The sequence below is a fragment of the Athalia rosae genome, chromosome 2 (genome assembly GCF_917208135.1).
Source record: "Athalia rosae chromosome 2, iyAthRosa1.1, whole genome shotgun sequence".
Lineage (NCBI taxonomy): Eukaryota > Metazoa > Arthropoda > Insecta > Hymenoptera > Athaliidae > Athalia > Athalia rosae.
In genome coordinates this window covers 27,432,552-27,998,354 of record NC_064027.1, presented here as the reverse complement: position 1 = coordinate 27,998,354, position 565,803 = coordinate 27,432,552, and the positions used below count along the sequence as shown (strand labels likewise).

Genomic DNA, 565,803 nt, shown 5'->3' with positions numbered 1-565,803 from the left:
CTGGGCACGCTGAAGAATCGGAGTTATTGCATCACCGCCTTCTGCGCCCTGTTGTTGTTGAGGAGTTTGGCTAGCCATAGCCAATTCATTCTCGCATTCAGCCATCCTTTGGGCCAAATTTGCTGCCATTTGTTGAATAATCGTTAAGCTGGCTTTCAGAGTAGCGACAGGGCCCAAATCCTCTGTATCGTAAATTCTCTCACTCGAGATAGCTGCCATATCCTTCAACTTTTCTGCTGTTAATCCACAATCCAAATCTAGGGAACAAATTAGACATGAAATGAAAAGTTAAAATTCAAATGGAGAATAATTTGCAACTAACTCACCTCCGCTGGTAACAATAGCTTGCAGAGCATTTTTCAATAAATCCTGTAAAGTTTTCATAACCCTGACAGAATGCTGAACGCAAGTAGACAACTGCTCAGGCCAGTCTTTGTCTAATCCCAGATTCAAAGTTGAAACAACTGCAGTAATTTGATCACGTGGTACTCGTCTTCTAGCTGCCTTTAGATGCTGTTGAATAACTTCGCAAACTGTCTCCGCATGTTGGCAAAGTAGACCTATGTCGCCACCTTCTCCGTCGATGAGGGCTTTTATTGCAGAAGCATCTGTTGCGATAGCATCGCAAGCACTGGCCAAAGTTCTTGTACCATCGGTAACGAGTCTGGCTTGATTAGCCATAAGATCATCGCCGAACAGAATAGAAAACATGGTAGTAAAGTATCCACAGCATTTTTCTATCGCATCCATGGGCAAATTTTCATCCAATTGATCACGCTTAGCTAGTTCTATTAGTGAATCTAGAGACTTTTCTTGAGCTGCCATTTCTGGATATGCAACACCAACTTTCAGCAATATTTCCGGACTACACATGTTCAAAGCGGAGTCAAAACTTCCGAGTGCACCTTGCAAGGCATACATATGGGAACAGAGACGAGATCTGAAACTATACTGTGCCACTGAGTGTCCCTTTACTATCGATGCTCTGAAAAAATAGGAAAGAATGGTCAGATATTTTTCTCAGTAAATATTTAGTAATAGCGTACCTGTCAATTTTATCAATCGCTTGATACTTATCGCGCACTTGAGAAATCAAGATTTCGGTCTTTCGGGTCATTCTTGGTATGAGGAGTAGAGTTAGGATCGCGTCATGGTCACCACCTCGTGCCAAAAATTGAGGCGGCATAAAAGCGAGTAAATAGCGAACATGTGATCTGGCTTCCTCAGCATCCAATCGGCGTAGTTCAAGGTCTACAGCCTTGGTCTGTGCTCTAGTTTCTGCAAAAGTCTTCTGGAAGTCTAGTATCTCTGCAAGTTGTTGTTCCGCTCCTACGATCGAATATCGATGTTATAAAAACGACCATTTGTTTTTTCGAGGGAAGTATCCGAAAGTTTTTTACCCCGTGTGCCCGATTTGGTAGACTCATTTGTCTGTAATCGTTGCTGTAATTGCAAACACTGTTCCTGTAGCTGCTGCGTAAGGTCACGGAACTTGGCAATTGTGAGTTCACGATCTGCCAGAGTTTCCAGTGCGGCGTCTCGGTGACGTTGAGCGTCACGAGTTGCGCCAACAGCGAGATCTAATTCCTCCCGTAATTCTAATTCCAGTTCCTTAGAGGATTCGGCCAACTGGTCTGACATATCCTTTTACAAAAATAAACAGTTCGTTGATCAAGACTTACGGCAACGTCCCGTTTTACTCAAAAGTAAGACAACGATACATTGAAAATGGATGAAAATTTTCAGAAATCAGCCCTACTTCTTCAACTGACTTCGCGTAAATGAGTAATTAGGTAACCGATTCCAATCTACGGAAGTGTTACTCAATGTTTAGAACACTGCTGACCAAAGTATGACGTTATTGATCCATTTGGAAATACTTGGCACTGAGCCAACGTTCTGGTAAGAGCATATGTTGGAATAGCTTTGATACGTCCACAACGTAATATCGATAATCTAGTAAACCAGGAAACAAAATTCAGCTTTTTAATACCTGCAATGCTTCTAAGTCAGCCACAGCCTCTTCCAGTTCAGCGACTTTTTCTTCCAATGCCATTTTGCGTTCGCCAAGTACCTCGACCATTTCCTCAGCACCGAGTGCGGCATCAACCTGTTGAATAAAGTCGTTAAGAATCGAAAGTAACAGATTGCACTTAATTTCCTCATTTCAAAATGTTCGGATTAATTGATCACCTGTTCTTGTAGATCGGCAATTTGATGTTCCATTTCCTCAACCCGTGCAGAAAGTTTTTCCTTGGTACGTCCCAATTCAAGAATTTCCGACTTCTTCTGATCAAGATCTTTTTGGAGTTTTTGAAACTCATGTTTTTCATGAGCTGAAAGATCTCGCATCCTCACCAGTGTTTCTCTCAGACGACCATTCTGTTGTTCCAATTGTTTCATCTCATAGGCAGAAGGTCCAGACCCAATTGTAGTACCTCCAGTCTATAATGAAAACAACCAATGTGAATAGGATTGAACAAAGAAGTAGTCAAAAGCAAGTTGAGGTGGGTTGGAAACAGGAGATACTGATCCCGGATATTATTGTTTCAAAGTCACACATTTACAAGACAAATCATCTACCTTATCTGACATCTCGGCGCGCAGTATTTCCAAATCTAAAGTAAGCTCTTCGAGCTTTTCTTTAGCTTGATCCAATTCTATTTGAAGCGTCTCAGCCTTCTCCTCTGCCATTTCTTTATCCAATGTAGCCATTTCGACAGTTTCTACAAGATCAGCCATTTCTTCTTGATGTTGATCTCTTGCAGTCTGAGCATCACGAGTTTCTTGCCGAGCCCATTGAAGCTGTCGTTGCAGACTGGCCTGTAATGAAAAGTTAATGTTTCAGAATGATAAAGATCGAGGATCAATATTTCTGCATACCTGGCTTTCCATGACTTTTGTCTTGAACTCAATCAGTTGATCCAACTGGATTTTCGTCTTCTCATAATCTTTCATTTTTTCCTTTTCCTGCAACCTTTTCATACGTAGGGTTTCTAATTTCTCGTTCAGATCACGAACCTGAGACGTAAATCGTTTTTATATCAACCTTGAGGATAAAAATATACGTCTGAATACTTATAAATTAATGAAAATCAGCACACCTGAGCTTTCAGATTATCATTTTCTTGCATCATTTGCATGTGCGAGAGCTTTTCTTCTATAGAACTTCCAGTTGCCATTACCGACTGACTTGCAAGTGCTTGTCCAGGCACAAATTGTGGTTTCAACGTCTCCACAAAACCAGTCTGTATCACAAAAATAAAATCAAAACAGAATGTATTACACGTGAACAGGGGTTGCATCTTTTCTTTCAGATTGATTAGTTTTTTTTTCCTTTCTTATTGATGCCACCAACGAACGGTCGTCTTTAAAACAGTTATTAAATCACAAATAAAGTAGCAAGAGAAAAGAGCTCAGCTGCCGTGATTAATCATTGAAAGAATGATTGGACAACGCTGCTTTTGTTGTAACGAGTGCAATAAAATATTTTATTATTCAGGAAAATCAGATATCAATTTTCTCTGCGATGTCAAAACTATAATTTTCATTTCTCTGATAATAAGATTTGATTATCTCGACGAAATAATTTCTGTAGCATTTTTTTACAGCTGGCACACATTTTCGTGTTCAGCTAGGAGGACCTATACACCGTGTTATGTATTTTTGACGTAAGAAAATTTTCGTTGTTTCATGGGCTGCACTAATTAAGGAAAAAAAACATACCCCCACAGCATTTATCTATATTGAAAATGTGTATTACATAGTGTTGTTGTGTACACCCAGTAGAAAATTAGTTTTTTGTTAAATAGTAATTAATATTAAGTTAACGACAGACACCAAGAACAGTTTCAGCTACATCTAATCAATTCTCTATATTGGTTTTCTAATGAAATCTAAGCTAATTGAATTAGTCAATGTTTAACTTAGCCGTTCAAAAGGTTGTTTCTAAATTCAGAAATCCAGCTACGTATGCTGTTTTTCAGGTCCTATAGACTTGTTATTTCCTTTTCAGTTTTAAAGAATTGTAGAAGGTAGTTCAAATGCAAACAACAAACTCGTTCTAATCAACTTGAAACTATTTTTCCATAGAAAAAAAATACTTAAACTGTAGTGCAGTAAAAGTACTATGATCGATTTGCTACGTGAAGTAGTTTTTTTTTTTTTTCTCCTCTTGAACAAATTCATCGTTTTCACTCAAAGGACCTGCCGATTATTGTTGAAAAAAATCATTTCTAAGCATCACAAAACTCAATGAAAAAAAGCGAATGACTGATATGACAATGAAAAATATAGAGGATGGAAAGAATCGGTGAATAATTGTTAATTAAAAGTGAGACAGAATGTAATATGTTACCAATTATAATTGTTTTCTGATTATGTATTTTTTTCCAATGATATGATGTTATGAAAGATCATGATTAACAAACAGCTATCACAAGAAGCACGAGACCAGAGGTAATTAAAAAAACTGATATATTAGAATTATTGAATAATATTAATTACATTATTCTGATCATCTGGGGCCTTTGACTTTTTGCCCGGAGGCGAGCTCGTGCTAGAGGACTTCTGAAACACGTACGTGCATTCCCATATGAATTCCCATATTAAATACCTTGATTAAACCTAGCATTGACATTCCATCACTAAAACTGCGGGAAAATAATGATTCGTTTATTACATCCATCACCGATTTATATCAGTTAATTTTTCGATCCCCCATGATAATAATTGTGCAAACACGTATCGCACGTTACAAAAGACAAAAAAATAAATTTTACAGTACAACTATCGGAGAATGATCTTTTGTTCCATTAAGCTGAAATCTTTTTTTTTCAAACAACGGCTCATCTCATGGGTTGTACTGAGAATATATCAAACAAAAAAAATACAACCAAGGACTGAATCTTATGTATAACAAACCTACGACACAAAAGATATTTTTGTACTTTCTAATATCTACCTCTATGAAGGATGCACGCTTTGTTGACGACGGAGCTGGTATGTGGGATTCTCCGACCTCTTTACGTTCGTGTTGGGATCCTGTGAGACTTTCGGTGCTAGGAGCACTCAACTGGGTCTTGCTTCCTCCGAGGGATAGACGGGAACTACATAAATCGATAATAGAAAAATTTTATATTCAATATTAGCTTTTTGTATCAGATGCAATAGTAGTCATATATTAACACATTGGTAATTAAGTATCTCCACCAGTTGGTCCACTGTAAACAGGTATTATATTACAAAAAATACAGGTGCTGACATAATAAAGTACAAAATAGCGGTGCATCAACTAACAATAAATTGAATCAATTTTCACAAAAGCATGCTTACAGATATAAAATGGGCAATAATTTGTCGATATATAAGGAGAAAAACCAAAGTTTTAGCTGCTGAGCTTAGCCTATTTAATAGAGGAACAGAATTTTAAGCACATTTATATACAAATAATTTACTCAATTAGTCACCACGATTGTTTGGGATTTTTATATTATTCTTACCCTGTCAGCTTGTCCGGTCGCTGGCGTGTCGTTTGTGCCGGAGATGTTTTTCTCCTAACGCTTTTAATAAGCAGCATTTCAAATATCACCATTTTAATAAAGCATTATATATCATGTATATTTTTAAAAAAGGATCAAGTATCTTACAGTGTCCTCAAATGTTTGAGTGAATATGTAAAGGGTTTGTAAAATATTACACTACACAAAGTTATGGTGATTAAGGGTCAAAATGGGTCTTAGTTGCATAATAAATTCTATCCTCAAAGTGTGATAATATGGTCAAGATGCTATTTAAAGAACTGCTGCATAACTCAGAGACCAAAAGACAGTGTTATAATTCAAGGAATGTGTAGTGCAGTGTCTGAATTATGAATATTGGAACTTACGCAGTGGGTTCATTCCGTCGACGCATGCTGATGCTAGCATGAAAAATTTATTCAAAACTTATGCCTTAGTTGACTAGAATCTTGCATTTTTGTAACAATCAATAATTTCTATTCTAGTTTTGTCATTTAGAAAAACTAGTTGATGCTCTAGTTTTGACTTTTCAATAAATTAAGAATTCTGGACATCCAGCCACACTTTGTTACAACTAACGCTTTTTGCCAGTGGATTAGATGTTATCAGGATGGGCAATGTATGTAAAATTTATCTATATTCTATCAGTATTCATTGCTGAACATATTTACCTATTCAAACGACTTCTGGCTCTAGCTGCTCCACTGTCATCGGGGGTAGTTGGCGCACTGCCTGCTGAAGATGGACTAATCAGCTCTGTTCGATTACCAGAATCATCGAGCAATATGAGCTGTGTTTGCCGGACAAACATGCCATGATTTTCTTTACACTGAAATAATGTGATGTAAATAAAAATGAGTGGTAACTATACTTGATGAAAATACAGGCAGCAATCAAGTATCAAAAGTGAGGTAAGTACAGATATTTACTTGAAAGTACTGCTGTCCTTTAACAGTGCCGTTATTTTTTCCTTTTGGTTCATCGAGAATGACACCGATCCATTTCCCAGTAGCAAACGACGGATGACCAATGTAGGCAATTAAACCCTGACAATCTTTGCCAGATACCTCAACGCGCTGACCAATTTTGTACGACATTTTAAAGAATGTTACAATGATCTAACGCCGTTTATTGGAAATAAATAGTAAGGCAGTGGCCGCATATGATACAACCACTCTTCTTTAGGAAATCAACTAAATCCAATAAATACGGATAATTAAAGATAAGAGAGATCGAAAACTGTATCTAATAAATAATGATAAATAATCAGACTCGCTGGATCTATCCTAATTTATAGGAATTAATCAATTCAGAATGTCAGTTACGAGTCAACTTCAAGAATGTGACAACTGACAGTTCCCTGCTCCAATTTGGTAGCCATGTTGAACATTGATCACATGATAAATGCGCGCGACTCAAGACACTATATTTAAAATCAAAACCACGTACGGCCGAAATCTGGCATATTCTATAGGTAAATCGGTCAAATCTTTCAACCTGTTTGTTCAACAATTCAACTAAAACATATTTTTTTAAGAGAATCGTTAAGACAGATTAAAAATATATAGCCTTTATTCTTCAAACTTGAACAAAAAGTATAAAACATTGAACAATGCAATTTTGACATACGTTAAGTTCCTCCTTGGTACATTTGTGCCGTACCTGTTCCATAGGTTCGATCCCATGACACATACGTAGCTAAGTCATCTGGTGAGACGCTAGAACGAACATAACTGAGTGCATTTTTGAAATCCTCTGCGGTGACCCCTCTAACGTCGCCCTCTTGTATATTTTGTAAATCAGCAAATGATATACTTCTGATCGGTCCCATGCTGGCTTCTTTGCAAAGATTTGTCATATCAGCCCCAGAATATCCTTCGGAAAGTCTTGCGATTTCGGAAATGTCTTGAGATGATAAATTATGACGCTCACAGCGCAAAAGATTTTCTATTATCTGACATCGAGCCTCAAATTCTGGCAGAGGAACGTACAAACGTTTCACTAATCTCCTACGTGCAGCCTCGTCTAGTTCTTGAGGCCTGTTTGTTGCACCAACTACTAAAATTCGATCTTCTTCAGCAGTCGCTGCTCCATCTAACTGTACCAAAAACTCAGTCTTAATTCTTCTTGAACTTTCATGTTCGGTTTCAGATCTCTGACTCAGCAACGAATCTATTTCATCTATAAAAACGACGGCTGGTTGATGGACACGTGCAACAGCGAATAACGCTCGTACCATTTTTTCTCCTTCCCCAATCCACTTAGATGTTAAAGAGCTCGCAGATATAGAAAAAAAGGTAGATTTGCTCTGTGAAGCTATGCATTTTCCAATCAATGTTTTTCCAGTACCTGGAGGACCAAATAACAAAATACCTTTTGGGGGTCGCCGCAACCCTGTGAAAATGTCTGGTCTTAATAAAGGAAATACGACGATTTCTTTTATGGTTGTTTTAGCGAACTCCAGCCCTGCTATGTCATCCCAAGAAACCGGTGCTCCAGAGTCCATGATCTCATTTTTAATTAATTCAATCATTTTTGGATCTATGTTTTTCAATCTCTCATCTTCGCAACCATTCACCTCTTCTTCTTGTTCATCGTTTCGTTTGATCGGACAGACAAATTGACTATTGATTGGTGGCTTACCCCCCAACGTACGTTTCTGAGGTGCACCTTTATTTCTTTTTAACTGCTGTGCATGGAGCTCCTCCTTAGCAGTTTTGAACATTTGAGGAGTATTTTTCTTGAAATATGGTTCGTCAGTTTCTTCCTGACTGGAATTGCTAGATGTTTCATATTTCGAAAACACCGGCCGAATATTTCGTCGGTAAGCTGGCTCATTATTTTTACTGCCTATGCCCCTGTTTGTACCTGAATGACTATTGAGTACTCTGAGATTCAGCTTGCTTGTGGTTGGAGCGGATGAATTTGGTAGATTTTGAGGAACTCTTCCATGTAACCCAACTGGATTTGTAGAGACATAATGTTGGTTTTCGCCTTTGTTAGAGTTCATTTGATTTTGAGTGTTGCCGAAGATACTACTCGCAGTTGGTTTTGCAATAGGATTTCCTGAAGGGATTGTTTGCTTGGTTGCTGTGTTCTGGGTAAATGGTTTTTGAAGCAATATTTTACGGCTTTTTGACTCTCCTTCGCTTTTCCAAACATCAACAATGTTTTTTACATGTTGATCATTAAACTCTTTGCCTTTACAATCCAGCAAATTGTCTTTTTGACACTGCACAGGCTTGACAAATTGCAGAGCTATATTTGGATCTTTTAGAGAAGATTTCCAATCAATAGTACCCTTATATCCATTAGGTTTCAGGGCTTCAATGTGTGATGAATAATTGTTCACCCCTGCTTTGTCGTCAATCAGCTGATGGTAGCTTTCCAGGCCATTTTTCAACAAGTAGTTAGCCATGTGCTCATTGTTGCTATAAAATAAAGGAGTAATAAATAGATATAAAGAATTATTCAACGGATAACTTATTGAAATTAATCATAACTTACGACTTCTTAGAACTGATGTACTTGGTGGCAAGACATCTCCTCTCTATTTGTACACTTTCCAAGGGATCGTTGGAGGTATTAGAAAACTTCAACGAACGAAGCCAAAGCACCAATAAAGGGTCATCTTTCGTCTGAGAATTCTGAGGTTGTATGGAACTACTACTTCTTTCAGGCACAAACATTTCGGATCAATTATACAACGATCAGATGAACAACCTTTGACAGGTCAACATACCGGCAAGGGTGGCAAAAAGCGCGCAACAAGTGGCGGGAATTCGGTGGTGCGATCTAACATTATTGACGCTTATTAACCGCACGGTTACCGTCCAACCCTTGTTACTAGCGTACCCTAGTAACGACTTTCAAAAACATTTTCCACGTTCTTTTTTTTATATCCAGAGCGCGGCGGTGCGCGTTAAATATGAAATGTTACGCGCTCAGACGCACCCGTTCAAACATGAATATTCCTTCTTGATTGCCTCCGTGAATGAGCGGTCTGATGAATAAAACATCTTTGATATTTCCTAATAATGTCCCCTTAATTCGTATCGGTTACCAACTCACGGTTTGATAAAATGATAAAGAAACAAATACATTCAGCGAAAGAGTATGCCAAAGCGAGAGATATCAATGCTCGCACTATACAGCTAAAACGTACAAATTTTCTTTAAAATTGAAAAATGTGGATGTACCATGTAAAATATTGCAGTAAAATTATACAGCATGAAAAAACGACAATTCAGATCACTGCTAAAGATTCTATATCCAGCAATTAATCACTGATAAAGAAGAATATCTTTTTCAAACGATTTCGATTCAAACTGATCAAATTAAGCGACTTGCAAGCCACCGCTGCAGAGAGGTCATCACGATTGGTATATACTTATAGAGGAGCGCAGGAAGAAATAAATTAATGAGAAATTAAAATAAATAAATAAACAAATGGAAACTGAAAATAAAAATATCCATATGGTTGAGTTAGGTCGCGCGGTCGCGGTTAATTTCAGCCGGTGCAAAAATTCAATTACGTGTGTTTCTTTGTTTTGGAGGGGTTGTGCGGGGGTTGGATAGAGGGAGGTTTTCAGGGGAGAGAAGACCCTCAATTTCCGATGAGCTTACCTCCGGAGAAACCCTCTAAACGTCAAACGTCGATACGCCCGGGAGCCGCCATGTTGAGACTGTTGGTACGCCGCACTGTATATACAATATAACATATAGCATGGCATACAATACTCAATTTTCAACGCCTACAATTTAAACTTTGTTACTAGCGATATTTAACCAAAACCAATTTCAATTTTAGCTACTATTTAACAGGCATATTTATACTGTTACACGAATTTGTTCATTCATTTTTTTTCTGGATCTGCGTGCGGTAAAACTTCTGCAATGTATAGAACGCGCACACGGTTCAGCATGATAAATTTAAAAATAATATACGTACTCTCGAAGCCTTGTGCAACACTAAAATCGAAAATAAAAATAAAGAAGATTGAGTCAAAAAAGAACAGAACTGGAATTTCGAGCGTTATTATGATATATACTGTGAAAATGCGAGAAGGGGTTGAGATAATTATCTATGTATGTTGAGTAGAGTACAGGGAAGGAAGAAACGCATCTGCCTTTGAGAGCCAGCTAAGTAAATACAAGCAAGATTAACTTCTCGTCCGTTAAATTATAGTGAATATATAAGAAGAGAGGAGAGTAGGCATGCAGTAGTTTGTAACAGTTTTTCAAGGCTTAAAAGTCCCCTTTTGTCTAAATACCCGATTGAATTACGCCCAGCGCGTGCCACCCGGCTCTGATCTCTCGTGGTCGGCTGCAATAAGCCTACTCGCAACGCGCTTAATATTATACTCTTGCGGTCGTCGAAAAGAGAATTATAATCATCATCGTCGTCATCGTCAAATCAGATTTTATATCTGTCAGCTACTTGATTATCTATATATCCCCGTTTTACAAGGGTCAGGAACTCCTAAAATCTATAGGTATCCATGTATCACAGACTCACAGTGGTTCACCGCAAGGCTCTCGCTCTTCCGAAAATTTCAGAGCTTATAATTAATTATCTATAGAGAAAATAAATAGCAAACTTTTCCCAAAAGAGCTAATGAAATTTTGAAGAAAAAAAAAAAAAACATAGACACTCTCGAGAACTTTCAAAAGGCGCGTTAATTGGGGAATTTGTATCTATGTGAAAAGAATTTTTATTACCACCTATATTATAGAATTGTTCCTGAAAAAGTAAACTATGTCAAGGAAATTAAACGTGTAAAAAGCTGTCAAGCGCTCAACTCGTTCGCTTAACACTGTCCTCTTTTTCTCCGGTAAGTGGTACACGCGAAAAATATAGAGAAAAAAAAAATTAAGAGACAGAATAAGCACTCGTCAAAGGGTACGAGACATCAGTTATACAATATAATGAGAAAAGAATTCGATAGATGATGAAAAAAAAACTCATTCATTAGTTAAATCACATCCAATCGAGCGCGTGGCTTCATAGTCATCCCGCATATGTAACCTGAGTAGGTGTACCATGGATACGAATTATATTATGTTTGATAAGAAAAAGAAAAAATTTATTGCATTCCTGTTTTGGAAGAAATGATAATTTTATCGGTTATCTCAGTTATTGGGGGAGGTATTCAAGTACATAACATGTATATGTATATACAATATATTTTAGAATGTAGACAGTCGCTGATCCCATTCCAAATGCCAAAAACGACGAGTGAAAAAAACGTCGCAGATTATTCGTCGGTGCGAAACTGCAGCTTAAGGAGTCTGGAAAAGTAATTAAAAATGGCGTACACAATACGATAGAGAACATACACGTATGTATATGGAGGACGGTGCACTCCATGAAGAGGTGGTTTTATATTTGGCTACAGCTATTGATGTGGTATGTATAAAACATCTCCATTTACTAGTTTTACTATGTGATAGAATATTCTACATGGACTATATGACATAAAAGCAGATCGAAGATCACATCAGATCGGATCAGATCGGATGCTGTATGCCATGGTGCAAGAGCACCACTATATACTGGACACAGTTCAGCACGTGCACAGATTATCTGCGTGTGCCAATCACTTAACGTATGTATTACATAAATAAAAATAGGTAGACGTGTGTAATACACATAACTTCATGTACTACCAGTTACGTACATATCCAGTGGTAGGAGATAACAGCCTCCCTTACCGCATAATATCTTGTGTACTTAATACGAACAATAAAAGAGCTGTCATCTACTTCCCCCAGCTAATCATTCAGGAAGAAAATTGAATGCTGTTATATTTATATGTATATTCAGTTGTTGTACACATGTATTTACAACTATATGGTATAAGTGTATCGAGGCTTAATGAGAGCCAGAGGGGCGTAACCCACAAAAAATGGAGGCGTGTTTTTGGAAGGTGAAAGAAAAATTATCGAAAAAAAAACATAGCGATTAGTTTACCATAGTTTTGATCGAAATTCATTCGGGAATTCGGTATTTCTTCAGACAATTTCTACTCCCCCGTCATAAGTTGCCAGAATAAGATTTATGATGCTCCTTGGATAATAATGAATATCCAGAAATTAATTTCTTCATTTTTTAAGTATACGATCTTTATGTGGTAATATCCTTAATTCATTCGCGGAAACGCCCTTCTGGTTCTCGGCCCTCAGTGTATACGTACACTTACCTGCTTCACAGTCCAAAGAAGATTTTGCGGCACGATTCGCGTGTAACATAAATCCACATCCACACCGCTTCGTGGTATTTACAATTTATCTTACACATGTACATAAAAGCACATTATACGTATGTATACAAATCGTTTTGGTTTGTTTGCTGGTGTACATGAGTGTACACATGTATTATGGTACATAACATAATGCATTCATTGCCCAATTCAATTGATTGAAATGGGATGAGAATGCAGCAGCGCGCGAGTCGGGGCGATTCAAAGTTACAGGGAGGGTCGTTTTTCGTTACGTGTGTTTCACTTTGATTTCAGGTGCAGGACAAACACAGGTGGGAAATTTGCGGGGATACGATCGAACGAATGCATCGCATTGTATTCGTCTGTTGAAAATCGATCAACCGCCTTCGCAACCACTTAATGTACGTGCATATCAAACACAATTTACATAACGCACATAAATATACACCTAACGTATACATACATGTACATTTGCCAACATCGGTATGTAAGAAGAAATTCGTTTCTCTACTTTTATATTCGTAGAAGAATAACATAGGTATACATGCGTGATAATTATACCTACTGAAACTTGAGATAATTGGAAAGGAATTTCATTTTTGGTTCTCCTATTTTATGTCCATTAATATCTTTTTTTTAGTGTTTTATATATCAACTCGATGTATTGGTTTGCGAAATTAAATTTCATTTTCTTTTCTTCTTTTTCTATTTTTATTCCTATGAAACCGGCGCGACGATTTGAATCAAATTTGATCTCCGAATTCCAAATATATAACGGAATTATTATCGTATCGACTAATAACAGTACAATTGAGCGAGAAAAAATTTCTCGACTTGTAAGATTATTCTATTTACATATACCATTTCGTGTTAAAGGTAGACGGAAAATGGAGCCAATGAAAGATCTTAAAAAAAGTCGAAGGCCTGGAAATTGAAGCTTTTCAACCCCTACGCGCGCCAAATATGGTACACATTTCGGACCATTGATATTATTCTTCTAAATTCGAATGTCGTATCAGATTAAAAATTGAAATCGTTCGATTGATTCTAACGGTAAACGTATGCGTATTATACAATAATTTTGATATTCCATGTGTGCCGCGTGTACAGCTGAATAACATGTCACGTATGATGTACATATGCTTGTATGTATTTTATTTATATATTGGTGTTCCACGTGAATACCGAAGGTCCATTGGGTTGGAAGTTGTAAGACAATACCTCGAGGCTCGGGAGGGACGTGGGCGGTATCGGATCCGAATTAAGAATTTGATCCTCATTCATTCCACATATATATACGTATCCTACACGAGCAACGGCAACAGCAAAAGCAACAGCAGCCATCAGTTAGAACCAGTTGACCAGCGTGTCTTATATCTGTAAAAATAGAAGGTGGAGGTGGCGCTGGACGGTGTGGCTGACTTCCTCTTCCTGTTCGCATCGGAACTACAGTCAGGTGTCAGAAAACAGGCGCTGAGCTCCGGTCCCAAAACCGAACCCCGAACGAGCCTGAGCTCTCCTCTGTCAGCTCACGCTACATAATACCTACTCAACCAGCTCTTCCGATAGGCCATACACAGGTGTGTGTATATTGGCAAAACGGAAACTGAAATTATCATGCTACACAAATTTTTTATTAACAAAATTGATCAGCTTTCATTCAGAGAGGGTTTGTGAAACAGGGGGATGTCTTTTCAAAAATCTTGGTACCACATGATATCTAAGGACAGGACAGAGATACTTCCTCTCGAATTGTCGAGGAGAGATAATTTTTAGATATATCCAAACTTTCTTCTATCTTCCAACGTGTGTTGGCAGATATTTGAAATTGTAAAATTCGAAATGGCACATCCGATACAGTAGGGGTGTAGTTCGAAACGAAAATTATCCGCATGAAATTCTTAATGGAATGTAGAGTATGTAGAATTTTGTATAAATTCATTAATTATACATCACTTTTTGAGTACCAATGAAAATACTTTGCCAAATGAATTTTTATTACCGGTTCGTATCCGCTGTACACCCTTAAAGTATAGTAATCAATATTCTTGTAAATTTATGAATGATTCGGGCAGAATTCTAAAAATTTCATCAAACTCCGTTTGAATATCGGTATATTCAAATATCCAATAAAAATGATCATCATGCCCGCTGTTAATAATAAAACACACAGGGTCAAAATTTTCGAAATTTCCCAAGTCCTTCGAGGCTTTTTATTTCAACGGTTGCAGCATGACATGTTCTGTATCAAATTACAATGAGATCCGTTATAAGGAGAAATACCGATCGCATGTAAGGATCTGGAGTACAGCTAAAACAACCGACTTTATGAGGAAGAAAAAAAAATTAAAGTAGGTATCACAGATAGAAAATAAAATTGGATTTGGATTATCAATCGAAGATCCGACGTACTTTTACATACGTAAATGCGAAATTGACGAAAGGCTGATCTAATTTTAAAATTGAAAAAAAGGTGCTGTAAGATTGAGAGAAAAAAAAATACGAAAAAGTTGAAAAAAGGGTTCTCCGATCCCTTTCTCGAGTAGTCAAGTGAAGCAAATGTATTCGTCCCCTTGTAAAATAGATCCTATGTGTAAAAGTTTTATATTATAAGGGAAGGCATTACAATCGAGTGATCATCTTTTTTACCTTGACTATAAGAGGTATATATATCAGGGATGCGGACCACCTAGGTGGTGTCTAAAGTATAAAGTAAACAATATCCGATCTTGCATGGATCGGTGAGTGAGCGGTTCGATCGCCGATCGCTGAATGACCGATTAGTATCTCGTGTCATCGTGCAACACTTTTACGCACACGCAGGTACACACATACAGACGAAATGGAACAAAAAAAATGGAGAGAAAAAATTAAAAAATAGATGAGAAAAAACTCGAAGGAGTCAAGGGAAAGGGGAACGGGGAATGGGGGTGAAAAGGGAGGAGAAAGAAGAAAAAAGGAAGAGAAAAATCGGAGGAGGGAGGAGGACACCAGGGAAAGAGAACTAATGACACGTGTGTATGTCCAACGAGCAAACGAGGAACGTACGAAGGAAGAAAGGAGATAGTAACACATGAGACGGGGATTGGTAGTGGGGTAGTTCTGTCAGTATAATACAGGGGTGGGGGTTGTTAGTTAGCGAAGACGCACTGTCAGTCTATCATGCCAGCATGACAGTAGCACCTAGTTCTGCCCACAAGATGCAGATCAGTCCCGATTGTCATCCTCGATATTTCTGAGTAAATTCTCCTCGCGAATTTCGTTTGAAAATACAGAAATATATTCAACGTGCACGTGCAGATCTCCCCCGACCTTGGAGAAACGGTCTTGTGGTTAAGGGTGCGATTCAAACTGCGTCAACCGTCGCTTGAATTTTACAACTCCAAATGTCGACGAGAAAAAAGCGCCATTTATTAAACTCAATTCAGTTCGACAGCTGCTGTTGACCTGGCCTAGGAAAGTGACTTTTTAAAATTACTATCCTTATCATCTTCGTAGTACAAGTTTTTCATTTTTTAAGTGCGAAAGTTTTGAGTGTTGGTCGCTTTCATGATATACCGTAACGCGAATCTGCGTCGACTGTAAATACAACGCTCTAAAAATTGGTGCCTTGAACGAGGAATATTTGCCGGAGGTTTTTTCTTTTTTTTTTTTCTCCTAAATTGTTGAGATAACATCCCACCAAGTGTTCAAAATTCCTCGAAAATGAAAGTTCCAGTTTTCTACATAAGTGAATCGAAGGTGCTCTTGAAATGAAATATTCGCGCCAATGGATGTAACGTTATAAAAAAATTAGCCGTAATTTAAATTTTATTCAATTCAAAAGTCCTTCCCGAAACATCTGTACTTTCTATCAAATATAAATGAATTCTCAAGAAACTTAATGTACGTAAAAATAGAGAACAACTATGCACATAATTTGGAGCAATCATAATAAACAATAGGAAAACGGATGAAAATAATTAATCAGTGAGTGTAACGATGAAGAGTTGTGTCCGTTAAAAGTGTGGTCGTTGACTTTTTTTTCTACTTGTACAGGGTGATTAATTTTCTTCAGTGTTTGTCACATATTTGCTAAAGCGTGGAGGAGAAAAATCGCGATGCAGAGTGTGTGAATGAATATGGTTTACATTTAGGTTTATATGAGTGTAATTTGTATAGTAAATATAGCTAAAAATTTGGAGATGCAGCACATGGTTCAAAATCCATGAATGAAAATATATCTGGGAGGTTTCCAGAAGCCCTGAGAAGAGGAGACCGCGGGCGGGTCTCCAAAGCCATAAAGGTACGTATACTATACTCCCATCTACACTCACGTGTACCAGAAACTCTACTTCTTATGCTATTCACGCACACGTGATTTTCATTCATTCGTTCATTCATAAACATTCTCATGCATAGCCGTTTTATACCAAGAAAATTTCTTGATTTTTGAATTCTCATGCCTCCTTCGGGACCAAAAGTAGATACCTCTGAGAAACGGTCGATCTGCTTGATCGTATTGAAAACAAGAACGTTGTTCGATTCATCTTCAGGCTTTTCCGCTTGACACTTTTTTCCCAAAAATAATTTCCAATCTTTCGAAGACAACCGTAAAAAGAGCATCACGATTTTCAAGCTGGTCTATATTGGTCTTCATACTCGCGCGCGAAGTGATCAACAAAAAATCACATCATCGATTTAGAAATTAATTGCATATTTTAATTCGAAAAAGTATGCGGCGAGTTTCGAGGACGTTTCAGAATTAATCTTCAGTAGTTTAGGAGAAAAATAAGAAAGGAAAATGAGAAATCCTCGGAAAACATATTGTCGTTAAATTATATACCTATGTATATGTGCAAATGAAATTGATTCGAGAGGTGAAACTTATGGCGAAATATATATCTGGTTGTCAGGGCAACCAACGGAAGGCCGGTCCATATCTGTACAGAGGAGGGAGAAGAAAAGGAGGAGGAGGAGACGGCGAAGGAGAGGAAAGAAGAAGAGGAAGTAGAGGAGGGGTGGAAAAAGGGGTGCGGATATACGTTTTCAAGGGAGGCTGCTGGAACCCGAAAATCTGCAGAGATGGAGTTTCTGCAGAACCATCATTCGGCAAACACCTCCGAGTCGCCATATACACTCGGTACAGGTGAGATACAGGAGAAATATCATACGGGAATAACTTTTAACCAAATTTCCAACTCGAGAATCTTTTCAAAAGAAAGTGTACCAGTTAAATTCAGCTGAAATATACGCGTAAAACGGTCGCTACTGTGAAGTAGATGCGATGTTCTTTAACATGCTACCAAGTTCAACATAAATAATTCTGTAACGTAATTTCAAGACCATTTTCCGTTCGTTGAGAAAAGAAAAAGCAGACATAATAAGTGAAATTCTAAATAAATTTATTACCTCCAACAAACAAAAATCAGGGTCAGTCGGAAGCATCGAGGCGACGATTCCTTCGAGTCTTTGCAGCGGAGCTCTAGGAGTTTTATCGAACGAAGACACGTTAGGAGAAAATCAGAACGATGAGACGTTAGGCGCGCTGCAGGGAACGCTGCAGGACCTTCAAAATTCACCCGAAGACATCGGACAGGGTGGACATAATCAACAATTGCATAATTCGGGGCAAAATCAGGTGGTCAGCGAGTTCGGAGCTAGCTTTTGGGTCGACGACATGGCAGGATTTCCACTTCCGTCTCTCGACCTCGATCCTTTACCACCGGGACTTTTCAGTCCATGTTCCGCTACCTACAAGTAAGTTGTCTATCGGTTTTTGTATTTTTGCTCAGATTTTAATAACGGGTGCAGAGATAATTATCCGCGGAATAATCTCTCGGAGCAATTCTCGCGTGAACTTCTGAATGTGAACCAGGACGCTGGACAGACACACTTGAATGAACAAAAATAATATTATATTTCAACACCTCTGCGATCGACACGGATTCCCGGATATTTGCCGATGATCGGGAGGGGGATATAAATCTTCTAATCTTTGGCGAATATTTTTGAAAAAGTTCCATTCAAGTCCTGATTATACCTTAAAAAAAATATATATTTTCATTGATCGGGGTGTCAGAATTTACCGTTTCAAATCCAGTGAAGAGTTTGAAGTTACAGACGATAATGATACTCAATTTTTAATCCTCCATTTTCATTTTTTTATCGTTGTGATATAGTTGGGGTTGTCCAAGAGGGGATTGCGTTCCGAGATCTGGTACCGGAAATGGAGAGGGTGTAGCCGACGTCTTGTTATCCTTAAAGCACGCTGTTGTTCATCCCGGAAGTCCAACCGGTGGTTACTATGCCGGAGCTCCTCCGCATCATTATTCTCAAGACTATGCACAGAATTTAGGACCTCCGGTACCCCCGAGTCATTACGGATCGGGTCCAGCGATGTCCGTTAATGTCTCCATGAACATGACCATGAACATGAACATGCACCCAGGGTAAGAGAATCGCTCGTTAAAATTATTATTCTCCAACGTTCATATCCGAAAATAGTGACGGGATAATTCTAGAACTGAATATCAGGAATCAGTTTGTCCGACACAAAGTAGAGAGCGAATTTTTAATTTTTTATCCTGGCATTGATAATCGATTGAACCCGGGGTGTTTCGCAGAGATGAAAAAAATATTCGAAGAAAATATAGCGTTTGGAGAACCTTATACCGTGCAAAAATGGCGGGTGTTATGTACGTACATATAATACGAGTTGTAACATCGCATAACATCGCGGGTTAGCGTATCATTATTATTATGCTATGTACCATATACCCGACTCAGCCCTTGGCCTCTTGGCGTTTGCGTACAGGTATGACCAGAACTACCCCTCGGCATGGGGTGTTGAGCCCCTGCTAAGTCCCGCCCCTCAATATAACCCAGTGGAAGTTCAGGCGAGGGTGAATCAGCAGCAGCCTCCTCTGATTGGTAACCACCCTCATCACCCTCGAATCCCAACCTCCGAACACGCCCTTTGTATCGGGGGTGGCGTCACAACCGACGATAATGGAAGACCAAATCTCTGCAGAATATGCGGAAAAACTTACGCTAGACCAAGCACTTTGAAAACGCACCTCAGAACCCATTCCGGCGAGAAACCGTTCAGGTAATTCTTTTCGTTTTCATTAATCTGCACGCAATTTTTGAATTATTTCACACGATTTATACGAGATTGCCGCATTGCAAGAACTGATGCTGCTCTGTCATATATTCAAAATTAAGAACAATCAACGATCAATTATCGAAGAATCATATCGTAGAATTGAATAAAAGTAGCATTGCACCCCAATCGCATTGATCCTTCAGATTTTTCAAAGGCTATCGCCTTTTATTTCTTTCGATTTCGGGTTCAAAATCTTATCCATCTTTTGGTTGTATTCTTGCATATGTTGAGCCTACAGGAATCCGAATTTGCTAACTAAATTGATACATCTAACGAAAGTATCGCGTTGTCGCTAATTTTCTTCTCGACAAAGAAATGGATGGATTTAGAATTCTCACTTTCTCGCATTCCGAAATTCGGCTGGATATCAATTATATTTAGAATAGGATTTGTCGTACCTGCCGTATTTTCGTGCCTTCGAAAATGGTTAACGATCGCCGAAGAAAGTTTTAACCGCATTCAGCAATTTGAAAATAATTTTGATTTTTCTTCTGCTCTTTTCTTTCCCAAGGTGTCACGCCTGCTCAAAAGCATTTAGTCAAGCTGCAAATTTAACGGCTCACGCAAGAACACATTCCGGTGAGAAGCCGTTTAGATGTCCGGTATGCGACAGAAGATTTTCACAGAGTAGTTCGGTAACAACCCATATGAGAACGCACTCAGGAGAACGACCGTACAGGTGAGAATATTAATGAAATTAATCAACTAATCAGTGATTCGAGAAAAAGAAGCAAGTTTCGCTTACTTGGAAATAGTATATGACAATTGCAATTGAAAACTGAAAGATATACTATGATAAAAGAAGAAAATCATTCCTATATTATTAATTTCAGATGTCGATTTTGCAAGAAAGCATTTTCCGACAGTTCAACCTTAACAAAACACTTGAGAATTCATTCAGGAGAAAAGCCTTACCAATGTAAATTATGCCTATTAAGGTTCAGTCAAAGTGGTAATCTGAATAGGCATATGAGGGTGCATGGAGGATCCTTAACGTGACACAATTCCCCATCACCTGCACCCCTACCGCAACAACAACAACAACAGCAACAGCAACAACCACCACCGGCTGCAGCGTTATCTGACAAAAATTGGTTGCAGTGTTGTCGATTACCTGTGATTCGAGTCGGCGACAACGTCCTCACAACGAAAACAATATTTTAAATTAATATTATACATATGAATATATACAAGAAAAACAGAAGGAAAAAAATGGACAAAATGAGTTTCTCTCTCTCTCTCTTGCTCGCTCTATCTGTGTCTCTCTGTATCTCTCTGTCGCCCACAGTTAAAATATTTAAAAAGAATTTTTGAATATTATAAAATTAATTTAACGATTCAAATCAAATTAATATTCACGTGCTTTAAAAGTTTTTTCTTTTCTTTTTTTTTTTATCAATTGGTAATTGATTTAGACAGGAAGTTCTCATCTTTTTATCACAGAAAATGTTGAATATGCATCACAGAACGAAAACCGATTATCACCTGATTCTTTTCGTTTATGTTTGAATCAAGGAATCATCGATGTTTTTTTCGATGAACGAAAGAAAATTCATTCTGAGAAATATTTGAGCACAGAAATCATAGTCTAACATAAAAGTTTCCAAAAATAATAATTGAACGAAAAAATTCTCTTCTAAAAATGCATTGAATTAAATTGTCAAATTAAATTCAATACTGGTAAAACAAAAAAAAAGGAGCCTTTTAAAAAGTGTTCGAATATACTAGTCTAAAATCTCAAAATAAATTATAAGAATATATTTGTCAGTAATACGTATGTCGATAATGACAAATAACTTACAAAAAATATTAAAATAAAATAAAATCAAAAAAAAAAAATAAAACTAACAAATAATAATAACTAACGAATATAACTGTAACCTAATTAATGCCATGTGTTATCAATGATGGAAAATGAAGAAATGAAAAAAATAAAATAGGAAATAAAGGCTAAAAAAAACGTAAGGTCGGGAGAGGTGAGCAGGATTTTCGTAGGCCTGCAGTATTCACCACAGCACCGTTGATTATTGTACAAATATTGTATTTATTATTATTATTATTATTATTATTATTATTATTATTATTAATTATAATTAATATCAATGTTGCTGTTTTCATTATGTTCATTTTTCTCATCTCAAATTCATTTTTCTTTCAGCTACTCTTTTTTCTCTTTCCCTTCCTTTTCAATTCGCATTTTTTAGTCATTATTTAATATACTATATTATATAATATATTATTTATGTAATATAGTATACGCATATTCAAATTTTTTCCGCCTAGTAATTCTTTGATGCAAAATGAAGAATATCTTAGTTTTATTTTGCTCGTCAAGAGGAAACAGAAAGAAAGAAAAAAAATCTTCATGCAACCAAAAATAACGTCTATATTATAACATTATCATACGTGAAACAAACTTGAGGCCAAAGATCAAATGTTGCACCTTGAGAATAATTAGAAGTGCATAAGTTGAGCTTCGATGGTGTTAAATCTTGTATGTAATACGATTTTCTTTGTTTCTCGTCAACTATGATTTTTGTCTCCTTTTACAAGAAAAAATAAAATAATATAAAATGAAATGAATAACAATAATAATAATAATAAGACAAACTCCGTTGTCACATTGTCTCATCGTTTATTTTCATTGATTTTAAACCGAGGGAAAAAAAACAGAAACGAAAACAAGAACAAAAAAGAAAGAAAGTCAAAATTTTATGATGTTTCCCACGTTAAGTGTATGGATTTGTGCAGCGGTCTGTGTAAATTACTGGGCCCTGTCGTCAAAGATTTCCTAAATAATCATGTGATTCGAAGACTAACTCGTCACGCACAGACTGTACACGTCGTGTTTGGTTTTATTTTATTTATTCGAATTTAATTATTTTCTTTTTATCCATTCAATTCGTTATAAACTCTCCTTACGTGTGTATGATGTGTGATTTTTCTTCATTGTGTTTCCCTTTTTTTTATATTGTGTGATGCTTCATAGTTTTATTATTATTATTTATCATTTTATATTTCTCTTTTTTGCATATATATATATTTTATACCATGTATAGTATACAGTATATAGTTGTCAAATGATTTTTTATAGCGTCAGATTCTTATACCACTTGGAATGATTTCCTCTTTTCCTCGCGTGCGTCGGTAAAAGCATTTACAGAAAACTAAAATAGAAAAAAGTTACAAAAATAAGGAAAGGAAAAAAAAGAAAGGTCTTTGTGGTAGGGCGGATCTACGAAAGTTACACATCAACCCTATTCAATCACATATGTATATGCGATTGCCCAAACGATGAATATCAGATACTTCGTACTCAAGATTAAACGTTATATTTCAAAGATTCAACCTGCCGACTACTGATAGTGGGTGTCGTTGATGTTAACCGCAGATACATGATGAATAGGATTCAAAATAGGTGATAAGCATCCAGATGAGCAGGTCTAAGCAGATTCGTTTACATCGCTGCACTTGTCTACTTTGAATGCGTGAGCAAGGTGCCGGATACCAGTCGAAGTAATACTTCATTTTCATTCTCCAACAGCAAAGGACGAGAAATCGATCGTTGAATCAGATCACCAGCAATCATTGGCTATCGAAGTACGCAGAAAAGTTTTTCATGAATTCAGAGTGGTTTTGTATAAAAAAACCAAATGGAAAATCGATATCATTGGTATCCAGCTCTCTAACTGTACAACTTCCATTCAACACGGAATAATTATCCAATCGATAAAAGCGAAAGAAAAAAACTCTTGTTCAAATTACCCAACAGTAGGTAGATGTATAAATGTGTATATTTAGAAGCTGGACGTTTCTCACTTTTCATCATTTTTGGACCAATGGCTGTGCCAAACTTTCTCTGCAGCTGCCACAAATATAATTTATATAAATCTAAAAAATCCTCATTAGTTTCCAGCTATACGACGAAACATCTGGAAGCATTTCACATACGTATGATCTCTCGAAGATTTACCCTACGAGTAATGTAATTTGTAATGCCACTTAAGTTGAAAATTTAAGGAAAAAAAAAAGAAAAACAACAGATCGAAACAACCGGATAGATATGTGTATCTCTAAAATAGATTTTTCATGTTCTCATTTTTTCGTATATTCTTTTTTTTGTATTTATCTTTTTTTATTCAATTATTATGATTATCGCTTTCCATAATTTTTTTCTCCAAAAATTGTTTCTTCTCCATTTCACAACTTCATGATTTGCCTCTCGATAATATACTTCATCAAGTGTTCGTAACATCGCATTACCTTTTACTTAATATAATAATTAATCATATAATAATTATCAATTAATAAACCATGTTTCTGCTTGTTCTATATTTCTTTCTCTCTTTTTCTCTCTCACTTTTTCACTTATTCACTTTCTCACTTATTACTCTCGCTCTTAAAATTCTTAATCGATAATATTCACTGAAAAGCACAAGTTACTGTTTATTTATGTTATTTTTTCATTCATGGTCTCAGAAACACAAAAATATTCTTGATGGATAATATCTTCTGTCAGATTTTCTTCAAAAACAAACGTTTCAAACTTAAAAGGCAAAAAATATCGTCCTGTTACGCATTTCCTTTTAACAAACAAATTAAAATTGACGTGTCGACAGTCCTGCGATTTTCAATTTAAATTCTAAGGAAAGTATTACCGCACAGGAGTTGGCATAGATGAATATATCTAGGCGAACGTACTTCCAAATTCAGCGCACATCATTTTTGATTATTCAGTTGAAAAATAGAGGCTGTACGTATTCATAATGCAATGCAATGCTTTGTGATCCGCCTATAACTGCATGCGCTAAACATTTGAATCTCCAGAACTTCTTTAAATGGAACTTTACTCAGTTGATATACAGTTTACAACGGTAGCTGTAAAAAAAAATTAAGTCAAATGGGCGGGGGCCATCTGCTATTTCTTATAATATGTAAATTTAGAAAAATATTGTAAATTACAAGAAAAAAGAAAAACACGAAACCAATGCTATCTACAGTTCTTTCTCTCTCTCTCTCTCGCTCTCTTTCTTTCTCTCTATTCTTCTATAAATTACAAGTCAAATCCGCTAAACAAACCATGAAATTTCATCTACCAGTACAAATATTTAAACGCTATAATTGGAATCGGCTTTGCGTGACACTTCCGAAACACCTCATCGGTTACACTCCAACTTGCATGTATACAATTGAAACTTTTAAAGCATCAGAATACCGTGCAGATATTGTAGAAATAATCACGACGCTCCACTGATCGTTTCATCGGAGAAATAGAAGATGACAGGCAAGTTAGTAAAAGTAGATATATATTCGCCAATTCCATATACCTATGCAGAATTCAATTGAAAAAATATCAACCAACGAGAAAAAGATTTACAGACACAAGTGATATATTTTAAATCTAAATCCGAGCGTGATGTTTGTCAGTGTCACCCATCCTCGTTCGTCAATGTGCTACTATCGATTAGAATTCTTTTTTCTTAGTTTTCATTTTTGTTTTTTTTTTTATCCACAGTTTTACACACTTCTTGCAATTGTCATGTATATTCAATTCCACATATAGATAAAACGTTCCGATTGGCTAGGAGAGGTTTTTGTTATCATTATGATTCTTCTTCTTTTCATTAAGTTTGTATTATTATTTATTTATTTTTTTTGTATTTTCTTTTTTTGATGGATTTTTTTTCATCATCTTCATCATTGTCATCTTTATCTTTTCTTCTTCAAAACGCATTTTGAAAGATAAAAAAAAGGTCCACAAATGTAAACAGCAACTACCAAGAGATGCTATTAATAACGTAGTTTGAATATTTTTTTGTGATTTTTTTTACTTTTTTTTGACGAAAAAACTTGTATTTTTTTTCTTTTTTTTCTCAAAGATAAATGGAAATATTGGGGGTAAGTGAGGGGAAGATGCGGTCTTTTGTTTCGAAACGCACTGTCAATGAATTTTCCACGTTTCTTGTATGAGGAGTAGAGGAGAGGGGAATTATAGATAAGTAAACGGATTGGTATCTATTGTAAACGAATCGAAGGAGAATATTGTGATTGAATCCAGGGGAAATGGGAAACGGGGGCAAGGGCTAAGTGGAGCGTGAAGATTTTAAAGATGTCTGCGAGGGGTTTAAGGTCAACGTGGGCTAGGGGCAGAAGGACTGGGTCGGGGGTCAGGCTCGCTCACTATGCTGTGGGGTAGAACAGGCAACCCACCGGCTGGAGGCGCAGAAGCTGGACCTCCCGCACCTCCGCCACCAACTGAGGGGCCAGTTGGTCCCGTGGGTCCACCTCCACCGCCAGCCCCTGCGGAAGAATTAGGCCCACCGCCTCCTCCACCCCCTCCGACAACTGAATGACCACCGGGAGGCGGCGGGGCCGAGTCATGAGGGGTCGTCGAATGCGCTTGCTGTACAGGTAGAGCTCCTGTGTAGTAACCACCGTTAATCCCTTCTGGATAACTACTGCAAAATAAAATCAAACAAAGGTATTGTTTGATTATGTGTGTTGTTTATCTTTATTAATATGAAAAAAAAAATAATTATAATAATAAATATAAAAATAGGGAGGAACAATCAACTGTCTCAACGTTTTTCATTATCAATCAGGGGGATTCTTTTTTTTGTTCTCTTTGCGGATGATCATTCAATTCATTTTCATTTTATTTCACTTTATCTTTGTTTCAGATAAAATAATTTTGGAAATAATTCGAACTTTTCCTTCCAAAAAAATAATTTGACTGGAAGAATTCGGCATTTTACGAAAACGTATGATACCAGATTGTCGCATTATTTGGCCGAATGCATCTTGAAAGTTTGGTTCATAATTCATTTGAATGATTTCTTTTTTTTTTTGTGCTTTTTTTCTTGTTTTAATTTGAAGGCTATAGCCTTACCTATTTTTTTTGGGCAAAATTCTCAACCCCTTTGGAATTAATCAAGGGATCTATATATGACATCTTTTGACCTGTAGAATTGAAAAATGACAATTAAATAGACGAAATTCAGATAACAAATAATGCAGAACTGATTTCATTAAATTTCGACTCAACAGAAAACCAAAAAAAAAAAAATTTACATCGCACAGCATTGATATCTGATATATAGAATCAAAACACTTAGCAGTTACATTCCACCGGCAAAATAGAAAGTCATAGAGAAAAAAAAGCCGCCATACAAATAATTCTTTTAATTGAAAACTTCTCACTTATATTTTGTCATTGTTCATAATGACTTGAAATATTTTATTAGTTGGTCAAATGTTTGCATAAGCTCGAAATGGATTCCATACATTAGGTGTGAGTATAAATTTCAACATGCTGACTCGACATCATATCCGTGAAAAAAAATAAATATAAAAAACTTGATAAAGTTGCGCCTGCGAATGAAAGCTGATGATCTTCCTCATAGATTAAAGTATGAACATCCTTTGTATGAATCCTGTCGATGAGTACGATGTCGTGACCATAAGAACTTTTGAAGTTGTCCAACATATTGTTTGTGACTCAGGTAACAGACAAATATTCTGAGTTGGTTGATGGACGAGAATTATTTTAGTACCGAAGCAATCACAGGCAAGAACGAGTTAGTGCGGATAATGTATCAATGAAAATAACAATTCATTGACAATGGTTACAATGTAACGGGATTCTCCATTGATTTGTAAATTCTGTACACCTGGTAAACTATGAATACTGTAGAAGGCGGCCTTGTAAATATTAGGTATACATCCGAAATTTGAAGCACCAGGAATATTAATAATTAAATTTTATGGTCAGTAGAGATTAGCAGCATTCGGTATAGAGGAACAAAAAAAAAAAAAAAAAAATAAGAGAGAAAAGATAGAAAGAAAAAAATAATGAAGGTGAAATTGTGTACTTCATAATAATACACTTGGTTGAAATATGGTTGCAAAAAAGTAATTTATCAAAAATACAGAATAAATTTACAAATGTAAAAGTAAGATAGTTCCATCATAACATTATTTTTTCAGAAAAAATAAGAACAAAACAAGATGAAAACAATACACTGGTTTCTTTAGTCTTCGCTCGGTCCTCTATATCGATAGATTGCATATGTATAACTGTCACCATATAACATATACTATAACCTTTTAATTAAATCTAATCCTAAATTATGAAAATTTACACTATGCGTTCTAGTTTTCTTTTTTTTTCTTGTTTTTAATTATCCAATATTATCATTATGATTAGTTCAGACCAATTAAATAAGCTACAAACTTTCTTGGGAGGATTAATCACAAGCAGATTAGCGCCTGAATTATATTCTCAACGATGTAACAAACACCCTTTGGATATTTATAGTATACTGGATCGGTAAATTATCAAACTCACCCAGTAGATGATAGGAAGTACTCCTTGTTCACACAGTTGCGAAGACAATCGGGAATGCGACCGACAATAGCACGTCTTATTTCACTGGCAGCCATTTCACGAAGTTCTGTGCAACTTGCGTCGCTATAGAACGCAGCATGTGGTGTGCACAACAGATTTGGTGCATCCTTCAACGGACCTAAACAACAAATATTAATTCAATTGATATTTATATTACATTGCATAATGTGCTGTGATAGCAGAAGTGAGGTGTTTCGAGGTAAAAAGACAATGAGAAAACTGGCATGCAAATTGTCCTCATAGATATTTTGTCCCGATAAAAATTTTATATTAAACACGACCATGCAATCACAAAAAATTAAAACCAGGGATGGAATGGATACCGGCTGGACGAAAAGCATTTTAGTACTTCGATAAGTATTTCAAGGAAGTCAATCTTTCTCAAATATCGCATTGAGTTAATCTATGCCAATATTAATGTTAAATTTAAATGCATATTAGTTGGCAATGTTCTCCATTAGGCCAGAAATGACTCACATTGGGCAGACTGACCCTGAAAGACATTGTAGGGCTCATTCTCATGGACGTCAAGTGCCGCAGCACGGATACGCTCCTGTTTGAGCGCTGCAGCTAACGCATCATCGTCGACCAAACCACCTCGCGCTGTATTAACCAAAAACGCACCGGGTCTCATCTGGAATGTTAAAGAATTATTTATAACGCTATCCCATTACATTGAAATCCCTTTGCATAGGTTTTGATACCAGATTCTTTCATCTTCTCATCGATAGTTACCTGTTTGATCGTGTATTCGTTGATTAGGTGGTGATTGTGCTCGTTCAAGGTGCAGTGTAAAGATACACAGTCTGATTGGAACAGGAGGTCCTAAGCATAAACACATATTTTAACTTAAAACCGTGTAATTCGGTGAACGGTCAACAATTTCTTGCCTCCACATCATCGAATTCAGTGACTCTACCTGTAGCGTATAAACCCTAGTGAGACCCAGGGACTTTTCGATGCCGTCGGGAAGGTACGGGTCATAGAAGATGACATTGAAGCCAAATGCCTTGGCACGTAGCGCGACAGCTGAGCCAATCCTACCAAGCCCAACGATACCGAGTGTGTCTCCACGTATCCTTGCACAGCCTTGCGCTGCTTCTCTCACCTGAGTTCATGGCGGTTTGAATAATATTTAATCATGAAAAACTTTTCTGCCCAAAATAGGTATTTCAATAGCTATTATATTTTAGTGTTCATCACCTGTTCAGGTCCTGTGAATTTCTTGCCCTCACGGACCATATTTGCAAGCCAGTAGGTACGTCGGTAGAGATTTAGAATCAGACACAAAGTGGTATCTGCTACTTCTTCAACCCCGTATCCAGGTACATTACATACAGCAATACCAAGTTCACCAGCTGCTTTTACGTCAATATTGTCCACTCCGGAGCCAATCCTCACAATGATGCGAAGAGTTTTGAATTTTTCAAGGTCTTCCTTTGTCAGGATAATAGTGTGCCACATCAATGCACCCACTGCTTCATTTAATACCTGAAGATAGTAAAGTAGTTCTTTGTAGCAGAAGAAATGAGTAACAAGAATGACTTCTGCTGAATAATTACAGAGTGTATCATAGTTTGGATAGGCCATCATAATATAGCTCACCTTTTCGTGAATCTCTGAAGTAGATTGAGCGTCACAGAAGGCCACTGTGGCAACGTCTTTGAGTATAGGCATTTCAATGGAACAGTCTCGGCCATCGAGAAGGGCGACAAGCGGTCTGGTCTGAATGGGTCCATTAGCAATCGGACCCCTCAGGCTATCCATACGAGGGCGTTTGGGCATCATCTTCCGTTTGTCCATCGGTCAAACAGCCCCCCCTATTTTTATTTATTTTATTTTCAATATCTTTCTTTAAATTTTATCAAACTCCTACGCTAGGAGTTTCACAATCCCTCGTAACTTCCTCTTGTGATTCTTGTTTTCCCGTTTACTACTTTTACTTCAAACAAAGTCTTTGTAAAAGTTTTTTTTTTCTTCGTAGTCACAATATTTGCTTTTGTCACACAAACTCTTTTTGCAAAGCTGACTTCCGGTCGGTTTTTGGACAGGGACCGCCGAACCTCCAACGCATCACGATTTTTTGCAGAGCAGCTCCTGAAAAAAAATCGAAGACGACTTTTAGATTCGATTCACCAGAGTGTAAGAATTCTCAAATCAAGAATTCTGAATGCCAGTTTCAAATTCCAAAGACCTTTGAATATCAATCATTCAATATATTTTCTGATAAAATAGTTTTCCTAATTTGATTCCACCACAATATATCAATCAAATACATCGAGAAGTTTATACGTAATCATTCCTATAGAAGATTCCTTTATTTTAATACAACACAGAAAATTTTTTTTCCGACTTATTGGATCACCGCTTTACCTTTTAGGTTACCTCGGCGCGCGCCGGGTTACCACTGTTGAAATACACAAACTATTCTATTTCAAACGTACACTACAATCTCACAATAAACAAAGTGATTTATAGTTAACTTGCGTTATATTAAAAACAATAAAAAAAACCTCAATAAAAGTCCGTGTTTTATCAAAGGAAGACACTGAACGCGGAGAGAGCAAATGGCTGGGGCTGATGTTTTTGGAAAGGTTAGTACCGATGGCGTTGGTCAGTGGGTGAACGATTTCAACACTCCCAAAACACTAACTAGTCCTCTTATTAAAATTACACAAATATTTCACATCATCTATCAATTATTAATAAAACAAATTTAAATCCACCTCTAACTTTTCAACCATACATCCAACAATACGTATAAATATTTTTTATCCCACTCTCTCGTCCTCCTTTTTTCCTTTCGTTTTTCTTTTTCGTTTCTTTTGCTTTCTTTCCTTGAACTTGAAACGATTCAACGAGTTGACGCGAACGCGGCATAAGTTCCTTCCTGTGCTTTTTACGATGGGTTATAGAAGCGGGAAAACTTGGAACTAACACAACACACTATAGAAAAACCACAAAACTCTGAATGGTGGCGCCCTTCAATAGTCAGTACGTCACTTCCCCCACTATTATCTCCACCCCCTCGTGAGCCGATAGAAATGTAATTCTTGAACTAGTCTGGATTGTTCGTGATCCCGAACGATTTGAACCTTTTTTCATTATTATTTCCGGTCAGCCGTAATATCGAATATTATTTTTAGACAAGCTAATTATAATATATTGTATACTCTGATAGTTATTTTCTGACCTTGCAAAATCAGATCGTCAAAGTAATCATGATAATATTTTTCATCTTTTACAGGGGGAAAAAACTCCAAACGAAAAGGGTGAAAGGGAAGAAAAAAAAATAGAAAATAATAAGATAAAAAAAGAAACTAAGGTTGATTTAGAGGAATAAAACGATATGTGGCCCGCGCGGAGGCTATAAAATTGGATCACTGCTAGCATCAGCTAAAAATGTGCAGATACGTTACTAACACTAGAATGCAACCCCAGCACTTGGGCACATGTTGTGCCAACTCAGCGTGAAATATATATAAAGCTCGTATCATCATCTCAAAGAAAATGCATAGAACATTTATTAGTGCTTATTCAACACCGAGGAAAGAGACAAAAACAAACAAAACAAAAATTGATAAGAAGAAAACTATAATTGTGTCTAGTCTTAATGAAATGACGATGCAGCGCCCTATACGTATGTATGTGTAAATAGATACACCTCGAGATACACCCCAAATTTTCAACCCTTATAACCTTGTCATTTTAAAAACTTGATGTGCAACAGAGTTTTCAGACTTAAGGACCGAAGTAGGGGAGTTTGAGAGAAAGTAGTAGGGGAAAGAGAAGTAGTAGTCGTAGGAGGGGGGGGAGGTGAGGGAAGGAGGAGGAAGAGGAGTACGGGCGAAGTTATCCAATTATTGTCTAACCTGGGAGCAACTTTACCGGGTAAGCTTGAGAGTGAGGAGGAAAGCTGTAGCAGTAGCAGCAGCAGCAACCAGTAAGTGAAGGTTTGGTGTTGGACGAAGCGAGAGCTATACATAGAAAGTTGGCGAGGGTAAAACTCACCCCCCTGTACAATCGAGGCACGATAAAGTAAAGTTTGTTTCAAAACTCGACGCAGGGGTGCCCTTCTCCGACTGTTATTGGTGAAACGTGAGATTTAAATTATCCTTAAATCTGGACCACTGTCGGGGGAGGCAAAGGGGGTACGAGGAGAGCACGAAAGAGGAAAGGAAAGATTGGAAGGAGGGAGAAGCGCTCGGTTAGCAAACCTGTAATCAATGATGGTCTCGTTTGACAATTGGGTCGATTCCATTCGGAATGTTTCGCCAAGTATAAGCGTGCAGCTTGCTACCGCTGCTGTTGCTGTTGCTCTTGCTGACGTCCTCAACTCATCGTATAAATATGCATATTTACGTATATAAAATAGATGTGTAATTCATTGCACTGTATATAATCACAATTACTAGAAAGAGAACATATACTATAGCATTATGTAGGCGTTACGTTTCATATACGTATATTAAAACCGTAATACAAAGACCCGTCCATGTAGGTATAGATATGCATAAATGTACTACATAAGTAAGGTGTGAATATGACCGCGCGATTACGTGTCTGACTTTAATAAAGTTAACAAATCTCACGTAGTGTTACATTTCTTATTTACATATTACAAAGGAAAAAAACAAGAGGGAAAAAACCGACGATACCGATTAGTTAGATACTCGCTAGATTTTAAATAATTAATACAAGACGCAAATTTTTTCACTTTTTTTTCTGAATTTGACCATTTTATGATGAATGACCAACCGATAAATTAGAAAATGTACGGAATTAGGTTAGAGATATATCATCCACAACGATTGCATGTAATACGTACCTGTGTAACACTATACGTGTATAAAACGTTCGAACACCTTGATTGTCTTTCAAGTAATTTATGAAACTCGTTACAACAGATAAGCCATATTTGACACGGGTATAAAATGTGAAGAAACGCATTTACTGCGAAAAGTGTTGAAAGATATATTTATATATAATATAATAAATATAAAAGTTGTTTCTCGCGTGCTGCACCACTTGAGCGGCAGCCCCTGGCTATATAGCTTTGCAAAGTTACTTTCCATGTTGTAATACAAGTCAACCCCCAAATAGAAAAAAGAAAAAATAGTTCGAAGTTGAGAACCTCTTGACGAAAAATAGTTTTCGCAGTCCAAGAACTTCTACTTCTTCGTCGTACCCGCTGCAACTTTAGCTTCACTTTTACAAACTTTATAAGTTTTTTCCCCCCATATCATTTCATTTTTTTCTCTTTATTTAATTTATTTTTCTCTTTTTTTTTTAACCCGATGTGACTCCACTTCACTAAACTGTACTCATTTCATTAAATAATTTTCTTCCCTCACATTTTAGATTGGTTTTTTCTCTTCTTCCTACCTTCATGTATTTCGAGGAGGAAAAGAACCAGCAATCGCTCACCAATAAGAGAAAACGGATTTTAATTAGGCGAGTTGAAAACTGTCCACGTGCATAAGAAAATTAATATAAGATCTAGCGGTTTTAGGGCGCGGGTGAAGAATATATTAAAAAAAAAAAGGAAATCAGAAAAAGCTCTTGTTGTTCCCTCCTCAATTGTTGGTGGATTCGTCTATCACTCGATTTTTACGAAGAGTGCAACAACAGTCCTCCTTCCTTTCGTTGGAAGAAGGAAGACTACTTAAAGTTGTATGAAAGTTTTTCTCAGCAGCAAAGTTAACTCAGTTAAGTTTCTGCGCTCTTGAAGGGAAACTTGGCCCCGAACTCCCCTGCGCCCTCGCTCTTTCTCTTTCTACACCGTTCATTTCCCGAGCTGCCTCAAAATCACCTTTTTTCTATACCATTGCTCTATGCACGTACTGCATGCATCTGTTACAAATGTATAGTCATGTAAATAAGGTAACAAGTACCTCAAATATCACCGTATACCATACATATTTTTGCTAGATCATAAAATCCAACAGAAGTGTAGCATGTGATTTGTCATGCGGAGGACGAGATTAATTTGTCGGTTAGTTTTTTTTATTTTTTTTCGTCTTCACACAAACTATGAGCGAATAAAAGCTGAAACGATGTTTTTACGCACGTAAACCGAAAAACGAGTAGATAATGCTTGAAAATGGAACACCCCCTATGGACCACTTCCCTCTTTACTCCAACGTATCTATTGTTTTTTTTTCTCTTTCTTTTTCTCGCCCCCATTTCGACCATGCCAAGTCTTATGAGAATTATATGGGTCCATTATCCAAGCTCCCCTGTATGTACAACATACATGGATAAAACAATGCCTATTACAAGACGTTATCGACGTACACGTGGATCGTGTGTAAAATCGTGCGGGTTAAGTTTCTAGCGCTGGTGATGTTGCTGAAAAAGAAACGTTGAAGATCGTCGTTATTACTTTACACGCATCCGGCCTGTATCCACCCCATTTCCTTTCCTTGTTAACTGACGCGACGACCAACTATTGACTGCACGTACTTATATGGATATTACTATCGCACGCAATACGGTATGTATACGCACACGCACGCAGTGGTGATTCGAAAGAAAATAAAATCTGCTCCAGAATTCAAATCCTATGAAACTTCACGAACTCGACTCGGACCTTACGGAATTGAAACATGTTTTTCTTGTTGCAATAACTTCTCTCGACACACGCGAATGCGAATTTAAATAAGGTTTTAAAAATACATTCCCATCGGTTGAATTTAAAACCCAAATGGAAACGGGCTGAAAAAAAGTCGAACGATTGCCATGAATTGAAAACGGTCATCGGATTATACAGAATCTTGAATGTCGATGAACTTAGTTTTTTTTTGCCTCATTCCTTTCGGCAAGTCGATATAAATTGACCAGAAGTATATCAAAATCGCAATGAATACATTAAGGTTACATATCTTATTGTTAGTAGGTACGTATCTAAGAGATTGAAGGAATGCACGCCGAACGAGCTACTCGGCCTTGAGTGTGGAGCGCCGCTATGATCGGAAGAATCGGAGTCGAGGTCCGAGTCGTCGTCGAGACCCGCGCAACTCAAAACCGCACACGGATACCATACGATACGATACGATGGGATGGAATGGAATGGGATGAGATGGAATGGGATGAGATGAGCGCGCGCGCGCACGCAACGTAACGTACGTATCTCTTCTCTACCCATACGCACGTTGTAATAATATGAGTCGTCGTTCGGTTCGTTTCGGTTTGGTTTCTACCTCCTCTCTCTTCCATACATCCCATTCGTCCAATCGTCGATCCCTGTATCCCCACAGCATAGAGAATAGGAGGAAGGATGAAACAACGACCGCGACGCGTCGCGTCGCTTCGACACAGACGGGCTGGCGTTAAAGTACGTTTTGTTAGAAAATATACCATTTTAATTTACCGCTACTTAACGTCGAGCAGAGAATAGGATGGAAGAACATACGCACGGACAATTTGCAACTAATTTTATGTGACTCGTACATTACTTGCGAATATATTTCTAATGTATTCATAGACTGCGGAGACAAAAATCCACATGGGGAAGAAAATGACGCAAAAAAAAAAAAACTTTGCAAAAGCTTGGTTCCTAATGAATTTCGCAATTACGCATCCGTTGTAAAGAAAATGATGTTCCAATAGATCCCGCAAAGGTGATGCATTACCTACCCGAGGAGGATTGGTAAGAATTACAACGATTGATCCTAATAATAATTCATAGCATGTATATTCGAATACGATCAGAGTTCGCCGTGTAACTCATCTACGAAAAAATGGAGGAGAAAATGACGAGAATTTTTGTTTCAGCAACAGCGTTGTAACGGAAAATGAATTGAGCGACAAGTGCGTGAAAGTCCTCCGTCGTCGCGGTATGATGGCGGATATATAGGTGAGTACAAAATGGTGAGAGGTTAGTACATAAAGAGGAGGAGGAGGTTGAGGAGAGATATGTATAAGGGAGAAGTCGTTGTCGTCGTTGTGGGTGAAGGGGGAGAATTGTGAGAGAGGGAAAGAGGATCGGAATAAAAAAAGAGCACAGGGAAAAGGAGAGAGGGGAGAAAAGGAGTTGGTCACCGCCTTCCGCGAGACGGTCGCGAGAGTTGCACCAGACAATGACGACGCCCGCTCCTTCTATCCTACTACGTCATGTCTGCACGCAGTCGGAATTAACCCCTCATCCAGAGAAGGGAGGAACCTCCCCGCGCAACATCCGATTCTGAATCTCCGTCATTTACGAATTGCGACTTCCCCGAAAATATATGTGTGAAAATAACCGTAGGGATACCAGCGATCCGATACCCGAACGTTGACGGAAACGTGTAGGTATTCGGCGACGACTCTTGTCTTTCCAACTGATCAGATAAATAATGAATAAATGACGGGAATCGGTAATCGTTGGAACGATTGGAAAAAAATTCATCATCGTTATAATTATGATAACTATAAAAATTTCGGTTGAAAATAATATTTCCGTTCGTATATGTAATATATTAACGATTCAATCGAACAGATAAGAGAGTGGTCATTAAGAAATGATGGGCGAATAACTTATCGCGTCTCAACCTTGCCCAACCTAACGTAATCTAACATCAAGAGAAACACCTGTTCGAACTCTACGCGCGAGTAAACTCCATTATAAATGTATAGTGGGTAGTCGAAACTTGTATTTTCCCTCTTTCAAATCCTACACACGATAAACATCACAATATATAATAACAAATCACTTCGGAGAGCAAGATATGTAAAAACCAGTTAATTTGGATGGTCAAAAAGAGAGAAAAAAGTCTCGGGTACCTTCGAAGTACGTCATGTATAATGTATACCAGAATTCATGATCACGAACTTGCAATTACTCGTGACCCACACCTTTCGCCGTAGATGGAGGGAAATTTAAAGCACAAATCTCGAACGAATTGCTACAATTTTCACGACTCCATACAATCTGAAAAAATGCACAAATCTCGAGGTGTGAGAATGCGAAGAGTGATCGAAAAAGTAACTAAATGAATAAGGAAGAAAAACAGGTGACGGGTTAAATCGTCGGGGAAGTGAGAAGGTCCTGAGTTCGGGGGTTTTTGGTATAGTTAGCAGAGGTAGGGTGGCATCTTGACTCCTAGTGTGGAGTGTGGCAAGCAATGGCCGGCCCCGATCGATGTCTCGCCAACTTCCCCACACCCTTATACTAAGCTGCTTCTGCTTTCTGCTCGCTAGCAATCTAACTGCTGCTATTGGTGCTGCCGCAGGGGTGTTAGCAAGTAGTAAAGGAGACAGAAATACAAGAGATTCTATAGCACTGTGCAGGTGCATACCATTACACAAGAGAAAAAAAAAAAAAAAAAAAAAACCAAGAAAAAAGCCCAAGAAAAGGGATGGAGTATAGCGAGTCGTCGCGATAAAGGGGATGAAAAGAGAAGGAAAAGTTGTGGGCAACATCGCTCACTTTCAGTTTCCGTTGAAACAAGAAGTCGATTTATAATGGCGACCTATACGCAATCCCCGTGCAACCCCCGTACGCAACGCAATCTGCGTGCTGCATACACGTAACAACGATTCTCATGAAAGAGAATGAATGAATAAAAATCAAAAAAAAAATAAAATAAACTGTTTTCAAACATATCTATAATATGTACATCAGCGTTCTAGAGAATGAAAGTTCTCTCGTCTTATTTGTTATATACCTACATATGTACCACGTATGCCGCGTGCCAAAGCAGCGTTTCAACGCCAAGAGCATGTATATAGGGGTAGGTATGTAACAAGTTTGAAACGAAGTTTTCGTAACCAAAAACTTTCGCCATTCGACAAGAGAAAAAAACTAAAACAAAAATGGAATAAGGAGAAAAATGTATAAATAAAAACAAGAGTGAAATTTTGTCCCTTCGTGTCCTTAGAGACAAGTTCATTAAATAGCATTTTTGGTAAGGCTGTATTAATTGTCGGTAAGAAAAACTGCGCTCTTATCGTTTTTCTTGATTCCGTAATGTCATAAAGGATTCACGTGACTCAAATCAGTATGTAAAACCTATAAGTCGTTTACATAAATCTTCAATGATTGTTACGTCGTGTTGTGTTGCGTTGAATTTATATGCGTATCTATACCGTACGTTTATGTATCCTAGGCCAACGTAGCACGCCTCACGCTGCTGTACCAGAGGGAGTGTTACGAAATTGACGTTTAAAAGGGGTTGAACACAAAAGCAGAACGAGCAAAGAGTAGTTAGTACAGTTAGTAGTAGTAGTAGTATAGTCGTAGTAATAGTACCAGTAGAAGTGGATGGAGTATAGTACAAATATAGAAGTAGGAAGAATATGTACTGTATACCTTAATTCCAAGTTACACTCACCTAATATTACAATTCGCAAACCCTTGTAATCTAATCCTTTTACCTTTCCCTCCCCCCCTTCCCTTTTATTCTTGTCACTCAAAACTTTACCTAAATCTATGCGAATAGTTGTTACGGTGGCAATGATAAAAAAAAAAAAAGTTTTTCGGAAACTAAATTTTGAAAATAAATATGAAGAAAAGGTGATGCAAGGAGCAATTGAAAAAAAAAAATTTCCTCGTTCGTACGTTGAATAAATACGAGTTCATTGCAATTTCTAGCGTGAAGTTTCAATTGAAATTTTTGAATTCGGAACTCGACTCGGAAGGAACGGTATACATAAAGCGAAAGTTATACACGTAGGTGTGTACAGCGTGTAGAGACATATGAATAAATCCATACACATACATAGTATCTATAGAATAAAATTTTTGTTGTCGCGGAAGGCATTGAATTCATTCGCTGATATTCGCGTGACCTTAATCCTTTCGATCGTAATCGACTGACTACGTGGTGGTTTTTCGATGCCACCGGCTGCTCGCGTCGTGTTTCGCATATAAGGTACATAAGTTCATGTATATTTACTTGCACGCGTACATACGTATGTATAAACTACATTACAACATGTATGTAAGCTCGTGGTGTAAATTACACGTCGCAATGAAACGTCGCAATTTTTATGTTCAAACAAGACTTTTTTTCATTTATTTCTTTTTATTTGATGTATCTAATGTCACATATGGGAATATCGGTATTGTGATATTACGACACATGTATAATTATTTCAAGATAATTATTCTTTGTGCCTATATTATATCGTGAGAAGTGAGGAGAGAGTATTGAAAATTGAATAAATTAATAAATCGAGAAATTTTCTAGTGCTAACGAAAATCGAAAAAAGACAATTATTACTTGAGAAGAACGTCGTTAAGTCGCGTTACTTTTTGAGAATATGGGTCATCAACTTCACTGTGTAAACGTATTTACATACGTGTGAATAATTGCTGGTGCCGCTGCTGCCACTTTTTTTTTCTCTTTCCTTTTTCTTCTCTCTTCTCTTCGCTAAATTACGCAACGAATGTACGCCAGACTCCATTTTTTTATATCATTATATACGTGTGTAATATTGGTATACGTATCTTCGAAATAATTATTCAAATTGCGTTCTTTAATCTCGGTGAAATTACGTATATCATATTCGGAATTGAACGCTTTGATAGACGGACTTTTTGACCACTCGTTATATACCGATGATAAAAAGCTGACTGTGACGCCCTTCTTTTCATACATATACCTAATAAACAATTCTCAATAAATCATTTATTTATAACGAAACGTTCAATATAATTCTGAAGCTATAACATCCCTCCCTTGAATGATTTCTCGGTTTCTTTACCTAATTATTTTTTTTTGTTTTTCATTAATTAATTTATCGTAAATTTACTCTAAAGTTCTATACTCCTAAAGTACACGGTATGTAGGTGCAGGTATAACACAAGACGCAACGAAGCACAGCGCAATCCAATCTAACCTTGCCTAACTTAACCCGTTTGGAGTGTAGCTGGTCCCTTACGTTATTATTACCTTAAGTTAGGTCGTGAAACACATATAATGACGTAAGAGGAAAATTATTGTTATTCAAAATTACTTAATAATAATTATCATTATTATTAGTATTAAATATTTATTCTTCAATAAGAACAGAAGAAAAATATTTCTATTAAGTTCAATTAGTATAGTAGCGTGAAACTTTGTGAGCTATTTTTGAAATTTTTTTCGAACGATGAATGTGTGTAATTTTTTTTTACCCTCGATTAGATTCTTTCAAATGTTGGATTGTAATTTTATTATTTCCAATGAATATGTGGAATAAAATTGAACGGAGCTGTAACGGCGGTAAAGCAAAGTTGAGAGAGTTTATAGCGAGTAACTTATAGTAAAGCCTTCTAAACTACTAGGACTCTGTTACGACGACGACGACAAACGATGTAATAATAATCAGTAGTGACCGTTTAATTTACAAGCTAAAGGAACGGACGGACTGCGCTCGCGCGCGCGGTGACGACTAAAATGATGACAACGACGACGACGACATTTCGTCGTATGTATTATGAGTATGTAAGCTGTATATACATATGGGTACTTATAAGTTCCTTCTGTAACACGTATTTTATTATAACGGTTCATCCCACCAAACGGCGCACGGCGACTAGCTGCTCTTCTCGATAATTACTTTCCGTATGGTAGTAGAGTATGATGATAATAATAATAAACGTACACGATGCGTGCGGCATTTTAAAACAATGATTATAATAACAATAACGATGTTTAACCGCAATTGGAAAGGATTTTTTCCTTCTTATTCTTTCCAAAGAATAATCTCTAATTCTTGGGATATACTAGAGAAAATATGAAAAGTAATTAATAAATGTAAGACTTTGCTTTCTGTGTGTATTATCATACACATTAAGAATTAAAGACAAACTTCATGATTACTTATACCGATAATTATAATGATGCTGTTCAAGCTCTCCTATATAGGCTATTATGATAACGTGTGGTCTTATTGGTGTACGTATAGTATATGAAAGAAAAACGGTTAGTAGGGAGGTAAAATTACACGCGAGATAAGAGAGGGAGAGAGAGAGAGAGAGAGAGAGAGAGACAGAGAAATAGGATAAGTGTATAACAGAGCGTAGGCAAACGTAGATAGAGAAATACGTTTATGTGTATATACTATTATATGCATAGTAGAAATGAATGACATTCTGGAAGCGTCGATTTAAATGACGAAGGCTTATTACCAATTGCAGGCTTTTAAGGATAAGATTCTCTGCACTTATCATTATATCCGTCACGATTGAACTTCATAATTTTGTCAACCCATTGTTGAAAATTTGCGTACGATATTTTTCATCCGAAAACTGATAAAAATTATAGCTCTCCAATTTTCATATCTGAATACTCAGATTTATACATGGATAGCGGAATTTCTATCAGTAAGGTACGTATATTGGTATAACATGTGTTTGAAGGTAGTATGATATAGTCTAATCCCGTCGCTCACGCTTATCTTAAATGCCGTTTATTGTACACGTGTAAATATATGTATTGCGTGCGTATATATAGTATATGAAATATACATGTGCTCTGACTTCAAAGTATATTTATAGATCACATGCAAACTATTCAGCGTGGCGTTACTAATTCAAGAATCTCTTCAAGTTGTTACAGAGATATGAATATTTTTTTTATTGGATGTAAGAATATCGGTTAATTTGAAAATGTGTAAATTGATGCTGAAAATTCAACAATGGATAAAATACTTGTAGGATAAAATCGACTGAATGTATCTGTGCTCCAAAATTCTTTGGTACGATCATATTATTCATATAGTCTTGTTAAGAGGTTGAATAATCGTTGGTAAAAGCGACTCGATGAAAAATTAGATAACGTTTGGATAAATTCTTGTTCCGCCAAGTGTGCAGTATTCGAGACAGTTGAGTCTTGGAGAGTTATTTCGTTATCGAAAGTGAAAAGCAACGATTATAATGTACATTGCATATATTAAGCAAGGATTAAACTGGTGCTCATGTCTAACAGAAGACTGATTAGAAATACTAATTAGTCGATGGATGTGAAATTCTATTTTTTGAATAACAGTAAGATCTGCAGATCGAGTGCTTTCTCTGATCCATATTGGTGATCATGTATCGGTATTTCCCTAAAAAATTTGCTCATTCAACATCTTCAAAATTTGAGCTCCACTTTTCTCCGTGATAGATGGGCTAATGAGAGTTTTACTGGAGACGCGAACCGAATTGGACGAGTGGCGTCGGCGGCAGCGGCGGCAAGTCTCGCACACTCGAAAATCGAGAAGATGAGGATAAACTGTAAAGTAAATTAAAAGTAAATTCTGTTGGAGTAAAATTTTTGTGTTTATGAATGTAGCCGAGAGGTAAATTCGAACCTGCCGTGAGTGCTCAAAGAAAAATGTATTTCGTTAATGGGATAAAATGCGCGTGGTTTTAGTTCGGCGTTTCCTCGGCGTCTCCCGCCATATCATAAACTAACGTAAACGAAACCGTGTACGCATCTTCTAACATACACCCACAAAACGTTCACAAACACATACAGACATATTGTGTTAAAATATAATATGCGTCGGTGTGGACGCATGGAGAATTGTCGTAGCTACCGGCAAAACTATGATAAAATAATCGGCGGAATGGTTTTCAAATAAGTCTACTGACCTTTTTAATAGGAATAAATATTTCTCTTAGATGATTTAAGAGGTATATTAGCTGGCATACACCCTTCGAATTCACGGGTACACAACGTTGGGCCAACTTGGCGGTGTTTGGTCCCGGTTTCACCGGGATTTTATTATAGATTCTGGGCTTTTTATTACACAAATATGGGCCCAAGGGTCCCAAACACCCACCCGACACCCCACACTCGCGATAATTACACAATTGTCAAACGAAAGAACCAATAATTAACGGAGAAACGCTTGTGAAGCACGGCCGAACGACTCTCTCCCTCACTGGAGGAAAATGGCGGCACCGAACCAGCGAGCGCGCGCCTCCGATCCTATCCGAAATACGCCGAACCAAAAATTACAAATATTTTCACACACTATGCAGATTTATAACGTTCGAACACGTACCGAATATCAGAGCCAATTTATTCTAATTTACAACTATTTAATCGCAATAATTATAACACTGTCTCTCGTGCATTTGAGAGCGTGCGAATCCGGCTTGAAGTTTATATTTCTTTCATTATAGTTTGGTTCTTTCTCTATTTTCTTACCGAAAGCTGTGCAACGGTCTTTTAATTCGTACTGCACCGACAACGTGCTTTCGCATTGGATTTACATTTGTGCGGTAACAACGATACTGGGTTAGGTTTGAAAATTTAATAAAAATTTATTATTTAGAATTGCAAACACAGTTCATTTTTTACACTTACTAAATAGCGTTCTAGATTCGAAAGTGATAAAGCAATCCATCAGATCATCGTCGTGATTCATTTGTCGGTTTGGTTCAGCTGGCTTGGTTGTATGTGATAAGCGTGTGAAGGTTCAAAGTGGCGGCATCTCGTTGTTATGGTTAAAATGTTAAGTTCGTTATTCACTCGTGATGTTAGAAAACTAAAGCGTTGTGAATTTTGTACGATTGCCATCCATCGTCTGTTTACACTAGTCAGCTGGAAGATAATGGATAGAAGGTTTTCCTCATTCCTCTTCAACATCTAATGCGTAGTGCGTTCGTTTGGCATTTTTAAATCTTATTTTAACTAACTGTGCGTTTAATAAAAAAAAAATACGGTGTGTTATAAAGCGAAGTATAATGTCGGACGTTAAGAGCTTGGAGCACCCGACACTAAAGGTAAATAAAACTGTGTTTTTATCATCACCATCTACAAATGTCAGAATTTATTTTGATGGCTGAAAACGGTCCGCTCAAATGTCTCCCTATTAAATTACAGTTTCGTAGTTGTTAGAAATATTCCGCTCGTCAAACATCGTTAAATTGTCAAATGATATTTTATTTTGGAACCATTATTATACGATAGCTGGTATATTACAACATTTATGAATACATAGAGTCCGATTTGGGTTTTTTTTTTCTCAAATACATAGGTAATGAACGTCGATGAAACTGTTATTTCAACACGAGTTTAAGTTTGTTATTTGATATGCGCTCGACCAATTAAAAAATGAGTAATGTATAGTCATTGAAATCAAATAATTATCATACAGTTTACAATGTCTCTTTTTTTCTTTGTAAAATTTATTCACTCGTCCTTGAATTACTTTACAGATGAGCATTCGCATACTTATGTACACAATTTTCAACTTGCTATGGATTTTATTCTATGATTAAACACCAATGCCGCATTCCCTGCTGTGCGATTATTCTGCCGCAGGATCATTATTTTTTGTTACAAAATAATTGGCTAGAGTCCACAATGATCTGTTTTTGGCAAACTTGCAAATCATGAAATACAAGAACTTTTCGATTCATCCACTACAAATTATAATTGAAAATTTCACCTGTGCTTCAGATCTATCATTTGTTAGACACATTACTGTTTTTTAGGTGCCATATGAACTTTTAAACAAGAAGTTTCGATCTGCACAAAAGACATTGGACCGTGAGGTATCACATGTACAAACAGCGGCGAGTGAATTGGAAAAAGGCCTTGTAGGAGAATCCACAGGAGTGGCTAGTGGGGAAATAACTCGTCTTTTGGGAGGAGTTGTCGCTCGACTTCAAGTGTTGAAACGCAAAGCAGAAGAATCCATTGCAGAAGAATTGCAAGCTGGCATGGTCTGTAAAAGACGTCTCGATCATCTTAAAGAACATGGTAATACAGCACCGAGTGCTGTCAATCAATGGAGAAGACAAAGACTCGACAGGATGCTGATAGAATATTTCTTACGCAAGGGATATTATAAAACTGCTACTAAATTGGCCGATAACAGCGAGCTGAGGGACTTGACTAACATTGGTAAAGCCAGATTAAAACATAGACAAAAAAATTGAGTTCATTTTCAAATATTGAAGTGATCAAAAAGTTCGTAGGACTTTCTGAAAGTACTGTTATTTATTCAAGATGTCTTCATGGTTTCGAGAGAGGTGGAGAAGTCTTTGGCTAATCACGAAACAGCAAGATGCCTTGGATGGTGTCACGATAATCGTTCAAAGCTACGCAAATTGGGTAGCACAATGGAATTCAATTTACGCGTACAAGAATTTGTTGAACTAGTGCGAGCAGATCGTAGACTTGATGCCGTGAAACATGCGCGAAAATGTTTTGCCAACTACGACGATTATCAGCTTCAAGAAATTCAGTGCTGTATGGGATTGCTTGCGTTCCCAGCCAACACAGACTTGAGTCCTTACAAGGACTTACTTGATGAAAAAAGGTGAAATTTGAATTATTGAATTGTAAGGTTTTATCAAATTTCATTTACGACCAATGAATGCTGCCAGGTGGGAGAGGTTGATCGAACAATTCCGGCACGAAAACTATAGACTATTCCAATTGGCCAGTCAGAGCGTATTCACAGTGGCTCTACAGGCAGGTTTATCAGCTCTAAAAACACCCCAATGCTACAGCGCCAACAGAGAGGGCAAAAATCCAAGCTGCCCAGTATGCAACGAAGCTCTGAATGAACTTGCGACTACTTTACCTTTTGCTCATTGCTCCCAATCTCGACTTGTGTGCAGCATCAGTGGTAAACCGTTGAATGAATATAATCAGCCGATGATGATGCCCAATGGATATGTTTATGGCGAACACGTAAGTCAATTCAAATATTCAAGTCCGAAATATCTAATGCAATATTTTGTCAATACTTGTTGAAATTGTATATGTCATCAGGCTCTAGAGAAAATGGCCCTGGAAAATAATGGGACTGTGGTCTGTCCAAAAACCAAAGAAGTATTCCCATATAAGAAGATCGAAAAAGTTTACGTCATGTAAACAAAAAAAAAAAAATACTCGTATCTTGCGACTGTATAATATTATGAAGTAGAATCTTTTTTCCTCTCTCTCTCTATATATATAAACTTTGATTTAAAAATATATCATTTGTTGTATGCTTACACTAATACTAAAATAAAATCTATTTTCAGTGAAAAAATGGTATTTTTCTTTAATTCCATTGTTGACAACAAATTGAAACGTTATGAATGAAGAGACAATGTTTTTTTATCAGTATTTAATCAACATTCTTTCTACGTATACATATAGTCACGTTTATGTTGACTACAGTGCAGGGTCAGATCATCAATCTTGCGGTAGAATTTTTTTTCTCATGTATTTTACATCGCCTCACACAAATGGCTCATCTTTCTAACATGAATGAACGACCGTCGCAATGCAAGAATGGCATAAATACGAATTGATGTTTCAACATAAACTTCATGAGGATATCAATAGAAAATTACATGACGTTTTCAAACGATAATAATATACGTAATAACGAATTATACCATTCTTGTAATAAGGCATGGGTAATATTGCATATAAATAATGAATATTAAACTACACACTAATGAATTTTAATGAATAACATGATATGTCTTTAAAGAATGTTAACTAGACATTCAATTAAATGACTCAATATAAAAATACCTTGTCTACGTTGTACCAGCTTTTTAAGAATCTTTAAATTCCACGGTTTTTTCAGTAATTGAATTGATTCAGTTTCATTCATATATTGTTCTCTGAAATTCTTCGTTTATTGTCTGCATAGGTTATTAATATGAAGGATTGTCCATCAGGAAAATTGAAACTAATATGCGATTGCTAGTATCATAGATCTAGTATGTTCAATTCATGCTCAGGTCAGGTCAAAGGTAGAATGTACGCTTTGTATCAGTCGATCAAAGTTACGTTGTATATTTTGTTATGACTTAATAAAGTATCAATTGCAGTTTCCAAGATATATTATACATCTAAGTCCGTATGGAGCGACCATCAAAATAGTAAACGATGGTGTACCAATCGAAATTGTTATTATATCAGGTAAATGTGTTTGTATAGTCATCCTACACACTATACGACTACTGCGATTGCATAATTGTTAACAAGATTTTAATGGCTAATTCTCATTTTGGTATTCACGATTGTGACACAAACTTTGTTAAAAAATCTTTTTGGTTACAAATCTCAAATTTTATCACTTTGAGGCCTATTTTCCAACACAAGTATCCTAGTTTGATCGTTTTTATTCGGTAACTCAATTCTTTCAAATGGTAACACCTAAAATGAGAATAACCCTCATATTTTGAAATAGTAGTTGTAGAGACTTTTTCAAATATTACGGCTTCACAAATAGAAGTAAATAATTCAATGCATGAATTATTAGAAATGTTTACATATGAAATTTTATATCTGGTGCAACATCAATACCATCGTACATATAAATAAATAACTTCTAAAATGTGTCTCACATAAAATATAACGAGATGCACTATTAGTCAGCTAAATTTTATATTAGAAATGATATTTTCACACCATTAAACCCCGCAATAAATATACACTACTCTGACAGTTCGTTCAAAACCCATCTAATATATTTCCTCATTCACCAAGCGTGAAATGAAAAATCTAAGTATGTGGTATAAATACTTTTGTGCTCATAAAAACAATAACTACTACAAAACAAAAGAACAAGAACACATACAAAAAAAGCAATGATAGTGACTTAATGATTATAGTCAATTCAAAAGAAAGCCAATATAAAAGAACCGTTATTTGTATCCTGCTGTTAAAAGTATGTTAAATAAGATCAGAGACATGTTAAGTCTTAAGAACCATTCTGAGAATCAGAAGAATATTCAGTCTGTCTTTATCAGGTATCATGCACACATTGAACAAAAAATCTGCTCAAACATAAAATAGCAAATGTATAACAGCATCAAAAGTATTTGATTCGAGGGAAGTTGAATGGAAGCTAATATAGTAGAGAAAATGGATAACATACAGTTGTTAATTGGCGATATAGAGAATATAATTATGCATTTAGCTATAATAAAACGCTTATTAATATTGCGCTTTTTTTTAATGTCAAAATTGATGCACTTATGTGGATCATAGATGTGCTTTATAAGCGGCTCTAATGGGTCCCATGAGAAAGTTGTGAGTATGGAATTTGTATTTGATTACTAACAGCTATCTGTTGTAGAATCAATGTAGAATGAAGCTGTATATGATTTTTCGAATAAGCAAAATTGGTGAAGAGAGAATTTTTTTCAGGAATTTTACGAGACTGGGACAATACGTGTAAATGGTACGATTAATGACCGATGGTAAATGCGATTCAAATGAGATGAAAATTTTATAGGACGTTGGAACATAGCTTGTGAAAATTCTATTCATCTTTTGTTCCTTGCCAGTGAAGGATGAAAATTTACGCATTGAATGCAACAAGATTGAATCCGTATTATTCAGCATAAAATTATTTCAATCAAATTACATGGAACATAAATTATTTTCCATGGTCTTTCAATTGGTTAACACGTTCAATAGTAATGTCTGTAGCTGTCTCTAGATTTATATGTACAGTTTGATTTTTCAGTGGACGTACAATCTTCTTGCATACAAAATAAATAGCAAGGCGAGTAGTTTTCAATTTATCTGTACAATTGTTCGAAAAATAAAAAACGTCATTAGGAAAACAATGTACTGGAAACAATGTAAGGCATCGACATGGAGAAAAGTACCCCCGTAAAAATACCAGTTATCAAAAATGCAGCGCCATACATACCAGCAGTCGATTGATGCTGAGGTTCTACATCTCTGAAACACGAATTTAAAGATTTACCATATAATCAGAACTAGAATGACGATCAAGATTGTTAAGGCATTAGAAACGATGCATAAAATAATAACTACAGTTGTGAAATATATCATGTTAAGCTGGCTTACCTTGGACAATACATCATGCCGATGGATGAAAGGTAGCCACTCGAAAAACCCATCGATAAGGCAATCAAGAAAAATACTATATCATTGTCGATTAAAATTGGCATCGTTCTGACATAGTCCTGGGGTTTATAGTTACATAACAAGAATAACGGTATGTATAGCACCCGTAGAACCACTGGAATGACAGTATACTTTTTCGAAGGCTGCAATAAATACTCATTGATTATCACAGTATCAAATTTCACCACAGTTGGCAGAAAAAAAATTTTGCTTCGTATACGTGTTATTAATACAATCACAACATACCCATTGAACAAGAGAAGCGACTGAGCTACCAATCATGGCCGTAACATTGAACGTCATAAAACACATAATGTTGACATAATAGTCTTCCGCAACAAAAAAAGTCGGACTGGACCGTTTAACGTCAGATTGTACACTGGGAAAAATGGCTAATGTAACAAAGAAGGTGAAGAATATGTTAAAGCATTGCGGCCAGCATTGCAGAAGTATTTTCAAATACGGTGGTCTTGAACTTCTTCCTCTAGCTGCCGTTGTAAATTGCTTTTTATTACTTTCTTTCTGGGTCAACAATTCATGATAACGATAGAACCTCTGCAAATTCATTTTAATTACATTGTTGTCGATGTAATTGGTCACCTATTAATCAATCTATAGGAAAATTTTGATTGGGTTACTTACATTCAATGGCAATGCGAAGTATGTATCAAAGCATGCAAGAAGTACTAGCAGGGCTGTTATAAAATAGTATATAGCTGCTGTGCGTTGATTAGGAGACATTACTTTGGCCACTAAATCTATTACAGCTGTGAAGGTTCCGCTGATATTCTGAAATGGATGAACGTACATCAGAAGCTTGGCAAAAAAATCCTGCAAAGTTCATCTACAAACAATATTGGAAGATTTGTGAAGTTGGTAAAATAAATAACAGCAAAAGCTATTTTTTTATTCCTTGACCAAGAATATGAATGAATAGGAAGTGATGCACGTGATAAACTTGTGCAAACCTATTCTCGTCCGGGCTTTCAAATAAGACAAAAAGATGAAATGAAATTTACTCACAGAGCCCAGAATCACCATACCAGTATACTTGGCAGGTAGTTTAGCCGCCATTCCATATACTGAATTTTGATATATCCCACTGCCAGCTGAAAGTTATAAATCATTTTCAAATCTGCGGGGTTTTATTGAATCCATATTTGGCTTGGTCTTCAACTCTTTCCCTTAGATTCTATCCACAACAATATTTCCAAGCAAAACTATGTATCAGCAATTATCCAAAGTTATAACGATGAAGCAAATAGTGCGAGAAATGTGAACACTGAGGTGAACGAAATGTGGCCAATATCCAATTAATTGCGACCCATATGTGTTGAATATAGTCATAGGTGAAATAATAAGAAGATGAACATACTGTTTAGAATAACAACAGAGATCATCGTAATCCAGAAAAATACACCAGGCCACCCAGAACTGTCTGCCATTGCCAAAATGACTGTCAGCACAAACATTGTGACTTGTATTAAAAGTCCCCATACAATTCGTGCTGTTAAATTGTCCCTGTATGACAAAAAAAGTACATGTATACATTGATTTATGCAGAGAATGTTATATATGGTCAATTGTTAATAAATAGAAAACAAAGAAGATGAATCATGGTTACTTTGACAACTGGTATATGATGTTAACTCTGCTATGACCCAATTAACAAGATATTAAAGTCAAAGTTCACTGTAAAGTAATTTCAGCTCTTAAAAATAATATCCAAGCCACCTGTTCACTAATAAAATTTAAGAGCATCAGATGATGGACGATTTCTAAATCGCAGATCATCTGACCTTTTTGTAATCAGTGTTAAGTGGTGTTTCAGTTGGAGATTAAGAATCAAGACCAATAATATTTTCGTGTGCAGACATGAGGCAATTTATTGCTGATAGTTAGCGTACTTGAATTGAAATAATTTCAAGGTGAAGGAAAGAGAATCTTGTAAGCATATGATAAACAGTGATATCGAACAGAATGTATGAGTTTTGATGAGGCGAAAGTAAATATAACTCTCAAATCAAGTAGATCTGAAATTTCTTACGAACCCTAGTTGGATAAATAGATTCAACCAATTGAAAAGGAAATTTGGGACTTGTGCAGCAAATGCTAATGATGATAGAAAATTCGAGGCGTAGTTCAATTTGTAGCCTGTGTATGTCTCTGCCATCTTGTAGTCAGCAAAGTACTGTGCAAAAATAAAATAGAATTAGAAGAGCTTCATAGATTGATTGATAAAATTCAATCGCTAATTTCCAACTTTATTGTGTAAATCTTCACGCGTTTAGAATTGAATCTGTTTAAATGTTTTACAAAGAAACGAAACATTTTTCTTAATTTTGGCTTACTCCAAAAATCGAAAATAGAGAAATTCTTACAGATTTGGCAGTGATGAACATATTCCATGGCATCAAACTGCCGATTCCATGTAACACGAATACCAATGCAACCCAGTTCCACCTGAAAGATCAAAGTTTATGAAACCACTCAATGAAAAATTATTTTGACAATAATAACCTGTCGGTAGGTGGATTTATTTCTAAGTCTGCTTGGTCCATGGTAACTCCTTTGAAATTCAACTCATCTTCGGACCTTCCAGTGCCTTCCCATCCTGGGGAAAGTCTTACTGGAACGGTACCTAAAATGTCATAAATTTACCGATTTAAAAAACAAAATACTGGAGTATCAACAGTGATAATGAGTCAGCCCAAGTGAGATGGTTCTCAAAGTACAGTAGCAAAATTTTAAGTAGAATTTTCAAAACATTAATAGGACATTTATAATTTGCAACAATTATACAACTTGCACTACTACAATACCAAGTGCCGTTTAACTTTCCTAGAATTTTGTTCATCCATGAGAACAATTGATAATGTTATCATGACAAGCAGAGAATAAAAATACAGTGCTTCTTACAGATAATAAGAGCTGCTAGCATAAGGCCAGGACTTGGTAATATGATATTGGGATATTTGCACTATTTGCAGATACTTGTGAAAGAGCTGCAAGGCAAGCAAGTTGCAAATGTCATATTACTTAGCTCTGAAATGAATGTAAAAATGAGCTGGAGTGAATTAATATAAGAAAATTATATTAATTACCAGAAATAAGTGAAGGATCAAATGTCTGATAGGATGTAAAGAAGCTATTCGAAGTTGGAAAAGCATTAATTACAACCAAGTCTGGCTTTCTCTTATCTAAAATTACCAAAAATGCAAATATTACAATTTTCTTTTCTTTTCAAACAAAGAAAATTTAAATCTCAATTTGAGGAAATCTGTCTCAATGACCATGAGATGTGTGGTTGAAACCCAAGATACCTGTAGACAATAACATACTCATATTTGAAGACATGATATTTACTGGCAGTTTTAAACCCATGAGATAGCATTATATGGAAGTCTTGGTCTAAAGTGCAACAAGCCCAATATCACTTATGTCCTTGGAAGATGTGGTTTGGAACCAACTATATTGAGATCTGATAATCAGTATCATCAGTGAGTTACAAAAGATAAGACGTAAACAAATAATACTAGAAAAATTGAGTAGGATTCACAAAAATTTTGATAACATAACTTTTAAAGAATACATCAATGCTCGAATCTAAGATTAAGTTATAGGCCCCAAAAGAATGCTGACGTTATTTTCGAAAAAATTTATTAGTTATGATAAGGAAATGTCAAGGGGTTATCGATTTATTTACGAAATAGTATTAAATTATAGTATTGTCCAGTGGACCAAACTGCATCAAAGATCGCATGTACATAGTTCATACATAGTTCAGACATAGTTCAGACATGCTGGCATTAGGTATCTTTCATTCATCATAGCACGGAACTATGCGAGTGGTTAAGCGTAGCTAAATACGTGTGTGAAAAAAAAGGGGGGAAAATCAAGAATTTGGGGGGCTGAGATTTAGGGTTATAATTCCCGATACTTCGACAACGTAATGTAATACACTCCTGTTGATAATAGTAAATATGATTGCGTTATACGAATAAATAACGTAATTTTCGTTTTTACCTTTAGCTAAAGGAGTTTTTTCCTCGTGGTCAGCACCGAATTCCTTTCTCGTATAGCCTCCCGACATGTTTGAAAATACTTTTGAGGTATCAAAGATAATATTAAATTAAATTCACTTCACTTTATCGAATATCGAGAATTGATTAGTTTTTGTGTCTAATTCTAGCTTATTCAAAATCGACAAAATTAATGGAACAAGCAGAAAACTTCGGATTCGCGCGCAAAAATAGTGGGTGGACCCTGAGGTTTGAAAAAAAAAAAAAATTTTAAACTCTAAAATAACTCTGGTGATGTTACGATGAGTGCATTTGATTGGAGTTATAAGGATTATTCCAAGTTTTTGTCACAATTATTGACTGATTTAAAACGATTATATTACAGGACTGTGGAGAGCAACGTGATCCACATTTCGCAATGCGATGCACATGCACATTGACCACACTCTGTTATAGTTTTTGGTTAGCTGATTCGCGACGAACAGCTTGGCCAAAATCAACCAGTGAATCAACCAGATTCCCCGACAGTGAAAACGTTATCGTCAAACAATGTAGCCAACTGCCTGGTAACTTATTCTGGTGACAAATTTGAATTTAGTTTCCAGAGATCGTAATGGAAATCTGTGCAACGTTGAGTGAGAATAACGTAAATTTTAAGTTTTTGTGAAAATAAATCATTCAATTTACTATGGACATTACAAAGATTGCAACAGGAATATTTACCAATCGTGACCGGACAATTTTTTAAATGCAATGTGAAAGCCTAGGATGAGCAATTCAACTCCAAGTTTCTGTTTGATAGCGTCCATTCTTTTCTAATTGATTCACATAATTTTCTGCCTCAGCATCCGTTAATTCTCCAAATTGTTTAGCAAGTGCGACAAACTCTTGGCGTACACTTGCAGGCATATTTTTTGAGCTACCAGCCAAATAGATGCTTGCACCCTTTTCTATGAATTGCCAACAAATATAGCCATGCTCTTTTATCTTGTGTTGTACATATCTGAAAGAAGTCATGAATAGGCAAATGTTTTAACTATACTAGGTTTTATAACAAAGACAACTCACATCTTATTATCCTGATCTCGAGAAAAAGCATGAATCATTTTTAGACCATAATTTTCTATCAATGCTTCAAAGTCCTTCCGGCAATGGTAATCCTTCAGCTTATTCCTACACCCAAAAAAGAGCAGACAGTCCGACAAGTCTTTTTTCACTCTGGATCTTTCCAGTAAAAAAGATCTAAATGGAGCAATCCCAGTTCCAGGACCAATTAGGATTGCAGGTTTAGAATATTCTAGATGTAATGTCCCTTTTTGAACCCAAAATGTTGTTTCATCTCCTCTCTTCAATCCACTGAGCCAATTGGAGCACAAACCAAGTCTCGGTTCAAAGAGTTTCGTTTTATATTTAACAACAGCTACAAGAACGTCAATTTGATTCGGTGTTTCTTTCAAGCTGGATGCTATACTAAACGCTCTTGGTTTTATAGGGCACATAATTTCGAATAGTAATTGTACATTCAATTTTTTAGTGGCATTTGGAAAGTCATTCAAAACTTCTAGGATATTTCTTCGAGGTCTATTAATATAGTTATACAATTCCTCCTGCCCACTTGGCGTGGTGAACTCTGACAATTTCTCCCTCTCAAGTTGGTTATCCGTTATCAGGCTCAGGACCGCCATTGCATATCTCCTAGGCTTATAATTCAAGTCCCAGTACTGTTCCACTATTTGTCCTAGGGTTAATCTTTGTTGTAACACATTAGGAATTCGAATTTCAGAACTATTCACACAAATAATCATATCCCGGTACAGAGAAACTTTGTTATTTTTCAGTACTTCAAAGAACTGGTCTACCTTTTCTGCTGAGTTCTTCGGTCTAAGGTATATAATGTCTCCTGGACTATATTCAACATCCTCGACTTGAAATTCAATTAATCTAACGTCCTGAAAATGATCAATTGCAGAAGTTCTTGTATTTTCTAAGACTCTACCCACTTTTATTGTGTCATTTATACACAATTTATGTCTATATATATCGTTTTGGACATTTGAATCCTCAAATTCAACAGAGCCATCAACTAGCGTAACATTAAACTTCATAATGATATTACTTTCATTGCTCATTGGGACTCTCAGTGGAATATCAAACTCAGAGGATAATTTTGTCCACAATTCGTCCATCCATGGTACGGTAGTCGCATCGATTCCTAAGTCATGTTGATCATCAGCTAATCCAATGGATAAAATTTCTTTGCCACCTAGCTGCGCAAGTCGTTTATTCAATTTTTTCGCAGCAAAGTTGTACTTCTCATATGAACTATCCCCGAGACCAAGTACACCATATTGCAAATTCTGCAACGAATTACTGGGAAGATTTTTTCGCAAAAGAAAACGCCAGAACTTCAGCATGTTGGTTGGTGGGTCCCCTTGGCCAGCTGTCGCTACCACAAAGATGGCTAGTTCCTCAAATATTAACTTTGTTACATCATAATCATCCATTGACATTACAGAACAATCGATGCCAATTCTGGAAAAATGAAATCAATGAGCCCCAAGTCATGATACAAATTCTTTGAAGGGGCTTTCAAAAATAACATGAAGAATGAAGGTATCAACAAATTTTATATTTGAATAAACCGATCCAATTAGCAATTTTCTGAATGAGTCGTACACGTTATCAATGATTTGACATTTAGGAAACAATGATTTAGAACAATATGTTGATTAAACCTTTTGACATCTCTCCAAATCTGTTCAGCCGTGTCCTGGGCGGTTCCAGTCTCACTTCCGTATAGAATCAGAATTTTTTTCAGCATTTTAATCTTTCTGAGATGGTCTGAAGGCACAGTCTGGAGGCACCGAAAAATAATTTTTTTAGGGGTTAAAAACTCTTCAGCTGGTTGAGTTCATTCCACCAAACGTCATTGATACAGCAGACGACGTGTGACGAGAGATGATAGTTCATTCTTGACCGTAGCCGATATAATTTTGATTTAAAATATTTGTAATTTATTTCAATTGTTAGTCTATTGTATTATTTGACATGGAAATGTCAAGGGTAAATGTCTAGGCCAAGACTCATATGGCCAAGAGCCAGAAATTATAAATAAATGAATTTTAACGTTCTTCAGTTACAATTCAGACCCGCAATCGCTTACGTTCAATTTTATTTGTACGAAATAAACGGTCCTGAGCCAACGCGTTCCGAATAACACACCAACAATTGATCGAATAATAGTATAAAAATGAACATAACACGCAACTAAAGTGCATAAAAACATTTAAATGAGTGATGGTTCAAACGGTGTTTAAACATGGGATACGGATACGCGGATGAGCTAGAAGTGTTGCTGCCAAACTAGAAAGGCATCTACCGAGTGGGTAAAAGTTTCGAAGTTTTGCAATTTTATATTACAGAATAAAGCGAAAAAGACTGGAAGCTACGAATGAGGGTTGAAATACGGCTTACTCATTTCGGCTGTTTGCCAGATTATATAGGAATGAAAAACGCTGAAATTGATGCGAAAATCGTGACTATTTTTCGCCAAAGGTTGGTACGATTTGGTGTTTGCGAATGACTGTCAAAACCTACTTTCCCATACAAGTACTGGTCTGCGCGACGAAATATTATGATGTCCATCTCGTAGAAGAGACTCGTGTCTATTTATCAAGTAGTGAGTGTAACGATGTTATTATCAGTTATTTCATCATATATTTTATAGATATATGATTTAACGGAGAGGAAAACTCTTTTGAAACACTTGTCAAAAGTGCACGCAATCCCGTTGCAGTGGGGTGGCTGGTGCTGTCCAGTGCAGTGTCCTTCGATCAGCCTACTAGTCAACCTTAACAAGTTTCACGATCAAATGGAGAATTCTGACATGTAACGTGCTAAAATCGAACCTGGGGAATCTCCTACGAGGCCAGGAATCGCGTGGATTCAACGCCTACGGAAATTCGTCAATATTCGTTAGAGTCGCTCAAGGTTAGTAGCTTTTTTCCCATCCGCGAATCTTGTCAAATATCTCGATGTGATGTTTTCTTGCGTTTCGTCATGTTACTCATTTTGTACACAAACACACTACTGGTGTTGTATCATAATTTCATCCGTTTTTTTTAATCTTCAAAACCTCAGATAATTGTGGTCTCATAGTATTCGTCTGGAAATTCTGTATCTAGGTCAATATTTTGTTGTCATTCATGTACTAATTGTAAGAATTTTTAATAGATGGTAAATAAGTGAACCAAATATGTGACGTATTTTTTTGTGGGATTTATTTCAGATAACAGCAGCTGCTAGTATTATTGTTCTCACAGCAGCTTCAACTCCAAATAACACCGCTGTCGAGATGTTTACCACGTGACATCGGTTGTAACATCGTATCAGAAAAGTTTAGACGCCATACATAAGTTCGACGTACAGTTTAAAGAAACAAAAACCAGAACAAAAGGCCTTTAGAGTAAAAATTATTTATACACTGAGCTAAATGCTTTTCCCCATACAAGTGGAAGATATTCTGCGTAAAAATTTGTCTAATCTATCTAAATTTCTCAGAATTCATACTAAATTCACAAAGCAATAGTTTTATGAATCGAATAAAGTGTTATATAGATTAATATTGCATAGGAATATTAAAAGAAATATATATATATATATATATATTTGTACATATATATACATCTATGTATGCCAGAATTATATATATATATATATTTACAACTATATACATACATAACAATTAAATTAAAAAATGAGTAATCAAGGCGAGCAGACAGAGGGAAAATGGAACTGCGAGTACTGTACATATGAAAATTGGCCATCGTCTTTGAAGTGCACGATGTGTAGAGGAGCAAAACCTCTCTTGGGGGAAGATATTTATCGTTTACGTGATCCGAGTCCTCAGCGATCAAGTTCTAACGCAGCATCTGGCCCAGTACCTCAAATAAGTCAATCGATTGATTCCTGCAATCTAAGTCCTCAAAATTATAGCCAAAACTTGCCTTCGGGAGGTAAATGGGCCTGTGACTTATGCACCTACCTCAATTATCAAAATACTAATCGCTGCTCGCAGTGTGGACACAAGAAACCACTTAATCACACACAAACCATACACTCTACTGCATCTAATTTACACGAACAACTAGCACCACTAAGGCTAGGAGATCCCCCACCTAATTCTGGTTCAAATCTTCAAATAAATTCTCCTTTAATTAGTTTACACCCTGAAAAGTACTCTACTGCCCAGCTTAACACACCACTGTGTAATATGCAACCAGAAAAATGGTCGTGTCCTTCTTGTACCTATGAAAATTGGCCAAAAGCCACAAAATGCATAATGTGCGCTTATCAAAAAGAAAGAGAAAGAAAAGATAGATCAATTACAAACTTGGGGCTTATCTTACCAAGCCCGGACAGAGATCAATGTCAGAAGGGCCTGCCGTCACCGCCTCATACTCCATACATCCATAAAAACCAACGAGATGAAAATCTAGCGATGGCTAAAAGGTGCCTAGTGTTAATAAATTTTTTATATTCTGGAGTTCAGAGTCGCTTGACTTGGAACTGTTTTGTATATATCATATCAATATGTTATGCTTACAGAAGTTCGAACAGATTTGACAGAAACGACAGTCTGCCGGCCCCGCAGTCACCAAACAACTGTGAATATGAACGTAGATTAAAACAGCTAAGGCGCCACACAGATTGGTGTTGGCTGAATGCATGCCTTGGAATAGTTGAAGGCGACAATGCACCTGTCGAAGCTTATTTGGCAAGTGGCGGAGACCCTACTCGTCAATTAACGCATTCCGAAGTCTTGCTCTTGAACCGAAGTAGCGCTTTTGACGTTGGCCATACTCTAGTTCATCTTGCTATTCGGTAAGCTCACTTCTTCATTTTATCACCGTTTTGGCCTGTTTATCATTTGCTTTAAAATCTACGAGACAACTGACAACGAGACAATGAGACAATTCTTCTATTTTATCAAAGGGTAATTTTTTTCAGATTCCAGCGAGAGGATATTCTAGCTATACTGTTATCGCAAATTGAGGGATCTGGATCTGGGGTGAAAAGAGTACCTAGTTATGTGGCACCAGATTTAGCAGCACAAGTACGACGGCACGTAACCAATAGTATCCGGCTACGGAAAGGTTCATTTCCATGTTGTTTCGTTACCGATATGGCTACGTTTTCCCTACCTGCAGAGGTTAGTATTATTCATCAAGTATTGTAATTTTTCTGTGACCGAGGTCACAAAAAGTCAAAGTTTTATTGTTGCGTCAATGTAACAAATAAAATTAAAAGATAGTTTCATCAATTGAAGGTTGAAGATCTACCGAGTAACGTTCAGGAGCAAATGCTGGAGGAATTATTAGACAGAGAGGCTCAACAACAGCTGGAAGGGGGAGGTGGAGAACCACCAGCCTTAAATTGGTCGCTAGAAGTAACGGAAAGACTCGGGAGTAGATTACATGCTCTTTGGAATAGATCCGCTGGGGATTGCTTATTGGACTCTGTAATGCAGGCAACGTGGGGTGTCTTTGATCGGGACAATGCCTTACGTCGAGCATTAGCTGATTCTCTACAACAAGGCGGACAATTGTGAGCATCCTAATTGTTGATATATTTTTCATTCGCTAAAGTTTTATTATTATATTCATAATTCAACAGTTTTTATCCACGGTGGAGAGAATATGAAGCTTCGCAAGCTTCACGAATGCTAGATTTCACTCTGGAGGAAACTCAATGGCAAGAAGACTGGGAAAGTTTGCTTGCAACTGCGGCTCAACCTGGCAGCGCTCTTGAGCAATTACACGTCTTTACTTTAGCTCACATATTGCGGAGACCAATAATAGTTTATGGCGTCAAATACGTCAAAAGTTTTCGGGGTGAAGATATAGGTTTGTCTCATTCATAAATTAAGTGGAGTTTCTGTGTCCTAATGTCAAATACCAACTAAAATAGCACTTCGTTCTTTACAGGATACGCGAGATTCGAGGGCGTTTATTTACCATTGTTATGGGAACCATCATTCTGCATCAGGTCACCCATTGCCCTGGGTTATACACGTGGACATTTTACGGCTCTAGTGCCTATAGAGCCTTACCCTTCGTCTAGAATTCCACCTCTAGCATCTCACACAGGTGTCGGAGTGGGTGGGGTGGGTGCAATGCCTCCGATGCAAATGCAAACAACTTTCATGCCATTGATGGATCGTGATCGAAAGCTCCTCCCAATCCACTTTTTGAGTCCAGAAGAAATTGGACGAGAAGAGACTATTTTAAAACAGTGGCTCGACGTATGTACAACGGAGGGTGGTATCCTGGTAGCTCAACAAAAACTTCATAAAAGGCCCTTACTCGTCGCGCAAATGCTTGAAGAATGGCTCAACCATTATCGAAGACTTGCGTGAGTATATAACACATATTTTTTGGCTTCAAACTCAAATTAAAAATATTTACAATGCTGTGACTCAGCCAACGTGTTAGGTAATGCCAATATCATCTATTTCGAAAGAGTTTCAATTGCAAAAGATGCTTGAATTTTTTTTTTGGTTTCTTGTTGATGTTATACGAGAAATCAGTCTACGTTCGAATCTTTCAGACAGATGAACAATGCTCCATTTTCTCGACCAGCAACTCTGCAAGACTACAGCAGTGACGGAGATACGGAAGATGAATAATAATAAGCTCAGATTAATTAATAAAGGAAAAAAATAATAATAATCAAATCTTGGAACTTGGTTAAACAAAATTCTGTTCGTTATCATCGAACAAAATAGAACTGTACTAAAAAGGTCTGCATAGGTGCAGCGATATAGGATTACCACCGAATCACTGTGCCTAGAGTCCTAGACTACGTAATATTAATCGTGTACGGTGCGAGTACGAAGTTCAAAACTTCAAATATTAATTACTGTCTCATTGAAGGAAAAAAAAATTATATATATTTGAATCCTTATTGATTCGAAGTAGTAGTTATATTTAATAATTACGAATGATTATTATGTCTCATTAATTTATTAATTTATTCAAAACCGGCGCACGCGTAAAACGTTACGACGTTTGTTTATTTTTTATTTCTTATTTTGGTTTATTTTAGTATAGAAAGATTTGCGTAATAAATTAAATAAATGATATACTATTGATGGGTGAAGACGATTTTCTTTTGTTCGTTTTTTCAATATATTTCAAGCTTTAGAAAATTATATTCGTTGTTAAATTAGATATTAGATCGCGCCATTAAATTAAACGCCACTAACTTTGTGGTTATTAAAGCCGTCCTAGACAAAAAAAACAACAAACTTAGTATCTATGTATTCAGTATCTTGGACATAATATTTATGCTCTTTCTTTTGCAAATATTCTATCTTTTAGAATGTGATGAAAGACCAGTGCCCAATGTAATGCAATATGTAGACACACTTTTTTCATGTAAGACAGTAATTAGCGGTTTTATACAGAGCTTTTGTCGGCGTACCATTCAATTTAGTTTCAAACATTTTTAATCATTCAATTATCGGCAGCTTGAAACAAGAGGCATTTCCATATCTTCGAATTGACAAATTCTCTCTTCAAAAATATGTATTCAAAGTCAGTATCGAGACTTTCAGTCTACAGAGCTCTATGTAAAATTACTGACGAAGCTAACACAAGGTAAAAATAACACTTACATGTTAAGAAGTCATTTTACTAAAAAAAAAGGCGTATGACGATTCTTTGCCTGGGCAAGATATTACATTAATAATAATTAAATTTATAGCTTATTAGTTATCACATCACGCAACTAGAGTCGTATATTTGCTTTGCGTAAAAGACCTTTTACCTGTTGAACACGTTGAACCAGAGATTCAAGCTAAGAGCTAATGTTGGGCTTATTGGCGGTAATGAAAGCAGAATATAATTATATTGAAAAAAAAAAGTAAATGGACAAGAAAAATAGACACAGAGAAGACTTAGCACCATTTAATAATAAAGCATGAAGCCATCTGCTGTGGTCCGATAACTTGTACAACATCCCGTATTGAGAGAGTCATACGTACGAGTGATCATAAATCCAAATGATATACCCCTAATCAAAAAAGTACAAAAAAGTATGCGTGAGTTTATTTAGGAAGAATAGAAAAAAAAGCAGATTTGCTTATTTCATATTATGAATTCATTCGTTTTTACTAATTCCGATGTAGAGTCTAGTCTTATATTACTAGCACTGTCGTTTTGCAATCACAATGTGATCTAATTTAATAGTTTTTAAGTCAAAATAAAACAAACGAACGAATAAAAAACTTACCATCAGTAAACAGGAAGAAAAAAAATAGGCAAGTGCGAGAAATATAAAGGAAAAAATAATTCATCATCTAATTTATTAAAGTTCCATTGTGAAAGAATATTAAAACAATTAAAAGAGTATCAAGAGAATATTTAAAAGCGGAAAAAAATAACATAGTGTGATAAATACCGTACAGTTTCTAGGATGATTATCAACAGTCAACTACTCTCGATTATTATTGATGTTCGCTGATTAATATTTCATTCAATAACTCATATCATGCAACTTCCTAATGTAAATGTTATTATAAATTAAGGGTAAGGTCAATATTGTTGTCATAAATGCCTACAGGGGTTAACAAATTTTTTAAAGAGTATTTATATGCATGACATTAGGCATTGAATGGAATTTTATATTTTGTTGCGCTCTATCATCTTAATTCGACGCCTATTAAACAAATCTACAGGTGTATTAATGTTCTCATGTTCTCCAGTATGAGACGTTGAATCGAGGAAATAGGACAAAAAGAAAGAGTAAACGAAAAATTCTTGTTAGTGTGATCGATTATTTATTTTCGCTCGTTGATAAGGTTTCTTCTCAGAATTATATGAATAAAATAATAAGAATAATATTAATATTGATAATGATAATGGAAGAAAAATTTTAATCGATTGAAAATATAGAAGGCTATATTAATATAGAGTATATAAAATGAATTATATTGAATAATATATCGATGTACAATAATTCTAAATCAACATTGATTATTATTACGAGTACCTAATTGTAAGAGTAAAAAAATTGCAATTTATGAGAGATTTTTTTTAGAATAATCTGACCATCGTGATATACCCAAACAAATATCTTGAATTTTCTGCAATTACATGTTTCTAGAAAATGGCACCCCTCGAATGCCTTTATTTGTACAGTTTATCTGGTCTTCACTCGAAACATTTTCTGTCTTTTTTCCATCTCTAGTTAGAATGTATCTTATAATACTTACGCAAACTATTCATTCGAGCATGAACTATTTTGGTCTTCTCTTCTTGTTTTGGATTATAGTAGCAAGAGCTGTAGCCGATACTGCAACTAAGACAATTCACAGCTTTGATCATTCATATCAGTGATGACTTGAAGGAAGAGAAATTCATCTGGGATCTCCTCTGCCGATGAAACATTTTTCGATTCCTTCCCCCCTACAAATAGGTATATGGAGAGCAAACGGTGAAACACAGAAGAAGATGGTTAGATGTTCAATTTCCCATGACTTTGACTTATTTTGCGTTATCTTTAGGATGAAATTCAACCTTTGTTTCCAATTGATGATTCAACAATCGTAGGTTCGAATTTTAGCGGGCGAATCAAAGCGCTCCGGGGTTTACAGAAGTGCTCGAACACAGCAGACTCGTTTCAAGAGTGAAATCGAATAGGGATTGGTTCAATCGTATTCGACGTCACAGGCTTCTCGTATGCCCGTTCCCTGGTATATTTCGTTTTGTTTTACAGTAATAATATAATCTCTACGTAGTTCGGTCGCCGGTCGATCATGACTCAGTTAATACGCGTGTGAAATATTACCCTAAAACCATTAATACTTTCGAATTCGTAGCAACATCGGCCTGACAACAGAAGTGAACTGTGTCAAAAATGACATGTCGTCCCCCCTCTCTTCTACTAAAATCTTCGTTGCGCGTTTCTGACTGTGCAGTGTTAGAAATAAAGTGATGATGTCGGACAGCGAGAGTGCCGTGAGATGATCTCGTTCCATAGATACTCGGAAGTGATTTTCTAAGTGAAATAACAATTGGTTTATCGAACAATAACCGTGATCCGTGAACAGCAATGACTGTCTAAAGTCAAAGGTGGATTTTTCAACGGTCTATAGTCGTTTGAAAGAGTTGAAAAATGGGTGAGTCCAAGTGCCGGCTTTAACTTTTATACCACACTACATCGTTGGCCTGCATACGCCCCTTGTACGATATCTTTTCGTACTACCATTCCTCGCTGTTGTTAAATATATTCAAAGAGTAATCACGATTCTCACGAGCTGCTCGGATATTTTCACCAACCAACTAAATCCCGCCATCACTTTAACGAGAAAATTCTTAGATTGACGTTTCCCAGGATATATTCCATTTTTTTTCTACTTTTTGCTTCTGCTTATTTTCCTCTTTTCAGATCCAGGCGCTATTTACGTCTGACCTGCATTCCTATCCCGAGGGTTGGGCACGTTAAAAAATTTAACTCATTTTCCGTATAATTTTTACTCCCCCACAAAAAAAAAAAAATTGTAAAGAAGTATTCTAATTTTATTTCTGGACTCCCAATTATTACACGCACAGCGACGTATAAATAGAATTTCTCTATAATTTATAACTTCGTATCCGGCGAGCCGAAAATCATCATTTTTATTTTCCACAGGCATTAGAAGAACTTATAAAATCAATAGCCGAAATTATAGTAATATTGATTTTTTTGTACCCCATGTATTTCTGAATTTCTATAGCACAAGGGGTGCTGGCTCTTTCTGTTACTGCCATAAAACTATTCATTACATGGAAGATCGAATTAACTGTCGGCAACAGAATACTACGAATTCAGTTCGGCATTGGGGCCATTATTTGTAATTTTCATGGCATATTATTGCCAAGTAAAAATCTAATTCAGCATGTAACGTATAGCTACTTTTCCGCATAGGATGTATTACAATTCATTCCATTATAAACAGAGTTTTAAACGCACCTACTACATAATATAACTCTATGATAATCATCATTACGTAATAATTCCGTTGATATTGTAGGTATACCTACAACTTTGAATTGTCGTCAAAGTTCCTATCCGATTGTTCACATTTTATACCACGCCTGGTTGATGTGTACATATATATTATTTATGAAGTTTTAAAAATATGTTTTTTATCTTTTATTTTCAAGAACATAATAAAAACCTGATAAGATAAAGAACATTTCGTATTACTCTTTGCAGCAGACCTATTACAGAGTAATTTCTTGTATGGATAGTTCTAATAGATTGGGCGTATCGGAAACTCGCTTGTCAAAAATCTTTTCCTGAATAAATAGTCATTTCGGTTTTGAAATAAAAAGAAGCAGTGAAATGCAATTAATTTTTTAACGAAAAGAAAAAAATGAGTTCGGAGTTGTATTCCAGGTATTTTGCATTAACAATAAGCATGTGCGATTTTCAATCCAAATTACTTTGTATAATATTCAATCTATGAAGAAGCTCTTTTTCCTTTTTATTGTGATTCAACACTGTAACATTCGATTTCATATGCACATTGTAGCCCGCTATTAATTCCCATTATTTATATCTTGAGTATAGCTACTCATATGAATGAGGTTTTCTTTACTGATGTAATTTAATGCTATAATAACATACGGTCTGAGAAATATGTAATTCAAGATTGATTCTGCCGGTTGCTTACTTGCATCTTATCATTACCCAGAGTTCAGATAACGCCGCTGGTATGTTCTCATTTATAATTCATTATTAGTATAGGTAACATAAAACGCTCATTAGCTAAAGTTCGAGTATTAATATAATCTGTGCTGACCGGTCGAGGCACCAAATTTCGGTTTTTTTTCCTCCGTTGTGAGGTCGTATTCAGATGCGAAAATTCTATGCTTGTGTCTGTCGTAATTTTTTAGAAATACTTCATTTTTATCAATCAATTGATTATTGATATATCTTGAAGTAGGATAACTTTGAGTCATTGAGGACGACGCGGTTTGCCACTGATTAAATTTTGCAATCACACCGATTACAGCGAATTACGAAACTGAGCTAGGTGTGTAGTATACCTTATGATAGATTATAACGCAAGCATACATCATTCCATCTAGTGCAACACAAAACAAAAAATTCACAATTAAAAAGATAAAAAAAGAGCGGCCCGCTGGTCAGCCACGTTCATCCTTGCAAATTAGATTCATTATCATCATTATTCAGAGGAGCGAAAAATGGGAAAGAGGGGAAGATTCGAGCCGCAGTTTGCAATTTGCTGCAGCAAACGCCGGTCCGATTATTTTATGCAAAGACTTTTTCGTTGAATCGTATCTATCGTTTCATCTTATCTCGGTTTTAAAGGTGAGACTTGATAAATAAAAATAATAGACATGAAGACTAAAGCGGACGATAAGTTATCAAAATCAATCGGACGAGTAATCGGTCCAGATCTCAGTGATTTAAATAAAATGGGTAAAAGTGTGATTGGTGATGAAGGAAAATCGCTGAAAAAGGGTGAGGAATGGATAAGTAATAACTTCAAACTAGGTGAAAATGATAATTGTTTGTTTTTTCACCATCGATTAAGTATCAAGGTGTGTCGGTAAAAAATTGTGTTCGTTGTTTCAATAATAGCGGGTTAGCGTATCTGATGATATTAATTTGGTAATTCGATTAATTATAACGTGATCCCAAACAAGAAAAAGAAACACTCAATTATCAAAACGAAGTTATTTAAAATTTGTACAGTTCTATTAGTCCGCCATTAGCCGCGGCTGACCTCAGAAGTGCATTGGGTCATTATATTTGACCCCACTTGACAGCATCCTATTTAACTTGACGCCATGAATCATATTAACATAATATCATCATGATTAGAAATTAAAATGACAATCGCCTACATAGATTCCTCTCTCTATAAACTATAAGCTTTTCTATCTTACGATAAGAAAAAAATTCTTTCTTGTCCTAACTGTTGCAGATTTTAACGTTTCAACCAGTATCATACCTATACTTATTGTTAGCGACACACACGATGTGATGACGTCATATCGAAGTGTTACTATGATGTCATTGTGTATTTTTAAACTTTGGTCTGCCGAGCTAGAAGGCTAAATAGCAATGTTCTATACGCATACCTCCAACTTTGCGTTTACACGAAATCTCTATTTTTCTTCTCTATAATTTTTTTCAATCATTTCTTTGAATTCGAAAAAGCATATAGAAATTCCCATCTGATACCAGAATAAACAACACCCCAATTTTATCACCCTGTCATTAAATACTTGGAGTACATACTTCAATCCGAGTATGTGCTTTATACTTATGTATACCCGTACGGTTGACTTTCACGATGTTACGTGTTATAAAGCCGAATGGTTTCTCTTTTTTTGTCGTTTCTTTCTTTTTACATTCGTTTTTCTCTCATTTTGTTTGTCAGATGTGATGTTGGACCGGCACGCCTGCTGGCTATAGTTGCGGCTTCGCGATCAGTGAAGGGGGGATAAAGTTAGCATTGAAATGTTCGTGTGCTCCGATGCTTGTTGAGAATGAGATGAGTCATCTATATACACCTGAATCTTGAGAGATTGTGTAATTTTATTTATACATTTTTTCCGCTTTTGAAAGTAGCGGTAGAACCGTACAGCGGATGTCGAATAAATTCGGATAATATAGAGCGAGGAAATTCTGACCCTAACTTTAAACCTTGTTAAAAGTTCATCGGCTCATAAGCAGTCGTTGAAACGAAATTCAGTTACGATGAACTGTAATAAGATTTTACTGTTCAATGCGGAGTTGAAGCCGTCACTAGATTCTTCAAGGCTTGAAGTATAGGCAAATTATCTACTGATTATACCGATAGTACTAACTACTTTATGATTATACTCGTTATGGACTGGAATGTTCGTTACTTGGGAGGTATTCTTCGTAACGTTATTGATTAAAGGACATGAAAAAACTATATGTTATTGCTTTCGAGAAGATACAGTTCGACTGAAGTCAATGACTCCGTTTAGGTCCTATGAAATTATATCTGTCCTCTCGAGTGACGTTATTAATCATACACATAAATGTAACTACTCATGCTCCCCTCCACACTACTACCGAAGGTCTTCACCTACATTTATAGGAACGCTAAAAACACTAATCAAATTTTAATGAGATACCTGGTCACCGTTGTTTACTAACAATTGAACCATAGGCTGAAAGAGATCATTGAAACAGATATTACCTTGCAGTACATCCGGAATTTTATTAACTGGGTCAGCAAACCGGCTCCAGTTAGATTGAAATTGTACAGAGCAGCGTTATTTTATGAGACCTAAAATTGTATCATTCTGTCTAATTACAGGGAAAACTTTTTGCCAAGCTTGTAAGAAGAAGTGTAGCGGCGAGGTGCTACGAGTACAGGATAAATATTTTCACATTGGTTGCTTCAAATGCGCTCAGTGCAACGCTAGCTTAGCACAGGGTGGATTTTTCGCTCGTGAAGGTTCCTACTATTGTACCAAGGTAGGTAGTTAGTGTGACAAAATAACATCGTCTTGGTCTTATGTAAATCACACATTAATCGTGTAATATTAAAATGCAGGATTACCGCGAACGTTGGGGTACAAAGTGCGCAGGTTGCGGAGAGTACGTCGAAGGTGATGTCGTAACTGCTGGAGAAAAACATGCTTTTCATCCCAATTGTTTCCATTGTCAACGGTGTCGACAGCCGCTCTTGGGTCAAGGAGCAAAAGTGACTTTGGTACAAGGTAAGATCAATGATTTCGTTAATTGGAAATCATTTGTCCCACTTGAACACTGACCTATGGACCGGTAAAAATAATGGGCCATATTTTCTCAAGGTCAAGCACTGTGCCATCGATGCGTCAGTATTCCTGTAAGAGAAGCTGCTACACCTGTCAATAGCAGCGGACCTCCACCTGTGGGGGAGGGCCAGATAGATCCGGGTGCATGTGCCGGTTGTAGACAGCAACTTCGTGAAGGTCAAGCTTTAGTCGCTCTAGATCGTCAGTGGCACGTTTGGTGCTTCAAGTGTCATAGCTGTGAAACTGTACTGCACGGCGAATACATGGGAAAGTAAGTACATACAAATATCTGAACGCGTGTAGAAATCTTTGGGATTTTTCTGATTCATCCAGTTTACGACGGGAAGTGCTTGAGCCGAAAGAGGTCAAGATTGAGCGAATTATTCAACGTGCCGTACAATTTTCTATCGTTTATTCGATGACGACAAATTGCCACCAAATTTTCAGATTAAGTGATAATGGACAATTCGATAATGTTATCTCAAATATTATCAGCAATTCATAACTTATCGAACGAGCGGTGATACGTCAGTAATCAATCACTGATTGACTTTCGGTATGTTTCTGCAAAATTCTAATATTTTTTGTTCCCTTCCAAATAGGGATGGAGTACCGTACTGTGAGAAAGATTATCAAAAACAATTCGGAGTTAAGTGTGCATACTGCAGCCGATACATAAGTGGCAAGGTTTTGCAAGCTGGTGAAAATCATCACTTTCATCCGACATGTGCGCGTTGCACGAAATGTGGGGATCCTTTCGGGGATGGCGAAGAGATGTATTTGCAAGGCGGTGCCATTTGGCACCCACGCTGCGGACCGGGCCCCACAGGTCCTAACGGCATCGTCAATGGTCACGCGGAAAGTCACCCACCTACTCCTCATAGAGATTCGGAACGCATTTGTAGCAGCGCTTCAGAAATGCAGGTAGGTTAAAAAAATGTTTTCATTTTGTGTTCGAATTCCGTCAGATTTTTCAAGTATATACATATTAACGACTCCGTTGTTGAAGTAATACCACTGCCGAATAATTAGATAGATGTTTCGTACTAGTTACATCTTATCATGCTAGTTTTATACCCTTGCACGCTTCGAACATTCATTATAGTTTTTACATTCGATATGATTTTTCTTCATTTTTTTGTATTTTTTCTTCGTTAAGTGTTATTTATTTTTTTGCACGGATGTTGTGTGTAGTTTTCAATACGGTCACGCACGCCAAGCCTCAATGGATCCTTGTACAGCCCTTACAACAGCCTCAGCCGCAAGGTACGCTAATTTTTTGTTTTTACCCATCCATTCGAACGTTCAGAGTTTCTTTTAAGTTTCAATGAATTTTAAAGCATTCTACAATTGAATCCTTTTTTCGTTCGTAAGAATCGCCCCGAGCGTTTGAATAGATGGTCTTTTGAATCAACAGGACGCACATTTTCTCCAATTTGGGTTTCTATTTTAAATATTTAAATGATACCGAATTTGGAAAGAGGAAAAAAGGTATTTTTATGAAATAAAATTGTGCGATGATGTGCGATTTCACAACCTGATTCAACCAAACCTCTCGTCTTGGTGAAATTCACTTGTCATAATGTTCACACCACTAGCAACATCTAATTCATCGGTTTTTCAATTTTTATAGTACTACCCAACAAGAACTGGAAGTCCTGGACTGATTTTGAGGGAATACGGGAGAGGTGGCGAAGATGTGTCTAGGATTTGTACATATTCTTATCTGACGGAGACCCCGAGTCAGGGGTACTTGAGACGACCGATACAACCATACGATAAACCACCTACGAGCCCTCATTTCCACCGACCTAGTTGTGAGTTCCTATGTCAGACAAAATGTAGAAAAACAACAACGTGAGGAAATCCAGATACTGGAGATCAGATTCTTTATTGCCCTGATACTTGCAGCCTCACGGTCCATCAGAAGTAGCGGCGGGCGGAGCAGCCGCTCTGGAATGCGTGCTTTGGTGGATGCTCTCAGTGACGCTAGACCAAAGTCACCTGCTGCAGCGAGTCAAGCAGACAATGAGGAACCAATCGAATTAGCTCATTACCCTGACGCCATGAGACCTCCGCCTGGAGCGCAACCTCCCATAGAAAGAGACGATTTTCCCGCCCCACCATATCCTTATACTGATCCCGAAAGGCGCAGACGTTGGTCCGATACCTACAAGGTAACGGAAATGATGCATGAAAATGCCATATTTCATTTTTTATATTGTCTGTAGTGAAAATTAATCGTGGTCTTTATCGCCTCAGGGTGTGCCAGCGTCAGATGATGAAGATGAAATAGACAACAAAGGTTACATTCAAGAAGCTGAACAAAAATTGAAGAAGGAGCAGGCCGAATTGAGCAAAATCGATACAGGGATAGCCAAAGTTTTTCTGCAAGATCGTGAGAAGGATAGGGAGAACTTACGACATAGAGCTGCCAATGTTGATCCAAGAAATGCATCTAGAACACCATCTGCCGCTAGAGAACCAGCCTATCGACTGCGTTATGAAAGTCCCGTCGGAGCCTGTGAGTATTTGTGGTTGATAATTTGTTATCTTCTAGAGGACGTGTGTCAAAATTGTCAACGGAATTAGAAAATCGATTATTTTTCAGCACCTTCGAGGAATATAGATCACGCGCGTCCGTGGGAGGATGAAGACGGTGTTAGTTATAGATCAAGTGTCGGGCCTAGTTACAACGGTGAGTTACGTTTCATTTTAATTCCTGAATCATGAATATCATATACATATAACTGATAATGGTGTGTTTAACCGTAAGCATATTATCATCTCATACATGTCCACACGTTCGCACATGACACTAACAACTCACTCTATTATTGAATGTTTTTTAACTGAAACTTAGAGGTATCGTTAACTTTGGGGGAAATAGAAAGAAATGAGAAAGGAACATGCCGACGATATGAATATCGATCAAAAATACTTAGGGTGACGAATCAAAATTATATAATATATTTGCGCCGAAAGAGATTATTGTATAATGATTGAAAAAATATTGTTACTGTGTCGTATGGTTCTTGCAGTTGCAATAAGAACAGAATCGCACTTGCTTTACTTGTGAGGTAGGCACGTGTCTTCGAGTACATAACATACCTATAATGTGGCAAATCAAGAAGAGCTGAAATTCGATGAATGAATACTTCTCCGGTGATCAGGCTGAGAATTATCATGTTAAATACAATTATTTAACTATCGTAAGTTAACAATGCCTTTAAAAAACAAGGTAATAGGAGTTCCTAAAATTCTTATGTAGTTAGTATAGATCAAGTCCAGTAGCACAACAAACCACGCAGATGTACGCCCAATATACTCACAGGTGACGTATTACGCCTCTGCATGATTTTTTCGCTCCGTGTGTCTAATGTATTTTTAATCAGTCTAGAAAAAAGCATCGATCAAATTCAAATCAACGTTGCCGATGTCATTCGTTGCGTAGAACCAGTTTCGTTATTATTTTCCTCTGTAAACTTAGATCGAATTTTAGAAAAATTCATAGATTCGCGTGATCGCATTGCGTTGTTGTATCTAGTCTAGGTTTTGGATATGTTTTCAATCTGAATCTACTTGACATTGAAATTCGGAAGTAATGTCATTAGATGTATTATTATTTCCTGTTTGCTTGCTTATTTATTTTATTTTTCATCATCCGCTACTGCATGTTCATGTATTCAGTTACGTCATGTCGTTTTCATCTTGCATGCTTCCAACTCTGTCATAAATGTATCACTAATTTTTACAGTATTAAACACATTATTACACTGACAAGAAACATATCTGTGAACGATATTCATACCAAGTTTTTTGTAAGCCTTTGGAGCATCGAGTAGCGTACGTATATTTAAAATCCACTTTCATCAATGCTGACATTCTCATATTGACGATTGCTGAGACTATTTTATCATTATTGTAGATAATTAAACAGTTTACCTGCGTTATTTTTACAGTAAAATCGTATGGGTATTGTTTCGTTGAGTTCCTTTTAGTTTTGACTAATTTTAATTGAGAAACTTCTATTGTTAACAATAATTGTCCTGTACATTTGTGATCGTAAAATTTTGGGTTTATAACTGAAACAATACGTTACACTATGTATTTGTAAAATCACGTTTGTCACTGTTTTGTGTTTGAATATTATTCTAATATTTTTTGAATGGACCTAATATTCGAACGTCGATTGAACATAATCTCTACGCGCTATTTATCGTGTACAGTTTTGTCTCTATTTGTGTTTTTGTGTTTGTGTTGTGTGTGTGCGGGCTACAGCTGGGAGATCTTCCGTTCGCTCCCCGGCGCCCAGAAATTATCCACCTCTCGGCACCCAACGGGCCTCTACTCTACCATCTGCCTCTCGGCATTACCACTCGGTGAGTTTAAAAAGTGTTTTTAAACCCTGTCACCACATGCAACCCTTACAATTAGTCGATCCTACACTGCAGGGAGACAAAAAAAAAACAAAAAAACCAAGGACATAATCCTTCCTGATTTTTTTATTTATGTTGCCGTTGTGACAGGGTTGTAAAATATTAAATAAAATAGTTTATAGATTTCAGAATAAATAATAAAATAGAATAATAATTGACGACTGTAAATATTAGCTCTCTTTGACAACGGCATTACACCTATGTACACAGTTGAACTCACGTTGTAATTCTAACTGCATGTTCTTTCGTTTTTTATTTTCTCTTCAATTATTTTGTTAAGCAACAGATGACATAAGACACACTTTATCGCCGCGGGTTGTTCAAGGAGAAAATATATGAACAATTTATATTCATACAGCGTGTAAAATGAAAATTCTGTAAGGCTGGTACGATAATGTAAGTTTCGGTGATTCTTGTGAAATTGCGAACGTTGGGCATTCGTATGGGAGTGTTTAAGGAAAATTAAAGGTTGTTGAAACTAATTGGTACTTGTGGTGATTAAAACCAGTTGTGAGCTCTCTTCGACACATTCCGAAGCCCGGATATGGTCTGGCACCGCGAAGTCACACCTTTTCTTCAACTGGTGGTTCTGTTTCCGCCCTCCCCGTAAGTCGAAACGCCGTTTTAAGGGGCCTCTATATACAAAATGAAATTGAAATATGGAACGGGCATTCAGTGGCTCAATAATTATACGTAAAATCCATTTCTATCGAAACCGTTACCTTCCTCAAAGTAAAATAATGCCGTGGCGAAGAGAATTTTCAATTCTTGTGTCGTTTTATTTAGCTCAACTTATGCTAATCATGAGTTGATTTTTTTTAGTTCATACGCATTATTCGCTTTGAGTCCGGGGAACATAGGTTGAGAGCGGTGAATTTCTTTGGTAAAGAAATTTTAATGACATTCGATTAATTTTCAACTTTTCAATACCTAAAACTGAGTAAACAGGGATTTAGTCCAGTTTATTGAATTGACTATATTCAGTCCTCATGTGGTTAGAAGTCCCTTGAGCTATACGTAGTTTTTAAGTTTTTAATTTTAAGATATCATCGGAGAATTTCCGTCAATTTTAATTACTAAATTAAGTTTTTTGTTATCTAGGGCGATTACTCGTTCAGTGGAATGGGCGATAAAACGCACAGCACAGATTTTTCGTCTGGGAAATCTGATAGTGAGTAAAAAAAATTTTTCATACGTTAAATTCAATCATTAACTAACATCTTTACTTTTTTATTTCTGTTGTTATCGCTAATTTAGCCAAGGAACAAATTTTCATTCCATTTATTTTATTTTTAGCATGACCTAATTTACTTTGCTTCGATTCAGTAACATTTCATTTTTCTTTCTTCTTTCTCTTCTCCGATAGTGTTACATTTTTTTTTCTTCTTTTGATAAATCTTTTTATATCAATTTCTTGAATTCTTTTTAATTTATGATCATAATTTTTTATTTCAATCGATATACCGGAGTTACTTATATTCTCACAATTCGAGTAAGAAAAATGATGCAATTAGAAAGAAATATATATATATATATATTATTCTACCGTAATATCGATTTGTGAATAATGGTTTGACATATGGTTTTCTTTCCCGTTTTTCCCCATGAATTTAGTTTCAACAGGCAGTATCACGGACGTTGACCGAAGGGCACTGGTATGTACCACAGCGCCCTACTACTCCCGACGCATTAGCATGGTTTGTAGCTTGCTGTTTGCACTATTGTATCGTGTATATATTATATCAATGAATATTCTTACGATAAGCTTCAATTCCATTTCATGTATTATATAAATGTTCTGTTAATTCGTATCGCATAAACTCTCGACAGGTATTCCAGCGTAATTAAATGTACATATTATATGATATTTTGCATGACTGATATTTGTAAATGCACAGAAAATCGACGGAACATGTATATTGAACAAGTTGCATGATGTGGTACTCAGAGTTTACATGCAAAAATGTTGACACCGAAGTTTAGCATGTCAAATGATTGGGCAGTTCTTGCATGTATGTAATCCGATGATGTCTCGGTGTAGATTCAAATTGGAGTCCCGTTTTGTGAATAGTTCTTAGCTCGATCGGTGTAATTTGAATATTTTTTCAAAGATACGCACAATTTGAAAATCTTTAACTCGTTCCATGTCGTGTCTATTCAGCACCAATAAGACCGCACTGTGTTTGCATTTTAGAAAAAAAAATGTCAAAGTTCAAATTCAATGTATTATTGTCGATAAGTGAAACTGAGTGCAATGTTATGCGCATGAATCTGAGCACCAAATTTGAGAAAGAGAACTCTGATGTGAAATAAAATGTTTTTTCTTACATCGATTAACATTAGAATGACGGTGGAATTCTTCCATCGTCTACAACGTACACGGGAGGTCTGGGTTCGGTTACGGTGGGTCACGGACATCATGTGAGACGTTCGTTGCCAGACATGGGAGCAAATCCAGGCGAGCCTCCGAAGCTATATCCTTATCATCTCCTTCTCATCACGAATTACAGGCTGCCCGGTGACGTAGACCGCTGCAACCTTGAGGTGAGTTTCAAATTTCCCTTTATTTTTGAATTTGGGAGAGCGAAGGAATTTTCATATTTGAACGTCCTCTTTTACCTCATAAAATTTAGCGGCATTTATCGGACGCAGAGTTTGAAGCAATCCTGCAATACACACGGGCAGAATTTTATCGGCTACCGCAATGGCGTCGTAATGAGATTAAACGAAAAGCGCGACTTTTCTAATTTTTACGAACGAATATTATTTACATCATTATTACGATAACGATACCATAAGTTACTATAAACATAATTTAAAAATAATTATTTGTGCTGCAGGGTGTATTTTTGAGCGCAACGTATTATGTTATTATAATATTGGTAAACAAAGAAATTAAAAAACTGATATTTCTCAACAAATATATGGGGAGGAAACAACGATAAATGATATTTGTTTGTTATGTTGCATCAAGAGGTCATCCTGTTTCGAACAAAAAAAGTAACAACAATTTTCAGATATTTCATAGTTATTTGGTTTCCTCATTCGCGCGTAGAAAAGCACGGGTACTTGTACTAAACTCTTGGTACTCCGACACACTCTTTTTTACTGCCAATTATGAAAAAAAATTATATTAAATACGATTCGATACCCGTTGCATTTATTTCGACTATAAGGATAATTCAAATCACCCTTAAACCTACGAATTTTATCAATTAATAGACAAAGGCTTATTCACGTTGACGTTTACGTTCGACTCATATAGATGCATCGGCCACTTTTTAAATAAGTCGGTACAGATTTGAACACCAAAGTTAACAATCCTGGGGTACTCTTTAATATCTCCACGTGAAGCTTTCGCAAAGCTTCTGCTCGGTATTGATTACGTCAATTAGATGATTATAAGTTTTAGCGATGAAAAATCCAGGGCAAAAGATTAGAATAACCAATTTTATACCGAACTATGGATTAGATTTGTAAAAATTGTATAATTGTGGGCTAAAATTAGGTTTTAAAATGAGTACGATGATTTCCTCTTTGGTCGATGATTCATATTATGATAATCGATATGTACGACGAGTATTTATCATCCCAGGTTGTTTATCCCAACTACAACTCTTAGCAAGTGTCTTCTATTTTATCGTTAAGAAGCATCCACTGAGCTATTTATTTGGCGAGCCCATTATTCACGTTAAAATATTCTATCTCTTTGTAATATCGTGACAATGAGAATCTTGAATGAACAGGGCTGTTAAATATCAGGTAACCCCGCAGAGATTCAAGGATTCAAACGAGATCACATTACAATACAATAAAATATTGTAAATAAATATTTAAAAAATGCTGAAGAAGGAAACAGAAATTACACGCGTATGCAATAATACATAATACTTTACCGTCTCACACACACTACACACACACACTACGCAAACACACAACAGACACACATCCATACACACATTCTATGGATTATAAAATATATATTACCTAAATTTGGAAATAAAATAAAACCAATAAAATGCTATTAGAAAACAATAATAATAATAATAAAGATTATTATTATTAATAATACTTTTAATAACTATTATATTTTACTATAAGCAAAAGAAAAAAAGGAAAGTAAAAGAAAAAAAAAAAGAAAAAAAAGATTACATTAGATAGGAGATGCAGCTTGCGAAATGATGCCAAATCATTAATACGATCAGAATATTATTATCGATATGATAGAAGAAACTGGTTCGAATAAGTGGTGAACTAACTGTTAATGATTGCAAATCACACCGCAAGCTGAATGCGCAAGGAGAAGGGCCACGCTTTAAATCTGTCATTTTTCTGGGTATAGAGAAACTAATTTAATTAAATAAATATGTGACTGTATGGAGTTGGAGGTATTTTAATGAATTGTTGAGGCTCTGGTAGCGCAACTAGTATCACACTTGCAATAAAATAATTATCCTAATAATTGAACAATAACGTGTCGTACCAAAACTATGTAATTGCAATTTTGAAAATATCGCAAGTCAAGGAAGCCAACTTACTCGGTGTCGAATATCTAGAAATGGAGATTTGTATGAAAATGTATTTAATTTTTGGTTCACGTATCAGGGGAAACATAGTATTTCTGTTTGGAGTTTGTTGCTTTTTTCTTATCCTATTATACATATTTCTTTCTTGCTTCTCGAAATAGGTTTTCGAATAGGTATTGTAAACTGTGAGAAACGCCCTGGTCACCGGTCAGCAAAATGTCCATAAAAATTTCGGCTCGAGATATTTTTGAAAAGCAATTATGTTACAAGTAAACGTAAGTAAAAGCTAGATATTCATGCTGAAATTTCCTTCAAAAAATGTCTTTACTCATTGTCAAATGGAATAACATTTTGAGGCCACAACACGGGAACATATGTCATCGTCGAAATGCAAAGTCGGTAGGATTCTATCAGTGTGTATGGATTCCTGTTAATTTCGTAAATTAAAATCTTACACAATTTTCAAAGGATCAATCTTTCTCGGTTTTTCAGTAGTTATTCTTAAATTCTTACCAGATCAAGGCTGATAAATATTTTAATCGACTTTTCATATCGACCGCGACATAGAAACTACTAATGCTTTTACTATGATGTTAAACAGATAATGTATCGTACGTTGTATAAAAGCACATCGCTTCAGCTAGTCCGTGAAATTAAATAAAGGCAAACATTACGCAGTATTTAATATTTATTATTTTTATGAAAATGCATTTTTTTAATCCGATAACATTGCTCCTTCATTTTTATACTTTTAGAAATTATTACCGCTAATGAATATAAAATTCAGAAAATAATCACCGAACGATCGTCTCCCTAATAACGATATCCAATAACTATCCGATCATCACTGTTTCTCCCTTAACAAATTACATACTTCAATCGATTGATACAATATTATTCCTTCGATCATATACTTAGAAAAAGTTATTTCGAGGATTTTTCTTTGAGAATAACGAAGCCTTCTAGAATTTCGGACAAGGGTTCAAAATTCTGATCTCCAGTTTGGAGCAATTCAGCTTTTTCACCCGAAGCCAGAAGCACAGGTGTTGTATGCACGTGACCACCTGCGATTGATTTTGGACTACCTGCTTTTCCAAGTATATCAACTGCCTGGCCAACTCTGACGGACACTGGAAGTGGCTTTCGGAAAAAAAGGGGGAAAAAATTTCTATCAATAACACAAAAATGAGGGAAAAATTGTACATCTACTTTTGGGTTTGGTTGGTTATACTCGATGTTTTGAATTTGCGACGATACAAGTGTTCCCTTCTTGTTTCTCCGTTACCTTCAAATCTGTGTCCAAGGTCACCAACCACCTGGGTTGCATAGCTGTGGCCAAACAGTACATCAAGTAATGAGATCTTGACAGGATTAAATTTCGACAGTCGAGGAACGCTATCAGCACTATCATTAATCCAGCCAACGCAGATTGGTCCAATATTTTCGATCCGTAACGTAGCGGACACAGAGTCAAAGTGCCCTTGTAAATTTGTAAACGGAGTACATAGATTTCTATTCACTATCGACATTGGTAAAACCGAAAAATCCCAAAATCTTACCTTTCCCAAATGGACCAACCCCTGCGAGACCCGAGTCAAAAAGAGGTGAAGAGGATTCTTTGCGTGGTAAGCAGCCAATTGTCTTAGCATTGTCGCTAAACGTGCGTTATTCGTACCGGCACCCACTAAACCGAGTCCAAATATCGCGTTGAAAGCGACGTCGGCATCGGAATCGTGACTGTATTTATTCAAAACGTCAACGACGATCGGATCTGGATTCGACAAAGAAGAGAGTGCCAAGGATAAGGGAACCGCACGTCTTCCCGGTGGTGATCCGTAACGACCGATCTAGAGGAACAGATTTTTTCATCATCACCGCGAGAAAAAAAGTTCAGTATGAAATTATTACGTGGGGGTTTGGAGTGTAATTCTAGGGTATAACTGTCTCTGGGGATTGTAAATTGGAACTCGTTTTATTTCTTCAATTAATTCAGCAATCTCGTTTGCTCGGGTTTAATTTTGCAAAATACTAGCTGCGACGTAATTAAACAAAAGGACCGGCGATGATGACGGTTATAAATTCTGAGAGGGTTTTTCAAGCATTCATATTAACCTGTGCAAATATTCGAGAATTCTCTTTCCCTTCGCTCAGCCCGACAACTCCGACACCGAGCGATGCTATCGCTTGTACAAAACCAGCCGACGAAGCGTCTCTGTTCATCATTAAATAATAATTATTTCATTTCTCGCGAGAAAAAAGTAAAGATTCGAATCCGTATGTTGGATCTGAAATACTTGTTGAGTTCGTTGTCGCTATCCTTCGAACTCGTCGGTTCTTGATCTTTGGCAGCCGATTTTTGAAGATCGATCGGAACGACGTTATCTATTGGTTCTGAACAGATTCTCAAAAGTTCTTGAACTATCAATACGTCCCCTGTTCCCGCGTACGCGCAGATCTTCGGTGAAAATATTCATGGGAAATGAACGTTAGCTTGAAATTTTTAATTTTCAAAAATTCGGTCGATTCATTTTTTTTTGCGTACTTGAAGCATAGTTTGCGCCGATACTTTGTGAGGATCTGGTAGAACTTCCAGGGCAGCTGATACAGCTTCGATCATGTCACGACGACCCATGTAAACCAATCCAAGAGCCAACGGCAAGAAACTTTGAAAATACAAAATTGCATCGTTAAAAAATTCGAAATGACTTCACGAAGACGTACGAACGCAGTGAATCTTCATTCTTTTTAGCCTTACTTAAAATACGGCGTCGATAATTGAAGGGGTGTTAATTCTAACAGTTTTTGAAGAATTGCCGTTGAAACTTCAGCGTCACCCGAACCAACGTTGACGAGTCCCAATGAAATCGCGGCTATAGAAACGACCTCCATATTACCTTTAATTAGAACATACGTTTTTTTTGTCGTCACAAAGGTTTAATTTCTTTTCAATCGTCAATAAATTCCGCTCACTTATTCTGTCCGATAATGGAGCGATCAGAAGTTCGGATACGTCGGATCTTCGAGATCCAACGTAAGCTAATCCAAGTCCTAAAGTTGAACCAATTCGCAAAGTTTGACTGTTATCGCACAAGTAATCGGTCAAAAGAGCCAACGCTGGATCACATTCGTTCCTTACACCGCAATTCACAATTCCAATAGCCAATAACGCGCCCGATTTTATGAAATCCTCCGACGTGTATAAAAATCTGGAACAACGAATTGTTGTCGTATCTATTGAAATTTTACTTTTTTGATCTTTAGCTTTTGTTACTTGTCGATGGGGACGAGGCCACCGTCTACGTCCCATAAATGGATGAATCCCAGAGAAGCGGTGGCGGAAAACATTCCATGATCCTTTAGAAAACCGCAAAGATTAACAACAACAATTTTAATGTTTGAAATAGTTGAAAAATCGTGTATACTCACCTTATTTTTGTACACCCAGCAGTCCTCGGTATTCGACATGAGTTTATCCGCTCCGAAACCCGCGTGAACGAAGGCGGAGGAGAAACTTGCGGCTAAATTTGCTCGCGCGGAATCGCGAATATCCGTTACCAAGCTTCTCAATCCTGATCCAGCTTCCAGCCACGATTTGTATATTTCATCCGGACTTTTGGCCTCCAGAATATCCAGCTCTCTTACCAGAATTTGAAAGTGACCGTTCACGTGAACGTTACTCAGGATCAATTCTATCTCTTTCGCATCTTCTCCTTCGTAGACGCGTTTCAAGGGACGGCCCTTCAATTCGGATGTTGAAAATCACTTTTGGAAATTCGTGTATTTTCGTCGATCGTATTTTAAGGTCTAACCTGTTGTCTGGCAAGAATGAAAGCCAGTTGTTTTCTGACCGTGGAATCTTGACATTTCTCTAAACAAGTTGTCACGATTTCGTCGTCTCCGAGTTGCAAGGCGACCAACATCGCTTGAGAATATTCTTCGAATTTTAAGTAATCCGAAACCACCGTCTCCAATATCAGTGTACGTTCCATCTCTTCGCTAATTATTTATTTCATCAATCCCGATTCCGCGCATGTAATTCCTCAGTTTAAATGAAAATAAAAATATCGCGCGTCACCTGTACGAAGCGCAGCTGACCAAATACGAGCAAACTCTTTTGAAATTCGTTCTGTCCAGGTATTCCTTCATGAGATGAAGTTGATCGATTTCTAAGCATAAATCGCACGCTTGTATTTCAGCGTTGTGTTTCATATCGAAATTGAGGATTTTTTTCACCAGAGGTATCAATCGCTTCCTGAAAAATTGCGCCGTCGGTCGCGAGTTGTTTGAAAAAAAAAGGTATATTTAATAACAAAAAATTGTTCCATCCATAATTCCCTGGGGGTCGATTGCGTTCGACTGCTTCCGGAAGTTTGTATTTCGAAATTGAATTGATGGAGCACGATATACTCAAAATGCTGCGTTGGCATCGGGATTGAAATAGGGTATTTAATTGGAACCGGAATTTGAACTGAATCGCTAAATCAGGATATCACATTCGTTTGTTATATCCGGGGTTTCGAATGAAGAGGAGAGGGAAAAGGATAGTTAGGAAATGGCTCGGTGAACCCAAATTAGACTGCAAATATAACCCATTCGGATGTCGTGTTAAGTACAGTCGCCGCATTTCATTATACGGAATTAGGTAATCCCTCGCTAGATTTTAAATTGAAATCCCCGTTCATTCGTGTGCGAAAAAATTGACAACATTAAACTTTTCAGAAAATATTTACGACAGGTCTCACAAAATACTCACCTAATTACGTCCTCTTCACTTAATGGGATGAGGGCCCATTCTTCGGCTATTTCCGCTTCTAATTGTCTAACATATTCGTGTCCCCATTCTCCTGGATTTTTCATATTACCTTGAAGACAATATTTAAGACACTCGCGTGACCCAGAAGGGGATCCCGCCATCGCTAGAACGCTCAATATATCCGAAAAATCTTTCTTCAAAGATTCTTTTTTTTCGCTATTAATTTTCGAGTGAGCTGTCTTCAAAACTCCGTACGAATTTCTCAGATATTTCAACGGCTTTGGCACCGATGTCATTGAAGTTGTCGATGTCATTATCAAACCACGGAGATCCGACAACGCATCTTGCCAACGATTTTCATCAGGTCTCTGGAAATCCATTATTATATTTCTTGAATAAGATTTCAAACATCTCGATTAAATATTTTTTTCTGTTTCGTTCGCTTCATATTATTTTTGTTGTTGTACCTACTTACCAATAACACTTCTGTTAAGTTCAGGAGTTCCTCTTGCAAGCATTTGTCGTAATCCGACTAGATAAAGAATAGAAATTTAAAAATATACAAGGAAGGTTTGAAACATTTTGAGAGATGTTTTTTGGATTATTCATTCGTTCTGTAATTTGAAATAACCGATATGGAGTGAAGATTTTTTATTTTGTTGATTCTGGCTTACCATTTCGGAATCTTTTTCCAACACCATATTTTTGGAAAAAATAGCCCTTTTTTTGATAACCTCAATGAATTCATAGACTCGTGAATATACTTGCAGGTATCTTCAGATCTAAAAATTCATTTTTTCTTTGATTTTCGTTTTCTCTCTGTTTTTGTACCTTTGTTCTCGAAGTCACGAGATCGATTTGCATTCTTAATTTTTTTATTCAGCTCACATTGTTTTTTTTTTCTAGTTTCTAGAACACAAATTTTTGTAGAAATAAAACTCGACTTTTCTACACATTTCAAGCTGTAATTATTGAGAAATTGAGGTATTTATTATTTTCATATCTTCGCTGAGAACATTTAACTTCGATTTCACACATGAAATACCAAAAATGAGGATACTTTAGGCAACGTATATAAATCAAATTAATGCCTTTTGACGAAGGAAGGTAAAATATTTACATTATATTCAAATACAGGTATATACTATACAAATTTATTCTATAATTTAAATTATCAAACAAAACTATAATTAATATACACATGATACGAATCGTAAATGTATATAAATTATGTAATTGCACATCACGAACTATTTTTATTTATTTATTTGTTTATTATTTATTTTTTTTTTATGATTTTTATTTCGTGTTTTTTGGAAGATACCAACTGATAATTTCTCTTCGTTTGTTTTTTCTTCTTTCTTCCTCTCGTTTCTGACATCAATTATTATCAATGTTCAGAATACTACGCATCACGTGTAATCTATTACACTTGTTCATGTCTAATATATTTATATTTAACCATACGCTGCACATTATATTGAGCTTTTGTTTTGTCTAGTCTCTTTTTCGTGTTCTAAATTTATTGAATTTCAATATAATTACGGAATGTGTGTCACTCATATCACAGGCTGCTGTATAATTTGTATAAATAATAATAATGATGATACATAATAATAATGACAACTATAAGATAATTTAAAAATGATAATATAATATAATGCTATACAGATTTGTATAATAAATAAATTTTGAATTTTTCTAACAACGAACTTTTTTCTATTTTCTTTATTTTCTTCAATTTTGAAAATTTCTCTCTTCTCTTTGGGGACTGCGTTTGCACGCGTGTATAACGAAAGATAATCTGTAATTATTATTTAACGTAACCGTTGAGTATGTCCTGAATTTCCTTAAGCGATTTACCTTTTGTTTCCGGTAATAAAAATATCGTGAACACTACACTTGCTATACAAAAACCTGCGAATATCCAAAATGCCGTATAGGTACCTAACGCCGATTCAATATTTGTGAAGAATTTAGTTATGCAGAACGCTAATACCCAACAAAATACAACGGTTATACTAGAAGCGCGTGATTTTACATCGGATGCAAATAATTCACCCATCACTGCCCATGGCAACGGGCCCCAACCTATGCTGTACGCCGCGATAAATATTACTAACGATGTTACCGGGAGCCAGCCCAAGTTCGATACGTCACTTTTTGATACGTCCTTCAAGTAGAAAAACAGACCAAGGGCAATCTGAAAACAAAAAATGAACTCCGATCAATAATAGCGGAATTAAAAGTGTCACTTCCACCAACTTTTGTAACACCATTTCTTTTTCTTTTGCTTTTTCTTTTTTCCTCCACACTTATCGAAGGTTCGTGCGAATAATCAGCGATCGAATACTCGTGCGCTGTAGATCACATATAATTACGACATCAATTTGTGATATAATAACTGCAGTCAATAGAACGTTCTGCAGATAGTATGTGTGGTTGTTTTTTTCTCTCATTTTCTACTGGCGCGTTTCTTTTTATTTTTTCTTATCTGCAAACGCGTCGCCTTATTTTATGGATCGTTGCACACAAGACACACAGCACGTTTTGACGATAATATTTTGAATGATAAGAAATTGGCGAAAAATACATTGTTTTCGCCATACTCAAATCGAAGTGTATTTTTTTTTTTTTTTTAAATTTATTCTCGTTATTTTCTTATAGCAATAATAACGAATTCACTCACCAGTGTGGCGGCTTGCCCGATCCCGGAAATAATTAATAATATTTTACGTCCAAGTCGGTCGACGAATATAGGCGTGCCGCACGATGCGATCAGCATAACGCAGCCAACGATTATCGTCGAAATTGCGCTGCTTAATGCTGTTCCGGTGCTGTTGAATATGTCACCGGTGTAGAATAGGACAATGTTGATGCCCGTGAATTGTTGAAAAGCTACCAGAGCGGACGTTAGCATCAAGGCTTTGGAATTCGCGCGAACTCTGAACAAGGACATAAACGAACCTTGGTTCCTGTACGCCTCTTCGACCGTCATCTGCAATTCGAGGAATATTGAAACGGTGCCTTTTTTTTAATTTTTGTTCTAGAATTTAGGAACTTTGAAAATTAGAGAATTCACAGACCTGGATCTCGTCGACTTCTTGCTGTACACCGTTCACCGTTTTTCCCCTCAATCTTGCGAGCGATTTCATCGCGTCCTCTTTTCGTCCTCTGCTTATGAAGTAATGCGGACTTTCGGGCATCGTTATGAATACGAAGACGAATGCTACCGGGACGCAGGCACAAACTATCCAGAATGCCAAGTACGACACGTAAGGGCCGATCACGTACCCGTATATCAGACCACCTGATATAAAAAGCTGCATCAGCGAACCGAGAGCGCCTCTTATCGACGTCTGAAATTCGGACAAAGAAGAAAGAGAAAATTATTATTTGCAGAAAGCAGAAAATCTCGGTGACTCCGAAACTTGTGTGGCCCGATGAATTCTACAAAAAATGATATCTGCAGCTCGTCGAGCTTTTTTTTTGCTCTTTTTCTCCTCAGCCCCCGCAGAGTTGCTATAATCGGACGAGACAGGGGTGAAGAGAGAAAGGGCGTTACCCGGAAGAAAATGAGTCAGAGCAAATAAGGAAGTGAAATTACCTCGGCAATTTCACCGACGTACATCGGTAGAGCTGTATATGCGATTCCAACGCCCATACCAAAAAATATACGAGCTATGTAAAGTTGCGCTATATTTCCAGCGGTCGCCACTAAGATCCATCCAAGTATAAATGGCGCCGCGCTGAACAGCAGAGCATTTTTGCGACCGAATCTGCAAGGAATCCATGAAAGAAATGACCATTGAATAAACAATATTGAATTCATCGATTTTTGATTTCTGTCTCTCTTTTTTTCTCTCTCCTTACTTTTCCGTTAGGTATCCAGCACCGAATCCTCCGATCGCCGCCCCCGCAGCCAGAAGAGACCCGATCCAAGATCCCTCTTCTTCGTTTATCGGTCGACCCAGAGGGTTGTCGGACAATGGTGGGTCCTTTTTAAGCATTGGCAGTATCGGACTCGACCATGCCATTACCACGCCGCCCGCAAACACGCTGAGATTACCTTTGGAATAGAAAAAAGAAGATGAAGCGGTTGCCGAAAATTAAAGTGGGCGAGGTGAAGTCCACTTTGAGAAACACCCCAACATCCGTACCGCAATGCGAATAGTATTCGATAACGCAAATCGAAAAAATTTTCTCTGTTCGGAAAATTAGATTTTTTTATTTTCTTTGCGTTGTGAACCACATAACCGCGGCGATCCCTACAGCTGTAATTATTCGCCTTTGAATACATGTATATGTATTCGACTTATGTGAAGATATTTGAACAAGGAAAAATTCTACACCGTTTGCGTATTATTGTAAGTAAATAAATAATTATCCAATGCAGTACCTATACCCGGTATTTTGTATTATGCAAGTTTTTTTTTTTTTTTCTTTTTCTTTTTCTTTTTCTTTTTATTTCCCCTTATACAAAGAGGAAAAATTGCAGCCCGTTTATTATATAACTTTTGCCTTTTAATTCAAAAATCATATTGTAGAACAATGCTGTCGTTCCACATATATACATATAATGTACTTATGTATTTACTGTCTCTTACGTGACAATACATAGGAATAATCCATCACAGTGAATAATAATAATCACGATGAATAAAACCAAATAAATGGACAAATAAATCATTACAAAAAAAAAAAGAAAACCAACAAATTACTGTCAGCCATTAGCGACGTTTTTTTTCTTATCCTTTCATTCTGAACATTTTTTTTCATTCTTTTACAACCAGATGCCAGACTGTTAATCGAAATGACGTGTATAAGCGACGTATAGGTATGTCGCATCTTGACAAATTCAAAATGTGCGTCATCGGAAATGGCGTGCGTTCAACCGTTTCTTTTTCCTTTTGCAGGAATTTTACGAAATTTTACAACTGCGTAATGCAGCAGCGAATGATAAATATTTCGCAATAATAAATGGATTAATTATGGAATGGGAATTTTTCTAACTGCGAATGAATATGTATGCATATATATATACGTATATGTATGTACGTTGCGGTATACATATGTATTTTACTCATAGCGATAACACAAATAATAGCAGAATTACTTTCTTTCTTAATCAGTTTTTTCTCTCAATTTTTAATCGCTATATACATGCGGCTAGTCGTACATACCGCAGTCGTTTAATATTCATATAAGTATATATACACATTATATTATATACATATAATTAATGAAAAACCGGATAATTCTGACGTCAGAACTCTGTTCGTTGATAATAATCGTGTTGTACTTTTCTCTATTTTTCTTTTTTTTTTTCTGTACATAATGGATGTGTATGCATAAATTTATATAAATTAAACAAAATTTGAAAAAAATGTATCGAAATGGAATGATATAACGCACGTCGAAGTTTAATGTGATATTTAAATATAAATTTTCGACGGCCATTAAATGCGCGCCAATTTTCTGTATGGAAGAAAAAAATATTTGGCAGACGGCGATTTTATCAAAAATAACTATATGTACCTATATATAGTCCGTGTAGAATCGTACGATGATAATTATACACTCACTACTATGTACGAAACCCATGATATGTAGAGGAAATTCTTTTTCAGCGCGACATATTACGATATATATACATATATAAACGTACGTGTATATATTTAATACTAATAAATGTCTACGCGAACGAAATTAAAAAGTTTTAATTATAGACATATTATCACATATGTATAGACGTGATTAGATTATTAGGACACACAGATGTCAGCGGAACGAAAAAGAATATACGTATACACATAAATAAATAATTATCGTGCGAGACATACGGTTGAATTTTAAATCAATAATTTATATTAGATAATATAGTGGGGTGCGAAATAACGAACATGGAAAAATGATGAAATTAACGTGATCGTGAAAAATTGAAGATTAAAAAAAAAATTAATCGATCCGAGCAACATTTTTGTAATTCTTTACTTTCGTAATTTCGTTGAGTTTTTTTTTTCTTCTTTTTCCCTGTCGCCAATATCAGCTGTCGTTTACCTTGGTTTTTAGATAAATCGAAAGCTGAGTCGCATTTCTCGATGGAAATTATAGAAATCGCGTCTTTCCAAATGCGGTTTGCAGAGCAGGAGTAGGTACAAAACCTGTGCGTATGATCGTAATATATTTGGCATTCCCTTCAACTCGATTCGGCACAGGTCTGCAGGTATGCATTATAATGTAATTATAGACGAGAATTATTATGTAATATCGCATATACATAATATATTGTACATCTATATGAGCTGTACATAATAACGTGTAGTGGTATATTGATCATTACGTACGTCCTTCAATAATCATAATATCATACTCTATAAACGCATCGTGCGTTGTCATTAAAGGATCATTCTTTCAATGTAATAGATTTATGTCTTTACTAGATAAATTTAAAAATGAATTATCCGCTCAAAAGATACCGTATAAAAAAATCGATTTATATCGCACGAAGAAATGAATCAAAAATTACAAAAAAAAGAAAAGAATCAAAACGAAGCTGATAAATGAATAAAATTTTATAGATGTTGAATAACCAGTTTCAGTTATCTGCGAATATACATGTACACACCTATGTGTGAATTTATAAGAATATTCATTTTGAAAACTGACGAAAAAAGAAATTATAATTTTTAACACATCAATTTCTTCATTGAAAAAAAGGAACATTATTTTTTTTTTTTTTTTCAACGTCAAACAAAAAATATTGGAGAAAAATGCTTCTAGGTTCAATTTATTTATCATTTTTTATACTGCTATGGGAGAGCGAACGGCTGCGTTTTGTTATACGTACAGATAAAGATCTTAAAGTTCGTTATAATTCTCACAAACTATACATTTATTCAGCGTGTATGTGTATAAGTATAAACGTACGAATGTTCTCTGCTGTTAGATATATTTCTATAAGTCATATACCGCAGAAGTCTGTAAAAATAACTAGTATTTCTCTTTTCTTTTCGTTCATCTCCTCACGGAAAATCGTCATGTGACTCGCGTGTTTTAGACGCAAAAATATGATCGTTTGAAGATGAAAAAAAAAAAAACGAACAAACGAAATGCCTTTCGCATTCGCCCATCATGTGTCGTGAAAAACTTTTTCAAATGTCGCTACTTTTATATCCTGAGAATAATATGTTCATTTCGTTTTTACAATTGTGAAAAAAGTTTGATCTACATTCGTCGTGAGGCGGTTGTCGAAATGATTGAACGAATGCACATCAGACTCTGCCAGATGTCCGTTATTTTGACCGCGATTTGCGAAATGATTTTTTTACTCCCTCCGAATTAGATCATCGTCCGAGCTCACGTGAACGTACGTAAAAACGAGAATGAATAAATAAAAATAAGAAAAAAAAATGAGAAACTTCAACGACATTTGAAACGCAATTCGCGCGCGCCCCTCTACGTCAGATAAAAATACACGCGGGTAATACGTACTATCCAAAAATACTGTCAATAATTTGATTCTGCGTTGGTACCTGAATATTTATTCAAAATGGCTGTTCAATTTAACGATACCTACCTCAATGTATCGCGCGCGCAAAAAAAACGAACGAAGCGATTCACCCGGACCGGTTTTTGGTTTTTCATCTTATTTTTGTTAAAAAATTTTTACGTAACTCACGCCGTCCAGTTTTAGTTATGGACATTTACTATACTTCTTCGTTCTAGAAAATGAATCTCTATGAATTTATTAATAATTCGGTCTACTCTGATAATTTGAGAAATTGAAGAAAGAAACGAATAACTGCATCAAACTGCATGCGGCGGTTATATCGTTTTATTGTCGATTCAAAGACGGCGTTACGATATGTATTTATACACGTATAATAATCGAAAAATAAAGAATAAAAAAAATAAATAAATATCGCGACACCTTGTTCGTAATCGTATAATAAATACCGTACGTATACGCGTACACGTATTACATATTTGTGTGAGGAGATGCAGTGCAATAAAATAAGTTAACAATCCAAATCCTTCGGTAGATCAATGGCTTTCGATAAGCTCATAATTTGAAGTATGACGATGATTACGATGACGACGAAGTCGGATCAATTATTGTTATAATTATTCGCCCAGTATATACGAATACGTGTATTTCATTCTTTCTCTGTGACATACACACCTACAACATAAGCTTAATAATATTCGCAGCTGATACGCGATCATTAGTTGCATGGGCTTCTAATGACAGCGTATACATACATATACGTGTACATATACGTTATATCGCACGAGATAAAACAGGATTGCAACGTATAAATGATTTTTCCTTTTCTTTTAGTCTTCCTATTTTTGTTTTTTCCATTTTTTTCTTGTTTGTATTTTAAAATTTATCGATATATCCCGACACGTATGACGTATCGTATTTCATGTATTTACACGTATATCTACCATACGTAATACGTGCGGTAGTATTGAAAAGAAAGTAAAAAAAAAATATGGTATTTTTACCATTTTTCTTTTATTTCTTTTACACTTTGTTCCTCAAATTTTCTTTCTTCGACGCTTTTTTCTTCACTTTTCGGTTTAAATTTTCTTAACAGATGTTTATATTTGACCTTTTTAGAACCTTGAACTTTTTACGAGAAATTCAATTGATGCATCCTATTTATATACCCATCTGTTAACCGTATACTATTATAGTAATTATTTATACCCGCATACGTGTATAGAGATCGTGTTCAATTATGTAGAAGGAAAAACTTTTTTTTAATCGAAAGGAAAAAGCTGATCGATTCCTTGTAATCTATTGTTAATATATTTATGCGTATTTATATCCTTGTATAGTAGGCAATAAATTTCGGTCGAACATTTAACATCTTGATTTTGTAGGGAAAAATTTTTCAGCAAATAAATTTAAAATAGAACACCTATCTTATCGGATAAATCGAATGTCCTCTATATGATAAAGAAGAAAAGAAAAATCTTTACGAAGACCCGGCTGATTCCTCCCCCATTTTCATTCTACGTGTACAAGCATTCCGCAGTCGAACAGGCCCCTGATTCATTCGGAATGTTATATATAGGTTTTTTCACTTTTAAAAAATTTGTCTCGTCGTTGTGTTAACATTTGAATTTTTTTTTTTTCAAGTTCTTTTCTCATGTACGTAGAAATTTGAATGCGAGAAAAATTTTTTAAAATCATTTTCATCGGTCCTTTAAAATGATCCGACTAAAAAAAAGACCGACCGATTAGATGAAAAGATGAATACACGTATATATATATACCATATGTACACATGATACAGATCGATATATACACCTGTTTTTTTTAGGGTGTGAAATAAAAGGTGATCTTGCGCGGACGAAGAAGTTCTCTATAACCCAAAATGCTGTATTACAAACGTATAAATTTTAGTAAATAAATAAATAAATGAATCAATGAATATGTAAATGCATTGTTCCATATGATGTGTTTACGTTTCTACTTTATGTATGCGGTGTAAACGAACTGACCTGCGCATGAGGCGGCGTACTGCGTGACCCGCGATCCTTTTTCGGTCATATCTGGTCCCAAGTAACGTTGGTAGTTGCGCCGATCGATGTCGGTTGATATTAAAAATAATTGTCTTTCTTCGGATTGTTGTCGATTGTCCTCAGGTTCGTTTGAACCGTCTCGTACGGTCTCCGTATCATTTGTGGGGACTAAACTGTATTCGTACTCTTTATGCGTACGCCCCTCTCGAACTATTCCAGCGACCGATGATGTTAAACCCCGGTGGTGGGAGCTTTCCCGCCTTTCGTTCCACATCTCGGATGATGGTGGTGACGCCGATAACGGAGGAGGTGGTGGTTCTTGCGATTCTTTTACCGAATTCGAATTATTACTCTGCCAAACACCAATTATTATTATTATTAACGTTGTTGTTATTCATATACCGAGATATCGATTCGCTTTACTTTTATCTTTGAGTCTTATATCTGTATCGATTTAGAACTCACTGTTTTCTATCTTGTAGTGTAATTTTTTTTTTTTCTTTTTTTTTTTTCTTCTTCTGCGATTTTTAGGTACTTTAATTTTTGTGGTCTACACCGTTTTCGATTTTTAATCTTTTTTTTTTTTCTCCCTCTTCTCCTCGATCGGGATACGCGATATTTGAAAAAAAAAAGGAAGCGAAAGCTTGCGAAAAACGATCGAAGTGGACCAATGGAGTGGAGAACGCGAAAAAAGGCGATCGGCCACCCTTACCGCTTATAATTGAATGAAGAAAGGATTTTGGCCTCGCCGATTTATATACTCGAGCGAATGTATATAATTATATATATATACGTTGGTGCATATTTTTGTTTCTCACACAGCTTACCACGTGACCATCGTTATTTGCCAATAGTCTGCACGAGGCTAAATTCAAAGACCAACGATATACCTATTATAATATTGGCCATAGGCCATGAATTTTAATTCTGCTTAGTTTTTTTTTTTTTCATTTATTCATTTATTTATCTTTTTTTATCATTATCTTATTATGTTCTTCCTCACTAGACTACGATGCACTCGTGTCTTATGTATATGTAAAGTATACAAAGAAATCGATGTTTGGTAATAACGAATCAATATTGGTATAGCTTATACTGTACCATGATATGCACTTGTCATCGCGAGATAATGTACGAGGGAAAAATTTCCATGCCAACTTGAAAATTCTTTTAGTTATTCAAATGTATCTCTTTAATTTTTCTCTTTCTGCTCGCAACCGATTGGGGAGAAAAGGAAAAATAAAGATTACATTTGTTTCTCCGCTACATAAACTGAAGCGTGCGGTTCTTTTTTTCTACTTGATATCACCTGTTTTTGAAAAATTCTGTAAAATTCCCATGCGAGCTCTGTGCGATCTGGATGTTGTGGGAAACAAACGAAAAGAAAATTCTACCTCGTTTCCAAGTGACGTGGATTTTAAAAAAAAAATTTCTCTCACTATTGCATTCTTTATTTTCATTTTTTATTTTAAGGATTTTCAAGGATCAATTATGACATAATGTAGACATGATATCTTTTATAGATATACTCAATTACTCACCATGACGTTATATCGAGATTGGCAGCACTTTGTTATAGAAAAAATTCGATAACGATCGATATAATTTTTTGCGAAAGTCCCACGATTAGGAGATTGTCATTCGCCCCAATGTCTGAAATCACACAACGCACGTATAAACTATAAATTACTTTATTTTTACACTATTTCAATTCCCGTCGTATATTCGATTCAGTTCTTTCATATCAATCCACAGACCTGATTGTCGTAGACTGACATCGATTAGAATCGAATATCCACACGAAGATGAGCCGCTCTAGTTATGGAATCTTTTTTTTTATCATTAACTAATACTGACACCATATTTCGAGAGAGTTGATTCGTTTTTATGAGCCATAATTAAACTAAAATTATATCTAATGAACTGCAGGATAACTTTTCTAACACTCCTAAATGTGTATAAACGTATCGAATAACGAGAACCCCCGGAAATGCGTCCTCAACCTTGATTCTTTTTTCCGCACCCCTTTTCCCCCCTTCACATTTCGATGTTGACGAAAGTTGTTTTTTTTGCAATCATCTTCATTACATGCTGCAACTGTATCACGTTTAAACATCGTACGATAATTTTTCAAATTTTGAACACACCTCCGTTTCGAATCGCTCGAGTTTTCAGGTCACAACCATAGATATATCGAATGTCGTAACGATTCCTTGTTTTCTGTCTTTGAATTTTTTGGCAGCAAACGCGATTTACTTATAGTTATTTTTTTCTAATATTTCTCGAGGACATTTTTTGACATTTGTCAGCGCAGAGTAATTACGTATACATCGTAGTTACGTATTTCACAGACAATTACACAGCGTTGTGAATGAGAACTGTTTCGAGAGAGACAATCGGAGATTAGATTTGAAGAATTCGATATAATGTTGACTTGTGAAGAAAAAAAAAAGGGCCGGAAAAATTACCGATCGGATTCGCTAAACAAATCAGATTTATTCTTACGTATCAATTTATGATGATAATTAGTGTACGACGAACTTACCAGGGAGAAGAGTCGTCAGTTTATGAGTGGATTTTTCGCCCAAAGGTTACCGAGTAATATACTAGCCCGCTGTACCTCGATATGTATTTTGATTAGGTAATAAAATGTACGTGTACACGTATATCTGTATACATGTACTTACATATCGTATATCAGTGCATTTCGATTCAAAGATTTATCTATTATACTTGAGAGGTGATAATTGGACGAAGAGAGAATAAGGAAAATAAGAAACACAAGATTTCCGATACTAAAATTGATAGTGTGAAATCAATGTCATATGATGTTTGTATAAGGGAGGTTCGACGCCAAATCGTACACCGTTTGGATTTTGAATCACCGATTTTTTTTTCTCCAATTTAAAAAAGAATGCAATTTTCTTCCGTACGGGGAAAAGGTGATTTATACTTTCGCTCTACTTTATAGCTATACGTATCCGCTGTGTATTGCAACAGCCGATTGATTGATTTAACAGGAATAGATATAAATTGCAATTCCGGTGAAGTCTGACACGATTCACGGATATCTATCGGTGTTGAGATTATTTTTAATTCGAAATTTTGAAAAATTCATAACTTGACCGGCGCCACCATCATTTACATCACGTATACGGCACTTGCCAAGGACAAGATCACGTGTTTGAATGAACATTCAACGTACAGCGCATCGGAGATAATTAATTTATCTATCGTAGATTTGGATTAAATTCTACTCGAAGAAGCAATTATATATATAGGTAATATGCTTCCGCGCAAATGATTAGAGGAGCACGAATTATCATTAGTATTACAATCATCATTATTGTAGGTATATACCTGTACGTTTGGTGTGTTCATATCGTAACGATGAAGGTAATAAATATATAGTTAGTATAGATATCGCGCAATTATTATAAATCTTAAAAATTTTCATAATCTGAATTGAGAAAGAAAAATTGGACAATCAACTGCACTCGATGTCGATAACGATCGTACATTATACAATTATGTGCGATATGAGACGTGAATTTTTTATGCATCGGCTCGTCACTCTTGATTTTTATTTTTATTACAAAATTTTATATCATTTTTTTGTCTGATCATTGTACGATGACGTGGAAAACGTAAGGTGCAGCACTTAATTATCCGTATTAGGTGTATCGGCAGGTAGTCTTTTTTTCTCAATTATCGATTCGATTGTTCAGATTTTCTAATGAAGCATTAACTGATTATCATTTTATTGATTCTCACGCTGTGCGAAAGTTTCTATTTTATTTTTCCTATTCATACATTGACATATCAAATGCAATTGGAGATTAATCCAATTGATCGGTTAATTAATCGATCGATTGATCGGTTGGTTGGTTGATTCACGAAAAATCGGAATACCTGTTGGTGCTTCTTCGATTGTTGTATTGACCGAAGTGCAACAGCTGCAGGTACAGAGTTCGATGCAGTATTCATTGATCGGTAATTAATCTATCACGTATTAAGGTTCTCTTATATTTCCATTAATTTATTTATTTGTAAATTTTTCGTTTTAATTGTTTTTTCAATCGGTTATTACGTTGTATCATTCCCTATATCAGCGCGATTGTACCATTAGTAATTATATAACAATCGTACTGATTTACCGCAGAATTTTTTAAAATCACGACAAATGATACGGATTTTGTTAAAGAACAAAATAAATATAATAAAAAGTTCGAGTGAAAAAAACATCCCTTATCGTTCGGCGGAATTTCCGTGATTCTTGAGCGACGTTCGCTTTGCATTTTTTTTCATTTCAAACGAGTGAATTTTTCTTTCTTCGCACTTAAGATTAGAAATCGCATCATCCATTCTTTTTTCTTCAAATTCATTCACTCCTTTTTTTCTTTTCACACAGATTCATTTGCTGGAGATTTTCTTTAATACAAAAATCTTGTTACAGTCATATGTACATACAATAAATTAGTGAACAAAATTTTCTTTTATAGTATTTACAAAATTCGTGAAGAATAGTTAAACTATCCTTATTTCTTGATATGTACAGTGCAATTTACATACGATAACGATAATGCTCAACAATAAATGGAATAACAGGTATTCGTTTTTCAGTTTTCGTTGATCGTAAATTGACGTCTTCGTACGTTTTTATTTTTATTATAATTGAAAATTTCTTTTGAAATCCAAATCAAATTTTCCGATTTCCTGTTTCTGTCTCCCGATAATAAACCTGATCTGAGATGACGTTGGAAGACGAAATGATCCCGGAAATTGCAGTCATTATCATTATTGGTTCTTTTTTCCCACAATGACGTGTTACGTGTAATCTCAGGCGATGGTGTTTCGAACTTTCCCGTTGAGTTCATCCTGGATTTGTTGCAGACTTTTGCCCCTCGTTTCGGGAACGACGAAGAAACCAAACGCTGTAGCCCCCACCATTATTCCAGCGAATAACCAAAACGTCACTCCGTCACCGTAAGCTTCTTTCAAGGTGGCGAAAAATTTTGTTACCAGAAAAGAAGTGCCCCAGTTTATTATGACGGCGATAACGCTCGCCAATCCTTTTGTCTCCGGCGGAAATAATTCGCCCACCATCATCCAGGGAACGGGACCGTAACTGGAGAAATTTTTTCGAAAAAACAAAAATCGTGAAGATCATTCGATTGGAAGTGAGTTGAGTTTTGATTTACTTCGATTCGTTTGTTAATTTGGCTCTTGCGTCGCTTACCCCACTGCAAAAGCGACCATGAAGAGCGTCAGGCAAAGAAGTGGAAGCCATCCCATGCTGGTTAAATTCAATTGGAAATAAAGACCAAGGAAAAATAAGCAGAGTGCCAATACGCTCGATGAAAATACCAGCAAAACACGTCTTCCAACCCTGTCTACTATGAATGCAGCAATTACCGACATCACGCACTGAAATAAGATAGAAAGAAATGAATTCTTTAGATTACCGTTTCCGGAAAAATGGATATTTTTACTTCTTCACATGCACCATAGTCGACAAGATTAATATCCAATGATTTTGGAATCACTGAAATCTGAATTCCAGAAAATTTTCACAAAATGGCCGACAAATGTTCGGTATTTAATTTATCCTCGACATTCTGGTTCTCAAAATTACGACATCATTCCTCAAACTTTACTCTCTCGACTACTCAAAGCCGACAACGAAAATTGAAAAATGATTCGGTCGCGGGAGACAAAAAACTCTTACCTGGACCAAAGCGATCACTATCGAGGCCAAGTCGGGTGCCATGGAGCTTCCTGCGGCCGCGAAAATTGTGCTGCCGTAAAAAATAACCGCGTTAATTCCGGTGAGTTGCTGCAAAGCGAGCAATCCCAAGCCACTAAAGAGCGCCGTTCGGGCTCCTTTGGTGTTAATTAAATCAGCGGGTGAAGATTTTCTCGATGCCGTTTCTTCGGCGCTCTTTTGCATCGCCGCCAATTCCTCGTTCACGTCATAATCCTCCCCTCGGAATATTTTCAGCGCCTTCGAAGCCTCCGTCTTTCTTCCTTGACACTGAAAAGTCAATTATCTTACGGAGTCATTGATCGTTGTATTTTGCATGTGTCCGGGGTTATCTGGTCTGTGAAGTAATTAGAGTTCGAGGCGCCTCTGATTGCGTCGTGTTTTCCCTCGCCACAAATTCTTTGAACGTTGGAATATCGGTGCGATTAGAGACACAAAAAGCAGTTATATTTCAATGAACTCACCATCAACCAAACCGGCGATTCTGGCATCCAGAAGAAACTTGCGAGAAATGCGATTTCCACGCAACAGCATATTATCGCGAGTCCGGTATAAGAGACGATCGCGCCAACAACAAATCCGTAAAGTACACCAGCGGATATGCAAAGTTGAAAAATTGATCCCAAAACGCCTCTGATCGCCGGTTCGGCTATCTCCGCTATGTACATTGGAACCAAAACGCATGTTGCACCTACGCCTATACCTCCCAATAGCCTCGCGAAGTACAGAGTTAACACATTATTTGCGAATGTTATCATTATCCACCCTGTTATGTAAGGAATGGCCGTTGCTAAGATCGTTTTTTTACGACCCAATTTATCGGCCAAACCTCCCGCCGGTACTGCTCCTATTATTGCACCTATCGCCATCAAAGAACCGACCCACGATCCTTGTTCTTCGTTAACGTAAAGCCACGCCGAAGGACTATTCAATTTCGGGAGAACCGGTGACGTCCACGATAATATCGTTCCAGCCCCAACGGAAAGAAGACACCCTAAAAGACAAAAAAATGTAACGTAAGAGACACCGATGGACCCCATTTTGTTATTTTAATAATCCAAAAATAGAAAGAATGCGTCCCACCAGCGATTAAACTGTTGCGAAAAAAGAAGACTAAAATCAAATTGAACAATAATCTATCGATTTACCAGAGATAGTTGCCATGTATTGCCATAATTTTCGACCTTCCTGTTGGATAGGTCTTCCGTTAATCATTCCAGTGCTCTCCATGATGATTATTGTAATCTCACTTCTTTCTTATTCAATTGATTTAATTATACGCTCAATACTTCCGATTGTATATTTAAATACTTCGCACATAAGTTAACGAACTGAGATTGATTTTTTGCCGCACAGTGCAGCTCGGTTTTCTCGTCTTCTCTCTCCGCCCCCCTTTTTGTTTTTATATTTTGCAAATCTTATTTGTGATTTATATTTATCTTTTTGGCGGTTCTCCGGTTCAGATCGTGCTAAGAGATTGACGCGAAATGCCAGTTAAACTATGGTGGTCGAGTGGGTATATTGAGACGATCACATACCATTATCTATTACAGCCATGCGCTTCATTATCTCAAAACCCAACAACTTATCTTTCGTGAAGAAGTCTCTAACAAGAAGAACAAAATAGAAAGAAATAATAATAAGGAAAAAAAAGTAAGACAATTAAACTTGCTTGAAAATTTGAACAGATAGACGTACATGTAGGTGTAAATTAAAACTCATTGTCAGACACGTGGCTGCTAGAAATTTTGGAAATCTCGTAAAATTATTGGAGGCGAAAAAATAATTAGTAACAATATCAACTCATCGGTGATAATCTGGTTTTACAGATTTTACAACGATCACCTTCAACTTGCCGATCGTTCATCATTGTCTGGTCAATGTATATTGAATTTTGACCAATGACATCTGCCTCACCTGGATCTTGTAATTTTTTCTGTCATTTCACCTGTATGGTAACAGAAAAATTTGTGGTATGGGTATAAAACTACAATTATTAGTTCATTTATTTATTTATTTATTTATTTATTTATTTTTTCTGAACCGAAAAATTAGATGGATAAAGAGGTTGTACATACAAGGAAATTACCTCATACACTTTCTGAGTGTCGAAATATTGGAGTATACTTTAATAAATGTCAGTACATCGCTACGTGTCTATTTATTTAGTGATTCTGATAAAAATGAATTATACATTATATTCCCTCAAAACTAAAACGGGAATAGAAAAAAGAAGATACGAAAAAAATGAAAATAAAAAACAGGCATGAAAGACTGAGATTCTTATCTGTAAAGTGAGACATTTTTATAGCGTACTACATTCGGGTTGGTAATAAAACATCATTTCTATTGAAAGAAAAAAAATCAAATAAATAAATGAAATAGATAAATTTTCCCAAAATCACTTTTCCCCCTGATTTTTCATTTTTTCGATCAATTATACTGATTAAAGAAAGAATAAAACGTGACATTCATCGGGCATCGAGTATAGAATAAGATTCTGAAGATATCTAATTATAATTAATAACTTTTTCTACGAATGATAATCAGATGATGAAAACGGGAATGGGTAATAATATTATATATACATGTAATATAAATCAGCGATCGTATGAACAAATATTTGCTTTTGAGCCTGTTTTGTTACGTATTAGGTGTACGAAGTGTGCAGTTTATATAAGGGCTTTTATCTCGTAACAGGCGGTAGCACCGATCATATTATTGTATACAGGTAGGTGTACTCATACCCGTTCTAATTATCCGATATAGTTCACAAATTGCTTTTTTCCTTTCTTTCTTTATTTTATTTATTTTTTTTAATTTTACTTTATTTGCACTATTATTCACTAGAGTGTAAAAATTATAAAGTTATCGATCACCACCACCACCACCCATAGATATTCTGATCGGTAGCTCTTTTACTCTATATCTGACCGGGTGTTATTCCACGTTGGCGATGAGCGCGCGTCACGAAAAAATTAAAAAGAAAAAAAACTGAAAAAATGAATCAACAGAGAAGAAATTCTTGCGATAACAAACTATGATGATGATATTGTGTTTGATTTATTGATTCACTGATTAGATTCAGACCCCACTTGGACGCTCGCACACATACACACATATTGCATTTAGAAGTTTGAAAATTGATGTATAATTTCATTTTTATAGTCACATTTTTTCCGCTGTTTTCTGACCGGGGATATCTTCGAATGAAAATAACGATGTTAATAATCACAGCAATAATAATTGTAACACATTGCGGTTGAAAATATATAATATCAAATTTATTAGTTATTACTACAGTAATAGTATATTGCTTATTACAATTATTGTTAAATTATTCTATGCTAATTAACCAATTACATTATGCAGAATAAAACGAAGATCTTTGTCTCGTGCTGTGCGGCGAAAAAAAAAAAAAAAATAGGTCCGCGTTAGTTTTATATGGTAATTAACGATTACAAAGAAAAAGAAAGAGGTTTATTATACGTATATTTATAACTAATCATATGGTCATGGAATGAACTGTCGTCGGAAAAGAAAAAAAAATTAGTGATAATATGAAAATCGAACGATCGAAAATTCGGAAAACTATTACAGTATGTTTAACAAAAATTTATAAACTAAACTTAGAAATTAATAATGTTATAAAGAAAAAAGAAACTAGTTTGACAATTTACTATAGGATATTAGGATTCTGAATATTTCTAAATATGCTATATATTCTAATAACGATATTAATAATAATAATAGTTGCGTGCTTAAGTATCAGTCGGTGTTTTTATAAACGCTAGTTATAATCATTTATATTTTTCTAATTATGATTAAGAATCGATTACAGATAATACTATTTACGTCCTACTTATTGTATTCAACTTTTTTTAGCAAAATATTATTTTCATAGATACGTATAGCAATACCTATACACTATAAATCTAATAAGGCCCGTTCACAATTATAATGATAATCGGTTAATTAATTAACTCCTTAATTATGATCACTGGAATTATCACCGCTCGATACACGTTGCAGTTTCGTTTCGTTCCTTTCTTCTTTTTTATTAAGTAGATATCGTATAGGGTGTTCGAGAAAAAATCTAAACGGCACTATCAAACCATTCTTGTCTATTTGAAAATAAAAAAAAAAAGCTTATTTTCTCTCAACATGTAGCGAACAATTTTCCGAAGTCTTCGATGAAAATTTGCGAAAAATTGTTTCGCAACGGACAATGGTAGGATTTTTCATTTGATTATTTTCTCAAACGATACAAATCATGGTCGCGAACTGTCAGATTTTTTGGTTTCCTCGCGTAGCGTACGTAAAAAAAAAAAGAATTTAACGATTTTCAAATTGCATAGTCAAATGGATTCAATTTTACCAACAATCCGCATGAACGTTAATTTCTAATTATGCGTATAACGGAGATCAGATATTGAAAACTGAATGTCCGAAAATTATCGTTCGCAATATTTAACGGTTCAGCAATAACATATTCGTATGAATATATTGATCGTTTAAAATATGATCAATAACTAAGTATTACACAATTCAATGATAAAAATCAACGTCGAAATTTATGCATCGGATAATTTTTGGTAGCGTAGGAAAAAAATAGATTGAAAAAAAAAAAAGTAATCGTTTGTACGATAAACGTGGGTGGGGTGGGTTTAAAATATATTTAGTCTCAAGATTTTCATCATCAAGTTTGATGTGGAATTAGGTTGCAAATAGCTTTTTTCTTGTGATTTTTTTTCTATATTTTTAGTAGTCTGTTATAACGAAATATTAATTTACCAGTATCTGTGGTATGAATTAACTGATACCTTCGCTCCGCTAATTTCTCTATCAGACGTTTCGTTTCTGCCTCGCTGTGATGAGGGCTCCAACGAATTGACAATACGGATATCCTCGTAACTTCGCGAGGAATCGTGTCCAGTACCTGCAAGAAACAAGACAATGGAAATGAATGAAAGTCAGATTTGAGAGAGATTTGATTCGTCAAACGATTCGCAGTTGACGTTATTCGCGGATTCTTGAATCAAAGAAAATGAGACTCGAGGTATTCAAGCGATCTTTTTATTTTTACCTGCGCGTCTTGAGCGTCAGGACTGTCTAGACTTAGGTAATCCAAATTGGTGCAATTGTAGGCCAATAAAACGCTGTATAGTGGAAAACATTTCAATCTATTTGGTGGCAAAGTATCGTCCGGATTCACTAAACTGTTCGGACCTTCTCCTAGTTTGGTAACTTGAACGTCCGACTGATCCTGGGGGTACGTTGTCTGTAAAATAAATAGAAATAACTCTGAGAAAGCTGTAATGATTGATCGATCGTTTTTTACTTCAAAAAAGTTGAAAAAACCTCTTTTAGAGCAGCGCTCCGAGGAATCGCTATTGTGTGTCTATTTCGTTTCGATTTATGAATTGATGGTAGTCTGCGAAACTTTTTTATACCTGTACAATCATGAAGTATTATTCGACGTGGGATAATAGAAGAAAGAAAATATTTCAACGCATGAGCTAAAATAAGTTCAACTCTTCGATCGTTTTCAAGTACAAGTAAATTTTTGTTTTATTCTCAATTACTTTCATTTTATTCAGGCTGCCGAAATGAGATTTTGTCATTTAGATTAGCAGAAAAAGAAACAGGGTAACAAGAGATATATATATTTCGGTGAGATTATTACAATTAAGACAAAGGTAGGATCTGGTTACTTTGTTTGAGCTCACCTCTTTGGTATCCTTGTCCGTGCTAAGACAGGCATGAAGCACTCTCGTCTTTGGATTTCTAGAGCTTCTGTGAGCTTCGAAAAAACTCGGTGGATCCGTCAAAACCAAAACTCCTCGCCAGCTCATATTCGACTCCAACCACGTCGTGGAAGATACGGCGCCCACCTGAAAACGGTTGTTTGAAGTTCGGTGAAATTCAGTTACGTCGAAATTGTCCGCTTTCTTGAATCCGCGATCTTTGGATTCCCGAAATTTCGGGGCCATACCGATTTCAACCCTGTTGACGATCGGATCCGGTTTACAGGTGAATCGAAAAACCTGCACTCACCCTGCTTATGTACTCCAGATAAATTCCGTGACGTTTTCCGGGAAAACGTTCGGCCAGATATTTTTCTTCCTCGGTCTGCGTCGCGTTCAGAGGATCCTGATGCGTTGTCGGAAGAAGATGAATCTCCCTTATGTACGTTACTAGATCAGGATTATCCATTCGGACACTGTTCAGTACGTGATCCATCGTCATATTAGCGTTGAAAGCTTGCCGTCTAGATCATTCAGATCAAAATAATTATCAACTAACTCTCTGGATTTATTTTCGGAGAGAAAAGGAGAGTTAGCGATTAGATTCAGAATGGGTCGACGAATGAAAAACGCTGAGAACCCTGAACACTGTAATTGCAATATTTTGGGTAAGGGTTCTTCATAGATTCTTCCCGAGTGTTGAAACGATTTTTCGTTTCTCGTTGATGACAACTAATTATATCATCGAGCGTTTTATAAATAATGAAGATTCGTCAGTTACAGATTTTGAAATTAGGAACTACCGTCTGCGACTAATTTCAAGAATGCTAAACTCACGCAGCAGAATTATCAGATGAAAGGGTATAGGGTATTGGTATGAGATATAAATTTGTAATGAAAATTGGGAGAGCAATTTCATTCGAGGGAACTCCTTGAATTTCCTTCTCCCATTTTATCGTTCTCTCTCTCAGTTCAAAGCGAGGTCCGCGAGGGGTTGCGAAGATATTTGGGTGGAAATTCGCCGATTCGAATAATGTCATTTAACGGCTTTTCCACTTTAAACCCAACCATTCAACGCGGTATACGTAGCCATACAATCAGAATAACGTGCTGACTGCGAGGGGTCGCAAAGCAAGTGCTAAAAAAATGAAGAAAAAAAAAAAAACTCTCCTCTCCGGGACATAGACCGTAACGGTCCATACCAGAGGAAGAGAGAAAAAATAGAATGTCCTGCAGCGAGGAGTATTTTCAACGATAGGGATATTTATTATCGTTTCCTCAGCCGAAGAGTTCTTTTTTTTCAACGGCATCAACATTTCCTCCACGTTCTTACCGAATTCGCGTAACTTTGGTATCGGTAATTTTTTTTTTTACGCTTCTCTTGGGTTACAGGGATGTTCGATTTGAATATTACTTACCTCATATCGGCGGCAACGCTCCAGAACATAAGAAGAGCCATGGCGGTTGAAAATGCAAATAAAAATGCTAAACAAGGAGCGACTCTCCGACACAACGATTTTTTGTTACTTCGTACTTGAAAATTCGACATATTTGGCAGAGAGGACGACGAATTTTGACCTGGCGACGACGACGATGATAATGATGATGATAATAATGCAGGTGCTACTCCAGGTGCAGATGGAACAGTAACAGCAGCTGTTCCTGCTGCATTTCCATGCGCAACCGGCAAAGCCATTCTGTAACCAAAAAATGAACAAAAGCAAAATAAATAAATAAAAATGTGCAATATAAGCTCCCAAGCTCAAGAGTTTGGGAGTTCTCATTTTCTCCAACGCAGAAGTATCCTCATTGCATTTACATTAAAAGTTGCGATAAAGTCGGTAACTTATTTTCTTCTCGTTTCGTCAAAATCCTTTACATTTTTCATTTGGTTTTTATTCATTTCCGTTTTCGTTATACCCCGAGGTTCCTTCAAAATGATGACAAAAAAAAAAAAAAAATCTAGAAAACCAAAGTCTATATCGACATGAGTAATCGTTCGTAGATTTTACTTTTGCCAAGTACAAATATCAAATATACGTATGTACATAGACGATATACGTTTATATTTACATAGGTACTCGGAATTACGAGGTTTAAATCCTCGAAGAGGTGTACGAAGTATAGATACAGCTAGTCTATGTCCGGCAGTGAATAATAATCTGCTGTACGTTGCTATGACTCAGGATTGACTTTCTAAAAGAATTTTTTTTTAACGCGTGAGTTGCTCGATCCTGCCTCATGGATAGTTTAACGAGCAGCTATAGCTAACTGGCTAGGCTACAGCTAATTCCTAAACGTTGTTGGAGCGGCTGCCACCTCTGCGTGCATTCTTTGATTTTCTTTTTTGAATTTATTTTTCAGTTGGGAGCAGGTAAAAATCCTCAGGGACAAAGAAATCGGTTTATCATTCCGCACGTCGTATGGTACTGAGTTTTCCGTCTACATCGCAACTAAATAAGCGACTTTAGTTAGCAGTTTGCTATAAATTTATCCTTAGAAACTGCGAGTAATTGTTGCGCACAGAGTGATTAATTTATTAAGCTCATTACGTGCGTTCGTTAAATTCAATATGGCGGAGTAAGAAAGTAGATAGAACGTCGGAGTCTCATGAGGAACGTTGATTTTCACGAATAATTTTTGTCATAAAATTGAAGAAGGAACGAAAGTTACGCGAAAAATATCCATGCGACTCGATTAATTTGACAGATAGACTAACGGAGAAGATAAAAAATTATGTAGTGTGGTCCTATCCCATGTAATTATTTCGCTATCGTAAACGCAAGCAATATTTTGAAAGGATTTTCACTAATAAAATTGAAAAACAAAAAATTTAAAGGAAGTTTTCGAGATCAATCTCCTTATACGCGATTATAGCGTCTATAATTATAACAGGTGCAGACACGGTGTAACAATTTAATTAATCGGTATATTTGAAACCGGCTTTGCATATTTTGATGACCTGACATGAAGCAATTATTATTATAATTACTATATTATTATAATACGATATCCAAAGGGGTTTTTATCAGACGTCGGTTGAAACTTTGTTGAAAATGGATTCAGGTGTATTTTTAGCGAGTAAAATTGCATAAATTACACAGTCTATGTATGATAATATGCGGTATATGGTATGTACGTATTGGCCAAGTAGTATCGATCTTTACCTATGCTTTTATGTACCACATGCACGTACTACACACTTTTAGATATCCGACCGCATGCAGCACGCGGCAATCACTATCATCATCATCATCATCATCATGATCATCGAACATATGAAAAATTATACATGTATCTATATGATACGGAAATGTCGCACTTCCGTTAACCGCAAATTAACAATGTTTGTACTGTAATGACGTTATATCCTCATTTCGGATTTTAAACACGAATACGCTGTTACTCATTCGAAATGCTCGGTCTCGTTGAAAATTAACTTTTCATTATACTCCGAATGAATTTTTCAATAAAAAGGATGACACGCGCAAAGAAAAAGACGTAATGCAATAACGCCGAAAACTTAGTCACCGATGATCTCGTTCTTGGTTCTCGTTAATTTATAGTCTTGTCATCATCATTATTCTTATACTCCCGCAGTGCAACGACTCTTATAATCTCATTGTTTTACTCATTGCGTTCGTTGTACTGCACAGGTAAAACGAGAAAAACAAAAGAATAGAGGATCGATAATTTGATTATTCGAATATGATTTTGATGCACCTCACATTCTCTTATTAGGATCACAGATCAATGTAAGGACACACGAGGGAACTGAAATCGCGTACCTGCGCAAAAGACTTGGGAAAAATAAGGAAGGGAAAATAAATATTAAAAAAAAAAAAGGTGAAACAAAGGGCGTATTATGGTATAGGCGTAACAAAAATAACGGATGTTGAGGATATTCCACTCGTATCAAGTGTGCAGTGTTCTCAACGACCGACAATAACAGAATATTAAAAGACAACGGTTTTACAAAAGTTACTGCGACTGGAACGACGTAGCAAACCTGTGTATTTTACAAATTAACAACATGCGTGCACGAATCGAAGCGATTTTATCTTTCTTTATTAATCTCGTTTTCTTTTTTTTCTCTTTTTTATCGTGTTAATTTAGTTCATTCTCCTTCTCGTGTTTTATATTTTAAATTCAGCTAAAAGCTGTTCGTTTACTGTACAGTTTTCTTAGCGCGTTCGAATCGTTGATGCTTAATTGTTTCATTGCCGAATGTCTTAGAGAAAAATGACGCTCAACCGTGCCGGCGGCGCGTTCAACTTGCCTTATTGTGGCTCGAAACGAATGTCGACTGCCTGACGTCGCTGCGCCCGACCGGCCACCTGGGGCATCGTAACTACAACGAACGGCACGACGCTGCTGCTCAGTCAGTTCGAGTTCAGTTCAGTTCAGTTTTCTTCGTTATAATGCCTTTCGTCTGGTGCTGCTTCTGCTTCTACCAGCTTCTACTTCTGCTTCGGCTTCTACCTCACCGTGCACGAATACACGTCCGCTATACGTGCGCGCTTAGCGATACCCACATCTTCCCACCGATGTGTATTTTTAAGCGAGAGATGTCCTCCTCTTTTTTCGAAATTTCAGGCTCCGTTTTGTCGTCCTTCCTTTATTTATTTCCTCGGCGGTGAGACAGGGAGCAGCTAACATGAGTAAAATGGAAGATTTCCACGGCCCTCCATCTCTCCCACTCCTTAAGGGGTTTTCAGTGTCTTCTTCCACCCTCGTAGTGTACACTACTTATTTTCTTTCTAGGTATATACTTGTAGGTAGGTAGGTACTTACCTACACGCGTATTTTAGTGGGGAGGAAGCCAGGTAAGGCAGTAGTTCTCAAACTACTTCTCCGGTGAAAATAATTTCATTAGAAATACTTCGTGAAAATTCATTAATTTGAAGTAGGTAAAATACACGTATACACGGGCAGTTAATTTCATGAAAGAGCTGCACTTTCAGGTCTTGATACGTCGATTCCATCGTTTGCTCAAATGGCCGAGTTTTAGAGTAGTTTTGAAAAATATTAAAAATCAAATTGAACCCCCTATCCGTACGCTGGTTATATATACTTTCATCTCCCCAATAGCGTGAAATTCGAGGGTATAATGTGCAGATTTTAAAATTCAAATGGGAGGGCTGTTTTTTCCATATCCGCGAGAGACCATGAGTTTCTCAATCCCTGTCTGATGTTAAACAGCTGAAATTCTTTATTTATTTTTACAAATTTCATCGTCGGCCATTACACCGGATCTCCCCCGTTATGCCTACTTTTTAACGCGGGTACCATCTTGAGTCGGACGAACTACCGCGTCTTTTTTTTTTGTCCTGCTTTATAAAAATCTATTAAAGCGTATAACTGCGAAATTTTATTTTCCAGCACGAACGACCTTGTATCCTTTAGATAATCCCTCGTATAATCCGGCGAAACGATTTAGTCCGAAGAAGAGAACGGCTATTCAGACCTGCAAAATGCCTGGCTGCAACACCGGTGAGCGCGAGCGGAAATTACATCAACCGAAGGCAGAGATAGAAAAATTCAGTTATTTCTACAACTGGAGTAATTTTGTTTGGTATATATAACCACCACGGTTTTAGCTATTTATTCGTACATGGTGTACATAGGTATACGTACGTGAAAATATTTGAATCGTACCACCGATCGATCTTCGACGTTCTCCAGATGCAGGGATTGAAAAAATGAAAAGAAGAAAAACAAGACGGGGAAAACGATCGACGTAGAGAAAATTTTTTTCCCCGAGAGGCCCGCGGTCGCTCTTCAGATTTCTCCCCTATTTCGCCGTTCCGTAATGTTTATCATACTTTAGTGGTAAAATGTTTACCCTCTAATATTGCTATATGGGTGCAGCGGCAGCCTCGGTTATATGGAGAAAAATACAAGTTGACATATAATATAACGGTGTACGTAACGTAAGGGAAGCGGCATAAAATTTCCATGTTTGCTAGGAATAAAAGTTGTATGGGAAAAAAAAAAAAAAAGAAGAGTAAAATTGTATGAAAATAGGAAGAGAATCCTTTATGAAATAATCAAGATTGAGATGAAGACGTGCGACTGATTGTTGGAATTCGGTCGTGGAAATAATTCCCACTTATACACGAAGTACTCCAATTATCGGCATACTACTGCAGAGAAACGACGGAAGTTGAAACATCGCGCCCATTGTACGAGAAGCTTCTCCAAGGTATGTCGTACTTCGCTGCTGCTGCTGCTGCTGCTGCACTTTACTATAAATTAACCGGAATTCCAGAGCTACGATAGACCAGAGTATCGCAGTTTATAGTATAAATGTACGAGTACATGAAATCTTCAATTAATTCAAGTGTAATATCCCAGCCATTTGTCTTACGGAGAAGCTGTAAAGTTCGTGCACTCGCTACTCGAAGCTTCGCTGGATGGTTGCTCCTCGGGTTACTCTTATTCTTACAAAAGGTCAATTATACAACAACAACAACAACAACAACGTTGAAGCATTAATTAGTCTATAATTTACTTCAGCGATTCATTATATCGCTATTATTATCGGTGTATGTACAGGTACGTGTAATTAGATATTGAAAGCGATAAATTTTCTCAATGTTACGAATCTTTCGAAATAATTGGGAAAGACCCTAATATGGCGAATTTTTTACACACTTTGAATACACCGGTACGTATAGACGGGGAATTACGGTGTTGTTACGAAAATTGGGAACAACAATTTTTTTGCTCCTTTAGTTCTCCCTTTTTTTCGCACACCGCAGCGGTGGGTAATCCGTGACATACGTACGTCATAAGTCGTGGGATTTTCACGCGGATTTCTCGACGTCCGGATCATAAAAAGACAGAAGAGAAATGGAGCTGAAAAAGCAACCGATGTTAAGCAGAGATTCGAAGTAGGTAACGTAAATCATGGGGCGAACTTTCTTCGAAAAACTGAAATGTTAAAAAAAAGAAAATGCAGCCCCTCGTGTCGAATAACACGGGTAAATATCGTAATGACGTGTTTTATAATGGATTAAAATGATAAAATATTTACACGGGAGTGAAGAATTCGACACTAGTTTATGGGGTGGTGTAGTATAAGGGTGCGGGCGGCGCAGACGCTGCGCGTTTGTTGAGCGTCGTCGTCGCATCGTGTCGTTGAAGAGGGTGGCTTATTATGGACGGTTTGTATACCTATGTATGAAGATCTAGGCGCCGCCGTCGACGCTGCTCGACGTCGCTTCGAACGAAACCACGAAACCAAGCGCCGAATCCTCCTCATCGCAAAACCGACAAACCAGTGTTGCTTCGACGCTCGTACTAAAAGCAGCTGACGAACCAATTTTCGCATTATATCCAAGCTTCATTCGAAGGGAGGATCTAAAAAAATCACCCAGGCGACCTGTATCACGAACAATAATTTATACAACAAATACAGCTGTTACAAAATATATTTATATATATATATTGTACGTTCTGAAAACCGAAAGAATTTTTTTATAAAATTCTCTTCGCTTTCTATTTAAATCCACTGCGCGCGTATTTATAGAATTAAACGACGACCGCGAAGCTTTTTTTTTCCCTTCCGTTTCAAAGTCTACATTTCGCGAATTTCTCGCTACTTTTTTTTTTTTTTTTTGTTCCACTTCATTTTATTCTGTTCTAAATTTCGAAAGAGAGAGAGAGAGAGAAAAAAAAAATTTCCGAGCTTTTTCATCGTGAAAAAACCAACCGACTGCAACTTTATCATAAAATTTTCGTCGTGTATACCTTTATCGTCCACAATATATTTATCAAATGTACAAATTGTGCGGGATCTAAAAAAAAAAATTTTCTGTTCATAATTTTCTATTCATCGCGTGTGCACGTTGTAAATTGAATAGTATAGTATTCTAGGTTTGCACATGTGATGTGTACCTGTTATATTCCTATATAGGATATCGCGTGCTCATTTGAACTTTGAACTTTCACGATTTTACGTGTGTACACACCTATACCTATACCTGAAAATTACACGTGTATAATAAAGTACTCCGTGTAGCACCTGCATACACCTTCGGTCGCGTGATTTGGGAAAGTTTTAGTTCGCTCACTGTATTACACTATATCGCACGGCTATACCCGTACAGCGTAAGATTGTTTCATACCGGAAACGAAGGGAAGGTTACAATTTTATTATTCCATCATTTATCGCTATCACTTTTTTCTAACGCGGTTAAACGGTCGCGATTACGTTCCTCCAAACCACGAGTGGTACGTCGACCGGATAGTGCAAAAAAACAACAACAAAAACCAATAATAAAAAAAATAAAAGTATACACGAGAAAAAGATTCGAGGATTCTATTTCTCTGCTCTTTTTTCCATCCCTTCGAGGATTGCTGGGAATCGACGGTCAAGATTCTGACTCTGAGAGGGACAAAATCAAATTTTCTTTATCTGTTTTTTCCGTAGCGTTGTACCGGTACTTGAACCCTTCACAGAATTGAAATATATATTTTTCCCCTCGCCGCTTCGTAAAACGGAAATAATCAAATTCTTTGCAAACACAAAGTCGCGTTGCGGAGAATAATATAATTTCATGCACCTATACCATAACGGGTGACTGAACAGCTGAAAGCGTAATGTGAACTGATTGATCGGTTGGTTGATTCAATTAATTTGTAGTTGTAATTAATTTGCACTATAATTATTACCTCGATGGATAAACTCCCGGGATCGGTATGGAGAATTGGAAGCCTATTTCGCTTGTATAAATGTTTACGCGTATTCACGGAGTTGCATAGGGTAAATGGAAATGTATTTTCGTGACAAACAGAAGAGGGTTAAATTGCGTTGATTTATCGTAAGCTACAAGTTTGTAGTAATTAATCAATCCTTTACAGGCTTCATTCTAACGGTGGATTGTGTGATATCGTATTGAACACGTTTCATTCCCATCAGATTCAGGGGTTGGATTGAAGAGTTCTTTCAACGTCGAGAACAGATGGCAGGGAGAATAATGGGGTTATCATATTTGAATACAGAGTAATCCAAAATTCCAATCGCACGCATATTTACTATTGGACAGAAGAAAAACGAACAAAGTTATCAAATCACTTCGAATTAGGGTTTGGATTATGATTATCTTCCCGTTCAAATAGTCGTGTGCGAAAATTAGAAAAGAGAAAAACTAGTTTTTCGACCTCTTTCCTTTCTCGGTTTTACCACAAATCTAATTCCCGGCTATTCCACAGCGAGCGGTTTTTACATTTTTCAGTTTCCGTTAAAAGCTCGTGTAATTGAACCCGCGTTTGCGTTCACTAAAAATACTTTCCAACTTTACTGTATATTTTTTCACATGAAGGGATGGACATTTACATAACCAATTTATACTCCCCATAACGTACATGTCCATGCACTGTGGAATTCAAGTGAAAATGCGGGCTTTCATTTCACATGCGGAAATCATGACCTTCAAGTTTTACATATAACGCGCAGATAGGGACGTACTCGGCGTCACGTTGTCGCGTCCTGGGCCGTTGAATTCCGCGGATTTACGATCTCTCGTTAAAACTATTGTCTCGTGTCATTCGCTCCGTTTTTTTTTTTTTCTTTTCCTGTTTATCCATTTTACTTTTTCACGTTTCAACGAACGTTTTTTATTTGACTTGTATTTTTTCCCCCGTGTCAAGTTTGATTCGTTTACGCCATTCTGGCTAACACGCGTGTGACCTGCACGCTACACACACAGGAATACGCACGTTCCGAATCCCTGATAACATTCGAATCACGTACACACGGAAAATGAGAGGAAAAAGAAAAAATCTAGTAAAGAGATTAAATAACAAGAGCTTTTTTGTTGCCATAGAACCATAAACGCGCGGGTCCAATCACTCGGCAAATAAAAAACAGATGGAAAATACCGCGCCCGATTCTAAAAACCAAATGGAGGGTTGAAAAAAAAAAAGAAGACGAATCAGTTTCGCAATTCAGGGATCGAAAGGGACGACAAAGGGAACGGCCTTTTTTTTCGTCGTACCTGATATCAGTTTCCGTTTTAAGTAATTTTCATTTATCTTTCGGTGATCATTAGGGATAGTCCCTATACCGCATGATTATCAATCTACAAAGTTCATCAAAGTTTGGCGTTACGCGAAGGTAGAATACATAATATCTAACTTAACCCCATGGTAACTTATATCCCTTTTCAGAGTATATAGATGTAAGCACATTATGTATAATGTAAGTTATGTATAGATATAATATAGGTATAAATATGATCACTCACACGACTAATCAAATGAATTAAGGAAATCCCGGTTGGGTAGGCAGAAACACCAGGGCAACTTTACATAGGAGACATTATTATAATTATTCTTGAGTATAGTTTACGTCCATATTATTCGGCGCATGTAATATGACCATTAAAAAATGAGAAATGAATTGTGAAAGAATATTTTCAACGGCAAAAGTTCAGTGCGATAAAAAACAACGACGAAGAGAATGATTGAATAAATAAAAACGAAAAACTATATTGAAAAAACAAAAAAAAGAAGTAAAATTAACGCCAACAGCGAGGATAAAAATCAAACGTATAACCGAAATCAAAAATCGAAATAACGTCTGGTGAAGAATCGACGAATTCACGTACAGGGCCTGGAAGTAAATTAATCATGTAACAACGTACAATGCTGATGATGTTTTCGTTTTTGTTGTCGTTATTATTATTAATATTTGGAGATCCGTTTTGCGACCGGCGTCGTTCGTCGGGGCAAGAGTTGTTGGGAAAGTCAAGTTTGACAAACGACCCGCTACTACCGCCGCAGCTTTTGCTAGAAACATCCATTTCGAGATGATTGCGTACTACCTTTTAGGCGAGGATTAAACTCTCGTCCTGGAAAGACAAGAGAGTTGATGGAAAAAAGTTACGAAAACCGTGAGAAAAATTGAAGGGATAAAAAATAAAAATCAACGAATAACAGAAAACAGGGAGGGAAGAAACTAAAATAAATCGAAAAAATGGGAGCCAACCAATCGGGAAGAAGTCATCCTAGCCCTGGGGACGAGGGTGAGTACCTGTATAGAAAAATTATTTATAATTGTTGCTGATATAGTAATATATATATAAAATCGAAAGCATTCACGTAAATAGTAAAATCAGTACACAGGTACATGGATATGCTGTACGTAGTATAATAACCATGTGAATCAAAAATTGATGGATCTCGGATCTCAGGTGATATTACGATGATGTTCCAAGATATCTTTCGAATCAATCATATCAGGCATAGGGACTGCACGAAAGTTTACTAGAAAATAAAATAAAAATATAGGAAAGCATATAAAAGTCACGAGTGGGAGTAAGGGAGGAAAGAAAAATAAAAAACGATGAAGAGCAGAACCATGTTACATTAGTTTCATTTATATAGAAAACAGAAGAAAATGAGATAGTGGAATAGAAGAAACTTGAGATAACAAAAGGATTGAAATTGTCTACGGAGAAAACGTAACTCTTCTTTAGTCTTTTAGATAGGAAAAGTCGAAAATATATTGAATTATTTTGAACTGGAGAATCTCTTTGCAATGGGTTTGAAAAATAGGAAAAAAGCAATTAGACACCGTGCCTTTATTGTTGTAACTATCTTTCTTTTTTGCTTAATTTCTACACCGCATAGAATCGTAAAATAACAATATTTATACGAGGCGGGCGATATCGTGAGGGGGCGATAAGTGAAAAAAGGTCCATGGAAAAAGGAAAAGCTTCAAAAGGGCGGAGACTCTTCATACCTGCACACTTGCAGTCTGGCACGATGAGAGATCAAAAGGCGAGATGAGAAAAAAATAAATAATTTAAAAGAAAAAAAAAAAAATCGAAGGAGAGGGAGATAAAAGGAAAATAAGAAAAAATAAGGGACGTAGATCGAAACGTTGGAGAAGTGGCTCCGCATCGAGAAAAATGGAAAAAAAAAGATATAAAAAAAATTGAAGAGCACACGTCTAACGGAAAGGTTTAAACTTTATAAGCTCTCGTGAGAAACGTTCGCTTTATTTTTCTCCTCATTCATGTCTTTTTATTCGTCCTTTTTTCTTTCCAGATATAAAATGCGATGTTGTAGCCGTTAAATTTCTGTTATTTCTTTTTTTCGCGAAGCATAGACGGTGAATCCTCCAAAAAAACACCGAGATTGGTAAAAACCCAATTTCACAAATGCTCGGTTTTCTCTTTCAAACGCCTTCTCGTAAGTCGCTTTTAAAATTTCTTTGAGACCCTGACGCGTTAAATGAACGAAAATTCGACTGAAACTCCCAACGTCCTCGAACTCAGGAATAACTCGCCCTGTATGAAATCCATCAGCTTCATTAAACACCCCCTCGTCGGATGACTCGAAATCTTATTCGTATCTCACGTTCGTTTTCCGTGTAACTAAGCTACCCTTAACTTTTGTTGTTATATGCTATAGCTGTTGCTTTGTTACGCGAGTTAAAAGCTTATACCAAGTTTACAACCGTTCCAAGCTACAAAACATACAAACTCAACTGTGGGTAACGATAAGTTTTATAGTTTGTGCATGGAGGAGCTTAAATCAATTTACATATTAAATACAGGTGGGTGAAATACACGAGAAAATTGCAGCGAAATATCTCGTACCGCTAGGGTGTACAAACCGGAACGGTGTAACCCGCAAAAGTTTATAGTCTTTGAAAATATCATGTGCAGTCAATATATGATCGATTCAATTTGTTTCGTTGTTCTCCTTTTTTCTTGCAGTAAACTTTGATCATTTCCAAATTCTACGAGCCATTGGAAAAGGAAGCTTTGGGAAGGTGCGTATATACAATACACCATTGAAAATTACATACCTTTATACGTAGGGAATATATTTGCGTCGCGGTGAGCTTGCGGGTTGTTTAGACAGTTGAAATGTACGATCGTCAAGGCTTAAATAAGATAAATGTATAAAAGCCGATAAACCTTTTCCCCTTATCTCCTCGGAACGAGGCGAGGGTTCGAAAAGAGGGATAAGAGATAAGGTATACATAAGAACTGGCTTTGTCTGCACAACGGAAATTTGGTGGTGATCGAATACATAAAATTGAAATTTCTATTTTCTTTTGAGGATTTTCGCTGGAAGATTGCAAAATAGCCGAACATCGCGAATATCATTCTGCAAAGGCGGAAATAAAATCAAAAAAGAGAAACGAACGTACGAATAGAATAGAGGCATTTTATTTCTCATAAATCCAATCGAATACGATGAATTTCTAAAATTTGTTTCGGAAATTCAAAAAGGATCGAGGATTTCAGGAATTCTACGTTTTCAGTAGACGCTATACACGCGTAATGAAAATTAATCTCCCCGGTTCAAAGGAATTGCTTTTCGAAAACCACGAAAACGTTCTACAATATATCTATGGTTCTACCGTATTCTGCTGTAGAAGTTACGAAATAGTATAGGTAAGCTCCGATTATCTAAATTCCTTGGTAATTGAAATTTTTCAGTAAATATCAGCTCGTACAAATTGTCTACTCATTAAATTTTTGGGGCTAAAATGAGACTTTCATTTTTGTTTTCTTTTCTTCCACCTCAATTTAGTTGTTATCCTTGTTTTTCTATATACCTGGAATATATATGCATATATGTACATACATAGACATATCACATGGGTATAATGTATGATACGTTATATACGTATAGATCGTTGGCTATCGAATTCTCTTGCACGTAATCCGAATCCAAAACGACCTTGCGAAAGCTCGTTTCAAGAAGGGGGCGGGGATCAAATATTAGTAGGGAACCTTTCTCAGATCCCTCGACCTTTCAAACGAGCCCCGAAAACGCCCCATATTCGATCACTCGAAGAAAAAGGAAGGTATAGCCAAAATAAGACCTGGCAAAGGGAAATGAGAGGCCGAAAAAACAAAAAAAGTAATCCTCGGAAATGGCGGTGTTTTTTGTGCCGTGCACGTTTTTTCGTCGGACGCCGCGATTTTAAATTTTCAAATCCAGAGTAAGTAATGATGTCATTGAATAAATTTTCTAACACCCTGTGCAGAAATAAATCATTTATTTTTTTACTCCAGTCAAACCGTCTAGTTTTCTCATGTCTCTGGACACTACAGCACGAAAACGGGACTCGCAATTTCCTTCCTAAGGGTATTAAACGTAATTTAATTAGGCAAAGAACTCATCGCTTTTTTGCCTCATTTTACCTAGAAGCTACAGGTATATAATATGATAACTAGAATCACCAAAGGCACGTCTCGTCGAATTAATTGCTGGCTAATAATTTATGCGAATACGTAAATGCACGGATGTAACCTCGTCAAGAATTAACGGCGTCTGTTTCTTCGTCATGATTCATTAATTTATTTTTTTTTTCTTACACAAAATATCGTATAGCCAGCGTTTTCTGATGCGGTGGATTTTTTAATTTTTTAATAATTTGAATCTCCCCTATTTCTTTTCATTTCGTCTTTTCTTCAATTTTTTACTCCCTTCTTTTCTGATTGTTTGAAAAGTATATATGTATAGGGAATTAACCGCGCGGGGATCAATCAGATTCTCATCGTCTTTTTTCTCTCAATTATTTCAGTTCGTTTCGTTTGTCTCTTTTGTCCTTTTTTTTTTTTTGTTTAATTTTTTTTTGTTACGTGAGCAGCAAATTGCTTCAGAGATCTGAAATCAGCGTCGAGTATTAGATAGAACGAGACGGAGTGAGAGTTAATTAAAATTTGTTCTCCATGTTACTCACTTGACATCGACCGCGGTATGTCCGTACGTAACAGTATTATACCTATAAGTACCTGCGTCAAGTGTTCCTTTGTAATGAAAAAGTTTTAGCGGTCGCCGGATATTTGAAACCCATGAAATTTACGGGTAAAGAATTTTTACTTTCTGACTCTTCCCCTTTGCCCACGTAATTTAACACGTCCGCGTTTTACAAATAAAGGAAGATGTTGTTTGGGAACCTGGTAAACTTTCGTTTCGCCAATTTGTCAAATTTCACTCGTCTATTTGTTTTTCAGGTTTGCATTGTACAAAAAAGAGACAGATCGGGCAACATGTACGCCATGAAATATGTGCATAAAGGCGAATGCGCCGAACGCGGAGCTTTGAAAAATATTGCGAGAGAAGTCGAAATTTTATCAAAACTTGAACACCCATGTCTGGTCAACCTTTGGTTCAGTTTTCAAGGTAACTATTACCCACCCCATCGCATGGTTACATTTATCATCAGTATGAAATATGAATCGTACTTTTTTCATAAACTTTTCTTTCCCTTCCTCTTTTCATGAAGATGAAGAAGACCTTTTCATGGTATCGGACTTACTTCTCGGAGGTGATTTACGTTATCATATTCAACAGGAGATTCACTTTTGTGAGGAAAGTGTTGTACTTTTTGTCGCTGAAATCGCATTGGCTCTAGAATATCTTCAGGAACATAAAATTATACACAGGGATATCAAACCGGACAATATACTTCTGGATGAAGAAGGTAATTGAATAATTTATATTACGATTCATTGTTATTATTTTCAAGTTGCTTTCGGTAGCGGAATTATTTTAATTCAAAGTCCTGCAACTCTTCAAGTGCATGTTATTTCTACTTTTATATCCTGCTATTTTATGTCCTATACCTATGCATCTACGTTCCTCATTGTTATAGTTATTATCATAATTTTTATAACCGTGTGGCATAAAATTCCGCAATACTCCGATCGTAGAGTAATAGATATTAATTCTGTATTCTCAATCAGTTATATTAGGTACAAATATATACTCATATGTGCACTATAAGCATAAATTGATGTGGCCGCCAATATACTATAAGGATTCTTCGAAGTACCGTTCGTACACATGTGGTATTTTATGTATATATGTAATATGTATATGCTGCAGGTTTAATCGAGGCAATGAACCGCAAGAGCTGTAAAAGGTATTGTAGTTATAGAGGGTCGTAAACGGCATATATCTGTACAGGTGATACGTACGTCTATTCATATAGCAGGTACATGAATCGAGAAGGCAGGACATCAGTCAAAATAATTTCAGTTTAATTTCAAAATAACTTCGGTTTCTCAATTAGAAAGAAATTTATGTAACGAGCTGAAGTGAGTGTTACAAGTTGTATGAAATGGCAACCAAAGAAACAAAGGTAACGTGGAGTCGCGGGTTGCAGGGTCGTTTTCTAAATTACTCCCCTCTCCTTCGAGCTTATTTCTCGAGGATAAAACAAAAAACAATGTAAAACAGCACAAAAAGCAAGAGATATAAAAAGATAAAAAGAGTTTTTTCATCTCTTTGTAATTCAGGAAAGATTATACAATATTATACCAACTAGGAGGAGGAGGAGGAAGATTGTTGGGAAAAAAGGCGGACACAAAATAAGAAACAGAAAAAAAAAAAGAGTTCGCGCTTGTCGACCTCCGTGAGGCAATTCTGCAGGTATTCTTCATACGTATAGGTATACATATAAGTCTAGCATGTATAAAGATATACCTATGTATAGCATAGTATATATCGGGTATATGAAGGGCAAAAGCTGACATAAAGTAGAATATATAAAGGATGTTTGAGGATTGAGATTGCTTCTGCATCATGCAAGCTGTACGACTGAAGAAGCACTATTCGTTATTCACTAACTTTAAACTGCAAGATTTTCTTGCGCTTTATCCCGCAAAAATGAAAAGGGAAAAAAGTTTTATGTAAATTTACACTTGCTAAGAATAGACGTGCAATTTTACATCCATACATACTTGTACGTAGCTAATATGCACCGCGTGTATTACTGATTATCGGAATTATCCAAAACTTGTCAGGCTCTGCTCAATGTGACGCATCTGGGTATGTATCGTACTTCAAAGTTATGGAACAACGATTATACATTACATTAGGAAGTACATTAGTCGATTATTTTCTTCCTTTTCATTTTACTTGCTTTCTTTTTAGTTAAATTCTTTTGGCATTAATTCATTTACGCGCGAAAATAGATCCGGAATTCCTCCGGAGCTGGGGTTTCTTTCCTTTCTTTCCTTCTTTCGTCATTCACAGGATTTCATTTATCTTTTTATCGAACGACGTCATTGTTTCTCGTTCATAAGGTATTTTTCTTTAATGGAAGAAAATATATTGCCAGAACCGAGCTCGGATCGTGTTTAACGTAGTACTGACATATAAATGGTAATGTACACAATATGTATTTATACATATGGCTTCTATATACATTCAGAATAAAAGATGAAGATATACGGTGAGTTCTGCCGATCGCTGATGCAGTGGTTGGCAGAATCGTAGAGAATTTCTGTCCTCTGTCTCTGCCGTTACGTTTCGTATATTCTTCGGTGTATTTCCAGATCGTTGGATAAACCACGCTACGCAGGAATTGCATTTTAACAGAAATTCTCTTGCGGTTGGGTAGATTGAAATGTGGATAGATGGATGGATATACATAGATCGGTACATGGGTATACCTGACGTGTTGTACGCATACGTATGTGGAATACATACGTATGTATACCAGAGGCCATTGTAATATCGTCGGTAATAGAGCTTGCGGGTGAACGTTATATTGGCGTCGGAATCAACATTACGAATTCACGACCGTCGCCTCGCCTGCAGTAGTAAAACGGCGATTCGAAGTAGTCGAAATGCCCTCGAAGAATTTCGCCGTGGAGTAATGGCTTTGCTGGGTTGTTAGAGACAAAATTGGAAGCGGAATTTGAAAATTTTGCACGCTCTTATGGAATAAATATCTAAGAGCTGATGATTTCTGCATTTTTAGGACACGCGCATGTAACAGACTTCAATATCGCGACAGTTCTTGAAGAGGGACAATTAGCGACTTCGATGTCTGGGACGAAACCGTATATAGGTAATTATTTAATTGTCGGATTGTATAAATCACCCTGAATTTTGTGATTTTTCTTTTTAGTTCAAGCCTCTTTGACTGCAAAGTTACGATGCATATTTATGAATCTATTTTAATTATCCGCGTCTTCAGCGGTACCCGATGAAAAAAATCTGAATCTTTTCATATAAATATATTAAAAACTCTGTAATCGCGTCATCTGTAAAAAAATTAAGGTTTTGATAAAAACGAGAAACAAAAAAAGTTAGCAGAGGAAAAGCAAAGTATATGAAAACTTTTTTGTAATAACTACGAAGAGAAATTATATGAACAGACAAAACTAAAAAGTTTTTCAGTTTCCATTTTGTAAAAAGAATCGTCCGCTGCAGGAATTACAAATTTCAATTTCAACTTGAGACAAACTTCATAACAAAAGATATTCCGCGTGTCGGATAATCTCTTGAAAAAAAAGAGACGAATGAAACGTAGGAAAGAAGCAATAAAAAACTTCGTGAAACCTGAAACGAGTAGATACTTTTTTATCTTTATTTTATTTCTCACGATTCGTATATCACCGTCGGTTTCACAGAGAGCATAACAATGAGTCAATTTCGATAGCCCAAATAGAATATATTTTTATTCTTCTGGGTAAATTAGGAGTTCTTACAAATTTTATTCTCAGTCATCTGGGCTGGTATAAGCTGCTTGAAATGAATTCCGAAAGAATTGATTAGATTCATAGTAAACCCGCAGCCGAAAATTCCCCTGTCTCCGAATCGAGAAAAATAAGGCAACATATATACTTTTAATCGACCGTATTTTGATATTTTAAAATAATTCTCGCCAGCACCTGAGGTCTACATGTGTTCGTGTGAAGAATATGGCGTCCTTGGATATGGATTCGCCATAGATTGGTGGAGTCTTGGCGTTCTTGCATGGGAAACTTTATCCGGAGTCAGACCATATCCTTTACATGCTGCCACATCTCATAGAGAAGCACTGGCCATTTTACAGGTATTTTTAATTATTTTAAGAATTTTCTAGTATCAGAAGACAATGGAAACAACAGAATGTCCTTGATGCGCGAGTCCTCCATTGCGTTTGATTTCCATAGGAAGAGAGACAACCACCGGTTCATTGGAGTCCAGAAATTCGCGAACTCCTTGATAGATTACTGATTCAAGCTCCAGGTGCGAGAATCTCAACGTTGAAGGAACTAAAGCAGGTTAAAATTATGAACGGAATAGACCTTGCAAAGGTGCTAGCTAAGCAAATGAAGCCTCCGTTTACTCCACCAAAGGATCACTTGAACTGTGACCCTACGTTCGAACTGGAGGAGATGATAATTGAAACAAAACCTTTACATAAAAAGAAAAAGCGACTTGCAAAGCAGAGGTGATACAGGGGGAAACTTTCTGCTTTTTGTCTGAAGATGAATTTAGAATAATAAATATCCTCAATTTTAGGTCAATAAGAGTTGACGTACCGACAGCAGCCGCAGATGACGTTATAGCAACAGATAGTACCGGTGCAGAACTTCGAGGACTGGCATTTATTCCCGAATATCGTGTTTATAATCGTGAACGTGAGCTCGAAAGACAAGAGAGAGAAGAAAAAGAGCGTTTATGGGAGGAGGAATTAAATTCCGCAATGATGGGGGCCGAAGAAAGATTGAGGTGAGCTTTATTGTAGATAATATTCATCAATGATCTCTCCTCGGAAAAACTTCTACGATTTTCAACCGATTTTATTATTTTAGACCTAAACAACAGCCAACTAAAACTGGGAGTCGTCTGAGTGTATCGACAGCTAGTGTAAAAGCTCGAATCAACGCTTCTCCGAGACCAAATCGTCGGAAGGGAGGAACGTCCTCCGACATAGATTTTATTGATGCGAGTCCTGAGCCTTCCAGTTCATAATCAGCGCCAACAAAGATAAAAGCACAAGAAGATAGCAACTGAACGCAAGATAAAGAAAAAACTTTGCACAAATTTAAAAATGTGACGTGTTTTTTTTTGACTCCGTATTTCGGAACGAATGAATGTCATTTTTAACTTGCAGTATGTCTTCCTTCCGAGTTTGATATCAAGGTATACACACATACGACTAACTTTGAAGGTACACACGATTTGATAGAAAGCTTTCGCACTGTTTTGAGGACAAAGTTGTTTCCGCTACGCGGAGCTCATAAATTGAGTTACAGCTAGTAACACAATCTTCGTCATCTTCGCTATAGGGGTGCAGGGAAGAATGAGAAGGGGCAGAGTGGAGCATGGGAGATGATACTGAAGTCTGAGATGCCAGTAGCTCAGACCATTCAACCAAATTAGCTTTCTCGGCTGATCGTCTCCTTGCTTTCGATCTACTTTTGTAAAAATACGAGTTTTATTGAACCTTCGTAGCTCGATAACGACTTTACTTATACAGCAAACTGTGGAACCAACAGAAACAAAAAGAAAAAAAAATTGATTAGGTATTGATAAAATTTTTATACGAGATCTCGGGACTGTGTAAGCTAGAATTTCCCGTAAAAAATTTTTACGAAAATCAATTTCAAAATCAATTTCCTTAGAAAAAACACATACATATACTATATTCGAAGTACTGCATCGCATCGCAATTTGGGTTGCCTGCTGCTAGGACCAATCGATTCCCCATTGAAAATTCTTCCAGAGAACCGAACCTCATTAATGAAATCTTGAAAAACTAAAAGGACCAAAAGTTAAGAAAAAAAACAAATAACTTTTAATCGTAATTAGAATGTATGGGTAAATAAATAATGTACGTCAGATTTTTGAATGTATACTTTTTTTATTCATTTTATTTTTCCAAATTATTATTAGCATCATGAATACATACCGAGTAGTCATACATCGATTCATGTTTTTTTCATACTTTCCAGTATACATAGAACGAACAATTAATTGAATAAAACAATGTATAATAAATTAAGTATGAAAATCTCAATAGAAAAATAACAAAAGTTAAATTATTCAAGTTTTGATAGCATCAAATAATCTTTTTTTTATTTCATTATCATTCCCTTCGAATAACAAATTTCGGATCGACTATTATTGTTTGAGTAGGCGTAACAATTATGTCTACCAGTACCATTGTGTTGCTTAAATAATTCTTCAGGTAGATTGTCCATAATTTGACAATCATGAACCGTCGTCACAACCACAGTATCCTCATTTATTGCCCCCATTTCCAACATCACTGCGAACTTGAGACTGCAGATCCTCTGCTTGCGCCAATTCTGTAGCCTTTCGGACTGACGCATACGAAAGCTAAGACCACCAGGTCAATCTATAGGGCAATAGATTACCGTTTCTTCTGTTATTCGTGGAAAACTTCTTTATCAGGTAAGTCGCCTTTACCTTCATCTTTGAATCCAAACAAATAGGGTTGTCCCAATCTCCAACCTTGCGCAATTTTCAACTCTTCTTTACTAGAACCACTTGGTGGTATGATGTGTTGAAAGTCCAAATTTTCATATTCGGATTGGGACTAGAATGTCTTTGTTTGCTTCCAGACATAAAAATCTGAGGGTTTCCTGCAGTTTGTTTGAATTAATCTTGACAATCTTGGCTTTTTTAAATATCTCCAACTCGGATAATTTTTTTGCTGCCTCTGCATTGCCTTTAGAATTTGGTATATGACCTTGGAGGTCCAGAGGAAAATTGGCTAACTGATTTGTCATCATATAGTCCCGAATCTATCTTCGGAAATCTTGCTTGGTTGCTTTGTTAGCTGTACAAAGAAGTTGAAGACATTGATCAAGTTTTTTTGTATATTTTAATATTCCAGATATTTTTTCAGATTTGAAAACAGAGCAAATAATTTGTTTCAAGATATTTTGTAATAATACAGTAATATCAAATTGCATAATCCTACAGATGGTTTTCCTATAACTCACAGCCATAATTAGCTCCTAGATTTTTTATAATCCTATTATTTTCTATATATTCAAAGAAATTGTTGAGCTCTTTATACCTTATGGAATATCTTTGATGAAATAACGTGTAATGAGGTGATCTAATGATCTGAGTTATTCAATTTAATGAAATTCCGAATTGAAAGAGCTAAGATCCAAGTCTTAAATGGATATGGTAAGAGTTTATTTATAATGGTGATACATAATACTATACAATGTACGGACTGCTATAGCTCATGAAAATCGCACGTCCTTTTGGCTATAAATAAAGCTAAATAGAAGATTCGTACTCACGTAATTTCTTGTCGGACATTTTGATTGATTCATTAACAGAATCCCAAACAAGAAAAGTATCATTGTCAACAGTAATCGTCTGTAACTATGAAAATATCTTTAAGAATTGTACACAAAAATAGACGATATAGTGTTATTCTGCCATATTTTTAATTACTAAATATTCTGCTGCTAGTTTCGTTCAGTTTTTCACAGTCATGGCAGAAACGCTGGGATGAAAAATAACTGTATACGATTTCGGGAATGGATTCCCTGCCTTGCAATTATAATGGAAATATGGAAAATTGATTGATTAAATTTGAAAAAAATTGGTGAACTTTCAACGAATTTTATAACGCAGTCATCGATTTCACCACAATATTTTTAAATGATACAGTTGAAAATGTTTTATTCGGAATCAATTGACTAAAACTTTTATTTTCGAAATGTTTTTTTTAGAGGATTTATAACCTGTTCACACTGAATAAGCATGACTTACAGACAACTTCGGGGAAGACCCTAGCAGCTCAAAGATATATCTCATCCCCGTCCGACATTCGTTCAGTCTCCTTCGTGAAAAATGGCGCTACTCGCGAGGAAGGTTTGCAAGGTTCTCTCACAGGTATTTTACATTTGTTTTACATAATAACTGACAAACGTCATCAGAAGTCGTGACTTTTTTGCTATCCGATTAGTGTTTATCAGAGCTCTCAATCAACGTGGAATATCAGTGCTCAAATTCTACAGAAATTCAATCTGCTTGGCAAATTATTCCATCAGTGCCAAATGCAGTTTCTTGCAAATTACTTTAATTGAAAATTTATAATCAAATTACCTCTCATTGCTTGTACGTATTTACTCCTGACATTCAGACTCTACCATTAGCCTCTTTAAATGTCTTTAGCTTCTTTATGCATCAGCTTAATTTTTTTAGGCTGCTCAAAAAGGCCCAGTGACCAGGACACTCCACATAGGAGCTGTGCATCAGCAGGATGCAGTGAGTAACGACATATTTTATTCTATCATTCCCTCATTTACACTGTCATTTTTATCTAGACTATTGCTCAAGAGACCAAAACAAAATGTACTCTTATTCCTGGAGATGGAGTTGGACCGGAGTTGGTCTACTCTGTTCAAGAAGTATTCAAAGCTGCAAGCGTGCCTGTCGAATTTGAGACTTACTTCTTGTCTGAAGTCAATCCCACGCTAAGTGCTCCCTTAGAACGAGTCTCTGGTAGCATTGCCAAAAATCGAGTCTGCCTCAAGGTAATTTCTTTTCATTTTCCCATGGTATCATCTGCTAATGTCTTTGAGATAATATTAACGAATACTCTTTGATTGAAGACACAAATTTTCTAACTGGATTATAGCATCATTGTTCGCGCGCATTCCTTGTGGTCAATCTAACTGTGAAATCTAAAAAATCCAACGATTATAAATAATTATCTAGATCAATTTAGATCGGGATCTAGATAATTATTCTCACTCATTACCTCAGTTATTACCTGTCAATCTAATGATGATAACTTAAAGTACATACATGCTTCCGATACCTCATTGAGTATTATGTAGAATCTGATGTGCTTTTATCTTTTGTGATGAACATCAGCCACATCTGAATTCAAAACCACGTGTCAAAATCCCTTTAATATATACAGCAAATTTTTATCTAACAACCTATGTTATGATCCTTGTAGGTCACTTGAATGATCAAATTATTATGGTTAAATTTGGTGATAATTACGTAATACCCAATTTGCTACCAAGGTTACATACTGAAAACTGAGATAACATATCTCAATTGCATTTTTGCCTAGCATCCATGCTTAAATCTGAACAACTACATAGGCCTTCATTACTGATTTTCTCATTAATTGATTTTCTTTGTGAATCAAGTATTTAGCTATGAGATACTTCTCATTGTGAATTTTCGTTTGGATGGATACAAAAAATAAATGTAATACAGTTGAGTAATTTGATCTTTTAGGGCATTTTAGCAACACCAGATCATTCTCACACTGGAGAGCTTCAAACTTTAAATATGAAGCTGCGTCGTAGCTTGGATTTGTATTCAAATGTCGTGCATGTTAAATCTCTTCCTGGAATAAAATCACGTCATCAGAACGTTGATTGTGTAATAATAAGAGAACAAACCGAGGGCGAATATTCGGCCCTGGAGCACGAAAGTGTCAAAGGAGTTGTTGAGTGTCTGAAAATTGTGACTGCAACAAAGTCTCAAAGGATTGCTAAATTTGCCTTTGACTACGCTACTAGAAATCATCGCAAGAAGGTTACTTGCGTCCATAAGGCAAATATCATGAAACTTGGAGATGGACTGTTCTTACGGTCTTGCGAAGAGATCGCAAAGCTGTATCCTAGGTGAAGAAAAAATCAACTACTCGAAGAATTAAACTCAGACATATACCAAGTATTCATCTGAAGCATTCCTCTGATATTTCTCTTTTTTAGAATACAATTTGAAAAAATGATTGTTGACAATTGCACCATGCAGATGGTGTCGAATCCACGTCAATTCGACGTCATGGTGACACCAAACTTGTATGGTAATATCGTAGACAATTTGGCATCTGGATTAGTCGGTGGTGCCGGAGTTGTAGCTGGAGCAAGCTATAGCGCTGAATGTGTCGTATTTGAACCTGTAAGCATTTTCAAGTAATATCGAAAAATCAGTCTTGTGACGATCAGCACAATTCTCATTGATCTTCATTGGTTCAAATTTTCAGGGTGCGCGTCACACATACTCCGAAGCTGTCGGCAAAAACGTAGCGAATCCGACTGCGATGCTTTTGTGTTCTGTAAAGCTCTTGAATCATGTGAATTTGAGAAGCTATGCCGAACAAATTAGAGATGCTATCAACCGTGTCCTAAATGATGGAAAGATTCGTACTAAGGATTTGGGTGGACAAAGTTCTTCAACAGATTTTACTAAGGCGGTTATCTACAGCCTCCGCTAATCCAATGATAGGTTTAAACAGAAGCAAGAAATAGAATAATATAGACCTCATGGCGTTTCACATGCATTTACAGCTGCAAAAATATTTCAAGTATGATTACTGATATAAATATCAAAGGTGTTATTTGTATGTAACGCTAAGAGTTTACATAGAAATTGATTCTGTATTTAATTTGATAGTTTATTTTAAAAAACTGGTGTAACGTTATAGATTAATGTTGACATGTTTAGTATGTGATTTGTTTCTAATTATTCATGTTTTGTGTTCCTATACTGTCGACTGATCATGTGATAAACACCACGGATCATCATTTGCTTGAAATATTTATCAGACATAATGCATGATCGAAATCCGTGCACAGATAGTGCGTTGTTCATTAATATACAGTATTTTTGATCGCCCTAAGAATACAGGGATACCAAAAAGTCATGATATTAGTAAAGTCGTTATAACGTTGTTGATCATAGCCAGTCTCATTGTTAGATGAATACTGTAATATACGGAAATTGTACAAATAATAAATTATCGTGAATATAGAGTTCTGATTCAATGATAGTTTTAGGTTCAACAAATTATATGATAGTAACCCCAAATCATGAATATCTATATAAACATGATGAAATTCATCGTTGAGAAGTGGCAGCGATTTTTGGCGTGACAGGTCGGCAGAATAAAAATGGCGGGGTTCAACAGCCGCGTCGAAGAGTTGACGAGTTATTTCAAGTCTCATAATAAAATAAAAGAGCAACAAAGTCATTCTGCAAAAGTGCATAGCGTGGGCTGGAGTTGTGATGGAAAATTATTAGCTTCTGGTTCATTTGACAAGTGTGTCTGTATATTTTCTCTGGGAACCGACCGTTTGGTAAACATGACATAACCTTATGTAAACACACGTACACAATTCATAAGCCGAATTACCGGTACCAGAATTGAGGAAAGTAATCAGTTCTTCCTAATCTAGAAACCTGAAACCACTTTTCGCGGGCATGGCGGGAGTGTCGATCAGCTATGCTGGCATTCTTTTCACCCGGAGCTGCTATCAACCGCAAGTGGAGACAAAACTGTACGCATATGGGATACAAGGTCCCAAAAATGTACAGCAAACATTGCAACAAGAGGAGAAAATATAAATATATCTTGGTCGCCAGACGGCAATACGATAGCAGTAGGCAACAAGGAGGATTTGGTTACATTCATCGATGCTAGAGTCATGAAAATCCGAGCTGAAGAACAATTCAATTTCGAAGTCAATGAAATTTCATGGAACAAAGATTCAGACACATTTTACCTAACCAATGGCCAAGGATGTGTGCATATACTGAGCTATCCAGACTTAGAGTTACTGCATGTGATCAAAGCTCATCCAGGAACATGTATTTGCATTGAATTTGACCCTACCGGTCGTTATTTTGCAACTGGATCAGCAGATGCTCTGGTTTCATTATGGGATGCTGATGAATTATGTTGCTTAAGGACGTTCTCGCGTTTAGAATGGCCTGTCAGGACAATATCTTTCTCTCATGATGGACAATTGCTAGCTGCAGCTTCCGAAGATTTAGTCATAGATATAGGAGAGGTACAAACAGGAGAAAAAGTTGCAGATATACCAGTTGAAGCTGCCACATTCACAGTTGCGTGGCATCCGAAACAATATTTGTTGGCGTATGCTTGTGACGACAAAGATACTTATGATAGAAAGCGGGATGCTGGGAGCTTGAAGGTCTTTGGATTTTCAAGTGAATAAAGTGTGTGACCCCAGGAAATATTATTGACTTAAGTATTTCATATCTAACTGTATATTGTGAGGCTTATGATAATATAAAAAGAAATTTTGATACAAAACAATCCAAAATTCAATAAATCCTGGCGCCTGATTATAGGCAATGTAGGCTACTTACTTCAAAAGCGAGTTGCACTTTCAACCGTTCTATCGAAACAACCGCCATTTTGCGTATCGATCGCGGGATACCCGTTTGTTTGCAGCCAACTTCAGTAGTGTGAAAAATTTCTTGACTTTGTAAAGTGAGGTCCGCCGTTAGTCCCCTCGGTGTGTGTCTGTCTCTTATTAAAATAAAATTAAGAAATAAATATAAGAGGTATTTACTAATATTTCGTGATTGAAATTGTTTAAATTAAGTGTAATTTGTGATAAGCGATAAGGAACCACTAGACGGTAAGCCGATAAACGTTCTTTCACTGTAAACGACTAGATAAGACCAACAAATCCGTTGAAAATACGAGATGCAGTTTTTCCTACAATTTCTTGCTACAGACATCGGGAAACTTCCTTTACCTTAAATCACCTCAATCGTTAATTCAATTTTAGGCGCATCATGTACCGTTATAAAAAAAACTCGTTAATCTTATGTTTTGACGTTTCATTACATATATCAGTGTGTTTCATCAATTTACTCAGAGCGATACACGTATGTATGTTGCGTTAGAAGGGGGTACGTCATTTTTTTTTAGTTCAAAAAAAAGTTTAAATAGACGGCAAAAAGTAATATCGTTTTGCTATCTAGTTGAGTACTCTAGCGTTCGTCGTTACAACGTCTGAGAGATAAAATACAAATTTAACATTTAATGCTAACTAATCACACTGACCATTTCACGCAGCAGCATTTTTCAATGAGTAAAAACAGGGCCTCTCTCTCCCATTCATTTGTCAGTATGGATGTGATAAAGATAATCGCTCTCTTTACTGCCTCAGGGGCTTGAGTTATTGATAGCTACATAAAATTTAGCCTCTAAAACAATGCAATGTAGCTAATGTCCACACGAATTAAGGGTTAATATTATTTATAAGGTGATTGCAGTTACCGTAGGACAAAATTAGCTTCGTTATGACCCATCTAAATTATCAATCATCACTTGGTACTGACAACTATCTGCCAGATTTGTTCACGTACCTTTTGTATCGAGTACGACTGGTAACTATATTACTTTGTTTCAAATTACACAGCAAAAAATGAGTTATTCAGAAAATTCATATCCATGTGCTTTCTAATATTTGTGTTGTTCACCTCAACTCAATTACATTATCGATACGACTTAATTTTGCAAACTTTTAAACGAATAATAATATGCAGAGATGTCTTTGGTATAAATTTTTCAAAAATTTCCCAAGGCAACAGGTTGCTATTACGATGTGTTATGGTAGACTATAGTCTGAAACTCTTTGTCACAGAGTATTCAATGTTATTCTTTGTGTTGTCATCAATTGTTGATACCATCACAAATAAATACATGTATCCAAATAACATGACCCCTCAATCAGGTCAAACTACATAAAATACAATATATTGATTGGAAATTGTTGGCATTCAATTAAGTCCAGTTCAGTCAAGTTGGGTTTTCCACTACTCTCTATATGGCTAAATGACCGTTAAGATTGCCCTGCTGCTTGGAATTCATTGTCGTAGTAAACTGTTATTTAAAAAAAAAAAAACGAAAAGAAAAAAGAAACAGCATAGGATAATAAAAAAACGTATCACAGTAGTCAGGTCTACAGTATAAAACATAACGCATTTCTAATTAATGTCACAACACAATCTAGGATTACAGAATATCAGCTTAAGATTTTAAACACCAACACTTAATTATTGTGGTAAAAACCATCTCGTTGTACACTTTCTTTTTCTCGTGATAAAATGAATTCTTATAAATTGCCCTTATCTCTCCAGATCTCTGCATAGTTTTTTCTTCATTATTGCTCTAACCACAGGCTCTGTGCGGATATCGTTCTGACATTTGCTGTGCATTGAGAGACGGATGTTTTTATCCAACATAAATAAATATCAAGCGATAATTCTGAAATGACATTATCTGCAACAGTGTTTATAAAATTAATATACGGCATACTACCAATAAACTCAATTACATGGACATAATGGTGTATTAGTATAACATTAAAATGAGTCAGTCGCTTGCATAATTTCAAACGATTATTCTTCAATATGGAATTATTGGTTAACATTTAAATTTGGAAAGCCTGCATCTATAAACTACTCGTTGATACTAATACAATTAAATACACCGATATTATTCGCTATGAAATCAACTGTTGGCAAAATCCTTTCTTTCGGTATGGCTGGCCAAATATGTACTGTGACGTCACGTAACCAGCTTTCTGTATGTATTGGTAGCTAAGGCGCCCACATATTCCAACCAATACTTTTATGTTTAAGTTATAAGGTGGTCATTTGCAAATATTACGTTCTTGTTATTATTGTTCTTGTTATTTTTGTAAAAATGTCAAAATACATCACATTGTAATTATTACGTTGCAAGGTTTTCTTTGATTGTTATAAATTTTTTGTTACTCAATTCTATTTTTCATTTACACTTTCTTTTGCATTTATGATATATTACCGGTGAATTTAATTATCACACTAATTCAGTAGATTAATTGATAATATGTTAATTTATACTATAGTAAGTAATAGTTTCTGACCTTCTGATTTTTTTATCTTTTTTATTTCGACCCTTTTTTGCTTCAAGACAAGAAATGTGATCGTTAATTTCATTGTTGGAAATTTCAAACTCGCCCACGTTTATAAACCCCCACGTAGCTGGAATTATAAGAAAAGGTATAGGAAGATAATATTGAGATCGTAGGCACCGAAATTGAAACACACCGTTGTACACGTACTCACGCTTGGGTATGATTCATGAAAAATAGAAAAAAAAATCGTCGCATCCGCGTAAATTCTAAAAAAGGAAGAGATCTTTGAAACTATCGATGAGTAGGTATTTCACGTACCATTGATATAATTTTTTGTCGTAATCGCAGTCTCTTGAGTGTGTTCCAAAAATAAAGTTATGTATATTATTTACACCGTTCGTTTAATTATATTTCCTCTGGATCACTATATTCAGCAATTTTATAATAAAACGAATAAATGGAAAGCTATTTTCGGAATGTTCCAGAATTCAGAGTCCGTTTTTCAGTTATTGCGTTCTGTGGTTAGCCTATTTTTTTTTTCTTTTGAAATTTTAACCCGTTGTTTCAACCGCGGCCCTGTAAGACATTAATTAAACGATTCAAGGTCGCATTATTGTGCTGTAATAATTAACCCCCGTAAGCATATAAACTCGACATAGAATTTTTCATTATTATTATTGAAAGGTTAATTCTTACAACCTTTGCATTATACTACATATTTTTTTTGTCTTTCAATAATATCACGATGTGGTCAAATACCCACGTGGGATTTTCATAGACTAGAGATAGGAGAAATAGAAGGAAGTGGAGTTTAGCTATAAGCTCGCTTTTGAATGAACGTTACAATATGTGACTTCGAACATTCAAGTGATTCATAAATAAATTATTAGCTTCCGACGACCATCTCATCGCATGGCTATAATGAGCATGCGACAGTAATAGTTTTTTTTTCTTCTTCCTTCGATATCTCTTTTTCTTTTTCTTTTACATAATTCGAAGTAGGATTTCCTGATAGTTCTTTTCTTAGTTTGAATAGTGGTCTAAAATTTTCTAGTAGGTAACAGCTATAGTCAAGATGAAGATTTTAGAATGACCTCCACCTCCGCTTTTAAATATAGTATATTCTGGAGATGCTTCTAGACTAATTTTAGAATTTTCTATTGGCCCAGGCTTTGAATTTAAACGTATTTTCAACGGGGATATATCCTGTCTATGTATTTTCGTGCTGTGGTTGCGCTTTACGTATAAATGTGGATAATAATTTCGAAATATTATTTGATTTCCCTATTTTTTTTTTTCATTTCTGTTTCTTGGCTATTAACACTCTAAATTTATATCCGAGTTCGATCCAACCATCAAAGATATATTTTTATGTGATAACGATCATATAACACATCTATTCAAAACTCAAGTATTTATAAAGTTTCTGATTCTGTTAAGAACCAACAGACGGCGTTTTACTGATAAGAAATTTATTTTTCTCTATTTTTTTCCCCCAATTGAAATCTACTTGAGAGTGATATAAAAAAAGTATTGGGAACTACATGAGATTTTCATCCATGTTGATTGAAAAGTGAAAACAATTTCGATACGTGAAATGAAATCGAATCATACCGCAACACTCGATTTCCTTGCCATAACTTTTTTTCTATTGCTTCGCTTCTTTCTAATATATCTAATACTGTTCTAATATTGCATTAACATTTACAGGTGGTTGCCTGAGGAGTGTTGAACCGAAAAATGGTTGACTACTATCGAATACTTGATGTTTCGCGGAATGCTACGGGAGTGGACATAAAAAAAGCGTGAGTATATAGCACAAAAAATGAAATTTAAAAAAAAAAAAAAAAAAAAAAAAAAAAAAACGAAACGAGTAGATGAGAAAACGATTTTTTTTTTTTTTTTGTAGAGGTACTATACTACAATTAATTGTTGTAATCTGTAATCCAGTTTTTTCAGTTCTCGTATCCTATTACCGCACATAATTTCATCATTATTACCTTTTTTCACGGCAGCGTGGTGTTAATCGTTATAAATATAGAGTTTTTAAACTAGCATAAATCTGAACTGATTTAAATTTTTAGTAATGAACGTGGAAATTCGAGGTTCAACTTTTTAGAGGGCTCTGACCCGTTTCACGGTCAACGAATTAACGCGACGGTCATAGAGAAAAACATGATGCACGAAAATAAACTCCTCCATTACTGTTACGAGAGGGCTTTAAGTGTTATGAGAAAAAATCTGCTGATAGGAATTTCTGGGTCAAACAATAATAATTACAAATGACAACTTCTTCATTCGTTTAGTTAGATAACATCAGAGTATTAACGGATATTACATACAACTGTTCATCAATAAGAGGACCAACAATGATTAATTGAATTTTTTATTAAAAAATTATGAATCGAGGCTTTTGTCCTTAATTTACCAAGTAATTTATCGGTATTATCATAGTTGCACTCTCAGTATTGCCATGTCGATGTAGAAGTGCGTTTTTTTTTTTTTTATATATAATAAGAAAACTAATGGCGTAATTAAAAATTTTCTCTTAATACCAGATACAGAAAGCTCGCACTCAAATGGCATCCGGACAAGAACCCAGACAATTTAGACGAAGCTAACAGAATGTTCAAGGAAATATCCGAAGCCTACGAAGTTTTGATCGACGGTAATAATTTGTTATTCAATCAACTTAATTTAATTTTAAGTTTATTTCAATTTTCTTACAAATAGCCTTTCGTCGCTTATTTTCTTAAGTATGAGGCGTGCGGCTTTGCTATTTGTGACAATGCTATACATACATACATATATTGTAGACGTTCATATTCAGGTACTGGAATATTTTTTGCAACCATTTTTATTTTCTATCGATAGCATTTAATTACTCTTTCAATTAGATAGCTAAATATTGTTTCACGGGGTGTACCTTCCTCTAAAACAAAATACACATATGCACTTCACATTTAATTAAAATCAGTTTCTCACTGTTGGTAGTTTGAATTATTACATTTCTTCTTCTACTTCAGATAGTATTCTTTGTTTCATAGAAATTGTTATTCATGTGTTGATCCGCGGATTTAATAAACCGCATCATTCTACTTCGTCATTTACTTGGTACATTTTTTGTCTTCATTTTTTATTTATTAATTTTTTTTTGTTCCAAAACGTTAAAATTGTTGCAATCGTCCATGATGTAGCGATTACAGAATGAACGCTTTCATAAAAATGAATACCAAATTCTAATTAGAAGAAACAAATATCTGTTTGTTCCCGGATTGTGATGATGACTATTGGTGTATCCAGATGCTAAAAGAAGAACTTACGACCAACGATTGTATCAGAAGGCGTCGTCAAGACCAGGCCGTGGATTCACCTTCCGGAGTTTCTTTGATTCTCCCTTCCAGCGATATTTTGGTACCTACCATTCCAACTAAACACTTTTGAGAGTGTCTTCAGATTAAACGATCCCTGAAACGAGTTCTCTCCCATTAAACGACGTGTCGCTAATGCTATAAAAAAAAAAAAAAGAGAAGATTCAAATACATCTTTCTCTATGCCGATTCATTTCTTTCCTGAAGGTGATAAGCCATACAAGGTTTTGGAGTGGTGCTAAAGGCGAGATATTCTGAATTCTTCAATTCTTCAAATCTTGGACATTATTTTGCCTCTCGCTATATTTCTTTTTTTCATTGCCTTCACCAAGTTATCACCAGGTGTTCAGCTTCAGGTTAATCGAATCCAGCTGCTGGTGGACGAGGGAATTCCTCGGATTTTATCTTTTTTCTCTTCCATTACGATAATTTAAGAAAATCCTCCTATATTCTGTGTCCAACGTATCGTTACAAATGATTCAAACCACTGCTAGGATGAGAAGTCCTTTAACCTTAGTTCTACTTGATAGGAAATGCCCAAAAAACCAATGACATATCAGAGTGGCATATACTGCAAACGATAACTTTGTCAGTCTGCTTTGCTATCTAACAACTGTTTTTTTGCCATATTTTATCCGCTTATTTTATTTTATTTTTTCTTACTAAGACAGAATGATTTTATTGTGCTTCCCACTGACAAAAGTCTCATGATAAAGCTGCGAGTATTTTGTCCAAGTCTAAGTGGTCGGTAGACAAAAAATCATTCCGTTTCAAAATATACATACATATACAGCTAGGGGTGTTGAAATCTGACAACAAATAAATACCTGGAGCGTGGAAAATGTCTACTAACAGCCAAAAATTTTTGCACCTGCTTTTGGATTTGGAGTGATACGAACCAAAATACTCTCATCGAAGCCATGTAGTAATAAAAAAAAATTTGGTTTCTTTGAATATTTTGCAGACAAAAAAAGGCGCGTCTATGACCAGTATGGAAAGGAAGGACTCCACATGCCTCCAGGCAGTAAAAGACGGCACGAAGACGAATTCGATCGACAATTTGGTGGTCCGTTTGTGTTCAGAGATCCAGAAGATGTATTCAGAGAATTTTTCGGTGGCACACCTTTCGAGGATCTGTTCGCTGGTAATTAAAAATTACCCTCAGACGTTAACGATTCAATTTTCCTGACCACCATTTGTGATTCATATTTAACTCTACTATGCTTACCCTCCTCAGGTTTTCACGGCGGCGGCACTCGTCGTGGGCTAAACCGACACAGTCACCCGAGCAACAACAGTTTAAGCGCCCCAATTTTCGGTCCATTGGGTCTGAGTTTTGGTCCACAGTTACACGACATGCTCGGTTCCAGAGACGGCAGTTTTACTTCGTTTAGTAGTTTCAATAGTAACTTTGGCGGACCCAGTGGTGGAACAGCTGTCAAGCGAACGAGCACGTCTACGAGGTTCCTAAATGGAAAAAAGATAACTACGAAAAAGTAGGCGTCTTTTGATAACTGATCGATAATTTTTACTCCAGTTCCAATCGTCCCCCTCAGTTATTAATTTTATTTGTTTTTTTCTCACTGTTACAGAATATTCGAGAATGGGAGAGAAACGATCATGTCCTATGAGAACGATGTTCTGAAGTCGAAAACGGTCAACGGCGTACCACAGTCTATAACGTACAGTTAAATTATTATCCTCCATTCGCTAGATATCTGCCCGACGATTTACATAATAATTTGTATTTTCATTGCAAAAAGTCAGAGAGACGAGAAAAAAAATTTTAATAACAAAATAATTAGGTTACAATAATTAGATTAACGCAAAATCTTAACACTTTGCAAGAAGTCGTGCAGTATATCTAATCCAGAATATTTGTTCTTAATATTTTTTTTTCTCTATTTTTTTTTTCCCACCAATAACACTAATCATCACTATCAGTTGTTAATGTTGCGGCTGTAAAAGTCTGAGGTGTTTATTCCTTAAAAAGTTTGTTACTTTTATTTTTCTTCATACTAAACATATCATTCCCTCAGACTAATTATGACATGAGTCGGTAAATGTCTAATCGACAGATTGACGTTTTTTCTTGTTTTTTTTTTTTAATAAGTAATAAATAATATCTAATATAATACCGTAAACTAATCTTGTAACGTGAAACCGAATGTATTTTTTTCTCCATATTTTCACGCACCAGCTTCACTAAAGACTGTCTGAAATCCCGCACCTTACAGTAGATGAAAAACAAAAAAAAAAAAATTACTAAGTGTTTAACAAAAAGCATTTTCTCATTTTTCTTGTTTTCGTTTTTTGTTTGTTTGGTTCTTGTCAATGTCAATGTTTTGACAGGTACGATGCTCCTTCTACGAGTCGCCATCAGATCCATGAAGAATCGAACGGTCTGAAATCGAATATAAATCAGGATTCTTCAAAGAATTATTCGACCGATACGAAAAGCAAGAAAAAACCTTCCGTATCTGCAAACCTGAATTATAGAAGCCAGAAAACTAAAAAGTAAATCAATCAATGACGTATCATTATAGATTGTTGTTTCTTTTTTCTTTTTTTTTTTGTCGTTCATTATACAAATGTCTCGGTTATCCACAAAAATTGCCTGCATGTCCAAAGAAAAAGAGAAAAACGAACGAAAGAAAATGAGAAAAATACCCAATGTGCGTCGATGATCAAATATATTTATAATGTTCAAATGATGTAATTTTTTTTTCATGATATTTCACTCATGACGAATTTCGCTTATAATTAAATACATAAATTAATTAAAAATAATCGAATGAACGCGGAGTATCAGGGCATAAACGAAAATAAAAACTTCGACTAAAATTTCTCAAATGTATAATTAAAATCATTAATTTTTGATGAAAATCAAACATAATATTGATAATAATAACTAATGATAAAGATTGTAATAATTATTATAACATTTATGAAATATGATTGGATAATCGATATTTATTCGAATGTATTGTACGCAACTGATTGGTCTCATGAGAGAAAAAAAAATTAGAAAGGAAATAAGTGCCACAATTAATTTTGTTGTATTAATTAACGGTTGTTTAAAATTGTTGGGAATTCACAATTATACGTAATATATGGTAAATATATAATTGTTATAAACTGATTGGAATAATAAACGCAAAAGATGAACGGTCAATATAATATTCCCATGCGAAATTGGATGATGGAAAATACAATTAAAAAAAAGAATTTAGTAAAAACGTTGGAGTGAATCTGACAAAATGGTGACAATGCTTGAAAATAAACGAATTCCGATGTAGGAATGCTGAGGTTTGAATCAAATCTATGATAAATAATGATTAGGTGAATGTTTAAAAAATGAATAATTCGATAATTTATTAATTCGAATGACCGAAACTGTTAAAATGAAATAAATGAAATAACGCAAGGCCCTAATAAAAATTAAACTCTGCGAAATTATTTGATAAAATTTCGTATAGAAATACACTGATGAAATTTCAATAATTACCATTTCAATTTTAATCACATACACTACCTATACTTATACCTACCTATAATATACATTCATATAACGCATCAATATTTTTCAATTAAATTATGATTGATGAAATGGTTGATCGATAATTATAATTCATATTGTTAAGTGAGGATAAAATAAATTAGATAAGTTCGGTGTGCGTCAGGGTGTAAATGCAGTCATAGAAAATTGAAATATCAAATAAAAAAAAGCGAGAAAGAAAAACAATAAACACCAGCAAGTATCACAAATAGGATTTAAAAGAACTACAAACTAAAACAAAACCCAGTTTCTTGTACTCTTTGACATAAAAAAAAAATATTAATGCGAAGAAATATCCCGTTATTGTATCTTATTAAAGAATTAATTAATTGACCACGTAATGATATGTGTATATAATAATAAGACGAAAATGTTAAGCTTCAGAAAATACATGATTATTATTCACTATATTGGTTTTTAGTAGCTCTATATTCAAATTGCCTATTCATCGGAGTGCCAAGAAATGTAAACCAGCTTCACCATCCCAGATTTATTCCCAATTTTTTCCTGATTACTTCCCATTTTTCCCCGAATTATTCTCGATTTTTTGAATAATTATTCAATTACTCCATCTTCCCCGCCGAAAAGTGACAAGTAGCGCCGAGTAGCGTAACATCGGCTGGCGGAACTTGCGTGAACTAAAATTCCAAGTTTCTTGCCCCTTGACTTCACGAGTCCCGCATTACAGCGGAGATTTATTTTCGTGTAATGCGGGTGCGTATATCATCAGGCGCTTTGGCCTATCCGCTGTAAGGCGGGTCTCGGTGAGTCAAGGGGCAAGAAACTTGGAATTTTAGTTCACGCAAGTTCCGCCAGCCGAGGTTACGCTACTCGGCGCTACTTGTCACTTTTCGGCGGGGAAGATGGAGTAATTGAATAATTATTCAAAAAATCGAGAATAATACGGGGAAAAATGGGAAGTAATCAGGAAAAAATTAGAAATAAATCTGGGATGGTGAAGCTGGTTCACATTTCTTGGCACTCCGATGGTCTCTCTCGTTCACCTTGACTTGTGTGGTCCCATGTGCAAATGACGTTTGCAGGTAACCCTCGAGATGAGGGAAAATTGCGAGAATCCATATATGTATCATTTCTCATCGAGATTAATTGTTTAAACGGACATTGGTTCAATTGTAAGTTGTCTAAAAATAGTGAAATTGATATAATCCAACATAGAAATTAGAATTATGTCACTTTTTATGAAACATTGCATATCCGGCGAAGCTAAGAGATCGTATCACGAAATAAACAAGCTAAAATACATCTTTAACGATGCTTCAAAATCATGTGTCGTCGAAAATAAGGTTAGATTAATTTTCACTTAGTATATGCTAAATATTTATCTTATTAGAAACATGAAATGAATGATTGTAATCGATGATATTCAAATCTGCCTATCTTGTTCTTAGTTGTTAATTGAATGAATATCTCCTTACTAATCAACCTAATTCTCTTGTATGTTATGTCATAGATATTATCACCTGTCTTCAGAAGATTGCAAGGATTTTCAACGAACGACAACCCACAATCAAATAAACCTGAAATAGAAATTGAAAAGATATATACTGGACCATTGGCAAGACAAATTCGTTCAATAAAAACGTTTACCCTTCTATCTTCAACAACGGGAATATGTGCGCAACCGGTACTCCTCTCCAAAGTTCAGGAACTAGGTTCCACCGTTGCACTTATTGGTGTTGGCACATTCTGGGGGTTTTTTGTAATCGTATCTCCGTTATTGATTCACACGATTACAAAACGATACGTAATTGATCTAGACTATGATCCTGAGACGAAGAAGTACATAGCGTACACGTATAATTTCTTTATAAGACGAAAAAAGGTATGTTTTAACTCTTCCTAAAAAATTTCAAGGTATAATTCTTGTAGTAAAGGCTTGTTATTATTAATACAAATTTTCTAATTACCGATGTATTCCGTTTTACTTCAAAGATCGAGTTTACACCAGAGGATGTTAAGACTCCACTAGCTGGAATATTCACAACAGCCATAGTGAAGGGTAAACCATTGTTCATGGACCCAAAAATGTTCAACAATCTCGATCACTACTCTAAAATAATGGGTTACGACAAACCAATAGACTTTTCATTAGATTCGGATCAAGAAGATAAGAAGAAATAAACTCAATGCATTATTTATTGATTTAGTGTGTTTCATTTATCAAAGGTTGACCTGAAACTGATCGACATCATTATCATCATTCATCATTCTATATACAAATTATATACATTTTGTATATGTATACGTACTATTACATATTAGATAATATATGTATAAAAGAAGCTGTTGCGTTTTAGATTTAATTTGTGTTTAGCTGCTTTTTCGAATGAAAACTAAACGTATTTTGCTTGTCAAATTATAACAAATACCCGAGTCCACAATCGTCTATACTTTGAACACAGGGAGAAATTACAGTGCTGTCCAACAGGTTTTACTGCATCAAATTGGCTCACCTTGTATCTTTTGTCGAATTTATGACCAACTTTTGACGATTAGCAAATTAACAAAGATTAAAAATAACTTCGTCCGAGAGGGTTGGTGAAAAAAATCACAGCGTGGGAAAGTCTTTAAAACTAGAAAATTGTTTTCTATACACATAGTCAAATTTTATTAAGCTGGAAGGAGGTCGAAGTCATCTGAAACATGAACCATCGGAACATGAAGGTCCTCTATATGCGGCCTAGCCTTGAAATCGCATAACCCAACTTCTTTCATTTTCCATTCCCAATCCATTCGTTGTACCGCATGAAGTGATTCTGCTTCATTGTGATGCCGGAGCAACATCGCCTCCTTTTAAAAGTGGAAGACGAACAAATAAATATCGAATTGACATATATTCATTGCGATGTAAATCAGTATTGGAAGAAATTAATCCAAGTAAAATTATCGCTCATCTGTTACCTTGATTTTTTCCCACTTGTCATCTACGTCCTGAAGCCAGCTCAAAAATAATCTTCCGTTGTATCGACTCCTGGCGTTTCTGTCCTTTTCTTCTTGTTCCGGAGTTATTACATTGTATACTTCTTCATCTTTGAGAATTGTGCATACGGAAAAAGGAAGCGATTGATTTGCCAACGCTCTAGCTGCACGGCCGTGAACCCTAAGGATTTCTTGTTCAACGGATAAAACTAACTTTTCTTTTTCAACGACGTGCTGCATTCTCAAACGATGCCTTTCCTTCTCCTGTTCCCCATATAAATCTTTCATAGCGCAATGTAAACTAACCGGTGGATTAACGTTAGGCTCCTTATTTGCATTTCCAGCTAAAACATAGGTGCACCGGTTCATCAAATAATCTTTGAAACCCTGCGGTGGTTTTGGCTGCACAGGGAACAGGCCTTTTCTTCTTCTCTCAATCTATTTGGGTGGTAAATAACAAAAATTAGTTCACCGAGCAGCGGTTAATTTCTAAGCAAACAAGATCTGATCTCCATTATCAGCAAATATTTGAATTGACGCACCTGTTTTCTTATGTTGAGAAACAATTGATAACAATTTGTAATCGGCTGGTCATGTGGGTGTACTTCGGGTCCCGTACTGGCAGCCTCGGCAGCTTCATTTGCCGCAGCTGTAGCAGCAGCCTGTTGAGCCTCCTTATTTGGCTTCATTTTTCTTTTTCTTGGATGTAGTTCAACGGTAGCTGCCGGCGCTGACGTATTTGGAGTTGTCGTAGACGGCGTCGATGTCGCGGTATCTGAACTTTCGGCGTCTTTCTGCGTTTTGGAATTTGTATCTGAATTTTTTTCGGTTTTTTCAACAGTTGTAGACGTCTTTGACGCGTTATGGGCAGTTGACGCTTGTTCTGTGGTCGTAGTCTTCGTTGGTTCAGAAGTCGTAGTTTCTGGAGTAGGAGAACTGTGGTGCAGTTGCGGTGATGAATTGTTCGACCGATCGTTTGACGAAGCAGCTGCAGGTAATGGAGACGAATTTGAATAACTTCCATTGCCCGTTGTTCCCCCAGACGTTTCCTTCGATACTGTCGAGCCATTTGCGCCATTGCTAGACCTGAAATATCTTAGAATTAGAAACGAATTTAGAGAAAACTTAAGAGTAATATTCAATACGTTTCCTTAAAGTTGTTACAATGTTCAATGAGAAGGTTTCAGTTTAGTGATTCAATTTTCGATACCTGTGCGAGCTTCGAAGAACTCTTTGATGATGCGTAGATCTTTCTTCGCTATGTAACGCTCCACTAAAATCTTTTTTTTCCTCACTTTTCGATGGAGCTCCTTCGGTAGGGCTTGTAGTGCCACTGGCCGTTTGATTCTGATCTTTATCGGTAGAATCATTGCTGTTTGAGCTTGCAACAACGTAAGGAAGCTGATGATTTCTGTTTGAAGTATTTTTTCCGTTTCTATTTCCCTGTTCCTGTTCAGATACAGTACTTTGCGGTATGACGATTTTTAAAGGTGGAACTTTTGGTGCAGAATTTGAATCCGAACTCTTGGATCGATCGTCCTCTCCGTCTGATTCAGGTGGGGCAGGTGTGGCTGTTTTCGCATTCGTAGAGCCCACCGTGCTGCCACTAGGCTTTGGACTACTACCAGTCGCAGTTGAAGAGCTTGGGCTTTTATGATCCGCATTCGCAACGGTTGCAGCTTGGTTGTTTTTTCCCGTCGAGTTGTTCGCCCCCAATTTACCTGTTTTCGCACACTGCAGATTAAACAAAACATCATTAACATCGAGATTAATTTTGAATACCTGATTTCAAATAACATTTATCCAAAAAAACCTTTTCATTTGTTGTACTGTTTCTGCCAGTTGACTGCTTCCCAGTGGCTACCACCTTGGTATTTTCTTTCGTACTTTCAGAATCTTTTCTTTTTTTCCTTCGATTCTCTTCATCCTGGTCATCCGGGGTATCAGATTCTAGAGTCCGTTTGGTGGCAGGGGATGCAGAGACAGGAGGTTCATCTACACTCAGAGCTATTGTTTCACCTGGCGTTGTCGATGCATTAGCTGTACCTGAAGCATTACCTCCAGATCCACTGGTGACTTTTCCCAACTCTTTTTCCTTATCCGGTGGATTTGGTGAGGAGCTTGCACCACGTACTGGAGTTGCTTCTTTAGAACTTTTGAACTCGTAAACATCACCGCTGTCACCTGATGTATTTCCATTATTATTTATACCAGGACTTGTTGAATTTCCCCCCGACAACGCAGACAAATTTTTAGACCCATCCATGTTTTGAGACTGACTGCTCGTCACGACGTGTCGGGGAGTTGTTCCACCCTTCTTGTCATCCCTTGCGTTACGCACCTGGTTCAGCCGTAGCGTAACCCGTGGGGAGCCACCAGACTGCCCAGTTCCTGATCTGTCGACTGTAAATATATAAAAACAAAATTTTGATTACAGAACTTACAAATATGTTTTTAACAGACTTTGAAAGATTTCATTACTTTAGTGTCATGGATTATTTAAAATATTTTTGAACACTGAAACACTAACCAGGTTTTAATGGTCCACTCTCAAGTAATACCTGAACGCACATGAATATCTAAATAATCGAATACCTATGTGTGTGTATATCTATGTGTGCGTTGTACACAAAGTTGCAATTGTGTAATGACAATCATGAGGCTTTAATTTATAAGTTCCAAAATGAAGCATCAACGCACACTCATCCACACACAGAGAGAGAGGTACATCAGGGTTTAAAAATAGCTGTTATTATCCAAGTGCGTTTGATCGGATAGCAGACGAAAAAATGACATCAAAAATAATAAAAACTGTCCTATAATGAGTAGTTGTGAAATGGCAGTAATCCAATAATTGAGGGATCCAAATACCACAAAAAACACATACACAGAGAGGTTACTGCACTAGTTCGTTTTATAACTTCAGATCACAAAGGACGAATTTGATCCTCAATTCTTTGAGATTTTCTGCTAGTTGGATGAAGCGAGTCATTAATTTTTTTTTTTTTGTAGTCCCCTTCTTCTCTGTCTTCTCAAGACAACTCTGCACGCCTATACATACATGTATAAACAATCAGTTGCTTCCTATTTGTCGGGGAATGACGTTAGATGTTACAAATACCTCCTACTGATTTCTTTCAGCTCTTGATCGGTATGTGATTGACGGTTTTTCTTTCTATCTTTTTCTCTGTCTCTCTCAATCTCTTCCATATATAACTAAAGTTTAAATTATCTCCAACCAATAAGGTGGTAGTGAGGTATCAGCACTCATACTAAATGGCATAAAGTATTGACCCAGAATGACAAAAGAGCAAGACATAATAGAAATATATAACATTTCTTGGCACCTGTCCATAGTAAAAATAAAAAAACATTCACAATGAGGAATGGAAAGACGGAGGCTAGTTTGTGAAAACAAAATCTAACTTAAAATCTACAGCTAAATGTAATGGGTCAAGAATATAAATTGTCAAGAAGCCATGACTCAGGTTTAAGGTTCTACCGCGACCACGTAAGGAATATCGTACTCTGCATGGTGAAATTCGCTATGTGTATAGAATATAAATTAAGAATGAGGGAGAGTGTATGCGTTGTTAAATACCCACGTTTCTTTCAACGACGTATCCACGCCGGCGCGTTGGAAAAATCAAAGCTTTTGTTAAACTACAGTAAAAACAAAATGATGGCACTTGAAGTAGATATTATTCGATTTATTTTTGTTAAAGCGGATACCGAACGCGAATTAACGACTTTTAATTCGAGGGCCAGTCACGAGGGGGCAGTCAAGCGTCTTTTGATAATTAATTTTTTTTTTTTCTTTCAGACATTTCCTTATGCATTTCCTGCTCTTTTCACTCACCTTTGTTTTGCGGTGGTGTCCTCCGCATCTCACAGGGGGCTCCACTCTCCGCTAAAACAACAGTCGTTGTAGTGGCTAAGCTGTCTGTCTGCAACGGCAGCGGATTATTTTGATCGCGTTCCCCGTTTAATGTTGATGATGCTGACGTTGTTACACCACCGGCGTCTATAGCGGATCCTCCGATCAAACTGTCGCGGCTCTTTCCGCAGGACAAGCGATCACCCAAAGACGATGATACTGCTGTTAAAAATTCACATGACAAGCTATAATACTGACAATGAATGACACTCGAGATGTCTTTTTCAACAGCAATCTATTTAATGCCATGTTCCAGTGTGAGAAAGAATTATCAGCTCACAGACACTAGCACAGATTTTAATCAATAATTCGTTTAGGTTTTTGAACTACCGATAATAATCATTGCTTAAATTCAAGGTATTGCATTAAATATTCCAGCGATCGGATTTCTTGGGAAACTCATGTATGCACAGCTGGGTATTACCTACGTTTGTAATATATTGCAACCCAAATTGATCACCTGTTCAAGCAAGTATCTCAAAGTTGAGTAGAACCATTGCCATTAACTGAATGTCATTCAAATAGGAATGAAAATTTTAGCTAGTGTATTCAATGGTTAGTCCGCTATTTATATTAGAATCATTAATAAAAGACTCATCACTAATTGATCAGTAAATACATCAATGAGATGTGAATGGCCGAATGTATCAAAACTCTGCTGTCACGCAATAATTTCAGTTCAGTGTACCGATGATTGAAGTTTTATGAAGAGCTGTTTTTCAATTCATGTAAGAATTATACAGTTCATTGAAATTGTTGAGATTTTGATGTAAGAGCAATTATTGTAACAAAGTATGCAAACATGCTGTCTGCAGATGAATGTGAAGAAAGTATGTTTTAAATCAAAATGAAATTCCTAAGGTACGATTTCAATTTGAAATAATAGACTCTCAGAAACTGGGTGCACTATGCATTTGAGTAGAATGATTATTAACAGAGGATCGCTTTTATCATTGATAAATAATAAAAATTAAAGGTGCATCTACCACGATAAAGTTATCCAAATCGTTTGAATGTTTACTAAAATTACTTCAATCGTCACCTCTGAGGACATTCCAACACTGACTCATAAAAACATAATTGCTTCTCGGGTTGCGTGAATTTAAACAGTACGATTACAATCGGTTTGTAAAAATTTTTTTAACCTGTACTAAAGTGTGTTGCAGAGCGCTAAAAAATAATCTTTATCAAAACTCAAAACGTACTAGAATAGTTTGACAATTTAAATCACGTCTCGCGACATCTGGCGGTTATATTAAAAGTTTTCGAAGACAGAAAGCTCCCGATCTCTACGGGGGCGGGTCTCCCTGCAAACTGAAACGAAACTGATGATCATACCCACGGCGCCGGTCCATTCCTTACTCTCTCCCCTCTACCCTGCCCCGTTCTGTGAAGGGAAGCGCTGCCTCCCCCCCTCCCCCAGCTAGAAAAAAATTACCTTGCGCTCCCAAACTGAAGTCAACGTCTACCTCACGAATATCAACATTAGACAAGTATCTCTGAAACCTTTTGCAATTTCCGAACGCGTTTCTAGATCCTACTTTACACTTTCATGGATGTATCTCAAATGAATGAAAATTTGATTACAGAATAAAAAGAAGGAATCATACATCTTCAGATCCACTTACCAGCTACTAAAGACGTGGACGTTGTGTTTTCTTTGATGACAAGAGTCGTACTATCCCTCGATTTTTCAGTGATGAATGAGGAATGGTTTAAACCACCAGAGGCAACGTCAACCGGAGTCTTTCCACGCTTATTTTTCAATGTTGAATCAGCGCCACTGTCCACCAATAATTTAACAAGCTGGAACCAAATCAGAAAAAGAAATTAAAATAATAATTAAGTCAAAACGGAAGATACGGATACTTTGTAATGGGTATTGGGGGTACTGAGAATTAGGATTTGGAACTGGAATGGGCCTGAGGATTTGGTTTCAGAATTACTTTTCAGTTTAGAGAAATATAACCAGGAAGGATCAGGTGATGACCAATGTTTAGGACTCACCATTTGTAAAGGTCCTGTCTTTACCTGTCTGGAAACTTTAATTGTTAGAATAACAAGTCATCTCATTTCATAATTACCTCTAAGTGACCGTTGACAGCAGCATCATGTAATGGCGTGTCGTCATCGAGTCCAAGTGCGTTCACAAAAGCCCCTGCTTCGATCAAAATCCTTGCTGTACCTAACCAACCGTGATTACAAGCTTCGTGAAGAGGGGTCCAACCTGAGATGATTGAAAATTATAAATAGTTTAGTCTAATCATGTGTTTAATTGGTGTTTTTTCATTATCATTCAAAGGTAACATTACAAATCATCAGTCGAATTTTGTGTTGTAAGTGAGCCAATTAGTATCATATCGTTTTTTCACGCTCCTATGCTTTTCGAAGTGCTTTTCTAGCGATTGCCAGATAAAAAAGTATCAATTTTTAATAGAAAAAATGAAAATATCGTCGTGGATGTTCCTCTTTAAGAGATTCGAACGTTGCCCTGGAAGTGAGAACTAGTCGACGTTTGGTCCCGAATAATCTTATTTATCGATACTTTTTTTTTTTTTTGTTAGTTTATAAGTCGAAATATTGCAAGAACGAGATGGTTAAACCATGTTAAATAGGTGTATTCGTATTTTTGAAAAAACATAAATTCGGACATGAAGGAAACTACACGAAATTTTGATGCAAGATTGAATGTTTCTTTTTTCGTTTTTTCAACCTTTTTTCGCAATAATAATCAGCAGCTAAATGATCTAGCTATTTATTCGTGGCTTGAAAGCATAGACTCGGTTTGACTCCTTTATTCCTGCTTAACCGACGGTGACAACTGACACGGCCATTGTGTTGCTGTGGTCGTCTGGAGTATTGATTTCCGCAAAAGCTGTCTCTGCCCATACCTCGAAAAAACACACCCTATATCTCTGTATATCCAGATTTTACCCGTTGTTCTAACCTACACGGCGTCGTGAGAAGTGCAGGCATTCTCACTGCATGTGAAATTAGTTTTCATTGTAATTGCTTAATTGGCCTAGACCGAAATTAAAAAATCGAAGAGGAAAGGGTGGTAACAGGCAGAAGGAGAAAGTTTTTCACTTTTTTATTCTTTATCCAAACTCTGACTAAAAGATGAGACGACTCAGTTTACGACAAGGGTCAATCGCTCGTTTTTAACCCACAGGTGCCATAGTAATTGCGAATTGTCAGTTTACTTGAGAGAATTGTTAGTCTGCCGACCTCGATGCTCTATGTTTTACTCAATTAATAATTTTTGACAAAATTGATTCATTATGGCAATAGAAAACTTTTGCCCAATTTTTTTCGCACCACATTTCAATAATAATATACTGTTAAATGGTGATCGCGTGTCAGAAGTGTTAGGTTAACTAAACAAGGTATACATGTCAATTTGACTGACGGCACACCAAAAAAAACATTAGAGTTCTACATAGAGGTTACAAACAAAGGTGAACTTTGCTTTCAACGATCCTTTGAAAATAGGATCTGTTAAAAATAGTCAAACAGGTAACCAACAGTGCTGATGTTGACGCTGCAATCCAACGAGCCTGACTTAAATATAAACTTACCGGCAAAGTCCTTAGCATTAGGATCAGCTCCTCTTGATATCAGTCGTCTTACTTGTGCTTCGTCTCCTCGAATTGCTGCAACATGTAAGGGTGTTTCTCCACGTTCGTTTCGACACCGACTCCTAGAAGCTCTGTGCTGCTCGCTAGAAGTACTTTGTGCACTGGCGTTACTAGGATTGATCCCTCCTGAAACGCAATAAAAATTTTGGTACTATTAGGTTTCGCATTGACTGTTACCTGGATTTCTCAAAACTGCAAAGGTATCGACAAAATTCTTTTCGGTGTAGTTTGGCTATTTGAGCCATTAAAATATCCTTTCTTCTTCCAAGCTTCAAAACCACATGTAAGTGTGGATATCTGTATTCGGAATTCCAATAGAAAATAAATGTAATAAATTCAAACATTTCGGTTTGCCGCCCTCCGGGTATATTATGTGTGCGTTCCATAATTGAATCGTTTTGAATGATGTTTATTACAACAAAGTTGGCGGCGCTGTCTTGAAGCAAAGTCGGAGGTAAATCGAATTGTATTTTTGAAAAAAATCGATGTAATCTTTAGATACGTTGGTGATTCAAAATTGGTTCGATTGACAACTTGCGAACCAAACACCTCGAATTCTCACCTGATTCGTTATCCTGAGAGGTCATTTGCAGAAGCAGAGCGAGCTGTTGACGCTCTGACATAGGCGCTGGGTGACCACGGAACCCACCGTTACCGCCCCTGGGCCTACCCGCGGGCATTCCGTCCTCATAACTTAAAAACTATACTTTTTAAAGAACTTGAAAACAACCACTTGCTACAGCCTCAACTTTCGTTCAGACATTAATAACAATACAACTAAACATAACCTAAAAAAAAGATATCACAGCTTTCTTCACGCCATTTTGGGTTAGCCAACGCGCACATTAATGCATCCAAAATATTAGTTGATTTATCCACCGAGATCACAAATCACTATGACTACACACAACTTTATTCATCAGTCAAAGATTTTCATTTCATTATTTCTATTTCATTCAACCAATTATTTCACGTACGCATGTTATTTCAAAACGATAATATTTATGACGACAGACACTAACGAATGCGTAATATGACGCAATCGGAAAAACACGACTAATTTTTTTTTCATTCTTCTTATTATATTGGCAACACTTACGTTTTTCATTGTTGTCGGTATCGCGGCAATATTCAAAAAGAATATTGAATTTTTTCTTCTTCACCCCAACGATGTAGTGTTTCCCATTACTACATCGTTTTTTCACCTTATCTAAAATAAAATTGCCGAATTATTCTGATATATCAGATATTACGTTTACAACAACGAAATAGGAATACTACAATATTATTATTTTGCAATTTTTTTCGCGTCTTTTTATTTTTCATTTGTCGTTAATATATGTATATTTAATATTAATATTCATACATTCATTATTATACTAATTGTATACGTATACCTTATTGTATTTATTCATCTATTAATTTTTTTGTTATTTATTGTTATTTTTTCTTTTTTCATAATTTTAAAAAATTTTTTATGTGGTTCATGAACAATGATGATTAACCCATATACAATGTGAAGTATATGAAAAAGAAATCCATGAGAAACATTGCAAATTCTTTTTAAACTATAATGTATATAATACAGTATATATGAATCGAGGATATTTGTGATGAAGGTGCTTTTACAATAATGGTAGGCCGTTAAAAGCCAATAAAACAGTATACCTCTTATATCCACGCAATAAGACATTATTTTTCTCTCATCGATGTCCTGTTTAAGATACAGGTATATCATCAAAAACACAGTGCCTCATAATTGGTATTATAAATATTTATATCTAATTCGTACAACATATTATCGTTGATTAATAATAACTAATGAGCACAAATTATTACCTCATGACTAATGAAATGTAATACCCAGAATTCCGTCTGATATCTAATTCAACCAAAATTTCACCAAATTTGTCGTTTTTCTTTCAACTTAATTGACATTTTTTAAATACTGCTTTATTGTGCTAACTATTATGCTTATTATCATCGTTTTTATTATTGTTGTTATTGTTATTGTTATCGTGACTAACATTATTGATGTTATTATGAATATTATTCTCAGTGCTAAAACGAAACTTAATACGAGAATGGCAGGGCAGAATGGCCGTTTAATTTAATTGCTCGATGCTTTCAACCGCTGTAACTCACATTAAAAGAGAAAAAATATAAGTCCTACATGATCACGATTGATAAATCATTTGCTTGCATTTTGTTCTTAATTTATACAAACCGTATTACTTTCACGCTACATGAAGTCACACGCATATACATTTATTGTTATTATTATTGTTTTTATTACCTATTATTATTCTTGTAATAATTATTGTTAATATTATTATCATTATTATTGTTATTATTATTACTATTATTAATATTATTATTATGATGTTAGACTACATGCAGTGATAGTTCCTTGTTTTTTAACTTGTTCTTCTTCCTTTATCTCGGTTAATCATCATTATTTAATAATTTAGTCTTATTAATATTGTTATTTATTATTTTTATTTATTATTATTATTATTATTGTTATTGTTTTTACAATTATTATTACTTTTGTGAAGAGTTTTGTTCGTAGAATGATATAGAAAATTACTTGGTAATAGAAGTACACAGTACTACAAAGATTAAGTAGATGAATACATACGTCTCAGAGTGTTTATTCACGCTTCTTCCTTCCGCCCCTCTGCCCACAATTTTGTAAGAACTTTATATCAACCGCGAACTCTACTCGGCAGAAGAGTGGATCTTCATACTAATCTGTTAAAACTACGAATTACTTTGCAATGTCAGTATTGCGATAATTGTTTAAACATCAAAGAAAAAAAAGGTTTAGAATTGATTCGAGGAGCAGCAGTAAAAAATTTTTGCATGTTCTAAATAAGAACTACCCTGACGTATGTGTGCATGTGTATAGAATTGGGCAAATCGGTGATGATAGGTAATTTTATAGCAGATGTTAGTGGGATTCAAAATTTCGCATTTTTCATTCATCTTTTAAATACTTATAGAGAATAATGGATTACAAAACTCGTCTTTGAAATTTATCATTACAGCAAAATTCTATGTATAATCATCATCCATTTCTTTAGTCCCACCTTTTTTGGTCAGCTCGTTTTTTTTTTTAATTTGTTTTTCACTTGTTCATATTTTTGTTAGTTATCGAAGATCTTAAGACGATAGAGTAAGCTAGGACTATTTATTATTTGTTTCTCTTATTATCGTACAAATCGCTGTACGAATTCGAAAGACTAGGAGAATTATTATAAACAACACATTGCTAAATATTAAATACGGGAGGAAATATACATATAATTAACAATAGGTAAAGTTATTAGGCAGTTTCTCTGCTGGAATATTTAAAAAGAAATTCTACAAAGCAATCTTACGTTCCAGCCGATTCAAAGGGTCATTCTTACTCAGGTGAAAATATAAAGTTACTGTACGAAATAGTTAAAAGTTACACGCTGTATAAAGAAAACGAAAATAGTATGGTATTATAATAGACGGAGTCGGCGTTGCATTTGCTTAGCAGAGTTAGTCAACGTCGAAATTTTGGAAAAATGAATACAAATATACACAGTAAATAGTTTTACGTCGCTTCCACGTTTACAATGATTAAAATATCACTCTCATACAGCATCCGACAAGTGAAAAGTAAACTCCAACGATCAAGTTGGTTTCAAGTATTACTTCGATAAATAATTTCAATGGTATTATTTCCGGTATCGTACAATAATAGAAAACGTTCAACATTTAATTGGAGGGCTCAAGTTTTGGCGACAGTTTACAAATATTAATGTATATGGTTTTTCTTTCCGATTTTCCTCTAAAAAACTTTATCTTTGTAACTATTCTAAGTCGACATATAGTAGTAGTAGTAGTAGTAGTAGTAGTAGTAGTAGTAGTAGCAGTGGTAGTAGTATGTATAGTTAGATGGCTACGATATTAATTAATTTTTGTTTACAATTTATTACAGAATAATTATTTTATTTATTTACTTTCCGATTGTTTTTAGATACTCTTTCGTTTTTCGTTTGTTTTTCAGTAAGTTTTATTCATCTCTTGTTCTCTTTGACGAAAAATTAATAATCTGGATCTGGTTGTAACGACTAATCCACTGCAGTAGAGGATTGATAGTGGAATAACACGAACGAATATAAATATTGAGAATTAATAGAAGACTGCGGGAAGGCAGTGTTATTCCTTTCTATTAAATGTGAAAAGGATCGGTATTATAATATGAATGCGAAAAATTCTAAAAAAGAATTTTCACGCTCTTTTTCAGAGTACAAGCTATGCAATTATCGTTAACGACTACTTGATCCTCATTGCGAAAATCATTTGAAACTGCAGTGGTTAAACGATCCGTATCAGCAAAGCTATCATAATTTGACTATCATTCAAGTCATGTTGTCTGTTTTTTTCAGTTGATGAATATTTATAAATAATACAGACAATGCACTTTGCTATCTACAATCCAAGTTCTTTTTTTTTTCATTTTGAAGTCATAGAAATGTTACAATGGTCAACAATTTCGTAACGATACTTATCAACATCTTCGAGACATATTTATGTACCGGTTAATTGAAAAATTAGACGTCATTTTCATCCTCAACGAATGAATAATCTTCATTTATAATTTGGTCTTGATCTCCTGTTTTCAATGATCAGTTCTGCAACTGTAAGTATCTTAATTCAGAGATAAGCATAAATTTTTTTCTAAAGAGTTTCAGTCCGAGAAAACTCTGTCTAGTTATTGTTGTTTTCCTTTCTTTCATTATTGTTATTGAATTGGTTTTCTGAATGAGAGACGCATTTCAAACCGATCCTAACAATCGGGCGCAACTTTACGGGTTTAATTAATGTAATTTTTGCTGCATTATACGTTTGCTAAAGTTTTGTCTTTTTCACGAGTCGCATCTCCTAGCACGATGCATAGTTACTAGCGCAAACTACATGAAGTTCGAGTTAATTGATAATTAAAATTATGTTAATCTTATCTTCGTTTTCAAGTAATCTTATTATCTTAAGATGAACAATAAATCTAACTGGGAAAATGTCGGAAGAAAAATTTGTCAACCTTTTTTGTAAGTTAATAGAACTAATAATAAATTCATGTAAAAAACCATTACAAAAATTTAATTCATGGAATATATTTCTACATTACCTCGCAACTATGGAAATATTTTCGTAATTTTTTTCGTTTCGTTTTTTTCGGTCAACAATTACTAAACTCATCAAACATATATAATACATAATTTATTCGTTTTTCACTAATTTTCTCTACACTGGGTATTATTCCTTTAATTTTTTATTGGTAAATATAATGGTGATATTTTATCAAAAAACAATGGCACTCATTCAGTCGACCTTACTATTTTGCAACATATTAAATTATTACAATTTTCGACACCTCAATTGATTTTAGTTAAAAACGTGTGGATGCCGGTGCATACAATTCAAACGTTGTTCTTTTCTTTCTTTCAAAAATCTTGTTATGTTCTTTGCGTTTCGTCTAGGAATCAAATTCCCGGCTATGAGCAAATATCAATTCAAAATATTTTTTTTTGTCGAATTTAATTAAAAATTAATATTTCTTTTTTTTTTTACTATCAACTTTAATTCTTTTTCTATGTTACTTCTAGCTTTATAGCCACCGTTTGTTTTATTTATTGATTTATCGTTTTTTTTGTTTTGTTTTTTCTACCAGTCTTTTTTCCTTCTCCATACCTAGGCAAAATTAACTATCAAAATCAACATTATGAACCCTGTATATAAATATTTTGGTTTGTGTTTTTCTCGGTAGTTTTCTGTAGCTCGAGCTGCGCAATTTAATGTGACCAAATCGTCTCTTCTCGATTTGAGTGATTTGAAAATTTTTATTTATAACACACAAAATAATTTTGGCGTAATTTTGTTATTTTCCCTACCTTGAATTAACCGAGCGGAAGACTTCGGAAGGATAATTGTTCATGTTTCATTTTTATTTCACCTGAATTAGTTTTCAACAGCTCGAGTACGTACATGCCACGTTATTCCCGAGTTAAGAACCAACCATTTTTTCTGGTCCATCTATAATGAATTAATATATCCATCTTTATAAATTTTTTTTTGTAAGTTTTCTTTAGATAATTTATCGATAACGCTGTATAGTAGTTTTCATCATGCTGATGTTGCTCTTGTTCTTTCGTTTTTTGTTTTGTTTTCGAATGGATAATTCATTTCACCCATTACTTTTCTTGGTACACTTCTTCTCGACGACATTGTATGCATATCGTATATAATATATAATTTAAATGATAAACAAGGGAACACAATTATTTGTACTAAAAATTGAGTTGGTTATTCTTTGTTCTTTTTTTTCTCAAAGGTGGACTCCAGGGCCATATCTTATAATCAGGATTACCGTTTTCTTGTTTCTTGGCATGTTTTAGCCCACATTTATATATAGCTTTTATAGCCCACCTAATAGTGAAGCTATAGTATGCGTACATTACCTGAAGTTTTTTTTTCGTTATGAAAATTCATTGTCACACATGACTAAATTTTTTTTATCCATATTTATAATTATTAAACGCCAATCTGCCACACGGCTCATCTTGATATACATTATTTATGAAATCGTGGTTTTCAATATTCGGACAAATTAAAAAACTAATGATCCGAAGTAAAATATCGCAATCTTTGAAGACAAGTATTTGTAAATGAAAAAACTTTTATGTGAACTGTTAGATTTCAGATAAACAATAATGACAATAATAGTAACGAACAATAATGAGAATAATAATATTAATAATAATAATAACAACAACAGATAAGCTGTTTGTCAGATGAAGCTATTTTGTTCATCGAGTCAAGACTCTTACCTACCTAATCACAACTTATGTATAACGTGTCTTCTAATTGATTGCAAGACTTTGATCCTCTTTTTTTGGTTGGATAACGTAATGTACTCAAATAACAGAAAAAGTTCGTTTTCTTCACCTGTTTTGTCATGTTTAGGATGCACGACGAAGGTCACCAGGAGAACGAGGCCTCTCGAATGTCCTCAATATAATCAATCGGATTAGCCTTCGCTGCTACTGCTAGAACTGGGTGTCAGCCCAACTAATTTGTGGCTAACCGTTGGCAGCACTTTTGGTTGCAGTAGAGTTATTGCGGATGGTCCAGCGATATCAGTTGTGTGCTAAAGTCTCCAAAGGCTAGATTTTCTTTGAACGGGTACTGATCCAGCTGCAAATAGATGTGTAGCATAAATATAACTCAGAATAACGTCTCTCGAGTTCCACCGTTAACGTAAACTCGGTTTTACTGTAAATAAAGAAATTTCACTAACTGGCATGTGATATGACCACCATATCGATGGGCAAGGAGCCTCTTCTTTTAGTCAATGGTTCTGGAATAGAATCTCTTCTAAGCATATCCCTTTTCCATCTCACGCTGTTTCCATTATCCATGTTGTCTGTGCAGCCAGTAAACATTTCAGGACCACCGCTGCTTCTTCGCCTCAGAACCTTTTTACGATTTCTAGCTTTGCCGTTAACACTATTTCTGTTGTAGACGTCGCGTCGTAGTTCCGAAATATCAGCTGGAACTGAACCGCGTCTTAAAGATAGCGTCCCGGAGATGGGAACTGTCGGATCTGTTATACGGGAAGAATTATTATTGTCGGGACAATTGGCCTCTTCACCTGCAATAATTATTGATGGTTAAAACTCTGGTGTTTTGAAAATTTGAGAGAACAATTTTGCGCACGATTTGCTTACAAGTTGGGAAGAAAGCCGTATCCGAAAGACTTTCCAACGCGGTCTCTTGCGGTAGACTAGCTCTTCGCGGAGACGGTAGATTCTCTTCTCTTGCACCCAGTGCTGATCTATTTGAACCCCCACCTAATAGTGAAGCAGAAGCAGTTTCGTTAGAACGTTAGAGCCAAAATTAGTAGCAGTTGAATAAACTTATTATTTTCATCTTTGGAGTGTAAGTGATACTTGATTCTTTGTTAACATATAAGTTATTGGTATGATGGGTATGAAACTCAACGCTCTGTGTACATTTATAAAAAACAAGAACTATTCTCAAATCGATATGCTTGAATAAATACTTATTTTAGTAAATATATTTACACATCGTTTGGCTTGGATACATTTAAAATAATATTTACATTGCAACTATCACAATATCAAGCAAAACTTTAACTAACATTGGCAAAACCAACAGGAAAAACAAAATAATAAAAAGATTACGCCTCAATTTTAGTACAAATTTCTCTGTAAAAATATTTGTGAGCAATATAATACATGTGTATATAATGGATATAATCTGGATGTGATTAAACACAGTATTCCATCCTAGTCAAAAGTTGGTGTATGTATTTTACATGTAATGTAGTCTTATATGGCGGTAGCGTACTTTGGTGTCTGGTCATGTCAGTTGGGACAGAACCTCGCCTGGAATAACGATCACCTCGTGGTGCCACAGATGCCATTAAAGCGTCATCTACCTTTGATAAAAGACCAACTGGAGCCGAACTACGCCGTCTAGCCCACACCTAGAGATATAAAAAAGACATGGCTCTTGCTATACACACCCAAGTGTCACAAATTTTTAAATTCATAAGATGATTGGTTTGCGAGACATTTCAGCAATGAGGTGAATTGGAGCAAAATTTTCATGGCCAGAATTGTTTAAAGTAGCAATGTGTACCTGACTGGGTCGTCTGTTTGAGCTGAGAACTTTGCCGTCGTCGCTGGTTCTTGGGTCGACGTTCTCTTTCATTTCCGGCTCGATACTGAGCTTGAGAATTTTGGCAGCTCCTTTCTCTCTCCAATTCTCTGAATCTCTTTTCGTGCCTATAGAAACACTATCACTCGTCAAATCACTTACACTTTTCCTTGGTTCGCTACCACTATCGCTAGAGCTACTAAGAACACGGGGTGGTGAGTCAGGAGGAGTACCAACAAAGAACACCTTTTGTGGAGCTTCAGATGACACCGGTATTGCACTAAATCGTCTATTATTACCCAGAGATTCATCTCCTGCCACATCGAGCACTGGTATTGAAAAACGTCTCATAGAACCACACATGGATATTGGTTTGATAGAGCTTGATTCGTTTGTTGCAGAACCGAGCACACCGATTTCAAAGTCAGTCGCTTCTGTTGTGTCAGTCAATTCAAAATGGCACCCTTGATTCGGATATTTATCACTTCCATGATCCGTTTGAGATGGTGAAGGGTTTGGCACCACGTCCTGCACATTTATCAAATCCAACTTGGGGCCAAAATCTGGCAGTTTCTCAGAGGGCGGTACATTTATCATTTCGGATGTAGGTTCCACAAGGTTTGACGTCCAAGCGCAAGGTCTCTGATTTGATTTAGCTGTTGCTATTGTTGACAGAGTATCTGGGATTTGGACTGAATGTCGTCTAGCATGATCTGGACTCAGCATAACGTCTTGTCTTCTCATTAGATCTGGCACAGCAGATCCTCGTCTTCTGACTGAAAACATTTCCGATGCATCGTGTTCCCTCTTATGCACTCTGGCAACATTCAAGGTAGCACTTGACCGTCGGCTGGATTCTGTACTTGAATGTAGTGTGCCAATTTCAGGGGGTGTTTTACACTGTGCGTCGGAACACAATCTATCTTTTACAGGACTTGGCGTTGAGCTTGATTGACTATCCCCTTCTATCAAGGCCTCGGTACACTGTGACATTTCCGCAGTTGTTGACATGTACCTCATTCTCACATAGGGTTGCAGTGGAGGGAATGTCTGCTGTCTTGTAAGCTGTTTAGTTTGAGCAGAAGTTTTTTGATCAGGTTGTAAAACAGTACTCAACCGAGATGCTTCAGCGCTATTTGTTATGCTGGCTATACTGGGTTCAGGCAACAGATTTTCCGCACTAACTGGCCGTTCCGTACTTTTGGTAGCGGGTGAATCGTGCAAGCTACTTCTAGAGGACATTAATGACAACGAACTATCTCCCAGAAGACGTTGATCTTCGAGCTTAACCAGTGGAGTTTTGAGCTTCTTTTGTTCCGTTGGCAAGCTTTCTCTCCTGATGATTGTTCTTGCAATTGGCAGTAGTTTTGGAACGCTTAGCGGCACAGAATGCCTTCGTCCGACACGTTCGGAGCAGATTTTTCCTGGTAAACTAGGCCTTCTCGAGAGTGGGGCATCTGGAATAAGTAAGTCAATACTCCCAGAGTCTTCCGCGGCTCCTTCGTCATCTGAACTGACTATGTGGTCGACTTCTTCAAGCTCGGATATTTCAGTTTTCGTTTCTTCAGCTGCTTCCTGCTGAATTAAAGCCTCCCATCTAGTTTGATTACCCTTCAAGTAATCCATTAAATTCAAGCTTAGACCAGTGCCTAAAAATCGGTGCCATTCTTCATACAGCGGTGTTACTACAAATTTGAAGAATCCAGCTTGAATTTTCGGTATGCTCGTTGTGTGCCTGTCGCAAAGCGGAGTAACTGGTAAATTCAACTGACGCTCGTAATCTCCTTGGCGAAAAAACTCTTCACAAACTTTGTGCGACCACTTCCGAGATATCTCCCAAGGTCGACAAGGGTTTGAAATATCTGCACATTTCAAAGCTATCTGAAGAATGAAGTGACGATCTTCACCCCTCTTCATATCCAAAAGATTTTGGTCCAGATATCGCTGTTACAAGTGGAATAAATATTTCAATTACAGCAAAAAAAAAGGTTGAATATTTTCATGAAAAGGCTTGGAATGCATTTGTTAGACTAACCTTGAATCTTGTCAGAAATTCTTGTTGCCTTGTGATGTCAGTTGCCAAAATAAGCGAGCTGATATGTCTTTCAAGCTCAGGCCTTAATTCTGGTTCCAACTGTTCTGAAACACCGCTTTCCAATAGGCACCCGATAGCCGATCTCCAATGGTGATTTTCCAGCACAGATGTATTCTTTGCAAAAAGACAGCATTTATTGGAATAACCGATCGACCAGGAGGATAAGTGTCAGGCATTTCATCTAAAGTATCAATCCAACTTTAATCGACATATTAATGAAAGCGTGGGAACTAATTCGGTGGCGCATTTAGACATCACAGAAAAAAAAACCAAACACACAATAAACAAGGAATACAACATTTAATACCTTACCTCATAAAGCGCAGCTAAGTGATTACTTGTGGCAACTAAAAATGGCTGATTAACACCTGGGTGATCAAGGTCGTGGGTCACTGCTCCGATTAACGATGCCATTATTTCCAATTGACTCAAGTTTTTTCTTATCTGTATCAATGCACGATACCATGATTTAGTTGTACATATTCTCTTTCCATTCAAATTTCTCTTTTATTTATCAAAACAGATGATATACATACCTTTTCTTCTTGTAGGAAGCAATGCATAGCCTGTGTGACGTCGGTCGCGTGTATACTATTGTGGTAGGGGTTTGTACTGTGGTAGCCTTCTTCAATTAAATCTGCAAGAAAAATCTAGGTCAATATCTGCATTTCTATGAAGAAAAAGATTCCTATATACGATAATAAGTGTAACTCTTTAGCTTTCCGAGAGAGAGAGAGAGCACATCACGTGAACACTCTAAATTTGCATTTTAAGTTGAGCTAAAAACCACCCAAGTAGGGGTTACATATTTGTATCGGAAAAATTTGAGAGTCGGCGTGTGGTGAATTTTTTTAAATTACTACTGTAGTAATGAAAACGTCATTGCTCTGAATCGAGAGAAGCAACCAAGATCGATGAAGAACTGTTTCAAATTTAACGATCTGGAAGAAAAAATAGTAACTTGTACTTTCTTATAATCGATTTTCATAAAATTTGATTTGTTCGCACCCCTTAAGCACCTGAGAAAGTTTGGGTCAAGTCGAAGTATGTGGGGGCATACACCTTCACCCATATACCTGAAGCCTGTAGCTGTACAAGCGGAATACCTAATCAATTCTTTTTGTATGGAAATGTTGCATGGAATGAATACATAAGTGAACACCTTGAGTTGGTTGGCCCGATAAACAAAGATGTGGTATAGATTCGGAATTTTTCTTCCGGGAATCTCTTGGTTGAATATTTATTATTTTTAAATCATCTACCAAGCTGTTGGATCGTTCCATGTACTTTAAGCGGTGTTAGTTATTGGTACGTGGAGTAAAAACTGGTTCATGAATAAGCAATAGTTTCTATCACCTTGTTCGAGATCTCTCTTTACTATTTCTCAAAATTCAAGCCACAGATATAAGTCATGTTTTAATTTTTTTTACTTTGAAACTATGCTCTGCTTAGTTAAAAACAAAAATTATTTACTCAGAACATCGATCGATCAAATAGCGAGGGATTGATTTATCATTTAGGATGATAGCTGTGCAGAATTTAGAGTCTGAGCTACTAACAGAAATAGGGAAGAAAAAAAAGAATCGTAGAAGCAGACTTACTGAATAACTTCCAAACTCTGACAACATCCAATTTGAAGTATTCCAGGAGTCCGTACCAGTGAAAGAGATGAACGCATAGAACTGGTAGAGATCGACCTTAAAATACGATGAAACAATGATGATAATTACATGAATTATTCTCTAGGAAATATTGTGTCTAGAGATATGAATAATTTGCTCACCTCCGGTCACAGTCTCAAGGGCAAAGGCATTGAACCTCCAGTTCCCAGATTTGAGTAAAAGACACTAAAATGTAGATAGCGATATTAGTGATGGTATATCAAAGCTCTTATATGCGTTAATTAATTGATGTTATTTGCTAATAAAAGATATATTTACTGAGAAATTACACAAAGAGAAGCTGATTACACCAGGACTTGCCGTCTGTTCGATCTTTGCAAATACAAATGTGGGCATGATAATCTCAAATATTATGGGTTCTATCAATAATAAAGGCTCTTTATCCACCCTCAAGGGGTATATAACCTAAAAGGATGATGGATAGAATAATTTGAGGTTACCTGGACTTGTCCGTGAAAAATATCGTCCAGAATACCAGGATCCTGGTTCAAGGACCTTGTCGTCAATCGTTTGCGTCGTCGTTTATGCATTGTAAGAAATCTTCCGGTGTGTCTCATTCTTTCTTTTCCGGTTTCCAGAGCCTCGAGAAGGAGCCTATCCGCATCGGAAAGACGGCGTGAATTTGAAGTTGACCCTCGATGTGTTGAGGGAGTATTAGCCAGACAATGCGAACCCCCTGAAGATGCTGCCGTTCCAGCGTCTTCTGTAAGTATAAATCGTGAAAAAAGGGCGTGTCAAGGATATCTTCAACAAGCAGGAAAGCTCAAGGAACAAGTTTGTAGAGTTAACATGTTATGGATCTGCACATCCCTTCAATTGCCTCAAGCCTCTATAACAATAACAATTTACTTCAACTGATCATGGCTAATTAGGTAAGAAATGTTGATTTTTCGACAATGAAAAAATAGTACCAGTTTTTTCGATTATACTTTTCGGTTAATTTTTTACATCAGGTAATTTTCCAGCATAGCCTAGGTCAAAAGATCGACACCTGAACAATCATTTTCCACGGTTGTATTATTAGAATAATGGAAGACCTTGATCTTTCGTTCGGATTTTTGAATCCGGAGTTGTCTTCATATCAGAGAGTTTCATTTGTGTATCGACAGGTATTTGCTTAAATGGGACACAGCTGTATGTATATGACCCCTAAAATATGACCATAAATTATTTTTTCTCTCCAACGATAAAGTAATAATTGTCGTTTTATTCTCCGTCCGATACCCGGATGTGCCCAGGACCTTGATCAGTCGCATTTTGATGATTTAGAGTATTGATTACCAAGCAACACAAGTAAATACATAAGGTGCGATTCACATTTATCTCTAGCTGTTTTGTAATATAATTCCAGAACTATTCCTTGGTTCGTTTGAGTGAAGCGGTTTTCTGAGCGAATCGATCTCGTCAAATTTGAATATAAGTATCATGGAAGTTCAAGTACCGAATTTTCATTGTGATCTCTAATTACCATTGATTGGGGACGTTTTTCTGCGGACTCGATTGCAAGTGGTTGTCAAAAAAAACATATAAAGTATGAAAAAATAAGAAAGTAATTTCCTGTATGGACGTGGTAGGGCGGTCAGATAGGCAGGTAATTACTTTTCATCCTGCACTGACAAGAGAGAAAAAAAAAAAAAAAATGAAAATATATGGGCTTATAACGACAGTAAGCAAAGACTGTTCACCTCATATAAAACTATATAATGAGATTTCTATAAAAATTCCCAAATTTCTTCGAATTAGCGAAGATGTAATAATAAGATTTCAGCAGCGATTATACTATTTCAGGAACGATCAATCTCTCGGCGAGGTTTTAGAAAGAAAAGAAAAATACAACGAAAATGAATGAAGAGCAAGAAATTTTTCTCCTTCGACTACTAGTAATTAGTATTGACGTAATAATAAAACGTAAGGTTCATATTTTTATTTAACGACTTGGTTGACTTATCGGAGGTATGTTTCAACCCGGATCGAGCCCCACATCACTGAACTACTTCTTCCCACGCGTTGACGTAATAAAAAAAAATGTGCAGAAAATCGGTAAAACTGTCCAGTAGCAGTTGTCACGGTATTGAAAGAAATACATAAACGATTACTCGGAATTATAATACACCCACGTGGAATCGAAAATTCAATTTGTTACAAGAAAAGACCAAAATTCGTATAAGTAAGTCAGCCTGCAGGTCCGAAAATTTGGCCTGTATAAATGATTTTGAAATTTAGAGGGCAACTTGTCGCGGTTGATGAGGACAAGTAAAAGAATTTAACGGAGTTAATGGGAGTGAGTAAATTGCAGCGATTAATTTCTATGACTATACAATATTCTGACGAGCCATAATTTTCATAGAAATTTGTATGATGAGTTGCAACGCAGGTGTTGCCCTAGTTATATGAATAAGTATAAAAATTGACAAGTAGATAATTAATATTAGCTAAAGTCTTCAGCATGCACGATATAACTTATAACAAGTTTAAAATATTTTACACCATATAATATCATAGCGATCACCTTTGTAATTACAAAACCATTATCAACATTCAAAAGTATGTGGGAGCCAAAAGTGTACACATTCGAGTGATGAAACTGTCATTATGGACCGTCAAGAACAAAAGAGAGAATGAATTTCTACAGATACTCAACTTTTGTATCATTACTTCACTCAATTAACGACTATAATACAGCAGATTGTTCACCCGATATTCGTAGTTATTTGAACGTTTCGCTTTTCAACGGTCGAGTAAATATATGTATATCTGCAGATATTATGTACACAGCAAACATCGTCACATCGTTATTACACTGGTGGTAATACCGACAGTGGTGAATTAGTATCTAATTTATTTAAGGGCGCAGTTGTTTCATCAATCAAGTCAGAAAATATTTCAAGGGTTAATATTTTATTGATCGGAGTATATTTATAGGTGTTTAATTTACCGGCTTTGCCTCCTAAATTCTGCCTGACCAAATTACCTGACTATAACATGGTCGAGATTTATTTGTTCATCATTATTGTTTTTCTACAATGCCTTATATGTTGAATGTTAAGTTTTGATTATTTTTTAATGGATAATAATTAGCGAATCAATTAACGATAGAGTGATAATAACAATAATAATGATATTAACAACAACAACAACAACACCAACACGACAACGGCTAGCTATTGAATTAGTTAGAACGAGTTACTAAAGAACTTTATCTCTATAAATGGATGATAACAACGACAATTGGAAACGCAATTTTAGACACCTATATAGTAGAAATATATGTACATCAAATTATAATCTTATTGAATAATTTATCGATTAAAGTGCAAACATTAAATTAGGATAATAAATTCAGTTGCACTTACCGGAAATGACGCGTACGGACGCTGCATTTTGCACTTTCCCATCTGTTACTACTGTTTCATCGGCTGCAGAGGTTCTTCTCTGAAACATCAAAATCGAGAATATTTTATTATAATTAGATATCTTGTACTTAATTTGAATTGAAATCGGTAAGGCGACGAGCAATTCTTGAAAATCAATTTCTTTATCCCCTAAAGCCAATTTCCTGTTGAGAAAATTATAATTATTTTTAGTATATTATAACGTTTCTTCATTCAATCATTAGGGGTTATAAGTTTCGAACCTGCAGAAAAAATCAATCGATATACATGGTTTTGATAATACAATATTTGTACTACGAAGATAATATAATAAATAATGATAATGATAACGTATTCGAATATAATGTACATCAAATATTTGCCTCTAAATTTTTAATTTCCAAATTTCGGATGGCGCAGATGGGTATACATATATTGTTAGTACTATATAGAAGTCCCGAGGGCATTTTCAGTCTGGGAGCAGATCTGATCGTATACATATAGTTGCTGCAGGGAATTTGCGGTGGGTAAATATATATTACCTATGTATACTAGTTATATACATACGTATACATATATTATCTAGAGCAGTAAAACTGTCAGCCAACGCCATTATTTTGCCGAACGATGTTCGACTGTTTCCTAGTCTCGCGCTATTCTTGGCCACCGCGGGATATAGATATGCGTTATTTTTTTCTCTTTAAATTTTGAACTATTTCATTTTTAGTTTTCCGAAAAAAGTGATCGGACGCAGCCACTAACGTTGTAGGTATAGAACTAGATGCGTATACACCGACAAATCATGTGTGATGAAAAAGAACATCGATGCAGTCCAGGTTTTCAAGATCGCTTGGTCGAAAGAGAAACCAAAAATTGTTCAATCGATCGTACTTATATTTCGATAATACATCTGTGAATTTTGACAAAATCCATTTTTATACGTGTCAAGTTTTTTGGGGCACTTGTCACGAGGATTCTGAAATTCCTCTCCATCGAAAATGGCAGTCGAAAATTTGAGGACTGTCAGAGTATATCGGCAATACAAATCGAACAGAAAGACCTAATGAAAAAAAAAAAAAAGAAAAAAAACAAAAACAACTCACAGCATCGGGAGAACATAAAAAAGTGACTTATTAGAGGAGAAGAGATTCAACAATTCGTTTTGGAGCCTAAAACAAATCAGATCAGTAAGTTCAAGGGCTGGCCAATGCATACGGTCATCGATCAAATTATTTAACCGCTTCTGGAATTTCGACATCATATATGTCGCATATGTACGTACATACATATAATTCGGATTCAAGGATCTCGTGGATCCAATAAAATATCTGCGTCTATTTTATAACGGAGTGGGAGTGCATGCCTCAAAGTTTGAAAAAATGATATAGACTTGAAAATGAATTTTCCTCAACATTCGGAGATCCAAAAAATTCGGAATCCTTATTTCGACAGCCCGGATGTTACAAGGATAACGATATGTGTTAATCTAAAGATGAGAAAAGGACGGTGGGAGGCGAAGGTATAGCAACGAATAACAGCTGCTGCCGACGACCCGAATAATATTATAGAAATTAAGGGCACGTTACTCAACGATTGGGCAGATTTTCAAAACTAATTCATGACGAAACCAACGGTCGTAGAAAACCCTGCCAATTACTCGTCTATATATTGTAGCTTCTTCTACCTATACTGCAATCGATGTTCAAACGAGGTCAAAGACAGCTGCAGGCATCAGCTGACCCAAATTATAATTGTCTATACGTCGCCAAAGACAAACAAAAATAACAATAATTAAAATTTTTCATCGTAAACCTGCGGGTCATTTTGAAAATACCTAGTCGCGATTTTTCTTTTATCAAATTGGCCGTCAAATCTACGCAACGGCGTCATCCATTTTAGAAAAAAAAAAGAAAAAGAAATTGTAATCGCTGCGGTGACATTTTTGTAGACAGCTCACAACCGAATATACAAATGTAAGACGAGTTTACTGCCCACAATATGTGCACTGTATACACAATTAACCGCATTCGACAGAGGAAAACCATATGCTAGATTTAATTGATCGACTTTATTACCATCTTCATGGGGTTTTGATTTTTTTTTTCTTTCAATTTCATTCGACTTTCGGTCGGCCCAAAAATTGAAATTCTTTGTACGACCCTATACTTCGACGTATTTTGAGCTCAGGGATCTGAATCTGCTAACAAAATTGACCTGTCCATCTCAACGATCGACTCGTCAATTTTTAAATAATTCAAAACAAACAAAATTATATTCGATTTAGGTACATCAACAGATGGAGGAATGATTGTGGTAAAGGAAAATTTCACGGTAGTTCTATTTTCATTTTTTAATGGAATATCGCGCGTATTGCTGTAAATGATGGTCAATTCGAATCGTTTGTGTACATTACGAAGCTGTAAATTCGTTTAATTACTTCAGTTGTTGAATTTCGACGGGCTCTGGTCATGTGACTCGTCTTTATCGGTATATATAACCAAATAAATATATTCCATGTTCATATAACCATATTGATCTTACGATGCGACTTCCGGTTTCATCGTAACCATGATTTTTCGAATTTTCGGAAATGAATTTTTTATTAAAAATATTTTTTACCTACGTTCGCGGCACTCTGTCAACCCAGCCAAAATGATGAAAATTCAACTACGCAACAATATCGGAAAATTGATTCTTCTTCTCCTCCTTTTTTAAACTCGTCCAATTTATATCGGGTTAATATTTGCATTGGAACGTTATAGCGTGCATCAGTTGATTTATATTTAGAAACTGCAAGGCTATTATTATAGGTAGCTGTTCCGAAGAGTGGCATGCATGTGAGGGTTGTGCGTGAGGTAGGATAATAATTAATAAGGTATAGGTACGCCGAGTTCCGAATAAGGATTGAAATTTCGAAAATTTTCGAAACTCATCAAACTTGATAAGCCTGATTTTTCTTCGCATAAAAATCTCCAGACATCGAGGTTGCCGTTTCGGGGCAGAAAGTCAAGAGTAAAAACGTGGCCTGTGCATGAAATCTGGCTGCGCGTTCGTATGGGAAAATGACTGAAAATGGGATGCAAGCTTCTAATGGAGACCGTTTCGTGACCCCTGTCAGAAAGGTCATGCACCGAGGATCATATTCTGACAATGAATGAGCGTTACAGATTCATTTTCGTCGAATCAGAATTTTTTTTTCAATCTTACGTCGACTAGCGACTAGGTCAAGATCAATTTCGCGACCACAAATTTTCATGGATCTTCGCAGATCTCGATTTTGATCATTTTTTTTTTTTTTTGTTACACCCCGTATAAACATACCTACGTACATATTTTGACAGTCACCGCTCGTCTCGGGTATATAAATATGTACATATATTTAATATACATATGTAACGCATGAAAGCTGTGATTGACCCGATTCGCATTCCGCAAAGCGCAATTCTCTATGACGTCACCCAAATACATTCTACATGATACATCTACCGAGTGTTCCATTTCGAAAGCTATACCATACCTGGTTATAATTATTGATTAAAATACTCGTAGAAAAATGGAGAAAAAAAAAAATTTCAATACGGGGTATTTGCAATACCTCGTACACGCGCGATTATTTTCAAAATTAGTCACTCTGTATAACAATATATGAAATGTACGTACGTACATATCGTGCATTCACGTATCGCCATCAAGGCTATTCATCCGATGCAACATATTAACTTTCATTTTTTGTTGCTTCTTTTATCTTTTGCATTTTTTTTTTTTTTTTTGTATTTTATTTCGGTTGTACGTGTTCGAGACGCTTCTATCGTGTTCGCTGTAGATGCCCTAATATTTAATTACATCGTTCCATCATAATTAACGGTAAATTACTCGAATAAAAAAGAAGGAGAAAAAAAAATCCATACAATCGCGCTATTGATATTGAATAAAAATTCTTTTCTCAGAGTTGTACAATAAGGTTACATAGCTTGACGTTTTTTTGCAGATATCCGTTGTCACATGGAATTGCGTTTTATCATTTCTCTCCCCCCAGCTTCTCCTGATAATATTTTTCGATCTATAGTTTTGGTTGTTCCTTTTTCCTTCGTTATTTATCTTATCCTTCGTATGCACGGGACGTTCTTTTCGAGCACTCGGTCTCTCTTGCAGTTCTGAGTTTAATTTTCGTTACACAATTTTTGAGATTATTTTTTCTTTTCTGTTCTCTCTGTCACGAAATTTGATTCACGTAACCGCGTCTGTTGTTGCGCAGGTCGGTATCCGACTCGTCGGCTGCAGGTGTATGAGGGGAAAATTAATTACATGAAAATAAAATTGAAGAAAAAAAGAAAGAAGTATGTGTTTCTCAATTCAAATTTGTAAACTTTTCAAAATGACGGAGTGTACGAATTTGCGGCGACATCAATTTTGATTCGAAAACTTTTCAAAGTTTTCGTATATCACGTACGTGGAAGTACATCAAAACTTTACATTATAATTGTAATCGTACTATACGTATATGCATACATGAATACGAACATACCTATATACACCCGTATACCGATATATACATTTGCATATATACATACTAAATTATAATAGTAACGTTTTATTTGTCTCGGGATTTATAGAATAATGGCGCAATCTCTAAATGAAATACTATACTATTATTTTCAGAGAAGATGAGACGCGTTTCGCTATCAGCACAGCAGCTTGGCCACGCGGCTGCGTGACTGATAACGACTTACAAATAGATCTATACACATGTATGTAATAATAATAATAACAACAACAACAATAATAATAATAAAAACAATTAAGATCCGTACATAATATGTACGTTCATATATGCACGCGGTACATTTTCATTCCTTCCTCTTCTTCTTCTATTTTTTAAATTATTTGCCAATTTAACTATTTTGTATATTGAGTTTTTTCCATTAATATTTTTCTAATTTTTTTTTTTTCTTTAACAATCAATGCGGCCTACACCGGAATCAACAAACTTTTGGACAAATAGAATAAAAACATGCGATAGTCACGTTGCCTCGTAGTTGCAAATGGATAATAGTAAAATATAATGAAATAAAGAATTCTAGTTTAACATCCTCATTACTTACAGCCATATTTTTTGTGAAAATTTCGATACTAATTGGACTGTTTAATGGTAATCAAAATTAATTCGACTGGGTATGTATAACACCACCTACAAGTGATATAACGCGGTGTACATATGTACGTTCGTACATACATGGATAGGTGGGTTAGGTATCTACATTATGAGTTACTATAAGGTAACCCGCTTGCGCGCAGCAGCGAGCAAATATCAAACAGTAACAGAAAAAGCTATATACGTTCGAGCAACTATACACATCATAAGTACGCGGTAGTTAATATTTGTACACTTGGTCGTTATACGGGGTGTCTCTTTTTGTTATCTGTATGCACATTCGTCTGTATAATTTGAACTATATAAATACACATAGATATATATATTTGTATAAAATATGAAATACATATATTTATAAAGAGAAGAAGAAGAAGAAAAAAAAGCTCAGAAATTTATTTTTTCTGTAAATAAGAGTTTCAGCCGAAGTTGTTGAGAGTGATGATGATTCAATGTATATATAAATGCGCGGATGGTTCGCTTAAAATTAGAACAGATTTTATGATGGAACTTTTTGGCTCGGTTGACATTAACATATATTAGGATTTTGAAATCAGGTCATTTTCGAAATTCTGATTTCTTTTTTTTTTTTTTTTTTTTTTCTTTTTCCGTTTATAAATCTATGAATTATCGTTGACCGGACGATACGTGTTACATACGTACGCATTATACGTATGCATAGGTGTATAAATCGAGCAGGACATCGAAAAATCGATGCGATTTTTCCGAGGATTTTTCTCTCCTTCTCATTTATTTATTTGTCGATGCGACTTTTCCAATGAAACAAAAATTTCAAAGAGTCTAAATTCGGATTGTGATTTTTCCCACACCGTCCATTGGCAGCTGTCGTGTATCGAAACGGATAATTGAAGTTTTTACGCGTGGAGGGACAGAACAGAGGGAAGTTTGATTGAAACCATCAAAGAAAAATCGAATTTTTCGCTCGGTTATTCTCCAATTTTTTAAATGGGACACTATACACCCTGTACGATGACGTACGGCGTATGTACGGAGTATCATATCTATACGTACACTGTTGTACGCGCATGGTAATAGGGAAGTCGACGTTTATGTTTATAGAGAATTGGACCAAAGTATAATAGTGTAACGACATATCGCGATTTTTTTTTTCTTTTTAATTCATTTTTCTTTTCTCTAGTTTTTTTTTTTTTATCTCTATTTTTTTCTTTTACGAGCCACCGACCGGTGGCCGGTCGACAGCTGCATGTCCAACGCAGTTAACTGTAACTACAATAACCATGTAACGACTTATTTTCGTACTTGTAATATGCAGACTTTACACATTATATTACAGATCTGAGTCATCGCGGTAATATTAATCATATTCATAACGCGATGTCCGGACCAACGACGATGATGGTGATGATGGTGATGACGATGAGAAAAAAACGGAGGGTATGAATATTGACCCCTATTTTGACCTCTTTCATTATGATCATTGTTATTTCAATATAAATATCTATAACTTTGACCTCTCCGGTGCATCGCGAGGATTATTCGGTACGACGATGCACAAAGTGTCCTATTTTAATTGGACCATTTCGATTACTCGAAAGTACGAGGTCGTATAGGAGAAAACTTTTGATACAAAAGTCGTAGGTAGCGTTCGAAGGGAGTATAAATATTTTTTTCAACTGACCTTGCAAAGGTCAAATAAAAGTCGCTCAAGAAAGTGGCCTCGCCGCCCAGGGTTCGTTGTCGACGCTTGAACGTTTGCAAATGGATCGTTGGTCGTTTTTTAAGTTTGGGTAGAACGGAAAACGGACACGAATAAATGAATTCTCACAAAAATGAGCCGCGACTATCTTACCTCTTGATTCGTATCCTTGTTGCCGATATTCTGGGCTTTTAAAGAACCGGATCTTGATACAATGAGTTGTTGTTGTTGTTGAATGGGTATTTGCGAAATGGTGGAGTTCAGTGATGGAGACGACGAGATGATCTGTTGTATGCACGCCGCATTGTTTTGGCGATTAGAGGATATCTGGACCCCCTGATGATGCTGCTGCTGCTGCAGTCCTTCGGACGCGGTGAGTTCCTGGTAGCAGGACTCACCCGATCCTCTTCGGCTACCGGCGATGCACATCGCTCTACGAAATAGCCCGGCAACGACGGCGCACAAACCGCATTGCAACCCCGTTGTAGTCGCGGTTGATCCACCGCTCGAAAGCGAACCACCCACACCTCCGCTTCCGCTTCCACTTTCGCCAACCACTCTACTTCCGCCTTCGCCTCTTTCCAGTCCACTCCCAGCACCGTTAGCTCGACGCCGGGCCCCGCGGATCCTGCCGCACCGGGGACCCGGGGCCTCGCGTCGCGGTGCCGATGCCAGTTTTGGATCAGGAGTTATTATTACTTCTCGTCCCTTTTTCGGTTGCCTTTTTTTTTATACTTCTTCGTTTTCACTTTTCAATTTACTCGATTTATATGTTATATTGTTTTTTTGGGTTTCGAACTTTGATTTATTCCTCCGTTTTTCTTTCTACGTTAATGTTTATTCGATGATAAATTACAACTGTTTAGAAAAAAAATTTCGATATAAGGCACAGCTACGACTGTTGCAAATTCTACGCCAAATCAGTCAGCCTGTGATCTTGACCGTTCGAAATTTTAGAAAATTGATTACTATTCTCTAGTCTGGATTTTAGCAGGAAATGGAATTTCGAATGAGATTTCTCTCAAGATCGACTACTGTCGTTTTTGAGACACCGATAAAAACGTTATAGGTATTATACAACAAGTACGGTGGAACGGTGGTCGCTGGTAGGCTTAAATGATTTGGCATGAAATGTCCCATTTACACAGTCGTTACGGTTTGTTTAATCGATACCATTAACGAACGTATAATTCTCTCACTTCTGTTTTTTCTCTTACTCACTTTTTCTTGAAATTCATGGGATACGATAATATTCATTTTTTGTTAAAAAAAAATTTCGTAAACACCGACAAATCGAGTTGAAACCAAAAAAAAAGCTTTCCCCGTGCAGTTATTCAAACGGGAAATCGAATTTTCGGATGAGCGAAACCTCTGACTCACGTACAATTTTTTTTTCAAACAGGGATATAAATTTTTTTCCTTTGAAATATCAGATTTTCGGGTATAGAAAAGGGATGAAAAAATGTCGCCTAAAAATGAAACACCCTAATCGAATTTCTCTTTCACATTTCACTTTCAAAGATCGAATGTATTAACCGTGAATTCAATGTGTAGAAATGAAAACATCAGATGAAAAGATGGAGGAGTCTGATGAAAGAAGGGGGACAAAAAAAATTCAGAGATATAGAAAATTTGCATAGTCGACGCAATATTATTAGTCTTGAATTTTTTTTATCACATCACGTTTCGCAATTTCATTAAAACGGTGAGCAAAAAGAAAAAGGTGAGACCAATAATAATAAGTAAAAATGAATCCCATTAGGGTGTAACATATGTCCACACAATAGGTAAAATTACAAAGTATAGTAACTAATTAATTGATTAATTAATTAATCAATTAGTATGAAATAGCAAGCGAATTATGCGCAATTTTTCACGGCGGGGTCAATTATATGGTCAGTCAGCGGACAACCTGTATTTATATACCTGCGGTTACTTGCCTCTCCCTCTACCCCTCCGTGATATAAAAAATCAGAAAAAATCGGAGATAATTCACCGATTAAGCACCTTCGACTCGAAATGAATTTTTTCTCCCAAATAGAAGTGGCGCAAGATTTTTTTCCTAGGCGTTGGTCGAAGGTGCATAATCCCTGCGTTATCTCCGATTATTGCCAGTTCTTTATACGGTGAGGGAGGGAGGGGGAGGCTAGGTAAGCGGAGGTTATTTATATCATAGTTCGACTATATATAGGTGCACACATATATGACATGCACCGGAACTTGTTGCTATAATGTGATTCTTTCCTCTTCTATTTCTCTTTTCTTCCTTTCTCTTTCTATCTTTTACTTTATTTTTTTCTTTCATTCTTTCTTTTCACACCAGCCTCTCAATTTACGATATTCTATCAAATTTTTTTTCTATTTTTCATCCCGTTTCTCTATCTTTCCCTTTTTTCCGAAATTCCGACATGTGACCACCGCGCCGGACGCTATCCGTTATAACAGGCATAACTCTCGTCTGGTTCGCCTAGTAAATTGGGAGGAATATTTTTGTTGGTTTTCTCATAAAAATTATTGCTCCACAAATTTCAATGACACACAATTCGTAAAACCGTTCTGAAGTATGTATCGGATAGATGCGTGGAATTTCAATTCGATAGATTAATGCACGTGTGTGAAATAAAAATTTCTATTCCGACACCCAACAACGGCCTGTACTTTCCAGTGCAGACACCGTTTCTCTCCTACTATACATATGTATATATTTTATTAAATATATATACATATACATACGTGAACACGTATATTCTCCTTGAGTGTATACACCGACACAATTGTTGTACGTGTATGTACCATAGTTTTTTTTTTTTAGCGATTACCTATTTTCTTTGGTTTTCCTCCTCACTTTCATACAAAGAAAAAAAAAAAAAAAAGAAAAGAATTTTCCGTAGACCGCAACGTGTACGAGTAAGGGTAAAATATTTTCCGAACTTATCGGTATAGTTTGTTATTATTATTATTGTTGTTGTTGTTGTTATTAGTAATAATATTAATACAATTAAATTATTACGTGTGTTATCAATATTTTATGTGCATCACAGCGTTAACAGAATTAGTTTGCAACGCTATGAATACTCGATGGTACTTTTTCTGTTATCCTTTCTCTATTATTATCATTCTTTTATCTTACTCGCGATACGGTGTTAACAATTTCTCGTACACTAATATCGTACCAGTAATCACCACAATTGTTGATATTATTTGTCGTTTTATTATTTCACTTATTATTACTAATATTACAATTATTTTGTTTCAATTAATTTTGAATCTGATTTATCAACATACAGCTATAACAATGAATTTAGATAGATACTTATACATCCAGATTTCATGACACATATCATCACACATATTATCATATGTAAGTAATAGTTATTTACTTTTTCTTCAAATTTAACCACTGACGAGAGGGGGCTAGCAGTTTTACATTTGTATCCGGTTTATCAAAGTATGTGAATATCGAATATTGGCTATTTACGATACAGCCTATTAACCGTGTAACGTACACTATTATGCAACTATACTTGGGCATACGTTTAAATACGTGTACAAAGATTCCTCTTTTATGGGTGTAGAAACAACACGGGAGGATAAAAATATAGCGTAATCGTTATCGCGGTGTATCGTGGAATATTCGATCGGTGATACAATTAAAGAATACAAAGGAAGAAAAGCACGAAGGAAAAGAAAGGAAAAAAAACGGAGAATTTTTCAGACGAATAAAATGAGTGCGGGGTAGTGTGCCGGAGGATTACCGGGTGAAGAGAAGAAGAAAAAAAAGGCGTTAATTTTATTTCAATGTAGTATGTACGTGTGTATATATATATATACGTATACGTATACGGTATATCGTTATTGGTTGATTAATTTTTTTATTTCTATTTATCCAGTTATATTTTTGGTATCTTTATTTTCTTTTTTTTTTGGATTCGATCCGCTTTTTGACACCGAGATCTATCCCTCTCTCCTCGTCTACTTAAAAAATAACGGGGATACTAGCCCACGCGGTCGTTTGACAGGGAGTGCGCGTCCACGGTGCACGCCGGCCGGCCGCGGTGCACGCACTGACTGAGCTCTGGTGCCAGTCAGCTCTTCGCCTGGGGCCAGAAACATGGGCGGCGGCAGAACTGAGGCGTACGAGGGGCGGAGGGGGGGTGGCGCGAGGCAGGAAGGCTCGAGCGCAGCGCGCGCCCGCAAGCGACAGCGTTCGTTCGTCGGCGTATGATAAAAAAAAAAAAAAAAGGAAAAAAGAGGAAAAAAGAGGAAAGGAAAAAGAGGCAGAAAAAGGAGAAACGAGGGGCGGGGGCGGAGGGCGGAAAAAAGGGACGGAATGAGGCGAGAGCTTTCAGCGTTGAGCAGTCGTTGAGCGTTCAGCGACGAGCGTACGATGCGACAGGGAGGCGAAAGAGGAACGGAAAAAGGGGGGGGGGGGGGGGGCGGAGGGGGCGAGGGAGTTTTGGGATCAATAACGGCGCGAACGAACCCCCGGTTCAGTCGTACGTCGCGTTTAGCCAGGTAGGTAGGTAGGTAGGTGTAGGTCTCTTTGCTCTGGATGGAGTTTGGGTCCTGCTCGAATCGGCTCCGTTCGCTTCGGCTCGGTTCTCAACGCGAATATGGACGACCAACCCCTATCGGGTGGTTCCGTCTTCTCAAGGGATCGCGGAAACAGCCCCAAGAATTTTCATCGAGATATATATATATACATATATATAAGTATGTCGAAGGTGTTGATGTCGGCACCGTCGTAGAGCCTATGCCCTAGCTCGACGCCTATCGCTACACCCTGGAACTTGTTCCGTTCCGTTCTTCCGCGGTTTATTATCCTTGTTATTGCTGTGGTTTTTTTTTCTCCTTCTTATTTTCATGAGGTATAAATTTATTTATAACAACGCCGGAGGTTGTTCAAACATCATACTTTACTTTAGCGGGTACGAGCTGAAACTTTACAGAAAGTGAGAAAAGTAGGAAAAATAAATTTGCCGGACTAACGGAAAATCTAATAAAATCAGCGTGCGAACGCTATTAGAATTTCAGAATCGGTCGGATGTGTGTGTATATCGGTATAGAAAAATATCACGGGGAGGGGTGAGGGTTATAAAACGCATTTCGGATGTCGGAAAGTTTTCATTCCGTTAGATACATTCAACCCCTCCGGTATATTCATCTATGCGTTCTTAAATAAAATTGCCACATTGCCCCACATTGCCACAGATATTAGAATATTGGAATATGAAAAAAATCTTGTAGCCGAAACTTCGACACCTCGTCATGGAAAATCGTAACTGCCCCTTTCCCCCCCGTTCGCGCCATTCGTTAACAATACTCCCCATAAAGTATTTGATGAAAAAATGGGATCATTTAGTGCCCCTTCCTCAGACTTTGAATTTTTTCCATTATTGTTCTCAGCGCACCTGAACGAAGAGTACCGTTCCGGCTATACGTATATTCGAATTTCATTGATCCCATTATTCTATTGAAGTTTATACTATGGAGCGTCGACTCGTAACTTTCCTTTAGTTTTATTTTATTTTCTTTTACTTTCATAAAATTTTATTCAAAAGTACGACGTAGTTGAACTTTAGAGCATAAATTTCTAGTGGGAAAAAAAATTCATGTAACGCTATAGGCCAACGGTTTTTCAGTTGAATTGGAGATGTAAGTTTAAAAAAATTTCTTCTCTTCGTTTTCGTTTCGCAATTTTCACAATGAATCAGTCTTCTGATTCGCCAATTAGTTACATTGAATATCAGAAAACTCAGACTTATACCTGCATGTTTTTTTTTGAAAAAAATTAAGCTTCACGTTTTAGGGATGAAAAAAGAGAACAAAAAAAAAAAAAAAAGAAACACTTTTACATACAAATACAAAACTTTTGAAACATTAGAGAGTTCAAATTAGGAATCAATTTTCGGGATCAAGAATCGTCCGAAATCGGATCGCGCACGGGGCGAGTGTGAAATTAATCACGCAGCTTTCGTATAAACATATCCGCGAACACGCGCAAACATATTGCACACACATGGCTACACGTATACAAATATAATAAAAAGTAAAAACGCGGTTTTTATTGCGACTCAGCAGTGGTAGCTCCGCTACCGCTGCAGCAACGGCGCGGGGTCAAGGAGCGAGTGAATCTTTACTCGGGGTCATTGACCCCGTTTGTAGTAGCGTGGAAGCGCGACACACACGTATGAAAACGTGTTCCGTACTCTATTCTAGATACGTAGGTATGCATACATCTATCTATATGTATCGACTGAACATATACATGTACGTACATATATATCATATTATATATACACACATGTCCTCTTTCACGAGTTGCAATCAGGCCTCCTTCAACTTTTGCGCGGCATATTATAACTCTCGCCTTTTATACGGGGCATTCCGCGCCAAATTATACCCGCCCCCTATTATCCTGTAACTATACGTTACTTTTTCAAGGTTTCGTGACGCAGGTTAAATGAATGAAAAATTGAAATCCCTTCATGGGATAACTCGTTTGTCCGCATCGGGGAAAAAATTTCACATAGTTTTACGAAATATATACACCAATTCGAATATTATACGTATTTTACTGTACATGAGGTCAGGAGTTGAAAAATATTTTGCTGAAAATACGGACGGGAGTTGTGCTGCAGAAGTAGGGCAGCAAAGTTCGACGGAAATAAAAGAAAAAAAAAAAAAAACTTAAAATAAAAAAAAAAAGAGCCAAGATATTTCTCCATTCGGTCATGCGGTACGTGTGATGAAGAGGGGTTTATTTTCATTACAGGAATCTCTGAATTAGTTTTTTCAAAATTCTTGTATGAAAAACGTTTCGGTGCTTTGAGATTTTTCAACAAAATGTGCAGTCATGCATATTCTTTCGACGCGCATTTGTGTTGCGGAAAAATACGCAATTTTCTGAGGTGCCAATTGCGACCCGAAATTCTTCCCACTTCCCTTCCTTCTTGAATGGGAAAAAAAAAAAAAAAAAAAAACTTGAAAGCGTTGAGAGAAAATGAAAAAAAATATGGATAAATAAAATGAATAAAACAACGTAAAAAGAAGTCGCATACCGTATGTATATAAATCGCTGCATCAGTGCGCAATACGTGCAGCTCGGAAAAAGAAATCCACGGTTTTGACCGACGGCCAAAATACCGTGAGTTCCCTCAAAAAATATATCTCAGAGGCGCAACGACGTGAATACGAAGTCGAAATAAAATCAAATAAACGATCGGTCTGTATTGAAGAAATTCCGCATCAGGATTTTCCGGCCGGATCGAAAATTCCGGATCCTCAAATTCGCCGTACGTTACAACTCGGCCGATACAGGTATTCCTCGATAAACAAATTTCAGGTGAATATCAGGCACCCGTCGTTTGTATCTTCGGGAAACGGTATACCGGTCGTTCGAAAGGGCGGTATAATAATAGCGGTGACGATATCGTTCCGTAGATCATCGTCACCCCATTACGTTGCACGCGCGGATCTTCCCCCTTATTCACCGCGCTTTACAGTTGCAGGGGAATCGTGATTTCGCGAAGTTCCAACATGTACGGGGTGGGTGAGCCGACCTTCGAAAAAGAATACCCCGAAAAGAACTCGAAGCTCCTTTCCTCCTCTATACTTTATTTTTGTTTCGTTATTGACCAGGGTTCACCGGTTAGACGTAAGAAGTCCCGGATCAGGAGTCCAGACTCCCAGGGTGACTCCTGCGAACGGAGGTACCACGAGCTGTCATTTCGGTAGCAGGGGGATGGTCGCTCATCTGGGGTACGCGACTGCGCCTCGTGGACTGATCCGATCCGCTGATCATCCAGGCAGGCATCCCGAACGACGCGCGACGTCCCGCGGGCCGTGTATATGTATAGAAATAGAAGCGGAGCCCAGGTCGACGAAGACGCGCGAGCCCTTCGATATTATAAGAACAAATACACACCCTTTCAACGTATAACGTACACGAATACGTTACATGTTCCATCCACCGTATGGAGATACAGTAGCGTTTGTACATTATGTACGTTCTATCGCCATTGTATACATACACGGCGCATTTCGGTGTCAACTCGACACCCGCTGTTTTTGATCCTCGTTTCGTTTTTCTTTTTTTTTTTTTATTTTTTCATTTTTAATTTTTTGTTCGTTGCTCTACGACGTCTGAGCGTGTCGGGCGGAACAAAAATTTGACGTAACAATTTCATCCTCGACAAAATTATAGCGCGGGTGAAATATTTGATCGCGTTCACGCGTGCTGCATGTTTAAAAATTGAGATTTTATTTATAGATTTTATTAATCTTAAAAACACTACAGCGTAGGTGTGTGTATATATTGTTGTTAGTTAGCGGGGTAATTACGGACAAATTGAAATCAAATAATTTCAGGCCGCGCTGCAGAGACTTTTTTTAAAAACTGCATCGCTCTTGGCGCCTACCTACGTAATAAATATGTATGTACATACGTATGCATATACTACGTGCAACGTACGTACGTACATACATGATCAGAGCTATAAGTTTTCGCGTTCCGTGGTGGGCTGCGCCGAATTTAGACCGGTCGTATCTAAAGTTAGATTATGTTATTCCAAAGACAACGCGACGCTCTCAACTTCTGTATAATATGATCTCGCGTTCCTCTCGCGTTATTTTTATCCCTATCAAAAATCCGAGCAGTTCAAAATACTGCAATTAATCAACTGATATCGAGGGGTTGAAAAAGAGAAGGGTAGTGATCCACGGAAACAATCGATTCTGCTTTACAAAGGGACATCTCGCGAAGGCGAACCAAGTATGGGAAACGAAGGAGAGGAGAAAAAATTTGGAATAAAATTTCTTTACCTGAGCCATCCAAAAAAAAAAAAAAATGAAAAATTTCATTTACCGACGGTTTTTTTTTTTCTTACTTTTATTTCTATTTTCCGACCTTCGGCTATATCTCGTGTACGAAATAACGAGTATCGGTGTTCGCGTTGCCCATCCTTAAGAATTATGAATAATTAATTAGTTGACAATCGCGTGAGTATGTACGTCGCGAACATCTATAGATACGGGTATGTAGCTGCTGCACCCCGAGTACTTCTGGGACGTCGTATACATACGTACGTACAATATGTTAAATGTAGTCCGCCATCATCGGCTCTGTACTTGTTATAGCAAAAGAGCTTGTGTTCGGATTATTTTGGTGTTGGTAAATATTACTTAGGTTTATTAACCACCCGATATACGACGCCGTCAGTGCTAGAGAGCTAAGTGAATTAATAAATTAGGTCATTCCTCATCTAGGTATGTTATGTAGGTTGTTATGTGCGTACATATATCTCTATGTATAAGGTCTGTATTATACGGCGATAAAATACATGCCGGCTAGGAATATATATATATATGTGTAAATATATCGGAGGGCACGCACAGCACGTTCTTTATAGGGTGCATTTTTATTAATAGATGAAAAAATAATAAAGAAAAGAAATATAATAAATAGAATAAAAACGTGTAACGCGTAGGGGAAAGGGACGTCGATAAAAATTGTATTATTAACCGTTGATGATTTTCCGCTCTTTCGGCACCGCTTTTTTTTTTTCATTCACATATATGATTACATTTTACTAATCAATGACGCGTGTACCGTACGTGTACAGATTTTTCGACGAATTAGTTTTTCACAGCTAGACCGCCGCCGGTGAATTTCTTCGAGAAAATTGTACACCTCTATTGACGGAAGTATCGGAATAGAAATGCCTGCTAAATCCCCAAGAGATCTCGCACCGCACGGGGCGAGAGACGAGCAATTATGTGAAGGACCCGCTAAAGTCGGGGGATCAAAAGCTGAAACCTCCGTAGCTAATCAGCGAGGATTATAGCTGAATAAAAGAAGACGAGGTCGAGAAGATGAGGCCATTGATTACGTAGATCGGAGGGCGACACCGCAATCGTTGGTATAGGCATGGAGAAAAATATCTCAAATATTATCCGATATATTCATAGAAGTTTTCAATATTTTCCTTAATTTTGCGATCGAAAAATTTATCCTCTCTCTGAATACGTATAAAGTCGGGTGTGTGTTGCCGAGTGTTTTAGCTGCAGCTGTTACAACGGGCACTTCCGATGTAAAAATCTTATCGATCATCATTCGCCTACAAGATTTATTTGCATAAGACCCTTTTACCAACGATATACTTAAGGGGTCTCTTCTCTCGTCTCTTCTCGGTATAAAGTGGATTTTGAATTTTCTATACAACTATACACGTGTAGTAGACGACGTAGGCCGTCTAAAATGTTTTTTTTAAATCAACCCGCACCCCATACGCCCACCCATTATAACGTTATGGTAACTCCGCAGCTGCTGCCCTCCGCACCGGGTTCCTATATAGCTCCCGCACGACCATCTCTCTCCCGAGCAGCTTACGCGAAGCTTATTAATTCATAGCTAGATTCACTTATGAATTTATCATTCTTACATCGGCGGAAAATATATGACGCCAATTTCGCGCTGGCTCGACGGGTCGAAAATAAAATTTCAGGTGTCGCACGGTAAACGAATCGCATAGTGCCACAGCGATGCGGAGATCTAAAAATCACCAACTGCATCGACGTTTCGTCGTCGTCGAGACTTTGAAATGAAAAAGTATGCTTTTTCATTTCATATCCATACAGATTTTCTACTCTTCGGTCGTGCTCGACCCAACGATACGTGCATACAGGTGAGGCGCGTCGATGACGGAAAGGGGATGAAAAAATTCAACCTTCGATAATTTTGTATATGTCGTGGAGGCAACTTTATGATAAGCGTATATAATATCCAGAAACCATATATTTCCCGTCGATAGCCGCGCACCTACTTACTACACCTGATCCTACAGGACCAACAGGCTCTGGGCAAGAATCCGTTTCATCGATCTGCCCAGGATTCTTGCAGACTATATGTATATACGTACGTACACGTGTATATGTATACGTCATGTTGTTCATATCTATTATTACAAACAGGTAGAGCTCGGAATGGTGCCCTGATTTTTGTCTTTTTCAAAAGTACGTTACATTTTATACGCTTCCGTCAGATCGAAGGGGGAGAGGAGTCGGTCGTAACATTGGAGAGTATCGATTTTTTTTTTCTCTCGCATTCGTTTTTGAAACGACCTAATGAAAAATCGAATACCGTGAGATACCGAATTTATGTCTGAATTGACGAAATACGAGAGAATGTTGAGAAAAAATCAACGTTCGATGTGTACATAATTATCTTATATTGTTATTAATAATCGTCGCGTGCAGAATCGCGTAAGATTTACGAATGGTCTCCGATATATCGATCAAACTTTTGATATAGATTTTTTTTCTTTTTACCACCCCAATAAATCGGGGCAACTCCTTCCAAGGTGGACGAACTTTCAACCGGATTAGCTGTGTTGATTCGCCCACCGACCCTCGTCGCCCTTTTTTGTTCTCAACTGCGGCCAGATAATACTTATGGGACTGTAAAGTTGTTTCCTGATTAATTACATAATGTTATTATAATTAGAATATCGAAGTTTGATACCTTCGTACTAATACGTTTAATTTCATAATACTTTAATTAATGATTTACATTTTCATTAATATTTCATTAATGCGATATTGGGATACAACTTTTCTGCCATTATATTGAAATATATACTCTTTATACCTACACTACTATGGTACTTCAAAGGGCTGCCTAATCAACGATATATTAAACGAATTATCTCTCTTTCCCTTCAACTTTAAAAGATATCTCGGTGGGAAAAATTCGTAGCTTGATTCGACCAACGAATTCGTCTTCCTGGGGTCGAAATACGTAAGAAAAGTACCCTGCAATCCGAATCTGAATTGTTTTTTACTCGTTCACTGTTCGAATTTTTTTTCCTATTATTTTTGTAATTCAAGTATAAAATCAAAAAATGATATTCTTTTCCACCTAAAAAAATTTCCACCTAATGATTACTCGATCGATTGCATGAGGAGATGATTTTGGGCTTTCAGATTTGGATTCCTGAGCTGATTGTATGTGAGATCACTCTTGAAGAAGCAAAAATAAATTCGATTTTTGAGCAGAAAATAAATCATTTTTTTAATTGGGTTTAATATGCTTTTCTGACGTATTTTGACCTCAGGAATCCGAATCTGAAAGAAAAATTGATCTATCTCTAAAATTGATCGAGTTATCGCCATTTTTCAGCTTTTTTGGGTCAAAAATGAAAAATTGATTTTTTAGTCTATCTTCATGTAATTTGAGCTCAGGAACCCGAATCCGAAGGAGAAATTGATCTATCTGCAAAAATGACCGAGTTATCCCCATTTTTTCGCATTTTTTACCATAAAAATGGAGATATCTCGAAGGAAAAAAATCGTAGCTCAATTTGGACAACGGATTCGTGTTCCTGAGGTCAAAATACATAAGAAAAGTGCCATACGAGCAATTTTTAAAAATAAAAATTTTTTGCCAAAATTTGAGATTTTTCCAAGGGGTACCCCTTACGATTTTTTCAAATTTTGACAAAAATTTTTTATTTTTTAAAATTGATCGAATGGCACTTTTCTTATGTATTTTGACCTCAGGAACACGAATCCGTTGTCCAAATTGAGCTACGATTTTTTCCCTTTGAGATATCCTCAAATTTGTACCAAAAAATGCGAAAAAATGAGGATAACTCGGTCATTTTTGCAAATAGATCAATTTCTCTTTCGGATTCGGGTTCCTGAGCTCAAATTACATTAAGATAGACTAAAAAATCAATTTTTTATTTTTGACCCCAAAAAGCTGAAAATTGGCGATAACTCGATCAATTTTAGAGATAGATCAATTTTTCTTTCAGATTCGGATTCCTGAGGTCAAAATACGTAAGAAAAGCATAATAAACCCAATTAAAAAAATGATTTATTTTTTGCTCAAAAATCGAATTTATTTTTGCTTCTTCAAGAGTAATCTCACATATAACAGCTCAGGAATCCAAATCTGAAAGCCAAAATCATCTACTCATGCAATCGATCGAGTAATCATTCGGTGGAAATTTTTTTTTCAACCCACCCTATTACATACAGACATACGTATGTATGTACACCTGTTATAAAAATCCTATAGCATTAAAAACAAAAAAAAAAAAAAAAACCACTCAATTTCCGGGATTACCACATATAAAATTTATTGCGTAATTACCCGTATCTATAGAATTTTTCGTCTACATTAATTGAAGATTGATAAGTACGTGTTTATTACAAGCTATATGTAATGGACATCGCGCGTGTTTTGTTCATCCGTAAGGTAATATGGAGAACGATTAAATTCTTATAATTTCGATGAAGGGAGAAAAAAATTTAAGTTCGATACAGAAAGTATTATAATTATCAATCTTACCGTTTCCGTAATGATGCGGTGGTTGTTACCGTGTACGATAACCCATTTTTTGGCATCTCGACGCCCTCCAAAACATAAACACGTGGAGTAGGGTATCATGAGAATTACCGATAATTTACAGAGCTTCCGGTTCGATTATCGTCTGTAATTCACCTGCACGTTTCGAGGGAGAAAAAGAAGAAAAATAACGCAGAAAAGCGTCACGGAAAATAAATAAAACCGTTGAATTTTTTGAAATAACGTTCGTCAAAGTGCACTAGATTTTGGAACATCGGCGGAGAGCAGCGGCAGGAGCAGCGGCACAGGATTAACTGCGGAATCGTCGGCCGCAGTGAATGTCTGTGGCGAAGAGCTCAAAAAACAGGAAAAAAACCGATCGGTCGCGACGCGGTTTTTCTACGATAGGTACGTACGTACCTAAGCTTCCACTATCAGCGGCTACTATGGTATCCCACATCTATCTATCTATATCTCTAAAATGTAACGTAAGCCTTTGGGAATCGTAGATATTGCAAAGGTACGAAGATGGGGCGATGCGGCGACACCGTTCAGCGCCAACTAACTCCAAATTCAGCAACTAAACAACCGCCACCGATCGATTTTGAACCGTCCGACATCCTCTCTTCTCTCCGCTGCGGAGAGCTACGTGCTATCATAAAACGAAATATCAATCTACCTAGTTACGATTGCGCAAAGATAAACAAAAGAGGAATTATTGTGACGGAAACACCTGACAAGCTGCTTCCACTGATTGGATGATTGTTGTCTCGGATTGGCAGTTCGAACAAATTATCTTTTATTTCTTTGCTTCGATGCGTACCAACGTTCGATATCGTGTGCAAATTTTGCATCTACACTTCAAATCGCGGCTAATAATTGTACCGGAAATCCATAATGGTATAATAACACAATGCGATTGTGCTCGTGTACGCTGCGATTGTTTCTGCAGTGTTTTCTCTCCTTTGATTAATTTTTTCATTTTTTTTTTTTCGTTGTACTCAATCGCAGGTCGGAGATAATAGTTCAAATAATTTCGATGGAACTTTCATTGCGTATACAAGACGAATTTAAGAAGAGGAATTTGAAGAAGAAAAGACAATTCTCTGTTCAGTCCAATTGAAAATTAGCCTCCAGACGTTTTGTTGTAATTTCATCATTCGCAGAAATTAATATCGTTGAGCTGGTCGAGTTATTAAAGATTCCGTCCACACGATCGGCAGAAATGCGTGCAAACTTCACACAATAGGCGTTTGTAATTTTCTTTGCGTCGAATTTTGGAGTATGAATGGATTTGGAATTTCGCTTTGGTCAAGAGCGCAGATTTCGGATTTCTTTTATTCCATACGCGCAATGGACATTCCACAATCCCGTGTCAGTAAAAGTTACGATGATGCACGTACATTACCTAGGTTGATTAGAATTCAAAAAGCGTCGTTGAATTCATGTAGGGACACACATCATGTTACAAGTACCACCCATTATAAGCCACAGGCAAATAGGTTGAACAGACGATTTAGTAGCGTTTATAATTAAAAGACCGTCATAATTGCAGATAGAAATTGAATGGAATTAGCGAAGACGCGGCTTATTATGCAATCAATTCTAATATAAACGTTGTATAACCTTATACCATGCAGTGATTGCAAAACTTGGAGTTGTGGACAAAAGAGATTATATATAGCCTCCGCATATAACCGGGAATTACCTACCACATAATGAAAACGATCAAATCGTCCACCGCGATTTCTTGGCCCTCGTAAACGTACGTTGAAAAATAAGTTACGCATTGTCATCGGAGAAATTAATTACGCCAGGAGAGTCCGAATATACGCGTGGATATCGTGGACCGATTTTGCAAATATTTCCCACCAAACGCCTCGAAAATTTTATTCATTTTTCACAGAGTTCAGGAATCGGAATCTGCAGCGAATTAAATTGATTCATCTGTTGAAACGATCGAGTTATCGCCCATTTTTTGCTTCTTAGAGAAACTGTTAGAAATCTCGATTTTTTTTATTGTTAATCCTGCACGCGAGTTCGAGTGAACATAACAATCGTTACTGTTCTTACTATGATCACTATTTCTTGGCGTCGAAGAAATCTTCGTTGCGCACGTAGTTGCTAAAACGTATGAATTAATTCTTCTCAAGGTGGGAACAACTGTAAATCGCGGAGAATATGTTCGAGCTGAATCTAAACTTGGACACTATATCGTATAGTTAACAAACAATGTCATATGAATGATATATTCTTAGATTTATAGATACAATAAAATATTTAATGCGTCACATGTCCAACACGTTGTATTTGAACGTAAAATTTTAACAACTGCGACAAATGAACCGTTTTTCCGTATAAAATATAACAAATTTCAGCTATTGGAGTCCGGGAATTTGCTAAGAATTTCCGTTTCGCGATACATAAAATTGAATTTGAAAATAATTAAAAATTTCGAATTAATATATCCCCGGATGGAATTAGGTTTGAGTTACGGCCTCGAAATGGAAAACTAAAAATTACATTACAGGACTTCAAGTATCACGACCTGACACAGTTTCCCTTCTTCTCTTAATTCTTCACCTGGTCATAATATACACCTTATATACATAGGTATACATGCGGTTGCTGTTCTAGGCTGCACAATATTGATCCTATTTTAAGAACCTGAGCTTGCAATTCCCGCCTATATAAATGTATACGTATACCTAAGTAACTCTCTTAGTCTTTTTTATATATACGTTATTAACAAAAAGCCATTGACCCCGGAATTATAGGTACATACATAGGTAGTTTGGGTATAAATGCATACGCAATGTGTGTGGGTACACAAATTTTCGTGCTCGTTGAATCGACTTGCACCTTCGGTAAAAATTTTTGTACACAGCAACGAAATTCGTAACGTAACAGCAAAAATATGTTCGATCTACGTACGCAAATGTACTTGTAATGCGAGCGAGCAAGATATCAAAAAATCTCTCATATAAAAGTTCTAAGGTTTCGAAGATATGTATTTACCCCGTATGTTCTATTTATTGGTGAATTTTGTTAAAATATATAGAATTATTTCTCTCAATAAAACCGCTTTGACAATCGAAGTTTTTTGATGTCTATTGCTATTTGCTTTCTGATTCGTTGTGTATCTATAAAAAAAAGCAAAAGAAAAAGAAGTTCAACAAATTCACAAAAATCGTTTTGATCAAAAGCTACTTTGTGGACTTTGGGAAAAAATGTTTATCCTGTAAATGGAACTCCTGAAGTTTTGCCGACTCTGCATACGGCACTTCAAAGTACTGTAATTTTCGCGTTTCTGTAGATTCAACAGAAAATATTCTACTTACTTCAAAAAGACCTATGAGGTTAGTAGTCCCTTGGGGAAATACAAAACAGAACAGAGTCTGAAGAGACATTATGCAAAGTTAACTCTACTCGCATCGTTAGAAAAGGACTTTCGGATGCAGGTAAGCTGGCTTTTAAACGGCAAAAATCGTTGCGTTCATCGACAAGCTTTTGAAAAGCCTCTTTTGGTTTCGTGTTCTCCGGGCAAGTAAATGCCGAATGACCGAAATATGGGGTAAAATTAAAAGTTGTTTTTTCCACTGAGATTTCTAACGTATAGAAAATTTCTATCCGCGAATTATAACTTTCTACTATACTATTGCAGTACTCTAATCCGAACACATATGTAATTACTGGAATTGTTCGGAACGTTGGACTTTATAATTTTTTTAATTTCCCTTATATGAATGACAATTTGATGTATCATAAGATCGTGCTCTTCTTTGATTATTTTCCCCGCTGATATCGCCAATATCGGGTCTATAATATTGAAATATATAGTTTGCCAGGTCATCGCTGCAGACTGCAGTTTCAAGGATATCTATTTAAATTTTGTGGCCTTTTTTATCGGTTATTCCTTTTATTAGATAAATTATTTCGAAGAATAATCATTTTATGTATAAATTGCACCACAACATTCACTACATGACGTCGTACTATAGCGTAACTTGGAATATGATAAAATTTAATGGTCGCTTCATTTGAGACCTCCCATAATGTTCCAAATATCAGCGAGTTTGGATAATTAATGCTCCGATAGAGAATCATTAGTTTGCAATTCAACGAAATCAAAGAAAATTAAAAAAAATTTGTTCTGATTGTGAGAAATATGTTTACCTCGACGTTTACCTTCATGATAAATAATTTAAAAATCGCGACCCAATTATAGTAGTTCCTTTTTTCCTGTTTTCAGTCCTCCATATTAAATTCACTACTGTATCTTGATTTTTAGAATGTGGACCACGGATTTGAATTCAGGGACGCATAAATTAATGTTCCGAGATTTGGCATGATTATACATAGGTATAGTACGTGTATAGCAATACATAAGTATTCGAATAAATTGTAAAGCCTTACATATAAAGGTAATTATCGGGCACTCACCGCGAGAAAAGTTTGCAGAATTTTTTGCGAAATTGTAACACCTCCGCGTCGCGATAATACAACTGAAGGCACTACGATGTCCAGAGGAAGACGTGGCAACTCCATATTTCTTTTAAAATGACTCGCTGCCGCTGCTCCTGTACATAATTTAATACAAAATTATAAATTAGTCATTATCATTATTGTTATTATGGTTATTATGTTTATGATAATGAATTCCATCCATTCCATCGGTTGAGAATATAGCGAATTCAATAAAACGTTCAATGCGATAACTTTGCCCTAACATTCATACTTATTTATTTATTTACAATTTAATTTCAATGTCCTGAATTGTTTCCAGATAAATATCATTTTCTTCAATAATTTCGGGAATTTCCTGATGAACGAACAACGTTCGAATGTTCGAGAATTTCATCAGATGTTTTAAGAGCAATCCGGACTGTGGGGTTTCGAAAAGTTTTGTAATTATCCGGAAGTCTGAGAGGAAAAGAATTAATTGCGATAAAACGATGAATAATGTGCCTCAGGGTCGGTGGATAATTTGAAGAAAATACAGGCTGCACGTAAAAGCTGGACGCCATGATTCGATTGTAATGAACTCCATTTTCTTTTTATGCATGTATGCTTTGGTACCGTATGCGTAGAGTATTCATATATCAGTATTACGGCACAACGAACCCTTGTGCCCTCCCAGGAAGCCCTTTCTGAGCGAAAACTATTTACAACACAGTCATATACCTATGTAGACAGTATATGTATAGATGATACGTGGACCGGTATAGAGATCGTGACTGTTTTTCTCTTTTTGTTTCAATATTTTAACAATATGTATATCGTCCTATATAATTTATATATTCAAATATATATTTAATGGTAGACCGGAAATCAATCAATCTACAGTATGCATAAATGCACATAGGTATGATGTGATGCATAAAATATTTTCTTATTAAACTCCAAATTCCTGTCCATAATCGATTATAAATAAACAAATAAATATTATTCACATTCCCACTGACAAGAATATTAACTGACGTTTTATATATACTGTTGAATCACATCTGCTGTGGGTCACCGGTAAAAGAATTTATCTCGTTTAAAAATCCGGTTATCATATTCTGAACGAACCTCCGAATGAAAATAAATGAATACAAGAAACTAAAATCTTTAAAAACTGGATTTGTAACTATGGACTTATTGTTGATGTCGAATGTAGATTTAAAAATGTTAAGACACAACTATTTCATTGTATCTATCAACTAGAGTTGAGATGCAGTTATTTTGAATAAAAAAGCTGTTGGGCAAGTGGAAAGGAATTTTATCTTACTTAGTTGAAAACTCTCCAACCATGATGATCAGGTCTGTACATGGTGTGGATGATTTCTCAAATCCTACCACGATACTGTTTATTAGCATCTGAATTCATGCAAGCCTTTGTTATTTGTAGAAGATAAAGGTATGGCTTGGCTTAAGCACTTTTCCTTATCAGAATCTTGAAATGAAAAGTGATAAATAAAAAATAATCACAGTGAGATACCGGTTTTATGACTATGTCCGAAGAAAAATTCTGTGTTCAATTTTCGCCGCATATAGAAATGGTATAATGGAATGAAAAAAAATTTATGGCGATGTTTAAAACTGAAACTGAATGATATGCTTAATATAATAGCTGCACATCGTGGTAAACAAGATGTGCATATAGCTGGTATTTACAACTACTTCTTGCTATCATTAAGTTTGTTTAACACTTACTAAACTCCAAACACAAGGCTAATCAAATTTCAGAGTATATTAGCAAACAGACTAATGAAAATGGTAAACTCTGAGGATACTACTCACTTAATTCCTGATCTACAGGAAAGTCGCATATAACATAATAAAAATTCCTGAGATGGAAGAAACTTCTATTAGTTGAACACACGTCACTATAAGCATTATACACACAAGAACTGTAAAGCCCTATTATTATAATCCATCGGAACTTTCTTCTACGAACACTTTATACTTTGATCAAAGCAGATTATACAATTAACTATCAACAGTTGGATCATGTGAATTATTAAATGAAGTAGTTACAAGACAAGCTCTAGAGTCGTCTAGACTAAAGTGCAATGATATTGTCACCTGTTGAAGAATATAAAACCGATTTTGTAAGAGAAAAGTAAAGCACTAGAAGTAAATTACACAATGGAGACAAGACAGGAGGCAGCTATCCTCTGTTGCTTGCTGTATGGTCTAAACTAAACTACTTGTAAGTCTTGTGTAGATACTGTAGTAAACGGTCAAACTGCTATACTCTATAGTAAATAGAAGTCCATGCTGCATAGTATACTATGGACCAAGAAGGTATAGTCCATGCGTGTAGCCTATGTTGATACATTGCAGTATTGAAAGCTATAAGGACATTCAAAATCTTGAACTCAAATCACGGCCAGCAAAATTAATTGTAAATCACCTTGGCCCCGTTCTTATTTGAGTTTTTTCTTTTTTCGCTCTCGCTCTTTTCTGTTTTTGGCGACCTTCTCCCATCCCTAGAATAACAACATATGAATACAGCAATATCCTAATCTATCTCTGAGAATTAATCATAATACGCCTTACCTCCGTAATTTCACTCATGTTATGCATTATTGCAGTATTAGAGAGAAACAGAAGGTCAATCGCATATTAATTTATTCATAATTCACTTCCCAACAAAACTACCACGCGACGACTAGTCTACTGTGCTTACTCACCACACGCTGCAGAACAAAAACCGCGGGAGAAGAAAACTTTCATCGATGTTCAACAGTTCTGTTGTGTCGTGGTGGTTTTGTCATAAAAAAGTTCGAGGAGAAATCTGTGGCGGCACCTACATCATGGAGATCAAAGCCTGGCACCACTAGAAACATTCCTGCTTTAATTTTTGTAAACCGGCTAATGGTGACCAGTTGAGTTGGTTGAAGCAGTCGAAGCAGTAGGCGAGCAGTGTTGTGTGCACTTTAAACTGTCAGTTGAAATAATTATTGTCTAGGATTTCCAGATGAGTTTAGAACACGTTTTTCATATTAAATAATCCACAATGAAGAACAAGCCAACACGTCACAAGGAATCTAATACTTTTAAGGTCTGTTGGTGATCATGTATTATTCTAACGTCACATAACCACGTTTATACCACGTGTTTTTTTTTCTTCTAGTTTAAACCGTTCTCAGAACGGATAGCTGACATAGATGTTGATGTATTTCATCGCGTCTCACACCGCAATGAGGAAACAGATGATGACGAGATCGAAACACATTTTCACATTGCCCTACAAAAATGGAATGTTCTTAATCTTACCGAAAACTATACTAATTTCAAGAAAGAAGTTCAAGGCATTGTTACTTTGCCACAACTTCTCCATAGCAAGATTCAAGTCATCGATGCACTTCTCAAATATCTCAATCTCAAAGACATTCTGTGTCTTCAACCGATCCTAGAGTGAGTCATTTTGTGCAATGAATTTATTTCTTTACACTAGTGACCTTATTGCAGATTGTATGGTAAGCAAATTAACTTGTTCATAAATTTCAGATTGGTAGTTGCAGCAGCGCGCGATCTTCAGAAAGAATTCTATGAATATTTTCCACAATTTTTATCAGTTTTAATAGAGTTACTCTCTACCAACGATGCGGAACAATTGGAATACACCTTTACAGCTCTTGCTTATCTGTTCAAATTTCTATGGCGATACTTAATAAGAAATGTTGACAAAGTCTTCAAGCTGTTATTACCATTACTGGCTGAGTCCAAGCCAACTTATATCAACAACTTTGCTGCCGAAAGTTTTTCGTATGTTGTTAGAAAAGTCAAGGACAAAAATGTCTTTTTGAAACTAGTATTAAAAGCTCTTGCTAAACAACCGGATGGAGTATCGGGATGCGGAAAGTTGTTATTTCAAGTAATCCAGGGTACACCTGGCCAGTTTCATTCTTGCGCAGAACAAATGCTGCTGCTTTACTTTGAAAGTTTACAGGATCAGATGATTGATCAGCAGCTTCTATTTAATGTTCTTCAGCAAATAATCGACTGTTTTGTGAACTCTATAGACCCTCAGAAGTCTGAAATTTTCTGGAACGTAACGTTACGACTGATGGAACAGTTTGTGAAAGTTCAAAGAAATACAGATGCAAATGTTGTTCACTTATCGCCGGCAAGAAGCAAAGATGCATTATGTTTGCTGAATAATTTGCTGTTGGAAGTCGTGAATCACAGAGATGGAAGGATGCTTGTTGATCCTAACCCATTGGTTAATCAGCTAGTAGAATCCTTTGACTTATTCAATGGTGATGAAAATAGTAAAGTAATCATTGAAGGATTAGCTAAACTTTCCAGCTCAGTTTTATTGGCATCAAATGTGAAACTCACGCAAGAAATATCAAATAAGCTTGTGCTGAAAATTCTCTCCATATTGGACTTGGAAATATTGCATGAAGTTATTGAACAACTGATCAATTACTCGTCTTTCGAAACGTTGGTGCTGCCCCATTTGTTAAATTATAGTTTGAAAAGTAATTTCAACAGCCATATTCTCCGCCTCTTTGCCAAAATAATAATAACCAAATCACGTCTGTGTCTAAACGGTATAAGATTGAAAGAATGGAAGAAATATAATTTGAACATGCGAAATATTACTAGCGATAGTCTCAAGAACTTGGAGAAAGAATTGGCAACTTTAAACGATGACGTTGTCTCAACAGACTGTTTGAGAATATTGATAATTTTACCTCATTTAAATCCATTGCCCAAAATCTTAGAAGAAACTCTGAAGAAATCTACTGTATCTTTGTACAAAAGATTATCTGTCTGTGATAGCGCTGATGGTGGCAAACAACTCAATGCCCTGAGCTTCATATTTCTGTTGTCAATCGAAACGGTTATTCATATTATGGAACCAAACGAATTTTATGAGTACATCACCAAAAATGACATACATCTATCCGATTTGATATCAAATTATTCAACTGTTAGAAACGCAGTATTTGCTGTAGATTTATGTCTCTCTCATATTCTGAATTCAGACTCCAGAGATGATATCATAAACGTGAAAACGTTTGACTTGTTGAATGAAAATTGGGCAGAGCTTCTGGGATCTCCATACCACAAAGATAGACTCGTGGTAGCCCATGCGTATTCCCTATTCAGCAAAGCTCAGGACCTTGTTGAAATCGATGAAAACGTCAGCAAAAATCCCTTGGAATTACCATATTCTGCTGAAGTCGAACCAGCTACAGTTCACACGTACAGAGACAGATTGCTGCAATTACAAGGTCTTGCTTACGAAAGTACAGCACTTCGAAGTTTGGATGAAAAATATTTGAAATTTCCTTTACACTATCTCCTAGGAAATTTATACGTAAATTTCTCTTTGCTATGGGATCCAACAATGAAGTTGATTGCATCATATGCGCGTAAGCAATGTGATTCTTTTTGGCCTATATTTTTATCAAAATTGACAAATGTGACCATTTCGGATGAACCGCGGATAAGTATGCAGCCTACCTTTGAATGTGACGTTACTTCATCCTTGGTGACTGAAATTTTTCAAAACGATGACAAACCTGATTACAACAACTATAACTTGCTCATATGGAAATGCATGGCTTTGTTCTCCGACTTTTGCGAAATGAAAAACAGAGACTACACTGGATTCTTCATAGACTTTGTGGAAAGGAATTTTTTTAAATCAAATTCCGAAGATGCAAAATCTTGGAGTATCGAGAAACGCAAAGAAGAGAAAGAAACTACTAGTAAAGAGAAAGATGCTCCAGATGATGACACCATTATTCAAATTGAAGCCGCAGATAACAAGCTATCCTTTGAGGGTAAACAAAAAATCAAGCTTTTACTAGCACAGATGGAAATATTTTCCAAAGTGAAAAATCCGCGAACCTTATATCGAGAGTCTGAGATCTATAAAATTTATTTGGAATTACTCTCTTCAAAAAATCCTGAAATTCAAAAATCAGCTCTAAACTGCCTCTTGTCATACAAACACAAATACATACTTCCATACAAGGAAAATCTCTACAATTTAATCGATGAAAAAAGTTTAAAAAATGAATTAGCTTTGTTCAAAATTGACCAAGAGAGCAAAGTTATACAAGATGAACACCGCGAAGGATTACTTCCAATTGTTATGAGAATACTTTATGCCAAAATGGTTATGAGAACAGGAATGCGAACTGGTGGCAAGGCTGGTGGTCTTGTTAGGAGAACTATCATATTACGGTTTCTTGGTGGAACTCAAGAAGATGAAATGATGATGTTCATAAGTATGGCGTTTAAACTCTTTCAGAAATATGTGCCAATTAGCACCGATGAAAAATTAGACCTAAATGAGATGGTTGCAAATGTAATCGACGAACTGGATCTATCTAACATGATTCCACCTAAGCGTTTACAGAGCTCTGTAAATCTTTTAGCCTTGATAATTGAGCAATTTGGAGCAAAAATGTCAAGTAAATTACTACCTCGCTTAATGGGAATACTGATATGTGTTTTGGCACAAGTTACTGGTATATCACAGCGATCTGACAACGTCCATTCTGGCTATTTATCCTCAATAAGGAATCTCCGTACAAGCTGTCTTGGTATCTTATCAAGATTTTTTTCGCATTACGAAAACTATCCATGGATGGAGTCTGAAATTGATGCACTATTTGCTGTCGGTGTTTTTCCATGGCTTGAAAAATTGCCTATCGAAGGTATTCACAGTCCTACAGTTCTTCTGAAATTATTCATGGCTTGGAGTCAGAATCCTCGTTACTATCCTCTGTTTGCGAAACATCAGCATAACAATCCATCTTTAACGCCGTTACCTTACATTATACAACTTATGCTTGGACCGAAGACTCATGGTTCTGTCATAAACGCGATAATGGAAATGATCGAGAAAATGTTAACACTTCAAGATTATGGAATTGTAGAGGATAGTTGTGTGTCAATGGAGACAGATGCCAAATTTCTACCATTGATACTAACTAACAATATGTTAACTGTAGAGCAGAAGAATTCTCATCGATTGACCGATAAAATAAACTATGGATCTGCCCTTCTGATGCCTCATATTCCAAAAATTTTGGAACATATTAAAAAGAAATTGAAAAGTAGTAGTAAAGGAGTCAATCGAGTGGAACTCATCGTATTGTCACGTGTGTCAGAATTTGTTACAGATTCTGAGACTTGTGATACGTTATTGACACTTCTCTTGCCAATTCTTGTTAAAAAAGCTATGACAGGATCGACTGAGGAGGTCGTTGTGCAGTTGGTATCGACTATTTTGAATCTCATCAAAATTGTTGAACGTCCAGAAAAGCATATTCGACTCATCGTCCCACTCGTAGGGGTGATAACGGCTGTTCCAGCTAGAAAATCATTGATGCTGCTGTACAATGTTATTTCAAAAGGATCTTTGGAAGCACAGAGAGATCAGATGATGCGGAATTGCAAATTATTAATGGATCTAAATGCTTGGGATAGTAAATGGATCGATCAGCCAGATTTTGAGAAACGATTAGACGCGTTCAAAGAGGTCAACACATTACTGGATGAAGACAGTCTGACATTGGAATTCGGAACGGCAATAATATACAACTGCTTTTTTTTCTTAAAAAATGAAAAAGATCTCGCTCTACGAGACATGTCTGGACAGTGTTTGAAAACGATAGCACCAAAATTAGTTAGGAAATACACAAATAGTCATACTGAGAAACATTATCTTATAGACGACACAATACTATCGATTGTTCGAAATGGGATTCGGGATAAAAATGAAATAGTGAGAAACCAATCCATCGCTCTCTTGGGACAATTGGCAATGGAATGTGCTGATGTACATCCTGTATTTCGAGATCTTCACCCATTGACAAACAAAGCTGATCCTGAAGTTGACTTTTTTGAAAATCTTCAACACTTGCAACTGCATAGAAAAGCGCGTGCTTTACTCAAGTTTTCTGCTATTGCCAAAGGCTTAAAACGAGCTCCTAATCCCAAAACATTGACACAATTTATTTTGCCTCTTGCATCCTCTTATTTGTGTTCGGAAACTTTTGCCAATAAAAATAGTATTGTTGATGCAGCTATTGAAACTGTAGGCACAGTTTGTAGACTCCTACCTTGGCACCAGTACGAAGTTATCTTGAAATACTATTTAGATAAATTGAGATCTTCCACTGAATTTCAAAAGCAGACCATACGAACTGTTGTTGCTATATTAGATGCGTTTCACTACAACCTTTCCAAGTATAAAGAACCTGAGAATACCGTGGCAGTCACTACGAATCAAGAAGAACTCAAACAACAAGATATCTCTGTGAGTGATGAAGGGGAGAATATCTCCAATTCTATCGCTGTCACGGATGAAAATTTGGATGAAGCACTGGCAACTGAGTTGGATTCTGATGAACATGAGCCAAAAATTAATGCAGATGTGCAAACAGATATTCCAGCGATTCAGAGAGAATTAACTCTTTCACAATCAGCTGCCAGAAGACTTGTCTTCAGTATATCAAAGGGGTTGTTGCCTCAGTTACATCGGTCTATTATGGCACGAACTCAGCATGAAAATAGTCACAAAGTAAATCGTAAAAAAACGGGCTTTGAAAGAGAGGAAGAGGAGATATTAAGGGTGCCGATTGCACTTGCTGTTGTCAAACTACTTCAGAAATTGCCTGAAGGTATCCTGGAGCAAAATTTACCTGGGTAAGTAATTACTATTGACAGATTACACTCATGTAAGCGAGATATTCTTATTTTGTTAGCTACTTTTATGAATAATTTCAGAGTCCTGATGAAATTATGCACATTCCTCAAGTCTCGATTAGACTCTGTGAGACGTGTTACTCGCGAGACTATGCAAAAAATCATGATCACATTAGGACCTGCATATCTACATCATCTGCTAACAGAGATGAATGGGTTACTGACCAAAGGATTTCAAGTTCATGTTCTTGTGTATACTATACATGCAGTCCTTGTTTCATTGAAACCATTTTTCAAACCACTCGATATTAATCAAAATTTGCAGAGTATTCTATCGGTGAGTACAAAAACTTTTCTGGTAAGAGAAGAATCTGGTATAAAAAATCTGTGTGTGGATATTTTATTTTACAGGTATGCAAAGTAGACCTATTCGGTTTGACAGCTGAAGAAAAAGAGATTGCTGGCGTTGTTAAAAACGTCTCTGAAGCAAAAGTGACAAAAAGTTTCGATATTTTCCACATTTTAGCTCAATACATAACTGAGTCTTGTCTGCTCGACCTTGTTATGCCCTTAAAAGATGCTTTGCTAAAAACACATTCATACAAAATTATTCGAAAGGCAGTAGAGTGTCTTAGACGAGTTGTTTTAGGTCTAGCTGATAATAGTTTCATAGAAATAGACAAGATGCTCATGTTTCTTTACGGTGTTGTTTCTGAAAGCATACCCGATCTTCTACCAACTGCTCAAGCCAAAAAAATGACCCCAAAAGAAGTTGAAATAAGGGCCCGCCAAAAACCTGATTGCTTCATCGTTGCACCTGAACCAAAAAATAGGATGGGTGTAAAAGCTAAAGCTAAGACTTCTATTAACACCAATGCTCATGTTATGGTAGAATTCGGTCTACGGTTGTACCACATTCTATTAAAACGTGACCGCATTTCTGCGCCTGAATTCAAATCGTACTTGGATCCTGTAGTATCCATATTAAGCGATTGTCTGAAGTCACAGCATGTCAAGGTAATCCCTTCGATTGATGAAATATGAATTACAATAACAAGATTATGCGAGAACTTCCTCTAACATTTAAATGCACTTGCTGACCAATAATTGTACAAATTTCAGTTAACAACGCTTGCTCTTCAGTGCCTCAACTGGATACTTAAAATGGATCTTCCATCTGTTAGGACGCATGTAACTGAAATTTGTTCATCGATGTTTCAAATCCTGCATAAATATGCAGCAGCAGGTTTAAGCAAAGGGGACAATTTTGATCTGGTAATGTCAGCCTTTAAATGTATGTCGGTGCTCGTGCGAGATGTAAAACACTTTACTATCAGCCCCGAACAACTAAAGATACTGATTCTCTATGCGGAACAAGATTTACACGACTATGATAAGCAAAGTACTGCCTTCACTTTACTCAGAGCTATATTGAATCGTAAATTAATCGTACATGAGATGAATGATGTTATGGAGAAAGTTGCTAAACTTAGCATCACATCTGAGCTGGATCATGTGCGGCAACAAGCACGATCAATATTTCATATATTTCTTATGGAGTATCCATTGGGGAAGGTTCTTGAAAAGCACTTATCTTTTTACCTAACACAATTAAATTACGAACTGACACCTGGAAGACGAAGTGCTCTAGAAATGATCCATGGCATCATCACAGGATTTCCATTGGTAAGATTTATATGCTTGATGTTTTTTTTATTCCCTGATATAGTGAAATATTAACTTTGCTATTCTTCCAGACTGTGTTATCGCAGCATGCAGGATTGTTTTTCCTGATGGTTGGTGCCAGATTGGTCAACGACGATGATCCAGAGTGCAAAAAACTTTGTGCCAAATGTATAAAAGAAATGATCAGTCGATTACCTCACAATGATAGAAGTAAACTGTTTGATATCGTCATTCTCTGGCTCAAAGACACCAAAGTAATAAATAAAGCAATTTTATTGTTGATTGAAAATGCCTTTCGATAAATATGCAATGACTGTCTACAACTAAAGTCTATTATCTTTCCAGATTTCTCATAAGCGGCTTGCTGCGCAGCTTTGTGGCATTTTTATTACTGTAGAAAAAAACGAATTCGAAGCACATCTCACTGAACTGCTTCCTCTTATTTTGAAACAATTCACCGACGACAACTCCGATGATTCAGAACCAGGTCGTTTTGTGAGGATAAGACCACATCAGCACACGACCATGGAAGATGATAAAAAGATGGATTATTCAGAGAGAATGAGGGATCATCACTTGTTTCAAGTCTTACAGATGCTATTAAAGTTAGCAGCTAACTGTCCAAATTTATTGAAAAGTACTAAATACGAAGACACCGTATCCATGTTGGCTGGTAAATGACAATCACGTTTTGTCCGAGATATTGGACCAACATATAATCGTAATCTGAATATAATTGTCTTCATCTGAATATTCCTAATTTTAGCGCACAGCCAATCGTTACTTGCCCATCCTCATCTTTGGGTTCGTCTAGCAGCAGCACAACTGATTGGTTTTATTTTAGCGGCTACAGACGCGGATAAAGTAGCCACACTCCTTGAAAATCCCTCAGAAAATGTAGGACGAAATGGTTTTATATACGCCGACCCGATTCCTACTTTAAAAAGCTTGGCTCTGGATTTAACTGCACAACTTCAGCCTGATTTACTTTTTGAAGATCTTGCTGATCAGGTTGTCAAAAACTTGATTTTCGTTGCGCGAGTTGTCAAATCGGTCGGCATCAAAGACCAAAAAAAGTTGGACGATTATTCAAACGCAGATAATGACATTGAAAGAATTTCTCTGTTCTGGTTGGTCAAAAGAATGAGGAAAGTTGTAAATTTAGAAGTCACGCAATCCCCAAAATCTACTGTTATGGTACATAGACAAATTATCATTTTTGAAGCTATATGAGCTCTGATGTATTCAGATAGGTTTTCACTAAATATTCTGATTTGAATTTTATTTTTACAGAGGACCGCTGTGTTCAAATGGATTGCTGGCGTTGTAGCAACCGTCCCATTCGAAAATTTAACTCCGGTGTTGTTTCACATGATGTCACCATTGGTGAGGGAAATGGCAACGACTGAAGAATCCAATGCACCGTTACGCCATTTAGCAAAAGACGTTTCAACAATGATAAAAAAGGGCCTCGGTAGTGAGGAATATTCAAAACTCTTGAGCAAAGTTCAACAAAAATTAGATATGAAGAGAGCCGAAAAAAAGAAACAACGTACACAAGAGGTGAAAGGCGATTGACCGTAGACATTATATGTATACAAAGTTTACATTTGTTTTAAAAAATTACATCTCATAATCGAACGATTCTCTTTTTCAGTTTGTAACAGATCCAGAGTTGGCTGCAAAGCGTAAAATCGCCAAGCAACAGAAGAAGAAGGAGGCGAAGAAACGAAAAATGGAAACTATGAAGGGTAGAAGAACGCTCGGTAAAAGACCCAGGAAAGATATAGATTTCGATGCAATGTAAAATATTAGCCCTTTTATCTTGTAAATAAATAGTTTTTGTTTATAAAATTGTACCTACTTTATTTCCAGTCCCTGCTTTGATAGTTGTACTCATCGCCCCGTTTTTTTAACACTTTTTCTGTTAATATTACTGGTGTTACTAAATTTGAAGGAACACACGGTCGAGGAAGTAAAACAAACAATCTTAACATTGGAAACAAATGCGCATCATCGAATCCAATTTACGACCAACTTCACACCTTCAAAGCGCGCGAAAATCGATGAAGATCTAACAATCATGCAGTTTGTCTGGGAAGATATAAGATGCTGACCTATAGAAATCATTTAACTTGATTAGATTTATTGAATGATGATTCATGCAGTTGTTTCAGAAAGTGACGCAGAGCCCCACTCCACTTGCGAACACAAGTTGTAGTAAATCCTCAAGTGTCGTCCCGCATGATTTTAATGGCGAGATACTCCACCAAGTCTCTTGATTCAAAGAGTAGCTTGCTGTGCTTAATCGAGAATAATTAAATTAGATCAGTATGATGATCGTCAGTATCCTAGTCGCCATTCTCATCATCGTAATAACCGGCAGTTTCTATTTAAGAAAACGGAAAAATCATCCTCCAGGTACCGCATTCGTTTTATTATTTATCTAATGTTATTTCATTTCCCTTCCTATTTTACTCCGCTTTCACAATTTTAATCAACGGGAAATGTAATTTTAATTATCAGATCAAAAAACCATCGTTGTAACATAAAAAACCATTTTTCACTCACTCCATGTCCCATGCATGTGCATGCGGCTTAAATAAATGCTTCGCTGAAAATTCAAGAATAATTGTTTGTTTTTAAAATTAATATCAGAAATAAAGAAACAAAGAATCATTGGAAGACCATAAATCTATGTTAACCTGCCCTGAAAGACGTGGAGTTTTTTAAATTTGTACTACAGTCACCAATTATGTTGCCGATTTTTTTCACTCTACAAAACGTATTGAAAAATTCGAATCGATTTGTGGTCTGACAAAAAAGCTGCAAATTGAATTAGCTTACAATTAATGAGGATTTCGTACGATTTTTTATTTCCTGCAGTAACTGGATATGGTGATCCTATAACTTCATGGCAAATTTATCATTCTACGACTAATTCGAAGCAAATTTTTCCATTGGTAAGATTGCATTTGATAGCGTTGACTAATTTAGAGTTTACGCCCCGAGAAGAGCTTCGATGGAATTGCCAAAATTCGGGGTTTTCCCAGTGCAAAAAATGTCGTAGCAAAAAAGAAGTGCATATTGCATTTCAGGTTTTTTTCAACCCCGAATTCCGATTTTCTCACTGTCAGTATTTCGAATTTGTGTAAAGTTCTGAATTTGGGGTGGATTTTTGTAAGAGATCTTTCTTGGACAATCTCTCAACACAAAATTCACATTCAACCGGTGAAGCATTCTCGACAGGGCTTCATATTCAAGAAGTGAATCGTGATCATATATTCATGCACAGAAAAAAAACATTATGTATTTGTTGTTCAGTGTTATCAGTGTTACCATAAATACAGGGTGGGACATTTCAAGACTAATAGCACTTGAAATATTGGTGGTACCCAAAAAAGTTTCAGATAAAACTTGTACTGTTTGGAAAGGCTGACATACGGGACCATTGTTTTTTTTTCGGGGTGCAGGCGTCGAAGCTCCTTCAAAGTCAATTCCACTTTTTTCAAAAGGAATTATGCATTCTTTATCATGTAATTTTATTCTACGTAAAAATTCAAACGGCTTTTGAATGAAACACATTTTCGTGGGACATCAAGTTCTTATAATATTCAGCTGTACAACTAGAAATTTGTGAACTTTCAAGAACCTTCTACCTCTAAGTTATCGAGTTTGGAGAGAAGTTGCTAGGGTCAAAAAGTGCCTAAGTTTACGTAAGGAATTCCAGAAAAAAATTGGTCCCATATGTCAGCTTTTTTAAACAGAACAACTTTTATCTGAAACTTTTTTTGGATATCATCAGTAATTCAAGTACTATGGCTCATTGTCAGTAACACTTTAAATGTCTCATCCTGTAAATTCGTGTTACGGCCTTTACGGGTAAGTAAGTGTCAGTATAATAATTATCTTCCCTTAAAATGCGATTGTTCAGATTAAAATAACTTGAATAAAAAGAAAACGTTCATTTTGGTAGAAAATTGGCCGAGTAATTGTGGACATCTGAAATTCAATTTCTTCTTCTTCTTCTAAAATTCTATACAATTCAAGTTCTTTTGATCTCAGCAATCTGAATTAAATGAAAAAAATTATAAGTTCCCTATTTAAAAGTTGATCTTGAAATGACCTTAGAAAGTGCTCCGAGGTCACCACTCGATTGTCTCCATTGGTTCCTACAATTTTTTTAGAGGGTATTTTTTGGATAGGAGTTTTTCCCGACGACATATTTAATTGGATCATCTAGAATGAAACAGCCTATATAATGCTAATTGTGTCAAGTACGGCATTGACCAAGCTAGTTATCCTTGATAATAACTATCGGATCTATAGTATCGATCGTCATGTATCGTATTATAAAAATCGCACATTCCTTATCTCTGCACCTACTGATCTGAGGTCAAGAGATTTGAACTGTTTATTATGCAAAATTTTCCGCTTTGTCAGATCCCAAAATACCAGAATCATCGTAGTTTTTTGATTAAAAATATCAAGTCGATCTTAATTGAGTTTGTTGGATAACAAATTGGCGTAACATCAAGGTCGCTTCTCCTCTACATCCTACGAGTTTCCTGCAGCAAAACAATTTCTTGGCGCCACATCGGGCTTGGTTTTCCAGATATCACGGTGTTTCGATTCAAAACCGGTTACCCTGCGTCAGTTTCTGTTTTGCTATAAATATTCTGGCACAATATTATGTCACTGATGAGCCGTATGTGAGCGAGATGATTCCAAAGTATCGACACGTATCCTATGTTATGAAAATTGAATGCAATTCCTAACGGTTTACATCGACAGCTTTGAAATATGAGAATTGACGCAATTATCGACCGCACATAGTTTAAAATGCTAGTGATAAAACAGGATTGTTTTATATTAATACCATGAAGGAATCATTGTGTGCATTTTTTGAGGGCATTTCATCTCATGATTAGTAAATGATAGTAAAAATAATAACAATACCAAGTACACACCTATTTGCGGTATATTCACGGAATAATGAATTCCAACAGGACCCTTCCAATGGCCGTTGATAGGAAATTTGCTTCTCTTGCGAAAATTATCTCGGGCCCTTGGGGGTCAACATATGGCTATTCTCGAGCTTTCTCGACGATATTCTAGTGACGTTATTGCTTTTCGTTTGGGAGGCAGCAACGTTATTGCCGTTTCCGGTAAAAAGGGTGCCAACGAGGTTCTACACTCAGAGGAGTTCGATGGAAGACCGTGGAATGAGTTCACCAAGTTGAGGAACATGGGGAATCGAAATGGTGAATATCCTATTCAAGGATAATTATATTCATTTTTCTTGCGATCTCTTACTTTGGCATACCGATTTCTCAGTCTGTGAGCCTTCGTTCCTGTTTGGTTCGTAGGAATAACGATGACGGACGGTCCAGAATGGCAGAAAATGCGTTCATGGGTGGTTAAAAGTTTGCGTTCGGTCGGCTTTGGCCGACGTGAAATGTCCGATTTGTTGAGCGAGGAGCTTCAAGATGTTCTTAAGAGGATCGACGGCGGCGGTGTACGCCGTTTGAAACCAATCTTTACTCCGGCCGTCATAAACGTCTTGTGGACTTTAGCCACCGGACACCGGTTCTGCGAAGGGAAAAAGTGAGCCTCCAATTTCCATAATTTTCTACGATTACCCCGGCGTTTTCAATAGATAAAATCGTTATTTTTGGCGCCGTTTTCTATCGGTTCTTCTCTTTGCGCGCAGGCTGCAGTACTTCATAGATCTCATGGAGCGACGCGCACGAGCTTTCGATATGGCCGGCGGAGTCCTTTCGGCGATTCCCTGGATCAGGCACATCGCGCCCGAAAGCTCAGGCTACAATTTACTCACAACGATCAACAGGGAGGTCAAGGCATTCTTGATGGTTCGTGACTTGTGAAATGAGTAGCACGCTGGTTTCTAGAATTCGAGTGCTTCTTTTTCGGTTTCATTTCAAGATTATTGGCGCTCACTTTTTCGATATTTCCATTTCAGGAAACTATCGACTCTCACAAAGCGAACTACGAACCAGGCAAAAACGATGACTTGATAAACATGTTCCTCGATGAAATGTATTCGGAAAAAGAGACGGCGAGAAGTTTCACAGGTATATAAACGGGGCATTTATAACAAGTATCGCAGCAGATTCTTTGCACCGCCGAGATCATGATTCATTTGCTTTCAAATACTATAGATGATCAGCTAGTCATGGTAATGATGGACCTCTTTATCGCTGGTGTAAATACCACAGCAACAACCTTGGATTTTTTGTTTTTGAACATGGTCATAAACCAGGAAGTACAGAAAAAAATTCATCAGGAAATAGATGTAATCATTGGTGATGCGAGATGCCTGAATATTAATGACAGAGTAAAGTAGGTATAAGAAATTCATTTTTACCTCATCCAAGTTCCAAGCTCCCAATTAAGTTCTTCAGGGACTCAAAAACTCCAAAATCGTTAGAACCAGCTCAGCCGAGCTTCAAACAATAACAGAATTGATCTTCCTTTACAGATTGCCTTACACCGAAGCTGTGATGACCGAATCCCAGAGGATATCTACAGTTGCACCTATTATAGGCCCTCGTTGCGTTCTACAGGACACAAATCTGTTGGGTTACGATATCCCAAAGGGAGCTACCGTTCTTGTTAATGTTGCGAGCATATATATGAACCCGGAATATTATCCCGAACCTGACAAATTCAATCCAGAAAGGTTTATCAAAAACGGTCTATACGTCCCAGATGAAAATCTAGTCTTTTTTGGCAAGGGTACAGTGTACCTTTTTTTTCACAATCTGTTCGACTCGCTGAATCAGAGGCCACGGTTTTTCTCTTTCACGCCGTCGCAAATTTTGCGCTCTCCCTATCGCCTACCTTTTCCACTTTTTACGTCACTTTTAATTCATTTTTTTTTTTTTTATATTCATATTATTGCTGTACTGATTTTGATTTTGTTTCCCAGGTAGACGACGTTGTCCCGGCGAAAGTCTCGCTAGAAGCTCAACGTTTTTATTATTTGCCGGAGTTATACAGCATTATCGATTACTTCCGGTTCCAGGAGAAGAATGTCCTAAGTTACTACAAATTCCTGGTCTCACTATGTCACCTAAACCGTACAAAGTGTTTTTGGCTCCTAGGTGAAAAGTCGCTATGGAACCGAATTAATCCAAATACCGATAATATTGATAATATTATATTAACCATTGTGGTGGGTTTAAATTTAATTTTTTTTTGCTTCGTTAATTTTTGTGGATTATTAGAGAACTTGGTATTTTAAGTTACCAGTGATTTCAAAATGGTATTGGAAGTTCAGAATTTAAAATAGTCTATAAAAATATGGCATATCAAAATTCATAAGAATTAAATGGATGGATTTTTCTCGCAGTATTTTCGACGTGTCACTAGGTGCCAGTAGTTTGCAAAATGATCTGAGAAATCACTTTTTAACAAACAAAAAGAAATAGATACGAAGGTAAAATACCCAGCTTCGGAGTTTGTTCACAACCGTGACGTGTGTGAGAACGTTTACTCATCATTGTTGTTCGTCAAAGTTGAAAATGGTTACTTCTTGGCTATAGACACGAAGTGTTCCCACTGCTAGCGCCAATTGATAGCCCGTTCCATCTCCCCTTCCACGAACAATGTTTCCCTTTCCCTGCCGTGACCCCTATGAGCGGTTATTTTTTTTTTTTTTGCTTCTTCTATTGCAGATCTAGCTCTTGCAGCCACTACTCTTGCTCTTGTAGCCGCTGCCCTCGCTCTTGCTGCTGCTGCTCGCAGTTCCTCTGCTGCGGCCCTCACTTCTGCTGCTGCTACTTTTGATCCACCCGCTGCTTTGATTCTTGCTGCTGCAGCGATTGTTCTTTTTCCAGCTGTTGCTGTTCTTGCTGATGCATCACTTGCTGCTACTGCAGTTTCTGTTGCTGCGGTCAATGATTTTGTTGCCGCTTGTTCCGCCTTTTTTTTAGCTGCAAAAGACACCATATACATATCTTGAAAAAATTGATGTTTTTATATGGGATGAAGCACTAATGGCTACAAGAAATGGCGACGTTAATGAAATCAATGAAAAGGGTGGTTAGCTGAGCTTCTTGATCAAACGAGCGAAAAAATTTACAGAATTATCGATAGTGTGGAATCAGGAAATACAAATGATGAAATTAACGAAGCGCTTCTGACGGAGTAGTTGAATTCTTTGGCACCATCGAGTTCATCTCCCCATGAATTGCGACTGAGGAGGATAGTAACATAATGCTAATTAGGAACTTGAGTATGAATGAAGGTTCGTGCAATGGTACTAGCTTAATAATTTCGGATCTCGCAAACAATATGATACGGTATGAAATATTAACAGGTGACCAATTAGGTGAAATAACGTATCTACATTGCATAACATTACATTGCGAGAATGATTATCCTTTCAGTTTTAAGCGGAGACAGTTTCCGATAAAGTTGGCCTTCGCAACGACGACAAGTAAATCACGAGTTCAAACGTCTGAGAAAATCGGTCTTAATCTCATAATTAGAAAAGATGTTTTTAATCTCGGTCAGTTCTACGTCACAAAACACTAACAAATTAAGGTAAATCGATCCTGATATTTAATCCCACGTTGCTGATGCAATCGTACTGGGGTCTCGGGAATAAACTAATCTATATCAGATAAGTTTGCGAGTGAACGGATATTAGGCAACATCGAATAGTCTTAAAATTATCACCAGACAGGTGGTTTATTTTTTATCAATAGACAGGAAGTTTTTATCACGATGAATAAGAGTTCACAGTCCAACCTTAGAAGACCACTCAATCCTGCTAATCCCAAAACTCCGAAAAAATTTGATGAGGGTGATTAGGGTGTCCCTATCCAAAAAAAAAAAATTTATTTTACTTGACAAGATTTTTTTTTGGATTCGGCATCAAAAAATATCCATGCCCCAAATTTTCATCCTCCTATCACCACTCTCCCATTTTTTATTCGCGATTTCAGTATTTTTGTACGCACAATATCCAAATAGAACGAAATTACTTAACAAATTTCCACCATCCAATTCATCAGTGCGATCATGTAATAATTTTCTAGGTAAAGAATCCAGTTGTCCGGAAATTCATTCGAGAAATTATTCTTATACCATCAAGGTAATAATTTGTGAGCAATAACTCGTACAGATTTGTAAAATCGTTTTTATCAGAGTCGCTAAATCGAACAGTACAGGCAACAGATGCGGACTCAATCTTCGGTACCGCAAGCTCGTACGTACTTTGCAATTTCTGAATCTGAATCTGAATCCTACGTACGTCTTCTGTGGATATGACGTCTTCAAAGAAGAAACTACGTTCGTTAATATGCGTCACTATGGAATATTGAAGGAAAGGTTATCTCGCAAGCTTCATCAGTATGCGAATATGATGTGTACGCACATACAAATAGTTATAGGATATCATTGTTGCAGAAAATACAGTCATGGGTATAATAAAAATTATCACTTTTGACTTTCGTAACGAATGTTTTGGTGCGGTTTTTGATGGATGAAATAATTGCAGCTGCCTTTAATTGTTCTATAATTAACGATGTCTGTTACCATAGATGTATTGAATATTCTGCCACGTCGCAGAGAAGATGGATTTATGTCTTTTGAGATTGCAGATTGGTTGGGTATTTTTATTCAATATACGCGTATTAGTAGGGTCATAATCATACTCATGCTTTGACATACATTTTGATATGTACTATGTACGTACTAGGGTCGAGCAAAAAAATAACTATTTTTTCGCGTCTTCTATGGAAGTATATAAGTTCAACACGTCTCAAGATCTCCCTCCAAAGATCAGCTCGGAAACAAAAAATTTTTTTGGGGTATTTCAAGGTTTTTGAAAATCTCCAAAATTGTAAAAAATGTACATTTTTTTTTCTCTCGTATTCTTTTATATTATAGGTTGAAAATGATGGAGATTCCGACAATTCTTCACTTGTAAATATTTACTTGGGTTTATATTTTGTTTCTAATAATCGCATTCGTTGATTTGCAATATTTCGTAATTGACTTTTTACGTTTGTTCAATTAGCATTCATTTGATGTATTCGGTACGTATTTTGCTTTTTACAAACTGATCAGTTGCACTTGTATTTCATCACCTAATTTTACTGTATATTTTTTATTACGTGAATCGATTCACTCGAATATGAAATATTATCGAACTATATCGCAGTAATTGTACCTGCAACCGAATGCAAAAGTCAGGTCATTAATTTAGATAAATGTCTTTGGCTCCGGTGATGCGCTTTCTATTTGTTTTAATTACAGTCAGAATTATAATTAGTTTGTAAGTAATAGGTATATCTTTTTATAGTTTTCAAGTTCCGATGGATTTTTTACATCAGCGACCTGACCGACCTCAAAGTTCTTTGGCCGATTATTAAAATGTTTACGAATTACTGCATTCATTAAAATGTTTTTCTTCAATGCAGCTTATCCAATAAGTTAGCCAAATGATAGCCATAGTTATACTTGGATGCGCTGAGAAATTGACAATCTCATTGTCAGTTGCCTTTGAGGTCGCTGATGTCTCAAAATCAACTGCGACTTTTTTACGAAGAAAGGAGTCGATCTTTATTTTTACGAGATATTTCAAATTGCAATTGCTGTAATTCAACGACCAATTTTTTGCATTTCCCCGAACTATTTTTATCTTATCTGTATGATACTGTTTGTTATTTATTTCATAATTCTCAATCTTGCAGATGTAACAAATAAATTAAAGGGGGAGAGGGCAAAATGAGCCCCGAAAGCTACTAATAACGTAGCAAGAGGCCAAAATTAAGTACCATTCGTGAAAAACTACAGATATGAGCCATTTTTTATTGAGGGCTCCACGTCCATTATTTGACTCAGATTTGAAAAAAATATTTCCAAAATACTCCGATATCAGCATCGTGTTAATTGAGTGCATCTATCTTATAATTATTACGGTGATTAATCATTGCTAATTCGGTGGTACCTGCGCTGCATTTTTGCTCTTTTCTCGATCGGCAAGCACCTCGGGGTCAAAGAACGGTGTTAAGTATATTCATAATATTGAAACGCAGTGATAATGTTATTTATATTGAGAAATATTCTGTGTTCTGTGACCTGCAAATGCGTTTCGTGGCGTACAATCATCCTCGATTTCTTACCATAATTCTTCCGTCAAATCGTGACGGAAAAAAACCTCAAATAATCAGGTATAATAATCGTTAATACCAAACTCGTACAAAATTATCACAAAAAATGTCAAAAATTTTGATAAAGTCTTGCCCAAGTGAAAGAATTTTCTCTTTTTTCTTCTCGTATAACCTCTGCTCAAATTGGCTTGCAGATGGGACGGGGGACAACAAAATTGAGATAAAAAAATTTTCAAAGCGTAATTTTAAAAAACTCTCAAGTCGGAAATTACATACTGAGGCGCAGTGGCGTGACAACCCCGATAGAGGCGTACCCGCTATTTTGGGTGACGTTCACCCCCCCAAAGCGCCGCAAAATCTATTGAAGACTTAACGGTACAGTTTGCCCTTGCAAGATAAACTAAGCTGGTTTTATCTAATCGTACGTATAAGTTGCCAATTGAGTCGACGTCAGTTGAATTCTTAAATGTTCAGTCAGTTGGTCCTGAGTATTTGAAGAGTGTAACTAACCGAGAACCATGTTCGCAAGCGTCTTAGTCGCGATCTTCGTTCTCCTCGTAGTAAGCGGTTTGTTTTTCAGAAGGAGAAAAAATTACCCCCCAGGTTCGATATATTCGCATATATTTCGTAGTTTTTACTTCATTTTTTTTTTTTCATTTTTCATTCAACTAGAAATATTAAACACAGTGCTCGACAAATGCATTTTTCACTTTTTTCTTACGTGACTGAATAAAATCATATCCATTTTAATATTCATTTTTTTCATCCTTGCTTTTTCTTTCACGTTCAGGGGTCGTAATTGCCATCGGCTTTGTTTGGCGAATATAGGATATTTGAACCGAAATTTGAGATTGACAAGACAAGGAAAATGTCGTTTGATTTGAGAAAATAAAAAAACTATCACGTCAATTGTCGTTTACCACACAATAGCGATGTAATGAAAAAGAAATTTTCAATAGCTGTTCAGATATTCATGCGTGAGAATAAATAAATAAATAAATTTTCTGACGCTCAGGAATTTGTGTTACAATGTCTAGTCAATCGACTCTACCGGCACTCTAATCGAATATAACATTAAAACCGAGTGCTTAGTGCGAATTTATAAATACCTCCTTGTCGTCTGCAAGCTACAATAATATGAACGTCTCGTTAAGCACTTGAAAAACGTTCACAGACTCTCCGAGACTGTATGAATTATTTTCCGTTTTACGCTGTGATTGTTCTGATTTTGTAAATTTATCACAACAGAAAAGGTATCGGTTTATAACATTTGAAAAAATGGCAATACAGTACTAGAAATCTAGGCCTGAAACCAAATTCTTTGAAGCGCTATTATCATCGTCCCTTGAATCAAGTTATCCTATAATTTTTTATCATCGTGTTTCTAGTTTTTTGAGTTAGTTTTACTGGCTCATTTCCAAGAACACCCCGCAGAGTGAAAATTAATAAAATACCTGCAGATTTGTAAAATAATGTCGAGAGAAAAAAAATACGACTTTGAACTGGAGAAACGAATGAATCCTGTTCAATAACGGGGTCGTGGTCATGGTCGTCAGTCGTTCGAAAATGATGACCTACTTGATTGAAACTTGGAAATATATCCGGACAATGCTGATAATTTTTTTGCATGATATTTGCCACCATAAGTGATAAACTACTGATTGGTATGAATTTGGGGTAGGACGTTTCTAATTATATTTATAGATAATATCGTTGCGATAATATTTCTTCTCAATGTCAAAATGTGACATTCATCCCAATCTTATCACTCTTCGTTCTTTCCGAAAATAGTACTCAAGGATGTTATCTGTAATTTTTAATTTTTAATCGACACGCGGATCTTCGGGATTTGAAACACCCACCATGACGAGTTTTTTTCCATGATTCGTTGAACTGGAAAGGAACTTTGATTAACTAGAAAATCACGTGAAATTGTAAACCCAATATTTCAAATTGTGCATTCCCGACAAGGATGTTATTTTTTTTCTAAGAATCCGAGCATACGAATTGGAACTTGAGTAATTTCAATCACTCGTCCGTTTAATGCTGGAGTTTACTAACGATTTAGCATAAGTTGATCATTTTTTAATATATCCACGATATGATGAATTTCAACAGGACCCTTCCAATGGCCGCTGATCGGAAATTTACCGCTCCTGCGAAAATTATCTCGAGCTCTCGGTGGTCAGCACTTTGCTATCCTCGAGCTTTCCCGAATTTACTCTAGCGACGTTATCGCACTTCGTTTGGGTGGTAGCAACGTCGTCACTGTTTCCGGTAGAGAGGGTGTCAAAAAGATTCTACACTCTGAGGAGTACGATGGAAGACCTTGGAACGAATTTATCAAGTTGAGGAACATGGGGAATCGAAATGGTGAATATCCTATTCAAGGATAACTATATTTTCATTTTTCTTTCGATCTCTTTCTGCATCTGAACTATTTTACGTGCACATTTTTCAGTCTGCGACACTTAATTCCGCTTTCGTTCGTAGGAATAACGATGACGGACGGTCCGGAATGGCAAAAAATGCGTTCATGGGTGGTTAGAAGCTTGCGTTCGGTCGGCTTTGGCCGACGTGAAATGTCCGATTTGTTGAGCGAGGAGCTTCAAGATGTTCTTAAGAGGATCGACGGCGGCGGTGTACGCCGTTTGAAACCAATCTTTACTCCGGCCGTCATAAACGTCTTGTGGACTTTAGCCACCGGACACCGGTTCTGCGAAGGGAAAAAGTGAGCCTCCAATTTCCATAATTTTCTACGATTACTGCGGCGTTTTCAATAGATAAAATCGTTATTTTTGGCGCCGTTTTCTATCGGTTCTTCTCTTTGCGCGCAGGCTGCAGTACTTCATAGATCTCATGGAGCGACGCGCACGAGCTTTCGATATGGCCGGCGGAGTCCTTTCGGCGATTCCCTGGATCAGGCACATCGCGCCCGAAAGCTCAGGCTACAATTTACTCACAACGATCAACAGGGAGGTCAAGGCATTCTTGATGGTTCGTGATTTGTGAAATGAGTAGCCCGCTGGTTTCTAGAATTCGAGTGCTTCTTTTTCGGTTTCATTTGAAGATTATTGGCGCTCATTTTTTCGATATTTCCATTTCAGGAAACCATCGACTCTCACAAAGCGAACTACGAACCAGGCAAAAACGATGACTTGATAAACATGTTCCTCGATGAAATGTATTCGGAAAAAGAGACGGCGAGAAGTTTCACAGGTATATAAACGGGGCATTTATAACAAGTATCGCAGCAGATTCTTTGCACCGCCGAGATCATGATTCATTTGCTTTCAAATACTATAGATGATCAGCTAGTCATGGTAATGATGGACCTCTTTATCGCTGGTGTAAATACCACAGCAACAACCTTGGATTTTTTGTTTTTGAACATGGTCATAAACCAGGAAGTACAGAAAAAAGTACAACAAGAAATAGATGAAATTGTAGGCAACTCAAGAACCCTAGACCTCAACGATAGAGCAAAGTAATTAAAAATGCATTCTAGATTTAACGATAAGCCAACTAGAATTCTTCATTAAAAGAACGATAACATATTTTCAATTCACTTGTTTCGTCTGCTTTGCGAGTAAACGTTTGAAGAGCCAAAAAACTGGTTCCATTTTGAACTTTGTCAAGTTTGCAAATTCACTGGAAGGAATGGAAACTCGCAAAGCTCGAAATGGTTGAAGCCGGAACATCATATCAATAATGATCTCGAATTGTTTTCTGTAGATTACCGTATACAGAAGCTGTGATGACAGAATCTCAGAGAATGTGTACAGTCACACCAATCATAGGACCACGTCGTGTTCTGCAAGAAACGACTCTCTTAGGTTACGAGATCCCAAAGGAAACTACCATTCTCATCAACCTCTGGAGCTTACACATGAACCCGGAATATTATCCAGAACCTGACAAATTCGATCCAGAAAGGTTTATCAAGAACGGTCTTTACGTTCCAGATGAAAATTTGGTGCTATTCGGCAAGGGTATGTTCTAATTTTTTTTCGTTCTTGGAAACAGGAACATCATCTTGTATTTTATTCTTCTCCTTTTCATGGCTACCACTTTTTTGTCAAATTTATTTTGTCGTATCTAGATATTTCGATTTTATTTTTTCAGGTAAACGACGTTGCCCCGGTGAGGTTCTCGCCAGAAGTGCATTGTACCTCTTATTTGCCGGCGTTTTGCAGCATTTTCAATTACTCCCCGTTCCGGGAGAAGAACCACCAAAATTAGTGAGATTACCGGGTCTTACGATTTCACCCAAACAATACGATGTTCTCCTGAGCCCGAGAAAGATCGGCGCCCCACAATCCTAACTCCGTTTTTATGGAGATTCTTTTCTCAAACCAGCGAGCTCCAGAGCTGTTACGCCTATCTAAGAATTGTATCGGGAGTTCGGATTTTCGAACAATGGATACAGTACGCCGGACCACGATTTTGAATTTCAGCATTTTGAAAAATGGCTGTTGATCGAAAAGATCCTTATTTCCATCAAAATCTCACCATATTGGATCCATTGTTTCTAATTTCCAAATTCCGATCGTTATTATAGGTTTTTTTTTTTAAGTAATTACTTTTATGATGCGCATATTTTTATCCATTCGAAATTCATATAAGTAATTATAAATACATAAGCTATAAAATGGGTGCTTCGAGCCTTTTGCTCCAGGAGGCAATGTTAAGATCATACGGAGATGAATGATCTACGGGTGAAATTATCTCACGATATGTTCAATTTGCATAATACCATATATACCTAATACACATACGAAATACACATGCTTTTATATACGTATACCCACCCGGAGACCCAGGTGAAAGTTTAAAAGGGGTGAAACCGGTGAAAGCAACAAGACATAATCTATGCATACACCAAGAAAATCACTAGGCATCTGGTTTGATTTTTCTCACTTGATATCACGGCGTTCTAGTCGCCATGGATATATTGAAATCCTTTGAATAATTCTGCGGGTGGCGATGAGCCTTTCGTATTCTACGTAATATTTGTGCTTGTCGAAGAAAAATTACCAAGGTCTTGTAAATGGGATTTTATTTTTAAGAATTTCCATCCATACCACTATCTGAAATGTATATTTATTATAGTGATAACTACTTATATGAATATATCATCGAACGTTTCGTTTACATATATATAGAATAAAAGAAATACAATGAAAGATTGAAAAGTTGATACATATTTTTTCCATAATTTTTTTAACGTATTCCATCTTTTTTTATTTGACTATCGTCAAACTGAGATCGCTTCGTACAAGACCGGTTGGTTTTTTCCTTTGTCCACTTTCAGTGATCCAAACGGAACGATGGTAACTAATCGCTACACTGAATTAGTGTCAAAGTCAGCTACAACTTCGGTGTAGCTGATCCGCACTATCATTGGTTTTTGCAATAACATTTTTCTCATTACTAATATAAATATCATATTTTATCAGCCAACTCTGATATGAAAAGTCTCCGGTGACCCACCGTCATTGAAATTAATAGATCAAGCGTACCGGTTTTTTGAACGCTATGGTGAACAGATGCTAATTTTGCGGTATTACCACTTTCGTTCTTCTAACGATCCGGGCGTCTCGACGTCAAAATCATCGGATTAAATTATAAATATACATTCAGGATATGCTTATAGGAGAAAAGTTGTAAATATATTCACTTCGATTGGCGTATGTGTGTGTACTATAGCTGATAACATACACGCTCTAGAAATTCCACGCTTTCGTGTCAAGAATGTTGCTGCTCGTGTCGATGATGTGCTACACATGTGTATCATTGCGTATGTATATTTTTTTATATTTCAAGTTGACGCAATTTTTATTTCACCCTCATCAGTTATCGTCTAGGTTTAGTTTCTCGTTGGTAAGATATGATTTTCAGTTCCATTTCACGTGGTTCCCCGAGTCAACCGGTTCGATGTGACAAGACGAGGTGAAATGGTTTTGGAGATATGGTGAATCCGTCGTTACCGTTCGGGTTTGGAGGTCCGTGTTCTTCGGATATTTTAATATCAAAATAATGTAGGACGTAAGCGAGATATAAGAACAAACTATTACGCGCCAATACCTCGCCTAGGCACCTTCTTTTGCCTGAAATTTTTTAATTACACATCAAAATTAATGGGCAAATTTCAAATCATTCTGCATCAGATATAGATCGTGAAATTTTTTTTAACGCTAGGATAAATTTATGGATCAACGCAAGCAACACATTTTCCATCTCTTAATTAGTGGTATTTGATTTTTGGACCGGTGTAAAAATAGAATGTAGAATTTGATAAAAAGTTTCGTGATTCGTCGTAAATTTGACTTATCTATCAAATATTCGGTCCATTAAGACAATTTTTGTCCTTGGCAAAGCTCTTGAACTTTTTTTTATCTCGAATGTGCTTAGAATTTAATCCACATTGTTATTGCCAACTAGAGATAATAAAAAGCTGAATATGAAGATTGTCTATAAATATAACATACCGAGTCCGAATGGTATAGAGAAATCGTCCGGTATAAATTCACCATTTGCGTTCAAGAATCGTTGCGGACGAAAGGTCTCCGGATCTTTCCAATGTGATTTCTCATGCTGTACGCTGTAGTAGTTTACAAGTATTATCGTATCCTGAAATGAATTTAAAACGCATCGTAGATGGGATATTAAAGACCCCGAAGAACACGCTGAAAATAAAATAAAACAGCCGCACTCCGTACGCATCGCTGTCTCTATTAGATTTATGGGGATCCATGCGCGAAATCACAACTCACAAACTTTTCATTCTCGATTCGATCGGCGACTCATTCTTTATTTTTCTCTTCACCTTTCCCGTGTGAAATCTTTTGGCCGATTAGATATAGAACTTGTATCATTTTTTTGATCAATAAACGAAAGTTTAAAAATGTGCGTCGTCGAGTCCAAAAGTTTCCCCCCCAATTATCGGAAGAAAAAAATTAAGCTCAGAATGAAAATTTGATAAAATAATCACGAAGTGTTTCGATGAAACCGGAACGACTGGACTAAAGAAAAAATGAATAATAGTCCATGGACTCGGAGAAGACGAGGATCTTTGATTTACTAAATTCAATTGAGGCAGGGAAATTTTCAATTTGTATGAAAATGATGAGAACCTGTTTATACCTGCGGAATCCGATATCCATTTAAAGAAACGTCTTTAATCGCTCGATGAGGAACTCCCAGAGGCGCTATGAAAAGACATCTTTGCACCTGCGGGAAGAGAAAGGAGAGAATCATTCGATTGTTGGGGTAAACGAATCTAAAAATTTAACAGTCTCGAGAAAATTGAATATTTTAAATTCAATAATAGTTTTCTATAAAATTTTCAATATCAGGATTTTGGGATTCGGGATCAGACCTCTGCGATAAAAGCCTCCATTGTGGGTAAGGATGATCTGTCAGCACACTTCGGGGGTCTGTCGGGGCCAACGACCTTCTGAAGTTCCGTTTGCAGCGTCGAAAGTAATTCTGGATCTAATACGAGGTAAATAAGCGCCGTCGAAAGGGTGTTGCTCGTAGTTTCCGATCCGGCGAGGAACAAATCCAAGCAAAGTATGAGCAGTTCCTCGTCTGAAGATGATTAATTTAAAAAAAAAGTATCGACCAACAATAAAACAAATAATAAGAGCGCATCGTGATGAATTATGCACGATGAAAGCGACTCACGATTAAATTGAGAATCGCTGGTGGATTCACCGCGCGACATTTCCATGAGAAAAGCATCAATCAAATCTCGGGGTTCGTCCGTTGGGAGGTTCCGGACGTGTTCGTTTATCTCGTCGTCCAGAAATGACCAGAGTTTCTTCAATATCGACATCAAAGAATTGTACCCCGATAACTCCGGAAATATAAATCGCAGGAACGGAAGCTGGCAGAGGATGCCGCCAGAAGTGTCTATCAGTCTGATGCAGACGGAATAATTATAAACGAAAGGTAAAAGAAGAAGACAATCAAAAAAAAAAAAAACTTTGTATGATTTAAAAAAAAAATAAGAAAATCGTTTACTTGAAAGCATCGTGCGTCACCCGAAGAATTTCCGCCAACTTTTCGTCGTCGTATTCGAAACGTCTTCCGGCGAACATTAGCCATAAAGAATTTATAACCGGTACGTCGAACGCGCTGTGCATCGCTACCGGACCTTCGAGACTTTTTTTTCGTAAATTTTCAACCAAGTCCTCAGCCTCCGCGATCAGGTAGTCCTCCATTTTGCGATGTCCAAATCCAAAAGAGCGCAAATGACGAAGAGAAAATCTGCGGTGCTGAGACCACTTCGTACCGTCGGTGAAGAGGACACCTTGTACGGAGTTCTTTTTTGTATTTTTTTTTTTTTTGGTTTTATTTTTTTCCAGATGAGAAAAATGAGAAATGGCCAAAGATTGTGATAATTTGGACTTTCCCGATAGACTATTTGGTAATTGTATAAGTTGCTCAATTATTATGCTCACCTCTCCTTTCCCCGAAGGCACGTACTCGGAAAAAAAAGCCGTCCGGTCGTCCGTTGAATTCGTCGCACGTGAGAATCTTTTTTATCAAATCGTGGGTGCTCACTACAACGATTCGTTGTTTTCCAAGTTTTATTCCTGTCAGCGAACCGTATTTTTCAGCGAGCTCTCGGATGGCCAAATGAACGTAACCGTATTTTGAACGTAATTGATAAAAATGAGGAAAACATCCGACGAACGGCAGCCATCTTGGTCCTGGAGAACGTTTTCCAATTATTAATTAATTTTTACAATCAAATTTCGGCACATTACGATTTTAGGAACTTTTCTTCCGTTTCGAACAAATTAACCAAACACGATCGGACGTTTTACCGTTTTGAGAAAATTAAAAAATTACGATGTACCTGGTGGAAAATGCTGCGGTTTTATGGAATCGTATACAGCAAGTGCGACGAGAACAATGAAAATGGCAACGAATGATAAGGCGCAATCCATCTCGAAAACTGACTTACGAGACGAAAACGGAACGGAAGATGCGACTCTAAGAATCCAAGGCTTATATCTGACAACAAAACGTTTCGTGTCTCTTGTAGCGGAGACCGAAGCTGATACTATCTTAGGATGACACCTGTGCCCTCCAAACTGGAATCTTTTATGTTATAGGTCTACCGTGAAGCGTCTATATTGTAGAAGATGGTCTTTTATTTCAAGACTTTTTTTGGGTCTCTTCTCGTCTCAAACTAAAAAGATACGACGACGCGGGGCGTACGGACGTTCTATAGAGCTGTACGATGTAAAATAAAAAAGAGAAAAATACAGATCGTGTCAAAAGGCATCGGCGGTATAATTCGAGAGATATTACCGAACATAATCGCTGCAGGAAAATAATAAATACGAAGATTGTATTTTCATTCGGTTCAAACGACTATACTGCACTGCAGTTCACGAAAATAACTCGCATTATTCACGACGGAATATATGACGTAAGATTTTGTATAAATTTTCTTTTTTTTACCCCCCGCATTATTTGATATATTTCAAACAGGTACATCGCGACGAATTATTTCTGGTACGTACGCACCGTACACGTACTATACACCGTACGTGGAATTATATTTAATTCCTGCAGTCCGTAAGAAATGGTCGCGACGATCGCCTCGTTATCTTTTTGGTTAGTTATTTTAATTTTTCTTCCTCTTCTTTCATTTCTTTCACACTCACACGATTCGGAGATTTAACGCTAACCGCGTGTACGTACATACTGTGTAAAGTATAAGTCGTTACATAACAGGTTTTCCAAGTCCGATGGATAGGACAGTCTAACGCATATTGTCTGCACCAGTCAGTCGTGTCTTTATTTTACGCCGTATTCACTTGAGAAGGTCAAGAAATGTATTTACCCAGCTTGACTTTGAAGGAATTTTAAACGGGCGTTTGAAGATAATTTATGGGCAATTCTCAACGAGTAAGACACAATTCCTATGCGTACGTAGGTACGCACATAGGTGCCTGAGATGATCAGCTACGCACACAGAAAAAAAAAATAAAAAAAAAAACAAACAATTACATGAAAAGTTTTTTAGTCACATCGTCAGGGAAAAAGGAGCTTTGATATATGTATTGTCAAATTTTTGTCCACTGTGTCTGGATTTAATTGTACGCCATTTGGAATTTCGGGATACGGACACAACTGGCGCAGCTATATCGCCAAATGAACAAGAGAGCCGAAAATTTCGATTTGTATTTTAAAGGCCTTTCGGCAAAACGATATTCCTGCAGACCTTCGCAATTGGGTGAGTAGAAAAGGAAGCGAAAGATAATGAAAAAGGAAAAAATTAGGTTCCGCGTTTCGAGCGCTAATGAAAAAATAAATAGACGTCTAATTAAAACTACTTTTCTCACAATTCGCGGCGTAATTAATTACTATCTCCCGGCGCTAATCGTCGAGCTTGTCTGCTGCGGACAAAACACATATACCTATCATAGTGTACCTAGATGTGCGTACATACATATATCTGGCAAGAATTTCTCCCGGGGGCCACTGAAATGGATTCTCAAATGTTACCGTAAAAACCGTAAGACGCGTTCGCAGGGAGGGGGATGGCCGGATGGTCGTCGAGGTCACTTCGATAACTTTAAAAAAATTCACGATCTCTTTGACTCACATGCCTTCGATTTTTATATCCGCGAAGAAATTCCTGATCAAGATTCTCAGAAGCCGGTGAAATCTTTTTTTATTTTCAAGTACACTACAGAGGCAGCTGATCATCCGTGAAAGGAAAATCACAAGACGAACGAACATAATAGGTCTAGAACTCGACTCAACCTGACCTAACTCAACTTGAGGTGACCTTTGATCCGTGAAATCGTGTAGAATTTTATGCGTGGGTGAAAAGGTGGGCTTTGATATTCTCCTTTCTTTTTAGAAAATTATAATTTATGACCCGAAAGGTCAACGCGGACGCGACGCTTCGAGGAGTACGTATGAAAATTCGTCTTTCGAATTCTGAATCGAATTACATACCTATAACTACGTAACCCTGGTTATTACCACTCGAAGGTGATTTACGGTGTGAGCATATAGGTGGTACCTATAAGTAAGTAGCTTTCTCTTATCCCCTTCGCACTACCGAACGGTCAAAAGTTCCATCTTGGCTCCCACGCAACCCACTTTCTCTGATTTCCATGTCACGAGTTGCTGGTTCATCTTTTTTTTTTTCGTTTTTCTTTTCCAATCTTTTTCTTCATTGACCGAAGACAAAAATTGCGTCACGATACTTCGCTTGGTTTTATTATTCCCTTATCGCTAACTGGCCGATCTTTTTGGATCGACGATCACTTTTTCCATGCGCGCAAGCAGATCGAATTTCGAAACCGTTATCGGGCACGATGTCGCGTAGAATTCTCCACAGCTTCTGATACTCGATCCGAATCTCACAATTAGATCGGCAGCTCCACAAAACGGAATCGGCTTTCTTTCATGTATCTTCATTGGAATGTTTTCGTTTTCTTTCATTTTATTTGTAATAATACAATTCTACATTAAAATCAGTTATAACAATAACGATAACAACAATTTTTGTGTAAAAAAAAAAAAACTAATGATAAAATTATCATAAAAACAAAGGCGATAACGCACAACTTAAACAAACGAACAATCAAACCCTCATGGAGATAGGGTACTACATCAGTCAATTAGCAAACGCTGTGGTGTACCTTAATTAAAACTTTCATCTAAACAATTAATTAATTATTACGTGTGTATATACAGTGGGCTTATGTTTTAGGGGGTGTTTGATTTGTACAGAGGGAATCGATTTTTTTTTCAACGACTCCTGGGGAACTTTAGGCCTGATTGTTGAACGTTGTACTGTTGGTCGCCGGAATTAACGGGGCTGATGTTTCTCTGCTGATTGGATTGATTAGCAGTTAATAACGAACGATCCCATCTGACCTTGTTCTGATCGGTAAGTTGCGATTGTTGCTGTTGTTGTTTTTGTTGTTGCTGATTGCCCGATTGCAAATCGGAGTCCTTTCTATCGGCCCACCCGTGGCCGTGGTGATGATCGTGGTGATCTTCGCTCGGGAACCATTCGGATATCCAGACTGGTTTCCAAATCTTCTTCCAACCCGGTACCCAAATTTGCTTCCAATCGGGCACCCAGATCTGTTTCCACGCCTCTTTCCAAGCGAGCTTTTTGTCCGGGATCCACTCCAACTTCTTGTCGGTCTTCCATATCTGCTTCCAGGCTTCTTTCCACTCGAGTTTTTTGTCGGGCACCCATATCAATTTCTTGTCAGGCTTCCAAATTTGCTTCCACTCCTCTTTCCAAACTAACTTCTTGTCGTCCACCCAGATTTGCTTCTTCGCCGGCTTCCATATCTGCTTCCAGTCCTCCTTCCACTCAAGTTTTTTGTCCGGTATCCATATCTGCTTCTTGGCAGGCTTCCAATACTTCTTCCATATCGGCTTCCAGATCAACTTCTTCTTCCAAAGATCGTGGCTCGTGTATTGCCAGCCGTGATTATCGGTGCCGTGATAATGTTCGCCCGGAATTCCGACCTTGACCCACTCCGGTATCCAGAGCTTTTTCCACGCTGGTACTTGAATCTCTTTCCATGCGGGAACTTGAATTTCTTTCCATACCGGTTTCCAAATCTTCTTCCAATCGGGTACTTGGATTTCTTTCCAAGCCGGTACTTTTATCGGTTTCCAAATTGGTTTCCATACCTTTTTCCAAGCCGGTACTTGTATCTCCTTCCAAACCGGTACTTGAATCTCTTTCCAAACTGGCTTCCATATCTTTTTCCAAGCCGGTACTTGTATCTCCTTCCAAATGGCCTTTTGCGTGGGTTCCCAAATCGGTTTCCATATCTTCTTCCACGCCGGTTTCCAAATTTGTTTCTGCGCCGGTTTCCAGATTTTCTTCCAGCCCGGTTTCCAGATCAATTTCTTCTTCCAGTATCCCGGATCGTGATGATCGTGATGATGTTCGTCGTGATGGTGTTCTTCCTCGTGGTGTTCTTCCACGTGATGTTCATCGTGACTTATTATCGGTTGTGCGTGATCGTCGTATCCTCCGAAATCTCCTCCGTCACCACCGTAACGTTTCTGAGCTACTGCTCCTCCATAACTGCTCGTCGAAAAACAAAACAAATACAATCAGTCTTCCGAATTTCTCGATCCTGCTATTCGGGAAACAACCGTGTTTCTAATGACGCCACTCTACGACGACCTTCGAGAACGTTCCCGCGACATTGACCGATAAAAAAAATTGAACAAAATGGCGATTTGATAAAAATTACTTACGGAGTTTGTTGCTGTGACTGTTGCTGCAGCTGAGTTTGATCCAATGCCTTACTCGCCACAAGAACGGCTTGCAATAGCACGACTAGTGCAACCTAAAATTTGTCGCGGACAACAAAGATGAGAAAAAGAAAAGAGAACCATATTAATCTTGGCACAGGACATGGCGGTGTACAAACAGAGGGAAAAAAAAATCATAAAATAAAAAAAAAAAAACGCGGTCCATTTGTTTCACTATCGCGTAATGGGTCTGTTAGCAGCGTATCCTCCCAGCGATAATTGATCCAACAAGGTAAGCCTTGGCGATGATGATCTAAAATATTTAAACTTTCTGTCGTCGGTATCTATAACTGCTCCATACGCGTGCGTAGCTACTTGGGAAAACAACAAGAAAGTTGTCTCTGCAGCTTCTGATTCACTAGATCGACATAACTATATGTATATATTTTTGCTTTCACTTGAATTTAAAACGTTTAAACTTGAAAATAAACAAACGTATCGACCGATGTGTGATCATTTTTTACCGATTGAATAAATATAAATAAATCAATAAATATCCAACCGATCGTGGAGTTGAAATCGATCTGCGTTAAAAAAGTTTACGAATCAAGGCCAAGACGGCAATGAGTGAGAGGACCGTCTCCACATCCGAACGAATACGCTGTTCGGACCGGATGTCGAACGATGCGATTTTTCGGCGTTCCGAATTCGAAATTTCGCGACAAATAAAACGACAAAAGGACAAAGAGATGTCTACTGAACTAACCGCGCATCTCGGGCGAATCCTCATGTCGTTGGCTTGCCGGCCACTGGGCCCGGCGCAAGAACTTGTTTTCTAGGCTCCGGAAAACGTGGCTTAACTTGGTTCAATAAGCGGAACGGCTGGGTTATATAGGCGCAGAAGAGGCCTTCCTTCCCCGTGGATAACGCGTTCAAAGTCAATTGGAGGTGGTTGACGGTAGCGAGGTGGTGGTGGCGCTTTGGGAGGCAGAAAGGAAGGAAGGAAGGCAGTCAGGAAGGTAGAAAGAAAGGACGGAAGGAAGCCCACCGGGCGGGCGCCGCTCCACGCAAGACGTTGGAATTTCAGTTCGCGCGCGACCGCCGCTTTTAAAATTGCGGATAAAATCGCGTCGCGGATCGTCGGGAGCTTTCGTAGGCGCCGACGCGTACCGCGTTGCCCGTATACCTGTGACGACGATTGGTACGCTCCTTTTAGAGGGGAATACAAAAAGAAGGAGGGAATCGCGTGAGTCCGTCGCCGCGCCGCGCGGCGCGTACGCGGAGAAAGTGATTTCAACGCTCTTTCGTCGGATAAGCGAGCGCGCCCCGGAGGTTCCAGAAGCTCGCTCGAGTTCAGGCGCAAGGTTACGCGTACACGATCGCAAGGTTGCTGCTGCTCCAGATTTTACGCGCGAGCTGAAGGAACGCGGATAGGGCGGCCCGACTTTTATTTTAGTTTGTTTGTTTGTTTTTTTTTTCTGTCATTCATTATACTAGTTTTCTTTCATACGGAGGCTGGATCCGACGAACACGATCGACCTCCGGGCTAATTATTTATCGAGATGATATTTTTTCCCCTACCCCGTTTAATTTATTTGTTGTTTTTTTATTTTATTTATTTATTTTTTTTTTACTGCTCTCTTCGCCGTTATTCCACTTTCTTCCGTCACCCAATCACGAAAACGAAACGCTTTGGGGCATTTTGGTTGTTATATAGCGGACGGGATATATATGGCGCGTAATTCTGTTGTAAATGAGTGTTTTCTCTTACCGATATCGTATTATTCGTGAATCCAGAGGATATCGGAGCATGATAAAATTTATTCCAAACTGTTCATTCTTTTTTACAAATCTACCGTAAAATTTTGAGGAAAAAAAAAATACCCCAAAGCCCCAACCGAATTCTCCAAAAAAATTTTATACAAGAAATAGCTGGAGGAGGGCAAAAAAAAATCGAATGAACGAATAACGCAGTTTTCAGGATTCCTTGAACTGAATTAATAAAAAATTGCCGAACAAATTTGAGGTCGATCGATAACCCGATATTTTTTGAAGGCATAAATTTGAGCTTTGCGTATATATATTACCGATACATGCACTTCGAATTTCTCGCTGCAATGAGTCATGCAGATATAAAAATTGTACGTAATAATATGTAAATTTACCTACGTGCCAATATATTTGTTTACATATTACCATTAAGTATCCACAGCATGTGGAGTGAAAGGAGACTTTATTTTTTAACCATTGTGAGATGAGCTCTCCGCGATGTCGTCTAGAGCGTTCTTTTTTCATTATTTTTCTCTTGTAGTTTACTCGAATTTTTTCTTTCTCGCTCATCCACGTATCGATGTGTGGCACTATCGCGGTTATAATTAATTACACGTCATGGGTATAAGTGCATGTGATACCGTAACCTTTTTCATTTCTACATTTCCGTAACAGCGACTATGGAAAATAAGTTTAAAATAAAGAATTATTACGCGTCTACACGTATACATACAGACCTGCATATATGTCGCACATTTATATTTGTATTGTGTGCCACCGTACACCTATGAGTAATATATATCCGCTAAAGAATCCAGTGAAAGTAATAATAAAAGCTGGCAAACGTTATAAGAGCCTATTAACACAACCTTGCAATATATGGAGGATATGTGTCCGACGGTTAACGGTTTCAAATTCTTCTCTTTTTTTTTTTCTTTCTTTCTTCTTACCTGCTCCTTATTCTTGTTATTACTTTTATTTTCTTTTTAATTTTTTTCTCCTTTCTTCAATTTTTTTTTTTTTTTCTTTTATCATTTCTTTTGCAAAGCATCAAGCACAATTTTGACCAAGAAAGTGACCCACCATGTACCACGGGTAGATACAACCTGCCGCAGCACGATCTACCGGGTCACGACCTCGCTTCTTCGCTGATTCTAATCTAGAAATTTTCCATTTGCATTCTCGTTAATCTGGGAAAAACGAAAAAACATTTTCTATTCATCCGTCATGAATTTTCACATCGGATTTTTCGCCCCGGGCCGGTCAATTGAATCTCACCGTCCTCCGAACGGTCTCGTATAAAATCGAGGGGGGAAAAATAGACGGAAAAAAAGACGGAACCACGTTTGCCTAGGATCCGATTCGAACCGATCACATTATCGTTCGTGTGTACAGGGGGGGACTGAAATTTCTAATTTTCAACTTGCAGCGTTACCTATACATCGACAATCCGAACTTGCAGCTGCAGAAATGGGATAGGGAGATTTATGAGGCCATTAGCTGCATAGGATGTGTGCGCCTGCACCGCGGCGACCGCCGTTGTTCCTTTTATTTTATCCATTTTATAAAAAAAAAAAAAAAAAAAAAACATCGTGTACATTCAACTGCTGCGGCAAGTGGGTAGGCAGACCTAGGAGATATGCGACAGGATGTTCAAGTTATCGAAATATCATTATATTACATTCACGTATGACGAAGTCTGGCGCTCTTTGAATAAAATATATAGTATATAGTATAGGTATATACATATATATACTATGCAGTGACCGGATCACCGAGAGCAACTTATACTTCAACGGATCCGCTTTCACGCATGTAACTGCATCGGGTAGAAATTGCAGTCCTCCGCGCACCTGATCATCGGATGTATCGCGTGCCGTTCACGTTGTACAAACAAACCGTCTTCGGAAGAATGAAATCCATTTCCTCAAGGGCTTGAAAGCGACATCGCGTTCGCGTATACAAAGCGGTGAGAAACTACACGGTCTCTCTACCACCAAAAAAACGAAGCGCATCTCAAAAATATCCACCGGTTTGAAAATTATCGGAATCGGAATCCACGTGTTGTGGCGGACCATCGCCCAACAAAGGTTCGCTAATAATAATCACCGATTTGAGTAACTAAATCGGTAATAACGACGAAGTTCAAACGGTGATGATCGGCGGTAAAATCTGTTGGAATTTGTAGAGATCTGCAGGAGGAATCGAATCGTTGAAACTCGTTCCTGATTTTTTCGAAGGATTGTCCCGAAATTCCTTCTTCCAAAAATAATTCAACGTTCCCGGACGTCTTCGCCCGAATCGTACCGAAATTGTACAATTAACGGACATCGGATATTTTGATTAATTTTATTTTCGCCTAGCGCTGCGCTTCGGAATAGTAATTAGAAAATGAAAATTTGAATACCGGTATCGATCGGGTCGTATAATACAGCTACAGCTCTCGCTCGAATCTAAAGTGGCGATAGAAATCGATAACAGCGAGCGGTTTACAGTTCGTTCTCAGCTACACGAGATCGGTTATTATAGTGTTAAAAACGACTTTCCGCTCAGCGACCTATCGCGTCGAATAAAAATATCCAGCCGCGCGCGTGTGTACGTACACGTACACACGTGTCACGCGGGATGACGGACAACTTTTCGGATGACTGGATTAATGTTAAATATCCAAGGCTGCGGGGTCATCGGCGATAAATCATGCGGATTTCGTCGGTCGGCCCTCGCAGGCATCTGGTCCATGTTTTTACCACACCAGATATATATTTTCGCGCCTGTATCGCTTGTTTATTAAACACGCGTAAAATATTTTTAATTACAGGAAATAATGAGTAAAAATTTCATCGGCTGATATCCGAAGAGCGGATTTTCGATGTTGCACTGCAACGTGACGCGAAACAGCGAAAATTAGAGAGAGAGAAAAAACAAAAGAAAAAATTTAGGGGATCGCAAAGTTTCAAGTGATTGCGATTGTTTTTCATTTCGTAAATGTTGGTGATTGTCAAAAAAAGGTCGGTGGAAAAAGTGCCGTTGCAGCACGTAAGCCGCGTAGAGTCCGTAATGATATTCCGAACGTTGCAATTAATCCGAACGTGATTCACATATCGGCAAGGATAGGTGGGTTATATGATAATCATACGTATGACCATACTAGGCGTAGATACAACTATTACGTACCTTGGAAGTATATTCATGTGCAGGTGAGGATTCAAATGACTTACTAATGACTTGCGCAACGTACCTACTAATGCGAGGAGTATAAGTCATGTATAAGTACCCGGTGTATATATCCGCGTTAACTGGTTACGACATTGTAATGTAAGTGACTTTGAACGTGTCGCGTTTCCATGGTTTCATGATCAATTTTGAAAAGGCCGATTAAAAAAATCTCGCTGCAAATTGCACGACGGATTGGAAAAATTTTCATACAAATTCTGAACCACGTGGAAAGCTTTCGGATACTTTTCCACCCTCGATATTCACCCTTGTCATTTTTTTCTCTTCCGATAACACTTCGTCAACTTGATTTGCACGCGCTCGAGAATAAATTCAATTTTTTTTCGACCTTCCAGCATTTTCGAGGACGTTTTTCTTTGAGATAAACAAAAACGGCGTAATTTTTAATTCCTCTTCTTTATTTATTTTTTTTTATCAAACTTCGCAGTAATCGACCGATTGTCGAAGGCCCCGATGTCATTATGTCGGTCAAACATTATTGCGGGTATCAAGAGTGAAATGAAGTGGAAAAAAAGGAAGCGATTACGTCAATTTTTTAAGACTAAATTTTTGTCAATGATTTCCCAACGTTGTGGCTCACTGTAACGTAAGGTTATTTCTTACTCGGTATGGTTATGGTCACCTATTGCGTTTTGAAATTAAAAATTATTAGCATGACGCGTGTTACGTGGCTCGATCGCACGCATATTTGCAATGACCATTATGCTCTATCACTGTACGTACATACAACGAATACAGTATGCCATGTAGTTCACGATTGCCTCGCTTTCTATTCGGTAATACATGCGATCGTATAAGTCCTCGGTGTCCGGTATGTGCTATACATAAAGCATCGGATGACCACAACTTTCGATTAATATATCAGTATTTCGTGAGCGGATTATATTCGCGAGGAACACAATTCTTTTCTTCGTTTTTTTTTTTTTTTCTTCATCAATCTCCCTAGTTTTTCGCTCGTTCGTTTCTCTCGTTCGTCGCATATTTCCAACGGATTCCGTTACTACGTCCAAAGTACAATTCGGGGCATTTAAAATACAAAAAATCTAGTCCAACTTGTTCAAATTCTGATGAAAAAAAAATTTATCTCATAGATTGAACGATGAAATAAAAAAAAAAATTACTTCATTGAATCTCAACACCGTTTGTCACTTTCGCGATAGATCAAAAAAGCAGTCGATGAATTCCGATAGGAAATGAAATCATCATGGCTTATTTTTGCGACATCGTATGCCGATGAAGCTCGATGACGTGATGATCCCTTTCAGTCAGCGCTTTGTGCATACTTAACGTGTATCATTGATTAATTTATTTATGCAAAACAGGTATGGTGACTAGATAAAAATCATTGGAGATTAGAGTTTAGAGTGAGAGAATTTCGGGTGTCGGATTACGGATTATTGTAATGTGTTAGGCTTTGCAGTGTGTATTCCGAAAGTGACAGTTTCGGCTTTGTCACTTTCGGCTTTTATCCGGACAGTCTGACCAATCGGCGCCCCCTTTTGATATGCATTTACATGAAATATGATAATATGTACATGATTTTAATACACATGTGTATGTATGTAGAGTTCCTAAATATCAAATGTGCCAACTTTTAGTGGATCACCTTTCTCTCTACTGGACCACCTTATACACCTATGAAAAATAAAGGAGGAACTTAACACCATGGCAAATCTTTCGATCATTTCAACGCTGAAAAGTTCCGTCTTATGAAGGTGAAATAATTGCAGGTTGCGTGATGAGGATTAACGACATAAAAAGTAAATTAGGAAAAACCAATCAATCATCTCAGTTGAATGATTTTAGAATTAGTGGATTTTCACCGATTTCGAATCGTACTCTTCATACTTCACGCTGTTGTAGATTGATATATGCAATCGCCCAGTTTCTCAATTCCTGTATGATGTCAATAAAATCAAAACAGCATGAGAAATTAATTGATAATTAACATCCAACGAATTTATAAATAGTGTATAATTGCAATCTCTTGAAAAAAAAGTAAGCTCGATAACGGTGACGTAAAGAAGAAGACACTATTGGTGTGGTTATCAACGACAAGAGAAAAAGAAAGAAGAAATTCTTCCTCGAAACAAAATGCGTATGAACATTAATTATGACGACAACGATGACAGTGACGATGATCTTTCATGGGGTTGCCCGCAGATACCAAAAGTCATTCGTTTATCGTCAATAATCACCGCCAACGCCATAAACGAGTGGGCAGATATTTCAAGATCGTAGTTTATAAATTCTCTCGTATACATTTCGCGTTTCTTCTGTAGAACGGCGCCGTAAGCGAGAAAACTTTCACTCTCTGTTCATAACCGGCATGACAGCAGCTGCAACCGACTCTACTTCAATTCACATGAGTATCTCGGCGAAGCGTCGAGTGTAGCGTTGCCATTAATCAGGGATCTTCTTCCCTCGTTTCTCTTTCTTTATTTTTTTCACCGTGCTCTCTTAATTTTCTTCTCGCGTACATCAGGCCTCACCGTGTTACAATAATATGAGCTACGCACGCTTCGTATGGCGGTTAATGTTCCGCATAGCTGTAAAAGCAGAACAATTCACTCTCTCGCGGACGTTTCAATTCTCACGCAACTGTATTATCGGTACACATCCACAGGTCGACGTTCAACGTACCTATTACCCGTAATATTATACCAACACTGAGATAAGAGTGTTGCCCTTTGCGGAAGAAATTTCTACTCCTAATTTTCAACGACACTCTTTGTGTTTAACGTATGTGTCTCTCGCGTGCGTGTGGATTTATTATATCGTTGTCCGATGACGATCGCGAGACGACGCGACGATTTTACATTTTTTTTAACTCACGCCTTCCAATCTTACGAATACCGTCAACTCAAAAAACTCCGACATAACGGTTCAAGTTGTGGAATTATACTATAAATATATACGTGTACATATTATACATACATCTGTAACTCGATAAATTATACGGTCGCAATCATTTCGCATCGGCGTACGGAGTCTGTTCCGAGGAGCCTTGTAGAGAAGAAAGTTTATAATTAAAAAGCATATACATAGTAGGTTGTTTATAACGAGCCAAGATTTCAAATAGGAATTGATAATTGACGAACAGGAAGTTGACAATTTTCATATATACCCGGATAATTGTAATGCGGCTTTGGCACAATGCGTTTCAGACGAGACTTCCTATTCTCGGTTCATTTTTCATCCGAACGCCCTTCGGAGTAGAGGCTCTTTTTGTTCGAAATTATTTTCTCACTTTTGCAAAAATTAACGCTTGCAGCTGTAACGGGTCGCAACGGTAGCCTTGCTTTGGAAGAAAGCCGAATATTGACCGCGCGAACAAGGACGCAACGGAGCGGTAGCTGCTGACATTACACGTCTAGAGAAGACGCTTCGGGCATGGGAGAAAGTAAAAGGTTGCACCACGGATACGACGCGATCGTCATTTCGCGACCCTCAGCGATGACCGCGAGAGCCGAAGAGATCGAAATCTTCCGCTTTGATGTGTGTTGTTTTTATTTCCCCCCCCCCCCCCCCCCCCCTCGATTTACGTAACGTTGAAAAAATTAGGGACGAAACGCGCATGGAATGTGGTATCAAAAATTGAATCATCGATTTAGTATAAAACCTTGATTTTTATATTACAAGACAAAGAAAAAAAAAAAATTCTTTGTGTATAAAAAAAAAATAACAATCACTTATACATGTGATAAAAACGCCGGTTTCTCACGATACCGTTATTTACAATTACTATATATTATGTGTATAGGTACGAGTTCACTTTGTTTCAACAAGCTAAAAAGCATCCGATGACATCTGCGTCTGCCAAAATCGTACAACTCGCAATCATGGCAGATTTCTTCGTGCGTTGTTTTTTTTACTGTACAATAAAAGATATGAAATTTTTTTCACGAGAAATCATCAGTATCCGTGGTGTTCTTCGTGTTGATGATGATGGTCATCGTGATGTTCGTCTTGTACCCAAACCTTTTCCCAAACTGGTTTCCAAACCTTCTTCCAGTCGGGTACCTGAATTTGTTTCCACGCTGGAACCCATTTGCTCTTCCATTCGTCTTTCCAAATTTGTTTCTTCTCGGTGACCCAGACTTGCTTCTTTTTCGGTACCCAAATCTGAACGGATTCCTCTTTCCATATCAATTTTTTGTCGGTTACCCAGACCTGTTTTTTCTCAGTTTTCCATATTTGTTTCCACTCTGCTTTCCATTCCATTTTCTTCTGCGTAGCCCAAGCCTGCTTCTTTTCGGTACGCCATACTTTTTTCCAAACTGGTTTCCATACCAGCTTCTTTTTCCAAAGATCGTGACTGGTGTATTGCCAACCATTGTGATCCTGTCCGACGTATTGCTCTCCGGGAATACCAACTTTCACCCATTCAGGCACGTAAGATTTTTTCCAATCGGGTACCTGGATCTCTTTCCAAATCGGCACTTGAACTTCCTTCCAAACTGGCACCCAAATTTTCTTCCAAGCCGGCACTTGGATCTCTTTCCACGCCGGCACTTGGATCTCCTTCCAAACTGGTTTTTGGACCTTCTTCCAAGCCGCTACCTGTTCTTCCTTCCAAATGGGGACCTGGACTTCTTTCCAAGCCGGTACCTGAACCTTTTTCCATTCTTGTTTCCATATCATTTTCGATTCAGTTTTCCAAATTTGTTTCCATTCTTCCTTCCACTTCAATTTCTTCTCCCATCTCCCGGACGGCTCGGGCGCGTGATGTTCGACGATTGGTGCCGGTTCTCCGTATGACTGAGAAAGTCCAGGTGCTCCGTAAGAATCCGACGGGGCTCCGTAGGACTGAGAAATTCCAGGTGCTCCATACGAATCCGACGGAGCTCCGTAGGACTGGGAAATTCCAGGGGCTCCGTAAGAATCTGAGGGAGCTCCGTAAGACTGAGAAAGCTGAAGAGCACCGTGAGAACCGGATAATCCTCCGCCTAATCCTGCATCAGGAACACCGTAAGACGCTCCTGGCAAAGCGAGGTCAGTTGCGGGTGCTCCGTAATGTTCAGCTGGGGCTCCATACTGCGGAAGTGGTGCCCTGAAGAGAAAAAAAGTCAATCGTCAAATTATAGAACGACGAAAGGGTACCGGAAAGAAATCGAAAGTCCATAGTCGCACCTATTTCAAAATATGATGCATAACTTCGTTCGTTAGTTTTTTTTTTTAAGGGGGGAAAAACTAGCGCATATCGCAGTCATTTTGAAAATGTTCGCTTTTCAAGGGAACAATCGTTTGTTCGATTATTTGAACACGTTTCTCTGGTACTCGAATTTGCCCCTCGTTTTCTCGTACCGGTTGGACAATTTAATACCTGTTTTTTGAATTAAAGAGGAAAAGAACTAAATAAAGAAGCAATGGAGAGAATAATAAAAACGCGATTATCTGGAGCGAGCTGAGAAATCATCATCGCGGATACTCGATGATCCCGTGAGTTTTGTTCTCGGGTCTGCATCGGGAGAAAATTAAGTGAGGTATACAACGAAGTATTCGTGTTCATAGAAGTTAGGTATGAGGATTGGTAATAATGAGAAGAAAGTAGCAGCTGACTGAAGACAATGGCTTTTTATAAGTTCAAGGTTGCGTAACATATTCAACCTAGATATTCGTTTGATTACTCTTCTCATTTCCATTTAACTTATTTTCTTCCTTCCTACTAACTATTCACATTATTAGTCGTGTCAACGAACTGTGCGTTCCGATTGTTGTCGTTAATGTTCGTCCATTTTAAACTTTTTCTTTTCTCAATCAGTTGAATCGATTGAATTCAAAATACTCACTCTTTTTTTGTCCTGATCGGTTCTGCTAGAGCGCAGGCCACGAACAGGAACCCAAGTAATACCTGAGGAAAAGAATTTAAACAAATTAAAAAGACCGTTAATATATTCAAACAAATCACAGTGAAAAAATTAATTGGAATGCAGCAACTCTGCCAAGTCAATTAACTAATTGTTCAGGAACCACCCGCTAATTAAGAGAATAAAAAACTGCTAACTCGATTCAATCAGTGAACATCTTAATAGATCTTGCGCTCTATATGTACTTCTAAATTATTCTAAACTACGGCTAATTATTAAATTTTTACGAAAATATTCGCTTCAAATTTAAAAAAAATTTCTGTCTCTTAATTCATTAACCGGTTGTAGGATTACTCGAAATTTAATCCAATGTACTCGTAAAACAACTCTATAATCTTATGTCGGTTTTGAATTTTCTAACAAGATAAAAAACCGGGACACCTCCGTCGATATGTTACCGGCATTACACGAAAGACTGCAAGTTGCATACTTGACCATTTTTAACAACAATTTCAGTATAATGTTACGAACACAGATGGCGACAGTTGTTCGGTAAATAAATTTTCGAAGTGCCGAACAAATTCAATTTTACCGTTCGAATGTTATTTTTGATAAATTCTTCGTTTTTTAGGCTTTCTTTTACCTATTGGAAATGGAATATCACACATCTGCCATTATTTTAATGTAGAAAACCGATTATGTAGGGTAAAAATACCCCCGGCCAAAAAAAAAATAGAAAAAAACGTATTCTTCGTGGGGGTGGAACGGAATCGCGGGCCGAGTTTTATTCTTCTGAGACCAAGCAAATGGCTGTACACATTTTTTTTCCACGACTAACATATAAAAATAAATAGAACAGTTTCAATCTTCAAAGAAAGGAATTTCGAAATTTTCACTCATTCGGAACAAATATATGCACGTTTCCAATTTTTCCACCCCACGAAGAGGATCGGTGTGCATAATATCTGGCGTTTTTGACCATTTTTTTTTTATCTCCTTTTGTCGCAGCGCTATACGTATCACGTTGAAATGATGAGTAAATTTTCAGAAAACGAATGCACGATAAGATAAAGAGATTCCAGTGGGTAATCAACCGATTTTTGCAACTCATTTCATGGATCCAGAGATAAGGAAAACCATAAGACAAGAAAAGTTGAGAAAAACCAAAACGCGAAAACGAAGTGGCGAACAATTTAGTTATTCGATAGAATTTTCATCCGGAATCTCCATTTATTTCGGAGAGTTGTAATTCGCGTATCAACAGGTACATCACTGTCACAATTTTTTTTTTTTTTCTCTTAACGTATACGTAAATCACAATTGGTACTTCGTTTTTTTTTATCCTAACGAACGCAGGTAATATCGCTAGTAAATTGAAAACTGACCAGAGTAACTCTCATGGTGAATACAATTTTTGGAACTCCTCCCCTAAAACGGCAGAAATATAAATATCTGCCGTTAAAATTAGTAGTCGTACAACTCTTCTGGTGAATTGAACCTACCGGTTGATGCTTATATAGCGTTTTGTTTCTGCAGACCACCCGGTCGGTCCCATTCATGGAGGGGCTATAAGTTAAGCTAGGTTACCCTCACTTACGGGCACCTGGCCAACTCCAACTTACAAACCACTCTTACGGGGCCTCAAGATCGCTTCTTCCTTCCTACGTTTACGTCACTTTCCTGGAGAGGGGATGAAAGAAGATGGAAATTCTTACCATTGCTTCGGGAATTTAGGATTATTAATATAAGAGATCCTAAGATATATCCACTTACGGTGTTCGATTATGCAATAATTATACGCATATGTAGCTTATACATTTTGCTACAGAGAGTGAGAGTTTTACATTTATTTCACGGGCGATAAAATTTCCTACGTTCATTTTCCTTTTTTATTTATTATAATCTCGTTTTTATTTCTTTCAAATAATCTTCGCGTTCGACAGGATTTTTGAAATCTCACTCATTTATTTATCTCTCGGATTTTTTCACTCGCAATCAGTCGAATTCCGATCAGGTGCAACTTTGCCGCACGGCAACGTAACGATTTGAACTATGCAACTATTAAACTAGAGAGTTACGCCTTTTTTCTATCCTTTTTTTCACCGCGTATATATATATATATTACCTTATGAAGATACTATGTAACTTATTACACTTGTACACGTCCACCTTATATCGCGGTGCATTTAAAATACGTAACAAATAGTACGCGACAGGAATAATTAAATATTCATTGATTATATCGATACATTTGCCTTTATATGGTACTTATAACACGATTACTTGTAGAGAGAAAATTGAAATCCTGCTTTTTAACCATCCTCTTATATCACATTGAATTTGATTACATTTATTCGTATTCGTTTCCTTTGATATTTCACCGTTTTTTACAACGGTGTAAAACTTCCTTAATTTTTACCAAAAACTACGTTTTTTCGTCGCGCTTGTTTGATTTATACCAACACGTCGTGTATCTTCCATATTATTTTCGAGAATTATATTCAATTAGGTGAGTATAATATATCATATACGAGGTATATGACACTCGTCTCTTTTTAGAAAGTGGAAAACATTCTCAAAAATTAATGTGGTCCCGATTACAATGGACTGCATATAACCTCCGAGCTTGAAATAAGAGAAAAAAAAAAGTGAAAACAACTTTTTCTCTTTGTTTTTTACATGCAGGTTTCGAGTGTGTGTAATTCGTTTTTTTTTTTTTCCGTCAAAAGTGCAGGCTGCAATAATACGACTTTCTCACTTGTATGCCAGACAAAAATAAGAAAAATGAAGAGAAAAAAAAAAACAATGAATAAATCTTGCAAAGAATAGCGGATGACTTGACGTGTTCGGATATTTGCAAATTTTATTTTATTTTATTTACCTGTTTATTTTCGTTTTTTTTTTTTTGAAGTTTATAAATACGGGAGTGGATGTACACGATGCCGAAACTAAAAAAAACTTGTTAACGCCTTTTGTTTTTCGTGTTTTTTCGTTCATTCGGTGTTAATTGTTTGCTGATTTTTTCTTTCGTCCTGTACGACATTCTGAAAACTTTTAAAACTATCGAGAAAGTTATTTTTGCCACATTTATACCGAGAGAGTGAGAGAGAGAAGGAAGAAAAATGTTATTTTCAAAGTGCAGCTCGTGTACCGAAGATAAAATGTCCGATGTACACCTAGATAGTTTATTGAATTTAATTGAATTTACATTTTGTTTCTTTTCATTTCAATTCAATTAAATTTAACACCACGAATTCCTGTATCATGAATGTATAATATTCAATAACGGTATATAGAAAGTGTCGTAATAAACGATTCAGTTTCGCTTTTTCTTTTTCCTTTGAATTTTTTTTTTTTTTTTTTTAATATCGCCCATTAAAAATTTTCTAATAATCTATCAACGTTTGAATTGGTAATGTAACAGAACGAAAAACGATTTTATTGCCTATACAAGACCGGTATCGAAAAATTGATCAAGAAGGAAAGAATAAAGAATGGGGGGAAATACGAAAAAAACTTAATTATCAATGAAATCAACAAACTGGACGTTGTATAACATTCACCTTCCGTACGTTCCTAAAAATCTGATGCTGCATCGTGCTAATGAAGAAAAAAAAAAATCAAAAAAAATACATAAATAAATGACGTTTCGAGATACATAATATCCGCAAATATCGAGGCTCTATATGATTAGTAAAAATTGAGAAAGTAGTATGATATACAGATGTTCGGATACACGTGTATTACATTGATTATTACATCGACTCGTAGTGTTTGAAAATTTTGCTTAGCGTGAAAATTAAATAAATATGAAATAAAAAAATACATAAATATAAACTGTAACTCGTTTGAACTTTAACCGTGAAAGCTATACGGATAATTTATATAGATTTGCGAGGGGAGAGGAGCGGAGGCGCGTAATTTCATGCTGAGAAATGGGGGAAGAAATTGAAACGAAAAGAGATTGAAAAAAAAAAAAGAAATGAATTGCGCAATCATAGATCGGGGCATGGGGTTTGGCATCGATATTTAACTGTGAGTTTTGTAGTGCGATGAAAACTCGCGATATCGCCGTCGCCACCGGGGCACATACATCGAAACGGATTACCCAATTATAAAACAGCGGTTGAGCACTTGGATTGAATCATGAATTCGGTCTAACGGGTAAAGTAGTATAGTGGCACGTTAATAGAAACGTAAAACAATTTCAACGCATCGCGACTACCGCGTCTATTTTCTTTTTTTTTTTGTCTACGAGGGGGAAAAAAGGAGGGCGGGGGCAGGGGGGGAGGTGGATTTGTATTTTGGTAAAGCTGAACCATTAGAACGTACAGTACAGTTTGAAAGTTTTACGATTTAAATATCTTATGTAAAATATTGTCGGTGAATTTATAATCGAACACATGTAATTTGGTAGAGAATTTACATAAAAAATATATCGAAAAAGGAGAAACTTTGAAATTTGATGATTAGAATTTTTCTTATCGATCTCTGATAACGTAATCGGGACCGATACGGATACCGATAATTCACAGCAATCACGGCGAAGATCGATACGCAGCAGCCCCGATAATCAGTACAGCGATTATAATATTCGGTCACGATCGAATTGATCGAAATCAGTATTGGTGTAGAAAGAATCGGCAGAAATCAGTTGTAAATCCAATCCCAGCTAATCGGCGCTGTCACCAATCGCTCGCAATACAGACAATCGATAGCGATCGGTAGAAAAAAAAATTACACCGATAAGCGATGTATTCGTTCGTACGATCGACGGTGATGTGTGACCGCAAAAAATGAACTCCCTTACAGAAGAGACGATAATTGCTAAAAAATTTCATACCATTATAAAGGACGAGAGCCCAAAATTTACGGTCATGAAGTTGAAAAATGCGTCTCAAAATACTTGAAACTTTTTTTTCCTTCTTTTTTTTTTTGCCAAACTTCTCAACGAACAATCCACCCAACTTTTGGCGAGATTCGATGTTCTCTTCGATCTGGATTCTAGTGGTGAAATAATTTTCATAAAATTTCTCGATTTTCTCGAATCCGCGCGAGCTTTTCGCTCGTTTTCATGCATCGTGCGATAGGTAATAGTTCGAGTAACAGTCGGCGTTACGTTCTTGCCCTCAAGTGTATTGGATCGATTATCCAATGAGTGTGTACCGGGTATATAATTTTAAAGGATCTTGCTCCTTTTTTCGTCGTTTCTCTTTTCAATCACGAGCTACGATCGTCTGGCCCAATATCGTACATCTACGTTACATGTAAATGTAAGTATTACGCACATATCACATACCGCCGGGCTCATCATTTCCTGCCAGCACGTGCACCTACGGCGTAAATTAGGATAATAATAATAATAATAATAATAATAATAATAATAATAATAATAATAATAATAATAATAACAGTGATATCCCTGATGGTTGAAAATTATAGTCGTAAAATGAAAGTATTACGAAACAACGTTGTATCGTACATATATTCGTACGTACGTACGAATATACTGTAACATAATTCTATGATATCTCTTGACTGGAAAAAAAAAAAAAAAAATAGAATATACAAAAATGAGAGGAAAAGTTTCTAAGAGTATTAGGATGAGAGAACGAAAAAAAAAATGAAGTTTTAAGAAATGAGAGGACCGAAGTGGAAAGGGAGTAAAAAATATGCGTATGCCTACGCAATGATCATTGATCGACGACGAGCTCTGCGATTACGAGCTGCGGAGTAAAATGAAAGAAATACGTATACGTATGTAGATATACGTATTTTTGTTGGAGAAAATAATAGTACGGAAATTATATTTATATTCGTATAGGTATACATACCAGTCTGAGATGATGACCATGACGGTGCGCATAATAGTGATATGTTGAACGTTGATGATGATACTGCAGGAAACAGTGAAAGTGTCTTACATAGGATGTACAGCTGTTACACCGAGACTCAACATGGCACACTGGACTTGTTCATTATGCTTTAAATACCGTAACTAATACATACAGATATATAATATACTTGCGTGGTATGACAATCCCGTTGAAAAATTGCCAATTAGAATCAGGGGCCCAGGGCAAAAATGAGGAGAAGAAAAAGAAAAAATTTTTTTTTTTCCAACGAAATTAATTTCAATAATCGCGCTAATCAATCGAGAAGTGAAAAAAAAGAAAAAAAAACATAGAGAGTAAAAAAATTGTAGCTGCGATCGTGGAAAAAAAAAAAGCGAGAACGTAAGGAAGATGAGGAGGCAATAAAATTTATATTTTCGTGATGGCGTAACGTATTACTTCTCTTTTTATGATGTTTTTTTGTGCCCTGCAAAGCTTTCCATTGCAAAATAGCGCACGAGTACGACGTACGATATTTTTACCTATGACCTATCTGAAAAAAAAAAGAAAAGAAAGAATCGCGTAATCGCCCGCATTCGGTTCACTGCACCGATGCGAACATCGTTGAGCATTCGGAATTGATATACCTATATGTATACCTATGCCATACAAAAAAGATAAAATTTTAATGAATATAGGTATAGTATACTTATTGTATACTCCAAGTGGGGATCGTCGAGCATTTCCTTATGCGATAAATATCGCCATAGTTGCACTTGCATTTGCTGGCATGCGCTTACACCAATTATACGTGTATCGTGATGTGGGTACGGTTTTTGTCATTTTTTGTTTCTTTATTTTTATTTACTTCGATTCGCGACCGCTAATCTACATTCTAATGTAAGATTTTAAGAGGTAAGTCACGCAGTGTTAAACCTCGTACATAGTATGCTACATATTACCATTATACTACAGACCGTGTATAGTGAAATTTCGGCAAGATTTGCACCATGTGCCGAAGTGCACGTTCTGAAAACTAATGTAGAATTGAAATCGTACGATTTTTTATTTTCTTTCAATTTTTTTTTTTTTTTTCTCCCATACCACTTACGCAATTATGCGTAAATACATCGCATACCTGAAGAAGTTTTACAGTATCTGTCTATGACAGCGATAATTAATTCAAATATCTTTAGCGAAATTTCAAACGAAAGGAGAAAAAAAAAACAAAAAAATTGTCAAGGTCACAGCCAAGTAGCTGAGTGATTTGTCATCGAATGTCCCATACCTACGTGTACACTGTATGTACATACGTGCACGACGCATACCGTCCAAAGAGAAACTGCAGATCCGTATTTGGATTTCAACTCTCCTTACGGTTTTATTTTCGCCTGGTCATCGAAGATGAGTGTACATTGCTCTCAAATTGGCCGCTCGTTGCTCTCGTCGGCTACTTACATGCATAATTCCAGGGGGGAAAAAAATCATTATTCACATCTACATACGTGTACAATCCCACGTACGTATATATCCGTGGTTACGCGATCTCGCTTATCGTGCGTTGAAAAGCGCGACTGCGGGACATGACACAAGAAAGTACTCTTAAAAAGTACGCGAGTGTTCGCAGCAAGCACCTTATCTGGTGGTATATGAGTGACGTAAAATGCAGTAATAACACCGTCAGTCACAAACGTCAATCATGCGGGGATAAAAGAACCGTCGAATGAAAAGCGCGTTTCTCCTTCGTTTTAAACGTTCATTAATTTTTTTGATATTCAAGAATTTTGTTCAATCTTTTAGTGGATAGGAAAACCGATAGAATTCATCATTTCTATTCACTAACGATGGTTTGAATAAAAAACGAAAATTGAAAAATTCAATTATTTGCAGTATCGAAAGCAGATAATACCAAAATGAAATCTTTATGAAAAATCCTGCTCAACTATGGGTGAACGAAAAATTGCGAATGATGTTGAAAATAATTCAAATCGATAGTAATAATAATTCCTCACTCTGTAAAAGTTACGTACTAGCAAAGGAATTTCACGAAAGTTTAAAAGTTGCTGTTGTATATATACAATACGAAGTGAAGATGTCATATACATGTAGATGCGCGATGCTTTGAATTTTGATTGCGGGCGGGCATTAGGCGCATACCTTATAAATTTAATACAAATATAGATATATGTTTGTATTGAAAAATTTACGTACAGGCGCATTCATTTAACCTTGAGAGTTGTAATTTGCCTTAACCCAGTTATAAACGTCGCGCAGAAATTTCAATTTCATAATGCACAGATGTAATTATTACGTAGGTACAATATTAATGTAGGTAGTAGGTACGGACGTACGGATACATATGTATGAAAATCATACACATCTGTATTATTAAGTGAGTGAAAAATAAGATATCCCATATGTAAAGGTGAGTACATGAAACACTGATGAATAGCAGTATAAGACAGAAAGACAAAAAACTTTGAAAGAAATCACATACGTGTTTTAAACTATAAAAGTTATCAGAAGAAAATCGCTAGGAAAATCAAAGAGGGTGTTACGTCCTGCGAACTCTTGCAGTTCCCAAGGTTCATCTCCTTATCTCTCGTGCATAGCGAACACCTCAGACTGAAATACTGTAGCAGTGTTTCCTAGGACCAGCGACAAACTCAGCCTGGGCCCTCCACTCCAGATTCCAGTACCAGCCCCTTGCCCTTTATTCGTCTTGCTCGGATTGATCCTGAGTGAGTGCGATTCGCATCCAGTTTTACAGGAGGTCGAGTGCCTTTTGCATCCTATTCGTCATGCATTGTGGGTGATCGCCTGATAATAATAATGATGATAGTAATGATAATAATGATAACCACAATAATGATCATCGTCCGTACAAGTATCAGTATTATCTAACGAAACGATCGCGGTTTGCTTATCGGTACCAAGTTGATGGCGAGACAAAAAAATTTTTAATGAAAAACAAAAAAGATGAGTTGACAAATCATACCTGTACGATATGATCTGTCCGCATTGCGGAGGCGAACAAATAAAATAAATGAATTGACTCAATCATACATAAGAATTGATCGAGAAGAGTTGGTAGTTGCTGATAGATTTAAGCATAGTTGACAGGTGAGCGGCGGCAGCTCACAAATATAAAAAACGATGGCTTTGCCCTTAATTGTAACAATTATCACCCTCGTCTGCTGCCTCAATGGGCCTACAGCCGTCGACGGTAAGAATTAAATTATAATAATATGCCTACGTGTATTTCGCGGCGTAGTTTACACGCGATGAAAGTGCAGACCATAGTGTCTATATTCCATTATAATATGAGGTGAGAGTTTACTCATTCATTTATTTGTATATTCATGTATAGGGGAACGCGGGACGATATGGGGTAGCGGGGCAGAATGGGGTACCCCTAAAATTTTATGAAAATTTGTTCAAAATGATCGAAAAAGACTTCAAACATCATTCTGGATTTTTTTTTCTCACGGATTCCTTAAATAGGTACCCCATATTGCCCCGCGTTCCCGTATATATAAATTTTCATAACTTCCGGTTTATTAGTATCGATACACGAAAAAATACATGTATCTTTTTACCAATCTACTGCAACTTTCGGATATTTGGAATTACATATAATAATAATCAAGCACGCACGTATGGGTATAAGTATACCTGAATTTTAGATTGGTGACTGAAGAAAACTTGTTTATGATAATAATAATCACAATAATGATGATGATAATGATGGAAAATGATAGTTTACATTGAAACAAGTTTTTTTTTCTTCCTCAACTTCCCACAGCTTCCTGTATACTTTATACTGTAAGGTATGGCTATGCGTTTATACTTTAAAGGCACAAGAGTACGAAAGCGAGACGTGTGTTAATGAACGAGAAGTCAAACATAACTATTTTATTACCGGCCGAAAATTAATTATAATTAATTACAAATATTCCGCTAATTGAAACGCTGCTAATCGTATACGTGTGTATCATTGAATCAGGGTATCTTAATTACATTACGAAATGCATGAAATTGCCTAATTCCAATGCATCTTCATAAAATCCGAGTTTAATTTGATAATTTAACTCGCATAGGCACCGGTGTATTACTCGACATCTGAAACCTGAAAAATTCATTCATGAATACTTTCGTTAGTTACCCTCAGGCCAATCAGAATTAAATGATACTAATATCGCGCTCACAATCAGCTGTGTGCACTGAGTACGTTCATTCCTGTTTTTATTAAATCGCAGATTATGAAAATCGATTATCAACGATCTATTTTATTGTTCGTTCGTATATAGCTGTCCGTCCGCAATTAATCAAACATCTGTTTTATCAGTAACTTGAACGATATATCTAATAAATAAAAGAGGGGGGTCGCTGATGCAGAACCAAGAAAAATACGAAAATTATCTTCAACCCAAACATTTGGTACATTACTTTGAAGAAAAAATAGAAGAAAATTCATTGAACTATTGTCGTGAATATAGTAGGCTGATCTGATCATCTGCTTCTAGTTTTTTTTTTCTTTTCTAGCAGTTTATTATCTTTCTCAAAGCTCGGCTGATTATGGTGTGATGATTTATGATTAAGATTGGTCACGATAATCGTGATTTTTTCATTAATAGAAACGAAAGAAAAAATTTCAAACGGTCACAGATACATAGGATTTGGCGTGAATTGCCCCATACATGTAATAGAAATGTTCCAAATTACTTCAACATACGCAGCATTTATCGAACGATACCCCATGGGAAAAACGGGAGCAATCTTTCTTTTGTCATTCTTTGCTTCACTTTGTTTTTTCTCGTACTGAATTACACGAAATATTATAATAACTCTGTTTTGTATTCCTGTAAATTTTTTAAAATAGGGAAGAAGGGTTTTGGGGCCGGTGAGCAGGAATGGGGTTACGTGACCGTGCGCCCTTACGCGCATATGTTTTGGTGGCTTTATTATACAACAGCGAAAGTGTCCGATTTTACGGAAAGACCGTTGCTTATTTGGCTGCAAGGAGGCCCCGGAGCTTCTTCGACTGGTTACGGAAATTTCGAAGAGTTAGGACCTCTGGATTTGGACCTCAAACCAAGAAATTATTCATGGGTAGGTATAGGAGTGATGAATTTTCTAAGTTATTTTATTTCAGACTATAGCATTGCATGCGCCACATTTGATTTCATTCGTCGTATAAAATTTTTGACCCGTAATTTCTTTTTCAATCTCACATCATTATATTTCACACGCATGTCGAGGGTTTTTTTTTGTCAATTTACGAATTTTTTACGTCGAGATATCTTCATTTTTCTGCTCCAAAAAGCGAAAAATTGGAGATAGGTCAATTTGGCTTTCAGATTCGGGTTCCTGAGATAAAAATACATAGGATTAGCATAGAAAAGCCGAGAAAAAAAAATGTTGATTTTTGACCCCAAAATTGAAAAAATTCCAAGGGGTACCCCTTTGGATTTTTTCAATTTTCGGCCGAAAATTTTTATTTTTTAAAATTGGTTGAATGACACTTTTCTTACGTATTTTTACCTCAGAAACACGAATCCGCTGGCCAAATTGAGCTACGAATTTTTCTCACTGAGATATCTCCATTTTTCTGCTTCAAAAAGTGAAAAATTGGCGATAACTCGATCAATTTCACAGATAGATCAATTTGGCTTTCGGATTTGGAATCCTGAGATCAGAATACGTAAGAATAGCATATAAAATGAAATATTTTTTTTTCGCCCAAAATTGACAAAATTTCAAGGGGTACCCCTTTGGATTTTTTCGATTTTTGGGCCAAAAATGAAGTATTTTAAAAATCGATCGTAGGGCACTGTTCTCACGTATTTTGACCCCAGGAACAGGAATCCGTTGAGTAAATTGAGCTACGAAATAATCGCATCTAGATATCTCTATTTTCCTAGGGATATCGTTCATAATTTTTCATTTTCCAAGTCTAAAAATGATTTTGATATCAGAATCACGTTTTTTTCTGAATCGATCGGAAATATTGGGCTTTTACCGATGTACGTACATATAAAACCAAATCGGATTGTTCTCTGATTTATTTGTGTAATTCTTGCAAAATCGTTGATCCTCCGTATGTGATGTGCTCCGCAGGTCAAAGATTACAACGTCATCTTCATCGACAATCCCGTCGGCAGCGGCTTCAGTTACGCAGAAAGAAGTTCCGGATACCCGAGAAATAATGCGGCAATAGCCAGCGATCTTCTAGTTTGCATCAAAAAATTTTTAACAGATTTTCCCGCATTCCAAAAAGTACCAACTTACATAACTGCGGAATCTTATGGAGGAAAAATGGCCGCAGAATTCGCCTACGTCTGGTACCAGGTTGGAAAATTTATATTAATTCGACTAATTCATGTTAGGCAGATCTTAACGACTCGTTGCAATTGTTCTGTCTATGTATCTCTGGGTGTCGTATGCGAATTACAAAAAATGAAATCCAATTCGGCTGGTTCGATTCAAAAATATGTGGGCGACGACGAGGACGATTTTGACCCGGTGTCGGTTCAAAGAATTTTGAAAAGATTGTGACTTGTTTCTATTCGTTACATTTAACGCTCCGCTACACCGGTAATTTTAATTCCAGGCACAAAAGCAGGGGAAGATTACCAGCAATTTGAAAGGAGTGGCAATGGGCGATTCTTGGATATCACCTATGGACTCCGTGAACACCTGGCCAACGTTTCTCCTCTCAACGGTTACTTACGCAAATATTAAATACCGCGATACTCCAAGGAAAATCATTAATATTCCAAAATCTCGAAACTGCACTTCCATTATATTCATATAGCGTCAAAAATTGGGTCCAAGTTTCAAAAATGTATAGAGCTGTAGATTTTCCTGTGAGAGGGCGCGTATCCTTGTAAAATTAAGATGATCTACAAGATAATGTACAATTTTTTTTGAACATCGAAACAGGGTATGGTAGACACCGATGGATACAATAGAATCAAAAGCTCTACAGATGCGGTGCAACGAGCAGTGGACCAAGGAAGATGGCAGCAAGCGACGTCATTGTGGGGTCGCGCGGAAGGTGTCATTTCGTCCGTCACGAATAACATCGACTTCTACAATATTCTCTACAAAGTCCAATCTTACCGAAGTAACTATGAGTTTCATGTATTTTCGCAGCAGTACATACCGCATCGTTTTTGTAGCATGTTAATTTACTCGTTTGCTTTGTTCTGATCCTTCTTTTTCTCCATTTTGCTTTTCTCACCGGTTGAACAACATTTTGAATCTCGTACACGACAATTGCGAACGATAAAAAAAGTAAAAAAAAAAAAGAAATATAAATGAATTGTAAAAAGTAGAGCGAGCGTAGCCATAAAACGCTGAAATTCTTTTCTCTTCTTCTGCATTTTCTTCGGACTCGTTCAACATTCCTGTCGCGTGATATGAACTCCGTGTCGTTACCCGTGACTATACGTACACCTGTGTAGATGCGTACAATATACACGCCTACCGAAATAATTGAAGTATTCAGATATAAAACTGGAATAAGACCGTGTATTCAACCTTGTTTCCAGCAACTGTCTCATTTGAGGAATTATTTTATTTAATTGTTTGTTATTTTTGTTAATTCAAATTTTTTTATCGTTGACACAGAATCCGCGCAGAAAGGATTACTTCGCAACGATCGTGACGCCCAGCTCGATAGACTGATGAATGGTCAAGTTAAAAAGGCACTCGGATTAAGCGTCGGATGGGGAGCTCAGAGTGGCACCATTTTTTCGGTACTTCAATCCGATTTCATGAAACCGGTGACCGCTCAAGGTGTGTATACTTATAAGCGCGCCGCGGCGCGGGCGAAATATCGAATGGAATAGAGGAATACTTGAAGGGGAAAAAGAGAATCGAAAAAATCGAAAACGGAAAGAAAGTGAATTATATCCTTTCCAAATTCTGGGTGGCCATGCACCTATAATGTTTATAACATAACATTACATTACGGCGACGCGTGTTGCTGCCGCCCAGTATAATAAACAAATAGAAAAGTCTCGTCGCGTCGTGTGCGTACATTTCGCTATTGTATACCTACACTGTCCGAAACGAACGAGACGAGCATACCTATAATTACAACGATTCAGCTTCGAATGTAGGTGTATACTATATCTGGTTAGTTTTAGATTCGAAAGAAATACCCAAGTTATATTATGCAGCAGCAGCAGCAGCAGCATAGCTGCAGCCCGCACAGCAGCGATGTATTCATCCACCCTAACTTTAACGGTTTTAAAATCGCATTTCTAAGAACTCCTCTTTTCTAGAAGTGAAAAACGACCTCGGTTTCTATGAAAGTATTCCAAGACGGGTTTTATTTTCTATTGTTTATTGCCATATACATATTCATCACCCGCATCTGCATGTCGACATATAAGAATTACCTGTTTAATGAAATTGCGATTGTATTTGAAAAAAGATACCTAAAATAAGGTTCAATTACGATCGAAAAAATTGAAATTGAATTTTTCATTCTCACACATTTTTCATATTACTGATGAAAGTAGAAAAATTATTATCGTTGTTATTCTTTTTTTCTAATTTCAGTTGAAAAATTGCTGAACAGCACCGACTTGAACGTCTTCGTATTCACGGCACAGCTTGATCTGATCGTTGACACACTCGGTAAGCGCAGAAAATAATATTATACGTGTTGGATTTCACCGAGAAGTTGTAACAAACCTACTTTAGAATAGAAAAAAAAAAAGTTTATTTTTTCATAAATATTAAACATTCTAACAAGCTAAACGAGCTGTGCGTGAAACTCTCCTAAAAAAGTTACGTTTTACATTTCCATCATGCCTATTTGGGTATACGATTAAATTTTTTCAAAGAATAGAAGGAAAATGAAAGTATAAAGCTTAACGCAAATCTTTTCAGATACGCATGTATATGATATTTATGCGGAATTTGCTCTTTTACAGGACTAATTTCGCTCCGCATTGAATTTCAATGAGATCGCCATTTTCTTTTCGGTGTGATCTCTTTTTTTCAATTGATTTGGTAATCTTTTTCTTTTGCTGAACAGGCACCCTTCTTTGGGTAGAACGTCTGCAATGGCCCAACGCAGCCAGATGGCATGCTTCGAGTCGAGATCCACTGGTCGTTGATTCCGTAATTGAAGGTTACGTTAAAAAATACGATAACTTCAAGATGTACTGGATAAATAGATCAGGACATATGGTAATGATTGAAAGATAAGAAAACGAAAAAAAAGATGATTTATTAGATCGATAACTGTTATGTTTGTATCATTTTCGCAGGTCCCCACCGACAATCCCATAGCCACGGCGGCCATGTTGAAAGACCTTACCAGCAACGCTTAAATCCAGAGACTTGAACGATTGAATAATAATTGGAAAACTAACACTCAATTGAAAAATATATAAGCTTGATGGATACTTACATGTGTGAACTTGATTGTCTGTAATTAATAACTAATTTTACGACTCTATTAGGATCAGAGTCAGAAATAATAGAAAGAACAAATTCTACGCTATCTGCAGGCTGTATGTATGTATACGGAGGGTGTGAAATGCAGTGAAATGATGAAAAAATTAGCAGAAAAAAACTGGATTGGCTAAAATAATTACGTTAAACCTTCCTAAAACTAACAGTCACCGTGCCGAGAGTAAACAGCTCTGAGAAAGGGAAAGACAGAAAGAAACTTGTGCAATTATCACTTCGTTTGTTTGCCATTATTAACAAGTTTTAAATGGCCGCGACTGACATAAAGTTGAACTTGTAAACGCGAGTGGGTACATCGAGTAATTCACTTGTATGTAACTGCGGCACATAGACAGAAACGGGAAAAAATAGATGAAAAAAGAAATCTCGACGCGATATAATTTGCAAAAAGGAATACAACACTCATCTCTGCTTTTAAGGTAGGTAAACCACACATAACACTTTTTCAGATAAAAAAAAGTTCAATGCAATCAATATGTTATAATCGAAATTATGAAAATTCAAACTATAATTAGAAAATCTATAAAGGGACCTAACTTAATCCCTTGTTGGAAGTACATCCTCTCGACATAAGCTTCCAATGAGTAAATAACCATGTATAGGAGGTGATTTATTTTTTAATATTTTGATGTTTTTCCAAGGGATCTGAGAAGCGCCCTGAGCAGGGCGGTTTAAAGAAGCTAAAGAATACACAAATATAAGTGTGGGTGTGTGAGAGAGAGAGAGAGAGAGAGAGAGAGAGAGAGAGAGAGAGAGAGAGAGTGAAAGAGCGATGAGAGAAAGGGAGAGAAAAAATCTCTCCACAGCTTCAAAACAAGACACCCCTGCAGTATATAGTTATGTATACCTATTAAAACACATGCAGCACGATCGAGAACAAACTTCTTCAGGACTCCAGAAGACGACAGGGTGGTAGTAGTGAAGCTAACCGCAACTGAAACTACAATGATAATTTGCGGCTACGTTGGAGTAAAGTCTTGTACGACGACGCGCCACTGCCGAGGGTGCCGACGAAGAGCTGGAGGAAAAAGAGAAGATGTGTGATGATCAAGCTCGCTGTGACTGTTCCAGGAAAGTTGGGTTCGGTATAATTACCGCAACTTTGTTTATATATCGCCTGGGTTACTACCGGCGTGGGTGTTAAGACGGCATATGTGTAAACAGCAATAAAACACGTACTATGCGGTTACGGCGGCCGATGTCTGGGTGGCTGAATACCTCAATAACTACTGGTTCTTAGTACCTCCCCCAGGATATTATAAGAAGATTCCCTCTTTCGCTTGTTGTGGGCGGAGCTCGTTTCTGGATCTACCCCAGAAAATCAAACACCCTTCGCCCAGAACATTATAGTCGATCATTAGTGAATTAGTGAACCGGAGCAGGTCTTCGGCTCCTCGATATACGGATAATAAGATATACCGAAAATCGCGGAGTTGTATCGGCAATTTCTATAAATTTCGTTCCTTTTTTTCGAAATGGACGAATTATTCAGCGGTGAGGGGTGTCCCGCAAATTTGGCGGGATACTTTGCATTCAACGGGATTTACAGTGGTGCAGCGCCTTTGCCATCTTCCTACCTGTCGCATTTTTACACTTGGGCATTTCCGCTTCCTGCTGCGGTTATTCATAATAATAATAACAGTGGACGTTACAAACACCCAATGACCCCCAGATACGAGAAACCCCCTTACTCCTACATCGCTCTGATAGCAATGGCCATTAATTCGTCGCCGAAACAGCGTTTAACTTTGTCCGGTATCTACAGATTCATTATGGACAGGTTTCCTTACTATCGCGAAAACAGACAAGGATGGCAGAACAGCATCAGACATAATCTGAGTCTCAACGATTGCTTCGTCAAGATACCGAGAGACAAAACTAATCTCATAGAAGGCGAACAATCTGGTGGTAAAGGAAGTTACTGGGCTCTTGATCCTTCCGCGAGCGAAATGTTCGAACATGGTAACTACAGGAGAAGGAGGACTAGGAGGCAAAGAAATTTTTCACAACTGAAACAACAACAGCAACAACGAGATTATCAGTCAACAACGTCTAACGTCAACGTAAGTAGAATTTTGCAAAAAAGAAAAAAAATTAAAATTAAAGTTCTACGTATCGATGAGTCAAGAGTTGGGAAATTGAGTTTGAAAGAAGAAGCTCTTTTCAATTAATAATTCTCGAAAGCTGTTCCCTAGTTTTTCGGATAAGATTGAACGAGAAATTGCAAATTACTGTGTAAAATTCTTACAAAATAGATCTCGAATGGAACTCATATCCTGAAATTTCTCCTTGTTTTCAACTTTTCGTTTTTGATAAAGTTACGGCTGATTCGAAATTATCGGATATTAAATTCAACGGCGTATAATTAAATGTGAGGTGTACAGAGCCTATTAATTCTTGCAGTGCTCATCACGTGTAGTGTTACTATAATGTTTACATAAGATCATATATAATTTACCTTCTAAACGTTTGCGGGCAGACAAATTGTAGATGCGCTTTAGATCGTAACGGTTCTTGAATACGAGAACAATGACGAATAATATACATCAGAATTAATATGGAGCGCTATAATATTTACGATATATACATATAATACGGGAAAGTTACTTTATACTTCAGAGCTACAGACTTCTAATGATAAAAAAACGTTTCACGTTCACTTTCTTTTATAAGAAGACACATCAACGTCATCATCATCATCATCATCATCATCGTGCATGCGTGCTTTCTCTGATGCGATACCAGTTTATTTGAGTATTTTTAAATGCACATTGCACATGCACAATATCCATACGTATACCTATGACCGTATGTGTTATACTTGTACGTCGGTATTCGTGAATGTAATTTCTTAACGGAATCAAGAGATAATCATTAGGTAATATACATTCGATTCGTGCCCGAATCATTTTGTTAAAGATGGACGACAAATGTGCAGATTTAAAATGTTCAATTCACCAAAATTTCGCCTTATGGGGCGTGTCTGACAGAGAAATCAAGAAACCTGTATGAAAATGTTCAATTGCAGAGCCGGAAAAATCATAGAAAAGAAAAATCCGGGTTCAGGAATTTTGGAAAGTCCGAAATGGGTTTGTCGCTTGTTTAAATTGAAAGTCACGAGGGTATTCAACGGGTCCATCGGAATAGTCCTATACCGTATAATCATATGTTATACACATGCCTTTCCCCGAAAATTTATACAGCCAAGTATAGTAGGAAGCCCTAAATCCCAGAGCAATTAGTAAAATTTATAGTTTAGACTCATCTTCCGCGTTATATCACAGAACTGAATTTGTTCTACATGTGGGAATGGGAAGTCCACTTCAAGGGATTAATTAATTAAACTTAAACTTAATTGAATAAAGATCACGATTAAAATAAATAGATAATTATTTGAAAAGAGATTTTATTGCAGTAGTTTTCAAAGGATTGCAGAAGAAAAAAGATTTCAAAGCATTTATATGCACGTATAATAATTGTATAGCAGTCATAATTATATTTTACAGCAGGTATAGGAAAATTTATGCCTATATTGTATGGGCATTTTTACGACAAATTAGCATATATGAATGCGTGTATCTATTTGTATTTACTTATATTTCCACACGCATCCAACATTTCGGAATTCATTCTCATAAATAATGTATGTACTGAAAGGCATTTTAAAATGTCGATCTAGTGACCACTTGACCCGCATCTTTTCCTTCCATGAAAATCGACCTCGGACGAGTCAATGTTTTACGTTAATAATTTTAAAAACTAAGAGAAAATTGTGATCTTTGCTTCTTTTTGTAGATCGATAACGATTTTGGAGCTGTATCGAGCGGTACGAGACTTGAGGAATCTTCCGTCGGTTCGGAAATGGCAACCGAATCATCAATATTGAGGAAAAAATTAGATCGAGAACCGGAAGTCACAATAAAAGAGGAAGTGATATATACCAGCCCCCCTGAACGCTGCATCAAATCAACGATGTTCACTATTGATAACATTCTACGAAAGTCGCCAACTCCGATAAACTAGTACAAGATGTTGAATATAAATATTTATTAGAAATGAACAGAGAAAAATTAAACTCCAAAATTGCGAAAATATTACACTTTATCGAGTTATAAGCTGCAGAAGTTTGTGCAAAAAGAAAGAAAACTACAAGGTGCAATGAATTTTAGAGTCTTACACTCATCTATACATGGTATATCAAGATGCAGTAGCTGAGAAATAAAAAAAAAAAAAGGGTTGATATCACGGAGACTTGGCGGACTTTGGTTTTATGGTGATATGTCTTCTTGGGACTTTTAACGACTGTTGCGATCACACACATGCCAATGTTTGTTTCTTCAAAGGCGCAGTTCGAATGTTAAATTTCAAAACAAGAGTAGTTGAACGTCAACATGATTTTCTTGGAAATTCAATAAATCACAGACATCACAGCCTGTTTGCCGTCTCAGGGATTTAACGCCCAGCCTCCACGACCGAACACCGAGGGGTGATGATCGTTATTAGTAGATGCGACTTCGGTATCACCGCCAATGTTGAATTATTGGCAGAAGAAGTGATAGAAAAGCTCTTTGCACTTCGCTTGAATAATCGGATGCCATTTATCCTTTGGTACAGAGTTACCAGCTTGTTCGGCTTATTTTATTTTTTCGGTTTACTTCCTTTGGACTATGTAAAAATTGGGCTTTTACGAAAAATGTAATCAAGTTCGCTTTATTACTTTAGACGAGAGATTTTTAGATGCTGCTGTAATTCAACAAAAATACAGATTCGATATGCTATCACCTTTTAGAAAAGATCTTTGCCGAATCACACCGAATTTGTAAGAACAAGAAGGGATGGTTATTGATTTTATTCTGTATTTGTGTTTTATCATAAGCTTTATTTATTTCAAGTATAAATAGGTACTAAAACCCAAAGGAACCCTGTGCGGCATTTTAACAGTATCATACACCAACAGATCAATATAATTCAGATGGGCATGCAAATAAATGCAATTAAAAATCGTATATCCCAATTACCTATTCGTGAAATGAAACTGAATTAAAATATCATCTTAGTTTTCACTGCAACCTCTTGTTGTGCAGTACTAATCTTGTATTGACTTGTTATTTAGGATATAAATTTCACCTCAGGAAAGTAAAAGAATAAATAATGTACCAAAGAAATAAGTTATTACTATAGTATATTTACAGGTATCGATAGACACCTAAAGTTGGAATAATAATGTAAAATATATTCAAGTAATATACCAAGCAGCATGTTTAAATTTCATTTATTCAGTGATTTGTTAATAAACTAAAATCCATTCATTCTATGAACTGACGTCTGTTCCAAATAATACCTTCTAACGTCGCTTAATTTTTGGTATATTTATACCTTTTTGAATAACGCAAGTATTGCAGCATAAACAATTATATTTCACATATTTTAGAATTGTACTTGAGAACTAAATGCTCATGTGTGACAACAGACTAGTAATACATACTTCTCAGAGTCAGCGAATTATAATCCGCATTTTATAAAAATAATCAAGTTTAATATGTACAGGTGTTTTATTTGGATGTCACTTAATCTGTATCGCTTTTTCCCTCACTAAGCAAAATTGGTTGATGAATACTTTATGGAAAGGTTAGCCAAGTTTGGCTAATTGTTTCTTATCACACGGATATAGATCTGACTTATTTATTTATTTTTTTTTTTTGGAATGCGTGTTGCAAGAGTCATGAAAACCTAAATGCATCGCAATTCTATTTAAGCATTGGGGTTTTTACGCATGAGTTCGAGATCTGCGGCCATCATGTCTTTGACCAGTTCCTGATAAAAGTACAATAAACATGGATATAATTCATTGAAAAACGATTTAACCGAGATACTTACCTCAAATTTAACAGTTGGCTTCCACCCAAACTTCTCCTTAGCCTTAGAAGCGTCGCCGAGAAGTAGATCCTAAATCAATTTTCCAAAAGTGATCGGGGTCGATTTCTTTGAGTTTTATTCAAGATTCTTACCACTTCCGTAGGTCGGAAATATTTCGGATTAATCCGGACTAAAAGTTGCCCTGTGGCGGCATCCCGGCCGGTTTCATTCACCCCTTCACCTTCCCATTTTATGGTTCGACCAACGTAGCGAAAAGATGCTTCGACAAATTCCCTAACGCTGTGAGTTTCCCCTGTAGCAATAACGAAGTCGTCAGCAGTTGGCTGTTGTAACATCAGCCACATTGCCTAGAAATTGTTATTTCAGGATAAAATGTTAGTAATCAACATAGGTGTTTTACATTCTGATGGAGAGAAACCGTTTGTACAATGTTGTTATCGTTTCTGCCACTGTTGCCAACTAATCAAAATCTGAGCAGATAAAATACAAAACAAAAGTCGAGGAACTCTAAGCTCTCTACCTCGACGTAATCTTTAGCATGCCCCCAGTCTCTTTGAGAATCTAAATTTCCCAACTCCAGTACTTCTTGCAGGCCAAGTTCTATTTTAGCAGCAGATCTTGTAATTTTTCTAGTCACAAAGTTTTCTCCTCTTCTCGGACTCTCGTGATTGAATAGTATACCGTTACAGGCATACATACCGTATGCTTCTCGATAATTTACCACTATCCAGAAGCCATACATCTTCGCACAAGCTATAAACATAAGTTATGTATTTTGTCATCTTATTTATCTTCCTCACGTTTTTACATCAAACATTCATTGCTAACCATATGGAGAGCGTGGATAAAAAGGAGTCTTCTCTGTCTGGGGAACTTCGGCAACTCGGCCATAAAGTTCAGATGTAGAAGCTTGATAAAACTTGACAGATTTTTCAAGCCCACAAGTTCTTATAGCATCGAGTAGCCTCAAAGTTCCTACAGCATCGACTTCAGCTGTATATTCACTCAGTTCAAAACTCACCTACAAATCAGTGGCACTTGAGGAATGAGTTTAGTTTTTTACTCCAGTAAAGAATTTGTACCTTGACATGGCTCTGTGCAGCAAGATTGTAAATTTCTGTTGGTTGTACGGCACTAATTATTTTAACCAAACAGCTCGAGTCTGTCATGTCGCCATAATGAAGCTTCATTTTGCCCTGTCGATGAGATTTTGGATCTGCATAAAGATGCTGAATACGAGCAGTATTAAACGTACTCGCTCTCCTGATTATTCCATGGACATCGTACTCTTTGTCTAGTAAAAACTCAGCCAAGTATGACCCATCCTGTAGATCAAGATGTCATGTGATGATTGAATTTTTCGTATGAAACGTCAATGCTCTCCAGAGGGGCGTGATTTTTTGTAGATTCCATCAGGCGGAGGTCATGTGAATTTCATAATTACTGAAGCTCGATCAAGGATCAACAATGAAAACATACCTGTCCAGTGATGCCTGTTATCAAAGCAACACGTCTTGAATCACCAGTTGCCATTCTAACTTTAATTATTCGAAGTGTTTTCAAATTAATCACTGGTAATTTTCACACTAAAGTGGAAACGTGTGAAGTATATCACCTAATACCACCGTTTGACATTGGTACCGGCTTATCAATTGCCACGCATATTCTGACGTGTTTTCTCGGCTCGGAAATTCAACATAACCTCATAGTCGAAAGAATTTTAAATACGCTTTCTAGTCAAGAGCTAGGCGCTTTCTGCGTTGACTTTTGAGTTGCTCTTGAGTCGTAGTGTGCACTCTGGCAGCACAGTACTAGCAGTAACTGGAGCGCTTTCCTAGCGCTTTCCAGTGCTTTGCGACATCTAATTGGAAAAAACAATACTAGATGCATTATATTTATTAACTATTGGTAACAACTTTATGCGGGTTTTGGGTCGTAGAAGATTTCTAACTTAACAACAAAATCTGGCTGAGATTTTGGTCCGGCTGATACGAAAGATGCTGAGATGATTTGATTTGTGCATCAATGCAGGCGATAAGTGCAGCAAATACCATTCATGACATCGAATTCGACAACCCCATTTTCAATTCCTTTTTTAGACACCTTAATTTGATGGTCAAAAGAGAACTTTTGTTGTTAAATTCGCATTTAGTCATTAATCATTGCGCTAATTTCTCCTTTCTTTCGATTGCTAATTCAAGTTAATAACGGCCCTACTTTATTACTTCGAACTTGGTGATAGGATCACTACCAATTTTTGGACTTGATTCAGAAAGTAATCAATGAAATTCTTGTATACGATTAAGTATCCCTCGCGTAGGAAGTGAAGCGTACGTGGACATAACACGATTACTCGAATATTTTGGCATGTTACTGTCGTTTGTGGAACTTTTCAAACTCCTTGAAATAATCAGTTCAGTTCAAATGTGGATGTTGGGCGTCTCGTTCGCTCATTGGGCAGAAATAGGGCGCGAAAGCAAACGACGATCAGGCGCAAGTATGGCGCGAAGACAAACGACGATCGGGTGCAAGTATGGCGCGGAGACAAACGACAATCGAGCGCAAGTATGGCGCGGAGACAGACGATGATCGAGCGCAAGTATGGCGCGAGAATTAAACTTGATTGAAAAGATGTGGATGTCAATTGGTAGTTCAGACAACGGTACATCTAACGATGAAGCGATCCGATGCAAAAATTTCTTCGGAAAATATCTTTCTATCATACACGATATTCTTTCACCCTCCAGGGTTCCATATTTTCGACAAGCAGAGAAAAAATGTGGGGAGCGCGAAAATATGCTTATCATCGAAACTTTGGGATCAACTTCATAACACAGCAGTCATTTTGAAAATATAAATCTAAAATTTATTGATTACCTATCGACGATACTCGAATATCATAAAGCTATGGAGTGCGCTTCAGCAGCGTTGAACTCTCCCGAAATATGTTGGCCAACTTCTGAATCTATTACTGTGCAAAATGCGTTGGAAAATATTGGCAGTCTAATGGAAAAATGGAAATCTGTACCTGTAATATCAACGTAATTTATAATAACCGTCCGGCAGGTAACAAAAATCAAAAATATTCGATTCTGATCGTTTGATTGTACTCACTTATACAGGGATTAGAGGAGTGGTTGTACAATGTAGAATTCATCGCGTTAAAGGCTAACGAATCATCCGATTTTTTTTTGTACGAAGTTAAATGGAGTGTCCCAACTCCAGAATACCCTATCCCCCAGGTAACAGCGAGCGTATTTTTTACAATCGAAGCTCCTCGGGTTAAAGAAGAGTCTCGTCCAGTCGAGGTAAGTCTTAAACATACAAAACTTGGAAAAATATCACACATCGATTGAATTTTCGATTTCACCAATCAGGTTACCTACGTTTTTGAGGGCACGCAATTCGTACATCGACCCGAAATTCCATTCCAACAGAAATGGCTCTACGACATTCTTGACGTGAAAACGATGTTGTTCAAATCTCTTCGTTTCTAGCCACCCACCTACTCCATTCTCGGCTTATAAAATATTGTAGAAAAGTGTGCAGAAAATAAATGTTCTGAATTAGTTTGAAAAACCAAAAAGGATATGCGTATTTCTGAATTTCACGCACCCGCATAGCGAATCAGTGAAAACAAAAAGGTGCCCCGTACCTCGCCACCTGTCCCTAGAACGATTGTATTACCCCGTATATGCATGGTCAGTTATAGAAACCTGAGTACGGGGCATGTGCCACGTTGTTAGCTGCTGCTGCTGCTGCTGCTGCTGCTGCAGTGCAAAGAGCGGCCTTCTGCAACGTTTGTTTGGGGGTTCTTTAAGCTGCCGCGGTTGTAAAACCGAGTCTCAGATTTCGTCGCCTCCGCGGCACGCGCCCGGACGACTACTTCCCTTTCTCCTTTTTGCTCTCTTCACTCTTTACTTTACACTGCAGTGTGTGCAGTGCAGCCTGTCTGGACCATGCACGCCTTCTATTCGGATGTGGAGGCGGGGTAAAAAACAATGGGACAGGTGACACTATTCGCAGCGAATCGTTATATCCGTCACACATGTGAAATTATACACATGCGGCGACATCGCGTTGATTTCCGACGATTCCAATGATCGTTAATATTATTCAATAGCTCTTCGATCGTCTGTGACAAACGACGACATAGTCAGCCTTTGGCCGACGAGCACCGATTTGTAAAATTCTCCCGCTGAGTAGTCGGAGCTGGTTCGCAGACCTCCCGCGTGTATTTCGACCACCGGATGCACTTTCTCTATTTTCATGTCAACGCATCATTCGAATACGTTAAAGTCCGACACCGTACCATATTCGGGGCCCCGAAGGAGGAGGCCCAGAGAAAAGATATTATAAAAAAATAGTGAAAAAAAAAACGAAGAAAACTGGGCCTACAGGACCAACGCGCGGATAACACCTCCTCTGGGCAGCAGCGCAACCCACGTCGTAAATAGCGTCGCGACGCCCTGGGAGAGTTTGTTGTTCCACGCACATGAGATTTTCAAGCAATCGTACGATGGCGTGTCAAGTGGGTAATTAGACGATCGTGCGGAAAATCATTCCAATCATTGGGACTGTTCACAAACTTCAACATCAACGATACGTGACTTATGTATTTCTTTTTCCTTCTCATTTCCGTCTCGTTTTTTTTTTTTTGTTTTTTTTTTTCGCTCTATTCCAGTCGCTTCGGCGTTGCCGCAGTGGATATCCTGTGACGTTTAGGACTCCAGTCTTACGGACACATGTTCCGCTTTTTGTGTCGGCATTTAATATTTTCCACATTACGACCTGACAGGTTGCAGGTCAGATTCTGGGTCGTCGCTCTCTTGAAATGTGAGGCAAAAAAAAAAGAGAGAAAAAAAACCGGTATGGCAAGTGCGACCGAACGATTCACGCCTATTTGTCTCTAATTCCCTATGGAGAAAAAAAGGACATTGCGGTTCTGGAAATGATTTCGTCAGTTAGAGTCGCGTCGGCCTTATGATTTCGACGATCGGGTAACGGATAACGAGACAGATGATCGAACTTCTTTCTAGGTGTCTGACGCTTTCGGGCTTCGGGATGCTAGAACACAACCACCGTGGTTGTTTACATCAACTACTTTTTGCCCCCTCCGGCTCAAACATTACATCCGCCGAGCGGCAACTTCCTCCCCGATGTAGCGGTACGCACCGTGGCTACTGTATGTCCCCGTGGAAGTTGTCGGGATCACCAGGAGCTAAGAGAGGAACCCGCTTCAAACATCCGCTGCACCAGCCGCTGCCAAGAGGTCCGCCCCTATGAGGTGTACGTACGTACGTACGTACGTGTATACCTCTCCTATAGAAGACCACGTACTTACACACCATTACCCCGACTTTTTTCATACCCCTTTCCTATTTTTTTCCCCCTTTGTCACATACATGTACTCACTTCCTTTTTTCCCACACGTACGAGGAATCGTTCGTTGGAGACTTCCATCAGAATTCGATGTCATCGATCGACCTTCATCGGGGCTACGGCTGTCGATTACCGAGATCTCGGAAACAAATTTTGCATCTGAAAATTTCAGTGATCAAATCGATCAGATTTCAAAAATTTTCCATTATCGACCGAACGAACGATCAGATCGCACATACGTTGATCGGATTCGAATTATTTGGCTTTTCGAAAGTCTACGAGGTTGCCTAGTTGAGGTAATAATCGGACAACGTCGGGCATGCCGCATAAGTTAAGAGAGACCGAGGGGGTGGGTACGTGTCGCTAATTTTAGATCAGTACGGTCCGAGACGTTGAGATCGCGTCGTGAAGGGGGTCCAGGGGGAATTTGGGGGACGCAAAGGGGCAGCTGGTTGAGTCGGGTCCGCCTGCCTCCTGCACGTGGCCAGACGCGTGTCCCCTGCTCGGTTTAAGATTGCTCACCGTATAACCCTCCCCCTGCAGTCCGTTCCTCGGGGTCTTCACCTCCGTCGGAAAAAGGAATACCATGGAAAGCTGGGGTTCCGCACGCGCTCGCGATCGTCGAGCTGCCACATAGCGCGAAACCTTTGGCACTGCACAGGAAACTGGGGGCATTAAATATAACGCCGCAAATCACGGCCCCACGAAACGTCACCAATCACCTGCTCGTGGGTGGTTGTTTTTTTTTTTTTTTTTTTCTGATATGGTAAAAATTTGAAAGAAATTGAATCACTTTTTTTTTCATCCGATCAAAGAATTTACAGCGTGAGTTCGATTTCTATTTTTTTTGTCAAAAAATGAGCAGGTGTTTCACGGCGTGAGTTTTGAAGAGTCAAGCCAGGAAAAGCTCGCCTTCAAATTTTTAGACTTTGCGAAAATCCGTTAGTCGAATGTTCCGAATCTTGGCGAGATCAAAAGCTGTGCGATGAAAAAAAAAAATAAATAATAAAAATCGAGGGTGACAATGTTGAATTTGACGGGGCTGATCCATCTGCAGATTTTCGTAACTTGAATCCTCGGGATGAATATCTGGGACCGAACCGGAAATGAGAATCAATAAAATTCCATCTAGCTATGGAGGATCGAATTCAAGAGATTTTGTGTCTCCCTGTGTAATGTAGTGGCGCACTGTAACTTGAGTAAAATATCGCCCCCGATCGAAATTTACCGTTAGAAAGCGACCCTCTTCGGACATTGCTTCATCGAACACACGTTCGAAAATTTATGCTTTCGATGCAATTTTAATGACTAATATTCTCTCGAATTTTTCCAACTCTCGGATTTCAACCAAAAGAAGAAGAAAAAACGCCACAACTCCAATTATTATCAAGTGACACGGATGTAGCAGACAGTACGCACTCGTTGTACAAAATTGTTCTTATCTCCCCGTGGTTCCTAGGAAGTTAAGGTGGGTTTTAAAATTACTCATTAAGATTTGGATCGAGTAAGAAACACATGGCCCACCGAAGTAGCAACAGCGCTACCGCATCCTTCCGTTTTCAAGTTATTTGGAAACGAGCAGAAGGAGAACGCGTGATTCAATCCAAACGTATGTATGTATACACGTGTTATAATCAGGTGGAGAAGAAGAAGAAGAGAAAAAAAAAAAAATACGATAAATAATCAAAAGTGTTTAGCGGATCGAATCGATCGAGCGTCGATTGAAAAAGACGAGAAGGAAGGAGCAGAAGGAGGAGCAAAGCTGCCGAGGATGTGTATCTCGTTTTCATCGGGAACCATGGGTTGAGTTTATGATTTTATATCGTGCGTCAGATATACCTATACAAATATTTCAGACATACGTCTTGACGGTGCTGCTGGCGTCGCTGCTGCAGAGCTCGCTTAAAGGCACATCTGCGTACAACGGATGCAGGCTGCACTTTATGGACGCCCAATGCAACCAATTTCGCTCCCGTACTCGCTACGCACACCCTCGCGACGCGGGGTTTCTATAATTAGATTTCCTTGTTCTGCCTAGACACCTTCGCCGTAATAAATATCGGCCGTTCGCCTCTAAGAGATTGAGAACCGTGATTTCGTCTGTACGCGATTCGGATTTCATTCCGATCCACCGCGTCCACGAAAGTGATTTTTCGCTGTACAGAAATTTTTCGCCAACAAAATTCAAAGCGAACTCGACCACGGGCCGATTTTCGTTTCAGTCTCGCGATGTAACATCGATCGAACTATTTGCCAAATTAATCTGCTTTGGATCGTCCGATCTTGGCAGCGGTCTCAAGCTTGCACGCGTATTAACCGGAAGTGGTTATTTTTCACGCTACCTACGCGATCACAGAGTCAAGTCCGACTTGTCGAAGGTATAATTTCTCCGTCGATACGCCGACGTGGGACTCTAACTAGAACCGATTTCGATTCGATCCGTGCATCTAATTGGGGTTTTTCGCATTTTTTAACGCGATCAAAATTGGGGTGAACAATTCGTTTGATTTTTTTCCCCGTCGTTACAGGTTGCCTGGCCTAGGTAGTAAATTTGGAGGGGGTTCGGGATCTATTTCCGATAATTGGCAGCTCCTCAATTCAGTGGCAAGGATGTAGGCGAGCCTCTAGTTCGTCAGCGGTGTTACCCGCCATATTTGATTCCGATCACGCTCACCGCTGTAACTCGACGTCAGTTATAATAATCGCGTGCCAAACCTTACGAGGTGCACCAGCGTGCCGTTAGCAACCGACATCACCGGTGGAAAAACTCGACAGATGAGAGCTGCAATCGAGAAACATTTACAATTAAACTTCAGAATCCTATCCAAGCATGCACAAAACTCGGATGATTTCTGAGGCGGTACATTTCCGTTCAGCTTAAGCTCATGGGATGAGTGTATCCCCGCGGGGCGTACGATCGTCGTCGGGATTTCGGATGGTCAAGGGAATCCCAGGGTGGCAACTGTTACGAAAAAATTCAGACGAAGCAAAAAGCGCTTCGTGTAAAATTCCCACGAAATTTCCTTCTCTCAATTATTCGAGTTATAATCGAGTGAAGATTTACCATTAAAACAGCTTGTGAGCGGTTAATTTCAAAGGAATCTCGCTAGATAAGGTGGTTGAAAATCATATGCACGGGTTAGTAGTTTAGATGACGATGTGGGGCATCTGTGCAGCTCGAGCTCAATGGATCGGGGTCTGCACCGGCACTGCATTGAAGAGGGGGCCCCCAGAAGCACTCGGGCCCTTTTCGTGGCAGCTTTCTCATTCATCCCCTTGAGCCCCCCTTCCGCCTCCCGCCCATTCTGTTGAAGAAGAGAAATAAGAAAAAGAGCGAAAAAGAGCAAGAAAGAAAAAAATCGAAAAAGCGAAGGAACTATACGGGGAACCGTCGCGTGGCGAGCGCGTGCCACTCAGACGTCACCGAGAGGAGACCGAGGAGAATTTTTTCGACCGCAACGACCCCAGAAAATATATCAGCTTATAAAATCTTCGTATCGTTCGACTGAGATCGGATATTTTTATTTCTTAATGGGATTCTTTCTTTTTTTTTTTTTTTTTGTTAATACCTACGTCGTCCTTAGCGAACAGTTTCTCGATGGGGGTACAGCACATGTGCGATGAAATAATTATTATACATACACGTATGTACGAGCAATGTAATATCCATGTACCACACATAGGATGCAGGAAACGCCTTGTGTTCTCGTTCGTCGTAATAAAACGTACGCGAGCCTGCAGGAGTCCAGGAGCAGTGCAGCAGCTGATCCTTTGTCGAGTCCTTTTATAAGGAAAATTATCGTATTAAATGTTGGGAAATAATGTCGTTTACGTTGCTCGTGTTCACGTCTGTATCGCACTTGCGAGTTTCAGGCGTGTGCCCCATTCATGTAAGTACAAAAATAACGTGAATATTCCAGTCCCAAACATCGTCTGATATGTATGAGTAATAAAGTGAGCAGTGACGACATTTAAGTTTCCAATGAGCGATGATAAAATTCATTCATGAACTCTAGGAAAATCTCGTCGAAGATGTGACCTGTACGCGTTTCTTTCAAATTTCGTGAAATTTCGTAGATTCATTTATTCTTTACATTTATTTATGATTTAGAGGGACGTCTCATAGATGTTTGCAACGAAACTTTTTTTTTTTTTGTGCAGGGGAAGGCGGGGCAAAATGGGGCACCCCAGAAATTGTGTGAATTTTTTTTTCAAAAGGTTTTTCATCACCAATATCCAATGAAATAATTATTATTCACAAAGCTCGGGCCTTCCATTTTGTCCCGCTCTTCCCCCTATGTATTAGAAAATTTTCGTTTCATGTTTTTGTCTCGCTGTTTTGTTCAAAAAAATTGTAAACTTCTCCATACAGACGACAAACTTATGGTTCGGTAGAAAACCATGGCTGTACGAGGATAATTTTCGGAAAATATTTCAAAGTTTGACGATACCTGGTTTTCGAACGACCCTTCGACCTCGCAGCTCCGTACCCATATTATCAAAGTGAAAAGCGTAGAAGCGTAAAAGTGTAAAAGGGAAATGACTCAAGGCGAATGTTTATGAATGTAAATATGGACTCGGAGGTCGGACGTAGGGCGCGGGTACCGGGCGGAGGCGTCTGCGTTCCTCGTTCCAGAGAAACAAGAAAGAGTAAAGCACCGACGGCGAAGATGATGCCGAAGATCGTACGGTAGAGAAGACACACGCCAGCTATGCAGACTCGAGATACCGAAACTACCGAGGGGGCTGCTGCCGGTGAAATCCCCGTTGGCCCGAAGCCAGCTAACGGTATGATGCGTACTAGACTACCCCCTCGTATAAATATATACTATAAAAAATGGAAAACGCGCGCGGTGCAATGCGAAGGTAAATTACCGCAGCCTTCAATTTTTCGTCATTCTTTTCCAAGCTATAGAATTTCCGAGCTGCAGTCCAAAGGGATTCGGTATTTCGATCGTGATTTCCGATCGCCGATCGTCGTTCTCGTTTTATCCATAAACGGGGATATCGAGATGACCGTGGTTAGCGGTGGTTTTTGGACAGCTGCACTACTGGTGTAGCGATATACCTACGTACCACCAGACTTTGAGCAATGAACAAAAATAACTTTCGAACCCCATGCGGAGCAAGTTCGAGATCACCCCTCCGCTGCCAAAAGATTTCGAAAACTCCAAAGACGGATAGAAGATCCGCGGGTTGGGTTCGTAATACATACGTACGTTTCCCGTTTTTCCACATTCCTATCTACTCCCGCGGTTGACTGCCTCGTTTTTCTTTGCCTTTTTTTTCTTCTTTTCAATTTCTCCCTTTTCTTACCGCATTGATAATCTCCCCGCGCACTGCGTACGCGTACGGGAGGGATGAGAAGTGAGTAAAAAAGTTCGAAAATTATCAGAAAAAAAGACCGTCTAATTTATAAGAGAAATGTGGCGTTCCTGAGAACTTCCGACAAGTTGATACATTTTGTGTACACTTTAACTTACTTTATGGGATTACAAAGAAAAAAAAAAAAAAGAAAAAAAAAGCGAGAAACAACCAAAATGAAAAAACGCCACACGCGCTAGGCACGTTCCACATATTTGGGTAATACGGTTCTAGTGCTAAAAATGTCGTAAACGTGACGTACGGGACTCTGGCTATTAATAAATCTACGCTTTATTTCTCATTACTATAGTTCCGCTGTGCATTTTGTGAAAAAAAAAATTTGCCTCGCGATTCCGAAAATCGAAGATCGTCGATCGATCGAATTGACGAAGCGTGCGAACAAGGGACGAAAATACACCCGGTATATCGGATAACGACCCACCAAAAATATACCCTCAGATTTTCCGAAGACGACCGTACGAGCAACGACATTATCACCCCTTCGAAATTTTCGAAAAATCGAACGAAAGGCGGGAGCAAAGGAGATTTGCGTCTGATCTTTTTTTTTTTGGTTCCTAAAACTGTAAGAATTATTCGAAGTCGTCATCAAAGCGCGTTAGCACGAGGTGGCGGTGGTCTATAGATGCTGAACTTTACTCGTGCTTGCGTCAGGGAAGAGGAGGCGTCGCGACGCGCGTATACACAGTTTTATTCCGGGATGCGACGTCGATCTGCCGGTGGTGGGGGACACCTGTTCATCCCTGTAGTGGAAACGATATAAACCAGATTACTAAAATATTTTGAATAGAGGAACGAACGACGGAGATCGCCTCGCGCTTGTCAGTTAGAGACTCGACGTACATGTAGATACGATTTATACGCATCAAAGATGTGGGATACGGTGCGCCGTTGGTTCGTTAGCCGACGAAGACTTCCGCCATTTCGTTGCAGGGTGGAATAATTGGAAACGAGGATACACATCTGCTGCTCGATAATTCCGCCGAATCGAGCTACACGCTTCGATCGAGAATTCTCCGTGTCTCACGTTGAGACGGCGAGCGTGCGAAAAAGCACCGATTTCTCGTCAGTCGCGAAAGTTGGGAAAAAACTTTCGTTCCGTAGAAGAGTAATACCTCGTCGCGGTTTAACGGATATAGCCGGTGGTGGGCGAGGTCACGGCGTTTCGTGGGCGGATTATATATAGAGTCCTCGAGTTGATTTTTCAGTCGAAAATGCCGACGCCGCGAGTCGTTACGCAGCAGAAACGGTGAGCTAGCGGGTAGCTAGCTTCGCGGATGATAAGCGACGCCAACGACGAAGCGAGACGATCGGCGAGTGAGAGCCATCGCCTGGTTCTAGCGAGCAGGTTGGTGCGCTGGGTGGTTTGACTGGCGACGCGCCAAGCATCCGTTGGATGGATTTAGCACCGCGACGCTGACTAACTCCCGAAGCATCCATTCACGAGCCTCGACTATAAACGCAAATCCTTCGATCGCTAATTTCCACTTGACTGTACCGCGTTGTAAAAGCTTCGTAGGAACAAACTCCGCACACCGCTCGGCCGCGCATCCGTCAAATATTCCCTCCCCGAGTCGTGTCTTTTCAATTTTTTTGTTTTTTTTTTTTCTTTTTTCTTTCTTCTTCTTCTCTCGCCTCCACGACTCTCGGCAAACATACGAAACTCATCGGTGGAGATCGAGCGACGTGCCCTAGAGATCGTCTTCCCGCTGAGCGTCGTGCCGCAAGCTCACAATCAGCCCGCGCTACAAAGGTTGCGGTTTTTCCATCCATCGCGGTTGCCTTTTTTTTTTCTCTCCTCGTTCCACCGGAGTTTCTTTTTCTGGTTTTTTTTCTGTTTTTTTTTTTTTTGTTTTCTTATACTTTTTCCTCTTCTTTTAACCGACTTAATATTTGGTTAACAAGCCCCCCTGGCGCGTGCCGACTGCACGCGGTAACAACTTGTGGGGTGAAACACACTTAGGACGCGCGCGTCTTCTGTGAAAAGAAGACACTGGGAGGTGGTAAAAATATAACAAAATTTCCTCTCTCCGACGGCAATTATTTTATGGTAATTAATGCGTCGGGGAAAATGCGAGAGGGGGAAGAAGGTATCGCGATATACCCTGCCTGCGACGGTGGAAGCCGGGCTTTCTTTTTTTCTCATTTTTTTTTTTTTTTTGCACGCCCCAAAAAGACACGAGTTTCAAAATTTTCTCAACAAGGAATTCGATAAATTTTCCAAGAGGTTTACGAGATGGAAGTCGACTGTTTCTCCTTAAATAAATATTCTCAAAATAAACTTCTACGATGACACGGAACTACGGTGACTGGAGTCGACTCACTGGTTCCGTACGATAAGTCAAAATTCAGCGCGGGAATCTCCGAATTGAATCCAAGATTCGACAACGTCGTCGACACCTCGAAGACGACCGTTAGCCGATGACTTTGCCTAATGACTTGAAATTCGATCCCTGTGCAGGGGTGACCCGAACTCCCCACGAAATTAACCGATGGTCGAAAGCTTCCAAACAAAAAATCCGATCCACTCAAAGAGCGAAAATTTCGGCAAAGTCCAAGGGGTAGACCAGATAATAATTTTCATCGGGTAAAAATTTGTCAAACTTCATTTGCGAACGCGTTAAGATAGGACGTCGTGAATTCGACTAGATATTCACCCAACTTTCGATAAGAAATTTAACGTCGATCGGTCGAGTCGTCGAAAAATGGTTGCGGGACACATTATCGGGATGTCCCGATTAATTTTATCGCGATCGATTCACGCGAAACGTACGACGACCGCAGATGTCTAACCGATCTCGGAACCCCCCTCGGAATCGAATCCTTGGGAGTAATCGTGTCCCGAATCGAGGATGAGAGACGATCCCCCTGCGCAGGGTGGATGTACAACGAGGTGTAGGTGGGATACATTTGAGCCGCAGGAGGCAGAGCACGCGCTCGGATCTCGGCGGTGTTAATACGACGGCAGCTGAAGAGTTCCGTGGGGTTCCAAGGGGGTTCAACGGAGTTTTACGGAGAGTGAGAGTGAGAGAGAGAGAAAGAGAGAGAGAACGACCCTCCGCACCGGGTCCTGAGGGGTAACGCGGGGGAGGTGAACTCCTTCCTATATGTAGCCCCGAAATACACCCGGACCAACACTATACGCCTGAAAGCTGCGGAGCGCAGAGTATCTCGAGCGAGCAAACGGTTCGGTCCTGAGGCTTTTCATTACAGCTGAAGAAGCGCGACGGTGGTACCGGTTCGAATAAAAAGAAGTTTGACGAATAAATAAATAAAATTGATAGACAAAATTCATTTGGGATATTTCCTAAACCGACCGCAGAAAAATTTGGCGGATAACTTTCCGTACGTTTTACCGTAGGGATAATTGTCGGCAGTTTTTATTCCCCTATTCCATTCGTTGTCGTCGTTTATTTGTTCGAATTTCTTTCGGTTTTGGTTTTGTTTTGTGAAACGACGCCGACCAGTGCTGGTTTCTTGGATGTGGTATGATTAAGTATTGTGTTCGATTGCGAGACTACTTCTGAGTTACGAGGAGACCCTCGACCTTCAAAATGCCTCGAGCTTTTCTCATCACTCGACGAAGATACAACGGAACCGAACAATTCGAGGAAACTACGAGAGGTGAGTTACAGTTTTTGATACACCTTCGATTCAAATTTCGATTTTATCGTCTTGGATAAATATTGTTTTCGTCCATACTCCTCTCTACGAGCGTTCCAGCGATTGTTTTTTCTTCTAATTATCAGTTGACGATCGCATACGAAATCGCAATGAAAATTGGAGAAGAAATTGGCGGATTTTCATCGCGGGTAATAATCAGCCTGATTCTCGGTACGGCCAGTAGAATTAAAACGGTTAAAAGAGCTGCGGGTAGAAGTCTCTATAATTAACCACAGCCTCAAAACAACGCGTGTCTACCAACAGGTCAACCTCGAAACTTCGCATCCCTGAATGACGATTCGTTTATAGCTCGCTTCGTAGGTTTCACAAAGAGGAACGTTATCGTTTAACGTTAATTCAGATCATTCTTGGGTTCATTCATAAATTTATTTCGAGGCAGTACAGTCGGTTGGTTCGTAATTTATTTATTCAACCATCGGCGCGAGGTGCTCCCGAACGTTTGAACGAGCGGATAAAATCGATATGGCCGACGATCCGAGAGCGTGCAGCTCGGCCATTACGGTACATCGTTGGAACGGTACCAGTGGTGGATCCAACATTTGGTTGTTTTAAAATCGCCGAAGAGAAGCGAGACTCGAGAATAGGAGAGACCGAGGAGATGCGTCAGAAGAGACGACGCATACCGTCGCGATGCTTAAAACCCCCTGCCTGAAAGCTTCCCCCCCCCCCCCCCCCACGAGAGCAACGCGGTTAGATGCTTATGCTTTTTCCTCCGGCGTCGTTTTTCGAACAACTCTTCGTCTCTCTGCGACCACACGCGGTATATCGCGGTCCGACAACTCACGTTCGTCTATTTCCGTTCTCCCCAAAACAGGCGCAGCTTCCACATAAACCGATACCGACGATTGCAACGCGTCCGGATAGACAGGATAGGAAAATTATCGTTTATTTTTTTCTCCATTTTTTCCCGCCGACGGAGTCGCGAAGGTATCGATTTCTCAATTTGGAAATTATCCTGGATCGAGGGGGGGGGGGGGATTTTTTTTCATCCGAGAGCGAGCTGATTTTCGGTTTTTCCATTTTTAGATTGCAGCCCCGAGCGCGGTGTGAGCGTCGCGGAGTACGGAGGCGGTCAACCCACCTCGGATGGGGTCAGCGACTGCGGTAGCGAGACGTCCTCGGAATGCCCCGAAGAATTGTACAACCTTACGAAACTCGCTGAAGTTAGTTTGGCAGCCGCCGCTGGAACACTGATACATCCCACCGGAAGTCTGATTTGCCAACGCGGTCCTAACTCCCCGTCGAGGTACAATGACAAAGAAATAATATCTTACGAACTGAACGAAGAACTTGAAATACGAACGACCGACGAAGAGGAAGCCCTCCAAGAGAGAACGCGGCTGTTCTTCGAGAGGATCGAAGCTGAAAGAAAAATATTGGAACGGTGCTCGCCTACGAGCGAATTGACGAATCCGAGGATTCTTAGATTGCCGGTGATCAGAGCGGAGGATAATAAGAGTAAAAACGAAACGCATCACCATCGTCACAGCCACCGACAGGACAACAGAAAGATAAGGGGATCGACGCCGGTCGCAAAGAAGAGCGGAACTTCGCCCGCGAATCCCAACGATGTTTCGAAAGCGGATGAAAACGAAGATCACGAGTGTCCGGACTGCGGCAAGAGATATTCCACTTCTTCGAATCTCGCCAGACATCGACAGACTCATCGTTCCCTCGGTGATAAAAAGGCGAGGCGATGTCCGCACTGCGACAAAGTCTACGTCAGCATGCCGGCTTTCAGCATGCACGTGAGGACCCACAACCAAGGATGCAAGTGCCATTACTGCGGCAAGTGTTTTTCAAGACCGTGGTTACTTCAGGGACACATACGAACGCATACGGGTAAGAAATTCGCTTTTGTCTTTCCACCACAAAATGATGTACGATTAGGCGAAAGAAGGATTTTTTTTTACAATCTCACAGTTTTGTTCTCACATTCTATTTTCTGTTCAGGTGAAAAACCGTTCAAGTGTACGATATGCAACAAGGCGTTCGCCGACAAGTCAAATCTCCGCGCTCACGTGCAAACCCACTCGAATACGAAACCTCACGTATGCGGGCGTTGCGGAAAAGCGTTCGCTCTCAAGTCCTATTTATACAAACACGAGGAGTCTTCCTGTATGCGTTCACATAATCGAGCATCTTCCGAGAAGCGTGAGACCGAAAGGACCAGTCCGTTGCCGAGAAGAATTTCGGCTCCGGTAACAGCGTCGCCGACGAGCGTTATCGTTCCTCGAATGGGTCTCGGAAGAAGCGTGTCCGTAGGGGATACCCCTCAACAACCGAACAACGCACCTTTCTCAGCGATAAGGCACACGAAAACTTCCCTCACATCTTCGATCGTAAACTCGGTCGAATCGAGATCGCCGGAACTGGTCGTTGGAGGGGTCCGAGAAACGCCGGTGGATAAACATCCGAAGCGCGAATTCGCCTCGAACAATTATTCCGAAGAATCGGAAGCTTCGAATTCCGAACCTTTGCAGAAACAGAAGAAAATTTTCGAGCTCGAAACTACCGAAGGATCGGCGTACAGATCGCAAATGGTTATTCGTACTTCGGTTATATCTCCGAATCCGGAACACCTTGGAAGATTGTCTTCCGGGGGTAACAAAAAATCGCCGTTCGATTTCACCGCAGCGTCGAGAACGTCTGCATTTTCTCGTCCCGCGGGAATGACACTAAACTTGGCTATCGCGTGATACGATGAAAACCGGTAATCAATGATCCTCGAAAAAATATAAGGTGCTAATGACAAAAGAAAAAAGGAACACAATGGTTTCGTCGCGAAACGTAAAAAAAAAAAAAAAAAAAAAAAAATTAATTAATAGTAAATTTTGTAATCTAAAGAAATGTTTAATATATTAATCATGATCGATTGTTAAACAGAAAATCGGCTAGAAATATCGATCGTTATCTAATACGACGTTATAATTATATATTATTCCAAGTATCTTCCTAATAGGGACCATTTAGTAGATAGTTGATTGAAATTATTATAAACTATGAACTGTGAATTCTTAAATGTGCCTTATCATAATGTTAATCTGAGGATATACATATATTATACATATGTGTACATGCCTAGACGATATAGTAGTTTTCCTTTCATTTCTCCAACTCTTTAATTTCGTCTTTTAATTATTTTTTTTCTTCAATCAATAGAAATGGGAATTCAAATGTTCTTTTTTAAACCGAAGATGTTGTCATCTAGTTAATGAACCTTAGGTTACAAGGAGAAAACGAATAGCAATTAAAAAAAAATATGTACGATTTTTTTTTTCAATATAGTCAGTGTTCGTATTTACATGATAGTAAATCATTGTTGATTCATGGTGCTCGAAACGTTATTATAATAATTATGTCGTAAATAATATGAATGCTCTTCAAGGCAGCTATATATATATACACAATAATAATGATAATGACAATAATAATAGTAAAAATAACAGACTTTGTAAATATGATATTTAGATATTTTCTGGTACTAATCGATAATTAATTAATTAATTGACTAATTGTTTAATTTATTAAAAAGCAGAAAGTGCCTCGAAATACTCGTATGATAATAGATATGTTTATAGAGGTGCGGTGTCGGATATTGCAATAACTCTAACTCTATAAAGATATAAAATATGTGCCCGTGTTCATTACAGAAACTTTATGTAATACGTATAATTGCAATAATTTAATCGTTTGATATATTACCGAATAGGTAATAATCAGAGTGTGCGCTAGTCGGAAACCATTTCGCGATTAACCAGACTATTTCTTACTTTCAAAATTATCATTACATACGTACAACTATCTTTTTTTCTTTTTTCCGAAGATAAAAAAAATCGTTCAAGCAATAATAACGAGAGAAAAAATAGGACAAAAAAAAGACAAGAAAAGAACAAAATTGTAAGTCTGTGGAGAATCGGTCGCGAAATGATATATATATTTTATAACATAATACATAATTATGCGTTGAATGTTTTGAAGAAACAGAGCAATACGAAAATCATTAAATATATTATATATTCAAAACCGTACAACTGATTAATATGATATAAATATATTTGTAAATATTGAGGAGAAAAAAATTTGTTGTGTCCTAGTCATAGTTTTAACCCCATTTGTACTATTCTTCTTTACAATTTGTTTTTTTTTTTTCTTTATTTTTTCTCTTAAAATATTTCAATAAAGTTTCACATTATACATAATGTAAATTAACGCATATGTAATAGCATTCCTAGTTAGCACTTAATATCGATTTACTTGATGATCCGTAGCAAATTTAAATTTATCGCTAACAATTGTTAATACTATTAACAGCCCCCCCCCCGAGTGCCTTGATAATAAACATTATTATTACTATTAATATCATGATAATAATTATTATTACTGTCATTTAGTAGATTTAATTTTTTTTATACAAATTGTGAAACTTTTTGCCAATTATGTGGAGCTATTACGCGTGTTTGTATTTAAATTTACGAATCAATCAGAAGAACGATCAATAAGAATAAATAGAGACGAATGTGAAAATATACAATATATCCAGTGAAGTTAACAACTGATATTTTACTATACATAGTACCCATATCTTTCCTGCATCCAAACATGACTCCTGGGGTATTTAAAATTTACTTTTTTCTCGTTTTTTCCAAGTTTTTTGTGTTCTTTAGACCAGTAGATCAGCCATTGGTATGTGATTAAGAATCTTCAGTACTTCATCAAAGTTGAAAATATATCATCGTTGTACATATTGATAAAATGAAAAGTACCGGCGATAGAATGCAAAGGAAAAACTAAGTTTGCATCCCAGCAATCTCCTCAACTTGCATCATATTTTATATCCCATCAGTTAGTTATTATCGATCAATTAAATCCTGGTACATCATTTTGACATCCTTGAGACTGATCGTCAAGATTTCTAAGGTGGTAAACGGGGTCCGTTTGATCGATGTGATTCGAGTCATCTACGAGCCATTGTATGTATAGGTATACGTATACCATTCATGACGTCTAGTTCGGAATATTATAAGCAACGATTGCACGATGAACTCAGATAAACACAACGATCTAGCTGTATTTTACAAATGGAATGTAATGCATAATTAGGGCATTGTAGGGGAGGAAGCGCGCCAGCAACTACGACGCTCCGAATGATAGATATATCGCTAGAGATATTCAATAAATTTTATATTCCATATTTGTAACAGATAGATTTGCTTTACATATTATTGAACGGCTAGCAACCAGAAAGGCGTATCACACGTAAGTGAGAAATATGAAGAAAATAAAAGGAGAAATAAGTACCTAACAGAAGAATCAAAGTCATAGTCGCATAGTAGCTGGAATAGAAAAAGGAACAACTTCCCCAAATTATACACTGATTTTGATTTCAATTTTTCTTCGTCAGTTTCTTTGAGAGGACGAAAAGCTTGGACGTTACAAACTTGCACAGAGTAATCGGTCACAAGCACGTATAAAACGAAACAAAAAAAAACATTATCATCAAAATTTTGATTTTTTTTTTTCTATGTTCTCCACTGTGGGATACGCCTTTCCGGTTGCTTATAGTCGTCGATGCAGTTTGAAGTTGAAAAGTAAATTTTGGAAATAGATCGGAATTAGATCTCTCGAAATGAAAAAGCTTTTTCCAAATGAATTTCTCAACGCAATTAACGAATAATCAATTTTTGTTACTCCGATAACCGAGCGAGGACGTAAGCCTTTAAGAAACTAATTCTACGATCTGGACTGTTCAGGGGAAACTTACGGGGAGATTTTAGGGGGGATAGATGACGAGCTTCGCAGACCTCGAATGGAGTGGGGTTCCCAAGTGTCCGGTGTCCCTTTCGATACGTTTTCATCTTCCATCCAGTCGAATTTAAGACAAGACTCCGAGTGTCACCATGGTGCGGATGCCTGGGACACCCTTGCGGGTCATTTTTACCCTGATTTTAGTCTTCGGATTGACGGCAGCGCATGCAAAATATTACGTAAGTTTGATTCAGAATTTATCCACACCGAATCAACCGACCTCGATCCAGTATTTTGAGAAATAGAATTCGCTTTGTTCGGAGGCTGGAGAGAATTATCTGAATAATTTTTTCAATTGTTGTTTGATAAACGTGTCTTGTCTTATTCAGGTAAAATGCAGAGGTTTTTAGAAAATTTGATCACGATTAATGAAACGAAAGTTCGGTAAAAGAGAATCTTTTCCGGAACTCGAAGCTTTATCGCGGGACCTTGATACGGAATTTTGAAAGTCGGTCATTGACAGGCGTCGAGTGAGGATTGAATTGACTGAGATTAAGTTCGCTTTACATTTGACTCTTAGTTTGGTTTGATTAAAGAACAACTTGTTTGTTTTTTTCTCTTTTTCTTTCAATGATAAATATTTTTACAAAATTTCCAAGAGGTCACACACGTGTTCGGGTGAAAGGGATATGGTATCCTTATAAATCGGCATAAGCAGATATAAATTTAATCCAGAAAACCGCAACTGACGAAAGATTTGAAGATCATGGGTCAGGAGATAAAATACGATAAACACCGGTTAGAATATCTCCACGTTACACCCACTATAATGAGCGTATATTCTGAAGTTAAATGTCACGCTTGGGTGAAAATGTCGCAAAGATTTCTATCGCCTTTATCAATTTCCTAACAATTCATTCCTCGCAGGGTAAGAAGAGATTTGATAGATCTGTAAATCATGAAGGAGGATCGATCGTCGAAAACGGATCTGCGGACCAACAAATAGTGCAATCGGCTTCTTTGAGTGACTACGATACGGTAAGACGATCCGAATCGATCCCCACATCAAATCAATTAATTGGCTATGATTTATGTCAATTGCAGCGTTTCATCGCTTATAAAGATGCGGGATTGAACGTATGCTATTTGGAACGAATGCGGGACGATTCTTCTTCGGATGTAGTTCCGAATAATCCGTGGCATAAAATGCCTCGAGCATCTCGGGGGCAAAGGACCCTTTACGTCTCGGACCAATTGTTGAATAAATTAGAAGTAAGTCCAGCCGAGTGCAACATCAGATCATCTTTCAAAGATACAATTCGTATTTGCACGCATGATGGAAATGTAACTCAATTACTCTTTGTTTCGAGAGTGACGAACCGGAAAGTTAAACGCTGCATGAGTTTGAATGGACATCGAAGTCTATTTTTGGTCTTCGGCAGACTGCTTATCAATCTCAGACAATGATTGGACCACTTTTATCTCGCCCTTGACCATTGACCAATTTCTAATTATTTCTTGTTTATTTCCTCTACGTCAAATGGCCGGATAGTTTTTTTGAAAATTTTGAACTTGAAAATACAATAACGTTTTTCACTCACGATTAGGCTTGGGGTTTGGCGGGTGGCCGGATCGTACGGTTTTGCAAGGGGAGATCCATGGTGCTGCTTCAAGAAGCGCAACCCATTCCAGGACTGGTGAAAGAGCCAGTTTTCGATCAAATAAAAGCAAACGAGAACGATTTAGTGAGCCATAGTCCTAATGTTGTTCTTTTCCAACCCTCGCTTGCTCGGGTCAAGCGAGAAATCGACATGGAAAGCAACGAGGCAATCAATACAGAATCACACGAGAGAAATCGTCGGCAAGTTCCTTTCCGGGGAAGGTTTCGAGGACAAACTCAATCGCAATACTTGAATTTCGGAAGTGATTCGAAAGAAGGTAGAGCAGAAGCCAGGGTGACGCACGACTCGTCTCATGCGGTTGTCAGTGAGTAATTTCATCGCTTCGAATATTTCAGGAAAATAGAAACGCTTCGGTTGTTGAAAAGCTATGATTTCATTCTAGGTGGTAGCAACGGAATGGGACAAGCACAAGGCATGTCTCTAGGTGGTTCGGATTGCGAAGAATGTCCTGGATATCCTACAGGTAATCATGAGGAAGTAGGTCGCCTGGTGGGTCCAGGAGGATCCGGGAAATTGGGTCTTGGAGGATTTCCAGGAGGAACATTTCCGGGTGGAACATACCCAGGTGAAGGACAACCAGGAGGAAGACAACCAGTAGGAAAACCAGGAGGGGCACTTCCGGGTGGAACATATCCGGGTGGATCGCAACTAAGACAACCAGGAGGAGCTTATCCTAACGGAAATTACCCAGGTGAAAGACAACCAGGAGGGGGACCAACAGTAGGAAAACCGGGTGAAGGACTTCCGGGAGGAACATACCCAGGTGCAGGGTATCCAAGAGGACCACCGGGAGGCGCAATTCTAGATGGAACATATCCAGGTGGAGGGCAACCAAATGGACCAGGAGGTGCATATCCAGGTGGTACATACCCAGGTGGCGCACAACCAGGAGGTGCATATCCAGGTGCAGGGCATCCAAGAGGACCACCGGGAGGCGCAATTCTAGATGGAACATACCCAGGTGGAGGGCAACCAAATGGACCAGGAGGTGCATATCCAGGTGGTGCATACCCAGGTGGCGCACAACCAGGAGGTGCATATCCTGGTGGTACATATCCAGGTGGCGCGCAACCAGGAGGTGCATATCCAGGTGGCGCACAACCAGGAGGTGCATATCCTGGTGGTAAATATCCAGGTGAAGGACAACCAGGAGGTGCATATCCAGGTGGTAAATATCCAGGTGAAGGACAACCAGGAGGTGCATATCCAGGTGGTACATACCCAGGTGGCGCACAACCAGGAGGTGCATATCCTGGTGGTAAATATCCAGGTGGCGCGCAACTAGGAGGTGCATATCCTGGTGGTAAATATCCAGGTGAAGAACAACCAGGAGGTGCATATCCAGGTGGTACATACCCAGGTGGCGCACAACCAGGAGGTGCATATCCTGGTGGTAAATATCCAGGTGGCGCGCAACCAGGAGGTGCATATCCTGGTGGTAAATATCCAGGTGAAGGACAACCAGGAGGTGCATATCCAGGTGGTAAATACCCAGGTGAAGGACAACCAGGAGGGGTGTATCCCGGTGGTAAATACCCAGGTGAAGGACAACCAGGAGGTGCATATCCCGGTGGCGCACAACCAGGAGGTGCATATCCGGGTGGTAAATATCCTGGTGAAGGACAACCAGGAGGTGCATATCCCGGTGGTAGATATCCAGGTGGAGGACAACCAGGAGGTGCATATCCGGGTGGGAAATATCCAGGTGACGCACAACCAGGAGGTGCATATCCAGGTGGTAAATATCCAGGGGACGCGAAACCAGGAAGTGCATTTCCGGGTGGTAGATACCCAAGTGAAGGACAACCAGGAGGTGCATATCCCGGTGGTAGATACCCAGGTGAAGGACAACCAGGAGGTGCATATCCCGGTGGTAGATATCCAGGTGGAGGACAACCAGGAGGTGCATATCCGGGTGGTAAATATCCAGGTGAAGGACAACCAGGAGGTGCATATCCGGGTGATAAATATCCAGGTGGCGCGCAACCAGGAGGTGCATATCCAGGTGAAGGACAACCAGGAGGTGCATATCCCGGCGGTAGATACCCAAGTGAAGGACAACCAGGAGGTGCATATCCCGGTGGTAGATACCCGGGTGAAGGACAACCAGGAGGGAGACAGCCAGTAGGACCAGGGGGTGCATATCCGGGTGGTGGATACCCAGGTGAAGGACAACCAGGAGGAGCATATCCGGGTGGCGCACAACCAGGAGGTGCATATCCTGGTGGTAGATATCCAGGTGGAGGACAACCAGGAGGTGCATATCCGGGTGGGAAATATCCAGGTGACGCACAACCAGGAGGTGCATATCCAGGTGGTAAATATCCTGGTGAAGGACAACCAGGAGGTGCATATCCGGGTGGTAGATACCCAGGCGAAGGACAACCAGGAGGTGCGTATCCTGGTGGTAGATACCCCGGTGGCGCACAACCAGGAGGTGCATATCCGGGTGGTAGATACCCAGGTGAGGGACAACCAGGAGGTGCATATCCCGGTGGTAAATATCCGGGTGGTGCACAAACAGGAGGAGCATATCCCGGTGGTAAATATCCAGGTGAAGGACAATCAGGAGGTGCATATCCCGGTGGTAGATACCCAGGTGAAGGACAACCAGGAGGTGCATATCCCGGTGGTAGATACCCAGGTGGAGGAAAACCAGGAGGTTTATACCCAGGTGAAGGACAAACAGGAGGTGCATATCCCGGTGGTAAATATCCAGGTGAAGGACAACCAGGAGGTGCATATCCCGGTGGTAAATATCCAGGTGAAGGACAACCAGGAGGTGCATATCCGGGTGGGAAATATCCAGGTGAAGGACAACCAGGAGGTGCATATCCGGGTGGTAGATACCCAGGTGAAGGACAATCAGGAGGTGCATATCCCGGTGGTAGACACCCAGGTGAAGGACAACCAGGAGGTGCATATCCTGGTGGTAGGTACCCAGGTGAAGGCCAACCAGGAGGTGCATATCCCGGTGGTAGATACCCAGGTGAGGGACAACCAGGAGGTGCATATCCCGGTGGTAAATATCCAGGTGGAGGACAACCAGGAGGTTTATACCCAGGTGAAGGACAAGCAGGAGGAGCATATCCTGGTGGTAAATATCCAGGTGAAGGACAACCAGGAGGTGCATATCCGGGTGGTAGATACCCAGGCGATGGACAACCAGGAGGTGCATATCCGGGTGGTAGATACCCAGGTGAAGGACAATTAGGAGTAGGGTACCCAGGAGGACAAGCTGGAGGAAGATATCCCGGGGGAACGTACCCAGGTGCCGGTGATGGGATACTCGGGAACTACTATGATCCTTCTAGAAAACCGGGTGGATCAGGACCAAGTACTGGAGGAGAAGGAGCAACTGGCGGGCATGTCGGAGGCTTGGGAGTTGGAACAAATGGTGGCCCTGATGAAAATGCGGATTCTCAAGCCTCTAGTTCGGTTCAAAAAATACATACCGGAACTATGGCTAGCGCCTCAGCTCAAGGCAAATATGGACAGGGCACAGCACAATCGCAAGTTTCAGGAACTTACAGCGGTTCAGGATCTTTCTCAGCTCAGGCAGGCACTAACGATGGCTACAAAGGTGCTCAGACTCAAGTGAGTGGTGGTAAACAAGGAGCGACAAGTAGCGCGGAAGGTTCAGGAGGTCTTGGAAAAAGTCAAGCTCAAGTTCAACTGCACTCAGATACAGGTGCAACATCATCTGGGGCACAGAGTAGCGGATGGAATCATGGAACAAATTCTCAAGTCCAAACCGGCTCCAAGGGTGGCATGGCAGATGCCCAAGCCAATGGTGAGGGTAGTACTTCGAGCCAAGCACAAATAGGCTTCCAACCTTACCAGAAGGAAAATGATAATCTGCAAAGTAATAGTAGCACATTGTTTTTGGGTGGGGGTACAGCCTCAGCACAAAGCGGGACTTACAGAGGTCAGTCACAATCGCAGTTACATGGCACTTTCAAATACGGTCTATCTTACACTGGAGCTGCTCAAGCAGGTTCAGGTTCAGGTGCTGCTGCTTCTAGGAAGCCTTTCAATTTTACAACTAGCAATTCAGAATTATTCAAACCCCTTGAACAATTCACACCTGTCGAGATTTCAGCTCAGGAAGACCCACATGAACAAGCTGATCAAGTGACAGTCAGTCCACTTCTTCGTGCAGTGACTGGAATAACACCCACTCTTGAAGCGACTGACGAGGATAGTTACGGATTACAATCCTCAAGCTCTCATCGGTCAGCTGTTATGGCAGTCTCTGGCGACGAACAACAATCAAGTGATTTTTATAGCAGCTCTGGAACAACACACAGTCCAGCTTCATCTCCAAAACCTGATTACAATTATGACACTGACGGTACCAATAACGACGATTACGATGTTTACGATGATGACAATGGCGACTATGACTCTACACCACCAAATTCTTTGCCGGGTCAACCTGGAGAAATCTCTTACAACAATGACGGTTATACCGTGAGTAGTAGACAGCAGAATCAACAGCAACAAACCCATATATCGAATAGCGAATATGGGGCACATGTTGTGCAAGATTCCACCTCTCAACTTCGGGAGGGAGATGTGCTACAACCTGGACAATCCCTACCAGGATATACAATACCACCAGGATTTCGTGGCAAGGTGTTATCCGTTTCAGGAGATAATACAGCAGCTGAAGGTGATGGCGATTCACAGTCGCAGACAATCACACTAACTCCAATGAATGAGACTGTAACTGCCGGAAACCGAGCCAAAGAATCTGCAGCTGTCCACACGAGAGCACTGCAAACATCACAGAATCGTGGCAGATATAATAACAGTAGATACATCCAGCCAATTCCGCACACTTACTTACGCAATAGTCATCCCGCCCCATCCAACAAGCCAAACTATTATACAGTTACTAACAGCGTTGCGGGTCGATTGGATGGTAACAGAAATTCTGCGGTTCCACGAAAGTACGAACACAGATACTACACAAAAAGCTCCACATGTGGATACTTCACTTTTTCGTGCAACATTGTGTATGGCTCTAACGGTAGGACGAAAATCTGCAAGCCTAAAATGCCTACAAACCCGGATGGAACGCCAATGAAATGCTGATACTATAAAGAAGTTGTAGGAATAATTATTTTTAAAAGACATGTGGTTATTTCATCTTCTTTATACTTATATTGATGTTGTATTTGTATTCACTGCCTTTATAAGTAACGCGAGTATTTATAACATAGATTACTTTGTCAATAAAATTTGTCAGAAATTATTCTGTCATACAATCCTTTCTGGTGATTAATTATGGCATACATTCGCAATCAATTACTATACATAAATGCTACACAAATTATTGCTTTGAGGGTTTTTACCTTTCAAGATATATTTATCTTACAGTTCTTTAAAATTATTAGTAATAGCCAAGAAATACGTCACTTTCTTTCTCCATCAGTCTTTGTAGAAATAATCCGAATCATTAATATTGTGTTGATAAAATTAACGAAAAATTCATCGTTCTGTACACGTTGGATTAGCTAAAGTAACTTAAAGGAAATTGTAAAGCATTATCAATAGACAATATATAAAAAAAAATCATATAAACAATATAAAATGTACAAAAGTCGTTGGTGTAAAAATTAACGTACAGTTATACATACAACACTAAACACCTGTTAAAGCATAATGTAAATGTAGAAATTTAAGGACAATTGATGCAATTACCTCTCTCAAGAAACTGATTTACCATGATAATTAGTTGAATAATCTTCATATCATGGGTGATAGCAGTAAGTTTCAGCTGACATCAGCTTTAAAAATGCCATTCTTCTCCTCTGGATTTTAAGTTAGATGAAATCACACGACATCTATATTTGTACAGATTTACAGGATACTCCTCAAAAGTCATTTACATCGTCATCACTGAAATCGTGAGAAAGACTGGTACTACGGCGGATAGGTATTATGCCTGTTGCAGTATGGAGTCTGTAAAAATATATCAACCTCGTACACTTTGCAGATACAGATTGAATTATACTAATTGGAGAATTTGAGTATTGGGCTATTATTTCCTACATTATTATAATATGAAGAGTAATATGTCGACTGCATCCAACATTACAGGTAAAGTCAAAATGCCAAAACTAATTTACCTAAAAAGGGTGTAAATTCGATGCACAGTATCAATTCTAGACTACTGATGAAACGGTGGGTTCGAAAAAGATAGGAAAAACGCCAAATATTTCGCATGCAACCTCATTAAGATTGGGATTGAAAATATAGATATAAATCTTGCATTGGGTACATGAAACGAAATTTAATTTTTTCAGAATTATCGTGAACTTGCCTGGCTAGACTTAATCCCTCGCAATTTAGTTAGTCTGCTACGACTGAATTAGGACACAAGGAAGTAATATGTTCCATACTATCATCCATTAAGTTATCTTCCTTTGTATTCGCTAATTCATCAGCACATAGCTCAGAACTGTTAATTAATATTATACCAAGATCATATAATGATCTCATACGCCATGTCAACAACTACATGTATCAAATGAGAATTGTAACCGGCAAGCATATCGGTGGTGAATTTCAAATGCGAAAAGTTACGAACTCAGATTATTAAAATGGTTGCTCACCTGTTCTTGCAATGCTCCGTAGGATTTGTTAATCTTAATTGTTCTGAAAGGTCTTCGTTCGCTCTCTGAAGTCGACGAACATTATTGGATGCTGTATCTAATTCATCTTGTGCAGAAGCAAGTTCCTTTTTCAATTCTTCCACTCTACCTCGCACCCTTTTTACTTCTGCTTCATATTGTTCGGATCGTCTCAAGGCATGTGACAATTCCGTTGTCTTTTCAGCTAATATTTTCTTCAGTTTTGCATAAGAATGTTTGAGGTCTACGACTTCCTAATTGAATTTATTGAGATGCATTACCACTGTGATACAATGCTGGATTTCTTTCGTTCAAATGATGATGATGATAGTGTACAACTTTAACTATTTCACTAACTCACCTTATTGCGATCCAATAATTCTTGTTGAATTTGCCTAACATCAGTATCAGATGCAGAAACTGGACGAGTGCGACGCGTTTCCGCCCTCTCTAACGCTTCTTTCAATTCATTTCTCAATTGTTTATTCTCTCGATCCAAAGATATTTTTTCGGTTTCTAATCGCTCTCGTTTACCCCATTCAGCGGCATTTTCTGCCTGAAGTCTTTCCAACTAAAGATATGTACGGATATTTTCTATCGTCGTATCAACAGCTTGATATTTATAATTATTATTTCCAAGATTGGTGCTAGACTTACTTCAGTTCGAAGATCGGACAATCGTCGATCCATGCCTTCACGGTTTGTAGCCTCATCCATAAGATCTGCTTGTGCCGCGCTGAGCTCACTCTGGAATCTATCTTTCAGTACTAACAGTTCTCTGGTCACTTCAGCCCTACTCTCTTGTAGCTCCTCGCAACGATCCCTAAGTTGCATTACTTCTGCCCTGAGTTTTTCCATTCCTCGATGTAGCGATGATTTTTCCCTTGAAGGATATCATAAAAATGTGAAACACTAAGGTAGATGGTTGTGGCCAGACATGATAACCATGAGCAGCTGACAATTCTTGTTTTTTGTTACGGAAAACATTCTTACTCTCTTTCAGCGGAAATAGTTTTTGTCGCTTCCTCTAATCTGAGATGAAGCATGGACATTTTCTGCATAAGAAACTCTTCATCATTTGCATCAATAATCGATTGTCGTTTATCTAACTTATCCTGCATTGCATTGGTCTCACCAACAAGCTTTACCATGTCCCTATCCAAGGTGTCTATTGAGCTCTCCTTATATAACTCCACGGCGTGTTTTGGGACTGCACCTTGTAAAACATATTCTTCTATATCTCTGTCATGTGGTGGCACTTCGTCTGTATCAGATTTAGAGCCTGTTTCTTCAGCTGAATTCTTTCGAGAAAACAATTCCTTCTTATTTGGAAGAGGTCCTATTTTCTCACTCTGTTGAACATTGTTATAAACTTCCACCAGCTCATCAACCCCAAGTGCATCTCTGAGTCGAGGATCAGATTCCAATATACTAATAATTTGTTGATCAAATTGTCCTGCATGTTTCAGTAATATCATATGGATTTTTTCCATTTCTTTTTTTAGCTGTTCATTCTGCAGCTCAATTTCCTGCCTTTCATGCTTGAATGTGTTCGCATCCTTAATAGCTATTTCAAGTTTAGTTCTCAGAACCTTAGCCTCTTCCCTGGCCTTGTTTCTCTCATTACGAACTTTACTCCATTTCTCACGCCAGTTTGCCGTACAATCCGACCACCACCTCATCGTTTTCTCCATCTGAGCAGCTCGTGCTCGCGCTTCTTCCAGTTCTCTTTGTCGTAGAGCCTAAAAATATTTGGATTTGAAATCATGAACTATTTTAGCCACAATAAAAAATCATACCCTGAGGGTGAGTCATTTAAAAAGATAAGACATGGGAGTGAGTCGAAGTGTATAGAATCGGTGCTGGAAGTTACCTCTTTGGTTTCCCATTCACTATCCGCATAGCGCGGAGAGCTCGTTGAGCTGACAGAAACATCATGTTCCCTAGTTATTCGACGGGATGACGTACCGCTAGCTGTTGATTGTGCCATTTGAGATTAATAATCTAACCTATCTCATTAGGGTTTCCACTGATTGTGAGTCACAACCCTGAATTGTAATGTTAAAAAATTTTCATCACAGATGTGTTTATTTCTCCACATGTCACTATCAACTATTCGGAATGTCGATGGCCTTATACGTTATGATCAGAATTTATTATGCACGAAAACACAAGACACTTAAAATGTGACAGGAACTCTACCAATAAATAAGTTACAACAAATGAATTATAGATTGCCGTAGCAAAAAGCGGCTGAGGTGAGTTACAAGAGGTAGAATCGTTGTAGAATAGTGCATGGCTTTCGGTTCATACTACAGATGACGCTATGCGTTAAAGAATACTAGAGTCCAGGACTGAAGAATGCTAGAGATTTTGTAATACTAAATATCTGCACAAATACAAATCTTCAGCGATGCGAACACGTTGTTGGCAATTTAAATATTGAGTGATAGTCATTATCAGTGAGCTACAAAGAGAAAACGTTCGTAATCCATTAGTTGGCCAATTTATAATCGGGGTTAATGTATATTCTACAATTCGATGGTATCAACGTCTCATGTTTCAAATTATACAGCGACGTTACGTGTCTATCAAACCCCAATTTCAAATTGTTAGAAGAAAGTGTATATGTTAGCGCAATCGTTGTTTATAAAATGGGTGGTAAAAGGAAAAAGTTTGAGCTTTATACTGCTGTATGTAGATCTTTTCAGGACATTTATGGCTGCATTGCGTTTGATTTCAACTTGGAATTGGTTGATCGAATCTAAATACTGTGGACGTCGACCGTGTGGGGTGAGGCAGGTATAACAGGTATAAAAGACGACGTTTTGTGATATTTTGGCTTCTCATTATCGCTTCATAAGTTTTACTAATCTCGTCGAAAAAGTTAAACTTATGAATTCAAATGTGTCCGCCGAACAATTCGCTCGTCGATTGCGCGCGGTAGATAATCGCCGATTGGGAGATCCTCATTCCCTCGAATGTTGACTGATCGCAAGATTTGAAATAAATATACTTCATGAAAATGAATGTACATAAATGATCTGGATGTACTAAAATTGCGTCATTGAATAGATTGAAAGATCATTCTGCCGTGCTGAATTTCATATTATATTCTCAATGGAGTTAAACTTGTCGGCGATGATTTCGATTCAAAAAAGCCGGCTTACGCAACAGTGGCAACGCGTCATTGGAGTAGTGAATATGACTTCGGTGGTGTTAGCTGGCATGACGTAACGGAGAGGCTCCATATAATTTCCGTAATGACGCATGCGTATTTTGTGAAAACTGCAAATAAGAATTAGTTCAACGGAATACGAGCGAGTGGAAGTGAGAGAGCGCGGGTTTGCTAAAAATTTATTAAAAGTGTTGAATAATCTGTCACATCTTAGTCGGGACGACAATATAACCGCGAGGCGAGGCAATAAAAATGGCTAAGCCCGAGCAGATATTAATCATCGAGCCACAGGGCGAACTCCGGTTCAGGGGTACGCGACTTCAAAATTCCATAATCGCTTCGATATCTTACCATGTTCTTCTTACATCCCACATACCACGCATGCATACTCAAAACCTCGAATCTTTCGGAAAGCAGGCAGACCTATAAAACACGTACAGACGCGGTCCTCGTTTGTCTGTCATGGTGTGAATACCTTCCTCAAATAGTACTGATAGCTAGATCTTGAAAATAGATTAATAAGAATAGAGTTAGATCCGTCATTGGTCTCTGTATTTTCTCATCCCTCAAAGCAATGAATGACGATTTTACTTTACAACACTTTGATTCCAATGTTTGTTCCTAACCCATCTTATCCCTACGCCATACTACAGCTGCTGTCAGAGCTATTTCTAAGTTTATATGAGCTCTACTCCTTCCCATGGCTACCTACCGTCATTACCACCAAACATCGGCTATCTAATCTCGGGCATCGTTTCGTACATATCTTGGTGTGTTTTCTATCGTGACACTTAGCCTTTGGCTTAGTATATTTCGATGGTTCCAAGTAGCACCTGTTATACTTGATTACCATGCTATTTCCATCTTCAGTGGGAGTGGCCCGCACATTTAAAGATTACTGTCATCTCTTTGGCCCAACAAATCTATTTACCCAAAGGACTCCTATATTCAGATATACTCAGGCAAAATTGCCAAATAATATAGAAATTCAAAAAAATCTTGCACCGGTGTCATTCTGATTTCTGTCAAAGCAAGAACAGCGATACCTTCTTTAGACAACAAATCTCATCAATCATACAAAGAATCCCTCTTCTTTTTTGTGGAATTAGTGACCAGCAAACTGATATGTGTTTGTTCTTTCCAATATAAATCCAATACCATTTGTTTTGCTACCTCAGGTTGATCGTATGCTATCTCATGAGTAAAAATAAATCGATTGTCATGGAAATAAGCAAGTGCCTTGAGTAAGAATACAAAAAAAGTTGTGAGCAAAAAATTGATGTTTCATCATTTGTTGCAGGACCTTTTACAGCTCCAGTGACTACATATATGAAACTGACTAACCCGTCAGAGCACAAAGTGTATTTTAAAATAAAAACAACTGCCCCCAAGAAGTATTGCGTTCGGCCAAATTCCGGGTCCATCAAGCCTAAGAGTGGTACTGAAATAGCAGGTAAACAGGGCTCTGGTATTCCAGATGAATATTGTCCAAGATACTTATCCCATAATGTTGCATGAGCTATTCGTACTGAGATAGTATATGACTAATTGTTTTGCTACAGTGTGCTTACAACCATTTGACTTTGTTCCTGGGGAGAAAAATAAACATAAGTTTATGGTCCAAACTCTGATAGCTCCGAAACTTGATACTGAAGATGGAATCAATGATTCGTTGGTATGTTAAACAAATTAGAATTATATCATCATTCAGGTTTCTCTAATTTTCCTCATTTTTTTCAGTGGAAGGACATCAACCCTGATCAGTTGATGGATTTCAAGTTGAAGTGTGTGTTTGAAAATCCAGTAAGCAGTACCACAGCTCCTAGCAGCGATGGTATTGATGACGACAAAAATAAGGGCATTGGAGATTCTGTGAAATTGTCTCCCAAGGTACGTTGCAACTCTAGACTCGAAATTTCCGTTACTAGTGGTTTCTTATTCATATTTCCAAATATGTTACAGCCACTCGGAAAAATGGAGGAAGAACTGATGAAAGCGGCTGCGGAAGTAAAGCAACTTAGGGAGGAAGAGAGCATTCTTAGGCAGGAAAACCTTCAGCTCAAGGTAATATCCGTTATTTCTATTTGACTGATCACATATTAGTGTTCTTACTAGTATTTCTTGAAACGACAAATGTAAATACTAGGAATGAAAATTTGATTCAACGATCATGAACTCTGTAAGCTTATTTTGGAATTCTTTGCAACAGGAAGAGCTTATGAGAGCGCGGCATGCTGCATCGGGCACAGCAACAATTACCAGTGGAAATATGGCTGCACTTGCGGGTTTGACATCAAACAGCGGTGACAAGTTAAATCCAACTAAAATTCCTACCAGTGTACTAATCGCCATTGCCATGGTAGTAGTTGGATACTTGTTGGGGAAGTTAATCTGAGCACCCCTATCTTGCCGACAATCCCAGCCCCCCTACCCACCAACCTTCCTCCCATCCACCGGTTTTCTTAGCCAGACCTCCCCGCCGTTCACCACCATTAGCATGAAGTGCAATCGTATCAAGTCGTCCCGTTGATCAACTCTTCATGGCAAATTAAAATGCTGAAATTCACTTGTATGGTGGTCTACCTTTATCAAGTCGTCCCGTAGGGCATTGTGCTTATTTTACGACATAAATTAAATAATATTTTTCTTTTATATTTTTATTCACCTGGCTGCTCATTATCGGCATAATACTGCTACTACTGCTGATGCTTTTGATCGAGTGTAATGATAGGAGTAAATTCACTAACGGTACAGGTTTGTCTGGAAATTGAGATAAAGGAATAAACAAAACGTTCGACACTAGCGCCGTTGTAAAAGGGTTTTTTTTTTTTTTTATTATGGAAAATCTGACTCCATGTCTTTGAAACCATGTCACCACTACATTTGTAAATTATGAATTATTGATAAATGTTATATGAATGTTATATTGCAATCAGACCACATAATATATATTATCATACATAATAAACGTTGTTGTACATATACATCAATATTAAAAGTTATATCAACCAATATCAGGGTGGGGGGTGGCTGAAAAAGTAGTGGTGCGGAACGTGGCAATTGGGTCCCCGACTGGATTATGTACAAATAATCCCCGATGGCTCATCGTGCATACGTTGGCGCATTCAATTTATTGACGCTTCAGTGTACTTTTTATTTATTTATGTTTGTCTAATGAAAAAAAGGAAAATTTAAATCAAAATAAAGATATCCCAGATGTCAAAACCTCACGAGTATGTTATTGTTCGAATCCTTGCCGCCCTCACTCATACTCGGTTACCGGTGGTGAGCATGGTACGCAGAGACATGGTGTCAACAGAATCTAACTCGTATGAAAATAGTCTGAATAAAACAAATAAATTGAGTAAAAGAAAATTTAAAGGGCAGTGGTAAGATAATTTCTTCTATGCATAAATTTCGGTTTATGCACCGACACATAACGGAACCTCTGAGCTTCCGAGCTGTCGAGATCTCGTACATCACGATTCTATTGGTGGTCATTTATATTCATATTAGGAGGAAAATAAAAGGAATGAATCCTTGTTCACGTGACGATGAATCGGACTCATGAATAACATATTAGTAATACTATTACACGAAAATTTTGTTACAAGGACATATAATAATCATGAATTCAAGGCGCAGATTGTAATGTAATATTATTTGTATAAAAATATCACAATGAGAATATTTCAAAAATATAATACTGACTTTGTGTACATCAATGAAACTATTATATCTTCCCGTAATTAAATCTACGATTCGATAATTAATGATCGGCAAAAACGAAGATGAAATCAATAAATAAACTAAGACTTTTCAGCCGAAGGATTACGTATAGGATTTGAAACTGATAAATTAACTATAGAGTTCGGAAGGTTTTAATAAACGGTATAACTCAAATGGGTGCTAGGTCCTGGGTAAATTCTCAGCGATATCACGGAATAAAAATGTCTAGTTTTATTCTATGACGATATGTTCTTTAGCTATAACTAGGGCATGATAGATATAATTATTAATTAAATTAACGTAAAAAGTAAGATAACAACGTTGATTATAGAATTATACCTACCGACGGGTCAACTTCTTTGGATACGTGCAGGGATGATGACGTTACATCAATATGTTGGCTCATTCTTCGTGTAATATTGAAAAAATCTTGAAGGAATATTGGAATATGCATACATAGGTTGAAGCGCGGTGTTGTACTACCTACTACATACATAAGGTCGCGTTTATTTTTTACGTTTTAATATTTTTTAATATTAGAACTTTAGCTAATCGTATCATCTTTCGTATTACCGGTGAATAAATTTATCGATGATAAAACCAGAATACTTTTATCGTCGTAATTCCGACAACGATGCACGAGATATTCTGCAACATATTTACAGGGGTAGTTTTTCACAAACCAGGGGGAAAGGATAACTGAAGATTCATAACAACCTACTTTCGAATTGAAGGAGATTCGAATTTAACTTAGATCGGTTGAACATCGTGATTATTATACGATTTCTAATTAATTTTTCGATCAGCGTGAAATATTCATAATAATTATAGCTGGATAAAAGAAAAGAAATTTAACACACGACGAATAACATACAAATATATTTCACGACCTATTTCAGTAATAATAAAATTCTATCTATTCCCGTAAAGAAATGCAGTGTAAAATAGATGTATAATTCAATTTCAGATCGATATCCCATTTAAGCTGTAATAATTGTTAAGCAATGAAGGAACAATTATTCACGCTACTCACTATATACTATATAAAATCGTGAATACATACATTATTGAATTTATATTATACATACCATCTATATATAGTTGTTAATTAGCGCAGGCTCGTATTATATGTTCGATATAATATAAATCCATAAATATGTTTCAATTTTTAATTCAGCTCTCAATTTTTCATTGTAATTAAACTTATAATCATTGATTAGTACTATCGTATTTTAAACTGTTGTATAATACGTACCTATAATGAATAATGCCATAACGTAATATTTAAGGTAAAAATTAATAAATGTCTAACGGTGATAATTATCAAAATTTTTCACTTGCCCGAGTTCTTTATAATTATCATACGCTTACAGGGTCTGAAAACCTTAAGTTCCGTTCTACCAGGGAATAAATATCTCATCGTACAGTCAACCCTTTCATGTACATAGATGTGTATAGCAGTATACCATATAGTGCACGCGAATTCGGGGCGTTCTCTGAACTTTCAACTGTATAGGTATAACGTGCGTGCACTACCGATTATATAAAAATTAACGAAGCTGCGGGTAGACGATTTTTTGACCTGGAAAAATCATCGGTGCAGCTTGATTTTCCCCCTAACGAAAATCGAAGAAAGCTCGTATTGTATTTATAATTAAGGGTGGGGATTCGGGAATGAAAGGGAAAAAACGGTGAAATTAAAAAATTTGGAAAATATTTCTCTGTACATTGAGCGTATTTTCGATATCCATAGGATCGAAAAAAATGAAAACAGTAAAAAAATGAAAATAAAAAAAAATTTATCAAACAAAAGGAACGTTTTCTAATCTATCCGGATGCACGTATATCATGCAATTGATGTTGCGTGTACGGAGTATGTGGAAAAAAACTTTTTTTTTTGCAAATTCGAACTCGTTTTTTATACGGCAAACCGGCCAGGAAGATCAACTCTTTGAGAACTGTTTACCGTGTACTGAATTATTAGAACCCTGTCGAGTTTTATATGGTATGTATCGTGACAAAATGCGAACGGCGCGGTATCCGGTTTTTAGTCAGTGCTGCAGCTTGATATTATAGACAGAGAGTCTCGCGAATAGCGATGTGGGAGGCGGCGCGAGGGCAGTAGTATGTGGATGCAGAACAGGGCGGCGATGGCGGTAGTAGCTGGCTATTGATTTCAAGGGCTTCCTTGGCCCCCGCCTTGCCGTTAGGAACTCGTCGTCGGCTTCAGGTCACCCTGAAGGGCTTGCGGTGCCCCCGTCAGGCGCCTCGCCCCAACAGTTCGCTCAATTTTTCGCTAGAAAAGCCGAAAAAAAAAAAAAAAAAATCTCATCCGCACCTCTTTTCCCTCTCCGTTTTTTTTTTCCTATTTTCTAACTCCGCGGAAAAAGTCCAACCCCTTCTTCGTGAATTGATTATTTATACTACGTGTCCATGTCGAATAAACACCCTAGTCATTCGATGTGTACAAATATACACAAACGAATCTCGGTTCGAGGATTATCCAGAGAATTTTCGAACACCCCGTGAGCTGAACGAGAATTTAGAAAATCATGAGTTTCACCTTTGTCTCTCGGTCTCATTGAGAGGAGATTTTTAAGCCCGCTGTAATATTCATCGTCTTTTTCAATCCCCTTGTAGGTGAAATTCGTCATACGTAGTATGCCTCTATGTGTATACCTATCGGTGAAAGATTCATTGTGGATTACGTTCTTCTCGGAGGTTCTAATAATTCCGTACAAGAGTATCAATTCGTTTGATCGGATTTAGGTCGTCCGATGAGCCAGAAAAGTTGACGACCTACCTCCTCCCTCTTTTTTCCCCGATACCGAGTAGCGGATACCATGCGTTTTGGTTCCGGCAATCGCTGCAAGATATTATAGACCGTAGGCAGCTAGGAAACGGTACTACGGGGGGAAAGAAGAGAAGGGTGAATTCCGGCCGTCTGCAGGGAACCCCTAACAACCCCTAGCTACGGCACTGCGCGAATTGGGCCGAGCACCACCGGATCAAGGGAGGACGACCGTGGCTAGCGATACGTCGAGCTGGATGCCCGCGTTGGGGCGTCTCCTTCTGCCGTCACCGGCGTCGATCTGTCGACAAGAGACACACACTCCGTCTGCGGAAAATACATTTTTATATCAGTATTATAACTTTGATATTCGGATAGAGTAGCTAAGAAAATGTTACCCTCCGCAGTGATACTAGAGTTGACATTGGACGAAGTGAAATAGTGAGCGGCATTCGAGAAACGGACAAAATAAGAAAAAAAAATAAATAGACGAATAAATGAATAAATAAATATAATTCGATATTTATATATATACATATAAATATAAAGATAAAGCGCATAGAAAAAAATTAAAAATAGAATAGTCAAAGTAAATAAATATTACGTGACAATTATATTTTGTACCATGGTGCCCCCGGAACTCGAGGCTTCAGGCCTCAGCCCGTGACCATCAGCCCCTTAAAGATCTGGGTGAGTCGAGTGTCGGAGTTCAATTTAAATTGATATTCCTTTCCCTCTTCACTCGAGAAAAGTTCGTAACGCTGTAGCGAAACCCGGGGAGTATATTTATATTTCTTTCTTCGTCATTTTCATCTGGACGTTGATCGCCGAGTGAAATTCTAAGGGACCTTTTCATCCGATTGCGCGATAACTCGGTACCAGCGGAGGATATTTCACCGCGTTCCCGCAAGAAATTTATCCTTTTTGACGTATCCGGATCGGATCTACGTGAAAACTCCTTTCGTTTTATCAGACACGACAGTTTTAGTGTCTCGCGAATCATCGTCGTTGCCAGGTGAACCGCGCCACCCGGCCGGAGCTCGTCTTCGGTTACCTACTTTTCAAAGAGTGAAAGATACGTCGTTTCTTTCTCGCGCGTAGATTTTCTCGAAAATCTACAAACGCCCGGTACTCGTCCGTACGTAAATATGCATATCAATTCACGACTACAGTCATCGGGGTTGGAAAAGTCGCGCGTTACGCGATAATTCGTCGAGAAGAAAAAAAAAAATAGGCGATACGTGTCACAATACATATATCTATAATACATACGTGTATACGTGTACACGTATAAGTATACTTGTACGTATTATCGAGTGTGAGACGATCGAGGCTCGAGGGCTGCGCTAAGAGACCGCATCAGTTATTGGATTTCTTCCCAAGAGTTCTCGAGAGCGGCTAGAAGTACCAACCGTTATTGATAAATATTTTAGTAGATTAAAACAACGGGCCCTTCTTCCCCCTCGTTTACCCCCCGCCCCCGCCCCTCCCGTGACGCCCGCACCCCCGGTAAATTCATCCCTTGGACTAGAAAACGACCGCGAGATCTCCACGATTTCTCGAAGGATATGATTTGAACGGCGCGTATCAGGATATCGAATGATAAAACGAAGGACGTTACTTTACACCTGCGGATACATGTCTACCATTTTCAATCGACTTTTAACATCGGCGATAACGTCATCACATTTTGTGTGTAAATCAATTGTGGTAGTTATAATTTACAAACCCGAATTAAGACAAATAATTGAAGTAAAGCTTCGCAGCGGTTGATATGTCGAGGGTGCGGCTGAAGGGAGAATCTCGCGGTTTCGTACGTACTGGAGTATGACGAATGTTTTTGGTGTAATGAAAAAAGGGAATGAGACGATGTTTCGCCAGACGATGAAATAAAACCAACAAATAGAATAGAAAAAAAAATACCGAGCACAAAGGAAGCAACCGTACATTTTAAACGAGTCTATGTAGACGTGTAAGAAAATTTTGCTTCGCACCTTTGGAGTTCGCCAGGTACTATAGGAGAACGAGGTTGCGTGCCACCGGCTTATTGATCAAGGCCAAACGTCTCGAGATTTTGCCGCTACTCTGTACGGTGTTATACCTCCGATACATTTAACTACCTATGCGTACGGGTACGCTATTTTACACCGTTCTTTTTATTTCGTTCGTAAAATTTTTCTTTTTCCAATCTCTCGGCTCGGTCCGTTAACGATTTTTTTATTTATTACGGAAAATAGCAGTCTGAAAATTTTCACAAGAAACGGGTACGTTAGTTGAGATATCTTACGTGTGAGAAGGCATATGATACGGAGCGTTAATCACGCAAGCTTTGCTCAGACTTCCAGCGCCTATAATCGAATACTTCTTCACGTATGTTACACATATACATCCGTTTTTGCGCCTGCAACAAATGGCCGGGCGATCTAGATTTTTTCTCTTCTTTTTTTCTCGCTTTTCGACATTACGGAAGCTCGTCACTGCAAAAAAAACCGTCTTGAACGAAAAATTTTCGTTCAAGATGTTCACATTTCTACTTGAGAGAATGAAAACGGGATTGTTCATAATTCGTTCGTTCAAAGTAGAAAATAAAATCGATCACCTGCGTGCGATTTATAGACGGATTAGCGAAGTTCAGGAGATCAAAATACCCGCGCGAGAAAATTTTCGAACCAAGTCCGGGTACCTTTGAGGAAAATTTTTAAAAGTCGATTCTCGTGAGGCACCTATTCCCGAATTTCTTTATCGCGAAACCTTTTCGTACGTTCGTCAGTTTTTATCCAAAATTTTGGTGACCCTCTTCTGTTCTTTTCTGTCTTTATAAATATTTTGAAAAAGTATCACCGTTCGTTTTCAGAGCGCCGCACGATACGGCGCCGAGAACACTGCGGGAATCTATATTTTAATTCTGTCAACATAAATGATAACCCCAGCATATTAGCGCCTCGTACAATATATTGGACATAAGCCGAAACAGCGTGAGGTAGAAATTTTCGAGTATTTCAGCCTCGAAATTCAAATTATTATGAAACTAATAATGAAAATTAACGATCGATGTGATAACCTAACCGTCTAATCGAGATGAATATCTTTTCTATCGTCAAAGTAACAAATCAACGTTAATTACATGCATAATTATACTTATCAGAATTCATGACTTCCCACTGACAACGATGTCGACACTGCAGGAGATGTAGAAGGTCCCGCCGTTAACGAGTAAAGAGATACCGATTTGTTTCAGAGCTGAGAATTTTTTGCTTTTCTCTTCTACTTTTTTTTTCCGAAAATCCTTTCTTCTACTGGATTTGCGTGACACATCTGTCGGTTTTTACTCGCGTGGTATACGTATAACTATAACTGGCATTCAATTTACAGTGCAATTATATATACGGAATGAAAAAAATACACACGCATATCAGTTTGTAACGGTCACTGCAGTATTGTCGACGCAAAGATTATAGGTGTGCGTTACGTAAGTGCGCTTAAACTGTGCTGAAAATAGAAATCAGGCACTGAAACCGCAGCGGTGTATAAAACGACCGGTAAAACATTGATGATGAATTTGGCGCTATACCCGCATTATATTCGCTATTTATACGCCTATACGTTATGTTCAGTTTCATTGCAGATCGTTAAAAACAGCGTGCGTCCGAACCCCGTAGAGAAATTAATGGTTTATAAATGTACGTATAGGTATACATGTACACATGTACCCACACACACACGCACAACCGCTCCCGTACATTTCAGGATGGTTCTTTTTTTTTTGTTAAGATTTTTTTTTTTTTTTCCCTCCATTCAGAGCCGCAGATTCATCACAAGTGATAATGCGTTATTATTTCGCAATCGATCGCTACGGAGACTTTAACGCTTGCGCCCTGTTTTTAGATCTGTATTAAACGTCATCGTCGGACGATCGGATTTACAGAAAATTGTCAACTCTTTGACGGAAGGTCGTTTGATATATCGTTTTTGCAAACATACTCGATGATATTGCACGTCAGATTTGAGGATTCGTAGATAATTCGATGCGGCGGGACGAGTTGCAATCCCGTTTGCCCGCACGATTCCGATTAACGCGAACTCGAAAGATCAATATAATTAGAATCTGTCGATCTCTATTGTCGGTTACGCGTGTGCACAATAATGTAATTTATATGTACAGTGAATGTGTAATGCGATTGTTTGCTAATTACCCTATATGCCCGTTCACAATTCGATCTGGGGGAATTTGAACGTTCATTATATATATATATATATATATGTATGGGCCATTCCACGTGAACCGGATCAGTCACCTCTCAGATATTTTTTTAATTTGGCATGTCGATTGTCCATGAGGAGTTAGATTTTTGTGCCGAAGGATTTTTGAATTAGTGCAAATTTCGATTTATTATGAACAATCGAAAAATTGAGAGGCGGTTTCTTTAAAAAATCATAACTTCGTCAAAAATGATGTGAGATTTAATTTTTTTTTTTAAATTTACGCGGATGAGGCTATAGATTTATGAAAAAAATAAATCGTGCCGAAAAAGTTTATTTATCATTTGTTTATTTGACAATGAATTTTTAAATGATTTTTAAAACACTGATGGATAGCACCAAAAAATTTAAAAAAAATGCTGACATATACTTTGAACTATACTACAGCCTGTGAATTAATTTCAGAGATGCGTTCGGCTTTGTTTTCGAGTAAAAAATCATCGAAGTTGGCGGCGCGCATAAATTCGAGCTCGTCGACGCCTATGCGCGTGATGACGCGCGTCGAGCGACAGAGACCCTATCTACTCTCTACGGACGCTACTTGGTGTACGCTCGACCGCGGTATTCACGAGTCGTTTTCGCGATGATAGACACCGTTAAAAAATCTGGAAAAAATTCCATAGCTTCCCCATAACACGGCAAAGCCATAGAGTAAGTTTCAGAGATGTGTTATTTCTCGTTTTCGAGATATAGGGACGCATATGGCACTCCGCGCTTGCTACTTGGACATATTAAGCCACAATAATATCTCAAAAACGAGAAATAACACATCTCTGGAAATTACTCTATGGCTTTGCCGTGTTATGGGGAAGCTATGGAATTTTTTTCAGATTTTTAAACGGTGTCGATCATCGCGAAAATGACTCGTGAATTCCGCCGCCGAGTGTCTACCAAGTAGCGAGCATGGAAAGTCCCAATGCGTCCGGATATCTCGAAAACGAGAAATAACACATCTCTGGAATTTACTCTATGGCTTTGCCGTGTTATGGGGAAGCTATGGAATTTTTTTCAGATTTTTAAACGGTGTCGATCATCGCGAAAATGACTCGTGAATTCCGCCGCCGAGTGTCTACCAAGTAGCGAGCATGGAAAGTCCCAATGCGTCCGGATATCTCGAAAACGAGAAATAACACATCTCTGGAAATTACTCTATGGCTTTGCCGTATTATGGGGAAGCTATGGAATTTTTTTCAGATTTTTTAACGGTGTCTATCATCGCGAAAACGACTCGTGAATACCGCGGTCGAGCGTACACCAAGTAGCGTCCGTAGAGAGTAGATAGGGTCTCTGTCGCTCGACGCGCGTCATCACGCGCATAGGCGTCGACGAGCTCGAATTTATGCGCGCCGCCAACTTCGATGATTTTTTACTCGAAAACAAAGCCGAACGCATCTCTGAAATTAATTCACAGGCTGTAGTATAGTTCAAAGTATATGTCAGCATTTTTTTTAAATTTTTTGGTGCTATCCATCAGTGTTTTAAAAATCATTTAAAAATTCATTGTCAAATAAACAAATGATAAATAAACTTTTTCGGCACGATTTATTTTTTTCATAAATCTATAGCCTCATCCGCGTAAATTTAAAAAAAAAAATTAAATCTCACATCATTTTTGACGAAGTTATGATTTTTTAAAGAAACCGCCTCTCAATTTTTCGATTGTTCATAATAAATCGAAATTTGCACTAATTCAAAAATCCTTCGGCACAAAAATCTAACTCCCCATGGACAATCGACATGCTAAATTAAAAAAATATCTGAGAGGTGACTGATCCGGTTCACGTGGAATGGCCCGTATACAACACCAACCGCACGATAACTCCCCCCCTCATCCGTCCAAAAGTAAAATTCGAATGCTTGTTGAATTTACGTATGTCGCAATGAACGTATTGTCCCATCTGATGTATAGCGAACTAGTGAAACTAGATGAGAATTGTACCTACCTAGTATACAATTTTCCCAGATCACTTGGAATATCGTCTCTATCGAGCAACCGGAGGACAGGCGTTGCGGACGTGAAATTCCCTCATATTTTTCGCAGCAAAAATCACGCGTGCGTATTCAGTTGTTTTTTTTTTTTTTCTTCTCTCCCGCACTGTCGATAAAAATTAATCATCGTGCCACCGAAAACGACTGTGGCCACACGACAGATGTGGTCTACATACACACACACACACGCACACGCACACGTATAAATTCATGTGCATATCTCTGGAACGGAATCCGTATATAACGATACCGCGGTTTAACGAGGCCGCATTTCAGCTGATAAGGCGTGACCGCGGCAAGGCTTGCGGAAAAACAACCCCCTACGTAAAAGCCACTTCCGATTTTAAAGTCCGAACCCAGAGGCGGGACGAAAGATAAAACGAATTATCTTTCGTCGTCGTCGGTATACGTTGGGACGCGGCCAAATTGCTTTTGGATACGTGGATGGCTTATGGTCTGTTTTTTTGTTTTTTTTGTTTTTTTTTTTTTTTCATTTCTCTCTTCCGAATTTTTTCCTCTTCATTTCACTGAGGAGTTCTTGTAACTCGGCTGCGCGGTTGGGTGTGCATACCTAGATTGCGGTGAGATTCTATTTTTGTAAATTTATTTCTTCCGACAGCTACGACGATGACGATTTTCGGAACGGGTAGTCTCAACTGAAAAGCGAGGAAAATAGGTGTCTACCATCCGGAGTCACACGCTCCATGTTCACTCCACCATCGGTGTCAAGAGAAAAACGAGAGCGGGACGGCGCGTCGATACCGTCGGCGTCGGAAAAAGACGTTTTTTTGCTACCGGAACGTTCCACCATATAACCGGGCTAATCACCATCGCTGAGCACGATGGCTTTGCCCAAACTTGAGGTGAGGTTAATCAGTTCTTGTACTTTGAAACGCGGAATCTAAGAGTCTTCTTCGTATTTCCGATTTCATTGAAAATTAAAAAAAAAACAAAAACAAAAAAACAAAGAAAGAAAGGAAATGTTTCAACACCCGCAGCTCTTATTTACCGCCCGGATTGTGCAACGATCATCGAGCTTGGCAGTATTTTCCGAGCTTTGTTTCTTGGCTTTTCATATTTTTGATTTTCTTTTTCCTATACGTTACACTTGGCAGCGTACAATCGCATGAGCTTATTACGAATGACATTAATCGATGCTTTTTATCGCAGCTTTTTTCACGATTCACGTATATACCTAGAGCTTTTCATACGTCAGATTACACATGTATAATTTATGTTTGCTTAGCTTAAATTTTCCGCAGCGAAATTATTTTTCTTTTCTTTTCTCTCTTCTTATCTTCGATAACGTCAGTTCGAATAAGTAGAATTCACGTTTGACTATTGATAGAAAAAGAAATTCACACATACCTATGATTCTGATCTAAGGATGACATGGAAATTCCAATACGCTGCGTTGTATAAATTTAATAAGTTCAATATTGGGGTGGGTTGAAAAAAAATTTTTTTTTTTTATTTTCTTAGCATGGAGGCAGAATTTGTACCTTATAAAAAAAAAAATGTTTCAAATGTGGAAAAAATTTTTTACTTGATATTTTGAAAAAGCTCACTAGTTTTTTTTAATAAAGTGGGGTACTTTCAGCAAAAAAATTTTTTTTTTTGTCAAAAATCATAGAAAATATCTAATTGTTGATTGTGATTGTTTTTTACTCGTTCACTGTTCAAAATTTTTTTCCTATTATTTTTGTAATTGAAGTATAAAATCAAAAAATGATATGCTCTTTTTTTTTTACTTAAAATTGAAGTTGAGTCGGGGAGCCCGAGCTTTGCTGGAGTCAGGTAGCCAGCAGCGTAGCGCTTTGTTGTGAGACGTCACCTTCGGGGCTGAGCAGAGGTGACGCCCCACAACAAACCGCGCGCCCGTGGCTACCTGACTCCAGCTAAGCTTGGGCTCCCTTGTTGACCAAGAAATTCGAACATTTCGACCCATGCATGGATTGCGACGAATCAAAGTGGGTCTACGACTAAAACCAATCGATATGTCTTAATTTTTATGCTCCCAACAGCGAATAATTGATGATTACTCGATCGATTGCACGAGTAGATGATTTTAGCTTTCAGATTGAGATTCCTGAGTTGATTATATGTGAAATTACTCTTGAAGAGCCAAAAAATAATTCGGTTTTTGACCAAATAATAAATCATTTTTTTAATTGGGTTTAATATGCTTTTCTTACGTATTTTGATCTCAGGAATTCGAATCTGAGAGAAAAATTGGTCTATCTCGAAAATTGACCGAGTTATCGCCGATTTTCAGCTTTTTGGGGTCAAAAATAAAAAATTGATTTTTTAGACTATCTTGATGTAATTCGAGCTCAGGATTCCGAATCCGAAAGAGAAATTGATCTATCTGCAAAAATGACCGAGTAATCCTCATTTTTTCGCATTTTTTGGTACAAATTTGAGGATATCTCGGAGGGAAAAAATCGTAGCTCAATTTGGACGACGGATTCGTGTTCCTGAGGTCGAAATACGTAAGAAAAGTGCCATACGATCAATTTTAAAAAATAAAAATTTTTGGCCAAAATTTGAGATTTTTCCAAGGGGTACCCCTTACGATTTTTTCAAATTTTGGCAAAAAATTTTTATTTTTAAAAATTGATCGTATGGCACTTTTCTTATGTCTTTTGACCTCAGGAACACGAATCCGTTGTCCAAATCGAGCTACGATTTTTTCCCTTCGAGATATCTCTATTTTTATGGTGAAAAATGCGAAAAAATGGGAATAACTCGGTCATTTTTGCCGATAGATCAATTTCTCTTTCGGATTCGGATTCCTGAGCTCAAATTACATTAAGATAGACTAAAAAATCAATTTTTCATTTTTGACCCAAAAAAGCTGAAAATCGGCGATAACTCGGTCAATTTTCGAGATAGACCAATTTTTCTTTCAGATTCGAATTCCTGAGATCAAAATACGTTAGAAAAGCATATTAAACCCTATTAAAAAAATGATTTATCATTTCGTCAAAAATCGAATTTTTTTTTGGTTCTTCAAGAGTAATCTCCCATATAATCAGCTCAGGAATCAGAATCTGAAAGCCAAAATCATCTACTCATGCAATCGATCGAGTAATCATTAGGTGGAATTTTTTTTGCTGGATGTACCCCACTTGATTAATTATTTATTCAAAAAACGAGTGGGCTACCTCAAAATATCAAGTAAAACATTTTTTCCACATTTGAAAAATTTTCTTTTTTATAAGGTACAAATTCTGCCTGCATGCTAATTGTAAGAGAATAAGAAAAAAAGAATATTTTTTCAACCCACTCCATTCAATATATCTATAGTACGTACAAGTTTTGTCACGATGATGCAACTAAAAATTTTGGGTCGTCACAGAAATTATACATTTTGTTACTCGAAAAAATAGTCCCCGAGCGAATAGGTTCCCTGTAGAATTCAACATTTTCACGCATCTCGACTAGATAGATAATATCATCTGTTTTTCTGTTAATTATGTTTTTGGATTCGAATAATTTCCCAGCTGATATTTGAAGATCAGGAATAAAGGCAATAACGGCTGTTACAATCGCAATTACGTATCTTTCAGCAGATGGGTATTATAATGTTGATAGTTGAAATGAAAAAAACGTAAATGCATGAAATCATATGTTCGTAAATTCGATTTTTCATTCGCTGAGAACTTACAATGCAAGATATACGTCGCCAATAGTTTTCAATATCGTTCGAGCTTTTATATGCTCGAACGAACTCCTTAATACCTACATTATTCGCTTCGCGATATTATCATTTAAGATTAAACCGTGAATTTTGAATTCAATTTCCCTAAGAAATAAAATATCTAAATCACACGCGGCTCCATAAATACGCGACGAATTATACCATACCGTTGACTCTGATACCGCACGTGTGATGTGGTCATTTTATCGTGATAACAAAATTTCATTACGAGCGGGAAACAAGCTTCTAATGTTTGCTGCAAATATTCTATTCGTCTCACTTGGCGGATTGACGTTGAACGTAAAACAAAAAAAAAAAAAAATGGGGGAAAAAACGGGTAGGAATAATCAAACTTTTTGTTCCCGCAGTCTGAGGTCGTTGAATAATTGAAAGTCACGTGAAGTTTTTCTGTTTTTCTGGTTTGTCTGGTTTTTTTTTTTTTTTTAGTTTCCTATCGAGTCGAGCACGTCTAGCCCTCGATAACGAGTGGAAGAATCTATACTGCAGCATCCGGTTCGTTTAGCTGGTACCATTTTCACGCTGGGAGTTTGGAACGTACGTTAATTTTCGAGTGCCGGTATACATTAACTGATCAGCATATAACAATGGTATATATTGTTGACCGATGCATTTGCTAATTTAAACATCACGTGTACTTCGATTGGTCTGTTTGGCGACGCGTTGACGATTGAAAAAAAAAAAACAAAAAAAAAAAAGCAATCGTTGTGCAAATTGATACACGTGAACATGTATCCTATGCCACGAAGTATCATTATACGTAGTGCATAAGAAGAGACAACGTTTGTATGAATAAAATTAATATCTAGTTTATCCGTATGGTATACGATAATTGGAATTGATTTTTGATTTATATTTTGCCGCATGTTATATATTTTGCGTTAATTAATTAGCACGATATTTGCTGTTGTTTTATTATTTCTCATGCGATATTATAATGAACCTCGGATTCGTTTGATTTGCCGATGAACTTATGCAGATCGTCGTCTACTTCGATGTATGATATGTGCACTGCATGAATAATTCTTTTCCTTTATTCTTCTCATCGCCGTAGACGAGTCCCAAGTACGTAGCAAATGAGAATGGATTTTTCCGTTGAATTTTTTTTCGCGTCTCTTATTTTCGATCGATTAACGTGATATTGATATTTGACGAATTTTTTCCGACTCCATTTTACAATATTGAATATTACTTTCACGTATTAGCTTCGAATATCGATACAATTCGGTGTTAATCTCGGCGAGTAATACAGAAAGCATTTCGTGCATCTCGAGAAAAAAAAAATCGGTATTTCAAAAATAAAATTTCAACTCGTTATTTTTCGGGTCACATTTTCACTTGCTACGTGTACGGATATGTGAGCGATGATCGAGCGCCGTATCAGAAGGCGGTCGTTGAATTTGCATGAGTTTTAAGGACTTCTGAATGGTTATAAATAAATGAAAAAAAAAAAAAAAAAAAAGAACACATGTTAAATATATTTTTGGGATATACAGAGAGTTGAGTGTATTCTTATCCCGAATAGCAGAAACGATGGCCGATTCACGCGGCTCCAATCCGATAAGTCAGTTGTGGATAGCGGCGGTGTCTCCCGAACCAGACTCAGAGTGCCTCTACGAAGAGATATCGGGGTTCTCGGGCGGTCACGCGGATGCGGAATTAGATATAAACGAGGAGGTCGCAAGTAGTTACGGGGATCGTCGAATAAACAATAACGAGGAAGAAGGGGGAAGAAGGGCCGTTGTCGAGTACACGTCCAGAGTGGAGGAGCAATATGTGGTGCGAGGGAGCTACGGGGGGTCAGGACAAGGTGCCGCACTCGACGCGGCTGCCACCCTCAAGCTGACGAGGGGGCGAACCGCTCGCTACGTATCACCCAATTATCAATACGGCGGTCATCATAACATTCAACGGTCAAGCGGCAGGTCAACACGCCAACATCTCGGCCGTGGCTCCTTCAGTAATGAGACGCAGGAAGAAATACAAGAGGACGATGAAGCCACTCTTAGGGAGTTGCTTGTAAGGTACGTCCGTACCTCCAAACAAAGAAAACCACAGAAAAAAAAAAAAAAAAAACGAAAAACGAAAAACGACATCATCCCCTATACTTATAATTATACCATCCTCTTTCTGTAACGCTAAGTATTCAATCCATCGTGACTCTCTATTATATATAATTGCTGCAATATCGATACAAGAGATCGAGACGAGACACGTTCGACTTATGAGATACATACAATTTCCTGTGCACTTTGATGAGACTCGGATAGTAGATGATATATGAAATTCAATTAAGCTCAGACAATTACAACTTCCATTGCCTTAGGCTAACGAGTAAATAGATTTGGACCTCTGTAGCTGTATCAATTTAGTTCATCTCTGTATAGTCGCGGCTAATTTACGGTACAGCGTGTAATATATCGACGCTCACCAAAATGCACAGAGTTCAGATTTCAAACAGATAATATGCATCCCGATCAAATCAGTTTACTAGATCACTGACTTCGAAGCGATTATAACATATCACATATATACATATATACATATATATATATACATACACACATTTCGATAAAAGATAAAGAAATGCTCCCTCGCTTATCATTAGGCTCTATATTATTATATCCAAGAATGCAATGCAAGGCCTAATGCCTGTCTGTCATGTACTACATAAACATACGATTCCACACGCTCTTGCCCTATTCTTGTACATATATACTGAACACCATTGATCACGAAGAAAAAATAGAAAAGATATAGAAAAAAAAAAAGAAAAAAAAAAACAAACTATTGCAAACATTTCGTGATTATAGAAGACATGCAAATTATTTGGCTGCGGCGCTCGCAGGCTTACCACTTTATTGCTCATTTCATCGGACCATTATACCCTACTTATATACTGTATATATATTAATATGTTCATCAGAAAATCACGCCAATTTTTTATGAAATTCTTTTGCCTTTTAGTCTCGATAATCGGTAAAAAAAGTGATGGAATATTCAAATTGCAAGCTAGCTTTCGGATCAGAGCGAGACAACTTTAGGCAGGGGTGAGTAAGCTGGCGGTGCGTCGCACGATCAAAAGTAAAAGAAAACAAAAAAAAAAAGAGAAGAAAAAACAAGATTTTTTTTTTTTTTTTTTCAAATTTGAGAGAAAAAAGAAATGAAAGAAAGATGAAAACTAGACAGAATCGAAGAGAAAATGTCAAATTTCTAATTGCGAGTGAATAATCCATCTGATATATCTGACTGAACCACGACTGTGTTTCCAAACTAGGTAAAAGTTTACAGAGTGAAATAGAAGCAGGGCAGGTGTGATCGGCCCCACCCAACTGCACCTACCTTCTACTTTGGTTGGATCACCACTTGACCCCCACAAGCTGTGCATTCATTCAGAATCATTGATTGGATTTGGTGATAACAAAGCAAAGCAAAATATTGAGAGTGAATCAGACCGATATACAGAAATCAAGAGGAGTTAGTGGGGAGGCATAAAGGCTACTGTAGTTTCGGAACACAGCCATGGTCTCCCTACCTCCCAGGTACATACCTACATCATCACTGCATTAAAATACTATCCTTTCATTCATTCACTCGTTCACTCGTTCATTTGTTCATTCGTTCATTCGTTTATTCCGTTCCTTCATACGTCTTTACAGTCATTGTTATATCGATTCGTTTATTATTTTCTACACGTTTTCGCTCACAACTTCTTGACGATTCTTTATTCAAGTATACAGATATTATCGCTTTCACACTGTGTACACCAGTGAGAATATATTAGTTGAAACAAAAAAAAAAAAAAACAATTTCCATCATACGTATGATTTCGTGGATAACGTGAAGCCACCTTTTTCCAAAAAAATTTCACCAGAGACTTTCTTACCCAGTGATTGTTCTAGAGAAATAGAAATTCATATATATATTTTTTTTTTTCTTCATTTTTTCACTTCTCGGTGAGACGATCTACCGATTTTCGTGAAATGTTGGTTTTTTAAAAAAAAAAGTAAAGAAAAAAAAAAGTCCGGAATACCTGGACTCGAGTTCTTTTTACCCAGGCACTCGAGTCTACGATCTAAATGTAAATTAATTACAGTCAGCGTTACGGTAGTCTTCAGCAGGCACTGTGTAAAGAAAGATCTTGTACTCTGCATTAAAATATTTCCAAGTACGTAAATCACATAATAACGATAGTAATGATAATATTAATAATAATAATGACAATGATTATTCATTTATAACTCATAGAAATAGACTACTATTCTCCACCCTGTGCACAGTTGCAAGCTATCGTAGCATCCCACCTCACACTCATAATATACACACATTTTAGAGATGCTTCTAGTGGCATTTGTAATTATTTTGTCTATGCTGTTTCTGAGTATACTTATACTATGAGAATACTATCTGTACGCATATCCCAACTATGTGACCCTCCTTGCTGCCGTTTTTTCGGTTTTGTCCCCCTTAGAGCCTGGGAATGTTCGAACATAGAGTATATTGAATTACATATATATATATTTGAAAATAATTTTCTGTGACTGGAAATATGGCAGAGCTTTTTCAAACGAGAGCTCGAATGTTTTGTAAAGATATTTTCATTAGGGATTTCGTAGCTGGCCTTGGTTTAGTATGTCAATGTGTGCCACGTCGATATAATTTGACGAAAGAACGAAAGAAAAAAAAAAGAAACAAATATTAACAATTCAAAAATTAAACGAAATTAATCGTCGAATCGTAATTATACCAATTGGGCATTGGATTTGACAAAATGATATATGCACAGTCTGCAGAAGCAGGTCAGCGTGATGAGTATGAACTTGAGTGCCAAGCTGGACGAGCTGCAGCGGGGTGACCGCCAGCTAGAAACAACTGTTGCACTATGTGAGATTCGTACCCAACTGCAGGAACTCACGAAAAGCGTTGAATCTTGTCAGAGCGAAGTCAGTGAAGTTAAACGTGACATGGTTGCGATCAAGGTAGGTTTGCTACCGTAAAATATTCGGAAAATTCAATCGGTTTTTCATTACACGAAATTATCCCATTTCAACGAATTCTTGCACACCTATTGATAAATTTTTACAATTGACCGCAGCACGAGCTAGACACGGTTCAGCAGGTCAAAGAAGAGATAGAAGAATTACGAGAGTATGTCGACCGCCTCGAAGAACATTCCCATCGAAGGAAGCTCAGACTCCTTGAACAGGTGACCGACGCCTGTACCAAAAAACGATTATATATTATTTATTCACTTATTTATTTGTTGTTATCGTTATTATCATTACATTGAAATGTTACTTTTCATTATTTACCATCTGTTGTATACCGATGCGATTATATCTATTTATATACATATTTGTTGTCATCTACGGTGTGCATATCACACATGTATGGATACATAATACACTATTTATTTCTATGTTTTTATTTATTTTACTATTTACCCTTGTTGATGAACATGGTTTTTTTTTTTTTGGTTTTTTTTTTTTGGTTTCGTTTTTGTTCCAGGGCATGTGTTTCCAATAATTTTGTCGTGCGTTTTTCGGAACTCGAGAATAAGTCTCACTCTTCGAATTAACATTGGTTTGAATTATTTCGAACGTAAACCGATTAACACCTCATATCTTTTAGGGGCTGACGTTGTTCCTGTCGTATGCAATTTTGGCAGCCGTTGTCGGGATGCTCCAATTCGGATACAACACCGGTGTCATCAACGCTCCGGAAGTGGTAAGGAAACCACCCACCCCCCCTAAGGATCGCGATATTTCCAGACAGCACATTTACGCGAGCTTGAATCGATTTTTCTTTTCTTCGTGTCAACAGAACATTGAGAACTTCATGAAGGACGTATACAAAGACAGGTATGGGGAAGACATTGAGGAGAACGCAGTTAAGAGGCTGTACTCGGTGGCAGTTAGCATATTCGCTATCGGTGGTATGCTCGGAGGATTCAGCGGAGGGATGATTGCCAACAGATTTGGCAGGTGAGTTTTTAACGAATCCGTACCGAAGTTGATGATATCGCATTTACACATATGTATGTATGTATACCGTCAATAAAGCTGGCTAGGTTTCAGACGTTGAAGTGGGCATTGAAAGTCTATTTGACACGGATAAAGTTCAGGTATTCATTATGGCGATGGATGTGCCGGCGAAATAATGTAGTCGAAGGCTTTGGATTCGAACCCGCTTTAGTTATCGATGTTCGATTAATTTTGATTTTTAAAACGTTCAATTACTTTTGCAGAAAGGGGGGCTTACTGCTAAACAACGTGCTGGGCATCGTCGGGGCATGCCTTATGGGTTGCACCAAGATTGCCCATTCTTATGAAATCCTGTTTCTTGGCCGGTTCATCATCGGTGTCAATTGTGGCTTGAACACCTCGTTGGTTCCCATGTACATATCTGAAATAGCACCACTTAATTTGAGAGGCGGCCTGGGCACGGTGAACCAGCTCGCTGTTACGGTGGGTCTCCTGGTCTCCCAGGTTCTGGGCATAGAGCAAATACTCGGAACAGACAAGGGATGGCCCGTTCTATTAGGTTTGGCCATTTGCCCTGCCATTCTTCAGCTACTGTTGTTGCCTTTTTGTCCAGAATCTCCCAGGTAAATCATCCGATAAATCACTCCTTTGTGCGCCTATGTTTTACTCTGTTCAATAACGCTATTCTTCATCCACGTTTTTCGCAGATATTTGCTCATCACGAAGCAATGGGAGGAAGAAGCGCGAAAGGCGTTGAGGAGGTTGAGAGCTAGTAATCAAGTAGAAGAAGATATCGAAGAAATGAGAGCAGAGGAACGTGCTCAACAGGCAGAATCTTCCATTTCAATGACAGAACTTATATGCAGTCCGACGTTAAGGGCTCCTCTGGTCATCGGTGTTGTCATGCAGCTATCGCAACAGCTGTCCGGTATTAATGCGGTGGGTATCTCGTCATCGAACGAATGTTCGCACTCCGTTGAAAAACCAAGTCCGTACCGTGATCATTTTTTTTTTTGTTCACAGGTATTCTATTATTCTACAAGCTTATTCACCAGTTCTGGATTGACGCAAGAAAGTGCAAAATTCGCAACGATTGGTATCGGAGCAATAATGGTTGGTATGACTCTGGTCTCGATTCCGCTAATGGACAGAACGGGACGACGCACACTTCATTTGTACGGCCTCGGTGGAATGTTCATCTTCTCTATTTTCATCACTATTTCATTTTTAATAAAGGTAAGTGTCGATTGAAAGGGACGAAGTGAGAAAAAAAAAAATTTCCATCACTTGCCTACATTTTCAGAGAACAGGCAACAGTTTCGATTATAAATGATTTTTTTTTTTCCTTTTTTTTTTCTCGTATAAACTTAGCCCTTGAAATGCAGACGTACAAGGCTATATATATATATATATATACACATATGAATGAGTACGTCTATATGAATACCAATGACTTGTCGATTCTGATGAATTAATGTAGGAGAGAAATATATCGGATTTAATTATCGTTAACTCACATATCATAAATTGCTGTACATAACAATTTATACCTCTGTACGCTTCGCCACTCTGCCTCACAAGTACGAGAGGTGTTTCTAACACTTTGTTCACAGCTGGAGTGCAGCACTGCACAGACTGTGAGATAAAAAACCAAAGAACAAAAGAAAAGAAAAATTTATTTATAAAAAAACTATCACCGCTATTATTAATGTATTCACGTCACATTCATATTAATTTAATCCCGTCATTCATATAAATTGTAAGATACCACGCCCTGCATGTATTTGATATATTATGATTTGCGCATCATGTAATTCTTCATCATATACAGACGACACGGATTTTTATGCTCCAACAAATATCGATTCTATGACACGATATTGATACACGCATGCTAATTTATTTCTTGGCACACTTTCACGCTTTTTTTCACCCTCCCCCCTCACCTCCCCCCCCCCCCCCCATCTCTCTTGACCTCTTTCGTGACAGTCTGGAGGAGAGTTGTATATATCACCTCTTATCTATGTTCTTTTTTTTCTAGTTTACTAAAAAGCATCAGCTATTTCACATACTACTATATATAACTATATATATACTTCACGTATTAAAATATCGGTCTCTGTGTTTAATTGCAATAAGAAAAAAATGTACGCTACAACTCGATACTGGCAAATGACAAATTTTCATACTTGAGCTTGAATATCAATTAAAATGTTTGTTAATGATATACCCACCGAATGACACTTGTAAGCTGTAATTGCTTCGATCAATGCAAACGTTGCTCTTGATGATTCATACGTACCTATAATATACCATCACCTTACACACAAGGTTGAACAGCATGCCGCATGTTAATTTTAATTGGCGTATTAGTTGTTATAAAGTTATAATTTAAATAAGTAGCTGAGCCTCCTCCAGCTGCTCAGGAAAGGAGAACTAAATTCTACCGCCTGATAGGAGTTTTTCGGTTACGTACAGGAAATGATCGACTGGATGTCTTACCTGTCCGTGGTGTCGACGCTTAGTTTCGTGGTATTCTTTGCCGTGGGACCAGGCTCGATTCCATGGATGATCACTGCGGAGCTGTTTTCACAGGGTCCTAGACCAGCCGCTATGTCTATTGCCGTACTCGTCAATTGGCTAGCTAATTTCTTAGTTGGCATAGGCTTTCCAAGCATGCAGGTTCGTCATTCGATTCTGCAGTTAAAAAAAAAAAAAGAAAAGAAAAGAAAAAAAAAACATTTACAGCCACGTTGTAAGATATCAGTCCAATCAGTTCTAGTTTGAAAAATATTTCAGGCGATAGGTGATTCTGACTTTCGCATCCTTTCACCTGTTATCTCATAGAATAGAATTACTACCAAACCTTACATCTTTATTCTTTACAATGCCATAATGAAAATTGGAATGAAAGCTAACGTTCAATCTTCGTTATAGACTACTCTCGACAACTATACGTTCCTGCCATTCAGTGCATTCTTAGCTATCTTCTGGATCTTCACCTACAAGAAGGTCCCTGAGACCAAAAACAAGACTTTCGAAGAAATCCTTGCCTTGTTCAGGCACGGTAATGACAGGTACGCTGACTGCATTATACATTCAAATCTTATTCACAGTAAATGACAATTTCCCTTATTTTTCTCAACAGAGATATGCTTTATTTCTTCTAAACTTAAATTTCAATTGTCATTTTCAAATTGTTATTTCGATTGAGATAAATTCGATCTGTCCATAAGTGAAACGAATTTAGAGTTTTTTTTTTTTCCAATTTTCTTCGAATAGTTGTCAAGTATTGAAACTGGAGTAAATCAGTAATTCTGATCGCTATTTTTGTTTTATTTCGTAACAGGAGCAGTTTGCGGGATAGCAGATTATATGGGTAAGTCTTGTAAAGAGAAAATTTTCGTTTCGTAATTGTCGTCGCTTTATATTCATTTTTTCATTTAAATTTACAGACGTTTGACAGCATGAATGAATTCAATAAAGGCATGATAACAGCCAATGTAAATGAATGAGGAATAACCTTTCATAAGTTATTAACAGTAAAACCCAATGCCATACATAGAATTGTATCAATTTAAAAATGCAATTGTGTATTTCGTTCATATTATCTTTCGTGATAATTGGCTGTGAAATATTTTAATTTTTTTATTTTCCAAAATGCTAATTTTAATTGTTACTTTCTGATTATTATTAATGCTTTAGGATAATATTTCAATTATCAATGATCGAATCAAGGATTGAATGCAGTACAAAAAAAAAAAAAAAAATCCAAAAATCCAAAACTATTCGAAAATTAAAAGCGATTGTTCATATAAGTTGCATATACATATTATTATACGTTAAGGCATGCTCTCGACTTATACTTATTTCGTGACAAAGTTCTTCTCTATTTATTCAGCCTAATTGCGGGTGAATAAATGAAGAGAAAAGAACGATGAAAGAAAATAAATTTATAAAATCAAAAAAAAAAAAAAAAGAAAAGCAATAAACTACCATACATATTATTGTTGCATGGACAACTATACCGAAGTGCAGTTTTCTCATCAACAATCTTTGTCTCTGTCCCTGGATATACATTTCACAGTTTCTCTTAGTTATTCCGGGCTGTTATGTGACTTTTTGATTTTTTTTTTGCATTTCGTTTCTTTGAATTATTCATGGGATAAAATATAACCGATGATGATATTTGGAAAAAAGATATCGATTTCATTTGCATAAGTTACATGAGAGCCCAAATGACAAAATCCCGGAGCCCTATATACAATGCATCTGTTAGCATGCTCCTCATCTTACTATACAATCCATTATCAGTTTAACAAATGAGGGGGAAAAAATTAGACGAAAAAAAAAAAATAATCAGAAAAAATATGATTCAAAATGAAATAAAATGAATAAGTATTCGAGTGTCCATGTTGATAGCTGCAGGCACGAAGGCTATGCGCTGTACTATGCGAGTGCATGTAATTAGTGCTTATAAATAATTGTTGGGCATTACATTATATGTTAATAAGGTATTTATACACTTATTGTTCGAATTTAAAACCAAAAAAAATGCAGGAAATTGTCAGTAGCCAATTGCCAAAGGTGTTCATGATGATTGACGATTCATTGATTTTGGCATGCATATTTTCACATGAGAGTAATTAAAAAAAAATTCAAATTACTTTTCATTGAGATGAAAATTAGTTATCTCTTTATATCATTGTGAACATCTTTACGTATACATAAATATTTACATATTTTGTTCTATCCTTTTCTTGTTTCTTTGATTTTCTGGTTTTGCGTTATTGTTAATATAGCGAATTCAAATCCTCATCCTTAACATGAAAAAAAAAAAAATTGAAAAAAATGCAGTCGTTATTAGATTATTTTTTATTTATGTTCTGCTGATTAAGGTTTTGCCGAAACATTCAAATCATATATTCAAGCTTGTTGTTGAAAAATGAAGCTTTACACATTATGATATCAATAGACAATCCATCCTTTATACTATACTATATATTGCTTACGACATATAGATAGAAATATATTATATTATTTATACATATATAATTATGTAATATACATATATAGTTCATCAACATGAATAGGTGCAACACTGAAGATGAGAATATTATTAAAAATCTGATAGAGAAAGTATAAAAAAAAGTGTGATTAGATATTTCAACGAGAAAATAGAAAGATCAACTAATTTCTAGGGGATGAAACACTTATCGCTAAAATCATTCTTGCATTAAAAGTTAGAATGTTCAAGTTCCAAAGAGGGGAGGTGGCCATGTAACATTATTATATTGCAGGGAAGAGGAGCTCGCCACTAACTCTAGCAAGGAGACTGTCCTATCTGACGCCACCACTGCCAACCATAACCACGTTATCGATAATAAAGCATAATATTTAATTAGAAAAAGAAAGAAACAAAAATCAACAACAAAAAAAAAAAAAGTTATTCGATCAATTGACACTGTACATTAAACCACCATACACCAAAATCATCGTCAGTTCCCATTGACGTTATCCATCATTAAATAATATTGTTACCAAAGTTGTTATACATATATCTAGAAATTTCTTGTAGGACAGATTTCAGACTGTGTTAATTAAAGACGATATTTAAATATATAATCATACCTGATATACGATATTTCAGGATCTCGTTGTATATTATACATACTATATACATATAACAATGTTACGAATATTTCGGCATGACCCAGTAAACATTTGAAAAAGATTTAAAAAAAAAAAAAGTGGAAAGAAAAATCTTTCCATACTGTAAAATAAACGATCGGTTTCTTTGTTTATAAATTATCGTTTGTATTTATTTTCCACATCAATGTAATACACATACAGATATATATAAATTACATATTTATACAGGATGCCCCATTTTGATTGAACCATTTTGATTACTCGAGAGGATGAGGTCGTACGAAAAAACTTTTGATAAAAAAACTGTGGGCTTCGGAAGGGGGCAAAACCTGACGCTTGATCACTTGAAAAAAAAAAATTTGGACAGCGTGAAGTTTTGTCCCTTTTGCAACCCTACAACTTTTTTATCAAAAGTATTTTCTTACGACCTCATCTTTTCGAGCAATCAAAATGGTTCAATTGAAATTGGACAGTGCTGTATACGATGATGCGCTGATTCTCGTGTGTCCATGGGGTTTGCGTTATCGATCATCCCAATAAAATACTTGTTGTCCTAAATATCATAAATTTTTTCAAATTAAAGAAGGAATTTTTGGTCTTTTTTTTTCCAATCTAAAGTAATTCATAACACGGTAAAATCGAAATTATCGCCTCAATATCCATACAAATTATGTTAGTCTACTACACAGGCCAGTGAAATGTTGTATATAATACATATATATACAAAAATATACCTATGAATATAGAAACTGTGAAATGCATTATATATAATCTCTGGCTCTAAAAAGCATTGAAAAAGAAAAAAAACAGTATGGGGTCTGAGAGCAGAATGTACAACTCTTTCTTTGTTTCGAAAAATCGTTACTCTAAATACCATGTACATTCAAGGTGATATAATGAGAGTGCAGAAAAAAAAGCAAAAAAGCAAAAAAGCAAAAAAGCAAAAAAGCAAAAAAGCAAAAAAAGCAAAAAATCAAAATCCAAAAATGAAGGAAAAGTTGTACGTATCAGCCTAATACGATTTGAAAAGAAAAGAAAATACATCAACATATAATGTTGTGTACGACGTATCAAAGTTGAAATCATATCGTTATAAGTGATGGGAAAAGAGGAAATTTTTTTTCTTCGTGTGATCAGAAAAAAAAGCAAAATTAAACTCAGATAAAAAAAAAAAGAATGAAAAATATAACTGAAATTGAAATTAAAGATAGCAAGGGTGAGAGTGAAGAAGAGGGAGAGAAAGCGAGGAGAGAGTGAGAGGGAGTGACAGAGAAAGAGAGAACCAAGTAAATTGGCAAGGTCTGGAGAATTGTAAATTTGGAAAAGTGGCGTGATGTTTTGCAGGAGCATGCTAAACTGTGTGAATGCGTTAGAGGAGCACATACCGCCAGCGGAGAGCGCTGCCCTGATGGTGGCCGAGGAGAAGCCACATCCTGACTCATGTAAGGCCTGTCAACCTGAACAAGATCACCCTTCATCACCTATCACCATCACCAAGTCCATCACCGCAAGGCAAACAATTCCTCAGAGCTGGCTGTAGCCGTAAAGCATAAATGAAAAATCCAAGATTTCGTAACATCCGCATGCGGATACACGGCATATGATCGGTCCATCATTCACTCTCTTCCGAGTACATACTACCCTATGGGTGAATTATAGGGATGATTGCGAACATGCAATTAAATACGTGCTGCTGCAGTCTTATCTATTTGATATGTGGGTATGACAATACATTAAATAAAATATAGTATATACCTACTCGACAGTTTTATAAAAAAGTATATAAGAGAAGATTGCCGGAACTTTTGTACATATGGTGTACATAGAAATATCACACATTTAAGGGAAGGTGGGGCAAAATGGGATACTTGAGGAAAGCCCGAGCTTTGTAAGACTTGAGTATGATAGGAATGCCTATTCTTATTTGTATTTGCAATAAATAAGAAAGATTTTCAGTTAAGATGATAAAAAAGAATGAATAATTATTTCATTGGATATTGATGATGACATTTTTATTAATATGTGAAGTTATTAGCATCAATATTTCTTCGAAATTAGATTTACAAAAAAACGATGTTCAAAGTCCCTTTCGATCATTTTTAAGAAAATTTTTGGGGTATACCCATTTTGCCCCGTCTTCCCCTATTTATATATCTTATATTTATACACACAAATTGTACACACCTATGTTATATTATCGTCATCATTATTATTATCGTTATTATTATTATCTCACAATAATTAGAAGAATTTTGCACTACGTTAAATTATCTATAATTCCCACGAGTTAGTTATTGAATATATATTACATGCATCGGTAGTTCCATGTGAAATCAACCTCTTCTAAACCCGACCCCTTTTGCCTATCTTTGCTGAAACTTTTTTATTTTCATCTACCCCACTAGAGACATTTTTTACAATTTTTCAAATTTCTTACCCGACCCAAGAGAAGTAAAAAAAAAAAACGTCCTTTTTCCAAGTAGCTATAACTTTTTTAACAATTGACTGAAAGAAAATTTCAGATGGAAAAATCTATGAAAATTTTCACTGTGTTGAGAAAAATCATCGATTTTTTGAAATCGGACACTTTACATTCTTTTTCTCGATAAAAAAAAAAGTTTGTTGGGTTTTCCTCAATCTTTAACTTTTTCTATGGGAAACTTTTCGCCTTTATTACGAAATTAATCTAACACTAAGTAAGTTATTTCAATCACGTCCCGATCAGTCCATTTTTAAAGAAGTCATGATTGAGTTATGAATAACGTTTCAGCAAAATCAAAATGGGCCGGGTTTAAAAGTGGTCGATTTCACATGGAACGCCCCATATATGGTGATATATATACTTACTTCCACGCACCAAATTTTCTCATATCAATCGTTAAATATTTCTGTTATCAAACGCATAATATCTATATAACATTTTCTTCTTCTCCTTTTCTTTTGAACAGCACTTCACGTTATCGAATACCATTACACAATAATATATCATCACCACCCATATGTTTGATTAAAATTATTAAATGATTCAATTATTGTTTATAGAAAAAAAAAAAGGAAAAAGAAACATCTTACAATTAGTTGCTCCATTGAAGTTGTATTTATACTGTACCACTATCCAGCACTCTTCTTCTTTTCATATACTATATATAATATCGGTCTTGACTTATATAGGTATATCATACGATTCAATGATTTATCATCGTATCAACCATACGATATAAATATATTTCCCTTTGAATAGCGCAATAATTTATTTATACTATTCATATGCAATATACAATAGAAATACACGACAGCAGTTCGTATGAATCACCTCAAACTTATATTCTGTATACTGTAGCGGAATTGTTTGCTGACTGTCCCACATTTTGCATGCCACTCATTGTCTCTGTATGTCTGTAAAATTTTATTATTTGTAGTGTCACTATGTAGATATAATATTATATATATTTTTTCTAAGTTCATTTATCTATCGATTCACTTCGAGCCAGAAATAATTTCATTTAAAATTGAATACGCCTTACCTCGATGCGGTTGTAAAGCTATTTGTTTGTTGGAATGAAAAGATTTAGAAACTAAAACAAAACCAAGATAAGAAAAAATATTTTTGATCCACCGTACATCTATTATAAATATTTATCGTACATACTTTCCGAATAATTTTGTCCATCTGATTTTCGGTATGGGACATTTTTTGTTGCAACGATCAACCGGACATTCGGTTTCTCACAATTTTTTATTCTTCATTCTCTCAATTCTATTGCACATGATTACAATTACTACGGCATAACAACGTCATTTGGTTTTATGAAACAATGAGGAGCTGATACAACGTTATCGGTTATCTCGGACGACCATTTTTTGAAGTATTGAAAATTCTGTAAAAAATGATACCGAGGAAAAATTCTAAAACCTGATCGAATTCGAATGATTTGTCTCACATCTTTCACTACCACCCTTCTTTGTACAGTAGTTGTTTATGGATTCAATTGATTATACTGGTTGATTATCGTTATTAGTTCATAAAGTACATCACCACTAATTTTTCGATGTAAAACAGACATACACTTCAAATTATCTTATTTATTTGTTTCTCACCTTATTTTTATTTCCATAAATATTCATGTTACTTCAATGCATTTGAATTATACACCGTCGACACTGGCCTTTGTAGTAGCTTTAATCGTAATGGGGAAAAAAGAAAAAAGAAAAAAAAACTGCAACAATGATAATGGTAATTTTTATATATTATATAGCACAAAACTGTCATATACGTATGTTTTGCGGCATAAGAATTATTATATGTATACCATATGCATACACAATTATATGCGGGAATTATGTGTGTTTTTGATTAATTAATCAAATTTTCTTTATTCATCAATTTTTTATTAATCTATACTATCACATGCCAATATAACAAGAATGAACATTATTACTTATTTTCATGTATTGGAAAAAAAGGAAAATTGCTTTTTTTCTTTTCTTCTTTCTTTTACTACAATATTCAAATTTTTCATATATATATATACACATAATATACAGCTATGGTGACAATATTTATACATATTCGTTGTACAGATTATATAATATACATATATAGCATGTTGTGTGGTGACACGCATGTAATCAAGCATGCTTACATTAGTTTTGTTATGTGATTATTTCAATTATTGTTAGTTTTATTATTTTTGTTGTCAATATTATTATCGTTATCATTATTGTAGTCAGCGGTTAAGTATATATGTATACTTATATCAGTCTGACTATAATTTATAATGATGTTATACATAAATTAGGTATATATTTAATTAAAAATATGCCGCCAATTAGTGTGTATATATATATATAAATTAAACTTCTTTCGTTTCAATTAACTATACATTATTATTGAAAATATTTTCATAGTCTATAATATTGTTGTAACCGCAGTCGAGTTTTGATACGCGTTCATTTTTTTCGAAACTCTTCACAAGTTTTCACCCAACGTCGGTTTCTAATTTTCCTTTGATAGCTGCAGGAAAGTATTTTCACGTCTCGTAAGATTTGATGTTAATTTTTTTGTAATTAAATGCATTCGTTTTTTCAGAAATGGTATATTAAATTATTGGCAGTGAGAAAGTCGTGTGACCCTCGAAATTGTTTTAATTTTTTTTTACTTCAAAACCATTCAAAAAGTTTTTGAAATTCAAATCGTCAGAGCAGATGAGCCGATTGGTTCAAGAATATCAAAATTTATACCACAAGTCAGTTTTAGTCCTCTCGAGATAAATGACTTGTGAGTCATGATTTTGAAAACAGAAGTAAAAAAAATTCCGTCAAAAAAATAGGAAGAAAACTTTCTTGCAGCTAAAGAATATAGAATGAAACAGTAGGGTGTCTTGTTTCTTGTGTAATTATAGGGGTAGTTGATCGATCGATGTTTTTTCGTAAATGTAAATGTGAGTAGAATAAAAGAAATGATATGTGTGTCGGTGTAATGACTTGTACGTGTAATTTGGCATTTGAACGTTAATATTGAAGGTATGTGGACAGTTGTGTTTGCAGCTGGCTCAGAGCGATCTTCAATCGCACCCGCTCAACCGGAGAGACCACCGCCCCCGCTTCCCCCGCCACGATTTCCGAACAGCGGTGTCTGACAATGGGAAACTCCTCTTAACATTGGGAACTTTATGATGATGAACACACCGATGCCACTACCCCTGCTTCTGAGTACCAACAGCCTAACTTTGGAAAATCATCTCTACGAAATAATAACGGAACGCAGCAAGGCATGCGCGATGTTCCTTAGAAATAGTTTACGTCGCGCTGCTAATGCAACGACTCTTAATTGGAACATTAATCCAAATGAGAGTAACGCACATTACACGGACTCTTAAGAGAAGTTTAGGTCATCAGTGCCTGTTTCAGTGGTGTCCAATTAAATACGGTCTAATTCACATATAATATAATACATATATGTATATATATACATACACATATATGCATAAAATAAAAATTATATGTATATTACATATATATATATATATAGATATATGTGTGTGTGGGTGTGTGTGTGTGTAATCTACGTACTTAAAATTCAAATCAAAGGACATTTAAATTGAAGGGAATATAAAAAACACACACACTTCAAATACCTTAAGTAGCTTGTAGCCCCTCGTAATTAAATTATAATAGTATAATAATTATTATAGTGGACATTATAGAGGTCTATACATATATACATAATATTATGATATATTAATCGAAAATGATTAATATTTGTAATTAAATGATCAATGCTCATTGATACAATCGCAATTATTGTGACCACACTGAATTATATATATGTATGTCTAACGGACTAATAGAATGAAAAATTTTGCGAATATTATATATACAAGAAATAAATGAATAAACAAATAAAATAAATAAATGATAAAAAAGTAATGATAATTTAAATGAAATAAATTTAAAAAATTGTCGGTGCGATGGAAGATTGCTTGAAATTTGTAACACACGGATTGCAATACGTCGTTGACTGAATAGATCTGAACCTGAAGGAAACTGAATTTTCGAATGATGAGCTGTAGAATTATTGTGAATTTGCAGAAAATGAGAAATCTTCCATTGCATTTACACATTGTGTATATACATGTATACTTATATACCATACATCATATTCTGCAAGTGTATTATAATCCTCCATTACTCAGTAGTATATATTATATAGTTGAAGTTATTATATATCTGGTAACGTAGTATTGTTCCGAGTTGACATTACTATTACATAAAAATAGGGATTTATCTAAACTTTTTAGGGCCTGAATTAGATTTCTTTATAAATAAATATGATATAATATACGGACAGAATCGTCTATTTGACAATGTTCTTTATCTTCACTCAAATTAAAGAAATCATTGTTATTGAATAAATACCGAAAACGGTGAGCAGCAAGCGAAATAATTGTTTCAATTTCAACACATCTCTCGATTGAAATTCCATCACATTTATCAAAATGATCCTTTTAAGTTATAGCTACCCGATATCGCGTCAAGATCAATTATTGCAGATGGTGGTTGAATAAGTTTGTTGTCTTTCTTCGCGTTTTACCATAACTGAAGATTTGTATCCTGAGTTGAGTAAAAAAAAAGAAATAAAAGTTGGAAAAAAAATTATGTACGATGGTCTGTTTGTACCGACTATATTAATTAAGATGTAAACTATTGGAAATTTAAGGTAATAATATGATATAATATAATGAAAACTAGTCTAGATTCGGTAAATAATTGAGAGAAGGGAAAGAAAAAAATAAATAAAATAATTGACTAAATAAATAAATGAAGAATTAAATAAATGAATAAATAAATAAAGAAATAAAAAAAATTCAGTGCTGCGCACCATATAACGTATATGTAATTTAAAACGAACTTCTAATTATAAGCTGTCCAAAACATACAGAATCAGTGAGAAAGGCAATAAAGCTATTGAACTGAAAATATGCTAAAGTAGGTTTCCTCGCATTGTGGTACTATCAGACTTTACGATATAATATTAATAACAATTTAAGTTAGGTATAGCTACTAGTGAAAGAGTAGCGGAATCTGAGAAAAAAATGCTAACATCCGATGGAAACCAATTAAAGGCTATGCCAACTTATATGAAATAATAAAAGTGTAGGAAAAAATAAACACACACGGTCTCTCACTTTGCATAATGGCTGTTCAATAATTGCGGACCGAGTAAATGCTAGCATATCCATTTTTAATATACTATAAGCTTATAAAAATCAATATGTACTGGAAAATAGAAGCAATTCGTTTGACTCAAAACTATAAATGCGTTAACTCTGCATTGAAAAATTAATTCTAAGTGATAATCGAATAATAATTATTTCAAAGTTTGAAATACTTTTCATCTAGTAACTATAAGGTTCTCATATGTTTCAAGGATCATGCTATTCAGCTGGAGTACACGGTACAGCCGTGAAACTGTAAGAAAAAAATCAAAGACAAATTTTTTGAATAAAATACAATGTGCAAATATCGCCCTATACAAATTTAAATTTCATAGAAGATCTTGAGAAAAATGGCGTGCATAGATTGTTTTGAGTCAATAAATCAATAGTAAAGCTCATAAACGCAAATTAGATAGAGCCTTACAAAAGTTTGGATCAGTCCATCGAGCAAGTGATCACATGAACAATTTGTAAAATAAGTTCACTGCCATACAAAATAATTATTATGACTTGCGCTCTCACTAAAGCGCCAACGTTCCAAATGTGGATGTGTACAGTTATGTGAAGATACTAATTTATAACATAAGTATAATTACACGATGATACTGAATATTATGATAATTCATTTTATTGTTTCTATTATTATGATTATTATCATTATTACGTATAGAACTAATTATTACAATATGGTGATATCAAGAACGATATACATATTTAGACTAAAGATAAATTAATTACAGAGCTACTATAAATCGAATAGAAATGAATAATTTTCAAGAATCTAATAATATAGGTTGTGCCTAGCTACCCAGAAATTATGTGGGTGATCTGCACCTAAAACATAATTATGTTCGGAAAAACTAGCAAATCTCTGAAAAATCTACCACAAATTGTTTAAAAGTTGAGTTTTTCATTTTTTTGAATCCGCATAAGGCTCTGTAATTGAAGTTCATGCTAGTAGCCAATAATCACAATAACATACAATAGAGTTTTACGAAACAACCTATACTTACCTAATTTGTAGAACCAATATTGTACAGTGCATAATATTCTAATCTTACCGAAACTTGCGCAGTTGTTTAATATCAGTTTATAGATAAACATCTCTTCGTAGAATCTCAGAATAATTTGCTTCTTTACAGTGTTTCTTGGCAATCTACCTATTGATATTTTATGCTAGTGAAAAATACTATTGAATACATGAATTTGAACAACAATTTTATCTGTAATAGGCAGGCTACATATTTTGAATGTACATTGAAGCAAGTTTCTCATGTTTTCTGATTTGAATTTATTTAATTCTGTGCAAAAATATTGAATAAAAATATTGATAATAGCACGTTTTATCTATGACATGATAGATCGAGTGAATATTCTTTTTATTTCATGCCGAATCGTTGAAACTTACTGTTGGTTGTGGAGTTTCTCAGGTGGGTAATAAAGATCCAGGTATGATTGCGTTAGATTCTTTATTGTTCTACACTACTATCTTTTAGGAAAATAAATTAGAAGATTTGTTGCATATCATTTTATTCGTTATTTTATTTATTCACAGAATAAAAAACATTCAATATAATTTGGTTTTCATTCATCTCTCCTTACGAAATTCTAGGAAAGTCAATAAAATTGGACAGATTCATGGTAATAGATCGTTCGATTATCTTCGATTTTTTTACACTCATCTCTAGGGCTTGCACTCTTGATGATATGGGTCCAAAGTACGAAAATCCCTCCATGTAGGTGGTAGTGCACTATGTAGGTGCAATCCACATCGTTTACAAGGTTCACTAAATAAGTTGATCAGGCTATGGAACCACGTCTGTAAAGAATATTTCCTGATAACTGTCAGAATGGAATATTTTCAAAGTTGCCCCTGTAGTGGCAAGGTCGATGAGTTATAAACTGACCATGAATGATCGAACGGCGAGTTCTGGTAGCGCAGGTGAGTAAAAGTGGAGCATAGCTGCATGTGCGTTCTCTGTAACTTTTCTGAACACCTTGTGTCTAGATTCTGTCCACAAATCCATCGTTTCACCATATCCCTTAACTACCACCCATTCAATCATCAGTCCCTTGAATGCTATTACTGCTTTCAAAACGTGACCGAGTGTAACATGCAGCACAGCATTAGATGCAAATGGACGAGATACAGAAACTGTCATGTCATTGAAGAGTCGGTCTATCGTCGCTATTACTGAATCTACCTGCCTGTTAAACGCAATTAAAAGACATTATGAATGTCGACACAAATTTTGATGCATCGCTCTAGAAAATGAGCAATGGTAATTAAGACTTCAATTCTTATCTACCAATAATAGCGATTTATACTTACTGAGGAGGAACATTGTGACTGCTGGTTTGCGTTCTGCCTCGTTTGGCTCTACTCGAATTTGTGTAGGATCGTTTTAAAGAATTCTGACTCAGGAGAGTCTGCGCTACACTACTATATTCATGAACTTTGTCTGTCCATTTGTAACTGTTGACCAGAGTACCATAAAGAGCTTGTCTATCTTGAGTAGTTTCTTGGCTCAAGTAAGTTGTACTTGCAAGATTGAATGGACCTGGCGGCGGGTTCAATGTATTAACTGCCTGCTCCACATCCCTGTACACATGTTTTTGTCAGGATATGGTAAAATGATATTATTCAGCATGTTATAGCATTTGCTTTTTTAAATAAACTATCAAACCTTAAATTTCCATTGACAGAAGTCAGGAGCTCCTGGAGCTCCAACAAATATTTCGCCTCTTTATTTTCGTCTCCATGATCGGCTCTTAGCCCGTTTCCAAGAGAATCAAACACTTGACCTACACTAGATCTTAGAACTTTTATAGCAGTTAGGGCTGTTTGTAACTGTTCCATTATTTACGTGGACATATATCAGATTATTTTCAATAATGTAAAGTGGAAACACACTGAACAACAATAACAATGTTACAGGTTACGTTCTGTAGGATAGGGACGTCACAGTTTTTTTAACACTGGCCACAAGAGGGAAGCACTAAATAGAAAAGACTTGGAAAAGACCAGGGACCCTTCAAGACGAGAAACCGATTGCCAAAGACTTTTTCTCGTTTTTCCCTCCACTTTCGGCTGTATCACGTTTTCGAATAGAACAACTTTGAGGATATAAAAAACTGGATCCAATTTGTTCCTGAAATTTTCTTGATACATTTACCAAAATTTTATAGATACTTACCAATGCTTCCGAATTCAGAATGATGGAAAAACTTCACCCAGGTGTTGAGTTTCTCCAAAACCAAAATTCAGAGATATCCTCAACTTTTATTACATGCTATGAATTTTGAAAAATTCTAGATATTATAACAAAGATTTTTTTTCTCCAATTCTCCGTGTATTCCTCGCGACAACTTGGCCAGGTACATTTAATGTAACCATATACGGTTCCTTTCGCTCCTTATAATTCCTTTCACGAAATTCCATCGGTACATTCCTTGAATAATTATCCAGCTGGAATGAATAATAATTGTCCTTCTACTAAATAAATTGACCTATTCGAATGGCCATATATTGTATATAAACCAAAAGATACAACACATATCAGAAGTGAAAATGTTAATGTTGAATGTTAAATCTATATAAGACTCCAGTCTCTTGTTAAAGAGATAAACGAAAAAATGAATAAAAAAATATATATAATTTATACATCATCGTTATCGAGGCCGTCGCGTGGCGTGAATAATCCACAGGCTGCTTTTATAAGTATGTGATTGAAATGCTCCATGTTCGTGAGCTGCTTTTATGTAACAGTGTATACTGCACTCGAGAGTCGAAACTAAAGAACTGTACCGCCAAGATGCTAGAGGCAACGAAAGTAATCCGATCGCCAAGTAATATTCCGCACAAAATTCATGAAAATTTGTTCTCCAAAGTACCTTAAAATCAATGATTTAAATTTTTGCAGAGAGAAGATAAAAAAAAATCAATCCAATGATCGATCATCAAAGACAGACGCGGTACGGTACAATTACATAACATCACTAATTAAATTTCTGAACTTATTGAATATACCGATCGTTGTATAGCTATACTATATCGAAAAATACTTTGGCCACAGAGTGTAAGTAACGCTAATCAAGGAGACAGTGTGGTGAAACTGCTTAGAAAATAGAAATCAGGCTATAGAACTGTGTTATACGGCCGGCAAAACTCCAGAGATAATTTGCCTAACATATTCGCTATTATATACGCTGTTTCGGTCCATACAGATCGTTAGAATTAGGAAAATACTTTCCAATTCTGCGAGGGGATTGTTGGTTCAACGAGGGGAAAATAGGGTGCATTGAATCACCGCCAGATAAATTGTAACGACTTCGCTTGCCCTATACCTGTACTCCGCTATTTCTAATGCGCGCGGATTGCGGAGACTTCAACGCCCGCACTGCGCAGTATTTCCAGATTCCCAGCGCCCTTCTCGTTCGAACGTATACTTTACCTAGGTATGATACTACAGTGAAAGTTTTGATGAAGGAACCCAAATTATTTTCGGAACAGAATTTAATAATATATTTAATAATCTTCGATAGAGTTTTTATGGATATATCGAACGTTTTACAACAGAAATTCGATCATTATCTTACAACACGTGCGGATCACTGAATCATAGAAGTATTAAAATTTTTTACATGCTTGTAGAATTACCTAGTTTATTGCTCCCATGAGTAAGCTGGAGAAATGAATACATGGGTACATACATGTATATTTATTATGATATACATGTTGTTTTTAAAATTTCATCGAGGAAACAATAACCATATAATCATTATCACGTTATATCAGCGTAGGTATATGTATTATAAATGAACAATTGCGATGATTCATTTATTTTGTTTTAATTATATGATACTCAAACGGCAAACAGGTCTGTAGGTAATGATAAAGTTCCTTCGCCTGCATGTACGCGATATTATACGCAGACACATGGCTACAATTACGTAATTATTGGCTGATTTAAAACTCGTTTGAGATTAAATTCGACCTTCGTTGTACGTCTGACTTACATACACGAAACATACTTACATACTATCTCACATGATTTGTGCAGATTAAGTTTGCCCACTATAGGTAAGATCACATATTGTTACGCAAGTGTTATTAGCCCACGGCAATATTATTCTAGGTACATATGATCACCATTGACAATCATCTGTGCGGTACACCTCATTCTACTACAACATTGATAACCGAGTATTTCTGAACTTTGCGAAATCCGCAAGTAGACGAGAAACAACTCACGTTACATTTCCCAGAATTTTGATTAATGACAGTCAATGACTCGCATGTGTTATGTATCGTACACATATGAACCAACATATTTATTTATACACTTATGTACACGAGAAAAAAAAAAGAATTCCAACGATCTCGGTTAATTGTTGCGGTTGTACGTACGTTCCAATATACACACGAAGTGTTTTATCCGGGTGTATAACATGCAAATGGTATAATAATGCAAGATTCGATTGTTTGCTAATTTTCCCATAAACATCTACTTTTGTAATTCTATGAATTTTCAACGACGTATATATATATACGAACGGGAATTCCAACGTTGAAAACAATTGTAGGTAATATCAACCGCAAAATGATATTATGCTGCGCTTTTAACAATTCGTATGATCGATGAATTTCGCGTTGCACGATAAATTCCATACGTGTGCCGTATACGGCTACTTTTCACATACATGTACGTATACGTGGTATCACATTGCAATTATATTGTCATGCGAATCGCACTAGGTTGGGTGACTCGCTCATTTCCAAGTAATATATTTACACCTGTATTTTCATTGTACTCCGTACACTCGTACGTACGAACGATACTTTCAGTTCACTTTTGGATATTCGATATCTGTTTCACATCGCTGTACCCTATTACTTACCTATGGTAAGAAAACAGATCCGCGTTCTTTCCGAATCTGACGATAAGTTTTATTGTCGCACGAAAAATCGACGCCACTTCAAAAGTACGTAAAAATTTTTAAGAAAAAAAGATATCTCGTAGACAATAATACGAACGGATGTGAAAGAAAAGTAGCTGGAAAGATTCCTCTCCATTCGAAAAATGTGTAAAACTTGTTCCCGGAGGGACGAGGACTGTAGTACACGTGGAGTGACCCGAGGTCCGAGGGTTTTTTACCTGCATTTCACCCTCTTACGTGTAGCCGTACACCTATACGGAGACGTGAAAACCGTCGGCTTAGCGACCTGGGCCTCGCTTATCTATCGGATAATGAGTTTCCGAAGGAAATATTCGGAATTTATAAACGCGCCGCACGTCTGCTGCATTAGAGTCGTTTGCCGGGTATAATAGAAGGTGGTCTGTTGACTGCATCGGACCGTGAGGTTGTACGTACAGTCGTACGTACGTACATTCGTAGCATATGGTGAGCCCCTCTCCTGGAGGTTTTCTCGGTGCCTCCAGTGGTAATTGAATGACGAGACGACGAGACATCGAGGAGGAGTGAGAGGGAATTTGGAACTCTGGCAAACCAACTGTAGTTAGTAGTTTATAGTAACACCGATCGTCAGTCTCGTCGTTACATTCCCTGTCTCGGGCTCCGGATCACAATGTATAACGATACATTCGATATATCTACCCATTTCACTTGCGGTATATTATTATAATAATAACAACACACGAACTGATAGCGGATCTCAATGAAATATTAAACTTATTACAACTCGTATTCGATCAGTGGAAACTAACGATAGATAGTCGACAACCGTGCGGTCAGCGAAGTGGTGATTTTATTGGTCAGTGAAAAAGAAGAAATACAAATACTGAGAGCAAAAAATAATTAATTAAAAAAAAACTGCTGTACGATACATAAATTTCACCGAGAATATGTATATTTTTTAATTTTGTTCTCTCTTGTGTAAATCATGTGCTAATTTTCCAACAGTTCATTGCACGTGAAAGACACCTTGGGATATATACTACGGTATACATATATACTTGTACCTCGGTTAGTGTTTCAATATTAAACATATATATATATATATATATATAGGTATATAAGTATCGAATAAAACTTACCCACGCGTGAGTCGAGCTTATCGATATTTTTTTACTTTTTTAAATCCATTCAGCGCGATGCGTGGAAAAAAGAATGCCGGAGAGCGGTATGGAAAACCTGCGACATAATAACGCATGTATTAAATTCCGAGCGGGTTTTTAATGCGTAGAAATATGGAACAAGCAAATGTAAATGGCTTGCATTTGATTCGGGACGCAGCGCGAGTTCGATCACGTGGTTTTCAGAAAAATACAAAATTAGAATAATCTCGAATCTGCATATAGATTTTCACATGAAAAATACAAAACTCCACTATTATCGTAATAAATGTGCAAAATATTTTGTTCGTGAAAATATTCATCACAACGAAGGAAAACTTTTACTCGTGCGTTTCAATTACAATGCGTTGAAATAATAAAAGAATAAAAATCTGCAGCAATTAATGATAATTAACAACTATATGCATACGTGTTATGAATGATAAATATGTATACGTATGTATATCGTGGAATATGAACTTCAATTAATTATTACGCAAACAAGTATCATGTAGGCCGGTCCGTACAGATCGAACGTCTTGACAAAACTGCTATGAGTCGCGTTTGATATGAATCGTCCGTATGCGGCGACGCCATGTACACGATTAAAAGAACACATACATATACATGCGTGTAGATGGAAATTTTATTCACACATATATCTTGAACCGAAATCAAATTACTCCACAAAATACGCGGTGCTTGTGTGAGTACAACTATCTGTTCCACTTCTTTTCTTTTTTAATTTTTTTTTTTTTTTTTTTGCTCCTTTTGTAGAGGTTTTCGTTTTTACCTTTCGTGTTTTTTTTTTTTCTTTCGGATACGCGATAACGAGTATATCAGCCGCCTGGCTGATAAGGTCTGTGTAAAAGTATTCGACTGACTACTAAATGGGACATGATTATACAATTCAAGTGATAATGAAAAAATGTTTCCACGAATACAGACCACGTGCATCACCTCGATTGAATTGCGACGATGTTATATTATGAATTTGGAATAGGTATGTTAGGTGGGAATTGCATGTCATTGTTGAGATAATTTCCGAAGCGACAAGTAACCTAATAAAAGATATCTCATACCGACACTGATTATCCTGCAATATAGCTAGCTGTCCGCTCGTTTTGCAGCAGCGACAATCATCGCCTGAACAGTATATTGAAAAAAAAAAAGATCTAGAGCTTCGAATTGATTATTCATTCGTTCGTATATCCAGTTGGATTTTTACGTCGTTAGAATATAAAATTGTATATACTTATATCCGACTAATGAAACCGGTTTATAACGATACTGGATAATCCATGAGGTGTGAGCGACGCAAGTTTGCGAAAAAATAACCCCTCCGCTATAGGATAATATGCGTGCATCAATTTTATGGTTTATCTAAAATTCTTGGATAGGATATCATCGCTTGACGCCATATATACATATAATATGTATACGTTATTTGTAATTTGGGAACAACTTGACGATCTTAATTACTCGGAGTGAATCACTATTCAGATAAGATTTGATCACTTCGAGGTCTGGCTGTATCGTATGCCTCGCGAGGCAAATATGATACGGCTAATCGATTTCGAATGATCCTAGTATTACATAGCTGCGAAAATCGTAAAACAGCTGGATCTGATTGTCATGTATAGTATCCATCCCTGCTTTTGATGCCATTCAAGGGATCATTCCGGCAGAGAATTTTCAAAAAATCGATTTTTCTTTTCATTTTTTGAAAGCATACCTATCTCAAAATATTGTGCTGGAATCTCCTAACGAACGGGGCGTTCTAAATATAAGATTTTGCGACATGTACGTTGCTAATTGCACTATCTGAACTTTTTTTTAGAAAATCTTGAAACGCGTTTATCTCATATTCGACACATGAATAGCTCCAGCGCGATTTAGAATCAGAAAAAGGTCATCTTTTGTTGTTCTTTTTTTGGTAAAATCTCCGCCATTTTTCTATTTATCAACGAAGAATGATATCCTTAGTATCATTTAGCACTGGAATCTTTGTTGAGCCCAATAATCATCATATCAATATCTATAATAATACTTGCGTGGAAAAAATTCACAAAATAGACGCTTTCTTTGAGCGTCTGAACAAGAATAATCCCTTAAGCCATTTTATATAATTAAACCGAGTAACCGTTTATCTGTAAATGATAAATTTTACACTACATTCACCGCTCTCCAAGTCCCCAGCTAATTATCGACCCCGCTAGGAACAATCGATAGATAAATAAATAGATAAATGTGGGTAGGTATAATTAATGTATATTGTATTACGTGATTCCAATTGGACGTAATAAAAAAAAAGTATCATTTTTCTTGAGATATTATCAGAACCTCTCGACGCAATATAAAGAGAATTTACGTGACTATGGATATTTAAACAATGGGTCGTGTGTATAACGGTTAACGAGATAAAATTCTCTTTTTTATTGATAGCCAAAACGATGATAATTTTTGCAACGAATAGTCTCACCTGATAAGACCCTGAAGGAGGTGTACAGACTGTCCGAAATGGAATTTGCCCGTCACGTCTAATCCACCGTCAGTATCAATAGGAAAAACGTGAGCAGAACGTCACGTGAAAATCGTCGACGTCGAACTACAAAAAAAACGCCTTCGACGAACCGATTGGTATATCACCGCTGACCACGATGGCTGTACCCACGCTCGAGGTGAGATTGATCAATTACGTTTTTATGATTCAAAATACCTGCTTCAACAACCACAGCTTGCTTGCGACTCACCCTATTGCACTATTTTCTGAGCATCGTTTCCATGTTCCATTTTTTCATTTCTCAATATTCTCGCTGGAATTCGAATCTCCTGTCTAAATTGATCCGTCCGTCAAAATAATCGAGTCGTCGCTAATCATCGTCCGGACGCTTCATTTCATTAAAAATATCTCTTAATCGGGTCATATTACCTGCGGTTACCATTTCTTGTATGCCATTTCTTTTGTCGACATAATAATCGAAGCAAATCGTCGAAACAATACGTGTCAATCTTGTCATCTGATATGCACGCGTCATCGTATTTGTATATACGTTTTATCTAATAATAACAAAGAGTAATAATAAAACTAAGATTTATCATTCGTGCGCGTAGAATTACATTATGATGTTCAATGAATATAGATTTACATCGATTATCGGATAAAGATAATGATCCCATAAGAAGTTCCAACTCGAGATATTGACAGGATACATCTCGGTATGATCTTGGCTGGACAGCGCACGTGTATTATCTGCATCGATACTTTATACGTATAGGTCAGTCAATATAGCTGAAAAAGCCTAGAGGCGTTTTTCGTACTTGAAATATTTTCAATTCTCTACAAAAGTCCCAACGACAATAAAACGATCCCTTCGTGACATTGCGAGATATTAGCAAAAAAGAAAAAAAAAAGGAAAATTGACAATTTTTGTTGTTTAAATAATTCTCCGAAGCAATTTTGCTTCACCCGACATACGTATAGGCTTTCATCTACGCGTTGTAGTTCAAAAGGTAGTAGGTACGAGTCGCTTTCTATATAATTTAATTAAGAAGAAAGCTTTTTTTTTTTTTGCTCTATTGACTGGCCTGGTAACAGAGCGATGTTATCTTGGTTGCTTTTTTTGATTATATCAAACATCGCATTTCTTTAAATTAATTGTAAGAATCATTCTTAGATAACTGGGAAAAATACCTTCAAGTGCAAAAATCTTGAAAAGCTCCAAGCTTCGTCGGGAGAAGATAAGGTTGAATTATCTCGGCGTTATATAGGCTGATCACATTCGTATACATCGGACAATTAAAAATTCGATAATCATATCTGCCGTAACCACATTCTCGAGTATGGACTCTTATTCAATAATCATACATCTTTATCCTACTCAACTTTGATTCGATCAGTTTGTTTTCATATGTTTGTACAATATAGGCTTTCAGTCCAGAAAATAGCCGCATATTACAATCGCGTTCATTTGATAATCAAGCAGATCAGCGATAAGAATTCTGCTGAAGAAGTGACGGTAGTTTTTGATTGAAAATTAACTCGAGTATCTTGGAACACCTAATGATGGATAGCAAAATCAAATCGTGTCTGTTTTATCTGAGCATTTTTTTCACGTGGAAAGCTTAATAAGCTTTTCAACTGGTACGTATGAATCATTTTCTGAAGTATATATGTATTATACATGAATGTATTCATGTGTAAATATTGTTTTGCGCCTTGTACAAAAATAAGATTGTTCGGAAGAACATTTCAGTTCTGATTTTTGTTCAACTGAATAATCGTTCTATTTCATATTAATTGTACGTTGATGGTGTGTAACACGTAATGGATATACCTATTCAACGTTTGCTTTTCAGTCTACTTATCGACGAACAGTTGCTATATAAACACGTGATATTTGAGTCAGCGGATTCTTCGGACAACGAAGTGCTAAACGTGCACATCGTTCAAAATCAGCCAGACACTTGATAACGCACCCTAAGTTTTCCACGTGAAAAAGTTTTCAAATAAAACAGATACGATTTGATCTTGCCATCCATCATTAGGTGTTCAAAGATAGTCGAGGTAATTTTTCCATCAATAAATAACATCACTTCTGATTGTTCAATAATCGCGAATATAATTGAAAAGTAGAATTCTCGTCGCTGATCTTCTCGATCGTCAAATCTATATGATTGTATAGTGAGTCCTATGGTTGGGCTATTTTCTGGATTGAAATTAGTTTACTGTACAAACATATGAAAATAAACTGATCGAATCAAAGTTCAGTAGGATGAAGACATGTGACTATTACGATAGTCGTAATTGAGAATGTGGTTACGGCAGATATGATTATCGATTTTCAATTATCTGATGTATGAATGTGATCAGCTTATATAACACCAAGAGAATTCAATTCGTGTTTAAAGAAAGAATGTTTATAATGTCAGTAAAAACTAAATAGAAAAAAAATCTCTCTACTTTTTCGATGAAAGAGGGTGACTTTTTTGGCTGAGCTGAACTCAATTAGGAGATGGTTTGAATTTTGAGTATTTAATAAGTTTCACGAATGTGAGACTTTCGGGTTCGTTTGATCTACGCACTATTTTCTGTTTGAAACCTATAATCGAATCACAGATCAGATTTGATTTACCAACTCATTGTCAGGACTACGAATTTCACTGAGCTAATGAGTCTTATACACAGAGGTGGCGCCTGATCGATCATTTTTCCGATTAAAGACGGAGAAAAAAAATCGGGTGACTCAATATTCGGTCGGTGCGGAGGGTGAAGAGGTGCGAGAAACACGTTGCACGTCGATATCTGTAAAGAAGTAAAAAATAAAAAATTTGAAAGTCATGCACATTTTCAAATACGAATGATTAACACGAGGTTGATAAGTCTGACTCAGTCATGGCATGACTACGTTTTTTGAACTACAGGTAAAAGTGGAAAATGAGTCCAACGAGAGCTGTACCTACCCACCCAACTGTATCTACCTTCTAATTTGGCTCGGCCCCCCACAAGTCGGGCATTCATCCAGAGCAATCACGTTTTTTTCACTCACTCGACCATTTATTCACACGGATGCATTCGGGCCATCCATAAACACAAATTTCCGTTCAATTACAAGTTTTTGTACTCTTATGCTCGGCAGTTTTTTACTTTTACATCCGATTACACAATTATTCTCGCCTCGATGAAACTACATCGGTAGAAAAAGAAAATAGATCGCTCCAAATTTTATGTTGGACATAATTATCACGAATCGATCGGTCTCGGGTCTTTTCGATTGATGTTTCGTCTGTGTTATTATTTTTCTCCATTTTTTCCTCAGGTAGAATGTTTTTCGATAGGAACTGAATTATGATTTCGAGAATCTCTGACGTGATTCTCATTTTCAGGGTTTGACATGGTTCTTGTCTTACGCAATTCTGTCGGCTGTTCTTGGGATGTTGCAATTTGGATACAACACCGGTGTCATCAACGCACCACAAGCGGTAAGAAAGGCGTTATAGATTATTCCACATGCAGAGTGGTACTCATCGGACCATTCTCTGATCTGATCACTGTTTAAAATCCTTTTAAAAAAACAGAATATCCAGAACTTCATGAGGGCAGTTTACAGAGAGAGGAACGGTATAGATATCAAAGAAAGTCTAGTCACGATGCTGTACTCGGTAGCCGTCAGCATATTCGCCATCGGCGGTATGATCGGAGGATTCAGTGCGGGGATGATTGCCGACAAATTCGGCAGGTAACTTCAAAGACAATGGCCGTTTGACAAATCTGCAATTTTTTTTTATCCTCACACTTTCGATTACTCTTCAGAAAAGGGAGCTTACTGCTGAACAACGCGCTGGGCATCCTCGGGGCATGTCTAATGGGTTTCTCCCAAATGGCCCAATCCTATGAAATGCTGCTGATCGGTCGATTGGTCATTGGTATCAATTGCGGCTTGAACACGTCGTTGGTTCCCATGTACATATCCGAAATAGCACCGCTTAATTTGAGGGGTGGCCTGGGCACGGTGAACCAGCTCGGTGTTGCCGTCGGTCTTTTGGTATCTCAGATCCTGGGTGTCGAGCAGTTACTGGGAACGGACGCAGAGTGGCCGATTCTCTTGGGTTTGGCGATATTCCCCGCAATTCTACAATTGATGTTGTTGCCCTTCTGTCCGGAATCTCCCAGGTAAATAATCGGAATTCAATGACAAATCAGTTTTCGGTACATCGTGCGATTGCGGTCGAATACAGTGTTTGTCGTACGATCGCTTAGATATTTGCTCATCACGAAGCAGTGGGAAGAAAAAGCGAGAAAGGCATTGATGAGGTTGAGAGCCACCAATCACGTGGACGAAGATATCGAGGAGATGAGAGCGGAACAACGCGCCCAACAATCGGAATCATCTATTTCAATGATCGAACTCGTACGTAGCCGAACTTTGAGGGCTCCGCTTATCATCGGTATCGTCATGCAGCTGTCCCAACAACTGTCCGGTATCAATGCGGTGGGTATTATTTTCTTCTCCAAAATTTTCGATCCTTAACGGAAATCTGGTTAACGTGAAATTATTTCGTAGGTGTTGTATTATTCCACGAGCATGTTCACAAGTTCCGGATTGTCGCAAGAAAGTGCAAAGTTCGCAACGATCGGCATCGGTGGCATCATGGTCATCATGACTCTGGTTTCGATCCCGTTGATGGACAGGACGGGACGACGCACGCTGCACCTGTATGGTCTCAGTGGAATGTTCATCTGCTCGATTCTCATTACAATTACACTCTTGATAACGGTAAGGGTGGATCGAAGTATTCGTCATCTTTGAAAAAGGAGTTTTCCGACGCCTGGTAAAAATGTTTTCATTCTACGCAGAGAGTCGTTGCTTGGATGTCCTACCTTTCGGTGGTGTCGACGCTCAGTTTCGTGGTATTCTTTGCCGTGGGACCAGGCTCGATTCCATGGATGATCACCGCGGAGCTGTTTTCGCAGGGTCCTAGACCAGCCGCTATGTCTATTGCCGTACTCGTCAATTGGCTAGCTAATTTCTTAGTCGGCATAGGCTTTCCGAGCATGCAGGTTCGTCATTCGATTCCATTGTTCGAAGAGCTTATTTTTTCAAGTGAAAGAATTACCGCGTTTCGATCGTTTCTTATCAGAATTCTAAGATCCGTCAAGATTAAATTTTCGATATTCGTTGCAGGCCACTCTCGATGACTACACGTTTCTACCGTTCACGGCGTTCTTACTCATATTCTGGCTTTTCACGTACAGAAAAGTTCCTGAGACTAAAAACAAGACTTTCGAAGAAATCCTTGCCTTGTTTAAACACGATAAAGACAGGTACGTTGCTACCAAGCGAACAAATCCCATGTCTCATAAATATACGAGCGATCCTTCGGTCGATTTCTGAGAAAATCATCAATAATGTTGACTATTTATAAGTTTATATGTTTTTTTTTTTTTTTTTTTTCTATACAACATATTTTGACGTGTCAAGAATCTCTCACTTTTTCTTTCAATCTTCCATCACTTCTATTTTCTTTTTCGGGATAATTCTTGTGCGATAATTTTTAAAACAACTCTTAAGTATTATGTTCATTTTTTGAGCTTATATATTATGTTCGTTTGTATTTGATTGAATAATAAATATTAATACATTAGACGCTATTCACACACTTTTTGCAATCATTTTCTCACCTCTCAGGTCAAGTTTTTAAAATTCAAAATACCTAATGTCACTTTATATGTTGTTCTGAAGCAGGAGAAGCTTGAAGGACAGCAAAGTTTACGGGTGAGTCTTGAAAAATGTTTCATTTTGCAGTACCGTACTTTTATGCAGATTAAAATTCAAGAAGCATGAAAAAATTTCAGTAAAAGCGTGACGGCAGCCTATATTATAACGGAGAGAAAATTACCTCACAAATTAATTACCGTTGAGAATTGAATGAGAAAAATGTGGAGCAATTTTTTAAATAGTTGCAAGGTCAATCACTGAACAGACAGATGCTCCACGTACTGTAAAATGCATGAGAACAATTAACCTGGAATTGATTGCAATGGAAATTAAATTGAGCATGATAAATTTCTGTGTAAAAATCCTCCATTTTTTACAAAGCAACTTCGAAATTTTATCGCTTGTGTCCGTATTGTGCTGCTTATATAATTCAAGAAAGATTTTTGGGAGCTCTGAGAATTATTGAAAAAGATTGTAAATTTCCAGCACTTGCGTTGATACGGAATTATTTCTGAAATGATTTTCGAACCGAACGTCAGGCGTTGAAGTCTCCAAGAAGAGAGGTGATCGCGGTGTATCATGATTATTGTATTGCAGGGAAGAGGAGCTCGCCACTAACTCTAGCAAGGAGACTGTTTTATCCGACGCCACCACTGCCAACTATAACTACGTTATCGATAACAAAGCGTAATATAATTTAATTGAAAAACGATATTTTATCTAATCAATCGTCACTGTACATTGAACCACCCAAACACTGAGTGTTATCGATTCTCATTACTGTTACTCATTATTAAATGATATTGTTACGGAATTTTGTTAAATCTAAGAATATTTGTAGGATAGATTGAGACTGTGTTAGTGAGGCGATTTGGGGTATACGATCATCCCTGATATACATATGTCAGGATTTTCTTATGTATATATAATATTACGAATGTTTCGACATGGTTCAATCAATGAACGTTCAAACGTATCTACCTACTGTGTAATGAATAAGCAATGAGGTTTTACAAATTCTTTTTTGAATTAATTTCTCTCATCAATATTGAACATATATGAAATCATAGAGAAGGATATTCTTACAATAGTATCATCAAATTCGTCCATATCATCAACACAAACATGAGAAGGGTTGAAAGCTCTGACAGAACGCTGTTTTACTAAAAAAAATCAGGACCAAGCGAAAAGCCCCGTCGGTCAACGTCCGACAGTGTAAGTTGATTGTTTTTTTTCTTGGGAGCTTTTTATCTACCGCCAATAAAACATCAAGCGCTTTTTCGCGGGAGCTTCTGTTCTCAACTTTCGCCATCTGCAGAGGGAGGGCAACACCGACTAAGAGAAGGGGCAAACTGAACACACGATTGCGATGAGTTTGAAAATTGTGGATGGCAAATTACGAAATGGAGAAATAATAATTGAATCATTAGCAGTTTGCAATATCAAGATTCGAGAAATTCGTTTTATTTGCAATATCCAGAATCGAGAGATCGCATATCCCTCTGATTGCGCGTCCGCAGAATCCACAGAAATGAAGAGGTGAAAAATGAGGCTTCGAATTTCATAATTATTGCAATCTTTTATTATGTCTCCGTTACAGCGATCGCTTGGTTATATTATTCGTGCTAAGCGTGAGATAATCGAGTCAGTTACAGGGTTGAACGATCGGCGTACTTTTATCCATCGTTTAGGTGGCAGAGTGTAATTCCCTCAGAAGCGCAAAATATGATATCGTAGTGTTCCATATCTGCAAAAATCACATCGATCTTTAAAATTGGATGATCATTTTCACCCGTACCTTACAATTATTCTGAATGTTTGCATCAATTTCTCCAACCGTTGTGTACAATTCCATTGATACGTTTGCGAATCCCCCTGCGGTAATACAAATTGGACGTTGCGCTCTTCTCATAATAAATATCAAATCTTTCGATACAGTCTTCCCAACGTTGTACCACATACTGGAGTAAATTTCTTGACTCAGCGAACAACTCTTGAAGAAAAAAGAATATTACAAGTCAAGAACACCTTACAATTCCGGAAAATATTTTATCGCCAAATTGTCCAATTGTTCACTACTAGACCACCTTTTCAATCAAAGCTTCTCCGATCCAACAGAACATGAAGACTTGGCCCATTTCGGAGAGGTAAAAGCTGATGAACTGTATTCTGTTTCCATGTTTCGTTGCCTGAAATCACGATATCGGCGAATATCTAAACTTACGTATATCTATATCCACAAGGTACAACTTTTTTGATGAATTGGGAGACGAAGAATCCGCTACACGTGATCTCAACGGTTTCATTATTCTCTATATTTCATTATTTTCTGCTGGATCTTTTTCCCTCTCACATGTCAAAGAAAAATACGAAACTCACCATCACACCTTGAAACATTATCGCACACATCGAAATCGTACTGATGACCCACATGCCTAACATCATTTGAGAGAACACCTCTTCCATCAATTCTCCTATTCTGTAAGAAAGGAAGATCGATCGAAAAAAAAAATAAACTAGAATTATACCGGTTGCGTAGCGTACGCACCGCGTAATTACCTTATGATTGTTTTATGTTTCTCGATGCATTGGTACAATCTTAGTTTCTGTTTTTTCGAATATTCAACGTGATTCGAGTCTCGCAAATTCATCGTCTCTTTGCCATTGACGGTATCCTTGAATTCTACAGCCAACAAATCCAATTGTAGGCAAGTTTGTGATAAGTAAGCTACGAAAATTGTATCGATACCGCCTATCCAGAATATCGGTAGAAACCCACCGGTGGCAGCTATGGCGTACGCGATACCGTAAGTTATCGAATTGCTCATGTCCAACCATGGAATCTACGGTCATACATCGATATGGTAAAGGTTCCATACGGATCCAGGTATCGTTTGTTATGTTTCTGCGTCTGGTAATTCTGGTGCACTTACGTGAGTGAAATAAAACGACGATATCAAAGCGTGATCTCGGGAAAAAGAAAGGGAAAGAGAGAGAGAGAGTGATTCTTTGCAGAAAGAAACTAAATTCTAGTTTTGAACGAAATCTCAAAAAGTCGAATGAAAAAAAAAAAAATATTGAAAAAATCCTGCACTCACCTGTATCATGTAAGGTAGAAAGTACATCAATTCCTCCTCGGAAACGTTCGCTTTTCTTTGCGCGATCAAAGAAGTGTAAGGAGCTAACGGATAGGCAACCACGGTAAGAATGAACGGAATCATGTAAATTGCCGACACAATTTTCACCGTGAAAGAGGATTTCAACATGAGACAACGGATGACCTTTTCGTGCTTGCACCAACCATCTATCCATAATTCGCGCATAATGTCATTTATTTCACGAATTTTCTCACGATTCGACAGCACTTTGCACGCCTGTTGTTAGGAAAATTTGAATCGAATGATTACACGTTATCCGAAAAATGTAATAAAAAAATTTGAAGAATGAAATGGACCTTTTGCACCATCAAGACCGATGATAACACTCCACTGCACGCCTCTATTACGTCGAATAAATCACCCCAAACCTCGCGAACTGTGTAATACAGCGTTGTATTGAGATAAAAAAAATACAGAACAAGGGTGAAGGCGTAAATGTCATAAAGCCAGCAAGTTAATTTCGACCAGTGAGATTGCTTCGGCCAAAGACCGGCGTAGCGTAGTAAAAATCTTTGCCATTTTATGTATTTTTCGTAAGTTTTTTTCGCCTCTCGAATCAGTTCCGGATCAGGAGTGCGATCTCCGCACGTTGACTGAGCCGAAGTCATTTCGATTGAATTCGCCTAATTTTTCCCCCGACTTCGTCGGAGGTCCCAAAGCTGCGAGAGATAATACGTCATTTATATAGAGGGTAATCCTGTCACGCGGCAATGCGACTTGCGGGGTCGGATTTCAAATCGGATTACTGAATTGTACAAACGTTTGTTGCAGCAGCGGCAGCGGCAGCGGCGGTGGAGGTAGCACGCGAGTGCAGCAGATGCAATTAAGATTCGAAAGCGGTGGAGAGCGTAAAGTGTAAAAGTCAGACCGCTAACACCGGGGGCGAATTCTACGGCGTGACTTTGCGCTGCACTTGGTTAAAATGAGAAAGAAATAACATTGTTATTTTATTTTATTTATTTTCTTCTTTGTTTTCGTAGCGCTAACTTTTTTAAAAACGGCTGCTACTATTTTACTTTGTAACGTCGCGTCGTACGAAGAGAACGTAGAAGTGAGAGTACAACAAGGAACGAGATTCTGCGGAGTTCCTTAGCACAGCGTGAGCCCGAAAGTTGTCCGGATAATGGCTCGGCGAAGCTCCTCTAGTACTTTTCCTTGCAACGGGGGCTTTTTATGCCTTCAGGAAACGATAATAATGAATGTGGACTGATTGAGGTATTCGTATTATACATATCTATTTACATCTACGTACGTGGTAGACTCGCTGGTACATATGTATGTATACCTCCGTCAGTTACACCCGCACATATAAATCAAACAAAGTATAATAGCCATAATGATAATCCCAGCTCGTACGAGTTTCCAACTTTTCCAACTTGATCTTACGAGCTGCTCATTCTCTTGAAATATATTACACATGTGATATCGCGTAGGACATACGTAAAGTACGATTCACTACTGGGGGGGGGAGGGGGGGGGTGGTACGAGGTGCTGGAAAAATTCATAAGCGCAACTGCTTTGCAGATGTCATACACGGTCATACGTAGTACATATATGTATGTATATGTACGTATAATACATCCGATATTCATCGAAAGATAACGTCAACGACCGGTATAGTTCAGATAATTCGTTTCCGTTCGACTTCCGCATTCGGTACGAAAATTTTCATTCCTGCAGAATGTGCACAAATATTCACGATGCCTCACGTTTCGTACGTCGAATTCATAAGTTTCTTTCTCTCCATCCCACTTAGTCGTTAAACTTTGACATGATCGTTACGCCATCGGATGAATAATTGAAAAACCCCACTAATGGCGGTCAATTCTGACTCAGTGGTACAAGAGTTTCCTATTTTTTAAAACCTGCAACAACACCTGCATCAATATTGAATGATGATCGGCTTGAAGCAGCGAGTTCAGAAATGGGGGGGAAAAAAAAAAAATTGTAGGATTCATGAGAACGGCGCACTTGTATATCTAGAGAGAAGTTGTGAATATATTAAACGACTGTACATTATGTTTGTTCGAGTGGTGAATATTTTTTTTATGCATTCCTAACTAACTTGAGTAGTTCATGCCAACGATGCAACAACGTACGTACGTACGTTCTCGTCATTTAGATACGAAAATGTCGAGAAATTATCGCGGTGAGAATAATTAAGTGCATCTCTGGGAAGCGGAACTCTGAATATTTTTTATAGAAATTGAAGAGCTTTAACGATTATTGTGTTAAGAAAAAACGACGAGAAAAAGTTTTGCGAACAGACTCTGAACATAATGAGAGCGAAGCTAACGAATTTACACAAAGGTATTTTAGTGAACAACGCGAGAGGGAATTAGTGACGATAAGTAAGTAACGAAATAACCCAGTTAAAATCGGGTGGAAATCTTCCGTTCCTTGACAATAACACCTTGAGAAACTGTTGTATTCGTCGCCGTCTTTCATAGTAATTATCTAAACGATGGAACAAATGATGGTTGGTGTACAGTAAATAGAATCGAGCTTTTCGCAGTGTCTTCTTTTAATTCGAAGAACTGATGGGAAATAATTAAATAACCAAAATTGGAATTGTAACTTTTATTTACAATCGGATCACATTGTTCGGTACATCGAATTTCTCGAGGAAGCGTAGAAACTCTGTTCCATTAACGGGAATTTTTCTCCTTTTCAATCGTCATCGGCAATTAAATCTCATCTTAGAAAATTGTCCATTTCAATGATACGAAATACGCGATATGGAATCCCGTCGAAATTGTGGAAAAGAAAATTCATTCCGCAACGGGTTAATCTAGGAAAAGTTTAGGTTACTCGAGGAAACCATTAGAGAAAGAATAAATTTCAATCCAGAATGATGTTTGAAGTCCTTTTTGCTAATTTGAGAAAAAAAATTTTACAAAATTTTCGGGGTACCCAATTTTGCCCCGCCGCGACGCGCCGCGCCGCGCCGTTTTGCCCCGCCTTCCCCTATTTCCAGATTAATTTCGCAGCACGTTCAGAATTCACAAGTTCACGCACTTATTCGGGGGTGAGGTATACGGTTCATAATACACAGGTCATATTTCAAGTGAAATTACGCCAATCTCGAACTAACACATCGTCGCTTCTATCGATTGGTACGGTGCGGCGGAACGTAGATTATCAGGCGATCAGATACAGCGGAATTTCCACTCCGGTTTTCGGACGGACCGATATTATTTCGAGAGTATCTACGTAATTAGAAAATTCAATTATACCGTAGCGCGGGCCACGCGAGAAGAAATCACATCGCCATCTGCGAACGGGGTGATATGTATCGCGAAAAAATATTAACAGACGTTCGACTCCACCGCTGTTGTACTCGCGTACGAAGTATGTACGTACGCACATTCGTGAAAATTCAATAGCTTATCAGATCACATGTAGTTACGCGTGTATGCATATATGTATTATTTATAACCCCCCCTCATATTCCACATAACCCGTAACGTATCAGCGGATATTTTGCGATAACAGGTACCTCTTGTTATTATATATAACATATACGTTGTACGTACGTACGTACATAGGAACTAAAAGGACAACGATTTGTTTGAGAGCGCCAATATACGTGTGTATGTATACCTGTGCGTACGTATAATGTACCGATATATCCGTACGTTAAACCTACGTACATTCCTGCATATATTATATACCTACGCGTGTCTATCGTTCCACGTCCATCTGTACTTCGAATTTATATGTATATGTATATATATACGTTTGAGCAACGGGAAATGGGGTAGGGAAACGGTAGAGAGGGAGGAGCGGAGTTATCTTAAGCGCCCTCCGCGTCCCTCCATTTTTCCACGTTTCTCCAGCAGTTGGGCCAACCAAGATAATTCCGGCGATCGCGTAATCTCCCTTGGCTTTTACCTCTAATCCGATCATCTTTCTTCTTCTCTCACCTCCTCTATATCGAGCACCTGCAATAACAATATTGTACGTATAATATGGGGAATTCCACGCCGATTCAACAAACCAAAAAAAGTCACCCGAAGCGATTTTTTTTACGATAGCTCTTGATCCAAAACGCTTTTGCGATTTTTTTTTCAAATGTTTTCGTACAGCCGTTTCAGAGTTTTTCGTTTTAAAAAACTGAAAAACTAAAAACAGCGCCGTGATCGATTTTTTTGAGAAAATATTATCCGAAAATTGTTTCGGAAAAAGCGAAGAAATTTTTTTTTCTTTCTCTTCCTATTCTCTTTCGATTTCACTTCAACTTTTTTTTGAAATTTTTTGGTCTTCTGACATCACAAACATTCTATTTTGTCAAAAAAAAAAAATGGAAAAGAATCGCACCAGACTAGGTATTTACGAAACGGCCTACCCTCGATTTGCTTTATATTACGTCACCCCATGTACCCGTCCATTACATGTGTTTATAGGAGACCCGAATTAAAATTCATACGAGCGTTCGACATCCTTGAAACAATATTTCATCGGAGCTTTATCACTGCGATGCTCCTATAACGTAACCGTTTGGTACTTGATCACCTGTACCCTCGTAATAAATATATTACCGACGATCTTAGGTGGATGTACCTTGTAGAAATAATGCACTTTGTCGGGGAATAACTTCACACCGTTCCCCCGTCGTCCCCAGTTACTCGCGGGGTAAATTTTTCCACGTATTTACATATAGAATGACTTTAAAAACCAATATCCTTCGAACGTTATTGCCCCGTGAAGAAAAGAAAAAAATACACAGTGTATTTCAACCACTTTGCTCGACACGCGTGCACCGAATATCGAAACGTCTTCTTACTTCGTGGGCACGTGAATTTTCGGCCGGTGAAAGTATTTCGTTTTTTGTCTTTCGAAATTCACGCCGAAAATCAATACCGCACATGCATTATATGTGTATATGGATGTAGAAAAAAGAAGCTCCGCGAAAGTTTCGGCCGGATAACGAGAAGAAATTAGTTTTCGTGAATAATTTGTTACAGATTTGACTTTTTACTCTTATTATCGATGATAATCCTGAACGACCTGTAAAGGAATTTTTTCGGTTTTACTTTTTCCTCTGTCTGACTCGGGATTCTAATTTCTTGGAATAAAGAGTTGAAACGGTGCGAGAGACCTCGAAGTGTTGCCACCCTATAATATTATATAGGATTTACATCAAATGAAGTCTAAAGAGTTCCGAGCGTTGACAGACGCGACATAAGCTCGCAATATTTCATATCGATTCACCCTGAATTTGTTGTTTTTTTTTCCGTTTTCTTCTTCTCCTATTTCGTTCCTTCTTTCCGGCGTGAGACGGAATCCGATCTCGATTCGTTCGAGATTATTGGGAAAGAAGGGGATTACGAGTAAAACTAATTTACTGTTTCTTAAAATATTTTATTTGAACTTTACTCAACGCGCGCGTTTCTGCGGACCCGTGGTTCGATCTTTTCCACCTCACTTATCGTCGCTAATGGAAATCGTTTAGTTTTCAGACGTAGTCTAGAGTAGTGTCAGGAGTAAATCAACCCTTTAGACCAGGAATCTATTGACTGAATCAATTGAACATGTTTAACGGAAATATCGATGGTGACGGTTGGTTTTGCATCGGGATTTGTTGATATCATGAAAAGCAATGCGAAAAATATCGATGGGGTTTTCAGAAATCTCCAAAGACTTTTCAACTCGACGAAGTATCGCGGATTCCATCTGATCTGACTTTCCAGCTAGATACATTCTGATCAAACTAGATCCGACCAAGACGAACTATACGTTGATAAATTTTCATGATGAATTCCACGAGATCTAATCACATCTCGTCCTGAATCTGATTGGATCCGATCGCATCCGAACATAGCTGCGATCCAACTGGATCTTGAAAATGGAAAAAATGAATCTTTCCAGATTTAAAGTTCGGCCTTTCGGTTTCGTCGAAATTCTTCGAGGTCGGTTTTAACGTATTCAACGGAATTTCGATCGCATTATGTTATATCACATCCCGTAGCTCAACAACGTCGGTTTCCAACTGCGCACGTCACACCGCTCGAGCTTGTGCACATAGTTATACACGGGGGCACCGACGAATGAAAGAGCACTTAACCCAGCTTAATCGTTAACGAGCTTTACTCCCCGCTTATAGGTATACCATATGACGTTTGCAGCCGGCATGAGAAACTAGTGGCAACCTCAAAATCGACGGAATTTCAGCATAAATCGATCAACTCGTGTCACGGATACGTCATAATTTGTTTGATGGTCTGACGACGTGAAATCTCATCAGCGGCGCATAGTTTCTACGACCCACTGCTGGAATTCGACGGTAACGAGTCCTCGAACTTTGAATCCACCACGCGATTCCATCGGCACCGTGTTGTCCGATATACATGAGCGTGGTCTTAAATGCGGATGTATTACGGCACCCGCATTGCTCTCTTTTTGTTTCATTCCGTTCTTTCTTTCTTCCCACCCCGTATGAAATCGAATGAAAAATATCACTCGCTCGCGTCGGTCATTCTGTTCTTAATTTTTTCACTCGTCTCCTTTTTTTTGCATAATTTTTTGGGGGTGGACGCACAGATATCGCAGCCGTTGTTAGAACTTACAAATACACCCCCGCTGCCGCTGCTGCGGCACCTTTTTCCCTGCGAAGTTTTCCGATAATTATTCGATCTTGGTTCGCCGAGCGTATACGAACGTCTAGCAAATTGAGGAGCGAAAACGGTGCGGTTCAAAAGTGGGCGGTGGTGCAATGATATAACCACCAGTCTGCAGCTAATTTTCTCGCTCTAACTTCGCGTCAGAAATTTCCACGTTCTCGTTAGCGTGCCCATAAGTTGAACGCGTGTAAAATCAGAGGGAGTGAAACGTTATTAGACGAGATCGCTCAACTTGCATCTACCCGACTGTTTCCTTTACACGTATCACATGGACATGTATATCAGATCATTTTTAGGAGCGATTGATCCGATAATTCACCGACCGATAACTGGGATACGCGGGAGAGTTGAGTTCGTTCGGCCTTATCTGTAACGTAATTTAATTGCGGAAGAAAAAAAGGAAACGAAAAAAAGGGGTTGAAAAGAACGAACACGTTCTTTTCGTCGTTGTTTTGTTAGGCATAGTATATGTTGGAATTTAAATGCCGTCGCTCAGTTTCATTTTCATTCCTTGATGAGTCTGAGATTTTAGAGCGCTGTAGGGACAAGCGAATTGTGATAAGAAACTCCGTTCATCCGTGCCACGGTGTTGCAGGGGTATGGAAGGGAGATTAAAAGAGGAAAAAAAAAAAAAAAAAAAGAAGGAAAACCCTATCTCTTATCTGGTTGAAAGTATCATGAAAAATATATAAGGACTATTAGGTTGAGGAGAGCGTCAGAAATTGGTAGAGTAATATTAGCATAAAAGAAATATCTAAAGAAAAATCTCATTAACGCCGAGACACGTATTATAAGGCGGGAAGTTTCAAATGAGAAACTCAACTTTTTCTCTCTTTCTGTGTTTTTTTTTTTCTTTTTTCTTCTTTTATTAGATTCGTCTTTTTGTTTTTCATAGATTTTTTTGTGCTCTCCATCTTCCTCGGATAGGAAGTATGAATATTCCATGCGGTGTGGTGCTTTGAAAGTGAAAAGAAAAAAAAAACGATCGATCGTTTTAACGGACATCAAGTAGCGTACTTGCATCAAACTCTGCAAATAAGTCCAATTTGCTGCATAACACGACTCTCCCTATTACCTACATCGCAGGTCCGGCCTGAACTTTATCTCGCTCTCGTATTCTACACTAATTCGCCTAGGAATTAGCCTCAACAGCGCGTTCGACCAAATACACATACACGTCTGCATTTAGCCGAACTTTGCTGCAATTACATATTTATACAAGTTCGAGTTTTGGCTTAATCTAACGCCAAGGAATCATAAATTTATCACATGAGAATCAACTGGAAGATAAAAATTATTTTCTAAACTTTGTAAAACGAAAACTTTCGACTTTATTTCTCTGGTAAAAGGTATTTTTTATTTTTTTTTGGGTTATTTCGAAGTCGCGATTCCTCGTCCTTTCCAAACATACTCGTCAGAACTCCGCGAATGCAGATCGCTACCAGCAGATTTGGCTCTATTTTCGGGCAAACCGTTACGAGTATGATCTGAAACGAATTTTCTTCTTACGGGTTATCATTGATCATTTGGCAAATGAAATACGTGGGAAATTGGACGATATTTTTGCCAAGATCTTCCCTGTAAATCATCGGTAAAAACATTCTTATCCGATCAATCGTAGAGGACAAAGCGGACGATATTCAAAAATTACGTCAGCGTTGTTTTTTTCATCGTATAATTCGATGTACTCAATAGTAAAATTTATGAGATTTATCGCGTTTTCATAACTCCCATTCGTCTATGTTAATAATGCACCGGTGAAAGAGTTACTTCTGCTGTACACACACACACACACAGCTGTACATCTATCGGTAAATAGGAGAGTTGGAAATTATACGGAGAATTATTAAATTTACAACCGCACACCGACACACGCCTGCTCCGCAGTATACGTGGTTATAATTTTAGTCAAAATTTGGAACACTGTGTTTTAATGGTGTACGAGGTAAATCGTTACAACCAACGAGCCAAAGCCGAGAGAGTTCCGACCTTCGATGTTGCTGCTGCTGTTGCTGCTGCTGCTGCTGCTGCTGCTGCACTCTCTAAATGCCTAATTCTATTCGGCCAGGCTGCAATTACAGTTAGGCTTTGATAGTTAATAAGTTGCAAGAAGGGTAGACGGTGCTCTAAGTTATAATGAGCGAGGGAGACTATTACATACCCCATAATAATAACTTCCACGATCAATGTATGTCAGCGATTATACAATATAATTAAGCGCAAATCCAACAAACGATAGAATCCCTCATCCGTTTTCCGTATCTGTTATGCAGCAATTCAGTTTGCTTGCCATCTTCGACAAGTTTATCCAATTCCTTTCATTTAATTTTCCTTTACCTAAAAACTATGCGCATTAAGTTTCATATTCCTCGCGTGTCAACTTTCAGCGAAAGCTCTACGCTGCGTAGCTAGGTTCAATTTCGGGTCGACTCTTCGTGTTTCCGTGTACGTAATTTATCGGTGCACGGATAAATTTTGACTGACGTACATTTTAACGTACGTCGTACACTCGTTAATCTGACATTTATACGTTGAATGCGTAATCGCGGTAATATTTACGCCTCGGTAATTCGAGATTGAAGAGCACTCGCGAGTGAAGGACATTATGAGAAGACGTGGTTATACCTTGCTTTTGAAGATGAGAAGAAATACAAATAATTGAAGAAAATGAAAAGAGAATCGAAAAGTGTACCGCGGCGGGGGGGGGGGGGGGCGACAAAAAATTGCGACAAAAAAAGTTGAGAGCGAAAAACGATGTAGTGGTTAAAAATGAACGAGTGAAACGTGAAGTGTATGAAATTCGACCGAAGAAAGAGCTACGGAGACGTGGGAAGTATTGTATGTATAAATAAATGAACGTCAGCGGTATATGATTCAAATTCAACGAGGGGTAACTGTGGCGTTCAACCATCCGGATAAACCACAGATTCCAACATAATTCTCGTTCGGTTTAATTAAACCCACTGACGAAATCAGGAGCTGGCGGGCTTCGCGAAGGTTCTTTGGTCGTAACAAACCTACGGCTCTATAGAATCCGACTCGTGACGCTCGTATACGTACGCCTCTTTACCGCGTGCATCGGATACCCACGTACAATGAAATTTTCATCCCCTTCTATGCTCTGCTGTGCTTAAAAAAAAAAAAAAAACAAAACAAAACAAAAAAAAAATCAGAGGGGTTTCGAGCTCGGCAATTTTCGATTTGACGGTAAAACCATGGATCGCATCATTTGGCTGACATATTTGAAAAATTGAATACTGACCTTTCACCCGATCGGCAAACGATTGAAACGTCATCGACGTTCGACGGCACGATTCACTTGACTCATTTCGCAAAGTCCAATCGGCCCGGAAGCAAAACGCGACGGACACCAATCGGCACACGCTCATTTCGCTGGATGAGTTCAGAAACACGAGGCTATCGTCTCGTTTCATTTCGTATCTCGAGTTCCGATTGGTCGTAAACTTATCAGAATAGGAAGAGATAATAACTAAAGAGAATGGAGAAATAGGGGTTAGTAGTAGTGGTGGTAGAGAGTGAGTCTGAATTAAAGAGTATTTATACAGACTGGTCGAAAGCGGCTGTCTTCGTGGTGATTGATGAGACAGAGATTTGCATGGGCTCCTCCCAATCCTCGTCTATATATATATACTTCGGTAGACATCGTACGTTTAATGCTGTCAACATACCATTGTATATGCATATACACCGATCTCCACTTATATACGCACGTACATAGATAGATACGGACTAAAAATCCGTATACTTTGAATTTGCTTTTGCAGACCCGGCGAATCATCAATAATCGACGTACATAACTTTTGTTGTACTGCGAACTTCTGCGGGCAGAAGAATCAACGCTTGCGGGATAAATGAAGACGTGCGGACAGGAATTTTTATATACAAATGTTCACTTATATTCGTATACCTTCGTACAATAACTGCGCATGCATTTATTTTGCATAGAGAAGCCGACGGATTTTCAGACTGTAGAATCGAATTTGTTATTATAATTTTCTATATGTTCCAGAGTCGCGTATAACGTCCATTGATATTCTCGTGAAAATAGATGAATTTTTCATTAAAGAAGAATCTCGAATCATAAAACAATCAATTATTGAAAACCGATGAGATGCGAGGGAAATGCATCCGCGGAGATGGAGATGATGCTCGTTACGCATCTACAGGTTTCCTTCACTTTTTTCCCGGTCTTTCGTACTTTTGTTAGATGCATGAAGTAGAAGCCGCTCAAGATGAACTTAATTCAGATTTGTAACTTGTTAAAAAACAAAAGAAAACAAATTTTGTGAATCGAAAACAGCCGGACTAAAAATTAATTGTTTGCCAATTCTTGCGATAAGATTGTTTTTTATTTTCATTCATCCGGACGTAAAGATTATAATCGTGTGGATTATTTTCTAAAGCATTGCCGGTAATTTCACATTACTATTTTCATCGTTGCAATATTCGAAATAACAATATCAAAATCTGAAATTGCGGTTTGATCGCGACCGAAAGATGAGAGACACGTACGTGCTGCGATGCTGTGATATAATTGTTGGGATTATCCTGGATTAGCTTAGGTTAGGCGAATTACGTACTTTGTTATCCGCGTGTTGCGGGTATATATTGGGGGAAAAGTTTTGGGGGATAGCAGATTATACGACAAATCCGATTTTGCCAAGATATCCGAAAGCGGAGTCCAATAACGGAATGAAAGTTTCACGTTTGTCTAGCCTCAGAATCTTTTTGCTCTTCACATTTTTCCGACACTTCTTCTTTCCCTATGTTTCTCTTTTTCCTCCGAAAGTTTGGAGGCTCGCCTATCGCTGTAAGGCCTTTGGATTTTGATGGATTTCCGATAATATTTCATGAGGGGTTAGAGAGAAATGAAAAGAAATTCGTACATATATATATATATATATACGCTTCGCTGTTGATAGAATCGCCATAAATTGATCTTATAAATCGTGTCGAGAAACCGAACGACAAACAGCTGGCTGTCTTCCTGTATGAATAATCAAAAGGTAAAGTTTGAACTTACGTCGACGACGTGTCAAAAGCACCGAAGAAATCACCTCGTTCAATATACGTCCGGTTAAAAGAAGCTACACGATTACGGATACAGACGATATATTTTGTACTTACATAGCGAATCGGATACTCTATTTGCTTGTAATGAAAACTTGAGTGACAAATTTTTTACTTCAAATTTGCATCACAAGTGTTTCGGATTTCCGAACTGCATTTTGAAAAATTTGAACATTCGCAAACCTCTCCAAAGACTCTCAGAAAAGAATTTGTCAGTTTTTTGCTTTTCTGCAAATTCGTGGAGCGTGAGAATGTATGAAATAGATTTTCCAAGCCTTTGTTGAAACCGGGTAGCAAAAAGTAATGGATGAAAAAAGATGGATGAAAAAATAATAATAAAATAACGACAAAAAAAAAAAAAAAGGAGTAAAATTGATGCGGGGCAATGTAGACACCGTTATTGGGAGTCATGCCAGGCTTGTCATAGAGTAATATATAAAAGATACTCGACTGCTGCTGCAGCATCCCCAGTTTAAAAGAGGAACTCCCATAACTAACGGTGTATATAATATAAACTCTGTTACCCCGTACACTGCATCTGTCACGAGCTACTCGGAGTCTGATATTCAACTTAGAAGGTTGGCAGGAGATTTTTTTTTATTTTTTTTATCGAATTTATTTTTTGTACTCGTCGTACGGCGTATATTGTATTTTTAATAAAAATAGGATGGGCCACGAAATTTATGACTCGTATGAATAGAAAAAAATTCGACAATATATTTCATGGTTAATTTGAACAGCGGTGCGACGTACGAATAAATATGGTATCGCTATGAAAATCGATAATTTATCAGAGGTAATTTTGTGAGCCGGGTACGCAATGCAGATGGATATTTGGTTCTTCATTTTTCACGTGGTTTTGCTCAATTATATTATTGTATTTTCTCATGTACTCGAAAAACTTGAAGATAAATAATATATATCGCGAAGTAAGAGAAGAAAGAAAAAAAAAAAAAAAAAAATCTTCAGGATCGAGTCTACGAATGACATCGGCTTTAAAAATGAAAGGCTGGAGAGAGAAGTCCTCCATTGAGAATTTGGAGAATCTTCGACTCCTGATGCGATAGTTTTGAACGTACGAAGGTAGCTACGACGAGACCATTTCGCTACACAACGCTATAAACTTGAGAGCTTCGGGGTTTTAACGCAGCTGCTTACAAACGTGGTAGAGCAATTTAGCTTTCCGAGTCTATTTTATATCTGTATACCTATACGCGTCGATATGAGTATTTTATTTTCTCCTTATACGTACGAGGAGGACGGTCTCGACGACGACGACGTACACAGCCATGGCCGGGTATAGATATACAAAGGATTCGGTGAGTGACCCTATTTTATTTCCCGGGCAATTGAACCGACGAATCACTATAGAAATCAGAGTCAGACGCGCGCGTTGAGACATTTGGATGGCGAGGAGGACTCCCCGACGACTTACAATGAATAATATATACCTACCACGATCGTACCGGAGATCCAACATTTAACTCTTTACTATTTAGCGAGCTCGAATCCCCGCAGACCGCTGTCATCTAAATTTCAAAATAGCTCAACCGGAAATCGATATTTTAGCCGCCTTCTACTTCGATTATATCTACACGTCGCCCGATTTTCGCACGAGCTTCCGATATTTCATCGATCCCTCAATTTTCGAAAATCGAACAGAAAAATTTTACCCACAATCAGACGGGGCATCGCAGCGCGATAGGGGCGATCGCATAATCGTCCGTAACGGGCGCCCGTCGCGATACCAGGTGATCATTAGATTTCCCGTAGTAATAGCCAGAGAAATACTTTTCTTTCTCAGCGATCTATCCTCCCCCCCTGCGCAGCAGTAAATTCGTTTCCTGATTCGATTTCGGAATTCAGGGAAGATTTGACGTGCCCCGTAAAAAAAGAGAGAGTCCCTTTAGTTTTATTATTTTTTGCGATTTTGTTTTTTATTATTATCTTTGTCGACCGTTCTTCCCGCACGGGGATACTCACCTAGCGTTCCGATATCCCCCGAACGAATTCGCCGGAGTGAAAAAATAAATAAATATATAAATAAACAAACAAATAAACTGTACAGCTCCGGTACAAGCTATATACATACACCCCTTTCGAATGGCTCAATATTGTGACCGCTTTCAGCCGCGGCAGAGAACCTATACTCGCACCTTCGGTCGTGTGTATAGTATATCTCCCCGTGGTATCCGGGACGCAATCCTGCAGGATACTCGGAAACTCTGCCCCCGGTAGCGCGTATATCTACCTACCCCCTGGGGAAAGCAAAAACTCTGACCAATGAAACCGTAACTCTCGACTCTTACTTTTACGCTGCACACACTACACTGTTAGCCGTTGTACGGTATAATACAAACAGGCTAAAAAGGGGGGAGATAATTTGAAAATGAAATTTGGGTAGCTGCGCGACAGATTTTTACGATTATTCTCTCCGTTTACGTCTAACGATTCCGTGGGACGGGGCACAAACTGGACGCACATATTTTTGCGATGGAAAATATTTAAGGTGACAAGAAAAAAAAAAACATAAATAACTAAGGACTGCCATATTTGATCAGGGGTGCGTTTTTGACTTTTTAGTTTGAAATCAGATTCAATTGCGGAAACAACTGCTCAAAATCGTGCCGGATGATAAATTGAATTTGCGAAATTTTTATCGAATGAAAAACAGTATTTTTTTTTATTACTTTTCAATCGACGACAGCAAACGCTGTTCTTTGATTAGAAAGATAAATCTGCGAAGACAAATCGTTTCTAGGATAGCGACGATTTTTTATAATTTGCGTCCACTTTCCATCGGGGTGATATTACTCCATGTATAAATTATAATACCTAGTAGCTACGTGTAATCTAAGGAATGCCAGTAGTCGAGCGGAGATGCATTCTGTCTAATGAATACTGAAAGTGTTTCGTCAAGAGGAATTTGACTGATTGTGAGGACAGAATTTACCGAGAATTAGTTTAATTGTACGGCGTCTGGCTCTGCTAATTTGAGATTATTAGTGAGATGCAGGGCTTTGAAGAGGGTTGCGCTAGCTTTCGGCAAGCATAGTTTGTTCCGTCGTCTACATTATGTATCGTTCGATCAAAAGTGATCCTCATTCGGGAGGTATATGTTTTCAACCATGCGAAATTCGTTTCTCAAATAAATGAAACTCACAAATATCAACTCAAAAGTTTGAAATTTTGATATCACGTTGAGTCCGAGAACCCTAAATTATAAGCGAACGAAAAAAAAGTGAACGTTCTTCAAATCGAAATTCCGGACGATACCAAACCACCCTGTATCGTGGACATAGGGTAAAAAAAAAAAAACATGTGTATTTACAGAAGAAGTGATCGAGATAGAAACGAGCCTTGCAAAAAAAAAAAAAAGAAAAAACGGGTAGCCATGTACCGATGTACATGTGTATTCGTATCGAGTATACTTCTACATGTATCGGAGAGAAGAATTTAGAAAACAAAAGTGGTGTGGGAAAAGAAGAAAGGAAAAAAAGCGGAGGTTAATGAAAGAAGCCACTTTAAGCTCTCCTCCGCGGACAACAACTGGGGTTCTTCATTTTTATGTACACGCATATATGCGACTTACGGGGTGTTCCGTTTCGGATGAACGAATGGGTTATTCAATTTTTTCTTCCTCGCAAACTTCTGCAAAACTTTGAAACGTCGTAACTCCCCAGTTCTTGTAGCTGAGATCTGTCTTTTCGTTTCGCTCGATTAATCGTGAGGCCGGTTCCAATTTCCGTCGCGAAACAGGGATGAATTCGTCATTCAGAATATGACACCCTGTAGGTACGTTCCTTTGTCGCCCGGAGAAACTCCACATCCCCAACACAACGACGACGACGACGACGACCGAAAGCTCGACACTGTACGTCGTGCGAAGTTTATCCTTTCGTCTAATAATTAATTAACCGACGTCACGCCGCGCGTTCGTTTCCCCTCTTCTAATTATTCGACACCCCTTGCAGCTTTCCGGAAATCGGTGATGAATTTTTTTTTCACCCTTTCTTCGTCGATTTTTCAATTTATCGCTCGGCGATCGCGAAAAATGAAGAAACGGGAGGAGAAAGAGAGCACTTGATAAAGAAGAAAAAGAAAAAGAAGAACAAAGAAATGCAATAACCCGCACGCCGCGCTGGTAGCGGTGCATCGATGCACGTACCTTCACCTATTGTATACACGTATGTCGTTCCGTTGCCCCCGGTATACGTACGTACGTAAGAAGTCGTCTGACCGGAAACAGAAACACGCAACTATCTGAAGATCATGAACTTCTCTCCGAAAACTTGATGTAATACGAATCGAATGGAACAATGTAGGTTTAACGGGGTAGCGGGTCGCTAGGGTGGGGACGGAAACCCTGCCAAACCACTTACTTCGAAACAATGACGTATAGAGATAAAAATACTGGACGGACTTATGAAAAGAGCCATCGTACTCGATTCCCGGGTCATACCACCGCGCCACGTGCCCTTCGGATAAAGTAAATGAAAAAACTCAAGCGAAAAAAAGGAAAACTACATATACGAAACCCAGCAAATTCACGTCATTTTCAGAACCATCGGATCACCAAACGCAGGGGGAGGGGGAATAAATGACGGGAGACGAATAAAATCGGAGCGAAATTTTCTATCGACGCATGCCGACGTGAGAATAAGATATTGTTCGAAAATTCAAAATTACCAGGATCTCAAAGACGGGATGTTTTTTATTTTTTTTTTTTTGTATTGCTCCCTTTTTGTCTTGCGTAAAAAATGGCGATCGGAGCATATGATATATTAGAAGGGGGCGCGTGTGTGTAGTGAGCGAGTACGGAATTATGTTTAAGAAAAACTATGAAAATATGCGTGTTCAAAAGCTGATGGGAAACATATTATATCACAGCGTCGCATATTATCCCGAGGTAGATAGCTGCCATAAATTCAGGGTTTCTCTAACCCGGTCGCGTAGCAGCTAGCTGCGCTGTTACCCGCGGCTCGAGTTGCCGCCGCCGCCGCCGCCGCCGCATACCGGAATAATTCTCATTCAACTTTTCCGCGCGTTAACGTTTCCCATACCGTACACATGTATTATTCTCTCGCGAAAATAAACGAATACCTTCTACAAACCGTCCGGATTACGCTGTTTTCCCTATTCTACGCTTCTGATTTTCTTCTGCCGTCGTAGAAGTTCGAGCGAAATCACGACCCGGACTAAAAAAAAGTCACGTTTTATCGTGCGATTCGAAAATAATGAGAAAATTTGGAAATATGTATTTCCTTTGGGAATTTTTTGCAGGGGAATGTGGTTCATCTCGCACGAACGACGGAGATGATTTGAGACGCTTCTTGTGTCTTTTTTTTTATTCTTTGATTCGACGATGGGGATCTCGAGCGATATCGAGGGGGCGGTAATAATAAAAATGTACGATGATAGTATTTAATTCGCGGTGTTCTTATGGTACAGCAGATAACTCCGCGGAGTCGTAGAAATAATGTATTTCGTAAAAATGTTTACGGGATATCGTAAAACCTTGTGCAGATGCAGGTGCTTTAACTCCGTGGGATTATAAAAAGTTGTAGAGAAGATTGAGCTGGATATTATTGTTAGCTCGGTGCCGAATAAAGTGTATATATACACATCATTCTAATATCTATACGGCACTAAAGCGAGGTATACTCTCTTTATGCACACCCTTGAGATTCTTGATATTATACGCCATTCAGCGCACATCGCGTAACAGGGACATTAAAATAATATAGGTACATATATACAAATGTCAAATGAGAGATCTCGATTTTCGGCCAAAAAATCAATTATTTCGCGGATCGTTCGAGGTGAGCGACGCTAGTGCCGCCAAATTTTATAATATTCATTCAAAACAAATCGGATGACTGTATAAGGACAAAAACAAGAAAGTAAATCATTGAGTAACCAATTATTTATCGGTCCTCGTAATTACTGCAGATGTTGGAAATTTTACTGAACAAAAAAACAAAACAAAAAACAATAAAAAAGCAACCATAAAGTCCGTTGTATTACGCGGAAGGACGAAAAAGCGAGAACAAACAATGAGAGGACAAGTAATTAATTAATATTTTTCTTTAAAGAGGAGAAAAAAGAAAAAAAAAACAAAAAACGAAAGGGGTAATAACTCAAGATAAAACAATTCGTTTTCATGAAGGCAAAAGCGCAGTGGACGGCGAAACTTGAGTTAATTACCCTCTCATACCCCGAAGCTATATATGTATACGTATACATATATTTGTACATAGTATACGTACATACCTATGTACGATATGACGGGAATTTATATTCGTTACATATAATAGCATTTTTTCCTCCGTCTTAATCCTTTTTGTTTTCATCTTAATTCGTTTTATTTTATTTTTTTTCAACTCTAAACTTGAAGTAGAGAGATTATATTCATCCCAGCTGAATTATATGTACTATACGTCAGAAAAGCTTGCGGAATTCGGCAGGGGGGTTGGATAAGGGCAACCCGTGCCCCCCTTCGTCGTCACCACCCCCGAGCGTAGTTATGAGTTCATCTGATTTCCTCTCCGCTGCTCACACTTAGGTCTGCTCGCTTTGCCGGACGACACAAGTCATCCTGATTCCTTCGTTAAAGGTTGTCTATTTTGATTACCTCGAGTCGTTGTAATAACCCATATATACATAGATTGTAAACTATCGCGAAAATCGGCAGCAGGATCACCAGGAATTTAGATAACTTTAACACGATAGTTAATCTACAGCGAGAAAAGAAAAGTCGGAATTTTGTCCACGAAAGAATTTCAAACTAATTAAATGTATTTTTCGGGGTTGCCTTCTAGATAGAACTTAAATTCTCCACCTCGTGCATCTAATCGATTATTACACGCGTGGGCGATAGATTTGTCAATGGAATAGAGAAAAAAAAGAAATAGAGAAAAACCTTATCCCTTTATTTCACCATCAAGATTTTCGCCCGATGGCTTTTATACCGTCCAATGCAACGGGTGTAGGGTAAACGTATAACCACATCAATAATTCTTATAACGGAAGGGACATAGATTCGCTCTGGTATTTGCATAAAATGAAGTGTTGGACTGGAAAGCGAACCTTGGCGGTTGTATGGAGGGTGGCTTTTAGACCATTATATGATCGCGGGGCGTCGGCGTATACCGCCGTGAAAAGGGGCGAAGTCAAGGAAGGGCAAGGGAAATATTATGAATCTCCACTCTCAACGGACAAGTGAATGGTATTTGCATATAAACAGAATAAGGAATGATTTAACGAAAGCGAACGGATTATCATCATTATCCGCAATTATTCAATGTTAATACAACGTCGCAAGAACCGACGAACCTCACCCTGCGCAAAAGCCCTACACCCTTTCTACACCCTTTGTTGCCCGCAACATTTCGAACCCTGAAAAACAAAAACCAAAAAATAATATCTTCGAATAAAGTACAGCGATTCGAATATCAGAAAAAAAAAATAAGATAAATGAGCGAATAAAAAAATACATTACAGATACGATTCACGAATTATTTTTCTTAGGACGTTCTTCCCCCGTACAATTGGACGGAAAAATGCATACTGCATGAGTAAAAAAAATTTTTTCCATCTTTTAAATTGTATTTTTTTTTTTCTCTCCAACTACGAAGTATAATATTCCGCAGCTATACCTGCAGGTAATCGTTATAGTGCAAACGTGACTGAATATTCATTTTGTGTACAATGAGGGTGCGGCTCTCGCATATTTTCACGCCATATAAATCTTCGGTTATAATGTGTTCGAATATTCATTACGAAAAAGATTCCGAATCGCATCGAACGATCGACGAATCGATCCCGCGTCATCTTCGCCCCCTTTTTGTGTCCGAATACCGTGATGTGCAGTGTTTTTCTTTTCCATTTATCCGGGGCCTCTCGACGATCTTCGCCGTCATACATCTGTACACGTATCGCCCACAGGTCAGGATACGAACGATGTTCGAGTTGAATCTTTCGGGTGAATCGTTGATCGCCCGACTATACCGCAAGGGTAGAGAGGATCTCGCGATTCCCGTAAATTCGGATGTGATTCCGGGTGAAACGAGCGTGTTCCATCCGTAGCGCGAGGGCGTCTTCCGCGCGACCATCGCCGTACAGCGGCGATGGTATCTCAGACGCGTGGAATGCTCGGTATTCTATTAAATTATTATCAGGAATTTAATTATTATTCACAAGTATTCCGTACGAAAGGGTGTATTATTGTTTGCTTGTTAACTCGTCGTATAGTATATGGTATTCCATGTACTCAAATCTCGTACTATATACTGTACGCCTGCATCCCGCTCGGAATGCGCGTTCGCCGGAATTTTTTTCATACATATTTTTCTCTCCCTTTTCGAAAAAAATACGAACGACGCCGAAACACACTTCGTTCAAACGCGTCTCGAACGATTCTCCGAACTTCGAAATGACTATTTTTGCGAGCTTATGGAATAAATATTTTTTTTCATCATAATCGCAGGTTCGGAGGCAGGATAATAACCGTGCCATCCCGTGAACTACGACGCAGGGAAGTGCCGGGGAGATACAAATTAATGTGGCCTTGAATGTCCTCGGCGGAACCGATTCCAGTTTTTATTATACCTGGTAGATCGTAGCCGCGTTACAAAGGCGAATCGCGATGGAAAAAATAGAAATACATATATATGGAATGCGACGGTGTCTCCCCGGCTGAAAAGTCCAGAAAAAATCGATGCGCAATTAACGAAAAACGTTGCTCGACGTCAACCTCGATGAAAGTGTGACACGGTGTAGCGAACGCTGGTGTTCAGCCGATTCAATCCCAAAATTTAACCCCATATCACCGGTTATGTTTTTCCCCATTTTTAACGTCCCACCCGGTAGATACGGTACGGAAACGATTTCCCCTTTCCCACAACGCCGAGCGATCATTTAGTAAGAGAAAATAGAACGACGAGACAAAACGACGTGGTGGAGTTTGTTTGTTTTTTTATTTCTGTTTACTTTTTTTTCCTTCACGAAGGGCTGGAAGGTCAACTCGTGTGCAGAAATACAGAAGAGGAAGACAGAAATGAAGTAGGTACGCGGAGTGTGTTATAGGGACACGGCAGCAGGGGCGAAGGGGAAGATCGGGGGCTCGAATGGAGCAATACCAGTGTTATTGCCGGGTAGTCTATGGGGCGTCCCAGGATTTCCGGAGCATTTTTTATTTTTATTTTTCAATAACGCTTTCTGACCCAGATCCACATTCCGCAATGCTTACTCCTCCGGTGACGGGGGTTTCGATATTTGAACCCTAACAACACGCCGATACCCCTTCCACCTTTCCCTTCTCATCCCTATTTTCGCGAAAATGATATTCGACTAATTTATATCGGCGAAAGCACAGCGGAGTGCGATTCTCTGAGATTTATCGAGCATCGGAGGACTGAAATTTTTCTTCTCTCTCTCTCTCTCTCTCTCTCTCTCCCCCCACCGTGTGTATTGGACCGTAATATTAGCGAGTCCCGTTACCTTCTACCCCCTACTTTTTTTTTTTTATGACAATATAAGTCCGCGAAAGCAGAAGTCGTCGTCTGTGTGGGGGGGAAATTGAAAATTAGACTTTCTAATGTATTAGAAAATTAAATTTCTTTGCGAAATCATTGAAGAATTTCGAAAGTCGCGTAATCTGCATAGCGGATAGCGAAAGACCGCGGCACCCGAAGTCAATTTGGGAAGTAGACCTAAAAATATATATACAGGCGTGGCCGGGTTAATAATAACAATAGCAATAATCATAACAATAGTGATAACGTTAATGACAGCGACGAAATTGTAGCGAGAAGCTGATGAGCGTTGATGAGAAAAGCGGTCAGAGATCTCCACCCCCTCACCCTCCGCCGTTCCCTTCTTCTTCCTAGTTTATAGCTCTGATCCCGAGCTTTTTTTACTTCGCGGGATGTGTTGCTGCGCATCGAGTGGGTCGAAAAGAAGAAAATGGCATTTGGTAAGATTAGCGGCCGCGAATGGTATACCTCGACGATACGAGTGTACGCGCTCCTGTACACTCGGCGAGCTCGATTCTGGCTCACTTTTCTGTGCTGAGAAAGTACGACCTCGTCAGTCGTACGAACGTAGATTGTACACACATACGTATATCCATGAGGAGTTCGTGCAAAGCTGTATAAAAAGTATACGTGTGCGATATCGTGAGCTTTTCTATACAAAAAAGCTCTAAATATAAAGTTACGCACAAGCGCGTTAACTACTTTTTATATGGCGATGCCTTTAATCGGATTTATAAGCTTCTCGTAACGGGCTGACAATGAGTGAGTGCTGCGAGTGAGCGAGTGAAATATTTGCCGAGAGTAAAATTGTTTTTCACAATTACACGTACAGCCGGGCTCGGAAGAGTTTGATTTTTGAAAAGACTTTTGGAACGCGTCGCTCGACGCACGCTACCGACTTAATATTCGCTCGAATTCTATTATGCCGCAGTTTATTCGACAGTCGAATATCTTCTCCCTTTCTTTGAGTTAAACCACTTAGGAATTGTTCGGCGTATACATGTATACTATACAGGTATGTACGTACGTACGTACCTACCTATCGGATCTTCACGGCCATCTTTCATTTGCATACTGATTTCAGCAGCTCTATTTAAACTTGGAGAAACTGAATATTACACGAATTATCAGGAAATTGAAACGTATCAATAATTCCATTTATTCATCTCGAATAAGTACCACCGCCCGTGTAACACCTCTTCCCATCTAATGTAATGTTACAGTAATACAAACGATGGTGAACCATAAATTTCATTTATATTTCAATGTACTATACGCGCACACATACATGTATAGATTCGAAATATAAACGTCGCAATCTATACGACGGACGATATACAATTCCATTTCATCGCGTAAGTATCACTTCTGATCCTTCAAAAAAATAAAAGAACATTTATATTATTCATAAAATTCCGTGCACAGGTTATATAACGAAAATGGTGGTAAAATTCGCGTCCTCGTAGTCGTAATAATAATAATAATAATAATAACAATGATAACAATAAAAACATAACGTATTACCCCATATATTGCTGAAGAAGAAAGAGAAGAATAAAAGAGAAGAGAGAGAAAAAAAAAAAGTTAATTTTCTTTCACCGCCCTGCGAATCGCTCACATAATAATGTATGACATAAAGTAAATCATCGGCACACCCGTACGTGTAACTATTATACGTACACCTATACCTACGAGTTTAATGAAATTTTTGATTGTTATAAGCAAAATGTCCGTGTAATTACGTAATACATAGTAGCTATGCGCAACGAATTTTCATGTCCATGATCGAGCGTCGTTTCAGAGCAGCTCTTATCGTCGTAGGAATATTATGACTACAGTTCACGAGGAACTATATATGCAATATTACATCCTATTACCTATATTATATTATATCATCGCATTACCTCTATGTACATATTGGATAAATATAGATATTGCATGTGCATACGTTGTATGTGCGAAGAGCCGAAGTAATTTTCCAGGTTGCGCACACGTCAGGTTTGTTGATGCACATTCGTTCTTATATGTTACGTGTGTAACTACATGAATGAAATAGAGCTTTGAAATAAATAAAAAAATTAAAAAAAAGAAGAAGAAGAGTTTCCCGTTGCACACAAGTGTAAATATTGGCAAAGTACATAACATTGAATTCGCGTAACGTTGATATTCCTGTGAATATTTATTATACGGATGAATTTTCGTACTTCTGATTTATCGTATACCCATATGATTCCAGTTTTCGTCTAATATACTATATAATATTTTTGTGGTATTCGACGGTTTGGTTTCAATAACTTTTCAACTTTCCAATATTTTTCCTTCCCATATTTTCTCTCTCTTCATTTTTCCGAAGACCCCGCATAATCAGCGAAGCTTCAGCTTAATTAATTACCTGTTGCGTACGGTACGTCGCAGAGAAAATTATTTTATAACCGTCACGTCCCCCGGGTAGGTAACCTACGTGCACGTCGTAACGAAAGCAGAATTTGACTTTTTTTCTCTTCCTTTTTTCTTTATTTTTCTCCCTTTGCTCAGCAACCGTAGAAGGGAACTCAAAAGGTTCGCTCAAAGGAGAGTTGAAGCTTTGGCGGAGGCTTTAATATCAGACAGCTAAATTCCCGCCTGCACTTATATCCGAAACAATATGCTGGAAAAACCACTTAATTATCCTTCGATCCCCTCGCGGCTTTTAGCGCAGGACCTTTTTCTTCCTACCTGCTAACTTACCTTGTATAATATTTAAGTATCGAAGCGGTGTACAAGAATATGGTCGAATCTTCAATTTTGTTACTGAAAAGAATGAAGAATAAAAAGAAAAATAAAAAAACAACAACTCTCCTGAAGGAATATGAAGCAGAATTTTTTTTCTTTCATATTACTTATATACCGGGTACTCTCAGGAAAGCTTGTTTTTTTTTCTTCCAATTTTCAAAACGGCGATATCAAGCTATTAGTTGGTGAATCATTAAATTAACCGAATAAGTTTCCACGGAAGTTCGAATCTACCGTGATTTTTATTTTCAATATAATCCATCGCCAAATCTTTCTCCTCCAGTTTTCTAGTATTACTAATGAAAATTATAAACAATCTTACCGAATAATTCGAGCTCTTTCGAAAGTCGAATTCAATCTGCACGTAATCGGTTTCTTTTTCTTTTTTTTTTTCGTTCATTCCCAGTTATTAACCCCCACGACAGTTACGGAACGGGTGCGAAGTGAGATAGCGACGGGGTAGAGTTTTATCTATTATTTGTCTTGGGGTGAAGTTATATTTTCTACGAAGATCATTTAAAAGTGCGGCTAGAGAGGAGGGTAGGGGGGGTGGAGGGGTGGAGGAGTCTTCTTACGGGGGTTAGCGGGAGTCACCGTAAAACCGCGGTGGTCGAGATAAAAAGCGTCGTGTGCGTCGATGACACGTTTCACGGTGGTGTCGGTGGTGTCGGTGGTGGTAGTGGTGTCGGCGATGGTTAGTGACCCACCTGTTTATCTACCGTACGTGTTCATCCTACCAACAAAACTGCGGCTGTCGGGGCGGGTGAGGTTTGCCGGTGAACCCTAACGTCCGCTGGAACTTCCATTCGCGCGCTATTCACTCGAACTACCCCTTTAAGCTCGTTCATTTCCTACGAGATTACAAGCAAAGATTTAACCTAGGAATGGCTGAGCTGTGATAACCGACCGAGTCCGATGTAGACCGCCACCCCGACTACCCGATAGCTAATTGCTCTAATCACGTATGAGAGGAAACCGGTTGTACGTCTACACGGCATACCCGTATAATCTGCGTAATCGGAGCTGATTCCCCATCGGTAACCATTATTAAAAACAATCGCTCGAGCATCCGATCGTACGGAGCATAGGGATCGATTCTGATAGCGGATTATAATCAGATCGCCAAAGGACACGGTATGTCAGGTATCCCATCGATCGCCTCGACCTGAACCGGGCTAGTTTTTCATCGAATCTGAAAAGTGCTCGTTTTCGTACCCCCCTCGATTCCAAACCTGGAATGGTTGCTTTTTTTTTTTGGAGTGCGCTCAAAGTATATCTACTTGTATCGGAGACGTTATAATTACCCCTTGAGAATTGGAGAAGATTGTTCGAGTTTCTCCCGAGGAGAAATACAAAAGAAAAACAATACGAGGGGACGGATATTATTACCGGGGGATTTCTCGCCCGCGCATCCTACGTACGTATACATATGTATGGTACTTTTGTATATAAATATGCATAGAGAGGGAAGAGGAGAAAAGTGAAGAAAAAAATCGAGAGAGAGAGAGAGAGATAGAGAAAGGAATCGAGTCCAGAGCGCGGTGGTACGTCGGTGTGCTCCAGACAGAGATGCGGTCCCCGCAAGTACGTAACACGTATACAGCCCTAGGACCTCTTATTTTCGGGTTTCACGAAGCCAGACTCAGGATCACTCCCTCCTTCCTCCTTCCTCCTTCCTCCTTCTCCCCCGAATGTGCACCTACCTGTGTAAGCTACTCAAGCGAAGGACTCCCGAGTATAAAAATACATTATGTACACCGCGTGTATAAGGTAAGGAAGTTTTACCATTCGGAATATTTCCGTCCATCCGTATACCCGAGTAACATACGCCCACCGAGTTAGTACCATTTGCGAAATATACGAAATTGAATTCGATTTTCGTTTTTCCGAACGTTGTAATGAGGTGTGTAAAAATTAAACGAATGTAAATTTAGTTTCAGTAACGCCGAGGAGTCCTGGTACATCCGCTATGTGTAATAAAGTGCACCATTAAATTTAAGACATTACCTGAGCGAATTTACACTCTCAGCAGAAGTGACTCTAAACTGAATGGGGAAAACTGGTTCGTGAGTTGAATTTTCAACTCGCGCGATATCCCCAAACTACAAGCTAAACGATGGAGCAAAAAAAAAAAAAAACAGGAATGAAAAGAAAACGAAGGTAACGTAAATGACATAACGATTATAAAGATAATTGAATGGGAAAAGGTAGAAAAAGTTTGACGATTTGAAGATAAAACAAGTCTCCTACGCGGTAACAGACACACAGGTGGAATTACATCGAAACTGACCAAACTGTGTTTGATATTTTTCGTATCATTCCAGTTGCCCAATATCGGGCAGCGATAAGAGTGCGAACTTGGTATTTTCCGATGAAATAATTTAAGCGGTAGATATTCATGTTTTTCAGTATATATCGTCGCGAGTTGTGCGATATAAATTGATTAGAAAAATTCAACGACGGACGCACCGAATTTATCGAGGGATTTATTCGTGTGTCGACTTATTGTTAGCGGTAAAATTACCCGCTTCTGGAAAATAGGTTTAAAAGTAAAATTCCTCGTTCTATGATTGGCCAGTTTCTGATCTGGAATTAGACAAAGACCGCTCTCCCCCATCAGGGTTAAAAGTGGGACCCTAACCGACCTCAGGTCAGTCAGGCCCGGTCGTAGCTAGCGAGCATCAGCTGCGCAGCCCACGCAGCTAAAACTAAAACCACTTAGAAAACGTCCCTTTTTTTTTTTTTTCTCTCATTTTTCCCCATGCCTTATATTATACACAAGGTTCAAGTGAAACGGAAACCTAATATCCCTTCGTGGAATCGCTAAACGTTCGTTCTACGCAGGTACGTTCTCATGCGAGTGAAGAAAATGTCAGTCGAGTTTGTCGAACATTGAAAACGACTGAATAAAGTCAACGAAAAAATACCTCGACAAGTTTCGCGAATCGAGTGAACGAGCGAAAAAAATTCACCAAAACTCTTCGATCAATCATCGAAACCGAACGGCGTTATGTACGCCAAGAACAAGGGTGGAACGAGCGTGTCGTCGGACGCTCAGGCGCGCGAAAAATTGGCATTGTACGTTTACGAGTATCTGCTTCACGTCGGTGCACAAAAATCGGCGCAAACATTCCTCTCGGAAATAAGATGGGAGAAGAACATAAGCCTCGGCGAACCACCTGGTTTCCTTCACTCCTGGTGGTGCGTGTTTTGGGACCTTTACTGCGCAGCGCCAGAACGAAGAGAAACCAACGAGCACAGCAGCGAAGCCAAAGCGTTTCACGACTACGGCTTCGTCAACGGAACGGGCTACGGACCCAACTCCTCGACTCCCGGTGCCGCCGGGCCCCCGGGCATCGCTCCCCCCATGCAGTCGATGGGTCCGCCCACGGAAGGGGGACCCGCTCAGGGCGCGGGAGCGGGAGCGGGACCCGGACCCGCGGGATTTTACGCGAACAACGCGACGTCCATGCGTCCCACGCAACAGACATCACAGCCGCCGATGCCGCAGACCGGGCAAGGAGGGCCCCATCAGCAGCAAATGATGCAATCGCAGTACATGGGACCGAGGTATCCGATGGGACCGAGGGGGCCCCCCGGACCGCCGCGAATGCCGATGGTGAACGAGTACGGCGGACATCCGGGGCATCCGGGACACCCGCCGGCCAATATGATGTCGAACGGGACCTCGGACATCCAGGGTAGACACATGGGACAGATGAATCATCGAATGAACGCGCCCAGAGGTCAGGAAATGGGAGGTATGGGGCCGATGGGCCCTATGGGACAGACGGCAGGTATCCGCGGCCCGAATACGGGACTTCAGGGGGGACCACCCGGCCCCGGGGTATCCTTCATCGGTATGGTACCCCCGGGTGGTGCGAGGCCTCAGTGGCAGCAAAACACCTCCTCGCCGATGAACAACAACGGCTACCCGTCCGCTTCACCTGGCAACTACGCAGGTGCTCCGACGAGTTCTACGGGACACTCGGGACCCGGTACACCGACGATGCCCAGCCCGCAAGAGTCGGGCCCGGAAGGTAACATTTACGGTATGGTCAAGTCGGGAACGGTACGGGGAAATTCGGCCCCCGGTGAATACGGTATGGCCGGTGGACGGAGCGCTACGTCGAACGACGGAAATTCACAAATCAGAGGCATGGGACAAAACTCGTCGATGGGTTCGGTTCTGAACAACGACAGCTTGGCCAACAGTCCGGCGAGCGGACCGGCGACCCCCAGAGACGTCGGTAACGGTGCTATAGCGGATTTCGGACTTCCCGGATTCGGAAATCAAGGGGAAAACGGACAAATGGAATCAGCCGCAATACTCAAGATCAAAGAAAGCATGCAAGAGGAAGCGAAGAGGTTCGAAAAAGACTCCGATCAATCGGACTTCTTTATGCGGTAGCTCGCCGGACGATCGTCTCAAAATTTTCACCGCGACGAATCGGCGAGTAAATAAATTTGATGAAAAAAAATTTAATGAATGTAACGATCTCCGATCGCACCGAATTGTACGGGTCGGGACGATCCCCTCCCAAAGAAAGAGAACTTCCAGATCTTCGTTGCGCGCCATAAAAGGGGAAGAAAAATTCCGCGAACTTCGATCGATATTTGTAATCGACCGTCGAAGTTTTTCAGTGAATACGGCGCAGTCTGTTGAAAACGATCGATTCCGGTTTGCACGAGCGTTCGTTCAACGGTTGAGACGTTTCCGATACGATTGTTAAATAAGACATTGATTGTGTTGTGAAACTTCATCGCAAATGATACACCTTAATGACTATAATACAGCTAATCAGCGTTCCTTCAATTTGTATAATTCAATATTTCTTGTCTATGTAAATATTCAAACACTGTTCATAATAAAACAAACGAACTTATAATCAGGTATTAAAAAAAGGAATGCACACACACACATATACACATATACCGTCCGCATCTACCTTTCAAGATAAATAAATCGAGTAAATACACTTCGATCCTTATAGCTAGCTCGGTAACAAACTTCAGAAGTTGGAATGCGAAAAACGTTCTAAGTATGTAGTACATACACATAGTCCATACCCCATCTACTCGAATACATTATATAGTATACATACCGTACTATAACGTTTTATACTTCATTGTAGAAAGTTTGCGAGGAAGTTAAATAGACCGTGATCAAAAGCGTCCCGTTTATAAACGGCGTTAAACTTACAACGGGCGCGGTTGAATTATTTCGTAGATATTTTGCACCTGACCGTCATAATAGTTGAGGTTGCGGAAAGGGCCCGTAACCGTCTCCCTTCCCCTCCGGCCCCGAAAAAGTTTCGTTACAACGTCGAGATTTCACGAGGGGGAAAGAACGAATCCAAAAAACAAACGGATCATTTCAAAACTACGGGGAATCTGGGGAAGAAAACCACCCGGAAGAAAACTCGAACAAGCGACGTATCGGAGATTTTTGTTCGTCCCCTGCACTGTACGGTACGATGACACGTTTAACGGTTACGAGAATCGAAAAGTGCAGAACGAATTGTTATCTCCTCTTCACGGTCGAATGCCAACACCAATTCAAACGCGGCGAAATCAATGTTTCCGATAACTGATGCCATACAACGAAACACATCGTACGTAATGATTCCTACATGGGGGACGTACGTACCAGATAAATTCAATAATTTTCGCCGTATCTAGTCCGGCGCGCTTTTTAACGGTCTGTACGGAAAAATGTCTCCCTTTGAATCGATGTGACGATTCGAAATTTCTACCTAATCTGAGATGAGAGGACGAGAAGAGTGGGAAAATTTTGCTCGGTCGTTTTGAAAGGTGAACGGAAAGCGCGAATTTCTTTTTTTCGGATTTTGGACATTTTTTACGTTTCCAAATTGAAGCAACAGCTTCATTTCGTTCCAATTAAATTCTTTAGTCTGTAAATAAATTGAAAAATCCCAAAATCACCAACCGAACGAATCAAAGTTTATCAAAAAATCGTTGCCCGTTTGCCGTTGGCGTACGTTCGTTTTGAAATTAACTACGATTATTTTTAGGCCATTCGGTACACGTGTAGGTGGTCATGGGTACGATATAAATGTACACATACATACGATACGGTTGTACCTGTATATCGTATAGATTTGCCCCGGTTTGGTCCTGATATTCCAAACATTAAACTCTGTACACGTATGTTATATATTTATTATGCTTTGACGATAAATTCTTCATTTTTAATTAATCCTCTTTGCTTTGGTGGACACAGTTCCCGCTATTCTATATACACGTATGTACCGCCCATATCCTGTATCCGTATACACATACCTGTATCTCATTATGCGTATTACCGTCGTTTTTACGCTTTATGAAAATTGGGACCGAGATTCCTGTCCGTTTAACGTTAAAAAACAGCTCCACAAAAATAAAAAAAAAAACCGACGGATCGAACGAGGGTGTCGTGATGTCCGGTTTTATACGTTGACGTTTCGTCGAAGGGGTGGGGAGGGCGGAGGGAGGGAAAAAAAAAAAAAATTGCAGACGGTCGGAAAATGAGAGAAAAAGGTGGAAAACAAAATAAGGAGTAGAAAACGAAGGAGAAAAAGAGCTGATAGTAGCGTCTAGGCGGTCGTAGACAAGATTACGTCAGATGCGAGGAGCCTCGAAGCTCCAATAAACAGGCGACGCTTCGAGCCGCGAGCTTTTCCGGCATAACACGAGTTATAACGGGGTGAACTGCGCGAGCAAGAATTTCAGCTTTATCGCCCTAGGCTCCCAGCGATCCTCTTATGCTAATTGAATATATCCTCGAAACCAATTTAAAACGTTTAAATAATTTGTACGTCTGCTCGAAAACATATTTTCCCGCTCGACTGCGATATTCGGGGTCCGGAAAAATCATGAGTGGTCCGTATGCAACATCGAACGATTTTGGGGGGGGGGGAGGGATGAGGAAAATCGCTGACTTTGCCAACAGGTGACAAGCTTGTACTGAGAAATCGGGCGAAGAAAATGAGAAAACGAAGTCCTCCGTCGACGAGTTGATTCCTCGTTTTTAACGCGACTATATATAATACAACCTCGAGCGAGTGCCGTCGTGACGTTAAGTACAGCGCGTTGTCGTTTCGCATAGAGTCTCGCGCCACCTTTGAACTCCTTATACCCGTGCATAATCTTCTTTTCTCCCTTGTACGCGATGAGGCGAGATTCGCGCATGTTTGCATCCTACGTTATCATCGAATCTGATTTCAACCGTTGGCAACCGCGAAGGATTGTTTCCTTTTTTTTTTTTTTTTTTTTTTTCATCATCACCCCGCGCGTCGCGGTCCGGCCGAGGGATGAAAATTTCTCGCGATTCCTGAGCCGACCACCCCAGCGGACTCCGAATCTCGCCCGAAGTTCTGCCCCCCCCCCCCCCCCCCCCCCCCCCCCCGCGAATCCCCGGCATCTTGTATAATAAATAGAAAACGAATACAACTTCGACCTCCCCGTTGAAGAAAAATCCGTTAACGTATTTTATTCCAACTTCTTAATCTACTGCTTCGCAGACTGCGCTCGAGGGCTCTCGATCCGATGCGCAACTTTCGAAATTCTTTGCTTCCGTGTGTACGTAACTCCGCTGTACGTTTGCATCGATGTATTCGGAGTGTACGTACGTAACGTATATACTCGTGAGAAAATGTGTATATCGGTACAATGGCCAACCGCAATCGACAAAACTCATATTCGATATTGGAAAAATCCGCACGAATATTGTTACCGCATGAAAATTGTTACCTCGCAACTTCCGCCCGACTGCCGGTCCTCGAGGATCCCGTTGAATTAATTTTTCAGGCCGAATGCTCGGAGGAATTTTTTTAGTCTATTTGTACTCGAACGATATCGTTATAAATTAGAACACAGAGAAAAATTTTGTTTGTTTGACGCGAGAAAAAACGAGAAAAAAAAAAAAAGGAAAGTTTCAATTGCTGAATCCACGGAAAGCATCATTGCATTATTAGTTCGAACTTTTTTTCCAATTAATTTTACAACGAAACTTTTTGTTCGCAAAGTTTTTGCCCCGATTACGAACCCTTATAAATATCGCTTCGGGTAAATTATTCTGCTTTTTAATGTTTTTTTTTTTTTTTCTTTTATCATCGTCATCCCGTCGATGGTGGATTTATTTAATTTTTGTTGATTCAATAAATTGAATTGAACTAGGAAAAAAAAAAAAATTCAATATTGCAACGAATATTGGAAAAATTAATGAATCGTGTATTGCGATATCAATTCGGACTTAATGGACATACCATTGTTTCTAATTATTGTATTTCAATTTATTGTATTTTAAACAGGGTTGAAAATCATAATTTTAGCGATATTTTGAAAAAATGTGAAAAATCTCGCATCGGCTAGATTGAAAAAGTAAAACATTAAAATCTGCAGAGCCCAGAGCACTGGCTGACTCGATCTACATGATCAGGTGAAAATCGAGATGGAATTCGATATTTCCACGTCAACAGCCTTTCGACTTTTTTTTTTTATTTTTTTTTCTCAAGAACTCTTGAATCAGATTAAATTTGAGACCCGTATAAGCTTCTCACGGCTGTTCTCAAGAAACTACACGCTATGAAACCCGAAACGTTTTCGACTCGAAATTCGTGAACGAAAAACTATATGGTCGTTCAATTTTTTCATAACCCTATACGCGTACAGTAACCATGAATAGAAAAATAAAAGGCATTTCTCAGCGTTCCAACATTCGCGTGAATTCCGTACCGGGTATTACAGATATTGGAATCGCTGAAATTTTTAGGGGACGTTAAACGTGCGGACATGACTTATTAAATTTATTAATTCGTCGAACTCGCGCGAAATATGGTAAAAGAAAAGAGAGAAAAAAAACAATCCAGAGGGAAGAAAAACCCGCACGGATCTCTCATCCAGTTCCTAGTCTCGTTTATTTCAATGGCTGCACTCGTAAACGGTATGTAGTACTTGTGCGGTATGAACATCGTCCGGCTGGAAATGACAAAACGAGAAGGAGAAGTAAAAAAAAAATTCCCATCGCCGTCTTTCATCGATGATTCGGTCGGGGACGAGGGGCGGGGTGGAGGTCAGTCTTCTAGTGAAGATAACTCAGAACCACGATCCGGTTAATCGAATTTCGTTAAATAAAAATATGGAAGAAAAATATTTCGCTGAAAAATCCAACCGACCCACCGACCCTACCGGACCCGGAGGATGTGGCGCAAAAAATGAGCTCCACGAACGCTGCCTGCACAGATCGCGTCCTCTTCTCGCCATTTATTTATTATATACATATCATAAATGCGGATGTGAGTAGACGGGTGTATTTTCGAAGAAATCGGTGAATATAGCAAAACGAAAACGATGATTACACGCCTACACTTTTTATCAATTTATTTCCCTCTCTGCAAACTCGTTTCGTCCAATAAAATCGAACGGAGCGATCGCGACAAATTTCCCCCGCATACCGTTGAAGCTCCTAATACAGTATACGACGTGTATACCGCGTATTTTTACATACGTACGCGGTGGACGCGTGTAGGTATATGCATACGAGCGTGTAGATAGCCGAACAGAGGAGAGTTTTTCAGACTTTCTTCCGCTCGAGAAAACTCGATGATTTGATCGAAAGATGCGTGCAGTATATACGGCACATTCGCTACGATTTGTACGTATACTATATGTACCCTACGTTGTATCGTGTGTATTTTTAGTTTGCGTCGAGTCGCGTCTTCTCGCGGGGCATTCAGTTTTAAAATACGTGGCTTACTCGTAGAGATAATTTACGTTTTTTATTTATCTACAAGAATCCTTCGTTATCCAAAAACCCCACTAACAGGAGAAGCTGAATTTTCCTTTTCAAAAAACCGGCGTAATCCAAATTCACCAAAATACCTACGACGGTCTCGGATCCCCCGAAATCCCCCTGTGAAGTTTAATACGAATTTATCCAACGATACGCCCGATCATTTTCCACCCCTTACGTTTCGAACGGCACACCCACACCTCGCGCTATAAAATATCACACAAGATGCACCGAGTAATCGGTGTTCGGCTAACGATAAGTAAAGAAAGAATAAAAAAAAAAAAAAGACGGAAAGGGTAGAACGGGAAAACTTTTCATTCGCGTACCTCGGTGTACGGCGTACACCTGTTTGAAATGAAGTCATACGCTTGATACTCGTGTATCTCTAGGTATAAACAGACGTACGGATAACATCTCCGGTAGGTATGTAGTACACACACGACGTTGAGATGCTGAAAGAGATGACGAGATATGCGCAAGTTGCGCATCAGTCAGACAGGCTTTTCTGCCCGGGTTGTTATATGCAGGTTACGTATTTCTTTGGCAACAAACTAGAGAAAACATCTCCGCGTAAGGGGTGTGGTGCGCAGCGGCTAAGAGGCTGAGGAAAGAGAAACGGAGAGAGAAGGAAGTGGGTTAAAACAGTCGAGGGATGGGTTCTCAGGACGAAAGGACGAAACGGGAGGGGGAAGAAACGAACGTCGGCACGGTGGGGATATGAACGAGATGAATTCGCGCAGAGCGGAAGGGAGTCTGTGGTACCGAGAGGAAAAGAGAGCTTCGGAGAGGGATGGAGGTGGATCGAGGGAGAGAGAGAGAGAGAAACATGGTAAACCAGAGAGAGAGAGGACAGTTACCCGTTAGCTTTCGTCGCCGTCGGGTCAACCGGTGGTAGTGGATGCGATGTCGAAGGATCTCACCATCTGCAACGTGGATTTTATTTATAAAATTCAATTCGCCTTTTATTACGGTATTCAGTTTTATCGGTTTAGATTCGAACAGCTTTCGAATTCGTAGGGATATTTTTTTTTTGCTCAACAAATGAATAAAATTATCATCATTTTTAAACGGTTTTTTTACCGGGCGTTCAATTTCGTTATCACCAAAAATTACGTAAACGCATCACGGACAAGATATGACACTTGTCAATGACAGTGGACAGTGAGTGAATTATTATTATCATCGTTCATTATCGTTATTCGTCATTGTCATTCATTGTTACCATCGGTACGCGTGAATTTTCGTAAATTCGACGAAACTTAGCGCAGGCAATCGGGGAGATTGTTGAGTCGTGGGGAGAAAAGGGCGCGAGTGATTTTTCACTCTTATATTATTACCACGGTGGTGTGTATGTTTATAAAAATTATCATATTCGGTATACGTCGTTCTCCATAAATATAAGTATGTCTCGCAATTTCAAAGTTTTATAAAAGAATTTTATTTTCAGACGAGCGTGTAATTTCTTTCGTGTATCGAGTCCTGCGGGGGGGTGGTGTTTAAAACTTTCAAGTTCATCGCGCTCGTTGATGTAATTCCCATTTCTATGAGGAACATTTATTCTACCTTCAAAATACCTCATACACATAATATACATACATATATACTTGGTATGGTAAAAAATACACCGTAACCTTGTATACATATATTTTCTCGTTCGTTTCGCACAAGTGACAAAACTTTTCAATTTGTTAACTTTAAGTTATTTTTACTTGATTCTAATTTGCGTTTTTGATTTTCTATCCGATAACATGTACATTAATTTTCATTCATTTATTATTTCAGTCGTTTCTCTTTTGATTTAATTTTATTATTTCCTCATTTTCGAGAGACAAATGTTTGTTAGAAGTTTAGAAAATAATTTTTTTTTTTTCGTCGAAGTGAATAAAAAAAAACTAATTCCCAAACTTTGGTTGATTTTTTTTCTCTTTATCCATTACATCGGTTATTGGGAATGAATTTTTGTCAAATAATTTTCTTGCGCAAAACGGAGGAAGGAGTGGAAGGAAGGGCGAGATGGGGGTTGACACTTGGTCACTGATTTGATTTCTATACGAACAATTATGATTCGCCCGTAACAATTTTATTTTCACCTTCTCTTCTCCATCTAAATATATCGAACGAAAATCCAGGAACGGGAATATCGTTATCATATATTCGGTTGAATTATCAACTTTGGTTTCCGTTTAACTAGAGTATATATACGTAGATGTTATTATCGCTACTGCGGAGGTAATGAATAATTTGAATATATGGAAATTAAGGTAAAATTCGAAAGTCGATTTTGTTAATTCGAAACGATACGATCGCAGGTTATCATTGATTCGTTATATTTTCCATGCGTGTGCACGTATGCAAATTTTTTCACTATCATCAGGTGCGTTCGAAACGAATCGTCGGTGATGTTGATTACAATATTAACAATCGATTAATCGGCAAAGGTGCACGTATCGCGTAGCACGGGGGCGTGAAAGGGATGAAAATATTATAACCCTCGCGCGTAAAATGACCTCGTGCTTTTTATGAAAAGTGGGGAACGATATAACCACGGGAAAATGGAACCTGTCGTCGGCTACAGTGAGTGAATTTAAGGTGCAAGCATGTGCTGGAGAATTGCCACGATTTACATAATGGCTCACCTAGCGAGCATTCTCGCTGATATGGATTATATGGGTAAGCTTCTTAAGTTTTGTACCTATCTTTACTTTATGTATCAACGCGACAACCGGTGTATGTACCGAAGTTCTTTGCGAAAATTTATTTCTACGTATACCCGTGTAGAAACGTACGTACAATTGTATGCGAGGGCGTACCCCGTTTCGTTTCTACTTTCGATCGCGTACACCTTGCGTCAATTGATCGTATCGCGGTACGATCGAAGCAAAGGTCGTCGAAAATAAAATAATTGTTGCTTCGCGGACGCGGAGGAGAATAATAATTATTATTCGTATTACGAGATGCAACGAAACTCTGCGGATTTCAATGCTCGGTATATCGAGGTACAATTAGTCGACGTGCTCGGCTGAACAGGCTTGACCCGCACGTGTAGTTGAAAAGCAAATAAACTTGTGTTTCATACGTCGTACGTTGTATGCATACGTACACATGTATTCGTATACGAGGAGTGAAATACGCTCGGGTATTCAAGGGGTGAAACATATTCTTTTTAACAAGGACACGATTAAAGAGACGCGCCACGGTCTATGCATACAATGCACATATGCATATACATATACATATGTGTACGCATGGATGTGTAAAAGTATATAATGCAGGCAGCGGTGCAGTGTTCGAAGAAAATTATCGTACGTGAAAGAGCAAACGGTTTCGCCGAGGTAAAAGAAAAAATAAGGGGGTTGCCGCCGACCGTCAGGGGGAGAAAAAACTCGTTAAACATCCCCCGCAGCTGGCTCGGATCAACATCGTCGTAAAAATAGTTGCCGCTTTCGAAATCGAGGCTTTTAATTATTTTCATTATCGCGATACGGTTTTTGGATAAATAAGAGAAATAAAAAAAAAAAAGGAACAAAAAAAAGAAACCACGGAGAACGGAAGGGGGAGATTATCTGGTTAATTCTGAATCATTGAATCCTAATTTGCTCTGGCAACAACCGCCGGTCGGTCCGTGTATATTACATTCACGCGTGTCGATAAAAACCACAAGAATTATAAACTCGTGTTACACCGTGCAATCTGGCTCCTCGTATAGACGGATAATTTGGATTACACATCCCGGTGAAATTGAGCGTGTTGATTGGGTCGCATCGTGCGGTGAATTAACATTATCGCCGCGCATGATAAATTGTAATATCGCGATACGGACTCCGTTGGCATAACTTCTTTTCAAAAATACGAAGCTCCGGAATTTTATTTTTCTTTTTCTGATATTTTGTAACGTTTCACTTCAGGTTGCTCGCCCTCAAAATTAAACGAAATCTTGATGAAATATAAATTTCGAGCGCAAAATGCTCGTGTGAAGAAAGATCGCTGCTATTGTAAGTAGACTTTCGATCCACAAGTTTTCATTTTTGAAAGTTAAATTATATAGAGAAATATATAAGGATTTTAATGACGATCGTATATAGGGTATATGCGATCTGTCTGCAACAGACAAATATAGAGATAAGACAAATTGCTATTAAATCTGGCGAGGGTTGGTTGCCATAAAAACTAGCTAGGCAAAAACAATGGTTGAGTCTCTGGAGTGGCGTCTACATGAATAGACTAATAGTCTTTCCCTCCCTCTCTCTTCCTCTGGCTCTGATAAACATAAAATATATATTTATTAGGCGCGCACACATATATTTATATATAAAGGGGAGAAGACCGATTGACCGTGATGACCCGATTTTTATGGGGCGGAGCACGGCTCCCGGAATTTTTCATTTCTATTCCATCGTATCGCTAAACAAAGTCGTCTTTCCAAGCATTATTCACGTGCTGTATACCTAGATTTGCCCATACGTCCTACGCCGGGGAATATTCGCTAAACAAATTCCGTCGCATTTGTCAATCTCTAATCGCTACATGCCGCAGACCCCATAGCGAAATGTGTAACACATATCATTATTTTCCACTCATTCGTACACGCGGAGGTCGATGCGTTCGATCGATCGTAGAAATTCCTCTGTACCGTGTGACCGGTCGTCCTACGAAACACACGTAATCCAATGATAACTTTTTTTTAAGAAACTCTCACGACATTTTCGTCGGATATTCGTAATTAAGAATTTTTCAATCACGTCTCGAATCTGTTTCTCTCATCATCTTCGTTTCTAACGAGTGAGACTGGATCGAAAACTGCGTCGGGATTCGAGGAGAAAATCGATGTAAAATTGGAGAAAGGATCACGAATTTCGAGCGGAACTTTTTACCATCGCACGAGCGAACGAAAAAAAGTTTTCCTTTACTGCGAGTGCGTTAATGTGTACGTGTACGATATACAAATGATATATGCAACGAGATTTTCGTCGAGCAACAATTTATTTGACCATTTCGAGACACGGCGCTGGCTGAAACGTACCGCACGAGTTGATTGATATCCGGGTACATATGTATGTAGTATATATATTTTAATATAGGGATAATACAGGAGCCATTTGGGCTTTCTTTCGGGGCCATTTTGAAAATCCAACCCCTCGCTGCCGTTTCGAAATGGGCAAAGATATCGAGCTTTTCCTTATACTCCCTTGCGAAACTACCCGTACACGTACGCACGCACATGTGAGCACATACGTGTGTGTATATAGGTATATGTAAAAATTTCCACGTGTGCGATACGGTTGTTCAATATATCTACGGTGTTGGATAGTTGGACGAGTTTATAAGGATAGAGTATCGTTCGTATCCTCGCGAATCTACGTAAATCCTTGGGGGGGTAAATTTAATAAAATAGTTAACGGCTACCGAAGACACCTTTTACCCGGCAGTTGGAGGTGAAATATAAAAGCTGCGAAGCTTAGACCGGCCGAACCGGTCGAATTGGATCGGAAAGTATTATTAGGTACGTGCCGTACCCCCGCCGATGTCGGATCAATTTTTCCTCTTTCGATTCAATCGCAATCTCCATCGTGTCACGGTATAGGTAACGTACGTACGGTACATCGTTCGCCGATCCACGCGTCCCGCGGCTTTTTCCGAATTATACCGCGTTAATTGAGTGACCCAATCGAAACCGAATCTTCGTTATATCTGGAACGTGCGGATATCAACTACGTATTTCCTCGGACTACCCTAGCGATATTTCGTTATTACTCTGCACGGCAAACGTCCGAACGATAGAAATGATCTTTCTTTTTTACGGTCTGATACGTTATAATCGTGAGCGAAACGACAAACATTTCCAGAGACAATCGGAATTTGAGGTTTTCAGTTCGGTTGAATAATTTTTGACGATTAATGTTGTTTGGTTGACAATTTTTCATTTCTATACCACACGTCGTAACGCCGCCGAATTCTTTTTATCATTGTTCTTCCGAAACACTGTGTATACTATTTGGAATTGATGTACGTAATTCATGTTCATTATCTTGCAGGAAGAGCGGGAAAAAAGGACGAAGAATCCCTGCTCTTTTTTTTTTTTTTTTCATTCTTCTTCTTCCGAACCCTCTGCATTACGGTTCGCCATCCTCCCTCTTTTTCTTCTTCATCTTCTTCTTTTTTTTCTCACTCATAATACAACAGTGCCGAAGGTATTCCAAAGTGCTAAGAATCTCTCGTTATTTTCTGCAATTACTTTACGCAAGCAGAGGGTTATAGAAATTGTCATGGGGCGTTATATATGTATACGTATATACGCTACCCGTACATATATATACATAAAAATCTGATTCCTGCGCTTCACGACCTTAGGTATATACTATACATATATATACCATATTATACTCGTCCTTTTATTATTTGGAGCGGAAAATTTCTTGAAATGACACCCGAATTCCGTTAACCGACCATAACTTCCGCCCAACTTATTCTTTCTTCGCTCGACTCATTTTTTTTTTTTGTTTATTTTTATTTTTTCTTTATTTATTTTATACACACGAGAAATTATGCAAAAATAAAATATCCTCACGTTGTATCAATTGTTGACGGATGTATTGTTTTTTTTTCTATTCTTGTCGTTTGCAGCTCTTCTTTCGGAAACACTTCGCACTCGTTACCTACTGGGATGCACGGCTTCGTCGTCGGACGAATCGATTCCGATGATTCTTCGATGTCCTCCCGGTACAACGATCAGCGTTACACTCGCACATTACACGGATAATCCAACGGCATCCATGGGATTGATAGAAATTCCGCAGTGTCCGCTGCCCATCATAAGTCCGGACGACGTTTTCAGCCTCAATTGCACCAGCAATATGCAGGTAAAACAATCACCGTCCACAACCGAATCGTCTGTAACAAATTGAAACATGTTCGCCCACAGCTTTTTCTTTTCAAATTTATAATCGTTTTGTCATATCCGATTGAAACGGAGTAAAGAATCGCGTTTGGAAAATCGAATGTATTTGAAACGAACGCGTATCGGAGAAAGAGAAAGAAACCAAAAAAAGAAAAAAAAAAAGAGGGAAAAAGGGAAGGAAAACGCGGTGTACGATGAGGTGAAATTTTCGGTTGGGTATAAGGAACCATTTGAGTAAAAATCGCAGCAGCGGAATCCGTCTTTGTCGATTATGCGTCAAAACTGAGCTTAATGATTTCCGAGACTCTGGGGGAATCGACGAGAGAATAAAAAGTGAAATGAAAATTGACGGCCCCGAGGTTGTGACGGGGGCTGCTTATGCCGCTGCTGGATATATACAGCTTATACACTTCCTTACTCAGGAGTGGAAAATTGGAAAAATGGAGGAACAAAGAGAAAGAATGAAAGAGAAAAGAGACGCGGAATAGATGTGTATATGTATGTGTATGTATATATAACAATGAAAAATTGGTAACGCGAAAAGAAAGGCGGACTACGGTAATCCTACAGAACGCGTAGCTCCTCTGTTCGGCCGGTTTTCGCTTCGAAAAAAGGGAGATCACTAAAATATTTAAGTAGCTATTGCCCGGGGACACACCGTATAATGTGTAACCGTATAATACGTATCCATGTAATACATGGTATCACGGGACTGAGAAACGAATTTTTCGTTTTATTATAACGAACTACGCAATCGCTTGTTAGACTCTCAAAAAACAATTGTAGGTACAAATTACACCGTAGTGCTCTTTCGAAGACGATTTTTTTTTTCATCGTTTTCTCCACTTTCCCTCTTCCGTCGATTTCGAACACTTCGGAATTCTTGTCCGAAGAAAATTTGAGCGAATTTTTTTCGGAACTTTGAAAATTACAAGCGTCAAAAGAAATGTGAAAACAAACAACGTCGTTGTTGCGGACTTGTGGAAATATCGAGAACGTGGTCTGAATAAGAAAATAGCGTAATTAAAATACGTTAGATACGTACATTTCGAAGTCGAGGATATTTCTACCCACCCCACCTATACATGTATACGTGTACGTAGTTTGCCCAAAGTATGAAAGTACAGTGGGATGAAATAAAATTGTGCATTTAGCCAGTTTACGTTTCGCGCTACGGGCGTGAGGGGTTGAGTTTTGCCGGATAATTAATCCGTGATGTATAAAATGAATAAAATAAAATTGGACGAGATAAGAAGAGGAAAGTTACAGGGCAATGTGTTCCTGTCCCGGGTCTGTGAATGGAAAACGAAAACTCGACGTGGCTGTAAGTAGAAAATTCTATACAACTCCACCCGCGGATGCAACACACAAATATATATGTATATATATATATATATATATATACGTCTGGCTGACAACGGTATCTAGTACGTATATATATAAATGGGCGGAAAATAAACCACGGATACTTAATCTCATTTAAATTACACGGTCTTGGTCGTAAATGGAAACGGAAGACTCGCTGCGGTAAATGGGAAAGAAAATTTCAGGATAGTTGAACGAAGAAGAGTTGTTTACCGAGGATATATACAAACGTATAGTCATCGTTATCCTGCTCCTCGAAAACATATAACCCGGCTAACTCATTTCACAAATTACATTTTTATCAACGTCATCGTACCGTAATTACGTTACGTCTTTTTTTTTATCCATCAGTTGCATATCAGGTACAATCGTCGCGATAGGCTTTGAAAAAAAAAAAAAGGACCGAACGTACCGCGTGCTTCTTGCGGTTTCCGTCTTCAATATTTTCCTGTTTTCTTTCTCACTTCTCGACTATTTTTACCACCTCATTTCACCCTCGACTCTCATAGGTATACAGCCTCGCGCATAGGAACTTACGTACGACACGTACGAAATTTCGAACGCCTCCAGCTGCAGTTCGGTTCACGGAGCAGCGGCGGAACCACTTTCGTTGGTTGCCGGCTTCTTATTCTGCGTTGACCTGCAAAGAAAGGTGCGAATACTCGACTGCATTTTTGAAATCCTTTAGAATTTCTGTTTACGGAGAAGGCGATGGAACGTGGCGTTTGTATAAAAAGTACTTAAAAACGGAAGGGCTGCAGCGACAGCGGGAACGACGTAATTTGACGGTCGCATGTACCGGTCGCGGTTTGTAACATTTTTTTCACACCCTATTTCGTTAACGTAGCATGGGAATTTAATATCCGACGAATCCGCGACGCGATAAATTCGCACTTTACTCCCGACGAACGCGACGTACCTACGCACGCGGTTCGCTAGTTTTCTACTGGAAATTTTATCTATTCGTGAAAACTGAATTCGAGAAGAAAATTGAAGAAAAAAATTATCACATTCCAGTCTGATTGGAGAACACGAAACGATCCTCATGCGGCAAACATTTCGCGGATATGGAAAGAGCGGAAAATTTCGTGGAAATTCCGTCGGTGAGCGAGCTAATGTGTTTTCACAGAAAATTCAAAAATTTCGAATAAATTTTCGCAAGGAAAATCCAGAGGTTGCGAACTTTTACCAAAAGTTTAAACGTCCGCCATTTATTTAACACCGGAAGTAATGCGGGTCTGAAAAGCTCCGAGGCAAACTGAGCGCAAGCACCGTATATAACGCGATCTTCGTCGTACGAATTTTAAAGAAATCCGTCCAGCGAGGATCGCCTATAGCTGTTCCGTCGTATGAAGAACTACGAAATTCAGCGAGAGACCCATCCTAGAGGGAAAAATTTTATAAACGAGTAAATAAAATTCTCCAATCAAGGCTGGAGATTACCGTTGGTAATACGAGATCAGAAAATCAGCCGTATTCATACGGTTGAACAAAAATCCCCGTGTACAACGTGAGTTGACAATTTGCATTCATATTTCGTGATGAAAAGGCGTATGTATACGTTTCAGCTCTGATAATGAAAACGGTACGTTCGTTAAAACTGCGAATTGTTTCTTCTTCCCTTTTTCATTTTCACGGAGGGACGGGCCGCACCGCGGCGGCCATGGGGGAGGCAAAACTGCCGTGACAGAGTCGGAGGGCTGGCAATTGGCAGAGTTTTTCTAACGGGACGAGATATCCGACGTTAACGTACGCACCGCGTTTCGTACGTGTACGTATACGTAGTACAAACGGGTGTACGGTCGCGTTACACATAGGGCATTATGGGAGTCTCTCTATTGTAATCGAAACGGTGAAAACAACGGGGCATTGTCTTCCATCCGGTGTGTACACCCTACCACCCGTCTCTATTCAACACCATGAACACTCCTCGCGAAACGTCTACCGAAACTTTACCTGCATCACGGCCGTGCATAGGCACATCAGGCCATTTTCATACGAAAAGCTTCGCGGGAGTCTTGGGACTTGTTTCGCTCGTTCGCGTGTGTATCACCTCTGACATCATTTTCGCCCTTTTGAATTTTTTTTTTTTTTCTTTTCTCCCGTTTTCCGTTTTTCCGTTTGGCTCTTTACTCCTTCACCGTTTCACGGTGTCCTTTGTTTCAGTTTTACAGCTCTCGATCCCCATTGTCGTCGAACGCGCTCACCTATATCCTGTAATCGTACTTCATACGGTTTTGATAGGAGACCCTATTTTACCGTCGACTGTATGTACACATACGTCCTGCAACTTCAACGTGGCGAAATATCCCGCCCGACGAGGACCTCGAGAAAAGAAATTTTTTCGTCGGACTTGCGGAAAAGTTATTACGCCTGATTAACGGCGAATAGAACCGGTTCGTTCTTCCGGTGAAAACTTTTGAAAAAAATATCCCATCGTCCGACGTTCGGCTACATTTTTTTCTGCGGATTTCGGAAAGCTCTTCCGACCCGCGTCACTTCGGGCTTCGAAACGGAGGACCTTCGAATTTCGAAATAATAACACGAATCGTATCGTTCGGAAAATTTTCCGTCAATGTCTTTCGAAAATGTTGCTTTGGATTTTCGTTGTCGCGCGACAACGCCGTCTGTTTTTTTTTTTTTTCTTTCTATCCGTAAAACCGAGGACTTTATTCCTGACATTTTAAAACCCACAGTTATATCCTTATCCTGCGAAAAGGTCACGGAACCCGAGCGAACATCGGGTTCGAGAAACCCCGTTCGGGATAAGATGATAAGTGGTATCGGAAAGAGTTGAAAAAAAAAGAGGAAAGTAAAAACCGGGAAAAACCCTCGCGAGGTCTGGTCGGGGATGACATCTTGCAACCCTCTCCGTACCGTTTCGAGTGCCGTTCGTTCGTTCGCCCGTCATTTGCTCTCCGGCAATCCCGAGTCGAGTGTTTGCCTGTAGTGTACGTGTATAGGTACAGGTACGGGTATACGTGTACGTGTGTTATATATTATACATATATCGGTTTCTATCCTAGAAACGTTCTCGCGGCAACAAAATGCAAACACTTCTTGACTCCCGCTGGAGAGTTGAAATTGATCGGTAGATATACGGACGGGTTCGTATAAGGCTGCGGTACGGTACATACCGTACATATGTATCGTGACATAAGTATATATACTAATATATATACTATATGTATATCGCAGTCGATGTCTCAGGATTTGCGGATCGACTGTAGGGTTCAATTTCGAACAGAGGATTATCTCTTGCTTTTAATTTCTACTGCGTAAACATTCGGTATAGAATTGTACATGGGTGTATGTAGTACATAATGTACGCGGTAGTATATACGTAGAGTTTGAATTCGATTTCTACGTCTCCTTCGCCACCGCCGTGGGGACGCGGAGCTTTCTTCAATTGGAGAGTTGAGATTTCCATTAATTTGCAAATTGATTCGTTTCGCGTGTTTGAAACTTTTTTATTATTCTTGAATTTCCCTGAACCGCCGATTCTCGTTTCTAATTTGCGTTGAAACGATCGGTTATTGTATACCTATACGTATATGGCTTGGGTGTACGTACACGCGTTTAACACGGTTTGCTTTCAACGGTTTTACATCCCTTCTGGCGAAACACCTCGCACGAGAATATCTTCGAGGAGAACGTGTATGGACATAATATAAATTTTCATACGCGAACCCTTATCTCCCTTGAGAAAGATCCCTTTTCTTCGCACAGCTGTGCAGAGTACCAGAGACCACTTCACTTCGGTGTGTCGGAACAGCGGGTTTTTTTTTCAACCGTAGAAAAACTTGACCTCCGGGACTTCCGGATCTCAAATGACGATCCGGGTCAACCAGATCGGAGAGGATCGGATTTTATAGGAAATTCCGAACCAACCGGACTGTAAAATACGGACGGGATGGGTTTCCCCGAAATGTATACAACGAATTAATGGGACGAGAATAAACGTGCGAACATTTTTCAATCACCCGCGGTTCTCGATAGACTGGAAATTTTGTTCTTCTCTTTCACTTTTCTAACGATACGGTCGTCAATTTTCGATAATTCGACATGAAGGAGGAGAGGCGAAGAAAATTTTTCCTAATTTTTCTTCGCTACGTCTTTTCATTAATTTTTTCGGTTTCTTCTTGTCTCTCGAAATAAAAAAAAATAAAAATCTCTTCATAAATTTCTTGGAACTGAATCTGTGAGCAGAGTGAAAAGAAGCTAGACGACGAGTCGGTCGTTTCGAAAACATCCGCGGTATAAACGGGGAACGCGGTTTTCAAGCACGCGCGCAAGCTCTTCGGAGCGTGTCTGATGTTCCGTTGGCACGCGAATAATTTGCGGATTTACGTTCACCTCCGGAGTAGTCTTTGTGAAAAATCCTACGCAAATATACGACGACCTTGTCCGCACTCTTTTCTTTTGCAAACCCTCTCTACCCTCGAGTAATTATTCTCGATTCTTGACCGTTAATTTTTGCGAATTCACGTCGTGAATTCTCAACACTTTTCGTCGCGAAGGACGAGCGCTCGCTGGAAATGTATATTATCCTTTCGGACGCGATAAGTCAAAGTTCGCGAACAAATTATGCTATCGAAAATTTCGATCTCTTGCCGCTCCGGCGCCCGTTGCCATCGCCTTCCTCTTCACCTATTTTTCAATGTTTTCACCGGCGGAACGCCTTTTGCTCGGAATTTATGTCTTCGGTCCCCGACTTTATACACCTCCTCAATTCTGACCGTGCTACACAAAATCTGCGATTGGACTATTTTCTCGCTGGTGAAGAGAATAATTGATGAAAAAAAAAAATAAATGAAATAAAAAATTTTACAGATATCCCATTAGCGCGGGGTCAAGTATTTCCCAAGAGAATTTTCACCGATCGTTTTTCCTTGAATTTCGTTGAAAATTCCTCGTTATTCAAATCATCGTTGAAAAAATCAAATAACACCCGATTTGCGTGAGATGGATACGTGTTACTTTTGAATGATCGAAAATTTGCTTATAATTTCACGCGAATCAAAGCGTACACCGATCCAATAAGTATTTCCGTTAACAGGTTTATTTCCGAGCGGGATTGCGGATCGCTATTCTCCGGATCATATTATCGCGCAGGGTATAATTTTGTCGTCTTTTCCAGGATTGAGCGAAACCGCGTCGGCGTCGAAGGCGTCGATTTTCTCTCCTCGTTGTTTGCCCCTCGATTGAATGCAGGTGCACGTGTGCGTGCGTGCGTGCGTGGGCGTGCGTGCGTGTGTGTGTGTGTGAAACATCCACCTCCGACCCTGTAAAAGTCATGGAAATATCGGAGAGCCGCGTTCTCTCGGGAGGTTTTCACCGTTGCATAGATACAGCCGTAGATCTTTCCGGTAACATGCACATCGCAGAGATATACCCGCGACGTAGGTACCAGCGATAGGAGGCGTCGTGTGGCTACGAAACAAGCGCGGTAAAAGGTGATCCCGTTTTTTTTTTTACTGTTATTATTTCCCTTCTCCTTTTTTTTTTCTTCACGATTCCCCCGGGTATCGTACAGGTTCGTAGAGCTCTTTACCGGTCGAGCTTTACCTCACGTGACTTCGCATAGAGCGCTACGTCTCGAACACCGCGCTGTTGAACAACGCGCGGTCTCCTCGCGGTCGGCGAGAGACGTTCGAAGAGAAAAATGTAAATCGAAAGTAATCGACGAACGAACAGAGAAATGAATGCAATTTTTTTTCGTTGAAACAAAATTTTACACAGACGCAGACGTCGAGAGAAAATAGGTGAATGGTTGTTGGTTTTTTTTTTTTTTAGGATACTTTCGCGGCACGAATTATAGATTGTAAGTGGGAGCAAGAGATTGTTTAAACGAAAGGAAGGTGTCTTCCGCGATGAATTTGATCCTCGCAGCGGTTACGGATATCGGTTGCCTCGTTTGCCATTCTTTGCCGCACTCAAAATCCTAATGCTCTTGCCGTTTTCCACGCTGTTCCTCGGATGCGAAACGGCCAAGATTTATCGCTCCCACTTTGGCACTCGGGGTTGTGCAGACCCTGCGATATATTCCTCATTGATGGCGGCACTCAATCGCTATACTTGTACATATACGTATATATACGTGTGGGCATAAGACCCATAAGTGGCGAGGGCGGTGCGTAAGACTGAAGGGGGGAAAACGACGAAGAAAAAACGAATAACAAAAAAAGGTAGAAAGCAAAAAAAAAAAAAATAAAATAAAAATAAGGTAAAACGCAAAAGTTACATCGGCGCTTCATTTATATACGTACAGAGAAAATTGGAGATTCCGGTGGTTTCGCGCGTGACCTACTACTACACGGAGAACACACGAACAAGATTCGCGATCGTGTCTTTGCTCATCCCGGGGGATTTGGATGAGTGATGACGGAGATGATGTTATATATAGGAAGCGATCGCGGAGCACCCTATATACACCCGAATCTTTACTTCCCGCGAGTCATTTTTCCTGGATTTCTTTGCTTGCTCGAGTCCCCGATGCGGTGTTATACGTACGAACGGGGTATCTCGTATCGCGGTACACACACACACACACACACACCGCGAATCTCGATAAAAAAAAAAAAGGAAAAAATATTTCATTTGTGTAAGCACGCCGGTATGAATAATAAAAAATGTAAATATTGTACCGCAAAGAGGAATCGCAGTGTTGAAAAATCACTCGCACAATACGGCGGAGCTACCCGACCGCTGAAATATCCAGCTGTTTATAGTCTCTCACCCGACTTATATTACATTTTTTATCCCTCCTCCGTTCATTCACTTTCATTGCTTTCGGGTTTATAATCAGAGACAAAAACTTCTTTAATTCTCTTTTATCAGACCTCATTCATTTTCATCGAAATGATGGACATTTTTATCTCGACATCTTGCTTTTTGCGTTTCAATTTCAATTTATTATCAGCTATGATTGTATCTTTTGATTTTAGTCGATTACGGGCCCAAAAATTTACGTAGTTTCTTTCGGAGAAATCTGACGTAGTTTGGCAACAGTAATTCGAATCTGCTAACTAGAGCTATAGAAATTAAAGAATCGGGTTAGATGATGGGCGTGGTATTGGTGAAAACCGTACGAAAATTCCGTTTCGAATCCATCCCCGTAAGCGATGAGAATCGAACTGCTAACAATATTTGATTCCTTCGATAACCGCAATCAACGGTAACGAGAAGAGAAAAAAAAAAAAAAAAAAACACGAATACCGCCGAAGACAATTTCGTCGATGAAATTCGGTATCGGACTATAATTTTACATCAATATTCCGCGGTCACTTTACGTAGAGCGCGAAATTTTTCATTTTTTCCCGAATAAAATAATTGTGTGTACCGATGACGGAATCGGAATCGAAAAATAGAAGAAATAAAAATTGTATAAAAACTTGGGAAAATGAAATAAAATAAATGTTAAAATGAAATGAAATGAAAGGGTAATAGCAGTTTTCCATAACGAGTAGCAATTTCTTCGTATTATAATAGGCCTAGTTTACCAGATAGCACCCAACCACCGAATACATTCGCAGGCTCGCAAGGGCTGCTATTAACCCAGTTGGAAAGTTTGTCGGAACAAAACTTTCCTAATATCATCCTTCATATCTCAAAATGTATGACACGTTCGACCGGTACATCGTCTACAAGCTTTACAGCTTGCATGCAGCCCGCCGCGTCAATGCGTCAAAAAGGAGTATCTGTAGTTAAAGAGAAATAACGAGAAAATTGCCCTCGCTACTACTCGTGTCTCGAGAGTAGAAAATTTTCAAAAACGCTAATCACGCACATATACCTTATGATTTTATAAAAACTATTTAAAAAAGCAACGTCACTTTCTCATTTCTATTTATTATAGATTCCTCTTCCTTTCTCTTCCTTTTTTTTTTTTTTTTGGCACTCTCGACTCGAAAGAGCTTTGGTTAATTTGATATTCTGTTACGACTCTCAGGAAGCATGAAAAGGGAGGCAGGGAAAAAAAAAAGATTATTTCAAGACAGCTTAACGCGTACACAATAATCTGTTTTATCAAGCATACATCTCACGTATACCTATACAGCTTCTCTCGTTTCATATGATACTTGAGGTAATTATATTTAGGCGAATAAACTTGTGCTCGATTTTGACTCTCCGAGCGAACGCGCTCGTAAAATGATAGGTACGAGTAATTTTCGTTGTTATGCCATTCTGTTTTTTTTTTCCTTTTTGTTTCAATTGTATTATTATTTGTTTTGTTGGTACAAAAAACGTTCAACTCGGTTTCAAATTTCGTTGTAACGTTCCCGATCTGCAAGAATTGAATGAATCCGCATGAATATTGTATAATACATTATGTAGATCAACCAAAATGGCGTAGTTTTTAGCGCGTTATATTTATAATAAATTTCGTGTCATTCGGCGTATTGATCGTGTAAAGCTTTAAAAAATTTCATTTCGTAACGAGTACATTCGAATGATTTATATTTTGTCCTCATTATTCTTGAATTCTTTTTATTCTTGAATTTTTTCTTTAATAACGTGATCTCCGATCGATTCGTTACACGCTATATCTACGCGATACGAAAATACGTTTTTTTTCATCTTTAATTAAAAAATACCCACCGTGCAATGAAATAATTTAAGCTCTCGGAGGTAACGGAAATTCCTAAGGAGGAAAACGTGAATAATTATTTGTTCATTTCCCCCAAATGAATACGGACTTGAAAAATTTAATTCTTACACACGAACAAACGAATTATGTTCTAACCGGATTATACCTATCCCTTTGCGCTGCTGAAATGAATTCGTGATGTGGAACAAAAACGAGATAAATAGCTAATCAGGTATTAAATTTCTGATAGCTCATCGGAAATCGGAAGCTCCGTAACGATTTCAACAACGAATATAATTAATACATTTATATTTATATTATCCCTCCCCTTGGGCAGCGATCAATTTCGCACCCTCCACCCGATCTTGATTTCATTTGAATCGATCTTTTCAATCGAGATAAACACTTTGGTCGTCGATTTGGTATAAGTTATACGAAAAATACACGCCCGACCACAAGTGCAGACGGTCAAGTTCTGGTACGAGGATTGTCACGCTCATTCATTCGTTCATTCATCCATCTTTAACGTATCCGCAAGCTGAAGTTAATTCGTTTTTTCCTCATCCTCTTAACTTTCTTTCATTTTCTTGCCGCTCGGAATAGACAAAGTGGAGGGATGTCGCCCATGGTTCTTGGGGAAGGGTGAGTACATATAAAACCCGAGACATCGCTTTAGGGGTATACTATACATACCTATGCAATGCAGCGACGCAGCCAAATGTTTTGTCTTCGTCAGCTTGACGTGCTAACGAAATAACGTTATTTTCTTATTTCTGCCTTTTCCTTTTCATTTTTTTTATTTTTTTTTTTCCATTATTTTCTGTCGACTTCTACGCGGACAGTACTCTTTGCTACAAACCGTCGTGGAAGCTTGCCAAAAAAAGAGACAATGCCGAGTGTCGACAGCCGAGGGAAACGAACGCGACCCTTGCCTATTACACGCTCGTCTACGTCGACCTAGACTGGTCGAACTCGCCTACAAATGTCGACCCTGTAAGTATATTTCACACACTTCTTACGTAACCCGCTATACATCTGTAATTTAGAGCATAATAATTGGTTCTGCGAAACCCGAAAGTAAATGACAAAAAAAAATAAAAAAATCGAACATTCAAAGAATCCAAAGTCGAACGACCGGCGACGAGCTTGCGAACACCCCGTGGTGAGAAACTCTTTCTTTTTTTCTTACGGGCGTCAGGAATTAAATCGAAATTGATATCGCGCATCTATAAATCGTCTGCGGGGACGTATTCTGTATAAGTTTTACCGGGTAAGACCAGCAGCTTATGCAAAGTTAAGTCAGGTCTGAATTTCTACCAGCGATCCTCGCGGAGTCCACCTGTATACGTGTACACAGTAACCGGTTTGCTTTGTGTTCGCTTACTTATACTTGATACAAACCCGGGCGAACTCGGTGTTAGAAATGCTTAGTCAAGTGGAATTTACCGCGTAACGTCTTCGCCTTGGGTTTCCAAACTAACTAAGCCTGTATAACCGTCCGCCCCTCGTCCCCCTACCACCTCAGACTCAGACACCTTTTGCAATCGTACCGTTCCAAGGGTAACGGAAAATTCTCATTCCCCATTACAGACGAGTTCAGGAGCAAATTATCCTGTGCCGGTGAGAAAGTTCTGCTGTCCTGCAATCCCGGAAGCAGAATAGCCGTTTACAGCGGGGTGTACGGACGGACCGAGTACGAAAATCTTCACTGTCCTCAACCGCCCGGCGTACCCGAAGAAAGTAAGGAGATGAATTAACGACCGGTAAAAATTAGTGCAAGCGCAATTATGATACGAGATATTCTATACCTACCATGTTTCATAGCCTGCGTCACCGAAGGAGGTACGAGAACGGTAATGAGAGCTTGTCACGGGCGGAGAAGCTGCGCTTTGACTACAACCCCCGAATTATTTATACGTCCCATGAACCCAAATCCTTGCAAATATCCGAACACGAAGCCTTATCTATACGTGGTCTACACCTGCGGTAAGAGAATTTAATATTTTATTCAACCCTTTTCGTACAATGTATGTGTGAAATTACGTCAACTGATTCGGACGAAAATGTGCCCTTGGTTTTTCTTTCATCTGTTCGAAGGTTCTTTGAAAAATTTATGAACGTGATCAAGAACTCTGTAGATCGAGGGTCTGTGATTAGTTTTTTTTTTAATTTTTTTCTTACACAAAGAATATTTTTAGTCAAAAAGAACGAGCGGTAATTCGGTAGAAAACTTTTACGTACAAAACACAGAGGAATCGAAGGGACGCAAACGGAATATGTTTGGAGGTGAAATGATAATTTTAAAAAGTTGCGTTAATTATGTAAAAATACCTGAATGTGTTAAATGTTGAGCTGCTGTAGTTTGTCTTGTTTTAACACTCAGTTTTCGGGTTTCGTGCAGAATGTTACTTATACATTATGCAAATGATCAAACCGTAACTTCAGTTGAAGCAATTTTACATATTCTACCCTCTAATTCTGTAAACCCTCCAAAAAGAAGGTTCTTCGCCACTTTTAACCAATTATGAACTCTTCGTTTCTTTTATCCAATTATACAGTATAACGGAATTGTACCTTTCACGTTACATATATATTATTGTACGAGTGACGTATTTTCATTTCATTGTATTAAGTTTATTCAAAAAATAATATATACGTACCACATACCCGCCTACTTTTTAATTTTACAACGGTGGAGGTTCGTCGCTTTAAAATATTGGACGTAAAAAATTTTCATTCTCCTTTATAATACATCGGGAAGAGGTCGAAAGGGTTTTTCGCGTTTAATATAAAGTCGAGTGCGGGACGCGCGTGTATGTAATATCAAGAAATAAAAGGACTGTAAGTAATTTGTATTTAAATGTGGCTCGCAACGAAAGCGAGGTAAAAGCGAAAACAAAAGCAAAAGCGATACATTCGAGAAACGCAGGGTATACGGAGAAAAGAATTGTAACGATAGGAATGAAATTTCATTGGTTTAGCGCGTGAAATTTCAAAAAAGAATCGTGTACGTTACGATAAATTAAAAGACACACGCGGTCATTAGAGAAAAGAAAAGAATGAGATGGGAACGCGCGATAATCGTCATCGGGAGAAAGAGAGTAAAACTTTGCGATAACCATTTTCATCCCTGGCGCGTATAAAAAAAAAAAAAGTAAAAAAAAAAAAAAGAAACCACTCCTAATTGTTTTCCACTAATGCTGAAACTTTCTGTTCCAAATGTAGTTGCGCGTGTGTTGCACCATGTGTTATATGCACACATACATATGTTACAGGTAGACAAAATAAATCAACTTTATAACTGTCCAAAATTTCGGGTAAAAGTGTAACCGTAAACAAGAACTACCTACGATGTTCTCGAACCCAACAAAACCGCAGCAATTAATTACATCTAGTATACGGGCACATGTCTAATTAATCCGTGGAGCACACGCGAACATATTCTCACTTTTTCTATTACACTATTTCGGTACGTTTCATTTTTTCAATCAAAACTTGACACGCCTTTACCTCAGGAGTAATAATTGATATTTAAATATAATGAATACAGGTGAGAGATTAATTTTTTACCGAGGTATAGAAAACGAATAAAAAAAAAAAAAACCCAGAAAAGTAGTCGATTATAGGAAAAGTTTAATTGCGTTCGCGGCTAACACGTTGTGTGAGTATGGTATGTATATGTATATGTATGAGAAATTTCGCGATGCCGATATGAATGCGGGATTGATATTGCTGTCGATTTTAACCGCTGCGGAATAAAGTAAGCCCAGGTCGTCGAGAACGAGGGAAAATAAAAGGAGTGGAAAACTTGGTGAATCCTTTTTATTTCATTTTTTTCCCTGCATAAATATAACATTCATCAGTTCAAATTGATCAACTTTTATTACGGAAATGTTTACCTCGCGTTTGGGGTAAAAATGAGAAAAAAAAAATCCACTGTTACTCCGTAAACCCAATTCTACGAGATATCTGTATTTTTATGAGTAGCCGCAGCGTTTCTAGCATAGGTCCCGCGAATCAACGAGGAACGGTCGCGTTCCTGTGGGGTGTCGTAAATTTTTGAAATTGATCTCGTTCGAATATATGGGGAGATATCCGATCGTCATTTGACGTGATTTGAAAATTTTGAATCAGGAGGATCTACCTCATGCATATGCTCATGTTTTTATTATCAACCCTTCGAATATTATTTGGATGGTAAAAATATTCGAGAATCGATTATGTTATTTTTCGTTGGTGGGTATATACGAGTATCTATTTGGCCGTTTGTTCTTTACTTATTTGTTGTTACTATTATTATTATTATTATTATTTGCTCTTTATTCTTTATTCCGAGGTATTGACGTGTATCTGGTGGCGAAGCTTTGTACAATTCACAATTGACGACCTGAATACCTAATGGCCGATGGAAAATGCGGTGGCTGAAGTTGAACCGCGTTTATAGGAGGTGGTATACCTACACATAGAAATAAATAAGAAAAGCTGAAAACCGCGTATACTATATTTGAAAGGTTTCCAACACCATTCCTAATGGAATTTCTATACTTCGACGATAGATAGTTTATTGTAGTCCGTAACTACAATGTGACCTCATCTTGAAACGACACGAGATAAATATTATAAATTGATTCATTCGTATGGGAAATACAAGAATAATCACTTAGGATCATGTAGCGATAAATTGTTTGTTTTTTTTCTTTTTCTTTGTAATTAGCCCTGGACGAGAGGCGAAGGGTTGCGGGAATCGACTAATCTCTCAATTCGAAATTTAGTACACGGTAGCAAATTTCCACAGCAAACAATTGCAACCGCTGATCGATGGACCACCGCTTCGGACGTACGATTCTTGAAACTATAAATCTTCCGGAAGGGCGTTCAGGCGGCTCAGGAGCACACAAGACCTAATCAAACCGACCTCACAACGGAAATGCGATGAGTGTTCGCGCATAAATCAAGGGTAGATGCGGTTCAGATTGATTGGGTTGCGGCTTCCGTGTACCGATACTAATAAGCCCAACTAGGTTTCCTGTAAATCTACTCGTTGATTGAGGAACTTCCTACTCGTTGTCAGATTGCTGTTCATTTGCCAGTCGTGATCTGTACTAATATCCGATCTCCGTACTTACTTGACTCGAATTCAAATGCTTAAATTGTGTCTACTAGCTAATTCTGTCCAATTATTCAGATGTCGTCTGGTCGATTGGCGTGATTGCGGATATTCTGTGTCGCATAGAAGTCGCGCGGCTTTTGTGAATTCAGTTTCTTCGAGCTCCGGTCCCTCTCCTTTTCTCATACCCCGGGCGATCAAAGAGATCTTAAAAATTCTCTATTCCATTGTCGAATAACTGTTGGGTATATTTGTCCCGTACAGTGCCTAGGAAGGTGCTCGCTGAAGAATACGAAATGCCGTTATTACCGGACGAAGACGAACACCTCCGGGAGGCGGATATCCTCGAGGAGGGCTTTGACAAAGCTGACTTCAAAGCAGCCTTCAGTCCAAGTCCCAACCTGGTCGGTTCTCTGGCGGACACGGTGAACTCGACATTGCGGACTCCGCAACTACGACCTCCGCTCACCAAGGGTAAGTGGTAAAATTGGCGTCGTAAAAGACGTGAGTCGCGTGTTAAAGTCCTTCGAAATACGTGCGATGGATCCGGAGTTACCAAAAATTACCCCGCTCTGTTTCATCGCAGTTTTTCTAACAATGAATCCTAAAAGAGAATAAAAGCAAAGAAAACTGAAGTCGTCAAGTCCGGCGAGCTGTTCCGAGTGGTAGACTCCGCTTTTCGGAGCCGCGTGTATGGGAACATATCGTACAAGGGGTACCACGGTGGTATATCGATTGCCAGACGAATGTCGACGCGTTGTTTTATCGCTGATGATAGGTGAATTTTTGCAGATGGTGCAGGTTTTGGGGGTGACAAAGATGAAGGGATGTTCTACGTATGGGTAGGCGTTTGCTCCGGTGTTCTGCTGACTCTTAGCGCCGTTCTCGCAAGGGTTGTTGTACAGCAGTTAAGTTCCAATCGACCTCTGACACCAGATAATGCACCGAGAACCAAATTTCCAACTGATATCGGAGCTGTAGAGGCAGAAGTCGATCTCACCACAACAACCCTTTCGATCACCAAGAAAAAAAGGTAGGCACATCAAAATCGCAGATGTTGCCCTCATCATTTCTATGAACTGAAATTGATTCTTCGAAAAAATGATCGTTCTATTTTTCCCTCCTAGCGTGCCCCACGTCGTTGAAGACACAATGACGTTTAGTGCTGAAAATCGTTATCCCCTTAAACCAATATCGACAACCCATAGAGGACTTGTCGAAACTTCCCTTGTTACAACGAATGACCTCGTCGAAGCTTCCCTTCGAAGTGGGCAGACCCTTTACTGCCCTGCGTGACGTCAGGGAGGTGGCCGTCTACCCGATGTTCGTGCTACCGTTTTAACATCGTCGTCGCAACTCCAGGGTAGCGATCGTCGAACGTTAGAAGATGGCCACCGTAAAGAAAGGACGCGAAGAGGTAGTCAAAGATCGAGACCAAGATCTAGATCATCGGACGTTATTGGAGAACCTAAATCTTGTACGAGAATGTACTGTTTCTGAAAGTGTACTATATACTTCTGAGGTGAATTAATATTCCACCCCTTGAGATCCTATACGATATCAATTTAACATCCTGAAGTCTCGACTATACATATATAGGTCTAAATTTTCGTCCAGAATGTATCTCTGCAATTTTTTTACTTTTGCACAAACATGAAGAAGATAAAACAAATTGTTGTCAGCGGATGTAAATAGACTGTAATCTGGTACCTCACGAAAAGGTAAAGGAAAGTTTGATGAGTTAACAACAAAATCAAATTTTTCAAACTTCTAAAAATAAATCATATTTACAATTATTATTATTATACAAATCATGTTACTACGGTATATTCCAAAGAGATGTTTGTAAACGACTTGTAAATAGTAAGTCTTTGTTGTTTAATTAATAACATGTTCATGCTGTATAATCAATAAACACGAAAACTATGTTTTAGCAAAAAATCAGCTCCATTTTTAAAAGGCGCTTTATAAAATCGGGAACCTTTTATGGTACGTCTTTACATTACATAACTGTAAGAAAGAAAACCAACGCCATTATTCGTTTCTTTTCTTTATTATGTCGAATCAATACATGTCATTTTCCATACAATATATTTTATTTAATCTGCATGTCGCAATATGGATCTTACGTATAGTATCATAAAACATCCACCACAACTTAAGATAAACGTCTTCGCTACTAGCAAGAAGACACAAAATATGTATGTTGAATGTATTTATATTTTCCTCTTTATATATTTTTTCGTTCAGTTTTTTTTATTTTTTTTTTGTTGTAACATTTATAAGTTAGATGTTTTTGATTTTTTCATGTGACCCACTCAGTTGTCGAGTGTCAGCTATACAGCTATAATTATATGTTCCAACTATCGAATAAAATTTTTTCGTTCGATTGATAAATCGTAAATATTTTTCTAGCTCAATATATCTATGATTCTACTCTAAATTCGGTGATACGATAATCAAAGACGCTATGCCTCTACCGGTGCGCAGTGGGCAACAAATTATATTTTCTGTTCGATTGTGAAGCAGAGTGTCAATAATAAAAATAATCATAATAATAGAAAAAAGTATTAAAAATTGAACCAAAATTTCACGAATTCGTTCGTTAGATTATTATATTGATAAATAATATTTAACCTCAGGACACCTTAACATATTTTATTACGTCTGTTTCGGTAACCGAATAGTAACTTCTGATTAAATTTTTTCAATATTGATTCTTCTGTATATTATTTCATTAATTTGTTCCTTCCGCTTTATAATCATTTTTACTAAGGGTTCAACACAGCCAATATTCGCAGTCTATGAATTCTGTCATAATTTCAATTATATCATCAATATACCATCTTCTGTATCAAAATATTATTCTGAATTCTAGGCATGGGTCAGCAGCTTTATCAGAACAGCGGAGAGACAAAATTTACTTCACACTTTTCTAATCGATTTGTATTGAATATGAACTTCAATCACCCATTTCGTTTTCTTTAGGACCGATCACATTAATCGTTCAATTTTATCCAACGTTTCTCAATAATTTTTATTCATGAATAATTTTTTTTTCGTTTCTACGTATCGACATTGTTTAAAATTCACACTATAATAATCCGTGAGATTAATAACGGTAACGCCATAGTTGTTCGGTATACGAACACTGGTAGCTTAAGATAAAATTTTACTGAACCAACTCACTGATTACTCTGGGTATGTCGTAGTTGAATTGGCGAAGAAGTCGGGCGTTCAAATCTATGTTTGTAAAACCCATTTCTTCCAGTACAGCAGAATATTCATCGACATCCGTGCTAATCGTTACTCCGTTCTCTACGTTGTCGTAGAGTTCTCCCTGAAACATGACATTTGTTTGATCAAGCGGAATCGATAACAAATAAACGTTGGTAAATTATTACAAGAGCTGAGAGTTTACACTAGTAATTAGGATTTATCAAAATCTGAGCTAGTATGTATTTTCGTAACGGTTTCCGATGTTTCTTGATTCGCCGTAACGATCTTTCAATAAAAACGAAGTAGGCACAATGATAAAATTGAATGGTGAATTTATTGGGAAATAAAAGCTGGTATAAAAGATTTGGATAAATATGAGGTAGCAGGCGTGGCGACGAGTACAGGCGATCACTGGGGTTTAGGAGCAGCCTAAAATTGAATTTATATGAGTTAATGATTGGGCGAGTATATTGATAACTCATAGTCTTGAATGGAATTTGGATGGGAGGATGACCAGCCATTGGTACATTCCATCTTGAATAATTCAATGAGGGTCTTGGTAGTATGGGAAAATCTGAGGATACCGAAATCGGCGAGTATTACCGTTTGCATATTACGAATTCTCTCGATTACTTTGCGTGCTGTTGAGTAGGCACTTGATGCGACCGTCACTGCTCCGGATACCAATGTTTCAGGCAATATGTGGACAGAATCATAGACCGCGCGACCGAACTCTGGGGATGACTCACGAGTACCACTTTTAGGGCTCGTTTTTTGTGGCTGCTCAGTGAATGCGCAGGCTGTACCTTCGCTCGTAATAACACGCTGATATTTGCCTTGGGAATTGCTACTTTTTTCACTTTTCTTACCCTGGCAGCCCCTTGCTCCAAGATTATTTTCATGACAGGTATACTTCTTTTCTCGAAGGCCCTTCGAAGCATTGTTATCAAAAACGGTATACTTTGGAACAGGATACGTGGCTCTTGTCTGAGCTTGCGTGAAATTATAAACGCTGCTGCCTGTGCCATGAGAAGTGTGAGAACTGAAGCTGTGAGTAGATTCTTGGGTCACTCCCTGCGAGTCTGATGTTTGAGATTCAAAAGTGGAATGCGACTGGCTCATGGTAGGTGTTTCTACTTTGTCGGTGCGAACTTTTTCTTTAGTTTCATAGCTCGGATGAGAACTCTTCATGGTCAAATTCAAATTGCAGTGATCTTCTCCAAACTGTTCCACATTTGTCTCTGACTTGGACATGTGCGAAGAGGTATCTTTAGTAGCGTGACTGGGTAGAGTTTCGTTGACAAAGGCATAAGCACCTCCGGGTCGTTTGTCTAAATACATTTCGCTCAAATCGTTTGTTTCATCCACGATATTTTTATCTGAATCCTTACCCTGCGGATCAACCACAAAGATAGAGCCATTGTTTGTATCGGGGTCGTCTTGGTTCAGGTTAATCAAATTAGTGGCAGCGCCACTCGTGTGGAAATAATCTTCGACTAAGTGGATAGACGAGGCAGAAGATGCAGGACCGGATAGAACTTCGTAGCTGGGAGAGTCTCTGTTATTATTTCCATCGCTTTCAACTTCCTGCATAGCACCATAGCTTTCTTTAACCGGTGTTTCCAGAGTACCGTTATCTAGATCGTTCAGGAGTAGCTTCAAATTCTGAGTTTCACAACTACTCAGATGTTTATCCAGAATAAAACATGGAGGAGTTTGGACAATTTCGAAGTTATAATCATGTTCTAAATCAGACATATCACTAATTCCAGAGATAATGCTGATGTTGTCGCTATCAGAATCGCTTTCGTACACGAGATCTTTGCAATTTGGTTTCTCAAGCATTTCATGTCCTGTTACAGAGCAATTCATACGATTTCTACCTTTATTGCTGAGCGTGATATTCGTAACTGCAGCTTTTTTGGAATCGCGTTGCACAGCAGGGCCTGCAGCAATAAAGGAACCAGCTTCAGGAATCTCGCAGGTTTTCTCAACGCTTTTTGCTATTGCAGCAGAGTTTTGACTGTGATTTTTGGTTTCCCAAATGTTCCGCGTCATCTTTTCGAGTTGTTCTAACTTGTGTTCAAACTTTTTCTGCAAATTTTTCTTACGATTTTCGAACTTCTTTACTTTTCGTAGAAGTTGCAAATCTGCCTGCTGTGAAGAACTGAATGCGTCGCTGGATTCTACAGGCTCGTCAGCACGCTTCTTCTTCTTACGATGTTGCTTGTCCTCGCCATTTGATTCGCGTGGAGTACGACAATGTGATGTGGAGTGACTGCATGATGGACATCGCTCCGAACGACCATTATTTACTGCTATCGTGACATCTGCCATAACTTTCTTAGACACCTCTTGGACAATCTCATTCTTGAACTGCAAATAGTCATGACAAAAAATGATCAGTGGTGGCGATAACGTATTGAATTGGTATGACAAAATAGTGGAGCTAAAACACCACCGTTTGTTTTTCCTGTAGCATGCTGGGAAGAGGATCAGGTTGATTATACAAATAAGCTTACCATTTCCATATAAATTGTGAACCAAGCTGGAGGCGCTGCCGTAGACAAAGTTGTGCTGCATGTACAACTTCCATCAGGTTTCTTATCGTATTCCATGAGAGCAGTCAGTGGGATTATAGGCATTTTGTTTTTTAGAGTAGTTGGTAATAATTGGGGTTTGAAAACAATTAGGCCTGCACTGTTTGAAGTCAAAGATGACCGCTTGGAAGCACTTTTCTCAGAAAAGCCGGTTCCTTCTACTTCGTCAATCAGCAACAGGACGTTCTTGGATTCTTTGGCTTGAGTCCTAGCAAACTAGATAACACAGAAAAATAGTAAAGCTAGAATTATTTGAATTCCTCATCAAGAACTGGGTTATCATTTAGCAGAAGGCAATTGAATCAAAGGTCACGTCTTATCAGCTAGCTTCTAATTATTATGAATCTTCTGGTATTGAGTATAGATCAGAAATGATTCCAGAACACCAAAGTAAGATTTAGTTCAATTACCTTAAGTGCTTCTGAAAATTCGCATTCGGAATCAATTGGTAATTCGTCTCCGTCGCCGTCTACATAGCTAACAGCTACATCCCCTGACAGACCCAGATACTGGCTCTGAAATATCGGTCAATTAACAATCAGATAGCACCGTCATGGGGAAAATTTGTATGCACAGCTGCATGGGTGGGCTCATCGATCAACAACAACTACTCAAACATGTTACAAAATGTATTATAAAATGAGATACTTGTGGAGAATATGCTTCATATTGCTGATGATATTTTTTCAGGATGGCAGAAACAAAATATAAACATTGTCAGTTATAGCATATTAACAGCATTGAGCAGCATTGAGAATAGATCTGGTGCAGCGAACTGGTGTTAATATTTTTACAAAATGGAGGGTAGGGCTGAAGATCTTGTGTTATGTAAACATTGCTGGGATTATATTCAGCTAATGGTAGTATAAATGTATTTCAGAGGGATCAAATTAGAGTAATATGCTTCGAATGAGGCACTTGATACGCAGCTGTTGACGTAGCGTAAAAAGTAAATCGAGATGACGTTAATGTTATCTTGTCGCGAAGTGGCTAACAGAACTGTAACAGCTGCAAAGTAGAACGTCAAAATGTAAAAATCTTTTCACCAGGTATGATTTAAATGACGGAAGGTCCAAGTTCGGGTCAGAGGCGTCCTGAATTTCGATCCTCGCAATGATATCTTCGTGTTGGGTGCACAGCGATGATTTCCCAGGCTTCTTCCACTTGAGCTCGAATATTAATTCTAGCGGTGGCAAAGCAGCATCGTCCACTGGCCTTGACTCTCGCGGCTCCCTCCACGACGACATACCGATTACGCACAGACTATTTATACGCCGTTCTATTTTTGCGCTACAATTTATTTCAAATTTCCGAGCTAAATTGACAAGAAAATATCACATTTTTTCAGGCATTCCTCGTTCAGCAACGACGCGAAAGCCCAACGAAGAAACAACAACCGGACGAGCAGACGATCAATGAAATCTACGCAGTATTATCCACCATATACTGGTACTCGACGTCGACAGCACCCTTGTTAGTTGTTAATTCATCCACCGTAGCGCTACTTGATTTGTTTATTTGTCGGTGGTATTTGACAATCATTTCGTAACCGCAACCCGATTAAGTTAGATCTATATCTTCACCGAGATGATCGCAAAGGCGGGTAATATCGCTGTGTGTACAGGCAGTTTTATCTACACGTTTTACGTATTATGTCATTTCACGTATTTTTTATCAAATCACAATGAAAATCAAAAATCCATGGTTGGCACCACAGCAGGTAATCAAATTCCTTCGATGCAGCTTAGGATATTTCCACCTAAGAGGTTCGGATCTTGAACGATTGACCCTATTTCCCTTCATTTTATTCAGGAGAATCCTTAGTCGTAACCACGATATGGACATTGCTGACTGATGCATGCTTACTTGGTGCATTCATACTTCAGCACTCTATAATGGCTTGTGAGGCTGTGAAAAATATTTACCGACGGCTTGAGGTCCAAGATATAGAGCGCAGTGTTTACAATGCTGCAACTGCAGCTGTGATACATTTCCTAATAAGTAATTGGCAAGCTGTCCCATGGGCAACGGCATGGAACATCAATACTTTCCACAGCTCCAAACTGTGGCTGATATTTACCAGTATACACTTTTTTGGATGGCTCATGATATACAGTGGTTGTGTCATGATGGATATTTCTGAGCTAGCAGGTCTTAAACAGGTTTATTATAAAATATCTGGTAGGCAACAACCATTGACTTTAAAGTGTGAGGAGCTGAAACGGTTTTACGCCCATATGAGGCACCCTAGTTTTACAGGATTCCTTCTTATACTGTGGATTCATCCATTTATGAGGTAAACCATGTTGTATTTGCATTTTGCAAATAGGAATGATTGTTCAACGGTTGCAGGCCGCGTTGTACCTGGAACTCTATTGATCTTTTTAAATCCATGTTATAGTGCTGACCGGATATTGCTTGCTGGCTTGCTCACTGCATACATGATCTTGATGTGGACTATCGACGAAAAGGATTGTACCTATCATAGATCGGCGCTACAAATGAAACGTAGAGAGCTTTACTAAGTGTACTTATTCATATCTTTCATGTGTATGTATTTCAGTTCTCCTGTCTTTGTATCTTATTTAAGTTTATACGTGTATCTTTCGGTGTTTCCGTGTTAGCTAGAATTAGATAAACCCCCCTAGGACATCGATGTGGGTTTCAATCTGAATTCAGCGGTCATTTGCAGTACTGATCAATAACTATTATTTTGTTTGATAACTAACTTATATTACATGTCTCTGGCCAGTGTGTAAAGTACAATAATATTTTCCATTGTAATTTGTAATAAAATATATATTAATACATGAATCCGAGTGTCTTCAAGAAGAGTTATTGAATATAACAAAGTTTCATATTAGCTAGATTGATCACTGAACGAAAACCTCGCCTAATCCGTGATTTGAATCAAAAGCGCTGTTCCTTTGAGAATCCAATAGGATTGTTGGCGAGCCGAACTTAGTAGGATCGCTACCACAAAATTTGTGCTATGTCCGGTTGTAGAAAGAACCCCAGCCCTTACGCTTGTTTTATACAAAGGACAAACGTATCTGGGATCTACTTCCGGCAATGATGCTGTTGGTTGCACGTGTAAGACCGGCAGAGATGGATTCATTTCACCTAAAGCACATTTCCGGGATGTGATATGCGAACACTTTTATAATTTAAAAATACTCACCCTTGTTCGCATCAACAAGAACCATGAATTGAAAATCCCATTTACCAGCATCCAGGAACAGCCCATGGATTAAAACTCCATCTTGTGGAACGCTAAGATTTCCGTATGCACCGGGCACCTTGCGGAACATGATACAACATGTCATTTTAAAGCATTGCGTAAAATTTATCGTGGAATAGATATGAACAAACGGAATCCTACCTCTTTATGAGCTTCACGATGAGCTGTTTCTATGGAATCTTGAGCCAGCACAACTTTAGTTGGCGTAAAATCGAGCTTCAGATGATCAATTGGGGTGTTATGCTTCCTAGCATAAGTTTGCAGCATTCCAGTAATGAAGCCTTGTGGAAATGACATACCCGAAATCCAGAAAGAAATTGGCATTTCGTAGAGCAACCAGGTCTATAATTAATTACATGTTGCATAATTATTCCATCTGAAATTCTGATGATTATCGATCAACACCTACGGAAATGAAGTCAATTCGCAGCTCCAGATCTCTGATCCAACTTCCCAAACTTTTCAATGAAGGGTAAACGTTCACGTTGTGCCACATTTGCGGGACCTACGATAATCAATTAGTACCATCTGCGATGATAATACGTTCGTCTTCTTTGTACCTGATTGTGAATTAGTGCTCTGAAAACTTTTTCCAGTTCATCAGACATCACGACAAATCCCCTTATCGCTCGTTGAAGATTATCCATAGATGAATGAATTTTCGCTAAAAGTTTATTGAACCTATCAACTTCGTGCAGTAGAACTGTTGTGAGCGAAGGGATTCGACCGGCTGAGTCTTTCTGAGGATATGAAATTTTTTGAAAATTATTTTCAGGAAACACAAGGACAAAAAATTAGGGGTGGATCGATGGAAAATTTACTTTCAGGTGATTGGGATTACATTCGTAAGGATCAATCGATAAGATGATCCGTTCCATGATATTATCAGCTAGTTGAAACGCAATTTCTGAACTCGATACGCCTTCCCCAGTCGCAGCGACTCTCGGTTGCACCTCCATTAAGGTGTTAATTACAGTCTTTGTTTCTTTCAGCTAAAATCCAAACAATAAATTTTCGAATTCGAGAAATTAACGGACTCCTCAATCACAAAATGAGGTATACCTGATACGCGATATTAGCGTTCTCGTGCATGCCATAAATTTCTGGTTCTTCAATTATCGGAAAATTCTCAACAAAGTCTCGGTATTCTTGTAGTTTTTTGAATACAGGGCAGTAGTATGTTCCCGACAACGAGTAAGTGTAGTCTGAAAATATAATTCGCTAGATTCCGCTGACGTTTATTGAAATCGAAAATCGTTAAATCGAACTTACCAGCGTTCAAAGTTTCGGGGGAAAAAAATCCTTCAAGTATAGTTTTCAGGCAACGTAAATCCCAATTATCGGTGATTCTTCCTCCATACGTTATTTCACCTGTGGAAAGTTAATTCCAAAATTAGCAGGATTCGTACCCTACCTCCTAACTTAGAGTTAACAGACCCGCTGAAATATACATCTTATACCTGTGATATATATCAATGCATCCCAAGGGATAACTCCGCTTGTACAAAACATTTGTAGATTCAATAAGCAACACTCTCGATCGTTGGTATTAAATTCGTACAAAATGTTCCACCCAAGAGGACCGAATTTCTTTCTCTCCTGAATAATTGCGTGGAAAAAACAAATCCCGAATACCATTTTCCGCCAGGCTATTCCCAATGCTGCAATTAGAGATAACACGATCTGTACTATTCGATGTACTCATATCTTACATCACGATAAATTACCGTGATTTTCAAAAAAGTCTTCGTCCAGCTCAAAGAGGGATCTTTTGATGTTGGCTTTCAACCCTTTTGGTGGTTCGTTGGTCACTTTAACAGAGTTCTGAAGGATAGAAATTGGGAATGAAATACTGGGCATAGAACTTAAAAACAGTCTAAAATCCTGATGGACTTCTTCAGGAGCCTCCGAAATGTCGATCACTAATTTTTCCATAGTAAGCATCCACGAGGTTGCCAAATGACAGTTCTGCAGAAATACCCAGTCGCCGTCTTTCGTTCCTTTTTTCAAAAGGGATTCGGCGACTGGACCTTGTCCTTGGCCAAGGGATATCGATTGTATTCTATCAACAAATCCCATTTCACCGGCGAATTTTTGAAATGCACCAAAGGGGTCGGATCCTGTACTCAATACGAAAACGAGAGGAGTTGTCTTCGATGTGTCTGGGAAGCTGCGACGCAAAATAAAAAATAATCATATTAGATATCACACTTATTGAAATAATCTAGATGATAACGAGTGCTCACAGAAGTTGAAGAGATATCATTGGTGATTCGATAAACTGTTGGCCAAGGTTTTTCTGGACGTAGGCCGTTATACCGAAAATAAGTTTTTCTTCTTTCATCGCTTTCAGTAGCATCAGTTTTTCCATGTCAGTTAAGTTTGCATTCCAATTATACGTTGAATTTGTATTATTCGTTGGAATTATATTTATTTCCTGTCAACCCGAATTTATTATTTTTTTTTTCGTTAATTAAATCTGTATTTTGAAACTCTCAGGTCTAATTCGATCTGAGAATTACTTTTTTGAGAACAGAGATAAGAATTCTGGTCTCCCTCATTTTATTTTATTCACCTGTTCATTTGTGCCGATTGATATATTTATTTTATTCAAGGCGTCTTCGGCAAGTTTTTTGAATGTTTCAAAGTTTTCAGTCAGGTAAATAACCCCGTTCCAAGTTTGTTCAGTCAAAGTCGGGTAATCGGGTTTCATAGGCTAAGGGTTACAAAATCGTAATAAAGAAGGGTTTCGATTCTTCGATCACGTCAGAGTCTATACCGCTTTGAATTGACCGACTCCATGCAGCAGGAAATTCCATTCGGCAGGGCTTATGATTCCAGAATTTAAATAGATCGCGACATTCAACATGAAGCTGAATACCAACTTGTGCTTTTCGAAAAGTCCCCTCGAAACATTTGTGTAAATCGCCGTAGTTATTTCGTTGTACAGGATCAAGAGACGTTCTTTTAAATCGGAACTTTTTCTACTTGTTTCGATAACAATGTTGAACACCTTGAACCCAATTCGTTCGATATCATTGCCATAGCAAAATAATCTTGTCCATCCGAGTACAACTCACCTGGTTAAAATATTTCAACGAAAATTGGTACATCGGATCAATTTCCGCGAGATTAGCGACGACGAAATACAAGACCGATCCTCTCGTGGCGACCGATCTGTACTTTTCTCTGGCAATTGTAATTTTCTCTTCCGTGGCTTCTGTTTCTACCAAACGAGTTGCTATAATCGCTGAAGTTTCTTTGCTGTCGTTCAGCGTTTCGATGAGTTCTTCGTTGTCCAAAATATTGTCTCCCGAGCTAAAAAGAAGCGATAAAATCTTGTCCTCTATCAACGACAGTTGTCCCTTGTCAGCGTTAATTTTTGCTATTAATTCGTTGCGCATTTTTTCGAGATCTGGTCTCTCCAGCCGCACGACGTCTCTGAAAAATATTTTTCGATGCACGGTTAAATTTACCAGCTCTCTGAGACTGAGAATACAAACAAATAATTCTGCAAGTATCGCAATACTCACGCCAATAACTGATCCTCAAGTCCCGAAGGAGTTACGGTAAAATTGACGATGGTAACTTTTATACAAATTTCCGGCAAGTAATGAGGATTAGCCATTTTAGTTGTGATGTATAGTTTGAAATTCGAATCGTATTCCACTTCTGAGTCACCGATACGGATCAACAATCGTCCGCCCTGATATCGAAGGATTGACGTAGAATAAATTGTAAATTGGAATTTTCTAGAATTTATGTACCATTATGAAAACTTGTTTCAAAAGAACGGGTTCGAGACTTGGATCCAAAGTTTCTCCAATTTCCTGGAGTAGCATAGGAGCTCCGATTCTGATGCAGGCCTCCATGATTCGCATGAAGTTTGAATCTGTCATTTTACAGATCTTTAAATTATTCTCACGCTCCATGTTACGGATCCACCGGTTCGCCTGAGAAATGAAATTTTCTTATCCATTTCAGTACCTGATCGATAACATATTTTCCCTTTTATTCTCTACCTGTTCCTGCGGGTCTATCATGAGAGGCCATCGACCGGCTTGCGTTACCAAAATCGCGTTTTCCGTGCTAACTTGATCTCTCGGCAAACCAAATCCATTCCAGCAACGAATTTCGTAGGGATCAGCTAAAACGTTGATCAAATTGAAACCGGGAGTGATCGGAACTTCCAACTCGGTGCAGCTTTTGATCCAACTGTTCAATAACTCTTCTCTGTAATCGCTTGTAAAAGCTCCGAGATACGCCAGCGCACCAGCCGCGATTAAAATATCACCAGTTAAGTTTTGGATCTGCCTATCGAAGTCCTGTGACGCAGAAGATAATGTCAGAATTTTCATCGCACATCACGCGATAATTACTGGTCTCACTTTCATTAATTCTTCCCACCGGACTTGTTCGTCGGAAAGAGCTGAAGTCAATCGTCCCGATCTGTTCAGTCGAGCTTCAGCAAGTTGCATATTATATTCCAGTTGAGCCAAATTATTAACAGCTCCGTCGAACTGCGCTTGGAGTTTTGCGATTTTCTTTTCAACTTCTGCCAGTTGCTTCTGCTTTTGCTGCAGAACGCCTTCGATGACCCAAAGTTCATTTTGGGCTTGCACCAGTCTGTAGATGAGATGGCGTGTTGTGAGGTGAAGAATTTAATTTTAGAAAATAAAAGGTCGGTCTAAAACTGATTACTTGATTCTTTTGGGTTCAACGATTCTGTAGAGTTTAGCGTAGCCATGTATCGCTCTGACCCAAATGCAAATTGATTTACAAACTTTGCTTTGCTTCGCTACAATTTCTGGCAAAAATTCCGGGTGGTTTACGTATTCCTGTAATTTTTTCAGTAACTTGTCGCTTATATCGTCTTTTGGATACTGTAACAATCTATCTAGAAAGTGAACATCCGCTAGAACTATTTTAGCCGATGCCCAATCGAGTCTGTTGAACATGAAAGAAAAAAATGTATGGTCTCATCGCAATCGCCAATCATTTCCGATGACTTTTGAATGGTTTCTCACTTTTCTCCCAACAGTAGATCGACCGCCTCCATTACGAATCTGACCAAATGGGGTGGTTTATTGAATACTTTGATCTCATTTATATCGTTTTTGTTCAGAGATTCGAGGGCTCGTTTCGCCTCTTCTAAAGCTGGCATCGCTGCGTCCAAATCTTTTTTCGCATCCGCTTCCAAAAGAGCCGTCGCCTCTGCTTTTACCTGGACATTTTTAAGTCGATAATATTCCATGGCCTATGAATTTTTTACTCGTCGTGCAGTATGAGGATACTTTTGCAGTCGCTTCATCCGCAGCCACGATGGTTCTCGCTTTGTCAGCTTCCACTTGTTGTCTCTGAACGATAACGAGTAGTTTGGACACCTCTTCGGAGCTGACTTTTAGCTTTGGCGCCAAGACTAGGAGTTGGGCTTTCATATCAGCCACTGTTTCATTGGTTTCGAATAGTTTCTGCAAGACATATTTGAATCGCTCCGTTCAAAAATTACACTCTACCGGATCTCAACAGATTTGAAATTCTCACGCGAAGTCCGTTCGAGATCTTATCTTTCGTCATTAGCGTCTTCTTCTTTTTAGCCTCCAACGTAGAAGCGTATAATTTTAGGAGCTCCAAGTAACTACTGGGTGTCGTGTAATACCTACGTCGTACTTCGTTGAAAAATCGGACGGTCATTTCCTCGACACTCTGTAAAAATTGAAAGCCACGATGTTCGGAACGAAAAAAAAAAAAGCACACACTCGTTACCTCGTGCATTAAAACGCAAATGGAAGACAACGCTGGGATCATCGGGGAGTCGTTTCCGACGATAGAACCTAGTGTATTTTCGGCAACGGACAAAAGGGCTTCGTCTGGCCATTTCGTGTACCAATCTATGGTGCAACAATTGACCAACGATGGGAACATCCGACACCGACGTCTGGGAAATTAAATTATTCAGCGTAGAAAAAACGGGTGTTCCATTTTTTTTTTTTTCACCTAGGTACCTGAAAGCGTCTCCGACGGGACTCATGCACAACATTAGGTGCAAGTGATTTCTTACTCTTCCAATAAAATATCGGTATATATCGTCCCTGGCCGTTTCTGGAATGCCCGCCAATTTTGCTGCTGGCCTCGTAGCGATTATTGCTTTTTCCAACTCGTCCGTTTCGAAGAGATTCGGAACCTCTCCTGAATTCAACGTGTTATTTATGTCTTCCAAAAATTCTTCGACCACGATTTGCGTGTCGGTGAAAAGAAACGTTACATCCGTTGCCGCGGAACCGGGGGCGAAATAAAAACGTCGCAAATCATCGTGCCAAGAGTTTACGTCGTAACCGCGACAGACTTCTATCTGCTGGCATCTGAGGGACGACGGTAAATTTAGAAGGATATAGGAATCGCTGGAATAGCGAATTACGTCGAATTTTCGGGATATCGGAAAGTAGAATATACTAACGGATAACCGTTGACGTGAGAAGCTAGTTTTGTCAAGCTCTGTTTTCCCATACCCCCTACACCGACTAACAAACCGTTTCCTCTTTCGGAACGGAGTATTCTAGCCAATCTGCATAAATGTTCGACAGCGTCCATGAAGAAAATAATGTTCATTTCTTTCACCGTTGATAAACAATAATCGTCCAAGTAGTCCTGAAAAAGTACCGTCCTATTTACAATTCAAAAAAAATTAGCGGATTGCCCAGAGCATCCTTTGAAACATCCTTACGATCCTTCCACCGTATTTCATTACCTGGAGAACCCCTTTCAGTTTTGCGACGTCATTGATTTCCTGATAAATCCTGTTTTCCTTGGCGGCACCGAGAACCATGAAATCTCCGAAGAGTAAAATTGGCGGGTGTTCGATGACCTCGTCATTTGGTAACGGTACCACCTCGTTTCCGAATGTGCGCTTACACATCTCGGTGAGGAGTCGATAGAAGTAGGACTTATCTTCCACGTTGATCAAACGATCGTGAAAAACTCGCAGGCATTCGTGGTAAAAGAGTCTGGCGATCAGACGGTTTATTAGAAGTAGAGGTACAGGTCGATGGTATACGCATTTTCATACCTGAGGATTTGTTTGGATTCCCTTACGTCGGAAGGATCAGCTTGGAGCATCCCTTGAAAGCATTTCGATAAGTCGCGTAGATTGAACACGTAATGACTTTTTTCGGGAGTCGGGAGTAAGTCTATCGCTATTCTGTCGTAAATTTCTACCGTAGCTCCTACAATTTTGTCACCTACGTCAACGACCGGGGCGACAAAGTCCTTCAAAAATCCACGCATTATGGCTCTGAAATTATTCAGCCTTCGAGTGAGATCTAGTTTCTAAGAATTGTACTTTTTCAGGTATAATGCTACCTGAATATCGCTTTCAAAGAGCCTTCCGTCGGCGCCGGGATAACCAGCATTCCAAAATGTCTCACGAACCTCGGAGTGAGGACATTTCTACCTCCGCCGGGCGGGGCACAAGCGCAGGATAATACAACGTCTTCAATTACCTTCCAAAACAATCTATCTCTATCGTAGAGGCCACCGAAGTCCAGAAATTGTCTGTGTTGTAAGAAAGTTGCACAATTTTTTCCACGAAGATGATTCTGATGTATTTTTACCGTAGGAGTTCGATCGGCGGTTGAGATCCGTAGGTGTCTAATTTGGGCATATTGACATCGTCGATGAAGACACATACACGTTTCCCAACCGGAGCTCCGATCAGAGCTTTCTTCTTCTTTTCCAGTTTCAACTCGAGGATTTCTTGGGTACGACCACTGCTCGTTTGGGCTGAGAAGTTCAATATCACAGGAACCCATGCTTCGGTTTTTTGTAAATTGTTGAGCACCAGTTTCGCTATCACCGATTTTCCCACTCCTGTGAAATCATATTATTCCACAACTTGCGGTATTTAGGGACATGGCAATGACGGAATACAATGTTATCGAACAAACCGGTTCCTCCGGTGAACAAAACCGCTTTGTTCACCTCTACCAATTTCTGCATAATGTAAGAAAACCGAACAGTGTCTACAGTTGGTACCAAAATTTCGAAAAACGGTTGTTCCGGATTATAGTTGAATGTCGGCAGTAATTTCAGCCATAAATCCATACGACGACCTTGTACGTTCAGGTAAAGGCTCCATAGATCTCCACTCGATGGTAATCTAGGATTATTCAAAAATTTTACTCAAATATCGGTTATAATTTTTAATCTTAGTTGCGTGCATTGTGCAATCACCGCGCATCTGAATTTTCGTCGAACAATTCTTTGACGAATGTTTCAAATATTTCTCTAGAACTATCGATCAGGTTTCCTCCAACCGACCAGATAAAAGCGAAAATGAACGCTTGCGTCAGAAAAGTTTTTGCCCTTGATTTTTCTACCGATCTATCGATCGCTCCAGGTTCGTTTAGAATGCTTTCCATCAGAGCACATAGCATGTTGGCCTTGCTTATATCGACCTGTAAAATTTCTTCGCCTTAATCAGCACAGTCTACACGCACGTTATATTCAATTCATTCGTATAAAAAAAATCTTCAACCTGATTAATCGCATGGTCGCAATTTTTTTTGAAAAACGTCAAACCGTTGTCCATGTATCTTTCGAACAGATCGATGATCTGCTCTTTCACGTCGTCGTTCACCAATTTCCAAGGGAGTTTAGAGGCCCAAGTTTTAACGTAGGGAAGCCATTGGAGCTCGGTGGGATCGAGGTACACCATGCCTGTACGTGTATTGAATAAAAAGAGAAAAAAAAAAAAAAAAAATTGTGGATATTGAGACGGTATCGATTGGGACGAATCATTTCAACAATGTTTACCGCATCGACTAACTGTTGCTGGGGAGGCTTGAGCCAAGTCCATAACTTCGAAGACCATGTGAACGTAAGGCGTGAATTTTATTCTCTCGGAATTGGCGAGACACAGCATTTTATTATCGTCTAAAACAGTGTTCATGTTTTCTATCCACACAGCGTCTACCGGTCCGTCGCAAACCACCCATTGATGGTCCTCCGTCGAAGCCTGTCGACGGATTCATGAATTCATATTCAACTTTATTCCATCGGATCACAACCAAATTCGTTCATTCATCTCATCAAGGTACTGACGGAACAAGCATTGCGCACGATGATCCCGAGCAAACCATCGTGCCATTCGTTGGACAGAGGATTTATCTCCCCGTACAATTCTCCGATCGTTACGGATTTTGGATTCAGGACGTACATGTGGACAGGCTGAAAATATTGCCCGGCGATTCCCTCGCGGTGAAGACGCGTCAACGTGTCGCACAAGGTCTGAAAAATATCATCGGAACATCCGTCGGCTGAAAATTTATTCTCTGAAAACCTCGAACGTGGATTACTTTCAAGACGGTAGTCTTTCCGCCTCCCGTCGGTCCTACGAGCATGACTCCGTGCCTGACTATCATAGTTTCGTGCAACTGGATGACTTTTTTTATAGAACAGAGCTCCGGCTGGAGCTGCGCTTCTCGCATCACCTTTGAAAATGATCGAGTTGAATTTTTAAAAAATTGTCAATTATCCCGGCATCGTAGTGCAGTACTTTAACGGTCGTTTTCTGGAACACGCCGTAGTCCTCTTCCGGAATTATCACCCCCGGGAAGAGATCGCCGAGTATTCCCTGTTGTAAAATAATAATTCATCGAATCGATTGTGAAATTCGACGCGAAATCGAGGCGCAAGGTCTCAAACTGCACCTGAAATAGCTCCGTGTCGTCCGCTAAGAATTTCGGAATATTGCTGTCTCGGAGAGCTCTGATCAGAACCACATCCTCTTGTTTGTCGGGATTCTCTCGCTTCAGACTCCCGGCCATCACCAGGACACTTTTAACCGCTCTGCACAAACAGAGTGACCACATTCAATGACACGTGACACGAAGTACCGGTAAGTACGGCTCAACCTCATCCCAAAATCGTAATGATCCTGCTGCGAGAGTTGTTCACTGCACAACGTATACATTAAGGTCATTTTCTTGGAGAGGGATTTCGAAGATTCGAATCCTTCGGAGTAGAGGGTCACCTCGGCGATGAGCTCTGCGCAACGAATCACGAACGCATTATTATCCGAATCTTAATGCTAGAGGTACGGTTTTATTTTACTGTAGTCCGGAACCATCATGGATATCGGACGGAACAGGGACTTGAGATTGTCCGGCAATTCCGTACGACCCGCGTAACCCGGATTCATCGTTATGAAAGCGGCGCAGGACATCACCAGCTTTATTTTTCTCCCTTCGAAGACGAACCTGCGTATGAACGAGCCTGCGTTGGGTTTCGTTGCGATCAAACTTTTGCGGTAAACTCACTCTTTGGCTCTGGACACTTTTGCATTTCTTATGGTAATCAATTGCTGGGCGATCACAGATAGCACCTCGATATCTATACGATTGAACTCGTCGAAGCAACACCACGCGCCGGATGTGGCGAGGCCGGAAAAAAATCTACCCATCATCTGTCGGGGGTGAAAAGATCGGTCACTCGCTCCAGTTTCTTCGACGACTGTATCAGACACTGTTGTGTTTTAATCGGTAGACGAAAATGGAATATACCCTGTAATCGAGTCCTTCGGAACAATTGAAAACGACGCATTGTATCGCCAGAGCTTTAGCCAGGTCTTTGGTCGTCTCGGTTTTTCCTGTGCCAGCAGGTCCAGCGGGAGCTCCACCTGGCGAAATTCGATTATTGGGCTACCGTGATTCGGGGGAAAACAAAAAACTCAAGTCACCTAAATCGAGTTGAAGGGCCCCCATAAGGCAAAGATAGCATTTGTCGGTCAGGGGAGTTATCACCAGCCTCCTCTGCGCCCCGAGATATTCGTACCCGTAAAGATATTCAGCGCTGCTCATTCGAGCCAAGCAATTGTCGATTTCTTCGTCCCAGTAATAACGAAGCGCTTTCATCCACTCGAAATTCGTGCTGATCGCGATAAAAAATTCTCTCGTTCAAATTCCACTCTCGTGGTCATCGGTGATCAATCGATACTCACCTCGAACTCACCTTGTTCTCAACAAGAATGGTAATCGTGTCTCTCGCGTGAACGTCAACGGTTATCAAATTGATTATAACTTCGCGCACGAGCCTCGTGAGCTCTCCTCTCACCATCGCGGCCAGTTGATTCAAATCCTAACAAGAATCATTGAGATATCGCACGTGAAATCCAGCAATCGAAATTCGTTGGAAATTCTCACCGTGTAACATTTTTGCTCAAACGATCGCATCGCATTTTGTACGTTGACTTTATCATCTAGTATAATATGGACGTTTCTGGCCCAGAATATCTGCGAGACGGTCAAAACTATCTGGAATGCAGAGTTCGCGCTATCAAGATAAATAAATTCACGTAGGTGTATGAAATCCTGCGGATCAATTGAAAAAACCTGCGAGGGGTGCGCGACTAGGAACATTTCTCTTCCCCTGTTTCGGAGGTCGCTTATCGCGGACTTCATTCTTCTTTTTAGGGATGAGAACATCGATGCCTCAACCTTCCCCAGCCAGTCTTCCACGTTGCCCCTGGCCTTCAACCCTTTACCTAGCTGAACTCTTTCTCCCTCTGGAGATAACATCGCACTGATGTCTGTCGTCAGTACAACAGCATCCGGGGCAGCTTCTGTACTGTCGTCTGTCTGCGCCGTGGCAAATTCCAAACGATGAATCGCGTCGAAACATTTCTGTAAGTGTCTCTGCACAGCGTGGGGATTTCTGGTCTGTGTGATTTCATGAAGGTTCGTTTAACGTGATTATTGAGGTTTCTACGTGTTACGTTTTATTTCATCGATCATATCGAGTTTTGGATTGATTGAAATGGACGATCGATCGACGCGATGATTGATTGACTCATACCTGGGCCAAAATCTCAAGGAGTTCGTCATTCGACAAGAAAAAGAATCTCGGAAAAGCAATGCGCTTAGTTTCCAGATACGCTTCGAGACACTTGAGGATTTGATCCAAATTTTTGTTGTTCTCGATGAACTTCTCGTACAGTCCGGGCTGGCAACAAGCTTCCAGTGCCAGTGGCATCTGCGGTAAAAATGATCGAGAAATTTTCGGCTGAGCAAATAATTAAGAGAGTAGGCTCCTTCTAATACCTTGACTGTCTTCCGCATTATTTCTTTCCATGACTTATCGACGACTATGAAGAGTTTCGATTCGACCGGAAGCTGTCTTTGGATATCAGGAGCTGAAAATATTGACTCCAAGTACAGCCATTGCTGCTGGCAATACTGCCAAGCGTCCTGAAATTTAAATTTCGTGATCGTCAAGTCCGTACCGATGGATAGTTTCGAATTGATTATCTTAACACTACCAATGTCTTCCAAAAGAGATCGAGCTGTCGAACCCAATCGTCTATTCTGGATTTAATCGGACCAACGTGACGAGAAGCTGCGATGGTTTGCACATTGATGTTGCTTTCCTCCAGGACGGCTTGAACGTCCTCGAGAGTCCCCAAGATGAATACGTCTTTGGATTCTTTGTGCGGTATGACAGTGAATTCCAAGGTCTTCCAAGAGTCCTCAACTTTTTTCAACAGTAACTCTAATCCAAATTCTGAACTAGCCGCTGCCGCTATTTCCATCAATTGAGCAGGATAAGAGAATACGTTGAGATTCTCCAAGAGGCCGAGTGTGACCGGTTCGTCCGCTGTAAATTTGTAGTTCAGCAGACTTTCAATTTTTTGCCAGTGACGACTTTTTAGATTTGGATTTCTCAGGTATCCGATGATGGGTAGTTTGTCTCTTATGGTCTCCACGTCGTTCTTCAATTTCGGGACAATGTCGTTGGCCGGTAAACCTTTCTCCAACATTACAATATTTTTGACGTTACGAGATGTGAACGTCGTCATCTCCTCCACATTTAGGGATTCGAATAACACCGAGTACCATTCTTCGACGGCGGAGGCCCAACCGTCGACCGTTTCCCACAAGAGCGTACGGAGTCTGACTTCGTTCGTTACTTGCTCGAGTATATCGAATCTCGTCACCTCAACCTGCCACGTAAATTCACTGAATTGTAAAATAATATTCGTTCGCCGTTCTACTCCGCGTGTACCTTGAACGCCTTCTGGTAATTTCTGTACTCGTTCGCCGTACTCGCGCACTCGGTCATCCTCGCGTTCAGGTTTTTCAAGGTAGAAAAACAGTGGGCAATGTTGCTCTCCGAACTCAGTAGCCAACTTTGCTGAGGAAGATTTTTTAAATGTCGTTGGAGAAGGGCGTTTTTTGATATTGCCTAGGACAGTAAGACTGGGAAAGTAAACTCACAACAACTTCGTCATTGATGTCTGAAATCTTGTCAATTAATTCGTCGATATCCAATTGAAGCTGCGAATTGAAGCTTGCTATAAGATTGTCCCTCGAGACGACTCGTTTTTCTACCGCCAAACGTAGACTCGTAAATTGGACATTTATACCCTGAAATTAAATAATTAATTGAATGCACATAATTCAGATTTTCACAATTGGGGTTTGTGTGATAACTCTTACCAAATAATTGGCAACTTCTTCCGGTGGCACAGGAATCTGATATTCCTCCATTATGTCGTAGATTTCTTTCGCGTATTCCAGCTGGGTTTCCATACTGTCAATTTTATGTTGCGCTTTGTCGAGAAATTTAATGTACGCAACGAAATCCTCGGTTGATACCGGATCGATTTCGAGATAATTTATGGCGTCGATCGCCGCCGTTAAAACCGTGTCTACCTTTGACTTTCCGATTCTACAAAGAGGAAAGAAAAGTTCATTGCAACCATCGGAGTTCCGTGATAATCGAAAGTGTGAAAAAATAAAAATTCCCAACAACAAATGTGTACTAACGAGGGCAGTACCGATTCCAGGACTCTCAATTTTTTATTAGGTGCGACAAGAGCGATATCCTTGAACCTGTCCAATATGATTAAAAAAATTCCCAAATCCTCATGATCGGCGACCTCATTTATCGTCTCGATTTCGCTCGAGTAACGAATGTACAATTTTCGAAATTTTTCGCAAACAGTTTCCCGTCGGATTATCTGATCGTCGGAGGCCATGTCTTCTTTGTAGAATACTTCTATCGGTATCAAGCGATTCCAATACAATTTCACAGCATCGATATTTTCATTCAAAACACTACGCAATTCGTTTTTTAACATATCCATTTCCGCATCTTGCTTCAAAACTGTCAAAATTTCGGGAGGGTTTCCGCAGAGTTTATCTTCGATTTTATGGTTGATCAGTGGCCTGGAGGTTCGTTAATCAGATATTTTTAATCCGTGATCCAATTTTCATCCATGGAATTCTCACCTGGTAAAACTGCTGAAATATTGATCGGATAGCAAAGGTTTTATGGCGTTTAAATTTTCCTCCCACAAGTCACAGATTGTTTGAAATACGTAAAACAATATCTCCTCGGAGGGATCCATTACTAATCCCGTATCTTCCGCGATTATTAAATTCGTAACAAAAAATGGATGCTGAAACGAAAAATCAACGAAATTAGCTGAATACTTTTCAATGGTTTTAACCAGGATTCATAATGACCTGGGGGTAAATTCCTGGTGTACGTGGGACGTCTATAGTAACGCCGATATCCGTTGCTTCCAGCAACTCTTTGGATGGTAAGAATTCCGTGTGCTTCCGCAAAATTTTCAGCAATTCCTTGTACGTATTGTTCAGCAATACGTGCATCATGTTCGTCTGCATGTAGTCGATGAGGTGTATAAAACTAAAGATAAATACGAAGTGACGAAAGAAGAGACGCAATTTTGTGACCATCAGAATTTCAACTCACCACGAAAGTCGGTAGCACTTTTTTCTTTTCGACGCCTGTTCTATGAAACTCATTTTCAGAACTCCGTCCTTTGGCATCTTAAATTTAGCTCCGCTGAACTGACCTTCGTCGACAACGGAATACACGGATGTTATTTTCAATGATAACATAAATCGCGAATGAACTTTACCTAATTTTCCGTAAGCGGTTTGCTCTATGGTGATGTTCGAGTCATCCGGAGTGTAACCCTGTTCCAAAAGAGCACCGAGACAAGCGTTGTTCACGATATCGACGGCGAGTTTCCTAAACTCGTCTAGTTTTTTTCTGATGGATTCCAATTTCGCTAACTTAAATGAGTCGTAATCAAAAAATTTATTCGACGATCGACTGCTGAGAAATTTAAGTGAAATCATGTCTACCTGCGCTTCGGCGTACATGAAAAGCGGCTGTTTTTCGTTCAACGAAAAATCGTTGAACGAAGAATCCAAAAAGACAGCGCACATCGCTTTCACCTCCAGAAGGGCCTTGCTCAGTATTGGATCGGAAATGAACAGATTTTTTTCCATGTAATTTCTAGCATTGACAAACTTTGACCATGCCAGCGTTTTCCTCCACACGTAAAAGGCTTTCCACAAACGGTACGTCACGAAGGACCTTATCTATCGATTATGTTAATAGGATAAAAATAGGCGTAAAAAGATGGCAGAGATTCTTTTTTATTTCACCTTCATTAATTTCAAGTAGAATCGATATTCTCTTTCCCAGAGTTCGATGGGCGTGAAAGACATTTCTTCAGGGCTGTACTGGGTCACACCGTCCGTACTGATGGTCATATAAGTTCGCTGAAGTTGATCGTAAGGAACAATTCTGGAGGATGATGAAGAATAAGAATTTGAAAATTTTTCGAAATCCTATCGATGGTCAGAATTGAGTCTCACTTCATGGCGTAGGGGGTGAAAAATTGAGAACACCTCTCGACGGCGTATACCATGTAAAAAAATCCGATCTTAGGGTCATTTCGAAGATCCTCGATTATCTTCAACTGGTCAACTATCTCAAGGGGTGGAGTCTGGGCCGTTTTCGTTTCCAAGATTTCTGAATCTTCCAGAACCTTGCCTGCCGGTCTTACGACGACTGAAAGGATTTCATTCCTCAGTTTTATCACCTAATATAGTAACGAAGTCGCTGATTTTCAAATAAATGCCTCGTACTTCGAACGGTTTTGGAGGTCAGAGACCCTCTGTGGCTGGATTTTTCCTCTACGTGAGGCAGAGGGATGTAAGGAAGACAAACTTTTTGACGAATCGCGTCCTGGTGATCGGTAAATCCGGTCTAGAATATAGAAGCGATCGCGGCAGAATTAAATCCTCGCGAGTCAAATGGGTGAAAAAAATTCCAGACGATTCTCACCAGTGGTTCCGGTATTTCTTTCTTATGCACGATTTTTTCCAATAATTTTTTATGAGGAACGTGGAACGGTATCTCTCCTCTCCCCCTGAAAATCTCAGTGGCCATCATTCGTCGACAGATAAATTTTAACGGCGCGTACTCACCTTTTGTAATTTTTTTGTGGTTTGCAAGTTATTCGATTTATCAAGTTATCGGGTTCCACATTCTTCTGAATGCAAAGCACTCTGTTCTCCAGATTACACGGGCAGTCGGAATCCGAAGAGATTTTTGACCACACCGACGACGCCTCTATCACGTCTTTACTACATTTCTTTCCATCCTTCGTATCACCCATTTTTATAGAACAAGTTAACCTCGCGATTCCTAGGATTTGATATCTAACGTCCCTGAAAAATATTCACCACGAATAAATCAAGCGCGATGCGTGCGAAAATTAATTAACGAATTATATGAAACGGAGAACAATTTACTCGTAGTACTCAGAGACGGGGCAAAAGATCGCGAGAAATCTTCATGGCGATTGAATTAAAACTCTGGTTCTGGATTGGAAGAATATCGCAGAGTAATAGATTGCTGGGATATTGATTTAACAGATGAGTTATGAATTTTTCATTGAAAAAAAAAATATCGAGAGTACCGATGACGTCCGTACACTTTTAATTCGTACACGGGTTGATTGGTCGACCAGCGATTTTCGATTTCAAATCCTGTTCATCATTTGTTAGCAAGCAATATTCAATTTCATGTAACGAATTATGATTGAATAATGCGGTTTTTCATCGCAACTTTCTCCGTAAACTCAGCTGATCGTATGCCAATTTTGAAAAATTTACCAAACATCGCGTACGAGACGCGAGTAAATTCGAAATTTTTTCGATTATTGCATTTCGTTTTCTTTCCTTTGCTGTAGATAACATAATTCGAGAATCGAAATAAAATCTTTTCGGTGCCGGTTAAAAAATATCTTTTAACGAACGGTGTGAATTCTTAACGAAATTCTTTCGAGGTAAAGTAAAAAAAAAAGCAAGAAACAAATTCAATTCAATTTTTCGACGCGAGTGAATCGATAAGTCAGGAAGTTTACGGCTAGCCGTCTTCGGTATTCTACTCTTCGGTGAACCCCGAGTCTGTTAGAGTATCTCGAGAATATCTTTAGCCATGAGTTGGTAACACCGAAGCGAGTTCATTACTCGATATTAATTAGCCCCGTCAGTCGGCACCGTTATCCGCCTAGGATTTCATGGGTCGGTAAGTCGAGTCTCAAGTTCTGTCGGAGCTGAAAGGTGTTATTTCCAGATTCGAATAATCTTTATCTCCTCCTAGTATTTTCCGTGAGATGTTGAAATGAATGTAGTTTGTCGTTTTGACGATATGAAAAAATTTCATCAAATATCTAAGAGTCGGATTCGTCGTAACGGGAAATCGTCGCGACGATTGTATTACGTTTCCACATTGTGCGTTTCAAGAGGCGCCTCGCATAAGGAAACAATTGCTCAGTTGACCGGGTATTTATTGACCTGGCAATAAGTATCAACCAGTGAAATGCTCTCCACTCAATGTTCCGTGAGCAATGTTCTTTTTCTTCGCATTTTATTTTTTCTCTTCTCTCTCGTCTTGTTAATTCATATCGGAATCAAATACATATCCAACGATACGTCGGTCATGTCTGCTTATTCAAAAGGTAACTCAATAGAAGTTGAATCTACATCGAAGAAGCAGCTGGTTTTCCATACCGAATTCAACGATCTCCGTGCGATTTGCTGGTGAATTCCAGAGTGATTTTCATCCGCAATGAAACCACTCGTACACCTTTCAGCTTATTTTGAACGCTCGCACGAACGATCTTTCGAAGAAAGGAAAAAAAAAAAAACAATAATTCAAAATGAATAAATCAAATTGATATATCGCGTCAAAAAAATGTTTAACACCTAGTGTTTTACAAATAAGCTGTCAAATAATTTCATCAGTTGCAGGTGCACTGACCTCTTGCAGATACCCCCACTATACGTTTTTCTTGTGTTTCGTTTGATTTAAAACAGGTGTTTTTTGGATCTAACTTGTACAACTTCCCCCGATGCCTCTGTACGAGTTTCAACTATACTCCTGCAAAAAACCAACTTGAAGATAGAACCTATATCGCTTCGTTCGCTCGAAGACGTTTTGTCTTACGTTCGACGATACGAGAATTGAAATTTCGACTTACGGGAGCATCGGAGAAATTGAGTTTCCAGAACTTCTATCTTTGTTAGGAAAAATTTTGGAAAAACTCGTACCGCCGATCGATCTTGCCCATCTCCATAGGGCCGGAAAGCCGTCGTCTCTAAATGTACGCAAATTGACTTTCGGGATATTCCATCAATCTGATTTACACGATCGGATATCAATTAAAATGCATTTCCATATCGTGGAATCCGCTCTTACCATAGTTGAAAAATTTTCTGGTAATGATAATTTGAAACTACGTGATAATGCTACCGATCATCTGAGCAGAAATTATTCTTTCAATGATCATATTATACGAGGATCCATAAATTAATAATTTTATTTCTTCTCGAATCTAATCCAAGTAGACATAATGATTTTACAGATGGTTTCGGTCGTTCAAAAGCGTCTGGCTCTTCTTGATACTCATAATCGTGTATAGCAGAATCGGTATCTGCACCAGCTATACGTCTGCTGCAGTCTCAACGACACTGGTAGGGTTCTGGATTCAGTCTTTACTTTTAAGCCTCAGTTCTCTAACTGCCTCAGTGCCGAGCTGGTCCACGATCCAGCCGATCGCAGCATCCGAACCACGTGCACACGTGCATTTAATCCCCGTCTGAGACTTTCGATAAAAGAGATAGAAAAATTTCAAAGAATAAAATCGTAGAATAATTTAGTTTTAAGAATGAAAATTACGTAATCGAGTGACGCTGACAATGTTAACATTGGTGAAAATAATTGCCGGGTAGACGACCGTGAGAAATTTTTTTTTTTTTTTCTTAATAACTAAAAAATATAAATTTGATTATTAAAAAAAAGGACAATTACCTTCATCTTGAGTGAAAGATTTGATTTTTTTTTTGTTCCTCTTAATAGTAACTGTACGACACATAAATAGGTACGTTATACCATATCGTGTACACCTATGAGGTTGAATATAATTACGCGAGATAATTTCTCAAGATTTAACATAATCTATAACCTATCTCATTCGTGATAAGTGGATAAAGTTTTGAAAGTGCACGGCATCGGTCTTGCGTATCATAACGCGCGGTGGACTTCGATAAAAACAAGAAGATGGCTCTTGATGTGCTCGTCATCCTCTCCGTACTTGCAACAGGTCCGTATATAAATCTGGAAAGCGTACACGCGGCTATACGCACGCATGTTGAAGGAAATAAGTCAAACCATCAACGGTTTTATTTGATCGTAAAATTTGTTTTATTTCATTTTCAATTTTCTGCTCTCTCCCTTCTTTCTTTCCATCCTTTCGTTTGCCGAACGTTGCACGAGACAAGCACGCGTTCGGAGGTAGGAAAGAGAGAAGTAAAATTTTGAATTTTTCTTTCGTTTTTTTAAAATGGAAGAAAAACTCCAATGGTACTTGGTTCGTGTACCTTAAACATGACGCATCGTGACCTGACGAGCGTGTGTGGGTAACGATACACGAGTTTTTGTATGCACATATATGTATGTATAGCACAGGAAGAGGTGAGATTCTTTTTTATCTCGAGCATATATACATTATGTGAATATACATATGTTATATATACCTATATATAAACCGTGCGATGGTTACAACCATAGTTTTATTGCCATGGCAAACATATAAGATAATTTCAGTTTTTTCTTTCACACTCTTACGCTCTAGCTTTTGATTTCGTTTTAATTTTTTCTTTTTCATTTTCTTGATTTTTTTTCGATTTTTCCCTTCATAAATCCACGACCGCTGCACCGTATATCTGGGTCACAAAACGAGATTTATAAATATACACACTGATTTGATTACGAAAATTGATAAACGTATAGAATTTCTTTGACGAATTTATTTCACGGCTTGGAAAATGTCGTAAACTTTGTACTGTATGAAAAAAAAAAAAAAATGAAAATGAACGTACTTTCTGCTCGGAAGAGAAAAAAAGAAATGTTCTAATTATCGCTAATTAGAACAAACGATATGGATGATTTTTTTTTTCTCCTATTATTCATTTTTGTTGTTGGTTGGTTTTTTTTTTTTTTTTTTTCTCTGTAGTCACTAAAGCCTCTTAACACCTGAGAGAAGCTTCCTGATGTTGCGCTATGCGGTGCACTCTTCTATGGCTCTCTTGAATATCGCGCTCGTAATTGAAAAAAAAAAAAAAGAAAAGAAGATATTTGTTGGTTTTTTTTTCAGTTCATTATTTGTTCGGTGAAGAGATTTGTATACCGCATCCAGCTCGCGCAGAGATTGTTAGGAGATCAAAATCAATATTTTCATTGCTTTTTTTTGGTCCTTCTCTCTGAGTTTTTTTTTCCATTTTTTAATAAATGAACGTGCGTGGGTGTCGGTAGCGCGGACAGAAGAAGTCAGTAAATATCCGGTGCGTTTTTCGGTAAAAAAAAAAAAAAAACTTGGCCCGAAGCTTCGGGCTCTCAATAAAAAGAGGCATATTACTACTCGTACCGTGTACCATCAGGTTTGTAAGTATAAAATTCTACTATACCGGTAGTTTCTCAACGCACTTCGATCCTTTCTCTCAAATGAGATGATGCAGTTTATTTTCTTAATTTATCTCCCGTAGCTGCACCTCGTGGCTCAACCGACTAAATATAGGCGGGTGGATCTCGCCGCGAAAGACAAAAGTAACCGTGGCTATATTGGCCATGCCGCAGGAGAAATCTAACAACTAGAAACAACTGAAACGTTATCATCGGTGACCGGGGAGGAAAAAGGCGACCCTCGAACCGCTGCGCTAATTGTAAAATAAAAAAGTCCATCGACAGGAAGTTGCTTAATAATAAAATATCTGCATCAAGTTCAGCATAGGGATCCGCGTAGTTTGAAAATTTTTAGCCATTTGAAAGAAATTCCGAATCTACTGAAAATTTATCGCACCTCCTCTGTTTGTCGCGATTACTGGATCTTGTTTTACGAGTAAAACTTCTTCTTCTCATTTCACACGACTCTTCTGGTTTCTTGTCATGTAACAGTACGATCCCTTCGTTTCTCTATTCCTGTGCGGTGCGTTATGCGCTCTTGGATACTTCTTCGGAACTCCCGCGCACACCGGACACATGTATATTCAAATTTATGGAAATATCAGGGTGCTGAAACTATCGAGGAATGAGAGAAAAAAAACGCTTGATAAAAAACGAGGAATAAAATCGGAAGAAATGGTAACTCTATAGTTTCGCTTTCGACTGTCAAATATGGCGGATCGTTGAACTGCAGCAACGACATGCGACAGCGGTAGGAGGGCATAAGGATCGTGATGTATTCAAAAATATATTGTCATCGCTAACACCCGTTACCTACTGCAACGGTCTCTTCGCATCGGAAAGCTATCGATCATTTTTTCCAACGATACATTTCGATCTATATATGGTATCGCTATGTAAATAGCTATAGGTATACCTCGTGTGTAATACATACGTACATTCTATCGCATCCGCAGCTATATTGCGGATATATTATCGACTGTTTACTGCTAGCTGTCAAACAGGCTATATAACATTTCTATGTACACGTATACGACACATATGTACCGTATATCAAAATTTTCGAAAGCTGGCCAAGCGCCACATCGATTCGCGTATTTTTCATCTTTTTTTTATTTATTTGTATTTATCTTTTTCTCATTTTTTGTTCAACATAATGTACACTACATGCCGGCGAATAATAACCAAAATCGTGAATTCATTGTTACCCCACACATCCATAATTCACGCGATGAATTAATTGTTCACTCTGACGGATTCTATGTGATGGAATAAATATTTTTCTCTCTCTCTCGACTAGACGTGAAATATTCGAATCAGAATTGAAATGAAATTCACACGTCGTACGAACCAATTTTTTTATTCTATTTAGCGAAACCCAATTCCATGGGATGAGTCGGTCCCACGTGACTCTCGCTATTCATTCCTTCCTTCTCCTGATTCTTTTTAATTCACCTTCATTTTTTCAACTAATGGCGAATGCATTCGAAAATATATACTGCACACAGTCGAAGAAGAGATAAAACCGCTACCGAACTGTTCTATTATAAGAAGTAGTGGAGATCTTAGATTTTATTTAGATCGTGTGGATGAAAATCATTGGGATTCGTGGCGAGTATCGACGACCTGATGGGATAGCCTCTTAGGTAGCTACATACGTCCGGATGGGTAATCTACGCACTCACGCTTCTGTAAGATGCATTCCGATCCCTTTATCTCGAATTTTATTTTTCAACTCCCATTTTCACAGATTTTCAAGATCTGAATTTAGAAATCAAAGAATCGTTGGAGTCGTGGGACTCTTCGAGTTGGCATGGAACGCACCATATGCAACTTGCCGAAAAAAAATAAAAAAAAAAAAAAAACGAAAGAACAGGAAATGTGCAGGAGTTTTTTTCTACGCTATTCTCCTCTTTTTTTGTTCTGTGGAAAGTCGATAAGCAAATTACTTCTTTTTTAACAATATTACGTATAATGGACGTTATTAGACCGGCTGTGAGCGTATAATGTACAAAACTATACAGACTTTTTATCTGATTTTCGAACGTTTCGTCCTGCGCATCCTTTTTTCAAGGGTCGCAAGATTTTCTTTTCTCTCCGATGTTCCGATTTTCGTTCCGGAATTTTTAACGGTAGAAAAATTCGGTCAGAATTACCCAAAATTTGGTAATAACGGAACACAAATAACGGGGAAAAATTAACTAACCAATGGAAAGTAATAGTTTTTTTTGTAAAAAATGTCCGAGAAACAAATAATTTTTGAAATTACTCGGAACGAATTGCATTATACTTATAATCACGTAGTAATAACTATATTGTAATTAAAAATATCTTTGAGTAAAACGACGCCTGGCGCCAGTAGCGGCGTCGCGGGACCATACGCGATATAATTGAATCTATGACCCCGTCGCATATAAACCCGTACATACGCGTAAGCGTACGTGTAATAATACATAAATAGGTATACAGGTATTTATGCGTGACATATTTTTGAACAATAGCTTTACATCACTATATACGTAAAGTTAGTTAGCTGAAATTCAACATTCCCCTGTTTACAGGTATTCGTTTTTAGCCTTACCGACGTCAACTCGCGAATTTAACACTTTCGTCGGTACGATTAATCTGGACACAAACGCGATTTCGAACTTACACGTAATTTTTATCGGGCTCATACGAGCACTCGCAACGAGCGCAATAATCGTCGTCGCCTAGGGCCGCAGGTTATACCGGGGCTGTACGGACGACATTTTATACCATGTTCCTAGAGGTTGAATGCTTTTTGAATTTAATGGCAATGCCCGTACACTCGCGGCTATTCGTGGATCTTGATGAAGTATGAGAAATTTAAACGCGTTCGCTGCATGCAGGAAACACGCCATTTACCACGAAATAATAACGATTGAAACGGATGAATAACATACGACCCTTTTCATCACGCCGCGATAAATAAACGTACGAATAAACCAAGAGAGAATAAGAAATAAATCGGGTGAAAATTCGAAGCTAACAAATTTCCGATTACAATTAGATCTCGCTATACGCACGCGGTGAATAAAATGGCGCGAAACCCCTGACAGGCTGCTATTCTCACATGTGGCCGGTATACAGGAGGACATCCCCCCGTATATGGCTTTTACCGCGACTCTTGGAGGAATATGTGGTTAAAAAAAAATCTAAACAAAATAATAATAACAATGCCGACGCCATTGCGACACCTACACGATAGTTGAACGATAGAAGAGGTAATTGTTGTAATGTGATATGTACACGTGTATATATTTACATACATCAGATGCATTTATGGAAAAAACTATTTGTTAATAAAACCATATCCGAAACCTCCTCGACTCCAGAGACGCCATGGGTATACAGAGAAAGTTATATAGCTTTATATAGGAATAATATGCTCGTATTGTATTCAAATGCATGTGGAGTTCACATATATATATATATATACCGCAAGTAAAATAATTAATGAACTCTATAAATTTAACTCGCGACTAGGCGCGACCCTGACAAATCTCCTCGGACGCCTGCGAAGAAGTACAGCCGAAAATTCAACGTTGTGAGAGAACATCAACTTTTTAAAAAAGTTACAGAAGATTTTCCGTAACGGAAAGTAAAAACAAAATTTCGATTTTCGTCACTTCGATTAATCCGTTCAGCAATCCCTTTTTTTCTCCAATGAAGCTAGCAGGATTTTCACACGAAAAATTGGTACCCTAAAAGAGCGTGAATTTTATGTCCTACCGATCTTCCACACTTGGTCCGATTCGCCCCCCGGGGCTATTACACATCTACAAATAGGTATCGGGCAATGATGATTATTCGGAAGCGCGTATACCTGTACCTACAGGTAAGATAGGAATAATCTTGCATGAAAAACATGCACATTTATAATAGATGCGTACGGTGAAACAAGATTATTAAAAGCGATTTTATAAAAGAAGTCCAGCTATTAATTGAATCGGTAATTTGTTTGGTATGTGATCGGTGAGCTTAATTACAGCTGTCTAACGGGAATGATTGAGAGGCCCAGGAGCCGAAAATCCGGCTGCTCACTTCTTCGTACGTCAGTCAGTTTAGCTCCCGTGATTTAGAAACACAAATAAATTAGAGAAAAGAAATTAAAATAAATAAATAAAAAAATAAATAATGGTAACCAAAAGAGAATGAACGAAGAAAGGAGAGGAAAAAATATCGTTCCGCTTGAATACTTTCATCACGTTATCAATCAAATGATTCAACAGCTCTTATCGATCTCAGGTACGTACGTGATAAATAATTCTGAACTCACATACGTACGCACGTATACCGGTACTGCATCTTTGACTGAAACTCGTCGATTTTAATTCAACCCTTAAGGGACTATAATCATCGTCTCGTTGCACGATGATCGTCACCCTCATCCTCATCATCGTCATAATTTCCGGGATGATTAAGAAATAATTTTTCGAATGACATCAACTGGTGCGATGAACTAGTTCTGAGCTTGTAATCAATTCATAATTTTGCGAAAGGAAGGTGCAGCCGGTGATTCGGGTTTAAATTTTACATAAATAATGTTCCCTGTGCACCGAGAGTCCTGTAAAGGTATTACGGTATAAAATACATATGCATGTATAATAAATAAATGCAACCCCGTGAGAATATTATACGTGACGGGAGCAGAGGAAGGATCTCCGCGGTATATACAATATCGTGTACATACATATACATATATACTTCCTCCTGTGCAGGGGATAGAAAAAGATTCAGAACAGTAGCGCAATAAATTTTTTATTCATTTTTTTTGCTCTTTGTTTTATCTTTTCTTATTTGTTTTTTTTTTTGTTTTTTTTTGCCTTTTTTCTACTTTTCCACGACCCGACCACGACGCGCAAGAACGTTGTAAAATTCCGTGACAGACTCGACAGTAATTTCACATTTTTCCGGTTTCTTTTCAAACGACACGATGTGAAATGAAAATGAGAGCGAAAAATCAAAGAGGGGCGGGGGGGGGGGGGGGGGGGGGCAAGAAATGGAAATGATATTCAACCAGTTCTATCGTTCAATATTAACTTTCCACACACTGCGATATTTTTGACCTACTGACTTAATTAGTTGTTACATAGATTTTTGCCGAACGAACGTGTGGTGTAGAGTATACGTACCGTGACATTCATACAGATCTCCGATGGTAATTCGATAGAACTGTGCCGAGCACTTTAAAATTACAAGAAGACAAAAAATAAAGCAAAGAAAATGAAAGGAAATGAAACAAGAACACGAAAACATTTTGCGGCTTGGCGAGTGACCACCAGATCTTGTCGCGAAGTTTATCAATGTCAGAGAATCTATCGATTCCGACGAGTAAATTCTGAAACACATGTACGCATTCAATCCGATTTCATTTCCATGTCAGATCGACGATATGAATGTTGACGGTTGGATCCCGTCGACGATGTGCGTGAAAATCATTTTTCTAAAAATCTTTTCGAAAAAAAAGGATGTCAGCAATAGAAATCGTCTGACACATAATATCAATTTTTTTCAACAGTTTTCTCCCTTCCAACAAAACTCTGGTCAAAAATGCATACGTTCCATTTTTTTCACTCTCCAATGTTGAATGCCTCGATAAATGTTTCCAACCGATTATGCGCGACGTGTTTCCGTCCCCATTTCGGCCGTACATACACGATTCGGATTTATCGCGCTAATAAAAAAATTAATGGAAAAAGAAAATAAGAAATAACAAAAAAAAAAAAAAGGAACAGGGGGTCTAGATGTGGAAAAAATGCAAGTCGCGCGCATGTGTGTAGAACCAAATGGAAAAACGTTGTCTGATACTCAAGCAAGCGGCAACGTGGAGTAAAAAGAAAAAAAAAAAAAAAAGGATGGTGAGGGTGCGAGGGAGAAATAAAGGTCCACGGCAAAATACATACATATACCTGTGCCAAGAGCGGAGTGAAAATATTTGTAAAGTTTATTCGAACGGACGAAATTTTATACGAACAATAATACGTGTATAATAAGGCTCACCCACCTACTTTTTGATTTTTCTCGGTTTCGCTCTTTTTACTTCGACCGCAAAGAGATCCGGATGCCATGTCGGCGACGCGCGTCCGTCGCCGTAGGTCTCGAGTGCTGCAGTTTGAGAGAATTGAAGTCCTAGGTTGAACATATGTAGATTAGTGTATCATAATTAGGGTCAATTTAATGGAACGTTGAATTCCTAGTATTCGTAGGTTACGAAATTCAAATACACACGATGAAACGTATTGTAGATCACGTAGTTTAATGCGTTCGATGAGAAGTTATGTTACTAGTGTATTATACACACGTCCGCCTGTACATTGGGTAATAAAATACCATTTTATAACGTGTGTCGAATTTGATTCGTCGATAAATCATTAATAAACTATTAAAAACAATGTATGTATAATTTACTATATTAGAATCGCACAACGATCTATCGTTACATCGTGATTTACAGCATTTTCATTGAGCTTCGGTTAACCCTCGAAATATAAGGTGTCGATACTAAAAATGTCAGCCATTCCACGCAAAATGAGAACGATGATTTTCCATTCGAAAATTTCTACTGACCTGACCAACGATCGCATATGTACTATTATGTAGGTACATAAATTTTTCTAAAAGCACGGCACGTTCCAGATTATAGTTTGCATCAGTAGTAGACCTAGATGATACATAGAATTATTAATTTGAGTCGCAGATTCAACATCTGATTTAGTAATAAAATTTTCACGGATTAGATTCTATGAAGCCCAGTGCGATCCGTCACGTACACATATTTTGGAATGTATATTATATACGAGTATTAAATATCACCCACGCCCAAATGCGTGAAGAGTCGCTGATAATTGATCGTTGTAACACACTTTTTTTTTTGTTCAGGTCAACGTCCTGTACAGAACGTACATTAAAATTTGAATTTTTATACCGTATGGCAAATCAATTTGCAACTGCCCACGGATATCGATTTTAAATATCGTAAAAAGCTTCTCGAATGGATTTATCGGTTTTATAATCCACGGTAGGAATGAATTTAGTGAATCCTGACCACAAAAGAAACTCGAATTACGGTTAAGAGAATGCGATTGTAAAAAAGTTATACCATATGATGTTTTTGAATAACTTTTTTTTTCATTCAACGAAATTATCATCGATTTCATAGAACCGTATTCACAGCATCGGGATATCGATGCGTGATGACCACGGAGGCAGGAATTAATTTTCGGAATCTCTCGGCGTACCGTATTTTTTTCTTGTTCTCCTTTTTTTCTTCGGCGCTGTGTTTAGGCAACACCCTCGACTCTCACGACCCTATTTACGAAACACGCTTCAGTTAAGACGAAATATCGTAAACCTGAAACGCGTGGAAGGCCTGAATCGGACGTTTAGTTCATGTAATATAATCTCGAAGGTTACAATCCTTCGGGTCTCGGAACTTCTGGACTCCATAAAGACCTCAGGACTCGCCCATAAAGTTCATACACAATTACACACCTCTGTACGGATCAAGGGTTAATAGAAACCATTACAGCCTTGAGGAAGGAGAAAAATAACGTACTCGTATATTTTCGGCCCGAAATTATTATCGCACCGCGCTTTGTTAATGGGTTGCGTGTAACCCTGCAAGATATTTATCCCCTTCCTGGATCCTTAAAACATGTCCCGGGAGTACCAACGCGTAATATAACGAGATCTTGTGGATAACTTTCAGAGCTCACGAGCTTAAATTCTGTTGCTGACTTCAAATGAGGTTTTCGATTTTGGGGTCAAAAATGGAGACCTGTTTTTTAATCTATTTTCATCTCAGGGGTGCGATTCGCGAATCTGATTGCCCCACGTTTAGAAATATCGGTAACGAGCGTTCTCCGCTTAATTATTTTCTTTAATTTTCTCTCATAATTGTGTGAGACACCCGAGCAACGCGACAAAATAAAATAACATAAAGTAGAAAAAGCATCGTGGACGACGCGACGACGTTCCCCAGTTACGATTGAAACTTTACTCCGTTGATAATTACAGAGGAGTCGTCTTCTAAGGAATATATAATATCCTCCTATTCTCGCGATCTCCACTGTAGTTTCTTCCTGTTTGTTCCAGGGTGGACGGTTTTCTTCTACATATTCTATTATTTGTTCCTCTTGCTAAGATTTGTTTAGTTCGGTGTCGCCGGAAGATTAGACCTTTGAAAAACCAGGGGGTGCGATTTTCCTTTGTTGTATTCAGGTGGCACATCTATAAGGAATATTTTATTACTTTAAAAAATGTGATTTCTGAAAATTATTCTTTCAAGTGTTGACGGTATTTTTCGTCGCCTGGTTTCCAAATAAATGGAATCTTTTGTTCGTTGAATCCAGTGGTTTGAGAGAAACTGGAATTTCGCATACAGAGAATTACTACCCGCGTATACTCGTTCTTCATTTTTTCTCTGCGAAGCTATTAAAAAAAACTTGTTGCACCTGGAGATGCGAAAAACGTATACGTGTAAAAATTATATTTTCCGGTCTTGCAAATCCTGAGTTATAATGCACGAATATTTCTGCACAGATGTAATCCTATTCGGTGTGCATTTAATTCTTTCGGACAGCTGTCAGAACGAGAATAAAAACTGTAATACTTTACATTAAATAACTGTTAGCTATAATTGCTTGAATTCTTTTTCATTTCGTCCTCATTTTTCTCTTATTTTCGAAACCAACTTTGGAAAGAGGCAAAAATTTGACGCAAGGATTTCAACACTTTCGCCCGATTTTTATTTATTTCTATTTTTTCCAATTGCAGACTTGCAAAAAAAAAAAAAATAAATAAATAAATAACAGAGAACAGAGCCGCGGTTTCGAGTGCGAAAATTGGATGAGATGAACCGATGACACGTAATTTTCATCGCTTCGCAGCTTTTGAATTAATTATTGTTATTATCATCATCGTCGCCATAAGAGGATAACCCATCGACTGTGTGGCGTCAAAATTTTTTTTGCGTCCCGCAGGCTGCACAGTTCGCATATAATTCGGTGGCTGTGACGCGGAGCATCGTTAAATTCGGCGTGACCATTCGCGGCGTATAGGATTTCGCACAGATTTAACTCTCCCTTTCGAATAGTCGGGCTTAATCTAATGACGGATGATTTCGAGCGGCGCGATCTGATGTGCCTGTCCGGTTTCAAATTTTATGCAAAGCATATTGTACCAATTTACACGTGCGCGTATGGGTGATAAATATATTTATGCCTAATAGATCCGCGCGAACGATATCACGGAGTCGATAATACGATGTATAATTTAATTACGTAACCGTACCGCGGCTCATTACCCGCTTGTACGGTACTTATTACACCGCATGGATTGTTCCCTTGTGAAATCATGCAGATGTTTGTTGTGCGCATACGATGATAATTAATCATGTTTTTGGAATCGTGCCGAAAACGATATTATATGTATACAGAGCGGACAACGTGAAATTGCGCACCCCATTTGCACATGCGCGATCGTCGGCATTTGTTTCGCAGAATGTCCAACAACACTCCGCTTTCAGATTTAGCTGTCAAATACAAGGACCTAACCTGAACTTTTCGATGAGTGTATTTCTGTCGACATTTAATTAATCTCTCATTCAATTGATCAATTTTATTTGATGCTATGCCACCCTACTTATCTGTGTCTGGTTTTGTGTCGCATTATTCACCTGACACAACATACCTCAGTCATATTTAAATACGGCGATCTCAGCTGTATTGGTGATCGACAATTTGACAGCTACAGCTGAAATCTGAGGCTGTTGGTACAACACGCTAGCAGATGATAAATTCGACTGCCGTTTTGATTCACGCTTGCGCACAAAATCTGGGTGCGCAATTTCACGTTGTCCGCTCTGTATATATCCCTCGCATTTTACGGTTATATACGTACCGAATCGAATTTCAATTATTCAATCCGCAATTCAAATAATTGTACAAGAACTTATCGAGATATCATTCCGCGCGTAGAGCGTGTACAGTAAATTCAAATTTGAAAACTCGTTCTCTGATCGTCGATGAAAAATTAATTGTTTTCATAATTATCATCTGACGAGGGGGGATTGCGGTTCTTCGGAATATTGGTCTGGAAATTCTTCGGATTATACGAGATACTATCAATTTTCAACAATGCGGTTTAATAAACGTATGAAAAATAGAGACGAATAAATAATATAAATGCAACAATGGCAAAGCGTGCGCCACTCGCACCACGCCTGGTTACATTTCGCTCTTACGCGGCTATTTCATGTAGATTTGCAGCCAGAAACAGCTACGCCGCTACCACCACCACCACCACCACCTCCCCCTACGGAGAGTGAGCTATGGTCGAGTGTAGGGCAAGAATAATGAAAAAAAAAAAAAAGAAAGGAAAAGAAAAAAAACAAAAACAAGAGTAAAATGCACGAAGAAAACTTCAGTACAGATGTAAATGTGCACGCATTACATACGTCCTCTCTCTCTCTCTCTCTCTCTCTCTCTCTGCCCCCCGGTTTCGCTCCCTTTTTCTCTTCCTTTTTGCTCTGGAGCCGCGAGACGAGGGTCCTGACCTTTGTCAACGAGTCTTTACATGTACCTATACGTTACACATGTACGTACGTACTGCGTACCGCTCTAAGGATTCCGCGGACCAAAAGAGTCGAGTGTACGAATACTTTTTTTTCATTATGTACATCCGTACGGATGCGTATGACGTATAAATGTTATAACACGTACCTGAGAAAAAAAGTGGAGGTACTCGCACCGCCCATCGAAGTGAAGATCCTCGAGAAAAGGAGGGGAGAAAAAATAAATCGGACCTGACGATGAGTTACGATTTCGACGATAGATGATATTCGATTTTAAAAATAAATCGACACGTACACTATTTTCGCGCGCAATTGAATTATTACCATTAACATTGATTTAATTATAGTGTCGCGAAGCAGCGAGGGAAAAATATAGAATGAAATGAAAGGGAAGAAAAAAAAGAGATGAATAAACAAGAATAAAAAGTTGACATCTCACATCTCGTTCATCAACTAAATAAATGTTTGACCCTACAGCGTTTTTTATTTATTTTTATTTTTCTTCACTTGCACCGAATTGTATGAATACGGGGTGGGAGTCACTTTTCGGGTCGTAAAAAATTGAATAATCTTCCTTCGTGATATACGGCGCCGTTTCGCGTCCCCGCCCTCGCGTCATTTTCACCTATACATAGATATGCCCATGTGTGTAGGATGTATGGAATATTCACACGTTGCACACGGGTAGACGAAAGCACATCTGTATTATGTACATAGCCGTGTATGTACGCGTGCGTAATAACATACCCGATGCACCAAAATTGAGACATTGCTGTTATAAAAAATGAATAAAAAAGAACCACCACGCACCCCTGATCACCCACGCGCGAATTTAACTCCTTCAAAATTCATCGCGAAATCCGATTACGTGATAATAACAATAATAGTAATTACAATCAAATGGCTGCCTCAGGGTTGCCGTGAAGGAAAAACGAATATCGGATAATTATATTGAAACAAACGAGTGTGTCTTAATTTAGCTGTGAAGTCTTACGAATAATTATATCAGCGAATAAACGATTCGAGGAAATTCTGAATTCTCTGATTGGAAGGAGGTACCATGGTACGATAATTGCCATGCTGCCTGGTTTCGGATTATAGTCTGCCTGGATAGTGAGTATTTCAGATTGCACAAACGTCGCCTTATTTTTTTACTATACGTATCTAGTTTACATCTGTAGACGGTAGAGGTATATAACTGATTCATTAATTAAGGATCTTAATTTTATTTTTTCTCTTCCTCTCCGTAAGACATCAGGACGAAAATATACTTCGAATAGACGCGCGTTACCTGCTCGTTAGTGGAATCCAAGAGACACGGAATTGATATAGTATAATTAGACACTGTGGAAGACGGTTGATGGTTGAGAGTATAACTGGCATTTTACTGACTTTATTCACATAAAATACGATGCAAAATCTGAATGAAGTGCTGTCCGGTAAACTGGAACAAAATATGAATTACATCGATTAATATATTAGCCGTAAAACTATGAACAATAACAAATTTAACAATATATATTCTACAATTTCAACGACAACGTAAAATACAGAGGGTGAAGTCACGAAATCCCATCATTGCACCACCGCCATCGGAAGCATCAATTCTGCTGGATGTTTCTTTCGACCTCTGGAGATACCTAAAATAAAGAAGAAAAGTCACCACCAATTCAAGAAGAGGAAATTCAAAGGATCAAACAACTTACTGTAAAAGAACGTTTAGTTTCCACCGTCCATGTTGTCTCCATTCCGTTACCTCATAGTGTATATATTGTTACCTGGACATTGAGAAAGGAATCCAATTGGATGAGTAATTGAATCCAATTTAAATTGTGATGAAAAGTATTCAATTACGTTAACGATACGAAGTATTCAACCCATGGAACAATTTTATCTGAAGTTATTTATTTATAAAATGTGTGAACGACTGTAGTGCCTAATTTTACATAAAAGAACAATCGATGTATCCCAAATAAATACATAATTGAAATCGAAAATTTGATTATAATTATTGTTTTAATCATTGGCCGTTTGGCGTTTAATTAATTCCGTCACATCCCTAATCCACAAATGCGCTCGCCAGACGCGATTTACAGAAAACAAAAAAGATCCCGGCACAATGGACGAATTAAAAATTAAAGAGATACGAGAGGGTTTTTCATTGGGAAATAAAATAGAAAAAAAAAAAAGAAGAAACGAATACCGCGTACTTCTCTCGGCTGCACGTTGAAAATGAAAGAGAAAGAGAAAGAGAAAGAAAAAAAACTGAGAAAAACGAGAAACCAATGAGAAAAAAAGGAAATGAAAAATCGGCTACCAGAAGCCGTCTCAAGATGTGCATTATAGTCGCTGTATAAGCTGCCGTAACCGCGAGAATATCACTTTAGGCAATTATGTTTGCGCGTTGTAAAAAATTGGATGCCGATGCAACGTATAGCAGCAGAGTATATATGGAGAGAACCAGATGAAGAACCATATAATAAGATTGAAAGCCGTGTCAAACGAATGTTTAGGTAGAACCGTGACTAATTAAGTTTTTTACGCATGTGTCCAGCTGGTGTGGATCTTGTACGCACTACGTATACCTACATATAGGGCATTCCTTTCCGAATAACCCCCCTCCTCCCCTACCCCCCTTAAGCCGTCATTCACGATGCGATGATTTTTTGTTTTTTATTCTGAAGAAATCCCGTTACGGAAAAACGATGATTTTTGAACCAAAACGAAAGTGGACGTCACGTTTTCTTTCGTTCAATTATTTTTCTCTTTTTTTTTTGTTCTATTTGAAATCGAGAGTAATTCTATTCCCTTCGTCGTGTACAATTAAAGTTTCATTGACCGATCGATAAAAACATTGAAGAATGAAGTATCCACAGGGTCCCAGGGCAAGTTGATTTGTCGCTGAATGCCCTGTACATAAATGTACCGATCGAAGATTGAACGCAACGCGAAGCGAAAGAAGCAAAAAAAAAAAAAAATGTTCACATCTCCCCGAATTAGAGACACCGTCTCATTGTATATAAATTTTCTGTGATATAATAATATGAGTGACGTAAGAACGTAGCGACGTAGAGGAATTCGTGAGAATAATTCAACTTGTGATCAATTTATAATCCAAAGGTGTTTTCGGAGGTTGTCCACCCGTGGAACCACCGCAATGGGGATCTGTAAGAGAACGGGTCCTGAAGACTGGATCTCTTCAGACGATCTACTCCTGCGAACCCGGTCGACGACTGAGAGGTCACAAGGTCCTAACGTGTGTTGGAAACGGCTGGAATTATCGAGTACCAAAATGCATACCGATAGGTGAGTGTCGGCTATTCGAATGAAAAAATCGTATCTTTAATTAAACGAATAATTGAGAGAAAAAAAAACACAACTTCTAGATTTCAGATTAGAGTGGTCGAAAATAGGGATTGATTATATTTACATGAGTCTAATTCAATTATTTTATATATTAATCGATTAATCGACGAGATTCAATCAAGAGATTCTATATTTTACCGATGCGGGGGCGTCCGACTTTTTGATTGGGGAATAAATGATCTATCGATCAAATATTGACGTAAAAGTGTATACAACATCGACGTCTTCGACGTACGCACACGTGTATAGGTACCCGCCTGCGTACGTATACGTATACGTGCGTTTCTTTTTGTTTCGTTATTAACGCGATATAAGTGAACACGTATCGATCAATTAGACAGCCGTTTCATCCTCAATAAACAGTCACGCCTACGATCCTGCAGGTTGTACGGTGTACGGACCATAAAAAAAACTAAAGCTCGGAGCTAAAGGTGAACATCCCGATTGAACGACGCCGTTTTATGTTCCTCCCGAAGAAGCGGTTGCCCCTTCAAATGCGACGTCTGTAATTAACGGCGTATTATATATTATCATTCTACAACGAACGTATACGATTATTCATCGTACAACATACTCATGGGGGTTAATTGAATTTTCTCGCTTATTTTCTATGGGTGTATTACAAATACGAAATCTGGACCAACAATAGGCGTACGTACCGAGTGTACCGCGATACGCGTACGTGTACGTATGTAACTGTAATAACGCGATATGATTTATAGCCGGAAAAGTCGCGCAGTCATTTTTCTTTTAATTTTTTTTTTTTTTTTTTCGTTTCTATCTTTCTTTCTTCCGTAGTCCAGAGGACACCGTTATGCGGTTTGTTCCACTGTGCGGTGTACGTATACAGTGCCCCTATACACCACGCGCAATCCGATCGACCGACTCGTGTTCATTCATTCGAACTTGCACCATAATATTCACGGGCGTTCCGTCGTACAAAATTATTTTTATACCTACATTTCGTATACGTATTCGACGAGGCGATTGCGCACGTGAACGGTGCAACGCCCGTGTACACGTATGTGTACACATAGATCTTTTGAGGGGTACCCATATACCCGGGTAAATCGAACCTTACCTAGTTATGTACGCGGATGTCGTGTACGGGTCGCCGAGTTCAACGTGTAATCACTCCGCGGCGAAGTCATAACTCATCTCGAACAATAATTTTTTTTTTTTCTTCCCCATCCCTTTTCTTTATTTCCTCGATTCTTTTTTCTTCTACTATCCGGTTGATTTATACGTACACATTCGTATCGGTATACCTGTACATAGTCACCGTCCACTTTAAACTTCGGAAGAAACTTATATTCCACCGAACGACGCGCGGTGGCTTCCGCACATTTCGCATTCGGATCGAACAGCGACACGAACGGAAGAACGCGACCGGCGAAAAGTAAAGCTGCTGCCCGAAGGGGTTTTGTACCCTGCGAGTGGGAAGAAATTGAAGAATCAACGGAGAAAATTGACGATCGAAAAACTTTGTTTTTTTTAATTATTTTCTGACAGCGAGTATCTACTGTACCAAAATTTGGAAGGACCACCTCGGATTACGTCCTCGGATCATGCGGTGGGGCGATTCCCGATTCTTCGGAGAACGTATTTCGTCGTTACTCCGGATTTTTCGATTCCTCTTCAATAAATAAAAGATATCCTTCAGGATTTTCCCCGTATCGGGACGAGTATAACTTTTAAGCTCGCTGTCGGCTGGCTTCAAAGAGTTTCAGGGTCACGACGGGGTTGACTTTGGGGTCATACGGGATCGTGGTTGTGTCGTACGCACTTTGAACTACATGCAGGAAGTAACATGGAACGTTGGATGGGGGGGGGGGATTAGGGGGAGGGGGGAAATCAAGGGAGAAAATATAAGAGGAAGAGATAGCGGAATGAAGGGCCGCGGGGATGCGGTATTATTTGCTTTAGGTACGAGACTCGGTATTTTCACGTATAACACAAGAGCCATTGTTCAACCGACGGTGATGTCAGAAAAGCGGGGGAATTTCACCATCCTCCTCTGCGGAATATACACGTGTAATGGCTGCACATACATTATAAATCGGGTTTTCGGGCGCCACTTTGAGACTCTCTTTAAAAACGAGCCTATACAAATATATTCGAAACGGAAGCAGAACCCGTCGTGGAGCACGTAAATCCCGCTAATTAGTACACACACGTACACTGGATTTTTCTTCTCTTCTTTTATTTTCTTCTTTTTTTTTTTTTTTTTTCCAAATCACGTGCGCACAAACACGAAAGTGGCGGGGCAAGGTTCCAATCTCTCCTCGATATCTGGAATAACTTTGAGAATCCTGTAAGGTAATGCTGAAACGATCCGAAGAGAATTTAAAAAGCTCCGAGACTCAATAGCCCCGTCCTATCGACGAAATAAAATTCTCAAGCGCTGTTTGACCCTTTGGAAACGGGGTGGATTTTCAGCAATCAGATTAAAACCGATCGGAGAGTGAAAAATACTCAACGAGCGTTTCATCTTCTCCTGTGTTTTTTTCGTTTTTTTTTACAATGATTTATTTCTCGTTAATTTTCCAGCCCGTTCGGTTCGCTTTTTTTGTTTCCGGTTTCTCTGTCTGTCCCGACCAAGTGCACGCGGACGATTCCGTAGCGAACGGGTGTCGATCCCGATTCTCTGCTGGAGGTCATTTTCGTGAACGAGAGAATGACGAGTTTTTCAAGCTCTCCATTCCCATTGTTATCCCACTCGGGGTTTCATCCGCGAGGGACGATATTTGTTTCCGATGTTAGCACCGCGGGAGATAACGACTTGACAATAGTCATTTGTTTGCCCGAAAAGAGAGGGGGACCGAAAAAAAAAAAAAAAAAAAAAAAAAACTCTCCACGACTTTTTTACCGTGAAAAGGGATTTTAAACGTTTCGAGTATCGTACGAATTGTGTTCCCCAAATGGTTATAGTATAGTTTCGCAAATATTGGCTTTGTTTCCAAATGAATCGACGGAACAAAAATTATGGGATTAACAAAAAAAATGAAAAACAAATTTTCCGGTGAGCGAATTCGAGCATCGAATTCGCTGAGGTTGTTTCATTTTTCCATCAAGTTAAACACCGATCTGTATAAACCCTTGCGCGTTCAGTGAGGATCCATCGATCGATATTAATTGTACGCGACGATCGTTGACCGGCATCGATGAATTTCATCAACAACACGTGGTTAGATTTTTCATATTTTTCATAAAATATGTCGAGATATTTTTCAGATTTATTAAAGTAAGCGATAGCGTCTGCATATGTAAGGACGTCGCATACGCATGCGACGTCCATTTCGCACGGGTGTTGGCTAAAGTGGAGTGATTAGGAGCGATCACGATCCGAAAATTTGACGTCCCCCCGAACGAGGGTAATGGCGCGCCTGCAGCGAGCTTACGTGTTCCAGTAAAACCGCAAGCTTGATCAAGTGTGCGAAACGGAAAATCGCATCCGGATCTTCATACAAATGCGTTAATATAGTCACGAGCTCCCAGCGATAGCGGTGATTATTTTCAAGGTACACAGATACAGCCACCGCACAAACAGAATCAATATTTGATCACTATCTAACCAATAAATGCGGAGTCAATTAATTCAACCGATTTAAAGATTCAACCGTCCAATATAGAGATAGCCACGCGCATCAGCTATTTGTTCAGTTGGACACGTGGAGAAATTAATTACAAGCGATCGAATAATGCGGGGCTGCGTCGCTGAGCGAGGTCGGAGCTGCGGCTATAGACCGCGCGGAGTGTTCACGAAACTCGGTAGTAGCCGGATGATTTAAGATTTATCTCAGATCTGAGATTTGTACACGGCCAGTTTACTACACACGTAAAATATGATAGATAGATCTCCGTACCCATCCTATGGAATTTAATGACACGACCGATCGTCTCACCACAGTAAAGACCAGATTCCAATAATAACAATGAGCTACGCGAAAGCGCGTCGATTCTCAAAAAGAGAATGAGCAAAAATAAAAAAAAAAAACAAAAAAACAACATTGTGTGATGAAAAAAAGCTTCATTTTTTTTCCAGGGCTCTCGGCCCCGGTTATAAATGTATCGGTGATACCTTTGGAATTTTCATCCCGCAGCTGGGTGTATGCGTGGATCTGATATGAATATTAAGAAGCGTGTACGCGGTCGAGTATATAAGTCCACGACGTGTATATAGATGTTTATCCGCTAATGGTGCTCGAAACTTTGATACTCGAACGTTCATTTTACACGATAAGTAATTTTACAAATGACCCGAGTCGATCGATTATTTTTACACCCGTATCCCGTCTAACGAGGATACTTTAACCGTATGCTATTATATACACCGGACTTTTCGCGACATTCGTTTAGCAGCTGAGCCGTATAGCTTGAAATTTTATCCGCGCACAAAGCGGATCGAACCGTGAAATTGAAAGCTCTGTCAAAAGAGGAGGAGAAAAAGAAAAACGAAAAAAAACGAAAAACAAAAAACAACGTAATAATAAGAAGTTTGAAAAAGTATCATTTTTCTTGGAGAAAAAAACCCTTCGATAATTATTTGCGAGAATAATTCAGACGGCAGACATTACGATATTAGTTATCGTTATTATTATTAGGACTTTTTTTCTTTTTTTTTTTTTCGAGAAACTAACTTCTGTTAAATCAATTCTATTTTAATATCTCTGCGCTTGTGCTTGTAATGTAATTGAAGCTGGAACTTTGTCAGCGAGTGGGGCGTTCGAAGTTTTTCTAGTTTTTTTTCCCCCACTCGTTGTTCCAATTTTTTGTTTTCTTTTTTTCTTACCTATTTCTTTCCTCTTTGTCGTTACCTTTGGAGCAGCGACGATAATATAAATGAATACAACCCAGCCCGGCTCGCAAGCGCGACGATATGGAGATTCAACTTTTCATTCTTTATACCTCGAGTCCGAGAGAATATATTTATACGTGTTGTGTATGAGGGGCAGCTCGGAAAAAGAGAGGGGGTGAGGGTCTTCTGAATATTGAACCGCGAAATAGGAGGAGTTTTCCGTTACAGCTTTCCGCCGAAACGACCCGGCTATAAATCAATCGTGTCCAAAGGTTACACCCCGAGAGATGTTTTTCGCGTAGGAGGATATTCTTGGGAGCTCAATCCCGCGGATGAATCTAACAACAATCGGTTATCGGCCAGTGGATGAGATGTGGAGAGAAATATAAAAAGGAGACGACGAAGTCGGATGAAGAAAAAAGAATAAGCGCCACGGCGAATCAATTTTGTGAAAGTGTTTTCGACGGTGTAGATTGTAAAATGAGAAGCGGGGAGAATAATAAACCCAACGACTGACGAGTCCATCTGGTTTCGAATGAGACGTGCTGTATCGTTAATCAAAACTGCACAATCTCCACGGAACGATGATCCAGACGAGTGGGTACTTGGAAAAAGTACCTCCTCTCCGCCCCCGCTTCCTGCCCCATGGAATTACGTCGCGGTCTTTACCATAAGAGCTTTCCGATACTACTTTTACTTTACTTTTCTTTTTTTTTTTTTTTTTTCAGTTTTTCTCGCGGAGAAAAGTACATCGCGTTACGCGAATCCTGCGTGACATTTTTTCCCTGAGGACACGTAATTGTTACTCATAGTTTTATTAACTCTTCTCGTAACGTGTGTAACGAAATATCCGTTGTAAATGAAATACATCCCCACAGAAGGGTGTTCGTTCGGTTTGATATAATATTTTTATTGTTTCTTTTTCTTAATCTACGATACGGTCCGCTCTCGTGACCGGGCAAACCTCCGGTGGTGGCATGCCGTGAATCGGTGCAATCAAGATAAGCTATGGAGATGGTGTGGAGTGCGAGTACATACTCGAGAAGTACATTGCCCTCGGGGGCCCAAAGGCCCTACCGAGGCTTTCAGGCTCCTTTGAGGCTCTGAAGAAGGGCAGTTTCCTGTTATTCCATCATACCTATTACCGCGCTGCTACTCGAGCGATCGTTTTCAACGTTTGCACTCGGTCGTTGATCGTGGAAGCACTTCGCGAATCGACGCGAACCGGTGTCGATAATTTTCCAGCTTTTGGGAAGCGTTGGCGATTTTTAGATCGGATGACCGGTTCGCAGAATCTTCTCTGATTAAAAATCAAACGATCTGGATGACGTTTTCATTCTTCCGGTAAATCGAGTTATTTCACGTGGCGTTTTTCGTGCGAGTCTTGCAGAGGAATTTTCGGAATCCCTGATACGGTTGTTACTCGTGACAACGTCAAAATTTATAACACGCGGTACACGCCGCGAGCTGCTTTTGAGATAACGAGAGCTAATGGACCGGAGCGTTACGCCACGTCTCTTCGTTTCGTTTCATTTCATTTCGTTTCTTTCGCCTTGCATGAGAAACCGTCCGGTTGCGCTGCATTGACACTAAGAAGTCATCTTCACCAAGTACAATACATTCTATAAGTGGAATCCGTTTCTGGCCGCTTCACGCGTTCGAATTCTAATTAGGCTTATTGGACAGATACGAATAAAGGAAAATGGCTCGATAAAAATGGAGTCGGAACATGAATTGCGGATATTTCTATTTTTTTTTTTCTTCAACCAATTTTTTTACATCGAAAACATTTTTTCAAGCCCTGGCGAATCGTTATACGTCCGGGGATCATTACGCGCCATGACACTCGACAATACTTTCTTCTATCGCCGATGTTCATCTCGACTCCATATACGGGTGTGACTGTGAGCATGCAACTCTACATGGCTATACGTATATTGTCGTATAATTTCGATTTCTGTTAGCCTCGCCACAAAGGGTTTTAATGAAAATGAATCGAGCCCGCGCAAACGGAGGAATATGCAGAAGGGGAAATTATTTTTAGACCCACTCCGTATCCCACCCCAAAAATTGACGCGGGCGTAACGCGAATCTTCGCGATCTCGACGGTTTCTAGGGTCAGAAATTCATCGAACGACGAAAACTTTGGGAATAACGAAATTCGAATATTTTCGAAGTCCTCGATAGAATTGCGAATCGAGAAAATTTTTTTACAGAAAATGATGGAGCCTGGTGGAAAATACGAAAAGATTTGTTTTTGGGCGACGATCCGTCAACGGGCGACGAATACTCGAAACGACAGCAGGTGAAGAGAAAAATCGGAGAATTGAAGAGAAGGAAAATTAAAAGGAGGCTCATCGGAAAATCTCAGCAGTCGGAAGCCCCCGTCGCAATCGGTGGCAGAACTGATTTGAACGAAATTTTAACTTCGAGGCTCGACCTCAGCTGCTTCACCAAGGCCAGAACAAGGGGCCCCCTCAAAGCACCGACTGTTGAACATTCTCATACCGCAAAATACGCCAGGTTAGTGAACCCATTTTATTCCATTACTTGTATCATATACGTACACGGAACGCCAGAGCTCTTATCAGGACTCTAACAGTCACGACGTACGACAATCTGGTTCAATATTTCTCGCTCTAAAAAAATCTCGCGTACGTGTGTCTGTAATTATCATGTATCCCTGCCTGAAGTAATTTTTGTTCATTTTAAAGGAAGAAAAACGCCCATCCACCTCACAACGTTTACCTTGTAGCGGTCTACGATTGTCACGAAGGATTTTCTCTGAAGGATCCGGAAATCGACCGTCTCTTTTGTAGCGACAGTCAATGGATCGGAACGTTACCGGAATGCGTCAAAGAGGCTTGTGAGTTTGTCATTCTCACGGGAAACCCTTGAAAAATTCCATTCCATTAGAAAATCTATCCGTCAGAATTCGGTGCTTACTATGGAAGTTTTTTTCCCTTTCTATGCTCGAAACTTTTACCTTGGCTTTCCGGGAATGAAATGAAAAATAATAAACTTGCTTCACATCGCTAAAAAATAAATAAATTCAGGGTAAAACCCGACGGGTCCGATGAAATCTTCGTTTCCCTCGGACTTCGGGGTTTCTCGGAGCGGTGTCCTTTTATTATAAATTTCGAATGACGCAACGATTATCCGGGGATCGATTCACACCGCACGCAGATACGAATCACATAATGCGTAATAATTTTTCACTTGTCAATGTGTCAAGCATCCGAGTGGCGCAGGATTTCATCTATCCGAAGTTCACGCTCAGGTATTGTGTGGAACGTTACGTCAGTTGTGTACCGTGTGCGGTTGGAATCCTCGGGGGGCGGGCGGGGGGAGGGGTAGGTAGGGGGACCGTCGCTTGTCAAATGACCAGGTTCACTGCACCGCTTCTGAAATATTTATCCAGTATCCGAAAGGAATTCTTTTTATCGCCGTAAGAAACATCGTTATTTTTATTTTTATTTTCATTTTTATTTTTATCATCATCATATTCCAGCAGCTCCGTCGGAAATAAAAGTGCGACGTTGCAGCGAGGAGAGAGGTGGATGCGATCAATTGTGCGAGGATATTCCTACGGGGGTGAAGTGTTCCTGTTTCGAAGGATTTCGAGCCGAAGGACCCGTCTGCGTTGGTACGTAGAGAACGGATTGTTGAAAAAAAAAAAAAAAAATTGTACAGCCTAAAAACGAGTCGATTCGACGCTACCTGAATACCATCTGGTTTGATGCCGGCGGCAGAGCAAATAGCCACGGATAAAAAAAAGCTAGAACACCGATGGTTCCGTCTACCCACAAGAATTATATTACGCGATTTACATATTAGGTGACAATCCCACGATTACTCGTACATGGTAATAACAGATGAATTCAAAACTGTCCACTTTGTAAGATGAGTCGTCGTTGCTTTTAGAAATGTGGACTTTATTATATACCGAAAATAGTCGTAGCGTGGGTGTTCGCTGTACGTATATTTCATCGTCAAACTTTTTCCAGTGTAGGTAATACGAAGAAGATTTTTTTTCGCCTACACCTTGACTTTTTTTTAAACTAAACTCGAAGGCGGAAGTGTGAGCGCGATCGTCCGAATGAATTTATGGTTGATTCTTTGCACGAAGACTCGCGACCGCGAACTTTTTATTTAAGGTCGAAGTTGGAATCGAAATACTATTATACACGGCTTCGAACGGCGTCCGATCGTCGGTCAGAAATCGGAATTTCCGCTCGTTCGGAATAAATGAAACCATCAGCTGACGTAAAAATATTCATTTCGATATTTGACAGCGTTGAAAAATTAAATCGCAGATAGTAACCGATACTGTTTCATCTGAGTTACACAAAGGTACCCGCTAAGGCGATTAGCGCCGGCTAGTTCCATTACCATAAAAATCTTGAGCATCACTATTAGTCGACAAGGCTAACGCTCGAATGGGCTCGGCTTTTCAACCGAGAAACTCACTCCTTAGGGGGGAGAAAAAAAAAAAGAGCTGACGGTCCGGACGGTAAAGGCGCCAGCGGTATTGTATGTTAATCTGATCGTGTAAAAGATCTTTACTCAAGAGACGCACCCGAAGTGGACATGAGATGCGTAGGATCGATTGCGAACACCAGAGGTGTAAACCATCCGACGATTTATTCATGCTCGAATCGGACGAAGACCAAAGATTTTTATCTAATTTCGAAAAAATCATTTCGTTTTATTCTTTTCCATCCCGTTTTTCTCTAAATTAATGACGAATACGTATCGCGCCCCGTACAGACATCGACGAGTGCGCCGACGGGACAGCCGGTTGTTCGGACCTGTGTCACAACGATCCAGGATCTTTTCGTTGCGACTGCAATCCCGGTTACCAGCTGGACACGGATGCCCGATCTTGTCAAGGTAGGAAAAAATAAAACCTTACTTCCCTATAGGGTACCAGAAACAAGCGCATGAATTATCGTAGCGTTTGATGACTCAATAAAAAGAGCGAGAGATATGGAATGATGTTGCGGCCGGCAGGCTGCGGAGGAGAAAGACGATGTCGAGGAAACGGTACTCGATTGCCCGTAGATTCGAACGTTTCAATCGTGCCACGAATCGATTTCGTTTGGATCGAGGAGGGCGGGTTCCGATGTGGGTGTTGTTAATGTTTTCAACTCACAATCAGCGGGAATCGTATTGTCAGATCCCCCGCGAGTTTTTCATTCTTTTTTTTTTTATTTTCTTTTTTTTTTTCACCGGTACACGTACGAAGTCTCCTTCGCCGGTCGAGGTTCTTTTAATTTTATTTCTCTTCAAATCCAATCTCGATATCGTGTTCCGAAATAGATCGGAACGACAATTCCTGGTAGAGTCTGGCCTAGCCGGCGACTTCACCACCCGTAAAATCGTGTAAATCCAAATTCCGATCCCCCCCCGTCTCGCATACTCCGTAGACACGAACGAATGCCTTTCGAACAACGGGCACGGACCGTGCCAGGGTAGCTGCCGTAACATGGACGGTGGCTACGAATGCACTTGCACCGAGATACCGGGTTACAAGTTGGCGTCGGACAATCACACTTGCGAAGATATCGACGAGTGTAAGAACGGCAACGCCGGCTGTTCGCACACTTGTCTCAACACCCCGGGGAGTGTCTTCTGTCTTTGTCCCGACGGATTCGTCCTCGCTGACGATTGGAAGACCTGCAACGGTGTGTTTCCACTATTCGTCACTCGTTCAGTATTATCGTCGAACAAACGATTTTCTTTTCTCTTTTATTGTTTTTTAATTTCATTCAGACATCAACGAATGCGAAAGCGAGCCACCCGTTTGTTCCGGCGAAGGGGAAGACTGTCAAAATACCCCTGGATCTTTCAAGTGCGTTACCCAGCCGAAAAAAATAACAAAAATCCTTCAGGACGAGGACTACGACGCCGAGGGCGACGACTACGATGGGGAATACGACGAGGAGGATGAGGAGGGGGTCACGGATATCCCGGAATACGGGGGATGTTCGGAGGGCTTTAAGAAAAATGAAAACGGGGAATGCACCGGTGCGTTGTCAATGATACACGTTAATTAGTGATTTAATATGAGGTCGCGCGTTACACGGAGGTCGACTTTTCCCATTTCCAGACATCGACGAGTGCGTAGAGGGTGACGAAGGTGAGCCTCACGGCTGCGAACATATTTGCGTAAACGAACCCGGCGGCTACTACTGTTCGTGCAAACCCGGTTACGAGATAGAGGACGACGGACAAACTTGCAAGGACGTGAACGAGTGTGGAAATGTACCTTCGCCCTGTTCTCACACCTGCGTCAACACCGAGGGGTCGTACGATTGCATCTGCCCTCCGGAATTCGATCTGCGGTCGGACAACAGAACCTGCGAACAGCGGGAAGACAACGAAGTCGCCGACGAAGAGAATTGCGAAAATAAGAAACCGCCGTGTTCTCATCAGTGCCGAGACACCGAACTGGGACCGAAATGCATCTGCGATTCGGGTTTCTCACTCAGCGAGGACGGACACACGTGCGATGATATCGACGAGTGTGAAACCCCCGGATTATGCTCGCACACGTGTCTTAATACGGAAGGCAGTTATCATTGCTCCTGCCCCGAAGGGATGATCAAATCTCAAGAAGATTCATCGAAATGTAGCGACGTAGACGAGTGTTCGACAAACGTTCATCGATGTTCGCACGGCTGTATCAACGAGTTGGGGAGCTACAAGTGCAATTGCTCGGCTGGTTACATTCTTGCCGAGGACAACAGAACTTGCAGAGACGTTGACGAATGTTTGGAAAAAAGTCACGGATGTTCGCACGACTGCGTCAACGCCGATGGCAGCTATTCGTGCTCATGTCCTCCAGGTTTGCGACTCAACGCGGATGGAAACACCTGCAGCGAAACGCCGAAGTCATGCGACGACGCGCGATGCGATGCATCGAAATGCGTAACCAACGAGGAAACTGGAAAATGCGATTGCCCGACGGGATTCACCCTGGGAAGGGATGGGGAGACGTGCGATGACGTGGACGAGTGCGAATCGGACGAGTACGATTGTTCCCACGATTGCGTGAACACCCCGGGAAGCTACAGATGCACTTGCCCGGACGGTTTGAAGCTTTTCGAGGACGGTTTGAACTGCGAAGACGGTTCGTGTCCGGAGGGGCTGCGTCAGGACGACAACGGCGAATGCCAGGACATAGACGAATGTCGAGAAGATGACCACGACTGTTCGCACGAGTGCGTGAATGAGAAGGGCACTTACCGCTGCGCCTGTCCGGATGGATTGACCTTGGGAGAAGACGAAGTTACTTGCGAACAGACGAACGCATGTCTGGGCGCGCCGTGTAGCCACGAATGCGTGCCGGACGGCAAAAACTACGAATGCAAATGTCCTGCCGGATACGAGTTGAAAGATGACGGCGTCGAGTGTCAGGATATAGACGAGTGCGCGGATCTGGAGATCCACGGATGTCTACACGGCTGCGTGAACACCCAGGGAGGGTACAATTGCACCTGTCCGTCTGGCTTTTACTCCCTCGACGAGGAAAAGTCTTGTCAGGACATAAACGAGTGCGAGGATCGAGATTTCAAACACGAATGCTCCCATACATGCGTGAACACCGTCGGGGGCTACAACTGCACCTGTCCACCTGGTTGGAAGCTTTCCCCGAATCATAGATCGTGCGATATTCACGATCCGTGTCTCAACGGTTCGCACGGATGTTCGCACGTTTGCGAACACGACGGCGGTGACATTCGTTGCGGATGTCCGGAAGGATTTGAACTCGGTGATGACGATAAGACCTGCGGTGATGTCGACGAGTGTACGGATGAAACGACGCACGGCTGCTCGCACCTTTGCATAAATTACGAAGGAGGATATCGATGCTCCTGTGAGTCCGGATTCACCCTGAGAACGGACAACAGGACATGCGAAGATGTCGACGAATGTCTTGGCGAACACGGCTGCTCGCACAGTTGCCTCAATGAAATTGGTCGGTTCAAATGCGTCTGTCCACCGGGTTATATGATTTCGGACAACGGGACCGACTGTGAAGACATCGACGAGTGCGTTCAGGAAATTAACGAGTGTTCGGACGATTGCGTAAACTCAGAAGGCAGCTACAGGTGTTCGTGTCCAGCTGGATTCACGCTTGGAATGGATCAACGAACTTGTCAGGACGTCGACGAGTGTTCGAACGCCGATCACGGCTGTTCGCACGAGTGCGAGAATTTCGAAGGAGGATACTCCTGCTACTGTCCGGACAGTCTGACCATCAGCGAGGACGACAAGACTTGCGTTGATTTGGACGAGTGCGCGATTGAACACAATTGCAGTCATACGTGTGTCAATGTATTCGCCGGGTACAATTGCACGTGTCCCGAAGGATACGAGTTACACGAAGATCAACGAACTTGTCGAAAGATTGATTTCTGTACTTCGGATCACGGATGTTCACACTCCTGCAGAAGTATCGTCAACGGTTTCGAGTGCGAGTGTCCTTCCGGTTACGAGTTGAGTACGGATAAAAAAACTTGCGACGACATCGACGAATGTCTCGATGGAAACGATATCGACAATCTATGTTCTCACGAGTGTTCGAACACCCCCGGATCCTACGTATGCGAATGTCCCGTCGGATATAAAATTGGAAATGATAAAAGAAATTGCGAGGATATAAACGAATGCGTCGTGAACAACGGCGGTTGTTCGCACCTTTGCGCCAATACTGACGGCGGGATGGAATGTGCATGCATGGATAATTATAGCCTTCTGGAAGACGACGGTAAGACCTGCGTGGAGGTGGACAAATGCTTTTTCGATAACGGAGGCTGCTCGCATTTCTGTCACTACGTGAACGGCACCGTTACCTGCTCGTGTCCCGAAGGTTTGAGTCTCCTACCGACCAACGACTCGATCTGCCACGAGAACGACAAGTGTTTGGCGAACAACGGCGGGTGTTCGGATATCTGCACTTTTCTTCACGGTTCGGTCACATGCTCCTGTTCCGATGGTTACCAATTATCAGAAAACGACGATACCGCCTGCGTCGACGTCGACGAGTGCGGAGAAAATCTGGACAATTGCACACACTTATGTGTCAACGTGGAGGGCGGTTTCGAATGCGAATGTAACCGAGGGTTTACCGTAAATGGAGATGACCCGGCGTTGTGCGACGACGTTGACGAGTGCGAAGAGGATAACGGTGGCTGCTGGCACCACTGCGTGAACACGGTGGGTTCGTTTTACTGTACTTGCAAATCGGGTTACAGTCTGGACCTCGACAATTTCACTTGTTCGTTAACGAACGGGTGCCACGAAAACAACGGGAACTGTTCCCACCATTGCCACAACAAGAACGGAGTTCCGGAATGCTCATGTTCGCCGGGGTTCAAGCTGGGCACCGACCAAAAATCATGCAATGACGTGGACGAATGCGAGGAGTTCGAAAACGACATATATTCCGGCTGCTCTCACAAATGTGTCAATATTCCGGGTGGTTATCATTGCGAATGTCCCGAGGGATACGTCCTGCTTCCGGAGGATAAGAAAACCTGCATCGACGTTGACGAGTGTCTTCACCAGAGTCACAACTGTTCGCACAATTGTTTAAACCTCCTAGGAAGCTACATATGCACTTGTTACGATGGACATTATCTGCACCAGGATAACGAAACGTGTTTGGACATCAACGAGTGTAACGATAACAATGGAGGATGTTCGAACAAATGCGTCAATACTGTTGGGAGTTACCACTGCGAGTGTCCCGACGGATTCGAACTGAAGGACGACGAAAAAGATTGCGAAGATATCGACGAGTGCAAGAACGGAATAGCTGTATGTTCTCACGAATGTATCAACCTTCCGGGTTCTTGGAAATGCATTTGTCCGGACGGTCATATTTTACTGACCAACGGAACCTGCGTCGATGTGGACGAATGCAAAATTGAAAACGGAGGATGTTCGCACGCCTGCTTCAATATTCCCGGCGGTGTCAGATGCAGTTGTCCGATAGGACTGGAACTGGAAGACGACGGAAAAATCTGTTCCGATATCGACGAGTGCCTGACGAACAACGGCGGGTGTTCGGACATCTGCACAAATCATGACGGCACTTTCAAATGCGGATGTTCGAAAGGATTTCACCTCGATCACGATTACAAAACTTGCATCGACACGAACGAATGCGAAACGAAAAATGGCGGTTGTTCGGACACCTGCGTAAATCGAAACGGAACGTATCACTGCCAATGTCCCATCGGTTTTCACCTGGCGACGGATGAAAAAACTTGCCGCGATACAAACGAGTGCGAACTCGACAACGGCGGATGTTCCCACGACTGTTTCAACACCCCGGGTTCATTTTACTGCGATTGTCCGACGGGATTGAATCTCCGCGGTAAAATTTGTCATTCGACGAATCCTTGCGACATCGGTAACGGAGGATGCGAGCAAATATGCGAAAGCGAAGACACCGGGGTGATATGTTCTTGTAGAAAAGGTTGGGCAATACACGCTGAAAATTCTTCTCGGTGCGTCGACGTCGACGAATGCGAGGCGAAGAGTCACGGATGCGATCAAATTTGCATCAATACTCTCGGATCGTACGAATGCAGGTGTGAGGATGGATTCTTGAAAATCAATAACACCTGTACCGGTAAGAACGGCAATCGTGGATTCCCCGTTTTTCGGATATTTAAATCATTTTTCGATCGCTTTTTTCCATTTTTTTTTTAGATATCGACGAATGTCTGAACGATGTTTGCGATAAAAATCGTTGCATAAATACGCTGGGAAGTTACCATTGCCAGTGCGACACGGGCTTCGAATTTCGCGGAGGTTCTTGCGTAGGTCAGTAGTAATTCTATCGAACGATTGACGTCTACACCGTCTTATAAATTACCCAATTCTCCATATCCAATTTTTGCCCCTTTCATTCAGACATCGACGAATGCGCCATGGGAGTACCGTGCAGGGGTCGTTGCGTAAACACAGAGGGATCTTATCGATGTGCTTGCGCCGTGGGTTTTCAATCTCTGGGAACTACATGCGTGGGTAAGACGCCGTTGAATATTTCAATGTACATGGGATTGCTCTTCTTCGGATAATCGTACAAACTTTTCCTTCCACCGATCGCACAGATATAAACGAGTGCGAGATAAACAACGGAGGCTGCCATCACGAATGCGTGAATACGATGGGATCGTACAAGTGCGCTTGTAAGCTCGGATACACCGTTAATTCCAGGTGGGCGAGGGAAGGGGGTTTTACATTTTAATTGCTCACCGGACGTAACTTAGATATGAAAAAATGTCGTTGCAGGGGCAATTCCCGTTGTCAGGATGTTAACGAGTGCTTGAACCAGAACGGTGGATGCAACGGAGACTGCGTTAATACACCTGGAAGTTTTTACTGCGCTTGCAGCGACGATTTGATATTAGATACAAACCAGAGAACGTGCGTACCGCGAGTATCGAGATGCCGAGCCATGGAGGTTCCGCGCAACGCCGAGGTGGGGTCGTAATTAAAGTTGGAAATATATATATATTTTTTAAAAAGGATTTCACGGTCCTCCGGTGTTATAATATCATTATAAATTTTTAGGTCAGATGTCCCGGTCACCCTTCCGGTGCTTTGGATTACCCGCAGGGGGCGAGGTGTCACGTAAGATGCAGACGAGGGTTTAAATTGGAGGGTCCGCACGTGAGGCATTGCACAGCTCACGGAAAATGGAACGGCAAAGAACCATCTTGTCAAAGTAAGTTTTCTCGAACCGGAAATAGTATTCAGCTATCTCGCGGGGAAATACCCGGGGCAGTCTACTCACGAAATAGATTTCCTGACTCTGATATATTTTTCTAAGATACTCGAGTTAACTCGCGACGCTATCTCCGGCAACGCGGAGACGTTGGAACTGCTGGTTCACTCGCAAAATGCTTGGGGTTAGCCGGTGTGAAATTAATATACGAAATTCAGTTGTGTATAAGAAAACAAGATTGTTTGCGTAATAGCCATCCCGTTTCGCGGTCGGCATCCAAACGTTTTCGGGAAGTTGAGTTAACGGGACGCCTTAACGAGCTATCCAGTCTTCCACCCCGCGTCCCTGCACTTCCAGGGATTTAACTCTGAAACTTTTTTTTACTTGTTTGTTTGTTTGTTTGTTTTTTTTTTTTTTCTCTGTTTCATTTCAAACCCCCGTGGCTTGTTTTCCCGCATTTTAAATTTATTCTTGGCACGTTCGATCGCGAGGCTAACCGCGTACTTGGTGTTTTGTTCGGTTAAACTAACGAGATTTTAGCACCCGGCCATATCGAATTCAAAATTTAATTCCACCATTGAATTCATTAGTTTCCGTATTCCGTGAAGGTACCGAGTAACAGAGAGCAAAAAAAATCGAGGACATTTTACAGACAACTCATGCGTACAGGACCTTTTTTTTTGACGAGCTTTTACGAAAATTGTTCCCTTCCATCGATTTTCACACCTTCGATAGATTTTCAATCCACTCGTGCCTCTGTATATCCGTGAAATTCAAGTGCGATGTCATATCCGAAGATACATAATCCCGGAGAACGTAATACCTGCGTACAAGTTTAATAAACGACTCATGTCACGCGTGCCTTTACGCCATACCTATCAAATAGGCGTAGTACAGTGACTAATGTTACCGGCGCGTGGATTGCTTTGGAAATAAATAAATGATAATGATAAAAAGTAATAATGAAGTATAAAGATAAACAAACCGGTGTTGTACGCCCAATACCTACGTACGAGTATATATACATATTTATTTAGGTACACATGTTATATCTTTTGAAAGAAATAACGCGTTATGTCCGGGTAACATTTGTCGCCCGTGTTTCAGGTATGCCTAGACCATTTATCAGGTGTCCGACCGACATCGACGTTGAACTACCTACGAGACAAAATACCGCGAGAGTATCGTTCCCCCAACCAAAGTCAAATATGGACTGGTGGCGGTAAGTAATTACACCCGGGGCTTAGTAACAGATAGACGTACGTAACGACCGAAAGAGCGCGGAGACTCCACAGCGTGCACGCACTTATCATCGAAAATAATCAGCAAAACCAACGGAATACGAATATTGTGTTTGTTTCAATTAAAATTGGATCTTTGAAATTCTGTTTGTGTTTCGAAAATTCAAACGAAAAACTGTTCAATTCGAATCGTTGTCGTTGATAAAAGCGGCGTTTTCACTTTTGGGCGGGTCGAGCATATCACTGCGGGGTTTTTAGTTATCGAAATTTCGATGAAACGAAGCGAGAAATCAGGTGCGTTTCTCATAGCCGCGGTCCAGATGGTAGGTTGTTATAATCGCTGGAGTGAGTTCTAATATAAGTTGTGATTACATTAACCGAGATGTTTCGAGTACAATGAGAATACCAGACGAGCTTATAAAGTCGAGTGAGATTGTCGGACTACGGATAGTCGTGTTTAACATCAATCACGGATAATCCCATTTGATAGCCATTTACATGCAAAGCGTGCATCAATCAAATCCATTTCATCCGCGTAGGAACGACCCGCGCGGTGGTCTTCCGATCAAATAACAGACGCGCGCGGTGACTCTTATTTTCCCCATTGTCGCAACATTTATTTTCCGATCTGATGTATTACGGGTACAGTACGAGGGGAAAGAGAAAACGAAAATCAAAAAAAAAAAAAAAAAAGAAAACAAAAACCGAACGTACGTTTTAAAAAATTCATACCCAAAGGAATATATATGCCGCGACATCCAACACCTGACAGTCCATATATATCATCTTCGAATTTAAAGTACGGTAACGGGGGTTTCATACAAATTGCATCTATCAAAGATAAATTATTATCCAACATCGGTAAACACGTATATATCCAAACACAATGTGGTCTTATTATTATACGCCGGCTCATTTTGAGGAGCAAAAGTGAAAGTGTATACCCCTATATCATCATCTGCGTATAGAGTATAAAGTAGTTACACGGGGTTTATATGTCGATAAATTTGAACACTTTTAAAACTAGCCGAATTTGATGAATTATCGTTGCTTAGATCCACTTGCGCCTAGGTAACGCATTAATTATAGTATTTAGGAATGTCAGTCCGTCGATAATTACAAGGTCCGATACAGCCGCCTCGGCGTGAGCTTGAAAAATATATTCTAAGCGCCCGTTACACGATATACTTATGGTATAACACCCGTTACGCAATACGCGGCAATTATTATCTTGTCAAAGAAAATCAGAAAGCGATTATTCAAAACTTCAAAACTTCTATTAAATGCACCAGAATACAAGTACGATACCGGAGAGATTTTTTTCTCTTCTTACTTTCAGATACATCGACGCGTCTCCTTCTTGGGGAAAAAATCTTCAAGGTGACCTTGGCCCTGGAACAACCGTCATTTCCTTCACCGCTTGGTCACCGGTAACCAACCACACGAGTACTTGCAGAGTCGTGATTCGTGTACGAGGTAGGTATTTTTTTTTTTTTTTTCATCGTTAATTTCCACGAGCGAATTAAAATAGCAAAATATTGGTCACTCTTTGCCAAAATTATACGCGTCATTTACCAAGGATTATTTTCAAAAATGAGGTGCAGGTTTTTTTTTTTTTTTTTAAAGGAGAAAAAACTTGATGGCATTTGTTGAATTTAAGGTTCACGCCAGGGGAGTTATAACTTTTCATTATAGGGTGCGGAAAAAGAAGGAGTCGTCGGCGGCGTATAAGGTGTATAGTTACAAACGGTGTGAGATGTCCTAAGCTCCACACGTGGCGCGAATGTAATTAGTTTTGTCGTGTACGTATATAAGTAGGAGAATATAACGCTAGCTAGTCGAGTTTCTAACCGTCTAGCGAGTATTTCCCTCTCTTCCACCCGGTTTCTTTGCCTCGCCATTTTCCCGGGGGAAGAAGAAGGGACAATTAAACGCGTAAATTAACTCTTTCCAACGATTTGTTATCCCGATGTAACCAACAGCTCGTTAGTATAAATGGACGTGTCTTGATTATATCGCCGTTTCAAACGCACAACCCTTATCACTTTTTATTCAAGGTTCGCACTTTCGCGTTGGCTTCGTGTAACGTTTTTTCTTTTTTTTTTTTTTTTCTTTCCTTTCTCTCATCTCGTCTTTCTTTCTTCTTTTCATTGAAATTTCTTTTCTCCCTCCGATCCTGCACCCCAAAAAAACTCGGATGGAGTTTTTCGAAGAGCACAGCTCGCGTGTACGATATACCTATACCGATGGTACGCCCGCCATCAACCCAAAGGAATTGAAGATCAACTTGGGAAAAGAGTTGTCAGAGACAACACGCGCGATGATACAGGCTTGCGGGAATCTCTAAAAGAGATATTATATCCAGTCAAAGTGCACGGTATACGTAAAATGTGCGAATGTGTCGTTTCATTCGGCTTCGTGTTCCACATCGCGTGTGGATACGTCTGTATACAGGGTGGGTTAAAATGAACGACGACGAGGGGGTGAGTCGCGTAACGTCGATGAGTTTATCTTGCTTCCGATTACCGAATGTTAGAGGAAAAATCATCAAAGTCAACGAAACGAAACGATTCGATTCGATGGAAAAAAGAAGTTCTCTTCGTTTCGGCAGCGACTTCCGTAAATTTTTTTTTTCCATTCTGCTTGAATTTTCCTGAAAACGGACGACGAGTATAGATTCTTCAAACAATGTCCGTCTACGGAAAGATTTCAGATTCCTCTCAGGGTTTCGAGAAAAAAAAAAAACAAAATGTTTGCTCTCATTTTAAAATGTATCATCTTCTTCTCGAGCCACCTTGTGTACAGAACGCACACATTCTCGAAGAAAGCCTTGTTTTTAGCCATCGAAAATGTCGGCAGATGTTTCGAGATTATGTGAAAAGTTTTTCTCCGTATTTCTGCAGACGATATAAAACGCGTGTAACTTCCAGGATATTCAGATCCCACTATCGATAAAAATGAATAGAGGAAAAACGACGTACGCAGAGTTTTATAAAAAAAAGCGGGTGTAACGCAAATATATTCGCCAGTTGAAATTATTTCTATACATCCAATGAGTTGAGAGATCAAAATTCTTGTGACCTATTAGAAACGAATCCCGTCAGGGCATTTACGTTACACGCAAGATTTATCCAACACTAACGTATGGTTGGATGTGTTACGTTCGCTTCGAATATGAAATGACATGATCCTATTGGAATTCGGCACGTGTACGTAGTACGTACGTACGTACATACGACTACCGAGACTCATTGACCGAAATAGGACGGAATAGTACGCGCATTTATACGCGTAACGTATTATAAACCGGGGCTCAAAACCTAACTCCGCTCGCAATACCTATGTGCGTGCGTTATGTGCCTACGCTGTGCGTAATCGTATACGTGTACGTACATATGTAAACTTGTGTGTATGAATGATCTGTATAATTTCAAACGCACGTGTATGTAGATATATGTAATGTTACACATAACGAAGATACGTGCCCTCCATACGTTAATGAAGCTGCCTAACTTGCCACGGTATTTGATACTTTATAATCTCTTATCAGATTTGAGAACTTTTCACGTATCAACTTGAAAAGAAAATATGTATATGTTTGGAATTCTAAAAATGACGAGCTCGAAAATGAGTAAAATTGTACTCGAGTATGGAATATTGAAATTTCAATTATGAATTGATAATCGATTGGTCGCGACATGTAAATTGTCAAAACCTGATAAGAATATATCGATTACGGAGAAAGTATATAATATAAGCGAGAAATCTCTGCAGCGAAAATGCGGATATTCGTTAATTAGAACACGGAATAATTAGAAACGGACTGCAGTACTTACACCGCGTACGAATATTATACGAGAATTTGTGTAATCGCGACAAAGGTTGATTACTCCCTCAGACCGACTGAATTCGTTTTGTAACGATACCGATCACACAACGAAGATAATACGAAATTGGCCTAATTAATGTCACCGTTTCGATTTTCGCACGGATATTATAACGTCTCATACTTTCAGATACGGAAAGTCCGAGAATGTTCGGTTGCCCGAAGTCTTTCGAAGTTCGTTTGAATCCAGGAGAAAAGTACCGAACAATTTTTTGGTCCGAACCCGAGTTCACGGATAACGTGAAAGTCGAACAGGTCTACAAGTCCAAAGTGAGTCGAAAGAGCGTTTGAAAATTCGCCACACCTCTGGGTGAAATATTTTCATTCCCTTGTTCGGTTTTTTCGCGATTGACCAGAAAAAAAAAAAAAAAAATTATGATCCATCAGGAACCAGGCGATGTGCTGTACGCCGGAACCCACAACGTTCGCTACACCGCATCGGATGCTGCTGGAAACCGAGCGGATTGTCATTTCTCCGTAACTATTCTGGGTATGAATGGGAGGAATTAATTTCTTTTCTCATATTCAAACCTCCGATCATTCCATTATACTTTTTCCCCCCGGTGATTTTTTTTTTTTCTTTTCCAGAAGCTGAAAACCGCAGGGAACAACCGGTGAGTGAACAAATGAAATCATAATTTTAAGGCTCGGCTACCTTGCGCGTCCTCCGTAAACGACGCGCATAATTAATGCAGATCGAACGAGAGCGAGGAAAGACTCGCCGGGAGTTGTGCGATATGACCGATAACGTCGCCATTGATAAATAATCTTTTTTTTTCGCCCGGGAGAACTCGAATCACGGCTTTTTGGACGTCCGTAATTTTTCGATCGCGTATCGTTCGTATCCGATTGGGTATATCGGGCCGACCCGTCCAGTCACGGCGTTACAAGCGTGTTAATTATGCGTGAAGCATGGATCGAATTCTGACGCCTGAAATAGTCATACGGTACGAAGTATATTGACGAGTAAAAGGTCAACATCGCACTTCGTGGAATGGGTTAGAACGGCAGCCGAACAACGTCTATCGCAAGGTCCGAGTGCCAGAACGGGCACCGGCGTTCAAATCTATCGACGCATCGAGATTCTCACTGAGAGATAATTCGAAAACGTGCTGAGAGCAAACGAGAGATCCATTCGTCACGGAGAGATCATTTTGTCGAAACAAAACCGAGCTACTAAATCCTCGCATTATTTCACCTCATTGGATTCATCCATAAATATCACAAAGCATTTTTAAACGTCGTATTTCTCACCTCGAAATATCGCCGGTTACATCGCGATCCCCCCCAATAATTTATCTCTCCAATTTTCCTATCGAACTTTTCAAATCTGATTCTCAGTACGAACGTACGCTTCAAATAATAAACGGCTTCACCGATTCGCAGTAACGTGGGAAAAAATCGATCGAAGTTTTTTTTTTTTTTTTTTTTTCTCTAAAGCCCGACAAATATTGCCATACAGTAATGAACGAAGTCTGTTAAATTTTTCAGCAGAGAACGACTTACAGAAAAATGCTCATGTGTCCTGGTAAAGCTCCCCAAGTGCTTCCGGCCACTTCGTACATGGTAAGTGGTGCAAAACTGACCCTCGGAGAAGTCTGCGAATGAGACGATCCTCCGGACTCTCGACGGAAAAAAATGTGGCTACTCGCGACAAAATCGATGGCTGATAGACGCCCCTTTTCGTACGATGTTTCAGTGGCAGGTCCCTCCTGGATGTTACATGAGGTACACCAAGGTGTTTTCGGGGTCTTACACCTTCCAGCATTATCACACCCTACAGGATAACGGATACCAGAACGCCAGGGCTGCTTATCATCAGGTTCATCCTGTCCAAGTTATTCGGCGAACTCAGAATCCGAACTACGGATACGTCGATTGTAAGTGTACGTGTTGCCTGATCCATGTTGTTATCACTAACGCACGTTAAACTAATGAAGCTTCTTTCGAGGTTTGAAAAAAAAAAAAAGTAATCTGTCAATAATATAGTATACGATAAGTGCACGTCGAAATCTGACCCCTTTACTAATCACCGTCGATCGATATCGAATGACGCGATGGATTGACATGGCTGCGAGTGAAATCGCGCAGTTATTACGGGAATTCCACCGTCCATTGTTTTTCGGATAAAATTACGTACGTACGATGCACGAGTACGAATTTGTTGGATGAAAAATATTTCGGACGTTTGTACGTTGAATAGAAAAAAGTAAATAAATTTATCGGTCGTTGTAACGTTTGCGTTGATCGATGCGTATAATATGCGGCAGCCGTTCGTTGACTCTGAAGTTAAAGCGGAAGGAAGAGGTTGAAGAAATAAATTCGAAGTTATGCTGAACATAGGAGCGCCAGCTCAATTGATTCTAACCTTGCGGTCCGTGCCACCGTTTGTCGTGGAAAGCGTTTTTGCCCTCGCACTAACGGTCCTCTTAGCCCTACCGTTGATAGCACAGATACAAATATTTTTCGTAAGTTGAAACGTCGAATTTGAGAAATGAATTTTTTTCAAATTCTTCCTCGTATTCACACGTTAGGATGAGACGCTGAAAACGCGAGAATTGATCCCGCCAAATGACGATATTCCGGATGACAAAACGCGAGCCAAAGCCCCCCTGGTAGTGATGCATTATCCGGTGCCTGTCCGCTTCGGAATCGATTCGAGCTCCGGTTCTGCGATAGACGTGTATTCCCTGAGAACGACGTACTCCACGCCGGCACTCAGTCCGAGGAAGGGAACTCGAAATCCCGCGGCTCCGGGACCGAACGACGGAAGAAAACAGCTAAAACCACCCGAACATTCGTCTACCTACGTTGCCACTAACAAAGAACTTTCGATAGTCGATATTTCTTCGTTTAACTACAGCGCGTACCGTCACAAACTCGTTGAATCAGCACTGAGGAAAATCTACGGGAATAATTATCCGCCGGGAGACGTTGTACTAAATTCCATAGAACTTAACGCGATCGATTCGTCCTCGGTAGAAACGGATCTCGAGGTCAAATACAACGGCAGTTTCTTCGACTTTCTCCAAGACTGGGAAAGAGCACATCCGAAGAGCAAACCGGAGATGGAGTATCTCCACCCCTTGGATCTGTTCGTTCCGAAAACGAGCGAGAAACCAATTACCAGCGATAAGCATACCGAGACCCTCCTCAGCACGGATGATGACGAATTTTCGGATCGTTCGACCCTTCCGGCGAGCCGTCCGGTCACGAGGAGACGTCCGAACAGTCGCTCGCTTTCGAACGCCTCTTCCCGTTCGCCGCTGAGTCGCGTTTCCTCGAAAACACCCTCGGTTCGACCGGTTTATTGCGGCGCCAGTTCGCGAAGTTTGTCGTCCGAAAGTGCGAAAAGAATTTCCTCCGGCGCCCTCCAACGATCGGACGATGCCAATTTCAGAGTGGAAGTCAAGGGAAAAGCGAACCCCCCGAAGATCGGGCATCCCGATCGTCCGGGAACGCCCGATTCCTGTATGGAGCCGATACCGAAGAAGTTCAAAGTTTCGAAGAGGCCTCACACCGCGCCGAATAACCGTCAGCCGAGAACAGTCGTCGAGCACAAGGACGAAAGTGAAGAGGAGAAGGCGGGCGTACCCGAGATTCCTCCACCTCGGACGATCGATCGAGTCCTCGTCGAGGAGAATCCGATCTCCGCGAAACCTACGCAGGTCTCGATGATTCCGAGACCGAGAACGAGCAACAAGTCGAGGCAGCCGGAAATCGAGGAGAGGACGATCGTCGACGGGCGAGCGGATGGTCCGAAGCGTTCGGTGACGGGAAAAGTGAAAAATCTCGAGAGTCGGAACTGCGTTGGATCGAGGAGATGCGGCAGCACTCCTCCCTCGCGTACGGTCAGCCGCAATCCTTCGCCGATCGGGAGACCGAAAACCGCCAACGCCGCTCCGAGAGTCTCGAGATCCAAGCTACCGACCGCAGCCGCTACTCCCCGAAGGTATAAAAAATCTCAGGTTACCGAATCTCCTCCGAAATCGACGGCGGCGAATCGCGAGACTCCGACCGTTGAGAATACGACAAAGGAAGAATCGTCTCTGACTATAACGATAACGTCCCACGGTGGTTCTTCGCACTCGAGAAACGTGATGAGCGAGACTTCCAGTGGCTTGAATCAGAGTTTGGACAGTTCAAATTCGGCGAAATGTATTCTTCAGCTACCGGTTCTACCCTCGAGTCTCTCTTCGTGTTCTTTGATAGGTACGGGGCCCCGGGAGTCTCCCGTGAAAGAGACGAGAGATAAGTCGGAGTACGAAAACGTGACCGCGGAAAAAATCGCCGTACCTCGCCGAGGTGGAAATATGATGAGCAGAGGTGAATCAGATAGCAAGAAGATCAGCGGTAACAAACCGGCGATACAAAAACCGACGAGATCCCTCTCGTTTTCGACCGCCCGGCAACGGAGTTGCGGCAAAAAAATCGCCGAAGGTTTCAACGGAGTTCAGGAAGTTGATTCGCGTGTAAATTTTGCCTCGGAAAATCCGTTGCGTCGCAAAGACCGCGAATCGAGTCTCGAGGGTTCGGCGAACGTCGGGGAGAAGCTTTCGATCCAACGAACGCGAATTCCGAGCCCAATACCACCCGGGTACAAAGTCGGAACCTCGCATACCTCGTCAGAGTCCAGAACATCGAAACAATCCGCGAACTCGAAGATCGCCGGGAGTCCGGAGAGGCTGAAAAATCAAGATTCGAAAATACCCGAGGCGTCGGGGACCCAGAAAGACCTTTCCGAGAGCGCGAAAAACGCCGAACTCGACAAAATTTCCAGGATGCTAAAAAACAAGACCAGACAACGCAGGGCCTCGCTATCGGATGCGGAGTACGAGAAACCGAAAATGCAAGAGGATCCCGGAGACCGGGTCGCGCAACCCGAAACGAAAGAAAGCGGCACTACCAGAGCTGAGTCAACGATTCAACGTAGCCTGCGAAACTACATAAAAAAACTAAAGATCGTATTATCCGACGAAAACAGTAACTTAGCCGCCGAAGAAATGGCGTCTATAAATCTGACCGACGCGATCCTTTCAGACATGAGATCAGTTCTCTGTTACTCGGAACTCAACAAGCTGGAGGGTCTTCTGAAGCTCGCGGAAAGATCCACCGTCGCGGAACGTAATCTACGCGAAAGAAAGAAAATTAAATGAATGTTGAAATTCTTTACCGTTTCAGTTACAGTCCCCCGTGTCAACTGTGATAGTCAAATTTAACGAAAAAAAAAATAATGAAAAATTTTCAAATAAAAAGTCGCATGTGTTTTGAGTAAAGCCCACATGACTGCTGTGCACCTCGATTTTTTTCGCAATTATTTTATGGGATGCGCGATGCGGTCGGAAGACTTTTATATATTCATAATCGAAGCGGTGAACTCATCGGATCGACGCGTTTTATCTAATGTCGATGTCTCGCTATTGATGATTCGCTGGTCTGTTTTTGCTCCGAGAATTGTAGTGTAGAAAAAGTTTTTACAGATGTGACGGTCTATCGACGCGAACGTGAGTTAATTATTCTTCTGTGGACCATCAAAGTTTTTTCTCATATTCTTTTTTTCAACGCGCATCTGTTCCTGCACACGAATTTTTGTTGTTTTTCGATTATTCTTTCACGTCAAAAAAAAATACCCAATTATACCGGTTGATGCTGAAACATGGTCACGCCTAATTCGAAAGAGCTAACAATTTCGCTTCCTTTTCCTTAAATTTTGTTTTTCAAACCACAGAAACGAAATTATCAAATCTGGCTCGACTTAGGTTGACGTCGGACGCAGTTTTCGTATCAGAAGAGCTTTGCATGGGTATTGAGAAAAGTTTTATTCAAATGCACGGACCACTTGTAATCCAGATATGAGCGATCCTTTATCGGAACAAACGATAAAAAATTCCGAGAGTTATCTTTTGAAAAATAATCAAAAAACCACCACTGTTTCATCATGAATATTTGATAGCGTAACGTTAACTTGACGACGGTTTTCAATTTCAAACTCCAATCTCCACTCCCTTTCGGGTCGAGATACTTATGAACTGTAATACGAGCTATAAAAGCACTTTTCTCTGTTCAATGTACACCGCCGGTAGAGGACCTCTTCCTTTTCTCCTTTTTTTTCCCCCGCTTTTTTCTTGTTACATTCATTCCATCGTCATTCCATCGACGCCATACTTAAAAAAAAAAAAAGAAATTCGAAATGTTAACGAATGGATTTCATACCTGCGTGATTTTCAGATCGCCAATCAAGACAACAACAACAACAACAACAGAATTATCAAATTCAACTGCAACAATTCCGTCAACTCCAACTACAACGGCAGCAGCGTTTGGAGGAACAGCAGCGGCAGCAGCAGCAGCAGCAGCAGTCGTACTATCATCGAAGTAATTCCGGATTCAAGCAGAAAAAGTACTCCGGAAGAGGTCACGTTGAAACCAGGATAATACCTCGTACCAAGTGTTGTTCGTAATAGATTCACGTTACGCTACAAATATAAGGCATTTCGTACGAAATTGACCAACGTATGGAATTACTTTTCACTATTTCCGATCAGATTTACTTAATTCTCCTACTCGTTCAGAAATTGGAATCATATTAAAATCAGATTGCAGATCATTTTCGATCGTATTCGGAAGTGGTGAACATTTTCCAGGATAATCGAACCGTAGCGTATCTTTTTTTTGGTCTCATTATGAAACAACCACGTTCGCGAAATAATGTCTCCTCCAATCAGATATAGTGAGGGAAAGATAATTATAATCGAATAATTAGCATGCGATGCCTCGTATACGATACATCCATATGAATATACATTCGTTATATCACATACTATATGATTGAAAATCCAGTGCAGCAGAATCAAAGTTCCTGGTCGAAAAATACATTAAACTATAGTATATAGTTTTAAAAAAAATTCGGAGTTGTCTGATAAAAATTCTTTTCTTTTTCCATCGCCATTAAAAGAAGAAAAAATTATTGATCGCAGCTTTATATATATATGATTATCGTAATTATAGATACGCGTATATTATATATATATATATTATCTTGTAATATATTTTATAGATACATTTTATACATTTATATGATTATTGCATTATCATTAATATTAATAGTGATGAAAATAAAATAAATAAAAATAATGATCGTAACAATAATGGTAACACACTACCGTATAACAATAACGATATATGCGAATGGCGTATGGGACAATTGTAACGATAATAATAAGGATAATAAATAAAATATTAATTATATTATATTTATATGTGCTGAATAACTTCTTTATTCCTTAGCGATTAATCACTCCAGTTCTCAAATCGCGACGATGTATTAATTCTTGGAATGTCTTGCTCCGAAAAATTGATCAATTGATCGATCGATCGATTGATTGATTAATTTGAAAACAATTGTCCTGCAACAGTCTGGTAAATCTGTTCACGATGTATAGCGTTTAACGATAACAATAATAACTGTAATATAATAGTGATTTCTTTTCGTCGGTAGAGAAATGATGAGATTATGTGTCATGACAATGAATGCATTTGTTGGTTGCATAATATTTATTCATACAGTAGAAATGAGGACAGTTCCTGGTTCTGAAATAATGTAATTCTTATTCGGTATATTATCATTATCATTCTTATTATTTATTATTATTAATATTAATATGCCCCAAGGAATGACGATAACGACATTAATTCATTCGATGACGTAATTTCCAAGTTTAATGTATCGTTTGTTTTTTCAGCTAGTTTTATGGTCGGATATATCATATCGTACCATTGTCTATGTAACGTGTATTATATTGCAGCTGTGTCGCCCGGTTTGATCTACTGACACAGATTACAAACTTTGATATGTTCAATCATCTGGGACTGCAACGAATTAATGGCCAACGACCATCAGATCTCATACGTAGAACCGAATGAGAAACGTCGGAAACGTACGTACGTATAGGTATGTATATTACTGCGCAGGATTAATATCATGGTTTTCACCTTGGTATCATTTATACGTTTAGTTCTTTGATTTTTTTCGAATCAATCATCGGAGAAGTTACCGCAAAATTTTGAAATCGAATAAAGATCTGCGATGGTTTCGCGAATTCGATATTATTGTTATGCTATAATCATATACGCATGGATTAAAATTGTCTTTTTCAAAGTTTTATCTTTTCGTTTTTTTCGCTGCACTGAAGAATCAGTTCAGATATTATATTTGATTATTAATCTTCATCTCTTTTTTCGGCAGAGTCGTATACAATATATACGTATACCGTATTATCCTTATTATTATTCAGTCACTTTTAACCGTTATCAGAAAATCACAAGTCGCCGTCCAACCAGCTTCGTCGCTTGCTTCGTAATGGATTTTGTGATCACCGATGGAAAACAAGTGGCCCGAATTCTGGAACATAAATATTATTTCAACGATTTATCATTCGAATAATGATCGAGATGAGTTCCCAAGTGTTTCGACGATACAGGTGGCACTCGGGGAAAAGTAACTGGGCGAAAATCGTCGATCGTTTGCGTGGGTTACTTTTTTCTTCCCTTCCCGGTCAGCATATTCCAATTTTCAACGATACCATGTATGCCCGAACTCCGCTGAACTCGGTTTTTAAAAGGCTTTGTCCAAACAGGGGGTCTTCCTCAGGGATCGATCTCCATATCTAAGCAATACGTTTACATTCCAACTTTACCGAGGTAAAACTTTTAACAAGTCTCTCGATTCACCCCTACGACTTTTAGGAAGTCCAAGCGTCACGTTTGCATTAAAACGAGGTTTGCGAAGAGCAGAAAAAAAAATGATGACAACAAAAAAAAAAAAAACGAACAAATAGCTGAGAGAAAAAGTCTCAAAAAAACTGAAAAACTTTTTGGACGCTCTCAGTTCAGCAAAAATCTGCATTTCATCTGATAAAATTTCACCGAATAGTGCACGAATCCTACTTGGTACGACATCATATTCCGCACTCCTCAGTTTTTTCATTTCATTTATCTACTTTTTTATTACTATTGTTAATAGAACTTTTTTTAGTTTTTTTTTCTTTTTCATTTTTCTTTTCCCATAAGCGCCGAGAACGTTCACGTAAACTTTTAACCGACCTCTTCACCAATTTCATCCTCACAGATCTTCACAGAAACAACCGCGCCAGATCAGGTTGAAAAAATTCCGATGATCGAAAATATCGACGTGTACTGTCTATGTAAATTGAATGAGAGGGAAGACAAAAAAAAGATTCATAATTCTCGAACGATCGTCCACAAATTGTATAACGCGATATCGACTCGATTGGATAAAAAAAATTTCATTCCCGAGCGTGTATTGTACCTATGCATATTATAACATCGTTATTATTTTGAAGCAAAAATTCATAGCGGATCGAAAGTTTCCAGACACTTGACTATGTAATTCACGTCTGGAGATTCTCCAAATAATTGTATCGGATAACTACATCCGATATGATGCTTAACGCTTTGAGAGACTGATGCAAAAAAAATTTGACGACGAACGAACGAAATGGAAAAAAAAAAAAAAGAAAAAAAAAGAAACGAGAGAACAATTCACGAATCAAATCCACGACACTTTACGTAAATCGGGAGTGTGGCGCGGACACTGCGGTACTTTGAAAACTAAAATGTTTCCGTCTCGTTGGTTTTTTTCTCTCTCTATTTTTTTTCAATTTTTTTGTCACATTCTTCGTGTTTCATTCTCCTCGGTTGTTGCGCGTATATAGACGGATTCCAGGTTTCCGCATAGAAACCTTCCGAGTCTATTTTTTTTATTCCTTTATTTTTTTTTTTTTTTACTCTTCATTCCTCTTTATTTTTCCAGCTATTCCGTACCACGGCTGCAGTAGCTCGTCCATGCCCCGAGTTACGTTAGCGGTGGGTGGTAGCCGGGCTTCGAAATTTGCATTTCATTGCGGAAAATTATGCATAACTAATTTCATGACGGTGCCTAGAGGGTCGCGCAGGGGAGCGGTGCGGCGCGCAAGCGTTGTGAAATGTTTTCTGCCCGAGGGTCTTCCAGCCACCATTTCCTCTTATTTATTTTTCCTCTCCTCTTCCTCCTCCATCTAGTGCTTCTTCCTTTTCTTCTCCTTATTATTTGCGATTTGAAAATATTTCGTAAGACTCTTTTCGCGAGTATGGAATATTTTTTAAATCAACGAATAATTGCGTATAATTGTTCGCGAGTGACTGAAATCTGCCAAAAAAACTCCGAGGATGATTCTCACGGAACTTATTCGAAATTTCAACGCACAGTCATTTAAAAAATACTCACCAAAGGGAAGTGTATCTTATAATTGGAAATGAAAATCATTGCGCGGCTGGAAATAAGGGAAAGACAAGAAAAGAATTGCCAATCAGCTTATTCTACGTTTTAAACAAGTGAAGAAAAGAGATTCAATGCAGGATTCAATTTAACGAAATTTTCGCTAATCGTTATGCCGACCTGACCGTCACTTCAAATTGGTGGATAAGGCGAGATTCGTTCATCCTGATTTAGCTCAGAATGAAGCGGAGGGATGATTATGAATTCCCCCTCCGCTCTGACTAATTTTTGCGCAATTTCATGCCGCGGGCCCGATAACATTAGCTTGTAAATTTATTTCAAATACGAAAGTAAAAGATGAGGTGTCGGGTGACACCCTGTTCGGAATTGAAAGGAGTCGGAGGATCGCAAATTATTAATTCGTTTTTCGCTGAGCTTTCATGAATTCCATCCCCTTTTTCATTGTTCTTTTTCTTTAGGTTTCTCTCAACTACGTGCCCAATCAGCCACGATCGTTCGAAAAAAAGAAACAAAAAATAGGTTTCGATCAGATTTTTCGAAAATTAGGTTTCCACCGGAATTGAAAACATATTCCACATGCATCCGGTAATCGAAAGTGATCGTGTGGCTGTGACCAAGATTTTTCGAACGAAGTGAGCTTTTTATTCGAGGTATCAAAAGAAGAGATTTCTCTTTTGTTATCGAATGAAAAGAGATGATCTTATAAAAGCTTCTTTTTCCTTTTTATCGTTCGCCTATTTGGCAATACCTCGCGTAATACCAAGTCTTGGTAACGTGTCCGCCTTGTCTTACACACGGACACGAAGTTGTCGGGGACGTGGAATCGCGATGAAATCCGATTTTAAATGAGACACACTTGAGGTGATATTACAAAAAGTTACATCGAAGGAACATAGATTCTTACCTTATTGCTGATTACGTTCGTGATTTTAACGTTATCGGTGAATATAGGCTCGGTCCAGGTAACGAGTGTCCTGTTTTTAGCCGACGTTACGATGTTTTGCGGGCAGTTTTTTATCCTGGGAGCTTCGCCGGCTGAAAAAAACAGAAAAATTATATCCGCGAAGGTAGGAATGGCGCGAGATTCGGCGACGCGACCTTTGGATATTTCGAAAATCGAACTACGCGAAGGTCAACGCGTATCGTTCTGATTCGATAACGTTTCGAACCGGTTTATCGGACCACCGGAAATTGCCAGCACAACGGAAACGAGTAAATTGAGATGGATTTGCAAATAGAAATAATAATTCAATTCATGGTTCGATTTTCGAAGCAGTGCAGATCGGCTCCTAGCGCCGTGCAATCGCTCCATATGCGTCTACGGAAAATTCAATTACGAACAAATAACCTGTCACAGGTACCTAAGCTTTTATTCAACTGACTAGAAAAATAGCAGCCTATAGTAGGATCATAACTGAAATTGGCATTTGAATCGAACCGTTGAAATGCGCATGGGAACGACTACCTGGTGTCTTTTTTTTTTTTTTCATTTTTTCTTCATCGCGGAAAACTGCTTGAATCCGAAACTTGATTACTTTATGATTTCGGAGAAATTATCGAAAATTCAATGCGATGGAAATTTGTTGTAAAATCACGCAAAATTCAAGGATAATCATAAGTCTCTATGAAATCAAGGACTCCATTTTCAGGATTTCTATGCGTCGTCTGATATTTTTTTTTCAGAATTTTATACCGATTCGGCACGAAGTCCGAAATTCCGTAAAGCCGCTCCAGATTCCCTCTGCTCACAAACGTAAGATCGTAAAATAAGAGAAAGAACATTCCATAGCTCACGTTTAACGGAAATGTGTAGAGTGCAGGTAGCCTGTTTTTTGGAAACCGGATGTTTCGCGATAAAGGTGACCTTGTGTTCGCCCGGTAGTAAATTAGCCTCCAGTCTCGTTCCCCACGAAGGTTCGGATCTCACGTATCGGAACCAATCGAGATCCGTCGAAGGCTGTGCAAACGTTACGAAAGCTTCGGATTGCCCCGGCGGAACTTCCGCGATGATATTTTGGGGACAATCCAACCTTGGTTTACTGTATCCTAAGAACGATGCAAATCAACATTTTGCATGGATTACAATTTTGCAAAAACAAAGAGAAAAAGTGGGTTCTTCCTCTTCTTCTAACATAACATGTTTTTGGTTTTTGGGACAAAATTACCATTCCCACCCCTCGATTCAAGTTTTGTTCTCTACTCTCCTGGCTCGAGAAATGGAGCAAAGAAAAAAATAGCCCTTTTTCATGTATTACTCACTGACGCATTCCCCGTGTTTCGAGCCAATCCAATCCCCGTTCGTCCCGCAGGTGAGTTCGTACTCTCCTCTTAATTGGTAGCCGTAAGGGCATCTGAGTAAACACTTGGTACCGGGTCTGTTGATGACCCTTTTTCTCCCCCTCCATGGTTTTGGGGTTAACAATCGCGAGCATATAACGTAGCCTCTTCCCGAGGGATTTAGAGCAGGGCAAGCGATGTCGTTGATATCTGAAATCAAGTATTAAGTCAGCTGAAGGGGAAAGATTTTCTCGTTTCGTGGTGGTCCACCCCCCCTCCACCGCCGGTGCGACGAGAGAATCCTCGGCTGGTAGCATCCGGAGTAATTCTTCTTGAAGCGGAAACACGCCGACGTCTGCAACGACCACTCCGCGTTAAAGCTCGCCCACCCCTCCCTCCCTCCTCCACACGCTTCTCTTTTCCCCCCTCGGGATAAAGCGACCATTTTTGGAGGAAAGAGGGATTCGTGGATAGACCCGGAGGGTGACGACAAAAAAATGGGGGCGAAACGACGGACGGCCGCACCTCCGTAGTGTGGAAAAAAATGAGACCGGGACAACCGGCCGTAAATCAAGATCTTCCACAAATCTGGGATACGCTGTACGATGAATAGCCGTTTGCTCGGATGTCGTTGAAATTATGCGCGATAAATGCAATTTTTTTTTGTTTGCATTAATTTTTTCTTCATGCATCGATTCTATGTGAATTGAGGCGAAACTTACCTACGCACGTTTTCCCATCGGACGACAGAAGCCTTTCGTCTCCGTTACAAGCGCAGAAATAACTTCCGATTGTATTTTCGCAAACTTCTTGACACCCGCCATTCGATATCGAGCACTCGTTGATATCTTAAAAATCAATATATTTCAGTAACACGGAGTATGGAGTTCGAATGACGGGAAAAATCGGATGAAAAACTATCGGGTGAAAAAGAAGAGTAATGCGAACGACGTAATCAATACACGTGTATACGGATGCTCGCAATTTATATATATATATAAGTGCGAAACGGTCCTACGGGTTGGGAAAAAACGAATTGATGGATTAATGTTTGATCAACGGTTACGTCCGTAAGCGAAATTGCAGCGAGGTGGAAAAAGAAATCGCCGCTCAATCCTCCGATCGCTGACTTTACTAATTCATTAACGATGATTACCGGTGGCATAGAGTGTGATTTTAAACGATCTCTCGTCAATGAACGTCAATTAACACCGTGTGCTCGATAATTCATTAATTAATTTCATATCTGCAGCTCGGAATATTTTTTAATCTTCCTATAACACGTCAATTTCACCGAATACGTAATTCCGCGTCGACTCGATCCCCCGCGGAAGTAAAATTCCAACTTCGAATGATCGATTGCCTCGCTACACAGCGGATTTGTCAATAAAAAATTGTATCGAATCTAATAAGAAGGAAACGTAATAAAATGCAGGGAAAGTCGTTGAACGGTCCTCGGGACTCCCGGCGCTGATCACGGGGGTGAAGAGGGTCAGTGGAGCGGAGGTCATCCTCAGTCCGGCACTCGTATCGCACATTATTCGCAGAGTCGGAATTGAGCGGTGGCGTCAATCGATATCCCATTTATTCGAGTTGAGTTGGCAGGCAGTCGGTCGCCTGCGAACGAGCCACACCACTCCCGTAAGGAGTCTGTCGTCGTCGTCCCTCGCCCATCGTCATATCCGCGTTGCATGAGTGTTTCACGTGTGTATGTTTCATGTATTTTACGTACACACGCGTACCTGTGTCTACCACACGTTCGTACGTTGAGAAAACGTGTAACGTAATTTAAGTTCATCGTTCGAAAGAAGCCATTTCAGATGTAACACGAATGGTGAACGTTAGGAACGAAGAAGGGAGAACGGGCGCCAGTGAATGGGCAGTTCGTTCTGACCTTTCGACGGTTCAACACCTCGTTTCATGTACATGCATGCCGTATATAACTACATCGTTTCAGATATGTATATAGAGATGTAACTATTTACCAGGCGTACGTACGTCTGCCGAACGATACGACGCCGGACCACTACCTAGCTTTATTTCAATCGTCAGATTAACTCCGTGCCTTAAATTAAACTAAATGGTATTTAATGGTGGTACCTCAGAGATCGTTACCAGCTCCGTTTATTCAATCACTCACATTTCCTGACGGTAGAATCTCGTAATTTTCACCCCGTCTGATTTTCAGATCCGAAGCGGTGGAAACGTCCTGAAAAGTTGACCAGGAAACCCCGAGAACTCTTTCGAGATCCCGTGCCTTTCTTAAGGGTCGACCGTACCCGAGGCGAGGCGGTACCTTCGTAATGCACCGTTCCGTAGAGATGCTTTGAGAAGACGAAAACGCAAACTTGGAACAAGCGAAATAGAGAGAGAGAGAGAGAGAAACGCGCGCGGATCGTTGTTCTACGACGGTTAACCCACCGAAAGTGAATAATTACGCCGGGCAAACGTAATTAATTCGCGTGTCAAGTTCCGTCAGATGTAATACACCTAGAAACTCGTGGTAATTTAGGTTTGGAATATAATATTAGCGCGCGGCTCTTAACGTCCGCGGGCGACGTAATTTCGCTGCTCCGTCGATATAAATCGGCGAATCGTTGAACGCGAGCTGCGCGTCGTTGTAGAATCGACGAAAAAAAAGAAATTCATACGCGCTAGATCGAGTTCCCTCGAATCCGGAAGGATTTCATATTTGCGTGTAACGCGATTGTCGTCTTGGCATAATGGGCGCGCGATGCACGCGCAGTGTATTCGCGTAACGTGTACAGCTTCGGATCGGTCTCGTTGATCCGAGAGCTTTTGACGCTGCAAGAGAGCGGACCAACGGACGATATAACTCGCACAGCTGGGCGGGTCCGAATAATGTTTGCGTTATCAGAAAATTGCCAGCGCAATTGACCGGCTCGCTAACAATTGACGAACCTATGAATGGAAGCTTTTTAGAGCTTCTCTTTCGCCGTTGTGTCGCATTGAATGGGAAATATTAACAAAGTGAAGAAAGAGAGAGACGGGGAGAAAGAAAGAGATGGTTAATGACTAAAGGCGTTAATAAATTACTGGGTAGATAAGAGCTCTGCATGAATATGACATAAGACAATCTTTAAATATTCAAAGCCCCGAATCCCTACACCGTAAACTGCTTTTACACGATCAAATTTTCACGCGATCGCTGTGATATCGGTGTACGGTGTTGTTCCTCTTCAAATTTCCGTGGGGTGTCGGAGAAGCCGTAATCCCTCAGAAGACGCCATTTGTCGTAGTTTTTTTAGGCCTCAAAATTTCAAAAAAGCGAATACTTGGCTTTCACCGATCGCGTCTCAAAAGTTTCACATCAAACCTCCAGAGTAATTACGCGTGGCGTCTTCGAATCGGTCGAAATATCGAATTGAACTTGGGAATCGATCGGATTTCGGGATCGTCAATTTTTGAAACCGGATGTCGTTCACCTTGTTGAACGTGGAAACTTACCGACACAGTTCTCCCCGTTGAGGCCACTTTCGAAGCCAGTCTCGCAGGATTTCAACAAAAAGTTGGAGGGCGGTTCATCCCGCATTTCGGGTGGTTCGGCGCATCTGTACGATCCCGGAGTGTTGATACAACCGTGTTCGCAAACTATTGTCTGTAGATCCGGTACCGCGCACTCGTCGACATCTAAAGTTGGGCGAAAGTGCAAATAAAGTATAAACCGCAGCGTGTTTCGATAGAAATTGTGTTTACCCAGCTACGTATTACGACGAAGCGCTGGCAATATTTCTACGGTAGATCCACACACCTTGGCACGTCTTCCAATCGTCCTCGAGCATAAAACCGTCGGGACACAGACAAAATACTCGACCCATTGTCGAAAGACACGTGTGAGAACATCCCGCGTTATTCGTACCGCATGGTCCCGCGTCGCGACAACTGTGATTGTTCGCTCCTAACACGGTTCCCGGTATACCCTCGCAGGAACATTTGTAACCTCCTTCCAAATTATAACACGTGTCTTGACAAGGACCGTGCCCGTTGTTCAGAAGACACTCGTTGATATCTGAAGATCGGTTGGACGGTATTGAGCATTGACGTCGAAAACCGACCGAAATAGAATTTCGAGATTCGGACGTTCTTTTTTATTTTATCATCCACAGGATACATTCGTCGTAATGACTCGATTTTTTTGCGAAATGTTGGCTGAGACGATTATCGCTCGATACCATCCAATTTCGGGGGGTCAGCTTTTACTCGTTCCAGTGTCATTTTTGTTCATAATTCTGAAGATTTCAGGCTGACAAAAACTCATGTTTAAATGATTCGATTAAATTTGTAAAAAAGATGTTCGTTCCCAATGGGAAGGACTCAGATAAATGTGGCGGGGTGAAGAGAGAAAGAGAACGGGAGAAACTTGAAGTTTTGACTTTCGTAAAATAAGGATTACCCCGCGGCCCCGGTACCACTGATACTCACCCATACAAGTATACTTGGTATCACCCTGTCTCATTCCTTTGGGACATTCACAACGGAACGATCCTGGCGTATTGATACATGAAAATTCGCAACCGCCATTATCCTTATCACATTCGTTGATATCTGAAATATATATTATATATGTGTTTTTTTTTTTTTTTTTTTTCTTTCTTACGTAACACCATGTTGAGGTATCGTAACGAGGATCCAGTTGCGAATGACTTACCGATACACTTGTTTCCATCTTGGCGAAATCCTCTGTAACACGAACAGGTGGGAACGCCGTTATTGTCCCTACAGAGTTGCTCGCAATGTGAATCCGAGCAAATATCGTTTGGATTCTGTAGCAGTTTGCACTTTGGCATCTCGCCAACCCATCGTCGATTATTACAGAGCAAACGACGCGACGTTGTCACCATATTATATCCTTTGGTGCATTCGTAGTCGGCTTCGAGATACTCGTGACCCGGTGTCGAGGACCTTTTTTTTTTTTTTTTGTTTTTTTTTTTTTTAAATGTAGAAAATCAACCGTTGTTATCGTGAAATTCCGAAATCAAAATATAGGATTACGCACAGCGAGAGATGAATGGAAATCTTGAATGAAATCGATACTCACTTAACATATTTGATGAGGGCGTGTCTTGACAAAGGCGCTGGTAAGAATGTTCCGTTTATGCAGGACAAATCGCCCTTGATATCCTCAACGTTCGTTTCGACTTTATCGAGCGTTCTCTCAAAACTTGAAAGATCTTTTTCACCCGATAACGTCGGTTGTTCGGTAGCTGCGAGAACGGAAGTGTTGTGACGTTCGCCGAACGAATTCGTGGAACGAATTTGATGATAATTTGCCAATTTCGACAGTAAAATATCGCCGATAACGCGATCCTGATAATATCTGGCGTCGTCCGATGGCAGCTCATTTTCTTCGGCGGCATTGATTTCGGAAAATTTTTTGCCAACGAATCTCGAGTCCTTCAAATTTTCGATACCGAGCGGCGATAAACTGGAGGGTATAATTTTTGACAATTTTTTGCTAGATTTCAACCAATTCTCTTCGCGGGTCTCCGATTTTGCGAGTTCTTTTTCGAACTGTTTGGAAAACTCTTTTTCGACATTTTCCTGACGATGATCTCGGGTAGTTTTCAAATCCGCATCGTCCGTTGTAACCGATACTCTTTGCAGGTGTACTCTGGTTTCGAAAATGCGCTCCTCGTCGCGTTGATCGGGCGACAGAGGAGGAGGAGGAGATTTTTCCACGTGAGATTTCGGATGTTCCGAATCCTTGTGCCGCGAATTGGTTACGTTGACTTCGGAGTCCGTTGACACGGGCATGTGCAACGCGGCTGGTTCGTTCGCAAGTTTATTTTGTTTTCTACCTTTTCGCGTTCTTCTATCGCCATGACTCAGTTTGTTCTTACGTTTTCTTTCCCTGTTTCTTCTCCTGCGTCTCTCGATCCTCAATTTTTTTATCCTATCCTTAACGTCCTTCAGCTTTTTGTCCTTACAGTTATTCGTTCTGCAGCTCTGTTTCCTCCTGCGGGATACCCTACCTCCTTGAAAATTCGATCTATCTTTCTTAGGAGGCTGAACATTGTTCAACTCGATGTTTATTCCGTCACGAATATTCGAATCGCTTGAAATATACTGCGAACCGGATACGGACGAGTCGCTCTCATTCCCATGCGACAATTTACCTGAAATATGTTTCATTCGACGACGACGCTCACCGTTCTTAGCCCCGCGATTTTTCTTACGAGATATCGTCGGAAGGGCCGCTGTAACGTTAAGTGAACTACTGTGACGAACGTACGCTATTGGGAAAGCGAAGTGGAATTGCTAAGAATTACGTGGATCGCTTGGGATCGTGAAAGATTGCTGGCAAAAGCGAACATCTTGGAGTTTTCATTTTGATACCTTCATAATAAACGAGTCACTTGGAGTATCAATTCTTGACTTTTCTCTCAAATTGACTTTTGCAACAATTTCGAAAACTAATTTTAAAAACGCGTTCGTTTCCAAAACTCGAAACCAACTACTGATCAAATTTCAAAAACAGATCGAAATTTTCATTTCCAGAGTTCCAAAAAGGGTGGCGGTGGTGAGGGGGTGGAGGAAGAATACACGAGAAGGTTAATTGAAATTGCTTGACCCGTTTAAATTTTATCCACGTATATTCGTGCCGAGGTTCGAAAGCTTTTTAGGACCGGTAAAATATTGACCGACGACGAGCGTTTTTTTTTTTCAATCACTTCCTCAGGGATGCCAATTAGACGCAGCTGAATCCGCGCGTCCAGGTATTACCGGAGTTTTTTTTTATTTCACCCCAGCGAACATTAGTCGAGGCAAAATTAAGTGCTGTGTATTTAGCCGCGGTTTCTTTATCACAGTAATAAGTATTTCTTCGTGTTAGGAAGCACTTTTGACTAGGCTCCAGAGTGAGCAAAAAGGAAAGACGTAAGGCGACACGTCTTATAGAGAATAAAATTTTCCAGAGATGACGTTAAAAGCGAGGAATTTCATCAGTAAAATAGAAATATCTTTACGAATATGCTCAGCTTGTGGAGAAAAAAATAAATGAAAAATAAAAGAACTCACTAGTGCCGATTTCTTCCCCTAAATTTTTACCCTCGGAAGGCGATGTTAAGGTCGAAGGTGCTTTCGTCTCTTCTTTATTACCCGTCACTTCTGCCTTTTTTTTCTCGTCAAGAGAAAACTCTTCGCCCTCAGGAAACGCCTCCCAGCTAACGAACAACAAATTATTGTTTCAAATCGGTAGAGAAAATTTGAAAAACTCATCACTCTCTCTCCGATTATTATATTTTTACTTTTGTTTCACTCCACCCTTCGGGGGGATATCTCGAGGTATAGTTATACATGTGTACGTATACGTATATAGTCAATAATTAAGGAGTTTCTGAATCTACTACGAAAGTCTCTTTGAAGAAATCTCTGAATAATTATCATTCAAGGTACGAAGAGGAAGAAGAAGAAGTCGTGTCAGGCGTATTTTCGGCGACTTAGGGGAAAAGGCAAGGGTCGCCAATTAACCGTCGCCACCTGGCAATTTTCAAGAACCAATGAGAGAGTTGACATCCCCTAAATTGCCCGACTGCAGGATAGCTATACCTATACCCGTACACTCTTGTGAAGAGGATATTTTTCAAATGGCTCTATAATTCAATTACATAGTTACTTGAAAGGTTGCTTCGTTATTCGCGTGATCCCCGCGACGATCTCGGGGCTCGGCGACGAATTTCTAGGGGTGGCTTCCGCGGAGGAACCCTCGGAAGGATTGCCGAGATCGGTCGATTGACCGGGTAGATTTCCTCCTCCCGCATTTTCACCGAGGCCTGAAACCAGAATTAAAATATATTATCTGTAATTAAGGCGACTCAAGCGGTGGAAAAAAATTCTCAACATCCTCCGGTGAATTTCAGGATTTCGCTTACCACTATCCCCACTTTATGGGAGAAGAGGACAGCGAGGTTGATAATCAATTCTTCGAGGAGTTCGTCCGAATTGAGAGAATGCAGAATGAACGAGTGGCGGTACAGCGTTATAAAGAAGAATGGAGGCGAAGTTCTGGATCGTAACTCACTTTGCTCTTGAAAGTGCAAAAGAAAATCTTACTCTGGGGGGATTCCGAGATTTGTTCGTAACGCTTAACGATTATTGGCATGTTTACGACTTGGAAAGGGTCCCTGCCCTTTATCCGCTCCGTATATATATATATATATACACGTATCATCGTCCTCGGTTCTTTACTTTTCCGCTCTTGGCTTAGCCGTGATTTCAAACGTGAGAAACGACCCCCGAAGATTCAGTCCGTACAGGAGTTGATTTAATTTGCTACTATCGCTGCCTACCGATAGCCCCGCTCTACATAGAGACAACATAAATCACTGCACGTATAATCAAAAGGCGAGAGGCCCGAGGTAACGGGGAGTTTCATTTTTCAATCACCTCGTCTACACCCGAACGGTTTCAACGCGTTGAAACAATCCTATAATTTCCATTTAAACCTGTCGGTGAAGAAGAAGAGGATAAAAAATTAAAGCTCATTCAAAGCGATGGATCGAAATTCGCGTACGTTCTATTTTACGGTTGTGTGGTCGACGATATATTTTTGTGTGCTAGACCCATGATAAAGGTCCTCGTTGACGTACTGTGCCAAAAATTTTCAATTTTTTTTTCACCACGGTGAAAACGTACCAGCCAGTTTTCCGATGATTTCACGCCGTAGATAGACTTTCAATGGAAAGCGACGAACGGAAATCGAGGGGATCGGAAATTGAAAGAATTAATTTTTTTTCTCCTCGATTATTGCAACGCGTTCGCCCGATTGGTTGTCGTAGATTAAACGTTGGTACCTCAATTTGAGCGGTCTATTTCCAAGTTCATTGACCTTCGACTTGGCAGAGGTCACGTCCTCACGTTACACACTCATACAGAGCGCGGGTCAGTTATCTTCTCTGTATTTTCGAACTCACTTTATACCAAGACCCTATCGAAAGTTGTCGACGTACTCGATTCCGCAGCGATTCGAAATGGAGAAATCGGATAGTTCGAGTTGGTAACTATGTATATCCAGATAATGGAAATGAAATCGCAATCGATTCCGTACGTCCTTCCCGCACCGGCATCGGGCGGAATTGATCCCCTTTGTTACAACGCGCGCGCGGAAGTTCAGTCCCGGTCAAGGGCCGAACTTTATAGAAATTTTTCCGGTCGCTTCAAAAACTTGACTCGCATGGTTTACGGTTCACCATTTTTATGCAGGAAAAAATCTTTGCTTCTGGAACGATACGACGCTTCCCAAAGTTTTGTCATCCAACCCGAAACAGGGCCTTTCGAAGGAACTGTAATACGGGTAGTTACAATCGCGTTTGCTGAGCGGTCAAAACGTCTCCGATAGCCGTCCCTTAATTTCAACGAGGTGTTAATCGCGCATCAGCTTTTAGTTAGTTGTTAACAGTGAGGGGGAAAGAGAGAAAAATGAAGAGAGAGGGAGAAGTACAGGTGAGTATGGGGTCGCATAATCTCAAAGTAGCATATACTATAAACTACAAGCTCTAAAACGTATTCCGGGCATGGAGGTGCTGTACGCGAGAAGTTACTCCGTAAAGGAAGGTCGTAAATTAAAGTTGTCGTGGTCCCGTTGCGACTCAGAAAAACCTAATCTCGAGCGAGTTTTGCGGTAACGAGTTTAACCCGTCGTCGTCGTCGTCGTCCTCGTCGTCGTCTCGGACAAACCATTTTTTTTACCCAACGATGTTTTCTGTTTTTCCGCTTCATTTATTTATTCATTTATTTTTATTTTTATTTTTTTCTTTAACTTTATAACGTACGCACGTGTGTATATATATATGCGTTCTTCCGGTTTCCGAGTGAGGTGGAAGGTGAAATAAAGGAAGGGACGACTCCTGGTTTATATAGGATAGTTTGAGCTCAGTTTCAAATGACTTCTCAGCGGTTGAAAGCGGGAAATACTCCAGGGCCATGACTTACTTCTCCCCTAATTGTAACCGTTTGTCCGTTTCTCTCGGAAGATTACCACCGGCTGTAATTTTCCAGCCTCTCATTTCTGCATGACGTAAATTTAACCTTGATTATCACTTTGCCAAAAATTCTTATATCGTATCAAAATCATCGATCAGCCGTGCGTTATATCTCAGATTGCACTGATCTGATTACGGATAACGGATTTATGGAAGCGATCGAAGTTCCGTACCCCGAAATCGAAATAATTAACGCGGTTGACTCGTCTTATTTTGATACGGGGGGACGGCAATGAAGCGAATTTGCCGCTCGGGTTTCCCGACGTTTTTTAACGCCTCGTCGCGGGTTCGTCATTTTGAAATTCGAGAATCTGGAGAATCCCAAGGTGCGCTTGCGATTAACGAAGCGTAAAATCGCCGCTATTAATTTTCCACTTAATTTCCTCGGTTCGTCGAGTATTTATTTTTTATTTTCTACTTATCTCCCGTAAGTAAAAACTATTGGGAAAATTAACCATCGCATTCACCCATTAACTAATCCAATTCTACGTGTATAGGTATACACTCTGAGCTTAACTCAAGATGAATATAATGGACTTTTCGTCGTTAATTTTCAACGGATTATCTCTAAATTTTTCAAAGAGAAACAAAACGCTTCGTTTCATTTTCTCTATTAGCCTCCGGTACCCTCCAACAATTTCATCGCTAACTTTCGTATCAAAGCTAAATTCCTAGTTATACCCCGCACCGAGACCTTCCGAATTCACCGGGAATTCCTCATCTCGTTGCAGCTTTATAACTCGATTTCGTTAAACATTAAACGACTATACATCTGCATTTCCCGTATTTTTGCCCCCCCCCGCGGCTGAAAAACATGAAGCACATCCCAACAATTTCACGTAGGAAATTTTTTTCACGTAATCAGATGAGGATAAGAAAATTGCAGACCGTAATATCTGGATACAATCAGCTCCGGAGCTGCGGAGTACATGTTCAGAATCGGGTTATTTTATTGATGCAAAAAAAAAAAATAAATAAAAAAAATGAAAAATAAACGAATGAAAAAATTCAAGTAGGTATACACGTGATATCGTGACCGCCATTTTCTCTCCGTTTTCATAGCGAACGTTTCCGGACCCTTATGAAACGTGAAAATTAAAATTTTTTAATCGAAACGATAAAAGGAAAACAAGGAGTCGCGAGCTCCGCGTGTTGGAATCCATCCGTAGACGCGTGGTTTAAATAAATTACACCGAATCTGGTTAGAGTAATGGACGATGCGTCGGAATGACTGGAACGGTTTTCATTCACACCGGGAAATCAGTTCCTGCGAAACATTGTCTCTCGAACTAAACGAATTTCTCGCTATCTACAGAGAGCTTAAAACTTTTCCACCGTTACATTTCAGCTAAGGATCCGATAGGGAATTAAAAGCTTTCTTTGGTGCGGCTAGACAACAGCTATGTATTTCTTATGGTGTGTTACGTACGCGCCAGTTTACGTATGGGCCATCCTTTTCCGAGTGAAAAATAAACCTAAGGGATGTTTTTCAAAAGATATAATAAAAATAAGTGGAAGAACAATGTTGATGGAATGTTCCATTATATTGTCTAGTTCATGTCCGGGAAGATGTATGAATGTTTTTTCGTACGCCCCGCACGCATGCGTCCGCTTAAATTCCACGGCCGGATCCACGCTCCGTGAGATGCGATAAAAATTTTATAAACTAGTCTCCTCCTTCTTCTACTTATTCTCGGTTTTTCCTCTCCTCTCGGACCATCGCGACACGTAGGACCGCCGTACGTTCCATTGTGCCTCGCCCGGCGCGTATAACTTCGCTGCAGGAAAGTCCCGAAGAAAAGTGCCGTACCTACGGCAAGAGTTAAAAGTCTCGCTGGTAAGCTGCACTTTGTTGAACTACGTATAAGAATTAAATGAAGTACGGGAGAATTGCGATTCCGGACGATGAACATCACCCCGCACTTCTATGCGCGCGTTATGCGCTTCCTATACCGCAGAGCTCGCAGCATAAGTTCAACGTTTCCAACGGATATATTATACGTGCACGTAACCCGTATACCTACAGGTATATTGCACTTCTTCCGGAAAGATCGATGCGAGCGGGTTGCAGGGACAGCCGGGAGTCTGCGGGATAGTTTGAGCTCTCCCGGAGAAAATCTACACGTGTACTACACCCGCAGACGTACATTTAAACCTGTTTCCCAGGTGTGCGAGGAGTGAGAAAAAAATAAGTCACTTTCCCTCGAAGGCGATAAAAATTTTGTTCGATGATTAGGCTGAAAGTTCGAACGAATGGAAAATTCACAGTAGCGTACGTCGCGTACGGAATTGCAAGTTCGAATTTAATTATCGCGGGATGACAGCGGGGTGAAGGACTATCGCGAGCTCTCGCTATTTTGTAATGGAGAAATGGCAGCTTGACTTCGGTAAGGGGTGGTAAGGGGGAGGGTTTCACCATTTAGCGTTAAACTCTGTCGCCCATTGTGCTCTGCGGGTTAACGATGATAGAGCGGCGTTCCTTTCTCTTAATTAATTTAATTAACCGCCCAACTGACAGCCGTCTTTCACGAACGTGCATTACGATTTCCCCCGTACAGGATGAAGAATTATTCAACGGAGCGAGAATCGAAAAAATTTCAAAGGGGAAAACTTTGACGCACTTCGATCTATGGGCGGAAAATTTTTATCCCGACGTTCGGATCGTGACTTTTCATGTCTCACGTTGTTCGTCGATTTCGATTCGCTCGCACCCGACAGTTGGACTTCGCATCGAATTTTTCGTTCGGAGAAAACGAGATTGGTGGATAAAAGGATTCGTCATTTTCTTCGATTTACGGTGCATAGAATATACGAAAAACTTTTCTCAGATTAGAAAAACAAAGTGTTCGTTATTCTCGTACGAATCAAACGCGCCCAAGTTCATTAAATTCCGATCATACGGTCTCGAGGTATACTAAAAAAGGTAACGGCGGCTTAAATTAGAGGGAAATTTAATAATTCGGCGGGCTGCGCTCGAGCACTCGGTAGTCGGTTTCAATTTCTGCCATCGGGCCGCGCATAATTTGCTAGACTTTCTCACAGCCAAAGGTACCTCGGCAGAATTTTACATGAGCGCGATCTCAAGAGCCACGAGTAACTTTTTGTTTAATTGATGATGAGGTGTACGTGTATGAGGATCTTTCTTTTCTTCTTGTAGTCCATTGTCTAGGAGTTTCGAAACGATTCGTCGATGAACGGAAATCGTCCAGATGACTCTTCAATCCACCGAGCGACCTACCCCGATGCAGTGATTTTTTCTCAAAATTTCTATGCAACCGCAAAAAAATTAATTTGTAAAAATTCAGTGGTAGTAGAAGAGAGCGCACACCAAGCGAGTTGGATTCTGACTAATTTCGAACACAGGAATAGCAAAACTTACGATTAGTCCAGAATCAATTTCGCTAAGTGTGCACTCGGAAGAATAGTTGCGAAAATCCGTCCGACTTGTTTTTTGCATAAATTATTTCTGAATTCCTGGGTGACTATTGTAACAAGTAGGATACGGGTGAGGGGCGATGATAATTCGAATTCGTATATATATATATATATATATATATATATATATATATATATATATATATAAGTCAAAAAGGTCAGAGTTCTGCAACAGGCGATGTTGATAACAAATTCCTTGAGGCTAAGCGAGGTAATTTTAACCGAGTAGTTATACCGCTTGTACGTATACAGCGGTATACGCGAACGTCGAGTTTTAGGTGGACGGCACATGAAATTCGGTGCAGTATTATACGTAGCTAGGTGTATTTCTCGTTATGCGAGAGGATTTGGCGATTAGATCTTCGTGGTCTCGACGGGCCTCACCTGGTTTACCATCTCCAAGGATTACTTGCGCGCGGCTAAGCGAACTTATACGATATCGTGCCAACGTGTATATGCATATACGGTTACCCTATACTACGTACATATATATGTATATACTTCGGGTCAAACCACAGAAACTTTGAAAGATAATGGAGGTCTGAATCACCTTCCATCAAAAGTTGCGCGATACATCTAAAGAACCCATTACAAATTCTCGCATATATTTCGCCTAGCTTATCATCCGACGCGATTTCGATAATTTGACGCCCTGAGAGAACAAACCTCACAATTTTACCTTTTTTCCTCGAGAATTAGTCGATAGTCGAAACTTTTATACAAACTGGAATGCACCGGCTCATATTTTTCCATACCCCGTACATAAATACTGCGGTAATGAAGTTGGAGATGTTTATCAAATCTGCCATAGATCGCGTCACTCCACACCTGTAGACACGATATACGCGTCTACCGATATAGCATATGTACACAAACTGGAGAGAAGATTCAATATTTGTGCTTGATGATGGCTTTGCGTCGCGGGGGTTGAAAGAGGACCCGTCCCGTGCCCTGATTCCCTCCGATCGCTTCTTTCTCTCTCGCTCCACCACCCTCCGAAACCACCCTCGACCATCCCATCCCGATTTCTCTCCTATCTCTATCTCTATATCCCTCTATCTCTCTCTCTCTCTCTCTCTATCTGTCTTTCCTTAGCGCGGCATAGTTGGTAGGCAATTATGCGGCCCGGGATCTAATGGATTGCCGAACACTGTATATAACGCCGAGAGGAGAGCACTGGTCGATCCGTGACAGAGCAAGGATGCCGGAGACCCTCGCTATATCCAGCTATGTACCCCGCACTGTACATTTGTACATATTGCACGTATAGGTGTACACGGTGTACGTATATATATATACATATATATACGTATATTATACACTCGTATACATATATATAATATGGACCCTTTCCAGAAACTTGAAAAGTTTCTGTGTGCGCGCGTTCACTTTACATTGCTAATGCGTCGCTCACCGCGAATGTCGGTTGTTCCCACTGTACTTTTGAGTTATGCGTGCGTACGAAATAAGTAGTTGGATGTACGCGAGCGCGGATTGCTAACGAATATATCGCGAACACGAGGTGATTAATTATTGTAGAAAAAGTATCGCGAGGCGTCGAATCGATGCACCGTGAGAATTAATTAACGAATTCGGATCGATCCTGTACATATCGCAAAAAGAAAAAAAAAAACAAAAAACAAAAAAGGATAGAAACCTCGTGACGTGCTACGCGGTGTTCAAAATTTATACCTAAAATTGTGTGTCGAACAGTCGGGGACAGAGCGAACGGAAGGAAGAAAAGAAAAAAAATGAAACGAAATAAAACATTGAGGGTATCGCGTGTAACCGCAAACTCTTTGAATGGATTCGAAAAGTATCGCTACATTCGAGTTCGGTCCTTTCAAGTTCCTTTTCCGGTTTGGAGGGCTCCCGAATTGATGGAAAAAAAAGTTTATTTATATCACACCAAACCTCGTAATTATCGAGGGACGTGTTACACCGCTCTTACGCTGCAGCGGAATCCAGATTATTTCAGCGCGGGATACGTATAATTTTCGGATCAAAGGCAGCGTGCAGGGGATGAAAATGTCGATTTTCTCTACTCGTCGCCGGATAACGTCCGGGAATGTGAACGTTGACGTCGATGATCGTCGCCCGAATCCTATTTGCATACATATGTAGACATACATTTTTCCGTGCGATAATCTGCTGGAGAAACGGAGATTACATTCGGTTCCACCGGATTAAATTGCAGCATATATATATATGAAAATTATATCGATCGTACGTACGGGACGTTTCGCGTCGATTCGGCCGGCCTCTGTAGACCTGCGGAGGAATTTTCAATATCGTCGCAATATTCTTTGACGATATCGGAGCCGCGCCCCCGCCCCCCCCCCCCCAACAAAAAGAAAAAACCTAATTCAATTTTGGAATTTTTGTTTTGTTTCGATATTTCAAACTTTTAAAAATATATCGTAGAACGCGTTCGATTTTCATCGCGTTCTTAGATACCGATGAATTATTCAAGCGAAGTGGGAATAAATACCATAAAGCGAGATGAAGCCAATTTTCAGCGACGATTATGGTTCTATACCGTCTGAAATCCACTGTTTTAAATTTCTAGAAAAATTTTCAACCTCAATTCGAGAAATATAGGAATCAAGGCTCGCTGGTCGCATTCACGTGAAATTCCCCACGGACGCATGAACCTCTGATCTTCGCTTTGACGGCTGTGCAAATGATTACGTGCAATGAAACTATTTCTAGGAAAAGCGTAATATTCCTCGCCGATCCAATGCATGGGAGGAGCTCGACTAATATTTAATGCAGCGGCGCAATATACATGGTATACGTGGAAATAAAATTATACGTCCAAGCGAGCGTACAAGTGGCATACGCGAAAGACTTTCCACGCCGAACCACACCGCAGTTCAATATCTTGCAATCCGAAAAGTTGTCTTTCGATGTTCAAATGAAAAACCATCGAGTCGAAATTTCAACCCTATCGATAAAAAGTATAGCGAATATTTTCAGTCTTCATCGTCCAGCTGGCTGAATTAGGCGATTTGTCACGGAATACCCTGTAGTAGACACGAGTAAAGATGTCGTAAAGTTTTCGGCCCGTAGATACGGAAGAGCGAAATCCATGTATATCTGTTCCGTGCATACGTAGATAACTTATACATTTTGTGAGCGAATGCAGGAGACGCGAAAATTACGCTGACTCTGGTCTTCTCTTCTGACGATCAGCAGTTTCCGGAATCTGCAGGCGTGTCGCGTTACGTAGTTACTAACAAACAAGAAGACCGGGACGGGCGCAAGGATAATAAACGCTAACCGCGAACGATCTGTTAATTATCTTTGTACGTTTTCATACGTGATCGCTAGGTTTATGTATATTTTATCCTCAATATTTCCCCAGCTATCGCTTTTGCGAAACCTCCGCGCGTCGCAACTTATAATCACTGTACGGTATTCTAAACTTTGAGGGTAAGTAAACCGGGAACTTCCGGTCTTGTGTATCCACTGGAGGCTAAAAGCTAAATGAAAACGGGCTGCCGATGACGATGGTCGTCGCTCGGCAACTCAAATTAGCCAAAGTAATATACCCCGAATACTCCTTTTGCGGTCAATCAACCGCGCGTCCCACTGATACGGTTTTACCACCAAACAAAGCCAAATGGAATCGACGGAAAAACAAAAAAGGAGTAACCAGAAAAAGAGCTACGTGTTTCACGGCACGTTCACCCGTAGCCTGTAATCAGCGCTACACCTGTATATCTAGTTTCAAATTTTCCCAAATTTCCATTCAACTTCGCCGGGTTTCGACCCTCTTTTTGCCATTCGCGCAGGATGTACGCCGCACGTATACATATACGTATATTATACGTACGTGTAGATGATTGTTCGACCTGCGGCTGATATTACGTTTCAAAACGCGAGTTTACAACAAATCACGTCGCGCAGTGATTCCCCATTTTTCAAATAATACCACCAAATTTACCGGTGAATAAAAACACGAGTGTAACGGATGTACGATTGCTATGAACTTTTTGATGACAATTTTTGCCAGACTTCTCCGAATAACAACAGCCAGAAGAATCGGTAAACCATCGCCTAGGCTAGATACGTGCGAGTCCGGACGTAAAATCGAATCTCTAAAGAACGTACATTCAAATTTGGAACTCGAGTGCGGAGACAATACTATAGCGTACGCGCGCGGTACGTGTTATCTATACTAAATTGATGATTTATTGGTTATCGGTCCGATTATACGCAGCGCCTATTAGTCGTTATCGTACATAAATCATCATCAATATATTATCGATCATACCGCAGCTCGTTCGAAATTCTAATACCGGTTTCGAAATAACGGCGCGTATAGAGATAATGTGTAATAAAAAATACGCTCGGGGAATTTTTTTCTTTTGCATTTCGTCGAACGCGAGAATTTTATTGTATAGCTGGGGGAGGAAAAACTACGACAAATGAAGTATAGTTCCTATAAATTTTTCAAGTTTTGAAAACGTCGTTCGTTTCTCGTTCTCGATTCCGAATCGCTACGGAAACTTTTTCTTTCATCTCTTGTATCTCTGTTTTTATCGTCATCGGAATTTTTATCCAGGAACTGTCGATGGAATCGAAAGCCCTCGATGGAAAAAATTGAACTTTCCACCGACGTCGTTGTACGACGAAACTTCATTAATTATTGGAAAACTAGGAAAACACTCGAACGCATACGATGCCGGCTCGAAAAGAACTCGTGAAACGCTATCGCGGGAATTGGCTGACCCAATTATTAAAAGAAAAGGGTTGGAGAATGAGGTGTAAAAAGAAGTGAATCTGATTTCAGCCGATGGGGTAGACCGATAAAAGCAATCGAGGAAAGTTCACGTCGGAGATTCACCGCCAAACTTTTGAATTCAATCAACTTTCGTAATAATTAATTTCTGAAAAACAAAAGTATGAACGAGTACGAAATCTTCATCCGGCGTGAATAAACCTATGTCTATATACTATTCCCAACTTTTACATCTTCGAAAAAATGAAATATACGAAACACACGATCCTCTTTTCTTCCATGAGCAACCAAGTTTTAAAACCATCGGCGAATTAAGGCCAGACTTAAAAATAATCTCGAACGGTAAATTCAAAAAATTAATTAAAACTAATTATTACATTCGTCCTCGACTCTTTTTCACATCCTATCATAGATTCTATGATCCTATCATTTTTTTTTTCACAAGGAGAATTGAAATTTGGATATATCTGATAGGCGAGCAATTTTTCGCTCGAAGTAGAAATCCCATACGATCGCATTCGTTGTTTTTTATGGGTTTCCTTTACGTTATTTGTTCATGTTTGTTTTTCATCTTAATTATTTTTCACGTCAAAATAATAGAAAAAATACTCACCCTGCGTAACGCAGAGTCCCAGAATAATAAAAATGCACTTTGATCTGGCGAATTTTATGATCCTTTTCGACCACATGGTGCGTTCTAACACCGAAATTATTCAAACGCACGGACCGGATCGCGCGGCCACTCGCGTGGCTCTGAGTTCACGTCAGATTATGAGAGTCTCTTTTATCCAGCCTCCGATCTGGACCACATTCGGACCCTAGCGCCTACTTTGCCCGAACCAAACATGCGCCCGGAAAACGCGGAAACCTTCGATGATAAGACCAAAGTTCGTGTGATTTTGTACAGTTCCCTGTATACGTCGGTAATAGAATTCGTAAGCTGTCTTACCATTGGTTGGCAAGAAAATCTCAATCACAGATTGCGATATTCATCTTCTCGTTACTCGCAATCAGCTCGCTCTGGTTCGGATCCAAGATAAGAATTGATCGTCGAAACGGTTCACCTATATTCACGAAACGTAATCTTGAATGTTGATTGAATGATGAACTTCATTATTTATCACGTCACACAGATAAACTTGATCGAAACTTTTGGCGAAACAAAAAACACGATGTTGCAAAAATTACTTGCCCCATCATTGATCTACAAAATCGTATAAAACAGTCGGGGATCAAGAGCAATTTCGTTCATTCAACTTATCGCTGTAACGATGGTCGGATTTATATGTATGGATTCATGGCGTGTATCGTTACAACTTTCGTAATAACACTTTTCGATGTATTTTTGTTTTGTACGTTCGTTGCGCGTTAATTTTTATTCGTTTTTTTTTTTGCTCGTTTCCCTTTTTTTCGTTGTATTTCGTTTTATTTGTCAACTTCGAGTAGTAGAAACTGGGCGAAGTAAAAAGAGGGAAGATCGAAGGGAGCGCCAGTTCTCGTTTAACATTCGCCCGATCAACATATATTACATTCAACGAAAAATCGGTAATTTACTCAAAATTATATTTTCCACTTTCATTGATCATTGAGTGCATCTGAAAATCATGTACAGTACGGCTATACCGGATAGTCTGGGGAAACAGGAACTTCATCCTTCGCTCAAGGGATCACCTCCGGACAAGGTCTGAGCAATTTTTATCCAGATTTTTTATACAGTTATAATCTATCGGACGAGTTGTGCCTGCGACAGTAAAAAATCTTTCAATTGCACGTTAATTACATTATTTCCGTGAACGAGCGAGTAGACGATAAATTATTAGCAACTTGTAATAACAGTGTGTCGATACGCGCGTTTTATAATTTTTGTATACGACATGTTCGTAGATAATTGTTTACCGCATTCCTTTCCATATTTTAATAAGATACATGCGGATTACGTAAACCATAGAAAAGCAACTTTACGATCGTGACGATCACGACGATTACGATGGAAAATGAGAAATTATTATCGTGTGTAAGAAGGATGACTTTCCATGTTCAAAATTTTTCACCTTCGATTTCGTTTTCCGTTCAGGATTTCGTTGCAATATATCTACAAGGCAAACCTGATATCGCTCGAACGGGTTACGCGTATATGTCGTTGATATGCACATGAAGTCAAAGACCGAAGAAACCGCTCAGCGATCGGATTTTCGTAGGCACTGTAAGACGAAACGCGAATCCGACTATTTTTAATATTCTGATATCAAGTAACAAACGACCGGTATCTTCGTACCGAAGGTGCGGCGATTTGTGAAAAATTAGAATTCGAGAATTCGGAATAGATGTAAGCAAAATTCTAACGAAAATACCCGATATTTTAAAATATTCATAAACTACAGAATAAGACTGCAATATTTCAATTGCTTTTCCAGCTAATTAAACCGGAACAGAAGACAGAAATTATCGATCAATTTATTCCTTTCTCGATCTGCGATGTGATTAGGAGAATGAAAAACGAATCAAAGAATAAATGCTCGATGAGTAATAATATTTTGACCGTTTGTACGATATCGTTTATTCAAATTAAAATAAATGCAAGAATTTCGCAAAGTCTAACAAACAAACAAATGATCTAAACGTCGCGTAAGCCGCCGCTCATACCTGTTCCAGAATCAACATGATATCACTCGATCAAGTTATACGTATATTTTCTGAACCTGCAACCGATCTTTCTTTCCTCTCGAATGCAAATTTATCCGTATATATAACATGTATACATTTAATTAAATTCAACGACGAATGTAGGAGTAAACGCAGTAACTTTCCGAAGCTCGTCTAGTCAAGATCGCACGCTGCAGCGTCTAATCGCCGCGGCTGCTGCAGTCTCATTTGATTTAGTTTCTCGAATCAACCAGTTATCCGACCAGTTAATGAACAAAAAAAAACAATAAGAAACAATTAAATCAGAGCGAACGTCTTCCGCGCAACTGTATTACACCGCACACTGATCACTTGCTTACTTGATATTGTTCGTGCGTTTTTCAAAACATATTATTTCCACAATACGGCGACGTACAATACCAAAATGCATCGATCGAGTGAAAAGCCAGACGCGGACGACGTGGTGAGTAGAAAGAAAAAATCTTTTTTGATAAAAAGAAAAAAGGATTTGGGAGGAGAAAAAAATCAAGCTCAGCAGAAACGCCTGCTTTCGCCATACTTTCCATCGCCTCGAGGTGTATCATTTCAATTATCGACGGTGTTGCTGTGAGCACGATCCAAATTTTCTGCTCGAATAATTATCATAATTCGTCCTTACGCGTACGGATGCAGGTGGTGAATTTTAATGCGTTTAAAATCCTGTGAATTTCAATTTTTTTTTTTTTTCACCCAGTCGATCAACCGACAGAAATCCTTTCGAAAATCTTGTTTTTTAAATTTGGATACCGTGAGAGCTCCGAGCAATCGCAGAGATTTATTGTAATCAAGAAAAACGATTGAGAAAAAATAAAAAAGTCTGATTAATATTTTCGAAACAAATTTCGTGAATTATAGTTATCTTCCGATTAGATGTACACATTTGGACATACGTAGACACCGCAGAGTCGTGCGACGTTGATATCGTTGTGAAATTTAAAGCTCGCCCTATCCGAATGGCGTATGTACGCGGATCGCGGGTCATCTGAGTTCCTTATCTAAAATTGAGTTATTCAATTCGAATAAATAAAAATTCAATCCACACGCTCTCAAACTACAGTTGAGATTAAATTGTTGGGAAATTGTCCAATTAGATAACACCGGACGATTCTGGTTCGGATTCAGACGATCCTTAACGTCGTTCAATTTTTATATATTAATTATACCGTACACCTGAAAAAAGTGATCGATTTTCTCGAAATCTCGCAAAATTTGGGGACACGAACAGCGAAGAGAGCAACTTAGAAAATCGACAACGACCTCCGTAAAAATATAAGGTGAGCGACCCTGACGGTATAATTACGGTCGTTCCGCGTTCTTTTAACGAGCACATTGCATATCACGTGAAATACTATTTTGCGTCTGCCTCGATATGAGCGTAACTATAGGTACGAGGAAGTAACTTACATATGCGATGGAAACCGCACGATACCCTCGCATATGTTGATAATTAACAGGCGTGTCTCGCAAGCTAGAAAATCCCAAAGAAATGACGCGAAAGAAAGATAAAAAAAATTCAATAATTAATTAACATAAATTGAGAGGATGTAAAAATTGATGAATCATCGTTCGTTATGAAAACAAAATTTGTTCTCCATTTCCTCAAGCTCTGCCCTCAAATGGCTGTATACACCGAGCGATTCTGGTGAAACGAGTCGCGATCCACGCATGCGTCGAAATATTCGAATTTCACCGCAGAATCCGCTGTCGGATCAACCCGCAAAATGTCACGACACCGAGAAATTCGAATATTCCGACGCATGCGTGGATCGCGATCCGTTTCACCAGAATCGCACGGTGATGTGTAATTACCACAGCGCCAGCGGTCTGCATAGACTCGGGCGTTTCAATGACCCTACCTGTGCACACAGGTATTGACACAAATCTTTTTTCCTCTATACTTTTGTATCATTCGCGCACCTTGTTATATTTTATATAATACGATGATCCTTTTTGCGCAGTGAATTTATGATATTTTTTTTTTTTATCTCCATCCGGTTTCACTCTCACGGGGCAAGGCCGCGCGATGGATATACGTGTACACGTGTATGTACAGCAATGTTCAATAATGAGAGTTGCCTCGCTTAACTTCAACTGCAAATTTCATCACCCTATCGAAGATTGTTCGATAGAATATGATATATATGTATACTATTATTTGCACGCTATTTTCGAAGGTCGGACCGATTCACTGATTTCTTTTTCTCAACCTTTTGTCTGGAAATCAAAAAATCTGGAAATCCCGGTTTTTTTTGTCTGACATTTTCGAGTACGCTAAATTAATCCGCACATCGTACATTTCTCGGATTCGAATTGACGGTGACGCAGATTTAAAAAACGATATAGGATAGAACAGGTTTCTCTTATCACCTGTTTTTTTTATCCAACCGCGTGACGAGATCGCAAAAGGAATTTCTCGCGAGGGCCGGCTGATAATGATCGCAATTTGAATAAACTCCATATTTGAAAAATAGTTTTCTTTAAAACGTATTTTTGTACTTTGCCATTGGCTACGATCGGGTCTAATTATAGGCGCGTACACGATCCTTGATCACTTCCTTCCTTCCTTCTTTATTTATGCTGCGCTGGAAACAGAAGAAAATCTTAAAATCAATGTGCCTGCGGATTGATGTGAAACGGTCGAGATCTTGTGAAATCATTTTCCTAGGGTGCGCAGTGTAGATAAATCATACGGAGAAAACGGGGAACGCGTAGATACCCGCGATTAGCGAATTGCGAAATCGATTCGAGAAAGAGAGAGAGAGAAAAAAAAAAAATCGATGTCGTGCGATTATCCGAAATACGCCACCTCCACCGCGGATGGATTACTGAAAATTGAAAGGCGTCTGCGTTTAACAGCGTACGGTGAAAACCAACATAGAGTGTACAGTGAAGTACGTACAGAGCAGCGAGAGAGGGGATTCCTTCTTCATTCACGATCAGTTGATCTTAGTGTATATAAATAAAAGTTCGCGATCGCCAAGTGAGCATTGTTTATTGCAACTTGCGCCACGGAGAATAGAAGTGTGAATTTATCGTATGATATATTATACTCGCAATGGAGACGCGGAGCATAGTGAACAACGGGATGACAAAAAATCGATACAATCAATGTTGTACCTGTACCGTACCTGATGTAAGATATACAATTCGTAGATAATATTTTCATCGTTCGATCGAAATATGTGATCATAGACACGTCGAACGTAAAATTGAGGATTCTCGGGGAAAAATAGTTTTGGAAATACTTTGGTGGATCGGATGCAATCGGTGCGGGCGATGTATCTCCAACCCTTCTCAATTCACCGATCGTTAATTTATCTTTTTTCTTTTCGTTTTTTCGTTACAGCCAAAACTCATGGATGGAGGTAACTACATAAAGGAGGGAAGAGACTCTTCGAAGAGTACTTGTCTCATTTTTTCACCGAAAGAAGATGACGAGCCCGGAAGTCTTGGACGTTACCTCAAACTTTTTGCGGTAAGTTTTTATATTTTCCCCATTTCCGTTCGAATACCACAGCGTTTGATGAACGAAATTTTCGAGGAGAATGTGTACTGTTTGTGTCGTAATGAATCTCAATTTGGAATATTCACGATGTGGTATTTTTTTCTAGAAACACAAAGTCAACCTCCTCCATATAGAATCGAGAAGCTCCGCTCGCGAAATCGACGGATACGAATTCATGGTCGAATGTGCTCCGGGCGGAGACCTTGGAAAGTTAATTGAAACTCTTAGAGAACAATGCGGATACTTTTCAATAATATCCAGGTTGGACGCGGTTTTCCTTCTTTGTTCAATTCTATTTCGTCGGTATCTCAGCAAGTCCTCAAGGACTCCGCCAACTGATTGTGAAATTTTTGCTCCAGAAATCATAAAGACAATTTGGGTACCGTTCCCTGGTTCCCCGGACGCCTCAAGGATCTCGACAGATTCGCGAATCAAATTCTATCCTACGGTTCGGAACTGGACGCCGATCACCCTGGATTCACCGATCCAGTTTACAGGGCCAGAAGAAAATATTTCGCGGACATCGCCTATCACTACAAACAGTGAGTACGATCGACGTCATTACCAGAGTCCTCCTTGATTGGTCGATTTCCGAATTGTAGAATCTCCGAAACAATACCACTAAACATGCGACGACCTCGATATGAAGGAATAAGAACGTTTAATAGTCGAGTTGATTTTTTTTCCTTTAATTTTTAGCGGTGAAAAAATTCCAAGAGTCGATTACACACCCGATGAAATCGCCACCTGGTCAGTCGTGTTCAAAAAACTGACTTCTTTGTACCCAAAGTACGCTTGCAGGGAACACAATCACGTGTTTCCACTGCTCATAGAAAATTGCGGGTACAGAGAAGACAACATTCCTCAACTCGAAGATATTTCCAACTTTCTCAAAGGTAATGAAACATCAACAATCTCGACGATACCTAATCTCGTTCACGATGAAGCGATCGAATATCGCCAATCCGTTCAATATTTTTTCTCTCTCAAGATTCAACAGGCTTCAGTCTTCGTCCGGTAGCCGGACTCCTTTCGTCCCGCGATTTTCTGGCCGGTCTCGCTTTCAGGGTGTTTCACAGTACTCAATACATCAGACACAGTAGCAGGCCCCTTTACACTCCGGAACCCGACGTTTGTCACGAAGTTTTGGGCCACGTTCCTCTCCTCGCAGATCCGGCTTTCGCTCAATTTTCTCAAGTCATAGGATTAGCTTCTCTGGGAGCCCCGGACGAGTACATAGAAAAATTAGCCACCGTAAGTACCGGAAGATTTGCTTTTCGTTTAGACGTGGAATGAAAGTCCCTCACCGCATTACGCGCCGACCGCACGAGTAACTCGTAGAATTCCATTTCCTTCCACCACGAAGGGAAGTTGCTCAATCATCCTGCGGGATATTTCAAGTTCACCGGCTGGACTTTATGATTATCTTTGCACATACGTTGCGCGAAACGTTGCGAGAGATAATATGCGATGATCATTAATGTTTTTTTTGTTGTATGGTTTTCACACAGTGTTTCTGGTTCACCGTGGAATTCGGTCTCTGCAGACAAAATGGTGAGTTGAAAGCTTACGGTGCTGGACTTTTGTCCTCCTACGGAGAATTGGAATACAGCGTGAGCGGTAAACCGGAACTTCGATCATTCGAGCCGGCAAAAACAGCCCTTCAAAAATATCCAATCACCGAATATCAACCGATTTATTATGTCGCCGAAGATTTTGAAGACGCTAAAGAAAAGATGATGTAAGTAACATATTTTGATGATTTCTTTTTCCTCTTGCATGTATACATGTATAGGTATTTTCCAAAAAATTTCAATAACATATGCAGATTTTTGGTCGGAATGATCTCAAAATATTTTCGAATTGATTCGACGTAATTGAATCCAAAAATAAAATCTGTTTTTGGAAGAAAAATATTATTGAATTCCATCCGCCGCTTCGAAATCGTGACAAATATGATCATATACAATATCAATGTTTTTGATTTTCGTTATTTTCCAGTAAATTTGCTCAAACTATACCAAGAAGATTCGGCGTCAGATACGACCCGTACACACAAAGACTCAACATAATCGACAGCAAACATCAAATCGAAGATTTGGTATCGAACGTGAATCAGGAAGTCCAAATTTTGATGGACGCTCTCAGGAAGCTCAAGGATTGATCTGGCGATTCTCTGTAACTCAAGTTCGAAGTTTGGAGTTTTTTTTCTTTCCTTTTCTCTTTCAAATGGGTGAAAAACGAACAAGTAGAGCGAAAAAAAAAATGATAATCAATACAAACCCATATCCCACCCTCTAAGAAAGGTTTTGTTTTATTAACTATGGTTACAGACTGAATTTAATAGTCATGTTATTACGTTATATTATAGTTATTACATTTATTTTTCATCTATTAATTAATGTGTACGATGCAAGATTATTGAATAAACATGCGGCTGGAATGACGTTGTGTTCTCCTTGCAATAAATAAGGTAGTTAACCTTATTATTATCTTACATACGGATTCATCGGTTATCTGCAGTTTCTTGAAATATCCCCCTCCTCCTTTTTGGCTTTTTCCTTCATAATGTATATTTTTAGTATTTTTTTTCACTTCCTACAACAATTAAAACTTATAACTGTACATGACTATAAACGAGTTCGAATTTTTCCAATACGAATAACAATAAAATTTTATTATTGAAGGGTTTCTCTCAGCTTTGGGCGACAAAAAAAAAAATGTCAAATAAAGATGGAATAATTATTAAAAGTGTACGGATAACGGGATCGGCGAACGGGGATGACGATCCCCTCAATTTTTTGTTTTTCGGTTACCAGATGGGAATCCCACTGACGAAAGTATAATTATTCGAGAAAATCTACCTATTTGCGTATTGCGGTGATACCCTTCGATTCAACTATTCTTCATTCTTTGTTTTGGTGAGAACAAAAAAATAGACAGGGCACAGTTACTTCTCTTATTCTTCTCCAATCAGGTTTTATTCCAAATGAAATGATAGGGCACAACGATTTATTTACAACATTACGTGCTGTGAAATCAACGAGAGAGAAAAAATGATACGATAAGTAATGCGAATAACGAGAAAAACGAATTTTTATTTGAGAACCAAAAATTCGTTTCGTACCACATCGTATAACTACATAAGACACTCAACGTTCACTTTTCAATACCATAAAGTTATACGCAAATGATGACGCTCGAACGATCATAAAGAACACAACGAAAATTTCGATATTATTATCAATATTATTTTTGGATTTATCATTATTAGGGTTATTTTTATTAGCTTTATGCGTAATTATTTTCATGTAATTACTTTGGTCGAATAACAAAACCCATGTAAACGATGACGGTAAACATTTATTTGTTAATCTAATTATTCGAGAAATTGTTATTCGTATATTTTTTTTTTTTTTTTATTTCCTACGCATGCCGTTCAGGGCGATGAAAAAATTGAGAGAGAACAGAAAAAATCAATACGTATAATATGATAAACGTTTGGACAATCATTCATGATCCACACACCTACTTTACGTTTTTGGAAGAATTAATACAATGATTATCATGAATGATGACGATAACAATGACAACAATAACATTATGGATTTCAACGAAATGGATGTACCGACGATAACACTAATTTTTTCCTGTCTTTTTTGTTCTTTTTTTTCCCTGTTCCATGTAAAGAGGTATACGCCTTCTCGATTAATATTAATTTAAGACGCAGTTAGAATGTAATATTTGAAATTTCCGTCTGAATAATGCAAGACGTACAGAGCCACGAATGTTATCGAGTATAATGATAATAAATACTGGTTATACAATTCATTATATCAGTTTTAATAAACACCGCATTTTCAGCCTTCGATTTCTCCGCGCGTTTAATATAATGTATATGCATACATAAATATACGTATAATTATTTTATTTTTTTTTGTTGCTTTCACGCGCGACTTTCATTCATTTTTATTTTAATTTTATTAGTTACTTTGTTATTTGTCTTTTTTGGCAATTTTTTTTTTTTTTTTTACTTCTTATATCTTCAAAATTGTAAATCATTTGAGCCATCCTAGAACTGCTATATAACAAGAGCAAAATCGTATTACTTGAAGCACACATTATTGCCTACAAGTAAAAGGAACTTATTATTAAAGTTCATATATAGCAAGACGGCCGGAATCAATATCACCAGAAGAGATTGAAATTGTCTCGATTATATAGCTCAAAAATAGTTATTACCAATTCTTACTAGTGGGGAATTCCAGGTGATTTCGACAAAAGGCAAAAACAGCGACCCTCTCCGATTTTTCCAGCAATTTTTTTATTTATTCCGATAGTTCTGGCATAGATGTTTAATATATCTATGGTTCTGGGTTCAAAGCACTGCTTTGGTCTTGTAACGAATTTTTTCGTGCAGTCGTTTTCGAGTTTTAAATTTTCGAAAACTGAGAAACTTTTCTCTCGTAAAATTCTCAAAATACTGTAGCCAACGGCGAAGTGTTTTGAGCCAAGAGCTATCACAGAAAAAATCACAGGAAAAATCGAAGAGGGTCACTGCTTTTTGATTTATCGAAATGACGTGGGATACTCCTTACATTATAATTACGTATAATAATATACGATATTATATATTATATGATAATCGAGATGATAATCATAAATCCTATACATGTTGGTTTAGTTTTTTTTTTTCAAATATACAATGCCAACGTCATTTAGATTATTACGTGGTCCTATAATACTCGTATAGGTATATACCTACATGTAGGGGAACGCGGGGCAATGTGAGGTACCTAAGGAATCCATGAGGGTAAAAATTTGAAAAATCTCAAATCCAGAATGATGTCTGAAGCCCTTTTGAAACATTTTGAAAAAAATGTCACAAAATTGTTGGGATACCCCATTCTGCCCCGCTGCCCCATATTGCCCCGCGTTCCCCTATATACATAGGTTATATCAAATAACGTCGATTTATTAACGAGCGAAAATTTATCATTTTCGCAAATTACACCGTATTATGTCTGGTTGCCTGCCGTCAGGCACCACTTTATCTATAGCGCTACGACCTGGCGCTCAATGGCAGGTAACCGGACATACTCGAGGCCTCGGGAATCGCGCGTTCATAAGAAGAACAAACAACTCGAGGATTGGGAATAGGCGAAACAATAAAAACTTCCTCGTCAGTTGTCAAGATATTCGAGAGAGAATTCAAACGGTCTTCGCTACTCCCGTGCAATTATTCTTATGGGCTTGAATATAAAATTCACGAGAGAATGAAAAAAAAATATAAGAGAGCATTGCAACGTGACGCGCGCGGCAACGATAGTGTATGATGAGAAATACCCCATTGCATAAATATTGAAGATTTTTTGTTGCTTTTTTCTTGTGTTTTAATTATTACTGGGAGCGAAAATTTTTTTTAAAAAATATTCCCATTTGCTATCAATATTCTTTACACGTAATATTATTATATTGAGCTGTGCCGCGAGACATTTATGAATTCTTAATTCCTACGTGAAGATAAGAATCAATTTACCGCTAGGAATATGAGAATAAGTATACAAATTACCCCTTGAAATTGAGATTTTCTTGATACCGAATGAATTTCGAATATATATAGTTTTTTTTTACACTTTTCTTTTTGTAACTCCTGTTATGTCCTTTATCCCCGCCTCTATCTTTCCATGGATTTTTCTTTTTTTTCTACAAATTCTCACGTACTGTACGATCATCAAAATCAATGGATGGAATGTCCGTCACTTTCTCGATGACAAAATATAACGGCGGTTCTGATATTGAGGGGAAAATTCTAATCTAAGATGAAAATGGAGAGAATCAATGTACACGCGTGACAAGGATTAGGAAATAAATTAAATAATAATTATGATTCCTGATTGCTATCTGGTGATCCGATATGTGAAATAGGGTGGGTTGAAAAAAAAAATTTTTTTTATTTTTCTAACATGGGGGCAGAATTTGTACCTTCTAAACAAAAAATTTTTTGAATGTGGAAAAAATTTTTTACTTGATATTTTGAGGTAGCCCACTCATTTTTTGAATAAATAATTAATCAAGTGGGGTACTTCCAGCAAAAAAATTGCCACCTGATGATTACTCCATCGATTGCATGAGTAGATGATATTGGCTTTCAGATTTGGATTCCTGAGCTGATTATATGTGATATTAATCTTAAAGAACCAAAAACCAATTCGATTTTTGAGCAAAAAATGAATCATGTTTTCAATTGGGTTTAATATGCTTTTCTTACGTATTTTGATCTCAGAAATCCGAATATGAAAGAAAAATTGATCTATCTCTAAAATTGACCGAGTTATCGCCAATTTTCAGCTTTTTGGGGTCAAAAATAAAAAATTGATTTTTTAGTCTATCTTGATGTAATTTGAGCTTCGGAATCCGAATCCAAAAGAAAAATTGATCTATCTGCAAAAATGACCGAGTTATCCCCATTTTTTCGCATTTTTTACCATAAAAATGGAGATATCTCAAAGGGAAAAAATCGTAGCTCAATTTGGACAACGGATTCGTGTTCCTGAGGTCAAAATACATAAGAAAAGTGCCATACGATCAATTTTAAAAAATAAAAATTTTTGGCCAAAATTTGAGATTTTTCCAAGGGGTACCCCTTACGATTTTTTCAAATTTTGGCCAAAAATTTTTATTTTTTAAAATTGATCGTATGGCACTTTTCTTATGTATTTTGACCTCAGGAACACGAATCCGTTGTCCAAATTGAGCTACGATTTTTTCCCTTTGAGATATCTCCATTTTTATGGTAAAAATTGCGAAAAAATGGGGATAACTAGGTCATTTTTGCAGATAGTTCAATTTCTCCTTCGGATTCGGATTACTGAGCTCAAATTACATTAAGATAGACTAAAAAATCAATTTTTCATTTTTGACCCCAAAAAGCTGAAAATTGGCGATAACTCGATCAATTTTAGAGATAGATCAATTTTTCTTTCATATTCGGATTTCTGAGATCAAAATACGTAAGAAAAGCATATTAAACCCAATTGAAAACATGATTCATTTTTTGCTCAAAAATCGAATTGGTTTTTGGTTCTTTAAGATTAATATCACATATAATCAGCTCAGGAATCCAAATCTGAGAGCCAAAATCATCTACACGTGCAATCGATCGAGTAATCATCAATTACTCGCTGTTGGGAGCAGAAAAATTATAAGACATATCGATTGGTTTTAGTCGTAGACCCACTTTGATTCGTCGCAATCCATGCATGGGTTGAAATATTCGAATTTCTCGGTCTACGAGGGAGCCCGAGCTTAGCTGGAGTCAGGTAGCCACCGGCGCGCGGTTTGTTGTGGCGCGTCACCTCTGCTCAGCCCCGAAGGTTACGTCTCACAACAAAGCGCTACGCTGCTGGCTACCTGACTCCAGCAAAGCTCGGGCTGCCTGACTCAACTTCAATTTTAAGTCAAAAAAAGAGCATGTCATTTCTTGATTTTATACTTGAATTGCAAAAATAATGGGAAAAAAATTTTGAACAGTGCACGAGTAAAAATCAATCACAATCGACAATTTTTAGATATATTCTGTGTTTTTTGGCCAAAAAAAAATTTTTTTTGCTAGAAGTACCCCATTTGATTAATTATTTATTCAAAAAACGAGTGGGCTACCGCAAAATATCAAGTAAAAAATGTTTTTCACATTTGAAAAATTTTCTTTTTTTGTAAGGTACGAATTCTGCCCCCATGCTAAGAGAATAAAAAAAAAAAAAATTTTTCCAACCCACCCTAATGTGAAAATAGCAACTCGTGCCTTTGAGAACATACCTGGAATGGAAGAACCTCGACCGGAGATTTCAAGGTTGAAATTTCACCAGTTGAATGCTGCTGTTGCTGCGGCTGTTGTTGTTGCGTCTGCTGTTACTGTTGCTTCTGCTGTTTCTGTTTGTTGAGTCTGCGGTTGCTGCTGCGGTTGTTGTTGTTGTTCCTGTGGTTGTAGTTGTTGCTGTTGCTGATGCTGTTGCGGTTGCACTTGTTGTTGTTGAACGTTGAAATTGGAATTGTTACTAGATTGTGGAACGGTCTGCCTGGTATTAGCGTTAAATTGCGTTGACGGTGTAATCGCTGCTACCGAACTGACCGCCAAAGGTTGCGTGAAAAGTTCCGATGATACAACCGGCACGGAAAGGGTTAACGGAACCGGCAATACGCTCACTCCTTGAACTCCAGGTGAAAACATCGGACGATTAATTGAACTCGTTGTACTACTGACGCAACGAATCACTTGCGGACTGGGAGGCGTCGCGTACGGCATACTGACCTGAATGAATTCACGAACGTTGAAAACACGAAAAAAATTTCCAAACGTACGTGTCAATTTTTCCGATATATTCCAAATAAAAAAAAGGAAGAGAAAAAAGACAAAGAACTCACATTTATCAACGGTGATACAATCCCGTATCTAGCGAAAAATAATTGCTCCGACACCCTCCTGAGTTCTTCTTGCTGATGAACTATCAACTGTTGAAGTTCTTCGTGTTTCCTCTGTAGTTCGTCCTGCATCTGATTTTGAGCTGGTGTCATGACGATGTTTTGCGGGTGTAATATCTGCAGATTTTTACGATCAAATCGATTAATCGAATGACTTTTCATCTAAACGCCTTGGTCTCAATATGAGCGGGACATTTCGCTTAATTTTCGGCGTTATGGTTGTGTCGATATGGTGGAAACGTTTCGTGTCACAGAACAAAGATGAAAGTATGAATTTTTTTGTCTTACAATGAGTACCTCTTGTGCTTGTAGAGACGATACAACCGCAGGTTCCGCTGTTTCTGGATCAGTCGGAAAACCGGCGCTGATTATCGGCTGCACGGGTATAGCAGCAACGTATTGCGGAGGTTCCAAAAATCCCAAACATTGATTTACCAAGTTATCCGGTTGAACTTTGCCAGATCGAGAAGCCGTTCGGGTCGGAGGATTGTGTTGCGGTGCGGGCTGGTAATGCGAATGTCTTGAGCTTTGGGAGCCCGCCGATAACGAAGTAGTGTCAGATCCGGGACCACCTTGATATCTTGGACGAGGAGTCGCGGGGACCGAACGAGAAGTCTTCGAGGATCTCGAGGACCAGGGAGAAGAAGCTAATCCACTCTGAGACGACGTGGCTACCTGCAGGTGTATTAGAATTTTGAAACACTATGAATAACATACTTCGTTCTTTATCGAACAAGAATAACATTCATTGGTGGATTTTATAAAAATTGTAGACTATGTTACATTTCTTTCGACTTTGGGGTAAAAATTCGAAATCTCTTTTCAGATATGATAGAAATGCAGATTCATTTACCTTCCTTTGTTGATGATCGTTGGAGGGTGATTCGGTGACACTGATATCCTGATTAGATTTTTCTAATTCATCTGGATTTTTTCTATCCTGTTTGATAACAACCGCGTAATCGACTACGCTGTGGGTGCAAACGACAAATTCTGGCTTGGAATTCCATTGATTGTAAGTTATGTAGAATCGTGTCTGGAGCCAAATCCATTGCTGTCCTTTGGTGAGGAAACGATAGTGGCAAGAAGTGCCTTCCCCCTTCTGCATTACTACATCAGATTATTATGGTTGGAGTTATCGAAAATTGTACCGGAGTAAAGAGCAATAAAATCATATGAATTGTTTGACTGAACTGTGAAGAACATTCGATGCACTCTCAACGTTTAAATGGTCGGGTCCAACAATCCCAGGAAATTTCAAATTCGAAATCGTGAGGAAAGGGGTACCCCCTCACCCCTATTCAACGAAAATCAACCCCTAAATTTTTCAATTCAGAAAGCCTCGACGGAAGCAGAGACTCGGTATTATTTCCGCTAGCCTTTTAAATTTTCAAAAATTAGCGATAATCCTAATCCCGTATCCCTTCAAACAAACAATTATGATTTTACTTTCGACTTACGCGCTTCGTGGCAAGTGACGACTTTGCCCAAGTCATCGACGTGGTAGTAATCGTATCCGGATGTCCCTAAAACTTCTATGGGAGTATAACCGATTATCGGAGTAGCTCGATGGTCAAGGAATAAAAATTTCCATTCCAAACTGTGTCTGGATGTAAATTCCGACTGTACGCTATCAACGACGCTCATTTCTCGTATGAGTTGCGGCGTTTGAAGACGTCCGGTTCCAACGAATACCAGTCTGAAAAAAACGGAAAATTTTCGTCGTAATCGGCGATTCAAAACTCACAAGTTTTTTCTAGTTCTTCTTTTTTTGAAATCTAACTTCGTATCGTTATTCGAAATACCGTCCAGCTGATCGTTTGGTATCAAATCGGCGATATTCGAGTCGTCGTCCACGCCCGAACCTGCGGCGAGAAAAATTATCGTAAGATTTTCACACACTATTTTTGAAACGAAGACTGGAGAAAATACCCACGGAAATATCCGACAAATTTTACAAGTTCGTAAATCGCTTTTTCCTGAGAATCGAGTCTGCCGGTTTTTATGTGGCAGGTGAAAGATACCTGAGACTCTGAAAATTCAAAAAATCGTTCATTCAGGGGTGGAAAACTTTGACTTTTTTTTGATTGCGCGACGAATCGCGGGGGACACTTTTCAGAGAATATCTCGTTTGAAATCGAGTCAATCGAAAGTTTTGGAGAATATTTATCGGGAGTAAAATAAAAAAAAAAATCAACTTGTTGATAATTTTCGAAAGGGTTCCCCCTTGAATTTAGTAAATCGTGGAACTCCTCAATTTTCATTACCCTTGCTAGGATCACTTTGGTCCTGAGTGTCGCCTCTTGCGAGAATGTTAAAAAGCATGGTCTGATCCTCCTGATAAGCAATTTCATAAATCGAGGTGTTAGCCAGATGGCTTGGAAGGTATCCCAGTAATGAAGTGACGCTTTGTGATGCATAATATATTCGGCCGTTCGAGGAAAACACCATTATGAAGCCGTCCAGTGCCTGGAGTTTAAAGTATACTTTCAAAATTGTTATCAGAACCAAAAAAAGGAGATGGCGGAAAATGATAGTTCTACGGTTACCTCTAGAATCAAGTGTGTAAATTCTTCATTCGATAAAAATGAGGGTTTCCAATCCTCTTGAATTTCATGAACTCTGGACCTGAGTGCGATTTCTGTTTCTCAAAAAAATTAAATACATGACAATCGCTATGGCCCCTAGGCTTTTTCCTAATGACTCTTAATATTTAATGAGTTTAGGACGTAGGATCGAGAAAATTTTGTTTCAGCCACCAATAACATTTTTGGTACATTGCAAGTATTATAACCACCCCGCAATTGATTGATGATATAAAATACATAAGTTGAATGCGCTTATGTGAAAATAATTAACGTTAATTTAATTTTTAATACAGCTCTGTGTTCGCGATATTTTTATGAGGGCCAGTCAACGCTATTATTATACTCTACGAGAAAAGCTTGTTTCTTTACTACTATGAATCTCGCAATAGTTTTAGACGTATTAAATTCTTAAGTTGCGTAATCATTGCATAATGGTGCGGATGACCGACCGACAAAATTATCCGAAATCTTTTGCAACGTGGCGATAAAATTTGGTTTATTAAAAGTAAGTTAACAATTTTCCGTTATATTTATTATACATATGAAAAGATCGAATGAACAGTAAATTCGCAACACCCATTTCCTCTGTTTTGGATTTCCAAAGAGTTTTCGTTCTCCCTTCTTTTAAAATCATATTTGTAAAAAAGGGATTGATTCGAAAATCATAAAACTAATTGCGAGAACGGTCAATATTTTGGATTTATATCTCGCAAGGATAATTTTGACTTTCTCGAACCGATTTAAAGTACGTAGAGTCATTATACCAACCATTGTGATTTTTGAGAAACGAAATCGTTGATTTGAGGACGGTAGATTTGTCCATTTTCTTCGTATTCGAACTGACCATACTGCCCAATTCATTGACGAGCATATTGAACTGATCCCTTCGTTTTTTTTCACTGAGATTTCGCGATTTGCTGAAACAACATGCACACAAGTCTTTTACATTTGCTCAAGGAATACATCGGGGGAAAATAATTACATCAAATAAATATCCCAACAATCTTGCCTAACGTCAAAGGTTCGCTATACCGTCGATTAAAAATGCAAACAAAGCCAAGAATGAGAAGAAAGAAAAATCCAAAAAAAAAAAAAAAACAAACAAAATCATAAAATTTGCAGTTACGTACAATTGGAGAAAAAAAATCTCTCATTCAAAGGCACCGAAGCGTAGCAAATATTGAATTACAATCGATCAATCGCGATAAATTCTACCACACAAACTTACCGCTTCGTGTCGTCTTTGTCGTCGGTATCGTCGTCCATTGTGTCGCTGTAATACGAATGAAATATATCCACATAAAATAGTTGATGGGAACAGTTGGATATGAATATCACTGTTATCAGAGAAAAAGCAATGATTACTGCCGTTGAAAAACGCGACTGAACGGGAACTATACGAGTTGAGTGATACGGTTGGCAACGAAACAGCTTGTCCTTTGATAATTTTTGTTTGACTATTTTTGTTACCACTAACTTTCTACCCTTCTCTGTATACCACACAAAAAAAAGGGTTCCGTGAAGACATGTGAGAATGAAAACTTTTTCGTTATCGTTCAAATCTACGTCCATCCTTTCTGATCATCGTTAACTCGGAAACCTCTCGACAATTACTCTCTCTTTCGTTTATCGGTGTCACGTAGGTATATCACGATTAATAAAATTATTTTATACAAAAATACTGGATCGGATGGAGGAGCAGTTATATTATTATTCAATATTTTGGAAAATCGCCGCGCTCCGTCCGATATTACGGGAACGATGCACGTGTTCCATCATATTTAATGATTCTCATTAGGTAGACGTTGGAATAAAAATCACATCGAATCGCACACGTCCTTCGGATAATAATGCGAATGATTCGGAGAGAAAATATTCCATTTCTCGTTTCGAATCAATTCCAAATTTCGAAGCTCGGATCGCGAAATAATTCACCAAAATACACGAAAACTCTACCCTCTGATAATCATTTTCTATTAGAATATTATAATTCGACAAATGGTCGACTTGAGCCGCCTTAATATCAGAACGAACACCCTGGATATGAATGCGGAATATACCGGCATCGATTTAATCACCACGCGGATTTCTAGCGACGGTATTGCCACCTGATGAACAGTTTACCAGTCGCTATAATATTGCACCCTCCCTATCGTTCGCCCCATCGTCATCCCCCTCGTTTTCAAATTCATTTCGACGAATCAATTTATACTTTTACCATTGATATCGCTGATTCGTCCTACGCGCGTGACGCCACAACTATAACGCCTTTCCGTATACCCGTTCCTGTCTTAATTCGAAATTCGCTCATTATTCCTCACAATGGCTGATTACTTATTTCATCCTCGTTATTGATATCATGCGCTTGAGTATATGTTGAATTCCATCGATGAGAATTTGCCATTGTAACACAAAGTCACGAAGCAAGCCTTTCCTGATACCATGGATATTGAACTGCTTTAAAAAATGCTCAATTTCAAATTCTTGTAACTCATCGAACAATTGGCATTGGAAGTAGAATGAGTTTTTCACCTTTAAACCCAACTTTTCCGATGCTTCCGGTCCAACTAAATCATCTTACTTTTTCGCGAGTCATCCTTTCTCGAGTCATTCCATGTCCAAGTGATTTATTTTCGAAAGCTCTCGATTAGACACGTTTTTGAATCTAAAATATACACGCACTCTATTTCGCGCTTATTCCTGAATTTTTCGCACTTCTCATTTCTTCTCACCCTTATCGCCTGATAATTTTACGGATTCAAAAAATATCTCAATCCATATAGTTTATTGGTTTACATTTTCCATTTGAATCGAACATCATCGTAATGTAAAATGTTATACAAAAAAATAAACGCTCTTTCGCGTTTAATCCTCGAATTCTTCGTCCTCCTCGTGAACTTGATTCACTCGATAGGTTTGATCTGCACATCGACTCACGTCTTTTGATGGCTATATAGACAATGAAAACGTAATTGATTTTCAAGTGGTCAAAAACGTCGTTCAATTTTCAAATTCAAACTCAGTGTGCACATATTGCGAGTTTCTTCTGGCAGAGCGACTTTAATCTCGCGCTGCGAGTTCGAGTGAACCGAATCGGTCCCTCGATAGAGGATATTCGGAACGTGAGCTTTTATACAGAGAGGATTCGTGGAAGCGGGACAGCGCCCGCGCGTAGGCAACTCACAATACCACGCACCAACACGCGAAAAATTTTAACGTGCGTGAGCATCGCTGCGTAAGCAGTATACGCCGGCGAAGCTCACGCACGTTAAAATTTTTCGCGTGCGTTAGTATGTAGCGTAGGGTTGCCTACGCGCGGGCGCTGGTACGTCGCTGGCTGTATGTAAGTAAGTAAGTAAGTAAGTAAGTACAACCATAGATATATTGAACAGATCTTTAAATATTGTGTGTAACACTATTTCCAAAATATCAAAATTACAAAGAACTTACTCGGAGTTTCTCGTTGTCGAACCGCCATGGATGTAGCAGGACATCGTGGTCCGTTCAACGATGACGAATATTAACGAGGGTATGGAATGAACGAATAATTATTACGTAATAACTCGAAAGCACCTCGCGCACCGGGTAATGGAAAGAAAGTAAGCGATGGTGGTAGTGTGGTGATGGTGATAGGCGAGGGAGGAGGGAGGAGGAGGGAGGAGGGAGGAGGGGAAAGGGGGGAAGGATAGGTGAGTATTATTCGGTTGGATATGATCGACGGTGTGTTGGGTACGTGCGAGAGAAATAAAGGTCCAGAGTTTTGTCAAAGTTTTTTAATTTTTTGCACCAACTTGTGGACGATCTCAGCGGGTGAAGCTGCTTCGCAGTTGGGTCCAGGTTGTAAGGCGTCCTCCTCCAACAGGTGACACCGACGAGGCGAAAGGTATTGGTAGCCCTCATTGGTAATGCACACCGAGAAACGGTCGACCACCTCCAACGAAGTGTACGCGCATAATGCAACGCGAACTAGGCCGCGATTTTCGCGTTTCATGCGCAGTAACTCTCTTACGACGAATGTTCCTAGTGAATACCCTTATCATACATACATATATAGTAGATTCATTGCATATTTAATTTCATCGATGCATACATATACCTGTTGCATCCGAAGGAACAGTTTGAATTGCATTTTTCCAACGCAACAATCGGATCACAGATGTCTGAACTGTGCGATGGAGAGAAAAAATGTGGTCTTTTCCTACTGCACTGATAAGGAATGATACATATTTTTTTAAATAGATAAAATATTTCGCTATATGATGAAATTCTTGTACCTCAGAATATGTTTTATCGTTAGAACTTTCTACTCATCGATTTTATTGTTGGAAATATTTTTGGCAATCGTTCATCGATATTCGTGTAGAATGATTTTTTTCGTAGATCAAATGATAACGTACTGATCGGACATTTTTCAAATTTCGCTATTCTTCCTTTTCATCGAGCTTATTTCGTGCTTCTCTATACATAAAATAAAATTGAGCGAGAAGTTCATCATGAGGATTTTTCGACTGTGATCCAAGCTATTCGAACAAATTGGTATGATTTCGATATTTGAATATTCTTCTTCCTTTTCCCCGTCATCCCCACGCTTACGTAAGTTTTCGGGACACCCTGTACTGCGTTTTGCAGCCATGCGCAGTTTTCACGATCCGTACGTAGTTGTACAGGAACCCGATGTAACGAGGATCGAAGAATGCGACGAAGCCCTCCAAATGCTCCAGATATTGACCCTAGTCCAGTACAGTCATGATTCATCACAACCCCGCTTCGACGAAATTCTGTACCAGACTGTTGATTCAAAATAGATACGGACCCCACGAATTCTCATTCAACTATTTCAACCTTTGGCATTAAATATTCGCAGAAACGAGATATGACTGTAATATACGCATGGTCGTATGAATGATCGCAAAAAAAGAAAAAACCTAAAAATTATCGGATAGAAAAAGCGAGATTAGTTTATTCATTTAGAAATTTTTTTCTGGAGAATTGCAATTTACATAACGTTCAAAAAATTTTATTCAATTCTTCAAGGTAGATCGCTTTTTAGGTACCTGCATTGTCTTCTGCTGCACTTGCAGAGACGCCGCAGTAGCGGCGCATTCGACATTCGCGGCAGATTTTGAAGAGCGAACAATTCTCTTGGTTTCGCAGCCGGTCGAGGAATCGTTACTTTTTATTCGGGAGATAATTTTTTTCTGACGATTTCCTGCAATTACTGAATTTCCGATTCGATCTTCCTTCTTTTTTTGTTCGTTCGTGAGCTGCGGTAAATTTTTTCTTTGAACAGATTTCTTCTGAACTTGCGGTTTTTTAGATAATCCGGTATGCACTTTGTTCGGAGTTGTCGTAAGAGAAGATTCTTCATCCTGCGTACGGTCGGTAATTCTATAATTGTCAGTTTTAGGAACCGGGACGCGTTTCTTCCGCAGTATTTCTGATTTCCCTGAATTGCGGTCGTGGAGAGAATCAAGTTCTTTGCTGTTATAACCAACGACCTGTTTTTTCAAATTATCAATTGAATAATTAGTTCTGTTCATTCGAACATCCATCGAATCATTTTTGCTATACTTCATCAGATCCTCGGAGCTCAAATACTTCCCGCTAACGCTCGCTTTCAGCAAATCTTCAAGCCCCGAATCTATCAAATTTTCCGAAACGACGGGTTTTTTGATTTTATTATTCGAAGGAACTGACTTCACGGGATCCTCATGATTGTTCTTCATTCCGCTGCGGTCCGAACACTTTTTCGAAATCGGTGTATTTTGCCGAGATTTTTTATCGGTAAAATTTTCAACCGTTCTCTGCTGTTTTTCAACGGCGCTTTTTGGTCTGACGCAAATTTTTTGTCGAGCAGCGGATAATATTTCTTTATTTTCTGCTAAGGTTTCAGGTAATTTCTTCAACGCCGACGTAGACTTCGCAGCAAGAAGACGCTGATCGCTCGCCAATGGTTTCGTTTTCATCTGTACGGAATGAACAAATAAATTCATAGTATATACCCATATCTACTCCTACAGCATTCAACGTGGTTTACACATATTTTTCGACCCTCACCCTTCTCTCCTTTGCGGGTTTATGCAACTGCCTTTCCTTGAATAAATTTTTCCAACCGTAAGATGCGGCTTGTTCCCTTTCATCCCGAAATACAAGCCCCATTTTATACCTTTTGTACAAAACTTCCCAAACAACATCTCCGTTGAATACCTGCGATTTTCAGATGGAAAAAAATTCAACTATGTAAGACGGATTAACTATGGTTAATCCTCAAATAATATTAATATGATATGCCGTATTGGTGGAATGAAAAATCACACTCTGCACGAGCGATAATTTCGTTGACCGCAAATATATCTACGACCGCAGGGAATATATCCACGAGTTGTTATTCGAATATAATTTTCTCGTTGTGTATATAACGAAAATCTTCCGGTTTCTGCGGTTATGAAATCGGCGAATAAAATTTTAACCGGCTATTCAATATAGATGTTGACTTTAATCCTAATTATACACAAAGTGGCCAGTCATTTTGTCGGCTACGTTTCAATATGGACGCCAGTCTTTTCAAATATAATATAAATGGAATTTGTAAAAATCCATATTGCGATTGAATTTGATGATAAATTGATAAATTGATAATCACATCTTTTGCCATACGCGAGAGTTCCGATAAATTGATAACGTTCTTCAAATTCAAGTATCCAACCAGCTTTTTGATCAAATTTTTCGGTAATGTGAGCAACGAGTTCCCATTACCTTCGACTATTCTTAGTACGTGATTGAGCAGCGACTTGCCTGTTCAAAAAATTCAATGAGCACGTCAACATTACTTTTGCGAGTTAATCGCTCGTGTCGAGATGTCAGATTATCAAAAAATTACCAAATATTCGCTCTATCTCAGTTTGGATTGTCTTGTCTCGTTTGAAATCGGAAAATCCAGATACCTTAACGACTGGGCTAGAGGTATGAGGCCCGTGGGTTATTTTCCAAGTATAAAATTTCACCTGTTTCAGATGTGCAAAAATTAATTCTACATATACACCTGATAGAGGTTAATTACCAGCGGTCATTTTTATACCTCATTTCGAAATACTTTGATTCCGTGATAATCTCTGCTTGGAGAAGGCGCGACCACGTATTTTTCCAAATATTCGTTATCTGATGTACAATTCGTCATTTTTTGCATCAATTATGTGTAATTTCACAGAGAACATACTACGTATGTCATTGCTTTTCTGTCAACCTCTGCGAAAAATAATTCGCATCTAATGTCAATTTCACATGACTATAATAATCAAATTACATGGAGGAAGGTGTAAATAATTCTGGTGTCTCTTCGTTCGTTTTTTTCTTGATCATGTAGAATAATTCTGTATTTTTTTTTGTTGTTTTTTCTTTCTCTTTTTTTTTTTTTTAAATACAATAATAATAATTATGATGATAGTATAGTAATTCGATATGAACAGATGAAGATAAATATTGTATAGAAATGTTAAAGTAAAAATGGAAAACTGTGGTTTCTTCACATATGGCTTAAGAGATTTAATTAAAATATATATTAAAGTAGAAGAAGTCGTAGGGCTATATAGTAATATCACATTGCATGATTAATCATTTTCTTTTTCTTTTCTTGAGTTATTTTCTGTTTCTCCTTTCATAAAAACCTTAGATGTAGATAGAAGATGGGATGTTATATCTAAGTGCATAAATATGTATAATAATTTCGTGAAAGTTGAAAAAGATGAAAAAGTTGCTTTTTTTTTTTTTTTAGTTTTAATTTACTTTTAAAGTAGAAATAGAAACACCGATTAACAATAATTATATTTTATGTATACTTGTATGTCTCGTTTCTTTGTTGTTTATCTTTTTCTTGCATTTTCTTATTTTTATCTATTTATTTATTTTTTTATATAAATACTTGATTGCATCGTTGATATGCTTCATCTATGATTTTATCATCACTAAGCTATGAATCAAAGAATCATGTGAAAATAAATAACTATATTCTATTATAGTTTACTGAAAGTCTTATAGGCAATGGAATAAACTTAAATATAATACAAATATTGCATTTATATATGGGGCATTGCACGTCAAAACGGAGATGTTTGAACTTACTCTTCTCCGATTGTGTTATAAATTCCAATACACATAGTTCTACTCAACCAGAAGCCACAACCAATATTTCACACCAAAATCTAAGAGAAATGAATGGAGTGCTGCCGAAAAATTGTTTTGAAAGAATTGAAATCGAAAACTTCGAAAAGTCGAAAAAAAGTTCAATCAATCAATTCGTTTTTTCATCACATTTTGGAAATAAGAAATAGGTTTTAACACAGACAGATTATTAAGACGTGTTTTCGTGTTCATGGACTTTGTTCACAAATCGTAGCTTTCGGACCTTTTTCACTTTGGGCGTTCACAAGTGGTCCTCAAGACGACGAAATAGTTTCATCAAGTTCAAAAAGTATTTTGGGAAAAGTGGCCCGTCTGACTCGAAGGGTCTCCCGTACAGATTTTATTTCAAGTGAAAAAATGTGATCAAATTTGACAATTTCGTGAATGGAGGCTCGTGGAATCGAGCGCCCATTTTGGTTCTGGTCTTATGATTTTCGTCTTATTCAACACTTTTATCGGAGGGGGAAAAAATCACAATCGAAAGTGTACTTTTTGCAAAAATTGTCAGTATTTTTCATCAATGTGGCGTGGAATTCGTGGACGCGTGAACGTCTTCGTTTTGCCGCGGAATGCCCCATATATAGATCAAAATTTTGGGCTTTTATATTTTATCCGGCGAATAAAGTCGTGAATTTCTTAGTTTCATTAGGAAATGTGGCAACAGCTGGTCAAAGTCGAATCTCACGTGGATTCAAATGCAATTGGTTCAAAAGAGCGTTGCGAAAATTGATGAATCGATTTTTCGTATGAAAAAATTTTTTACAAATATATATCCATCCATCGATTTCAATAGTTGAATATCAATAATTTTTAGTTATTATTTTCGTATTCAACGACATTTCAGATAGTTGAAAATTACGTATCAAACGCACAAATTTTCATTTGAACCCGAGGGTGAACCGCAGGCACAACGTCAGGAAAATTGTTACTCACCAAATTTTGCGACATTTTGGAAAAGGAAGGGGAAGGGGAATGAAATAAAAAAAACAAACTAAAAATTCTCTCGTGCTCACCGTGATCCTAATGGTGAACTTTTCCTAGCAGTTGTGAGGTTCGATTTTTTGCGAACTATATTTATAAATCGGAATTTTGCATTCCTGAAATTATTTACGGGACCTTTGAAATGGCTGCCCCGTGCCAACAGTCTGTTATCTTTGTATTTCCATATTTATTTATTTATTTATTTATTTTTTTCTTTGTACGGAAGATTGATCGATTACGCAATTTGCTATCACTTCAAATGAAAATTAAGAAAAAAATAATCATATAAAAATAAAAAAAAAAAAAACAAAACAAATTATCAATCGTTTCACAAGCGAGTTTTTACGCACAAAATAAACGAATATTTTTTTTTTTTTTCTTACTAATCGTCCGTCCCTACGATTCTTGAACAACGGTCTCAACACTGTTTTGCATCATGGTTTCTTCATCTCTGCAGATACTAACGGGAGTCGTAGTTTCCTCGGACGGTGCGGCTGCAACGGTCAATTGTCTTTGTTCCATATGATCGAGCGTCTTTTCGATTGCTCTCAACCTTTTCTCCAGACTCGTCGTACCCAGGATACCAACTTGAAGTTGAGGTCCCAAAGGAAGTATGGCCAAAAGCCACCACGTCCATGACGGACCATCCGGTAACAATGGCCAGTCGTTTTCCGGTTCTGGCATACCGCCAAAAACTCTCTGAATTTCGTCCTGTTGGGACGCCGCCACGGTTGACCACCATCTTTGACCTTTCGTCCGTACCTGCATGAAAGATAAAAAACCATAAGTTTTTCGTTCGCCGTCTCGGATTCGAAGATCGACGATTTTTTTTCTGAATTTCTATCGTAATCACCTTGTCGTGCAGTTCAAGAAGACCCATCAGCTGATCCGGCTGGACAACGGAATCCCTTAAAAATTCCACCTGCGCGGTATCGTAGCCGTCTTTTTCTCCACCTGATAACACCCTGAACCTTCTACCTCCCATGGTGCTCAATATGCTGCACCCGTCCTTGAGCAGTACTCTGTCTTTCATTTCGAGCATCGTTCCGTACTCCGCGTATCTGAATCAAGCGTCAACGTAGCATCGTAAGATTTTGCGGATTACACAGAAGCTGGGGATAGTGAATATCATTTCGTCTTCTTTTACTTACTTTTTGGGGCCCGTTGCCTCCCTATTCAAACACGCGGCGATTCCGAATTGTCTTATTCCGCCCTCGATGCATCGGCGAACCATCAGCCTGTATCTTGGCTCGTAAACGAACAATGGACAAGGAACCCAGGGAAAAGAGGTCGTGCATATAAATATGGCGATTTCTTCGCCACCCCCCTGGCCAAGACCAAGGCCCTGGACCAGTTCCAGACGATGACTCGCCGCTCTCGCAGCGTATTCGACGGGCGTAACGATTTTCAGCGCTCGCTCAACGAAGTCGGTAACGGCTTTTTGACTGCTCGCAAAATACTGCGAACAATATCATCGTTGATAATTACAGTTTTGTAGTTATTACAGTTGGTTTCTAACCACGTAAAATGAAATGATAATGACGTTCTGTGTATGTAACAATGTAATTTGTGGAAAATACCGCGGATAATCTCGGTGGAACGCGTCTTTTCAAGAATAACTTATTATTTATTACGTCAGTGGGTAATGTGACCAGCGGGCTGACTTTCTCTGAGGTTAGCCACCGGTTGCTTTTGTGTCTCTTTATATATATTGGCAATAAGTAGGTACGTCTTTGAGATAGCTAATAACAGTCACCGACTCGGCCGCCGGTGATTCTGAGGCTGGTTACAATCGCGGAAGCTTCGGCCCCGAGCACCTGTACAGGGTACTTATGCGCGCAATTATTTTACTTTTCTTTCGGCCGCAAAAAACAATTATTTCAATGTTCTCCAACAATAAGAATTTGAACGCCGTAGAGTCACGTGCGTCGATAGACCGGGTTCTCGGAGAGGCAAGAGCGAAAAAACCAACAAAAAAAAATAATCCTTCTCTCAAAATACTGAAAAACTCACATCGGCAAGGGATGTGACGCAGAGGGGGCAGGCTGACGAGTAATCGAGGCATCGATCGAGACACATCCAACAATACGTGTGACCGCAGGGTGTCGTTACCGGTTTCCAAAGTACTCGACAGCAAAGTATACAGTCAAATTCTCCGCTACTGGTACCGGAAATCGTTAGGGGTGGTAGCAGCCCTGTAGGCAGTCTTGTGTCGACTGTCGAAGAAAAAATAATTCATCAGTTCGAACGTACACAAAAGGTGATAGGGGGAGGGTTTCAACGCTGATTTATCACATGAGATATCGTACATTTAAGTTTCTTCACTTCCTGATAAACCCTATCCAATATGGCGTGGAGTTTTCCATTGTCCGTTGATTCGGTGGCGGACAACAATCTTCGACACATGGACTGAAACGTTGAATGAGAAAAAACAAATTAGAAAATATAACAACAGTTGTTGAAAAAATTAACTAAACGCCGGAGAATTTTATTTCCAAAATCTCACCTGAGTTATGAGTTCTTCTTCGCCGCTGCTGTTGTCTTCGCAATCGGACGTGTTAAGTGCTTCCCTTTGATGATTCTGAATCGGACTCATCAACGGAAGAAGTATTTGATGTATTCGATTACGTCTGTTCCTCGCCGACAAGTGTTGACCGAGGTGATAAGGAGCTCGCGAAGAAATAACATTCTGTCTTCTCAAATTCGGTGCTAACATTCGATGAAGTAGCTGAAATCAAATCGTTAAGTAAAACGTGATTATTCATCATTTTATTCTATTCGCGTATTTCTTCGTTCTTCCAATTATTTCGGAGAAGATTTTCAAAAGTCTTATTCACCGCGTCACGTCGAATTCTCTGACCTGGCTTAAATATATTTGGCGCTAAAGATTTACCATGTCATACCTACTGTGTGTACACGTATAGTAAATTGGCGACTGTTAACGCGGCTGCATTATATAAGGCGTTCGTCTTCGCCATTATTCACAACGAAAACCACGCTCGGCTCAGCTCAGAGAGCCCACACTGCTTACGCAACACCAAGAGCAAATGAAAATCCAATTACAGTCTAGTACGGCGACTATTCGATAACCATTATTTCGTAAAACGTCAAATTACGTCATTTATTCATATATATATATATATATATCTGTACGTAGATAGATACAGTAATATCGATTCTGATTATTCGGTTGCTAAGAGAGCCTATAATTTTTTTCACGATCCATTGTAGACTCTGATTATTTTATTACGGTTGTTCTCGTTGTCATCGTCATCATCATCGTCGTCGTCATCGTGATTATTATATTATCATTATCACCATCATCGTCGTTATAATTTGTTATTTTTCGAGCATCGCTTACCCTGGTCAGTTCTTGCCGCACTGGCTGTGGATTTCCGTCGATAGCAACGCATGTGCAAAGTGCAGAAAAAGCTTCTTCATGTCTGCCCAAGCATGAAAGTGCCACGCCTCTTCTGTAGTGTCCCTGTAATGAATGATTTGAATAATTAATCCGACCGATCGTTCGTTGAAAATTCGTACATGAAAATCTTGAATTTTCTCTAATCAAAATAACAAGCTCTACAATTACCTTTCCCCAGTCCGGTCTGAGTCTGACTGCATGATCAGCATCCGAAAGCGATGCTTGCGGTCTGTTTAGCAAATGCGATGCGTGCGCTCTGTTTGTGAGATGAAGAGGGTTGTTGGGAGCTGGAAAGAAATGAACCACGATATGCATAAATTATTGAATCCCATTTAATTAGATGATACCAAAAGAAGAAGGAAAAAATACAGCTATCGCAATTACAGTAACGAGACTATGCAAATCGATTTCCCCGTCGTATCTTATCTATTTGAATTGTATGAGGCAATTATACTCATGGTATTACATGCTGCACTTATAACTTGTACAGCATATCTGAACAATATATATATAACGATCCGCTACTATTCGCGTATAAAAATGAAACTTAATTTGTCTATACACGTGTGTACATGTATAAGCCATTTTCAACACGTGCTACACTTACGTAATATATTATATGGTACATAACACGTCGTTATGCAAAGTCGCGTCTACATAACGTTTATTCGAGTACATGAATATGGGCATTGGGGTGTTTTTCGTTCACGATAATAGGGTGAAATATTTTCCTGAAACATTTCTATCGAATCGCTCTGAAATCGACACAAATTTTATAAAAACTTATTCTCTTAAAAATTACAGATTTTTATCTCAAAATAAGGAAGAAATTAGTCACTGAATATCGATCATTCCGACAGAACAAAAATGAATGAAAAGACGAAGAGTTCCTTAATAGTGTGCATGGGATTGGAAAAATACGATTATTCCACGCGTTTACAGTATCGGAAATCTTATAATTGTGACTACTATATATACGTTAACGTACGTACGTATATATACCATTGTCTATGATTATCGCTCTGTGAGGGTGATTGACCGAGTGCAGTGTGGAAAAAAGCCAATGAACCCGGACGATATTGTGTTGGTGTAGGGAACCGCGGGAATGTCGAGGACGACATCGAGATCGGTTAAATACCTATATATTACATTATAAGCTTTATCTATATACTTCGTCTACAGGGTGTCCCATTTGATTCTTACGCATTACGCGTGATTTATCTCGGAAAATACGATTTCGGTCGACTGTCGAGTACAACGAAACTTTTAGGGTCCGGAGGGGACGTTGAAAGAGAAATGTGTTTCGATCCGAAATGAAAAATGGCGACGTTTTGGACGGTCAACATGTGTTTTCAAATGGAAACCAGACTTTTTGTTCGCTAAAAAATCGAAACGAACAAATTTTTTGTGGTAAAAAATTTTAGAGCGAAAAAAATTTTTCATTCAACGTGTTGTACTCGATACTCGAGATTCCGAGATAAATCGGGTGTGATATTAAAATAGGACACCCTGTACATTATATACCTACGTACATGAATACACGTTACACGTACGTAGATAGCCGTGACGATTACCTAACCGTGAAACACCATTGTGCTCCAGTCATCCATGATAACCATGGATATATTACATCCAATAATGGACAATGATCTTGACGTTGCACAAAAAATAACAGACTGGGAAAAAAAAGTGGCACAAAAACGATCACGATGTAAAGAACAGTTTTTAATGTCAATTCTTTTGTTAACAATAACCTCGTTGATCGTTCGTAGGTAGCGTATAAATGTTCATAATTCGTTAATTGACAGCCCGCGCGTCTAAATTGCAGTTTTCCATGGAAAGAGCTTTCCTTTTTCGATGCGACACTTCCCAGCCGAACGAAGTTCACGACTTTGAAGTGCGACACCTGTACATTGATTCTCTTCGAATTAAAATTTTTGATCTTACGTCATTTTCCGAGTCACACGCAATAAACGTCTAATAAATTTCAGCGGGTTTCGTTACGGCGTGAAGAAATCTGATTCGGAACAGAGAAACGTGTTCATTTTCCACAGAAACAAAAAAGGGTGAAAATCGACGCGAGTAATAAAAGAGGATAATACGGAAAGAAAGAAAAAAAAAAAGAAAATAGTAAAAAACTTGGAAGAACGGTGCATGCTCTACGTACGATGCGCTTTGCGGCTGACGTTTGCAATTGCATAGCAGTTTCTAGAAACGGGATGCGGCGCGGGTGGGAACGCATCCTGGCATTGTGCAGTGGCAGCTCGAAGCAATGTCATTGCCTTCCCGCATGCTATACGCCATGTACCACATGTATACACGTGTATGCGTGTATGCATCTGTGTGTACGTAATACATACAGTACGCGAAGACCCTAGATTTATATCTCCTTCAACACGAAATGTTCCAAACGTCCGACGTTCGTCCGGTCGATCAACTTGTCTCGCCGTATCAGAAATTTTCATTACTCATTATTCGCAGTGAGATATTATATGCATTGTATACCGCTGCGTGATGTATTTTGGGTGACATTCGATTTGGATTATTAATTTGTATTTATTCAATTTAAATTGTTTTCTCAGTTTTTACCTCTACCCAGCGAATTCCTCGCGTATATTGCGGATAACCGACGATACATGTGGCGTAACATAAAATCTATATACATAGGTGCATGCGCACACACGTGTTGCATTTATGTTACATATAAGTATATCGACGTTCGTCGGTTTCTGCATTGACCTCGGTTTGTCGGAGATAAAAAAAAAGAAAAATATATAAATGGAAAATAAAAATCGCTCGAGAAAAAGTAGTTCGTACACGTACACGTGTATATATATATATATAACATGACTTACTCATACACGGGTACAAGTTACATTTAACAGGTGTACTTATTTGCTATTGCGAAAAAAGAAAGAAGGAGAAAAAAAAAAAAAAGGCAATTACGAAATTCCCGCCTACTATACAACGCCGAGTAAGTATTTCGTGATGATTGATGTCAAGTGTAGGAATAAAAAAAAGAAGAAAAAACAAAAAAAAATCAACGAAAAAGATTAAAAAGCTGAACGCTCGATCGTTTTTTTCGTATATCAATGCACGATTGATAATTATACTTTAGCCGATATAACGATGAAAAATTTTCATACGCGGCACGACGCGACGGATGGGATTTGGTGTGCAGAAGTGCATGATTTTATCAAATCCCGTAGGCGACGCGTATACGGCGGAGGGGAACGGGTAACGTATACGGTGTATCCAGATCGCCGGACGCTGTAGAATACGACGCGTGGCAGACCGTGGCGCATGAGAGAGAAATTGTGCTTGACTAGGTGACCGACCTTTACGTAACCATGGCAGTCCTCTTCGACGATGACGTAGGTAAACGTACGCTTATAAGTTACATGCTGCCCGCGCGTTGTACATACATACATATGTGTAACGGATATACAACAACGTAGCACATCATTCATGCATATGCACGTGTACATCATCATCTTTCGGTTATCCTATCGCGCGTTACCGTTACCGTTATTATTATTCTTATCGCCTGCGTTACAACGCGCGGGGGTGAAGATAAAACGAGGAAACACATCATTTCCTTCCATGCGCATTCGTCGCATTTGTCGTAATTAAAATACAGTGAGTTCGGCACATCGTACGAGTTACCATATTAATTTGGAGGGAAGTTCGACTGGACATACCTCCCACCGATTATAAATTAATTACACCAACGGACGTTTCTCCGAATTGCATATCGTCCGGGTGTGCGCTGGGTACACGTGCGTCGATCTCCTCGATAACGCGTAGCGTCGTAGCCGGTGCGTTTCTCTGTAGGTTCTGATTATTTTTTGTCGTTCTCCATTTATTTTTCTCTTCCAACTCCCCCCACGTTGCAGTCGCGGTCGTTCATATCGCCGCCTTTGGAACTCGGTTATATGTATACCTAGTTGCTTTTGCGTCTCACGATGACTTTGACGAGGAGTGCAGCTTATGCAACCAAATTCCTGACCTCCCCTCTTCGCGACCAACCTCCGACAGACGAATTACCGACGAGCAAAGAGGAATCATTGTTTATTATACTGTTGACTTACTATCGTTACGCGCGAACTACGATCACGCGTCCGTGCATCACTATGCGTTGTATGGTATACCTATATGTATCCATAGGCGACGCACACGTTACGGATTTATGGAACGTAATACCGGAGCCGCACTGATTGTTCACCAGTTTTTTCTCCATTTTCTTTCATTCTTCAAACTTGGTCATTTTTTTTTTTTTTTACTCCAACCGGAGAGAGAGGCCGGACAGATCGTACAGACTGCGAGATTATTTCCAGAAACAATGCAGCGATGAACAGGTGTTACACGTGGATCGAAATCGAAGGGATTATAAAAAATTCATGCAACACGAAAGGAAAAGAAAAAAGGCAAAATGAAGAAAAAAACCGCATCAGCGAGACGCGGGTCTGAATCGGGATCACTGCTGCACTTGTGCAGCGGGTGCAAACTTTGAGAAAATAATATCACAACTGCGGCTGTTCAAAATCGTCGGAATTTTTGCGAAATGTTAAACCTCGTTATAAATTACCCATCTTATTGCGATACGAATTTTGGCTTAACGTTCGATATATTCCTGTAATGAAATTAATTCATATATTCGACGCGGTTCATGCCATTCGGTTCAAGGATTGAAGGTTGAAACGAAACTGAATGGGAGAGGAAAAAGTGAATACACAAATGTCCAGGGACCGGGCACTATTCACGGTCAAGTACCCGAGAGACCGTGAGCCATGAATCTGTGAGAGGTAAAGGTACTTCCGGTGGGTAGCGCGTCTTTCCCACGATCCCGATCTTCCTCGCCTCTTTTCAATCCCCTGACATTTTCGCGTACCTATATTCCGCAATTGATATTTCGAAGAAAATATTCGTTACGTTGAAAAAATTTAACGAGATCCCCGGTCGAAATTTTCGCTCGAAATGATCCAATGAATAAAATCTGTTCTTCGTACGTACGGGTCCTATGTATAACGTCGACAATTATTACACAGGTATATTAATGAAATACGTAACTTATCAAGGTCCGGTACACGTATACGCAACGGAATTAGTTACAGAATGAGAATCTATAATTGAAGTGAACGAAATAAAGATATTCGAGATCGTAATCAAATGAAATGGGAAAAAAATCTACCGTGCGGTGTTCGAGTTGCAATTCACATTGTTCAGCGATTGAAACAAATCGAATCAAATCAAAAGAAAAAAAAAATGACACAAGGAACAAAAAGTTATTTACGGATCGTCGAATGATAAAATCGTTGTACAACCATACGACGTGTATACGAGAGGCGTACGAATGAAGAAGAATTCGAGTTGAAGAAAGAAAAACTTTTGATACCCTCCTGCGGGGGGGGGGGGGGGGGGGGGTTATTGGGGAGAACGTCGCGTCTGGGTTCCCCAAATGTTTACTCGACCGTCGCCGACAACAACGACAACAACGACGACGACGACGACGACGACGACGACCAACCACACTACGTTGACGACGACTACGATGACTACTACCACAAACTCTAACGCTTATGCATCACGACGTCGCAGTCGTCCCGGCGCGCGTTTGCTGCGGAGGCCGGAGCACCGCGTCTGACTTACGTAACGAAAATTTTATTACGCAATTGCACCGGGCATAGCCACAGCGGGATGTAATGCCATTACATACACATCCATATTTCCATGTCTGTATTACATATAGAGAATATAGGTTTACAATACGTTGCGGTACGTAAGAATGATTTCGACGACGAATTATGAAAAATCCTCTAGATTGCAAAATTGTTTTCTTTCGCACTCCGCGAAACAGAGCGTACCGCGCGGATTCGTGATCGCGTTCGATGCGATATACTCGGGGAGCGATGTGGCGATTGCATCGCGACGCGCGGGGGGCGATACGAAGAGATGAAAAGAGCGAGGGGGGGGGAAGAGAGGGAGGGGGGGATGAGGAACCCTTCCGAGGGTCTTAATGCGGATCGACGAATCGACGTTGAATTTCGCATTGTGATCCGCGACTCTGCGTGATTGGAAAATAAGACGCGGAAACCACTTGACGGCGGCTTGTTGCGTTGGGTAACGCGATGTACAGAGAATCGACGTTTGGCTATAGGTGGTATTATAGCTGCTACCGGCTATACTAGGCCGATGTCAACGTAACCATTTATATAAATTCATTGTTACGTAACGGGTTACATGTATAGCGGGCGATCCCGACGCAGATAACGATGACGATCGTATACACATGTTGCATAGGCCGTTTTAAAATTAATCTCATACTCGTACAAACTAAAACAGTCGACAAAGAAAAATTCAAAAATTCGAAAAAAAAAATAAAATAAATAAATAAACACCGATAATGATTATTAAACTTTTTCTCATCGTTTCCGTTGACACGTTATTAGATGAGAGCCCACGCGAATCGTCGCCTCATTTTTAAAACTTGCTTTTTCCCTACCGAAAATCGACGGCGCGCTGTCGTTTTTATTCGTCGAATTGACGCGACGATCACGGTGCAGTACCTGTGCCGATTCGCTCGAGAATTTTTATAACGTCCTGATTAGGAAAGAAAAGAAAAGAAGAAAAAAATCGCGTCGGAAAGGTCCTTTTCCACGGATCACATCCAGTACATCGATTTGCACATGCACTGTCAACCGTACGCCCGTGTTCACTACGCGCACCCCTGATTCTACTGAACTTGATGATCCGAAGAGCATTCCTAAGATTCTAATTCTTTGCGTGGTAGTGGCTAAAACGGAATCTAGGCCGCGAAACCTACGTCCTATTACGCCTGGCATACGAAGATCGAAGTAGGGTGACTAGATATCCGATGTAATTTTATCGTGAGTTCTTTATCGTCATTTCTCTCCCTTGCTCCGTTCGATCGTGCGATCGATTGTCCGTTCATATTTCTACCGATCGCGTGTTTTCTCGCGATGTGCAACGAGAGCGAGTTGGGCGAAAAAAGACTTTCAAGTGCGCGCGCGCTCGCGATGACAAAGTTTACATAACATTATCATCCATCATCATAATGACAATGATAATCGAAATGAGTTTGACAGAACTCGAGCACGTGACTCTACAATACGTGTACCGAAACTGATTGTCTTATCGTTTATACGCGCATACTTTGAGGACAAATTCTCATACGATTTCCTCGTTATCTATCTCGAGAGCTTTATATAACCACGACGAGCATCAATCGCGCTCATTTTAATCTCCAACGTACTCGTCATTATCAAATTCGAAACATGGATCCCCAGCCAGACACTGCCGGTCAAAAATTTCGATACAATTCTCAAGATTTTCAGTCACATTAAAAATTGGACACTTCATTAAAAAAAAAAGACATTTGGATTTTTCAAACGGTATTTTAAAGGGCGCAGATCCAGCTTCATTTCGCTACTTTGAAAAAATTCTTAAGATTTTTTTTTCTCACCCGGTACGAATTTCCCAACGTGGCTATTTTTCGCTAATTTTTCGCTCTTCAAAAATTGGGTCTGTAAACGGTGGAAATTTTTTTCATCAGTTTCTTCTACAAGAAACTAGAAGAGGGTGTCAAAAGCTTCATTTTCATTTTTTGAAAAGTTTCCTGCGTTGTTTTTTGCGTCGTTATTGCATTTTTTGCGAAAAAAGACGAATTTTAGAAAATGCGAGGTGATTCGAGAACCATAGGGTTTCAGAGAGAAAGTCAAGGGGGTGAAAAGTTGGATGGGCTCACACTGGGATGGCTAGAATTTTTCCAGAAATAAAATTCTTGTTCTTTTACAATTTTTGCCCGGGACTCCGATGAGCGGAGGGGCAATAGTCTCTTACCTCATATTCGTAGTCATTCGCTGATCCAAAAAAAATCGTAGGAATTTTGTCAATAGAGTAAAATGATGCTGAATCTATTCCCTTGGAAACGCCGTTCGAAAAATTCGATGATCTTTTTTTTTCGACCAAAGAATCGAACTTTTAGCGTGACTGGAAATCTCGACATGGGTATCCAAACTTTTGGCCGGCAGCATGTGTGCGCCTAGTCATATGCAACTCGCGTGATATCATGCAGCGTGCACACTCATATTTTACGGAGAATATGATCTGACGCTTTCAATTCCGATAATTTGATAGCGGCCGACGAGGATGACGTCATCAGTTTATTCAAAATTGTACAATAATTCTAAATCCCGACTCGAAATCGTTTGTTATATATTATGCACTATAAATAGAACGTTAACTCATATCTCCGTATAGGCGCTCTACCGTCTATAATTTGTCTATTAATCTATCAACTACTTGCTTTTCCATCTCTCACTCGGTAAGCTTTTTAACGCGAAGCGAATCGTTCGATCTAACAATAGAAAAATCAATATTTCGCAATTCCCTGTGAAATCTGAATGCTGATTATTTCATAATAACCGGCACACACTCGGTTATTTCAAATGAAGGCAATCTCTCTCTCTCTTTATATACGCAGATACAAACTATGCTCGCTAAAATCTATCTCGCTAGGGGATCTTTTACGATGTACAAACGATAAGAGCCACTCACACACGCGTCTACTATCATCGAATTGTCCGATGACCGCAATTACACATCGCGCATTCGCACATATATGTATATGTATACATATGTAATATTCACCGAGATCGGGAACTTTCGTTTTACATAATGAACCGACCGAAATCGTGTGGTGAAATTTCGGGAAAACCTTGAAGAGGAACGAACAACAGCGAAAACTCGGGAGAAGGAAAAACCAAAATTATGCGAGGTTCGAATAACGTAACGACGATATCCCGTGTCTCGAGAAAAAAAACAAAAAAACGTGGCGAAAACTCGAGAAAGATATTGGAACTCGAGGAAGAGGAAAAGACGGAATGAAATGAGAGAAGAAAAAAAACAAAAGCAAAAAAAAATAGTCTAGCGAATATATATTATATCCGAGCTTAATCCAGACTTAAATTGGTCCCACGGCGGTTTTAGACGCCCACTCCCACGAAGCAGGCCACTCAAGCAATTACATAAGTCTTACTCACTACTTCTGATAGAGTTTGTACATATCTCCAGACGTAATCAAAAGTTATATATGTGTTACACACAATACGTATGAATTATGTATAAATAAACGTATGTATACAGACACGTGTATTGTATGTATACATCCATTCATGTATTGTACGTGAAATGAAAAAAATGTAGAAATGTGTCTAAATCTGTACAAATCGTCGGGGGGCAGCGGTTAAACGCCTTTTCGATTTTCCGAATTTAACAAAACCAACGAATAACTATAATTGTCTCTCTTTCTCCCGCGCTTATTATATAATACGAATTGGTATATATATATATAAGAACCAGATAAAAAGACGTATGTGTATTGAACAATTGCCCCTATAGTGTACCCACATACATATATTCATATAGAGATATGTATTAAACGCTAACAACTTAAGTCATTACATTACATAATAATTGCGTACCTATATGTATATATTATAATTACATGACGTACTGACGTAATTATTTATCATGCATTTCAATATTATACACCGTATACTACTTGACATTTTTCCTCTTTATTTTTACGTATGTACCGCATACCGGCGAAACGGTGTATGTAACGCTAACGTTACGAAATTAATTTTCTTCTCGGTTTCGTTTGTAATCTCACCGCGAAATTCGACGCATGCCAGAGTAAGACGTATGGGAGAGTTTGAGATTTTTTTTTAACTTCAGTTTTCCTTCCTCTGTACACTAAAGTTTAGAGCAGTAAGTGTAATAATGAGGTACATACATTATACATGTAACTGACTTATTTAGCGTTTTACAAAGAGGAAAGTAGTGTTATAGGTTCTCTCGCCTTGACACAGTTCGTAAGCACACGGCAGATTAATTTCGTTCGTAATTACATAACTTGAAGTTGGTCGCGGATTTGTAATATAACAAAATTAGGTCACCGCCTTCCTCCTCTTCGTTTCTCCCCCTCTCGCCACTTTTTCTTCCCCAACTATTCGCCACCTTCACCGCGCGCATAATACGATTCATCTATGCAAATAAGCGTCTAGAGTTCGAGTATCGAAAACCGACTACAAAAGAATAGAAAGTAAAAGAAAAAGAAACGAATGAGTGGTAGAAAAAAAAAAAAAAAGAAAAAGAAAATAGATTGGGGGGAAAAAAATTGAAAGCATGATTCCACAGAATTCACGAAATCCATCGACGTCGGGCCTACCATTTTGTTTCAATGGCGTGTACAATTATGTTACATAATTCGTTACCCCGCTCGATATACGTTCAGCGTATACGTGTGCACTTTTGGGAGCATCTCGCGGTGCAGTTTGAAACGGAAGTAAACGATTTCATCCCCACAATTCAACGACATCAACGGTTCTATTTTTGGCCGTATAAGCCGGTGACATTTCCGCCGTTGCGAGCTTTCGCCGGAGCGCGGTGATACCGTAATATCCATATGTAGAAATTTAACGAAACTATACCAAGCTGTAAATCAATCCATTGTTGCAAAATCAACCTCTGTACCAATTAGGTACACGCCGATTGCGTTAATCTGATTTTCCGAAAATTAAAATTTTATACCAGTCTTCTCCGGTTTGCCAGTAGCGAGATATCGAGTTTACCTTCCACAGTAAAAGCTCGAAGCGACGAAAAAGCGTCCGGGGGGAGGGGGTCGACGACGGTGAAAAATGTGATCGCGAAACGAGCAAGTTCGGGAAAATGCGCTACGAGCTGGGATCGTCGTATCTCGGCTCTCCGACCGCTAATTCCATTGAAATCGGGCTCAACCGAAAGCTCGTCCCCTACGTATGTGGCGAAAGTGAAATTTGCTCGGATCTATTTGATAAAACGCGGATCCCCCCCACTTCGACTCCGAACGGTCTTCGCTGTAATGATACCGATCGGTGCCGTCTCGTTCTCCTAAATGTTATATTATAACCTACTCGATTCGGTCGCCAGAGAGCATTTGAACTTTGAAAAATTAGGGGGTGCGATTTTTTTTTTCATAGGTGGAACGATCCTCACATTGCGTTCGCCACCATCTTGATGGAAGGGGTGTTTTTTTTTTTGTTTTTCGAATAACTCGCTTATTTTCAACTTCACAGCGAAAACGATGATCACCGAAGTTGTGGGAAATGTGATTCCCCACAGATTTGATCATCATCACTTCAACTCTAGGATCAATATTTTCGGACTTACACATGGTTTACTGAAAAAAACACACCCCCAAATTGGGTATGTCTAAAAATTGATCCATATTCCGTATCGAATCATATTTCCCACAACTTTGATGGTCATCATTTTTATTCTAAAAGAAGCAAATCGCACCCCCTAATTTTTCACAGGCTGACCCTCTTTTGGGGCTGCGGCGACTGGACTGAAACTCTGCCAAACCTCCGAGACAAATACTTTTGCGTATATTTATACAAAACACAAATGCTTCGCACGAAACAAAATCAACGCCACATATTTCGCCGGTGTATATAACGTACAGAGATTAGGGTATATTTATGTGATACGCACGCAACGCGTGTGTAGTATATTATTAATTGGCAAAAGCGCGCACACTTTGCTCCTCGCGTCTGTCGTACTTGCGTTACGTTAGCTTTGGCTTATCGTATTGTATGCGTATAAACTGTCGCACACTACACATTCGATAAGGCAGCGGAAAGGCGGCAACCACAGCAAGTAACTGTACAAGCATGTATAATACAACGTAATACACTTACGAACGATGTACATGTATTTCGTACGTACATTGCGTGTACATAAAATATGTCGACCCACTCGTTGGCTGGCTATAGCTTTGTCCCCTACGTACACGTAGATGCACACGTGTTCACGTACACTCGTATGTATAACAAATACTACCAGCGTTACGTAAAACCTGTGTGGAGAAGATGCGTCACCTTTGACCGTGCTTTGAGAATACGACACACGCGGGGACACGCGTGTACGTGCAACACGCTACGTATATACAAAATAATATAATAACCGCCATGATTAATAGATGATTCATTTCAAATATATATACACACGTAATATAGGCGATACCGACGATGCGTCGTGTGAATCGATACAATGAATCGGCGGTGCATGTGGTTCCGGTGAAAATTTGTTGAAATTTTTTTTATTCTTCCTTTTATTTGGAACAACGATACACGATTGAGTCATTTTCCGTCGCAACCACGCAGAGACGGTGACGCGTGTTCGAGCGTAATTTTTCCTTTTCCGAATTTTTTCCTCCGACATCTTCGATTCGCAAGATCACGGCACACGTTGATCGTGTCACGTACATCCAGTAGCCATCAAAACCATTAACCGCCTGTTCCCAACGCGCCGCATTCTCGAACACTGAGCTTATCCCCCTCGGATAAGAGTTAATTATAGACACCTGACGCGGGGCTATATAATTCTAGAACACACTTGGAACTCTAACCCTTGCGCATAACACAGAACCGCTTAGGGTATTCACGTGGCAAAAGCTCGACGTGCGTATTAACGCGCGTATACATGGATCAATTCGATAATCGAGACATCCTGCGAAATCTTCGCGCAGAATGACGTGTATAAAATGACGTGGAAATATTTTTAAAAAGCCAAATTTGGAAGAAAAAAAAACTAATTAATACGATGGATACGTATGTATAATATTTTGCGGTTTTTGTTCGAGAAGTGCAGTGTGCGATATCACGTACCGAGTCAATGAATTGATTCACCGATAATTTTTCATATCTATCTCCGATGATTCAACGCGTTTCGTTTTTCTTTGTACACAGAAGACAAAGAAAATGTGATATCTTTCGATCGCTGGCCTCACGACCAACGAAACATTCGAGATATCTTAACGTCGAATGACGTGGACATTTTCATTGTAATTTGTACACGAATCGAAAGAATTTTTCCATCGGTTTTTATCCAACAGAAATTCTAGAATCTGCATAAGCTGAACATTTGAGAGATCAAATCGTAATAAACTTAAACACATGGATTATCGAAACTTGACGTGACTGAGGATGTCCGATATGTTTCTTTTTTCGCGATTCATTTTCTATTTTTTTTTTTTTTTTTTCTTCAAATGGAAAAAAGAATTTTGCCCTTGCACGATATACCGTAAGAATCTCAGGAAAGTGAACAACATAGGGAACTCATGAGCGCGAGAGAGAGCTTATGGAAGTTCCGTGAGTGCGAGACAGACAGACTGCCTGCCCCTCCGTTGCCTTTGAGTCCCCACTCCGCCAAATTGTAAACAGACCATCGCTAGAGCTGTGATAGCCTGTTTAAAGAAAATCAATAAAAAAAAGTCTGTGATATCAAGAATAATAAGTATTAATAATTGTAATTAGAATCATTAAAGATTTAAATACATTTACATTAACAAAAAATAAATTATATTTTCATGAGAAAACCTTCATTTTGAATTGGGAACTTTTTTGAAAATTTTTTAATATTCAAAGGAACAAAGTCAATCATATTTATGCTAATGGTTTTTGTTTTATCAATTGTGAGAGAAAAACACTCTCAACCCGAACGCGCTTACTTACAATTAGATCACAGCTCTAGCGATGGTCTGTTTACAATTTGGCGGAGTGGGGACTCGAAGGCAACGGAGGGGCAGGCAGTCTGTCTGTCTCGCACTCACGGAACTTCCATAAGCTCTCTCTCGCGCTCATGCGTTCCCTATGTTGTTCACTTTCCTGAGATTCTTACGGTATATAGCACAGACTGCGCTACCGACCGTACCCCACGGCAATTCCGATTATGTTCTTCGCCGTACAGGAGCAGAGCTTTATTCCGAATGGTTTGGATTGCAAGATCTCCGGTTTTAAACCTTGAAAACGAGGTCAAGGTTCCATCTCGCGGAGGGGAATGTTGTTTTATTTGTCTCGTTAATTTCTTCTATTTTTTTTTTCTTCTAATTTTTCATTCTCCCAGTAGGTTTATCGCCATTATATTATTTCGTCGGGTCATTTTATATGTACGTGTATTTTCAATACGACCATATTTATACAGACATAATGGAGCTGGACAAGGGTACTTTTGAAGGTCGCCGCCTATAATGGTTCGAACTCCATTCGTCTTTTATGTACATAATAGATTTAGGTATATAGATATACAAATTTACATGTTCTATGCACAACGAGAGGACTGTACGTACATATATATCGTATAATATCGTATGTGACGTAAGTTTTGCACAGTAATAATAATCAATATCATCGAGGCGAACCACACGTACACATGTATTACATTAATAAAGGAATACATTCGTACGGAAATATATACATATGTATCAGCACCGCTACTGAATTCGCAAGGATAAGAATATCGCTCGGTGATTACGAGGATGGTGATGATCATGGGAACTAGAGCGAGGTGGAAACGGTTTCGCCTTTAAACCGCACGCTAAAATATCGTAACGCTTACGTTCGATCTGGAACAAATGGAAAAGTTACCGAGTAGTAAAACAAATTTTCGTTCTCAATTTTATTCGATTTTCTTTCTGCAGACAAGTGCGCGACTACGGTAAGAAAGTTCGCTACCCTTGCGTCAATTGTTACGTCAGATTCAGGGTACATCTCGACACATGTAAGAGAAAAATATGAAAAATGAGAGAATCAAACGTTTGAAATCAGAGACGTCGTCCGATCCAAGATTCGACGAATGTGCCGAACTCACGTGTATACGTAGAGATAGATTTTTTTTTTTTTTAAGCTATGAAGCTGTTAAGTGTTTGTAAAAATAGATTCCGAGCTTACGAGTAGGGGAGACCGGGGCAAGTTGGAGACGTTAAGCTTCAAGTGCGGTTTTTTAATCGATTGTAAGCGAATTTCAAAATCTGTTGGTATTTTTCAAAAGTATGAGATGTTAGCTATTAAAAAAAAAATTGACATTGAATTCGATCATTCACAAACTATGTAATTTCCATTTTTCCGAAATTCTGCAAATTCGTCATCTTGCCCCGACCACGGGGCAAGTTGACGAATATTAGATTTTGGTTTAATGGGCCTAAAAAAATACTTTTTTCGTCAAAATATACTTCAGTTTATTCAAATCCATAAAAGATATGAAAATACAAATACGCATAGTTTATGTAGTTTAGCTTAGATATACAATTAACACTGGTCGCAAACGAACTGAGCTGCTCCTTCGACATTAGAACATGCCAACATTGAATCGTGAATAAATTTATTCATTTATTTATTTATCGAATTATTTAATGAGCTGCACAATCGTATGTAGCCTAAATATCGATTAACTAAACAACATGCAAAGATCTCGATAAGGACGATCCGTCAACTTGCCCCCACCATCTTGCCCCATTTGCCACTATTTGCAAAAAAAGAACCCCACAAAAAGTACATTGGTGAAAATTCGGAGATTCTATGATCTCTAGGATCTATATGCGTATAGAAATAAAGTATTAATTCACAAGTCCGATCTTGCTTATCTGTAGTTGCATACAACTATTTTCTTGAGCTCCAGATATTACTTCGCACACGTCTGAAACCACAATGCCTCCGTAAAAAAGCCGGATGACCTTGCCACGCTAGCTATATCGCAAATATTATTGCGTAGAAGAGTGTTTAACACTTTTTGATAACTTACCCGGCGCTATCTGTCAAAATATTCTAAAAACAATCAATTCGTCATCTTGCCCCAGCCTCCAACTTGCCCCGGTCTCCCCTATATGAGTAGGATACCCGAGTGTACATATATTTAGTAATGTATTTGGTATGTATAGTAAAAATCGGACACATTGGTGAGACGACACGCGCGTAACTACCAAAAAGAATCAACTGGTCGCCAAAAAAGTTCCCACCGAAGCCACCTGGCGCCAAACTATCTCTAACATACATGTACACGTACGTAACACAAATATATGTACACATAATCCTACGTAGTTTCGTATTATACGTACGAAGATATTTTCGAATTCTCGTCGTTTTTTTTTTTTCTCCTTCTCTCAATTACCGCCCGTTGACCTTAATTGTTAATTTATTTTAGAATCTCCGTCGTCTTTTTCTCCCTTCTTTGATCCCATCCGATTCGCCTTCGGAGCGATCCCGTTCGACCGAAATATTTGCATATTAATAATGTCGCGCGGGTAGATAACTCGGGTGATTTTGTCGAGCGAGTTTGGCGGTCGTTTTTGCCCGCCGCGAGTCTCGTCGACGCGCGGCGCTGCAGTTAAATGTCATTGTGACAGTTGGGACACAACGTGGCTTTTGTGGGCGAGGGCCGGTTGTGCGGGTATACGTATGTAGATATAAAATATATCGTAATCTTATCTTTCGCAGCAGATGTTCGTTATTGAAAACAAGCAAACTCAAAACGAGAGCTACGAACGTACAATTCTATATTAACACCGTCTGTACCGCTGACGGAGACACAATTTTTTTCTCTTTTAATTCCACTCATTTCTCCTCTTTTTTTTTATTTTTCCTCTCTCGTCCAAATTTTCGATGAGATAAATACATTTCGCCCATTTTCACGACGACGTACCTTATTTCATATCGCACACATACATTGGAATGATTTCTTCGACAGAATGAATAAATCTATACACGCACACGTACCGATAGAACGTTAATTAAATAATTACATATTCGCTATCTGAATCGAATAATTTTACGATCTATTTTATTTTTCTTTTTTTTTTCGTTACGTAAGCTCGCACCGGCGACCTTATTTTTCACGATGTAGGTAGCTATATTATGTACTACCTACAATTCCAGTCACGAAAATACTAGAGGAGGACGATCGATACGTATTGTTAGAACACGAGGTGTATTCGTTATGTACATACATTTGTACATTATAATGTATATATATATACATAATCAGCAACATAGGTATATATATATATATATATATACCTATGTTGCTGATTATGTATCAGCATATATATATATATATATATACCTATGTTGCTGATTATGTTTTGCTTTGCGCGGTATTTCGCGATTATTGTAATATATACATAATTTCTCTGTATTTCGGCGGATATAATGTAAATTATATACGTTCGGGCGTATGCATACAATCGCGATTACTGTGCCTAATTTTATCGCGAGGATTTCTAGAGTATACACGTACAATAAGACCGCGTATATATATATATACGTAAGCGTAAGTATTTATAACATCGTGATTATTTTATACCGTATACTTTATAGAAAAGGCGAGTAGTTATTCCAATGTCTGGGAATCCAGACAAAGAAGGAGCCAGGCGTCCGTCGTTCGCGCGATGTGTGTTGCACTCGCGGGTCATCAACCAGACTCCCGCGTATAGTATAAGTACCGGCTGGGTGATTGAGCTCCTCTGCTGTTCGTGCACGTACGCCCGCGCCGGTCGCTCTCTTTCTCTCGCCGCAACAGCCCCCCCCCGTTTCGCAATTTTCAAATTTTCAAGTTCTTCGAGAATCTTTCAGCGAGAAAGAAACTTGGCAACGAGAGTCATTCGCTTCGAGGGATGGAAGTGTGAAATGAGAAAAATGCGAACGGGGTCTTCTCTGCGACCCTCGCAATATTTGTTTATTTATTTTTCTGCCAACGTTATATATATGTAATATACTTTGAAGTATTTCAGCTGATACGGGGGGCATCGATGATAATTCATTTATCGCGTCTTCGCAACCCGAAATTTGCGTAAATTGCGGTCACGATAAACGCGAACATCAATTGCAGACGACGAGGAATCGCTCCTCCTCGACGCGATCGAAGAAAAGAAAACATTTGATAATTTTCAAAGCGAACAGACGAAAGAGAGAAAAAAAAAAAAAGAAAAAGGAATAATTACTCACCGAGTTGAACGGCGAGATTGTAGTGTTCCATGGCCTGGCTGACGTGTCCTTCCTTCAGAAGTCTGTCACCCTCGTGTCTTTCTCTGCTAGCCTCGGCTTCCGCGGGCCACCACTTTTCAACGAGTCTCTGAATGAGGACGTTCGTTTCTCCAACGGCTCCAAGTTTTTGACCGCAAATTTTACACCCCTTGTTAGGCTCGAAACATGTCCTACAGTAAGTGTGACCGCACGCGGCGGTCACGGGTTGAAATAAAATCCCTTCGCAAGAGGGGCAGGCGAACGAGGGTTCGCTTCTTCTTCTCGGTCCGGCCGCACATTTCACGCTCTCCAACAGGGCGGTGGAGAGATGTTTCAGACTCTCTATGGGCACTGAACCCAGTTCGAAACACTGGGCGTAAACGTCTATCGCCTCCCTGATTCGGCCGCATCTCGACAAAGAATCACCGTAACCGAAACATATCTCATAATTTGGATTCTGCTCGTCCAAGTAACGTTCGTATATCTCCGCGGCCAAACTGTAATTTCGCGACGCGAACGCTTCCCGCGCCATTTCCGTCATTTTTAAATAACGCCGATATTTACCCGCTACACGTTTTCTATTTTCGATATACTTCGTTCGCGTTTTCGTTTGTTATCCGTTTGAAAATTTCGATATACGGATCACCCTGAAAAACTTTTATTATTTTCTTTTTCAATTATATTCTCTCCGGTATCAGAACGGATAATTCATATACCTATTCATGTATATCGTTTCTTTGTTTTTTATTATTACTTCAATTATCCATCTGGCGGTCACTGAACTCATGATCATATTCCAAAATTGTTCACCTCTCGCTTCTCTGATAACATCGATTCACCGCAGCATCCACGATGAATATTATCTCGTCTTCTCGGTATATATATAGCTGCCAACATATATATATGTATATTAGGAATTAATAAACCACGCTGACATTGCGACGCGTTTTTACTTCTATCTTACTCACACACTGAGCTTTTACCGACATTTTTTTCAACGAACGACGAAAAATGCAATTTATCAATTTTTTGGGCGACAATTAATTTCGCAGAGCAAGTGAATATTTTGTACCCACGATAGAATATTCAATTGACTGGTCGAAAATTTCGAAGTACATTAATGTCCGTTGACGTTCATTTATCGTTTTTGCTAATTTTCGACGTCGCACCTAATTTTTCCCGTACCGGTATAACTGGGATTGGAGATTTAAAGGAATTCTGCAGCAGCTGCAATCTCGTTTACCGTTTCTCCAACCACCGTTATTGTAATGCTCCGAAGATTAAAACGGAACGTATTTACGTGTCGTGAGAATAAAGAAGCTATGGGAATAAAGATTTTTTGAGAGACTTCAATGCCTGTAATATCGATCCCGCATTGACGCGGTCGACGCTGGTCGATTCGTTTTTGTTGCGCGTCTGATCTGCAAGAGAACAGCAATGAAACGCACCGTTCACTGATCTTTCAAAGTTAATCTTTATAAAAAAAGAAGCACAATTTTATCCTTGGCAAATAGCGTATTTTCAATCACCGATTATATACCGAAGATGAACACACTAGAGATGCGGAGGCCGAAGAACGTACACTTCACTTGTTTATATATGGATTCGTTTTGTTTTCCTTCTGATCGAAAACAACCGGCCACTGATGATATTATATATTGCACTTTTTTGAAAATCACTTCCGAACGTCACGAAAGAGATCAAAATCGATGAACGATAATTAACGATGGTAAAAAAAAAAAAACGCAAAAAACTATTTCGAAATTTTCCACGTAAAAATTACCGAATTGGAAACAAAAAAAAAAGAACAAAAAAGAAAAATCAACAGATTTCGAAAATACGTTTAGGCAGCAATCGTCTGTGCGGGAACCTCCGTATTTTCTCGTCGATAAACCGAGTCTCGGTCCGGGTATTCGACGTTGTTCCGTTAACGCGCGAAATTTTGACAGTTGACGTTACGGTGCCTTGGGCCGCGTTGGCTCGTGTTGACGGAGGCGTAGGAGCACGCACGCGGTATATTCCAGCCTGACTTGAACGACGGAGGCAAGTGTCTGTCCGGCGTCTGGGCTGTCACTAGTTGGCAAGAGCGAACGTTCCCGAGGAGCATTGGCAAGTGTCAGATGGTGTCAGTGGCAGCGCCCCCACGGTGCGGACAAGACGCGCGACTCTCAACGGAGACTCGTCCGACGAAGTCCCCACTTCGAAAGCTCGAATGCCGTCGCAACGTCCTCGAATCGGGACGGTTCGGCGTCATCTCGACGTCGACGTAATATTTCCCGCCCCTTTCCCTCCCGCCCCCGGACGCCTATTATTCCGGCTCTTCTTCGCTCTCTTTTCTTTTTTTCACTTCCTTTTGTTTTTTCATTCCATTATTTTTAGTCGCTATACCTCCCCACGTTATCTTCACCTGTCACGGGCCACCGCAATGTCACCGATGATTCGATGATTTCCCTCCACCTTTTCGAAACCGCGGAGCCTAGCCCCTGCGAGAAAGAATTTTTCGATCGTTAGGTAATCGATTATATTGGTTTATTTTTTTCATCATTCTTTCTTTTCCGTTCGGCCGAATAACGTTATCGCTCTATCGTTAGTGGGAAAAATGAAGCCGCCTCCAGCTCCGGTACTTGCGATATGTGGCGGTGATACGTATAGTTATGTAATTGTTTTCGACAAAATGAAGGAGGAAAAAAAAAATAAATAACTGAAGACTCGGACGAACGAGATCAATGCCTTTTCGTTATCGCGACGATTACCGAGCGATTGATTAGCTTCGGAAATCGATCGACGACGATTTTCATTCAGAAAATAATTGGGAAGAGGGAATATACCCGTATATTCGTTGGGAATGATACGAACGCGTGGAGTTCACCGGAGCTTCAGGTTTCGCCGCTTTGAGAATCAATAAAAGTATATACCACCGGGCTGCACGCGTTGCGAGAGCAACCCTCCTCGAAAGCTCAATCACGACTACATTTGTTAGACATCTGTTTCTTATTTTTTTTTTCTCTCGATTTTACAATGGCGAGGGAAAAAACCGAATCTCCCTCTAACCGGAGCACCTATATGGATTACATGTATACACGATTATGTAATTATATGTGTATATTTTACGTCTGCACTTTTTTCATATACTTTACCTTGACACTGTTCAGTTCGAAGAATGAAAAAAGAACGAAAGTCGGATCGGTCGTGAAAATGGGTATTCGGAAAGGGGTGTGTTTCGTGTCGAGAAGGTCCGAGGAAAAATAAAAGATAGAAGAAATCGAAGAATTTCGTATTTATTATCTAAAATTGATAAGATTATCGGTCGATGTGAACAAGTGTTTTTTTTTTTTATACAGATACATGTGCGAGCGGCGGCCGATTTGGAAACACTTAAATCCCAGCACTTGTGAAATATAATTCTATTACATAAAAAGCAGCTCTCCGTTGCAACGCGTCACGCCGTGGCGGGAGCTCGCCGAGTTCTGATTGGATCAATTATTCTACGAGCTAGCCTTCTCGAAGGTACCCGGGTGAGTCGGGCATGCGCCTCTACTATTTCGACACCAGATATAGCGTGCATATATACACATCCCTGCGTACACACGAACTGCATTTACATGCACCATGTCCAATGAAAACACTACAGCGTATATGTACGTACGTATACGTATGCATTTTCATATGCACCACGCACGCGCGTCTTGAAAGCTCTCAAACGTCAGAGTGCACGTTGCAGCGGCGCAAATCGGATTACGTCTTCGAATTCTATCCTTTGTCGATTTTCTCGTCTTCACTTTGTTTTTTTGTTTTTTTTGTTTCTCTCTCTCTTCATTTTATAATCTTTCTGCGCGGCAAAATTCTTAAGTCCGAACTCTGTTCGCTTTATCTCCGATGTATTGATTGCGATAAAAAAGAGTCGTAAATTATTTCGTACGCGAAAAACTTTGCGATTCTTTCTGTTCGTGTAAATTTTCGAAAAATTTGCAATTGTAAATAAAGTTGCATCACCACGTATAAATAGCAGAAGGTGAGTTCACCGTTGCCTTCTTCCCCTCGAATGTGCTGGAAATTATTTTTTATTTGCAATTCCGTTCCTCGAATAAGATTGTTACGAATCTGAAGAAAAAAAAAAAAAAAAAAAACCGACAACGTTTCAGGGGAGAGAAAATTTGTGAGAAAAAATAAAATCGTCGCCATTTCACCGTTTTTCACAAAATGATTGCGGCAGAATCGAACCGAGTAAGATGAAGATTTTTGTCAAACTGAAAAACAATACGGTTTGTTCTATTGCGCAAAAGAAGAAAACTATTTCCTGAGGACTAGAGCCGACGAATCATACGTCGTGTACATCTCTACACGTGTATCGTATTTATAATAATTATTATAACGCACACGGCATTCGTATCAAAGATGTGAATATATACATCTATAGGTATATACCTAGGTATAGCGGTAGCTCAAGTTCGTTTGCGAATTTGATCATCTAATAGAAGACTACTTGCGTAAGTCGTTTATAACCGACTAAAGTCACTTTTGTGTATAGGGGATAACGGGGCATAACGGGGATAGCCGAAACGAAATAATGATTTCATCACCACCGTTTTCTTGTTGCCACTGACAAATGATTCCACTCCCATGTAACAACGTTTCAGGCGATCCGATGTAATAAGAAAAAGTAGAAGGAGAGAAAAAAAAAACACCTTCCGGAGCTGTAGAATTAATTTTTTTCTTTCAAATGTAATTAAAAAAATGAATAAATAATTGAATAATCGAATATACCCGAAATAAAATATTTTCCTTATCTCGCCGCACAATACGCTGCAGTTACAATGGATTCTATTTTGTACGTATATTTGTACGGAACGAAGCAGCTACGAACAACGAGGAGCGAAAAAGTTCGAAAATAAACCGTAAGTTACATAAAACGTATAATAATTTAGGCGGCGTTAACGGTGTAATGCCATGAGAACGAAGGACATTAAATGTTATTCATTCAAAACGATGATATGAACATTTTTTAAAGGAGATATCGATTTTTCGAATCATGAAATTCCACCGTTACATAACCGTATGTATATGTATACCTACGTATGCGTGTATATCTATTCGATAATATGGTAACAACCATATGGTGACATTACCCCGTTGAAATCAAACGTTCGAGATTTTTCGAATTTTTGCATCGATAAAATGGCGACGTGTTTTTCAAACTGCAGTTGTTTTTCCACAATATATTGGACGTACGTACATCTGTTCGTATATTATATATACATGAGATGATATTGCGTCCATCGACCAACGTTTACAATACGTATAGATATTACATAACTGCGTGAAAATATAACATAAGCCTCGGAATCGAAATCATTTATATAAACCGCGTTTGCTTTTATATACCATACGAATATTTCCTATGATAAATGAAGTTGCGACGATAACATTTATAGTTGTGCAGTGACCAAAAATATTATAAATGTTAAAGAAATGACGAAATCAAATTCGAACACCGGTACAAAATTATACAAATAGAATAGACTCGTTACGTGGCGTGACTCGAAACAAATAGGATTATATACGTTATTTACTGCTTTTGTTATAGTACATCGCAGTAGTGATAATTGTTAATAATATTAAAAACATTAACAACGGCATCACCGATATGAGAAAATGAAACTCGTTCACCGGTAGAAAATATACGTATACATATATATAAAAGACTCATTACGTGAGATGACTAAAAATAAGTTGAATTATATGTATATATATTATTCGTCTCGCTTTATAATATATAAATAATATCGGCGAATCCAAAAGAATTCTACCGATTTTTCCAGTGGATTGTACGAAAAAAAAATATCTAATACCAAAAACCAACTATTTTCAATAAAAGTCATGCTCTATACCGCGCGAACGTTTCAAAGTTTTTTTCGATGCTCCAATTTCGGACCTCCGATCCGCAGTTTTTGACGTACAGATTTCGTTGGAAGTAATGAAAACTATGCCATGTCCAGTTGGTGAAAACGGTTTCCACAGGGCAATCAAAGTCAATGAAGCTGTGGCACAGTCCTTGTACAAAGTTTTTTAGTCATCACCGTATACGGCGGGCGATAAAGGTGCACGAAAATTTGAAGATTTGTTCCGGAAAATTTCAATTCACGGGCAAAGTCCAGAGGAGCGAAGGAGGAGAGAGAAAAATATGATTACAATAAAATGTAATGAACAATAATCTTAAAAATATGTATCATGTTCTAGTGCACGGTTTGTTTTTGTATCTTGTTTCAATTATAGTAATTTAATTTAATCAACTTTTATGGGTGATTAATCTGATTCAAAGGACGTCAGCCAATAATTAAGTAAATCTAATGGAATGGCTCGTGGATCATTCGTTCACGCACGATGAATCAAAGTTAAATTATACAGGTGGAAGCGTCGGCCATTTCCTTCCGTCCGTAATCTTCGTATCAATTTTACACCTATATCGATCGTCGCTAAATCGTCGGTTCCATAAATGGGAGAAAATGTAAAAATAACTTGCAATAAATTCATAATTCGATTTCTCATCCAATTGAAATACGTTATTGATCAATTTTCAGAATTTCGAAATTTGTATTTCGGTCGATCGTCTAAAAAAATTGCAGATTCTCCAGTGCAATCTTCGCAAATTTTTAATCACAGGTAAAAGAGTCCTCTCAATTTCTGTAAAGATTGGATTAGGTAATCGTCAGCTGTGTGCTAGGACGCCAATTTTTGGCACATCGAATTGTTTCGTTACGAAGCGATCGCGATAAGCGACGTTATGGAGTCGTTCGCGTTGGCGTTGGAAAAATGATAGAAAGAAAAAAAAAAAACAAGGAAAAATAGAAAACTCGATCCGTTTAAAAAAAAATCCACGACTACATAACAGGATTATGTACCTCGTCGATATTTCAATACTCCGTAGAACAACTCGAATTAACGATGACAAATTTAACAGTAATTATCGAGGTGTGTCACGTTGGTTCCTTCGTTGAAATTTATAAGTGCGTCGTCGCCCGCGTTACAGAGCGGTGCGATCCACGGAGTTTATTAGTTAGTTGCGAAGTCGAGCTTAAAGTTAAGTCGAGCTCAAAGCTCATAGTTTCGGATCGGATCGTATATGGGAAGAGTTGGTCGATTTGCTTCTCGAGTCGCTTCAGAATCAGAGCACAGTTTATGTAATCAAAGATTGTGCTGAACAAGTATAGGTATACCCTGCGTGTATCCGTACAGCATCGAAGGTATATGTATGTATACGTGATTCGTGACTTCGAAACTAACTAGCAATGGACACCGCGCGCGTATATCGTGCTTTTTTTTATTATTTGCTTTTGGCCGAGAAAAGGAACGGTGTAAATCGCGAACAGCGAACAGGAGTGAATAATTTATTATATTGCGTAAATTGCATTTGCCTCGAATTCTAAATTATCCCAAATGTACCGCGCGTAGCGTTGAAAATTTTTTTATCTCACACTCCGGCTGCAGCTCCTAAAATTACATCTTTCGAAACCTCGAAGTTTTTTTGAAACCCCGTAAAAAAAATTCTGACAATATTCTTCCTCCTTGCATTCAATTCCAAAAACTGAAACTCTTGAATGAGAAAAATCGGGTTGGAAATTTAGACTCCAGTATCTCCCCGGATTGCAGCGTTTGCTCGGGACTCGTTTCGATCGTTTACCCGTAGATCGAGTCGCGGGGGTATATTACCACAGGTCGAGCTTTGCCTTTGGCTTTGGGAAAGCGGGGCGACGCCAAAATTTGTCGCCGCGACGCTACGGATCCTGTGCCAAGAGGAGAGAAGGTGTCTCCGAGAATGCCGGAAATTACACGCACTCCACTAAATTTAGCGTTGGTTAATACGGTTATAGTGGTTTACATGCCGTCTTCGATCGCATAGGGAAACTGGATACGTACCGACGAAGAAACCGAAACTTCCTACGCGCGTTCACCGGTAAACGGCAACTACGAGAAAGAATTTCGAGAGCCTTTTTTTTGATATCGCTATTTTGGATTTCGCGCCAGATTCAACTCTACCGACTACCTTATTGTACCTCGTTGAATCGATCGAAAATGAGTCGACGCGTTCGGCCCATTCTCCAAAATTTATCGAAATGCTCAAAGAAATTACAAAACGCGAAATGAAGAACGCGAATAGCGCTGTAACTGCAGTTTTATCCTGGGAGAAATCATTCTATCCTACACGTCGAGGGGTTGAAATCGAGCGAGATCAACGGCTTCATCGGCAAAGATTTAGATTCTGGAGTTCAAAATACACGAGATTCTTGATCCCGCAAAATCGAAACAAAATTTAATCCACGCTCCTTTGGACTTTTGTTATTTTTTTCTATCTCAGGAACACGCACGAATGTTCCGCATGTCTTTAGTTACACGTATACGCTGTACAGCTGAAATTCGAAAATACATGCTCAATTTTCAACAAGATGAAAATCCAAAAAAGTAAGAAACTCAAAATATCCTTTCGAGTTACCAAAAAAGCAGAAGCAACACAGATTAGAAGACATAAAATCGTATGTGCGGCGCGGACTAATTTTTGATAAGTTTTTTTGAAAGGAAAAAAAAAAAAGAAAGAAAAATCCAATCGATCGAGTACGATGAGGTTTTGAAAATGAGATGTAATTGTCCGTATTACATATATTTCAGCTATATATATATATCCACCCATTTATGAAAGGAACGAGACGTTGTGCAAGTTCTTCCAGTGATTCGTTACGTCGTCAGGCTTTAGGAGTTACGTATGCCGACCGTACGGGAGGCATGATCGCACCTCTCGACGCCTTTATATTCCTACCGGTAACACACGTTACTCGACTCGTAACTGAGATCCTCTCCTTTCAATTTCGCATTTGACGTATTCCGATTCTGACGTCTGACGATGAAGATTACACCTCCTAAATCCCATACGCACATCAACGGACCGTCGATAGATTTCGACGAAAATAATTCAAATCTTATCCCGCAACTGCGATTGATTTGAAAAATTTGATTACCCTTTTCAAGTAGAGGTCATCCGCCTCTCACCTCCTCTTCTTCAGGATTTCGCCCTCTGTCCAAAACTTCCGGACAATTCAAAATATAAATCTCATTAACCGTGATTTTTTTTCTCCCAGTGCACCGCGGGTCTCGAGGGTGCGTGGAAAGAAGAAAAATTCAACGAAGGGTAAAAGAGGATAAGTACAAAGAGAGACGGTTGCGATTCCGCTTCGTCGCGAGTTACTATCGCGATCGCGAATCAAACCCACTTGCGGCGGTGTTTAGTTTTCGCCTATAACGTACGTTACGTAATTTGGCCGTTAAAAAAGTTTTTGCGACAAAAATTTGTTCGTTCGGTATAAATGTTTCAAGTTCCAACCGAGTTAATCCTTGAGTTTTAAGGCAGAGTTTGTGATGTAACTTAAAATGACACATGGATTGGTCAGGCCACGTTGAATAATACGTAGACGGCGTACACCTACGTGTATATATATATACATATATATATATATATATACGTGTACACACACGGTATACATTATAGTTAAATGTTAACAGTCGAAGGTCTCGATTGCTGTTTTCGATCGACGTGAATTAATACTCGTCGAATATTTTCGTCTTATTTTATTTCTATTTGCATCCAGATACACATCTGCAGAGCGACGGGACTCCTCGTCTCGTTTGATACACATGTACACGGATTAGATTATAATTATATTACATGCTAGCTACGCGTACGCAAATTGCAACTATAAAAGTGATTGCGTAACCAGCGAGACCGACCATTACACAGCCGTCGTATAATAAAACACCGAATCATATCGAAGATCGTTGGAAATACATTTTTTATTTCCTCCATTTTCAAAGCATCGCCTCCTTCATTTTCACGTATTTGCTTTTTCTGGCTCCCGGACTACGAAGTTCCCTCCTCTCGTTTCGATTACAACCAGCCCTTTCGCGTCGGCACAGTCGACTCCGGATTAACGCGGTTTTTTTTTTTTTTTTAAAAGAATCAAACGGAGAAAGTCACGTAGAAATCCCGATGTACACCCGATCGCCCGGACGAGCGAAATTTTCGACGGCCGTGACCCGCTTAACCGAATTGCATAAGACCTAGAAAAAAAGAGTCAGCGGCGTGCAGCAGAATATCGCTCCTTGGTTCCTCGGTGGTCCGAAATGTCTCGGCGTAGCCGCGGCTACCCATCGCTGCCCGCACCGCGTCCCGCGCGACTCGAAGGGAACGAAACGAACCACGACGACGACGACGACGACGACGACGACGTCCAGACGAGGTGAACACCCAGACAAGGTCAATCCCATCCGATGCACGATGCATTCCCGCGCATTCTCGGCACACAATGCTCGACACATCACTTTTAATACCGATGCTCTGGCCGCTGCAGCAGCGACGCCCGAACGACCTGCGCTACTACGAACCGGCCAAACAACATGCTTCGTTGAGGTATACGAGCGTATCGTTTAACCGGTTCGTAAAATTTAATTGAACTCGACATTTTTTATCGCAATTGTTTAAGTTTTTTCTACTCGCGTAGTTACGAAAACGAAAGGTACGTACGATCAGCTGTACCGAGAGAAGGATTTCAACTTGAATTAGTTGTTTTTTTTTTTTTCGTTCATTCATTCTCGCGTCAATCAATTTTGTTTCGTCTATCGAAATTGCCGGAGATTTCAAATTTTCTTGTCATAAAAATTGTCGAGTTAATCGAGCTGCCCGGAGACGATTTGTATGTAAACTGCGTGAGTTCTGTAAAACCACTCCCTTATATACGGTGGGAAAAAAATTCGATTTCATTTCAGGAACGGAGGGTCAGAATTTGACAAATTTATCCCAACAGATATCGCACCGTATTGTTCTACGTCTAGATATAACAATGAAAAGTTTTCGTTTTTTTTTCACGAATGGAAAAAAAAAAAAAGGAATAAATCGGTTGAAAGAAAAAACTTCTAACGAATGATATCATTGGCTTTCCTCCCCCTCGTTTCCCGTCACGCTCCTTGCACCTCCAGAAACGAGGAAATCAGCGTGGACAAGATATCTCTTGTTATTTCAAGGACACCCCAGTAATACCTTGGGATCATTGACACCGAGATCTCACGGTCATATTATACTTGCTTGTGTCTATCATCCGCGGACGTCGCGACGTAGCGGCGATCGAAAAATCTACACTCTCGTCGTATACAACGCGGTCTAATTGCGACTAACGATGAGAAATTCGAAGATCATCGAAACCGTCCAGATTCCGCACTTTCGTGTGATATTCCGATGCGAGGGGGAGGGAGGGGATGATAAACTATAACATCGGGTGTATCCCGTTTGAATCCGCACGATCGGAAAACGATATGGCATATTCGTAGTTTTGTCGTATGGTTGAATTTAGGAGGTAAAAATTGAATGATATCGGTAAGCACTACGTATAGATATAATCGAACTACATACTAAAAATTCGTACAAATCATGACGTCAATAAATACGCGACTGTTAAAAAAAAGTAAATAGTTTATATAATCCAGCTGGTCTGCTTTTAAAATTAGACATAACTGTCTATTGGTTAATGCGGATATGAAGGAAAAAGAATCACGAATATTTATCTATTTAGGTGTGTACCCTCGAATATAATTCTCTGTTTTATAGACTTCGATATCGATTCGATAATTGTGCCAAAATATTACGACTGGGTGCGTTGCGCTGTTAATTGTTTCGTCGGCGAAGTTCTCCGCGAACATCTTTCGTCTGGATCATCGGACAATCGTACGGACGATGTTGGAGAAGTGAATAATTGCCAATAGTTTGAACGAAGTTGATTCCTCCAATGCTCAGTGTTACGTAATAGTTATGAAAGATGGTTTTAGGGAAGCTTTGATTCCGCTTAGCGCGGAAATATAACGAGATTTACGACCGATGTACTTTTTTTTTGGGCCATCCTGACGTACTGTACAGCTGTAGAAAGGAATATAGGTGGCAATCGTCACGTTTCGTTCGATCGAAATTGGGAAAAATAGGACTGCGAATTTTCTCAATTTCGAAATTCCAAAACTGCAATACTATGGTCTCCGTAGAATAAAAATTTCCAAAATTCGATTCGATCTCCCAAAATTTTGAAAACTCACCCTCCGGAATACCTTACGAAAATAGATAATCGGAGAATTGAAGAAAACGGTTGAATTTCGGGGTGCGGGGAAAGCTTCGATTTTCAATCGAAATATCGCAATATTTAATCACGAGGACAATCGTGCGGATTGCGTAAAGAGCAGACGATTAGGCGAGACAAAGGATGTAGACGCTGTGTACCTAATAATACAAATGGTCAAGTTACGCTTTCACGGTTTAGTTATCGTATCCTCCTCGAAATTTGTATCGCGAGGTGGACGTATTATATTTTCGCTGTAAATTAATCGAATCCGCAAACCGTTACGTCCATCCACTCGAGCCCGTGCGATTCGTTGCTCAATTTTTCATCACTCCACGTATTGCCGCGCATGCAGCTAACTATTTCTGTCTAAAATATACCTACTCGCGATGCAATTGGAAAGAAAGGTGGCTAGTAATCTTTCGCACCGGCACATCAACCGTTAGTACCATACGTACCTGTACACCGCGCGTATACACGTACACACATTATTATACACATCTGAGAAAAGTTATGTACAAAGGGGGAAGCCTGGGCTCCGTCATGTCAGCCCTGCCCCGTATTTCACAACCGGTCCCGTAGAGTTGGCCTCCTTGTTCTTTGAAATCTTAACACACGGGGTGTTCCGAAAAATACGATACCCGACGCTCACCTCGAGACCTGCGAATAAAGGCGAGGAAATTCACCCGGTAAAACGACACCTGCGCCGACCTCGTCTCCTTTTCGACCCGACAAAAATTGAAGGGAACAACCGCGTCCAACGCAGCCTCGCTCGAATTCCTACCTCAGTTTTTTCGTTCACCCCGTAGATTTATATACTCCTGTACACGTAACCTTTCATGTGCACTTCTATTGTCGGGTGTTCGAGTGGACGTAACGAAAGATCACGACGCGTTACATCGGGGCCCCCGCATGTCGCCCTATGTTACAGCCGTAACCATCTAGATATCTGTGTGTGTGTGTATAATAAGGTGTGTTACGAGGCGGATGGTTTCATCTTTTCGGCGTAAGATAGGAGAACAATTTTGGGACGCTGCCGTGTGGAGTTGGTCGCGTTTATGGATTATCTCCGGGCCCGAGATAACCGCAGGGGTTTCTATCGGTTCCAAGGAGAACGAAAAATCTGTATACATACGAACGTCTGCATGAATTCTGTCTCAGGTCATTTTTTCAGAATCGACGCTATCCGAGGGAAAAAAAGAAAATTTATCTGCAGGGTCCTGCCGCTCCAGTGTGCGGTCGCAGCGGCATATGGGAACGCTCCTTACCATGGACACGATATAATTCTCATCGCTTCGAAGATGCATCTCTTGAAATATGATGCAGACGAAGCACGCGGTTCGGGGAGATTTACGTGCATTACACGATTTAGTAGGTATATACCGTACGCGTGCATTCGTACGAAATCCATGAAATAAAGCAGGTAGCAGCTGTTGCTGTCGTACGTACGCGTTGTACGTATACACAGCTACGGGTGTATTCGTATCGTATACTTACGAACACGTACGTACTCGCCTTATGTCTTATTACGTAACTATGGCTGTATACCGCGGTGAACACTCCGTTTATAGTGGCAACATTACCATATTATGACACCGCGACACACCGTATTGCATTGCCCGAGCTCTGGTGCAATTCTGGGCTACGAACATACTTGCACCATACGATGTGTCTTAACACACGTATTATAGGTATACCGTTCTCGCACACACGGTCCGCACAGCCTGAATATCCCCGTCACCTGTGGCCGACCTGGAGTGCAACCGCAGCAGCTGAATTATTTATTTTTTTTCTTTTTTTTCTCTACTCCCTTCGATGATATTTTAACCCGTCATTTTTTTCATCTTTCCCATTTAATCGTTTCTTTCATTTCGCTTCGCTTCGATTTTTATTTTTCATCCGAATCGAAAATGCGAAGTAATATGCGTTCCGATATTACAGTCTGTTGCGAGGCTATTTTACAGCTCTCTCTCGCATAAGGGGGTCGATATCTCGGTGCGAGGCGCTTGCGCCAGCGTATCTCCATAGGTGTACCTTCCTACCCCTGTTGAATTGCTATTTGTCGTTTTTTATTTATTTTTTTTTGTCTCCGATTTTTAGCTTTTCAGGATTGCGATCGATTCCCGAACTTACTGAGATAAGAAAAATAAAATACGTGCCATAAAATATCGAAAAAAACTGCTCAACGAATTTGTAAGATTCTACGAACAATGGAACGCGATCGCAAGATGACGATTGTCTCGGGTCGATTTGTACGCATGAATTGTGTACGCGATACACCTTAATTGTCGGATAATTTTTTAATCCGACGAGCCGAATCGGTCGTTGGCTTTTACACGACGTTCGCGAAGACGTGTTTCTTTTTTCCTTTTTCTTTTTTATCACTTTTTTTTTACCAATCGTTTATAGACGTTCGGCGATTGGCTTTCGTGTAATACGTATGTACGTAAGGCACGCGATCGTCGTTGTAACGAATGTTTATTTTCGCGCCAAATTTAGATGATATTTTCGTCGCGTCATGCGTCACGACGATCGCCGCGGTGGCGCGCGGATTACGAGATTTTATGTAAATTGTACGTAGATTCTAACAATGCGATTTTTTGGTAACAAAAAAAAATTAGAATAAAGAGATGTGTAAGTTATGGAGACGAGAAGAATCTCATCGCCGCAGCTCGAGCAGAATCGCGAATCGTTTCGCTAGTTTTTCGCGTTCATCTTGTTCCGTTCTACCGCTACCGGTATTCGGAGTTTATCGATCAGTTCGTTGATTAGAATGTTGCGTTTCTTTGTTTCGATACGGAAAAACATTTGCCATGAATTTACCTCGCGATGTTCGGATTGATCTCATTTTGCCTTTATCGCGCGCACGGTGTAATATGCAGTACAACCCGAAGCATACGCGGATTACGTCCAAATTTAGTTATTTATGTGTATTACACGTGCGGGTATACTTATACACCGTACGATACTAGGTGTATACAATATAAGCAACGCATTTACGAACGCGTATGACGCTTCGAGCGAAGACAATAGTATTATCGGGACGACAAATGAGCGTACATATATGGCAATTAAAATACGTGCCGTACATTGTGCCAACACGTGACGAATGAAAGGAAATAAAAACGAAATTGGAGAGAAAAAAGAACAAAAAACAAAAACAAAAGTACACGTACGCATAATACGAAACAAATGCGATCGCGGTAATTGGATCCGTTAATTGAGCTTGTAAGTGAACGCGCGTATTGCGTGTACACTGTACGCCAACGCGTATACCTATACACCTGTACGTACACATGAGAGTACAGAGATTGATTTTTATATATACGCGCAACGTGTGTTACGTACAACGTCGAATTGTGTGAGACCAGACTCGTGGTGGTTTTCCTCGAAATTCTAGCACACGATGCATCACACGATACGAGGTCTTCTCCGGTGCATACGTAACGTACGTGCGCTCGGTATATAGCGGCAATCGGTAATGTAGAAGTAACATTTCGGAAGTGAGGAAATACATCCTGTTCGTATATATGAAACGACCCCATCTTGCATCCTTTGTACTCACGGATATATTTGTTTCGAAACCTGTAGCTCACCTCGACCAACCTTCATCGCGCGTGTACTCGCGATGATCGCTATCATTATTTTAACATTCGTTGTGAAATTTTTCCCATTTTTTTTTTTCTCCTCACCCCCCCCCCCCTTTTTTTTATTTCTAATTGATCAAATCACGCACATTGTTTGCTTGTTTCAGAATTTCATCGCGAACGTTCGTTCGTTTTTTTTTTTTTATTTTACTTTTTATTTTACGTACGGTACCGCGTTTTATTTGTTGTTGCGTATCGCCGGAGAAATAATCGACACGGTCGATTTATTGATTCGAATAAATGGGGATTCTAGGAAAGTCGTGTTCAATTTCGAAATTTTACACTCTCGAGGATTTGAAAAGCAGCTGTTACGAATTTTTATTTGCGTTTGGGACACGGCTGTATCGATGTTACAAGAGATGTGCCCACTAATTTTTTTTTTTTTTCGGAAATTCGTATTCGTATTCGAAAGTTCGTATTTTCCGTTCATCGGGGTTACGCCATTCCGGCAAGACGGGGGGTTCGAATTTGCGAAAACTTCGGGGGGGCCGGGTCCCCGAAAAAATCAAACCGATCCGACGACTCGCATTTTCCGATCCGCGGGTCAAATTCTTTCTTCTCAGACGATCCGTACGTAACCGGCCTTGTAAAATAACATAATGCCCATAAGTATACGTATCTATTTCACGTGGTATCCGCCGTTCTCCGACACCGTCAACATTTAATTTCGAGGATTGCCAAATCCTGTTGCTTTTCGGTGCCGTGCTCATCGATATTAATCTCGGTCCCATCGTGTACGTTGCGTCAAACAACGTATGACTTCATCCGAACATCGCAAAAAAGAAATCGTAATGTTGGGTTAAAAAAAAAAGGAAAAAAAAAAAGAAGCAACCGACGAAAAAAAAAACGAACATTTCCCGCGTAACCTCCCAACCGAAAAGTGTCACACATCGTGATCGTATTAGCATAATAAAAAAATTGCGTCTTTATTCGTAACCTATGTGTAGGTATAATATAATGCAATTTTGTCCACTTCTTACATAATTTTCGGCACACTCGCTCCAAAAGCCAGGTAGGTATACCTACGGTGATCACGTTACCGTGAACAATGTTACCGTACGTCACGATTTTTTAGAAAAAATTTATTAGAATTTTGAAAGACATTTTAACATGAGAATTTGAAAAATTCTCGATTTACAGAATCTTGAGCTCAATTGTAACGCGAAAGATGAAAAAATCGAACAGCCATTTCGAACGAGTTGAGCGAAAGTGTGAAAGAAAATCCGTCAAAATTCTCAACGGTGCGGTATGATAATTTTCACATCGTTGCAGTGAGACGTGACGGGTCTTCGAAGTTTCGTCGAATTCAACAGCTTGTATTCCGACAAGAAATGAAAATACTGAGAATAGGTAATCGCTTCGAGAAACGGAAACGGAAATTGAGGAGGTTTCGTCGGAAATTATACGAGTGTGCAGATAATTCGTACAGATTCGATCTCGACTGTGTGAGCGAAAAAAAAAAAAAAAACGCCCACCACCGATTAAAATTATTTCGGCGATTCGCAGCCAGTCGCGACCGATATACACATATACATTAATCGCGAAATTAATTCGTGGTATCGCAAATTTTTCCGCCACAGCGAGTCGACTGCAGTACAAAAGTACTCCTTGTACCCGCGCACACATATACCGTACAGCCGCCCTGTACGATCGGGTGATCGCGCAATGCACCGTGATAAAAAAAAATCACAGAGACAAGTTTTCGAGAGCATAAATCATGGGAATTGTTACTCAACCGTAAAACCGCGTGTACGTATAAGTATACGTACACGTAGTACGAATATGGCATGAGGTGAAGCATTGATCAACTTTAATATATAGTCGGTTGAACGTATACAACGTACGCGTGCACCGCCACTATAAATACACTGCAGATCAGTCGAGTATACTTACTGTACGGGTTACAGTTTGCAGCTTGCGAACCTTATTTCTCGCTATACAAGTAACGGTATACCTATACGACATACACCGTCCACGCGAATGAAAAATAGGATAAATAAATGAGCGAATAAAATTGGAGAAAAAACAAATATCGAGAAAAAAATAAGATATTATGAAAAACGTGTGCACGTGTAACGCGAAAGTGTTCGTCGAAATACATGGGTACATGTAGCATATGTATATAGTATACGAGCGCACTTTACGCCGTTGGATTCGTTGGTACATAGCCGGCAGCGGGGCGACTATTGCTGCACAGCTTTGTGCTCTCATGGTACACCGTGCGCACCGCGTATACCGCAAATCTATGTACCCACGTACGTACGTACGTACGTAAATACGTTACACGTACGTACTGTACGGTTTACGCAATGATATGCGAGTGGGCGTCGGGTAGCGGTTGCTCCCATATTAAATGCAATTGTGTTCGAACAACGCCTTCGTGTATCACCGCATCGACGTTTGCCGCCACCTTAAAGATATGATCGTTGTTGCGCTGTTCCGAGCGCAACGCGAGTAGGTTAATCTTTGAGCCTACTAGCGGTAACCGCCGCACAAGCCGTTTGACGTGGAATTTCATTTTATCTCCCTGTACGTAGTTGACCCTTAGCATAATTTCCATGCAAATTGAGGCACACGCCTCGATTTTCACGATCTAAAACCGCAGCGATACCGATCGATCCGACGACTGATTCCCCCCTCGCCCCGTGTAATTTATAGAAAATCCACACGCACGTGTGTCAATAAAATTGAATTCGAGTCCACGCGGGGGTATTTACGTACATCTGAATGATGCTGTTTCGGGATTATACGGGGGGCGGGGGGGGGGGGGCGCGTATCGTGTGCAGCGATTCATGATAGATCACTATAAATGCTAATACTCCGTGATGGGGGGGGATTTAGTATGCGCATAACGTATAATATGATTCGGTGTGATGTTTAGTTTACCACGTGTTGAGATGCCATTAGATACGTCGTTTGCTTTTGATGTATTAATTCTAATGTAGAATATTATTTACACGCTGAAACCGTAATATGCCCTTATACGTATACGTACGTGTCTAGGTAGATCGGTTGTATGTACGAATGCAGTTGAAATACACGAGCTTGATATAATTGCCGGTCATTATGAAAGTAATTAGGCTAGGCAACGACTAACATTAGTGATGAATAACTCTACTCCGCCGTACCCTACGAGCGGTAGAACTTCACGTTACACGTAGTTCCCGATGTACGATATGAAACTAGGCCTCTCAACGTCGCAACGATTCATTGATCTCGTCATTTTCGGGAACGAAAATTACGAACAACGAATCTGAACCGCTGTAGGAACTAACGATCGGTGACAGAGGAACGAAATCATCGAATTAATGGTGATAAGATGCTGGAAAAATTTATTCCAGAGTTTTCAGATTATCATTTTTTGGTTTTTCTTTCACTATACCCACTTGACCTGAATTTTCGTTCAACATGGAAGGAAATGAAAAATGTCATCTGATAAAATGATCGATCTACGCATCCGACTTGCGTTTCACAAATTCAGGGGCTAAATCGAAGATGAACCGAGATGAGCGACCAAAATTGTAACGGATGCGCGTCGAGTGATCAAGAGAAACGCTCGTTAATTCGCGAAGTAATATGTACCCATTTATTGGCAATTGGAAATAGATCTCATAATCCGGTTGTGGGGAAATAAAAAATTTTCACAATACGGACGTATCCCAGTAGTTGTCGTATTAATTGTCTCAGTTAATTTGTAGTACCTATCTCACGTTACACAACAACGAACGTTCTATAAACTATTACCAAACAATAGATTATTCCGTAGTGTGGGTTGAGTAGAGAGGTTGCCTTATGCAAGCACGTTACATACATTTGGTTACATTACCAGACTTATGTAATCTGGATTATAAGAATAAGAGAAAAAAAAAAAAGTAGCGGGAGAGAGAATAAAAAATTAAAGGAAATAATCAAAATAAATGAAAAAATATTAAATCCTATGCAAATATACGCGATAAACATTTCAGATGTTCACGTGTGGGAGTGCCTCGTGTATCGTACATGCAAGTGCCCTAGCTGCGTGTGTCCGATATACTCGATGTATGGTACTGTATAGATCTATACATATGTACACGTACACAACTGTATATAAATATTTGATCATCTAGCAAGAATTCTATCGTTCATCAAACGAATCATCGTTAAAATAAACCGGCCACGTAATTTTGTAGTTCCATGTAACCGTTGTTTATTCTTCTCCCCGTTCGAACGCTCTCTCAAATTTTTCGCTCCGAAGAATATCAGAAGAAGTGACAAAATTCGAAACGACGAAAGTTGACATCCGCGAGATACTCATTGTCAGATTTCGAAGTGTTTCAAAAATTTAATGACAAAATTACGAAAGGAGATGAAACAGCGCGTGTAACACGCACGCGATTTGAAAAATTTTTAACGCTTGGGGGAATCAATTTTTTTCGCCAATCTTTGCATCAATCGACGCGGTGTTCGGGGAAGCCTCTGGCACCTCGGCGTAGGAAAGGGTCGTCTCACACACAAGCGTACCTACGAAGAACGTAAGAGCTCGGCAGCTGCCGCGATAATGCCGCCGTTATAGTATCGCTCGGTTACATGATCGTGTAAATATTTCGCTCGTATATACTTGGTTTACACTGCGTTATATTTGCAGTTGCGGTACCCGGCGATACTTAAAATTATGTAATCCTCTCGGTCTCTACGCTGCTTGACGTTTATGTAACACGTGTTACGCGCAACGTGTCGGTATACGTACCTATAGCGAGACTACTTATATGCTCGTGCGCGTCGGTATGTGTCACGCTGTCGTGTGTACGTCCATTTTTCGCGCCTATTATCGCCTTCGTCGCGGTGACACCTGTACGATAACGATAACAGTTTCCCGCCTGAACATCGGTCGGTAGAAACTGGCGGGAAAATTTTCAGCTGTTTTTCGCTCAGCGATTCTTTCGTGCTTTTTTACATTCGGCTTTTCACTCTCGTTCGCATATTTGATTTGAAAAATTATTTTCAGCCTTTCTTGCTCGGTGGGTAACGCCCTCTTTCCGTCTATTTTCGGCCTAACGATTATTCGGAGCGCAGTTCCTTTGTTTATCTACAATCGATATGCCGTTGTTACACGTGAATTGGAAAGCCCGAAGGAAGAGTTTGAAAACTTCTTCGAAAGGAATTCTCATAGAGATGCATTTATCGTTGCAGTCGATTTTTGTTGTTTTACCTTTGTTCGTCGACGTATTCGTTGTTTTTTGTTTTTCGTTTTTTATTTTTTCCCGGAATATTTTCATATTCCAACGTAATCTTGGAGGAAGAACGCAGCGAAAGCATATTCTCAAACGTGCAGCGCTGCGTCTCTTTTTACGTTTGTAATGAGTAAAAATCTCGAGTTCTACATCATCTGAGAACCTGCTGCACTTCGGAGAATTGCAATCTGAGAGATGGAATGCACGTACTAATCCTAAGAAAATTCCCCGTGCAACCCAACCCAACGCGATGCGGTGTGGCGATAAAAAAACGATTAAAAAAAATCGTTCGAATAAATATACACCCTCGTCGATATCTATCCGTTTTACGATATCTACCTTGTCGCTGGACTCACCCCGCGCTTTTCTTCTTTCTCTTCTTTTTTTCTTACCTTATCTCAACTGAAAAACCTTTTTTCGAGCGCAGAGTGACTTCCGCAACGGTCGCCATCTTCTGCGGTACATTGTTATACATTACCTTCGTTCATTTTTTTATTATTTTTTGCCTACCTTCATACCTCCATAGGTATTCTCTTTTATATCGTATCTGCGGTAGCTGACCCGTGTACGTGTGCCTGGGTAGGTAAAATGTTTTTCCTGAAAAAATTCTCACGTAAAGAATCGACCACACAAGTTACAGTACACGTAGACGGGAGCCCAAAACCATTCCCGCTTCATGGTCTCTCCAATCTTCTCCGAATATTTTCAGGTTTTTATAGACTTTCGGGTACATATGCGCGCATCTGTACTACAGGGGCGTAATTCAAGATCGATCAGAATTACGGAAAGTTTATTTTATCTTATTTCATGAATCATTTGATCATTTAATTTGTGTGTCATCTTTATCTTTTTTATACAAGTCGTACAATTAAGTAAAGATTTTAGAAACTTTTGATTTGGTTTGAATTATCTCGAGAAAGAATTGTTCCGTCAGAAAAGCGATCTTCTTTTTCCATCCGGATCGATGAACCCTACTCATGGTTACACGGTATCCAGAGGTTCTCCAAAAACCGTATGAAATATTGACTGACAATGAAAGAGACATGGGAGAATTTGTTGAAAGGAAGAGAAATTCACAAATTTCTCATGAAAATCG

General features: G+C 38.7%; 48 protein-coding genes and 6 long non-coding RNA genes across 156 annotated transcripts in view; 30 read left to right on the top strand and 24 right to left on the bottom strand.

The window, feature by feature from the left end:
• The window catches only part of LOC105685803 (dynactin subunit 1), an 8,329-nt gene extending 1,539 nt beyond the window's left edge, over positions 1-6,790 (bottom strand). Inside the window, exons 1-15 of one of the 4 annotated variants that reach the window (XM_012400227.3) lie at positions 6,449-6,790; positions 6,191-6,348; positions 5,888-5,920; positions 5,502-5,561; positions 4,964-5,108; positions 4,507-4,569; positions 3,105-3,248; positions 2,884-3,021; positions 2,584-2,823; positions 2,194-2,445; positions 1,994-2,110; positions 1,401-1,644; positions 1,047-1,329; positions 327-985; positions 1-257 (exon numbers count right to left, since the gene is read on the bottom strand). The exon at positions 1-257 is cut by the window's left edge and continues 41 nt beyond it. In XM_012400227.3, the coding sequence (XP_012255650.2) occupies positions 1-257; positions 327-985; positions 1,047-1,329; positions 1,401-1,644; positions 1,994-2,110; positions 2,194-2,445; positions 2,584-2,823; positions 2,884-3,021; positions 3,105-3,248; positions 4,507-4,569; positions 4,964-5,108; positions 5,502-5,561; positions 5,888-5,920; positions 6,191-6,348; positions 6,449-6,616 (2,961 nt within the window). In that variant the 5' untranslated portion in view covers positions 6,617-6,790. The remainder of the gene's footprint in view (positions 258-326; positions 986-1,046; positions 1,330-1,400; positions 1,645-1,993; positions 2,111-2,193; positions 2,446-2,583; positions 2,824-2,883; positions 3,022-3,104; positions 3,249-4,506; positions 4,570-4,963; positions 5,109-5,501; positions 5,562-5,887; positions 5,921-6,190; positions 6,349-6,448) is intronic. The other 3 variants (XM_012400229.3, XM_012400228.3, XM_012400230.3) reach the window with 3 other exon arrangements.
• Positions 6,791-6,990: 200 nt separating this feature from the next.
• Positions 6,991-10,252, bottom strand: LOC105685729 (fidgetin-like protein 1). 2 transcript variants are annotated; one of them, XM_048651116.1, is made up of 3 exons: positions 10,146-10,252; positions 9,027-9,191; positions 6,991-8,950 (listed from the first exon to the last, which is right to left on the bottom strand). In XM_048651116.1, exons 1-3 carry the CDS (start codon positions 10,250-10,252, stop codon positions 7,150-7,152), a joined length of 2,073 nt encoding a protein of 690 aa, XP_048507073.1. In that variant the 3' UTR covers positions 6,991-7,149. The 2 variants fall into 2 exon arrangements, with proteins under 2 accessions (XP_048507073.1, XP_012255509.2); XM_012400086.3 differs by lacking the exon at positions 10,146-10,252 and having other exon boundaries at positions 9,027-10,120.
• A 774-nt stretch (positions 10,253-11,026) lies between these two features.
• LOC125500033 lies at positions 11,027-14,707 on the top strand. The gene is made up of 3 exons (XR_007277211.1): positions 11,027-11,928; positions 12,007-12,127; positions 13,037-14,707. It is a non-coding gene; the product is annotated as an uncharacterized LOC125500033 (long non-coding RNA).
• Positions 14,708-15,887: 1,180 nt separating this feature from the next.
• LOC105685730 (protein glass-like) lies at positions 15,888-21,077 on the top strand. Its single transcript, XM_048650131.1, has 7 exons — positions 15,888-17,027; positions 17,638-17,870; positions 18,154-18,481; positions 18,904-19,173; positions 19,539-19,832; positions 20,401-20,568; positions 20,723-21,077. Exons 2-7 carry the CDS (start codon positions 17,807-17,809, stop codon positions 20,886-20,888), a joined length of 1,290 nt encoding a protein of 429 aa, XP_048506088.1. The 5' UTR covers positions 15,888-17,027; positions 17,638-17,806; the 3' UTR covers positions 20,889-21,077.
• A 2,588-nt stretch (positions 21,078-23,665) lies between these two features.
• LOC105685791 (C-terminal-binding protein) lies at positions 23,666-43,208 on the bottom strand. 5 transcript variants are annotated; one of them, XM_012400203.3, is made up of 9 exons: positions 42,842-43,202; positions 29,902-30,393; positions 29,500-29,787; positions 29,216-29,404; positions 29,032-29,121; positions 28,774-28,930; positions 28,237-28,414; positions 26,779-26,849; positions 26,211-26,347 (listed from the first exon to the last, which is right to left on the bottom strand). In XM_012400203.3, exons 2-8 carry the CDS (start codon positions 30,097-30,099, stop codon positions 26,816-26,818), a joined length of 1,134 nt encoding a protein of 377 aa, XP_012255626.1. In that variant the 5' UTR covers positions 30,100-30,393; positions 42,842-43,202; the 3' UTR covers positions 26,211-26,347; positions 26,779-26,815. The 5 variants fall into 5 exon arrangements, with proteins under 5 accessions (XP_012255624.1, XP_012255621.1, XP_048506087.1 ...); XM_012400201.3 differs by lacking the exon at positions 26,779-26,849 and having other exon boundaries at positions 23,666-26,347; positions 28,789-28,930; positions 42,842-43,208; XM_012400198.3 differs by lacking the exon at positions 26,779-26,849 and having other exon boundaries at positions 23,666-26,347; positions 42,842-43,190.
• LOC125499916 lies at positions 31,158-33,530 on the top strand. Of its 2 annotated transcripts, none has more exons than XR_007276958.1 (2): positions 31,158-31,290; positions 31,544-33,530. It is a non-coding gene; the product is annotated as an uncharacterized LOC125499916 (long non-coding RNA). The 2 variants fall into 2 exon arrangements; XR_007276957.1 differs by lacking the exon at positions 31,158-31,290 and adding an exon at positions 31,301-31,412.
• Positions 35,428-39,676, top strand: LOC125499917. The gene is made up of 3 exons (XR_007276959.1): positions 35,428-35,632; positions 35,783-35,947; positions 36,073-39,676. It is a non-coding gene; the product is annotated as an uncharacterized LOC125499917 (long non-coding RNA).
• A 530-nt stretch (positions 43,209-43,738) lies between the features above and the next one.
• Positions 43,739-46,086, top strand: LOC105685732 (E3 ubiquitin-protein transferase MAEA). Its single transcript, XM_012400089.3, has 5 exons — positions 43,739-43,981; positions 44,696-45,107; positions 45,213-45,525; positions 45,593-45,902; positions 45,984-46,086. The coding sequence occupies exons 1-5, from the start codon at positions 43,943-43,945 to the stop codon at positions 46,083-46,085; spliced, it is 1,176 nt and encodes a 391-aa protein (XP_012255512.2). The 5' UTR covers positions 43,739-43,942; the 3' UTR covers position 46,086.
• A 144-nt stretch (positions 46,087-46,230) lies between these two features.
• Positions 46,231-55,990, bottom strand: LOC105685711 (NADPH-dependent diflavin oxidoreductase 1). 3 transcript variants are annotated; one of them, XM_020852278.2, is made up of 12 exons: positions 55,855-55,990; positions 54,188-55,651; positions 54,043-54,122; positions 51,618-51,738; positions 51,479-51,560; positions 51,149-51,288; positions 50,473-50,618; positions 50,121-50,206; positions 49,740-49,886; positions 49,344-49,652; positions 49,038-49,240; positions 46,231-48,908 (listed from the first exon to the last, which is right to left on the bottom strand). In XM_020852278.2, the coding sequence occupies exons 1-12, from the start codon at positions 55,938-55,940 to the stop codon at positions 48,779-48,781; spliced, it is 2,994 nt and encodes a 997-aa protein (XP_020707937.2). In that variant the 5' UTR covers positions 55,941-55,990; the 3' UTR covers positions 46,231-48,778. The 3 variants fall into 3 exon arrangements, with proteins under 3 accessions (XP_020707937.2, XP_020707936.2, XP_020707935.2); XM_020852277.2 differs by lacking the exons at positions 54,043-54,122; positions 54,188-55,651; positions 55,855-55,990 and adding exons at positions 53,124-53,201; positions 53,843-53,981; XM_020852276.2 differs by lacking the exons at positions 54,043-54,122; positions 54,188-55,651; positions 55,855-55,990 and adding an exon at positions 53,124-53,393.
• On the top strand, positions 52,912-53,394 carry LOC125499915. Its single transcript, XR_007276956.1, has 3 exons — positions 52,912-53,051; positions 53,130-53,209; positions 53,290-53,394. It is a non-coding gene; the product is annotated as an uncharacterized LOC125499915 (long non-coding RNA).
• A 545-nt stretch (positions 55,991-56,535) lies between the features above and the next one.
• LOC105685758 (ubiquitin thioesterase trabid) lies at positions 56,536-61,284 on the top strand. 6 transcript variants are annotated; one of them, XM_048650126.1, is made up of 9 exons: positions 56,536-56,674; positions 56,847-57,109; positions 57,408-58,630; positions 58,727-59,002; positions 59,129-59,330; positions 59,433-59,725; positions 59,795-60,024; positions 60,106-60,532; positions 60,728-61,284. In XM_048650126.1, the coding sequence occupies exons 3-9, from the start codon at positions 57,876-57,878 to the stop codon at positions 60,804-60,806; spliced, it is 2,262 nt and encodes a 753-aa protein (XP_048506083.1). In that variant the 5' UTR covers positions 56,536-56,674; positions 56,847-57,109; positions 57,408-57,875; the 3' UTR covers positions 60,807-61,284. The 6 variants fall into 6 exon arrangements, with proteins under 6 accessions (XP_048506083.1, XP_012255553.1, XP_012255552.1 ...); XM_012400130.3 differs by having other exon boundaries at positions 56,659-56,798; positions 56,916-57,109; positions 59,448-59,725; XM_012400129.3 differs by having other exon boundaries at positions 56,659-56,798; positions 56,916-57,109.
• Positions 61,285-63,926: 2,642 nt separating this feature from the next.
• Positions 63,927-78,600, top strand: LOC105685757 (actin-binding LIM protein 2). Of its 11 annotated transcripts, none has more exons than XM_012400127.3 (15): positions 63,927-64,301; positions 68,493-68,653; positions 68,733-68,898; positions 68,992-69,226; positions 69,558-69,879; positions 70,150-70,221; positions 70,589-70,772; positions 70,867-71,132; positions 71,218-71,479; positions 71,567-71,653; positions 73,237-73,337; positions 74,496-74,565; positions 75,009-75,091; positions 75,738-75,938; positions 76,028-78,600. In XM_012400127.3, the coding sequence occupies exons 1-15, from the start codon at positions 64,298-64,300 to the stop codon at positions 76,139-76,141; spliced, it is 2,328 nt and encodes a 775-aa protein (XP_012255550.1). In that variant the 5' UTR covers positions 63,927-64,297; the 3' UTR covers positions 76,142-78,600. The 11 variants fall into 11 exon arrangements, 10 of the variants coding, with proteins under 10 accessions (XP_012255550.1, XP_012255551.1, XP_048506081.1 ...); XM_020852275.2 differs by lacking the exons at positions 63,927-64,301; positions 73,237-73,337 and adding exons at positions 66,408-66,655; positions 73,903-74,000 and having other exon boundaries at positions 75,009-75,049; XM_012400124.3 differs by lacking the exons at positions 63,927-64,301; positions 73,237-73,337 and adding exons at positions 66,408-66,655; positions 73,903-74,000.
• Positions 78,601-78,734: 134 nt separating this feature from the next.
• On the bottom strand, positions 78,735-83,479 carry LOC105685712 (26S proteasome non-ATPase regulatory subunit 2-like). Its single transcript, XM_048650135.1, has 11 exons — positions 82,674-83,479; positions 81,996-82,172; positions 81,730-81,916; positions 81,347-81,658; positions 81,192-81,274; positions 80,891-81,126; positions 80,676-80,814; positions 80,463-80,583; positions 79,480-79,767; positions 79,206-79,400; positions 78,735-79,060 (listed from the first exon to the last, which is right to left on the bottom strand). Exons 1-11 carry the CDS (start codon positions 83,051-83,053, stop codon positions 78,845-78,847), a joined length of 2,334 nt encoding a protein of 777 aa, XP_048506092.1. The 5' UTR covers positions 83,054-83,479; the 3' UTR covers positions 78,735-78,844.
• A 149-nt stretch (positions 83,480-83,628) lies between these two features.
• LOC105685755 (facilitated trehalose transporter Tret1-2 homolog) lies at positions 83,629-94,785 on the bottom strand. 2 transcript variants are annotated; one of them, XM_012400119.3, is made up of 8 exons: positions 94,759-94,785; positions 93,755-93,866; positions 92,193-92,565; positions 86,547-86,742; positions 86,281-86,452; positions 85,760-86,032; positions 85,363-85,671; positions 83,629-84,876 (listed from the first exon to the last, which is right to left on the bottom strand). In XM_012400119.3, exons 2-8 carry the CDS (start codon positions 93,755-93,757, stop codon positions 84,487-84,489), a joined length of 1,716 nt encoding a protein of 571 aa, XP_012255542.1. In that variant the 5' UTR covers positions 93,758-93,866; positions 94,759-94,785; the 3' UTR covers positions 83,629-84,486. The 2 variants fall into 2 exon arrangements, with proteins under 2 accessions (XP_012255542.1, XP_012255543.1); XM_012400120.2 differs by lacking the exons at positions 93,755-93,866; positions 94,759-94,785 and adding an exon at positions 92,679-92,926.
• A 1,844-nt stretch (positions 94,786-96,629) lies between these two features.
• Positions 96,630-99,455, bottom strand: LOC105685756 (facilitated trehalose transporter Tret1-like). Its single transcript, XM_012400121.2, has 5 exons — positions 99,126-99,455; positions 98,442-98,971; positions 97,942-98,247; positions 97,453-97,640; positions 96,630-97,341 (listed from the first exon to the last, which is right to left on the bottom strand). Exons 1-5 carry the CDS (start codon positions 99,205-99,207, stop codon positions 97,053-97,055), a joined length of 1,395 nt encoding a protein of 464 aa, XP_012255544.2. The 5' UTR covers positions 99,208-99,455; the 3' UTR covers positions 96,630-97,052.
• Positions 99,456-101,239: 1,784 nt separating this feature from the next.
• On the bottom strand, positions 101,240-108,248 carry LOC105685728 (protein Star-like). Of its 5 annotated transcripts, XM_012400083.3 has the most exons (7): positions 107,734-108,220; positions 106,892-107,372; positions 105,143-105,421; positions 104,035-104,248; positions 103,707-103,871; positions 103,064-103,258; positions 101,240-102,916 (listed from the first exon to the last, which is right to left on the bottom strand). In XM_012400083.3, exons 3-7 carry the CDS (start codon positions 105,418-105,420, stop codon positions 102,731-102,733), a joined length of 1,038 nt encoding a protein of 345 aa, XP_012255506.2. In that variant the 5' UTR covers position 105,421; positions 106,892-107,372; positions 107,734-108,220; the 3' UTR covers positions 101,240-102,730. The 5 variants fall into 5 exon arrangements, with proteins under 5 accessions (XP_012255506.2, XP_020707906.2, XP_048506091.1 ...); XM_020852247.2 differs by lacking the exon at positions 106,892-107,372 and having other exon boundaries at positions 107,734-108,248; XM_048650134.1 differs by lacking the exon at positions 106,892-107,372 and having other exon boundaries at positions 108,004-108,221.
• A 3,352-nt stretch (positions 108,249-111,600) lies between these two features.
• Positions 111,601-124,330, top strand: LOC105685806 (serine/threonine-protein kinase 32A). 2 transcript variants are annotated; one of them, XM_048651221.1, is made up of 10 exons: positions 111,601-112,349; positions 114,000-114,757; positions 116,459-116,514; positions 118,718-118,886; positions 118,990-119,187; positions 121,474-121,563; positions 122,387-122,553; positions 122,654-122,934; positions 123,006-123,215; positions 123,299-124,330. In XM_048651221.1, the coding sequence occupies exons 2-10, from the start codon at positions 114,709-114,711 to the stop codon at positions 123,456-123,458; spliced, it is 1,380 nt and encodes a 459-aa protein (XP_048507178.1). In that variant the 5' UTR covers positions 111,601-112,349; positions 114,000-114,708; the 3' UTR covers positions 123,459-124,330. The 2 variants fall into 2 exon arrangements, with proteins under 2 accessions (XP_048507178.1, XP_048507177.1); XM_048651220.1 differs by having other exon boundaries at positions 111,707-113,847.
• Positions 124,331-126,100, bottom strand: LOC105685808 (methenyltetrahydrofolate synthase domain-containing protein). The gene is given in 7 exon segments (XM_048651225.1): positions 124,331-124,650; positions 124,652-124,773; positions 124,776-124,848; positions 124,920-124,974; positions 124,976-125,023; positions 125,025-125,292; positions 125,771-126,100. Coding segments are annotated over 7 exon segments (660 nt in total). The 5' UTR covers positions 125,790-126,100; the 3' UTR covers positions 124,331-124,575.
• Positions 126,101-126,243: 143 nt separating this feature from the next.
• LOC105685807 (isocitrate dehydrogenase [NAD] subunit beta, mitochondrial) lies at positions 126,244-129,262 on the top strand. The gene is made up of 6 exons (XM_012400236.3): positions 126,244-126,371; positions 126,684-126,746; positions 126,806-127,015; positions 127,737-128,128; positions 128,219-128,408; positions 128,494-129,262. The coding sequence occupies exons 1-6, from the start codon at positions 126,330-126,332 to the stop codon at positions 128,722-128,724; spliced, it is 1,128 nt and encodes a 375-aa protein (XP_012255659.2). The 5' UTR covers positions 126,244-126,329; the 3' UTR covers positions 128,725-129,262.
• Positions 129,263-129,377: 115 nt separating this feature from the next.
• Positions 129,378-130,566, top strand: LOC125500050 (THO complex subunit 3). Its single transcript, XM_048651224.1, has 2 exons — positions 129,378-129,586; positions 129,686-130,566. The coding sequence occupies exons 1-2, from the start codon at positions 129,401-129,403 to the stop codon at positions 130,466-130,468; spliced, it is 969 nt and encodes a 322-aa protein (XP_048507181.1). The 5' UTR covers positions 129,378-129,400; the 3' UTR covers positions 130,469-130,566.
• Positions 130,567-130,645: 79 nt separating this feature from the next.
• LOC105685811 (dnaJ homolog subfamily B member 6-like) lies at positions 130,646-139,961 on the top strand. 5 transcript variants are annotated; one of them, XM_020852241.2, is made up of 8 exons: positions 130,646-130,771; positions 134,879-134,973; positions 135,727-135,836; positions 136,472-136,582; positions 137,504-137,683; positions 137,777-138,035; positions 138,132-138,221; positions 138,892-139,961. In XM_020852241.2, the coding sequence occupies exons 2-8, from the start codon at positions 134,909-134,911 to the stop codon at positions 139,058-139,060; spliced, it is 984 nt and encodes a 327-aa protein (XP_020707900.1). In that variant the 5' UTR covers positions 130,646-130,771; positions 134,879-134,908; the 3' UTR covers positions 139,061-139,961. The 5 variants fall into 5 exon arrangements, with proteins under 5 accessions (XP_020707900.1, XP_048507179.1, XP_012255663.1 ...); XM_048651222.1 differs by having other exon boundaries at positions 130,697-130,820; XM_012400240.3 differs by having other exon boundaries at positions 130,744-130,897.
• A 1,205-nt stretch (positions 139,962-141,166) lies between these two features.
• Positions 141,167-142,261, top strand: LOC105685800 (transmembrane protein 70 homolog, mitochondrial). Its single transcript, XM_012400217.2, has 3 exons — positions 141,167-141,402; positions 141,570-141,941; positions 142,052-142,261. The coding sequence occupies exons 1-3, from the start codon at positions 141,286-141,288 to the stop codon at positions 142,238-142,240; spliced, it is 678 nt and encodes a 225-aa protein (XP_012255640.2). The 5' UTR covers positions 141,167-141,285; the 3' UTR covers positions 142,241-142,261.
• Positions 142,238-151,653, bottom strand: LOC105685799 (ankyrin repeat domain-containing protein 11). 3 transcript variants are annotated; one of them, XM_012400216.3, is made up of 10 exons: positions 151,176-151,653; positions 150,554-150,739; positions 149,060-149,202; positions 148,604-148,781; positions 146,898-147,137; positions 144,852-145,441; positions 144,249-144,772; positions 143,581-144,124; positions 143,021-143,476; positions 142,238-142,909 (listed from the first exon to the last, which is right to left on the bottom strand). In XM_012400216.3, exons 1-10 carry the CDS (start codon positions 151,291-151,293, stop codon positions 142,730-142,732), a joined length of 3,159 nt encoding a protein of 1,052 aa, XP_012255639.2. In that variant the 5' UTR covers positions 151,294-151,653; the 3' UTR covers positions 142,238-142,729. The 3 variants fall into 3 exon arrangements, with proteins under 3 accessions (XP_012255639.2, XP_020707894.2, XP_048506643.1); XM_020852235.2 differs by having other exon boundaries at positions 146,898-147,134; XM_048650686.1 differs by lacking the exons at positions 148,604-148,781; positions 149,060-149,202; positions 150,554-150,739; positions 151,176-151,653 and adding an exon at positions 148,018-148,060 and having other exon boundaries at positions 146,898-147,134.
• Positions 151,654-151,805: 152 nt separating this feature from the next.
• LOC105685760 lies at positions 151,806-203,556 on the bottom strand. Of its 17 annotated transcripts, none has more exons than XR_007277135.1 (15): positions 176,126-177,373; positions 173,460-174,164; positions 166,462-166,540; positions 163,549-163,811; positions 163,210-163,273; positions 163,028-163,123; positions 161,963-162,063; positions 161,739-161,870; positions 161,367-161,540; positions 159,314-161,275; positions 159,020-159,158; positions 158,377-158,499; positions 157,947-158,300; positions 157,595-157,843; positions 151,806-151,823 (listed from the first exon to the last, which is right to left on the bottom strand). XR_007277135.1 is itself a non-coding variant. In XM_048650683.1 (15 exons), the coding sequence occupies exons 3-15, from the start codon at positions 191,203-191,205 to the stop codon at positions 157,797-157,799; spliced, it is 3,639 nt and encodes a 1,212-aa protein (XP_048506640.1). In that variant the 5' UTR covers positions 191,206-191,237; positions 193,559-193,634; positions 193,705-193,841; the 3' UTR covers positions 152,171-157,796. The 17 variants fall into 17 exon arrangements, 16 of the variants coding, with proteins under 16 accessions (XP_048506640.1, XP_048506633.1, XP_048506636.1 ...); XM_048650683.1 differs by lacking the exons at positions 151,806-151,823; positions 173,460-174,164; positions 176,126-177,373 and adding exons at positions 191,101-191,237; positions 193,559-193,634; positions 193,705-193,841 and having other exon boundaries at positions 152,171-157,843; XM_048650676.1 differs by lacking the exon at positions 151,806-151,823 and having other exon boundaries at positions 152,171-157,843; positions 176,126-176,593; positions 176,687-177,373.
• LOC105685759 (small subunit processome component 20 homolog) lies at positions 193,953-203,362 on the top strand. Its single transcript, XM_012400132.3, has 11 exons — positions 193,953-194,209; positions 194,282-194,565; positions 194,659-199,827; positions 199,909-200,164; positions 200,239-200,844; positions 200,950-201,513; positions 201,585-201,767; positions 201,859-202,186; positions 202,280-202,710; positions 202,807-203,076; positions 203,171-203,362. The coding sequence occupies exons 1-11, from the start codon at positions 194,165-194,167 to the stop codon at positions 203,318-203,320; spliced, it is 8,286 nt and encodes a 2,761-aa protein (XP_012255555.2). The 5' UTR covers positions 193,953-194,164; the 3' UTR covers positions 203,321-203,362.
• A 150-nt stretch (positions 203,557-203,706) lies between the features above and the next one.
• Positions 203,707-217,846, top strand: LOC105685819 (probable cytochrome P450 305a1). Of its 5 annotated transcripts, XM_048650689.1 has the most exons (9): positions 203,808-203,934; positions 204,400-204,476; positions 206,523-206,777; positions 206,883-207,120; positions 207,227-207,386; positions 207,497-207,608; positions 207,696-207,876; positions 208,016-208,272; positions 208,466-208,890. In XM_048650689.1, the coding sequence occupies exons 3-9, from the start codon at positions 206,597-206,599 to the stop codon at positions 208,642-208,644; spliced, it is 1,308 nt and encodes a 435-aa protein (XP_048506646.1). In that variant the 5' UTR covers positions 203,808-203,934; positions 204,400-204,476; positions 206,523-206,596; the 3' UTR covers positions 208,645-208,890. The 5 variants fall into 5 exon arrangements, with proteins under 5 accessions (XP_048506647.1, XP_012255673.2, XP_048506644.1 ...); XM_048650690.1 differs by lacking the exon at positions 204,400-204,476 and having other exon boundaries at positions 203,707-203,934; positions 208,016-208,216; positions 208,466-208,703; XM_012400250.3 differs by lacking the exon at positions 204,400-204,476 and having other exon boundaries at positions 203,709-203,934.
• Positions 217,730-222,176, bottom strand: LOC105685744 (methyl farnesoate epoxidase-like). Its single transcript, XM_012400104.3, has 8 exons — positions 221,530-222,176; positions 221,129-221,380; positions 220,689-220,977; positions 220,350-220,585; positions 220,042-220,253; positions 219,807-219,893; positions 219,152-219,293; positions 217,730-218,770 (listed from the first exon to the last, which is right to left on the bottom strand). Exons 1-8 carry the CDS (start codon positions 221,618-221,620, stop codon positions 218,586-218,588), a joined length of 1,494 nt encoding a protein of 497 aa, XP_012255527.2. The 5' UTR covers positions 221,621-222,176; the 3' UTR covers positions 217,730-218,585.
• Positions 222,177-224,124: 1,948 nt separating this feature from the next.
• LOC105685713 lies at positions 224,125-226,851 on the bottom strand. The gene is made up of 3 exons (XM_012400068.2): positions 226,699-226,851; positions 225,936-226,027; positions 224,125-225,759 (listed from the first exon to the last, which is right to left on the bottom strand). Exons 1-3 carry the CDS (start codon positions 226,720-226,722, stop codon positions 224,451-224,453), a joined length of 1,425 nt encoding a protein of 474 aa, XP_012255491.1. The 5' UTR covers positions 226,723-226,851; the 3' UTR covers positions 224,125-224,450.
• A 7,694-nt stretch (positions 226,852-234,545) lies between these two features.
• On the bottom strand, positions 234,546-238,281 carry LOC105685714. Its single transcript, XM_012400069.2, has 3 exons — positions 238,132-238,281; positions 236,729-236,790; positions 234,546-235,989 (listed from the first exon to the last, which is right to left on the bottom strand). Exons 1-3 carry the CDS (start codon positions 238,144-238,146, stop codon positions 234,852-234,854), a joined length of 1,215 nt encoding a protein of 404 aa, XP_012255492.2. The 5' UTR covers positions 238,147-238,281; the 3' UTR covers positions 234,546-234,851.
• Positions 238,282-245,641: 7,360 nt separating this feature from the next.
• LOC105685737 (retinoid-inducible serine carboxypeptidase-like) lies at positions 245,642-252,012 on the top strand. Its single transcript, XM_012400096.2, has 9 exons — positions 245,642-245,806; positions 247,463-247,692; positions 248,701-248,931; positions 249,194-249,304; positions 249,526-249,709; positions 250,216-250,383; positions 251,155-251,232; positions 251,636-251,790; positions 251,871-252,012. Exons 1-9 carry the CDS (start codon positions 245,737-245,739, stop codon positions 251,931-251,933), a joined length of 1,290 nt encoding a protein of 429 aa, XP_012255519.2. The 5' UTR covers positions 245,642-245,736; the 3' UTR covers positions 251,934-252,012.
• Positions 252,013-252,161: 149 nt separating this feature from the next.
• LOC105685715 (fork head domain-containing protein FD2-like) lies at positions 252,162-256,424 on the top strand. Its single transcript, XM_012400070.2, has 2 exons — positions 252,162-254,138; positions 255,871-256,424. Exons 1-2 carry the CDS (start codon positions 253,551-253,553, stop codon positions 256,096-256,098), a joined length of 816 nt encoding a protein of 271 aa, XP_012255493.2. The 5' UTR covers positions 252,162-253,550; the 3' UTR covers positions 256,099-256,424.
• Positions 256,425-256,933: 509 nt separating this feature from the next.
• On the bottom strand, positions 256,934-259,765 carry LOC105685733 (GDP-mannose 4,6 dehydratase). Its single transcript, XM_012400091.3, has 7 exons — positions 259,432-259,765; positions 259,035-259,277; positions 258,781-258,973; positions 258,473-258,705; positions 258,084-258,299; positions 257,953-258,021; positions 256,934-257,889 (listed from the first exon to the last, which is right to left on the bottom strand). Exons 1-7 carry the CDS (start codon positions 259,483-259,485, stop codon positions 257,827-257,829), a joined length of 1,071 nt encoding a protein of 356 aa, XP_012255514.1. The 5' UTR covers positions 259,486-259,765; the 3' UTR covers positions 256,934-257,826.
• Positions 259,766-260,859: 1,094 nt separating this feature from the next.
• Positions 260,860-263,268, top strand: LOC105685746 (A-kinase anchor protein 14-like). Its single transcript, XM_012400106.2, has 3 exons — positions 260,860-260,982; positions 261,075-261,260; positions 261,330-263,268. Exons 1-3 carry the CDS (start codon positions 260,860-260,862, stop codon positions 261,447-261,449), a joined length of 429 nt encoding a protein of 142 aa, XP_012255529.2. The 3' UTR covers positions 261,450-263,268.
• An 8,107-nt stretch (positions 263,269-271,375) lies between these two features.
• Positions 271,376-276,952, top strand: LOC105685824 (zinc finger protein 629). Its single transcript, XM_012400258.2, has 3 exons — positions 271,376-272,340; positions 273,427-274,242; positions 274,354-276,952. The coding sequence occupies exons 1-3, from the start codon at positions 272,271-272,273 to the stop codon at positions 275,097-275,099; spliced, it is 1,632 nt and encodes a 543-aa protein (XP_012255681.2). The 5' UTR covers positions 271,376-272,270; the 3' UTR covers positions 275,100-276,952.
• A 664-nt stretch (positions 276,953-277,616) lies between these two features.
• On the top strand, positions 277,617-285,090 carry LOC105685797 (collagen alpha-1(III) chain). 4 transcript variants are annotated; one of them, XM_048651469.1, is made up of 5 exons: positions 277,617-278,387; positions 279,076-279,420; positions 279,756-280,134; positions 280,213-280,890; positions 280,921-285,090. In XM_048651469.1, exons 1-5 carry the CDS (start codon positions 278,301-278,303, stop codon positions 284,928-284,930), a joined length of 5,499 nt encoding a protein of 1,832 aa, XP_048507426.1. In that variant the 5' UTR covers positions 277,617-278,300; the 3' UTR covers positions 284,931-285,090. The 4 variants fall into 4 exon arrangements, with proteins under 4 accessions (XP_048507426.1, XP_048507428.1, XP_048507425.1 ...); XM_048651471.1 differs by having other exon boundaries at positions 280,213-282,384; positions 282,505-285,090; XM_048651470.1 differs by having other exon boundaries at positions 277,618-278,387; positions 279,076-279,186; positions 279,253-279,420; positions 280,213-285,090.
• LOC105685798 (coiled-coil domain-containing protein 102A) lies at positions 284,972-288,747 on the bottom strand. Of its 2 annotated transcripts, XM_020852239.2 has the most exons (7): positions 288,345-288,747; positions 287,465-288,213; positions 287,129-287,354; positions 286,833-287,042; positions 286,454-286,725; positions 286,162-286,299; positions 284,972-285,800 (listed from the first exon to the last, which is right to left on the bottom strand). In XM_020852239.2, the coding sequence occupies exons 1-6, from the start codon at positions 288,459-288,461 to the stop codon at positions 286,191-286,193; spliced, it is 1,683 nt and encodes a 560-aa protein (XP_020707898.1). In that variant the 5' UTR covers positions 288,462-288,747; the 3' UTR covers positions 284,972-285,800; positions 286,162-286,190. The 2 variants fall into 2 exon arrangements, with proteins under 2 accessions (XP_020707898.1, XP_012255638.1); XM_012400215.3 differs by lacking the exon at positions 286,162-286,299 and having other exon boundaries at positions 288,345-288,744.
• Positions 288,748-289,743: 996 nt separating this feature from the next.
• Positions 289,744-293,368, top strand: LOC105685816 (vesicle-associated membrane protein/synaptobrevin-binding protein-like). Its single transcript, XM_012400246.3, has 6 exons — positions 289,744-289,959; positions 290,950-291,102; positions 291,212-291,324; positions 291,390-291,539; positions 291,612-291,713; positions 291,859-293,368. The coding sequence occupies exons 1-6, from the start codon at positions 289,902-289,904 to the stop codon at positions 292,042-292,044; spliced, it is 762 nt and encodes a 253-aa protein (XP_012255669.2). The 5' UTR covers positions 289,744-289,901; the 3' UTR covers positions 292,045-293,368.
• A 266-nt stretch (positions 293,369-293,634) lies between these two features.
• On the bottom strand, positions 293,635-303,833 carry LOC125500002. The gene is made up of 2 exons (XR_007277161.1): positions 303,787-303,833; positions 293,635-296,496 (listed from the first exon to the last, which is right to left on the bottom strand). It is a non-coding gene; the product is annotated as an uncharacterized LOC125500002 (long non-coding RNA).
• On the top strand, positions 296,414-326,846 carry LOC105685801 (glucose transporter type 1). 12 transcript variants are annotated; one of them, XM_048650933.1, is made up of 16 exons: positions 296,416-296,859; positions 303,038-303,281; positions 306,569-306,676; positions 307,668-308,163; positions 310,926-311,118; positions 311,235-311,345; positions 311,771-311,866; positions 311,963-312,123; positions 312,387-312,746; positions 312,831-313,062; positions 313,147-313,359; positions 314,581-314,805; positions 315,061-315,200; positions 315,473-315,502; positions 319,120-319,217; positions 323,311-326,846. In XM_048650933.1, the coding sequence occupies exons 4-16, from the start codon at positions 307,673-307,675 to the stop codon at positions 323,412-323,414; spliced, it is 2,454 nt and encodes an 817-aa protein (XP_048506890.1). In that variant the 5' UTR covers positions 296,416-296,859; positions 303,038-303,281; positions 306,569-306,676; positions 307,668-307,672; the 3' UTR covers positions 323,415-326,846. The 12 variants fall into 12 exon arrangements, with proteins under 12 accessions (XP_048506891.1, XP_012255644.1, XP_012255646.1 ...); XM_048650932.1 differs by having other exon boundaries at positions 307,665-308,163; XM_012400221.3 differs by lacking the exon at positions 306,569-306,676 and having other exon boundaries at positions 296,415-296,859; positions 307,665-308,163; positions 314,602-314,805.
• Positions 326,847-327,006: 160 nt separating this feature from the next.
• LOC105685743 (mediator of RNA polymerase II transcription subunit 27) lies at positions 327,007-333,168 on the bottom strand. Of its 3 annotated transcripts, none has more exons than XM_048650942.1 (6): positions 333,000-333,168; positions 332,552-332,648; positions 328,181-328,962; positions 327,826-328,095; positions 327,401-327,701; positions 327,007-327,312 (listed from the first exon to the last, which is right to left on the bottom strand). In XM_048650942.1, the coding sequence occupies exons 3-6, from the start codon at positions 328,351-328,353 to the stop codon at positions 327,178-327,180; spliced, it is 879 nt and encodes a 292-aa protein (XP_048506899.1). In that variant the 5' UTR covers positions 328,354-328,962; positions 332,552-332,648; positions 333,000-333,168; the 3' UTR covers positions 327,007-327,177. The 3 variants fall into 3 exon arrangements, with proteins under 3 accessions (XP_048506899.1, XP_048506900.1, XP_012255526.1); XM_048650943.1 differs by having other exon boundaries at positions 333,066-333,105; XM_012400103.3 differs by having other exon boundaries at positions 332,552-333,168.
• On the top strand, positions 332,026-341,805 carry LOC105685792 (glucose transporter type 1-like). Of its 7 annotated transcripts, none has more exons than XM_020852211.2 (11): positions 332,026-332,456; positions 335,015-335,250; positions 338,456-338,551; positions 338,648-338,808; positions 338,883-339,242; positions 339,330-339,561; positions 339,634-339,846; positions 339,927-340,130; positions 340,255-340,394; positions 340,813-340,845; positions 341,386-341,805. In XM_020852211.2, the coding sequence occupies exons 2-11, from the start codon at positions 335,230-335,232 to the stop codon at positions 341,477-341,479; spliced, it is 1,554 nt and encodes a 517-aa protein (XP_020707870.2). In that variant the 5' UTR covers positions 332,026-332,456; positions 335,015-335,229; the 3' UTR covers positions 341,480-341,805. The 7 variants fall into 7 exon arrangements, with proteins under 7 accessions (XP_020707870.2, XP_012255629.2, XP_012255627.2 ...); XM_012400206.3 differs by having other exon boundaries at positions 332,026-332,480; positions 340,816-340,845; XM_012400204.3 differs by having other exon boundaries at positions 332,026-332,480.
• Positions 341,806-342,359: 554 nt separating this feature from the next.
• On the bottom strand, positions 342,360-345,345 carry LOC105685716 (odorant receptor 85b-like). 4 transcript variants are annotated; one of them, XM_012400072.3, is made up of 9 exons: positions 344,963-345,339; positions 344,707-344,858; positions 344,243-344,605; positions 343,887-344,162; positions 343,348-343,631; positions 343,168-343,267; positions 342,876-342,977; positions 342,626-342,781; positions 342,360-342,535 (listed from the first exon to the last, which is right to left on the bottom strand). In XM_012400072.3, exons 3-9 carry the CDS (start codon positions 344,552-344,554, stop codon positions 342,476-342,478), a joined length of 1,290 nt encoding a protein of 429 aa, XP_012255495.3. In that variant the 5' UTR covers positions 344,555-344,605; positions 344,707-344,858; positions 344,963-345,339; the 3' UTR covers positions 342,360-342,475. The 4 variants fall into 4 exon arrangements, with proteins under 4 accessions (XP_012255495.3, XP_048506898.1, XP_048506896.1 ...); XM_048650941.1 differs by having other exon boundaries at positions 342,397-342,781; positions 343,348-343,471; positions 343,568-343,631; positions 344,963-345,345; XM_048650939.1 differs by having other exon boundaries at positions 342,397-342,781; positions 344,963-345,342.
• A 604-nt stretch (positions 345,346-345,949) lies between these two features.
• LOC105685718 lies at positions 345,950-401,918 on the top strand. Of its 5 annotated transcripts, XM_048651380.1 has the most exons (11): positions 378,420-378,922; positions 379,209-379,368; positions 380,136-380,431; positions 384,383-384,618; positions 395,215-395,253; positions 395,454-395,604; positions 396,202-396,351; positions 396,436-396,597; positions 399,983-400,192; positions 400,511-400,751; positions 400,846-401,918. In XM_048651380.1, the coding sequence occupies exons 3-11, from the start codon at positions 380,359-380,361 to the stop codon at positions 401,012-401,014; spliced, it is 1,431 nt and encodes a 476-aa protein (XP_048507337.1). In that variant the 5' UTR covers positions 378,420-378,922; positions 379,209-379,368; positions 380,136-380,358; the 3' UTR covers positions 401,015-401,918. The 5 variants fall into 5 exon arrangements, with proteins under 5 accessions (XP_048507341.1, XP_048507338.1, XP_048507337.1 ...); XM_048651379.1 differs by lacking the exon at positions 379,209-379,368; XM_048651384.1 differs by lacking the exons at positions 378,420-378,922; positions 379,209-379,368; positions 380,136-380,431 and adding an exon at positions 345,950-346,297.
• LOC125500077 (single-stranded DNA-binding protein 3-like) lies at positions 368,569-374,357 on the top strand. The gene has a single exon (XM_048651385.1). It carries the CDS (start codon positions 370,979-370,981, stop codon positions 372,377-372,379), a length of 1,401 nt encoding a protein of 466 aa, XP_048507342.1. The 5' UTR covers positions 368,569-370,978; the 3' UTR covers positions 372,380-374,357.
• On the bottom strand, positions 401,756-406,949 carry LOC105685795. The gene is made up of 5 exons (XM_012400210.3): positions 406,584-406,949; positions 405,948-406,052; positions 405,460-405,753; positions 403,541-405,313; positions 401,756-403,058 (listed from the first exon to the last, which is right to left on the bottom strand). Exons 1-5 carry the CDS (start codon positions 406,782-406,784, stop codon positions 402,891-402,893), a joined length of 2,541 nt encoding a protein of 846 aa, XP_012255633.2. The 5' UTR covers positions 406,785-406,949; the 3' UTR covers positions 401,756-402,890.
• Positions 406,950-406,977: 28 nt separating this feature from the next.
• LOC105685796 (nurim homolog) lies at positions 406,978-408,351 on the top strand. The gene is made up of 3 exons (XM_012400212.3): positions 406,978-407,257; positions 407,350-407,833; positions 407,939-408,351. The coding sequence occupies exons 1-3, from the start codon at positions 407,125-407,127 to the stop codon at positions 408,060-408,062; spliced, it is 741 nt and encodes a 246-aa protein (XP_012255635.2). The 5' UTR covers positions 406,978-407,124; the 3' UTR covers positions 408,063-408,351.
• Positions 408,352-408,430: 79 nt separating this feature from the next.
• Positions 408,431-425,315, bottom strand: LOC105685719 (dynein axonemal heavy chain 6). The gene is made up of 61 exons (XM_048651378.1): positions 424,940-425,315; positions 424,748-424,861; positions 424,468-424,640; positions 424,255-424,396; positions 423,949-424,188; positions 423,720-423,876; positions 423,551-423,653; positions 423,301-423,484; positions 423,064-423,233; positions 422,599-423,000; positions 422,269-422,500; positions 422,047-422,196; positions 421,835-421,963; positions 421,092-421,772; positions 420,874-421,020; positions 420,629-420,805; positions 420,166-420,492; positions 419,977-420,087; positions 419,775-419,911; positions 419,514-419,704; positions 419,338-419,453; positions 419,095-419,240; positions 418,889-419,034; positions 418,690-418,822; positions 418,486-418,624; positions 418,332-418,409; positions 418,132-418,266; positions 417,878-418,063; positions 417,590-417,791; positions 417,312-417,493; positions 417,008-417,231; positions 416,722-416,933; positions 416,389-416,644; positions 416,138-416,329; positions 415,845-416,069; positions 415,527-415,782; positions 415,236-415,426; positions 414,784-415,140; positions 414,545-414,716; positions 414,323-414,484; positions 414,073-414,249; positions 413,806-414,002; positions 413,480-413,725; positions 413,167-413,404; positions 412,801-413,103; positions 412,546-412,731; positions 412,312-412,484; positions 411,859-412,219; positions 411,576-411,791; positions 411,354-411,494; positions 411,025-411,215; positions 410,506-410,948; positions 410,239-410,439; positions 410,051-410,149; positions 409,841-409,983; positions 409,600-409,770; positions 409,339-409,518; positions 409,188-409,283; positions 408,920-409,120; positions 408,719-408,836; positions 408,431-408,660 (listed from the first exon to the last, which is right to left on the bottom strand). The coding sequence occupies exons 1-61, from the start codon at positions 425,045-425,047 to the stop codon at positions 408,431-408,433; spliced, it is 12,096 nt and encodes a 4,031-aa protein (XP_048507335.1). The 5' UTR covers positions 425,048-425,315.
• Positions 425,316-427,691: 2,376 nt separating this feature from the next.
• Positions 427,692-472,276, top strand: LOC105685720 (fibrillin-2). Of its 6 annotated transcripts, none has more exons than XM_048650896.1 (22): positions 427,692-428,264; positions 443,340-443,525; positions 450,600-450,906; positions 451,098-451,249; positions 451,898-452,029; positions 453,154-453,276; positions 453,813-454,070; positions 454,159-454,413; positions 454,496-459,031; positions 459,112-459,225; positions 459,316-459,429; positions 459,516-459,621; positions 459,697-459,886; positions 459,979-460,132; positions 461,240-461,354; positions 462,713-462,849; positions 465,390-465,529; positions 465,647-465,749; positions 465,848-465,873; positions 466,751-466,825; positions 466,959-467,145; positions 471,488-472,276. In XM_048650896.1, exons 1-22 carry the CDS (start codon positions 428,222-428,224, stop codon positions 471,718-471,720), a joined length of 7,686 nt encoding a protein of 2,561 aa, XP_048506853.1. In that variant the 5' UTR covers positions 427,692-428,221; the 3' UTR covers positions 471,721-472,276. The 6 variants fall into 6 exon arrangements, with proteins under 6 accessions (XP_048506853.1, XP_048506858.1, XP_048506854.1 ...); XM_048650901.1 differs by having other exon boundaries at positions 451,895-452,029; positions 465,851-465,873; positions 466,754-466,825; XM_048650897.1 differs by having other exon boundaries at positions 451,895-452,029; positions 465,851-465,873.
• Positions 467,778-471,443, top strand: LOC125499996. Its single transcript, XM_048650903.1, has one exon. The coding sequence runs from the start codon at positions 467,881-467,883 to the stop codon at positions 470,413-470,415; it is 2,535 nt and encodes an 844-aa protein (XP_048506860.1). The 5' UTR covers positions 467,778-467,880; the 3' UTR covers positions 470,416-471,443.
• A 468-nt stretch (positions 472,277-472,744) lies between the features above and the next one.
• Positions 472,745-496,858, bottom strand: LOC105685815. Of its 2 annotated transcripts, XM_012400244.2 has the most exons (13): positions 496,630-496,847; positions 485,470-485,626; positions 484,872-485,017; positions 482,893-484,051; positions 482,503-482,756; positions 482,277-482,399; positions 481,606-481,863; positions 481,302-481,484; positions 478,556-478,681; positions 477,816-478,043; positions 477,351-477,602; positions 476,461-476,591; positions 472,745-473,660 (listed from the first exon to the last, which is right to left on the bottom strand). In XM_012400244.2, the coding sequence occupies exons 1-13, from the start codon at positions 496,703-496,705 to the stop codon at positions 473,550-473,552; spliced, it is 3,204 nt and encodes a 1,067-aa protein (XP_012255667.2). In that variant the 5' UTR covers positions 496,706-496,847; the 3' UTR covers positions 472,745-473,549. The 2 variants fall into 2 exon arrangements, with proteins under 2 accessions (XP_012255667.2, XP_048506859.1); XM_048650902.1 differs by lacking the exon at positions 478,556-478,681 and having other exon boundaries at positions 496,630-496,858.
• Positions 496,859-497,330: 472 nt separating this feature from the next.
• LOC105685787 (protein henna) lies at positions 497,331-504,646 on the top strand. 4 transcript variants are annotated; one of them, XM_048650913.1, is made up of 8 exons: positions 497,331-497,561; positions 502,045-502,173; positions 502,310-502,464; positions 502,563-502,745; positions 502,903-503,099; positions 503,195-503,457; positions 503,715-503,944; positions 504,205-504,646. In XM_048650913.1, exons 2-8 carry the CDS (start codon positions 502,054-502,056, stop codon positions 504,365-504,367), a joined length of 1,311 nt encoding a protein of 436 aa, XP_048506870.1. In that variant the 5' UTR covers positions 497,331-497,561; positions 502,045-502,053; the 3' UTR covers positions 504,368-504,646. The 4 variants fall into 4 exon arrangements, with proteins under 4 accessions (XP_048506870.1, XP_048506869.1, XP_012255617.1 ...); XM_048650912.1 differs by having other exon boundaries at positions 497,520-497,698; XM_012400194.3 differs by lacking the exon at positions 497,331-497,561 and adding an exon at positions 498,791-499,122.
• LOC105685721 (circadian locomoter output cycles protein kaput) lies at positions 504,367-517,914 on the bottom strand. Of its 4 annotated transcripts, none has more exons than XM_048650904.1 (14): positions 517,064-517,914; positions 516,723-516,773; positions 514,501-514,545; positions 514,041-514,189; positions 513,234-513,325; positions 512,952-513,153; positions 512,621-512,716; positions 512,468-512,549; positions 512,145-512,383; positions 511,538-511,794; positions 510,982-511,359; positions 510,628-510,801; positions 510,022-510,514; positions 504,367-504,801 (listed from the first exon to the last, which is right to left on the bottom strand). In XM_048650904.1, exons 1-13 carry the CDS (start codon positions 517,261-517,263, stop codon positions 510,065-510,067), a joined length of 2,415 nt encoding a protein of 804 aa, XP_048506861.1. In that variant the 5' UTR covers positions 517,264-517,914; the 3' UTR covers positions 504,367-504,801; positions 510,022-510,064. The 4 variants fall into 4 exon arrangements, with proteins under 4 accessions (XP_048506861.1, XP_048506863.1, XP_048506862.1 ...); XM_048650906.1 differs by having other exon boundaries at positions 516,723-516,774; positions 517,061-517,204; XM_048650905.1 differs by lacking the exon at positions 514,501-514,545.
• Positions 517,915-521,026: 3,112 nt separating this feature from the next.
• On the bottom strand, positions 521,027-547,020 carry LOC105685814 (LON peptidase N-terminal domain and RING finger protein 3). 3 transcript variants are annotated; one of them, XM_048650909.1, is made up of 10 exons: positions 546,848-547,020; positions 543,693-546,193; positions 526,021-526,139; positions 525,793-525,915; positions 524,938-525,159; positions 524,741-524,840; positions 524,445-524,647; positions 523,583-523,890; positions 523,285-523,492; positions 521,027-523,193 (listed from the first exon to the last, which is right to left on the bottom strand). In XM_048650909.1, exons 2-10 carry the CDS (start codon positions 544,249-544,251, stop codon positions 522,828-522,830), a joined length of 2,208 nt encoding a protein of 735 aa, XP_048506866.1. In that variant the 5' UTR covers positions 544,252-546,193; positions 546,848-547,020; the 3' UTR covers positions 521,027-522,827. The 3 variants fall into 3 exon arrangements, with proteins under 3 accessions (XP_048506866.1, XP_048506868.1, XP_048506867.1); XM_048650911.1 differs by having other exon boundaries at positions 543,693-544,597; XM_048650910.1 differs by lacking the exon at positions 546,848-547,020 and having other exon boundaries at positions 543,693-544,597; positions 544,679-546,818.
• Positions 547,021-547,025: 5 nt separating this feature from the next.
• Positions 547,026-550,986, top strand: LOC125499997. The gene is made up of 3 exons (XR_007277157.1): positions 547,026-547,722; positions 547,853-548,127; positions 548,239-550,986. It is a non-coding gene; the product is annotated as an uncharacterized LOC125499997 (long non-coding RNA).
• Positions 550,987-565,803: the final 14,817 nt, after the last annotated feature.

Excerpts from the sequence above, each read along its gene's own strand:
- LOC105685746 (XM_012400106.2), top strand. The coding sequence starts at position 260,860 with ATGGAGTGCGCTTCAGCAGCGTTGAACTCTCCCGAAATATGTTGGCCA. Across the intron at positions 260,983-261,074 it reads AAAAATGGAAATCTGTACCT|GGATTAGAGGAGTGGTTGTA; the intron begins GTAATATCAACG and ends TCACTTATACAG. Across the intron at positions 261,261-261,329 it reads AAGAGTCTCGTCCAGTCGAG|GTTACCTACGTTTTTGAGGG; the intron begins GTAAGTCTTAAA and ends TTCACCAATCAG.
- LOC105685796 (XM_012400212.3), top strand. The coding sequence starts at position 407,125 with ATGATCGCAAAGGCGGGTAATATCGCTGTGTGTACAGGCAGTTTTATC. Across the intron at positions 407,258-407,349 it reads CATGGTTGGCACCACAGCAG|GAGAATCCTTAGTCGTAACC; the intron begins GTAATCAAATTC and ends CATTTTATTCAG. Across the intron at positions 407,834-407,938 it reads TGGATTCATCCATTTATGAG|TGCTGACCGGATATTGCTTG; the intron begins GTAAACCATGTT and ends TCCATGTTATAG.
- LOC105685711 (XM_020852278.2), bottom strand. The coding sequence starts at position 55,940 with ATGCTGAAAAAAATTCTGATTCTATACGGAAGTGAGACTGGAACCGCC. Across the intron at positions 54,123-54,187 it reads CGAGATCAGGATAATAAGAT|ATATGTACAACACAAGATAA; the intron begins GTGAGTTGTCTT and ends GACTTCTTTCAG. Across the intron at positions 49,887-50,120 it reads GTATGGTGATTCTGGGCTCT|AATATCAGCGGAACCTTCAC; the intron begins GTGAGTAAATTT and ends CATCCATTTCAG.
- LOC105685720 (XM_048650895.1), top strand. The coding sequence starts at position 428,222 with ATGGCTCTTGATGTGCTCGTCATCCTCTCCGTACTTGCAACAG. Across the intron at positions 452,030-453,153 it reads CGAAGGACCCGTCTGCGTTG|ACATCGACGAGTGCGCCGAC; the intron begins GTACGTAGAGAA and ends CGCCCCGTACAG. Across the intron at positions 465,750-465,847 it reads TTTCTCCGTAACTATTCTGG|AAGCTGAAAACCGCAGGGAA; the intron begins GTATGAATGGGA and ends TTTCTTTTCCAG.
- LOC105685807 (XM_012400236.3), top strand. The coding sequence starts at position 126,330 with ATGGCGCTACTCGCGAGGAAGGTTTGCAAGGTTCTCTCACAG. Across the intron at positions 126,372-126,683 it reads TTTGCAAGGTTCTCTCACAG|GCTGCTCAAAAAGGCCCAGT; the intron begins GTATTTTACATT and ends TAATTTTTTTAG. Across the intron at positions 128,129-128,218 it reads ATCGCAAAGCTGTATCCTAG|AATACAATTTGAAAAAATGA; the intron begins GTGAAGAAAAAA and ends TCTCTTTTTTAG.
- LOC105685791 (XM_012400198.3), bottom strand. The coding sequence starts at position 30,099 with ATGGACAAACGGAAGATGATGCCCAAACGCCCTCGTATGGATAGCCTG. Across the intron at positions 29,122-29,215 it reads CTAGGGTTTATACGCTACAG|GACCTCCTGTTCCAATCAGA; the intron begins GTAGAGTCACTG and ends GTTTATGCTTAG. Across the intron at positions 26,348-28,236 it reads TACTTCCTATCATCTACTGG|TAGTTATCCAGAAGGGATTA; the intron begins GTGAGTTTGATA and ends TTTATTTTGCAG.
- LOC105685744 (XM_012400104.3), bottom strand. The coding sequence starts at position 221,620 with ATGGATTGCGCCTTATCATTCGTTGCCATTTTCATTGTTCTCGTCGCA. Across the intron at positions 221,381-221,529 it reads ACCGCAGCATTTTCCACCAG|GACCAAGATGGCTGCCGTTC; the intron begins GTACATCGTAAT and ends AACGTTCTCCAG. Across the intron at positions 220,586-220,688 it reads GTGACGCACGATGCTTTCAA|ACTGATAGACACTTCTGGCG; the intron begins GTAAACGATTTT and ends CGTCTGCATCAG.
- LOC105685718 (XM_048651381.1), top strand. The coding sequence starts at position 346,023 with ATGCCAACGATGCAACAACGTACGTACGTACGTTCTCGTCATTTAGAT. Across the intron at positions 384,619-395,214 it reads ATTGCACCAGCAATATGCAG|ACAAAGTGGAGGGATGTCGC; the intron begins GTAAAACAATCA and ends CGCTCGGAATAG. Across the intron at positions 395,605-396,201 it reads CGCCTACAAATGTCGACCCT|ACGAGTTCAGGAGCAAATTA; the intron begins GTAAGTATATTT and ends TCCCCATTACAG.
- LOC105685799 (XM_012400216.3), bottom strand. The coding sequence starts at position 151,293 with ATGCCCGCGGGTAGGCCCAGGGGCGGTAACGGTGGGTTCCGTGGTCAC. Across the intron at positions 150,740-151,175 it reads CTCTCAGGATAACGAATCAG|GAGGGATCAATCCTAGTAAC; the intron begins GTGAGAATTCGA and ends ATTGCGTTTCAG. Across the intron at positions 147,138-148,603 it reads GTCCACGTCTTTAGTAGCTG|CAGTATCATCGTCTTTGGGT; the intron begins GTAAGTGGATCT and ends AATTTTTAACAG.
- LOC105685743 (XM_012400103.3), bottom strand. The coding sequence starts at position 328,353 with ATGGAACAGTTACAAACAGCCCTAACTGCTATAAAAGTTCTAAGATCT. Across the intron at positions 328,096-328,180 it reads TCTGTCAATGGAAATTTAAG|GGATGTGGAGCAGGCAGTTA; the intron begins GTTTGATAGTTT and ends ACATGTGTACAG. Across the intron at positions 327,702-327,825 it reads AGTCACAATGTTCCTCCTCA|GCAGGTAGATTCAGTAATAG; the intron begins GTAAGTATAAAT and ends TGCGTTTAACAG.
- LOC105685792 (XM_020852211.2), top strand. The coding sequence starts at position 335,230 with ATGGCTGTACCCACGCTCGAG. Across the intron at positions 339,562-339,633 it reads AACTGTCCGGTATCAATGCG|GTGTTGTATTATTCCACGAG; the intron begins GTGGGTATTATT and ends ATTATTTCGTAG. Across the intron at positions 340,131-340,254 it reads TAGGCTTTCCGAGCATGCAG|GCCACTCTCGATGACTACAC; the intron begins GTTCGTCATTCG and ends TATTCGTTGCAG.
- LOC105685721 (XM_048650904.1), bottom strand. The coding sequence starts at position 517,263 with ATGAAACGCGAAAATCGCGGCCTAGTTCGCGTTGCATTATGCGCGTAC. Across the intron at positions 513,154-513,233 it reads TTACACACTTGATTCTAGAG|GCACTGGACGGCTTCATAAT; the intron begins GTAACCGTAGAA and ends TTTAAACTCCAG. Across the intron at positions 511,795-512,144 it reads CGTCACTTGCCACGAAGCGC|TAATGCAGAAGGGGGAAGGC; the intron begins GTAAGTCGAAAG and ends AATCTGATGTAG.
- LOC105685760 (XM_012400134.3), bottom strand. The coding sequence starts at position 173,735 with ATGTGCATCGCCGGTAGCCGAAGAGGATCGGGTGAGTCCTGCTACCAG. Across the intron at positions 163,124-163,209 it reads CCTTGAGACTGTGACCGGAG|GTCGATCTCTACCAGTTCTA; the intron begins GTGAGCAAATTA and ends TCGTATTTTAAG. Across the intron at positions 162,064-163,027 it reads CAGAGTTTGGAAGTTATTCA|ATTTAATTGAAGAAGGCTAC; the intron begins GTAAGTCTGCTT and ends TTTTTCTTGCAG.
- LOC125500077 (XM_048651385.1), top strand. The coding sequence starts at position 370,979 with ATGTACGCCAAGAACAAGGGTGGAACGAGCGTGTCGTCGGACGCTCAG.
- LOC125499996 (XM_048650903.1), top strand. The coding sequence starts at position 467,881 with ATGCATTATCCGGTGCCTGTCCGCTTCGGAATCGATTCGAGCTCCGGT.
- LOC105685824 (XM_012400258.2), top strand. The coding sequence starts at position 272,271 with ATGCCTCGAGCTTTTCTCATCACTCGACGAAGATACAACGGAACCGAA. Across the intron at positions 272,341-273,426 it reads ATTCGAGGAAACTACGAGAG|ATTGCAGCCCCGAGCGCGGT; the intron begins GTGAGTTACAGT and ends TTCCATTTTTAG. Across the intron at positions 274,243-274,353 it reads ACACATACGAACGCATACGG|GTGAAAAACCGTTCAAGTGT; the intron begins GTAAGAAATTCG and ends TTTTCTGTTCAG.
- LOC105685759 (XM_012400132.3), top strand. The coding sequence starts at position 194,165 with ATGAAGAACAAGCCAACACGTCACAAGGAATCTAATACTTTTAAG. Across the intron at positions 200,165-200,238 it reads ATTTGCAGAGTATTCTATCG|GTATGCAAAGTAGACCTATT; the intron begins GTGAGTACAAAA and ends TTTATTTTACAG. Across the intron at positions 201,514-201,584 it reads TCATCACAGGATTTCCATTG|ACTGTGTTATCGCAGCATGC; the intron begins GTAAGATTTATA and ends CTATTCTTCCAG.
- LOC105685756 (XM_012400121.2), bottom strand. The coding sequence starts at position 99,207 with ATGGAGAGCACTGGAATGATTAACGGAAGACCTATCCAACAGGAAGGT. Across the intron at positions 98,248-98,441 it reads AATCGCCGGTTTGGTTGATG|TGTCAAGGAAGAAAGACGGA; the intron begins GTGAGTTCATTG and ends TTGACTTTTCAG. Across the intron at positions 97,641-97,941 it reads TAGTGATCGCTTTGGTCCAG|TGCGTGATGTCGGTAATTGC; the intron begins GTAAGAGTTTTT and ends ATCTTATTTCAG.
- LOC105685797 (XM_048651468.1), top strand. The coding sequence starts at position 278,301 with ATGGTGCGGATGCCTGGGACACCCTTGCGGGTCATTTTTACCCTGATT. Across the intron at positions 279,421-279,755 it reads AATTGTTGAATAAATTAGAA|GCTTGGGGTTTGGCGGGTGG; the intron begins GTAAGTCCAGCC and ends ACTCACGATTAG. Across the intron at positions 280,135-280,212 it reads CTCGTCTCATGCGGTTGTCA|GTGGTAGCAACGGAATGGGA; the intron begins GTGAGTAATTTC and ends ATTTCATTCTAG.
- LOC105685728 (XM_020852247.2), bottom strand. The coding sequence starts at position 107,759 with ATGTTGTTAATTTGTAAAATACACAG. Across the intron at positions 105,422-107,733 it reads TTAATTTGTAAAATACACAG|AATGGCTTTGCCGGTTGCGC; the intron begins GTTTGCTACGTC and ends TTTTGGTTACAG. Across the intron at positions 103,872-104,034 it reads ATCTGGAGTACATAAGCAGG|GTGGGCGCCGTATCTTCCAC; the intron begins GTGAGTGCAGGT and ends AACCGTTTTCAG.
- LOC105685737 (XM_012400096.2), top strand. The coding sequence starts at position 245,737 with ATGGCTTTGCCCTTAATTGTAACAATTATCACCCTCGTCTGCTGCCTC. Across the intron at positions 245,807-247,462 it reads TGGGCCTACAGCCGTCGACG|GGAAGAAGGGTTTTGGGGCC; the intron begins GTAAGAATTAAA and ends TTTTTAAAATAG. Across the intron at positions 249,710-250,215 it reads CAAAGTCCAATCTTACCGAA|AATCCGCGCAGAAAGGATTA; the intron begins GTAACTATGAGT and ends TCGTTGACACAG.
- LOC125500050 (XM_048651224.1), top strand. The coding sequence starts at position 129,401 with ATGGCGGGGTTCAACAGCCGCGTCGAAGAGTTGACGAGTTATTTCAAG. Across the intron at positions 129,587-129,685 it reads CTCTGGGAACCGACCGTTTG|AAACCTGAAACCACTTTTCG; the intron begins GTAAACATGACA and ends TTCCTAATCTAG.
- LOC105685755 (XM_012400119.3), bottom strand. Across the intron at positions 86,033-86,280 it reads ACGTCGGTGAAATTGCCGAG|ACGTCGATAAGAGGCGCTCT; the intron begins GTAATTTCACTT and ends TCCGAATTTCAG. Across the intron at positions 85,672-85,759 it reads AAGAAGTCGACGAGATCCAG|ATGACGGTCGAAGAGGCGTA; the intron begins GTCTGTGAATTC and ends CTCGAATTGCAG.
- LOC105685714 (XM_012400069.2), bottom strand. Across the intron at positions 235,990-236,728 it reads CCGATCAGGACAAAAAAAGA|GGCACCACTTCCGCAGTATG; the intron begins GTGAGTATTTTG and ends TTTTCTCTTCAG.
- LOC105685730 (XM_048650131.1), top strand. The coding sequence starts at position 17,807 with ATGGAGTTTCTGCAGAACCATCATTCGGCAAACACCTCCGAGTCGCCA. Across the intron at positions 19,174-19,538 it reads AACATGAACATGCACCCAGG|GTATGACCAGAACTACCCCT; the intron begins GTAAGAGAATCG and ends GTTTGCGTACAG. Across the intron at positions 19,833-20,400 it reads TCCGGCGAGAAACCGTTCAG|GTGTCACGCCTGCTCAAAAG; the intron begins GTAATTCTTTTC and ends TTCTTTCCCAAG.
- LOC105685716 (XM_048650939.1), bottom strand. The coding sequence starts at position 344,554 with ATGACTTCGGCTCAGTCAACGTGCGGAGATCGCACTCCTGATCCGGAA. Across the intron at positions 343,268-343,347 it reads AAACATAAAACAATCATAAG|AATAGGAGAATTGATGGAAG; the intron begins GTAATTACGCGG and ends CCTTTCTTACAG. Across the intron at positions 342,782-342,875 it reads GAGAAGCTTTGATTGAAAAG|AGTTGTTCGCTGAGTCAAGA; the intron begins GTGGTCTAGTAG and ends TTTTTCTTCAAG.
- LOC105685787 (XM_048650912.1), top strand. The coding sequence starts at position 497,621 with ATGTACAGTACGGCTATACCGGATAGTCTGGGGAAACAGGAACTTCAT. Across the intron at positions 497,699-502,044 it reads AGGGATCACCTCCGGACAAG|CCAAAACTCATGGATGGAGG; the intron begins GTCTGAGCAATT and ends TTTTCGTTACAG. Across the intron at positions 503,945-504,204 it reads GACGCTAAAGAAAAGATGAT|TAAATTTGCTCAAACTATAC; the intron begins GTAAGTAACATA and ends GTTATTTTCCAG.
- LOC105685719 (XM_048651378.1), bottom strand. The coding sequence starts at position 425,047 with ATGATGGCCACTGAGATTTTCAGGGGGAGAGGAGAGATACCGTTCCAC. Across the intron at positions 417,792-417,877 it reads TCGTGCGCAATGCTTGTTCC|GCTTCGACGGAGGACCATCA; the intron begins GTCAGTACCTTG and ends ATCCGTCGACAG. Across the intron at positions 416,070-416,137 it reads TCTTTGAAAGCGATATTCAG|AGCCATAATGCGTGGATTTT; the intron begins GTAGCATTATAC and ends GAATAATTTCAG.
- LOC105685798 (XM_020852239.2), bottom strand. The coding sequence starts at position 288,461 with ATGGCACAATCAACAGCTAGCGGTACGTCATCCCGTCGAATAACTAGG. Across the intron at positions 287,355-287,464 it reads ACTATTTCCGCTGAAAGAGA|GGAAAAATCATCGCTACATC; the intron begins GTAAGAATGTTT and ends ATATCCTTCAAG. Across the intron at positions 287,043-287,128 it reads TGTCCGATCTTCGAACTGAA|TTGGAAAGACTTCAGGCAGA; the intron begins GTAAGTCTAGCA and ends ACATATCTTTAG.
- LOC105685757 (XM_012400123.3), top strand. The coding sequence starts at position 66,532 with ATGAAGACTAAAGCGGACGATAAGTTATCAAAATCAATCGGACGAGTA. Across the intron at positions 68,899-68,991 it reads AAAAGTGACTTTGGTACAAG|GTCAAGCACTGTGCCATCGA; the intron begins GTAAGATCAATG and ends TATTTTCTCAAG. Across the intron at positions 74,566-75,008 it reads TTCGTCTGGGAAATCTGATA|TTTCAACAGGCAGTATCACG; the intron begins GTGAGTAAAAAA and ends CCATGAATTTAG.
- LOC105685715 (XM_012400070.2), top strand. The coding sequence starts at position 253,551 with ATGGACGAATTATTCAGCGGTGAGGGGTGTCCCGCAAATTTGGCGGGA. Across the intron at positions 254,139-255,870 it reads CAACAACGTCTAACGTCAAC|ATCGATAACGATTTTGGAGC; the intron begins GTAAGTAGAATT and ends TTCTTTTTGTAG.
- LOC105685758 (XM_048650126.1), top strand. The coding sequence starts at position 57,876 with ATGAGTAATCAAGGCGAGCAGACAGAGGGAAAATGGAACTGCGAGTAC. Across the intron at positions 59,331-59,432 it reads CGTTTTCCCTACCTGCAGAG|TTTCATCAATTGAAGGTTGA; the intron begins GTTAGTATTATT and ends ATTAAAAGATAG. Across the intron at positions 60,025-60,105 it reads TTTTCGGGGTGAAGATATAG|GATACGCGAGATTCGAGGGC; the intron begins GTTTGTCTCATT and ends CGTTCTTTACAG.
- LOC105685815 (XM_012400244.2), bottom strand. The coding sequence starts at position 496,705 with ATGTGGTCGAAAAGGATCATAAAATTCGCCAGATCAAAGTGCATTTTT. Across the intron at positions 485,018-485,469 it reads ATAACGAAGCAACCTTTCAA|CTGGGAGGCGTTTCCTGAGG; the intron begins GTAACTATGTAA and ends GTTGTTCGTTAG. Across the intron at positions 473,661-476,460 it reads CGAACGTAATCAGCAATAAG|AATTCGGGCCACTTGTTTTC; the intron begins GTAAGAATCTAT and ends TTTATGTTCCAG.
- LOC105685729 (XM_048651116.1), bottom strand. The coding sequence starts at position 10,252 with ATGCCATGCTATATGTTATATTGTATATACAGTGCGGCGTACCAACAG. Across the intron at positions 9,192-10,145 it reads TTTAGAGGGTTTCTCCGGAG|AAGTAGTAGTTCCATACAAC; the intron begins GTAAGCTCATCG and ends TGTGCCTGAAAG. Across the intron at positions 8,951-9,026 it reads TACATCAGTTCTAAGAAGTC|CAACAATGAGCACATGGCTA; the intron begins GTAAGTTATGAT and ends TTTATTTTATAG.
- LOC105685801 (XM_048650931.1), top strand. The coding sequence starts at position 307,673 with ATGGCCGATTCACGCGGCTCCAATCCGATAAGTCAGTTGTGGATAGCG. Across the intron at positions 311,867-311,962 it reads TCATCAACGCTCCGGAAGTG|AACATTGAGAACTTCATGAA; the intron begins GTAAGGAAACCA and ends TCGTGTCAACAG. Across the intron at positions 312,124-312,386 it reads ATTGCCAACAGATTTGGCAG|AAAGGGGGGCTTACTGCTAA; the intron begins GTGAGTTTTTAA and ends TTACTTTTGCAG.
- LOC105685733 (XM_012400091.3), bottom strand. The coding sequence starts at position 259,485 with ATGGCAACTGGTGATTCAAGACGTGTTGCTTTGATAACAGGCATCACT. Across the intron at positions 258,022-258,083 it reads ATTTCCGACCTACGGAAGTG|GATCTACTTCTCGGCGACGC; the intron begins GTAAGAATCTTG and ends AAATTGATTTAG. Across the intron at positions 257,890-257,952 it reads AGCCAACTGTTAAATTTGAG|GAACTGGTCAAAGACATGAT; the intron begins GTAAGTATCTCG and ends TACTTTTATCAG.
- LOC105685800 (XM_012400217.2), top strand. The coding sequence starts at position 141,286 with ATGTCACTTTTTATGAAACATTGCATATCCGGCGAAGCTAAGAGATCG. Across the intron at positions 141,403-141,569 it reads CATGTGTCGTCGAAAATAAG|ATATTATCACCTGTCTTCAG; the intron begins GTTAGATTAATT and ends GTTATGTCATAG. Across the intron at positions 141,942-142,051 it reads TCTTTATAAGACGAAAAAAG|ATCGAGTTTACACCAGAGGA; the intron begins GTATGTTTTAAC and ends TTTACTTCAAAG.
- LOC105685712 (XM_048650135.1), bottom strand. The coding sequence starts at position 83,053 with ATGGATTTCCAGAGACCTGATGAAAATCGTTGGCAAGATGCGTTGTCG. Across the intron at positions 82,173-82,673 it reads AGTGAAGAGGACGTAATTAG|GAAGCGATTGATACCTCTGG; the intron begins GTGAGTATTTTG and ends GCAATTTTTCAG. Across the intron at positions 80,815-80,890 it reads TCCATTATCGGACAGAATAA|GTAATATGGAGGTCGTTTCT; the intron begins GTGAGCGGAATT and ends TTCTAATTAAAG.
- LOC105685795 (XM_012400210.3), bottom strand. The coding sequence starts at position 406,784 with ATGTCGTCGTGGAGGGAGCCGCGAGAGTCAAGGCCAGTGGACGATGCT. Across the intron at positions 406,053-406,583 it reads CGTCATTTAAATCATACCTG|AGCCAGTATCTGGGTCTGTC; the intron begins GTGAAAAGATTT and ends CCGATATTTCAG. Across the intron at positions 403,059-403,540 it reads GAATTCGTAATATGCAAACG|GGAGAACTCTACGACAACGT; the intron begins GTAATACTCGCC and ends GTCATGTTTCAG.
- LOC105685806 (XM_048651221.1), top strand. The coding sequence starts at position 114,709 with ATGGGAGCCAACCAATCGGGAAGAAGTCATCCTAGCCCTGGGGACGAG. Across the intron at positions 118,887-118,989 it reads CCTTTGGTTCAGTTTTCAAG|ATGAAGAAGACCTTTTCATG; the intron begins GTAACTATTACC and ends CTTTTCATGAAG. Across the intron at positions 122,554-122,653 it reads AAGCACTGGCCATTTTACAG|GAAGAGAGACAACCACCGGT; the intron begins GTATTTTTAATT and ends TGATTTCCATAG.
- LOC105685713 (XM_012400068.2), bottom strand. The coding sequence starts at position 226,722 with ATGAGGATTCGCCCGAGATGCGCG. Across the intron at positions 226,028-226,698 it reads GGATTCGCCCGAGATGCGCG|GTTGCACTAGTCGTGCTATT; the intron begins GTTAGTTCAGTA and ends GACAAATTTTAG. Across the intron at positions 225,760-225,935 it reads CAGTCACAGCAACAAACTCC|TTATGGAGGAGCAGTAGCTC; the intron begins GTAAGTAATTTT and ends TTCGACGAGCAG.
- LOC105685732 (XM_012400089.3), top strand. The coding sequence starts at position 43,943 with ATGTCGGACGTTAAGAGCTTGGAGCACCCGACACTAAAG. Across the intron at positions 43,982-44,695 it reads TGGAGCACCCGACACTAAAG|GTGCCATATGAACTTTTAAA; the intron begins GTAAATAAAACT and ends ACTGTTTTTTAG. Across the intron at positions 45,903-45,983 it reads GATATGTTTATGGCGAACAC|GCTCTAGAGAAAATGGCCCT; the intron begins GTAAGTCAATTC and ends ATATGTCATCAG.
- LOC105685814 (XM_048650909.1), bottom strand. The coding sequence starts at position 544,251 with ATGACGGAAATGGCGCGGGAAGCGTTCGCGTCGCGAAATTACAGTTTG. Across the intron at positions 525,916-526,020 it reads TCAGACCGGACTGGGGAAAG|GGACACTACAGAAGAGGCGT; the intron begins GTAATTGTAGAG and ends CATTCATTACAG. Across the intron at positions 523,891-524,444 it reads GCGTCACATCCCTTGCCGAT|TATTTTGCGAGCAGTCAAAA; the intron begins GTGAGTTTTTCA and ends TATTGTTCGCAG.
- LOC105685819 (XM_048650687.1), top strand. The coding sequence starts at position 203,847 with ATGATGATCGTCAGTATCCTAGTCGCCATTCTCATCATCGTAATAACC. Across the intron at positions 215,658-215,767 it reads AGGTCAAGGCATTCTTGATG|GAAACCATCGACTCTCACAA; the intron begins GTTCGTGATTTG and ends TTTCCATTTCAG. Across the intron at positions 216,148-216,395 it reads GACCTCAACGATAGAGCAAA|ATTACCGTATACAGAAGCTG; the intron begins GTAATTAAAAAT and ends TGTTTTCTGTAG.
- LOC105685811 (XM_020852241.2), top strand. The coding sequence starts at position 134,909 with ATGGTTGACTACTATCGAATACTTGATGTTTCGCGGAATGCTACGGGA. Across the intron at positions 136,583-137,503 it reads TCCCTTCCAGCGATATTTTG|ACAAAAAAAGGCGCGTCTAT; the intron begins GTACCTACCATT and ends AATATTTTGCAG. Across the intron at positions 138,036-138,131 it reads AAAAAGATAACTACGAAAAA|AATATTCGAGAATGGGAGAG; the intron begins GTAGGCGTCTTT and ends TCACTGTTACAG.
- LOC105685816 (XM_012400246.3), top strand. The coding sequence starts at position 289,902 with ATGGCTAAGCCCGAGCAGATATTAATCATCGAGCCACAGGGCGAACTC. Across the intron at positions 291,103-291,211 it reads GAGTGGTACTGAAATAGCAG|TGTGCTTACAACCATTTGAC; the intron begins GTAAACAGGGCT and ends GTTTTGCTACAG. Across the intron at positions 291,714-291,858 it reads AGGAAAACCTTCAGCTCAAG|GAAGAGCTTATGAGAGCGCG; the intron begins GTAATATCCGTT and ends TCTTTGCAACAG.